A 521,797-nucleotide genomic window follows, 5' to 3' on the forward strand; every position below is an offset into this window, starting at 1 on the left:
AAAGTGAGGTATTTTTTCAAGTCACACTTATGGTATATTATGTTAATCATTTATTAAGAAATTAAATGTGTTGGGGCACCATGATTGCGTCAGAAGAAAATCGTTAATATTCGCGTCGCGGAAGGTGCGGTTTATTTGATGTTGAGTATAGTTACAGACAGACAGTCAGACAAAAATTTTACTGATTGCATTTTTGGCATCAGTATTGATCACTAAAATCACCCCCTGATAGTTATTTTGAAAATATATTTCATGTACAGAATTGACCTCTCTACAGATTTATTATAAGTATAGATAGATAGGGTGTATAGAAAAGATTTGCTAGAACATTTCGATATTATTGTTATTACTCTACATCTATACTTATTTAACATAAAAAAAAACTATTTCGATAGTGTATTTTTGTCAAATCGTAGAGAAAAACCACAGCATGATTGTAGTATGCGTTTTCCTAGACCGAGTTGCACCACCTTATTTTAACCGTGGCTATAACCGGTCATTTTTGTATGGAGTTTGACAGGCTTTTGACGTTTGTTACGATTAAAGTTAAGGTGGTGCAACTAAGCCTTAAACTCTTTCCAAGCTGTTGGTGACGTCGTGCGTACTTGTCGGCGAGCGCCTGCACGGCCACGCTGCGCCGCGCGACGCCGCGCGGGCCCCGCGCCGGCCCGCGGCTGCATTCGGCCTTCGCCAGACAGGGCTCCAGGGGTCTGCTAGAACATTTTTTTTCTTATCCACGGTTTTAAAAACCCGATTATAGTGATTATAACGCTTGCAGACTACCTTTCTCCTATGGCATAATATAAGAATACCGGGACGAAAGGCCGCCTGCTACATTATTTGATCCTAAAAATTAAAATGTAAAAATGTAAGTAATTATACACAAATTATATTTTTATGTCTAAAAATAACCTCGCATCTGTGGCGGTCGCGTGCGCTTCATCAGGGACTTGCTCGCCGGCGCCGCGCGGCGCGACCAGCGGCAGCGACGAGACCAGCTCCGCCAACAGGCGCCGCACCAGTCGTCGGCATTTTCTGCTACTCTCACGCACAACTCTTCTGTCGTCTTCATTATTCTGGAATTATATTAATCTGAATGATTTTTCAGAATGGTGGTCTCCACTCGAGAACTACCTCAACGGCCATCTAAGCCAAGACTAAGTTTAAATTAAGGATGGTCTAAAAGCTGCGGAAATGTCGAGCAGAACACCATAAGATTTCAGTTGAAGTGCCTCTTAAATTCAAATTCATGCTTAATATTATGTAGGCCCATTTCAGGGCACTTAAAAAGGGTGTTTATTCAGAGGTATTCATTTTTAAATTGGTTACACTGTTTCTAGTGATAGTTGGTGGTACATTTGTGGATAGTAGGTTTTGGCATTTCATAATTAAATAGAATTACTTCAGAACAACGCTTGCAAATTGTGCAAAAATGTATTTTAAAAAACATGGTTCAGTTTTCCATACAGACGTCCATATTACGGTCGACGTAATTTTCGTAACTTGTCATTCCTCAGATTAATGATATTACTGTGGCAGAGCTATGGTTTCAACAAGATGGTGTTACCATCCAACCAACACGCGAGAACACATTCAATTTATTGCTGTAAACATTCGATGAGCGCATAATTTCACGTGATGGATCTTTGAATTTGCCTCCGCAATCGGGTCGATCTCACACCTATGGATTATCAACCGACTTCAAAAAAGGAGGAGGTTCTCAATTCGACCCGTATGTTTTTTTTTTTCTATGTTTGTTACGCGGTAACTCCGCCAATTATGAACCGATTTGAACAAATTTTTTTTCGGCGTATAGGTAATACCTCAAGGGTGGTCCCATTCAAATTTAATAATAAAAAAAACAACCCCCAAGGGTGGAAAATTGGGGATGAACTTTTTTATACGCAATATCTCCGCCGATTATAAACCAATTTGAACGATTATTTTTTTGTTGAATAGGTATTATCAAAAGGGTGGTTTCATGCGAATTTGAAGAAAATATTTCACCCCCAAGGGTGGAAAATTGGGGATGAACTTTTTTATACGCAATATCTCCGCCGATTATAAACCAATTTGAACGATTATTTTTTTGTTGAATAGGTATTATCAAAAGGGTGGTTTCATGCGAATTTGAAGAAAATATTTCACCCCCAAGGGTGGAAAATTGGGGATGAACTTTTTTATACGCAATATCTCCGCCGATTATGAACCAATTTTTTTGGTCTCAGTGTACTGCCTACCTTCAGTGGTAACATCAAGGTAATAAATAAAAAAAATAAAAAATGTATTTATTGCCTTCGAACCATTAGACAGGTACATGTAGTTAAAGGACATCATCCACGTTTCATATATTTTTGGTCCAAAATCAAAAGTGCCGGCCAACAAAAAAAAGTGCTGTATTCTGACAGAATACGTCTGCCTAAGCATTTGTTACTATGGCACCAAAGCCGTAGCTCCACTGTGCGTCGAGTATTTGAGATCTAAAAGTCATCGACTATTCATACATTTTTTGTTCAAAATCAAAAGTATCGGCCAATAAAATAAAAAGTGCTGTATTCTGACAGAATACGTCCGCCTTAGCATTTGTTACCATGGCACCAAAGCTGTAGCACCACTATGCATCGAGTATTTGAGATCTAAAATTCATCGACGATTCATACATTTTTTGTTCAAAATCAAAAGTGTCGGCCAATAAAAAAAAGTGCTGTCTTCTGACAGAATACGTCCGCCTTAGCATTTGTTACTATGGCACCAAAGCTGTAGCACCACTGTGCGTCGAGTATTTGAGATCTAAAATTCATCGACGATTCATACATTTTTTGTTCAAAATCAAAAATGTCGGCCAATAAAAAAAAAAGTGCTGTATTCTGACAGAATACGTCCGCCTTAGCATTTGTTACTATGACACCAAAGCTGTAGCACCACTGTGCGTCGTAGTATTTGAGATCAAAGTCAGTCGTTTCATATATTTTTAGAACTCAAATACTACGATGCACAGTGGTGCTACAGCTTTGGTGCCATAGTAAAAAATGCTAAGGCGGACGTATTCTATCAGAATACAGCACTTTTATTTTTTGGCCGGCACTTTTGATTTTGGACCAAAATGGATGATGTCCTTACAACTATAATAATATGAAGTACACCGAAGGCAATTGGACCTGGCTCAGTCTACGTTGTAAGGAGAGATCCTTGCAACACTGGTTTTCAGCCATGCCCAATTCTCCCAAAAAAAAATAAAACCGACTTCAAAAAACCTACACTAAAACGTAGAAAAATAATTACTAATTACCTACTTATTTATTAGGACGAATTAATAATATTTATGTAGGTAAACCATGATTGATACTTTTGGAGTCGGTGCAGGCAAACTTTACATGTTTCATAATCTTGGCACATTATTTTTCTACGTTTTAGTGTAGGTTTTTTGAAGTCGGTTTTATTTTTTTTTATAAAATTTTACTTATTTTCTCTGGGGTTATGTGAAGTCCACTACTGCGCAGTTAAACTACGGAATTCAATGCCAACATTCGTCACGTTATTGACGATGTATGGCCCCAGATGCCCGAAAAAGAAATTGAAAATTGGACATCTCGATTACGCTACATTTGAGCCAACCGTAGCACCCTTAGACCCGAAATCATTTTGAAGCATTGCCCTAAATTGAGAGGCCACGTTTCCGAGCCGAATAATATCATCACTGGTAGCACATACTGATTAAAGACTTTCGTCTTCAGGCACTGAGGTATTTTTAACGAAAAGATGTTGTGTAGTTTTCCGAACGCTGCCGAATTGAGTTGGATTCGCGGGGTGCTGGGAGTTTCATAAGTCGGAGATTTCAATCACTGTACTTACAATATTCTGTATTTGTGTAAGGCTGCCCTTCAGGGCTGTTCTAAATAGTTTTATTTATTTCCATGTCCAACGTTGCCGATTATTAATTATTACAGCGGAACGCTAATGCATATTTTTTTTATTAGTAAACAATGTGTTTCTATGGAGACATCATCCATAAGTGCACATGTACACTACAATAATGACGCTCGAATGGACAAGTTTCGTGATGTTGAAAACATTAGATTTCACTGAATAGGATTAAAATATAGACCAAAACTAAAAAGCCGGTGAAGTTATTTTTGAAATCCATCAAGAAATGGCTGAGAAATTAATTATTGAAATTACCTCCATTTCATTATAAAATATAAATTTATGCACTCATCACACCATGTATGTACCAAATATTGAGGACAGGAACAGAGGAAAATTAAAAAATGGATCTGTCAATAGCACTGGACCAGGGGTGATTTACTGTTTGTACTTCGAATGACTGTCGTGACTACTTCGAATCAAAATGGCGCGAATTTTTTTATGCGCAACTTTAGGGCCCTGTAACTTTTGTATTTGTAGAGATATTTTCATGATTCTTTCACAATTATTATTAGTTTTACTTATATTTTGAAGTTTTATTAAAAGAAAAAAATTGGAAACTTGTCCATTGCTCGGATCAAACTCCCCGCGCCCCGCGCTTCCCTGAACCAAAAAGTGGTGGGGCGCGTCTTCGTGGAGGAAACGAACTATACTATTCTCCAAGATGACCAACCACTTTATGTTGCCTGAAAGGAACAGCAAGTTTATTTTTATTCCTTGTATGAAAGTATTTTTATACTAAATGTATAGGAATGGATTTTAATATTGCTAGAATTCGCTTTTTAGTGTACGTACTTGTTTAGGATCAAGGTATTCATGAGCGGGTAAGGTATATTCTTCGGTCGAACGCAGTGCTGGCGGCGGCGGAATAGCACGCTCCGCGGGCCCGACCGGCGCGGTGGCGAGCGGCGCGCCGGCGCCGGCGCTCACGAGCCGCACTGGCGCCGCCGGCGGCCGCAGAGAGTAGTACGCCGAGGTGCACGACAGGCCGGCTCTAGAAAGCTTAATAAGCTTAATAAAGATCAAAATGTCGTCGTGCGAAAGCAAGACAAGTAAGATTTTGTAAAGCACTGCTCTCGTAGCCCTTGAAAATCTCGATCGATAAGAATCAGATTATTCTCAGGATTATGCTTAGGATGAGAGAATTATCTCTTGAATTTTTTGAATCTATTAACCCGCCGGTACTCGCTTCTCATTTTAGATAAACTCAAAAGTAATTAAGCTGCTTATTGCTACGACTGAAAAGCGTTTATTATGATGATCATACACGAGTAATTTGACTAATATCATAGGAGCCCTACAAAGTGTGTTTACTTACCGTTGCTTGACGAGCTGCCGTCGATGCTCGAGCTCGGTGAGCGCGGACAGCAACGCGCGCGGGCGCGACGGCGGCGCGGCGCGGGGAAGGGCGCGGGGAGGGGCGCGCGCGGGCGAGCGGCGCGGCGGGCTCGCCGACGGGCTGCGCGCGCGCCCGTCAGGACTTGCCGCGCCAGTACTGAAACAAACTTCTTACTCTCAAATAATGCTCAAGAAACCTTTTAGATACCCTACAACGGACCTCTATAGGGAGGCTCAGGTTCTTACAGTGCGTCAGTTGTTCATCCTTAAAACCACCCTGATTGCCCACAAACGATTAATCTCATCTGATGAATACAATACTCTCCTTAAAAAGCGCGTATTCAAAATCCCCACTCCCTCTGTAAATTCTCGATTTGCAAGCAGATTTGGTGACTATGTTAAGGCGCGTATTTATAATAAGGCAGCAAGCTCTTGTAATATAAAATCTTGTTCTGTTTCGGAAGCAAAGATAGCCCTAAGCAAGTGGTTACTCTCGCTGGATTATTTAAGTACAGAAAACCTGATAAATTGATGTTTTTAGGCTACTCATGATGTTTCTTTTGCACCAGAAATTGCATTGTTGTACTGGTTTTTCTTTTCTCTGCAAGTTACACACTTAATTTTATTGGTTTTCCAAGATACAGGCTTTGCCTAGTTTGGAAACCTCTGTATATTTACTCTGTGTCTCCTTCAGCAATGCACTATTTATATTTATATTTAAATTGTGTTACTACCATTGTAAAAGTTTTGTGCAATAAAGAAATATTATTATTATTATCTCCTTTATTAATCTTTCTTTCTTATTTTTAATTTTTTCTTTTTACAATGTTATTATCAAAAAATAAAAATACATTATAAAAACAAAAATCTTATTATTATTATTATTATTAATCTAATGCCACTGCTCTGTTCTGCGCCGACTTTTCGGCGGCGGCGGCGTCGTCGGCGGCGTCGTCGGTGGCGTGATCTGTGTTTATTTATCTTATATATATAAAAGAAAGTCGTGTTAGTTACTTCACTTATAACTCAAGAACGGCTGAACCGATTTAGCTGAAAATTGTCAGGGAGGTAGTTTAGAGCCAGGAGAAGGACATAGGATACTTTTTATCCCGTTCGAAATAAAAAAAAAGTCTGCTTATTTATTGCCATTAAGGCGGAACAAAGTTCGCCGGGTCAGCTAGTTATTTATAAAATCTATACTAATATTATAACGTAACGTATTATAAAGTAACTCTGTCTGCCTGTCGGTCTGTCTGTCTCTCTGCTTTCACGCTTAAACCGCTGAACCGATTTTGATGAAATTTGGTATAGAGATAGATTGAGTCCCGAGAAAGGACATAGGATAGTTTTTATCCCGGTTTTTGAAACAGGGACGCGCGCGATAAAGTTTTTCTGTGACAGACAAAATTCCACGCGGGCGAAGCCGCGGGCGGAAAGCTAGTTATTTATAAAAATAACTGCATGTTTAGACATGCGTTCAGTTGTCCGACTATAATCAAATGAGTTGAAAGAAGTTGGGATATGACGAGGAGGAGTCGCCGCTCCGTCTCCCCTTATAAATAAAATTAGCACATCAGCTTTCTTGAGCATAGTTTGATAGTATTTGGATAGCGGCTTTTGACAAATAGTGACCCTTAAGTTCTTGTGGATTGCCAAAATGCGAGTACCAATGCGCCGATGATAGTACCCTCAGCAGGCAATTTGAGCTCTTTGGAAGCACATAATGTTGTATTTGCTGGCTGTCGACCACAGTTGGATTCAAATGTAATGAAAACAGCGATAAAAAAGTTCACCTCTGCCATTCTGCTAGAGGAGAACATTTTGTCTGACATTATTCTAAATACCTATTAAATTATTTAATATTAAATACTTTATATTTTTATACATACGTATTTCATAGAATAAAATTATAAAAATTAATGTGTAGTTAACCTACCTGTTATTTTGCCACCCTGTACTTTACACTCTGTACTTTGTAAATCCCAACTAATATTATAAATGCGAAAGTAACTCTGTCTGTCTGTCTGTCTGTCTGTCTGTCTGTCTGTCTGTCTGTTACGCTTTCCCGCTTAAACCTCGCAACCGATTTTGATGAAATTTGGCATAGAGATAGTTTGAGTCCCGGGAAAGAACATAGGATAGTTTTTATCCCGGTTTTTGAAACAGGGACGCGCGCGATAAAGTTTTTCTGTGACAGACAAAATTCCACGCGGGCGAAGCCGCGGGCGGAAAGCTATAGTTAATATAAATAATTTCCTGTAAAAGTACAAAATTATCTTATCGATAATGTTACCATTTTGTTGTTATTAATATTTGTATCTCTCCTGTGGATAAGCACGGCGCGGAGGCCCGTCCTCTTGGAGGGCGTTCATGGGGATACAGATCCAACAGGAAGAGGCCCCTTTGACATTAACTATTGTAACTAAATACCCCAAAATCTTACCGTACTGGGGACGATCTCGAACGAGGTTTTCTATGGCTTCGACCTGAAATGGAAATCAAAGATGGCTATAATTATTTAGGTTGTTACTATAGAAAAAAAAGATCCTGGTTACGTTTTAATAAATGCAAGAACTAAAACAACTATAAAATTGGTCTATAAGGGCTTCACCTCTGAAAATATTGATTTTTGTTGTATTTTTTTAATTTAATTTAAGTAAGGCATAGTTTTAATGTTTCATTGTTGCATGGAGTTGCTTGGTGACAAACTACCAAAGTAGGTGTAACATGGAGACGCACCCGCGACGGCCGCGCCGCGCCGCAGCGAGGCGCGCGTCAGCGGCACCGCGCCCTCCGCGCGACACCTGCGGAACCACACATTAGGGATTGCTAAACTTGGGGAGCCCTGACTAAACAATAGATCCAAATCATGAAGTGCCGGCGCGTTTCACGATGTGACCGGGCATATCACGATGTGGCCATTTCACCGATCGGTCGACGACATACACAATTTCACGGGTCATAATAATTGTAATATTCATAATTGTCCATTTTTTTAATATTTAATGATTAGTAGGTATATAGACACTATTATAGACAAGGCTACTCGACCCATTCCTTGAAAGTTGAAAGGGGTAATATTAGAGGACTTTATGTCCCTGTATACTACGACTATAAAAAGATTTCTGCCACGGCATAGGCTGTGATTGCTTTACTAACAATTTGCGTACGAAATACTAAACGAAAGAATGATCTTTTCATCAAGAAGAGGAACTCATAGAATATAGCTTACTTACAGAAAGTCTGCCGCAATCATTGTGCCCTTAGATTGTAGGTACGTTTATGGAATTTAGATGTTACAGAAATTAATAAAACATTTCATAATTTTGGTACGATGATAGCTTTTTTAGTTAAATTGTCAGTGATTGTCAGTGTCATGGTGTCATGAGATTTATGATGACCTATAGATGACCCACGCTGAACTGTCCCGCCAAACTCAATGACAGGGGGGCGCTACCATCGTTCAACTATATGGTTTCCAACATGGCAAAAATCGGAGCTAGCGATCCGGTATTGACGGTGGCGCCCCACTGTCAATGTCATGCATAGGACAGTTCAGTATTTTGGAACTATACATTGAACTGTCCCACCAAACACTAAACTCATTGACAGGGAGGGAGGCGCCACCATCGTTTAACTAAGTTTCCAACACATAGAGGAATTAATTGGTTAGATTCTCTAAGTCCAACATGACAAAAATCCTATACAAAAATCGGGACCAGCGATCCGGTACTTTATGATCCGGTATTAATTGATGGTGGCGCCCCCCTGTCAATGTCACTGATGGGACGGTTCGTTGTAGCACGGTTGTGTATTTCCAATATCGACGGCAGAAAGCGATTTTGTCGTATCTCAAAAAGTCCGATTTTACACCAGAGCAAAAAAACGATTTCAAAAATTCATAAATCTTAAATTAAGAAAGTTAGAAAGCTGAAATTTTACATGTTTTTTCTACTAATTAAACTTTATTTAATAAAGGTGATTGGAATATTCTAGAGTTACTACTTCATTGACTTTTGACTAGATACAGCAATTGATTTTTTAATATCGAGCTGCAGAAATGTTGTATCAGGAAGGTAAAATGTATGGCTTATTTAAGTTGACTTCAGTTCCCAGGCAGCGGATCTGCTGTATCTCAAAGAAACGATAAACTCTACAGGGCTATTTAGCTGTATGGACCTTTTAATGAAATAACTTTCTACATTTGAAATGTTTTATATACAATAAGAGTCAGAGATGTGAAAACAATAAAGTACTGTATCTTTTTCTTAACTGTTTTATTTAAATTTTAAGAATGTAATGGCACAAAAAAATCAGTCTGTTTTTTAATTATAATAATCAGTCCGACAAAAATATTCTTCTTTATTAGTTTATCTCTCTTCTTCATTAATTTTAAGAAGCATACACTTTCTCTTTAAAAGTTTAACAATCAGCCTGCCATAGTTTTTCTTCTTCATTAGTTTCAACAATCAATCTGCTAAATTCAGTATTAGTTTTTAAACTAAATAAAAATAATCATCATGTTACTTTTCCTTCTTTGTTCATTAGTTACATAAATCAGTCTGCTATACTTTCTCTTTATTGCTTGCAACAATCACTTACTTATACTTTGTCCTGAGGTTTGCCACTTATTATTTTTAAACACGTAAACAACAAGTGCCGTGTGGGGGGACGGCCATAAAGAATACTCTTCCCCACCGCCAACAGGAGGCGTGTCGTAATAGGCGACAAAATCCCTGCAGCACCGGACGAGCAGCAGCGTCTGCGTGCAAAACCTCACAAAAAAAACTGCGATCGCTAACCCGCCTGCCAAGCGTGGCGATTAAGGCAAAATCCCCTCATGAAGAGACACAAAAAAACACGGCCCCTAGTCCCCGGCGGCCCCACTATCCCGGGCCACGGTAGCGGTCACGGTAACGGTGGGGCGAGAGGTGCTAAGAATCACCGGGTACCGACAGGCTACCAACCCCAACGACCTCTGGCCCTGGCAACATTTAACACTCGCACGCTGCGGACTGACGTGAGGCTCGCCGAACTCGAGGAAGAACTGAGCAGGTTGCGGTGGGATATCGTAGGATTATGCGAAGTCCGAAGAGAGGGGGAGTACACCATAATCCTGAAATCCGGAAACCTGCTCTATTTCCGGGAGGGCGACCAACAGTCCCAGGGTGGTGTCGGGTTTATCGTCCACAAGTCCCTTGTCAACAACGTGGTCCAGATCGAGAGTATTTCGGCGAGGGTAGCGTACCTTATACTCAGAATCACCAAACGGTATTCGCTGAAGGTCATACAGGTATACGCACCGACCACGGAACACCCCGACGATGAAGTGGAGACTATACCCATTTTACCGTTGTGAAGCTCGAAGGGCGTCGACTGATGAAGTCTACGCTCCGCCCAGCGCCCATCCAACTCCAAAACCTTGAAAGCTTTCAGCTCGAGTTGCAAAATCGTTTCGAATGCCTGGGAGACTGCGAAATTGTGGACGAATACAATGACAGGTTCGTGGAAATTGTCCAAACGACTGGGTCTAAGTTCTTTAAAACCCGTCGTTCAAAAGAAACCAAAAAGATCTCTGACCTCACCAATAAACTTATAGAAGAGAGACGAAACTTGGTTCTGCAGTCCTCTGAAGATGCTGCTCAGTATCGGCGTCTTAACAGACAGATCTCCAAGTCTTTGACTCGCGACCTACGCCAATTTAATACAGAACGTATTAAAGAGGCGATTGAGCGTAACAAAGGCTCTAAAGTGTTCGCAAGGGATCTGTCTGTTGGCCAAAGTCAACTGACCAAGCTGAAGACCGAGGATGGCAGAGACATCTCGTCGGGGCCTGAGTTATTGGAAGAAGTTGAGAAGTTCTATGGACAATTATACACGAGTGTACTTCCCAAATCTAGCTGAAGACCCAAAAGCTAGATTGACCCGACACTACACCGAAGATATCCCGGACGTCAGTCTGTACGAGATTAGAATGGCTCTCAAACTGCTGAAAAACAACAAGGCACCGGGTGATGATGGAATCACGGCTGAGCTTCTGAAAGCAGGCGGAACGCCGGTACTAAAGGCTCTTCAGAGGCTGTTCGATTCCGTCATACTTGAGGGAAAAACGCCTACGGCATGGCACAGAAGCGTGATGAAACTTTTCTTCAAAAAAGACGACAAAACCTTGTTGAAAAATTTATAGACCCATCTCACTTCTGAGCCATGTCTACAAGCTGTTTTCGAGAGTCATCATGAATCGTCTCGCACGCAGGCTCGACGACTTCCAGCCTCCCGAACAAGCCGGTTTCCGAAAAGGCTTTAGTACCATATACCACATACATACGCTACGGCAGATTATAATCAGCCACTTAGGAGTTTGTGGACTATAAAAAAGCCTTCGACTGACCTGGGCAGTGCTACAGTCTCTCCAACGGTGCCAAATTGACTATAGATACATCGAAGTGCTGAAGGGCTTGTACGAAAACGCCACAATGTCGGTCCGCCTCCAGGATCAGAACTCGAAACTTATCCAGTTGCAGCGAGGAGTGAGACAGGGAGATGTCATATCTCCGAAACTGTTCACCACCGCCCTGGAAGATGTTTTCAAGCTTCTGGACTGGAGCGGATTCGGCATAAATATCAACGGCGAGTATATCACCCACCTTCGTTTCGCGGACGATATCGTAGTCATAGCTGAGACCGTGGAGGACCTAAACACAATGCTCGATGGCCTCAGTAGAGCCTCTCAACAAGTGGGTCTTAAAATGAACATGGACAAGACAAAAATCATGTCAAATGCCCGTGTTGTACCCACTCCTCTAAAGGTTGGAGACACTGCACTCGAAGTTGTTAACAATTATGTATACCTGGGACAAACAGTCCAGTTAGGTAGGGCCAACTTCGAGAAAGAGGTCATCGTCGAATCCAACTCGGCTAGGCAGCGTTCGGGAAGCTTCGCGAAATTCTCTCGTCCGAAACACCGCAGAGTCTCAAGTCAAAAGTATTTGACCAATGTGTGCTGCCACTAGTTGCCAGTGATGGTATACGGATCTGAGACGTGGTCGCTTACTATGGGCTTCATAAGAAGGCTCAAAGTCACCCAAAGAGCGATGGAGCGTGCTATGCTCGGAGTTTCCCTGCGTGATCGAATCAGAAATGAGGAGATCCGTAGGAGAGCAAGAGTGACTGACATAGCCCGCAGAATCGCTAAAATGAAGTGGCAGTGTGCGGGGCACATAGCTCGAAGAGCTGATGGCCGCTGGGGCAGGAAAGTTCTGGAGTGGCGACCACGAGCCGGAAGACGTGGCGTGGGCAGGCCTCCCACTAGGTGGACCGACGATCTGATGAAGGTCGCGGGTGGTGCCTGGATGCGAGCGGCGCAGGACCGGTCTTTGTGGAAATCCTTGGGGGAGGCCTTTGTCCAGCAGTGGACGTCTTTCGGCTGAAACGAAACAACAAATAAAAATGTAAAATAATATTTATTTTAAGAATTTACAATTCTGCGTTCTCACTATCGGCGCTAACGCACAACTGCCGCGCAATCAGAATGGCGTATGACGCAGCGGGTGGAGGGGGTTTGATTTGCTAGAGTGACGTATTACTTGCTGTACACAAAACAAGACTCTATTCTAATGATGTTAGTAAGATTTTCGCTATTAGATGATACGTTTGAAATGCAGTAACTATTTTATAAGTACTCACGTCAGTTCGGCGCATTTGCTGTATGTTCGACATCGTAAGATTTTAAGGCGGCTGAAATGCTGTATCTCCTTTAAAATCAATGTTCGACTCAGGAAAAGAGTGCTGTAACTGTTTAACATACTAGTAGTGTGGTCGTATCTATTTTATTTTCGAAAGTTGCGATTTTTTGACTAGTTACAGCAATTGGTCAAGTAAATTGTAAAAAAACTGGAAAAAATTCTATGCCGTATCTATATTTTTTTTTCATCGTAGAAAGACGATACATACACCATTCGACGCGGCTTTTTTTTCTTAATACAATACAATTATAGCCTGACCAGGAACATAAAAACCCTGGCATAGAGGCTAGGCGCTTCAATTGCATTTGATAGTGCAACACTGGGTACAGTCGTACCTGTATTAAATTATAGGCTAACTTTATGTATCAGGATTCAGGATTATAGGCTTATTTAATATTTTCGTAAATTAACAAAAACGTATTATATTATAGATAAACTGGTTTAAATAAATTAAATGAAACCATCAATCGAGCAAGTGGGATTTTATTATTATTCATCAATAATCAAATTCTGAACTTGAATATTCAACTACAATGTCTGCTCATGAACGCTTCAAACTCGGTACTTCTTTCCCAATTCCATAAAATTCAATACTTACAAAGTGACAAAAAACTTTAAAATAGGTAGTTGAAACAAACCACAGCTAATTTTCATAGTTGACTGTACTATACGATAAACATGTCAGTCAATTTGACAACCCTTGTCGGAAACATTATTCAATGAAAATATTGTCCGAACCCTTAGTATTTCTCTTCGACAAATACTTTAACACATTGTGAACCACTTTTCTTTCACGACTATAAAAAGATTTTAGCAATTTAATTCACAAAATCAATTGCGCACATTTAAAATAAAGTTTGTTTACACTTTAACAGCAATAGACTGACATGCAAGGTGACATGTCAATGAAGTTTTCAATTACTGTTGCCATTAAAAGAAATTAGTACCATTAATTTTCCGCAACATGGCGAGGGTTTTTATGTTCCTGCCCCCCTAGACAAAACGCACTTTTTGATCGAATCGAAAATCGAATCCGTCAAATTCCATACAAAAAAGGGGCTTTTCGACCACTTTTCGACTGGTTTGCGATTATAATGGCACTTTGTCTAGACCCACTGGTCAGGCTATAAAAGTCATTTTAGCCAATTTTTGAGATACGACATTTCCGCTTTCTGCCGTCGATATACTGAACTGTCCTATCCATGATCCATGATAGTCTAAGATCCCGCTATACAAGGACCTTCACCGAGATGCTTATTTGATGAAACATATTTTATATTCAATTTAACATGTCAATAATTATATTGCTTAAGGGTTGCCTAATAAATTTCAGTCCAGGATATGATTAATTAATCATTAAAAAAAGTTTTATTTTTAAATATTTCATCGGTTTGATTATTAAACAAACTCCATACCAATCGAAAGTATGAAGTCCATAGAATATGCAAACGTTAGGTTGCCTATTCTTTTCCAGTCATAACTCTCGGGTTGCCAGGTATAAACAGGTAAATTGATAGAGCATTTTGCATCAGTCTGATAATTTAATCAAATATAAATGAAAATAAAGATTATTTCATTATGAACACGGTGGTATAGGGTTGCCTGCGAAAAATCAGTCCTGAATGACGGTTGTCGAATTTTGTAAAGTGAAATTAAAACTGAAAGGTGACATTTTTCGAGTAATTGGCAACATTTGGGAAAGACGAGTTGTATGAGGCGTTCGTGAGTCTTGTCAAGAGGTGTCGCTTGGGTGCAGAAATTTCTCCAGTGTTGCCATGCTTTCGGAGATTTGGTCCAAAAATGTCGAAAGTGGAAATAACGACTTCCGGTCAAAAATTTGGATGACGCCTCCTGCAAAAGAGTCGTACAAATGACATTTGATCATTTTCATCTCGATCACCTGGCAACACTGGCAGCTACGGGGAAAAGTATTTTTTTTTTCGACATGGGTGTCTTTAAAATTAAGGACGGACAGAAGGAGATATGGCAGAAAAAATCCAAAAATGGGGTTTGGTCGGTTATACGACCCAGATTATGGGAAAAATCCGAAAATTCAGAAAATCAAGATGGCGACCGAGTGAGCGGTCATTTTGTAAAAAGTTTCAGATTTCTGATTTTTCAAATGCATTTTTTGGGCAGTTGGCAACATTTGGGAAACTCGAGTTGTATAGAGCGATTACGTAGTTTGCTAAGGAGTATCGTTTGGAAAAACAACATTTTCCAGTGTTGCCATACTTTGAAAGATTTGGTCAAAACATGTAAAAAATGGAAATAACGACTTTTGGTCCAAAATTTGGATGACGCCTCCTGCAAATAGGTCAAACTAATGACATTTGACTATTTTTATCTCGATTACCTGGCAACACTGGCAGTTACGGGGCCACAAAATTTTGGGACTTGGGTGGTTTTAAGGAATTGTTTCACGGGATTGGTTTAAGTTAGAAAAAAAGTAAAAATGGGTTTCGGCGCGGAAAATGGTCTAGATTAAGTGAAAAATGCAATAAGTATGGCAACACTGGAAAATGTTGTTTTTCCAAACGATACTCCTTAGCAAACTACGTAATCGCTCTATACAACTCGAGTTTCCCAAATGTTGCCAACTGCCCAAAAAATGCATTTGAAAAATCAGAAATCTGAAACTTTTTACAAAATGGCCGCTCACTCGGTCGCCATCTTGATTTTCTGAATTTTCGGATTTTTCCCATAATTTGGGTCGTATAACCGACCAAACCCCATTTTTGGATTTTTTCTGCCGTATCTCCTTCTGTCCGTCCTTAACTTTAAAGACACCCATGTCGAAAAAAAATACTTTTCCCCGTAGCTGCAAGTGTTGCCAGGTGATCGAGATGAAAATGGTCAAATGTCATTTGTACGACCCTTTTGCAGGAGGCGTCATCCAAATTTTTGACCGGAAGTCGTTATTTCCACTTTCGACATTTTTGGACCAAATCTCCGAAAGCATGGCAACACTGGAGAAATTTCTTCACCCAAGCAACGCCTCTTGACAAGACACACAAACGCCTCATACAACTCGTCTTTCCCAAATGTTGCCAACTACTCGAAAAATGTCACCTTTCAATTTTAATTTCACTTTACAAAATTCGACAACCGTCATTCAGGACTGATTTTTCGCAGGCAATCCTATACCACCGTGTTCATAATGAAATAATCTTTATTTTCATTTATATTTGATTAAATTATCAGACCGATGCAAAATGCTCTATCAATTTACCTGTTTATACCTGGCAACCCGAGAGTTATGACTGGAAAAGAATAGGCAACCTAACGTTTGCATATTCTATGGGCTTCATACTTTCGATTGGTATGGAGTTTGTTTAATAATCAAACCGATGAAATATTTAAAAATAAAACTTTTTTTAATGATTAATTAATCATATCCTGGACTGAAATTTATTAGGCAACCCTTAAGCAATATAATTATTGACATGTTAAATTGAATATAAAATATGTTTCATCAAATAAGCATCTCGGTGAAGGTCGTTGTATAGCGGGATCTTATACTATGACATTGACAGCGGGGCGCCACCGTCAATACCTACCGGATCGCTGGTTCCGATTTTTGCCATGATGGAAACCACGTGGATACCATATAGTTGAACGATGGTAGCGCCCCCCGTCATTGAGTTTGGTGGGACAGTTCAGCGTTTGCTTCAGTGTCCTTAAAGATAATCCTACTTCCTATCCTACTATCCTACTTCCTATCCTACTATCCTACTTCCTACTCCGAGGTACTAATATTATAAATGCGAAAGTTTGGATGTCTGGATGTCTGAATGTCTCTTTCACGTAAAAAACTACTAAACGGATTTTGATGAAACTTTACAGTATTATTGTTTATAACCCAGAATAACATATAAGCTATAATTACGACGATCTGTAACACACTGAATAGCACGCGGGTGATGCCGCGGGTGCCGCGGGTAACAGCTAGTTAAACTAGAGCCCATAGTTAGGGTTAGGGCCATGTCAGTATAATGGCGCATCCACACATGCCGGGCAGCACGGCCGGCGGCCAACCTGGCGGCTAGGAGGGCACACTGGCAAGGCATTTTGAAAGCCGGCGGCAAACCCGGCGGCATAAGCCGGCGGCATGTGTGGATGCGCCATAAGGGAGATGCCACTTCTCCCTAAGGAACGGCGGCTGAAGAACTAGAGGCACCTTACTTCACAGACGATAACAATCACGAAGGCAAGATCGATCGCTTTATTGAGACATGTCGACCGAGAGTGTCATCTGGACCACAGCCGCCCATCATCACGCAGTAACCAGAAGCCCCGCGGGCCCCAACCACGGGGGACTACATCGGTTTAAGACAAAAGTGGGTTGAAGAGAAACTGCTTGCCGGCATTATAAGGTACGATAATCAGCCCAAAACTAATCTTGTTATTTTATATTTATTTATAACAATAATGGGAAATCAAATAAAACAAAAGAAATATTTAATTTATTTATAATATATTTTACAACGAACATGTAGGAGACAGTGCATAGTGAATATACAAATAGAAATGTTTAGATGATTGATGTTTTGCTTAAGTGTATGTACCCAAGAGAATACTGTTACTCCGACGCCGACGCCGTTGCTACAATAGCGTGTTCGATGATCTCGAGCACGCTGGTGTAGCAGCCGGCCACCAGGCAGCAGGAGCCGACGACGACGATGAAGACGTCGCGCAGCAGCTTGTAGCGGCAAGCGCCGTAGCGGTCCGGGTACCAGATGCAGGCGTCCATGAGCCCCGGGAACACGATGGCCAGCAGCGACAGGCAGAAGGCGCCGAACAGCGCGATGAAGGGGCCCAGGTGCGGCATCGCCATCGCCAGCAACCCTGTGGCCAGAGCGATTCTTAAACGCATAATACCCTTTTTATCGTCTTAAAATACTTGTTATAAATTAATTTATAACAAGTATTTTACTCACTAAAATTGTGAAAGCATGGCACTTGTAAATTTGAACAACTACGAGTATGTCAGAAGTCGATCCCCGCATGATAGTATAGAACACGCATTTTTGTATTAGTCCCGGTTTCCACCAAGGTGGAGCGAAGACGGGAGAAGATGTGCGGCGAAGCTGGCAGGCTATTTCCATCAAAGCGGAGCGGAGAAGAGAGAATAGGATACGAGACGAGAGGAGACGACGTATGAGCTGTGCAGAGTGCGTAGTTGTCTGCTGGCAGTCTATTGCTATTTAAAGAAACACCGTACCGCACCGTGCTGACTGCTGACTCTCAACGAGAACATAATTAAAGGGCCCCATGCACAGAATTGGGCACGGGCCTCGTATACATAAGTACGTAACATCATACATCTATTTAATTGTTTGGATCTCATAGTTAATATTGATAGGTAGACACCTACAAGCCCCGTTAAGTTTTATGATGTTTATGACTAGATGGTGGCGTTATGTAAAAGGCTAATAATATGACGTTTAGTTATTATAGTAATAGTTAAATTAGATTCTTACACGGAATGATGACGAGCAGTACTCGCAGTGTGTAGTCAAGAAGACAATGCTTCGACTCTGGTATGGTCTTCCTAAGTTTTCGCCACAAAATGTTGTAGGCCACAAAGTTCTGTAGGGGGAATGAGAGGAAAATGGCGAGTGCGAGTGTTATTTTTGCTGCCTGCGCCTTTCTGCGGAAGAATAAACCTATATTTACAATGTATGGTAAATATGGTAATAATATACATCAAGTACTTGCGATCTGAAGCTCCCGAGCTCAGAATAGTCAGTCAATTAGTCTTTATTTCCGATATAATATGCGATTAAGAAATAATAATATGTTCTGCTATCAAGTTTGTCGGATTAAATTAATAGAAAGAAAACGTAGACAGGTACTTCTTCCCAATTCTAAATCTATAATGGACGGACATTTATATCAGACCCTACAATAGGTCAGTAGGTATGTGATGCAGATATACAGAAGGTAAGATGAAGTGCTGTGATTGAACTGACTTTTGTTCGTGCGGCAGGTTGAGCGTGAGCGAGGCCTTGATGCTGTGCCCGTACTTGAGGTAGCCGAACACGCCCACCAGCGCGTACATGCTCATGATGATCAGCATGCCCACGTTGAACAGCCCCACCAGCCCCACGAACTGCTTGGGCTGCTCCATGTTGTACTCCAGCGCCAGAACCTGCGGATGTCATGTCATTAAATATGCTTGTGTTACGAGAGTGTTCACCACCATAGTCCACCATCAACGGGGTTCGAATCAGCATTTTTTTGCGTGAAAGACCACCAAACTCAATGACAGGGGGGCGCTACCATCGTTCAACTATATGGTTTCCAACAATGACATGGCAAAAATTGGAACCAGCGATCCGGTATTGACGGTGGCTCCCCACTGTCAATGTCATGGATAGGACAGTTCAGTAATTTGGAACTATAACTATGTTATTTAGCTACTTTTTTTTTAACTCACCACACCGACGGCTTCCAGAGCAAACAACGTTATTCCTATGAAAACAGGAATGTCTTCCCAACGTTTGATTTCAAGCATTTCTTTACTAAGGACAACATCATCTTCTATCAGGTAGAAGAATACGAGGATCAGCCCTAAGATGGTCACTACGTTCGAGATCGTGGATAAAGGTGTCAGAAGTTTAAGGTTCTTAATTAGGTTCAGGAGGAGCTGGGGCCCGAGCTGAAACGCGATGTGGATACGTATTGAGAACACCACGTCATTGAAGTCACACACCTGAAAGATAAAATGTATGTTGCATTGCATTACTTACATTAGAAATTATGAAATAGAAATTCAAAAATTAATATGCACAATTTTGAGTAGTGGAATCATCACGTATCTTGTAACATTGCTGTATAGAGCTCTATTTGCTGTATTAGTCAGCGTACAAATATTTATATAATTGTCTAAGGTTGGAGTGAGCTGGTGAACGCCAGACCTACGTCATTTTATAAAAGCTGAAATTTTGTCAGCGTATGCTCCCAATATAGGTTAGAATGTTGGTGGATCATGAAGTTTGAGTCATCGTGGCTTTGGCAGCTATCCTAAATAAACTGTCTGACAATGGGTTGAAACTGTCAAAACTATCTGGCTGATGTGGAAACAACTTCTAATCATTGCTAAATGATTACATAAAATAATATACATAAAATCAGATTTTAGAGTAGGCGCACACCGTTGATTTTTCGTCGGCCGATAGTTTAGTCGGGCAGTTGATCAGTATGGGCAATTGGGCATGTATGGGAGTGCGCACACTACGCCGATTCGATTTGGCCGATTCTTCATACAATTTGAAATCGGGCACAACTATCGGCCAACTAAAATGTCGTAGGTCTGGCGTTCACTAGCTCTTTGTCTATAGGTCTTTGTCCAGCACTCCGTGATGGCCAGCGGGCCGGGGGCGTGGGGGCGCCCCCACCTGCATTGCACAGGCCATGTTACCTTTTGAAAAAAATCTGTATTTTAGTTTGTTAGTTAATTATTTGATTTTATCCAAATAATACCCATATTACATGTTCTTTTTATTACTTTGTCGTATTTTTCATCGTAAAACCAAATCTCATGTCTCTATACCTATTACAACGTTTGCAATAGGCGTTTGAACGGAGTCGCTCCTGACGCGCCATTCAACTCTTTGTTAGTAACGAAGCTGAGAATGGCTCTACATTTGTAAGTTTGGTAAGAAAATGTAAGATTTTAAATAAAAACAAAAGATTAAGCATTGTAATTAGAAGTTAATGAAGCATTGTAATTAATATTAAAATTTTCTCTACCTGAGGCGGAAAATAATGTGGTGGCAGGCATTATTCAAACGTCGCGTTGAGACCTGTGTTTCTCTATTTTAGTATGTATTCAGAGTGGAAACGATAAGTGATCTCACTCTACTATTTCTAAACTTTACAAGATATCCAAAAACTGGTTATAAGTTACAAAATAAACTAGATCTATTCGAAAATTCAATGTTTCCAGCTTCCATACATTTAGTAAAACCACATAATTTAATATTAAAAACTATACAAGATCAAAAACTGGTAAGATTCTGAAAGTGCTTCACGAGCTCTATCCAACGGTATCAATAATGGGTTACGAAATAAACTGGATCTATCCGAAAATTCAATGTTTTCAGCTTCCATACATTAAGTACAGCCACAATCATGACACTCATGTCTTGATAATGTTATAAATGCAAGTAAAGCCTAAAACCAATGTTTTCCACAAAACTTTTTAAATAAGAATGCAATTTGCGAGTTCATTTTAAGACTTTATTATTTAAATAAAAAAATTCAACACTTCTAATAATGTATCGCTAGCATAATTATAACGGATGGATCCCGTTAATTCTGTAAACTATTGTTTTCTATTATATTAGTTGGATAGAGCCCGTGAAGCACTTTCAGGGCCAGTAACTAGTTTTTCGATATCTTGTAATAGTTTAGAAATAATCGAATGAGATCACTTATCGTTTCCACCCGGTATGTATTTTATTTAACTATTTAACTGAATTAGCTTTGTTCTAACTACCTATCAGAACATGGAGTAAGCTTACTTATTTTTACAAGCTTTATATTGACTTCACTTGTTAGTATGTGTGGGACAAATCTTGCAACTGAATTTAAGACCAGTTCTCCTCAACCGGTTGAGCTGAAATTTGGTATACTTATGTAAGTACGATGACAATGCAATATTATGGTACCATTGAGCTAGTCTGATGATGGAGTCGGGAGGTGGTCATAGGAACTCCTAAACAAAACGGCGGAAACTCATCGAGTTTGGGTTCGTTGGATTTGTCTTTTCGAGCACTTTAGTGTTAGATAATGTCCAGGGTCCTGAGATTAAGATATAGCTAAAAAGTGTAAAATAAAATTATAATAAAAATAAACTTTTTTAAAAAAAAGCTTTTATTCTGAATTTCGAAAGCTTGTAGCGCAAACAGAGAAAAAGAGGAATAAATTCCATGCGCGATACAAGCTTTCGAAATTCAGAATAAAAGCTTGTTTTTAAAAAAGTTTATTTTTATTTAACTATTTATCTAAAGAAATAATATTTATTTTGAAGTAAGAAAGAGGAGCTTATGTAGGTACTTGTCATATGTGTGTACCTGTTTGACGTTCTCGGCGACAAAGATGAGGTAGATGCAGCAGATGCCGAGCTGCCAGAGGATGAGCACCACGTCCACGAAGTAGTAGAAGGGGCGCGCGGCCCAGCGCAGGCACGGCGGGCCGTCCTGCAGCGCCAGCCGCATGGACTTGGGGTAGGCCATGTACCCGCGCCGCCAGCGCTTGCACAGCTCGTACTGCGCCGCGATCTGGGGAATGCAACGATCAAAACCACCATTTGGTGTAAATGTCGAAAAAAACGAAAATGCGGAAACCTCGGTCAACGGTTAATATTATTTACCATTTTAGGTCTTAACTTTTTTTTAATTTGCTGGAAACGGGTAATTAACATCCTACTACATAATTTCCATTAATTCTCTACGACTCTGATTTCTAGTGTTCCTAGTAGGTACACTAGAAATCAGAGGACTACGTACGGGACCCAGAAATTAGTAGTAGTAGTCAATTAGTTTTCGAAAAATATGTGGCAAAGAACAAAGGAATTTGGAAGCTTAAGATAATATGGTTATTTATAAAAGCAATACTATTTTTTTAATAATGAGGTTTTGAATATGTATAAAAAACGTAAGGTTGTCGAATAAAAACATGTGGTTTATCTAATATGCCAAGTATTGTGGATGAAAACCGTGAAAATTTGCCAAATCAAATCTAGTGCTTTTTTCAGGGCTATCTACAGAACTTGACTTGGCACACTTTTAGATCTCGTTTGTTTTGTCGGCAAACGACCTTAATTTTCACAATGTTCAAAGGATTTTGATGTGATAAGTTTCGGTTTCAGTTAACTGGTGAATTCGTATGAGGTTTGAGTAAGAGTCTGCTGACCAGGAGCTGGATGCAGTAGGTGGCGAACACGGCGATGAACACGACGCCCACGATGCCGAACACGATGCCCATGCGCGACATGGCGTCGGGCATGGCCAGGATGCCGGCGCCGATGCTGCCCTTCAGCAGGTGGATCATGGTGTCCATGTATCTGGAAACGACTTATTATTTCAAATATGCAACCATGAAACTGTGGCATGAGATATATGTTTTAGTACATATTTTAAAATGCAGTAACGGACTCACGATGTGGGTCTTTCCACTTTTCGGTGGGTGTGAGGATCGTAGTTCTGCTCGTCATCGCCTGGAACCGATTAAGTCCATCATTCTCGTACGTTCTTATGTGTACTTACACTTTAACATACATATTAAACCAAATTAATGTGATCAGAGCTGAAAACACTAAGCTCGATAAATGCTGCACGCACTAGTAATAACAGGCATAATTGAATTAATATGATATGCATCGGTCATTGAAGGAATGCTTCCATAAATCCTACATTATGAGTTCCGTGGGAACAAACTTACCGCCGGTGATGGTGTCCACGATGCCCGCCATGAACGTGTAGATGAACATGGTGGCCGCGCCCCTCAGGCCCCGCTCTGAGCGATGGACCACTCTAAATGCTGTAACGTTTTTACACTATTCACCAATACACTACTAACATTAAAATAATACAAGACATGAAATACTTTAATCTGTAACCGTCATTTGGGCTTCTGTCTGCTGTCATACTTATCGTCATAGAGAATTTATTACATCTGAATGTCAAATTCAAATGTTCCTATGTCCAGTCAAATTAGACATGAACCCTGCAATAATTCGCATACAGCTGAAAATTGGTACGAATGTTCGGAGCACCATTATGAATTAACTGTGAAAAGTCCCCATCGATCCCACATGTGCTAAAAAAAAAATTCAAGGTCTAACTTAAAAAATACGGGTTTTTGAGATTTTCAGCCAAACGGTAAGTTTTATCACAAAAATATGTATGACTAGGTTTAAGACCATACAATTATCTATCAAAATTGTCTATACACTTTCTCCTAAGAGTCATCGTTTCTGAGATTCGATGATCCGAATAGTCAAAAAAGTGTTTTCTTCATAACGGTCTTACACATAAATCCAATGTGATATCGCCTCGTGGCTCGACTCAGCATTGTATCATGATGTGTTGTCGACGTCGAATATAAAATGATAAACCTCAATGTCGTCTGTCATCTTTAATTATCGAAAAATGGGTGCAACTTTGACGAAGGACTGCACCGTGAGTTTCTAAGATACGAAGTTTTCGTGTCCATTATGTTTAAGAGCTCTTATATGCACACGTCACTACTCTACTTGTAACTCTATGGTCACTCTTTTAGCCCGGTCAAGTCAGAAAATCCAGGTTATAATAATTCGCATAGAGCTGAAAATTTGTGTGAATGTTGAGAACACCATCCTTAATGAAATGTCAAAAGTCCCCAACGATACGTCATTTGAAAAAAAAATTTACGAAGTCCAAGTTTTTTGCATTTTTCCGCCAAACAGTAAACTTATCATAAGAAATAATAAGAAATAGTAGTAGATCATAAAATTATCTATTAAAATTGTCTTTGCCCCTTTTTCCTAAGAGTCACCGTTTATGTGGTAACGATGCAAAAAGTTGGAGAATTCGCATTCTGTTAACTACTCCACAAGTCCACAACTTCAACTCTATTAAAATAGTTTTGAATTGAACAGGATAACAAATACATCTTAAAAAAGGCCTACTGGGGAAACCTGGTAAAAAAAATGCGCCAAATAACCCTCATAGGTGTTGTGGAAACATGTGCATATAACGAGAACATCTTTTCCAACTTTTTGAATCGTTCTACCTCATAATCGGTGACTCTTAGGAAAAAGGGGTAAAGATAATTTTAATAGATAATATTATGGTCTACTTTTATTTCTTATCTATTTTTATGATAAGTTTACTACTTGGCCAAAAAATGCAAAAATCTTTGGACTTCGAAAACTTTTTTTTTAAATGACGGATCGTCGGGGACTTTTGACATTTCAATTAGGATGGTGTTCTCAACATCCACACAAATTTTCAGCTCTATGCGAATTATTATAACCTGGATTTTCTGACTTGACCGGGCTAAAAGAGTGACCATAGAGTTACAAGTAGAGTAGTGACGTGTGCATATAAGAGCTCTTAAACATAATGGACACGAAAACTTCGTATCTTAGAAACTCACGGTGCAGTCCTTCGTCAAAGTTGCACCCATTTTTCGATAATTAAAGATGACAGACGACATTGAGGTTAATCATTTTATATTCGACGTCGACAACACATCATGATACAATGCTGAGTCGAGCCACGAGGCGATATCACATTGGATTTATGTGTAAGACCGTTATGAAGAAAACACTTTTTTGACTATTCGGATCATCGAATCTCAGAAACGATGACTCTTAGGAGAAAGTGTATAGACAATTTTGATAGATAATTGTATGGTCTTAAACCTTGTCATACATATTTTTGTGATAAAACTTACCGTTTTGCTGAAAATCTCAAAAACGCGTATTTTTTAAGTTAGACCTTGAATTTTTTTTTAGCACATGTCGGATCGATGGGGACTTTTCACAGTTAATTCATAATGGTGCTCCGAACATTCGTACCAATTTTCAGCTGTATGCGAATTATTGCAGGGTTCATGTCTAATTTGACTGGACTAATAGGTCTACAATTTGCCGATTTTACTTAGAAAAATACTCATAGACGAACGTAGACGAAGGAGTGTTGTAGTTTTTTTTCCTTACTAGCGGCCGCCCGCGTCTTCGTACGCGTGGACCCCGTGTTACCCCCTTCCCGCTTTTCTGTTGAAATTTTTCCTGAATTTTCTTTGCTATAAACCTCACGGAGCCCGAGACCTTTTCAACGAATGCAAAACCGTGGATATCGGTTCGTGCGTTCTGGAGTTATAGTGTCAGGAAGGAAAACCCGACTTATTTTTATACAGGGTGGAAACGATAAGTGATCTCACTCGATTATTTCTAAACTATACAAGATATCCAAAAACTGGTTACTGATCCTGAAAGTCCTTCACGAGCTCTATCCAACGATACCAATAATAGGTTACAAAATAAACTGGATCTATCGGAAAATTCAATGTATCCAGCTTCCATACATTTAGTAAAACCACATAATATTAAAAACTATACAAGATATCCAAAAACGGGTAACTGATCCTGAAAGTGCTTCACGAGCTCTATCCAACGGTATCAATAATAAGTTACAAAATAAACTGGATCTATCCGAATTCAATGTTTCCAGTTTCCATACATTTAGTACTGCCACAGTCATGGCGCTCATGTCTTGATAATGTTATAGCAAGTAAAGCCTAAAACCAATGTTTTCCATGAATAATTTTAAATAAGAATGGAATTTACGAGTTCATTGTAAGTGTTTATTATTTAATTTAAAAAAAATTACACTTCTAAATCTTCTAATATTGTGTGGCTGGCATACATTTTGTATGGAGGTTGAAAACATTGATTTTTCGGATAGATCCAGTTAATTCTGTAACCTATTATTGGTACCGTTTGAAAGAGCTCGTGAAGCACTTTCAGGATCAGTAACCAGTTTTTCGAAATCTTGTATAGTTTAGAAATAATCGAGTGAGATCACTTATCGTTTCCACCCTGTATAGTAGATTAAATTTAGGCCTATGCGAGTTTAGACACTATAATACTAGCTTTTACCAAAAGAAAGTATCGCGTACTGTTTTCTTAATTAGATCCAGATCCTCAACAATGTTTGCCGGATGATTTCCAGAAAGGACAATGACCAAAAGTGGTCCAAATGTCCACCACGAATGAGACCTATATTGGCTTATAGTCCATTAAATAGAGATTAACTTTCAGTATGGGACCAAAAAAAAATAAGCTGTCAGTAAAAAGTTATGACTGTTTCAAAAATTGTAGTAGTTTACGCGCTAATCTCAGGAACTACCGGTTCGATTTGAAAAATTATTTTTGTTATGGATAGCCCATTTATCAAGGATGGTTTTAGGATAAATAACATCACCCTACAACCAATAAGGGCGGAGCAGTAAAGACAAATGTTGTAAAAATGGGAAATATTATTCAAACTAATTTTACGCGTACAAAGTCGTAGGCACAGCTAGTATAATCCCAACTAATATTATAAATGCGAAAGTAACTCTGTCTGTCTGTCTGTCTGTTACGCTTTCCCGCTTAAACCTCGTAACCGATTTTGATTAAATTTGGCATAGAGATAGTTTGAGTCCCGGGAAAGAACATAGGATAGTTTTTATCCCGGTTTTTGAAACAGGGACGCGCGCGATAAAGTTTTTCTGTGACAGACAAAATTCCACGCGGGCGAAGCCGCGGGCGGAAAGCTAGTATTAAATAAAATTCATCTATAACCCCGCGCCACATGCGACATGACATAACATGCGTAGATTAGTCCAAAATGTGCAATCGATACAATCATATCAAGAACATTTTTCGGATGAAAAGGTAAAAAACATGACTTTTCATTCAGTCATAACTTTTTACTGACAGCATATTTTTGATTGCGGTTTGGTTATAATGAATCAGTATTTAGTACACTATTTTACTACATAGATCTCGTTAGTGGTGGACATTTGGACCACACTCCATACATTTTTGGTCATTGTCCTTTTAATTTAGTTTAGGTAAATATAGTTTAGAAGTAGAATGACCACCTGCTGTGATGCTACTCTTGTTTTTAATATTTTATGTCGACTACTTTTTTGGATAGATAGCTTTACGTAAACACATTTATAGTCCAGTCATTTGGTACAAAATAATGGGGTTACCTGGAAAGTTTTCCGGGAGTAATGAAAATTGGTACTCATATACCTAGATTTCGATATGCTCTTTCCGCTTTTCAACTTTGCGAACTCGTATGGTTGCCGCTCGCGCCGCCACATTGAAAAAATGTAGCAGCAAGAGAAAGTTTCACCTATTTTAATTATACAGTAGGTACACGTAATCCTAGCGTTCTTCGGAGGCATGCAAGCTCAAAGTTAAGCAAAAAGTTTGCAAGGGAACGTTTGCGGCGTCGTGGCGTCGCAGCGTCGTGTCGGTAGTGTGTGAGGGCTCCGCAGGTCAAGCGGCCGCACGTGGCGGGCGCGCGAGGGCACGGCGCCTGCGCCCGGCGCGCCCGGGCCCAGTCGGGCGCGCGCCCTCCAGCCCGCAAGCGTGTCCGCGGCGAGCGACCTCCTCCGCTGCTGCCACCAGGTGCGACATAAATAAACACCTCCGTCTGCCCGGAGGCACTGCTGCAAACGGCGGAAGTCGAAAGATTAACTGCTGCCGACCATTTATCGATTGAGTTTCAGACGTAAGTTATGCACAATGTGTTGAGTATTTAATGCTTCTTATGACTGACTGTGACAAAAGACTGAAGTGTGCCTACGTAAATTTTTAACAGAATAAGTAGTCAATATGTAGTTAAATGCCACTACGAGGTTTTGCTTATGCTGCAAGTAGACAACTGAAATATATTCGTGACGTCAGTTAATCGAGTAGCCACGTCCTATTCGTATCAGGAAAGTTTCGTGATATTTCATGGTAGGTACAGATATTCGGAGACTTACAACTTATAGATTAAGCAAATACGAAATACCAGTAGGTATTAATGATTAATTAAACTCATGAAATCATAGTGTTTATTATATGACATGACGTGTTTGCTACTTTATAAATTATTTTTGTTGCATTATGATAAGTATTATGTAAGGTGCATGCTGAGCTGGTGTGCTGAGCACTGTGGTAGTTATGTAACTCGGTTTCTATCCGCACGTCGCAGTGGCGGAGCTCTTGATCAGCTATTTTTTTATAATAAGTTTCATTTGTTTTCAATAGTTGTATTACCTACAGGTAGGTTGTATTATCATTAAAACAATCTAAATGATGAGGATACTCCTTCCATAATTTATTAAGGTCTTTCAACATACAGACTAGACTAGCATTCTGTGGAAATCTAATTTTCTTTCTGATTTATATTTTTCTTCGTTTTTTTTATCATTCAAGCATAAAACCGGGGTCTTATTTATTAAAAACGACGAATGAAAAAAGTATGACATAATTTTAATAACTCTACATCACATTACAACGAATGTTTCTATGCCTGAACTACCTATATTATCTGTGCCTGAACTAAGTGTATGACCAATATTTTAGATTGTTATAAAATAGTTCATAGTCCGCCATTGTGTGTACAAAAAGAATAAAGCAGTAAAAGTTGCAAAAATAAAATGAGTTTATTGAGAATAAATAAGTAATGTAAGTCATTTTTGATTGCTGGCTGTTTCTACCCTAATTTAATTCGGTCGGCTGTTTGGTGTAGTGGTTCGAAACAGACTACCTACTATGCCGAGAGGTCCCGGGTTCGATTCCCGACCGGGCAGAAATTGAAATGATGAATTTTAATTTCTGTGTCCGGTCTGGGTGTTACCTTAGTGTTACGATGTATAATAATAATATGTGTGTATTTAAAAGTTGTTTAAGTACCTCATACTAGCACCCAAAACACAAGCATATTAGTTGCTTAATTTGGGGCTAGATGGCGCTGTGTGAAATTGTCTAAAGACATTTATTATTTAACTAGCGGCCGCCCCATGAAGCTACAGATAAAAATGGAGGCCACACACCTATACCTGTCTAAGGGACTTATAGGAGTGTAGACTAGTGTAGAGTTATACTTTTATACGATTGTTGGTGTTATAATACTCTAACAACTATCCTTTAGTCAGCCGTCTGACTAAGAGCATTATAGGAGGGTAGAGATACGGCAACCGCTGTTTAACGGCCTACTTGTACGATGTTATAGAGCTAGCATTTTAATAGAACACACGTGGTCATTTATAAAGCCAAAGGCTGTTATGTTTACTTGTTTTAGACTGTTATACAGCTAGTAGCTGTAGTAGGACTTGTTTGTGTTAATAAAATAACCTTTTTTTACTATCTGTACAAAAGTGTTTCAATGGTTTGCATGTGCACTGTAGGCTGTTAAAAGGACTATATGTGTTGTCCATTAACATCAATAGCAGTTTATTTGTCCACAAGTACTACTCTTATTTGCTTTAAGCTGAAAATGAATGTGAATGTGATATTCTATTACACTTTTCCCCAAGCCTGTTTTTAGTTGTATTTATGGTGGTTCTGTACATGATGCAGAGGAAAATATTATGCCTGAACCTGAAAGTTCCCTTCAAAATATACAGATATCAGAGTGTGATGATTGCAGTTCTAGTGATAGTGAATACAATTTTGATTTAGACAATTATTTAACCTTTAGCAAAAAAATAAGAACATGGGCTATTGAAAATCGTATTCCTCATTCCGCTTTGAATAAATTGTCAGGCATAATAAACGAATTTAAACCGGGAACACTACCGTCTGATGCTTTAGGTATTCATACTTGACTATTAGTACCTGGGCTAGGCGATTTAACGGACATTAATAATTTTTATTGCGGATCTCTAAAATTTCAGTATTTGAAAGAATTAAAGATACACAATTGACCTGAACTAGGTACATCTTAAAGCTGTACATAAGTTCACATTAGAATAAATTTATAGACATTAGCGCTGTAGTGGTACAAATGTGGAACTTAATATAGATAACAGCATTCTAACAGAACACATGTGAACCTAATATACGCTCACCGCATTAAATTGGAGTTATAACAGTTCACATAGCCGTATTTCATTTCCACCATTTTGTTCTACATAACCTAAAATATTTACCAAATAAATCTCCAAAATTAATGCAGATTTATCACAAAATTCGCAGATAGAGCGATTGAGTTTTGGTTTCATGTTATAATTAATTACCGTAGTATAATTATAATGCCAATACAATATCAAAAACTGAAAATTGTAGATTTCCTCTCAGCCAGTTTTAAATATTTTAAAATGAATATCGCGTTTTTACAGAGGCGCGTAAATATTTTAGCTGTAAATATGTATACATTTCACGATAAAGTTGCATTCCCAATGGCATTAACATTATTAAGTATTTAAAACCCGTGTTATTATTTGCATAAATGATTATATTATCCGCCCGAGTTGTTTCCTCTTGGCACTCACGTACAAATACCAAACTAATATTAAAATGTGGAAATAATTTAGGACACACGTGAACTTTATGTAGCATTGGAGTACTTTTGTCGGACTTTATAACTTTGAAAGCTGTGCATTTAGCCACTTGTTACTCTTTATTGTCCTCACGTACGTTGTATGGTTCACACTGCGTCCCATATAGTGCCGTAAGTCAGCCTTAAGTACGATGTTACTACTTAAACTGCTATTATAATGCTATTATACTGCTAATGTACAGCCATAGTGAACTTAAAGCTGTCTAATTTGTGCCCAAACTGGTTCTATAAAAGCATTATAGCAAGCTATACAGCTCGTATACAGCTGACATACACAGCTTGTGGAGTACATGTGAACGACTATTGAACTCTTAAATGGAGTAAAATGTTACTTGGGTAAGTATCACTATCTCGCTCTCTGTGGGCAGACTCGCTCTTTCTAAATAAACAAAAAATATAAAATTGCTCAAATTCAATGAAACCAATGTAAAATCTTTATTTCTTGACATAGGTATCATTAAAAATGATAAGTGTAATTACTGGTAAAACGTTTTAGGAAGAAATTACTGTAAAAAATGTGAAAAATGTTTACAATGATCCAATGTCGGAAATCACGAAATAAACACTTACGCGTGGAATCTTATGTCACTTCCAGGACACCACGTACTACCGCAACCACGCACTACAAAATTTTGCACCAATTCTTGTGATAAAACAATGATTATTTCCTGTAAACAATCACAAACGAAATTAACTGCTTAATAAACAAAATAGTAAACAACCGCCATGATGGGCCGGATTGGGCCGATGTTGGCACATGGTACCGATTACCCAGGAATTGGGATTGTAATTCCCTGATTCGCCAACACATTAAGCCTAAATGGCCGACAATTTTGTGATTTTTTATTTAACTAGGTAATCTTAGTTTCAAATATTAATTATTTATTTGTTTAACTTCTGATTTGGTTAGTGAATTGGCTATTTCGAAGAATTTACAAGGAGATTTAAATCAGAAGATAGCAATACTACAGTTCACACTTAAAAGAGAGGTAGGGCCGCAGAGAGCGAGATAGATATAAGTAGGTATTTGACTCAAGTTTTTGTTTCAACTCTGCCCTCCATTTTTATCTTTAGCTTCATGGGCCGCCCGCGACTTCGTACGCGTGGATCCCGTTTTACCCCCTTTATGGGTGGAGTTTCGTAAAATCCTTTCTTGGCGTATGCCTACGTCCTCACAACTACCTGCATGCCTCTGTCCAGTGGTTTGGGCTGTGCGTTGATATAGCACTATGTCAGTCTGTCAGTCAGTCACCTTTGAGTTAAACAATATTTAGATATACATATTTTTATATGTATAATTTTTCATGTAAATGCGATAATCTAATTGTTATTAATATACGTATGAAATCAAATAAATTAATTGTACACACATTAACCGCTATGATTTTTTTTGTTATGTATTATACTCCGCGTGAGTACAAAGAGTTTCAGTGGAAAATTTGTATCAGACCGTACCTATGGCTGGTTACGTACGGTGAAGTCCCAAGGACGCGCGCTGTTTGATGGCAGCGGCTGGCCCCAGGCGCGCCAGTTTGCCTCAAACAAAACAAATCACCGGAGCTCGTAAACAACACCCTACGCGAGCTTAGCAAGCACAAGCCAGAGCAACGACTCGCTATGTACGTACAACAATACACCGCATCCACAAACAAGTTCTGTACGAAACTATTAAAAACTGGAGTAATTTAAAAAAAAAGTAAATAAAATAATGATTATGTATATTTTCATTGTGCATTTCACCCCTACGTCTCAAAATCTGTCTATTCGCTAAGGCTCATTATTTTAATTATAAACCTTTTTTCTAGAGATCAGGACCATACAGTGCTAATGAATGCACCATTCGTTCTAAACTTACTAATATGTAGTTCAAAAGTCCATTAAATTGATGAAAGCGGCAAATTACGCTTCTCTTCGGCGACTCCTCGACCGCTGCAGACGGAGGTTACTCTACCTCATATTTATGAGGTAGAGTATATCCCAACTAATATTATAAATGCGAAAGTAACTCTGTCTGTCTGTCTGTCTGTTACGCTTTCCCGCTTAAACCTCGCAACCGATTTTGATGAAATTTGGCATAGAGATAGTTTGAGTCCCGGGAAAGAACATAGGATAGTTTTTATCCCGGTTTTTGAAACAGGGACGCGCGCGATAAAGTTTTTCTGTGACAGACAAAATTCCACGCGGGCAAAGCCGCGGGCGGAAAGCTAGTTATTTAATAGAATTTATTTAGGAAAATTTAAACTTCTATCGACAGTATCAATCATTGAATAAAATATACAGTGTGTCTGGTCACCAGTGTCCGACCCGTTAGGGTGCAATAATATGATCAATTTTAACAACAAAAAACAAACATTTTATCCCTACTTTTTAAAAATTGCAGCTAATTGAATTTTTTGGGTTTCCGAGTCTGGATTCATTTATTTAACGATGTCTACCGAAGTGCAGGGCCTACAAGCATAAAAGTGAATTCGTTCGACAGCTACGAGTAGAAGAGTAGGTAATAAGTAGACATCAACAAATTGATCATAGCTCCCATTAAAATCTGTAAGAGACACTTCAAAAGAAAAAAATACAATAAAAATGATGCTTTACTTAAATTTTTCAATGTTTCAATTTTACAAAAAAACTAGCAAACGTTTTTTTCTACTTTTTACATGCACTAAGTTATTATCTAAAAACTGATGTTAATACCTTAGCTTTATATCAACTAGTCTAGGCGTAATGATTAATTGAATATGACTCTATCAAACGCGAATTCATCCCGATAGTAGGTGCCCCTACTACTACACTTCAAAAACAGTGGACTTTAATACAAACTTGAAACCCCATTTTTACCCCCTTAGGGGTTGAATTTTGCAAAATCCCGTCTTAGTAAGTACCTACGTACTAATTAAAACGAACCGCCATGCAAAATTTGAGACTCCTAGCACTTGTACCTATAGTTTCTGAGATTTCGTGATGAGTGAGTGATTGAGTCTGTCAGTGACCTTTCGCTTTTATACATTCAGCAATCAGTGTAGTAGGTGTTTTAATTAGTTCATTTTTCGCGGAAATTAATCGGTAACTTTATTGACTTCGTTTATAACATGAAAAATGATTATGGTGCGTGAATAAGCCTTAGCATTTTGTACGTAGTATGTGCACCCGTGAATTATTATAATTTTAATTTCTTTTTTCATAAAATAAATTAAAAAAGCTCAGTTAATTTATTTTCAAAAATTGACAACGTCTTGCAATTTCACCATGCTTAATGAACCACCACTTGTAATGATTTTTTCATCGGTTAATAGGTATAGGTCATCAGGGAGTCGAACCAAGGACCTGACTCGAGAAGTGTTGCTGCAGTCGTCAGAGCTGCGAGGCGTCAATTAGCGAGCCAGGCGCGCGCTCCGCGGCTCGCCTCAGTCGGCCGCGCCCGCCCGACGCACGCGCCGCTCCCGCGCCCGCGCTCTGCTCGCCCCAACAACGCAAACCCGCCTTCCAACTCGTATGTTATTATTTCATTTTTTTGTTAACCTCACACTGAGATTCAAGTAGGTACCTACTGATTATAATTTACTCCATTGCTAGAACTTTGTGCAACAAAATAACCTACATACAGCTGTAAGAAAATACCTGCTGTTTATAAGTTCCTACTAAATTCAATGAAAATTTTTATTTGTGTGCTACGAATATATCACTTTCAGTGTGTCACGAAAATAAATGATCGCACAGCTTTATCGGTGCATATGACAATAATCGGGTAATAAGTCCTACTTTTTTTAGAAAAAACTTATTTTCCTCGTAATTTCATTGTAAATAATACAGAATTTCGAGCTATCAACAAATGAGAGTTGGCTTATTAATAGTGGCCAAGAACAACACGTGTAACGAGAGCTAGAATAATTTAGCGCACGGGAATGTAAATTGAACGAGCTCGCTAGCCGTTGGTCTGTCAACGCAGGGGGCACAACAAGCTACCTCTTCAAGTGAACCTTCGCGTACTTTTCTGCTTTGTTAACTTTTACAAAGATCCAGAGTTAAGTCAAGATCTTACAGTTTTTGTGGCGTTAAAATTTTGTTCAAAAGAGACAATTGAGTCAAAATAAATATTTCAGTTTAGTTTGGTTTCTCTCTTACCTTAGATATTCGTAGGTAATGACCAGAATTTGAATCTTTAAAATATAATGGTTTGTTTTTATAAATTTTCAACACCGGAAATTCTGAAAACTGATAACCTAATTTCAATCACAAGCACCTTTGATATTGACTCGGTTTAGTAGCTTAAAAGCAGCGACGACATATTATGCAAAAGATCCCGATAGTGGGTGCGATGACAATGCGCCGGGAACGTTTGACAGGCCCGCGCACTGGGTGCACTGAGGAAGTGAGCAAATAGTATGGCGCTCCGAAAATAGGTGAAGCCGCGGTAGAGGTCATACTCCGCAAAATTATTTCGATATATTTGGCTTGTTTCGTCTCTTTCTCTCTCTTTGAATGAACAAGAAAGATGCACAGCTGATGTATCTGATCGATTTGTAGAATCGTCCCTGGACTCAGCGTGAGCGCCGCGCGGGCCCGATCGGCCGCATCCGGAGCGCGGCCCGGATCCCGCGCCCACTCGACTATTATCCTCCGCATACGATAATATGCGCGTGAAATCGCTCCAAAAATTAATCAATCCATTCAATTTTAATTCATACTGTATTTGTTAAGGATAAAATAAAAAAGTGTTCATAAATAGCACTTCATAAAACGCACTGAGCGGCAAGCCGCACCTCATAATATTTTAAATGAAACAGCATGATCTCAGTGCGTTAGGACGCAATAAGATCATGAAGTTTCTTATAAACTGCGGCGCGCCGCTTAGTGCATGTTATTAAGCCTTATCCCAATGGCTGTATATTTTGAAAGCTTCTATGAAAGCGATCGGTCGGCCTGACGCGGACGGGAGCACAGGCCGGCAGTCGGTGCTGAGTGCCAGTGACCGTTGTTGCAGGCCATGGACCCGGAGAGCAAGGCGGAGACGCTGTGCCTGCAGCCGGTGGCCGACCACGCCGCGCCGCTGCACAAGTAATTACTTCTCATTTTATTTTTACTGAATCCTCATAACGGTATAGATAAATGTAGTTCTATACCTGAGAACTTGTCGTTTTGTATGAAGATTCATAATTATTAAATCATTTTAGTCAGTACTGACGACAAATCTGAATACAAAGAATACACATTACAAACATAAGTCATAGTGGCCATTATGTGTGTAGTTTGAGACATAAGGTACGAAAAAAATACTTTATAATTTGAATGGTAACCGACGCCATTTAATTTTAGTAAAAATTAAAAATAAATATTACGTTTTATCTGGTGATGTAATAAGTATGTATTTCCAATGAAAAAAAAGTAATAATTGTACGCATGATAATGATAACAAAAGTCAATTTCAAGGTAAAGTCCTATATTAGGTACTATCTCAAATCACTCGTAATACACCTAAAGAGAAGGCACTAATATCCATTCGTCTATTTTTTCAGAGAAGAAGATGATTACGATCCCCACGTCCACAGGCAACTTCCTAAACCAACCAAGTAAGTAGCGAGTGGTTAGAAACTAAAATCACAATATTAATTTCGTTTATCATCAGCATTACATTTTTGTTCCTTTATTGAGAAGAACTATTGAAGAATAATTGATAAACTAATAATGTTTGGGCCACATTATTGAACGGTGGTGGGAACGAATGTCTAGTCGCCTTATACGACTAGGTAACATGTCTAAGGGATGTTTCAGGCATACTTATGACTGATCATGTGACGCAGTCGTGATACTTGAGGGAAAACATTCGTTTGTGCAGCAACTTGGAGACGCTGGTGCACCTGCTGAAGTGCAGCCTGGGCACGGGCATCCTGGCCATGCCGCAGGCCTTCGCGCGCGCCGGGCTCGTCACCGGCGTCGTGGCCACCGTGCTGGTGGGCGCGCTCGTCACGCACTGCCTGCACGTGCTGGTCGGTCCCGCTCCTCCACCACCGCCACCACCACTCCACACTCACAGCTAAATATACTACAATACAACTTGTTCAAATTAACAGCCTGAACGCGGGGCTTCCCCAACGAGCGTAATTTGCTCATTTTTTTATCAAGCCACTACGATTACCAGTACCATGTTATGGAATTATAGATCTATAGCAACTATAGGTTGCGGGAGCCAAGCAACGACATTTTAATATTGGCAAAAAATTCAGACTTACAAATAGTTTTCACAACTGTTTTATGTTCAGCTCTAGCAACACATTAGCCGACTTTCTAAACACGGCGATAAATCATAGTCGAGGGAGAGCGAGTTTGGTTCGAAGATTGATTTGCAGAGCATAAGTTGGAGGCGTGTGTGGCGCAGGTGCGCGCGCAGTACGGCGCGTGCAAGCGGCTGCGCGTGCCGCTGCTGTCGTACCCGGCGGCCATGGCGGCGGCGCTGCAGGCCGGCCCGCCCGCGCTGCGCCGCCTGGCGCGGCCCTCCACCGTCACCGTCGACGTCTTCCTCGTCGTCTACCAGCTCGGCATCTGCTGCGTCTACATCGTCTTCATCGCTGACAACATTAAAAAGGTCAGTTTTACCACTTTTTACTTGTTATTTATGCCGCACAGACATAATATTCAAATTACCAAACTTATAAACTTGTAGACTAGGTTATTTAGGGGTTTTTAATAGGGACAATATTATTTGATCCTCTAAAAACTAATTGATCTTTTTTGTATGTGCACTTTTAAAAATAAATATTGTTTTTTATTATATTTTATCTTTATATTAATTATTGGGTCTATATTAGTTGATCTACGGATAAATTATGAATGATCTTCATTAAAGGTAACATAATATTCATGTTTAATATACTCTTTTAATATTTGGTAAACAAAAATAATATTTGATCCTCTTTTTTAGTTATTGATCTTTAATTTTGTAAATTTGATGATTTTTATATCAAGTTTGCCTTTTAATATTGATCACCTAATAAATACATTTCGATCTATGTATAAGTTAACTTTAAAATATATTTGATCGAACAAAAAATATTATTGGTAAATATTTTTAATTAAAAAATATCTTTTAATTTACGCGGTACTTTGTGGTTGAGTGACAATCGTCCGTCATTGGTTACTGAGTAGGCCAAGGGCTTAGCGGCCAATAAGCAAGCAGAATGGTACATTGCCATGTTTGTTTAAATTACAAGCTTTGCTTAGTTTGGGACTAGAGGCGCTATGTAAAATAATTTCTTACTTCTGACATCCCTGAACCCGACATCATAATTTTTACCTCTTTATTTTTTTCAAATCGCCTGGTTGATTTTCTCTTAGTATACCGATCTCGACCGTGATCAGTGACCATAAAGTCATCTGTCAACGCGTCGATTAGACACGATAAAAGCACTAAACTATATTTGTTTACTTTTAGTGCGACATCGGGTCGTAAGGACCTGATAAGTTTTTTTTTCCAAATATTTACTGTGTTTGACGAAACAATTGCAAAACAATATTTATATTTCGTACTACTGAAAAGACCGAATATATCATCCCGCACCAACGCATCCAGCACCTAAGGTCAATTCGACCCGATAACGCAGTGTGAACGTGTTAAGTATGCTTTTTTAATAAAAAAAAATCTTTAAACATCAAGTGCCTTTAAATAGTTTCCATCCTTTGACTACAACTTAATAAAAATAAGTACCATAACATAATTATTTTGAAGATTATTTGATATAGACAAAAAATAATTTATGCAAATCGAATTATTTAAAAAAGTATCACATTATTGAATATTTGGTGCTCATTTCTTTTATTTTTGAGGACCAACAAGTAACGATCAGATATAATTTTTACATCTCAAATTTTTTTTGCGTAGTTCAAAAGAGGTTAAAAAATATCGATCGATTTCATTTATTTTATGTCTCAAAGAAAGAGGATCAATCATTAAAATAGATGACCATTTAGATTTTTTTATTTGCCGTTTTTGCTAATTTAAAAAGATCATTTAAATACATGCCTTTTTAATATACTTATTACAAATGGTTGAAATCGAAAGATGGTAACTAGCTCATTCGGCCAGTCACATAGTAAATTATACAAACTAACGGCTAGTTCAGATTTTTTCATATAGTAAACCTAAGCCTAACTGTAGTTCTAGACTATAATTAAATAAAAATTAGGAACCTACACAAATAGAGCCATTTGAAGCTGGCCTTTTTACGGAAAATTGCAATTTTTGACAAATTGTCCCGCTACCGTTCGGATCAAGTGTAATTCAACAAACTTGATCGTTATCGGCATGTCGTAGTCAGTTCAATAACCTCTTAGGTACTCACACAAAAGATGCCACATGCAAGTGTATACTTTTGAGTTGTTGATTGCTTCACTATAAATCATTGTGTCGCTTCAAATACTCTGTCCTTTGTGTGATTGTCATTGTTTTCAGTGAAACGTGCAGCTGTAAACAAGCAAGTACAGTGGACGAGTCAAAGGTCCGCGCTCGGGTAGCGGCGTGCGCGGGCGCAATTGCCTCAAGTGGTAGGGCGTCGGCGCGCGGCGGCTGCGCGTCGATACGCCAATATCAATCAGCGCACGTGACGCACCGCACTCGCTCGCCCGTGGGCCGTACATCTAACTGTTACACGACCATTGATCAAGGGGAATGAATGAATCACATTAAACGACGCTGGCATGTTCACTGGGCAATTCGTGCGATGTCGATTTAACAGGATAAAGTCTTGTTGAATGTGATATCTTGATATCGTTTTACGAAACAGCGGCCTTCCTCGTCAAGTCACGTTAATAACCGCCTTGTTTAATGAATGCTAGTTAAATGTAAATACCGTGAAATTATAACTGGGAAGTCATGCTTATAATAAAAATTAAATACCTAGTTGTTAATTATTTTGTAATTAACTCCATCTCAAATCAAAATCCAACGAAAAATGAATTCAATTAGATCTACTAAAAGATACTGATTCCAAAATTCTAATATCAAAGATTTTTACTAAAATCGGTCCAGTAGTTTCGGAACTTATTCAATACAAACAAATATTTGAATAATTGAACATTAAGCAGGTTAGAGACGCCATCGGTTTTATAGCAGGTTTCCTGTGCGACAAGTTAACGTTGACTGTTCATTCGAATTCAGCGTTTCAAGAGTTTTGTGTCCTTTTAGCTTCTCATTTTTCTTACTTTAGAACTTTTACATACCTAGGTACTTGGCAGCCTGGAATCTGAATTCCGAAGTTTCGTTGCGGCTGGACACGTTGACGATTGCAATAATGACTGATTGATTTGATGTGACGGTGGGCGCGGCGTTGCAGGTGGTGGACCCGCAGTACGAGATGAGCACGGAGGTGCACATGCTGATCATCCTGGGCCCGCTGATCGCGTTCAACCTGATACCGTCGCTGAAGCTGCTGGCGCCGTTCTCGGCGCTGGCCAACGTGCTGACGTTCGCGGGGCTCGGCATCGTGGTGTACTACCTGGTGACCGGCGAGCGCTCCTCCGAGCCGCTGGACCTGTGGGGCTCGCCGCACACCTTCCCGCTGTTCTTTGGGACCATACTATTCGCGCTCACTGCTGTAGGAGTGGTCAGTATACAAAGTTTAAAAAAGCCATGACTTTATAATACACCCGGCGTCAAAGAAATCACACCTCCGCGACAATAAAAAAAAACTTTAAAGATTTTCTTCTGATACAATCATGGCGCTCTACCTATATTGGTGTTATTTGAAAGCCCAATAAATAAACTGAAAGGAAAACTTGTTTGAAAGTGCTTGTCGCGGGAGGTGCGACTTATTTGACGCCGAGTGTATATTCATTCATATGCAATGCAACATAAAAATCTTACTATCATGCGACAATTGCGAGGGTGAGCTTAGCGAGGACAAAAAGAAGATAAAAAGTGTTTTCTGTGAAAATTATACTTTTACTTTATGTTACTTTTATTGCTGCATATTATTTTCTTTGCGAATGAAATTTTTCTGATACAGCGAAATTGGCATTGCAATACCTGTAATAATATTGTCATTCGTATGCAAGTATTCACGTACGTAAGTGAGATGCGTGGTTTGGCATGGCATCTTATTTAGTAATTGTTCGGCGCCTCCCAGGTGATCGCGCTGGAGAACAACATGAAGACCCCGAAGGCGTTCGGCGAGCCGTGCGGCGTGCTCAACGTGGGCATGAGCATCATCGTGCTGCTGTACGTGGCCATCGGCGCGCTGGGCTACGTGTACTGCGTGGCCGACTGCAGCGACTCCATCACGCTGGACCTGCCGCCCGGCCCGTGAGTACTTCACACGCCCGCGATGCCGTATAGTACGAGATAAGATCAGGTACCCTACGTCACTTGATACTAAGATAAGCTCCATGGCACACGTTCAGAAAAGTTGTGCTAAGCTTACAATAATTAATAAACTCCGATTTGGCCGAAAGTACAAAAAATTGCTATTTCCGGTGAAAAAAAAGTTGACATAATTAATGAACTTTTGCTCATGTCAACTTTTTGTTCATGCATGCAGTGTTTACCGTACTATTATTGTGCACTTAGTTTTAAGTTATTGTTATCTTTTTTGTAAGCATTGGTGTAACAATTATTGGTAAACCAAATAAATAAACATGTTTCGGAAGCTTTCAACCATATAAACCTTGACAGACTATCATCATCATCATCATCATTGCAGCCATAGGATGTCCACTGCTATACATAGGCTTCCCCAATGACTTCGTTGGTAGCGGCCTGCATCCAGCGCCTTCCTGCTACCTTTATCAGGTCTTTATCGGGTTTTTTGGCAGACTAATTTATACTTAAACGTCGAGTAGATATCTATCATTTGGCACTATGTTCATTTTTGTATCAGATGACGTAAATTAGGGGCCGAATTGCTATCTTTGAGAGCGTCAGCCAAGTACTTCTGGCCGTATAGGAAGTGGCGAACTGGATTCATCCGTCGCTACCAATAAAGTTGTAACTGATGCCATAAGTATTTACATCGGTATCAAATGACGTGAAGTGACCCGCTTTTTTCACCGGAAACAGCCGTTTTTTTTTTTTACTTTTGGCCAAATCGGATTTTATTAATTAATTATTCCAAGCTTAACACAACTTTCTGAACGTGTGCTATGGAGATTATTTTAGTATCAAGTGACGTAGGGTAACTCACGGTCTCCTCTCGTACTAGTAGTCCGTAGGCCTCCTCTATTGTTACAGGCACAAACATTTTCAACTTTTGAGTTCCATTTCAACTAAAATAGAGAACGGGTATCATCGCGACATTTTTTTTAATGTTTCACGTTATACAATCGATGTAGGAACCAAATTCACATTAAAAATATAAAATGCTGGTCTAAAGTAATTCGAAAAACTCTGTCTGCTCAAGAATGTTCAGAGCCAGAAATTGACAGACTCTGGAGCCTTATCTCGTGCTTTCGCCCAACAGGCTTGGAGGATACCACCAGGATTTGTAACACAGGCTTTCATTGGGTACCTACGCAATTTCCTGACGTATTAAAAAGTTTTAAGTATATAGGTACATACGTCGTTTATTTACGATAGTTGAACCAAAGACTTGGCTATACGAGTAGATGTTGTTGTTTTGATCACAGTTGCACGGGATATGCAGATTGCAGATTCTAAATTGAGTGACATGTCCTGTAATTTTCACATTAAACTATTGCTGCGGTGCGTGTAATCTTTCTTGTTCCCTCTGCTGATTCGCGCTGCAATTTGTCTTAACAGTATAAGCTAACCAATTTTAGATAATAGTCGCTCAAGGATGTTATCATCACTATGCAACGGGTTTGAAGTGCAAGATTGCGCGTCCGTAGGGAGCGTGGTCACGTGGTCAGGGTCGCCCGGGAGCGCGAAGTCCGCGGCCGCGCGCAATTAGCCGCAGCCGCTCACGTGCCGCGCCTGCACCTCCCGGCGACATGATCGCCGTAATAGACCTGATTGCAGATGATGACGTCGACAGCTGGACATTGAGTTAACTGCCATTCATCATGTGTTGACAAGTTAGATGCGACTTCAACCATGGTCACGAGTTATTTCTAAAGAACATGTGCTGCTGGGTACCTACTGATAATTTTCCAAAATTTTTACTAGCTTTTATTCATCTTTTGTTAAGTACTTATGTTTTTGTTTAGGTTAGATCTAGCATCTTTAAATAGAATTGTACGAATTTAGAACCGTAGCGTAGAATACTTGAGACTTCCTCACAAGTATCCCACGAAACTAAATTCTTACAGAATGGCTCAGAATGATTTCTTTGCATGTTTCAATTTTCATAACCTAAAATAATATCCAGTTATTTTATCTTCTCTTATTCTAATATCTTTGGTTGAGAATAAATAAAATGCAGTTGTACTAAAAAGAAAAAATATTAGTATGCAAGATTCAATCAAATAATTTAGAGAGCTTGTATCGCGCGTGTAATTTATTCCTCTTTTTTTCTGTTTGCGCTACAAGCTTTCGAAATTATTTGATTGAACCTTGCATACCATTATTTTTTTCGTTTTAGTACAACTGCATTTCAGAATAAAATCTTGCTTTAAAAAAAGGTTTTTTTAATATAATTTTATTTTACACTTTTTAGTTGTATCTCAAACTCAGGCCCTGGTGATCATTTAACATTAAACTGCTCAAAAAGACAAATCCAACGAACCCAAACTCCATGTGTTTCCGGGTATTTCGCCAAAAATGGTTGATTTTGCCTAATTTCCTTGGCACGAAATTTTTTTTTGTTTTTAACTATTTTTATTTTCCCATTGCATTAAGAAGCAAAAACTAAGCCAATGTATCTAAAAGGGGTGTCATAATTCGTTTTAGAAACAAAGTTATGAGGTCATGAATTTTTGGTAGCCAAGGAAATTATTATAAATATTGTTTTCTCTAAGTTTTCTTCTGTGGTTTGCTTTTTTTTAATTCGATCCATTTTAGTGTACCTTCGCAAGCAAACATACCAATGAATATTATGTCATTATAACGTTTTTACACAACTAAGGAAGATAAATGTAGTAGATTGAGTTAAGAGTTAAAAACAAGTTGTGCTATATCTATTCTGATATCCATTTCTTAAAATGTAAATTTTAAACTTATTCCAATAAAGAAATACTAAAAATTTGACTTTACGCCGAATTAAAAATGGTCTTTTATAATTTCCTAGGCCATTTTAAGCCACGGAAAACAAGGAAATTAGGGCCAAAGAAATTAGATTTATGCCTAAAAGACAACACAAACAAAAACCTATTTACCCTATCCATTTACTATTTAAATTATGGGTTAACCCCTACAGACACTACATTTGTGTAAATAAACATTAAAATTAATCCATTGTTTAGCTGCAAAAAACCGCCCAAAGAAATTGACTTTTTAGTAAACAAAAACCCAAGGAGGGACCTACTTACGCGATTTGTCGCGACACTGATCAACGATGTACTGTCCTGCCTTGATGGTCTCTTGGGACGTAATGGCCGAGTTGTAACGGTGCAGTGCGTTACATTCTAAGTTTTTTCGTTTCGTTACTACAATGGTCGAAAAGAAGACCCAGGGAAATTATACTTTTCACCTGGACAAGAACTTAACTTCACTTTATTTTCTTCCTATTAGTATTTGACATTTAAAGTTTTTATTTTTCGATAGCCAAACGTTTCTCAAATGTAAAGAGAGTGCTATTAGAATTAAATTACGCTTCAATTTGTTATAATGTGCCTTCATTTTGGCAAATAACAGTAATGGACAGAACAAGGAAATTAGAAAAACGACTTTTGATTAAGTTTTTCTACGGTTTTATTTGTCGTTTCTGCTATTGTAATAGCAAAAACAAATAAAACTTTTGATGAACTTTCCCATAAAAATAGTTTTATACAGATAGATATAAAAAAACATGTGTTCGCCTGCCTGGACACAGAAAATTTACTGTTTCGGCGAAATACCCTTCCACCGTTTCGTTTAGGAGTTCCTATGGCCAACTCCCGAATCCATCATCAGGACCCTGGACATCATCTAGCACTAAAGTGCTCAAAAAGACAAATCCAACGAATCCAAATTCGATGCGATTCCGCCGTTTCGTTTAGGAGTTCCTGTGGCCACCTCCTGACTCCATCATCAGCTCAATGGTACCATAACATTACATTGTCATCGTACTAACATAAGTATACTAAATTTCAGCTCAATTTCAAAATATCTCACCTACTCATACACACATTTCATCATGTACACTTTTGAAAACAATAGGTATGATGAAAACTAAAAACCTTTGGTAATGTCGATAAACTTTTCTTCATAAATATAATACCTACATATATCATTTGTCGGCCGTTTGGTGTAGTGGTTCAGAACGGACTACTATGCCGAGAGGTCCCGGGTTCGATTCCCGGCCGGGCAGAAATTGAAATGATGAATTTTAATTTCTGTGACGGGTCTGGGTGTAAATATGTATAATATGTATTTAATAATAAAAAAAAAGTATATAAGTAGTATATCCGTTAAGCTAGCACCCATAACACAAGCATTGAGTTGCTTACTTTGGGGCTAGCTGGCGCTGTGTGAAATTGTCCAAAGATTTATTTATTATTTATTTATCATTCACACCGATGTGTACCAACTTACTGGATGGATAACTCAGTTTCCTTAATGCTGATGTGAATAAGTGCACTGCGTCGGCAGGTTGGCGTCGTCGGTGATCATCATGTTCGCGGTGGCCATCTTCATCAGCTACGGGCTGCACTGCTACGTGCCGGTGGAGGTGGTGTGGCGCGGCTACCTGCTGCCGCGCCTGCAGGCGGCCGGCTCGCGGCACCTGCGCCTGGCCGAGTACGCGCTGCGCGTGGGCCTGTGCCTGCTCACCTGTGAGTGCGTCGTTGACGGGCATGTGCCAAGGCTGCATACATTGTATACCATCCTGTAAATCGTGCAATTTACCAACAGTTGTGGGCAGGACTCTGGTGTCAGAGTTGTAAGCCGCAATGACGCTCTACGCCCGTTTCCCATATTCAATCCTCGTCCAAATCCAGATTTCAACTGTTAAATTTAAATCTGTTTTCGATCAAATATCCATAATTTTTGATTTAAATAGTGATAAACAATATGAAAACGTAAAAACATCGAAAACCGTAGATAATTTTGACCAAAACCATATTGAAATTTGACATTTGAGGGACGAATTTGGATTAGGATTGAATAGAAATCCAGCTGATCATGCCAATAATCGAGATTAATCAAATCTAATTAAGATTAATCAATAACTTCCACCAACCAGATTTTTTTATTGGGAATCAAACGCAAGACTCCCTTGTATGTCGCGCTAGTTCAAATTTATAAATGCAGTGTTGCCTATTATCCACAGTCCACTGACCTTAAGACTGACCTATAATCAGTGGCGGAGCTGCTGAATTTGGTCTTACATATTATACAGGATAAAATACCCGTCATCAAGACCAGTTTTCGATACTGTAAGTAACCGTCAAACCGCAAAAATGCCCCCTTTCATGAGCCCCCACCTCTGAAGCACAACTCCGCCGAAGTCTAAAACCTAGGATAGTCTTAATGGGCAAGAAATGAAGCGAGTAAAACAATAAATTGTATTTTGTAGTTGTAGGAATCATAATTCGAATTTGTTTTATTCTACTGGCCTAACAAGGGCTGCAACGGATTTAACCATCATAATCGTCATAATTTGGCTTATCACTTCGAGATTGAATAGGTTTCGTATTGTGTACATTACGTGCCCATTTCGCTGGCGTGGGAGCCGCGCTGGTGTCGGTGGGCGCGGCCGACTGACGGCGGTCTGTTGCAGTCGTGCTGGCGGTGGCGGTGCCGCGGCTGGGGCTGTTCATCTCGCTGTTCGGCGCGCTGTGCCTGTCGGCGCTGGGCATCTGCTTCCCGGCCGTGATGGAGGCGTGCCTGAACGTGGCGCGCCGCGGCCCGCGCCTGCAGCTGGCCAAGGACGCGCTGCTGTTCGTGGTGGGCGTGGTGGGGCTGGTGGCCGGCACCTACACCGCGCTGCTCAGCATCGTGCGCTCCTTCCAGCCCGAGCCCGTGCTCGCCGACGCCCACGCCCACGCCCACGCCTAGGCCCGTGCGGCCGATGCCTTCCGTAACGCTTTCCATATACAAACTATTTACATTAGCTGTTAAACTCAATTTTGTTCACCCAATGTAAGTGCCTCTGCTACTGTTGCCTCCTTGTGAGTAGACAAGTTAGCTATTGTGAAATTTAGTAGGTAAATTATTGAACAAACCAGTTATTATCTCCACCTATAGCATAATTTTATCATACTTTTTATATTATAGTAATTATTGTTACTAATTATCATACTGTAGACCTAGTGCATATAAGTTTTTGTATAGTTGTGTCAAAAACATCTGGTTATTACAACCGGTTTTTGGAACCGTTTCTTTGATATGTGTTGAAATTGGCGCATTCATTTTTCTTTTCTTTTTATTTAAGGAGCTTTGTCAAAATTCCAATTTGACTGAAACATTTAAAAAGGTTTAACAGCACGAGTGTTCCAATGGCCTCGTGAATGGCCGAGCGCGCTCGCCGACCCACGGCCCCCACACGAGCCGGTGAATGATGATGAAGAAGCCGACTCCTTGCCCAGGCCCATGCGGCGCCGCGGCCGTGGCTGTTGGCTTGGCCGCTGTTGCTGTAGAATGACCGCGCTGCCACTATTTATTAATTACATTTCGTATTTGTTCATCGTTCATAGGAATATATTGTGAACTATTGCAGCATGTAAAAAGTAGAGTTCCATTAAGTGTATAATTCTTTACTACCGAAACGACTCCGCTCAAATATTGTAGATTTATTCGAATGATTCCGGTATCATACCACGTATCTAAGACTTCATAAAGTTGCTACATAGTGCATGTTATTGGGCGATAGAGCATTAGTAGTAGTAAAATGAAAGAACCAAAATATAACTTGTTTTAAGTCTAATGAGATGACGGGATGCGTGTTCATTAAAGGTTGTTATAGTCAATTTTATAGCAGACAAGACAGTTTCATATTTTTACATTTGGAGCAAATTGCGTGAATTCCAACAGCAATGCTTTACTACAGGGTGGCAGACTGGCTGAAGAATGCTTCATATTATTTGTAAATAGGGTTTATGTTATTGTTCAAGTAATATTGTTGCCATTTTTTGTATAGATAATATTAAACTTAAATAAATAGTTTTATTTGATAAGATTTTTATTTTTATTTGAGCATGCTTGTTAGATATTTGTACCTTACGGTAAACTCGTAGCCAGAATAAATCTAAAATTGTTAATAAAAATTAAATACGAGTACTTACAGGTTTTGTTAGTTTCTTTACTTATAGATTTATAGTTAATCATTAGATCTTTGTTTGATTATTTAATTAACAACACACACGCTAAAATAAGTTCAAAAGAAAGGAGAATTTAATTTTACTCTAACAATAGCATGTTCATCAAGATCATGAATGATGCAGCTTGCTAGGATAGAGTAGTATTATGGTAAGTACATCATTTTCTTTGAGTTTTCGCTGACAAAATCCAGTTCCGTGGTAAATCTATCAATATCAATACTTTACTACGAACTACGAGATTACGATACCAATTAATCGTAAACTACGAATTCGACGCGTACGCGAACCTCAAAGTGCTACGCCGTAGCAGCAGACGAGTTGCAGCTGTTGAGTAGGCGGTGGCATACGCACGGTGCTGCGTAAGTCACAAGAAGTATCCACAGAATGGTCGGGGTGCACATAATAAAGAGCGGAGCTTTTGATATTTTGTTTATTTAACATTAACATTCAGGGTGGGATAATAAAAACTCATGTTATGTGCAAGGTACTTTACCACAATTTATTACATAAAACACCGATCGAGAAAACGTATCAGCGGCTTGTAAAGCGGCCCACTAGAGGCCGTGAGGTCGCTAGTCGCTACATCCAGCGCTCGAAACATTAAGTACCTACGGTGACAGTCCGTTCATATCACTGCCGCTGGCGCGGCTGGCCCGCCCCGCCCCCACAAAAAAAACAATTAAACATAATTACAACAATTAACGTTTATTTCAATCCATAGAACCATATAAATTAAACTCAAACAAAATACTACTCGTACATGTAAATCAATATGGTTGTATGTTGTTGCAATGTAGACATCAGACGGAGCCTCAGCAGAGGTCGTCAATAAATAAGGAGAGGTGCGGTAGGGCGGGTGAGGTGCGGGGAGCAGGCAGGTGGCGCGGCCCCGCCCCTTCCACTTACATATGCTTACCATACGTAGGTATATGCTGGTATATGCATTACCAAATGTTCTTACATACGATTCCTTCTTATCACTTAATATAACATTACAATAATATACCCATGTTACAATTTCGGGGAAACGATTTATATACCGTGTATGAATCAATACATATGAGTAATATTGAATAATTCAAGGTATGTATACTTTTTAACAAACAAGATGGAATATCAAATGCCGTTCCCGGCTGGTAAACATTATTTAAGTGTCCATTACATATAATATCATTTTGATATGAAACAATTATTTTCAAAGTCGACCATCACACCTTTGTAGAATCCCTCACATGTAAACCTTTATAGAAAAAACATTTTATTGTTCTCGCTTTGTATTCATATAATACTTTCAAATGCAACAACTTCTTAGTCTTAGTTTATAAACATTTATTTTTTCTTCAATTCAATAAACATTCAATTGACTCATTTATCAACGACAAAAACCTACAAAAATATTATATTATAACAATAGCACGAGTCAAAGAGAGTGCAGGGGAACGTCCAACGACGCAGCGGCGAGCGGAAGGGCGCGGGCGCGGGCGGCGCGAGCGTCGAGCGCGAGCGAGGTTCGCCGCACGCTCGCGCTCGCGCCGCGCCCGCGGCCTTCCCGCCGGGCAGGGCGGGACTCGGGAGGGAGGGAGCGGGCGGTGAGCGGCGCGGGGCGCCGAATTACATCTAGAATGCGGGTCCTACCCATATCGACACAATACGCGAGTCTCTTTACAACTAAAAAAAATAATATAAACTTTCAAAACGTTAACAACTACAGCCATAACAAAAATAGACTAATAACGACTACACTACGGAATCTACTTACTACTTAAACTATTCACTAAGTAAATTTGAAACGAAACTAGTGTTCGTTTTCTACAGAAACGACAGAGGGTACGTACGGGCCCCGGGGCGTGGACGGCCCGGGCCCCGCTAGGATCTAATCTCATATGGAGCAGTCCTACAAGCGAGCTAAGTGAGAGACCAACGGCGCGGGCCGGCGGGCCGGGCCCGGCGACGGACGGGTGTCAGACGGCGACCTCGTGGTTCGCTTCGCGGCGTCGGGCGTCCGGGGCGGCCCGGGGCCGGCTGGGGCCTATTTACAACTATCTATATACAGAGGCAGCCACTACTACTGCGCATGCGCGAGCCACTTGAGCAATCTGCGTGCGGCGGCGCCGCGCCGGCGACGTACATTCAACATTAACTTGCGCGGACGCTGCGGCGCTCGGCGGCGGCACGCCACGCCAGGGGACGGGACACGACTAATCTCTTCAAAAATAATGATTTCCAAATTTGGTCCGTACGTCGTTGACTAACCCTGTGGTGTGTCGAACTGAGTCCGAAAGAAGGAATTAGAGACGACGGCAGGTCAGAGCTCGACGATAGGAAAGACATCGGAACTTTGGTTAAGATTTATCTATTAATCTAAGTCAATAAACTTACGGTAACTGCAACATTATTTAAACCTACGGTAGTCAAAACACATTAATTACTGTACTATGGTCTATGAAGCTAGGGCGATTCGGTCACATTAACAAGAAATAGGTATGTGGAGAATACATTTCAAAATAGATTAATAATAAGAAATCTTAATCTGTAACATGTAACATTGATCTATGTTAATACAATCGAACCGACTATTCTAGGTGAAACAACAGCGTAGGTAGGCGTGTGGAGGTACTACAGCTGGAGCTCGTTCCCGCGACGAGCAGAAGAGGAGCGCTCGGCGCGGCGACGGCGGCTGCAGAGGTCGGTCCGGGCCCGGCGGGCCGCGGGGCCGGCGTGGCGTGCGGGCCGGGGCCCGCGGCTTCACGTGTCGTGTGCCGTGTTTGTGCTATGCGGGGTGGAGGGGGAGGATGGGCCGCTTATACATCCGCGTACTTAGACAATTTCTCGCGCAAGATGTGATTCTCCTTCTTCAGCAGCTCGACTTCTTGTCGCAGTCCCATATTCTGAAAAATTATACATAATATTTAAATAAATGAAATTGTACAATGTAGCCTAATGACTTCAGGGAGAAAAGTTGAATGAGCTTAAACAATAATTATTTATGTCTTCAAACTTAAGTAATATTAACTACCTATATAAATTCATCTATCTATACCATGTTTAACCCTCCCATAGAGGAGGGTGGAATTCAGTTGACCTCAAGACAGTGTTTCATTCACCAGTAGTTAGTAGTACCCAGTCAGTGGTAGGTAGGAGTGAGTGATAGCGCCTAGGAAGTGCGCAGGGTGAGGGAATTCCACCCTCCTCTATGGGAGGGTTAAACATTAATAATATACAGGGTGTTTATTTCAATCCTCGCCATATTTATTTAGGTGATCTATTATGACTAAACGCATTATCCACCAAAAAAAAAATTACAAACGAAAGTGGCATTTTTAGCGAATATTTTCCGTGCGACATCAACTATACTGTGGCTCGCAATACTGCAATACGTTTACACTGCGGCACCATCGAGCTACGCGGATCGCTCGCTTAGCATGTCGGATAGCCTACTGAAGGAAGCCACGTAAAGTAGGTAGTGTAAATAGGTATTTTTGTTTGACTACCTTCTATTTTCTTGAATCGTATTCAAATAATGTCGAAAATTATTTTTAAAATTCTACGTCTCTTGTAGGACTTCATTAGAAACAACCGAGCCGATCATTGGATTTTTTGAATGCAGAACAAGGCAGGCATTTGACCGCAATCGCACTTGATGTTAAATTGATTGGTTACTTCGTGGGTGATATGCCCGTTCACATCGTGATACGCCGGCATTTCATGATCTGGCCATGTTACCATTCGCTCCCGTCAAACGATAAAGCGTTGAACGATATGGCTCGATATCGTTCAAACGCTAAACGTTTGACGATTTAGCCAGCGATACTTAGGCATAAATATGGTTTGTAAAGGTTTTCCATTGGAGGAACGTTTGATTTCACACACCGCACACAATTTAATGTATATTTCTGTAAAAAAATTTACTATTGCAATAAGTTTCCAATGTTATTACTCGTAGATGAGTAAACAAAGTGAAATGCCCGAAGACAGCGCCACCATCGGCGCGAAATGCAAACGGTTTCATGATATCCCGAACCTCGGTAATGTAAACCTTTTTTTATTTTTGTGTTGTGTGTTTGTTATTAAGTGGGTAATATTTTCATAATGTAAGTTTAGAACATCTATGGATGTGACGAAAGAGTGGATTCCTCACAATACAGGTTACTTAAACTTAAAGAGAGGAATTCCTCAACTACTTGTAACATTCGTACTAAGTGTCAATAAAATATTTTTCATTTTTTTCATTTTCATTTTCATCTGCCCAGTTCTATTTGGGAATATCGACAAATACATAGGTACGTTGATTTCGTCGACCTGCTTTTTACTGGGCACATTGACATCGCGATATGGATAAGGGCCGGCGTATCCCGATGTGCTCGGATCACTATGTGACTAATGGAATTCAACGATAGAAGTTAGAAGAACTCATTATTTAGTCATGATATAAAGCTCTAATCGCATCTTTTTAGAGTTCCCAAAGAGTAAAAACGCGGCCTATTACTATTACTCGATTTGTCTAATGTTGTATAGATACCCTACGTACGCGAGTCCGACTCACACATGTGGGTAGTTAATACTTGGAAGCCGTGTGAAAAGATGACCATTACTGACCTCCTTCTCGAGATAGCCAGCCCGCAGCGCGATCTGGTTCTCCTTCATGCGGCGCGCGTCGCGGGAGCGCTTGGCGGCCATGTTGTTCTTCCGCCGGCGCGCCCAGTACTTGTCATCCTTCAGGTCGTCGGGCACGAACTGCCGGCGACGTCGATATGGGTTAGCACGCCGCCACACACTCAAACCACCCTTCACCCACCAATAAATACAACAGCGTGTTACGGCTCGCGGGGAACAGACTAAACAGTGAAGCACGTCTTACGTGGATCCCCTCTGGTTCACCTGTATCTTAACAGTATCATTCGACTTAAGTTGTTCAAGATTAACAATAAAGGTTTACTTGCATTTTAAAAAGCTGAAGGTTTTAGTAGAAAATCACGTATTTTGAAGTAGGTAATACAAACCTTTTAATATTTTATCATGTGAATTTTATTTAGAAAAGAAAGATTTATATTTTTTTTTAAGAATTACATTAATTGCAACCTTTATTGCATAAATTCCACTTACTATTTAGTCTTTTCCCATTTGAACTTAATAATTATTATGTACATTTAAAATTCCGATAGATTTGTGAACCTTCCCATTTTATGTGAAAAATAAAAAACTCCACAACCAAAAACTTTATAAAGTGCGGTATGTGCTCGAGTGTGTTCGTTGGTAGTATACAGGGTGTTAGGTAAATGGGTATATGAGCCGACACTAGCCCATGTTAACATGGTCATATAAATGGTATGGTGAAGTCAGAAATTTGATATCATCATTTTAATATTTTTAATTTTCATAAAAAATAAATTTTATAAAATCCAATTTGTATGAAAAAAATAATAATTAAAATGAAGATATCAATTTTCTGACTTCACCATACCATTTATATGACCATGTTAACATGGGCTAGTGTCGGCTCATATACCCATTTACCTAACACCCTGTATGTATAAAATAACTATCTACTCATACGCCTCGTGCACAAACCGCGCCCGAGCGGAGCAGCTGCGAGTGACAGAGTCCCGATTATTGTCTGCAATTGCAAGTTTGGACGACAGAAAATTATTATCATTTCAACCTGTAGGAATGAATATCATTTATGAGGGCACAATTTGTCCGCTCTAATAGGCTTATTAAACTAGCATGTTATCGCAGCTGAGAGCGGGAATAGTTGTTATGAACAATGTTCATAGATATCACTCGCAGCCCTCGGCCTCAGCTCGGCCCCCTCGGTCCACGACTGGTTCCTTAGCGGCGAACCAGCGATGGTTCGGACAAAGATTCATGTCAAACTACATAAGAACAACCATATTCCGAGAGCGCAGTAAAATTTAAAAAACATTTGCAAATCTGAAATAATTGTAATATTATTAATTAAAACAATACGCGCGCTCGTTATGTGTAGCAAAAAGCAGTTTGAAAACTTCATAAATTACCTATGAAGTTTACAAAATGTCCTTTGCTGTTTAATAGGTTGTCATATTATTCGGTTAGTCTAATGATAAAGCGTTAATAGAGCTCATGGGAGGGGATGGGAGCAAGGATGCAACTGGTGCAATGTATTCTACCTTCTGACGAAAACCAGGTCTTTAATGCATTTGGCACTACCTGCGTCCAGTATATTCCAAACGGTGTTTTAATTAAAGATTTTTGTTGAGATCAAGAAAAGTAGTGTCCTTTCAAAGCAGTTTACAGGTTGGTTTTCATCCGATTACAAAGTGTATATTTAGCTTTTCCGACTACTTCCTCGGCGTTTAGTAAAGTAGGCCTCTGATGTACTATGGCATAGTGTAGACTCATCGTAATCCATGCGAGTCTGTTTTTTTGTAAAGGAGTTCAGCTATCTTTATGTCGTTCACAAACTTTCGCGTCTAGAGCAAAATTATATAAGACTTATAAAATCGCCAAAAAATCTTGAAACGAGAAATTACTAGATAATGTTTTAGAACATTGTAAAAACAATATTAATTTCTTTTACTGGAGTAGTTTTTTGTGAACAAATTCAGCATTGAGTAATCAAGGCTAAATGTTTAGTTTATAATTTTTCATAGCTTAAGTCATCATCATTACATAAAGCGCATCATTATGTGATTGATCCCTACAAATAGAAGTGACGACAGTAAAGTGCGTTCGTTAGTGTGTGTGCCGTGCGAGTGAGGGCAGGGGGTGAGGAGTCCGCTCCCCGCAGGCGGGTGGCGCATGCCGCTAGGAATGATCAGCGCACTAACTTCATTTACCTGTTTCCGGGACTTCTTGATCATGGGCTGCGGCTTCAGCTCCTCGTCGGAGAAGGCGCGCGTCCGGGGGTCGAAGTCACGGCCCGACGATGCCATGGAGAATGCTGAAATCATCGAGGCGGGACTGTTTAGTATTTAGTATTGTATAGCAAGAAAAGTCAACAAGCAGGCTAATTCAACAGACAGACCTTTAGATTTATTGTGAAAATTAAAATTATACACAAAGAAAGTGATTCGATTGTCAATTTATATCAGCTGCATTACCTAAGCAATTACCTACCTACATTTGCATTGGTATAATATATAGGTATCCCAGAGATAAAGATATCGTCCACTTGGAAATAATTAAAATTGATAGAGAAAATGATTAAAGATCGTATGAAGACCGAACTTTTGACAGTTGAAATTGAGACAATTTCAATGGATGCAAGAGGCAGCAACGCACATACGCTGCAAGCGGTGAGTAGGAAGTTTAAGAAGAGAGTATACTGACTGGAGTCGGCAGGCGACAGCGGCGGGTTGATGGTGTCGGGGCTCATGCAGTCGGAGGGCGAGGGCGAGCGCTCGCGCTTGGTGACGGGCGCCGGCAGCCCCAGCGCCAGCCCCGCGCCCGCGCCGAAGCCGCCGCCGCCCAGGTGCGCGCCGCCCAGCCCCTCGCCCGGCATGCCATTCTCCGACAGGAACTCGTCTAGGTCCACGTACTGCAACACACGCACCCGCGTCACACTCGGCACCCTGCGCGCGCACGCGCAAGGCACACTCGCGCAGCGTCACATCGTCGCACTTCGCCAATTCGCTTCCGCAAATAAACATCTAATCCTATTAATTAAATATAATCAGCGTTCAAGCAGGGTCGGGATGGCAGAAGCGACTCTATTACCTAGTGCGGGCGGCGGTGGTTAGGAAGCCGAAAGACGCACACAGAACACGCAGTAGGTAATAAAGTGGCGATTACTGACTTCGTGTACCTTGAGATCGGGGTCGTAGGGCAACGTCTTGTCCCATAGGTTGGGGCCCAGGAAGGCAGCTTGCGCCTCCCAGAGCTCGTTGTCATCCTTCTTGTCTTCGAGCGCATCCTTACTGTTGACGGACTTGCCTGCAACAAGAAGCCTGACCGTGAGCGTCGCTGCGGGCGCGCCCACGCCAGGACGACACCAACCAGCGCGCTCGTTGATGCGTCCTGGAGAGAGGCCCGCGACCGCCGCCCGCGTCTTAGCCTACGGGACGCGCTGCCCGAGCGCACAGCAAGGGATGCGCGAGTTCGAGCACTCAATCAATATTGCACGCGTATCATTTACCATAAGAGAGTTGTTACACATAAAATCAATATAAAGTTATCATAATACTACAGTCGCTGTGCCAAATTCATAAGCAATTAACGAATGTCAAATATATTCGCGATAGCAGCATAAGAAATATGTAAGTAAATTAATACATACATAAAACTCATGGTTATCATGTTACACACAATTGTATGGAATGCATAACTATATAGGTATGTCAACAAAATAATCTGTACACCAAAAACACGTCACAAACGCTACTTTTTTGTGTGAATATTCTACTTTTTTACAATTATTACGTTGTGAGGATACTCATAGAGATAGATAGAAATTGGCAAGGCAATTCATTGAGTGCATAGAGATTTCATATTATACATGATTACTATTGGTTGAGACTTTGAGGTAGTTACCGCGAGCGTTAACTTAGCCCGATGTTTAGCTACCGACAGCTAACTTCGGGATTAATTTCCGATGTGTGTAAATACAAATGAACGGGACGAGATCCACTATTCCCATTTCAAATATGAAGTAATTTGCACTTCAAAGTAGTCGACGCCAACAATGGAATAAGTTCGCGATTTGTTGGTCAACACAGAAGGTGTTGCGTGAAGTGACGTCACAAGTGACAGGTACCCGCGGGCGGGCGAGCGTAGCGCGCGCCAGCCGTGCTACGCGAGCGCTCCATGCACACGCAGCACGCTACGCCGGCGCTACGGAGGCCGACGCTACGATTCCCGAACTACGCCCGCTACGCTACGATTCCCTATGCTACGAAGTCCCGTTACGACACAAACACAACACCCGTTAACCGTTTAGTAAAAAATAGTTCAAAATGTATCATCATTGTTAAATGTAAAAACGGATTAAATCAGGTAGGCTTTGTGATTGCCATGGTAACACAACTTCTTGACTCCTAGTTCCATACTTTGAAACGACGACACGCACTCATATGAATGAATCTTTTAAACGCTTTTGATTTAGTTATTTTTGCACTTATTCAATACCAGAGTGGGATAAGGTATTGGTTGGACTCGCGTTAATAATCTTTTTGTCTAAATTTTTGTAACAACTCTAAGGTGGGTGAGATAGTAGTGCTGTGCTAGTAATATACATTGCTGAGTTTTATGATTTTTTTCTTTTAATTGAAATGTTTCTGAATGTTGGCAATTTGGAATCTGTAAACATTTGGGCGAAAATATGATACATACAAATAACAATAATCTATTAGAAAATGTGACAGACGATAAGTGGCTCTCGCAGCGAGGGCGGGCGCGGAGGGGGCATGGGGGGGAGGGGGAGGGGGAGGGGGGCGCTCACGCGGCGCCGCACGGGGCGCCCTCGGGCGGCCGCCACGTGACGCGCGGCGATTAGAAGCCTCCCGCGCGCCGCCAAATCTAAACTCGACGTTCATCCACGACTACCTGCTCTATGTTTTTCAAATAGCTAGCACCGTAATGCAACTACTTTCACTTTCTAGCGTGTGCATTGCTGTGAGGCCGCTATGTAAACAGTCAGATAACAGTAGTGATCGCGTCATTAACAGCTTCCATTGTATTACAGAATAAGTTTTGCTGTCATAAATTCAATAAAAATACGAGTACATAGGTAGGTACAAGCGAATAATGACGTTTTAGATTATTTAACTTTTTTTATTTAACTTTAACTGTCATGTTTTGAGACTGGCAATAACGCGCGGCAAGCGTGTCGTGAGTGTCGCTAATTATCGCAACGTTTGAGGCGGTCCAAGGCGAGCCGGCGCATTAGCATAGCACGCGCCGGCGCAGCCTCTGTCTCATTCACCACTTATTAAATTACCTTACATTTCTGGCCTTAAGTATTCATTCATTGAGTAAATTTTAGGCAGAAATGCTGGTCCCAAAAAGGCAAGTAACATATTTTACAACTAAAGTACCTAACTTAAGAAAAAATACACCAGTGATTTAATTCGCACCAGTACAATTTTTTTTGTAACGTTTATTGTGTAATAAGTGGGATCTTGGGAAAACTATAGGTTATGAAGTGATGTCGAATGTAAACGATAATCAGTAGAAACAATAACGGCCGTGGGAACCGATGCGTCTTGCGCGTTGAGTTTCCTCGTGAAAAAGCTGAGTGTGCGCGGGCGCAGCAGGGCGGGTGGCGCGGGGCGGGCGGGGCGGGGCGCGGGGTCAGGAAGCGGGAAGTAACCCAGTTGTCGGTTGCGTGCGCCGCCACGCTTTCCTCACCGTTCCGCGCGCCGCCACACGCACGTTGCACAACGCTGCGACTACCCGCGTCGGATGCCGGTCGCATCGCTTATGACTGTCAGGTGTCCAGAGCGCTGGACGCGGCGGGGAGCGCTCTCACTCAGAGAAAGTGCGCACGCTGGGCTCTCCAATGACGACATCGCGCCTAACATTATGCACAAGTGATCGCGATCGTAAGATCGGGCGCGACCGCTTCCTGCGCGCGCGCACGCGTCTTGCGCTCGACGGCTCCGCGGCCATCGCGAGCGAGTGGCGGACTGCAGGTTGATGCAATAACATGTGTTGGAACAATTGATGACAATAACATACAATTTATAACATACCTCGCGCATTTCATAATAGCTTTGACATTGACCATAAAGTGCACAGTAGGGATGGCTACCGAGGAGCAAATCTGATTTGTTCTACTACATAATTATACTCTATTTTTTGTCCTCAGTTATTATAAGATAGAATATAAGTATATTCATAGAATTTGACGTTAAAAATTAATCTCAGTCAGTAAATATTTTATTTAGTTACCTAATGTCATTTTTGTAATGTTTCCTTTATACTTTTCTTATGACGCAAATACACTAAGTATACCTACATATAACGGGAAATTGATCGAGACTTATAGTGTAAACATGTACTTCGGGTAGATTCTGTGTGCGGGCTCGCTCTTCGTCTCGGTCAATTTCCCGCATAGTGTACTTGCGTCATTAATAATTATCCAGATAGGTACTTGCAAAAAAATGAGTGGTTTACTTCAGAAGATATGTTCATAACGCCATTAATCACGAAATTACTTTGGTATATTATTACTGTGTTTGCCAGTAGTGATGTATTTATTTATCAATCAACAATAAATTCATTAGATAATAAGTATACCATCAATTGTAATATAGTTATTAAAATGGATTAAAAAAGTACTGCTGGAAACTGTACATTTAATCCGTACGATTATTAAACTGTGAATTTTTCACCGGTCTCGGCTCGGGCGCTTAAGAAAGTAAAACCAGCGAGTGCATCTCATAATGAGCGCGGTTCAGCTCGATAATACCTAGTAACAGTCCCTGACCTATTCGCTCCGAGAGAAAGTGTCCGAATGCGCGGCGCGGGGCGCGAGGCTGCTCTGACGCACGACTCTCACTTTCTTTGGCAGGCGGTAGAAAGTGACGGCTCCCAAAATGCTCTCGTGATAATGGTTTGCCAAAATTGCAAATCTAGCGAGATCTCTTATCATTCGATGAAATACTTCATGCATCGCGTTTCTGAGCTCTAAAGGTTGCAGGGGTGGACGGGTTTTCAGTCTCTATGCTTAAATAATGCGGTATTTGTGGATACGGTAGAACAGTACCTAATAGATAAGACTTTCTTCTTGAAAACCTTTGAAAATTGAGAAAAACTGGGTCATTATGTTTTTCCAACAAATGAAATAAACAGTCTTAAAGTGTGCTTAGAACCGTCGTTAGCTACGAGCGCGGCGGTGGGCTGTGATCGGAATGCTGCGCAGGCGCTGGTGGAAAGCGCGTTGCGCAACTCGTTCGCTTCCTACTCGGGAAATATAGGTGAGGAGTGTAGCGGGGGTGAGGCGGGGCGCGGGGCGAGCGGGAAGTGCTGCGTTGCGCAATGGAGAAAGCAAACGTTTTCCGGCGACGAGCGATCATTTTCGTAAACGTGTGAATTGAGCGAAAGCGCACAAGAAAGCAGATAGTGCTCGGAGGACCTGATGTGACCCATTAACCCATCACTGCGTTCTTAATGTTTCAGAGGAGTGCCTGCATTTTTGATCAAGCCAGGAGAAGTGGGCGGGAGGGCCGCGAGCACGTGACCGGCGCGGCGCCCTCTCCAAGGATGATCCGCACGGATATAATTAGTTGAATATTATTAACTGAAATCGTTTCAGGTTTGGAAAATTGGTTAATCTGAACTTGATTAAGGTTACATTATTTGACATTTATATTAATTATGTATTTTATAAAGATGATAATAAAATTATATTGGTAGATTTACGTATGTACGAGTAATCTGGAACACATAGCGTTTGATCTAGTTATTAATATAATAGGCATTGCTCAGGTCTAGATCTAATTACTAGTTATCAGTTTTTACCCAACTGCGCCAAAAGGAGAGTTATGTTTTTGAAAAACTTTTCAGACTTCCTTAGTGTTTAGTAACATTTATTAGTTTATGTCTGTAGGTAACATTAGTTGACTGTTGTTATTCCTGAATAAATCAAATAAAATTAAGAAGTTCTGCGCATATTAGAATCATTGTTATATCTATTAGCATTGGTCATGTTTAAGTATTAGGGGGGAGGGGGGCTCCGCCGCTTATCACCCAAGTCACGTTTGCAGGCGTATGCTGGAGTACGCACACCAACCAGAGTTGTAACTGTCCCTGTGTAACTGATACACACTGATCAATTTTGCAACCAATTGATATTTTATTTAAAATATAATAGTTTTTTAACCGACAACAAAAGTTAATAATAGCTTATAGATCACGTGCACATCCGAGTCGAATTACTTGTAAATAAGTACAACAACGGTGAAGAAACAAAATAATATGCATTAAATAATTATACATATTGTTTTGCGTGTTAACGTTATAACGTATACAAAACAAAAACATCACAAAATATGCAATTAAATTTTGCAATATTGCAAGTAGAAAGAATGTAAAGTTATCTGCTTAACATATTAGGTATGTAACAAGAAAAAACTTTCCGTCAGTGCGTAACATACAAACAGATTGGGAAAAAAGGGTAGGGCACATTAATGAGTCTGTTTACAAAGACACAAACGAGTGGCTCTATCACAAGAGGTCTAGGTGAGCTTGATTAATCTAAATAAAATAGGATAGAGGTTAACAAACAAGAACTTAACTTCCTATCATGTGTTTTGTTTGGATGATGTTTCACTTGGTTGTTTTCGACAGAAATTTTGCAACATAACATAAAACTTTTTAATTTTTATTTCAATAACTAATAGTAGGTGTTAGAATTACTTAAAATTTAACATAAATTTTTGCAGCTACTTCTAACTGACAAAATCAGGGTGTGAGCGTTTACAGATCTAGATCTTCACCCGCACAACCAATTATGTACCCAAGTGAAATATACGAAATAATAAAAACAAAATAAATGACGGCCCTCTATCGTACTCGTAAAACAAGTCGCGTCTAACTTGAGAACGAGTAACATGTATTGTATGTATTTGGGAAGCGAACAGAAAGTCGCGCGCACTCGTACGGGCTCCGGCCTATATTGAGTTTCAGCCGAATGCTGCAGGCGCCGCGCTGCATGCCGCTCGCGGAAACCGCGAAAGTGCCACAAGTCAAGTTAATTACAGTTTTGGTTTTTAAATTGCGAGTTAGCGTCGTTTGTGAACAATTAATATTATATTAGAGCATTTTACTATTCAAGTCGCTTGATGGGAGGGTCGAGGTGAGTGAGGCGATCAGCTGTGTGGCGGGAGTGCGCCCGCGCCGCGCACACGTCATCGGAAAGTAAAAGTCGGAAGGTGTCGGCGCGGCGCGGGGGGCGGGGCGCGCGGGAGGGGACCGCGGAAGCCCGCCGGAAGATTACTTTTACTCTCGCCGGCGGCCACAGAGCCTGCGCGTGCGATTACGCGCCGGCAATATACTCACACCCACATTATTCTTTATTCTAATGATCGTTGCAGCGAATACAAAGGTCCATAAGATAAGAATGCATCATGATTATCGCTTAAACTATACTACCTATTTATTTATTATTGCAATGAATGATGTAGCTCTAATCTACGTGGTTGTTTTCCTGTTATTTACTCGTAGCTATACAGTCTGTAGTATTGTTCTTATACTGTATTCGAGGCAACCAGTTTTATAGTTAGTAGTTACCAAACTGAAAATTAATTTAAGTAAGGGTTGGTACTTGATAGTCTGCTTAAATAGAAACGAGCATTCTAAATTTTGTGAAATTGCTATTGGTTGGCAAATTCTGTCGGCGAGAGACACTTTTATAAGTTGAGTTTCAATAATTTTATTTAGACAACATAGACTGATTTCTTAATTAATTAGGTAGGTATTAATTATTTTAAGTATTATTAGCACATTCACACCACATAGGAAGGTTTTGACATAACTAACAGGTAGAGAAGCCGCTATTACGTAGTTATTAGATCTAATAGTCTAATACTGATTAATTTATCATTCTCTATGCATGAAAAATAGTCGAATAACTCACTATTTGACCTACAAAAAAGGAATAGCAAAAAATTATTTACAGATTATCAGGTAATTATTCACTCAGCTCACGGGTCAAAAGTGGCCCGGTCCTTTATAAGGCTAGCGTGGGTAGGCCGTTTTAAGCGCAAAATAATCGACAAAAGTGAAAGTGGTGCACATGCTGGATCTAGTCTCTGACTATATCATAGGATGTAGCCAGACACCATCCCCAGCCTGTGCAACAGTGCACAGGAGCTATTGCAGTTATTGAAGAATGGATGATTATTAATACTACGCTTTTAGTGGTAGTCTTAAACTACCAACAATTGACCCGACCGATGAACTTTCTATCGCCTAGTCAACTAACGTGTGACATAACGTCTTATCAATGCATGTTTACCTACAAATTTTTATTGTTTTGTTCCAAAGATTGGTCTTTTTCTAATTGAAACATTGTCGAAAGAATTAATTAGATAGTTTAAAAACTCCCCGAGATATCACTATTTGAAAATCACAATAATGGACTTTCGCCAATGAACAAACGCTCCATACAAAACGTAATGATTTTTTATGACGTTAAGCGGTGAGTATAGAATAGAATAGAATAGTTTTTATTTGAAAAAAAGGCATACAAGCAGGCAAGACATAGGTACCTACATACAGAAAGAGATACACACACAAGTGGACAGATAGCTGCTTATGCCCCTCTGACAAAAAGGCACCCGCTCAGCATACATCAAGACCGCGCCAGGGCTTGTCTCGAAACTGATTTTCAGCGGGGGCCCTCTGTTGTCACGGCGCTCCCCTGCTGACGGAGATGCAAGAGGAGAAAGGATACCACAAGTCCGGCAGCAGGGAGAACGCAGCAGGGGGTGCAATGTAGTACAGGAAGAGAAAGAGAAAACAAGTCAAACATAAATAACAATTTTAGATTTGATGCATCGCGAAAGGTATCAATTCAGCAGCTATAATATTTTTTTTAAATGGTTTTGGAATCATTTATAAAGGTTTTGTGTGGCCTATTTGATAGGTTTTTGTTTTTTTTTTATTTGATACTTTGGAAATTGACTTGCCAAAAACAAACATATTTGTCAGTCTTTATGTTCATTCGTGTAATCATTCATGAAGCATAGATTCACAAAACCGAGTATTGTCTCCTCCTAGACAACGTTGGAAAAACACAATTTAGTTTAGCCGAGAGTAAATTCAAAGAGTAAAGTTATTCCTGTACTAGTTATTCGTATAACTCTATGTTTGGTCGAATCGGGCCTAACTTTAACGATAACCGGTGTTTTTTGTATGGAGTTTGACAGCTTTTTGACGTTTGTAAAAGTTAAAGTAAGATGGTGCAACTCAGTCTAAATGTCAATTTAGGGTGTGTTCAATGCGTTTTTAACTTTTTGTATTATGATTTTAAATGTTACATTTTTCGCGTTCCTATTCATCCAAAATAGTTATGTACCACTTATAATAAGGCCTTTAAAGATTAAGTAGAACAATTTCAAGTAGGTAGTCACAAAAATGTTTCATACATTTTGGTCAACCTGTATTGAATTTTTGTATTATAAGTATACTATACAGCTGATTTTTGTGATTTCAGAGCTGTTGGTCCCATAGCGATGGCTCCTACGTATACTGGCGTAAGTGAAAAAAGTAAATTTTACAGGAGAGCCATTTTAGTGGCCAGAACCATATTTTTGGGTCATATCTTCTGACCTACTAAAACGAATTTAATGAAATTTCACATTTAGCCTTAACATGTAATGCTTTTGCTACTGCTGTTATCAATTTTTATATTTTTCTTATATATTTTGAGATTTTACGCATTGCCCTTTTACGTCGTCACATTTCTATAATTTCATGTATATTGTTCAACGTAAAGAGACTTAAATGACAACGTAAATATAATATTTTAAGCGATTACTCTCTTTATTTATGCATGTAATTATTTTAATTGTTATCATGTGCTATATCAATAATAAATCAGTTAGAAAAAGTTGTTTAATGTATCGTTATTACGTTTTAACGCAAATACGCCCATATACTGTGCTCGAGATTTAGTTAGGTCTTTTAACATAATGTGTCATATTTTTAAAAATTATAAATAACTTGAAAAAATCGAACTGCCTAAGGCGGGAAGTGAACCCACGATGCCTTAGGCAGTTAGATTTTTTCAAGTTATTTATAATTTTCAAATTAGTTTGAGATGCAACTCTTAACGCTAAAAATTAAATAACTATATAATGTGTCATAATGTATAAATAAAACAATTTGGTAAATATTTTCATGGCTTTATTTAAGATTTGGATTATAAAAAATATATATTTATGTAAGCAACTACTCGTATAGATTGACGAATCGTATGATTGGGCTTTATACGTGGCGTAGTTTTGCACATACGCCTATTTGCCTAAAATTTTATTTTGTATCTAATGGAAAAAAAATTTTTTTTTCTTACTGACGTTATAGATTAGAGCAAAATGAAATCATTGCTTAAATAATTGGAAAAAGGCGTAAGCGGCAGTTTCGCCTTTATACGTAGGAGCCATCGATAGTGAAAGTTGTTTATATTCATGGGTAAAACATCTTGCTTGCTTCGGCAAACAAATAATGGACTTTTCCATTTGCAAATTTCAACAGGACAAAATAATATAAAATTATGTTCTCAGTGAAAATTGTGGTATTCAACGGGCGTCAATGCCGGCAACGGAAGGGCCGGACCAGTCGAATCGGACTCGCCGCGCCGGCGCGGGCAAATCTTGCGCAGTCATCTCGCGGGTTTATTGTTTGTTAAAAGTAAAAGTGTCCGGTCCTCGCACGCGGAAGAAAGCACGGGGGGCGGGGCGCGGGCGGGGGTGCGCGGGCGCAGGCCGCGCGGGGCGAGGAGAAAGCCGCGAAAAGGTCGCCGCTTTTTTCCCAAATATTCGGAGTGAAAGTGGCAAGCTCGAATTGGTCAGAAGGAACACCTCAGACGCCACAGCTCGGCCGTCCATCACAAAACAAAACGGATCGAAATTGAACCCATTTCATGTCAATGCTAGAGATCTTTTATCGATTTATATATTTAAGTTATTAGGCACCTATGTACAGTCGCGGAATGAAAAGGTTCGTCACCTTAGTGTCGGTTTTCGCTTGCACTAGGTACTGTAAGAGTCAAACCTGCCAACATAACAGTGCAAGAAACAGTGCTGCTAAGATTTAAATAAATATGACGTTTGCTAACGAATAAGGTTTTGCTTGTTTATTTTTCTATCCCATCAGTGCAATGCAATGATGACATTGACCAATTGACAATAGTTTATTTATTTAATAGGAATAATAATGGCAGGTTGAACCAACAAGAAGGTTTTACTTTATCAATCATAATAATCTTCTTGGCAAGATAAATCGTCAAACAATTTTGATCTGAATAATTTTGAACTTTACTGACGAACAGTTAAAGATTATTTTCTCTAACTCGAGATTATTCTGTAACATAGTTTCAAAAGGTAATATGTGCTCGTGATTCGTTGAAGGAATCAATTTGAAAACTGACGAACCTTTTCATTCCGTGACTGTACTTCGATCGATCTGTTGTGAAATAAATCGCTGATGTTCTTGGCTCCTTAGGTGACCAATAAATTGTATGAACTTTAAATATACTCGTGCATAAAGGTTCACAACAATGAATACTTGGTAGATATTACCTAGCTAGGTATGCATTTACTATTCATAAGTATCTTTCAAAGTGGATAATGTTTTATGTTCATCATAGTAGGTAGGTACAGGATGTAGTAAATAAATGGTTTTATATGTATTATAATATCGGAACAAGTTATTAATAATCTCGTTTATTAGGATTACCTTGGCCATCCAGGGCCATCCTCTAGGCCTTAGGGCACCCATCCCCGACGGCAGCGCTACGTGAAATATTTGATATTGTAAATAATAATAGCTGTGCTTTATTTTGTGTAGACTTCAAAATTTAGGTAGGTACTTATTTGGTAGTTTTATGTTCTAATGTTAATTAAGTTTATGTAAATATCAATAGATAATATCTATACTTCTCGTATATCTCATAAAGTTTTAAATGCTGTACTATTATTTTAGTTTCTACTTTAAAACTTGACACATATGTAGATATGGATAACTAATAAATATTTTATTGGATTGAACAGGAAATTTTAATAATTTTCAATAAACAATGAATGTTAATAATATAAGCAAGTGGACTCGAAGTAGTCTTTATTCGCAGTAGTCGAGTAATTTAGTAGAGTGACTTGCCTTTAGTAACCACACTACTCACTAGGTACTAACAAAACCCGTTCGCACTTTGGTCGAGTTCAGTTTACAAGACGCAATTAGTGCTCTTTATAATGAACTCTGAAAAACATCAATCTTTTAAACTGCGATCTCCAACCCGCCTGCCTAGCGTGGAGATTATGGCAAAACCCTCCACTATAGTGGAGGAGGCTCATAGTCCAGCAGTGGACTGTAAAGGGCTGTTGATGATGATGATAATGAACTCGACTAAATCTCCTGGTTCGGACTCGTTTAGCCGGCGATCGAGTGAGCAGGGACCCCCACCACGCGGGGGTGCTACTCGCCTGTCAAAACAAAGCAAGTAGATTGGCCGGTCTAAATAATTTAGTAACCTAATCGACTACATTTTATGGTGTGCTTTTAGCTTGGTCCACGGGCCAAGTCGCTTGATTGAATTTTTAAATATTTTTTCTTCCAGCAATTGGGCCCACCTTCAATGTTATTATTCCTGGCTACTAAATTACTCAACTAGTGTGAACAAGGCTTGAAGCCGCTAGTCGAGTAATTTAGTTGAGTACTTAACTACTCGCCACTGACCAAAAAGCCACACTTTTGATAGAGTACAATAAAAGGTGATAATGTTTTGTATGAACTGACTAAATCGACAGGTTCGGACTTATTCCCCCTTATCAATAAAATGTAGCACCCGGGATGAACACTGGATTAAAATGATATTTCAAGTTCAAATAGGGTGTAACTTTGATCAGTAAGTGGGATTTAGTCGGTGAGCTGGAGAGCACGGACACGTGATTGGGGGTGCTACTCGCCTGTCAAAATGTGTATTGTTTCTGTCTACTATAATTGCACTAAAGTACCTAAATAAAATAATATCTTTACGTATTTTATAAATTAAACTGCTTGTGACTGTGCCTTACTAGTTGTTGCACATCGCGTTCGATAATAATTTATGTTAAATTTTTATTTGTTTAGTATTAATATGTGGACAGTATGTTGACTAAATATTTAACCTTAATACATAAGCCTACATTATTTTGTTATAGTTACAGTACTTACAGTATGTAGTTGTTTGCTATCCCAAATTAAGAGAAAAAAAATAGAACACCATCATGTTCTATTTTCTAGTAAGCTAATCCATTGATTAGCTCGACGAAATTATTTTAGTAGTGACCTTGACAAATTTTTTGGTGATCGAACATGTTTAGCTACAAAATTACTCGCCACTCGGTTAGCCCGAACAAGGCTTTAATGCAAGTAATCTTCCAAAGGAGGAAACCAAAAACAAACCGCAGCCGCACCGTATCGCGCCGCGACCGATCGAGCCGACTCGACTCTTCACTACAACTGTACTGTCTATACATCGTTTGAATTTGTAAAAATGATTGAAATGATGAAGAATTATTGTTTAAAGCAAACATAAGCCTAACAAAACATTAAGGCTTTGTTGCACCATCTTACTTTAACTTTGACAAACGTCAAAAATCAGTCCAAAAATATCAATCATTGTATTTGTCCTGATAATAAAGTATTGTAAACCAGTCTTTGCCGTTGCCACTGGAGGTGGAGAGTAGGTGCCTACATTGACACAAAATTTTTCCATGTTAAGTAAGTGTAAATGGTTTAGGCTTGAAATATCGGCTCGTTACCGCTATCGTTTTACCGTCCATCATCAGCTCTTAATAACTTAAAAGAATACAACTGTTGTCCATCATACCTAGAATATTTTAAGAATATTCTCAAACTCTTAAGCGTTAAGGAGTTCTACTTTTGAACACCATCTCATCACCATACGATGACGACTACCTGATGCAACAACTTAAATAACGTAAGAAACTATACGTATTTATATTATTCAAAGAAATTTTCTTCAACTCCTAAGCGTTTAGGAGTTTTATACCTTCCATATTACCTCATCAACATGAGACGATGACTACAAGACTTGAATAACTTAAGAAAAATATGAAAAACAACACGTGCCTATAAAATTTGAGGGTTTTCCTCGATTTCCCTAGGATCTCATCATCAGACCCTGATTTGGTGACTATGGGACCACCCTCAGATCACTATGATCTGAGGGACCACCTCAGAAGTGTAATATCAGTCCACAATAAAACTAACGGAGTAATTGGTGAACATATAGAAAAAAAATGACACATCAGTCGAACATAGAATCTCCTCCTTTTCTGAAGTCGGTTATCTTTATCTTACGGTTATAGTTAGGTGGTGCAACTCAGCTTAATGGTAAGTCAAATTCGCTACTTTATAGTAAAAGTCCTCACGAAGGTGACGGAAATACACGAATAACGCCAAACGTGAAATACGAAATCACATGAAATATGTTAATTCAAAAAACGGGTACCTACATATTAAAAAAGATACGAACGAACAATCAAAGTTATTTCTGGGCTTACAATAAGTTAAAAGTAATGTTTTAAGTTAATTCATAAGAAAAAAAAACAGTAAGAACTATTGAATAAAATGAAGTGTGTTTAGAGCTGCTGAGTGTTTTAGTGGAAACTTCTTCTTAGCCCTTTCGCTTCGAGACACAGTACTCTATACTCGTGACTCGGCGCGAGTGGGCTCCCCGCTACGCTGTCAAGCGTCAACGTTTCAGTCATAACTCCTGTTCCAGTATCTATTAGAGAAGTTTTAATTACATTAATATTCGCTAATTTTGTTATTGTTGTAAAACTTAATGTAAAGTAGGTATTCAGTTTTACGGTTTACCAGCTTATCGAATATTGTTTACATGTATTTGTGAATAATTAGCTACTTGCGGGTCATGAGATATCACCACTGATGGCACTGGTAAACTTTACGAATATTCAAGTATTGTTTACTATATTGTATGAAATGAAATTGGAAACTAAAAAGAGAACCCGTACCCATATTTAAAGTACTATATTACGCTCACTACGGTATTATTAATTACTTATAAAAGTTCAAGCCCAACGGATGCATCTTCTGTTTGAAAATACCTATTTATGCTATTACTAGATTGATTACTAGCGGCCGCCCGCGACTTCGTACGCGTGGATCCCGTTTTACCCCCTTAGGGGTCGAGTTTCATAAAATCCTTTCTTAGCGGATGCCTACGTCATAACATCTACCTACATGCCAAATTTCAGCCCGATCCGTCCTGTGGTTAGGGCTGTGCGTTTATAGATCACTATGTCAGTCAGTCAGTCACCTTTGAGTTATAATATATTATGTATTTAGGCTGAGTTGCACCATCTTACTTTAACTTTGACAAACGTCAAAAATCAGTCAAACTCCATACAAAAAGCACCAAATAATATTATTGTTACGGTTAAAATAAGAAGATGGTACACAGTTTCTAGTCAGGCTGTCTGCCACACTCGCGATGTACTCTAATTGTTTACATTTATTTATCCTAATAATTATATTTCAGCAAGTTGCCAATGCAAGTAATCTCGCCCAGGTAGTCGTTCGTACGGACGATGGCACATGAAGGTAAACATCGCGGCAATTTCTGTAGTTTATACTTTGTAGTTGAAATCAATCAATAAGGAGAGATTTTGCAAGAAATATGTGTATAATCTTAGATGCTGTCAAGTGTATCTATTGCATTTCAATTTCAAGAACCCTTTGTCAAATCTATGAACTAAGTCCTTGAGGTATCATAGAAACGTCTCAAGGACTCCTCACATTAGAAAGATATTTTAAAACAAGGAATATCTATTAACTTTCTCTTATTTTGCTCTTTCTACTAGTTTCATAATTCAATTATTTAAGCTATAATAATATTTCCTAGCCTTTGCAGCAGCGGAAGGAAATTGTAGTTCATAAGATCAAGGAACCGTCTCTGTAAGACATTTAATTATAACCTGCGCGCATTTAATTAGATGACTTTTTAGTTCAAAACTGAGGGTAAAACTTGTTTCAGTTGATTCTGTTTATGAATCGGAAACAAACCTCCCCCAATATGTGCTGTTATTTTGCAGGCAAGTTTGTTGATTTGCTAGTAGAGCCGCCCGGGAGAGCGCGCGCGGTCGGAGCAAACGTCGCGATCGTCGCATCTCGCCGATAACCCGCGATAGTGATCGCAGCGAGTGTCCCGCGTTAGAAAGGCCCGCGCCCGCGCCGCTTCCGGCTCGCCGCGGAAGCCATCGGAACTGCGCACACTCCGCTGCGCACACTACGCGCTTCGGTGGACCATGTACTGCGCACATTTGATACTACTGGTATTCAAATGACATAGCGTCATAAGGAGACAACGTAGCGTAGTAAAACTAGTAGCGAGATCTATACTTGGTCTTTAACATTTTAAACTAAACAGCTCAGCACAACTGAAACGGAGAAAAAGGGCGGAAAAGCAGTTGCGAAATCTGATTGGGCCATGTAGTGTCTTCGATGAAAGGTTAAAGAGGAAGATACTTTTTGAGAGTTTTGTCAATTTCAAAAGATAACGAACCCGTCTCCATATTCATAAGTAAGATATATAGGGGGGGATGCAGTCAGACTTCCCGAAGAGCGATTCCTTTGCTCGGGCCCTCCCCGTGAATAGTGGCAGAAGCCGTGAAACGAATTACTTCACCATGATGACAAACCGAAGTCTAAACCGAAGTAAGATAGAACTTTTTATAACTAATATTCATCATGCTCCAGGAACGAAACGCTTAACTTTGAGATCTGATCTCTATGAGAGCAATAAAGCTTATATAATTCTAAATACTCGTATATAAATCCAAAGCGTAAGACACATAAGCTTGAAAAATAAAATTGAAGTCTCATAAAAGTTATTGGATCTGAGCTATACACTTTTTATCAATATCCGTGAATAAAAGAATCCTTTCCGTCGAGTGCCGGCATAATAGGAGTGAAGCCGGCAATAACAAACTTGCCGGGGAAAATGTACTCGGGCACGTTACACAACGCGACGCAGAGCAGAGCGCAGGTGCTCGGGCGCCGCCTTTGTGCGGCCCGACGTCGCTCAGCGCGCCTCAAAGGGCACTGCAGCACTGCCTGAACATAGACAGCGTCTAACGCGCACATCGACCAGATGAAAATTTAACGAACACAAGCAAAATGGGAACGATTAAAAACATCAATAACCTGATACGAACAGACATGACATTTCTTGAAATTGTCGGAAATGCATCCGTATGATTTGTTATTGCAACTTGTTTCAAGTCATAAGTCACTGTGTCTATACAATAAATAAATATTCCACAACTTAGCGGTGATGAATTAAGCATGCACATTGTACGGTATTTAGCGGACAAGACTAATAGCATTAAGGAGGGAATTAGCCGGTGCCGTCCGGCGGCTCCTCGCGCGGCGGAGCGGGGCTTCCTCCGCTTCCGAGCTAATCGCGTTTGCGGCGCCTTCCGACCAGCGCAGCGCACGCGGCCGACTATCGACACAGTCTCTCATACAACAACAATCAGCTGTTCTTGTATTCACACCGTGACGTCTTGAGATTACTTCCCTTCGGAATGAACACTACGTTCCACAACCAGCCTCGAGACTGTGCAAACTTGCCGAACGGTCGGAACTGCAGGCGAGAGGGCGCAGGGTTCCGGGCGAGTGAAAGTCCCAAATCACCGAAACAAAGAGCTCTCGATCGACCGAAAAGTTCGGTCCGATATCGGGCGGCGCTCGCGCACTTTCTCTTTTCTTCGTCGAGAAAGTGCGCGGGCGCAGGCGACGGCGACTGACCGTTGACGAAGACGTGCTGCCTCCAGATGTGGTACTGGTTCCAGCGGTCGTCCTCCTGCGCGTGCGGGTGCTGCAGCTGCGGCAGCGAGGGCAGCGGCGGCGGCGGCGCCGGCGGCAGCAGCTGCGGCGGCGGCGCCGGCGGCCCGAGCGGCGGGATCGGTTGGTGCTGCTGGTAGTCCATGGCGCGGTCAGAGCTCACTCATCGCGGCCGAGCGGCGCGCGGCGTGCGTGCGCGGGCTCGTGCGGCGCGCGACTGCCGCCCGCCGCCGCGCGCGCCCGCTCCCTCCCACCGCCCCACCGCCGCCCCACCGGCGCCCCGCCGGCGCCCCACCAGCGCCCCGCCAGCGCCCCACCAGCGCACGCCGCCGCCGTCGCCCTCGCCACCACCAGCGCCGCGGCCGCACCGCTTCCTTCCTCACGCACGGCACAGTTTTTAATTGCAGTGACATAATTGCGATGCGCGATCACTCTCCTCGCCGATAACTGATTACTGGTCGCGACGTGTTATGTACATACGAGCACGTGTCACTTCGCATGTAAACACAACGCGCCGGCGCCCACCACGAAACATGCTTTCAGATTCTCTTGTAACATGAAGTACGTCACTTCTGGCTAGCGAATATGAACGTAATGGAAGGAATGCTAGACAATGTGCTAATTCTGAAGTAATAATAATAATATATAATATAAAGGACCGGGCCACTTTTGACCCGTGAGCTCCAAAGCGTACAAAAAATATATAATATAATAATAATAATAGTCAAGAGATGGTGTTAATAATTATTGAAATTTATTTACGCAGGTAGGTACATGAATTCTTTAAATGGACATCTTCAATTAATTTGCTATCGTAATGCGTTGAACTCTTCTGTAGGGAGGACGATCGTCTTTGTGTTACCTACGATTTTTTTAGTTTAAACATTAATCAAGTAACCTCAGGTTATAATAATATAGAATAATCAGGAAGGTACTAAGCAAAATAAATAAGAAAAAGTTCTAGTGTCGTTTCTTTCTCTCTGATGTTCTCTCTCATTAATAAGTAGTCAACGAGGAGAAAATTACGCGTCGTAACTTAAAGCTCATTCAGAGCTTACACAACAGACATTTTAAATAAAATTATTCATTGAAAATACGAATGACAATATCTAGATTAGACATAATTATGTGAGCCTAAGACTTCAGACCTAGAATTGTTTACTTACAGTAGGCATTCGGCCTGTTTGTTTAAAATTTCAATTGACTGGCCTAATACTGCATAGGAGCTAACGGTTGGTGGACCTGACGGTTGGCTCTCTACTTGAATTTTCTCGACAACAAATCAATGCCCATTACACATCTATGGAAATTTCCTGTAAATTGTAGAGTCATCATAATTTTCTAATCGGTATGTTGCGATTAGCAGCAGATGTTGTTGTTGGCGCGGGCGCACAATGGTGTTGCCGCGGGCCCAGCTGCGCCTGACTCACGCAAATCGACCACCACGAGTCGCCGCTGCTTATGCATCTGGAGACTTGGTCTTTCAAACAAACTTTGTTCGGTTTACCACCAGGCTTAAAGCTGATAAGATATTATCCCAGGTGCAGGAAAAAAAATTATATTTCGTATGATTACTAATTTACTGTTTAGTTTATAGCCTGACCAGGAACATAAAAACCCTCGCCATGTTGCGGAAAACTAATGGTACTAATTTCTTTTAATGGCAACAGTAACTAAAAACTTCATTGACATGTCACCTTGCATGTCAGTCTATTGCTGTCAAAGTGTAAACAAACTTTATTTTAAATGTGCGCAATTGATTTTGTGAATGAAATTGCTAAAATCTTTTTATAGTCGTGAAAGAAAAGTGGTTCACAATGTGTTAAAGTATTTGTCGAAGAGAAATACCAAGGGTTCGGACAATATTTTCATTAAAAATGTTTCCAATAAAGGTTGTCAAATTGACTGACATGTTTATCGTATAGTACAGTCCACTATGAAAATTAGCTGTGGTTTGTTTCAACTACCTATTTTAAAGTTTTTTGTCACTTTCTAAAAGTTGAATTTTATGGAATTGGGAAAGAAGTACCGAGTTTGAAGCGTTCATGAGCAGACATTGCAGTTGAATATTCAAGTTCTGAATTTGATTATTGATGAATAATAAAATAAATCCTACTAGTTCGATTGATGGTTTCATTTAATTTATTTAAACCAGGTTACCTATAATAATATTTTTTCGTTAATTTATGAAAATATCAAATTAGCCCGTAATCCTGAATCCTGAAACATAAAGTTAGCCTATTAATTTAACACAGGTACGACTGTACTCAGTGTTGCACTATCAAATGCAATTGAAGCGCCTCTATGCCAGGGTTTTTATGTTCCTGGTCAGGCTATATATTATGTTTATTTGTTATGTCACAAACTGATTTGAATTATAATTGGAACTGTTTCTCATTATTAAGCCTAGGGACACATAACAAAAGAATGCGTTTCCTGAAAAATCGTTCCTGATGATTTTTATTAATATTATGAATCTACTACTCGTATTCTGTTTATTTCTTGGAATATCGCTAAATATTTCAATTCATTGTAAGATTAGGAAGCAGAGGTTGTAAAGCACCGCTCCCATGCCCGGGATATGAGTTCAGGAAGGAAACTAACTTCCTAGTGAGCGTAGAGTCCCTCATCCCTAAGAAACAGATGCCCGTTTTCACCATCAATCCCTATTTTTAAGTGACCCCTATGAAAACAAAAATCCTGTTATGTGTTACCATAGGGGTCCCTTAAAAAGTAAATGAGGATTGATTGTGAAAACGGGCATGAGTCCCTAGAGCCCTAGCTCTAACTAACAATAGATACTTAGATATAAAAGCGTGTGACAGGAAGGAGAGCTGCGCCGAGGTTGCCCAGGGCATAGTGTTAGAACGGCAGGCGGGCGGTACACGGTGCCAGCGCGTCAGGCTCGCCGGACTGATCATAGCGACAGATAAGGAACCTTGGTCGCAGCAGCGGCGCGCACTTGGACAATTTTTATTAGCGTACCGTCGGGTGCATAGAGGGTTCATGGGCCGGCTGGCTGACATGTAGGTCGCGGTCGATGCAGCAGGATGTCCGCTCCTACATGATTGTTTTTATTTTATCTTTAAGAAGAATACAGTTATGTATTTCGTATTAATAACTTAAGTCATGATCTATTTATTAATATTTGGGAAACAAACAATTATTTTCATTTCAATAATGCCTTTAAGAAGTAATTTCTGAAACTACTGGTGCGAATCTAGTGTCTCTACTAATCAAACGATTCGAGCGATTAGGTACCTACTCGTATATAATATGCGCGTGTGACTGCAAGTGGCTTGCGTAGGATCTAATGGCAAATAGCTGCGAAACGCCGCGGCTGACTCCGTAATGACGAATAATAACTATGCGCTGCGCGAGAGCAGCCGCGTGTCGCGAGACGCTGCATGTTTATCAATTAGGCCTCCTTGCGGTTCTATTTTTTTATCTGTTTTTTTATTAACTGAGAACTTTTTAACGTATATTCAATTGTTTTCTTGCCAGTAATATTTCCAATAATGTTCGTACCATAAAACTTATATTATGGCGACAAGTGAATGAATTGCACTAAATCATCACAAATTGTAAAAACATTCAGTCAAAGTTTCTTTATTTGCGCTATACTATTTAAATAGTACCTACCTACTTACAAATCGTCAAACATACAAAGAAAAATGAGAACCTCCTCATTTTGTTGAAGTCGGTTAAAAAAAACTATTAATATAAAATAATTAATACCCAAAATAATAAAAGTTTGCTCTTACGGAGCCTTTACAAGTTTCATAATCTTTTTTACCACAGCGCTTGTGACCAACATTTGGCAAGTGCTGAGAAGAAGCGCCGCAAGCCCGGTACAGTACTGCAACCAGTATTGGCATGTAGCGAGCATTTGTGTGGTTTACGAGTGTGGTGAGCGCGAGGATTGTTGCCATTTCCGCGAGGGCGGCCGTGACTGTTGATAAGAACTTTTATTGGTCTTGTCGGAGTGACCAGCTGCGAACTTCGTCCACTATTGTTTACTAATTATTCGTTAATCTGGCTAGTTTATTTTTGTTAGAAGAGTTGAATTTCAAACTTAGACGTCAAGTGCGAATGTAATAAGATGGAATGTCACTTTTAGATCACCCCTTCCAATTTATTGAGCAATAAGGAATATAATAATGCATCAAGAAAGTTTTGGAAGTCACCTATAAAGTCAGCTTGTCCATGTCTATATGTCATCATGTCACTTTAGGTATTTCTAATGACTTAAATCAGATTAAAGCTTGGTCGTATGGCCATTGTGTATTTACTTCATTTTCCAAATAACGTTAGGTCTGCTGTCCCGATACATGCCGCTGCAAACGTCCGGATCAGTTAGCAAATTGAAAATGCCTATTAAACTTCGATCCGATAACGTAATCAGCTCTGCGGCGTATTTGCACGTGTTTGATTCTAATATTATTTTCGTTCGACCGATTCGCCGCCGCTGTGTATTACAAGTTGAACCTATGTGACTAATTATGCAACCACGAGTAACAAGGTCATTGTCGTACGATGCGCGTCTCTTGCGACCTGCCTTAATATCAGTCTTTCGTAACAGTAAAATACCTATAAATACTAATTTATTAGTAATTAGTACTTGTACTAGGAACAATGTCATTTTAGAAAAAAAAATACCGATTTGACAGTGCAATTACGAAAATATTACGTTGGATTTTGTTAACATTGTTCTATCTTTCGAAACAGGTACCTATTTGTTTTATATTTACAACAGTAGTGCATATTTTAGAAACGAAATACTATTATTGTGACCTTATACTGTCACCCGCGTAAGAGGTTATATTTACCTACATTTTTGTTAACCTCCAATTATTGATCAATTGATCCTTTGGCATTTACATTTTAATACTTTTTTATTTACCAAAAGAAACAATGCTTACACGTAAAGCCTTCGCTCGCCGGGAGGAGTCCCAACTCCAACTGGCTTTGAGAGATTTGAAGGCAGCCAAAGACTTGATTGAGCAATTAAATAGGGAAAGAGAGGACAATGAGAGGGAGCTGATGGATGTGTGGGATAAAAACAAGCATTTAAAGAAAGAGATGGCTGAGCTGCACACCAACTATGAGACAATTGTAGAGGAACGGAATAGGCTACAATTAATCATTGACGGGTTTGGTGAGTGCAATGAAGAGTACGTACACAACCTCAGACGTATGACCATCATGAAACAAGACCTTTATGATGCTCACAGCCATATCGAATTAATGGAAGCTGAAAGAGAAGCCTGCACAGCCACCAAAACCCAAATCATGTTTGACGAGTTAGTCGGTAGTGCGCCCAGCCTGACCCAAACTGCATCTGACAAACAATTAATTACCATAGACCTAACTTGTGATAATACTTTAAACAATACTCCTGTATGTGGTAAGATTGTCAGATGCAGTAAAAATAAATTTAAAAAGTATGTAAAAATTAGTAATTATATTAAAAAAACAAATAAGTTGATTAAAAAACAAAAATGCTTATACAACAAAGTAAACTATATAAATGAGAGACAGCGTCTAAAGAATGAGCTTGACATATGTTCCACAATGTTAGAGAATAGTGTACTGAAATATGAACATGATGTCGAAAACCTAGAATATAAATTATGTAATCTTAAGAAATCTTTGAACACAATGTCTGAACGGTATCAATGTACAAAAAAAGAGTGTGATGAACATTTCCAGGCTTTGAAAAAATTTATATCTAATTGCAACTGTCAAAATTCTATCCTATTGGATGAATCTTGTACAGATAGTTTTCAGTCTGGTTGTGAGTCACCACCTACTCTAAACACCCAAAACAAAGACTACTGTCCTAGGATATCACACACATTTACCAGCGGCTCCCCAACTAAAAATATTGAAAAAACCAACATAGTAATGTTCAGTGATGAGTTAGGCAAAAATATGGGCCAACTGATTAATAGTTATTTGGGACAAAGTGTGATCAACCATTGTTTACCGGGTGCTTCCTATTTACAAATTATGAGAAAAATAACAAATTATTCGTTCTCAATAAATACCACATTAGTAATTTTAATAGGAAATAGGGGCAATGTAGGCAAAAAAGACCTACTAAATATTTTTGATAGCTTATGTTTACTTAATGTAGATAAAATAATTTTGTTCACATTCCCCTACAGTAGAAGCTTGCCACAGGAGGAAAATAATTTAAGATATAAATTGAATTTGACATTGAATACACTGACATATAATCAATGCAAATTCCATGTAATTGACATTAACAATTATTTAAAAAATAAATGTTTATTGACAATAGATAAATATAATTATCTAAATAAATATTGTAAAAGACGAATAGCGAATTCGCTATCATATTTTATTAAATATTTAGCCATTAATTTGGCTAGCCAAACTGCTTTTATTGAGCAGACCATGGATGTTCGACCCTTGGAATCTGTTCCAAATCATAATTTAAATTACATCGTAAGACAATAGAGGATAACTCTGGCATACAAAATTCGGGTACAAAGAAATTTAACGGTTTTAATTTAGTGCATCAAAATGTACAAGGCTTCTCCGGCAAAGACTTGGAAATTGAGTTATTTATCCAAGAATTGAATATTCATGTCTTATGTTTAACGGAACATTGGCTCAGGCAATATGAACTAATGCTGAGCATTAATAATTATAAGCTTATTAGTTCATTCACTAGAGAGTTAGCTATTCGTGGAGGGTCACTAATATTAATCAATGATAAATTAAAATGTAAAGAGCGTAAAGATATTGTATCTCTCTCTGTTGAGCGAACTATTGAGCTGTCATGTGCAGAACTGGACGACTATGTTATTGTATGTGTATATAGACCCCCATCTAGTAACTATGAATTATTTGAAACCACAATGGAAGAGGTACTTAGAAGAGTGTGTAATAGTTCAAAGAAAGTAGTTGTATGTGGAGACTTTAATATCAATATAATAGAAGATTCCTCTCTTTCAATACGGTTTTTAAATTTATTCAAATCTTTTAACTTGTTAAATCTTTTCTCTGAACCAACTAGGGTGACTCCAACATCAGCTACTTGCTTAGACAATATATTCTGTAACTGCTTAGTGCTAGAGAAATCAATAATAAATTTTGTTAATTCTGATCATTGCGGTCAAATAGCGTCATTTCAACACCATTTTGTGCCATCGAGCAAGGAAATAGAATATAGACCAGTCACTGCATCCCAGAAAGACAAATTTAAATCTCAAATATCTAATAAGGTCCCACTTTTGCATTACTTTAACTGTAGTATAAATATTTTATATGAGCAATTATTTGAATTAATTAAAAATGAGTTCAATAAAATTTTTCCTAAGAAAACAATTATTATTAAAAACAATAAAACTAAATTCAGTGACTGGGCTACAGTAGGTATTTATATTAGTAGGAAAAAAATGTTTGAATTATATGGTAGAAAAGCCTATAGTAGCGACCCGGACTTTATAGAATATGTAAAAAAATACTCAAAAGTTTTTAAACAAGTTTGTACTATGGCAAAATCTATTTACATACGTGACAAAATTAAAAACTCTGGCAACAAAATTAAAGCTACTTGGAATTGTATTAATAAAGAAACTTGTAGAATTATATCTCGGGATGACACATTCGCGTTAAAAATTGATAATAAGTATATTAAATGCAATGATAAGGTAGCAAACGCATTCGAAGGTTACTTCTCAAATGTACCAATCATAACAACAAGCAATCTTAATTCATGTTCATATCAGGCAATGTCTCTTCTCGAGGGTTGTGTTGATGTTTGCAATAGCCCATTAAAATTTAGACAAATAGACCCCATAGTTATTATAAAAACTTTCAAAGAACTAAATATAAAAAAGACAGAGGATATATGGGGCATATCAACAGACATAATAAAACCCATCATTCCTCTTATAGCTCCCCATTTAGCTCATATCTTTAATGAATGTATTAACGAAGGTCAGTTCCCTACCCTGATGAAACATAGTAAAATCATACCATTATTTAAAGCAGGAGACAAAAGTGACCCATCCAACTTTAGACCTATATCGATACTACCTGCGCTCAGTAAAATATTTGAAAAAATTATTTTCAATCAACTACTGTCTCATTTTAACTTAAATAAACTGTTTCATGAAAAACAATATGGGTTCACAAAAGGGAAAAGTACGACCGATGCAGGGGTTGCTCTTATCAAACACATTTTCGATGCTTGGCAGGAGAAAAAAGATGCTATTGGTGTATTTTGTGACTTATCGAAGGCGTTTGACTGTGTTGATCATCAAACTCTGTTATTTAAGCTAGAACATTATGGCGTATCAGGCAAGGCCTTAAGCTTATTACACTCTTACCTCTCAGACAGATTACAAAAAGTAAATATTCACGGAACTAACTCTTCGGGCGCCCCCCTAAAAATGGGAGTGCCCCAAGGCTCAATACTGGGACCATTGCTCTTTCTGATTTATATAAATGATCTACCTTTTTATTCAAAGGACCTTTGTGAGATAGTATTATTTGCTGATGACACTTCTTTAATTTTTAAAACTGACAGGCGTCAGGAAATATTTGACGACGTGAATAATGCTCTTTCCAAAGTATTAGACTGGTTTACAACTAATAATTTGCTATTAAACGCAAAAAAAACCAAATGTTTAAAATTCACTATGCCTAATGTCAAACAAGTTAATACTAATATTACAGTAAATAATGAACGCTGTTTCGTACCGAAATATATTTATTAGTTTCTTAATTTTAGTTTAAGATAAAACAACACAAACTGGAAGGAATTTGCTCTTTTCTTAATTGCATTTTTTAATCACAAACTGGCAACATTCTTTCCAATCCTATGGAGCTAGGCTCGCGATTGCGATTGCGACGCCCCCCAGTGACGCAAGAGTTTTGAGTTCGGAAGGACGCCCGTGCGCATCAGCGGTGTGTTCTTTAATTCGGCAACCATATAAGCGTTTGTCAATTTCCAAAATCAAGTGAATCTAATGAGTGCGGGATCCAGCCCCTATGGAACTATGGTCTTTCTCATCAATATGTGCTAATACTTCACAAACAAACTGCATTTCGGAGATACGCCGGGCCCGGCTGAGCACGCGGCTGGCACTGTGGAAAAGAGGTTTGTTCGCCGTTTGTTTTGAAAATTTAGTATAGCTAACATATTATTTGTTGGTCCTACGACCCGAATTTTCATTTTCCTTCCAATTGTGTAGTTTTATCGTAATTTTAGCGTACATACGTACCACATTTTTCATTCCACGTGCGACCATCTTTGTAACGCAAAATGGCGCAATCGAAAGTGGAAAATGATTCCAAGACCTCATTAGATTCCAATAGCGAGAGTAGTAGTTCATGTGTTCAGGATATTTTCGAGCGAGATTTAATTTTAGACGATTTAAAGAGAACATTACAGTTTGCAACTACAGATATTCAAAAATTCATTTCACGTACCAAAGATTTGTCAGCTCTTCAAAGAAAGTTTAGCAAATTGCAAACTAAAGTCGAAAAGTCTCTCATTAAATCTAAATCATTCAATAAAGAGGAACAAATCAAAATTAGAAACGACTTCGACGATTCGTATTATGCAATTGTCACTCAAGTAGATAAATTAAAACAATGTCAGGAGCAAAGCAGACGAATGAGTCGTCCCTTTGCTAATTCAGAATTTTCTAGTAATGCTAAATTACCTACTTTGCCTTTGCCCAGTTTCTCTGGCGAAAGCACAGAATGGAATTCATATTTCGATTTGTTTTGTTCTCTCGTTCACCACAATACTGCCTACACAGATGCGGAAAAGTTTAGGTATTTGCTTCTTACGTTAAAAAATGAACCATTTAACCTTATCAAGTCCATTCCAATCACTGATGCTAATTATTTCGTAGCAATACAAATATTAACTTCACGTTATGAAAACAAAAGAATCATAGCTTCGAATCATCTTGATAAAATACTCAACATTCCATCTTGTAACGTAAAATCAACGAGTGATTTACGTAACTTATTAAATACATTCCAAGAAAACATTAAACCTCTTGAAGTAATGAAGTTTCCCACCAGTGAATGGAGTTTCGTTTTGTTACACATTTTACTACGTAAAATTCCCGCATCTGTTCGTAAGCAATTCGAGTTATCATTGTGTTCACCTTCAGACATTCCAGAGGTCAACACATTCATTTCATTTTTAGAGCGTGAACTTGTCGCTGAGGAGTTTTCTAACGATAATTTCGGGCAGTCGAGTAAAATTATTAACAATAAAGGCGGTAGATTTGGCTCACAGTCTAGCTCGCGAGCGGCGCCCCCTAGCGGCAATATGGCCGCCGGTCAGCGACAAGCCTTCGCGGCGAACTTCGCGCCGCAATCCTCTGACGTGTCAGGCAACACTCAGCCTAATCGGCATAGCGATAAGGCACATTGTTTGTTATGTGATGCTCAACATACGTTGACGAAATGTTCTAAGTTTTTGAATCTTTCAATAAAAGATCGATTTTCTTTTATTAAAAACAAAAGTGTCTGTTACAATTGTTTACATCTCGGCCATAACGTGAGCCAATGTAAATCCAATTTTTCGTGTAGGAATTGTCAGAAGCGCCATCACACATTAATTCATTTTGACAATAATGTAAACAAAGCGTTCGATCCGAGTAGCGGTACTAATCAGTCCGTCCCGCTCCCGCTTACGGCGGAGTGTAATAATGTTGTCTCTGTTTCTACGACTGATGCCCAGCTGACTTTAACGTCAACTCGAGATAAGGAAAACGATTCTATTGTGCGTACGAGTACGGTGCTATTGTCTACGGCACTTGTCGATGTTTATATTGATGATCACAAGTTATCAACCGTGCGCTGTTTAATTGATACGGGCAGCCAGGCTACTTTCATTTCGGAAGCGTGTGCACAACGTTTAGGTATTTCACGTAGACGTGTGAACGTTCCGCAAGTTTATGGAATAAATAATAACAAACCGGTTTATCCTAAGGGAGTGGCTTCTTTCTTCATTGCGCCTAGAAATCAATCGCAACCTTCGATTCATGTTGATGCATTGATTTTGCCCAAATTAATTACAACACAAATGCCTACTTGTCAATTACCTTATACAGGGTGGTCTCATATTCAAAACTTAACTTTAGCTGATCCGAGTTTTCATACACCACAACCAGTGGAAATGCTTTTAGGTGCTGACATTATTCCTCAAATTTTATTACATAACACAATCACGGGTCTACCAGGTTCACCAATTGCTATGAATAGTATTTTTGGTTATTTATTGTTGGGTAAACTCGATTTGAATTCATCAACTGAGGTTTCTCTTCCGGTCCAGGTGTGTCACAGCTCTGTTAACGACGACTTTGACCTCCAGCGATTTTGGGAATTAGAAACAATTTCTGAACAAAAGTCTCTCACTCCTGATGAACTTTTGTGTCAATCCTTTTTTGAAAACACGCATACGCGTAATGAGTGTGATGGGCGATACGTGGTCGCTCTTCCCTTCAAACCTGACGCACCGCCCCTCGGCGAGTCGCGGGAAATTGCTGTTTCTAGATTTCGTAAATTAGAGTACAAACTCGAGCGCAATTCGCAGCTCAAACATGATTATCACGCGTGCCTCCAGGAGTACTTAGAGCTCGGCCACATGGAGCCCGTCGATAGTCCAGCAGCTGCAGGTGGTAACTATTATATACCGCACCACGCCGTGGTCAAAGAATCTAGTGAAACCACCAAAACCAGAGTAGTTTACGACGCAAGCTCTAAGACTACAAACGGTTTTTCTCTAAACGACAATTTGTTAATTGGTCCAAAGCTTCATTTAGATATTGTTGATGTGTTATTAAAATTTCGCATTCATTTAATTGCTTTCACAGCTGATATCAAACAAATGTATCGTAACATAATGATTCGTGAATCGGATAGGGATTTTCAGCGTATAGTGTGGCGCACCTCGCCCGAGGAGCCCCTACGCGATTACAGACTTTGCACTGTGACCTTTGGAGTTAGCTCATCGCCCTATCTTGCTCTTCGCACCATTCAGCAGCTCGCTCATGACGAGGCCGCACGCTTCCCGCGCGCATCGCAGGTCCTCATGCGCGACGTATTTGTAGACGATGTCGTATCGGGTGAAAGTGATGAGTCACGGGCTCTCGCCCTACAACAAGAGTTGATAGGTATTTGTCAATCCGCAGGTTTTGAGTTGCACAAGTGGCATAGTAATTCTCCCGCCTTACTTCTCGGTTCTCAGCCGACAGTTTCTCATGGTGAGCGGTGCGAAAGTGTGCCCTTCGCACACATGGAGAATGACTCATCCACTAAGGTCCTAGGTATGCAGTGGGACCCTAACTTAGATACTTTTGGTTTCAGTGTGAAAAGTTACTCTGAAAAATGTACAAAGAGGTCCATTCTTTCAGAAATTGCACGTATTTACGACCCTCTCGGTCTTTTATCTCCAGTGACTTTATTTGCAAAACATTTAATTCAATTATTGTGGATTTCTTCTGTGGACTGGGACGAAACCCCACCACAAGACATAGTCGATTCGTGGGCTAGCTTTACAAGTCAGCTCCCACTATTATCTAAAATTAGCTTTCCGCGTCATGTTTTCCCTCAAAATTGTAAATTACAGCTTCACGGCTTTTCAGACGCCTCCGAAAAGGCATACGCAGCATGTGTTTATCTCCGCGCGCAGCGCGAGGATGGTAGTGTGTGCGTGTCCTTATTGTTAGCGAAAACACGCGTCGCGCCTACGCGTCGCGTATCTATTCCCCGTCTCGAACTGATGGGAGGTGTTTTGTTATCACAACTTATTAAAAAGGTGTTACAAAATTATAGTGATAAAATACAAAGTGATCAAATGTATACTTGGTCGGATTCAAGTATTGTTTTAGCATGGTTGCGTTCACCACCCCATGAATGGAACACATTTGTTTCAAACCGTAGTACGGAGATATTGAATATTGTCCCCGCGGATTGTTGGCGGCACGTCCCGTCGGCCGACAACCCCGCGGACGCTGCTTCGCGCGGCATGTTACCCGCTGCTTTCTTGCACCATGAGATGTGGTTTCATGGGCCTCGCTGGTTGAGCGAGGATGAAAGTATGTGGCCTGTTCCAAAGCCTGTTCTTCCTACTGATGAAGAAAAGCGTAATGTTGTGTTGTGTTCGAGTACTTCTACTCCAAACGAGGACGTAGAAATTATTTCACGTTTTTCTTCACTCGGTAGACTTGTTCGTGTTACGGCTTTGATATTTCGTTTCTATCACAAGTGTAGAAAGGTCAATATTTCTAGTTCAAAACACATTACTGTGTCAGAGTATAATTTCGCTTTGAATCGACTTATACGAGTTGTTCAACATTCAGTTTTCAATGATGATATTTTGAAGATTTGTAATGGGCAATCACCATCAAGTCAATTAAAACGTCTTAATCCTTTTATAGATTCAAACAAGTTGCTTCGCGTTGGCGGTAGAATTCATAAATCGCTTTTATCTTTTGAGTCAAAACATCAATTGATTTTACCTAAAAAACATCCTTTAACTTATTTACTAATTGACTTTATTCACGTTTCAAACTTGCACAGTGGGGCTCAAAGCACCCAATATACACTTTTACAAAAGTATTGGATATTATCAAGTCGTGACGTCATCCGCCAACGCATTCATCGATGCGTCCGTTGTGTTCGTGCGCGCCCCGCGCACACGCAGCCGTCAATGGGTTTGTTGCCCGCAGCTCGCTTGCGACCGGCCAGACCATTCATAAAAACTTCGGTAGATTTCGCAGGTCCATTTTACGTTCGGGCAAATAAGGTTCGTAACGCTAAAATAGTTAAATGTTATGTAGCAGTTTTCGTATGTATGAGCGTTAAGGCTATACATTTAGAGATCGTTTCGGAGCTTTCCACAGAAGCGTTTTTAGCTACACTTAGGCGTTTTGTTTCGCGACGCGGTTTGTGTACCGATATTTATTCAGACTGTGGAAAGAATTTCGTGGGATGCGATAGGTATCTTACGGAATTGTATAGTTTCTTGCGTAATGACGTAGTACAAACTACGCTCAATTCAAAGGTTCTTGGTCAAGGCATCACTTGGCATTTTCAACCCCCATACGCTAGTCATTTTGGTGGACTATTCGAAGCGGGTGTTAAAAGCTTTAAGCATCATTTTCATCGTGTGGTCGGCACACGAACTTTGACATATGACGAGATGCATACGCTCTTATGTCAAATAGAGGCGATTCTCAATTCGCGCCCACTTTGTGTTTTAAGTGCAGACTCAAGGGATCCTCTCCCTTTGACTCCATCACATTTTTTAATAGGTGAGCCCTTAACGTCAATTCCTGACATTTCTTTAGTGGATGAGAATCCTAGCCGCTTAGTAAGATGGCGTCTCATCCAACAGTCCACTCAACATTTTTGGAAGAGATGGAGTCTTGAGTATTTACATCATATTCAACAAGCAACCAAGTGGTTTAGTAATCGCGGTGCCCCGATTCGTGAGGGCATGATTGTGGTGTTACGCGAAGACAACGTTCCTCCCTTGCAGTGGAGACTTGCGCGTGTTCACGCCTTACACCCAGGTCCTGACGGGATCTGTCGGGTCGTTACTTTACAAATTGGACAGTCGTTCTTCAAACGAGCTGTTGTTAAGATTTGTCCTCTTCCTGTTGAGTAGGGAGTTGGTACGTTTTGCATCTAAGTAAAGCTAGAGTAGTTTTAGGTTTATAGTTAGGTTTCACTCTACAAATAGCTTAGATACTTGTAAGTTTCTTATCATAGGTTTTGTCTTGTTAAAAGATACTCGGTACTTTTAAGGTGAGCGGTATGTTTCGTACCGAAATATATTTATTAGTTTCTTAATTTTAGTTTAAGATAAAACAACACAAACTGGAAGGAATTTGCTCTTTTCTTAATTGCATTTTTTAATCACAAACTGGCAACATTCTTTCCAATCCTATGGAGCTAGGCTCGCGATTGCGATTGCGACGCCCCCCAGTGACGCAAGAGTTTTGAGTTCGGAAGGACGCCCGTGCGCATCAGCGGTGTGTTCTTTAATTCGGCAACCATATAAGCGTTTGTCAATTTCCAAAATCAAGTGAATCTAATGAGTGCGGGATCCAGCCCCTATGGAACTATGGTCTTTCTCATCAATATGTGCTAATACTTCACAAACAAACTGCATTTCGGAGATACGCCGGGCCCGGCTGAGCACGCGGCTGGCACTGTGGAAAAGAGGTTTGTTCGCCGTTTGTTTTGAAAATTTAGTATAGCTAACAAACGCATTGAACTGATAAACTCTACTGTCTTTCTAGGTATTACCCTAGACAGTAAATTACAATGGGGCCCCCATATTGCTGCCTTGGCGGGAAGACTTAGTTCAGCTGCCTTTGCGGTGAGAAAGATCAGAAACTTGACTGATGTTGAAACAGCAAGGCTTGTATATTTTAGTTATTTTCATAGTATTATGTCTTATGGTCTTTTACTGTGGGGCTCAGCAGCAGACATAGAATCAATTTTCATTTTACAGAAAAGAGCTGTTCGGGCAATATACGGTCTTAAACCACGTGACTCGCTTAGAGAAGTTTTTAAAGAAATCAATATATTGACTGTGGCTTCGCAATACATATTTGATAACATTATGTATGTCCGTAAACATATACATTTATTTACTAAGAAAAGTGACGTCCACTCATTTAACACGAGACATAAGAATAAACTTGCTGTTCCATCATTTAGGTTGCATAAGATAGGTAATTCATTCTTGGGGAAATGTATTACCATATTTAACAAAATACCACACAACCTTGTCGAATTGCCAATAAACAAATTTAAGATACATATAAAAAATACCCTTATGTCCAAAGGGTACTACAAGGTTCGAGACTATATTGATGACAAGGATGCGTGGTCAGTTCAGTCTGCACATATTTGATGTACTTAAATTTGACTATTCTTACCGTTAGATAATTCCTGGCAATAAGTGGTGACTGAGTTTGTTCCGGCGTTTCTTCTCAGCACTTGCCATATGTTTGTCTCGAAGCGCTGGTAGGGCCCAAAAGATAAGGAGACATGTAAAGTGCCCCATAAGGGCTACCTTTTTCTTTTTTTATTATTTTCTATTGACGTTCATAAGTGCCACTTGTGGTCTAAACTGAATAAATATTTTTGATTTTGATTTTGATTTTGTGTTTTCATTATTCGATCAAATTGAATATTTGAAAGTTAAAATAAAAACTAAAATATTTCGTTACCCCATGCTGATCTCTTACTGAACACACTTATCTTAATAAAGTTTATAGAACGGTGCCGATCAATCGTACGGAAATTGCATCTGATTCGCGAGGAGTGACGAGATCGGAGTGTAAGGAGGTGCTCGCTGCAGCCAAAAGTGGGCGCTCGGCCGGTTTCACTTTCATGGGGCCGGGGCGCGGGGCGCGGGGCGCGCGGGGCAGCGCAGCCTCTTACCTTAAAAATAAGCTACTTTTTCTTTCTCAAAACACGAACACTTTCACCTTTGCCGAAACTCGCGAGAAAATGCGCGCGGCGCCAGCGCCGTATTATCATACGCGCATACTACTATCTAATGTTTTCACTCTCGTTCGTCGACACTCGCTAACGAATTAATGAATGTAACGTGATTACTATTAAAAGTCTAGTCATGTTCAGATCTGTGACGTCATTGTAACAATAACATTTGACAAAACTAGAAACCACAATGTATGTAACCTGTAATATTTTATTTTATTTTCAGACATATTATAAGAGTAGGTCAAGTCATTATTACAATTTAGTAATAAAAATAAATAATATAGTTAATGACATAATTATTTATTATTATGCACCCACTACATTATAAAGAGACAGTCTACTCTATCAGCTAAAACTCCCACGAACTTTTATAAATAATGTAAAAATGTATGTTATCGAGCAGTCTTTGGAAATAAATTAATGTATTTCCTGGTTTGGTTTGAAAGACGTTACTTACTTGATTACGTTTTTTTTTGTTTAAAATTTTGTTTCTGCTTAGAATCATTCAGGAAAAGGACATGGGTGGGCATGGGCAAGCCAAGAGGTACTTAGTTTAAATTATTATTTATTTATATAGGTATTTATCAATATTTGGGAAACAAACAATTTTCACACACAGATAAATAAACTGCCAAGTTTCCGCAGTTATAATAGGTAGTTTATGTTAACTATTATTGTTACATCTAAGTAATGGGTATAAAAAGTGTGCTACGTGCAATGGTCATATTGGTAATTTAAGTCTATCCTCAGAGTGCTTAGGTCCCAACTTTTGATTGATTATCGTTAGTAATAAATAGATATTAAAAGCGGAGGCCGCAGCTGGCGCGTGGGCGCACCAACAATGGCAAATGTAATTATGGCGGCTTATGGTCGCCGCCACTTTCTACGCCTAATGACGATTTTTGAAATTTCGAACATACTTAATCTCTTCTTTCATTTTACTAGCTGTCCCAATGACGTATGAGGTTGTCCTGTGTCCGTTAAGTTTGCTCAATTTATTTAATTTTAAACTTTAACAAACAAAAAAAGAATTAGAGAAATAGGTCCAGCTATTCACGCGTGATGCCGTGATCAAGTAAAATAGGGATTTATTTTTATACCTATAATAATAATATAGATTACATAAGAATGTTAAAAATATCCTTTAATTGCGTATTGCTAGTTCTAAAAGTAATAAAGATATTTTTAACTAAGTATACAGTGAAATGAAGATATTATTAAAGAGAAACATAATTTACTCAAGTACAGGCACTCACACGCCCACGACCCGCGGACGCAAGCGCGCGGCCAATGTCAGGGTTGCGTTGCCGACGCATCGTGTACAGTTAGCCTCGAATTTATCAAATTAGGAAAAAAAAATTATTTAACCCTCTCACTGCTACATGTCTTGAATTGTTAGCTACATAAGTTTATGTTTAAGTATGATAAAATTAAATGTTTCATTTAAAAATATGTTTTTTAATAAACCAATTAATCGTTTTTCATCATGATTGTTTTTGTTGTATGCTGAATATGCTGATATTAACTGCAGTGAATTTGAGTTTATAGTTTAAAAGGATATATCATTTTACTGTAGTAATAACTGTCCCATTAAGTAAACTCAGATAAATGATAAAATATGTATTCACGAGTACCTATCCTATGACGAAATAATATCTAAACTAAATAACAGTTTTTGTAATTAATGCAAAAATTGCTTTGTCGAAAACAATATTTCTAATAAGTAAATTAAATATTAACAAATATTAGACACCTTTTTTTACTATACACAATAAAAACACTGGTAAAATAATAGCTGTGGCCGATACATGATTGTGGTGCAAAGCACTTTCAACGTATTAATTTATTTTGTGGGTTATCTGAATTATATTTTGTACTAAAAATTATAAAGGATATGTGTACCAATGTTGTATAGATGATGTCAGCTAATATCTAGACCTGCGAGGTTGTTGGTATTTTACAAATAACCCTGTATACATACCTACATATTTTCTTCACATCAAAATAAGATAAATCTAAGTAAGATACCCAACCGAGTAATTGTACATATTTTGATTGCAACCAACCCACGGACCTAAAGTTGTAGTCTAAAAATAAAGAAAAAAAATTAGAAATGTCTCCTAGAACAGGAGTGTATAATTATCAAATAAAACAACTTTCGGAATCACTTGAAAAAAAAAACACTCAATGTACAATAAGTATTAACTTAAAAAGCTTTCCGAAGTGTATAAATATCGACTATAAACAAGTAGGTAAGCACTTGTTTGAAAGAGTCCTTAGTCCTTCCTGTAGCATTGAACACAAATAGATTTAATACCCTCTGTAAGTTATGTAGGCAGCCCGATGAAATACTTAGTATTGTGTCAGATATAGCGAATAATAACAACACAACATTTCACATTAAAGCAACTATTTTTAATTTAAACTGTACCTATATAGTTGAACTAAATCTAATACGTACCGTTCCTTATTTTTATAGCTCAAATATTATGTTTTCTAATCTCTTCGTAGAGTCGTTGGTCGATAGCAATTTTTCGTCAGAAAAAGAAGAGCTCAGTCTCGAGCTTCTAAGCTTTAATTTTAGAAGTTTATATTATTATCAAAATGCGGATTACCGAGATTTTTGTTTCTGTTCATCTATCAATGCTAAGTGATGCTAGAATTCCTATATGCAAAGGACCAAACCATTTTACTCTCACTTTGAAAGAAATGAGTTGGTGAAAAACTTGGTGGTCTGTACGGGGGAAGGGGCGCGGGCGCGGGAGCCAAAGTTTTGAAAGTGAGGACCGACCTTGCGCCCGCGCTGCACCGCGGCTTTCTCCGCAGCCTCCGCAGCCGGCGATCGAAAAAATCAACTGTAACACTGAGAAAGTCATCTAAAAATTGATTCCGTTTTGCAGACTTTTACTAATGCAATATTTAATTTTCAAATCAAGCGGAATGATATTTATGCCGGTATAGTTATCGTGTATTAATCCCCGGTTTCTGAATTCATATTTTTAACTTGAGCGTGCTCATTTTCTACTTAAGCCTATTTTTACAAGTTAAAGTTAACCTTAATCTATACTAATATTATAAAGCTGAAGAGTTTGTTTGTTTATTTGCTTGAACGCGCTAATCTCAGAAACTACTGGTCTGATTTGAATAATTATTTTTGTGTCTTGAAGACGAGTCGCGAGTGTTCATTGAAATGTTATGTTTGCTTGACTGATGAGGATAGATGTTGCTTGGCTTGAGGGCGCTGCAGCTACGAGTACGCGCGGGTTGTGTAAGGGGGCACTATACTGCGATTATTTATAGAAGGTCTCTGATCTTACTTTATATTCTTCTATTCATTTTATTTTAAGAATAGGTATTCGCATTTATAAGATAAATCAACTTTCGTACTTACTTTTTTCCCACGTTTTAGATGCACTAATTCATTAGCTAAAAACTCATGTTAACCTAATACCTTAGCTTTAAGTCAACTAGTCTAATGCCCGTTTTCATAGGCGTCACTTAAAAATTAGGGATTAATGGTGAAAACGGGCTTAGGTGTAGGGGCATCTATTATCGATATAAATAATCGCGTTTGATAGAGTCATATTTAATTAATCATAACGCCTAGACCAGTTGTCTTAAAGCTAAGGTATTTACATCAATTTGTAGGTAATGACTTAGTGCACCTAAAAAGTGAGGAAAAAAAGTACATTCATGGTCTAGTTTTTTTTGTAAAAAATAATAATGTAATTTTAGATAAAAGCACCATTTTTTATTTTTTACGTTTCAAGTGTTTGGGGGCTTTTGATAAAATTTTTGAATCCACCTGGACCTCGAAACCCAAAAAATTCAAATAGCTGCATTTTTTTAATAGTAAGTAGGGATAAAATGTTTTATTACTGTGGATTTGATCATATTACTGCGCCTTAACGGGTCGGACACCGGTGACCAGACACACTGTATTTTGTTCGAACTGAAATGAAGTGGTGGACAAAAATCTGCACTCAAATATTATTTGTAGCGTAGCGGCTTATCATCCGCGCCTTCAAACGATGCGACTATTCCACCTCGTCGAGGGATCTGCAAAGCATATTCCGGCAAGTGTTTCGCGATTATTACACAATACAAATATGTTTTTTATCATTTTGCAGTAGATAAAATACCCGTACCTTGACCCAGCTCGTGGTCTGTTTGGGTAATGGGTGTCTGTGAGATAAACACATAATTGTGGGTCAGCGGAGCATCAATACATTTGTAAAAGTATACGAGAAAGGACTTAATCAGCCACGTTATGTAAGGTAAACAAACAATATCAAATTAAATCAATAATGGAACCTTATGCTCTTTTATTCATTACGTATAGCCTGTAAAATAGTAATTTATCAAACTATTTACTATCAAGTTCATGTTTATTGTTTGTTTATTTAACTTAGTATGTATACTCGTAGGGCATCAAAAAAAGCATTACACCTTATGGAGTTAGCTATTTTATTGTTCATATAAAGTAAAAAAATCCAGTAGGTACATGATTGAGATATTATACTTACTGGTATCCAGTTTTGACTCTCATTACCGTAAATTAATTAGAAATACAGGCAGTGGCGGATTTTTGAACATTGATATATTCGTATCCGAAATACTCGTACGTACCTACTTTGTGTAATGTAAAAAATAATTATGAACTAAATCTGCCGCCCCTTAAAATTTGCCGCCCTAGGCTTCAGCCTACTGAGCCTGCTGGTAAATCCGCCGCTGAATACAGGTGCAAGAGTTCAACGAATGATGATCGCTCGAGTAAAGGAGTGGAGGCCGCGCGCACGAGCGACGGGCCCTGCCTCAGTTACATTTGATATTAAGTGTCCCGTCTGATGCGCTGCCGACTGTACTTGCCATTGCGACACCAATTATCCTACATTACTATTTGCAACCGAGTTAAACGGTTCTCTGATTCAGTGCGAGCGACATCGAGGCAAATCACACAATTTTATTTCGAGTTGAATTAGGTACTTACTCTGAAAAATAAATACCGAGAAAAAAAAATACACAAGAAAAGGTGATTTTGAAATGAATATTTACTAAACTGATGAGATTGCCATATTAGCTAAGCGTTTCACCAAGAAAATGTTTGCGCAGAAAACTCACGCAAACGCCATCTATGGCACTACGCTGGCAACTCTAGTGGTTTGCGTTCAGGAACGCCTGCGCGGGCGACGCTAGCGCCGCGGCCGCACGTGCTTGCGCCGGCGCAGCGCGCATGTGAACAGGCACCTACATATATAACTACAGTAATTTTAATTGATTGGGCAAATCAAATGCAGATAACCAGTTATTCAAATAGTGGAACTACATCATTGTATTAGATGTGTGTAGTGTAAGCAATATTTTACTAATGCAATGACACATGTAGAGACGAATGCACTTGCTGATGTCAAGGTTGAATTACATCAAGCTCGATAAATTGGTAGTTAGGAACAGAGGAGATACATGTAGAGGTTATGTAGAAGTGAAGCGCTTACTAAACTTACTCCAATAAAAGATACTCGTAAATGACTCTCTACATACCTGAAAATTTTTATTTTTAATTGGGTATTGAGTGGATACTACTCAATATATTTTAAAATTAAAAAAAACACTCATAGGCAAGGCAAGTAAGCAAAGCGCAACTTCCTTACTCTTTTACTTTCATAAGAAACATAAATAACTCTCCACTGTCTAAAGCAAACCCTAGTACCTACTGCTGAGGTCTCAATATCTCCGCATATCGACTATGAAAGCCAAACTAGGAAGTTCTGCTAGCTGGTTACTACTGGACTAGGTACACATAAAACTATCTTGAAACCCATAAAACATCGAAATTGGTAAACAAATTCTGAAGATATCGCAGCATAAATTTTGAAAAATCAATATTGCAACTGTGTTTCAGGATTCTGAAAAAAGTAAGTACAGAACCGTTTCTTGGATTTTTTTATAGGACGGTCTGAAAAGTACCTTTACAGTACACTTTTCAGATTGTCTACTAAAAAACAATTGTCCAAACAATCCAGGCTTCTTAGAGTTATCCCAGAACATACATTAAAAGGAAACATACATGGAAAGGGCTATGATGCAGGCTAAGAAACACCAATTTCTTTACGAGATCAAATTAGAAATGAGGAGATCCGTAAACGAACTTAAGTCACTAACATAGCCCGACGGATTAGCAAGCTGAAGTGGCAATGGGCAGGGCACATAGTACGCAGACTGACGGCCTATGGGGCAGCAAGGTTCTGGAGTGGAGGTCACGTACCGGAAAACACAGCGTGGGACGTTCACCCACAAGGTGGACTGACGACCTGATAAAAGTAGCAAGAAAGCGTTGGATGCAGGCCGCTACCAACCGTGCGATGTGGAAGTCATTGAGGGAGGCCTATGTTCAGCAGTGGACGTCCTGTGACTGAAAGGATGATGATACATTAAAAAATTACGACGATCTCCTCCAGTTAACATGTACCTACCTACGTGTGTACCTAATAATGAAATCGAATAATTGTTCCATTGTTTACATTCGAAATATGATACTCTCTCTACCCATGAGTCTGTCCGTTACGTTCAGTTCTAATAAAATGTCTGTCAGGTATTCTTTTTACTATTATCTGCAAAAACTTACTAGTAGCATCGAATGGATATCGCAAAAAGTATTGGAATGAAAACCAATATGTAGTAGGTACCAATCACTGTAAAATTCGTAACTCTGAATTTTCGTTTTATCATTCGTTCATTGTGTTTATTTTTACAAAATAAAGTAGGACATGTGGATTACGCAAGCTGAAAGCTTCACTGCATTGGTAAATCCACGTAATTTCCAAATCATTTTCCATAAACTGCTTCTGGCAAAGTTCTTTATTGAAACCTACTATTAGATTGAAGGAAGCGGAAGCAACGGACGGGAACTTCCCATTGCAACTGGCAAAGAAAATGTCAAGAAGGAGGATGTCGCACAGCGGTAGGGAGGGGTCGGGAGGGGGGACAGGAGGATGCGCGTGCGCCTCGGTGCCGCGGGGGCGCGATGGACGCGTCGTGGCTGAACCACAGAATAGCGACTAGTAAAATAGTATTCATTAAAAGTTAAATGACTCACTGCTTTTAGTACGCAGATACTAATCCAATACATTTTAAAATTGTATCTTCTGATATCGGTTAAAAAGTAACTCGATTTTTGAATACCTGAGAATACAACACAATAAGTGTTTTCCTAATAAATACCTATAGGTACGTACTCGTATAACCAATGAAGCAATGCCGATGTAGTAAAACGAGTATTGGAGTTTTTATTTAATTGATACAATAATTATATTCTGCAGGATGACGCACGCGGATGTGAGAGCACTTTTGTTTGATAACGATATATTAATCGTTTTATTTTTTTAGTTTATTAACAATTTTGAAATACATTATTCGTGAGTAAATGCGAGCATTATTATGCGCTTTAGAAAAAAAATATATTCGAAAGAGCAGAGTGCGTAGTAGAATCATGCGAGTCTCCTTAAACTTGACCCGGCGCTGCACCGGCGCACTTCAGGCGGCGCTCGCGGCCGCGCGACTGGCCGAGTGTGTGAGTGATAGGAAATCTAAACAGCCGTCATTTCAAGGTTACTGCAATTCTTACTAGTGACGTGAATGAAATCTTTTGAAAACGTTAGTTTTATCGTTATTGTGAATGGTGATGAATGATATAGCTTTTCCCGACCAGAAAATTGACATAAGCCGATACGACTACAATAAGAAAAGCACACAAAAACCGCGATGAATGCTGTGTTTAAATTCCGCGTGACGCGCATAATGTTTTGATCAATGAAATCACATGAATAAAACTCCTGCCTTGGATATTATATTTGAATAACCTATGTCGTGTATCTTATATGTTGAAGCTGACACGAGATACGAATATTATTGAATATATTGGGATACGAATGTTATCAAGAGTAAGCCATGTTTAATTAATAAGCAACAAAATGTTTAGCAGGTGATCAGAATCTTAAGAAGAAGGTCCATTCCAAAATGCTTCTGACAAAAAAGTACATATTTCAAAGAAATCTGCTAGTTATTGCAATTTACTCGTATGTGTATTGGGTCTGAATAATTGATAAGTCTAAACATATCAGTATCAAGTCAGGTCCAAGGTACAGCACAGAAAACTACATCGTGAAAGATTCACGGTCGTAGGAAACTCATCAATTTGTGTTAAGGATACACTTGATTGAGGGCTGCCAAGCTTAAGGGCTGTGCCAAACGCTCAGTCTTCCAGCTGTAGTTATTAGATATTGCTTTCTAATTTTCATGAATGTTTGATATGTACTTTTATCGGCCTTTTGATATCATCGGTACGAACGAGTAATGGCATAGTAACCAACTAAGAAAATATTAGGTATAATGATGGAGTGATTAAAATATTTCCGTCGCTGTAAGAAGGCACTATAGAAGTACTTCGATACTCGCGATTGAAATATTGGTGCGTGAAATGATCGCGAGCACGCCATCAGGGCCGGAATGCTGTCTGGGCCGACCGCGGACGTCCCCGTAGCCCGCAGCCCGCAGCGAGCCGCACGCTCAGATAAGGCTGCGCGCACGTGGCGCGTCGGCACGTTCCGACCCCGCTCGCACGATGTCGCCTGCTCGCAGAGAAACTTATGTTTACACTCGCCATTCAACGCGAAATACATGGATTGTTTAACCTTTATCATAACTATAGCGGTAGGCCGATGCTATTTGTACCACTTCTCAGATTTTTTTCTGTAGGACGTATTTCTTATGCTATCGGTAGAGGTTGTTGTAGTATACATATACTTCTAATACCGAAAATAATCTAAGTATATCGATAATATTGTTTGTTAAACAGTTGTGTATTCCAATTGAGACATACTTGACATACCGGCTCTTTACAATCTTATTGTTGATACAAATGCCTACTCGAATGTAGTAGGTTAATACTCGTAATTGTTTCCGTTCTCAATTTTTACGAAAACAAACATAAAAATACATAATAACAACTTAACAAGGTCCCAGTAAGAGTTTTGAGGAATACTCAGACGTGTACCAGTTAAAAAAGATTCGTTTCGTTAAAATTATCCCAATAGAGAATTATGTTTGTAGTTTTTTATACTTTTTTTAAACTTTGTCAGCTATAAAATCATTATAAAATTACTTTTATTAGACCAAAGACATATTCGTTATTAATAACTCGACAAAAAATCGGTTGTAAACACGCGAGAAAAATATTAAAGCAGTTTTTAGGTTAAATTACGGCAACAATTAGATAACAACAAAAAAAAACAATATTTTAACACTTTGGATCAAATGGCCGAATTAGTATTCTCAGAATGATATTACCTATAAACTACACCCACGAAGTTTGTCTAACCCTCTTTCGAACACCCTGTAAAATTACTAAGACCATCTGTCTTAACTTATTAGATCTTTGTTCAGATTCAGAATACCTTTCTAATGTTAACGTCACTTACATGTTCGAAAATAGAGGATTAAAATCTTATGTTCGAGATTTTTTTAATAATGTAGAGAAGCAAAGCTAAAATAAAGGGTTTGTTTGTTAAAATAAATATCGTGATCCCATGTTGTCCCAATAATCACAAATAAAATAAGGACTTAAAGGATATGAGATTATCATTTCTCGTTATTCTTTAATTAGGGTATGTCGCTCCTAATAGATCTTGAATTCAAAACGTAGTAAATAACCCTCCTTCTGGCGCAGTCGGGTAAAAATATCATAAATAAAAGACTGATTAGTCATACCGATGACGTCACATGATCTTTTGGTGCCTATTCGCAATTCAACGATCATGATCCGAGCGCCACGCGCCACGTGCTGCGCCGGGCCGGGCCGGGCCGCAGCCGCCGCATTAGCCGCCGAAGCCAAAAATCCGCCCGCGACTTTGTCTCGTTAGCGCGCTTTAGCTCGGCGGCTTAGGATTAGCCTTCGCGATACAAAGCTCTGTGCGTGCACTAATATTTTCCTGCGATCGTTAGAGCGCTTCCACGAAGAAGTTAAATATCACAGAAAGGGATACAAAACGTTTTGTAGTAGCAAACTAAATTATATTTTAGAAAAAAAAAGATGATCAGGCCGAAGGCGATGACGAGCTTCACCCATAATCATCCACCACCAAGGAACTATCTTACCGCAAGCTGCCGAAACACAATAATGCTGTTAACATTGTTGTTGCAGTGACAGACATAACTTAAGGTAAGAAGGTAGAGGTGGACAAATCCTACCACCAACTGAATACTGTACCTCTGCGTTAGAGACAGGTGGTCTTACCACTGGACCACAGAAGCGGTTAAGCGGTCATCTAATACGTACTACATTGACTAGTATATATACTCGTAAGTACCTATACTAATTAATGATTATGTTGAGTAGCACAGAACAGTTGTAGTGATTGTTTTTTCCATTCTGAATACATAACTACTCATATTTAAAATTGTCAATTATTGTTATGCCAATAAGAAGTTTTCAGAAGGGCGTTTGGGCGGGGCAGCAGTGCTCTCTGGTAAACATTAACCTTTTAAGCTGCGATCTCCAGCCCGCCTGCCCAGCGTGGAGATTATGGCAAAACCCTCCACTAAAGTAGAGGAGGCTCATAGTTCAGTGGGCAGTGGACTGTAAAGGGCTGTTGATGATGGTGATGATGTGTGTCTAATAAGAAATGTCATGTCATGAACGAGACCATCAAAGTGAAAGTATAATACTGAATAAATTGCACTCCGATTTTCATCACAAACTATCAAATCAGAGATCGAGATTGCAAATAATTGATTAAGAAATAAAGCAACATTTATTACAATGGACGTAATAAAGATACATGGACTTATAATAGTCCAGTCATTTGGTACAAAATAATGGCTTTACTTGGAAAGTTTTCCGGGAGTAATGAGAATTGGTATTTCTATAGGTTTCGACGTGCTTTTTACGAATTTCAACTTTGCGACCTTGTATGGTTGTCGCTTGCGCCGCCATATTGGAAAAATGCTGCCTAGTAGCAGTTTTTCTTAAATGTTTCCTTACGGATAATTTTATGATAAAACATGCTTAGAGAAACTAAAACTAGAGAAAAAATCCTGTTTTTGATGTCTACAAACCTTTTTGTGAAATCAATAGTTTTTGTGAATTCATTTTTTAATATTTTAAAAATGTATAATAAATATTTTGAGAATTGCTATTTTTTCATAACAGTATTTGGTAGGTTTGGTAGGTAAATATTCTATTGTGTATATTTAAATGGTCAATAATAGTTAAACGCAGAGATACAAAAATAAACCTCGGCATAAAGCTAATAGATATCTCATAAGAAAATATACAAGATGTTTTGTATTAAAATGGAATAAATACCTACTTAATGATCTATTAAAAATGCAGAATAATGAGTCAGTAATCTCGTCTCGCCGAGACCTTGAACTTGCCGGCAGATAGGCTGCAGCGGTCGCGCGCCTTGTTGTTTACTTCCGACTGTTTACAAATAACTACAACCGCTAAATATCAATTTACACCAATTGTTGGCGACAGCTGGTACCAACACCAATTTTTACCGACAGTTTACCAGATTGTCCATTTTTTTTTTTTTTAAATTCAATTTCCTTATGGAACTGCGGCATCATCAGATAATACGGCACAGTTTACTGATATGTCTGTTCGTGTTCAAGTCACATCACATGAATAAGGACGGTGGTCTCGTGTCCGCGCTGTCCGGGTGGCCGGGCACCTACCTGGCAGCAGCATCTGCGGCGCGGAGCGGCGGTGCGGCGGCGCCGTGAGCGGCGTGAGCGTGGAGGCCGGCGGCGGCGGCTGCAGGAAGCACCCGCGGTCGGCGGCGGGCGGCGGCGGGCACCAGCCGGCGTCGGCGGGCGGCAGCGGCGCGCCCGAGTCCGTGCCCATGTCGATGTAGCCGTGCCGGTCCAGGCGGCGCGCGGGCCAGCATCGCGAGCACGCGCCGCTCCTGTCCGCCCGTACGCACTCAATCGTGGCTGCGCCTGGGAACCGTGGACACGACCGCTCCCGGTGCGACTCGCGGCAGGATTGAAGGAGCATCGCGCCGCTCCGCAAGCACGCTCGTGGGCACGTGCGCGCCGCACGCTCGTCCGCAACGTGCACGCCGCAGGCCACGTGTCCGCGCGCCCTCGCCCCGCGCTCGCCGCGCACACCTGAGGGACCGCTTCCCGCCACGGGCTCTCCGCAGGACTCGTCGAGCGTCGCGGCGCGCAGCGAGCGATTGGGCCGGCCACCAGAGCTGGACTGCGGGAGCGACGGCGGCGAGCGGGCGCGGGCGCGGGCGCGCCGAGGCGCAGCCACTCCGCGCTCCTTCAAACGCCATCGAAACAATTAAACTTACCTTATGCCGCCTCGCGGACCGATGCTCAGACGCGGACACGAGACGCGGTCGTATTTTATGGTAATTATGCAAAAAGGCTGCACGATGTATTCCACAAGTTATCTTCTTAAATAATTCATGTTGAACGGTTTTTTTTCACGACACATTTTCAGAATTAAAGTAGTATCTCATGACACGAGTCGAGTTCTTATACTACTAAGTCAATTGGAATGCGATCTAATAGGAATCGAATGCGACATCGTTCGCTGCTATACGTTCCGGTTTGAATAGGTTATTGTCTTGAGAGCAGTCGGTGTTGAGATTTGACAGAGTTTTAGACATGAACGAATTGCCAGGTGAAGCTGGAGATACATTTAGTTATATCAGGGGCGTATTGTTTGTCTAATTGCCGCGCCGGGGGGCGTCCCGGTCACGCGGCGCGCCCGCTCCTCGAGACGCGTCCGACGCCGCCACGGGACCGACCTGTTGATTGTTGCTCCAGCCGAACGTTACACGGGTTCTTTTTATACAAATTGATTTTTGACAACTTCGGTATTTGTAGTAACGTTTTTTCGATGTCATTCCATTATATTTAAACAATAAAAATTCTCAAAACATACCTACGTGCTATTTGACAGTGAAATCTGATGATAATTCACGCACAGCGTGAAAATTTGAATAGCACCTGTGTCAACATGTGTCATTAACACGCAGTGATACAAAAATGTATGATACATATTACGAGTAAATACTTTTTCAAATGATTACAGACCTTATACCTATCAAGAATTCAAAAGGTAGGATATTTTGAGAAACAACATACAGCTCAGAAACAAAACCAAGCAAAAGGGTTCATGCATCCTTTTGTATTTTTTAAATAGGTGCTATTTTCATTACAAACTACTACAGCAGGCAAACGTGGACTATTGTCAAATGTACATCTATAACACAACAAAATACACTAACAATGAAGATAGTTTGTGAACATGAGTTACCTGGGTACATTATTATTTATTAAATTAAAATTAATTGACAACTCCATAGATTGACTGTAGCGCAGCCGTAGGGGTGTCGTAGCATTCCCGCTACGTACTGTCGTAACGCGTAGGCCGTAGCGGCTACGAATATGTGCTACGTCATCAGCCGAGAATGATTCGTTACGTGCAGTAATATTAAGCTCTTATTTTTTGCTTTTCTGAATGATAAATAATAAATGGTGCATGTGTCCGACGCGGCTCAATGCTCGTCGGCTATGTAAGAGGGATCGGAGATAAATAATGTTTTTTGCATTAATGAAGCTATTCTGAGTTTCAAGTGCGTCATAGCGAGTGCGTGAGCATTAAATAAAATGTTTTGTTTGTGATCACCTATTGATCAAGAAAACATAAGTAGAGAGATTTTTTCGATCACAATAATTAGAAAAGAAGATTTCTTTTCTAATTATTACCGACCCGAGCTTATAAGAGTGTGTAGGTACGGGGTACGGGCATATAGTTGAAAATTAAATTATCATTACGTAGGGTCACGTAAAGGAACACAGTACGAGTACGAGATGTCAAGTCGTAGAGCGCGAAAGGAGCCTTCAAAATGGGCTGTATCCATCGTCTTATCGCAATGATATTATGATTATTATAAAGTAATTGTCATTAAAATTTATAGGCATTGTGTTTAGAAATACTTTTAGAGGTTATAATTTAATATATTTTTTGTTATTTAAAAACATAATATCTATATTAAAATATTTAAGTCAATATTATTACCATACACGTATACAAAATACAAACACACCTTGTGCACGACGGACGGCCCCGAATAGAAACTTATAGCTGTAAATAATTGTTTCGTTTTTGTTTCATAGTTGTTTCATAGTTGTTTCATAGTTATTTCGTTTTATAAAGTTTGTATAGTTTAAATTTCGATGACTTCGTAATACAGTCCACTTTCTCTTAGTTGGTTCTCAATTAGTAATGTGTCGAGTCCTTAATTACTGATTGTCTACTCACGGACATTGCCCGCGGGCGGCGTGACCGGAGGGAGCGGCGAGCGTTCGGCGAACGAACGAGCAATGTTCGGTTCGCGAGCGAACATCGAAGAAGACGATCCTGACGCACTCTCTTCAACGACCTTGCACTAAACGGTCTCGATAACATTGTAAATTTATAACTTCCGAATAGATAATTAATTTCATACAGTCCACTCTTTTCATTTATAAACTTCCACTACACTCACTATCGAAGTAACATATTGGTCCATCTACCGGAAAACTGAATCCCGCTGAAGAAACGACTGCGGTATCAAACTTTGACCCCGCGACACGTCCGCCGATCTATTGCGCCGTGTCACCATCGCTATCCGAGGAGTTGAAGATCAGAGTCACCTGTGGAATTTCTGGATAAGGATACGGGTGTTTTGTGAGTTCTTTCCAATTTATCCCTCATTTACATCTTTTCCTAAATTCCGTTACTTAATTAATTCTTGCATAAGTCCAATTCACAACACTTTTCTTGCTTTTTATTTGAGTTGGCGCAAGCTAATTAATTCGCACGTCATTCCTTTCCGCTAGCGGTGCCCGTACTGCCGCCACTAGTTTTTGTCAATAATTATAAGCGCACGGGTCAGTTTCGTAGATATTACTATACTTATAGATACATCGCTACCGTTAGACTGCATCAGCTGAGCGCCCATTCATACGAATAATATTAATTCACGCACGATCTTTATTTACGTCCGCACCAATTAGATTTTTTCATAGGCCCTTAATTATTTTTCCTACCCACAATGGCTGAAAAATTAATTAAACAGCGCGGCTCCGTAAAGGCTAAGCTTACTAGTTTCAGCAATTACATGACAGTTATAAAAAGCTGCAAACAACTCTCGGACCTACAGGTTCTCGAACTTGAAGGTCGATTTAATAAATTTGAAAGCTTACATGATGAATTTAATGATTTACAGACCGACATTGAGCTGCTATCAGACAATCCAGAGGAGGCCTATGCCGAGCGCTTCAAATTCGAAGACACCTTTTATCCGCTGGTTGCACAGGCGCGAAAGCTCCTGGAGGCCAGTCAGCAACTTCAGAACAAGCTTTCTGCAGGTTCCGTATCAGGCTCCGAGGTATCAGGTGGGGCGAAAAGCAATTTTATACGTTTACCTAAAATAGACCTACCTCATTTTGATGGAAGTTATCAGTGTTGGCTGGAATTTAGAGACACCTTTCTCTCCTTAATCCATAACAACAATAGTATCGATAACATAAGCAAGTTCCATTACTTGCGTGCGTCCCTAGGGGGAGCAGCCGCCGAAATTATTAAAAATATTGATTTTAATAGCGACAATTATATAATGGCATGGGAACTATTATGCGATCGATACAACAATAGTCGCCTTTTGATAAACAACCATATTCAGGCATTATTTAACGCTCAGTCCATTAGCAATGAGTCTAGTATTGCTTTGCGCCAACTAATTGACGTTATAAATAAAAATATAAGGGCGTTAAAAGCGCTGCGTGAACCCACTCAATATTGGGACACGCTCATTATTTATTTAATGGCTCTAAAACTAGATTCTATCACGTTTAGAAATTGGGAGGAGTATCGCAACACTCTGCCTCATTCACCAACACTAGTTCAGTTTTGCACATTTATTAACAATAAAGCCGACTTACTTGAAACAATAGAAGACAATAAAAAATCAAATACAACACAAATCTCAGAAACAAACAAATCAAAAAGCCTTATTATAACATCTAATCAACACAATATAAGTAATAATAGTAATATGCAAAATAAAAATAAAATTATTTGTCCATTATGTTCACATAATCATTTTCTTTACTCATGTGATTCTTTTAGAAGTCTTACTGTAGAAAATAGATTACAAAAGGCAAAATATCTCGGGGTATGCATGAACTGTTTACGGGAAGGCCACGTAGAAAAGCGCTGTAGGTTTTCATGCTGCAAATATTGCAAAGATAAGCACAACACTTTACTTCACTTAGACCAATCCAACAATAAAGTAGAACGTCATCCAATGCCTACTACTAGTAACAATGTTTCGTTTTCTGCAGATATACAACCTAATTCTCAAAGTCATATCTTGCTTTCCACAGCTGTGGTGAGAGTGGTGAGCGACAAAGGTCAAAGGTACAGCGCCAGAGTCCTGCTCGACAACGGTAGTACAGCTCACTTTGTTACTGACGCCGTGTGTACCAAGCTCGGATTGTCCCGAGTTGGCAACAGTTCCAGGGTTAAAGGTATTAACAATATAAGTAGTACTAGTACACAGTCTTGTAACCTCACCATCGAATCAATGCATAATGAGTACTCAGTTAAAATTAATTGCCACATTTTGCCTGAAATAACTAAAAAATTGCCAGCATCCTACATAAATATAAATTGCATACCAATTCCTACAGGACTAATTTTAGCGGACCCATCATTCAACATTCCAACAGATATAGATATTCTGCTAGGAGCTGAAATATTTTGGGATGTAATTCAGAGCAATCACATAAATTTAGGAAAAAACTTGCCAAAATTATGCGAAACGAAATTAGGATGGTTAATTTCTGGTTCCGTACCTACTAATAATAATTTAAACGTTAATTATTCACATTTTTGTAATTTTTCAAAAACAGACAGCATAGAATTATCAAAATTTTGGGAGCTAGATTCAATTTCTCCTAAACATTGTCTTTCTTTGGATGAACGCGCGTGCGAAGAAAGTTTCACGTTAAATACCAAACGTAGTCCGGACGGTCAGTTTATTGTTACCATGCCGCTCAGTGCGGATCCCGGCGTTCTCGGTGACTCATACGCTATGGCTAAACGTAGGTTTTTAACTTTAGAGAAACGTTTCGAGCGCGATGCTACATTTAAACGTATGTACATGGATTTCATGGATGAGTACGAATTTTTGGGTCACATGACGGAGGACACAAACTTATCAAACGGTGATCGGGATAAAATTAGTTATTTCTTGCCCCACCATGGCGTATTGCGAGAATCTAGCAAAACAACGAAGCTGCGAGTAGTTTTTGATGCGTCTGCTAAGTCTACGTCAGGCGTATCACTCAACGACATCCAATACGTCGGTCCAACTGTACAGAATGATTTATTTTCAATTTTAATCAGGTTCAGGCAACACAAATATATAATTTCTGGAGATGTTGAGAAAATGTATCGAGCAATTTTACTAGATCCGAAGCAACGCTCCCTACAACGTATCTTATTTAGAAAGAATCCCTCCGAGCCGCTTAAAACTTACACGTTAAATACGGTCACCTACGGGACGGCGTCGGCACCTTATCTCGCGACCAAGTGTCTTGTGAGCCTCGCTGACGTCACGAATAATGAACAAGTCAAACGTAGTATACAGCATGATTTTTACGTCGATGATTTATTGACTGGGTCGGACACTATTCGTGGGACAGTTGAACTTTGTCAGGAAATAAAGGCAATATTGGCTTCGGCAAAGCTAAACTTAAGAAAATGGCAATCTAATAGTCCTGATATTTTGAAGGAAGTCGTAGATATTGAAGACAATTGCAACCTTGACTTAGATTTGTCGGATGATTATTCATCGAAAACTTTAGGTTTGTTATGGATTTGTAGGCAAGATGTTCTATCATTTTCCATAAACATTGAAACTCCTACGGACGTAACAAAAAGGCATATTCTATCGGTAATAAGTCAGATTTTTGATCCGCTGGGTTTAATTGGACCCTGTGTTGTCGAAGCAAAAATAGTCATACAGAAACTATGGTTAAATAAGTGCGATTGGGACGATACCGTACCTGAGGATGTGGCATATCAATGGTGTTCATTTGTAGATACATTGAAATGTTTGAATTCTCTGCGCATTCCGCGATGGTTTTCATGTGATAATTTCATAAGTCACGAGATACACGTGTTTACAGACAGCAGTGAAATGGCATATGGCGCTTGTTTATACATACGATCTATAGATAGCTCGAATGCAGTCACGGTACGTTTATTGACTTCTAAAAATCGTATAGCCCCCATAAAACCCACAACAATGCCAAGACTCGAACTATGTGGAGCACTTTTAGGCGCAAGACTGTGTACTAAGGTAAGGGAATCCCTTACTTCAATGATTAGCCGCTGCATATTTTGGTGCGATTCGACGATTGTGCTGGGTTGGCTATCCAGTTCGCCTACTGATCTAAAACCTTTTGTAAGACATCGTGTCAATGAAATACAAGACACCACTTTAGGGTCAAAATGGAACTATGTGCCAACAAAGGACAATCCCGCGGACCTTGTTTCTCGAGGGGTGAAGGCTGATAATATCAGCGATTCCAAATTATGGTGGTCGGGACCTGCATTCTTATCACAAGATGAATGCTATTGGCCGAAGTTGTCCAAGTGTATCGAGAAACAGGATCTGCCAGAGTTGATTTGTAATCTTGTAAACGAATCAAATAATCAAATTCCTGACTTGATTAATCACACTATAATACAAAAATTAATACACAAATATTCTAATTTTAATTATTTACAAAGAATCTTAGCCTACCTTAAACGATATATGTACAACTTAAACAATAAAAATAATAAATTACAAGGTTGTCTGACAAATCAGGAAATTGAATCATCTTTGAAATGCATTATACGTACAGCTCAATATGAAATGTTTCAGAATGAATACCTGATTCTGAAATCCGGGAATACGTTGCCTTCTAAAAATCGATTAATATCCTTATCTCCTTTTTTAGATTCCGACGACATCATTCGCGTCGGCGGTAGATTGGATAATTCGCCTTATGATTACAACACAAAGCATCCGATGCTTTTATGTAGCAAGCATCACTTGACAAAAATTTTGTATCAAACAACTCACAAAAAATTACTACACTCTGGCCCTCAATTATTATTAGCAAACATACGTCAGAAATATTGGCCGTTAGGAGGTAGGAACCTGTCAAGAGCCACAGTGCAAAAATGTACAGTGTGTTTTAGACATAAAGCACAGAATATACAACCCATTATGGGACAGCTTCCTAATTCACGTAGTAACCTTGAATATCCATTTTTAAATTCCAGTGTCGACTATGCCGGTCCGATACTTATTGCTGATCGAAAGGGTAGAGGATGTAAACTTATAAAAACGTATATTTGCATTTTTGTCTGCCTAGCTGTTAAAGCCGTTCACCTGGAGCTTGTCTCGGACCTCACCAAGGAAGCATACATGGCTGCTTTAAATCGTTTTATCGCGCGCCGTGGCAAGCCTCGTAGTATATTGTCTGATAACGGCACTACCTTTGTCGGTTCTTGCAATCAATTGCGTCACTTTTTGCAAACTTCAAATATTGAATATGACATTGCACTGGAAGGAATCGATTTTAATTTTGTACCTGCTTATTCCCCTCATTTTAATGGCGTTGCTGAGGCCGCAGTTCGCTCAACCAAGCATCATTTAAAGCGACTTCTAACGTTAACTCACTTCACGTTCGAAGAAATGGTTACGTGCCTAACTCAAATAGAGGCCATTCTAAATTCCCGACCTCTCACTCCTCTTTCACCTGAACCTCTTGATTTCTCTGCCCTAACTCCTTCACATTTCTTAATTGGAAGGTCACTCACATCCGTTCCACATCCACAGGTGACTGACAACGGCAACATTACCAGATTGGAGCGATTCCAAAGAGTGGAGTTCATAAGACAACATTTCTGGAAGAGATTTAACACAGAATATATATCTTTGCTACAGCAGAAAACAAAATGGTCCACATCCAAAGGGAACATCACTGTGGGGAGCCTGGTTCTGGTGAAGGATAAGGCGCTGCCACCTCTCTGTTGGCTGCTGGGTCGCGTCGTGCAGACCTACCCGGGCTCCGATGGCGTGGTGAGGGTCGCCGAACTGAAGACAAAGAAGGGGACTATCCGCCGTGGCTTCAACAATATATGCCCTCTACCAATTTCTTGAAGTTTCCACTTCAACCCGGGGAGCATGTCTACTCACGGACATTGCCCGCGGGCGGCGTGACCGGAGGGAGCGGCGAGCGTTCGGCGAACGAACGAGCAATGTTCGGTTCGCGAGCGAACATCGAAGAAGACGATCCTGACGCACTCTCTTCAACGACCTTGCACTAAACGGTCTCGATAACATTGTAAATTTATAACTTCCGAATAGATAATTAATTTCATACAGTCCACTCTTTTCATTTATAAACTTCCACTACACTCACTATCGAAGTAACACTGATTAATAGGCGTATGTGGGACGTTGGAGATGTATAAATCATAGTTTATTTTAGAAAACCATAGAAATGTATAATTTGATAGCCCTTTGTTTTATGTATATCGATTAAACCTGTAATTTCGTCTAGTTATGTATGTCGAGTCATATTTATAATATGTAAATTAGATAGATAATTATGTGTAGATCTTTATAGTTATTTACTTTTAATTGGTGATAATCTTAATTAGCCATAAAGGCAATTAATGTGAAATAGTGTGGCCAAATGAGCCCTAATTTTTGTACAAATGATTTATTTGTAATTAACCCTGTACCTGTGTACCTTTATTTACCTATCGAATAGTAAGAAGTAATTTGTCTGAAAATAAATAACATAGATTCCAAAGAATAGTGGAAGAGCTAATTAGAATCCGATAAGAATTAGGTCAAGGTCATAGTTAAAAAATAGGTCACCGAATAGATAAAAAACAGGCTCTCTATACGGTATTGCCGCCCAGGGGGGGTCTAAATTAGAGAGAGAGGGCAATAGATTTGCTGTTTCATTAGAGCGAGAGGCAGCTAGGTTTTCTCACTCTAATGAAAGTAAATAAATATCGGGGTGCCATCCGGACCCAGTCAGTTCCGCGTTTTCTCCTCAACAAGCTACAACACCAAGCTCTCGCCACTGCTCCGAGGAACCGGTCACAGTCTCAACCACAACCGAGTTATTATTTCTGCGCTCCCCGCCCCCTTCGTCTCGCTCTCCCGCTCGCGCTGCACCCCGCATCGCGCCGTGTCGGCGTACGGTATTCAGGGTCCGCACAGGGTTGCTACCCCATACCGTCCGGCACATTGGTCCATTCGGAGCCGGATTGGACACTTCGGCAGCAAAAGCGAGTGGGAAATTTCATCGGCTTCATAACCGGAAGCAAGGGGAGCGTAGTAAAATGCCGGTGACTCGGAGTAGAGGCAGACCCGCGGAGCCGATCGAGGCACAGGAGCGCCCTGAGGAGAGCGCTCCCGCGACCGCGTCACAGTCAGTGGCGGCCCCGAGGCCGTCAGCGCCGGAACCGGTGCGGCATATCGAGCCGCCCGGCTCCCCGTCGGAGGCGCCACCACCACCGCCAGCACCGTCGTCGCAACAGCAGCACGACGACGCAGCAAGAGCGTCGTCGACGAAATCAGACCGTGCGCGAAGGATCGCGCGCGCCAAACAGAAGATAGCCAGACTCAAGCTGGAGCTGGAAGAGGCCAGGCTTGCCGTCCTGGAGGAGGACAGCCAGGACGGCGAGTCGGTCGCATCGGGTGAATCGCTGGGCCAGGCGCGAGTGGCCGAGTGGCTGAATACAGTGCCGCCGCCACCGCCCGCCGCGCCGCTCAGTGCACCGCAACAGTCTACAGGCGTAGCACCGCCGCCCGGCGTGCCACATGCACCGCCGCCCGGCGTGTCACACGCACCACCGCCGCCACCCGGCGCGCCACACGCGCTGCCGACCGGCGTATCGATCGCACAGCAGCTCGCCGCGCCGCTATCGGGCGTGGCGCCGCCGCACAGCGTACAGTTGAAGCAATCGTCGTCATCGAAGCCGCCGCCAGCAGCAACGGGGTATCATCGGTCCGAGGGACAATTCGACCTTAACGATCTGGCGGCCGCCATCGCGCAGGCCGCGCGCCCACATGGGGCCACGCCGCGATTCATCGGAGAACTGATGCCCTTCGGGGGCTCGCATCTCGACTGGCTCGCCTTCAGAGCGGGCTATCAAGAAACAGAGAGATACTTCACAGAAATCGAGAATACAGCCCGCCTGCGACGGGCTTTGAAAGGAAAAGCCAAGGAAGCGGTTAGCAGTTTACTCATAGTAAACACTAGCCCGGCGGAAATAATCGGCGAACTCGAGACAAGATTCGGCAGACCGGAGACGATTGCGCTCGCCGAGATCGAACGACTTCGCAACGTACAGAAGCCTACAGATGCGCCGCGGGACATAATACAGTTCGCGAGTCGAATAAAAAACAGCGTCGCTACACTCCGCGCACTCCAGCAGCCGCAGTACATGTACAATCCGGAAGTGGTCAAGCAAGTGACAGAGAAGCTGACGCCGTCGCTGCGGTACCGGTGGTTCGACTTCAGCCGGGACCAGCCGCCAGAGGAGCCGGACCTCGTGCGCCTTCACCGCTTCGTGACCAGGGAGGCGGAGGCGTGCGGGAAGTACGCAGACCCCGAGCTCGTCGGCGGCGCCGAGGAGCAGCAGCAGCGCGCGGCGCCACGCAACCGGCCGCAGCGCGCCTACAACAGTCGGAGTGACAGCGAAAAGTGCGACAACAGAAGCGAAAAGTGTCCAGTGTGCAGTTTACCGAACCATAGTGCCGACAAATGTAGAAAATTTGTGCGTGCGAACAACAGTGAACGATGGAGCATAGCGAAAGCGGATCGACTATGTTTCCGTTGCCTGAACCCCAGGAGAGGGGGGCATAAGTGTGAAGACCGTCAGTGTGGAGAGGACGGCTGTGAGAGGACCCACCACCCATTACTGCACTTCAAGAGACCCGAAGTGCCAGCCAACCGGAGTGAAACAGTGACAGCAGCAAACTCATCTGGAAAGTCAACCGTAAGTTTCCTCAAAATTCTACCAGTGACAGTGGTGGGCCCCAAGGCCAATATAGACACATTCGCACTATTAGACGACGGCTCAACAGTCACACTCATAGACGAAGACCTGGCTAAGCGCGCGGGCGCTACAGGACCCATAGACCCATTGAGCATAGAAGCTATAGCGGGGGCCCGCGTCACGCGTACCGACTCGCGACGAGTGAAACTTGTGCTACGAGGGCAGGATGAAGAGCACTCCCTGCGAGGCCGCACTATCAAGAACTTACGACTGGCGGCCCAGCACATTGACCGAGACTTGTCAAAATATCAACACCTTCAAGATATCGAGACGCGAGTGCGGTATGCGGAGGCGCGGCCCACTATCCTGATCGGGCAGGACAATTGGGAACTCCTACTGGCCAACGAGGTACGACGTGGCGCCGCAACAGAACCGGTGGCGTCCCGCACACCCCTGGGGTGGGTGCTCCACGGCTCAAGCAGCCGGAGCCTGGGGCACACAGTCCACCACGTATACAGGCTCAATGAAGAGAGCGACAATAGAATAGAAGAAATGATCAAGAAGCATTTCGCAATCGAATCGTTGGGCGTGACGCCCAAGAAAACGCGCGCCGACCCCGAAGAGCGGGCGCTTCGCATCCTGGAGAGTGAAACCATCAAGCTGCCGACAGCGGGCTACGAAACGGGCCTACTTTGGGCCACCGACCACCCCGAGCTGCCCAACAATTACGACCAGGCCTTGACGCGCCTACACAGCACAGAGCGCAAGCTGGACAAGCAGCCGGAGCTCGGGGCGGCGTACGAGCGGCAGATGACACAGCTGATAGAAAAAGGATACGCAGAGGAAGCCGCCACCGCACCATCGACCACCGGGCGCATCTGGTACCTGCCTCACTTCCCGGTGCTCCATCCAGCCAAGCCCGGGAAGGTGAGGCCAGTCTTCGACGCCGCCGCTCGCACGAAGGGTACGTGCCTGAACGACCACCTGCTGTCGGGTCCGGACCTCCTGCAGTCGCTGCCGGGGGTGCTGATGCGCTTTCGCCAGCACGCCGTCGCCGTCGCCGCGGACATACAAGAAATGTTCCTGCGAATACAAGTTCACGAGAAAGATAGAGATGCGCTGCGCTTCTTGTGGCGCTCACACCGGCGGGAGGGACCGCCCACAGAGTACCGGATGAAGTCGGTCATCTTCGGAGCAGCCTGCTCACCGTGCACGGCGTTGTTTGTCAAGAATCACAACGCCGAGCGTCATCGGGCCGACCATCCGGACGCAGCCGAAGCCATCGTGCGTCATCACTACATGGATGATTATCTCCAGAGTTTTGAAACAGTTGAAGAAGCAGTTAGAGTGAGCACCGACGTGCGCACAGTGCACGCGGATGCCAATTTTCATTTGGCCAAGTGGGCCTCGAATCGCTCCGAAGTACTAGAAGTCCATCGGGCGGAAGCTGCCGCCACTCGGGACGTCACACTTGAAGACATCGAAGAGAAGGTCCTGGGCCTCACCTGGAGGCCGACCTGCGACACTTTGGGATTTAATCTGAACTTCGCCCGGGTGCCTGACGTCGACAGCGGGCAAACTCCGACGAAGAGGGAGGCTCTGCGGACAGTGATGTCACTGTTCGACCCGCTGGGCCTCGCCTCCCCCATCACCATCGTAGCGAAACAGCTGCTACAAGAGGCGTGGCGCGTAGGCGTCGATTGGGACGTCCGCCTACCACCGCCGCTGTCGACGGACTGGAGTGAGTGGGTGCGGCAGCTGGCCGCGCTCCGAGACGTCAACCTGCCAAGATGTCACCCTGGCTACAGCCGGGCGACCCGACGCGAGCTGCACACCTTCGTGGACGCCAGCGAGAAGGCCTACGCCGCTGCTGTCTACTGGCGCACTGAAGACGAAGACGGTAGAGTGCACGTGACGCTTGCCGCCGCCAGGGCACGCGTGGCGCCCCTCAAGCTGACGTCCATCCCAAGGCTCGAGCTGCAGGCCGCCGTGCTGGGCTGCCGCCTGGCCCGCACCGCCGCCGACGAATACCAGCTGAAAGCAGACAGAAGAGTCTTTTGGAGCGACTCGAAAACCGTACTCGCGTGGCTGAGGGCGGGACCCCGCTCTTTCAAGCCTTTCGTCGCACACAGAGTGGCAGAAATAGAGGAAGACACACAGGCGAAGGAGTGGCGGTGGGTGCCGACCCAACAGAATGTGGCTGACGACGCCACCAGAGGAGCGCCGGTCAACTTTACGCAGCATCATCGGTGGTTCACGGGACCGAAGTTCCTGTATGAGCCTGCTGACAGCTGGCCGGCCGAGAAAATAGAACAGGCGGCCCCAACCGGAGAAGAGAGGACCCACTCCGTCGCATCAAGCATCGTCGAGCCCAGAGTCTCCGAGGCATTACCGTCACCACACAGATTCTCGTCGTGGCTGCGCCTGATACGCGCCACGGCGAGAGTCCTCCAGGCGATACACCGCTTCCGTGCTCCGCTGCGCCGGGCGCGCCCGCAGAGCGCCAACGTCAACAGTTACAAGCGGACAACTCGAAACACCGAAGCCGACCCGACGTGGCGCCGTGTCGCCAAGCCGACCGCGCCGCCCACGCCGCGCCGAGCCGTCCTTACAGAAGACGTCATACCGCCGTTGGCCGCCGAGCACATCGTGTGGGCAGAGGAGCTGTGGGTGCGCGCCGTGCAGCAGGAAGCGTTCGGCGCCGAATTAGAAGCTTTAAAGAAGACAGAAGCAGTGTCCAATGACAGCCGGCTGCGCTCACTCGCGCTGGCCTTCGATCCGTGCGAGCCGGTGATTAAGCTGAAATCAAGAATCACGGCCGCAGAAAACATCGCTGAAGAACAGAAGCATCCGATTGTGCTGGATGGAAACCACCAGTACACCAAACTCTACGTGGCATGGACGCACCAGAAATTACACCATGGCGGCGTGGAGACAGTCCTGAACGAGATCCGACAACGCTTCTGGGTGATCCGAGCTCGTCCCATCGTGCGCAGCGTGATCAAAAGTTGTCAGCAGTGCAGAATTCGGCGCGCGGTGGCCGCAGTACCACCGACAGGCGACCACCCGACGGGACGCCTCGCTCACCATCAGCGGCCCTTCACCTACACCGGCCTCGATTATTTCGGGCCGCTCTCAGTCACCGTGGGCCGACAACACCAGAAGCGGTATGTGGCGCTGTTCACATGCCTCACCACCCGGGCCGTGCACCTGGAGGTCGCGGCCTCACTCTCCACCGACTCCGCCGTCCTCGCGCTGCGCCGCATGATGGCGCGCCGAGGGCAACCATCCGAGATCTGGTCGGACAACGGCACCAACCTGCGTGGTGCCGACGTCGAGCTCCAGCGGGCCGCCCTCCAGGCGAGCCGGCAGGAGGCCGCCAACCACCTCATCAGATGGCGCTACATACCGCCGAGCGCACCGTTCATGGGCGGGGCGTGGGAACGCCTCGTCCGGTCCGTCAAGGACGCCCTCAGTACCGTCCTGCGCGAGCGTCACCCCCACGAGGAGACGCTCGCCACTCTGCTTTGCGAGGCAGAATACACAGTCAACAGCAGACCACTGACCCACGTGTCAGTGGACCCCGACGACGCCGAAGCCTTGACCCCCAACCACTTCCTACTCGGGGGGTCGGGCCGCATCCAACAGCCGGGGACGTTCACCGAAGCAGACGTCGCCAGCCGCCACCACTGGAGGCGAGCTCAGCGGCTAGCCGACGAGTTCTGGGACCGCTGGGTCCGAGAGTACCTGCCGGAGCTCCAACACCGGCGGGAGCCGCACGGGAGCGGAGCACCGCTCAACATCGGCGACCTCGTGCTCATCGCCGACTCCAACCTGCCACGCAACGTGTGGCCCCGGGGGCGCGTCGTCCAAGTCTACCCTGGGCGCGATGGCATCGTGCGCGCCGCCGACGTCGCCACCCGCACCGGAGTCCTGCGCCGCCCCACCAAGAAGCTCGTCGTGCTGCCCACATCGACCGTCGTGACACCGAGTGAGGTGTAGCGCCGAGTCAACCAGCGCTACACGGCGGGAGAATGTGCACGACGGACGGCCCCGAATAGAAACTTATAGCTGTAAATAATTGTTTCGTTTTTGTTTCATAGTTGTTTCATAGTTGTTTCATAGTTATTTCGTTTTATAAAGTTTGTATAGTTTAAATTTCGATGACTTCGTAATACAGTCCACTTTCTCTTAGTTGGTTCTCAATTAGTAATGTGTCGAGTCCTTAATTACTGATTAATAGGCGTATGTGGGACGTTGGAGATGTATAAATCATAGTTTATTTTAGAAAACCATAGAAATGTATAATTTGATAGCCCTTTGTTTTATGTATATCGATTAAACCTGTAATTTCGTCTAGTTATGTATGTCGAGTCATATTTATAATATGTAAATTAGATAGATAATTATGTGTAGATCTTTATAGTTATTTACTTTTAATTGGTGATAATCTTAATTAGCCATAAAGGCAATTAATGTGAAATAGTGTGGCCAAATGAGCCCTAATTTTTGTACAAATGATTTATTTGTAATTAACCCTGTACCTGTGTACCTTTATTTACCTATCGAATAGTAAGAAGTAATTTGTCTGAAAATAAATAACATAGATTCCAAAGAATAGTGGAAGAGCTAATTAGAATCCGATAAGAATTAGGTCAAGGTCATAGTTAAAAAATAGGTCACCGAATAGATAAAAAACAGGCTCTCTATACGGTATTGCCGCCCAGGGGGGGTCTAAATTAGAGAGAGAGGGCAATAGATTTGCTGTTTCATTAGAGCGAGAGGCAGCTAGGTTTTCTCACTCTAATGAAAGTAAATAAATATCGGGGTGCCATCCGGACCCAGTCAGTCCCGCCCCATAAGAGCCGGAGTCCCTCAGGGCTCCGTGCTCTCGCCCATCCTCTTTTCATTGTACGTCAATGACATCCCCAAATATCCGAATACGGATTTAGCCCTCTTTGCGGACGACACCGCACTCTACAAGTCAGGACGTAATCGGAATTACGTCATCTTGGCGCTCCAACGCGCAGTCACACAATTAGGCGAATGGTTCAGGAAGTGGCGTATCGAGGTAAATCCCGAAAAAAGTGCAGCAGTGTACTTTTCTAGGGCTTTGTCTGCGAGACGTCCTCCGGTTCGCACTCGTCCTAATGTCCCCACCCATCTCACCTTATTTGACCAAACTATTCCTTGGAAGAGTGAGGCCAAGTACTTAGGTGTCACCCTCGACCAGAGATTATCGTTCGCTCCGCACCTCAGACGCGTCTTGAGCCGTGCGAACCACTACATCCACCGACTCTACCACCTAGTTGGAAGGAAAAGTAAATTGTCACTTAGAAATAAGTTGACAATTTACAAAACCTGCATCCGTCCAGTGTTGACTTACGCCAGTCCGGTGTTTGCTCACACTTCCTGCACAGACCTTAAGAAATTCCAGACCCTCCAAAACAAATTCTTACGCCGAGCCGCGGATGCCCCGTGGTTCGTGCGTAATACGAATCTCCATAGAGATTTCGGGATCCCATCGATTGATCACTTTATGAAAGAAGCCTCTCGCCGCTACTTTGATAAAGCGATCAACCACAAGAACCCTCTTATCGTTAGCGCCGCCACGTATACACCCCAGAAAGATGTCGCTGCCCAATACCGACGACCTAGGCATGTCCTAGACGACCCGGACGATCCTATTACCGAATTTTTGAACACAGACATCACTGCCTTAAGCACGCCAACTACTCCACAACACAGTAGCTCGTTACACCGTACTCGCCGGCGAGTACGAGGCCCTGCTTTCCATTTCGGACGGTACAGACACGTACCGGGCCGGTTCTCCCCTATCCGTCCCCCGGACACGGCCTGAGCCGAGGTCCGAGCCTACCGTGGCGCCCTCAGGCCGCGTCCGTAGTCCCCTCGATCGGGCCCACTAGAGTGAGCCCGCCGTAGGCTGGACTTTGGTCCAACACCGCGGTGGGCAACCCTCTAGTTGGGTTCGCCACTGATCGGGCGCCTTATGCGCTCGATACGGCCCGATCGCGAACGTCGGTCTGCGACCGACGCGGACGAGCCTGGGCTTCGCGCCTCGTCGGCATGCGCACCGACGATCGCCAAACGGCTAGAGTACCTTCTGTACTCGCCACTCTGCCCGGTGAAGCTGGAAAAGCTCCTCAAGCTACCAGCGCGCGTCCCTTCACAAAAAAAAAAAAAAAAACAAAAAAAAAAAAAAAAAAAAGACCCAGTCAGTTCCGCGTTTTCTCCTCAACAAGCTACAACACCAAGCTCTCGCCACTGCTCCGAGGAACCGGTCACAGTCTCAACCACAACCGAGTTATTATTTCTGCGCTCCCCGCCCCCTTCGTCTCGCTCTCCCGCTCGCGCTGCACCCCGCATCGCGCCGTGTCGGCGTACGGTATTCAGGGTCCGCACAGGGTTGCTACCCCATACCGTCCGGCACACACCTAACTTAAATAAATATCATAAAATATTTTATTATAATCAATTTATGGTTCGTTTGTGACGCGTTATTAAAATGTGCAGTGTGGAAGAGGTTTCGTGCTTAGTAGAGGAGGCTACACACACAGACACACAGGCAGCACTGGGGGCCGGCGCGACCAGCTCCCATGCTACGATTTTCATTTTAACTTAGGTCCTGCCTCAATGTAGAGACCGTTATTAAGAATGTTGCATCCAGGCCTATTTTGTGCAATAGAAAATCGTGCATCTTAGATAAGACAAAAGAAATTAGTCAAAGAAAAGTGCTACCTTGAGAGCGGACAAGGTTCTCTTAGGGGAAGGTTTCAGGCACTATTTATTTTAAATGACATTTAACGGGAGTTAGTATTGCTGTTGAGGAGGTCTCATTATACTGACCGTATTTTTTGTTGAAACTAGCCCCGTGGTTCAGGAAATCTGGAAAAAAATAAACGAAACGAATAAAAAAATGTTTAAATGGAAACAAAAAAGAAATAGGCATGCAAATGGCGGCCGTGGGCTGCAATCACCGGACCCTCCAAATATGAATCGGAAAATAATGTGCACAAAAATAATTTGATGTAATAAATTATTAAAATACTATTGATTACCTACTTATAAGGTCGGTTGTTATGTCATCACAAAAAACATGCAAGCTTTTATGTAACTGCAAAATACTCGTATACCTTCAGGTATTCCGTAACAAATAAATAATTTGCTGAAATACTCGAGATATTCAATTATTATGAGCAACATGAGTTAATTCAATCGTGTCAGTTGCGCAATACTATTATTTGATTCGCAGTATTCGGCTTACTTTAATACAAGAAACAAAAATAAACTTGCCGTTCCAAATTTCAGATTGCATAAGATTGGTAATTCATTTATGGGAAAATGTATTAAATTCTTTAATAAATTACCACAAACTGTTGTAGAACTACCCATTCATAAATTCAAAGCACATATTAAAAGTACCTTAATGAAAAAGGGCTACTATAAAGTCGATGATTATTTAAAAGATAAAAATGTTTGGGATACGTTACTGCCTAGCTCGCATAGATATTTATAACTTTGTACATTTTAAAGCATGTAAACCTTTGAAAAAGAGGCTGACAATAGTGACTGAGTTTCTTGCGCTGCTTCTTCTCAGCACTGGCCCATTTATTGTCCTGAAGCAGTGGTAGGGTTAATACTGGGACGTGTAAAAGTGCTTTTTTTAAGCCTATTTACAGAAATAAATGAGTTTTAATGAGTTTTTTTTAGTTTTAATGAGTTTTACTGGTTGCGGGCCGCGGCCGACCCGCCGCCCGACCGACCCGGTCGCCCGGTCGCTCGGTCGTAGTGGAAATCCGGGTGACAACTTTGTCCAGTAGTGGACGGAATTCGGCTGAAACTACGATCCTGTACATTTTTAATGACTGTATGTCCTGCACCATTTAAAACCTTTTAATGAAAACAATGTTTATATAATAATAAAAACCTTTATTTACTGACTATTCTAATTTACATACTATTTTTGATATTATATTCTTAAATTTATAGTTCCTACTGCACCAAAAGCTCACTTAACCTCTAAGTTAATTATTGAATTATTAAAATTAATGAATGTTTAATCTTTGTGACATTTTCCGTTTTAGTAGGGAAATAAAATGTTTACCGTGGTCAGCATTCAAGCAGTCATTAAAAGTTGTGGTGTTTATTTACTTAAGTCCTAAAACTTTTGCAATGTGACCGAAACACGGAGAAACGTAACAGGCACGTTTTTCTTAAATGTCAATCAAATCGTATTTTTCCCTGTCCCAAAAAGATAAATATAAAATTTTCTGATATGTCTGCGTCATTCGCGAGCACGTAAAGTGCGACTGTGTGACCACGCGGCGGTCGCGGTGTAGCTGGTGTTCGAGCACTATATCCACGAATGCGATGTCCTTAGAGCCAAGCATAGGATGCGTTGCGGGGCGGCACAAGAGCGTACACAACAACGCATCGTGAATATGCATTTTAAAGTTGATTTAAAATGTCACACCTAAAATTAAACGAAATAGGTAGGTACCAATTACATTTCAAAGTTGAGTTTCTACAAGAAACGTCTTATTTCGTTTTTTTTCTGATGTTGCTGTTTTCTACGCTAGATGTTGTGCAAAGGGACAAAACTCTTGTGAGGAGTTTGAATTGTAATTTCGTACCTCCCGGTCAGTAAATATGTTACATAAGGTGTCGATTGCTGAAAATAGCGAGGTAAATCCCTCATTTATATTTAAACATATTTTTTTTATTTGGCAACTCAAAAGCTTTGCTTACCATTTACAGTTACAGGTGAATTTATACATAATAACTCTAGCCAATTACAGAGTCTCACAGTAGAAACAGCAGAAGTTACGAACAATGTTGAAGTTTTCATATGGATCCCTAACTTTTTGTAAAATTTTATCGCCTTTTTATTAGGGATAAAGTAGGATTTTAACGGTGTAATATATTTTCAAATCGGTCCAGTAGTTATTCCGAGCCTAATCAATGCAAATCCCTACATACGTAAATAGTTATGTAACACTATCTGCCTGCCTGTCTGTTATGTTTCACGTCTAAACCACTAACCCGATTGATAAAGAGATAGAGGGAAAGGACTCAGAATAGTTTTTATTCCGGTTTAAAATAGGGACTCGCGTGTTTTTCTGAAACAAACAATTTCACGCAGATGAAGCCGCGGGAAAAGCTAGTAATATAGCCCTGGAAGTGTAAGAAAGCCCCGGTAAAACCATAAAGTTTAAACAGGTTCTTACTTTATCTTTGTAAAGTACTTCGTATGTGGCGAGATTAACAACCCTTTTTAGAAGCTTTTATAAGGAACATATTTTATAAGCTGCAAATGAACTAAGAGAGAAGGCGCGGATTATAAATGTATAAATGCAAATTCAATAAGAATATTATAACTATTTATTTATTAATCCTGTAAAGTTTTGGGCCGACGCTGTGTGAGTTTGCTGTCGACACGACAAGAAAAAGAATCCTATAAAAGCGACGTAATTTTACTTACGTAATTAGTAATTCAAACTCCCCCTAATGGTTGTCCCTATTTCGATATCTTGTACGTAATTTTAACAAACGTTGCAAAAAGTTTATAAGTATTTGTATTTGTAGCGGTAGTAAACCACACATTAAGGATTCGCTAAGGGACGCTGAAGGGATTGTGGCTCCGAGGAGAGCTAATAACCAAACCCGATGAGTGTTGAACGTACACTGATTTATTGAATTCACCAATATTGTAACGCATAGTGACGAGCAATGACGTAAAGCTAACTTAGCTAATTTTAAACTAGGTCAAGTAAGAAATGTACAATTTTTATGTGCGGTTAGCCCGTACATCTTGCCAATCAGAGAAGAAAAAGGACAAATCGCTTAAAATGATACAAAGTAATATGCTAAATCAGAAGCTAGATTGTACATTAAGCTCAAAAAGATAGGCTAGGTGAAAACATAGATAGAAACGCTTAAGAACTTCAAAATTATGCTAGTTAATAACATTGATATAAAAATAATTGATAAGATGCTTAAGAAGTTATTAAATACGTAAAGATTTGTAATAGAATAGAGTTACATAAGAGTTTAAATAGTGAACTTAGTGTCCATAATATTGTCCAGTAAATAAATAGCACTTAATCGGATGACTCAATTATTTCCCCGAGGGATTCACAAGGAATAGAGATCGACACTGACCGCGGGGGCTTAGGAGGCGCCGAGCCTCTGTCAACACTTAACACGCCCATGCTCACTGATTTACGCAATTCACTACACTGAGGTTGCACTTCTTGTTCACTAGACACACACTGTCGCTCGATGTTCACCGGATGTCCCCTCCTAAGGACAGCTGGATGTCTCGAAAGCTGCACGCGCCGAGACCTTTTCCTTCGGACTCGAAGAAAGATTGCCACTAGCGCTGCTATCAGAAGTACTACAACTATTCCATAGCTGATTGAGTACTGGTGGATGTCATGGACGCTGAGATCCGATGCTGATTCTTGCTTTACCACATTTAATTCATCCATTATCTCATGATAAGCTTGCTGGTGACTTTCTGTAGTAAGATCGCTAATTGTTGAGGTGTTTATCAGTTTGTTCAGAATTGATATCTTTGGGGCTTCGATATTTAAGTCTATATTTACCTTTTTCACAAAGTCGTTATGAGCATATATCGTAAATGAGTCTCCCTTGAGAGTGCAACCTTGACCTATATCGAGAAGGCCGTTGCCCGCTATTGTGCTGACTGTCATACCAGCTGGACAAAATGTGCGAATGTTGCACTCGTGGCAACATGAGTACAACCAGACATTCTGTAGGTGTAACTTGATCCACCTATTGTTACAAGGAGCTTGCTCGTACATACAGGGCGAAGTTATTTTTCCTGCATCTATTATACTTAGGTTACATAAATTTTGCTTGAGATCTAAATCATAAATAGGTTTATCTAAAGAGCATAGCATTCTCTCTTCAGATGCATGCAGACACGTTTGCAGATCATGTTCAGTTAAAAATATAACTGCTTCTTTTCTTAGATTAAACGCTAGGTAAGGGTAAGTAGGTACAGTCAGGTAGGAAACTGCTTCTGTGTTGCGTGGAACGGTGATAATCTTATCAAGCTCGTAGATGTCGTTATTGATCAGTGGGACCTTAATTTCGATGATAAGGTATTTTTTGTAGACCTTGGCGAATACCTTGAGTAGCTTGTATAGGTCACGAATGTTATGTGTCTCTACAGGTACTTTCAGATCACCATGTAGCTGACCTGATATAAAATTTATTTGTTGCTCTAATTGCTCGCTAGACAACAGGTGCGTATCGATGCGCCCGTGAGTGATGTCAGTAACGGTATCAATAAGTGAGGTTTGTATACGTCTCAGGTTCTCTAGGATGATGTTGGCTGCTAAAGCTGACGACGTTATGTAAAGTCCATTGTGGACGTCATTACGTAATTGAGTTAGCTCTGTTGCAGTTTCTCTTAAATATGTATTTATTAATGAGAATTGTTTGTTCATGATTTGTTCGTTTCGCTGTATTATGTTGTATTCCGCTTCGATAATTGTTGTTTGATTCTTGATGAGTTGTTTAACATGATTTTCGTTGTAGCTAATCTTTTCAATATCTTTAGCATATTGAAGAGCAAAGTTGTCGTCTAAAACACCAAATAGATAGTTCGCTACGGACCCAATACCATTAACTAGGCCTCTTTTTTGGCGTCTGCTGCTATGTAGGAGTCGATTATAGTGCTCAATTTCCGTAAGTTCATGCGCTAGTTGGTTAGCAATACTCATATACTGTGCATTAGATTGGATTGACATGCCTTTTAAATTCAAAGTTAAGCTCTTTAAATGACGAATGTACATCTCCATGTCTTCCAATGCTTGCCAGTAGCTAGTAAGGTTGTAGTACACAACCAATCTCCACTCATCTCGAATGTACTGTATATTCGAAATCGTGTCAAAATACAACGCTCTATTATCTTCTAGTGCTGTCACATTGCTATTAATGTTTTGCTGCATAGATGGAGATATAAACATAGTCAATAAGAGCAATGCTAGAGAGATGAAGTTTGTAAATACGCTACGCTTGCTTCTGCTTGCCCTTTTCTCATTGTTTGAAGATACTTGGGGTTGTTGATCGCTTGGCTTCGTTGTAGGGGTATCATCGATAGGTTTTTCGACGGGAAGGGGGATGAGCTTTGTTACAGGACGTTTAAGGACGTTGTTCTCGGTTTTTATAGATACAACTCTGACGTATCCATCTTTTCCAGGGTGTAATTCTTGAACTCTGCCAAGTGCCCACTTTCCTGGAGCAAAATTTTCGTCTTTTATAATAACGATATCGTCAATTTCGAAGTTTTTAGTAGGGCTGGTCCATTTAGACCGGGCCTGAAGATGCTGAAGATAATCGGACGACCAAAGCTTCCAGAATTGCTTATTCATGATCTGCACCAGTTGCCATCGTGCAGGTAAGCTAACGTTATCTGGATCAGTCTGAGGTCTTGATAGTAAGGAGTCACCTATGAGAAAGTGACCAGGTGTTAAATACGTGTCCTCTGGGTTCTCTGTTAAAGGAAACAAAGGACGCGAGTTCAAGCAGGCTTCGATTTGCTGAATTAGAGTAGTCATCTCCTCGTATGTAAGTTTCTGCTCACCTAGGACTCGTTTTAGGTGCCTTTTAAAGCCTTTTACGGCGGCTTCCCATAAACCACCTGCGCTTGGCCATGCTGGTGCATTGAACGACCACTCAATGTTCATGTGATTGATGCTATTAAAGAAATCTGTATTCAAGGTACGTAAGATTTCTTTATACTCTTTATCTATCGCTCGCTTCGCTCCGACAAAATTTGTACCGTTATCACTGTACATGCGGCAGGGAGTCCCTCGCCGTGCACAGAAACGGCGGAACGCTGCTAAAAACGCTGGAGTACTAAGGTCTGACACCAATTCTAGGTGAACAGCCTTTGTCGCTAGGCAGATAAATACAGCTACATATCCCTTGTACGTCTTTACTCCCCTGCCCCTGCTTAGCTTCAAGTCCACGTGACCGGTAAAATCTACACCGGTGTGTGCGAAGGGGCGGGAGGGGGTCACTCTCGCTCGAGGAAGATCAGCCATTATTTGATGGTGTTTTTCTGAACTGAAGCGTCGGCATGGAATGCACTGTCTCAGCTGTCGCTTGACTGTTCTCATGCCGCTTAAAATCCAATAGTTTTCTCTTATGTAGGACAAGGTCAATCGTGGTCCACCATGTAAGGTAGTGATGTGCGCTTGGTTGATAACTAGGTCACTTAAACGACAGTGACTAGATAGTATTATTGGATGTTTGGCTGCGCTGCTGACGTTAGAGTTACTGAGGCGTCCTCCCACTCTCAAAATTCCGTCTTTATCTAAAAAGGGATTCAAGGTCGCTATTTTGCTGTTTGATCGAACATGGCCGTTGCTTCTTATGCTTTCTAGATCGCTTTCAAAATCTTGAGCTTGTGTATTTTTAATTATTAATAGATACGCTTTGTTTATTTCGTCAGCTGATAGGTAAGTTTCACGTTCTATAGCCTTGTGACGAAGTGCAGCGGCGAAACGTGATACCCATGCCACTATCTTTACGGCACGAGTGATGGAGCTATTGTTTATTAACAATTCATTTATGAATGATGATTTTGATTCTTGTAAAGCTACGTTCACACTGACCTTTTTTGTTTCCAGATTTGGCGCTTCATAAGTATTATTTCTTGTGTTATTTGGGTCGAAATTAAGCAACCATTCTGGGCCTTGCCACCAGAGGGAGCTACTCTGTAGTTTGGAGACGGATGATCCACGGGTGGCGCAGTCAGCTGCGTTCTCCTCAGACTTAACGTGGTTCCAATTCGAAGCTGGAATTACATCAACAATTTGCCGAACTCGATTTGCAATAAACTGTTTCCATCGAGCGGCGTCACCATGTATCCACCCCAGTACGACCATGGAGTCAGTCCAGGCGTATACATGACAAGTTGTGTTCGCTAATGACGCTTTAATCAATTTTATTAATTGAGTAAGAAGTAGGGCTCCACAGAGTTCTAATCGTGGCAGGGAGACCTTTTTTAGTGGCGCTAATTTAGTTTTCGCTGCAACAAGTTGCGATGTGAGCTCGCCTTTACTATCACGTGCTACTAAGTAAACAACGCAGGCGTATGCCTTCTCTGACGCGTCGCTGTAGCCGTGTAATTGGAACGTTTGCTGTGTGTCTCCTAAATATCTAGGTATCTTGAACTGACTTACTTTTTGAAGGTCGCTTTGAAGTTCAGTCCACTCGCTTTGAATTAGTTCAGGAACTTCGTCGTCCCAGCCTAATCCTGCTGACCAAGTTTTTTGAAAAAGTATTTTAGCTCGTATTGTCAGCGGTGAGAGCCAGCCCAATGGGTCGAACAGTTTCGATATCTGTGAAAGTAGCTCTCGTTTCGTGTTACATTTGCTAGAAAGTTCTGTTTTGTTTGTAAATAGAAATGAGTCAGACGACGGTGTCCATTGAAGCCCTAAGGTTTTTCGGGATTCCGAACACCTAAAGTCAAAGGGCTTGTCGAGCTGTTCTGTAGATAAGTCTTTTAAAAGCTCAGGGTTATTGGCTGACCATTTTCTTAGATTCATCCCCGCGCCTTTGAGGATGTTGATTAACTGAGTCTGTAACTCTTTAGTCGCTGCTAGTGTATTTTGTCCGCTGAGTAGGTCATCCATATAGAAGCTTTTTTCTAACGCTGAGGCTGCAAGGGGGTACCTTGACATGTCATCTTTAGCTAGCTGTCTCAGGGTGCGCATTGCTAGGTATGGAGCAGCCTTAGTGCCATAAGTTACGGTTGTAAGAACGTACTCCTGTAGCGACTCCTGAGGTGAATCTCGCCAAACGATTGACTGAAGATGTTGATGGTCTTCTCTGACCATAATCTGACGGAACATCTTCTCTATGTCCGCAGTAATGACGTATTTGTACTGTCTCCAAGTCAATATTAATGTTTGTAGGTCATGCTGTAAGTTCGGACCACATTCCATTACGTCATTGAGGCTGAGTCCAGTACTTGTTTTAGAAGAGGCGTTAAAGACTACACGAAGCTTGGTAGTGGTGGAATCGTGTTTCATGACGCCATGGTGTGGTAAGAAACACGAAGGACTGCGGTTCTCTCCACTCGGCCGCATATGTCCCAGCTGTTGGTATTCGTTAACAAATTGCTTGTAGCTTTCTGAATATGCTTTATTTTTATTCATTTTGCTTTCTAACTGCTTGAATTGGGCTGTTGCTTTTGCTTTAGATGCGCCAAGCTTTTCGTTATAGCTTTCTTTCATAGGTAACGCTACTTCATATCTACCATCTGCTAGACGCTTAGTAGTGGCAATGTAATGCTCTTCGCAAAACTGCTCTTCGCTTGTAAGCTCTGATGCTGCGCTAGGAATCTCTTCCATCTCCCAGTATTTCTCTATCTCCGCTAAGTTATTTATAACTACGCTGCAATTGAAAGTTTTTACGTTTCCCGATAAAATCCAACCTAATTTGGTTTGCTGCGCTATTGGTGCGTTGTGTTCACCTTTAACTAGTCCGCTCATGATGACGTCAGAGTAAACACATGCGTCTAATAATATGTCAATTGGTTTCGAAACGTTGTATTCGGGATCTGCTAGCTGCATATGTTGGATGTGAGGCCATGATCGCCTTGAAAATGAGATGTTTGGTAGATCGCTAATCACTCGAGAAATGACAGATGCCTCTGTATTGAAGCTGTGATCGTCGTAGATGGACTTGCATTCGAGGGTCACAAGGCTTTTGCTTTGTTTAGGGCTGTTACCTACGCCAGAGACTGATGCGCTAAATTTACGGCGTGGTAACCCTAGAAGCTGAGCGGCGTTTTCAGATATAAGTGTAATCTGCGAACCCTGGTCAAGAAGAGCTCGCAGCGTGACGTAATTACCATCAATGCCTTTAACCTGCAGTAAGACAGTCGCTAATAAAACCTCTTCATCGCTGGCAGTAACGTGATTGGCAGCGTAGGGTTTGTTAAGTGATTTAGATATAGGCGGTGTTGCTATGGTAGATTTCGCCTTTAAATCGGTTGTAGGCATCGAGGTTGAGTGCGATGACCCGATGAATGCGTCATGTAGAATCGTATGATGTTCGCTATTGCACTCCTTGCACCTTTTGATCGAAGTGCATTTATCGTGTAAGTGTTTGAATAAGCAATTTTGGCAAAGTTTCAGTTTCGTCACTGTCCTCAATTTCGTTTCCGCTGTCATATTGTTAAACTTGTTGCATTTATAGAGCTCGTGATCGTAATTACATAAAGGACATTTACACGTAGATGCGATGGCTGCTTGATATCCTTTAGATGCGAACTTACTATTGTATTGTTTCGAGTAGTGTTGATTTTTAGGTCGATGATATGCAGGAGCTGGCTTTGTGGAAGCTGTGGAGGCTGTGTTATCTCGTTCTCGCTTGTGCATGGGTTCGAGGGCCATAAACTTGCTCTCGAGGAAGTTCATAAACTCTACTAACGAAGCTAAATCTCTAGGAGACTTACGTGCTTCTTTGTAGTCGCTGTAGGTGTCGCTGTCTAGTTTTTTTGTTAGGAGATGAACTAGTAGAGGGTCCCATGTATTGGTGTCCACGCCTAGGTTATGTATGGCATGGATACACTCCGTAGTGGTGTCATAGAGTCGTTTGATCTCGTATGACGTCTGCTTGCTCACGTTAGGTTGATTCAATAACGTTTCGATTTGAGTTGTAAATAGCACTTGAGGATTATTAAAACGATGTGTCAGAATTTCCCACGCTACGTCGTAGTTTTCAGCTGAAATATTCAAGTGCTGAATTAAACGCTCTGCTTCTCCCTTTACTCTACCTTTAAGATGCTGCATTTTCTGCGCTTTTGATAAAAATGTGTTGTTATGTATCGATTCGGTGAATAAGTCGAAAAATGTAGGCCACTGAGTGTATTTACCAGTGAATGTAGGTATCTCCAGCAGAGGAGTAGCTTGCTGCACATGCGCTGTAGCATTAAGTTTTTGATACAGTGCTTTTTTAGTTTGTTTGAATATTTTCTCGTATTTGAGGAACTCGTATTGATAGAGCTCATCCTCACCTTCAAGGATGTTGTCTATTTTCAGATGTAGCTTGTCAATGTCCTGCCATCTCGATTGGATGTTTCGCAGTTCATCTTCGATCTCCCACTTATCCGATATTTCACTAACCTGAATGCTCGTTGTTAATCGGTTAAACGCTCGAAAGTTGGTCCTTTGGTAGGACATAAGTTCGTCGATCTTGCTCGGAGAGTCAGTCTTGTCCATTTTCACCTTACCTGAATCTGAACTTGACCCTAACGGCTCGTATGCTAAAAGATTCGCTCTTATTTCTGTATAATAGTTTTTCGTTTGCTCGTAGATAGACTCTATAAAGTATCGCTGAGATCTACTCTCGACAGTTTCTAGTTGCTCATTGTTACGATCGAACTCTCCCCATAAGCTATCTAACGATTGTAGTCGTAGCTTCAGATACGCTGAGGTTTTACGATGTGCTGGATCCTTTCCGAAGTTGGATCCAATACGCTGAATTTCAGTTACAAGTTCACCTTGACGGCTGAATAACGCTTCGAAGTTCGACATGGTAGTTTTCGATATGTTAGTAAAATATGAACGATCTTACTTGAATGTTGCTGCAAGGCGAGTCTCCCGACTCACGCTATACGCTGGATGACGCTGATGCTGCTGAGTGACAATCCACAGTCACGGAGTTGGCGCTGATGCAGACACGTGGCCGTGCGCAGAATGAGGTCACGTACAAAGTTCAACCACAGTTATCGCTAGTTTAGATCAGAACACAGGACTTCACTCGCGTGGGGTCCTGCTTGTTCGTAAGCTCGAAGGACCAAAACTAATGTAGCGGTAGTAAACCACACATTAAGGATTCGCTAAGGGACGCTGAAGGGATTGTGGCTCTGAGGAGAGCTAATAACCAAACCCGACGAGTGTTGAACGTACACTGATTTATTGAATTCACCAATATTGTAACGCATAGTGACGAGCAATGACGTAAAGCTAACTTAGCTAATTTTAAACTAGGTCAAGTAAGAAATGTACAATTTTTATGTGCGGTTAGCCCGTACAGTATTCAATCCCCAAAAACAGAAACCCCTCAAAACAATGAATTTAAGTTGTTTTCCTGTTACAACAATTATGTTGCAATTAAAAGATTTGTTTTTTGTAATCGCGTTATTTGAAGGCAAGGATTTCTTCAACATCTTCCACAATCGTTACAACATGGCATGGGTCGTAATTTGAAAATACAAACTACTTACAGAAAATACATTTACAGGAAGTCATTCGCCGGGAGGCTTATAATAAATATGCCCTAAATCATTGCTACGAGTAACTGAGCGATAGCAACAAATAAATCAATAGCAGCCATAATGTAGATAATTTATTTAGGCATTCATAAATTGCATTTCTTTAAAAGAAGTAGTATAAATGGATATTACCTTAAACATATTATAGTACATTGGAAATCACCACAATTTAATTTCAGGTAGGTGTTTAATTTTAAAAAAATCCATAGAACTAATGGTTAGTGTAAGTAACGCCTCGTGCGGGTGTGCCGCCCGGGTCTCCACGGCGGGAGCAGACCCTGCCGAGAGCGGGTCCATATTGGCTCACCTAAAGTTATTTACCCGAAATTGAATCCCTAACGATTTTAAATCCGAATGATCACTCTTCCTAAAATTTTTCATCCTAAAGTTTTCATTCATACTATTTTTAGTGCTACTGGCGATGTTCATAACACTAATGTTTCCGAAAATTTTAATTAATAATATCATTAATGTAAATATATTTAAACTCCTACTGTTTTTTATCATAATACTTTTATCCCTAAACATAATTACCATAATATTTTCACTCATACCACAGAATAATAATAAGTAGGTACTACGTACAGAAGGTTTTCTTCGCGAAGGTAACGTAAGGTCACAGTTCTAACCTAACCTAAACCAATAATTTTATGAATAGGACCGATTCGTTTCTGGAACTTCACTGAATGACTGGAGCGGGACTCGGGCTTCGCTTGCTCGGCTCGTGCGTTGTGGTCACAGCTCTAACCTAACCTAAACCAATAATTATGAATAGGACCGATTCGTTTCTGGAACTTGACTGAATGACTGGGGCGGGACTCTGGCTTCGCTCGCTCGGCTCATGCGTTGTGGTCACAGTTCTAACCTAACCTAAACCAATAAATTATGAATAGGACCGATTCGTTTCTGGAACTTGACTGAATGACTGGGGCGGGACTCTGGCTTCGCTCGCTCGGCTCGTGCGTTATGGTCACAGTTCTAACCTAACCTAAACCAATAATTATGAATAGGACCGATTCGTTTCTGGAACTTGACTCCCCCCCCCCCCCCCACCCCCCGGTGCTTACATCCATCTATAATATTACTCCAGCACGTTATCCCGTTCGCAGGGGCACTTCGTTTCTACTCATCTGGTATCGTTGCGAAGAAAGGGAATTCTGAAATTAAAGTCAAACATAACTTCTTTGGTTTCTAGCGTTGCAATGGATTCGTTTAGAAAAAGAAGAAAGAACTGAAAAAAAGTTAAGGTGACATTGACCAAGTTTCTGTAGGACCGCTCGAGAAACCTAATATTTTTTGTGTTGAGAAATTTTTGAAAAGAATCTATTGTTTGTAAATGTTTTGTTTAACTATGAATAAAATGAACCATATTCACGTCTTTGCGATATCCATCGCCCCGGTAATCGTAACCATTTAACCGTGTGGAATTAACTTAAAGCTTTTTTTAGACCTAATAGTATAGTCCAATTATAAGAACAATGAAATCTCCTAACTAATTAGTTAATGTGTTGTAATGATTTTCAGTATAAAAATATAAATATGATTATAATTTATTTTATTATCCAGAGGAATATAAATTGTCTTTAGAAAGGTGGATTAGGGAACAATCAGACCCATGAAAACGCTGATATTACTTTTTTTGTTTTCTAATGTCAATTTTGTTTTTTTTTTTTTTTGCTACTTTAACACTGTATTATAATACCTCTCTCAAAAATCAATCGAAGAGAGAGTTTACGGATTTTGTTGAACTCCCATGTTCAATCCAACGTTCTTAGAAAATATTATATTCATCTGGTGTGAACCAACTTGTATACATACAGGGTGACTGGAACTGAACCCGCCATAGCTAATAGGCGTATAGAGGAGGTCATTTGCTAATTATTGAACCTTACTTTCTGTGTCAAAAGTTTTATAGTTTTGGAGATAATAATATGTCAATTTTTAAACTTTTTCAGATTTTTCCGAAATTTGACATAAAAACTGCTTAAATTTTTTTTCTCGCGTGATTTCAACAGTTTTTTTTATTAGATATTAATATCGAATATGTCTTTATTCAAATAAAATAAATTTCGGATCCAGATAATGATTGAATAACTAGTTACGAGCCGCCAAAGTCTAACAAAAGTACAAACCACGATAAAAAGTTCTACTTCGAATTATATTTAAATTTAAAAAATGGTGATAATGGATTGCCAATAATCTTAAAAATATCTCTAGCTTCTCTTCTTTCCAATGATATATCACACGTTGTAATTAGATATTGAAATTTGTCAAAAATTCAAATTTTATGGAAGAAAATGGAGTAATAATACAAAAATTATCCGTACAAAGTTGATTTTGAATTTTTGTAAACTCTTTTCTTCATAATGTGATTATTATTTTAAATTAATTTATCAAAAAACACACAAAAATAGTTATGAAAAGGAGTATAGCAGAAAATATGAGATGTTTGAAGAAACTTTGTATGAATAATTTTCGTATTATTACTCCATTTTCTTTCATAAACTTTGAATTTTTAATAAATTTCAATATCTAATTACTACGTGTGATATATCAATGGAAAGAAGAGAAGGTAAAGATATTTTTAAGATCATTGGCAATCCATTATCACCATTAGTTTTTTTCTAAATCGAATTCCAACTTGAATTTTTTATCATGGTTTGTACTTTTGTTAAGCTTTGGCGGCTCGTAATTAGTTATTCAATCATTATCTGGATCTGAAATTTATTTTATTTGACTAAAGGTTATTCGATATTATTATCAAATAAAAAAATCGGTTAAAATCATGCGAGAAAAAAAAATTAAGCCGTTTTTAGTTCAAATTTCGGAAAAAGTATAAAAATTTACATATCTCCTAAACTATGAAACTTTAGTCATAGAAAGTAAGGTTCAATAATTAGCAAATGACCTCCTCTATACGCGTATTAGCTATGGCGGGTTCAGTTCCAGTCACCCTGTATACTGTTTGTAAAGGCTCTCTAAGGGCAAAAGTTTAAGTGGTTTTTTTTTACTTTTGGTCTTTTTTTCCTCTTTAAATACATACATGACGATTTGTAAGTACTGCACTGTTTAAATAAAAAATAATACTTCGACTTCAACGTCTCACGCTGTATTATACCAATTATGCTCCTTAAGGAAGGTCCTTAACTAGAGAAAAAATAAAAAAAATGTGGAAAATTGTAAACAGCCGGGCGCGCCCGCGCCGGGGCTTCACCCCGGGAGCACACTCCTCGCGCACGTGCCTCTGGCCACTCAATGTGATGTTATTACACGTTTTTTGCTATTCCAGATGAGGGCTGAAATTCTGAATTTATAAATAGTAGTTTACTAAAAGCTTTCTATCCCTAGAATTACTAAGAATAATATTTTTATTTGCAGTTGAACATAGGCGTAGAGAAAAGAGAGAGAGCAAATATATGTCACGTTGTTTCGTTTGTATTTTTATAGGTGTATAGGTACACGGTGTTACTTTGCATCTTTGTTATATTTATTTATTTTTAATTATTTATTTTTGGGAAACATACAGTTACAATATAATTTAACTTATGTGCAGTAAGACAACACATAAACCAATTAAGTTTCCACAGTTAAATATACGGATTACTAATGTTTGGCCAAAAAACGTTTCCCAAATTATCACATCGCAAACAACGTTTCGCAAATTTTCATTTGGCAAATTCTCATTTGGCAAAACAACTTATTGCAAACTTTTAATTCGCAAATGTCGTTTTTGGCATATTATTGTTTAGCAAATTATTATTTGGCAAAGTATGTTTTGCCAAATGTTTCATTAGGCAAAAATATTTCACGATAAACTATTTACAAAATAATTTGATTGGTTCATAGAATGGTATACAAATTAGCTTGTGGTTATTATTTTGTTTAGTGGGTAGTTAATATAAAATTTGTTCTAAATTAATTTTCTTATTTCATTCTTTTTATCGAAATTTCCAAATGATTCATTAACAATAGAGGTGATTCTAGCGCTAACATATAGTTGCATGCGGAAACATACAGTTACAATATAATTTAACTTATGTGCAGTAAGACAACACATAAACCAATTAAGTTTCCATGTCACAGTTAAATATACGGATTACTAATGTTTGGCCAAAAAACGTTTCCCAAATTATCACATCGCAAACAACGTTTCGCAAATTTTCATTTGGCAAATTCTCATTTGGCGAAACAACTTATTGCAAACTTTTAATTCGCAAATGTCGTTTTTGGCATATTATTGTTTAGCAAATTATTATTTGGCAAAGTATGTTTTGCCAAATGTTTCATTAGCCAAAAATATTTCACGATAAACTATTTACAAAATAATTTGATTGGTGCATAGAATGGTATACAAATTAGCTTGTGGCTATTATTTTGTTTAGTGGGTAGTTAATATAAAATTTGTTCTAAATTAATTTTCTTATTTCATTCTTTTTATCGAAATTTCCAAATGATTCATTAACGCTTCGCTCGCCTTCGCGCATTAAGGGTCACTGTTCTAACCTAACCTAACCTACTATTTTCTGCAATATCTACTTTTTGCAACCATACTATTTTCTGCAATGTCTTTGTTTTACATAATTTTTTTGTGAAAACCATGATCATGTGCCTTATGCTTTGATTTGTGGGTAACGGTGGGTAAGTATGTGAAGTGTCAATTTGGCAAAATAAAACATTTGCTATATAAACATTTGCCAAGTATAATTTTGCCAAATGATAATTTGACCAAATTAATTAGTTGCAAAAAGTACAGTTGCTAAAAGTTCATTTGGGAAATGAAACTTTGGCGATAAGTTGTTTGCGAAGTGAAATTTGGCGAAAAGTAATTTGGCCAAACGGAAGGATACCTAAATATACAGTGTATATATTATACACATAAAGTTGGGCAAACCATTATTTTGTTGTGAAAAATATAAATTCATAAAGATACGAGTAAAAGTAGCGGACAATACCTTTATTTAGATAACAAGAGACTCCCATAAAGAAAGCACCCTAACCCCCTTACTAATAAAACTTACACGCTCGTTGAACAGTGTTTTAAAGTGACGTTTAGTATGGAAATGTAATTTTAAAACAGTGTTCAATAACTGTGTAACTTTTTATTAGTAAGTAAGGGGGTAAGCTTTTACTAAATTAGTTTTTTTAGTACAAATTGGAATAAGCCAATTTTGTCTCGCATGTTCAACAGACGCAATTGGAATAAAAGGGCGTCAGCTTTTTATAAGTGTCAAAAAGATATTTAAAAATTTAAAGAGACTCCGTCGTTATCGCCAACAAGAGTGATGTGTATGTGTTACGATAATTAGTGGTGTGTTTAACAGATTGTCAATAAAATAAAATATTCAAGATTAAAAAAAAAATTTTAGGGCATTCTTTTTTTACTGATTTGTGTTCAGTATCAGTAATTGTACCTCTGTAAATATGACAAGAATGCAACGTAAGCAACGTGTAAGTACGTACCATAGGAATTTAAAAGACCTTGAATAATAATCAAGTAATAAATTAAAATTGTCTCAGCTATCCATAAATAGATTCTAAATTGTAGGTGAATAATTGGGTCAGTAATTTCAATTTTTTAGTACTTACAAGGCAAGTACAATTCTTTTAAAATTAAAGAAATCCTTAAAAAATAGATAAGCAATGACCACTATACAGAGTAGGTAGATAAGTTTAGAAACAGTGACCCAAAAAATAAATTCTGATATTTTTTTAAACATCCTTGGCCATTTTACACCTCGCCTCTATTATAGTTAAAAACCTAACTAGTCACAAACTAAGCAAAGCCGTGGCAAAGCCGTCTCGTTCGTGCCATTCATTTTTACCTAGATATTAAGTTTTACGAGCCAACGCCACCTAGTTCTTTACTAGTCAAGCTAGTCGTAATAACGAATGTAGAGTTGCTAGTCTCCGCTTTCCAAAGGTTCGTAAAGTATTTCTGCCGAGCGCCATCTATGCCATTCCAATAAAAATTCAGTCTCGCGAAGGTCTGAGATACTTTGGGTCGCTGAGTTGGATGACTGTTTGTAGCTAGTTTCGAATATCGCCACCGGTGGCGCCAGCAGTCTCGCAGCTAAATAAGGAAACTTATGTTGCTTTATTTTTCGGACTCACCGTGTCGGCTCATAATCTGCTATCCGTCTTTGTTTACAAATACACTAATGTTAATTAATAAATTACTTTGCTGGTGAAAATAAATTATTTAAAAAGTTGTAAACATTAAAAACTATTTTTGAAAATTGTATGTGACAAATAGTGGCCGGTCACATGTGCGCACTGCGAGCGCGGTGTCGCGAGCCGCGATTGGCTGCGAGCGTCGCGGTCGGTGCAGCAGCCGCGCACGTGACGGCCGCCTCCGCCGCCGGCGCACAGGTGGCGCTGGCCGTGCTCTGTTCACTCGGACTATTACCGGTGTTGTTTGTGACATAACTCGCGTAATGCTCGGCCGTCCACAACAAAGCGGTAACCTGCCGCGCGCGCCGAACCAGCGGAACTTTATGCGTAAGCGGGAGGCGGCCACATTAGCCTGCATTAGGGAAATGATCGGCCTTGATGTGGACAACAGTCGCGCGGCCCTTCGTATCTATACCTACTCGCACACTTTGATTATCATAAACAAATCGTCAAAATTATTTATTACGTTTATGTTTAAGCCTTAACAATAACGTCTTTATGTATCAGTTAGTTTAACTTTGACTTATCTAGTAATAATTGTCGCGATAACAACCCCTTATCACCCATCGCAAATCACTACGAGTACTGAATTCTGTCCCGCGTTCAATGTCACGTAAATTCTCATATTAAGTATACACGGTGTTACTTACTTGGCACTCTTGCCATATTTACAATAACACTGAACACAAATCAGTAAATAAAAATTGGCCAAGTGCGTGTCGTGCCACGCGCAGTGTAGGGTTCCGTAGTTCTGCGTCGTTACCACACTATATTTCAGAAGCAAGCTATTAAGTACTTCATCTAAAATCACTTTTTACATTTTTAAGGAATTTTCACTGGTTAAGAGTCAAATTACTATTACTCTTAGACTAACTGATGTATCTTAACCGTTATAGTTTTTCTTGAAAGTTCATGAAAAGCAGTATTTTCACGAATTTTTCCAGATTTTTCAAGCCAACAGTTTAGTTTATGGGGAGGGGGGAGAACGTCTTTTTGACATTTTTGTCGCCCACTAGGTTTATTCGAATTTCGCCTGTTGAACTTGCGTCACAAAATTGGTTTATTCCAATTTGTACTGCAAAACCAAATTTACTAAAAACTTAGTGTGCTTTCTTTAAGGGAGTCTCTTGTTTATCTAAAATGATAGGTATTGTTCCCTACTTTTATCTCTGTGAAATTGGCAAGGATGCAAAGTAACAGCCTGTATGTTTCTATTAATCTAAAATTCACTATCATGATCTATAATGAATAGGGTGTTCCAGAATGGATGAACCAAAATGCTATGGGAGGTAGCTTGAACCTGCCCCTAAAAATATGAAAAACAAAAAAAATATAACGCACAAGGCCAACAAATTCTTTAATACACAAAAAATAATTAACTTACGTACTCTGAACTCCAAATCTAATCAATTTGTGACGTTTATGGCCCTAACTCGCCCTGTTACAGATAACAATTTAATTCTAGTAATTTTAATTGTACCTAGGTATAGATGGGATGTAGTGTTGAGTGTAGGGTACTGTTTATTACTCTCGATTTCCCTATTTTATCATTCTTTTCCTTCGTTTATAAGACATGTTCTATGAGGCACTAGTTACATCCACCAATATGTTTAAAGTATAAACAAGCACATAATTACTTTATTAATTTAATTTCCTACGATGTCGATACATCATTCCAATGTGGCATGCCTACTCAATACTCTAAAAACATTTTCAAATCTACGAACATTTTCATTAAGTACTGAAATAGGTTGTTGATAGATTTATTTTGAAGCATCAACAATGGAATTTACCAAACACTAGTGTTCGTTTAAATCAAAAGTAATTTAATTTGATGAATGTCTCTGTTGTAATTTTGTTTTAGTCTAAAATCCCAATACACCTAGTAACAAACGAATATAAATAATTTTCCAAATTATTGTGCTTTACACAAATAAGTAGCCCCAAATGTAGAGTTTGAACTTTGCCGACTAAGCCCGCAGCCGCCGCAACCACACAGTCCGCATCGCTGGATCCAGCACTGTATGCTGGATCCAGCATGTTTAAAAAGGTACTGGGTCCAGCAATTGCAATCCCTATTCACAGGCCGTCGTGGTTACACGTCGCTGCTCATTGATGGATTAGATGTGCTGGGTCGTGATAGGGAGAGTTCGGTAAAGAGGCTAAAAGAAAAAGTAGTCCATAATATTTCCCGGCGAGAAATTCACACTCCACTTATTTCTACAACACATGACAACACGCCAATCGTTTAATACTTAGATCAAATAAATGTGGGATTGAAAGTTTTATAGGGTAAGTTATCAATCTTTCTTTCATTTTATATTTTATACCAGAATCCTAGAAAAACAAAAGCAATTTATTGTTCGAATGTTAGAGAGAGCGTAACCTAAACGCAGCGTGGTGACCGAGTGCCCGGCTGACAGGCAAATTGATTGAGTCATTCTAGGTCGCCATTGACCTTTCTCGCTGCTAATCAATGAGGGGAGCCTGTGCAAAGTGGATGTATAGCTGAAATGAATACTCAAATTTTTTATACCTAACGTGACAGTTAATATTTACAAACTGTTCCACGATGTCCCATTTTTGATCCGTCTCTCAATTCTATCTCGTGATGTTCAATCGCCATCATCATCATTTTAGCCATAGAACTTCTAATCCCGAACATGGGCTTCCCCAATAATTTTCAGCTTGGCTGGTTGGTAGCGTTATCTATCCACTTTGTGGACGGACTTCCCACGCTGCACTAGCAGCCGGCCTCCATTCTAGAATCTTGCTGCCCCATCGGCTGTCAGTTCTGCGTGCAATGTGCCCGCTGTCCATTGCTAGTAGTGCTAAGTAATCCTATCTAATCTATGCGCGTTTACAGATTTCGTCATTTCTGATGCGGCCTCGTAAATAAACACGGAGCATAGCCACCTCTATAGTACAATTGTGCAATTTTGAGCTTCCTTATTGGCTCCGTGCACGATTACAGCGCCAACTAGCGTCCACAACTTTGTGGGCTCTGTCACATTGACATTTAGGTCGTATATTTGTGAAAAAATATCGAAATGAAAAAATAACAAATATTTTCAACTAATAAATTGTTGTGATACCACGATTTGGGTGGAAAAAAGGTTTTGAAATCATTTTGGTCATTCAAATCAAATGAGGTAAGTCCAAAAAGTGTGTTTAATTTTGATTGTGTCAGGGTTTGTTTACTTCATTTATAGTTGTAGTTTTACAGTAAAACAAAAAGAAAAAGCTACTTTAACGGTTTCATTATATAACAGTAAATATATTTAAATGTTTCTGTGTCGCTAGTAATTAATTAAATATCGTTTTCAGATCGAAATGAGTATCGTTTTGAAGACCGGGTTTGTGAGTGTTACAATATCAAATTCCAACCACAAACCGTATTTAAAGGAAAGTTGTTGGTATTGGCTGGACAAGTCCGAGATGTAGAAGAATTAAGAACAAAACAAGGGCAGAGTTCAATAATTCACGCTCTCATCATAAGGCAAACATCTGTGCACAACAACTACTGTGACTCATTTTTGTACTACCACGTTGTATAGTTTAGTTATTTCCAAATTGTAAACGGCTATTAAAACAGCCCTATCGAAATACAGTCCACTCTTTTATTTAAGTTCCCAGTAGGACCCTTTTCATGCGATTAATTAATGATATTAAAATGTATTATGTAGAATCGCTTTGCCATTGACAGATACATCTGATGACAGAGCTAACATTATTTCTACTTTTGACCACCATGAGCGCTGCGATAGATTATGTCCCCCCCACCTAGTACTTCGCACCCAGCGAATAAGATCAGGAGAGGTTGTTGAATGTGTATACAGAAACATTAAGAAAGTTATTTTAAAAAATCAAAAATATCATGTTTGTTAAGTTGCTAGAGCAAGGCGCGTTGCGAGCCTGTTAAAGTATGGTATGAATGCATAAAACATGCATTTTTCCTTTTCCCTACTTATTTCACTTCAAATTTCAAAGTATTGGGGGGAACAATAATCTTTAAAAAAATATCCGGTATTAAGCTTAGTCTAGCTTGATTGTACTGGCGCTTATTCGAGTTCAGGTGAACTATGTGCGCACTTAATTCAGTTGGAGTTTCACTAGTCATGCGCGAATGATAGCCTGATGCCCTTTACGTGTACTTAGCAGTTAGTTTTGGAAATTGATCGACAGACGTTTTATAGGCGGACCGCGTGATTATTTCAGTACGAAACAACGCCGGGCGGCGCGCCTAGCTCTCGAATATGATGTGCGTGCGCGCATCATTGAACGGCTGCCAAGTATGCGCGATGGGCATATATTATTGTTCTGTTCCGTGAGACCTACGGTCGCAAACAGAACTAGTCGTTCAAGAAGATGACCGATAAGTGCAGATATCGTAATACATTATAGGCTTATTTTATTTATAATACTAATTAATTTATGTACTTTTATTAAACGTCCAATTGAAAAGGTTTTTAAAAGTGTACGCATTATGATAAAGAGATACGTTGATGAGGTGGCCTTGACGTCGTACGAAACAGCAAGACAAATGATTCACAGTTTGGAATTCACTGCAACCACGTAATTGCTGTTTCACGTTTTATTTATCTTCACACAAATTAAACAATGGTACAGCTGATGCGATATCGCGTGCGCGCGCCCAGAAGGCTGCGCTAGTTTTATCTTATCGGAAACAATCAGTCCGAAAGAGTCTGAAAGATTGGGTGACTTTCACCCAAAAATTATAACTCCCCAGATAATGGCATCTGGGCGTGGATGACAAGGATAGACAGGCGATGCTGTGTTAGTAATTACAGATATTAAATATTGCTTTTAATAATACCTAACTAATATTATGTTACTTAAAATTTTAATTACTGAATGAGTGTTCTTCGATGGTTTTCTTCGGAATAGACAGACTCCGGACGAAACAAATACTTCTCTCTTAATTCATCTGACTTAATTGTTCAGTGGATAATTCAATTACGTTAATTAGATTGGTCCTCTCTCCCTGCTACAGGGCACGCTTGAGTGACAATCCATTCATTTAATATTTGGAGAATATACACGGTAGGGTATCTTTCTGGGATAGAAAGAGTGAAGGAAAAAATAATGTTCAAAATTTTGTAGAAAAAATATGCTCCAATACATAATGTAATTCTTTCTGTCACTTTCGGGAGTCCGTTTGTAGCCAGTAGTTCAAACAAAGCACACTTGTAACGACGGGACACAACCTACTTTAAACAACGCACAGGGGAACAGTGGAATGCTTGTCAAGACCTGTATTTTTCTTCAGTCCGTCATTCAGGTTCTTATTATCGGTACTTCACTGCATCTTTGATTTCTTTTTCCTAGACTAAGGGTAGAATAAATCGTCAATTTTGACATATTTCCATACTGAAACTGTCAATGTGTAAGTTATGCCAGGAGTTAGTCTCGGATAAAAGTTTGGTCGAATCGGGCCTAAATCTGCTAAGCAAACGAGTACAGTATCTTTGACGGCGATAAGTTAATCTCCTCTGTTTTGGGTCTCACACTTACCTACAAAAATTTTGGCAGAATAAGTAAATCTAGTCGCTGAAACTTGGCTGAAACTATTTGATATTATATACCTACCTACTCATGAAAATAGTAATTCTATCAGGTACTAGAAACCATATTTGCAGGATTCACATTGATATCTTAGAAGAAAAGCCGATTTTCATCTTCACCCGCAGAAGTTCAATGTTTATTAACATAATACGAGTATAATAATAATAGTCCCAGGCCTGCGTTCCAGACAGGCCTCCCACATCGCGAGTGCGACGCGATGCGCCGCGGCGTCTCGTTACACAAGCGGCGATTACGGCGCGAGCCGCTTGACACCGCGCGGCCCAGCTCGGTGTCAACTGCAACCTGAGAGGGCGCGCGTCGGCTCGAGGCATTGAACACTTTATAAAACCCTGCGGAAAACCACACGACTCGACCAATTAAACCTCTTTTATAGAAAGATGAAATCAGCAACAGTTGCTCTTGGCGGCTTTGGCTACACAAGTAACGCTCTAATGAGAGCAATACAGAACTACGAGTATCTTTATCTCTGGTTTCAAAGAATATTTTTATATCCATTTTGCTTCTGAATTTATTGAATTGAATAACTGAGCTTTTACTTTCCGCAGCTAAAGTTGCAGCACTCTGGCGCCGCTGAGGCTTATTAGATTAGTATTGTACTCGTGGCCTGGAGACCTGGGGTGCTATTCGCAGGCGGGGTAGACCAATTTGCGACAAGATCGCTTTGAGACTGTTAACTTACTATTGGAGAAGTTTAGTAATGAAATAATATTTATTTCTATGCTTAATTAAATACTACATCCAGGTCTGTTTACCCAAACGAGTTCTTAATGTTTCCTATTATAATATGGATGTCAGTCAGTGTTTTAAACTAATTCTGAGTTGAAAAGTTAATATCAAGTGTCACAACACAACACAATGTAACATACGAGTACATTTCAAATTACGCATAAACATTTGGTTAGAGGCAATATTGTGTATGTAAACAAATCGCCCAGTGGCGGGCAGACGGACGGCCCATTTGCAGCTTTTAGAGTTAAGAGTCACGCTAACTTCGCTTAGGCCCAGGTCACATGGATACATTTTCCTGGCCTGAACATGATAATTCTCGTAACATGATAGTGTCCGCTTCTTTGTTTACTAACCTACCTAAATAAATAGTACTTGTGATTTTAGATAGGTGACCTTGACCTATACAAAACCAGAAGTGGAACATCGCATCCCCTCTATTCGTTATCTCTGAATTTTACACCCGCATCAAGTGAAGATGCGTCGTCGCTCGAAAGAGCTTGGGTGGCTCATTCACAAAGCCCCGCGAGGGCGCCGTAGCTCACCGCTATCTGCGCGGGCCTCGGGAGCCGCATTTCCCTCCCGACCTACATTCCCTCCTTCGGCTCGCGTGCCTTTTTCATCTGTGCGAATATTTAGCGACAATCAAAGGGATGGATTTAGGTACACATATTTAAAAAGAACGCGAAGACTTTAGTTACCGTGAGAAGGTACGTAAAATATTTTCCGCTTATTGATTTTCAGAAATTATAATAATTGCTGTTTTATTTTCTTTACAACTTTATTTAAACTCAGGCACACTCACACGGCAGATAAATACATAATACGACACCGATTTTATCGATCATATAGTACCTACCTATTCAATATTTATTTATTTATTTATGGCTCACAAAACAAGTTAAAGTTATTACTTAGGCACAGATAACAACTAAAAAATAAATATAAAACTTATTATCATATTATGTGGCATCTAAAACCCTTCTGCCAACCCTGTGTCGTTTTGTTCGTCATCAGGGCCGCGCGCGGCCTTGATCCGCGCGACTAGGGTCCGCCCGGCAGGAGCAGGGCGGCCACGAGCGGCCAGCACTGGCTCCTGCACCTGGATTACCGCTGCAATTGCTTATTCTGCTTTAGTGCGTTACACCGGCTCAACAGTAGATACACAAATGCCACAAATGTTGGGAGTTGAAGCACACAATAATAACACAACTGAAATGCAACCCAAACAATTGTAATGATTTTAGAATTTATATTGTATTTTATACGATTATTGGTTACTTTTAAATAGTTATCGCAACAATTTTAGTATTTTTATTGTATTTTAGAAGAACCCAAAAACCCATTATTAAATTAAAATACTTTATTTGATTACTTCCTAGGCATTTTGCAGACATTAGAATGATTTTAGAATTTATTGTGTATTACATCCAATTATTTCATATTTATTATTTAATTTAATTATTTTAGATTTTTATTGTATACATTTTAGTATTTTAAAAATTAAAAAACAGCTAATTATGAAATAAGTATTGCATTTGACTAGTTCCGGGGCATGCCGTCGATAAGTCGTTTTGAACCGGTCGACTTTCACTCATGGAAGGGGAAGTTACCTTATCGCTGGCATGCCGCTGGACAGTCAGTTCGATTTGAGCGTTCAAAGCAAGAGGTACTATTAAGATGACGTCATAATGTCGGAATTGTGTAAATCAGTGGTGCTGAAATACAAGTTAAACAACCTACAAGAGTGTTTCATTTCAACTCAGAAGTGGTACGTGATCTACAGCTCATAAGGTACGTTTTTATTTATTTGGTTAAAAAGTAATTGATTTTAAAAGTTCAAGTAGAAAAACGTATGAATATTTCGTTTAATGCATGAAATAGTTATTTTTAAAACAAGGCTAGACGCGCCTTCAGTTTATCAGGCTAGATGCGCCTTAGACTATGACTAAGACTATGACTATGACTATGACCATGACTATGACCATGACTAAGACTTAGTATAACGATGCTAGACGCGCCTCCAGTTTATTAAGCTGGATGCACCTTAGACTATGACTATGACTTAGTATAACGAGGCTAGACGTGCCTCCAGTTTATCAGGCTAGATGCGCCATTGACTATGACTAAGTATGAGAGACTGGACGCGCCTCCAGTTTATTAGGCTAGATGCGCCTTAGACTATGACTATGACTATGACCATGACTATGACCATGACTATGACTGTGACTGACTTAGTATATCGAGGCTAGACGCGCCTCCAGTTTATTAGGCTAGATGCGCCTTAGACTAGATGCGCCTTAGACTAGATGCGCCTTAGACTATGACTATGACCATGACTGTGACTGACTTAGTATATCGAGGCTCGATGCGCCTCCAGTTTATTAGGCTAGATGCGCCTTGGACTATGACTTAGTAAAACGAGGCTAGACGTGCCTCCAGTTTATCAGACTAGATGCGCCATTGACTATGACTAAGTATGAGACATGTAGAGGTTCCTTAAGAACAAAATATTCGACCATTTGTAAGTACTATTAATTAGTCTAAACGAATGAAGATATTTTGACTTTTGACTTTGACTTTGACTATAACTATGACTATGACCATGACTATGACTTAGTATAACGAGGCTAGACATTCCTCTAGTTTATCAGGCTAGATGCGCTTTTGAATATGACTAAATATAACGAGGCTAGACACGCCTCCAGTTTATTAGGCTAGTCGTGCCTTGGACTATGACTATGACTTAGTATGACGAGGCTAGACGTGCCTCCAGTTTACCAGGCTAGATGCGCCTTAAGGGCCCCATTGTTTAGGATGTCTCTAGAATAAAAAGCCTTCTATTGCTGACATAACAAGGAAGCCGTCCAGTTGTCACATGAGTTGTGTGTGTAGGTCGCACTGAATAAAATAGAAATATAAATACAAAATCTTTATTTGTGATGCATAAGTATAATAGAAACATGTCACAATGGTATTTTACTACACTTTGCTCAGGGAGCATAATATTAATTGTCAAACAAAAGATTTTTTTAGATTTATTTTTGAGATTTAGATTTTTGGAAAAGAAATGAATCAAACTTTTGCTTAATATAACATGAACATAGCTTCCATATGATGTTGAGTTGATGCTGGTCAGACACAGTTTATTTCGTCGAGTACTTTATTTCACAGTTGAGTACAACCACGACTGAAGATGGAGCTCGTATACCGTCAGCTGACGATGAAATAAGCGTGCTAAGCGGAAGAAGTTGTCGTCGTCGTCCAGTAAGAAGGCGCCACCACGATCGTCTTCTATGGGGCCAAGGTTGAAGAAAAATACGCGAAGGAGCTCATCTTCTTCCAGCTCTACTGAAAGAGCAGTGCCACATGTGGTTCGTAAAATTTCTGATAGACTCTAGTGAAGAAAAGTATTTTTTTCATTGGTAGTCTTTTTTATTGCGCACACATTATTGAATATTACGCATACCTACAGTAAAATGGGAATATTAGCTTATGTAGTAAATCTTTAATAGTAATAATTAAAATAATAAATTATTCGATTATAATGTATAAAGGAACGTTAAAGTAAATGTGCTAAAAAATACATTTGAAAGAAAATATTTTTACACAAGTAAAGTGAATTAATTAATGATTCGTTTATTTTAAAATTGTCATCGGTTCGGACTTTCGGTAGGTACTTTTGCCAAGTACAATATCTTGTCTATCTATAATTCCACTTCAAAAATATATTTCGAATTATTCTGACCTCTGATTACATTAGTCTGACCTAGATAGGACCTGTTTCTAGGTGAAGTAAGGTTTTTCTTCTAATTTAGTTTTCTCAAAGAACTAAATCAGTTAAAAGAACTAAATCAGTTAGCGACTTCAAATAAACACAATATTATTATTACTGTAAGAAGTCATAAAAAAAAGTCATGCAATTTGTACCTAACTATAAAAAGAACTTAATACCTGTACCAAGGTTTCATAGATAGGTTATGTTAAGTTAGGGTCACTTTTCATTTTTTGATAGAGCAAAAGATATGAAACGTCAAGGTTCCATAAGAGCAGAAGTTTAAAGTTTTTCTTTCAGTAGTCTTACATTTTTTTATGACAATTTTGTGAGCGCTATTATAATAGCTAATGCAAATAAGAGAATTTTGTCTTTAACTTAGACATTGCAAAAGTTAATTGGCTTGGCTAAGAACTACGGACGTCTGTTAGAGGAAATTTTTAATCCTACTACTTGAAAGGATGAACAGTTTACGTAATTATTTTAATGACAGAAAAAAGAAATATGAGACTGTTTTGGTAAATGAAAATTCCTTTTAAATGTTGGTAGTGAGTGCACTTGTTGACGCAAAACCGATGCTGAAACTAAGTATAGTTTGGCGGATCATTTCAATATCAATTCCAATTGTAAAAGTTGTGGTCAATCATCAGTCATACCTCTGTGTTTAGAGCGAACATAAACAAAAATGTTGATGAGATTGACGCTGTTATAGAAGTGTTAGTGATTGATGATGCATAGCAGACTTCACTGACAATAGACGATTTGACACCATTCCCCATGAAATGACCTGTAAATTACCGTTTTTGATCGCATTGTAATTAAGAAAAGTAGTTTGATTAAATTCACAAAATAGTGACGTCACTTGCTTGTCGTGCCATACAAAATCTATGGGAGTTTGATTTAACAGTTTTTAAAAGTACGTCAATTGACTGGTGGTGTCAACACGTCTATTGGTCAAAACTTCACGTAACTGCAATTTCTCACGGTTTGGAATACTGACATTCTATAAAATTCCTGGCCAGAATATTTTCGAGAGCCACGAAGATGACGGACACAGGTGAATACCAGTTATTTCTAATTTTACAGAGGATAGTTTCTGGCTTTTAGAGTTGCCTTTCGATTTAAATTTTTTGAATAACTTGACACCTGGCGAGCTTAAGGCCGTGGGTTCGATTCCCGCCTTAGGCGGTTCTATATTATCAAGTGATAAAAAAATATATACAGGGGATGTTTAGATAAACTAATATTTTATAATGCGAATAGCTTTCCGCCGAGGGTTCGCCCGCGTGGAATTTTGTTTGTCACAGTTGTTTGTTTTGTATGTCCTTCCCCGGGACTCAATCTCTATGCCAAATTTCATCAAAATCGGTTCAGTGGTTTAAGAGTGAAAGAAAGTATACAGAGTTACTTTCGCATTTATAATATTAATATATAAATTAAACTGGGGGCCAAGTACCGGGTGTTTAAAAGAGCCTTTTTTTAATTCACAACGCCAAAGGTGAAATCGTTTTTAGTAATTTGTCGCCTAGTCCAATAACACTTAAAGCAAATGTTTTAATAGCTACTTCAATGCTTTTTGGAGCATGTCCAATATGTCATGTAAATCGAATTGTAAAAGACCCCTCAGCTATAGATACTCTCGATAGAGCTGATATTATGACTAAGCCCGGACTTAGTTCCGACACGTTCTGGTTAGTTAGATAAGCTGTATACTCTTTTGTGAAATTATCGCGATTGTATTGCTATAAATCTGACTGAGATAGGACGTAGGTACACGTGCAGTCTTTGATGTCAGGATGAAAAATAATGTACAAATACCACCATTACCTACCACTTATCTCATTACAAAAGGGAAAAGGGTTCAGAAATCCATAGATGACTAACTTGATCCATAGCTGCTTATCAATATTATTCAGGACTCTTAAATCATATTTAGGTCAGATCTTGATGATAAAGAGAAAAGTCTTTAATGTTCTGTAGCAGTCACTTACTTTAGTCGATGAAAGACAACTTCCATGAGTTGGAGACACTAGCTGTGGTGTGTGTGCTAAAAAAAAGGTGTATTTATCTTTTAGGACTTAAAAGTTTTTACCGGTTATGCTGCCTTAAGAACCACGTTAAAAAAAAAGAGAAAAAAAAAATAGTTCCGCGAATAGTCCAAATACCAAAATTTAGTCATAGAATCTGACGACAACCCATCCAAACATCATAATTTCTTCAAATAGCAGATACAGTAAGGTTGATACCAAATTATTTTTAGTGGTCCCACGTACAGCTAGATGGCAAATATGTTGCGCTAATCGTGATGAAATTGAGCATCACAGACATTCAGAAACACATAATATAAGAACACTGTAATTGTACCTATTGGTTTCAAAAACTTGGAAAATTTGTAGAGAAGAAAATTATGTTAAGGCCTTAGAAATACATAATTCTGACGAAAGTACCTTTAGTGTAATCATAAATCGTGACCATAATTCATTATTTGCCAGATTACGGTTACAAATGGATATAATTGGATATAATATTAACGTTTTGACATGTTCTTATAAACTTACTAACTTTCACATGGCAGTCATGGCAAGATACACTGTAATTAAATTGATTATGTACTAACATTTAATGGACGTGTATTTATGTGAAATAAAAATTTAGATTTAAAAAGAGAAGTTTCCAACATATTCGATATGAGAAGTTTTGAGAAAATTATAAAGTAAAACGATTAATATCTAAATTTCATGCAAATATCCGTTATTGGTTATAAAATAAGTCATTACGAATAATATAGATCAGGCGAAAATGTATAAGTACTTACCTACAAGATAACATTTGTTACTGGTTTAATATGAAGAATATAGTTTCTAAAATGCATTATTAATGTTAAAACACTTGTTAACAAGTTGTCATAGAATTGTTTATCATTCTACTATATATGCTCCACATTGTTTTGAAAAGTAATATTAATGATTTTAGAATAAATCCTTATTAGACGTGAATGCCGGGAGGCATCACGGTGTCGGATGGCCGAATGTAATGATTTTAGAATTTATATTGTATTTTATACGATTATTGGTTACTTTTAAATAGTTATCGCAACAATTTTAGTATTTTTATTGTATTTTAGAAGAACCCAAAAACCCATTATTAAATTAAAATACTTTATTTGATTACTTCCTAGGCATTTTGCAGACATTAGAATGATTTTAGAATTTATTGTGTATTACATCCAATTATTTCATATTTATTATTTAATTTAATTATTTTAGATTTTTATTGTATACATTTTAGTATTTTAAAAATTAAAAAACAGCTAATTATGAAATAAGTATTGCATTTGACTAGTTCCGGGGCATGCCGTCGATAAGTCGTTTTGAACCGGTCGACTTTCACTCATGGAAGGGGAAGTTACCTTATCGCTGGCATGCCGCTGGACAGTCAGTTCGATTTGAGCGTTCAAAGCAAGAGGTACTATTAAGATGACGTCATAATGTCGGAATTGTGTAAATCAGTGGTGCTGAAATACAAGTTAAACAACCTACAAGAGTGTTTCATTTCACAATACTCAACAAGAGCTAAAGTTCAACCTGTTTTGTTTGTTGTCAAGATTGATTTAAGACTCCGCCTACTCCGAAACCTAACTAGTAGAAGTACGGTTTAAGGCCAAAAGATAGCAGACCAAAACGCCTGGCCTAAGGTAGGTACCTACGTAATTTCGCCACTCGGGAGTCATAAATAAGAACTGGGAAATCCCACCAAATTGCAACATCGGCAACCCTAGTGGGAGGAGGAGGGGCGAGGGGACGCGGGCGCGGGGCTCAAGGAGCGTGAGCAGCTGAAGCGCTGTGAATTTATTCTGGGCGCGCGTCCGCAGAATATGTAAGTTTTTGTGCCATTAGTACAGGCCGGTCTGTCTTTGTAAGGAGCCGTAGGTTCCGATGTTCGTTTCAGGGGAAGAGGGAACGTATTGCTTCAGTTATTTCCTGCGACCTATCACGCGAGACGGTTAAAAAATGTCAGACATCATCAGTTCGCGAAGAAACGCAAGCATGTTTTAGTGTGACCATACTTAACTGTGTAAAAGTAAGGATCAAGGATTTCAGGAATGAACTTACACTTATGAAAAATATACAGGAGACCTGGCTGACTCTTGTCACTACAGCTTTACAGTCAACGTTTACTAATGTCGGGCCTCAGAGCGGTGGCGCCGGCGCAACCTAGAATCCATTTCGCACGTGGCGCTTCCTCAGCTATTGACAGCTGAGCTGGTTAGTTCTCTAATCTAATACAGTGCGCTTTTTTAGTAACTACTATGATTTGCTAGTATCAGTCGTTGCAGAACTTGAATACAAAACGACTGTAATTACTTAGTTGGTTCCAACCACCGATTTTTCAGTGGGAATATATAAATGAAATTTTTAGGTAAGAATCGTCTACGTAAATCACCAAGTTTAACTTCAACATCAGAACAGTAATGCAAATTGATGGAATAATAGGTCCAAGAGTGCAAAGTCTGTGGGAAAATTGTACCTAATCGTAGATGAAATGAAAACAACATCAAGCTCCCGCACGCGAGCCACTTCAGCGCATCACTCACGCTCGCGGCCGCGGTCGAAATGTCCAATTGACCTACTGACAAACTCACCTCTATTCCCACGACAGAAGCTCCACGGTTCAAACTGAAATAAGCACTCACAGCCGTCCTTATGCCGTCGACATAAACACCACATCGGCGCAGACGGCCCGTCCGCCGCCGCGGCCTGTATGTTTTGATCGTAAAGTCAGTTATGCCAGTTCATTTGTACCTACAGCAAGTATTTCATCAAAACGGCTCGGTACCTAAATGTTGATTAAATTAGTGTAACTACGATGAGAATAAAGCGACATGAGCTTTTGTTTTTAAGACTCGCTTTTCTTTGGCTTTCCCTCTACTAATATTAATACATACAATTTTCTTGTCACGGTGTTTGTAACAAAATTTCTCCGGATTAACCGATTCTTATAAAAATGTGTTTATTCAAAAAATACGACAAACTATTTTCCATATTCGTAGTGTTAAACAACGTACACCTAGTATAAATACGAGCTACGAGTATATACGAGTACCTATACCTATCTAAATAGCTGCGGTTCCACTCCGGGCGGCGTCCATTTCATTATTACATTAATTTAATGCAAGTGGCGATAGTTTCCAGCGACTTTTAAGTGATTAATTGCCGTTGGGGAGAATGGTGGATAAATATAGCGTAGAAATAATATGTGTTTTGGCTAGCGGCACTATCCACAATACTGCAATTTTGGGATATAGGCTTTTAAATGTATTTTACTCTATTCTGGCGGACTTAGAACAAGCCTAACACCAACGACTATTGTAAGTATGAAACTGAAATAAAAACCACTGCGAATCTGTCGAAAAAAAATTTTCATTCATTTCATTTAAACGATTTAGCAATGTAATAAGTAATTACAATCAAAGAAAATTATGTATTATTATCTCTTTTTAAATAATATAAAATACATAGTGTGTAGACACTCTTGTACGCGTTACATGAAAGGAGTAAAGTCGTATTAAAATTATGCTTACTTGTGGCACAATATTTAGGATAATGGTTCCAAGGGCCTATTTTGTAAGTGCTAAACTGCTAACGATCCTTATTGGGTGTTACCCGCATGATCGAGGGCTAACAAGCGCGCGTGCGCGGGCGCAGGCTAGTGTCGTCACCGGCGCACGAGAATGAATTAGATGTTCTGTGCAAAGTATTTACTTAAGTAATCTTATGGAAAACTCACGAGGTTGTCCACCTAGATGTACACAATTTAATATGCTCTACCTACATAATTACACAAACATTCTCCAAAACATCAACAGTTTATGTAAAATAAGCATTACTATCGAACTACTCTTTTAAGATATTGTAATCCTATGTGTTCGTTCGCTTCAGCCGAAAGACGTCCACTGCTGGACAAAGGCCTCCCCCAAGGTTTTCCACAAAGACCAGTCCTGCGCCGCCCGCATCCAGGCAGCACCAGCGACTTTCACCAGATCGTCGGCCCACCTAGAGTGGGAGGCCTGCCCACACTACGTCTTCAGGCTCGTGGTCGCCACTCGAGAACTTGTGTGAGAGAAAGAAAAATGTGCAAATAATGTAAGCTTGTTGAGCGACAAATGGTCGATTGTTTCTCGCAAGAAATAGGTACTTTCGTTGAATATTTGACAAGTTGACAAGAACGAGAAGAGTCGCCACCACGGGGAGACAAGCCAGTGACCTTCCAGACGCACAAGCTTCACTCTGAATAGTAAAATACCTACATATTGGTTTCCTGTGCAAATTGATTTTCAAAAACGTGGCAAGTTAATGAATAATTGTTTTCAAAATGGACAAGCAAATAGGTTGCGATATAGGTTAAAAAAATGCTATAATTGAAAAAAGTATACAACATGGTAGAGACATAGACGTAGTCGTCGTTATTATTAACATTATAAAAATTTTCCGTACACTCGTTTTGTAATTCTAAGCGCAAACGCGGCAAATTAGAGAACGGCCATTTGCATTTCAGATCGGCCGCCTGCCCCGGGTCTCGGTACCTCACGTGACCTGCCTTTTAGCCCTTCGATTAATGTGCTCAATTAAACCAGGCGCGCCCATAAACAAATTAACGGTGACATCGCGAAGTATTGTTTATTGTGATTTTAAAACACCTACAATGAACCCATCAAATATCGCCCATATTTACTATAGATTTTATTCAAAGGATAACGCAGACAAAACAAAAATTACAAACTAATAACCATTTAATGGGTGAATAAAACATCATAGAGCACAGCACAAAGCAAGTTTATGTCAAAGGTTTATTTCACAGAAACGGTCTCTCCTCTCCATTTTCAATTTCAGTGTAATAAATCTTCGTATTAGATCTCACTAAAGCACTCATACAGAAAATAAAAAGACGTACTTTTTCTGTGATAGTGTTTTTACTATTCTTTCCATTAAAAAATATAATAAATACCGCGAAAATGTGCACCGTGTTTATGTTAGGTACGAGTATATTCTTTCTACACATGAAAAATTATCTAGTTTCAGAATCATATACATTTTTGGACACTGCCTCTCCTTTACCTGGCCTCCAAGAACCTCTAAGGCGAGAGAGTCTCTCTTAACACTGGACCATATAGGAGCTACGTCTTCAAATTGTATAATTTTTTATTTGCATAAACAAGTCGATTATAGGAACAATGTTACTTCATTACCCAGGAATTGTGGCAATCTATCGAGACAGCATCATACTCGATCTTAGTGGAATAAAGAAGAAGAGAAAATTCTTGATATTATTTTAATGAGCCGTTTTATTTAAGTGCCTCTACATTGTAGTAGAGAATCATTATCTATCAGATACTTAATGACTAAAGCTAAAGAAGATATTAAAGATGATTAATTTAATAAAATAATCTTCTGACATAATAAATTAGAATTTCAAGCCTTTTTCTCGGGAATTTTAAGTTATGTAACGCGGCAACGCTATTTCATAACGTTTATAACGTTATCGCGCGCGAACAACGCAACGTTAGTGTTATCACGCCACCTCGTCTAATAGCGAATCACGCGGAAGTATGGTGCCGCGCCCTTCCCTCGGCCAATCGGCGCGAGGCAGTCCCCCCGCGCGTCTCGCGACTCACGCGGAAGTTCTAGAAGTTTCCTTCTTCCCGGTGCGCGACGCCAACGTGAACGGTCGATTTTGAGCTAGCCTATTTTATATGTGGAAATATGTAAATTCCCATGATTGTTTGCCACGAAAAGTTTGTTTAGTCGTAAGCTTAAGTTTCAATAAATGAATATTGTGAAACCCACGACTAAAATGACGCCCAACTCGAGGCCTTAACCTACGAACAGTACCTACCGTGAGTGCAGCAGCGTGTCGAAACCTGTTTTTACCGGCGTGAAAATAGTGCAATCTCGAACTTTACGAGTGACGATGGCTTCCGCGACGCGATCCAAGTGTGGGGTCGCAGGCAACCGCGATGACCACGACGACCACTCGGCGGCAACGGCATCGGCAGCCGCGGGCGACCAGGGGGTCGCTCAGCACGGCGCCGACCGGCAAGCGACGGCGGCTCCGACCGCGCCCGGCGGCAACGCCGCGGGCCCGTTCATGACCGAGTCGCAGGTGTCCTCCCTCCTGTCGGCCTTCGCACGGTCCCAACAGGAGGCCAACCGCATCCTCTTCGAGAACCTACTGACGACGCTGAGCACCACGAGCACGACGAGCACGGGGCCGGCAGTACCGCCCCAGTCGCCACCGATGTCGACATCCGAGTCGCAGTTCCGAGGCGGGTCGTTTGCTAAATGCACGGCACGCTTCGATGGGCGAGCGGACGACGCCGACAAGTTGGAAGCATTTCTGGACGCCGTCACTACATACAAGGAGTGCCTGAGCGTGAGCGACGAGCACGCGCTGCGCGGCCTCCCCATCCTGCTGGTGGATGATGCAGCTGTGTGGTGGCGAGGGATCAAGAACTCCGTCTACACCTGGGACGACGCGGTCGCGCGCCTACGAGGCATGTACGGCGCCGCACGACCGGCCTACAAAATCCTTCGCGAAATATTCGCGCAAGAGCAAGGACAGCAACGATGCGACGTGTTTATCTCGAAGACGAGAGCGCTGATAGCTAAACTTCCATATGAACTGAACGAGTGTCTGCAGATTGACATTGTCTACGGTCTACTTGACCGACGAGTGCGTAAACGCGTAACTCGCGAAAGTGTTGTGTCGTTAGACGTGTTGGTGGATAGGGCCCGCGATATCGAAGAGTCTATCGCCGAGGTAACGCAAGGGGACGCAGGTAAAGGTCCACGCGGCACCACAAGTACCTATTCCATCCAGAAAACCGTAAGTAGTTCTCCGCTAACTGATAACACACCTACACACTCGCCCTCTAGTTCAAATGACGCAAAAACACAGGGACGTAATCGTTTACGTTGTTCTTTTTGTAAAGTATTTGGTCATCAAATAGATAATTGTCGTAACCGTGAGCGAAATAACAAAACTTCCACGAGCAAAGACAACTCCGAACGTAATTTTAATAATAATAGTTCGCGTAATAGTAGTACAATACGGTGTTATGGATGTGGCCAGCAAGGCGTAATCAAATCGAAGTGTGAGACGTGTAGTCCGAAGTCTCAATCGGAACTTCACACTTTAGGGTCCCGTCGTACTTTTTACAATAATCGTAAACCCCCCGTAACATTATCATCATCACGTAACAAGACGAAAACTCGTCGTTACTCATCACGTAAAATTCCCGTCATACAGGGTGAAAACGGGAATGTTTTGACAATACAGGGTGAAACCGGGAATTTTTGTGGACAAAATTGTAAACCCGGGAATGTTAATTCAGTGCGGTATGGTAACCGTAGTTCACCTGTAACACAGGGTGGTAACCGTAGTTCACCTGTAACACAGGGTGGCAACCGGAATTTTTCGGACACACAGGGTGGCAACCGGAACTTTTCGGGCATATTACAGGGTGGCAAATGCGACTTTTCTGGGATGCAGGGTAACGCATCCGAAATGTGTCACAGTGGTAATCGTGTGCAAGATAGATGTGAAATGCCTATCTCACCCGATGTTTTACGCAATTTTCGAGAAATTGCCGATTTTGAGGCGAAAGCCAGTTTTTCAGGTACCAGTGAGCTTAATTCCGCCCAGGTGAAGGGTGAGCCTCACGATTTCTGTTTCCTCCCTAATCTTACTTTTTATACAGCGGGAGTGGACTTCGACCAGTTCAAACCGACGATCCGTATCAAGATCTTGGGTCATAGCGGTGTTGCTGTCATGGACACAGGGGCTACGGACTGCCTAGCCAGTCCGATGTTGTACCGGACGTTGGTGGCAGGTGGCGTACGCTTCACAGAGACGCAGCGATTGATCGGGTTAGCAGATGGAACACGACAGGTACGCGACGTCCTTACAGGTGACGTCACTGTCGTCCTGCAAGGTCGAAAGATATTTACGACATTCCTGGTGATCCCTGGAGCCGATACGAGGACGCTTCTAGGACGTGACTTCATCAGAGACGCAGGTATTGTTATTGATATCCAGCAGGCATCGTGGAGTTTTGCCGACACACCAGACCGGCGGTACGCTTTTGTACGGGACCACGTACTTACCTCTGCCGCCGACGCCGAGCTGAAGCGTGTCGAGGAGACCACGAAGCTGAAGCTGAGGACCGAGAGCAGTTGTTGTTGCCTCGGGGTAGCTTTGAAGCAGGGGGAGGGGCCGGACGAGCGACTTATTGAGTACCCTAGCCGCCTCCTGGCTGCCACCGAGAGGGACTATGCCGACCAAGGGCGTCGGCCGCCGCCAGACGATAAGGTAGGCGATTTGGTCTTGCTGAAGACCCAGGGTTTGAACGACACTGATCGAGGTCAAACCCCTAAGTTTAACCCTAGGCGTGACGGCCCGTATAAGATATCGAGGGTCTTGAGTGACACTACTTACCTCCTGGAGGGAGAGTCTGGAGCGAAGTTAGGGAAGTACCATGCCTCACAACTTACTCCGTTTGTTGGTCACATCCAGCCGCCTGTTAGGGAAAAGCGTAGGCGAGGTAGGCCGCGTAAGTCTTAAGCTAGTCCAGACCGCGTTGCGTCGTCTGAACTAGAGGGGGAGGTTGTAACGCGGCAACGCTATTTCATAACGTTTATAACGTTATCGCGCGCGAACAACGCAACGTTAGTGTTATCACGCCACCTCGTCTAATAGCGAATCACGCGGAAGTATGGTGCCGCGCCCTTCCCTCGGCCAATCGGCGCGAGGCAGTCCCCCCGCGCGTCTCGCGACTCACGCGGAAGTTCTAGAAGTTTCCTTCTTCCCGGTGCGCGACGCCAACGTGAACGGTCGATTTTGAGCTAGCCTATTTTATATGTGGAAATATGTAAATTCCCATGATTGTTTGCCACGAAAAGTTTGTTTAGTCGTAAGCTTAAGTTTCAATAAATGAATATTGTGAAACCCACGACTAAAGTTACCTAATACAATCAGTAAAACTATACTACAGGGAGGCCCAGAAGAAAGTTCACTTTTGAAAATTCAAGGAAACGAAAACTGTACATTTTTATAGAACTTTTAATATTGCAATTTAAAGGAAATTTAATGAAATTTATTTTTAAATTTAACTTTATTTAATTACATCGCCCAGGAGATTTCCTTGACGCTTACAACATTCGATCAGCATACATCAAAATCTTAAAATGCGTTCGTTAGAATTACCTCGAAACCTATTTTCAATTTTTTTCCGAATGCCCAGCTTCAGTTGCTGCATGGTTGTTGGATTATAAATAAATAATATCTTTTGGGCAATGGAGATGTCACCCCTGCCTGAAATTATTTTTTGTGGGAACATGTCTCTTACCATCTAAATGCTCTCATTTAAAGTGTGACACGTAGCCCCATCTTGATGAAACCAAGTGCTCCGGTCATAGCCTTGCGAATCTTGCAGCTTTGAAATCAAAAAGCTTTTCAGCCTACCAGTATAGCTCTCTCAAAAATTAATCATCCTTTCAATGCAACAAACCAATTAAGCTGGGGTGAAATCTCACTGCCTCTAAGAAGCGTTAATCTCATTCCAGCAGACTACTTTTTGTGGGGTTACCTTATGAGCAGAGTATACTTTAATAATCCAAAAACTCTGCAGCATTCATCCATCCTGAATCCATTTCGAGGTAACTCTAACGAAAGTTTTCCAAAATTTTGATGTATGTTGACCGAATGTTGTAATCGTCAAGGGAATCACATGTACGATAAAATTTATGAAAGAAAGTAAATTTTAAAATAAATTGCACTAAATTTCCTTTAAATTGCAATAGTTAAAGTTCTACAAAAATGAACAGTTTTCGTTTCCTTAAATTTTCAAAAGTGAACTTTCTTCTGGGCCACCCTGTACGTATCTAAGAGGAAACATTATTTATGGTTTATCAGTGTGTCAAGAGATTACCTTACTTTATTAACCTTTGCAAAGATACTAATTACTCGCCTTTATTTCATTCATTCAAAATAAATTAACTATGGAAGGTAAAGTTATTTCCTTCGGGACCATTGAAATAAATGGATGTAGGTAGGTATAGACGTGGTTATAGGGTGTAATATCCATTTTTTCAATGGTCCCGAAGGAAATAATATTCATTTTGGTTTGGTTCCGTTGTGACTGCCTCAAGACACGGATCAATTTATAAAATTACTTTTACTCTACCGGAATTGAACCTAGGACCATTTGCATTCAAGGAAATTGAAACACGACTCTAAAATACCATTCCACAATTTACACAAAATGATGAACGATTTAAACGGCGCAGTCATAATTTCCCAATAGCTTCCGTTTGCCGCTCACTATGAAGAGGAGTGTCAAATTGCTTAATTACCTATCGTGTCGACAGCGAGCCGGCGTGCGGCGCGGTGCGGTGCGGCGCGGTGCGGCAATGAATATTCGTCCCCGACACGTCGAGCGCTGCCGCATGATTGATGAGCCGCTATGGGGCGACACGTACAACACTCGATTTGATTACTATCTTTTTATTTATTTTATAGGTCACAAATACCAACGCGGAAGACAGTGTTTTTAATTATTACTGATGTCTAAATGCTTAAAAATAAGGGGGGGAAGGGAAATCCATTTTGACTTTTCGCGTGTAGATATAGGCAAGTCTGTGATACGACTATTTTAATTATGGTTCGTCTTTTTAATCACAGTTCTAGGGTGAAAATTTTAATATAATTGTTTATTAAACTTTATATTCAAAATTCAAAAATTAAGAGTAGCAAGCACCTGGCAAAAATATTCTGGCGTAAAATAAAATTGGCCTTCTGCAAAGCTACTGCGCTCCCGCGACGAACACTCATCGCCTTATTTTACATTAATATCGTTTCACATCTTTCGTCTAAATATTCTGAATTAAACTTTCACAGAACTGAAATGGGATTTTGAGCTAACATGCGTTAAAAATGAAGGAAAACAATTACTAAAATAAAATGTTGAAGTTTAGTTAATATTATGGAATAATATGTTACCTTAAGTACTTTTTGTGTCAATGCCAGACTAAAACAAATAATTGTGTTTAGTTACGAACCACTTTTTTCCATATATTTTACTATAAGCCTTGTTTTGCTATCAGTTACTGAACCATTAATTATGAAATTACTAAAGAAAAAGTTTTTGAAGAATTCTTTACTATATTAATCGATTATTAGACTCTATTGTCTTCATTGTCAGACTTCGCGATGTGTTTCTGAATACCCATATTTGCGATTTCCCACTGTTGTAGAAATTGTTTGCTTTGAAGCGAGTCCGATATGCTGGCCGATTGTGCCGCGGAAGGGTACATTGTGTTCGGAGAAGCCGAATCAATACCGACGGACTGTACCAATCGTAACCAATCACTTACCTGCTAAGCCCATAAAGCTCAGCGGCAATACTTTGGCATGCGGTAAATCTTAGGCTGGGTTGCACCATCTTACTTTCACTGTAACAAACGTCAGAAATCCGTCAAACTCTATATAAAATCACTGGTTATCGTTAATTTTACGTTCAAAGTTTGGTGGTGCAACTCAGCCTTAGAAGATGACGTAAACCGGAAATACTTCTATTGATAGAACTTCATGTTGTTTTCTTAACAAAAGCTTATAATTAAAAAAAATAAAATAAATAAAAGTTCCTCGGTGAAACCGTGAAACGGTGAAAATGGTTCGATCATCTTAGAAAAGGCCAAGACTTCTAACATTCGCATAATGTACTGTAATTAACTTTACAATGATTTGTAAATAGCCGATGCTTAACTAACAAGTTGCAGGACACCGGTCACTACATCTACATCAACATTTTCTAAAATTAGTTAATAAGTTACTTCAATACGTTACGTTACATTCCCTCTAATATGGTCGAGTGAAGCGATGGCTGGTTCACTCGTCATGTCTGTGAACAGGCGCTGCTTTCGGGGACTGGTCAATCCAAGTTATTCCAATTTATGTATGCGAGTCATTTCTACTAGTATCTTAATATGTAAGTCTAGATATTAGCACGTCACTACCTTGTTTAATATACCACGCAATCTTGTATACCCATTCTTATAAGATACACCATACAAGAATGCATGGTAAATTCAGTGAACTGCTCCTGAATCGAATGTACCTACTACTACTATTTCTATTTATTTATATTATCCGGCAGACAGTGGTGACTGAGTTTGTTGCGGCGCTTCTTCTCAGCACTTGCCAAATGTTGGTCTCGAAGCGCTGGTAGGGCAAAAAGATTATGAGACATGTAGAGGCTCCTTAAGAGCAAAATGACGATTTGTAAGAACTATTTATTAGTCCAAACAAATAAAGAAAAATTTTGACTTTGACTTTGACTTTGACAAATAATGCTTAATTGGCACTTTGTTTTCAGAATAAAATATTCAAAATTTCGATGTTCAATATTAAACTGAAATCAGAGCTGCAACTTTTGCCAGAAAATATACTCCGATTTTAAAGATTTTTGTACGTCACTTTGCTAGTTAGAGCAAGTTCGATCTACTTTTGGATGACCTACTACCATTTTAAAAAATATAACCCTCCTCCTTGCGCAGTCGGGTAACAAATAATTTAATAGTTACATTAAACAATTCGTAGCAAAGGGGCAGTAGTATAACACTGTTGTTTGTCAAAGTGTAAATAAGATGAACTGTTATTTGTAACTCGTTTCTGTAAACATCCGGGCGTGCCTCTCGCGCGGCGGCGGGCGGCAGGGCGGCGGAACCGACGCCGCTGGGCGGCCGCAGGCGGCGCCTTCCACTGCGTCGCTCCCGGCGGCTTAAGAGCCTTGAGCCATCGACTAGGATGCGTTTCCATTTTTTTAATTCATGATTATAAAAAGACTCTACTGAAGGGCCAAGAGATGTCATGGATTTCACTGTTTAAGTTTTAGTCTGTCTGACGAAATATTCTATATTATGACCTAATTAAAGCATTATTTGTACGGTAAGCACAATGGACATGCTATAAATATTTGTAAAGTTCACACCATTTACTTGAGGATTGCCCTTGTCTAAGTATTTATATTGGAATTCAAGTCTGCTAGACAATAGGGACCAGTCACAATAAACTTCTGAACAATCAAGTCAGGTCAAGTCAGAACTCCGTTTCTAATATCCATTTGTGTCAAGTAACAACCACTAAAGAGAAATTCTCATGGCTTATTCAATCGCTTCATAGTCCAGTAGAATTAGCTTTTAAATCGGAAATAATTCCTACAAAAGATTTTATTGCTTTAATGGCTTCATTGGTTGCCCATTAAGACTCTCCTAAGTTTTCGACTTCGACGGAGTTGTGCTTAAGTGGTGGGGGCCCCCGAAAGGGGCGCTTTTTCGGTTTTCCAGTTATACCGCGTAAAGGACTTACCCTATCGAAAAGTGGTCTTCCTGATGGTTGAAGGGCATTTAATTCTGCATTAAATAAGACCAAATTCATATCTTTTGAACAAACCGTTCTCGTGCAAATGTTCGGCAAAGTAGAAAATATGTGTATAATTAATGACCCTCTCCACGTCCAATGGCTCGTTACCCGCAGGCTTCCAAGTCTTGAAAAGGAGCGCCTCAACCAGTGTAACCCTATCAAGGCATACGAGCTGGATTCGCCGATCCTTGTTCGTCCCAGCCGTTCCTTAACTGCGGTTGCTGCACCTCTTCCTGGCACTCACCTGAACGACTCTGTGTTACCTACTGTGGCTGCCCCTTTTCCTTGTATCCTCCTGCACGACTACGTTGCCTAGCCGTATGCCTGGTCTAAGGTTTGACGCCAAAAATCAACAACAACAAGTTCATATTAAAACGCTGAAGAGTTTTTTGATTGTTTGTTTGAACGCGCTAATCTCAAGAATTACTAGTTTGATTGAAATAATAATTTTTGTGTTGAATAGCTCATAAATTGAGGAAGGCTATAGGATATATATACAATCACTCTACGACTAATAGAGGCGAAGCAGTAAAGAAAAATGTTGCAAGCACGGAAAATAGTATTGAAACTATTTTCACGCGTGCGAAGTTGATTTTGTGGCGTCGAACCTTGGACCAGGCATACGGCTAGGCAACGTAGTCGTGCAGGAGGCTGCAAAGAAGAGGGACAGCCACAGTAGGTAACACAGGGTCGTTCAGGAGAGTGCAAGGAAGAGGTGCACCAACCGCAGTTAAGGAACGGCTGGGACGCACAAGGATAGGCGCATCAAGCTCGTAAGCCTTGATAGGGTTACACTGGTTGAGGTGGCCCTTTTCAAGACTTGGAAGCCTGTGGGTAACAAGCCATTGGACGTGGAGAGGGTCATTAATTATACGTATATTTTCTACTTTTCCGAACTTTAGCGCGGGAACGGTTTGTCCAAAACATTTGAATTTGGTCTTATTCAATGCAGGATTAAGTGCCCTTCAACCGTCATGAAGACCACTTTTCGATAGGGTAAGTCTTTTACGCGGTATAACCGGAAAACCGAAAAAACGCCCCTTTCGGGGGCCCCCACCACTTAAGCACAACTCCGTCGAAGTCGAAAACTTAGGAGAGTCTTAATGGGCAACCAATGAAGCCATTAAAGCAAAAAAATCTTTTGTAGGAATTATTTCCGATTTAATCAATTTTTGTGTTTAATTCTACTGGCCTATCATTCAATTTGAAGAAGTGATTGAATATCGATGGATTTCATTAAAGTGGATATAAAAAGGTAACGACAACGAATAACGAAGTAGACTTGACGGCGGTAAGCGACACGATAAAGGCGAGTTCATGCTACGCCGTACTCAATGTATATTTGCTGTCAACGTTTTAATAAAATACGGAAAATAAAGCCCACATAGAAGCAGAGTCAAAAAAGACTTGTAATAGGTAGGTACTATAGCTGTTTAGCGTTAATATTTATTAGGTGCATTAGTATCAGACAATAAGTACATTTTCACGATGCTAGCCAAAGTGGTGTGCTTTGACGTTTTGACAATCCGTCTCCTCATCATCCTGAAGAGATGAGCGTCAGCCTGTGAGCGCGGATGTGGACGTGCCCTAGCGCGCTGACGCGGCTCGAGCCCCGATCGATGCCAGGAGCAGCGGAGGGACGGAATTTGGCAACTTGCGATGGACTTTCCGTGTTATGGCATGCGTTTTTGTGCTTACTCATTTCATTGTGGAGCGTTTTATAAGTTCACAAAACATTTTGAGTTGTGACATTTCACATAAAATATTATAATCAGGTACGAATTGTGAAAAAAGTTAAAGTTACTTAGGTACTCTAGATCGAAATGGGTGAATTCATAGATATTCGCTGTCTAGCTTACTGAAAATTAGCAAGGTCCTTTTAACACACTTTATAGAGCACACTTTGTCGTAAGCTATTTTTGTATTAGATTAGTGATATTGGAGTAATATTGGATTGGAGATAATTGGAGAGCATTATGACTAATTACTGAGGTGAAATAATTGTTGATAATACAAAATAAAATAAAGAAAGTAAACAAAATGACAATTTGTTCAAAGCCAACTACTTCGACAACTCCGCCCGAAGAAGACGAGATCGTCTGGACAAAGGCAATAAACTATGATAATGGGGACATTCAAGGAATCAAATTTTCCCGTCCGCTTGAACGTGGGCGTCAGGGCTGTGCTCGCCACTCCACGCTGCACACATGAGCAAACCACAATAATAATAATATCAAGTTTAAGCAAACTTGTTGAGTTAAAATTGTCATGATTAGATAGACAAATATAAACATTTTCTTAATATAGGTACAGTGTGGCTTTTCTAAAACATATGTTTTATCGGACTAACTCGCTTTTAAGTCACACGCCGTCTTCCAATACGACAGCATCGGAATGGAAGCAATACATTATTTTGAGACCGCCCAGAGCTCGCGCGAGCCCGACGGCAGTGACACTATGACTAGCGCCGCCCGCCGCAGCCCTGGCGCTGCGAGGGGGCTCGATTCGAGGAACCTGTTTTTATTGCGCCCGGGGGAGATACAGAATTGCCGGGACACATTGGCTTAGGCGCCGCACAAACATTAATGGACTGTTCAAACTAGCCGGCACTCATTTACGTTACAAATAAATCTCTTGGAAATGTAGAAATATTACCACACATTGATTTTTATTAGCATTTTATTAGCCTACGTCTTCGAAATAATTAAATAGAAAATAGCTTTGTATAAATAATTCCCGGTTAATACTCGTAGCAATAGAAGATGGTTTACATTTTCCATTTAACATCAACCATAAAGTTGTCAATGTTCCTTCATTCTACATGATTTTACTGCGACTTTGCTTTCGTGTGATGAAGTTTGAGTCGAGGGTCGCGAGCAGCAGACTCGCCGTCGCCGCCGCGGGGCCGCGGGGCGTTCAATGACATTCACTTGTACGGGTTTACTACTTTCTTACTAATTCATGTTTCTTAAGAAAAGTTATTCCTTTCTATCAAATATCACCATATTTATCTACCGAAGAGTCCTTTTCGGACCGCTACATTTAGACATTGACTTCAGTTAGGAGAGTTTTCTTTTTGAAGAGAGCGAAAATTCTGAAAACGCTTTCTGTTCTGAATTACAGCTGATTTAAAAAAAACCGCCTTAAAAATCGTATAAAATAAAAATACGGTCATATTCGTAACATAGATAATGTATGAACGAACAACAAGGGCGAGGGAAACTGGTAGTAGCCATGTAAAGTAACATTACGTAGTTTGTTGTGTTATTTAATGAATGTGCTATTTTTAGCGGGTCAGCGGTAGCATCAGATTAGGCGCGGTTCAGTGGCCGGGGCGGCGGGCGGGGGGCGGGGGACAATCAGATATTCGGAACAAACAACCACGCAAACCTTATTTGACGTAACGAGCACTTCTTCCAGGGCAAGAACTCGCCTACTTCGCTCTCAGAAACAAAGGCTAAGTCAACATAAGTCAACTTCTTGAGCTTTATAAATCGAACAATCGACTGTGAAGCACCAAGTTTCAGTGCCTATTTTGTAGGCAAGCTATAACTATAGAGCTTACGTGGCTTTTCTCCATCCCGTGTTCATACGCAGGACCTGATACTGTCGAACCAAACGAGAAAAGATTCATTTTTCACTTCCCGCAGGTGGAGCTTCCTTCCTCGACCAATCAGGTAGAGTGAAGCACGCGGGCACCGATTTCAATCATATTATAGGCTCGTTAACCCACTTTCGAAAGCGATCAGAAGTTACGCCGTTGCATTTGCTTAGACTTGATTTCGGCTTATTTGTAAAAAAAAAACTAAAAGGAAATAATTGATTACTTTATTTATTATAAAATCTATTAACTAACTTTAGAATATCGCGCCCGAGAACAGCTTGCGATCATTCTAAAAATACTGGACTAAAGGGTATCACTGAATTAATACACTACCTTATTAATTTACCTATTCAAACTGTATTTGTTATTTTTTATGTTGGAACTAAAATAAATCTTTTTCTTTCTTTCTATTTTGAGTGACCAAAATAATTTATTAACACTATTGCGTGCTGTTGCTTTTGTAAAATTACAATATATGTAGAATACCCAGTTAAATATAAGTAAAACAACAACTAGTTAAGTAATTTTGTATCAGCCTTCAATACAAATTATAAGGAAAAGCCCATTTTAAAGTTATTACATACGAGTACGACTCGCATGCTCAATAGTAATAAACCTACCTCAATAAGCTTAAGAGGTTTTCTTTATTAATTGATCGTTGTTAAGGTAGGTAAGGATAATAATGAGAGTCGACATAAGCAATTTAAAACGAAATATTTTACGTTACTGCAAAATTATTGAATTTTAAGTTTCGATGTTTTAAAATTTGTTTACAAGACTATTAAACGACATGAAGATGTAAAAGCATCAAATAATACTACCAAATACTACAACCTGTAAAATCCCATTGTAGTAATTAGTTCTAAGAGACGTTAGTTCTGAACAGCATTTATCGACATACACATTAAGTGGTAGTTAGGAATTATGAATTCAAATGGGAGTAAAGCCACGTGTCCACTTGAATTGCATGCCACTAATAATATGATTTCTGATTGATATTGGTGTTGTACTTACTCAACATATACTATTGCTTACAAAACTAATATCGGGCCTGGTAACCTGTGAAATGTTCCACTGCCTGCTAGCCTGCTTCCAATCCTAGATACTTTTTTTATTAAGTAGAAAAGAGGTTACCGTTCGTTTAAGGATGTAAACCTTTCATCCATTTATAGAACATAGCCATAGGTTTATTTGCATTTTCCCCAGTGAATGCTTTGTGAGTTTTTTAGTGTTTCTATTTTGTTTAGTAAAGACAGAAGCGCAACCGAATTGCTACCAATGTATTGTATTCCCGAACGGAGTGGAGCTTGGTTCTCCTTTTTGTATAAACAATTGCCGGGAAAGGCTTCCATCGCCTCGCTATGCCACACATCGTTCGACCCAAGCTAGTTCGTATTCAGGTGTCCGTATTCAATTAGTGCTGGATATTCAGAATGCGAATGCCTTGTGAATGTGACTTCACCTTAAAGGAATTATGTGCTCACAGAGGTAGCTTTGATTAATCAACCGTAGTCCGCTGGTTCACGCATTGTGTGCGACCACTCTAGCCGCAACCCGCTCGACAGGGGGCAGCACAAGCGACACTCGAGTCAGTAGCCACCAGCTGTTAACACTCGTCACTCGTGTAAGCTCGTTACAATTATTATTCCTATAACATTTGCTCAGGGCATAATCATATTTTAGTTGCGCTATGTGTAGGGAAGTCGTATCTGCGTGTTAATTTCGAGTGCTATAGCTATAAGCTTAACATAGTCAAGAATTCACAATATCAATCAATAACTAACGACATGCTTTTTACCAACTCTGAATAATTATCTGATCTGCTATTTATTACTACACTGGAAATGATTACATTTAAAAGGGTTTAATACCTTTACAGTGATCTGTCTTCCACTTTGCAATGGAAGGAGGTCGATAATAATAGGTATTACATTTCAAACTCCTCCTATAATCTACAGGGTGTTAGGTAAATGGGTATATGAGCCGACACTAGCCCATGTTAACATGAGCATATAAATGGTATGGTGAATTTGATGATTTTATTTTTTTAAATTTTCATACAAAATAAATTTCATAAAATCCGATTTGTATGAAAATTAAAATAATTAAAATGAAGATATCAATTTTCTGACTTCACCATACCATTTATATGCCCATGTTAACATGGGCTAGTGTCGGCTCATATACCCATTTACCTAACACCCTGTATATTCTTCTGATTGAATTCATTGCGGGTTACAAGACAGTTAGCTATTTCCCGGGACTACTCAATCTTCACAGGTTGGATTTAATTGGAGACCAATCTGTAGATCCTGGTTATACAGAAGTTACAGTGGTGTCAGAGTGTGGTGATATTGGATTAGATTATCAATGAATTTAAAAAATACTAACTATAAAGAACTTAGCTAATAAATTAGAGGAAATACAAAATCATGAATATTGAAAATCTGCAAACATAGATAAAGACGTTAGAAAATATAACGCTAATGGTACCTACTATATACAGACTGACCTCACTCAAAGTACCGGTACCCATAAGTAACCTAAGGTGGAGTTTGAACAACTATTCTTGCCAATCAATAGTTTGCGTGCACTCGATGGCATAGAGTATAGAGCACGCCACTCCCAGGCGCTTCATCCGCGACCCTCGGCTTATCCCCGCCGTCAACAGAGTAAAGAAAACTCCGGGATCACTCTACGTAAATATTAAGCAAAGAGGAAGGAAAAATATATTTTTAAGGTTCTTTCAAGTTAAAGCTTCGCCGTGTCACTCCGAGGCTCTGCTATGGATACGGTTATGGATCTTAATATAATTGCGGTGCTTTCAAATCAGACAGTTGGTGTCTGCACTCTAATGGCTGCTATACAAAACTAAAAAGACTTAAACTACGTTTAGCTTCGAAGCTAGTTTTTAAGGAGTGAGCTCATCACTCCTTAAAAACCTTTACACAGCTTTATTAACTAAATAAACAACAGTTTTGATCAGTTTCCTCAAGTGACGAGCTTTTCATACGTTTACACCTCGAAATTCAGCACACAATAGATAGTAACAAGCAATATGAACTCGGCGACAGGTTGGCGATACATTCACTGATACTATAGAGCGCATTTCTCAGAAAATTCGAGGATTTTTGCAGAATATACAGAAAATCACCTCTCCAGTAGCAAGCAGCATGCGCCCGCCAGTGCGCGCGCTGCGGCGGCTGAATATGCAAATGTTCTGAGCAGAGCTCACAGAGGACCATTTACGCTGGAGGTGTCTATTTTACTAGCGCTCCGCGGCGCCACATCCAGACTGACTTAATGAACTTGTCATAAGTTGAAATAGAGTTAGTTTGTCAGAGAAACTGAGGTTACACACGTTTGTAGATATCATACATAAAGTGGGTGTGTTTGCTGTTATCAAAATGAGTATGGGCACCGTTTTCTTAAATGATATCTCTCGGAGAATTCTAAATATTGTGCTTAGACTTTCATAAATGTTTATGGTCACTTATTTTTAGCAAAAAAAGGTGAAATTACGGCATAATTAATTATGTATCACTATACTAGCTGTTCCCGCGACATCGTACGCGTGGAAATCCCCTTTATTTGACTGGTCTTAGCGTGATAAAAACCTAAACTTTCCTTGATAAAATTAAATGAACTGTCCAACACAAAAAATATTTTTCTAATCGGACCTGTAGCTCCTGAGATTAGCGCGTTCAACCAAACTAACAAATAAACTCTTTAGCTTCCGCTGCTATACTATTAGTTAATTTCTAATATTAGTATAGAAGTATGGCCTGTACTAAAATACATAATCTTAAAAAGCTATTAAAGCGTTCGCATCCGTTGCGTGTCGAGTTAGAACACGACGTCGACTTACAAAGCATTTGTACACTTTCAAATGGTTTAGTCGCATTTTTATCGATTGATAAACGATTATATCAACATTGCATGAGACTACAAGAACTGTAGATATTGGATTATGATAAGTTTTAACAGCAGTTTTATAAAAGCAGTGCGCGTCCCGAAACGGAGTTGATGTAAATAGATATTCGCGTGTGAATAATCAATGCGGTTGACATTAATTAAGTACTCATGGCGTCCGCGACGTGCGCGAGGTATCCGATGTAGGCTGGTTAATTAATCTGATACGACAATGATTAGGCTCTAGTGTAATTGCTAACTAACTCGCCGCATCATTGCATAGCAGAACAGACATTGAGTATGCGTAGGTAATTGATATAATTAAGTACAACATTATTACGAAATTTTTTTATTTAAACTTCGAGCACGAACACTACACAAGAGCATAAAAGGTTGTGTTGCAGGACAAGTAACGACCTCCACTGGCGACAATCTGGCTGCTATTGTGCCCCGGCGATAACGCCTCCGCCCGCGGACCCAGCTAGAAGTACAGCTTCCACCGTATGGATATTAAAAAAATGAAAGTTATGAGCGGGGAATTGAAGAGCACTACAATATCTACAATCGATGCGATGGTGGCCAGCTAACGGGCTTAAAATTGCTCAATCCCGCATGGATATCGTATCATATGAAACCAACATACCAACATTGGAGCAATAAAGAATTTGAATTTGAATTTGAACCCCCTAAAATCAAGCTGTTTGACAGGGCTGTGTTCAGGGGGCAGGCCCCCTGAAGTCGAACTCCTGCCCCTGAAGTGAAGCTCCTATTTAGTACAACTGTGATTGAACGGGACGCCTCCAAAGGACGACGCCACGAGCGGAGCCGGGCTGCGGCGCGATGTTGACATAGGCCTACCGCGAGCAAAACAAACCAAACTGTTTATATTGTTGCCAACCGCACCGAAATAACCGATCCGAGTCTACGTACTATTGGAGCCAACGTTGGTGCCAAATCACATGATTCACATTTTACGCAGGTCACGAGCGACACACACTTATATGCATGCATGTAGGATCGGGAATCGCCGCTCGCTCTGTTGCTGTCCGCGCGCCGTGACGCTCGGCAGATAAATCGAAGTGTAAAGCCAATAACATAAACGCAAAAATAGTGAGTTGCAGGAGCTGCGGCCGCCGCCTCGCAGCGAGCTAGAGCCATGAGATGATGAGACCCGCAGCGCAGCGCAGCAAAGCAGCCGGGCGCAGCCGCGGCGTCTGCGGCCGGCGCCCGCTGAAACTGTGTCAGTTATTCACATTGTCTATTCGTGTAAACTATTTGCGTTCGTTTATTTGTGCGGATCTTTTTATTTCCGTCGGATTGTTGCCGCTGCGTGCGCGCCGCGTCAATGTGACACGTTTTATAGCTAAAGTCATGCCGAGGAGACTATTTATCTTCCGCAAAGATAACTATTTGATCTCCAAACAACACATTAATTACACCGCTCGGTATCTATCTGCGAAGAAATATTTAATCACGTCATGTTATTTAAATTACTGTCAATAAGATTGGACCGCGGTTATAAAGTGGACAGTTTTGTAACACTGAACCAATTTTATAAAATAAAAATTTATCTAAATTTCGTCTTGTTTTTCAGTTAAAATGACCTGGTTTAAAAACAACGAATACTACAACAAAAATAAGAGCGTTTGTATTAAGTTAACAAATGTCTCATACAATTTTTTAATGATTCTAACCCACTTAAATAAATAATTAACATAGACACAATACGCCCCAAGGTGTGCCACAAAGGATACAGCAGCAGAGTGACGAAAGAAAAATGTAGTGAGAGTGCAAGCGAGTTGGTCGCGCGTGTCCGCGACCGCCACGCTGCACGTCTGTAGGCAGCCTAAAGGCATGGTCCGAATCCGAACATGCACTCCTAATGAAAGTCAACGATGTTCGGTACCAAATAACTTATATTTTTATTGATTTCTAAATAAAATACAAGTTAGTTCTCGAACAAAGCCAAATGTGTATATTGTATAGTGTATGTAACGTACAAAATGTACGTGTTGAAATGATTTTACAATGGGGTTAGACGAATTGAATAAAGCTACCAATTTAGCCAACACTCTAAACCTATTTCCTCGAGAATTAGATTAAAGAGCAGAAATGAAGTACCTGAATGTGGTTCTGCCACTCTACAATAATAAATAATAGTGAGATAACAAAGACACATAGCGCTGAAGCCGAGCAAAACCTACCCGAGTTCTTTCATTTAGATTTAAAAAAAAAGAAAAAAGCTTAATGAGTAGCGCAAACTTAATTACTTTTTCCAATAATAAAGTACCTACCTAAGATTAATTTTCCAATAAACCAGGAGGATTTTTTATTATGAAATCATTAGTTTATTCCAGCCGCGGCGAACAGAAATAGCTGGCGAGGTAAATATTGTGAAACACTTCGAAGCTTATTATTAAAGAGCAGACAATGTCGCCGAGTCAGTAGTGCCGGTGTTTTGAATAAACTTACATACGCATTATAGATTCAGTAAGTATAAAAAGATGACAATAAATTATGTTGGCATCAAATTACATTAGCTTTAAAAACAAATATAAATTATTACTGTACATAATGCTGTATCAACTTTGTGTGCATACCGAATGAGGAATCGTGGTAAAGAAAGAAAGAAACATTTATTGCGTTATTATATTTATTTATAAAGGTCGACTTAATACCTCTATCTTTGTAAAAATATCGGGGTGTTAGTATAAATGAACGGGTAACGCAATTTGTAGATAGCTCCTGAGTCGGCAGCCGCGCCGGAGCTCTTGCAAGGGAAATCTACTTTGCTCCGGCTCGGAGGAGACACTTGAAAAACTATTTTTCAAACAACTTGTAATATTTTTCTAGCTTTTCAAAGTTAACCTTCCTACTTGGTTACTGGCCATCGGTAGAGAAATGAAGGCATCACTAAATGAAACCAAAAAACTCGTGATCATTTATCACGACTTTTTATAATTTTCGCAATGCTACAACTATTTAGCACTCTAGCCACAAAATTATTATGTAAATATTGGTAATTAACAAAATCTGTAGTGTCAATACTAACGGCTACGTCTAGAAAATTGATGTATTTTTCTACGTAATAGAAATTGTGTGCATCGTATGAGCATTCGAAACTGACTTTATGACAGATTAAATTTTTATCAAACTTAATCAGCATTTAATAAACTCAAAGATTTTCCATAGTTAATTCACCGAACTGAAAAACTCATGTTGCATGATGCATCAAAACAGCACGCGCCTCGAGTTATATCGAGCTGCGAGCGAGGCGCGCTGGAGCGTGGCTGGAGCGTGGCTGGAGCTCACGCCTGCCGCTCGGTGCAGGTATTCTCAGAGCCATTATCTGTTCTTCTTCTGGAAACGTCCAATAAGCATTTGGCTACAAAATAAGCTGGATCTACAGAATATTAGGCATAAAAATTATATGTAACACCTTTTGCTACGAGTATTTACAAAAAACATGCGGAAAATCTAATTACATTTTACGAAAAAGCTGATAACTACTATGACGCATAGAGGTAGCTAATATCGTATAGCATAAATCGTAGGTGACACCATTGACTGAACTACCAAGATACTTAAACAATAAGTATACAAGGTTAAAGTATCGACAGTGAAACTATGAACCGTACTGTTAGCACCGCTATGCGCGCGAGTTGCGTCAGTGATACGCGCGACCTCTCGCCGGGACAGTTGCGCGAGATAACGCCCGCTCGACCAGACGTAATAGCAATTTTATCGATACGGGATACTTTACAATGTTTAATTAGTTATCTTGCGTCATTTCACTTTAATGTACAATATCACTTTTCAGCAATACCAGATTGCAGAATGTCACAGCACAGAGAATTTTAATTCAAGTACCAGTTAACATGCCGACATTGCAGTGCGCCACATGTGGTTGACGGCATTCTCTACTATTGTGTCTCGTTTGTTCACAGTGAATGGGTTAATTAAGCAGCTGATGGCAATAAATAAATTCTTCGAACGTTCTCACTTCTCACCACCTAAATTAACTCTAAATTACAAAATAACAATTAATCTATGCCCAAACTAAGCTGTACAAGTTTTGGCCCAGTAAAATGAGTTTGACCTTATTATGTTGTGTCAAAATAATCTAACTGTTGAAATTATTTTTGGGTTGTCTGGTTTCATCATAAATAACCCATTTTTTCATTAATTGTTTGTCTATTGTGTAGTCAATGATGAACCGGAATGTCTCTACTCATTGTCCGAACCCATTTAGGTCATAAGTTATCAATAACCACAAATATTCAACGGCCTTCGAATAGTGAGCGTCGCGAAGATAGAAAATAATATTCCGCGCCATTGTCTTGGAGACACCGAATCGCGCTGGAAGGAGAATTAAATAATACTTTTGTGCAGCATACGTAATCAGCTCTTACGTGTGTACCAATATTTTTTTTTTAAACAATCCTTAGCATATATGGACTTCTTAATTTAATAATAGGGCACTTAGAACTACATAGTTATATTTTAGTTAACTACAAACAGTTCGGTAGCAAAAGTCGTATTATTTATTAGTATATTTATATATTTGAGAAAAAAAAAACAAATTAGACGTGTCATAGAATGACCTCTTTTTCAACCGACTTCAAAAAAGGAGGAGGTTCTCAATTCGACCCGTATGTTTTTTTTTTTTTTTCTATGTTTGTTACGCGATAACTCCGCCAATTATGAACCGATTTGAACAAATCTTTTTTCGGCGTATAGGTAATACCTCAAGGGTGGTCCCATTTAAATTTAATAATAGAAAAAACAACCCCCAAGGGTGGAAAATTGGGGATGAACTTTTTTATACGCAATATCTCCGCCGATTATAAATCAATTTGAACGATTATTTTTTTGTTGAATAGGTATTATCAAAAGGGTGGTTTCATGCGAATTTGAAGAAAATATTTCACCCCTAAGGGTGGAAAATTGGGGATGAACTTTTTTGTAAGCAATATATTTATTTTTTAGTTTTTTTTTGTGTTCACGCATTTGAAGTCGGTTTTATTTTTTTAAAAAGGTAATATTATTAGTCAACTGACGTTGGTAATATTGCAATTCCAGATAAAATGAGAGTCGTCCGCGTCTCTCGCTCGCCGCCGTCCACGACGCAGCGCGGTGCTAAGTGACTTGACAAACAAATCAATGCCAAATCAATGTCATTAGGTCAACAATGTGACGTGGACAAGTGCGATCGGTACGATGATAACCGAATTATTTGATTGTTAAGTTTATTTCCAGCTTGAATCGATAGTTCTGGTTATTGATCAAGCTATGACGCATCTATCTAGAGAAAATTCATTGTCTGGATTAGTGTTTCTTTCTATTAACTATCAAATTATGTTAGACGTTATTGTTTTAAAATACTAGACCAATTTATTCTATTCCATGCACAGGTGGTAAGGTTTTGCATAATAACTATTGCTTAATGGTTTTAATTAAATAACATTGGTTCTATAATAAAATTATCCATTGTACCTTTCACAAAATCGGTTGGACTGTTTTTTGTTATGATTTTTTGCAACGATACTTTGTAATAACATTATTGAAAAAGTGGTTTGGTAGGTAAATAAGTAAAAGCAAAGTTAAAAGTATCAACATCTTGAACGTTAGATTTCAATGATCAGTTCATTTCAGAGATTGAGTTTAATATCAATTTGGTCTACTATTCCGGCGCCTGGTTTAGGTAGAACTTTCCATTAACATGTTAAGGCGATTTACGAATAAAAACTATAAATGGGCGTTTTGTCGGAGTGATGATGCAGTATTGATCTGAGGCGCTTCGCGCGGATTTGAGTCAAGAGGGAAGGGTCAAGGCCGCGGGACGCCGGGAGCCTTCGGCCCGCACGCAGCCGCACAGTGGTCCCGATTTAATAAAACATGGACATTGATGCTAGAGGCACGAAATGTAAAAATATAGATTTAAAAAATGTTTTTACCGAGTTAACACAACGCATAGACAACGTTAACACCGAGGAAGACGCTCCAGTTGATGAGACTGCGGAAGTAGATGTACAACCATCGACTTCTGGTATAAATAAAAAACCTTTTGAAGATGTATGCAAAATTCTTCTTCTGCAGAAGAAGAGGCGCTCTCTAACACTTTTAGATCATTCTGAGGAGGAATTAGTTTACGCTTTATGTGCTAAACTGAAAGAGTCTAACAAAACGAAATTAGCGACTACCTATAATCAAAGAACTGTTCCAAAACGAAAAACAGTGTGAAATAGTAGACAATCTTTTAACTTAAAACTGTGTCTACCTGAAGATAAACGTTAGCGCTAGTTACATCATGTAATTTGTCAAAATGGTAATATCGCAATTTGAGATTCATTCTCACTTCAAAGAGTATTTATGAGCTTCCATCCTATCAAAAGCTTCTGAAAACAAAAAAAACTTGTTATCCTTCAGAGAGAGATGATATTTGTGTGAGTTATCAATGATGGACATATTGTAAATTGGGCAACCTCTCGTATAAGCTACTTTTTGACGGCCAGCGGACCTACACATACAACGTTGTATTAAGTATTTCCCTTAATTTTTTATTTTATTTTATTAAAAGCTGATGCATACGAGCGTGCGCGAGTGCGAGTCGTTGTTATGTGTCATCAAAGGTGTCCCTTATACACCATATTGTAATTTTGGCAATTATTCGTGGAAATATTTGATATAAAAAAATCGATTTTTCAACCCTCGATAACTCAAAAGTACGCAGAGATAAGTGACAAGTATCTTCGCATGAAATACTCAGAATCACTTGTTTTATAACATGTGTGATCGGCATCTTGACATCGTTAAAGAATTTCGAAAAATTGACAGAAACGTAATTTCTTCCATACAAAAAATATGTATTTATTTTTTTTTACTACGAAATAGACGTCGTAGGATTGTAATATTTTTTTGCCTTATTAGTTATCATAGCAGTAACCATCAAAAAAATTTTCGTGCCTCTAGCATCAATGTCCATGTTTTATTAAATCGGGACCACCGTGAGCCGGCGCACTGCCGCCAGCACATTCAAATTCAAATTCAAAACATTTATTGACATTACTGGAACTTAACTGACTTTTTATATAGGTACGTTAATATTTTAAGACGCTTCAAAGTTACGCCACGCTTATTAAACCATTTTGAAGAAATGGTTACTGTTATTATGTGGCATTTTTCTGTGCTGTTAGTACTTAATTTACACTTGAAAATTACACTCAAGTTCGGAGTTACAGGCTTAACTAACGGGTTATAACCTAATTTTTTTTTCAATGTTCTTCTACTGAGAATTTAGTTTTAATGAGTTTATGGTTACTTTAACGAAGCCAATTATAGGTACTTTGACAGAAGATTGATGAAAAGGAAAGTGTTTTCGTATTACTGTAAATATCAAGTAGTAGATAGTGAGTAGAGTATTTGGCACTGGTTCAGCTTTTTATGTTATTTATGTATTTCTACAAACGCGCATGCTTGTTAACGCATGACAGAGAATGTTGCCCCTTCGCTCCGTGTATTTCGTAAACACACTGTAAGTTTTACTCTGCATGATATGTAAATAACGCTGAGATACACTGGATGTCACGACAAACACGATCACATACGTGTTTGAGCAAAAAGCCCAGCCCGATGTAGCCTGTGTCTGTGCCTGGTCGCGACGTAGAGCTGGCTGACACTCGGCGGCTGTGAGACCCCGCGTTCGTAACCGACGCTTTCCCGCGGACACATTAACCCTCTTCGCCGAAAACATATTTTCCTCTTTTTCTGTTTTGTTCAGTTTGCCATTCAAAATTCCACTATTGTATCCTAAATTTTCCTTAAAACTTGGCATCTGATATTGAAAATGACTAAAGCAAAGACTGAAAATAATAACATTAAACCTATCATGGACTGGAATTGTTGGTGCCGGCTTAGTGCAGATGAATTTGAAGCTAATCCACTAGCCAAAGTGAATGGTTTAGTTAGCTCTAATGGGTGCAGAGTGGGTTGTTGTCGAACGGCGGGTCAATTAGCCAAATGTGCGGCTCGGCTGGCTCGCGCTGGATTATAGGCAGTACATGAATTTCACTGCAGATATTAAAGTATCATTTTGCTCCAGGGTAAATATTCGCCGCTCTCTGGTTACGTGTAGCGGCGAGTAAACATGATATGGGTAGATGGTTGCGGATGTAGAATGGAGGCACAACGTCGTTCGTCGACAATAATACGAAAATATTTTACTTTTTTTGTTTCAAAAAATACTCAGGTAACTTGATAAAGTTATAGCCAGTCAGTAAAAATCATACCAAACTTCCAATTCATCATCATTTAAAGAAAAAGCAATCGGGCCGACATTATAAACAGTTCGCGTGTGAATTTCATTAATTAAGTATCAATTAATTAAGTAATTAATTTGCAGTAGGTACCTATATTCCGCGTTTTTCAGTAATCCGGTCGCCCACACAGGCGCGCGGCGAGGACTCGCTCCGATACTACACGACAAATTTTCCTGAACTACAAACTACCTACAACCCTTATCTACGTAAATAGTTATACAAATAGTTTTCTATTTCCTTGGACAAATTTAAAAACACCTACTCCCAATTTTTGGGGTGTTAAGGTCGAAATGTCTCTAAAATAAGCAGAATCATAAATTTACATGTTATGATTTTTAAGCGCTGAATTTAGAAAAAAATATATAAGATTTTTTTACGTTATTGTTACCCTGACCTTTAGCATTGATTTAATTCTGAAATAGTATGGCGACGTATTGTTTCATATCAAAGGGAAAGACAATTTTCCTTGATTATGTTCCAAGAGACATGTAAATGATTGTGGCCTTCAGACATTATTGATGTGATGCACCTTACCTTGAGGACTGATAGTCGAGTGCCACCCTCTAAATAATAGGTGGGGTTTTCAGGGGACAACATTGATTTTATTTATCACGACTGAAATAACTAATACTACTGAAAAAACGTAGGTCACAAAGTAAAAAACTAGATGTATTTACTAAGGCTGAGTTGCACCATCTTACTAATAACTTTAACAAAGTTCAAAAATCTGTCAAACTTTATACAAAAAGCTCTGATTATCGTTATAGTTACGGTTAAAGTCAGATGGTGCATCTCAGCCTAAGAAATCTTTGAATAAGATAAGTCTTTTCGTATAGAAGAAAGCAATTTTGATGTAGGTACGAGATACGTAGAATCCAAAGTACAGTAACATTAATAGTTGCTGAAGAGCTGCTCAGTTCGCTTGAAATTGCAGTGTAAAGGGGGTTCTGTCCAATCAGACGTTTTTCCGTTAACATTTTAGGTGGTGTTGGCACAGCGAATACAACCACATTTTTATCATCTAAATCCAGCTACAAAGACGAAGGATGAGAATCTCTATTAAAAGACAAGCGGCAACATTCCACGTCAAAATTATGGCGGCCAATAAAAGAAAGTTTTAACATTAAGAGGATTATTTAAAACGTCCCGAGTGTTGTTTATTTTAGTTGGGAGCCTGCGAGCGCCCGGCGTCACGTGACGCCCGCTGCGCCGCGTTATACACAACATTCGAAAACTTTCCTTTGAAAAATACCTATCTACTTAATATGTGGTGGTAGGTAGGTGGTAAAAGAAACATTTTATAGGAGGGCTAGGGTATACATATACGAATATTAAAAATAAATAACCTATACCGAAATTCATATTCATTTTATTGAATGTTATTGTAATAGATAAGTGTTAAAAATACACATAAAAATCCGAGGGCTGTTAATGGAGCATAACTAAGGAAAATTTTTTTTCGTTTGAGTAAAAATATCCTTTTGAGCAATCAACTAATTAAACGTTTGCTGGAGTATTTCAAGGTATTATTACAATAGTTAAAGTATGTGTAGTGTAACATTACAATGGGAGTCAAGTCAACCGATAACATGATGGCATAATCACCGGGCTCGTGAATGCGGGTTGGATAATTACAATTACACGAAAATGTTTAAATAACTACAATTCTACACAGTAAAATGTTAATTTATAGAAGTCTATCCATTAATAAAATGTTATTACAATGTAAGCACACTCGTACCTGTATCAATTTTGATTATGAAATTGAGTAATATTGACTATTCATTAAAATTAAATTTTAGTACCTCTATGTAATTAATATAAAGATTATTAAAAGTAGAATGATATAATTATGTTTAAGTGCTGGTGAACGAAACTATTTTCCGATTTCCTCAGCACACAGAGCCACCAAAGTGGATAAAGACAAAAATGTTCTATATCGTGTGATGTAGTGACAATTTAGTCACTTCTCTTTAGGTTGGCGCATCGTAAAGATGTGCCAAGTGCAAAGCGAAGTACCTACAGCGAATTTGTACCATTTTGCAATATTAGAGATTGACCTCTGCCACATCATGTGGAGGAATTCAGCCGCTGGCAACAAGTTGGTTGCCACAAGTTCAATACCAATACAGCTTAGATACCTGTTCCGTCTCTTCGTCCAGGTAACTTCGTGGACTTGAGAGAAGTTACTTGGTTATTAGTTCAGGCCACCGCCGGCCCGGCCTCGCCAATAATATTACTTCCATGAGGCTACAGCGAAGTCAAATTATTACTGTAACTTTTGAATAGTTTCGATAAACTTGTAAAAAGCAGTGATATTTCCATGTTAAGGACGCTTGGTCAGAGGCGGCTGGGCCTCGCCGTTACCTGAGATTTCTCGCAATCTTCTCATACAATAACCCAAAATTTTCAGTATTAATTAAATATTTGAACACAGCTCATTAATAGTAAATACATATTATTTAATTTTCTTTCTTTGTTATCCTAACGAAAATTATGCAAATGATATGGATTGAATATTTTACTATGACTAAAAAAATGTTATCAACCCGTGTGGTCACCCGGGAGCGCGCGCGCCGCTCGCGTAAACGATCGGCCGTAACTTATCGTTTACGCTCTTTGCGAGCGGCACATACCGCCGGCTTTCAATGTTTTGTTTTTATAATACGTTGGTGAAATGTCTTGCGCTACTTTACTTTGACACAATATAAAGAATTAAAAATATGTTTGGCATAATAAGAGCTGACCTCTGTAGAGGACTGTGAACAGTTACAAACAGATAAATGGAGAGCACTCTACAATCTGCTTTGACACATTGCAGGCTCAATGATTTAACGCATAAAAGTACTTATAAAAATGTTTTAATTTTCTGTATATGCGTATGAATTAATGCATTACATAGTACGTTCATATTCATAGATTTAGACAATGTTCGGACGCAATCCGCTAGCGCATATGGTAATTTGGTCGGCTTATATCTGCTGTCGAACAGGGGGCTCGTAACCGCCGCGCCGCGCCCGTGAATAGGTGCTACGTCGTAGTCACACTCGTAGCAGTTTGTTATTAGTATTAATCCCATGGCATCCGCGCTTACGTGTGTTCATTGATTAATACGTCACTCATCCTCCTGTTTGTTTAGTGAAGCGATAAATTACGGCACTGCAATTATATAGGCGATAAGGAGCGTCAGAATCAATTGAGACACAGTTGGCGCGCGGCCAGCGAGAAAAAATACGTGCAGCCGCCCAGCTTAAACTTCAGCGGGGCTGATTTACGAAGCGGCTATTATTACCGCGCGGACGTCGGTATCGACGCGTGTTGGAATTAATTGCAATTCGGCTTAGATGATTGCGTTACAAGCCTATCAATGAAGCTTTAAAATAGATAATTTTAATCCGGTTAACGAGTGTCGCACGCGATCAATGCGTGGCGAGAGTCCAAGAGGTAGGTCAGTGAGGCTGCAGGCTGGGGCGGGTGGTGGCGATGAATGGGCGCACCATTCAGGCGCAGCCACTATAAATACATGCGCGGGCGCAGTCCCGTGACCGCCCGTCACGCGCGCGGCGATCGGCGGTGACTCATCGCGTAGGTACCATGAAACGAAATGAAAATTGGCCGGATGCGTAGGAATGTGAGGAAATTATAATGGTAACGGCCTTGAAGACTAACTTGCATTGGACAAGAGAAGTCTTTTCTTTTGAGAAAAAAGCAGAGATATCGCGTATGCTTGTAACTTGGCCAAGCTCCCTCTGTAAGAGGTACTGTACTGCCTACTGTAAGAGGACGTGGAGCGTTGTCTTTGAAACTGGTCTTAGTTACGCTCTGACTATACATTTTATTATTATTATAGTATTTGATTCAAAATTCAGATTAAAGTAGTTATTAAGTTAATATGATGCAAGAGAAGCTCAGAGCTTACTGTTTACTAGAGCATTTCAAGCACAAGATGCTTAAACACTTGTAGCTCTAAAGATGGAAGGTAACTGGTGTTTAATTGCGGCATCAAGGCCAGAGGGCCTGCAGCGTCGGGGGGAAATGGCTGCGACTTCCGAATCACGTCGCTCCGGCTGACGCGCTCTCGCTGCGATATTGCAGACAACTTTGCACCACAATTTCTTCCAAAGCCTTATTGCCTTTTCAATATTTTGCTCGGTATTGCAATATTTTGTGCAAATATTTGTATACTTTCACCTTCCTTGTTCAAATATTTTAAAGTTGTTTGTAAGTGAATGTTTTGGTTATATTTGTTCGTTAATTTAATTTGAACTAAAAATAAGTTCATTAGATCAAGATTTGATTTAAATCTATCAAAGTAAGAGTAGGTAGGCGATTTTGTGTAATAAATGTTCGTCATCTTCATCAGTTAAATATATCTGTTTCCTACTATTCATTATGAAAATACATTTCAATAACATTAACACAAAACAGTAGTCTTTTTATGAAAGCCACCTATTATGACGTCATCAACGAGCATTGCAAACAGCCCTCAGGCAGTGCAGTGTGGCGCCTGAACCTAATCACGACCCTGAAGGCAATCAGCCGCCGAGATCCTATTACTGGCCCAATCAACCGCCGCGCTTGAGGAGCGCCGATAATCCGCGCGGGCACATGTCGGGCCAATCCCGAGAAATGAGCGCGAAGCATTGAAAGGAAATAAGCAACCTGTCCTTGGAAGACTTAAAGACTTAAAGATCAGAGACAACTCACACGTAGAAATCACATTATAATATAGTAGTTTCTTTCAACTAACACATAATTACGTAGCTTAACGAAAGCAATGCAGAAATTGTATCCCTGTGTTCAAACATTAAATACTCGTAAAAGTAACTCTATGAATGTAAGTAAACGATTTGATGTGAAGTTATGATTAAGTAGCGCCGGAGCGTCGTGATTTTGACAATGAGGTTGTCCAGAGATGATTCATTGTAACGGATCTACTTATAGTGCAGGATATAAGAATGGATTTGCAGAGAAAGTATCGATAACTTATTGAAAAATCGTGCTCACTAAAGATTTAACTTCTTGTAATTACTAAAACGGTCTTATTAGCTGCGAAAACCAAAATTATGAAGAATTCAATAACGTAATTCATAAAATCACGTGCAAAGTTTGATGAAACATATTCCTACACAGATTGCTTCATTTACAAACAAATTAGCATTAGGTACATTAGATTTTTATTGGGATTTAAGTCAATAAGAATCGGGTATGTAACAGGTATGTATGTTAAAAGATACGTAATCTATTTAATGTGTTAAAGATCTTACACTTTCCGGGTGCAGAGTTAAATAATATAACTTTTTTTTTCTAAAGAGACGGTTTAATTTGTATGGTTCCAAATTAAGCGTCCGTAGTATTGTAATCGACAGACAAAAGAGCCGCAGCATTTAATAACCCATTCTGGGGCGCGCGCGGCAGACTCCTCGCGCTGCACTCCGCGGCATTGTCACGTTATAGCCTCATTTTACCACTATTATTAATTTTCATCATAAGTTCATGGTGACACTTATTATGAAGCTTTACTCGTAGTAGGTAACGAGAACGCCGCGGTAAATAGCTCAAGAATTATTCACAAAATAAACTGCAATTCAATCTTAACACATTTTTAGTGTCAATAGGACAATTATTGATATTAATTGTTTGTGCATATTCCATCGACAATTAATTGACGTCATTAGGGTTTGCGTTACGGCTTACCTCAATCGGCGATAGGTACGATAATCCACGGCGAGTGCTTACCTGGAAACAATAACACGCAATTAAAATAATAGTATGATCCAGTAATTATAACGCGCGGTCGAATAATTAAGCGTCAATATGTAGTCAGTTTTGTGGTGGATGGGATTCATAAAATGTTATGGGAATGCTACATTGTGTTTGGGTAATTAATTACGGTTGTATTTTAATCATTGGCCGTAAATGTAGAATCTTTTGAACAAATAATATTTACAAGTACATGACTTTTCCAATTTCCCTTTCCGGAATGTGTGTGAATTTTACAACTTCATTGCATTTAAGCACACTATGTTGATCCATGACCATCCAATAACATTAATTTTATAGAATTCTTCCCATAAAAGGGCCTGGGAGATGGTGGGTGGGAGGAACTTAGGAGAAGCTAGTTGATATCAACTCAGTGAGCCTACCTATAGAGTAGCTTAGATGTAGGTACGAGTAATGTTCTCTAAATGAAATCCAATGTACCGCTACGGCTTAGCCACTGGGCGGATTAATTACTTGATCGAGTGCATTCAGCGCTGGCAAGCCCTTAGGACTCTGTCTCTCTCGGTCATGGGTAGATATCCCATGGCGAGTGAAACAATTAGCGTAATCATAATATTGACGTCGACTTAGTTCAAGTGATGGTACCTTTCGCTCTCTGGCCAGCTGCAGTCAGGGCTACATTGCCCGGAAAGGTCGCGCTTCAATCAATTACAATACCCATAACGATAGAATAAGAATTACATGAGAAGCTGTGAACCTCATACTGACAAGAAACATTATTAAAATATTGAAAAGATCTAATAATACTTATCTTATAAGTTTACTTATGTTTATTTCCTGTCCTGAACAATAATGAAAAGTCAGCAAATAGTCAAGTTTGATTGACAATGAAACATTTATTGAAGAGAAATCCCTAACCACAGCTACCTATTTCGCATCAATTCAAATTGAAATTATTTTATTCGTACCAAATATTTACCTAGCAATTTATTCTGAACGCTAGCTCGTGGCTCGAGCCAGGGCGTCCGACGCCCCTCAATACCTCAATAAGACCCGGCGGAGCGAGCCCTCCGCATGCCACCTGCGGGCGATCGTAAACCAGAACAAAACATCGACGCACGGATATTTAAATCAGCCGCATTACCATAGTATGAGGCACACTCTCCACGTGAGCGCGATACAACAGGGCAGATTACGCGCGATCACGGCGTACAAGAAGAACGAGCTTGATCAGCGATCAAAGCCCAGGCCTTGAGCTGGTTGGGTGCTAATGTCTAGCAAACTAATGTAATGTTTTCTGTCGCCCCGGTCACAGCAGAGTTTCGATTGGTGCCATGCCACTATTACTCTTCTGGTGAACAAATAGCGTGTCAGCAAGGCGTCCAAATATATCTTTATACCTACCTACCGATTAATATCCAACCTAACTAGCATACTACACATGCGCTCTTCGTGCTACGCGCCTTACCGATCGGCTCCAATCTCTAAGTAAAATCAATTCTTAAGTGTGGTGATGATTCACCACACTTTCATCAACGGCCGCATGTCGAGTAATTAAGATAGCGACTGTAGATGAACATCAACCTTCAAGGAAATCGTTTTTCAGAGAGGGCCGCAGAAAATGTAGCATGATTAATTACATCGTAATGCAAAGGCGACAATAAACCATTCCATTTATAATTCTCACATGAAATTCAGTGTTCGTATTCCTTAGCTTCAATAATAGACTAGAAGCACGTGATCTTGATGCCTTTTATACGTGTAACACGTAATGTACGTACATAAGTGGGTACGTGCTATTGTGTCTAGCTGTATACTGCCGTATTGTATTGAAGAATTACATACGTTGTAGTCTCTCTGCCCTGTTACGAGACCAACGTAAGTACTTTAATGTCAGACACTCTGTTATAAATTATCAAAAAAATATGAAATGATAAAAAAAATACAACAAAAGATACATGAAACCGCCTGCAAGTACCCTACCCAGTCCGCATTTGCGAGTCCCGCAAGGTCACGGCCAAATTGTTGAGAAACGAGCAAGGACACGACGCTAAATAAGCTCGCTCGTACATCACATGTTGAACCACGGACAAATCAAAATCACAATGGTCTTACTGTAAAACTTTTATAACGTGTCAAGTTACTTCGTAATGGCCAATACTACATATTTGCAAACTTCACTGTGTTGCTTACCAGGTTTTCAAAATAGTCTCGAACACAACTATGTCGTACATACGAGTACGTTCACGGTTCATAGGAACCGGGCGGAATTAACGCGGGTTTCAGGTCCATAAAGTCAGCACTAGCACGAGTAGATTTATCACTCGCGCGGCCGCATACGAAACCGTGAAATCGGCTTACCTGAACTGTAAGCTGCGCGATATTGCGGGACGGCTCCAACTATCTCTGAAAAACAGATTTTGTTACCAAAATACGAGGAAAAACAACAAATAAGAGCGGGCTTGTGCCATTTGTTATTACAATATGTTGCATTCAGAGCAGCAACGTCGTATTCAGCATGTTATCGAAATTATTGGCAAATTCAGTTTTGCTTAACCTAGCAAAAAGAATGAAAAAAACTTGAAATCGAAGGCAGTATCGCCTTGTAAAGGCAATTGATTGAGGTGGAAGGCGCGTGCCGCCCTGTGCCGGGCCCTTAGTCACGCAGCGCCCTACATCCCCCGCTTTATGCTCTCGCCCGGGTCGTTCACTCTGTGCGCCGAGTGCCGAGTGCCGATTGCCGAGTGCCGAGTGCCAGGCCACCGATCAATTCCATTTTCCTTATGCCTCAATTTCCTTCTAATTACACTTACTATTAACTCAGAAATTCAGAATCCTTAACACAAACCATGAAGTGCAAAAAAAAAACCACGAGTAGGTATGTGTTTTAAATACCTACTCGAAATGGCTGTGAAAATACCCTCCTTAATAATTCTCGATTACAGCTCAATTCAATCAACTTACGAACGCAATCTATATACGAGTGTATATATCCTTACATATCATATCCTTACATACAACTGATATAGAATAAATACGAAGGTTGAAGAATAAAGGGTTAACACAGCCATTTTGCACTTTCATAACAGCCTGAAATCTGTCCGTTTTCATTATTATTGCCACATTGTCGCCGGCACAGTTTTCAATAGTAATTCGTCCTGACGGGCCGGAGCGGGCCGGGGCGGGCCGCGCGGGCCGTCATGGAACCCTCAACCGCCGGAAGCCGGATTACAGCCGGCTTTCGGCTTTGACGGATCGCACTCGTACTCGTACATCACGGACACGGCGCAGTAATGAGAGCCGGCCCGGAAGCAGTTCCATTCGCGGCGATTGGATGCAGCGAGCCGGCGGAGCCTTTTTGATGAGCGGACTTGTCAAATGAAGGGTTCGGAGTTCGGACGATAAATCTTTGTAGCTGTGACTGCCAATTACGTGTTCCATTTGCGATGGTTCGTTTGTCAAGCGCTTTGCACCACTGCGATTGCAGTTAGGCTGCGCTTTCATCAGAGATCTGCCATTTAGCCCACCATACCATCCTAGCTCAGCGGAGCACTGACGAGAGAATTATATCCGTACAAAGAGAAGCGGCAATTTGTACGAGGTGAAGTGGCTTCGTTTTTAGTTTTCTAGACTCATAGCGTTCTGTTAGGCGCAATATTAGCACCTTACATTTATCAGTCTCGGTGGGAAGCTCTGTCAAGACGCGTCTCCGGAGGACGCCGCCACTCGGCCAATTAGCGCCCGCGTGTGGCACCGGCGCGCTAACTGTGCCGGCACCGCTCATCCGATTATGCCCTCTAAGCTATATTTTTAAGCAAAACGTATCATAAGCATCGTGCAAATTGTAAGACATACTACAAACTACACACACGTTGACTAATTTAAACAAATGTAAAAACATAACTGTCACTGATAAATTATACGAGGACAAACATTTTGATAATATTTAATTACGCAGAATAAACTGAGAAATACAAACTTTATCTAATTCGGTGTGACAGCCCAATGTCGCGCTTCCTTATTTATCGGAAAAATAGTAACTGATAGCGGCTTGAACCAGTGAACGGGCAGATCACAGCGCCGCAGCTGCATAAGTAATGAGCCACGAGCGAGCCGACGGGTGACGCGAGCAAAGTGAGTTAGTCGCTGAAGTGAACGACTGATTTACATTCCTGAAAACTAATTTCAACACAAACCACAGACGAAACTTGTCCATTGACAACGGCTTAAAATATGACATATGGCGGTGGCAAAAATAGCGCTTTGACAAATAGCTTCCACATAGTAGCGATGCCAAGCCGGGGTGGCTCGGGCGCGAGGGCGAGCTGAACGAAAACATACATATTTAATATCCATGGCTGACGGCGGACTTATCGGCGCCTTACAATGCATTGTCCTTTCATTGGATAATAATGAGAGAACTTTCACACTTAAATAAAAGTAAGGTTTCCAAAGTCGAAAATGATACAGAACATGATTCATAAAATATGTTGTTAAATATTATTTTTATTAGTAACTAATTCAAAAACAATGATTACCTCTATTCAAAGCTAGACTGACTATCGATAAAATCAATATTGGTAAGATTCATTTGTGGCACGACAGGACAGCGGTTATAAATTACCATCGCGTCGGTGCGGTCGGCTCTTCCGTCTTCCACACTCATGTATTCCAAGGAATCACTTTAACCAAGGGCTGCGTGTTAAGATTTATAATACGAAATATTGGAACATGGGAATTCAAGTATCTAAGAAGGCTGTCAGTCTGGATCGATTGGGCCCTATCAATCCAGTTGACTGTCAGAATGAATGAATTATAGACGCACCGTAATGTGGCGGTCTTTCTAAGCGGAAAATTACATACCAAACTAGCGGCCGCCCACGACACGTACACGTGGATCCCGTTTCATCCCCTTTAAATTTTTCCTGAATTTTCTTTGCTATAAACCTCACGGAGCCCGAGACCTTTCCAACGAATGCAAAACCGTGGATATCGGTTCGTGCGTTCTGGAGTTATAGCGTCAGGAAGGAAAACCCGACTTATTTTTTTTAAAGTAGATTATTTGGTAATATTCATTTTCTGAATGGTGATAGAACGGAATGTGGTTGTGACAATAAGTCGTTTTCGTAATGTTCGGTAAGTTTCAGTGTGTGACATAATCTGTAAGTCTATTAGCGCTGTCAATCGGCTGACAGCGCAGCACGAGCACGGATCTGCAGCGAGGCGGCCGAGCATGCAAAGCGATGCAGCGCCGGCCGCGCACGCCGCGCTGTTGCTACGCCGACTAACATTAACATAGCAATGGGTGTTGACCCACATCTGTGACAATTGTAAAGTCAAACGTAATTTGTAGCGACGAACATTACGAACAATCCAGATTAACGTCAAAAAGTTTTGTTCAGTATTTGTTATACCTGCACATGCGTACTTACTGTTACTACTCGTACTCTGATACTGTTGTGTATTGTGCACCAGAAGTTTATACATATTGAAGCTAATGGTGAACATAATTCTCCTAAGAAATATGAGATCTTTGACGATCCCCAACTCTTTGTTTATGATATGGCTGTGTGCGAGCTGAATATAACTGGGAGCTTGTCATGGTCTTTAAAGGTGCTGTTGTTGTTATTTATTGGAAGTTATTTTAAACTATAAATAATTCAATGCTTAAAATGAATTTGAATTTCACTTGTAGTTAGGTCGAGGAAAGGAGGAAACAAGGAAAACAAACAATGATTTAAAATTGCAACGTTATCTAATAAAAGTATAGAGTAAAATAATCAGAATAGTTGTAAAAATTTTTCATGAATACCTATTTTACTATAAAGTACCTTACATCGACATCGTAATAGATTAGGATCAACACATTAAGTAGGTACGTGCCGCTACCTTCCTATCCTGGAAAAAGAAGCAACTCCCAAGGGATATGACTTCGTGGATGGAGTCGAGATTAAAGGAAAAACGTAAGATATAATCTTGTTTTATTTTGTCATATCACGTTTGAACATACATCACTTACAGACTCTCCATGCACCACGACTCCACCCCCAAAGCCTTAAATCTATTATCAGCGTTGCGAGGTAGAGAGCAACCCCTTTGTCCCGATCGTAAAGCAATCTTTGCGTCCGCCTGAGTGTAAGAATGGGCGGTGTTATTGTGTTGGTATCAGTAACCGATAGTCTGTGAAAAGATTGTACTTTCAACTAATATAACGCTGAAATCGGATCACTTTGTAAAGCTATTATTTGTGTGAAATAATATCCATCCAACCAAGCTAACTTCACAAATAGGGAAGCATGAGAACCAAAAGAGAACAGTTATTAAACTGTTTGCCCTGAATATAGGCAGATAAAGATCCTGACAAAGAAAATATGTAATAGCCATAATACGTACGTACAGATTATGACCATAAGTAGGTATCAAAAAGCATAGGTTTAAACGTCTTCGCGTTATGATATTTATGTAAAAAAAAAAACATATTTTAATCGTAAGGGTTGTATTAGAGGAGTTCTCGCGCGCCCTCGATCGCTGCTCGTCCTCGCAGCCTTGCAAATAATTTGGCTATTCTATCTTTTCTATTGAACGATGTTCCGTCCGTGGGATTACAAAAGTCGAGAATGCAGTCTCTGAAAGGTCAACAACGCATCGGCAAGTCTTTTATGTTGCAAATGTCTATGGGTGACAATAGCCACTTTCCGTCGGCCGATAGTCCGCTCGTGCACGGCCTTTTATGTGTACAAAATGTATACCCGAAGTCCGAACTATAAACACCTCGGACAGTTTGTACACCGCCGCGGCGCCTGGCGGAATGTAAACGAAGCACGTTTTTTATGTAAATCTGCGTTTACGCGCTCACCAGAAGCTCTCACACCAAGCTCGCCGACTACTATCATGATAAAGTGGCCTGCTTTTAATTACAATATCAAAGAGATGAATCAAAATTGGACGAGGTTCATTAATTTTAATAGGGGTTGAAATTGGGCGACCAGTTGGTCATGCATGGGCCATAAAAAACTAAAAAAAAAAAAAAAATTTAAAAATATTAACTAAGTATTCGGCCGCAACTTATTCAGCAGATAATATGCTCATTTGAATTCTTAAATTATGTATATTGGTGTATTGGAGTTTCCAAGCTATCGTCTCAGATTAAGACATAATTTTATTAAGAAAAGGAGAAACGGTGTAGCAAGTTCGATATAGATATGGATGGGCCAATGCAGTGTGATATTATTATTTATGCAATTATTATTGACAATTATCATACGATGCCTAATCCGCGAGAAGCACCGCCGCGCCTCCTGCGCTCCATCGAGTGACGAGATGATCGCCAATTGAGATCCGATCACAGTAGGTAATTTCTTAATCCGTCCATCGCTACATTGCCTCGTTGAGAAATGGCATCGCAGTATCCATAAGCCTACTCTAAACACCGTCACTAACCATTTTACGCTAGATCAAACCAAACCTAGATCATAATCATACCAATTACCTAGTCTTGAATACAATCCTTGAACCATATTATATTTAAGACAATCATAATCTTGAGACATAGGTAGGTACTCGTATTGTGCTTCACTGCTCTATAAAGCGCTCAAAAGCAGACATGTAAAGCACTTAAAATCACAACTGTAGCAAGTACTGATACATAGGCGCTCGTAAAAATATTTTCCTGAAACTGTGAGGCAAACAAAAACACGAAAATAAAACGAAAACAGTTGTAAAAAATTGTGAAAAATTTACCAAACGGGAAAACACCTAAAATCGGAAGCCGTGAAAATTTTTAGACAAATAAAGCTCGCAGAACTTTTTCAGAAGCTTTGCTTTGATAAGCTTTTGGCTTTACTAACTGAGTCTATTGAAAAGTTTGCAAAATGTTGCATGTCAGTTTTGTACAAAGCTTCATTTGATTTCGCATGAAATTCTGGAATTAAAAATTATTTATATGAACAAGAGTTACGATATAATTTAATCACATTTAGCTAGTATTTTTCTTTCATTTACAATTCGTTTATAATTATTAGTAAAACTATAAAACGCAAATTAATGTTTTCAAGATATTTCAACATTTAAAGCCAATCAGCTCGGTTCCGATTCAGGAATTTCATTAGTGATAAACTCGTGTAGACTGCCATTGTCAAATGAAATCCAGCCCGCGCAACAAAGGCTGCGAGCCTTTGTACTCGATACTAATCGAGTAAATCCATTTAATTAAGTACCTACATATCTAGCACTAATTTCGAAGTAACGTGCAACTCGAGTAGTTTCAACATTATACCCATTTTCCAATATCTATGAGATTTATATGTGAGATTAAAAATGAGTGCGTTTTATATTTCTTTATTAACTAGGGCGGTAATTTTGCCCGTTGATAAATTCGGAGAGTCATTATTTATTTTCCGGATAGCCGGCGGGATATCGGCCTAATTGTTAGTTAAGTCCTTTTGATTGATACTGGGCTCGGCTCCGTATCGGACGGTCGGTGACGCGCCGCGCGTGCTCGCACTGGAGCCGTGTGCGGCGTTCCTACTTACACAATTAAACAAACGTATTACCACACCAGCTTCTGAACAATGCGATGCGGCAGCCTTGTATCGCGAACAAATAACAAGTTAGTATTCATAAAACTGACACATAAATAATATAAATATTCCTCTGGCCCGAGCTGTATTCCCGGCGATTAACGGTTTCCTGACTCTACAAATTAAGATCGATTTTAATGTATCACGTTTTCGTTTGTAAAGAGAAAGACCTACAAGGTACATTATTTTAAAATTAAATAACACATACAATAATCATCTTCTTACATACACTAAGCCCCTCGCTGCAAGAGTGTGGACGCGGCTTTAGAGCGTGTACTGTATTTGATGGATCACTCACTGTTGACAATTAATTATTCCGATAGAAATAATGTTTAAGTACTATACAATCAACCTCATAATTAAATCGCGTAATATGCATGATTTTATCCAATTTCGTTATACGTATTTCATGACGATTTTCCAGAGTAAAGAATGTTTGAAATTCAGCTCATGAATATTGTTGTGTTTAATTTGTGTAGTAATAAATTAATACACCACAAATATTATCTCTGTGAATATTTTTATATACAATGCACCTATTCAAGTACTAGGTTATATGTATTTATTTATAAAATATTCGTTAGTAGGTAAACTGAAATAATATTATTATAAAAACCTTCACAGGAATTCTAAAGACATATTCTGTTATCTCAAAATAAAATATTTTGATGACAAAATTCACGTACGACGTACGTAAAAGGACACCGAGAAATTCACTTTGGAGCTGTACTTACTCGTAGTCGGCTAGATTGCGCCGGCCGACAAAGTCTATTTTCGAGCGAACGATATTCAGGTCGCGTGCGAAGGCGCGGCCTGCACGAAGATAGGCCTTTGAAAGCATCGGCCAACGAGAAGAGATAGCACAATGGAAAATAGAATTTAATGCTGCAAATAAATTCCCCAAAAATATAACATGTTTATCTACTGTCCGCCCCACAAAGGCTTCCCTAATAAGTTGGTTAAATTTAAACGCTAGTAAGCGAGAATTTGTAAAGAACTAATTATTTGGGTTTGCACTACCAAAGAGCCAGAGACAAAGGAGAGCGCGCGGCGTACAGCGTACAGCATAATTTGTGTCGCGTTTTAGCACAAACTTGGTGAAGACGAATTGTTGTCTTGTACAACATTAGCTTGGTGTTTTAAAAATACGATTATAAATTTCTTACTTTACTTTCTGTTATTATTTTATTAGGAAAACCAACAGCAGACAATACAAATAATGAAACTTAAATTATGTATCTGCTAACCATTTGTAGGCAATAAATAATGCAAATGAAGAATTTACTTTTATTAATCACTAGCTTTCCGCCCGCGGCTTCGCCCGCGTGGAATTTTGTCTGTCACAGAAAAACTTTATCGCGCGCGTCCCTGTTTCAAAAACCGGGATAAAAACTATCCTATGTTCTTTCCCGGGACTCAAACTATCTCTATGCCAAATTTCATCAAAATCGGTTGCGAGGTTTAAGCGGGAAAGCGTAACAGACAGACAGACAGACAGACAGACAGACAGACAGACAGAGTTACTTTCGCATTTATAATATTAGTTGGGATCATGGAGTCATTGGGGAAGGCCAATGTTCAACAATGGACGTCATATGGCTGAAATGATGATAATGTTGATGAATCAAAATAAAAACCTTCTTTACAGTCTGGTTTATTGTTTTCGTTGAATTTTTAGACGCTAAACTGTATTTCGTATTTGATATAAAAGTTTGTTTCCTTTTACGAGTTGGACGAGAGAGATATCGTAGCGAGCTTTCTCCCGACTTGCATGTTGCACATTTTTCTTTCAAAATATTTACACAGCGCAATCTATTTTCGAGCTGTTTCTGTAACACCAGCCACTTTAAAAGCTGCATTTACTATTCATTAAGGATCTCATTCCTCTTGGCGAGCATTTATCTCAATTTAATCTGCAATATCTTTTGGAACGAGCCAGTGAGTCAAGAAGAGCACGGATTGCTCTTTGAACATCTCTTTTAAAAAACTATTTTCTTTTTTACTTTTTGTAACAGTTGTACAGACAGAAATTACGAGTACATGGCATCGACATCTTAACCACGTTAACTTTATTTTTGTTCGTCAGTAAGTACTTCAAAATAAGTGGTCCGCAAGTAATTACGTAGATACTTCTCATTGTTTGTCTACCAGCTGTTCTCGCGACTTTGGAGGGTCGTTTGTAAGGACGGGCCCTTACAGTGTGATAATACTTCAAGAAAAAACCAATACGATGTGCACAGTAAATACGTATGTAATTTTCTTAGGTAACAATTGTTTTTTTTTTTGTTTTCTTAAGTTTTATCTTCTGCATTTCGGTGTGGGTAAATATTTGTGTACTAAATAAAATATATCTCTATAAGCTACACTAATCTAACAAATCTTGCACCAAAATAAGTAGAAAGAAAGAAAGGAGTACATGTACTCGCTACTTAGTAGCATATCCCGGGATGTGCGCTATTCTCGAGGGATGCGCAGTTGTCTTCCAACGTCGAAGCGAAATAAAGTTGCGGGCACGCGCCGGCAGCCAGGGGGACGGCGGGCGTGGGCGCTGATCATTATGCTGGGAGTGCGCAGCGCTAGCGGGCGACACTCCCGTCTATTGGGAAACAGTGATGCTGCTGACACACCACCGGTCTATCGTGCTGTTTTAATTTATTGCGGGGATTGCATGAGTGTGCTAAATAGACAGTTTGACACCATACCTCAATAATTCAAAACAACAACTTTTTTAAAAAGACCCTTCATTCTGGTCTTAAAAACTTAATTAATTTCAAATTACCTGTAAATTACGATTTTTGTTCGCATTGTCCGTCGGCCGTCGTTTGTCGGCCGTTTGGTGTAGTGGTTCAGAACGGACTACTATGCCGAGAGGTCCCGGGTTCGATTCCCGGCCGGGCAGAAATTGAAATGATGAATTTTAATTTCTGTGACGGGTCTGGGTGTAAATATGTATAATATGTATGTATTTAATAAATAAAAAAAGTATATAAGTAGTATATTATATCCGTTAAGCTAGCACCCATAACACAAGCATTGAGTTGCTTACTTTGGGGCTAGCTGGCGCTGTGTGAAATTGTCCAAATATTTATTATTTAATAATATTATTGTGATTGAAAAAAGTAGTTTAATTAGTAGTGACGTCACTTGCTTGTAGTGCCATACAAAATCTATTTCGAGAGTTTCGTTTTGACAGTTTTAAAAAGTACGTCAATTGATTGCTGGTGTCAACATGTCTATTGACCGCGAATAGGCATGGCGTGAGGTCTTGAGGCGAGTGATCCACCCACAACCGCAAAAAGACGACCACAATCGCTATGACATGAACACGTCCGCCACAAGACAAAAATGCTTGCCCGATCGATAGAAGTATTTACTGCAAACCAGGTGTGACATTTCAATCGTAACTTGCATTAAATTTGATTAAATTATCCGTCCACTTCGCAATAAAATATATTTATAAAATAAATTCCAATGGCCAAAACCGAAAAATTATTTACCAAACATGAGTTTTAACTACCGATCACGGCTACACCGCAACATGATGAGCACGATTTTATCCTGACTGGAATATTCGAGCTGAGATTCGAATATTTAAATAAAATATTGCATATTTTGCCGTCGTTAATTGATAATAACGCATCATCGAGCGGTAATTGAATGTCTTCGTCCTCATCCAAGAAATTCCGTATTAAGAGTAGGCGCACACCGTTGATTTTTAGTTGGCCGATAGTTGTGCCCGATTTTAAATTGTATGAAGAATCGGCTAAATCGAATCGGCGTAGTGTGCGCACTCCCATACATGCCCATACTGATCAACTGCCCGACTAAACTATCGGCCGATGAAAAATCAACGGTGTGCGCCTACTCTAAAGAGGAGTCGGTCGCCGCCGTGTCCCCCGCACGGCTGCCGGATGCCGCTCACGTCCCGCGATCGATCCCGGAATAGCCGGGATTATACTTCTGCAAACACAACTCCGTGTCAGCGACAACCCACACTAACTTTAGATTGCGGGTGTAATCGCCGCATCTTCAGATTAATGCTATTGTAACTTACTAAAGATCAAGGCTCTTTGCACAGACAAGGAAAGCGAAGGATGCTCACACAGAAGCTAAAAGAAAGTATATTTTACAAGATTAACTCACTAATAGGAGGATTGATTTGATCAGGGAAAATCACTTGGAAAATGAAGAAATGGAATATGTATGTCTAACTAAACAACATATTTTATTCATAAATTAGAAGTACCTACCTAGTGTTTTGCAGATATTAAATCTTTAACCAAACCAAACAAAAATACCTACCTTTGTTTAATAAAATTATATTTTAGAATAATACTGTTCCAGTGATTTCATGATGAAAATCGACATTGCTATTTTACAGTCTCTAACTTTTAAACAGAATTGAAAAATAAAAAACCAACGAAATGAAGGTAGTATAACTCTACCTCGAGCGCGTATGCAGTGCGGTGTGATAAGTAAACGCCGCAGATTCGGCAGCGAAGGGCATCGATCGCGCTCGCAGACCGCGCGGCGCGCCCCGCCGCCCCGGCGACGCCGTGCGACAAACACCGCCCGCCCGGGACCGCTGCAACTGCTGCTGCTAGAGAGCCGCGGTAGCTTACCGCCGTTTTGAAGGCCGGCACTCAAAAGCATCAAAATATGAGTAATTTCCACTAAAAGCTTTTCAATTCAAACGCGCATATCAACATGATTCTGGTGCCAAGTATCTAAATTCAGCAAAATTAAAAAGCTGTTTATTTCTCCGTGAACAAAAACAAGCATTCAACTTGATTTCCCTGACTAGCTTTATATACCTTGGTTTGGCAGCTGAAAGCTCTCTTTCGCAAGACGCAGTCCACTCTCAAGGACTCTTACTAGTTTATAGGCCCGCAGTATTATATATTTTTTTACAATTATGGTGTTATTTCGTTTTTACTTTCTAGTACTGAGTTCTGATGGGCGGGTTACCCTTTCTTGTGTTTCCAAGCGCTGCGTGAAGCGCTCCCGACGAATTGAGATGGACGATATTATGCCGTCCTGGCGTAGAGACCATTTTAATAATAAGTTACCCATGATCTGCGAATAAATTCAATAAAGCATCTCTCTTTTTACGATCGGCCTCCATTTCCTTCTCAGGAAACAGATCGACAGCAATAACTCGGACACGGCTCGTGAGTGACCGGGAAGTGTTTGCAAAACCTTTCCTAAAACGATATTGAATTAATCCGGACGATGCATGCAACACAGCCTAACGTAGCTCGATGAACACAAATACCGAGTCTAGGCACTATTCGAAACTCGATTCTTGAAAAGCAGGCTGCTGCAAATAGACTTAAATAAACGTAAGTGATTCAATAAAGCAAAATAAACTGTGGATTGAAAATGGGAAATTCAAATTCGCAGAATAATGGCAGCGAGCTCGCTTTTATTGGTGTCGCATATCAAACAATTTAAATCATCCTAGTAATTTTCGTATAAATAAACATTTTCCACCGGTTTATTCTCTCAGAGTAGCCGTAGCTGCAACAAAATTTTCCGCGAATTAACCGATACTTTCATGTTCGAATAGAATATTTTTACGTTATTATTTGCGAATATGAATATTCGTGTATTTTTTATCTACAACGGAGTATCTCTTGGCCTCTCACCTAATGAGGATCTTATTACCTTGACTTACCGAAACTACTGCTACATTGTTATACGAGTATGTATAGTTACAGAGTAAACTTAGGCTAGCAATTTGTTTGAGATTAAAAACAGCTATAAACAACCGTAAAAAGTAATTTGCCGAATGAAAACATTGGCAATTCAATAGTGATGTGATTCATAGCTCTCTGCCGCTCAAATCGCCCTGAGTATAGTGATCGCGCGGCTCCATCGGCCCGCGCTGGGCTGCCAGCTCGCAGTAATGCAAGAGTTATAGGTAATTCGGTTGTTTTCGGACGCGCTGCATTCCGCATCGCCGCGAGACTAACAATAGTCCGCTCATGTCGCCCGATAATGCGGGGGTATAAATAACCGTCCACAGATGACAAGATATCGCTTTTACGACGTTATAATTTTGGAACTCTGTGCTGGTGGAACGGTGTTGTTTGTCTATCATTAAATTATACAAGTATTTCAGGGGTTTCTTTACTGTATGAAGATTATTAATCGGTAATTGCTAATACTTCTTAATATTAGAATTAAATAGTACCTCATTGTTATGGGTTTCATATAAAAATATATTATAGTTTTAAACGATAGCAGCAGCTTTCATTTCGTTAAATTCATGCTTCCACGGTAAAATTAGATAATACAGAAATCGTAAATAAAACGCCCCACGAGGTTTAATTAATTGAAGAGATACTTTAAACGCTAAGCGTGGAAAAAGCTAGCGATTCGTTGGAGCGGTTTCGTGTCAACCGGATGCACTAATGAGCTTACGCGTAGCCGCCCACGGGGGTTGCGGCAGGAGCTTTTATAGCTACGAATGAACAGGATTGTCTCCCGCTGGTGCGGAGCTGGTCTTCGCGGTTACCTGCGCTCCATTCCAGCACGACACACTTTTATGTGAACAACATACTTTTTATTATTCGCTTGAATAGAGTTCTAATTAACGCAACTTTATTTAAGGTGATTTCATAGCTCTTATTTTGATAATTATGTCTGCCGTAAATACGTTAATTTTAGACATTATGACTACTGTAGACGTTAATCTACTATAATTTAATACAAACACATTCCAGAAACGGTTGTCACAGTTAGCTGTGAACGGCAGTTATCGAATAACCAATAAATACCAAGAGCAAAGCGATTGTTTCCCCGTACTTCAAGTGTAGCATTTGGATTCGTTCACTGCGCCCCTCAGCCGCTCTCGTCGCCTGAGCCCGACCCGCTTATTGCTTCGCGTTTCAGATACAATTCCGATTCCTGAATGAAAGCGCTGGAAATATTACGGCTCGTGATGGATGTGTGTGATAGGCGTTAAGGCTCCGTAGGTATAACGCGAGCTTTTAGTAAATGACGACTATGGAAATACTCTCTGGAGACAGTAAAGCTCTTTAATTTTCGTAGCACATTTAATTTTATGATACTAATCTGTTTAATTGTCGTAGCACATTTGTGACAAGACATTGTTCAGTTGATTTTTGAGCCTCGTGTAGTTCATACGACTAAATGTAGGTAATCGTTTTAATATCCAGTTACTTTTTAGGGTATAACATTCTACTTAAGGTTAAAGATGATTTCATAAATTGATATACTTAAATAAAAGTTACCTGTCTCACTTTACCACCACCGTCATCGCGAGTTCAAGGTACCTAATGCAAATAGACTAGTGATAGCAATTCCTGTTTTATCACGCGGCTTATCTCATGTACTTGTGGAGTTCTTGCATTATCGCCGGTGACGGCAAACAGTTGGTTTTAACGTGCGTCTATCAAAATATCAATTTTTAAATCAGAACTTGATTTATTACATCGATAAGGACTAAAGATAATTCAAATGTTCTTAACCAAATCGTGAATAATTAACTACGAGTACTATGTATGTATATGAATCTGAACCCGCGCTATTTAAAAATAAAAAAAATACACAAATAGTAAATCAGTTGGCAATATTACAGCGTAGTACAACACAAACAGCGACTATTTTATCCTTCTACAAACATTAATTCTATTTCACATTACATACACACATATAACAATTTTTCACCTATGTATATGTATAATTCCTATTCCAACACCAATTTAACGGAAACCAACCGAATCCAATTAGTATTCTAATTTGGAGCTTTTGCCGTGTATTATTTGCGCCCCAGTATCACTCGTAAAATATAATACGCTAGTAAGACCACAAAGACTAAATATTCCTAGCGAAACAGTACTCAATCACAACAGCGCAGAAGATGATGAACAAAAAATACAATTAACTGAATAGGTAGGTACTTATCAAAACAAACTATGATTTTACGCGTCACAGCGCAGTCGTTACCTGTGTTACGCAGCAGGAACAACAATCAAGGCTTTTTGTGCAGAGACAAAAATAGTGTATGGCATACACAATATGATTTTGCTTTATTAAATGCATAGGTCTTTTCTGCTAAAGCATTTCTTTAGAATCTAACAAATATATTGTTGTGAACTGTAAGCCATTAGAAATACATGTATAACCTAGATACCTTGTAAATACGAGTAATGTTTAGCATGCACTCATAATGAAATAGTCAATGTATCTAGGTAGGTTTTAATAAAATTGTATCCAAGTTAACTACGAATTTATGAAAGACTGAAACTAGGCAAGAATTAAATATGCTAGTATCCTCCAAAAAATATTGTACGTCAGCTTTAGAGAGCGGCCCGGCAGCGGTGTCGCGAAGCGCTGCACAGTGTTTCTTGAGACCTCAAATTTGGACATCCCCCTTTTTTCAATAATTGGAAAGAGTTAAATATTACAAATGCAAGAGTTTGAGGTCTCAATTTTGAGGTCTCAGGAAACACTGTGCGCTGCAAGCGTCGAAGTGCAGATGAAGTGTTCCAGGACTTGGACGTGAGCGCAGCGCCCGGTGAGTGCCGAGGCGAGCGCATATTATAATTCACACACTTTAGCCGCCGTTGCCGTGTTGTTAATGAAAAAACGCCCATTCCACTAAGCAGTATTTATGTCGAGCTGCAAAAGGCGTAATAGTTCACAGCGCTCTGTACTATCAACCTGCTCATAGGACCAATATAGCGAACTACTTTTTGTTCGCTGCGAAATTGTCTCCTATTTTTGGACCGAAGCGTTGCATCCCGAGCGCCGACTGCATGCAAACTGTCGCAAACCGGCAGGCGCCGGGTATTAATGGGCAATATGTTGCACTTTATTTCGTAGGCAGTCAACTATTGCGCAATATTTATTATTAAGTTATTTACTTTACATCTGGGGGCACGGCAGTGCCCCCACCAAGTCGAGCAAAAAAGCGGCACGGCCGTACCATCCTTTTCTCGAAGCAATTCAGGCCATTTTCGACCGCCTGTAACTTCGTTGTGGATAAAACTAGAAGGCTGAATTTTCATTAGCTATGCAGGCATTGTAAAGACACGGTATATTTAAAATTTCATTCAATTTGAACCAGTAGTTTAAGAATTATAACGGGTCAAAGTTACTTAATTTTGTCACTCACTGACTCACTGACTCACTGACTCACTGACTCACTGACTGACTCACCGATCATCAAAATTCTAAGGCACTTCTAGCAGACCTAGAAGCTTCAAATTTGGAATATAAGTAGTGTTTGGTGTATGAATCAAGGAAAAACTAAAATATTTGGGGGCACGGTAGTGCAACCGCCAAGTCGAGTAAAATTTTTCAATTTCGGTCCAGTTTTCTAGATACATAACTGCTGTCTACAAAATACAAAAAGAAATGAGATTTGGGGGCACGGTAGTGCAACCGCCAAGTCGAGTAAAATTTTTCAATTTCGGTCCAGTTTTCTAGATACATAACTGCTGTCTACAAAATACAAAAAGAAATGAGATCCCATCCAAAACAATACTTGTCAAAAAAACCAAGTCTCGCAACTCAGTTGTTCTACGGTAAAAAGTTGTGAGATCCATGTAATACCAAGTCCAGGCCAGGAAATCTTTAACGTTTTACATAAATATATTGACTTGGCCATTGCATGAAAACACGTGTAAATTAAATTATTTAGTGCGATGGCCAAGTCAATATATTTATGTAAAACGTTAAAGATTTCCTGGCCTGGACTTGGTATTACATGGATCTCACAACTTTTTACCGTAGAACAACTGAGTTGCGAGACTTGGTTTTTTTGACAAGTATTGTTTTGGATGGGATTAGTCTTACTCGGGTACTTTGCTTCTTAACCTGGAGGTGGCACTACAAACAAAATAAATCAGTCTTCTTTTATCATTTGTTTTAGTACTCTCCAGTCTCTTTCTGCAGGTAACGGGGTAGTTTCGCTAGTTGAGCCAACTCTCCCTCAGCCAATTCAAACATCATAAAACGCTATTCTGTGGAAAATAGTACATTGCATCGTCCGGCGTCGCGTCAATACGGGAGATTTACCGGCGTGCAGTTGAACCGCTGCCAACGGGCCGCTGGGGGCAGCGCGCAGACGGCGCACAATGGAAACCTTTACATTCTTCCCTCATTAACCATGTTATGGCCTGTAGAGGGGTCTGGCGTCGTTGAGCAAAACACTCCCTGCGTATATTAACTCGAAACTGCCGAAACCCCCGTCCGAGCCAAATATTAGCCTGTTCAAATAACAACAAAACATCGACCATTCTTTTTAATCTACAAAAAGATCCCTAAAGACTTTAATTTAAAGGAAGCTCATTTCCTTTTAAATGGCCCGATATTGTTCGAAAAATCCGATATTTACCAAGTCTAATAAAAGGGGCGATTAAAAATGGAAAAGTAATTAAATAACAAACGAAGCGGGAAGGACAGACCGAATGTTGGCTAATAGCGGCGGACACAACGGATTTTAATTTGCGCGACGAAGGCTCAGCCAGTCGGGTAATGAGCTTGCGATTGTCCGGCGCGGGCTGCAGGCCGGACCGCGAGCCACGCGGCATCACACCCGGTTAAGGCGAATAGTTGATAAATTGAATCATCATTCATTCTACTACAATTTTCTTCTCGAAATAAAATTTCTTCAAGTTGACGAAAATGATAAAGAAAGAGCTAATTAATAGAGATTCATTAATGAGAGCATTAACGACTAATATTGACAAAACTTCTTGGAAGGTCAGCGCTGGCAGGTTCATTGCCGTTTTTCCGACTGATTGACTCAGCCACCTGCCTGACAATCAAAAGTTCCAAAACGGGTCGACTTTAAATTCTAAACAAGAAAAGATACGAAATAGAGTACCTATTTACTGTACGAGTATACTTTAGCTAATTAAAGCGGATATCAAAAACCGTTTCACTTTACTTGTGTTAATCAGTTCATCAATTTTTTTTTCACGCTAGATGTTTACTAAGTTAATGTGTTAATGAAGTCATTTAGCTAGGACAAGACCAAATGCGTAATGACCATAATTGTCGTCCCTAAGCACTTGACTAATGTAACTGAAGTTAACCCTCTCATTATTAATCTATCGGACGCTCGCAGATGTGCCGCGGCCTGTCAGGGCGCAACCAACGCGATGAATGGCTCGTGCTCAAGCCATCCGAGTCCTATATTTCCACGCACTGTAAACAGCTATGTTTAACAAAATTATCCCTCTCAAAGGAAAAATTACTCAATGGCGTGAATATTGTTTTATTACTACACCATTTTTTACAGTTGTAACATTGGTTCTTATTTGATAGAGACGGAAAAAAAGTTATACCAAGTAGATTTAATTATTTGAATTGTATAATACATTAAAGGTTATGTAGCTATTTACAAAAAGTTTACAAAATTTAAAACATGTAGGTTGTCAGCAACACGCTCTACTTTATTATTGCTTTACTTATTCCCTGAAACATTTGTTTGGAATGTTGCGAGAGTTGTAATGTTTATTAGCTTTATCATAAGCATTATTCTACACTGAAAGTACGAGGATAAGTTGGATTATAATTTAAATTGACGTGTTGAAGAGCTCAGTGACTTTGTTTACAGTGTGTAGGTCTAGCTCTAGGCTGTCTGAAGGGCACCCCGATGTATTATGCAATTCAGCTGTGGACACTTAAATGTTGTTGAACATGAGGCTATTTCGTTTTTAACTGATGATCACAATTTTATTATTACATACTAGCGGCCGCCCGCGACTTCGTGCGCGTGGATCTCGTTTTACCCCCCCTTCATCTATCTTACGCGGTTCAGATTTTTTCATACAAATGTTTTTTCCCGCTAACTCCCGTTCCCGTGAGATTTTTGCAATATCCTATTGCAACTAAGCTTTAAGTTTACTAAGGTACCTGCATGCCAAATTTCAAGAGTATATCTTACGCGGTTTAGATTTTTTCATACAAATGTTTTTTCCCACTAACTCCCGTTCCCATGAGAATTTTGCAATATCCTGTTGTAACTAAGCTTTAAGTTTACTAAGGTACCTGCATGCCAAATTTCAAGCGTCTAACTTAAGCGGTTTAGATTTTTCGTACAAAAGGATTTTCTCGCTAATTCCCGTTCCCGTGGGAATTCCTAAGTATCCTATAACCTGCCCAGGAGTATGAAGAATAATTGTACCAAGTTTCGTTAAAATCCGTCAAGTGGTTTTTGTTTCTATAAGGAACATGACAGACAGACAGACAGACAAAAATTTTACTGATTGCATTTTTGGCATCAGTATCGATCACTAATCACCCCCTGATAGTTATTTTGAAAATATATTTCATGTACAGAATTGACCTCTCTACAGATTTATTATAAGTATAGACACGTTGTACTTTTGTTTTATACGGCCTGATTGGAATCTTTTACACTCGTATGTGCTTGTACATTTATACATTTAAATCGACTTCAACTATTTTAGAATACCTACTGTGCATTATGTATTAATGAAATACTCACACCCGCATGTTTCCGGTAGTTTTTCATAATAAAGATGTCGTTGCTTACCTGCAATAAAAAAAGATTCATTAGATAATAATAATATTTATTATGTATTTATGTTCATATCATAAACATGGTTCGTAGTGGCATTTTAAATAGTCTTGTAGTATAAATATTACGCCTGGACATCATCTACATTTTATGTATGTAATACCTACGTCTGAAATAAGATCATTATAATAACTCGGAGTTCTCATACAAAGTAAAACAAAATTGGGTTTGTTGGTACAGTTGTCATGTCATGCTGAGCGACAGCGCGATTAGTCGCACATTGTTGACGTGCAACGTGACCAGCGCTGCACAACACGGCGATAAAACACTCCGCCTCGGGGCCGACTCCGCAAGCTCGTTCTGATAAACGACTCAAACTGTCTCTCTCATCCACATTTCCGCTCCAGATCGAGTGAGAGGGACGAACACAGCTGAGACCAGCGGGTTGTGAAGCCAATTCCTAATTCACGAAGTGGACCCCAGAGTCCTGCAGTGGGTCAGCAGCGCTGACTTCCGACCTCCGATATCGCGTAGATAACTCCGCCTGGAATCTACCGCAGAGTGCTACCATTTAATTTGGTGCAAAGAGCCATTGAGACTTGGGGACAGTACTGACACAGTACGATCGATACGACAATTTGAACGATCCTTTAATTCTCTCTAAATCTTTGGCTACTGGCTTATTCATGTGACTTTCGACCGCGTCACTATCGTTTCGTGTCATTTTCCTATAAAAAGTGGCATAGGTACCTAATTGTTACAATGGATGCTATAGATGTTAACGTGTTTTTCACGGTTTTTCAGTTAAAATCTAACATCTGAGCAATCCATACCTAAAATAGCAAATCAAAAAAAAAGTCCCGAGAGCTCGTTCTCCTAACCGTTCCCTAACATTCGCCGACCGAAGTACCTCCACTACATTTGCGTATAAGCCCTGCGAGTCCCGCTCAAGCGAGCGCCATTTGAAATCAGGTTAAGCGTGTCCTAATCTCCAGCCCGCGTCTGCCGCGCGCAATACCTCGGCATTAGACGCGGCCGCTCACAGAGCACGGCGCAGAAGCAGCAGTCGACGCAGCCAATGTATTCAGAAAACAATGTCATTTCATTGATTGTCTAATTAGGTAAGGATTACAATAAAATAAAACCCAAACTAAAGCCATGAATGTATAACGAGGATCAAATAAGACCTGGCTCACATTGTCCCCGCCGGTAAAAGAGTAGAGATTTGAACGGGTGCCAATTTTCTTAGTACTGTCTTAAATGTTCTTTTTAGTTCAAAGAATATGTTTTACATTCATTGGGACTGAACTGTCTTCTCGTAGTTCATAATCTGAATTTAACTAACAATTTCAAAATGTCTTCCAAACAACAAATCCTACTCAGATAACTCCACAGTATTTATTCGAATATTGTTGTGTCCTGGTTGTAGCAATTTTATCTGAAACATTTTTTCATGGCGTTTCACATTGTGTTATCTACGACGTAACCTACGAGTAGGTGCAAATTGAGTTTAAACGTATATTATTCTACCTACGAGTACGTCACTTCGTCGCGTGTCTAGTCTATGGCGGCGTAATGGCGCTGCGCCGTGTTCCCGCAGGACGTAGTTAGCGCGGGCCGTCCTTTGTCTCGTCCTCACTCCTCGCCGGCGGAGACCTCGCGCCTCGGCTGCGCGAGTGCCGAGCCTCAATTAGCTGCGCTCCGAATGGACGAGAGTAGGGAACGAGGAAAGAATACGCCGACACCGGCTGCTACTACCTACTCGTACCTATACCAACTGACTTACATGGAAGTTGAAAATACTATTGTGACAAGTCAATTAGTTTACAGGCACCGAAAAGCAAGTCTTATGCGTATCCCTAAATTTTTGCTGCATATCACTCTAGAATCTAGATCGATTAGAAGTTTAACGTTCGATAGATAGAAGTATCTCTCAAATTTTCCAATCTTTGGAAAAGTCCTCGAAATCCAAATCAGACTTACCTACTCGTATGTATGGAAAGGAAATAAATGATTTGATTTGAATTGTGTCGGTAGCCGAAAAGCTCGCGGGCGCGTGTCACGCGTTGTTCCGCTGTTCGAGCGCCGTGATACCTGCTTCCATTTTGGCGCTTTGTTTCTGTGCAGCGCACGACACGCGTATTGTCCCGGCGGCGGCTCTCTGAACCAGCTCTAAACTCAAATACATTTCTTTATGGAAATTCTAAAACTAGGAACATATTACAGAGAAAAGCTTTTGTTTTACTGGAGAGCTGACTATACTGAACCGAATCATATTTTAGATTTTAATCAATTGCTTTAAATTATGGTGTTTACCTGAAAAACAATAAACTATTGAAATATTACGAGAATTTACCTCATTTCGCATACAATTCCTAATTTTCTACTACATTTTAGTATTCACGTGTAATCCTTTTGTTACTCGGTAAATTAGGACATGCGGTACCTATTGCGGAATATAAGCGTGAATATTCGAACCAGAATACCTACCTACTGCTCTTTGTTAATTAATAGTTCATATTGCTGGAAAACAAACACTCGTATTCATCAACCTAAAATGTTTTAATACGTATTTTGTACCGAATGAAAGCCAACACAACTAATTAATGAATACGCTAAAATAACATTCGTGAAATACTTGATAAATTGCAGCTGCTACGAGCGTAAGTGATTAAAACTGAGTTTTGTATGAAATATGACTTAGCTAATTTATATAAATTCTATTCAATTTATTACAACATCCCTCTACCTTCATCTGTTTTGCAGCATGAGTAGTATGCCTGTGGGCTGCCTGTCTCCAACCCTCTGGAATGTGACGAAATGCCACTGCGATGGCGCAGAATGGAGCCTGCATGAAATAGTATTCCATATCAGTCGCGCTGGCCGTGACTCCTGCCCGTCGAGTCCTTTATTAGCAATTGCGCTGCAGTTGATTCCAGGAAGAGCCGCCACAGCCAAAGAAGAACAATAATATTTTGTTTTTCTGTCAACAATCTATCTCATTTGTCTTTCAAATTAGACAGTCGTTTTTATATCACTCATTATGAATCACACTTTTAAAAGTAAAGAGAATAATCATAGTCAAGAACATCTTTTGGTTCGAGCGCACTGTATTTCAAACTACCTAAATATTTTTAAAATTTTCTTCATATAAAATCCATTCGACTCGCGCTTCATGCGCTCATGCCCGCGATAGACATAGACTTGAGTAAATCTCCAAAGTGAAGCGGCGTGTGCTGGCCGTTCTCGCCGCCGGGCCGAGTGCAAGGCGGCCCGGGCCGGAACCGGCGCCCGCTCAATGCCGCTCCACTCAGCCCCGATGATCCTACAGTCACTCGATTTAATGATATTGCCATTCAGCCCGTTATACGGATTATGCGCTTGTGCGTCCACGTCTATTAGCAGATCACTTGGCTCTCGAACAACAATGGCTTAATGGACAGCTCCATAGCTATACTCCTACAGCTCAAGGATTCTGAGTAAGGCTAATAATAACAAATAATAGAAGAGATTATATTCCTCGTACCATATCAATGACATGTTTTTATGGATTATGTGATTGACAAGAGCCAGACTGTTAATTAGGGATCGTGTTATCGCAGATTAAGTTTCATGTTATTTATGATACCGCTTTGGTTTCGGGACTCTATGGATCTTTCTCGATGGCGATATCCACCGAGAAAGATGAGGGAGTAGGATGTCAGCGGTGGTCGTTTGGTGATGAAGATTTATTCCGCAGTGCACGCGGCGACACGACTTGCCTATTAACGCTGAATGTAGGGCCAAAAATCCCTGCGTGCGTGATGGATGAGTGGTTTGTATTCATATATTCTCGAGTCGGAAATCGATCCACCTCACCATCACATCCGAGAATTCGGCATAGCACGATGACTGAATGAACTGACACATTGAGTGGTGAGCTTAAGACTATTCAATCTAAAACATTTTGCACTAGGTACTTCTATATCTAATCGTTAAATTTATTCCGCCAATCTTTGGTTTTAGAGCTTCACATTGAAAATTCGCACATAGAGTGTGTTGGGGCACTCGTGGCACTCGCGGTCCGACAACTAGAACACCAATTTGGAGTTGTTCAGCGGGCTGTGGAGAGCGGCGGAGCTCGAAACTTCGGCCAAGGATGGAACAGAAATAAGGTTGTTCGACAGCCAATAATAGACATAGCGAGGAACAAGTAAACTCAGCTGTACTGGTCACGCGTACGTCAGCCTTGCCAGCCGGAGGGGGGCGTGTTCTCGAGTGACGAGCGCGACGTGGAGCGCCCTCAGGGTGCGAGTGACGGTATACGCAAATTCAGTTTGGTCTCACACAATGGGATACCTAACAGTCATGATCAGCTCACAATTTAGAACTTAACACGTAGAAGGCAGTCGGTCTGCTCATACTTGAGTAATTTTATGACTCGATGAACTAAAACAGAATGGGGGTGACACCGAAGATTTAGTGCCCGGGAGATGACGCCTCTGTCGTCGTGGTTCGTAAAGTTCGAGCACCGCGTCGCCCTCCACTATCAACTGCCATAATTTTAAATGATTTGTGTGTTTGTCGCCAACATGACTCATGAATAGTATTACTCTCATTCAAACACTATATAATGTTTTCGTAAGTGCCAGCAAACACAATCATTTTCTCATTTTTGAAATCGGTTGCTAAGTTGATCGTTAAGTCATTGTTGTTTTGTAATAATCGTTTTGTGTAAATAAGATAAAGTGCGACTTTATTCGGTTCTTCGGAAGGAAATACTTTTAAGCCTAACGTTAAATAACTGAATAACACTACTGGTCGTTCCACATTTGAGTAGGTAGCCGCATATAAAGCAATCTTTAATTTGTTTTGTTGTGTGAATGTACTTATGAACTCGGACACTCAGAAAAAGCCAGTACAAAAATAAATTAACTTTAAACTTTTAATACCAATAAATAACAACTAAGTATTTTTGTAATGTGAGTTCTGTAATGCAAACGTTTTATCTAACTTAACATTTCAGATTCAAGCACGACTCACTTTTCAAATCTGAACCGTCTCCGTCAACATGCGTGGGCTGACGCAGAATTAGCAAAACCTACTTTTCTTTTTACTTCTTGTTTATAGTAATATTATTTGTATTCATGAAATTCTTTTCTCCTCTGAAATACTTCAAAACTGAGACTGTAGAATAATTTAGCATACTTATGACATCAAACCACGAAGCATCTTTGTTCATAATTATTGTTGAAAACAACACAACTTTCATCTTACTCTTCATTTATAAATGATAAATGCTTGAAATAATCATTATTGAAAAATTTAATCCTTATTACCGTTTGTAAAATGTTAAACTAAGGCCGTTTTCTGACTTGTCTGAAAGCTTACCGAGCGTCTTTATTTCAATGGAGCGTTCCTGATTGAGTCTGTACTCTGCCGCGCATGCCACGCCGATCAGGAACGAAACACCTAATAACTGAAAAGTATTTATAATATGCCTACCTACCTAGTGTCATTATTACAATAGCTAAAATTAATCAAGCCGTTTAGGTTACAGAGCGTATCAAAGAAATTAAAATCAACATACTAACATTCACTCGTAAAAATACTGTCTTTCTGGCGCAGTCGGGTTAAAAAGGTGTAAATCTGGCTCGCTCGTTAAAAGTATTTTGAAAACAAGTATCAAAGGGAACACTATTCGATTCCACGAATAGGATTTGAAGCAAGAGCTTTCATCGGATCCCAATTTTAAATTTGCGGTAGTTTTTTCTTTAACCAGAATTTGAGTGATCCGAGTTGCGGTAAAAGCCCGTTTACTCGGTGATATCGGTAACAGAATATTTTTCCGGGGAAAGCTCCGGTTTCACCCATTACCCGGCGCGTATCATATTTGCCAGCTGCCCGTCATTGTTGGAGGCTTAACGACGAAGCCATTAAGCACGAAGGGAACCGCTGAGGCTTACGTTAGATTTAAAATTAAGTGAGAAGGTGTTATGAATGTAAATATTTATTTGTTGAATAAAAGTTTCACTTTATAGTTCCACTCAATATGAAAGCTTAATAATTGACGGACCAGTCTGGCTCTTCTCCAAAATTTTACTCTTAGGAATTGAAAGTGCAAATAGTTACCTTACAAAACGTTCTTCTTTTGATTACTGAATTTAGTTTAATGCAGTAAAAAAATCATTACTTCATATTTCGATATTGACGGTGTGTGATCATCATGTACGTACAGTCAAAGAAATAATCCAAACTGATTTTTAGTTAAATGATAAATATTGTGATAGGTAAGTTTCGTTAGCAACATTTCTACAGACTTCTCGGAGGAATAAGCAGTTTGCTCACAGGCAAACTTTTCGAATTAGTTTAGAGGCGCAACTTTTAGCGCGCTCGATGAAGTCGTCGGCCGATGGTATTGGATTGAGTTATAACGCGAGCATGGGCATGAAAGGACCATAGAATTAGCGCGACCCGCCGGGCTCCAGCACTTATGGTATTACAATATTAGAGGCAGGTACATTGAGTTCCGCGCTATTGTAGGGGCCTGAAAGCTCCCTACTTCCCGTAAAAGCTTGCGGCAAACCTTGAACTTAGTAAGAAGGTACTGAAGTACCTATTTAGTAGGTGCTGAAGCACTTAACGTTGTTTCTCGATCTATGCCAAAAATGATACCGTATGAAGAGAAAGCTTTGTAAATTAAACACGTACGAGTAGATACACCTACTTAAAGGAAGATTGACAATGGAAAACGCGTCAAATCAATCATTCTCAATTACTAGCTTTTTCCTGTTTTTCATAACTTCACTCGTGTGAATTTCGGTCTGTCACAAAAGTAAACTACTTAAGTCTTTACTTTCATCAAAATCCATTCATTCGTTTTTAAGTGAAAGCGTAACATTCACCAACCATTTATTCATACTCACAAACTTCACATTATGTACTAGTATTAGAATAGACGGTACGCGTAGAATTAAATGCAAAATTAACAAAAATGTTTGTCGGTTACTAGTCACGTAGCCTAACTACGGAGTATTATAAATAAAGCATCGGAGTTTAGTCTTTGCCGGAAAATAGTCTAGTTTTCATTAGTGGAAATTATTTTTAAAATTGCACCACCAAGTCTTCTTAACTATACTCGGCGCAAAGACTTGAGGCTGGCGGTGTAATAATAAAACAGTGCATATTACGTTTTCTCTCGCACTCACACTGGTTATGGGTGACACCATACAAAGGCAGACATTGCGTTGTTTATAATAAGAAATAATTAATAAAATATTGGCGACTGTCCATCTCTGTTCCAAAAATTACTTATTGTCCCGCCTGTCACGAGTCTTTGCGTCGAGTATAACATAATCCAAGTAGGTAACATCATTAAATCTTTCAAAATTAAATTCCACACATTTTTATTCGTAGTACGAGTAAATAATGTATAAACTCGTAGAAATTGCAATATGCACTTTCACATATCGTAGTATTATAAAAGAAAATCCGTAGCTCGGTCGTAACGGAGCTGCTACGTAAATAAATAAGCGGAGCGGAGTTGTAAGCGGCGGCTACGGCGCGCGGCCGCTCGTAGCGCCTCTCTCGCGGCCGCTACGTGCTCTAATAGAACCACTTCCATCCACTAGTGCCTTTCGCTCGTCGCGCTGCAACTACATAATACGCGTTATTCTTACTGTAGGTTCGCAGACAACTTACTGTACGCGTATAATATACTCGTAGCATGGATATCTATCATATGAATAAGCTTTACATATCATTATGCTAAACAAGCTTATAGGATTTCGATGAATTTTCTATACCTAATGTGGTATAGCTATCTACGTAGGTATGTGTGTATAATGAAAATGAAAGAGTTTTGAACACTGCACGAACGGGCAATTACGTGATTTAAGATTATTTTTGGAAGTGAAATCATTTTGAAAACAGTGCTTTGTATTGGCATTTACAAAAGCCGGAATGTGTTTGCGCCTGTTTATGCCGCTGCTCGGAATCGATTCGCTTCGTTCCGCAGCGCTCTGACGACGCATCGGGCCCACGCGGTGACGCACGGTAGCGGCTCCTAAGAGTAGGCGCACACCGTTGATTTTTAGTTGGCCGATAGTTGTGCCCGATTTTAATTTGTATGAAGAATAGGCCAAATCGAATCGGCGTAGTGTGCGCACTCCCATACATGCCCATACTGATCAACTGCCCGACTTAACTATCGGCCGACGAAAAATCAACGGTGTGCGCCCACTCTAAGCTAAAATGTTTGGCTTACATCGTAATGTGACTGCGGTTAGATTTTGCGTTAAAAGTTGACGAGACTAAAACTAATTTTGTGCGATGCAATTGTACCAATCAAAGGTACGAGTACCTTTCATCGTCAAGTACATCGGCACCGTTGGTGCTAACATTTCGCAATGTAGCTAATTTTGCAGTAGCCCCGTATCGTGTGACAATGCGCCCCGCCCCCCACCCCCGCTCCAGATTAACTGGTTACCATCGCCTCGTCCGCAGAGTGCCCGCAGGCCGCGCAGACCAGGCAGGGAACACGTGCAGGTGTCATAATATGACTAACTACACCTGATCTATCTAAAAAATCGACTGTGCCCTACTAGTACTCTATCAATTTCATATTAATACCTTTTTTATAAACTTGTCCCTAAATCACACATTAAAGCTTTGTTCATTGAAGCTGAGTTGCACCATCTAACTCTGACCGTCACTTTAACGATAACCGGTGTTTTTGTATGGAGTTTGACAGATTTTTGACTTTTGTCAAAGTTAAAGTAAGTTTGTGCAACCCAGCCTAAATGTCCAGCGAGATTTAAAGTTGTGTAACATTTTGTACTGTGCGGCACATTCAGCAGCAAGTGCAGTTACCGTACCAGCGCTAGTCTCTCTTCAACTCTGTGTTCTCTCAATTTTATAGTTATTGACATTCTAGCTCTCGAACTGCTTATTAGGGTAACAATGTATCGCGAAAATGAAAGGCGCTGTGCATACACGAGTGAACTGTTGTGAGTGCGCTGTGCGCGAGGGAGCACGTGCTGCCCAAGGTCACCCCCGCCCCCCTGAAAGTTCCTAGTGCGCCCGTGCGCCGTTATTCAACTAATGCGTGAGTTTAGCGCGGCGGACTTTCTTTTTGCTCCTTCTAACGAAGAAAATTATGCCTCTCGAAGTACGTGTACTCGTACGTATGAGTACTTCGAAAATATTTTCGAAGTTCACTGTGAATAAGTTTAAACGTCTTCGGTTCCTGTCCTCAACATTCACATTAACATTCAAAGACCTTCCAATATTGACACCGAATTGTGTGATTATCTATTGCCATGTATATCACTGTTTAAACGACCTTTACCTGCCCTTGTTCCCACGAGAGAAAGAAAACGTTACTTGTGTTCAGTGAGCTGTAATTTTGTAAAGCTTTTTTACCAGCGCTATGCTCTTGTAATCCGCTATAAAGTCAGCTGACTCGTGCCATAAAACCTTTTACGCGCAGAGTTCGTAGGACAACTTTTACCGTATGAACGAAGCCTTAAAAATTAAGCCTTTAGTAAAAACCTTGCTAGAAAATGGAAAATGCTGACGTGCTAGTAATGTTTTTGGTTTAGTTTCAGCTTGAATCCCTAGTGCGGTATTTTGGGAGGCTTATTTAGGAGTGTTTTCGTATAAATGGAAACATCAATCAGCTTTCTAAAGTTAAAATGATTCTAGGTATATACAAAAATCTTAACAGAAATACACTTTCCGGAGAGCTCCATAACTACAAATTATAAAACGTACATACTTATTGCTGTTTACATTGTGATTCAAAATTTCAGCTATTACCGTAAACCAATTTCAGTACAAAACGGTTTCCAATATGCGAACACTAATCGGTATTTACTGGGAAACTGCTTCGCAAAAGGATTTCTATGTTGCCTGCATCTCTTTCTCTCAAACGGGCACAGCATTGTGACCGAGCGAGCACAATAGCCTCGGCCGGTGTCAAAATCGGTTTTGTGGGTCGGCCCCTGCGTGCAGCTTAGCCCGGCGGCCGAGCTGACCGCAATTAACCTCCATCGGCTAATGCAATTTAAGCTATCACAATATAAAGGCCGCGAATTTACTACACGAGCTGAGAAAATTGCCGAGCATCGACTATTATATCCGACTGAATTATTAACAAAAGCACTTGCAAAAGATCAACGACTGTTTCCAAAGTCAATCAAAAGAACAGTAGATAAACAACAGCCGACGAGCTGACATTAAGTAGGTACATACAATTAGATAAATATGGATATTGTTTAAAAAATACTTAAATTATTTAAACCGAGGATTACAGCAATGATTAATTCTCATTCGTGGAAAAATAACCGCCCCTCTATATTTACAGTGATACATTATGACTGACTTATTACAATAAAGTTGTATAATGGTATAGTTAAATTTAATCCCTTCGCTTGTGCTTTGCGCTTCTGTAGAAGAAAATAAACTGTTCATAAAAATGATACCACGACATTAATGCATGCGTTGTTGCTGAGTCACGAGGGGAGCGAAGGCTCCGCTGCCAAAAACCGGCGGAAATGAGGGAGGAACACCGCGGCACCTCCGAGGAGCCGGCGGGTTGGAAACTTGCGGTATTGCAGCACCCCACGCGTCGATATTGGACAATAACGGACGACAGGAAACCTCACTTGCTAACAACGTGGTCGCGCCTATATCTGACAATTCTAAGAGGTATTTTTTAAATGAAACTCAATTTTTATTTGTTTAAATAATTTTTTGATTTAGAATTCCATCGTTAGAAGTAGATACGAGTATATTTTAGGTTTTGCAGCCCTAATAAATAATTGTCTTTATTCATTTATATGAAGACTACAATGTTTAATTTCACAGTTAGGCAATTAAAATCTCTGACTCATAGTATACAATACATAGTAGAACTTTGTTATGTTACGAGTACCTACGTAGATACCCATTACTTAACGTTTCTCTGTTTACGAACGACAGTTACGATAAACCGCCTGCCTCGTTGGTTATGGTTTGTTTAGTACCGAGCAATCGTGTACTGTGGACAAAATGGATCAAAGGTTTATTACACTTTTTTTAACAGAACCCAGTCAAGGAAAATAAATAAAAATACTTTGGATCATCGAACAATTCGTGTTACAAATAATCTTGGGAAGTAACTAAATATTAAAGTAAAAGTACACAGTCGCGAGTCCGATGGGAAAGCTGAGACGACATCAGATAGCAATCAGTCGCAATCGGTGCTCGTGCCTTTTTAATTAAACCAGTCTATTGTTTACAAAACAATTTTACCTATATTTAGTGCTTTGATTTGTGCTAACGTCCTGGATTCGAATAGTTTTGTGCATATTTCTGAGTAAAGGTATGACTGTGCTGTTTGATACGGATTATTCCACTTTGTTCACCGGTGATATCTCCTGAATACCTACTGCAGTTTGCTGCAATGATGAAAAGATTTTCTGCTCTACTGACTATATTCGACCCAAACATAGCAGAAGCTAGCTTCAGAAGATAGCTCGTAAAGTCTAATATGAGACATGTTTGATATGACCTAACTACACAGACTAACTAACGGGAAATTCAACCTTTCTGCCATACCAACCCAAGTTACAAGGGCTATTTTAGTACATCAAGCACAGCTAGGTAGCTCGCTGGAATGGCCGCGATATGTGAGTAAGAGGCGGTTAGCCTCGTAAGCGCTGGTCATTATTTTTATAGCGCGTATAATCCAACACACCTTTTGCTTCTAATAAGATTATTAACACTAATTAGTAGTAAGCTTTAGTACTTAATTACGCTACTTTCTGCTTTTAACGACAATTGTATTGCGTACAAGGTAGCCGGAGACGTAAGTAATGTGATATCATGTATAGGTGTTATCAAGTAAAGTTAATTAATATTTGAAACTTATTCTATCGAGGGTGCAAGTAGAGCGGAATACCGGCATAATGAGTTTTCACATGTATGGAAATGAAATAAATATAGTTATTTAATTTTTAGCGTTAGTTAAGAGTCGCATCTCATACTAATTTGAAAATCCAGTGTCTAAGTAGCTCAGTTAGAAGAGCAGTCGCCCGGCAAGCGGAAGGTCGTGGGTTCAATTCCCGCCTGCCAAAAGTTCGATTTTTTCAAGTTATTTATAATTTTGAAATAAATATAACAACTAAACTAATATAAAGTCAATTTATTATTAGTTGAATTTATTTTATCATGCATCGGTCTAGTTGTCAACGTTAACAGAAATGAGGGTTAATTCATTTGGGTATTTACATTGTATAATTTACTTGCCCAAAATCCGATGGCCGAAATATTACGATCACAGCTTTTCTGAACAAAATATGACATTCGATAATCGACTTTATCATTGAGTGAGTTCAATCCAATTACTCGGACACGCGATGGTAATTCTGTTCAAGTTATTGCACAAACGTACTGTCGGTGTTAATTAACCAGTAAAATGCTATTTAAGAGTGGCAAAGGACGCTCTCTCGGCTAAAGTGTTTGGCGGCCATCCCAATTCCACTGCAAACCACTCTTACTACACGTAACCAGCTCAGTTGGTAGTTGGGTCTTGTAGATAATTATCTTTGGTTTTATCATTTACATCGTCATTTTAGTCTCCTCAACTCCTCCTGACAGAACCAAGCTAGTTCTTTCCCGCAAAACTGAATCGAACAGCATTTAAAAAAAATGCTTATCTATTCCTGTTCTCAACTAGACCACAAGATCCAGAAAACTTGAAAGCGTTTTAGATAGATTTTCGCCTCTTCTATTGCAGACAATAATATTAAATTAATGTTGCATTTTCTGAATGTCGTAAGCCGCTTCAATTACCAGATACCTCTGGATCCAATTACACGATATTTAGTTATTTGAATGTGACAAATGGAGGAATGTTTATTGTGCTACCCAAAATTGCGGCATGTATTTAATTATTAAATTCTCAATTAGGTGACCACGAAGAGACCTCAAAGAATCCATAACTCCCAGCAAGAAAATATTAGAATTCCAACAAATATTCCTGTAAATATAAACGGAAGGTTTAACAAATTTAATTTCCGTATTGTGCGCGATTGAGTAAAAAGCATTCCGATTTGTGCAAAGTTTTGCTTGTTTTATTGTAAACAGTAAAATTCGATTTCGAATATACCGTGAATCCAGGTGATACCGCGCCGGAACTTATTGCCTCTCCTGCGATACCGCGCCGGAACTTATTGCCTCTCCTGCGATACCGCGCCGGAACTTATTGCCTCTCCTGCGCGCCATGAAAATGTTTCTAAACTGCTCCGCAGCCGGCGATCACGGAAATATTCCACGTTGATGTTTCAACTTGAGCGGAGTAAGTGAGATGATCCACTTAATTACGCGCTTCCAATGGTTTTATTTTGAAATTTTTACAAGATGATTATTATTTCAGTTTACTACACTCAACATCAAATAAACCGCACCTTCCGCGACGCGAACTTTAAAGATTTCCTTCTGACACAATTATGGTACCCCAACAATATTGGTGTTATTTGAAAGCCCAATAAATATCCTTAAAGAAAAATACATTTCATTTCTAAATAAATGATGAACATATACCATACATGTGACTTGAAAATAGACCTCACTTTGGGCTCACCTCTGGAATCAATCAGACCAATTTTTATGGTTATAAAACCAAATAAAGATCTCACGTGTCCTCTTTAACAGATGGATAGCGATTAATCCCAACTTAACAGTTTTATAGTCATAAAAAATGGCTATAGCGTAACTACCTATTTTTTGAAAAAGTGACTCTGGATCCTTGTAAAGACACATTTTTGGGGTAAAAACCTTTCCTTTAATGAAATGAAGTTTAGAACTAGGCTTTCAAATGGTATCAATGTTGGTGGGAAGTGGGGATGCATACGTTTGATAAGTGCTTGTCGCGGGAGGTGCGATTTATTTGATGCCGAGTGTATTTTGCTCTCCTGTCTGCGGTAGCTTAAATGCATGTATTGCATTTGTACAGTGTTTTTGAGGAGGTTAACAACAATTACATTATTACAAATAACAAAATATTATGTAGTCAGAGTCTTGCACGGAAAGTCTGAGCTTCGCAATCAACAATGTGCGTCGCGCAATTGCAAGTATCCTACAAGTAATACCTGCTTGCCAAAAGTTTTTCTATCTTTCATAAATATTATTTTCGTATATTTTCATATTCTTTACGTGTTTGTGAAATAATGGGTCCCACATAATCTTTGTTTCCCTGTTTCACACCCCTCAAGTTTTATTACGGTCCTCTTACGAAATTCACCCTCTCTATAACAACACTCGTCAAAGTTTCAGAGGTTGAAGCGGGATAATATAACTTGAAAATAGACGCCTTTCATCTGATTATAAGGAATTAGCAGATTAGTTCCTTAAACATTTATGGAAGCCGAAAAGTTTGTTACTTTGAAGGTCTTCATATTTTTTTCCTCTATTACCTTACAAATCCAGAGATTAACCGCCACAAACATTTGCAAATGTACCTAATTACAAACAACTTTGCTTCTGTATAATATTAGCATAGATATTGACTGAGCACGGGAAACTTCCCCAAGCCGAGATAAACTGCTTACTTACTTTGTAGTTGTGTCAGCCGACTGACAATTTTGAAGTTTATTTATATCCCGGAAGAACGTTCCGCTATCATCAGAATGCGCCTATCTTATTTTATGATCAATGGGAATGCTAGCAAAGCCACTTCTAATATCTTCTTTTAATTTTATTAACATAGTAATGTTTTTAAATAACTTATAATGCAAGCTATTTTATCTCTTCAAACGATTAAATTTTGTTGCTATCCCAAAATCTTAAACTTCTATATGTGAATGCTTAGACAAATGATTTGTATGCGACTGAAATATTCCGGCACGCCGAGTGACGCGTCTAAATATACCGCGGCTGTCAGCGCGCGCTGTCACAAAAACTACTGACGAGTCACGAACCTTCGAGGGAGTCACCACTGTAATAGCTTCATCTCCGAGACATCTGAGAAGCCGCTCGCACTGTATGAACTCACACAGAGTTGATGAAGAAGTTTAATAAAAAAATACTGTAGTTGATAACACTAATGAGATTATGGTAACGAAGAGAATCAAACGAATTTATCTAACGAGAATAAACGTCGGTAGCACCGACCAAAAGGTTCAACCGGCGCATTTTCTGGCTATTTTTTCAAAATAACGTCTATTTCTCTAGACTCTTGGCATTAGCGACACTACAGCGCAGGAATTATCTGCTTACATAATGCGTCGGGCACTCGCACCCACTGTCCACTTTAAGAGTTTCTGAAGAACAGTAAAGTTTGAAGTTTCGCAATGTTCTGTGATTCCATTTGTATTTTATTTTCCTAGATAGCGTTGATACAAAAGTGTTTTGAAACTTATAAATGTCTTCCGTAAGGAACTGCTTAAATTCTGTGTTCACGTATTAAAGTTACAGAAATGAAAATCTTAAACGGAAAGAAGAATCATAATTACTAACATACTTGTATAAGGCATTTACTAACCAGGTGGATCATTATTAACTTTATATAAAATAAATTGAATTGAAAGAAAGCGAATTGCGCAACAAAACATCATTCGCCGTGATGGCACCTTAATACAAAGAAATCAATACAAAATTACCATCTATCTCAGAACTTGAGGATGGTCACATACAATGAATGAAAGCCTATTGTTTTTCACAGTAGGACCCCCTAGTTTACAAAGCGGAGTGTAATCCTAAATAGGGGATGTTTTTTGGGAGTTAATGTGACATTACCGCGCGGAAAACGACAGTGGAATGATAAAAAGGAGTTTGCGAGACAACAAATAGGCTATTAACGGGAGAGGCCGCATTAAGCGTATCCAGCGGGACCCGCGGCGCCGCCTTGCAATTTGAAAAACGCCTAATGGCTACTGCGCCCAATCATTCCAAGAGAGCGTCTGTATACTGTAACAGTCTTATTCATAAAAATCCTCTAAAATAGGTTTAAAACACTCATTAGTTAAAATGCTCATTAGTGCTAATAAACCGTTTATAAAATTCTCTATTCATAAACGTTCAATATACCCATTTTAACTATCTTCTCGCTAAAAGACATTTTAGCGTTGTTATGTTGTCGTTCTGATGAATCCATAGATAAAAATGCCAAAACCAATGGCCCACGGCCCAAAAAAAAAAGTTTAGCGTCACTTACGACATAATGACAATGACATTTGTTTGTTGTTTGTTATTATTGCTTGTGTTGTGTTTCGTGCAGCAGAGGTGCTTCGTGGTATTTTTGCAAAGAAAATTGTATTGCTTAATAGAAATAAACATGGAAAACTGTCTGTTTTATTTTTAGTTCGGCATCACAAGTTACTTGTACGTTCATAGAGTAATATCCTTTTCTGTTAATATCTGGGGGCACGGCAGTGCCCCCGCCAAGTCGAGCGCGAAGCAAACACTGCCGTACCATCCTTTACTGGAACCATTTCGCCGCATTTTCAGGCCTCTATTTGAGAACCTTTAGATAAGACCAGAACGCAGAAATTTTCGTCATCTAGTAAGCTATAATCACACACTTAAAATCCAAAATTTCAAGTCTGTAGGTCAATTAGTTCCGAAGTTAAGCGAAAGCAAAGTTTCGCATTTATGACACTCACTCACTGATGATCATCAAAATAGAACTAGTACTTCCCATTAACTCAGAGAGCTGAAATTTGGTACAGAGTTAGGGTTTAATGGCCACATAAAGGGAAAACTATCAAAACTAGGAAAATCGAAGATCTGGAGTAACACCACATTCATAATAATCAATACTACTAGCGCCACACCGGCACCGTGGTGTTCGCCTGTACCGCTCACCGCTAGATGGCGCTAGCACTTTGAGCGTCGATTTTCTGCACCGCGGTGTCCAGATTTTTTTTCCTCTCTAGTTATAATTCTGATTCGTTGTCCATTTTAAAGGTATATCGTAAAAAAAATGACGATTATATTAAAGGACGACGACGTTAAATAATTATGCCACATTCTACAAAAAGAAGTGAAATCCCACCAAAAACATTCTGTAAAAAACTAGCCAAGTCTCGATGGAGCTGCTTGTTTATCTCTAAAAAGTAATGAAATCTATACAAAGTCGTGCCAAGTCTATGGTTCTTTACTGCGATTTCTTTTTTATTATAGTTAATGTTGTGTGACTTGGCCGTTGAACAATCTTTATTAAGATAATCAATAATTATGCATAAGTATTATTGAAATACGCAGCTTTATTAAGCCTACAATTCACTGGTTATTAAATCAACGTTTTCCAAGTGGCAATTTTCCATCGTCAATGGGTAGTGGTTCTGGCAACAGATTGGTGCAATGGTGTCATGGAGCACCTGGTTTTGTACCCTTCAACGGCCAAGTCACACAACATTAACTATAATAAAAAAGAAATCGCAGTAAAGAACCATAGACTTGGCACGACTTTGTATAGATTTCATTACTTTTTAGAGATAAACAAGCAGCTCCATCGAGACTTGGCTAGTTTTTTACAGAATGTTTTTGGTGGGATAATATTGACCTGCGTCACCACTATATTTCTTTATTTTTATATGGGTGCAATCAATACACCCCAAGACAGAAGGAAATCGCCGTATATTGTAAACCTTGCAAATAGCCACACGAAAAAGAGGACGACAACTGTAACAAACCTCAAGTCAAAACGGTTCGGACTCATCTGTGGTTCGGACCGGACGCAAAAAAATCAGCTGTTGCACATTTGTCGGCCATATTTCTCTTTATTAGAGGTTTAAAGTAGGGTCGACCCTGTTATAAGTTATGAAGCGGGTATTGAATACTTACAAAGCTTTTTAGCGGTATATGACGTTTATGAATAATACTTTTCGGGATTTTTACTATAACAAGCTAATAAACCTATTTTAAATTTTTATGAATAAGACCGTAACTATGTACCCAGGTGCATGATCATCATTTTTAGGGTTCCGTACCTCAAAAGGAAAAACGGAACCCTTATAGGATCACTTTGTTGTCCGTCTGTCTGTCTGTCAAGACCCTTTATCTCAAGAACGCGTAGACGTATCAAGCTGAAATTCACATGAAATACTCAGGTCTATTGTCTCTTTAAGCTGTGAAAATATCAAACTTCTAAGCCAAGCCAATCAAAAGATACAGCCGATTATGTCGATATTTTCAACAAATTTTCGACACTCGCAAAGGAATCAAAACCTACAGGATACTTCCCGTAAACTCAGAATCTTGAAATTTGGCATGAAGCATTGTCATATAATGCAAATATAGGAAAAACTGCGAAAATCACATTTTTTTAGTTATATAATATAATAAAAATATTTTAATAAAATGAAACTTACTACCTTATTTCTCACGAACGAATAAAGGTATCAAATTGAAATTTATACCAAATACCTAAGTCTATTGTCCCTTTAAGCAGTGAAAAAATCAAACTTCTAAATTAACGCGATCAAAAGATACAGCAGTTTATACCGACACCTTAGACGAATTTCCGTCACACGCTAGGGCATCAAAACCTACAAGGTACTTCCCGTGAACTCAGAATCTTGAAATTCGGCACGAAGCAACGTTATATAGTACATCTGTACTAAAGAAAAATTGCGAAAATGATAAATTTGAAGTTACATAAAATATTAAAATATTATTTTTGCTTACATGACATAAAATATTTTTTAATAATTATAAACTTACTACCTACCTACCCTTTTTCACATGAACGCGTAGAGATATTAAAGTTGGAATTCATATCCAAACACTTATTAAATCTAATTGCCTCTAAACTGTGAAAAATTCTAAATCAACGCAAAAATTCAAAACGCTGAGGTAGGTAACTACCTACCTATAATAATACCGCATATTTTGAAATTCGCCACTATTCGTAACGGAATCAAAACTTAAAGACTACTACGATATCTAGTAAGTGATTTGATTTAATACGTCATAAATTGTAAACCGCTACGTTTGTACGGCGGAACCAGCGTTGCCAGACGTCCCGATTTTGGCGGGACGTCCCGATTTTTAAATCAAATTTATATGTCCCGCGCAGGACAGGCTCGGTCCCGCTTTTCGGAGAGAGACACTCACTTCACCAGACTATTGTTTGAAACGCCTTACGCCATATTATTCTAAAGAATATTTTTTTTTATCGATTTTTGTTTTTTTTTTATTCTAAAGACGAATTTAACGATAAAGTTAATCTGATTTAAAATATTATTTTTTTGTTAAAATACATTTTCTATGGCTACTTTTGCTATCTATTATCATGTAAACGTAATTTTAAGTCAAATAAAAAGATAAATATTTGAAAACCTTTGATTGTATACGTTTTTTTACTATGTCCCGCTTCTGACGGAAGAATCCCGCTATTTTCACTCAAAAAGTACCAAAGTCCCGACTTGGCGAAAAAAAAACTGGCAACGCTGGGCGGAACCCTCGGTGTGCGAGTCTGACTCGCTCTTGGCCGGTTTTTTAAAATACGTTCGCCTTTTTCCATTATAATGTATTTTAACAAGGCAAAATTATAATCATAAGACTGTTCTGTGAAAAAGCTGAAACTGGCAGATGGTGCGTGAGCCAAATTCGTTTATAGTTCAATTGATTAAATAATTACGGCAGCAAATTAAAACTATTATACGACAAAGTAGTAAATTTTTCATATTTCAAAGGCTTCCTGTAAAGGAATCACTGAATATATCTCGTTATTGCCTCTAAAATTGCGTCACATTCGGACCCGCCGGCACAAAGTGAATGAGGCTCGTGCGCCGCTTATTAAACGTTTGCTGCAAGTGGCGCGGGCCTTTGACGAGCGGCGGTCGGAAGCGTCAAAAATCGCATCAAACGATTTTCCCGGGCCGTTCGCAGCGATCGCGGGCGCTGCAGCCTGCGACGTTGCTCATGTGTCGTGTGATTTTAATGCAGTCCATTTGGCAGTCACGAAGTCAGTACACGCACAATGATAAAGATATCAATGGGTCCAAGTTAGCTTTAGATATTTCATTTTGAAACTCAATGCTTTTTAAACTATATTCTGCATCCATATTAAATAAACTAAACTAAACACCCAAGCAATAAGTAGGTACGATAAATGAAGGATAATCTGATCGCAATAATATCTAAAATGATGTCAAATATTGCTAAAGAAATTGTCAAAAGTCTATGTGGCCCATTAGTCAACAAAGTATCTTAATTTTTTATCTCACTGTAATAACACATAAATTGTTTTATCTTTATCATACGACACCTACCATAAATAATCTAGACACTCCGCAGTGTGTTAATCCCAACTCTAGGCGTAGTGGCCTTGTCCTAAAGCTGCGCTAGCCATTTCACTACTTCATTAACTTTGCGTATCGGTAGAGGTCGTACCTTATTAAACCCCAATGTTAATAGATTTTAGTTTTCTGGGTCTGATAATGTTAATCTTCGTCCCTTTTTCACAATTGCGTTTGTGCGAATTGCATCATCACATCAGCGCACTGTCAGCCGCCGACGCACAAAGGGCAAAGGCTCACGTTGTCAATAGATTTCATGTATTCATCATCGCCTGCGCGTGGGCCGCCGCACGCTCGTTTCGGCCTGTTACGAGACCATCGTTAGCCTGAAAACCTTTTGAAAAACATTGAGCCTTTACGCTAGGATTAATTGAATGGGAAAACTATCTGTCCGCTTTTTATCGAGCGAATTTCCCACACGCGAATTTCCATTTCGTACCTCTTCCTCTGAATACTTTTGAAGTAAAATGTAATTAAGTCAATTAGCTTATCTCACCTTATTTACACAAAATGCGGGCATGATCACCAGCCATGAATTAACATTTACATAAATACAGCGAGGTAAGCGTACCTATTCGAAAACATTGACTCAACAATTAAGTGAATAGTAAAATAAACGAAAAAAAGCAAAACGCATTTAATGTATTACACTAATTTTCCAGTCTTTCCAAATGTTTTGAAAATCCGTTTCTGTTCCGTCTGTCCTGTAGAGAAGAATCCAATTTATGATATCGTTTGCTTCCGACGAACTAACCAATTATGTTGTCTACGCTCTGCACAAAAGAAGGATACTCGTGTCCCGGCTGCACGCGGTGCGTGCGGCTGACAGCGCAATCAAGCGCCGCGCCGCAGCGTCCGCGCAGCGGCTAATAGGCTGCGACCAATCTCTGATCAATTAGCAGAGATTTATTGACTTCGATTTAACTGTCCCATTTTAGAATAGCTTTGGTTTGGCTCCCCGAACTAAGTTCTAACTCTCGACAGGATTAAATTGTCACTGTAAGTAATGACTTGCGAACTGAAATATTATAAGTAAGCTGTTGTGAAAATTTAATAAGACATTGCAGCATCCCGAACTGAAAGTTATTCTAATTCTATCGGGGTTTTGGTTTATTTTAACTTTACTGCGTTTTAATATTCTATCCTGCTAAGTGGATCAGAGCTCCACTCGGAGGGAGACAGGTAAGACCTCAAAATAGCCATCCGAGATTCGACACGGTTGCAGAATATAGACAGGATTAGAATCTGGTTTATGGAAATATAGGTCATCTGGGGTGGGCACAGCTAATCAGAGCACATTCTAGTTCATTATAACAATAGCTCCCACGTCTATTTTACTGCGGGTGAATCAGTCAGCGGTATCAATAGTTTGTGGTTAGAGTGTAGTGTCCACTTAATTACGGGATCACACATCCTGATTGGCTCAGAGTCAAAGCAGCCGCTAAACAGAGCGCTCGCGCTGTTACGTTTAACGCCATGAAAATGGTTTGAGATAGTTTTGAATTGAATCTAAGTAATCGCATCAATATTATTATTAGTTATCTAAAAGTTAACTTTACCATTTCTCAAGCAAACAAAGGATTATAACAGCATAAAGTAGATTAGACACTTGTAAGTTCAAAAGTGAAACTCCAGCTAATAACTACAAGTAATGAAATGGAAGCAGCGTATAAAGTCAAAACAACCAATGCAATTATTATTTTTTTCATCAAAAACTGCATTTACCGTATCAGTTACACGAGTTAGTTGAAAACTTTTTTAAAAGTGATATTCAAGTAAGTTTGCAGAGTAAGTTTATAATTGGAGTCGTATGTCCGCTCGGTGCAGGCGGCGCGCGGCCCGCGGCGGGACAGGGCGCGGTCGCGGCCCGACAACTCGCTCAGTGCAAATCTCAATTGCATTGCCGCGTTTTCAATATCGGAGCTTACACTCGGAAGATTGAAAAATATTTCCTTACTTATTTTTAAGGCTGCCACTTACTACATCCGTAAGCGAAGATGTTGGCACTGAGATGTGCGTTGATGTTGTTTAAAATATCAAAATAACGTATTAACATAAACATGGCCACATTAATGTTACTTGCGTTGTTGTTTAAGTTATTGCCGAAGTTTTACGTCATCAACAAAACATTGGCCAAATGTGTGAAAAGTAAGAACCAACGCGTTATTTGTGCCAGCCGTTAAAATAACATCGGTTCACAAGGCCCACTACAGAAATCACGCAAAATAAAGATAACTCCAGATGATAGGGTAGGCAGGAGTCAGTATCGAATATCGATACACCAAATGGTTTTGAATATCGTAATCAGCATTGATCGTTATCGCTCAGCCGCTAATGTGGTCGGTGGCTAATGCAATTAGGGCCATCGTGCAACGATTTAGCGGAAATTAAATGGAAATAAATTGATGGAGAGATTTAGAAATGTTTCTGACTTCTCAGTGTTGAAACTTTTTTTAGTGCCATGCAAAAGATTTGACTCACTAAAGTCTGTTCAAACAAAGGAATCAAGTTTTGACTGTAATGTTAATATATTGATTTCAAGTTTAAACGATATTGATAACAGGTAGACAAAGGAAGTTACGACTTTGAAATACTTCTATGAGAAACCGAATTCGTAGAGTAACTTTGGTTGTTTCGAGACTCAAAGTAGGTACACTGAACATTCGGAAGTTAAGGTTTATCCAGTATCAATAATAATTTATAACTTTCCTAAACGTTTTCATTAGTTTTCCAAGAACGTTAATTTAATTAAGTCCCTGAGAGTTATTTTGGAATTTTCCGTTAATTTCAATATATTATAATTGTTTAATGTCTGAAATAATATACAACATAATATTTAAATAATATAATTTTAGGACTGGCCGACTCGATCCGAGGAACGCGGATTGAACCCCACCGCCGCTCGACTATAATATTGAGGTGAACCCACTCGTAACATACGCACATTTAGCCTAATATGAAGGCTTAACGGGGAAAAAATATTGTTAAATACTTAAGTTTAAAATATGAGTAATTGAGTATCATAAAGTTCATAAATTACAGATTCTTATGATGAAATGAAAATAGACCTAAAATCTTTTAATGTTACACGTTACATCAGTAAAGCACAATATCGTGGACATTGTGTCGCATCACTAGGCAGGCTGCGCGCACGCAGGGAGCCGCGGGACGCTATCTGCCGCGATAACGCGCTCGGTCAACACACCTGACTGCGTGCTGCCTCGCGTGATGGATGCCAGCCACGCTCGGCGATAAAACTTTTAAAACAATATTTAACTACGTAGTTACGCGTGAGACTTTCAGAATTGCATCCAAGCGGACACCATCAACTAACCTGAAACTTCTTCATCGAAATACAGTCAGTCAGATGCCTATTGAACGAACCCTCGAAGTTACAAAGTCAAAGTCAAAGTCAAAGTCAAAATTTCTTTATTTGTTTAGACTAATAAATAGTTCTTACAAATCGTCATTTTGCTCTTAAGGAGCCTCTACATGTCTCATAATCTTTTTACCCTACCAGCGCTTCGAGACCAACATTTGGCAAGTGCTGAGAAGAAGCGCCGCAACAAACTCAGTCACCACTGTCTGCCGGTTAATATAAATAAATATAAATAGTAGTAGTAGGTACATTCGATTCAGGAGCAGTTCACTGAATTTACCATGCATTCTTGTATGGTGTTATCTTATAAGAATGGGTATACAAGATTGCGTGGTATATTAAACAAGGTAGTGACGTGCTAATATCTAGACTTACATATTAAGATACTAGTAGAAATGACTCGCATACATAAATTTGAATAACTTGGATTGACCAGTCCCCGAAAGCAGCGCCTGTTCACAGACATGACGAGTGAACCAGCCATCGCTTCACTCGACCATATTAGAGGGAATGTAACGACCCGCCTCACTACGCCACCACCCCAGAGACATTTTAGTGAGAATGACAATTCCAAGTTATCTCTTTAAAAAAAATTAATAATAAAGCTAAGTAACAGTCCAGATTGAGAAGCATGACACTATAACATTTGAGAAATTATTATTATTAGTTATATTTATACATTACTTTCCATTTTAATTATTTTTAGTGCGAGCATGAGAGGACCATAATCCTACTCCCAGGATGACTTATCATTAAGAAAATCTCGAGTTGTATAATAGGCTTTTTTAAGCATGTGATCTTTAACTATACCTTTAAATTTATTATACGGTAGCTCTTTATATTTATCAGGGACTTTGTTATAAAAATGGATACCTTGTCCCATAAAAGTGGCAAACACTTTATTAAGTCTAAAAGCGGGTATAGCCAATTTATTTTTATTTCTAGTGTTAATTTGGTGAATATCACTTTTCTTTTTGAATTCATTAATATTTTGTTGAATAAATAGAATACAGTTTAAGATGTATTGTGAAACGGCCGTGAGAATGCCAATTTCTTTAAACAATTCTCTAAGGGACGCTCTTGCTTTCATTTTATACAAGTATCTTATCGCACGTTTTTGCAAAATAAATATTGTTTCAAAATCTGCAGCTTTGCCCCATAGCATGATTCCATATGACATTAAGCTATGAAAGTAAACTAAGCGAGCTGTTGAAACATCGGTTAATGACCGTATCCTTTTTATTGCAAAAGCCGCTGAGCTGAGCTTTCCCGCCAGAGTTTCTAAATGGGGGCCCCACTGGAGTTTTGAATCCAGGGTAATTCCCAGAAAAACAGTAGAGTCTACCAGATCGATGGCATTATTATTAAGTTCTATTTGGGTACTAACTGTTTTTACGTTAGGCAAAGAGAATTTTATACATTTTGTTTTCTTTGCATTAAGTTGTAAATTATTTGTAGTGAACCAACTTAAAACTCTTGTTAGTGCATTATTTACATCGTCAAACTTATTTTTACTTCTATCAATATTAAAAATCAAAGATGTGTCATCAGCAAATAACACTATTTCGCAAGAGTCCTTAACAAAATATGGTAGATCATTAATGTATATAAGAAACAAGAATGGACCCAGAATTGACCCCTGCGGAACTCCCATTTTCACAGGTGACCCAGAAGACAAAACACCATTTATGTCAACTTTTTGAACTCTAAAGTTTAAATAGGATTGTATTAAATCCAAAGCCGAGTCCTTCACCCCATAAAAGTGCAGTTTGCGAATTAGCGTTTGATGTTCTACGCAATCAAAAGCTTTTGAGAGATCACAGAAGACCCCTAGTGCATTTTGAGAATTCTCCCAAGCCTCGAAGATATGTTTAAGTAGTGCAACCCCGGCATCGGTGGTGGAACGACCCTTGGTAAAACCATATTGTTCACTATGAAATAGTTTATTAGAGCCAAAGTGAATCATAAGTTGCTCCTGTATGATTTTTTCAAAAATCTTGCTTAGAGCGGGCAAGATAGAAATGGGTCTATAATTGCCAGGGTCGGTTTTACTACCAGACTTAAATAATGGCATTAGTCTACTATGTTTCATGAGGTCGGGGAAGATTCCCTTCTCTATGCAATTATTGAATATTATCGCTAACTGTGGGGAAATTATATCAATAATGTGTTTGACTATCTTGACAGAGATGCCCCAGATATCAGTTGTCAAACTTTCGCATGGTCGCTGTTGTGTCGATAACGGTCGCAGTGATACTAGGACTTTATTGAACTAGAATAGCCGCTCAACACAAATTAAAAAAAAATGGTCGCTGTTAGATAAACAAAATTAATTATATTTTGTTTACAAACAAGAAACAATAATTTCTACTTAAAAGTAAAGTACTATGTACCAAACAAACCTCAACTTCAAAAGCCTCGTACGATATTGTAGTGTGAACTACCGCGAAACAAAAGCACTAAAAGGATTTAACTAAAATTATGTACGTCGCTCCACCGAAACTACGGCCGCCAACGAAAGTTAACTGAATGGTATCGACACAGCCCCCGCCCTCCCTCCCCGCATACCGCCCGAGGCGCTATGAATTTCAAATCACGAGATTACCGAACTTCGGTGATGTAATTATAATAAAGGAATAAACTAACTAAAATGTGTGGACCGAAGTTATCCCGTATCAGAGATAGCGATACCTTCCTGCTTACCCTTATCCTCAGGCGGCTAAGGGCTGACACGGTAATCCCATGCTCGATTTTAGATTAAGTTTAGCATTACATAGTAGGTGATGTCATATTTTATTGAAATGAAGATTATAGTAACCTATGTGAAGAGAAATGAGGTCCTTCTAATATTGGTGATGGCCAACGTTTAACCAATATCATACGTATCGGCTAGGCAACACAGAGATATTAAAGCACTGACGAGCGTACGCCGGCCTCTCGCCACGCAAGCGCTCGCCCGTGACGTGCGGGTTCGAGCCGCAGACCGCAGCACTAAATGCCTGTCGCCGCGAGCTCCAATCGACGGCCGTTGGCTGGCGTGAATGTGGGCAGAGTATAATATGGGTTACATTTTGGTACAGGATAGGTACATTTTTTTTAAAATTAAAATAGAAAGAAATTAGAATAAAAAAACTCAGTCGTCGTAGAAGGGTCGTAGAAAATAAAAACATCAATTAATAAGTTTCAGTTTCATGAATTATCTGTAATTTTTCTGTTTTTGTGCAATAAAAATTAAAGAAAGCCAATGACACAATTTTCAAGGATAGTTGCGACTGTGACCAAACAAAACTTATCTAAATAATAAATCTATGAAGTAAGAAGTAAACAGAAATTAGTAAGTAAAAAATAAAATAAATATCCTTGGACATTTTACACTGCGCTTCTAGTCCCAAACTTAATTATTTTTAGAAATCTCAGGCCCTTTGATTATAGCGCAAAGCTAATTCAAAAGCCTATGCTAACTAGGTATAATCGTTCTCTCTCGATGTACTTATTGCTTTGAGTCGGTATAGTTCCGAAGAATGAATAATAAAGCAGCAAATTAGTGAGCTGTAGGATCGACCGCCAACCAAACGGAGCTTCATTAGTTCGCGCCGATCACCGCCGGCTCGCGACGCTCGGCTATACATAATACGTGCGACGTATTGTTGTCGCGCCAAACGTGCGCTAATCTTACTACAGACTACAGATTCCGTGTAACACGTTAAGCAAATTGAATGTTTAACGTAACAATTCAAATCCGTTGAAAAACCTTGAAACATGGTAGTACCTATTCATTGAAAACCTATTACGTTCATATAATATTATTATGTAGCTATGTAGTTAGTATACGCACATGTTACAAATTATAATATCATAAAAAAGTTTGACTCTTCATGAAATATTTAATTAAGAAGAAGTAACATAGAAATAATTATATAGATGAGCAATTAATTATATAAATATGTTGTTAATTAAGCGAGGACGACAAAGCATTATGAATAGAGTGTAAAGGGTAGGAAACGCCTTTTGGAGCTCGCATAATTGGGACGGGGACGTAGCTCAGTTTTGTATTATTTTACAGAGCAATTTAGACGCAGGGAGTAAAAAACGGACAGCGTTAGTTAAAGGGCGTGGATGTACCGTCACAAATAAAAAAGTCTTTGGAGAAAGCTTTCCACTGAAAATACTAAACATCAGGCAGAATTAAACGAGTATAGTGAAACTATGTACTGAAAATAATTAAAAATATGTAAGTAGTTCAATATCGATTAATCATAAATAAAGTTTAGTGATGTCAACCATTACAAGCCAAAATAATTCCGATTCATTGAACAGATGGTGCGCGTTGCGCCCTCGTCTCTGCGACGTCTGATGCTATCCATGCGCTGCTGATGCGTCGCCGCCTCGCTGCAGTCGAGCGCTCGCGCAGATTTATAGCGCTACCATTCAGGTGCTAACATCTCCCGCCGTGGACATTTCGATGTCTGCAACTTTGTTACAGCACACTCGTCGCCAAGCCCACTGACTGATGACCGGCCCCCTGCCAATGGGCGACGTGATTCTCATTCTGATGGGCCTAATTCGCAAGACTTGAAATGTTCTGCCCGAAACAAGAAAATCCTTTAAAATTTTATAGCAACCACTACTAGTAATTCAGTTACCGTATTTTTTAATATCTCGCTGTCAACTATTCAGAATGTCACCAAAATACTTTAAACACGAAACGCAAACGCTTAAATAATTAATGTTGTTGTAGTCGGATGCATTTTCGGTTAATTCTGTTGCTGGACATGCTCGAGCTTCTCTAATTTTCATGAGTTCATTAGTGAATCCGAGCACTTGCCTTTGTACGAGTGTGGGCTAAAATTTACGAGACTTAACTGCACTGCTGCACAATTACAGTCCCTAAATTGATTGCAAATTGTTGCTTTAAATACTCGTATTTACAATGTTATCATTGTTTATTTTATTTATTTAATGTTGCAAATTGTTGCAAGGTTCAAACCAATTCACGGTGATCGAACGTAGGTACAAAATAGCCCAAAGCGGCATTGACCGGTCAAGAAAAATTGAGACCGAAGTTTCGACTTCAGTTTCCAACTCTACAAAAAATAACTTACTATACCTATTCAGGTGAAAGCCAATCATTATTGCAAAGTTTGTTTTAAAGCGGTGATTTTTCAAGGCTCTACTATTTTTAAGGATTCAGTCCGTTAAGGGAAAATGAAATAATTTTTCAAGGCCCATGTTTAGGGATTCCAATTCCCTCCAACAAAGTTTCTAAAAAGAGAACTGAAAAAGTTAGTTTGTGTTTTCTAGGTCTTTGAGTGGAGTATTTGAGTTGTTTTTAATTATTGTGGAACAATCAAGCTCCTCGCGTGCTGGTTCAAATTGGTATTTTGCTTGTGCATGTGAAAGTACAGAAAAATTAATGGCTTTATGTCAGGGGATCTCAAACAATTATAACACCTTTCGCCCGTAAGACCCTTGAGAGTTCATCGAAGTCGAATAACTAGATAAAAGCCTTCTTGCTATCGACAAACAAGCCGTGTAAAGTTTATTACAGCTCCTAGAGCCGACACTCGCGGGCGGACGGGGCGGGCGGGCCGGGCGGGGCGGCTGCCGGCGAGGCGCTTCGGGAAGCCGACTCTCTTCTGTCACCTTGCTGGACGACCCGTCGCTGTAGCAAACAACTTTTAAAACTTTGCTTATTGCCTTTTCAAACGACAATTTCCTTGACAAGCAATCTGCTCTAACGATTTTGAAACTAGCGGAGCCCTTTGCATTGTTCTTCGATGGGCTTACCAAAGTTAATCAGTTTCAAAAGGAACACTTTGTGCTACGGCTTCTCGAAGACGTACAAACTCGGTTACGATTGGAATTGGCCTTTTGTCTGTTTAGATACAGAACTATAATTCAAGCACGCCCTTCAGTGACATATGATATCAAGATTGAAACTCATTTAAATGCATGAGATAGAGCTACAAAATCAAAATAAACATAATCCAACGAGACTCGTGCATCGCGGGTGGAAACAACAAACCCCAACTCTAATTGAGTCTTTCCCAGTTGCCAGTGTGGATGCGAGCGGGGTTAGCTGAAGCAATACCACGCGGCGAACCATGTTCCGCATGGAACGAATAAAGTTATTTGCAACAGAACTGCAGTTAGTTTACGGCTTCCCATTTTACATCGAAACCTTATACTCGAAGATTAGTGCATAATCTATTTCAGTATAAGTTCAGTGAGGAACGTGCAGCTAGTGTTAACTATTGCCTATAACCGCCTTGTGCTGAAGGTATTAAGGATCAGAGTTAAGGACAGAGACAGTTCGTAGCAATGTGTGCCTACAGCTCGCAACAGTGTACGAGTATTAGACATTAGTTAACGTGTTTTAAAGGGCATCTATTTTAATGGGGAGATTACGAACTAGAAACTACTACATCTGTATCTATCTGAACCTAAGTATCTCTACATATTTACATAATCCTATGTCTAAAGTAAGATATATGGAACATTATTTTTACTACTAGTGCAGAACTACAAAACATGTTAAAATCTAATTTCCCGACTGAGCCAAAAGAAAAGTTATTTCCATCGTTTTTCGGCATAACGAGGCATTTTTTACAATATTTCGCATGAAGTGTCCCGCGGCGTGCGCGCGCGCACTATTTGCGGCCGGTAATTATAACCCGCGAGTTCGGCGGCATCAGCCGAACCCACTACAAATATACGGCCACCTTGTCGATAAATTATGCTCTACATTTAATAATTAATAATTTTACCAGAAGTAGGTACTATGTATTACTTATTCTAAAAAATGTGTTTTAGATAATTTGAAGAGTTATCGAATCCGGTTCTAACCTAAAATCTGTGAAACCAGATAAGGCACATTGTTAAGTTAATAAAATTGCCAAAATCGTATCTTATGGATTACAGCCGGCTGACGATAGTGCGTATCGGCTTTGCTATATCAGTATATTTCTATTTCATTGACAGGTATTTTAAAGCTAGCACTCCTAATCTATTTATAAATTTACTGCTATGGTTATGGAGATATCTACGTAAAGTTTGATACTTGGGTTGTGTGCCCACAGATGTCAAGTCTACAAAGTAATACGTAAGAGCGTTACCTACAGCAGGACTTATCAAACATGTTTAACAGTCTCAGCTGAAGGTTGCACTTTATTTCCAGGTAGCGCAAGCGTCGTGTTGACGCAGTAATGGGTATGTTGACGTGCAGTTGGAAGCATGCAAACTCGAAGCTTTTAACGGCGAAAAAGAAAATAAGAAGAATGGCCAAGAGCCGACCGACGCGCTATCGGCTGCGAGTGGCCGAGACATCTCAGCAGGATATTGGTTCGAGTTAATTAGTCAGTTCGATATCGGCCAATTGGGTTATGACATTTGATTCACGCGAGAGGTTGCCGGCCGGAATAGAATTAATGAGATACGACTGAGATACTAACTATATTGCAGCAATGTATTCGCTAAAACTTGCACTTTAAATACAATTCAATGCTCTATACTCAATGAATACCTACTTCTAACTTAGTTGCCTGCAAATGTACATACATACCTAAAACATTCTAACATTTTATATTTTAAAACGTATTAACAATGCTCTGTATTCAGATATTTTATATCACTAAACCGGAAATTAAATTCAAATAAAAGTAACAATGCCGCGTCTGAAAAAACGGAGCTCGATCTTTATCGTCTCAAATAAACTGAACTTTTCTTTTATTTCCTTCGTTCGTATAAACACAAGAAAGTAGTTGCTTATTTAATAACTGTAACGAGTTGTGTAAACGGTTTCCAGAGGTATTTGTTTGGAGCTTTGAGGAAATGTAGTAATCAAATTGGCTCGTTGTACAGGGAATAATAATTACCTTCTCTTGTGCGGGAACTGACTCACATTGTATGTAATTATGATTTAATGAACAGCCGTGCCGTGTGATATGTCAACGCGTCATTGAGTCACGTTATTGGAAATATTAGGCATCGAGATTATTTGCCGATTTTGTCAAACTTATTTTACCTCATAAGTGTCGTAGGTTAATTACAATCAAATTACCTACTATGTAGTTAATTTTCTATCCCTTTTACCTTTAGAAATTATTATTTTTACAAATCTTGTGGACGACACTCATGTTACCTCTTTACGTAGGGAATGACTAACCAAAATCTACACGAGCATCAATATTGTACATCTCAATGCATTATCGTAATTACCGCGGCTTAGCAAACGGAGATATTTTGTTATACGCCCACACAGATAATAAATTAATGGCAAGCTTTATTGAAATATCACCCACCACAATTAAATACAAAGTTTCAGTGTAATTTAAGTTTAAACGATGAAAACGTTGTTGTTTACAGAACCAATATTGTACAAAATAATGAATTTATTTGCGAAGCGAAAATCGGTATCAGAGGCATGGTCGGTCACAGTTCACCAGAAATCTGTTATAATTCTGGTAGTATGTTGGATTTCATTAAAACCCAATAAAACTGAATTGTGAGAAATTTATTTTATTGCTTTTCAATTTGTATAATGTGTATTCACTTTTCTGTTTATCTAATTAATCAATTTAGTCACTGAATTAATTTGTATTTCAGCTCACAAATTACAACGTAATAAGTTGTGTAGGTATAGTACCTATATTTTTATTCATTTTATTAAATTGAAGATAGTTCCGTCTTCGAGATGAGACTGGAGTTTAAACGAATATAGCATAGCATTGCTCTTATTTAACTTACAAGAGCTAAGAGTAAAAGTTATGATTGTACATTGCATCTGAAGTTCCGCGAACTCTATCAAGTCGCTTCGCTGCCGAAGGTAAAGCCCCAAGTCGGTTATCTTTCGATCGAACTCGTTTCCCGCCGAGAACTCACTCGTCGAGTTCTGAAAAAACGCCGCGTCTCATATCTCTGCCATTGCGGCTCAGCCGATCCGATTTAGGTCGCCGACCTCCCCAAGCTACGTAGTTAGTAAGTAACTTGAGTAATTTTTTACCTTACACTGATATAAATCAGAATTTTGCCATTGGCTTTGGCTTTAAAAAATTTCCTTGATACATTGACAAAAACTCAAAACAGATAATCCAAATAAGTACTGAGTTTCACCCACCATTGATTTTGTAGAGCCAGCCAGAAACTAGTCTTAAAATTTCGAAATAGAAAAATGTATTTTCAAACGAAAGAAACATAAAAGTAAAAATTAATTTCAGCACTTCATTATAATCGTTATTATTGCATGTGTAACAGGCAAGCGACTGCAACGCGACGTGAGCCCGACGTTACGCTCCTACACGATACAATACATTGAACGCCACGTCGCGCACACGTCACGGCGGTCTCACGTCGGGTTTGCCTGAGGCTTAATTAAGTACGTTAGTTTATACCAGAAGAGTGAAAAATAAATTAGAACACGTGGAACACTGAACATTTTGTAGTGGAAAAGCTGTTAAAGTTTCCGTCAATCTGTCCTTTACAACCCGTGTGGGCGTTCAAGGCTCCTGTATAAAGCACACCAGCGAAGCTTTATTATTTCCAGCAAAAACTACTTACGTGGCCGCATGGGCTCCGGATGGGCCACAAAAAATCCAATTAGACGCGCATTGTGCCCGGCGCGGTACCCGCAACCACGCAAACAACGAGGCCGCACCAAACACCAGTCTGGATGATACACAGCTGATTACGCTTGTAGGTATAGTCGAGAAAAATGACACGTTTGTCAGCTTATAAAGGAACAATAAGTGCAATAAGTTAATACGGTTATTATACAAACAGAAGGAATCGGACGGATAAGATTAAATAATAATAAAATCGTTTTATAGTCAGTATACTTTGTAATTACTAAGCTGTTTCAGGAAATGTTTTGCTCGCTCATCGGGACCTCCCCGAATGAGAAACACAGGGGCACTGTTAAATAAACTTTGCCCTGCCATTTATTTTCTAAATATAACATTTATCGAGATTAAAGATAGAGTAAAACTTTATTAAGTAGTATATACTTAAAAATTTTAAGGAAATAATATTCTAAAATGTACTCATAGGTAGGTTCGCGTTTGATTGGTTAGTCTAATAAATGCGTTGACCACCTAAGACAAAGTTGTTGCTATTGAAACTGATAAAATAATTTACTCAACCCGATAACAGCTTAACTAAGTTGTCACGATTCGGTATTTAAGTATTTTCAGGTGTTAAAATATCGTCACCGGTAGCCAAACATGACTATTGTTGTGTTGGTAGTTGTTAGCGTGCTACTTCAAGGAGCGGAGGCGAGAGCGCATGAATATGCAAGCGAAACCTCTAGCCCGGCCCGCGTCGGCGCGCTTGCGCGTGCGCACCGTGATCACAAATGCGACCCAAGACACCACGGGATAAGGCTGAAAGTATTCTGGTTTTTACATGAACTCTATCTAGGCCAATGCTGAAAACTGTCAATTTAGTATGATCTCAGACAAAGTATCGTGTCAAGCAATAATGGTACGAGTATAAAACTTTTTTCTCGTGATTGGTCATCTCGCTATTTTAATGTTAGATAGATTATTTTTATATGAACAGTGTTGGGAGTTTTTTTATATTTAAAAATACAACGCTGTAATTCGGTCGAGCAGCGAAGTAGTTGGCATGGGCGGTGTTTACGCTGAAGTCGACAATAGCCGGAAGCGCGCGCGTCACTACTCGCGACCCTCGCGGTTAAAAATACTGGAAAACTCGCGGGATAACTTAACTGAGCGTCAGTGTAACCGAGGCTTAAATAGAAAATCTGTTTCTTGTCGACTTTGGAAGATGAGTGAGTCGCCATGTGACGCATCAACAGCTAACATTTTCCGCATCTCTAACTCAAGTCTCAACAACAATGTGCCTAGTGTCACCTATAACTTTTTAAAATATTATATTAGCCTCTACCAATTTCATACACTACTTAATACCTAAACAAAGCCCTGATTTTCCTTATTATTATGTATAAATTAAATTAAATTCTGTTAATGTGTGGTTTATTCTACACATAAATCATAATCACATTAATCACAATAGGTACTCGTACTTATAGTTTATTAACTTTTATTCTTCTCTAGGTAGGTATATTAACTTTATGGACTTCTTAGACTAGAGTGTAAGCTTAGGTGTTGGTTTTCCAAATAGGCTACTCGTTTTTCAAAAACAAGTCTTAGTGATTATAATCCTTAACTTCGATTTTTTGGGAAATTAAATAAATTATCGTACTAGTGCCTGTTAAAATGTCCAAATTAATACTGTGTTAATGTGTCACGACGATCTTAATGTTTCAATTTGAGAAGCTGCTGTATGTTAAAAGACTGGACTATTGGCGCGGGCCCGGGCTCCGACCGGTTGAAATATCAAACATTTGCATACTCGCCTCCAAAGTAAATAGTTGCAAATAACTTTACATTCGCCACAATTTATGGGCTATCTTGAACTGTAATGTGTTTACCTAATTATTGCTACATTGCAAGCCTTTGCGAAGCTTTGCCAGAGGCAATTAATTACTAATAGGGCTTGACTTGGACATTTGGTAACTCGTATTGAATCCAACTGACCGTCGAAAGAAAGATGTCACACATTAAAATTTGATCATATCACCAGTAGGTAATGATTTATTTTATTTCTACCAATGTACAAAGCAAACATACCTATAGGTAGATGAATAAACCTGTTATTGCTGTCCGTTTTGACCTAGCCAGGGAATTACGTGGTTTTGAGTCAAAAGGAAAAAGACACCTTTCATGCACGTCCGTGAATCAGCTGACGGGCGGCCTTGGACCGCGGCGGAGTGCTCGCTCCCGGAGGGACTGTTGACGCTGTACTTATAGCTATTGACTCGCGCCTGGCTTGTTTAGATAGGTCGGCGTATAAGAATCACAAACGTACGAATAAACGCTCGCGGCTTTGATGCCAGGTGATAAAACATGTGTGGTTAAGTCGTGGACGATAGGTGTGTAATATTTTATCCTTGTACGTCCAGTCATGACACAATCTGTGCAAACTTTGTGACCATCATTTTTTTCCTTTACCGTTCATTTCATTATTTCGTTTATGTTTCCGAATGTTACAAGTATTTTTAGGGAATCAGTAATCAGGTATACATACGAGTAGATATCGTCGTTGTAATACCTACTCGTATGTAGAGTAAAATAATTTCGAGACTTCATTGTTTTCCGATTATTCAAGTGTAATTATACGTAGGACAACAGAGAGTGTACAATAGTTATCATTAACGTGAAATTTCACGGCAATTTAAATTAGCTTCTACAGAAGCAATCGTGTAGTGTGAAACGGAATTCCATGGTCGGGTCTGGAACTGGATCTAGGAAAACTTATAATCGCTTTGGGGATAAACCCTTTTTGGTCTTTGAGATTTTCCGAGCATTTTCCAAGTTTTTGCCGGCGGGGCAAACGTAAAGATTTACCTTCGGCGAAGAATCTGAGCCCGTGGGAATTCCAGGAACGCGGGATCCATCAGTGGGCTGACCGTCTTGCAAATTAAATTTCCCGGTTCGGTAAGAAAGCGCTCGGTAAATTGTTGCTCTAGGTTTTTAAGTCCATTTTGCTTGATTGAAATGTAATCACGACTCCATACCCTGGGGATCCCAGACTCCGAGTTGAGGCATGCCAACATAGCGTCATCAGCTCCAATATGTTCATAGTGTAAGTAAATAATTGTAAGCCTGTCATTGCGGTGTGTTAAAATAATGTATCTAAGAGAGAAAAGGTAAATGTAGAGTAGGTATGTAGCATTTTGGTTGTAGTCCTACACACATCAACAAGATGGCAAGGCAAACCGCGGCACAAACTGAGTGGTGTTGGTTATTCCGGAGCTCTCGATGTTTGCGTTGGCCGCTTGGAAGTTCAGACGCTTAGCAAATTGTGTTTGCGCGGAGGACGGCCTGCCCGGGCCCGGCGCGGGAAGCCTTCGAGGCGATCCCAGTTATGACACCAATTAAATTTTCAACGCAAAGAGAAATCTAGTTTGTAATATTGTGGAATATTAAAACACGCAAATTTCTGTTAAACAAGACGTTCCTACAGATTGAAAGTTGGAATAGGAAAATGGTTACATTTTCCAACAATTCAGGTTATCTGAGGTGGAATTGTGTAAAGCAATCGTAATCATTTGACAGTTCATAACGTACGATTATTCTGTCAAACGCTTTGTTTAACTGACTTTATCGTACGTTATGAACTGTCAAATGACTACGATTGCTTTACACAATTCCACCTCTGGACGTCTTTGAAATACAGGCTGTATTTTATTACACGTGAAAATATGAATGTTCTTGCCAGTTTTAAAAACGTTAAAACAGCATATGTTTTAACTTTTTCCCGCATCGGCCCACTTCATTTAAATTATCCTTCACTAAGAAAGATTTAAAAAACTCATACCTACAAGGTCTGAGAACGCTAAACGAATACAAGCAGTTGAATCCTGTTTCTCGTCAAAGGATTGTCTAATGTCTAAGATCTTTGTCTCCGCGCCGTGAGCATCTAATGGTACCAAAACATTGCTGCTCTAGATAAAAAAAAGACTTACAAAACTAAAATAAATTCTTCGCTAGCAAAATGTAGTGAAACGCTTTCACGAAATGAATGCTCGCAAACAATGGCCTCTCACTATGGGGCCCTCGAGAGTACCTTAGACTTAATTACACTTGGTGTTTCAGATGTCTTGAGGCGATTTATTTTTTTAATTCCAGAAATGTTAAATAAGCTGCTCAGTACTCGTATTTGCCGATAAATACTGAGATAAACCTAATCCCTCATCTTCATGTTCTATACATAGGTATTATGTTCTTATAAAAACGTCCGCCCTTTTTACAAATTACTTTTGTAAATATAATATAAGATTTTAAACTTTCGCGTTATTAAAATAAAACTCTTGTACTATCAATACTAAATAGTGATTTTAAAAACTACGTACTTCGCAACTCTCCGGGATATTTGACCAAATTCCAATCACGGCATTCTCAGCACTCAACCAGACAATTTCATGCGGCACTGAAACTGTGCGTGCAAGCAGTGATGAATTACGTCGCAGAGGAGGGCAGGTGAGGGGAGAGGGGGGCAGGTGCCGCGGCCTTGCGCACGCGCTCCTTGCGACAGTAAAATGACGCGGCGTGACGCGGGCCACGTCACGTGGTGCCGAAGTGCCGCGAGCACTCGCATGTGGCCGGAATCATCCAGTTGACGGACTACACAGTAGAGATTTATTACTGGCTATTGCCACCGGGACCTGGACTGGCTCTGACGAAACTGGTAATATGGAACTGGGACATAGGGCATTTTAATGAATGAGTCATGTAAAAGCACAAATTAACCAGTTATTTTGCTCTCCTCTAGAGTCTCGGATCATTCTCGTGCTGGTAATTTTATTGACACAACAATTTTATGTAAGTAGGTTCAAGCCTTGAAACTTCAATAACGTCATTGCACTTAGCATACTATTTGAATTTCAGTAGAAAATAGACACCTTAACTAATGGTGCAGTGTGGTCTGACTCTACTTAAATCCACAATGTAAAACATTGTCACCCACCTCTCCACTTCAATCTTGTCGCTGAATAAGCCTCTCAAGACAACAAAGATGTTTTCCGCGATAAGTTGCCGAGTTTAAAAGGATAACAGAAAAGTTTCTTCCTAGAGAATGTGTTGAGGTGCAAGCATAAGTGTGGAAAACTTTCCTTTGTGTCTCTACTACTTTGTTTGTATTATATGCTGTTTACTTTGCCTTATAAACAAGTTTTGTCCACATTTTAAACAAAATATTTGCCTCGAAGGTCTTTTATCTGTACGTGAGTGACCAAATATCTTACAAATTCAATTTGACTATGGATTTTTTATTGATACTCTTATGAGAATGTTATATTTGTTAAGTATGGCTAAACGATTACCCAGCACGAGGAGACTCTATCAAGCCGGAACGTTGACCAGAAATTAATAGTTTTTAATTTGTGATCTTAAGAACGAAAGTAACGAAACACATGCCTGCTTATGAAAATCGGAAATTTATTCTGAACTAGGTATTCCTAATCGCGAGTTATGCGCCGCGGGATAATTCTCGAAAGTTGGATTCAATTATAAGAATATTCGAAGATTTATGCTTTTGAAAATAGGTGCCCTGCAACCTGCAATAATGCAAACGTAAACTTCGGTCCTGCATAAGCTCAATATTAATTTAAGTTTAATAATAATTGTGGAAAGTTTTATCTGAAAGTTTCAAGGGCAAGCGTGACCAACCTCAGATTAGGCGCTGTACGTACATATTAAACGGTCGGTTGACACGTCAGGTTGTTTGCTTTTGACGGAGCTCCAGAAGGCGTCGCGGCGACTGAATATTGTATGACTCCGCAGGCGCTAGCTAACCTGGTGCCCGACACCCGCTCGTTGCGGGCCTGCACCGAGCTTCCAATATCCGGCGCCTTCAGCGCGCGATCAAAGCCATGGGTCGCCGGCGCAGCCACGCGGCGGCTCATAATTACTCCATTACAACTTTCCACTGTTACGACATTTTCTTGTATAAAACCTTATTTAACTTTGCAAGATTGATAAGAGGAAATTACGATATAAACCAGTTTACTGGGTGTTTCAGTATTGACACCTCTGTTTAAAGACTACCTGGGAACTGTACTGAACTATTTTAATATAATTTCTTGTACAGGATAGCCCAGAAAGAAATGCACTTTTGAAAATTCAAGGAAACGAAAACCGTATAATTTTGTAGAACTTTAACTATTACAATTTAAGAAAATTTCATGCAATTTATTTTTAAATTTACCATGGACCTATAAAAAAAGTCGGACGGATTCTCATCAACAAAATACTGTGACATTAGGATACACCAGCTTGCCTGTACGTACAGGCCGGCACGCACACATTCACACCCTGATACACCACTTCGAGTGCAAACTTCACACAGTTAACACATTTAAGCAGCGAAAAAACAACACGAATACGACATGTCTTGTGTGATGAAATTGTGTAAAAACCGTTCTGTTCGAACAAACAAAAATTAAGGAATCACATTTCACAGGCAAAATAATAATCCAATCACTTATTTCCCGACATTAAAATATTGAAATTAATTGAAATCAAACGTCATTCACTCGAAAAAATAATACGTCAAAGACCAGTGTTCTCAGTTATTTACGTGGGAAAATTACCCGAAATATGGGAAATTAATAATAATTTTAGGACTTTTTAGTTATTTATTACGCATAGGTACTATGGAAATAAAATAATTTATCATAATAATTGTGTTTTAATGGGATATATTTTCATAGGCAAATTTGATCCTTCCCAAAAATGTGGAACTGCGAAATTCAAATTTTCTTACATTGATTGCAAGTCAGTGTCAGGTTGTATGTTAAAAAAAATCTATCAGAGATAATAATAATATTATATTGATGATGCATAAGATTATGATTATAATGTACACAAGATTCGTAATTTGTAACTGCGTGAATCATTTTTGATCAACATTATGCACATACCCTGACTTGCAAACAGTGTAAGAAAATTTGAACATTGAAAATTTCGCGCCTACCTCAACGCATTCACCTTTCATCCTTTTAAAATGGCACTGAATAATTCTGTCTACATTTCCAAGTAACATCTGCCGATCTATGTTTTTCTTAAAATAAATAGGTAAAATGTTTTGGCTAACATGGCATCCCTAAATTCACTTACACAATAGACAAACGCCAAAATTTTGCGTCACAGTTTTGTTGTAGCGCGAGTTCCGTCCGCCTTTTTTTATAGGTCCATGAAATTTACTTTGTTTTTTAAATTATTTAACAACATTCGGTCGACATACATCAAAATTTTGGAGAACTTTCGTTAGAGTTACCTCGAAACCTATTTTCAATGTTTTGCCGAATGTTCAGCTTCAGATTGACATCGTCAAGGAAATCTCCTCGACGATGTAATTTAATAAAGGTAAATTTAAAAATAAATAGCATTAAATTTTCTTTAAATTGTAATAAATAAAGTTCTACAAAATTACACAGAATTTTTTTCTGTAAATATTTTCAAAAGTGCATTTCTTTCTGGGCCATCCTGTATATTACAATGTTATTTTCTGGGTACTCGTAATACTTATGCATATTTAATAAAATAACTTTTAACAAACTAGCTCATAAAATGGCTCTTATTGTATCTTTTTAGAATGTGTTAATCGAAGACACTAAGTTTTATGTTCCTTAAGATTGCTAATTTTATCAATTGGTTCTATTCCATTTGTGCCACAACTCGATCTCTAACTTCACACAATCTAATTATAATCTAAGGAAAGCAGGACCCGAACAAAATTCTCGAGCCATTTTCTAAAAATCAATTGTATTTGATTTGTCCTATTTTCAGCCACTCAAGTGGGGGTCAGCGACTTTTCCAATGCATCCTACCTACCTACCTCGATAGTAAACTATTGTGTACACTAAACTAACATAAACATGTTAAATAGCAAGAAACAGATGTTAATTAACGCCAATTGAAAGTATTATTTCAAATACAGTCAGTATTCCGACCGCAAATATTAATTGAACGCGCATTCAGACAGCAATGCGCTTGGGCAGATATTGTCTATCAAAATATTTTCATTTTCGCTTCAAAGAATCCGAATAGCTGGCAGGAGAGAGAACATTGGTCTATTTAAAGGAACGGGCAGAATCGTTTAAAAGCGTTTCGACCGAAACGAGGCCAGAACAGAGCATGGACGAGCGGAGCCGCAGGGCAGCGGCAGTCAAAGATTTATTTCCATCTCATACGAATGGTGAACGAACGCCATTTTATGTTCAGAAACCTGATAGCCTTAGTTACAAATTTACAATCAATCTCGAAACGAAAAATGTGTGTCGCTGCGTCTTGCTGCTGAGGTATGCAGGACTTTAAATAAAATAAATATTCTATCTCAGCGCAGCGTGTAGGAACTAATAGGGCAACTAGGTAAGTGCAAAATCATATTTTGTAAAATGAAAAGAGTTCTATTAATCAACGGAATATGTTTGATTGTTTTCAATGAGTTACCAAATCGTTAAAGTGTCGCAAGGGTGTGTCGCAATGCACGGGCCGACTGCATTGTCCGGTGCGCTCGTCATTACACGGATGCAATTTGCTAAATGACGGCGTAAACAGAGGGCTTACTCTACAAAATTATTACCATGTCTGCTCTAAGTAACTGTCTCGCTCGCTCGTACCAGCATTACAGAGTGTGAGAGAGTCACATAGAGTTGAATATGTAGAAACAATTTGCGCAGCAGCGTCCGAACTCATGAGCGACTTCCGCTGTTATTGTTGTGTTCAGTGTAACGCTTGTTATTTTCATTGGCCAATTAATCTACGAGTACACCTATCCAATGAATATAAAAAAATTACTGAGTAGATAATCAAACTAGATGATTTGACACAATTTAGATTGCGTGATTAAAAAAAGCGTAACGCCATCTTTGAAGATTGAGATTAAATCTTGGGCTGTTTCACTCGATCAAAGAAGCTTGTTGAAAATGAGGCTTGATGAGAAATAAAATTACGATAAAGTTTACCACGTTATTTTTCCGACATACCTAGTTGAAATCTTACATATTACCTATGATAGGTACACTTAAAAACTTCGAGTAGGTAAACCAGAACCAGTGCTTACAGGAACACCGTGGAAGTTGCAAATTGAAGCTACTAATAGGCTATGTTCACCAAACATGGTTTTTACTATTCAATAAGTTCTCCAACTCTGCGGCGGACATTTCCAGCGCCGGGCGCTACTACAGAACACGTCCCGCGCAGACCCTCGCAGCCCGCCAACAACAGGCAACACACCTGACTCGGAACTAACTTCTGGGCTAACAAGTGGGCTGTTACAAGTTACAAACCTACTTTCAGACGTTTGCGGATGTAGCATCATCGACTAAGAAATCACCCTTCGATTGGAGTCGACTCGATCGACGAAGAAACTAACACAAGTTGATTTCTTCACCCATTCATCTGAGAAAACAAAAAAGACCTCACGGTTGAGGTGATCCAAGTTTCTTCCATTTAAGCGTCCTTGGAATCGTTACGTTTAAATTCCATTAACTGCTTGAATGTGTGTCATAAGTGCTGATGGCATCAATCAATCATTAGAGTAATCGGTTCAAAGAGCAATCATACATTGATTGCGTTTGCGCTTTTGGCTCAGCACTGATAATATAATATATGTCATTATTATTAGGTAAACCCTGCAACGCTTGGCTGTTATCTATGCAGTACTATATTGTTTATAAGTACTTAAATGTTATTCTGAACTTTGTTATGTCTTGTTTGAATAGTGTAATTGGTACTACCGTTCTATTCATGAATAAATAAATAAATAAATTGGTCCAAATCCTATCAGGCCGCTGCTCCTCAGGCGGGCCTGCTCGGGAGCCGGTTTGAAGCGCCTGCACTGGCCGCCATCTGCTCGTCGGGATAAACGGATCAATCAAGTCTTAACCCGTATTCACAAACGATACTTACCTATGCAAAGCAGCAACGCTATGCGAAATGAGACATTTCTCAATGCGTTCCATATGACAAGCCTTTCAATTCATAAACAATACTTAAACGACCCTTGACTATGCAAAATCAGAGTGTTGAATAGAGTTCTGTAATTGGTTCGCTTATGTTACGCACTTCACACCGCTAACTGACATGACATTCCTGTCATTCAAACGGTGCAACGGTTTATAAGTGTCGTTATTTTGTGGATTTGTGAATTAAATAATATAAATAAATATGGATAAAACTACAACTATCAGGTTAGTATGAATATTTCGATTAATAATAATAGTGAAAATCATGTTTCAATCATTCTTTTTCAGATAAAAAAGCTGCCGTTTTCTTCTTCCGAAAGAGAGCTGCTGATTGTAGCTTAATAAGAGAAAGGCCTATTATTGAAGACAAGCATATTATTATCCTCTCTAAAATATCGAGTTGACGAAGCAGGCCTGGGAAACTCTAACAGTGGCTTACAATTCTCAACCATATTTTATGTTTCACAAAGGCTCACACATCAACTGAAAAGCTGCTGGAATAATTTAAAGACCCAAAGAATGAAAGAACTTTCTCAGGAATCAATCAAACGTTCTCAACACCCACTAGTAAGTAATGTTTTTAAAATATATAGTACGTAGATTTATGAGGAATAACTAAGCAGAATATACCTACTCAAAGGAATTAAATTCATAATTAATTTGCTTTTCAGGTAGGTATCAAGAAATTAAGATTAGTAGTAGCAAGAATGAAGATTAAGACAGAAACAAGAATCAAACGCACCACATTGAATAATATATAACAAGACCAGGCTTTGCACGAGTTGGGGCTACAAAGAGAAAAAATATTGATAGAAAGAGAAAACAATTTGTTAGAACATGAAAAAAAGCTTTATGATTTACAAATACATACAATTAAATTAGACATTGAAGATTGATGAAAATAAAACTTTATTAAAAATTTTATGTTTTATTTGCCACTAGCAACTGATACATTATGTAGGTGGCACTGGAAGGCCTCCTCGCAGTTAATTTCCTCAGGTCTTCTTTTATCAGTGGTAAAAGTATGAAAAGTACCCCATCATTGGAAAACCTAAACTAAATTCGTCTGAATTGTAATAATCAAAGGGATTTTGGGAATCCCGTATCACTTTTCTGGTACTTATTCTACTTTGCTCATTGATATAATTATCAAATTCTTCTTCACTACTGTAATCCATTGTAAGATAATATTAATCGAATACAACCATAAATAAAGCAAACAAACCTCAAAAACGAGAATAACCTAAAAATTTTGACGTAAATAGACACTATGCGTTGCGTAATACAGTGGGTCTAGACAAAGTGCAAATTATAATCGCAAACCAGTCGAAAAGTGGTCGAAAAGCCCCTTTTTTGTATGGAGTTTTGACGGATTCGATTTTCGATTCGATCAAAAAGTGCGTTTTGTCTAAGGGGGCAGCTCCCTGTCTACCTTAGCTTTGCGTTCATTCTAAGGGACGCATAGTGCTTGTCACCACTGAAGTATTGTCTATGAATAGGTTTTTGGGACCCTGTGCGTCAACGCGCACTATGAGGCCTCAAAGTAATGTTTGTGAATACGGGTGTTATTGTCGCCTGAGCTCGATTAAGCCAACTTTTATTGAAACGGTAAACTAGGCCTTTTAATCTTATTCTTAGTTCGAACACATGGTTTGGGTTCTGTTTTCATAACTCCTTGAAATCTGGTTACGAAGCAATATAAGAAACTATAATTAGTATAATGTGATTCGTACTGCTTTGATTGGATTGAAATCTTTCAGTAATTTGCATTTTCTCAAGTTCTATTCGAAGGCTTTGGTAATGGAATCAAAAGAAAATTAAATTGATTGTTACAAAGGCAATACTAATAGTACTCGTATTATCTTGTATCGTATTATCTTGTTGTTGTCTGCTTGCCGTAAGCCCGTAACGTATTTTGACCTGGTCATGAATTCATTAGCTTGTATTGATGATTCCAACACCATATAATCGGCGCAGGCGCCGGCTCGCACGAGGCCGTCGCCGCTTCATATTCCACCGACATTACCCAGAAGAGCGGAAGGCGTGAGAAATGCTCGAGATAATTGATTCTCCACAGTCTGCGTGCGCGCCTTGCTCGACACTCGTGCGCATGTCGCCGTATCTTTCAGATCTATTACGTTAGTTTCGTAACAAAACGACTCATTGATCATTTAACACCTGTAGATTTCTGATCATTTATCAATAACAGAATTTCTTTGAAGCCAAATAAATATTTTTCTCTTTCTTTCAAAATTTTCAAGGTGTAATCAATGTATTTTGAATGTAGGACATTTATTAATCAGTCAGACACGCAGTGATGATATAAAAAAGCATTTTCAATCAGCTAATAGATGAACTCTACTAATGAGTTACACACTAAACTTTCTTATAATACCAACAATCAATCCAAAACAACTAAAAATACCCTCAAGGTGAAGCGCAGCGGTATCTTGGGAACAAGTAAAAAATACCTAACTAATATTCTCAAGGCTACCTCGCCGGAGCCGCCGTTGACAAGGCGGCTGTGATGCGGGGCCGTGCGCCTCGCAGCAGGACTCGTGCAAGTCTGGAGGACCGCTGCGTCAATTTCCGGAATGGACACATTTCACGGAAATTCAGTATTCCGGAAAATAATCTTCATAGTTTTAAGAGACAGTCGGAAACTGCAGAATTGGAATTTAAGTACGAGTGCTTATTTAATTTTGAAGTTAATAAAATATAATTTTATCTGGCATTCAATGAAAAGCAAATGAAAAAGATTTATTAATAAGTTGATCTTAACTTACGCACTGTAGGGTTTATAAAAACATGTGTAACCTACTTGTTAGGCACATAATCTGATGAAGTACTTACTAATAACAAATTAGATTTATAGATTATATCCTATACGATTTTATAAGGAATAAGAACGTAAACAATGGCATAGGTACTGAGAAATATCGCGGCACAAAGCCTTTGGCCGCTACCAATCGATTCACAGAAATCAACTCTCGGAACGATTACTGAAACAGTAGGCCTAACCGACCGTTAGAGTAATAACCGAAGAACAATCCACCATTAGTTAGACAATAAAACCTTCGACTAAATGTTTGGTGTTGCATTAAATGGTTATAATAATTAAAAGCCGATCAAATGAAATAAAAGCGACTTTGAATTCACCTATGAAATAATGTATAGCTGCAACAGGAACAGAATTTAAACTGACTTATGATGACCTTGACTACCCATGTGTTCGACATTACCTCCGCTGTTTGTTTGTGCACTGCAGATGTCCCATATTTGAGAGGAGCATCAAATGCGGCGCTGAATGAGGAAAGTTGCGGCGACTGAATGGCTCATTCTGCCGCAGGCGATTGATGTTAAATTGAGCATCGCCCTCGCCCCGTGCCAGCGACCAGCGACGCTGCCAGCGCGGGGGAATGTCGCCGCCCAATATGCAGCTCGACTGATCTTTCTCGATTGGGTTTCCAATAAATTCCAATTCCATAACCAAGGCAAATTCACCACGACCAATTAATAATATAATTGTAATTCGATAATTAAATCACCATTCTTGGTAAAACTCTCTTACAGGAGAGTGCCCACGTGTGTAAATACCTCAAGTGTCTCCATTACCTTTGTCATGATGATCCGCTACCTGAATACCTTATTGGCAATCGAAATTCAAGCCACGAGCTTGTGTGGTATTTAATCATTGGGCCATTGCCTTTGCTGGCAACTGCTTTTGTGCATCTTGAATGTGCCATGATTGATAGACAGATTAACTATTCCATTTCTCTCAGTATCAATGTAACACGTTAACAGGTAAGTAGGTATTCCTTTCTCTCTTTAGGTATATTTTACCTCATTTGTAAAGGTCGTCAAGAATCTATTCATAAGTAATTTGGAATAAGATCTAATAGAATTTTCTAGCTACCAGTATACCATAATTATCTATGCAGACAGCAACAATCTCAACCGCCAAAACTTCACCTGCTATCACATTCTTTCTCGACACAATTACTAATCATAAGTCACTGTTATCAACCGTCGTGACAATCAATAAGGCTCCCGTGATAACGGCAGATAATTATTTAGTACACAAGGCAACTGATTACGCTGCGACGGGCCCACCATAATGTAATTTTCTATTCAAAATACAATGCAGCTATAAGTAGCTAATATATTCAGCACTGCTTCTCATTTTCATAAATCTACATTAAAAACCCTCTGCGTGACACCCGTGACACCAAGAATTCGGAACGTCGCGTTGAAGTAAAAATAGGCAGATTTTAAAATGCCCTCGGCAATAGCGCGTTGAATCGGTTTTGATCTTCCATCAAATCAGGGCGCATGAACTTTTGCGGATGCGAAATGTTTGTGTTGCCAATCGGTTTGACAAAAAATAACAAAGGCCGTTTATTGGGTTTCGACTCGGGACTACGCCAAGTCGCGGGGTCGTTGAACCGAAGGAGAATTGCAACGATTCCAATTTGAAACACGTATGTTGCTGCTCCTCGTGCCCCAAGGAATCCATAATTACCTATATCTTTTTCTCGTAATACGTAAAAGTACGATGACAAAATTACGCATCAAAACTCATAATCTAATCATTTGTAAAAATTTTATCAGCGCCTGTTTACACATTTTATTGGACCAAACATCGCAGAAGAATACTATGAAGAATGAAGTCGTCAAGGCGCCAAGAAATAAACCACATAGGACTCAATTTAAGCTTAATGAAAAAGTAATTTGTTGATTTGTATGAGAAACTTACTGAAGCAATAGACATAAGAACGAAAACATGAAATAACAAATCAAACGCTGTTTTACAAAATAGCGACTGTTAGCAAAGTTAACTACACACTCAGCAGGCTACTGAAGTAGCGTATCGTGTAGCTAATAAATCGCCGGAGCGAGTTCACCGCGGAGTCGCGGAGCCGGACAGCTCCCAGAAGCAAGTCTGAGTTGCGGCCATAAGTTTCTGCGCGGTCCGCTTTGTCCATTCGCCTTCATGACCACAAAGTGCTAGGAGGACGGCAAGTGACTCGTTTGACTCAACAAGAACAATATAATATCGGAATGAAGAGCCAGGTTACCGCTAACCTTCAAAGGACTGGCCTCGAATGCCCGAAGACAGTTTACCCCGCCCGGGGTAATCGTCGTGTACGTAGGTATAAACTGTTTTTGATTGCATAGCAAGGCTTATTTAAAAATTATCGATACCATTGTTGCACATTCATACTAATAACCAATTGATGTAACTGAGATGAAGACGACTGAACCGAATCATGAGTTTCAAGGCTCTAACAACCCACGCACGCCCAAGTTACCTACATCCAATACGTTGTTAGGGAAAACAATAAGTGGTGCAGTAAGTGTACGCCTTTGAACTAACCCTTCCTTACTAACGAACAATCGGCGAGAAGTCCACTCGATCGTTATTACGAGCTTCGATATCATAAAATCAATCGGATATTTTAAGACGTTATGCGAGAAAAATAAACGTGCCAGTGGGGAGATAAAAATGTGAAATTATTACATTAGCTACCTCTGCTTTCATTAATGTCTCTCGGGAGCCGAAATTGCTTTTTATTTCGATACCCTCCTCAAGGCCAAATAATATTATCCGCAAATTATCTATAGGATCTGCAGAATACATTTTTCTTTTCCGTCTATCTACAAGTATGTATTTATGTTCCAATTTGTGATTTAAGTTATCTGTGCCTACTTTAACTTTGTTTATATTTTTGTGAGTTCTAAAATATTCAACGAGTTACACTAAGTTCTTTACAAAACTATCGTATTTGCACGATGATGTTTTGACCTCCAGTGTCTCGTCTTCAAATTGACGCAATAAGTATAAAAAACTGATACCGCAGAGTCTAGAGTCGCGTTAAAAGACATTATTGTTGTAATATTAATATGTAGATACGTCATTAGTGTAACTATGTTTACTTTTCAATACAAGAAAAATATGTTGTTAGGTAGATGGTTGGGAAGCGTGTTGTGTTCCTATTCGAGGACGGATGAAACTGAATGCAACCGTGGAGTGCCGGCTGCAGGCGCTGCTCGTGCGCTTCGACGCACCACGGGGCAAAGGTTTGTTGAAATTTTCCTGCCAATCAATTCGTTCGTCGTTAACGCGCAACAAACAACAATAGTTGTTGACAGCAATTGCCGCACCTAATTGCGATTTTGCACATTAACATTGACTTGACACTTATCAAATGTGATAAGACGTTACCAAAATTACGAAATACCTACAATCAGGCAGTATCAGCGCAGACTCGAGTTTAGTGGGTTAGTGGAGCTGCTTCAGATAAACATTATTCAATTATTTGCTTGTTCTTTGGATCTCACAACGGACGCGTATTCGACGTTGTTAATTGAATTATGGACAAAACATTAGGTTCTAACCCGAACAATCATTATTCGCCTAAAGTAGGTAATGTACGACCGGTTTAAGCCGCTCATTCACGTTAACGAGAGTAAAATCGCAGGGGTTGGATTACGGAAGTGTCCATTGAGCCCCGGTGTCTTTCTTAAACCCCAAGAGGTTTCAGCATCAGGCCTGAGGTCACCCATATCGATCCGCGATGGCTGGAGACCGCGTCGTGTCCGATCGCCTCTCAGGTCTCAACCGAGTCATTTTCATCAGAATCTCTAAAGATAGCTTCCGCTTTCGTTAAGAATATACGCATACGTGTATAGTACAGATTTCGGGAAGGGGCTACCGGCGGCGGGTCGATCGAAGCCGCAGCTTCAATGCGGCAAAGTGATCGGCCCGCAGCGCGCCCGCTGCCGGCTGAGCGGGCACGCCGGGCGGGCGCGCGGGCTCGTGCTGCGCGCGCGGCGTGCCCGCTGACCTAGTGCCGGCGCGCGCCCGAGCGCGTGACCGGCGCACGCGCTAGCACTATATCGGTCGCGGTGCGCGCCACACCGAACCCTCGAACTCGCCAACTATCAACCTGACACTCACCGTTTCCGTTTATGAGGGGGTAGTCGTCGTCGTGTCGGCCTATGTACGTCTTCAGCGGCGTATCCGTGAGGGAGGGCGACGACCTGTCCCTGTCACTCATAATAGTCACTTGCAACACTCGGGAGAGACTCGATACAACACAGGGGACGGGAGACGCGCCGGCCCCGCACACACCACGAGCGACCTACGGCCCGCGGCTCGCGCGGCGAATAAATAATGGAACACTGGCGGCCGCAGTCGCTCGCTGCGGCTCTCGTCTCCCGCCCTCGCCCGTCTCGCGCCGCAATCAATCCGCGCGCCCGGCGCCCTCTAGCGCGCTTATCGCTTTTACAGAAAGCATGCGACGAGCACCGACTTCGCGCTTCATCAACTAGATGGCGCACTCAAATTTTCCACTAAATCACGTGTTCAGCAGGAGGAACCTGCGGTGGGCACGACCTCTGTGAGGAGATTAGAGCGATTAGAACCAAAATAAAAACAATCAAATCGTGTTTTGATCAAGCGTTATCTTCACAAGTGTAAATTACCTATTTATAAACGCACACGATAGTGAGTAGTGGGGTATGTAATGAATAATAATAGTTTTAATAATATTAAGGCACCCACGACATTTTTTTAAGAGTGATTCAAAAGGAAGGTTTATAATATTTATTTAATTAATATGTATACTTAGCACCAGTGCGTAGCCGAGGCGGGTCGCTAGTCGCTAGTATGATAAATGTGGCAAGAAGTAGGTATGACGAAGAGAAGAAACAGCGTATGTACGTACACAATAATAAAATTATGTACGAGTATTAGCACTTTAAAGGCTCTTTTCAGTTTACCGCTGAAGTATGTGCCTACCTACTTATTTTCTCAGTCTTAGGCTGGGTTGCACCATCATTTAACTTTGACAAACATCAAAAATCTGTCAAATAAAAAAGCATTGGTTAACGTCATAGTTACCGTTAAGGTTAAGTGGTGCAACTCAGCCTTAGTAATGTTACAGTCAAAACTCATATCGGTCAAAACCACTTTATTATTACAAATATCAGTCAAAAGTGGTTTTGACTGATGATACCAGTAACCCTAACTTATGACTTTAGTTTTAGAATAGAATTTTATAAAAGGCAATTAAGCACTGAAGTTGTGACTCATTTGCGATTGCTTGATAATATAATTATTTCGATAATATAAAAAATAACGCACCACGTTGGGCGCCAATTAAACTTCAATTAATAATTATTTTGACTTGTGATAAATTATATTTTATGTATTTACTAGCTTTCCGCCCGCGGCTTCGCCCGCGTGGAATTTTGTCTGTCACAGAAAAACTTTATCGCGCGCGTCCCTGTTTCAAAAACCGGGATAAAAACTATCCTATGTTCTTTCCCGGGACTCAAACTATCTCTATGCCAAATTTCATCAAAATCGGTTGCGAGGTTTAAGCGGGAAAGCGTAACAGACAGACAGACAGACAGACAGACAGACAGACAGACAGACAGAGTTACTTTCGCATTTATAATATTAGTTGGGATAATCTTCACTGATGAGTGCAGAGTTCTCTTCTCATAAACCAGATCGATGGAAGATAGCGCATTATGAAGACACAAAGAGAACGTAATATTTAGACTTAATTTCAAAAATGTCGTGGTATATGGCGGTAGCTTAATTCTGGTGTGGGGAGGGATTTATGTTTGGGAGCTCGTACGGAGTTAGTGGTGGTCGATGGAGAACACATGACTTCTGAATGGTACACTAGGAACATTTTAGAAGAACATGAGTACAGGCATATCTAAACCATTTGGATATTATACCCATAATGCAGTGGCTTGCGAGATCCCCAGACAATAATCCTATGTATATTCGTAAACTATTGACGTTTAATCTAAACATCCAAACCAATTTTGTTTCTGTAAGCCGTGGTGTGGCCGTGGGTATAGTTTTCATACTTAATTGCCTTTAGGCGGATGGTGGGTATATAGATACACAAAAGGCAAGGGCTTATATCTGTGCCTGATATTCACTATTATACAGTTTTTTTTTGTTTTGTGAATAGTGAGGGAGCGTCCGTGCTATTGCCATTTGCCCCATATCTATCATAGCTATCTTCGGCTACCATAGCATCAAAATATGCCAAATTGTTTCTCTGCCTGTCTTACGTGGGTGTCTACGCAAGTAGGTAGACGACCCGGTATGAAATGTTGGGGGGTACCTACATTTTGAACAAAAAAAAATTAAAATGAAAAATCAAGTAAAAATAATGTCACATTCACGTCAATCGGACCGAGCAGAACTTATTAAAAAATCTAGAAAACTGCAATTCCCTGCTCGCTCCTCGCTGTTTTCCGCTAACCTGTAACTACTGCACCCCTTCTATGATCTGAGTACTGCACCTACCTATTCGGCAGATACAAAGCTTACTCTTGTGAAAGACAGCCTCTTGATTCTAGTATTGCTGCTAATTTTATTTAGACAAGATCTTACTGTTTTGACGCCAAAGAAAATTGTGTCAAATAAAACACCATTCTAATCAGAGTAGGCACTTAGCTTTTTTTAAAAACAATTGCTTAATATAACAAAATATCGAACTATATCTTTCTAAATAGTTTATTAATACTAAAAAAATTAGACACGTTGAAAAGCGGTGTTGTGTCGCGGAGTTGGCCGCGATGAAAGCGTCCCACTGGTGGTTGAGCGCGGGGGACAGGGCGTGAGCGGGGAAGGTGGGGGGCAGGCGCGTGGTGGGGCTGCCGGGGACGTCGGGAACGGCGGGGACGCCTGGGACGCCGGGGACGCCTGGGACGCCGGGGCCGCCCGCGTCCTTGCGCTGGCGCCTGGCCCCGAGCAGCGCGGTCAGCTCACGCTCAGCGACGTTTGTTGCCGTGCTCCATTGCGGTTCCATTACTAAGGCAAAATATTAATGTGAAAGTAAAGATTTTTTTTATACCTACACCCACTATAAATAAATTTATGATTTTCTGTGTGATTTAGCAAATAAATCAATAGGTACATAATAATATTTTTTCATAATAAATGGAATTCTCGTGTCACACAAACTTCTCCACAAGAGCTGTAGCTGTAGTAAGTAGGTCTGAGATAAAACGTAAACTACTTATTTCACATACTTCCAGAAGGATTTTTCACGCGTAGGAAGTCGCTAGCAAAGCTATAGGTTATACATACAGTGTGAGTCACGTTAAAGTGTACATATGAAAATAGATGAAACTAGACCTATTTTTTTTTATCGACAAAAAAGAGGCCAAAAAATTTTTGCGATTTTTTTTTAATTTTTTATAGATTTTTTTTTCTTCCAATTACTTATTGTAAAGAAAACGTAATAACTTTTAAAATAAGCAGTATATCCTGATAAAATAAAAACAGTAATAATGCTAAATAACAGGCAATACTATAAAAATACATAAAGTACACAAAAAATGCCAGCAAATAATAAAAAATGATACTTTATGAAAAAAATCTGCTTTTAAATTCGTGTTTTTTTGGTTATTTGATAAATTTCTCCAAAAAATGCCCCTATAACAGGTGGTTTTTATTACTTTTTATTATTCTCTATCGTATTATCTTTGTAAAACCAAAAATTGCATGTCTCTATCCCTATCACAACATTTGCTATGATCGTTTGAACAAAGGCCTGCCACAACATTATTCTCCGCTACAGGTAGAGACAATTTTAATTATAACTAAAATGCTTATTTTACTTCGAAATCTTTTGTTTTTATTTGAAACTAGCTGACCCGGCGAACTTCGTACCGCCTTAGCGTAGAGATTTTCTTTATATTTTTTTCCGTAAAAACCTTGTACAGAGTATTAGAAAACTACAAAAAAAAAAAACAGCTAAATCGGTCAAGCCGTTTTCATGTTATGTCGTGACAACGGAAAACGGGTTTCATTTTTATATATTTAGATCTAACTTGTCTTTATCAAAATTACAAATCTAGAGCCATTTTCAGTTTCGTTGTTAACGAAGCGTTGAATGGCGCGCCCGGAGAGGCTTAGTTCAAACGATCATTGCAAACGTTGTGATAGGGATAGAGACATGCGATTTTTGGTTTTACGAAGGTAATACAATAGAGAATAATACAAAGTAATAAAAACCACTGGTTATAGGGGCATTTTTTGGAGAAATTTATCAAATAACCAAAAAAACACGAATTTAAAAGCAGATTTTTTTCAAAAAGTATCGTTTTTTATTATTTGTTAGCATTTTTTGTGTATTTTATGTATTTTTATAGTATTGCCTGTTATTTAGCATTATTACTGTTTTTATTTTATTAGGATATACTGCTTAGTTTAAAAGTTATTACGGTTTCTTTACAATAAGTAATTGGAAGAAAAAAATATCTATAAAAAATTAAAAAAAAATCGCAAAAATTTTTTGACCTCTTTTTTGTCGATAAAAATAGGTCTAGTTTCATCTATTTTCATATGTACACTTTAACGTGACTCACACTGTATATAATGTCGGCCAGGTGCAAGTGACCGCCCGAAATATTCTAGGTATTTACCTATCGAGAAAAAAAAACTTGTTTTTGGGCGGTCACTTGCACCTGCACGACCTAGTACAGGGATGGCGAACCAATGGCACGAAATTCACAATAAAATAAAATAGTAAATAATGTGTTTTTAATTAGGGCTATCGTATTTGCTCTCGTCAGTTAGTGCCACGGTAGAGTAAGGTCCTGTCACTCGCCAATGGCGCAACTTGTACTATACCCCTCATTGATAGCATCAGGTGTTATTTGATGGCACGTCTATGATTACAATACATCAAACCTTTTTTTAGGAAGGTTCGCCATCCCTGACTTAGTATATCCTCTAATTTGTATTGTTAGTTTGCAATGTTTTAGTAATAAAACAAAGTATTAATATCTTTAAATGTTATACTTCATTTAGTAAATAAGTTTTGGAGGTAGAAAAAAACAAATTACATAAAACATTACCTACACAACGAACACAATGATACACAAATACATATATAATATTGTTAAAAGTCGAGCTTAACCACTTTCACTACCGAATTATGATAATCACTTGAAAAAGTACAGTTGTAAACAAATGTGCGTCACGGTCAAGGCGCACCGAGCTGACCGCGTCCAGCAGGGACATGTCGATGTAGTCGCACACGAGGTCGTCCCAGTTGTCGGTGAGCTCGTGGATGTTCTTGGCGTTGGCCACCAGCTTGTGGCGCATCAGGCGCTTGACCTGGTCCAGGCGCGCGGGCGAGTCGGCGAACACGGCCTGCGCGCGCATCCACGGCTCGGCCGACGACGGCGGCTCCACCATCACCAGCGTCGGCAGCTTGTGCGTCACCTGCAGCAGCACCGGCGGCTTCTTCGTCGCCGTGTCCAGGTTCATGCTCTCCTTCCGTTGCGCCTTCTTCAGAATCGATAACCTTGACTTTTCGGCTAACGACATTTCTTTAGAGATGTTTGCGGTTTTAGCTGTAGTTGATGAGGTTGTGACGGTCGTTGTCGTTGTCGTGGAGGTAGGGTGTGACTCGGTGGGGGGAGGCTCGGTGGTGGTGCGCTTGGCCGGCGACGGCGGCAAAAATATGCGGCGGTTGGACAAGTAGTCTTCTAGAGACCGCGTTGACAGCTTCAGACTCTCTTCCGTCACTGAGCACACAATATAAGCCACAGGTTAGCAACCGCACTATCACACTGTCTGTCACTGATTCGATGAGATTTTCAATAAACACAAATTATTATAAAGACCCCCTAATATTACTTTAATTTTACCTGTCGGTCTAGATGTAACTTTTTGTAAAACTGAACCACTTATCTACTAAAGGTACAAAATAAATTGCCCGTGATGAAAATCCATTCGTCATTTATGTTGCTTCAAGCAGGATTCGAACCCGTTACCAAAATGCGAAGGTTACAAGATGAAAGTAAAAAATAACTAGTTGTTTAATAGGTAATACATCTTTCATACCTGTCGTCCGTCGCAACAGTGATGGCAATTTTTTCTTAATATTCATTACTCTCTTCATGTCGTAGTAGTCGCCGCTGTAGTCATCATAGCCCTTAGACTTCCCCTTGGCCTTTTCTCCTTGTAGAATGGGTTCGTCCTCGTCTGACGGCTCTCGAGGGCCGGGCATGGCGTCGTCCGGGGGCCGCCGGCGCATGAGGCGCTCGCTCAGCGGCCCCGGCCCCGGCGCGCGGCCCATCCCCGGAAGCATCCACCGATCGACATCAGAATCAGATTTAGCGGATTCTTCACCATCCTCTTTTTTTAGCTGCCTATCTCTAGGTTTTCTTCGCACCACTCTCTCACCGCCCGCTCTGTGAGCATATCGATCTTCCTCAAAGCTTTTTCTCTTATCATTTCGAAAGTCTTTATCTATTTGTAACTCCTCTTCAGTATCGCTGTCGTCGTTCCTGATTTTGTGATTTTCAGAATATTTTGGCAACTCATCGTCGTGCCGCTCAAATTTCCGACTTTTGAGGCGAGTGTGGTGTTTTGTGAAACGGTTACTGGACCTTGGTTTGGGGAAATCGTCATCGGGATCGAACCGGTCCGCGGGATCCGTGTGGATGTCGTCTACGGCTCGACTCTTTTTGTGTCTTCTAGCCGGTCGGTGCTGCCAAGATTCAGCCTCGTCGACTTCTTTCCCAGGTGGTGATTCTGTTTTACCTGTAACAATATTTGAAATAATTCTTCTATCAGATTTACTAAGTCATAGCGTATAAAATGGTAGGTAACAGGACGTACATCTCCTGGCTCACAATCAGCCTTACTTTAGTTATAGGTAGGTACAATAGGTACTTTACTAGCGTCAGATGTGTCTAACAGCGCTGTTGTGTCAAACGTACCAATCTGTGAGTTCGAAGGGTCTTCCTCGTACTTGTAGTCGAGCGCGGCGGGCGCATCCGGCGAGTGCCCGCGGTAGTCGTCGGGCTCGGGCGCGGGCCCGTGCTCGCGCGCGTCGTAGTCGCCGCCGCCGTACTGCGGCATGCGCGCGCCCGAGTAGTCGCCGTAGCGCGCCGCCGCCGCGCCCGCGCACGCCGCGCACGCCAGCGCCACCAGCAGCGCCCGCGCCATGCCTCCTCCGCGACCGCGCCCGCCACGCACTCGCTAACACGCAGCAACAGCACGTTCACTGTGCGATCTTCCGTTACAATTTTGCGACATAATTCTTGAACAGTGACCAACAGTGACTACGAATTTGACATTGATAGGTTGTTTTCATTGTTGCTGACATTTTTCGTGGTGTGTTCAAACATAAAGGTGGTACTTGTGTGCTTGCCAGTGAGAGCTGAAGTGGATTTAGTTATTAAAAAAGTAATTCGTGTTCTTATCTATAAAAATAATGTTAAATTATAGGAATTTTCTAGATAATTTGAACATATAAAAATGTAACTGAAAAAATAATACAACTGCAAAATAATGATGTATCTGTCCACTCACAAAATTATAAAAAATGTAAGACTGACACGAATGTCATAAAAATCTAAAATCAATCAAGCAACATGAAACCCGCATCCGTTTCTAAAATAAACAATGAAAATTCCAGTGCCAACAATTTTTTGAATTTCAATAATGTGTGAAAGCCCCCCATTTTCTACCAGTGTCTACAATGATAAAGTAACAGACCTTGCGTTGACGTAATGAGCGAGAAAAAAAAAGGCAATGATAAAGAGGAAGAGGACTGTAGCTGCTACGCGGAGTCGCGAACCAAAAAAACTTGCCCGCCCATCAGAAACGTGACGCACCCGCTAGTAAGCACTGCTGCGGTCGCTGAAGAAGCAATAATATTCATACACTCAAGCGACTCTGCATTCACTGATGCCTGGATTTTTTTCTTTCAGCGCTACTATGAATTCACTCAAGATGAGATCAAAGCTTTGGAGGAATGCGACAGGGAGAGCTTCTACAGACGCTGCGTGCCATTCAGCTCGGCATTCGCCACTGCAACGTACGCTGCTATAAAGACAGGTGAGTCCTTGCACACTCTGAAGGAAGACTGGTAGGGACGCCACGAAAACCTTCATAGAAGTAAGCACCTGTCAGTTGATTTTTGTTTGATTGTTTTGGTGACGTTCCCGCCTTCCTTCTTACTTCTATGAATGTTTTCTTTTAGGGCACCTGGCTCGGCACCCGCACTTTGGCGTGTTCCCGAAGGTGCTTACGGCAGCGCTGCTGGGTCACGTGGTGGGCCGGCTGTCGTACTCGCCCGACTGCGACGCGCGCCTTCGCGACCTGCCGGGCGGCAGCCGCCTCGGCGACCTGATGAGGCAGTACCACGCGGCCAACAACCCTCCGCCAGACCCAAAAAAACGCTGACCTCATCAATCTAGTGATTTGTTTGAATACAATAAAGAAGTCGTTGTTATTGACATGGTGTTCATTGTCCTTCCTTTCACTTAAATTGGCGTATCTGGGGTTCTTTTTCGGGGTGGGCCTGGCCCCTAATAATATGATTACACACCACTCTCCTCTCTAGTATGATCACGATGGTATCTTAATTTTTACTGCAAATGTACCTAACTACCTACATTAATATTATTTGAGTTGATAAGTGATTTCTTGGCGGGAATGTGAAACAGTTAGCAGTTTTGTTTTATTTTCTGAAATTCGCGTTTAGACGACTATTAATGTGTAATAATGGTGGATTATTAACCATTAATTGTTCGTGAATGTGCACGAGTGTGGGCACATGAGATTCTTCGGATTCTCTCAAGTGCATAGTCCATAATTAAGTCTTGAAGACTAGAGTGTACAACCAATGTGTGTTACCAGTGATGACTTATGGTTCGGAAACGTGGCCTCTCATTATAGGCCTTATACAGAAGCTCAAAGTTGCACAGCGTGCTATGGAGAGGGCTATGCTCGGTGTTTCTTTACGAGATCGAATCAGAAATGGGGAGATCCGTAAACGAACTAAAGTCGCTGACATAGCCCGACGGATTAGCAAGCTGAAGTGGCAAGGGGCAGGGCACATAGTACTCAGAACTGACGGCCGATGGGGCAGCAAGGTTCTTAGCAGTTCTCAGAGTGGAGGCCGCGTACCGGAAAACGCAGCGTGTGACGTCCACCCACAAGGTGGACTGACGACATCATAAAGGTAGCAGGAAAGCGCTGGACGCAGGCCGCTACCAACCGGGTAACATGGAAAGCATTGGGGGAGGCCTATGTTCAGCAGTGGACGTCCTATGGCTGAGATGATGATGATGATGAGTCCATAATATATTATTATGAAGTCTCAGTAAAGCACCACAACTTTACTGAGACTCAAAGTGTGGGAAGGGTGTGAATCCTTCATTATATCATTCAATTAACCCAAGTCCCATCCCACTTTTGGTCCCATTTTGTAACTCGACTTGCTTGAAACTTGAAAATGGCACAAATCAAGTCGGCCTCAACGTGTATTGCTTATAAAAATTTACTACTACGGAACCCTAAAAAAAGAACAAGAAGAAGTACTATTGTATTTTTAAAGAAATAACAGTTATGGATAACTGTGATAAAAATCTTCACACGTCGCGAACCTAGTCAAAAAAAAGTAAATTGTCATTACATAACGTCATGTGAGTGAATGTCAATGTCAAAAAAGATGACTGATCATAATCGTTGAGGTTTATAAATATTTTTTACGAGCTGAGACTGTTTTTGTGACCGATATTGATGAAGTAAGATCAGAATGAATGAGCCGAGTGCGTTTGGTTACCAGGAGGATGGGCAGCTTCAACAAGTTCCGATCCCAGGCGGTCAGGTAAACCCGGTAAGGTTATTTTTATGCGTTGTTGTGCTTGGAATCTTTGATTTCCTGCAGAGCAGGCGATATTATGGACTGAATGAACGTTTCCTTTTTGTTCTGGAACAATTATTGACGATTGATTACCTCCCAAAAGTTCTGACGTCATTATTTTATCAGACACTGAGGTTAATGTCCTGTTTATTTGTTTACCAATTATAACCTTACCAAAACTTGTTGTGGAAGTTCAGTCCAGCGTCTGTGTAGTTGTGGTGGATGCTAACGGCTGTGTCGTAGGCGCAGTACAAGTTCTCTGCGGACGAGCTGCGCGTGCTGGGCGAGTGCAACCGCGAGAGCTTCTTCCAACGCTCGCTGCCGCTGGGCACGCTGCTGGGGCTGGGCACGTGGAGCGCCGTGCAGAGCGGTGAGTGCCGCGGTACAGAGGAGACTGGTGTGTGGCCCCCTTTGCAATCCCTTCAGTCAAATTCTATGTTCATCGGTCAAGCTCAAGCTATAGATCGTAGCTACATGAAAATGCAGCTTAATGAAACTAGGGGTTTATCTATTTTGTAAGTAATTGTGGATGTAGTACCTACCTAGACAAAAAATATTTGGTAAATGAGAGTAGTATAAGGAAAAAAGTGTTTATAATGATTAAAGTACTACATATTAGGTGGACACCAAATGTTGTGATAGATTTTATCAGTAAAACTAGCTGTGCCCGCGACTCCATACTAGGAAACTGCTGCATACATTAGTAAACCTTCTAGACTGCATCCCACTTAACACCAGGTACCTACCAGGAAATACCTGCCTTGTTATGCATAAAAAAAACTTTAGCACCATTATGAATATTTCCCTGGTATCTTTTATACTTCCTTCCAAGGGTAATCATAGCTATCATTTAAACTAGCTAAATCTACCATTCAAGTTTTGTTAAACATTTAACATAGTAAGTAATTTTAATGTTTCAGGACATCTCCGAGCAAATCCAAGGTTTGGTGCCTTCCCCAAATTAACGCTGGCCGTGGTGGTGGGCTACTTCCTCGGCAAGCTCTCGTACCAGTCAGCATGCGCCGACAAACTGATGGCCCTGCCCGGCAGCTACATCGGACAGCTGCTGCGGGATAGAAGGGATGGAAAAATTGGGGGGTATGATGAAATTACTTTTAACTTTTGTTTTATTCTCACAGCAAATAATATCATCCCCTTTCCTACTTAAGATATTAGATTTTTTGCTCTATTTTTACCCAACTGCGCCAGAAGGAGGGTTATGTTTTTGAATGAGTTCTGTTGAGATTTTAAGGTTTAGACTAAATTCAGATAGTCGGGCGCTGACGCGCGTACCTTCATATACGTGCAATCATGTCAATTGTCATAATGTAATATTTTTACGCGAGTGAGTTCTCTTCAGAGTGGAGGCGTGGTCGTGGACGTTCCTGAGGGCCGTATTGTTCAGTTATCTAAAGTCTGTCTGTCAGTTAACTACGCGTTTATTATTCACCCGCCAAAACGCGGAACTGTGATCAGGCAGACGACAAAAGTACAGCGCACGCGCCTGCGCCTCCACTCTGAATGAGGCCTAAAAAAATAGGTACGTCGACGTGCAACCATCTGAGATATAGTCAATGTATTGACTGACTCGTTTATGACATCACTAGCTTTTGCTTGTCATAAATTATAACCTAACTATATGTTATTCTGGGTAAACAATAATACTGTAAAATTTCAACAAAATCCGTTCAGTAGTTTTAGCGTGAAAGAGTAACAAACATCCAGACATCCAAACTTTCGCATTTATAATATTAGTAGGATAGGATAATATTGACTTTAGTGACTTGTAACCTGTTTTGAGACAAGTAAAGTTCCACAACCTGCGAAAATTTCGAGAACCACAGAAGTTTTTAGAGGCTTAAAGCTATTAATATGTGGTCCGCAGGGCTAGCCAGCCGCGGCAGGCCACGACGATGTTCGGCGCGAGCCCCGGCGACATCTACTCGGACGCGGGGCCCGGCAGCTCGCTGGACCTCGACACCGACCGGCCCATCTTCAGCGACGACACCTACCGCCCCGACAACGAAGGTCTCTAACAACTTTAGTTACGAGCTCACGCTTTTACTGGCCCTTTCCCACGGAGACACCGTTTTTGCAGGATGCCCATTTCCCACGTGTTTTAATATTCACATTTACACGAACATCTCGTTTGTAGTGCCGCCAACCAGATTTGAACCAATCCATTCAAATCTAGAATTCACACTCACGTGACTTTTAGTTTCGCGGGATTGCCGTGGGAAAGGGCCATAATGTGCAGGGGGCGTCGTGTGAGTTTACATATAACGCATTCGATGTCGACTGCGTAAAAAAGTGACATTAAATGTAGGACGGATTGTACAGCGCTCTTAGCGGATCCGCTTCAGGAACTAAAATCTTCATTTATATTTTTTAACGCGCTCGCTAGTGACGTTTGATGTAAACTCGCACTAAGCCCTGCTTCAAATTGCTGTAAGACAAGTGAATCTAGATATTGAGAGGCGAAATAGAAGCAGTATTTGCGCATGTGTGAGATTGCCCCGCTCACTTAGTGCAGCAGCCATTTATGGCCTGCTCAGAAGACCATTAAACATACCATAATAATTTATGGCAACATTATTCCCTGTTGTCGAATTGTTATTCTGAAAAGGCGTAATTTCGGTCAGATACTTTACCACCTTGCTCACAGAACAAAATACTTACAAAAGAAATCATTTTTTATTTTTACTTTGATACTTTTTTTGCTGAGCGAGCAGTCTCTGGCTACGGCTGCAATACCATTAGCAAAACACTTTTTAAGTTTTTATAAAAGCCTAATTTTATATCATTCGGCTAGAACTTGCACAGCGGGTACTGTATGCACAGCGAATTGTAGCCGTTGCCCTTATCACAGACATATAGCGCGGGTAAGGTAATGTAGCCGTAGCATGAGTACCGAAGTCTGAATTTTCGAAAACCCCAAAATACATTTTCAGGAAAAAAACGGCGGTGAAACAAGGATCGTTGCATAGAGGTAAAAATCTCATTTTAACACGCTCTAAGTTAAAGTTTATTTGAGAGAAAAAATATCACATAATGTTCTTAACACCTAAGACAGATAGTTATAGGCCCCTTTATGATGTATTGACTACACGTGGTGGATGTTCTCATAGCTCAAAATTTTTACCACTACTCATCAATGTCACCAAATCAATGAGGAAGTAGATAATATCATAAAAATTATAGAGTGGAATCAACAAAATTAACGCTATTTCCGTAATTTCGGTTACTTTATTACAATACGTATACGTTTTCTATTGTATAAGAAGAAGATAACGCAAAAATGCGTCGCGATTTAGGTAGGTTAGGTAGTTGAACACAAATCAGGCTCTGTACCTCTAGCATGAACAAGTTTCGTCTTCGAATCGTTAGCGTATTCGACAAAATTCGATACTCAACCTTCGAATTAAACGATAATGTGACAAATTTGATTCTCAAAATAAGTTTCGTGCAACCATTTCTCATACTAACTAGTATTATATTATCTGTGATACTAAGTTCACTTTACGACACGTTCACAAGGGCGCTTCGTATTAAATCTTTTGATGGCGATTCGAATACGCAAACGATTCGAACTCGAAAGTTTTTCGTGTTAGCCGTACTGAGCGTGGCGTTGGTTGCAGGCCCGAGCGCCGCGCCGCTGCCGCCGCGGCCCGCGCTGTCCTACGACGACCTGCGCCGCCAGAACCGCGGCCAGCATACCGACGCGCGCCAGGACCCCTACAAGTACGTAGCGAACGATCCCAACTTGCCGTGATATGTCTTCGTATCGGCACAATGATGTCCACTGCTGGATGAAGGCTTTTTTGCGACTGGAAAATGCACTGAATTGTATATCCAATGGGTTATGTGGGGCTCTTCCTCCCAGAAGGACCTACCCACTAAAACCAGTCGGGTCTCTCTGGTCAAAGGCCTCCCAAGGATTTTCATAATGACATGTCTTGCGCGCTGCCCACATCCAGGTACTTCTCGTGACCTTTTCCAGATCGTCGGTCCACCTAGTGGGGGGCTTGCCCACACTGCGTCTGCCAGCCCTTGGTCTACGAGCTATGTGCCCCGCCCACTGCCACTTGATTTTAGCAATTTTGCGGGCTGTCGATTACTATGGTTTTCCTGCAAATCTCTATACTCTGAGTTCCATTGCCCTTTGGGTGACAAAAATTAAAATTTATAAAATTGACCGCCTAAAAGCCGATTACGGCGACGAAAGGCCACAGCAGACATGCTACTTTTAGCATGTCTGCTGTGCCGATCGGCCATTTTGCGACTATATCGACGCTAAATCACTTTTGGCGAGTCTCCTGTTCGTTACAATATTAAATTGTGAGATGCATTCGGTCGCGGTATCGGAATAGCGCGTTTTAGCGACTGCTCCGATACTGGATCGGCTACACTCGGCTGGCGGAGAGGTAGAAGCCAGGCTGCCTAGTGCGCAGTCACTAACGTTCAAACGCTGTGTCGATAGCTTCCGAAAATCGACTCAATCGTCGCATTGGGGGGTTTTAATAGTGCGATAATAATATGGTAGTTGCATTCAGCTTCTAAAAAGCGACTAAGTCGCCGATCGCTGATACTAATAAAGCATTACATATTAAAATTTCTTAGCGGTTAGAGTCGCTTCTCAAACTAAATTTTAAATAAACAACTTGAAAAAATCGAATCGCCTTAAGCATCAACCACCGCAACGCGTGCAGATCGCTTTCGCCGGCGCGATCAAAGGCCAATGACAGGTCGCGCGACCAGTTCCAGTTGTTTATTTAAAAGATAAGTAGCATATCGATACCTCTGGGCTCAAAGGTCTTAAAGGACAAAGTACGACTTTTCAGGAGAAGCAAAAAACTTTTTTTTATTTTTTTATTCGACGATAACTTTTTTGTTTTTTGAGCTATTAAATTATGACTTATGAAGAAAGTGCTTAGAATTCACTGCATTTTCCGAAGAGGTATTGAAAAACTGGACTAGAGCTGTATTTACTGAGATAGATTTCCTTTACGCCCTCAAAATTACAATAAAAAGACCTTTACGCCCCTCAAATATTCGTGCTAGGCAAGTTACTCAGGTCGTAAGTCTATTTTTATTTCACAAAACTACAAAACTAAGGTAATAAATGACAATTTAAATAGTTTTGTAGGTTTTCATGGGTCGTAACGGGACACCCAGGTAAGGTATTATGAAAGGGTAAATTGATGATTTAGCTTAAATATTTATTATTTTATGGTATTTCATATGTAATATACCATTTCTTCACATATTTTTAATGAATTATGGTCTTTTAAATGAAATAAAATGATTTTCCGTAGCTTCATAATTTAATGCACACAATTTATGAAACTATTTAAGTAGAAGTTTTGATATCTTCGAACTAGAAGAAACTATTTCCGATATAAAAGCAAATTTAGAAAATAAATATTATGACGCTTTTAAATAAAACTTCATAAATGTCTACTTTATAGGAAAAACCGAAACCAAATTAATTTTATTTATTTATTTAATCATTATTATTGTTTCGAAAAACTACAAATAGCGGACTTAATTCCATAGGGCAGTCTGTCCACCAGTTGACCTTATGATAATGCAGATTAATAGAATTATTAAGGACTAGCTTTCCGCCCGCGGCTTCGCGCGCGTGGACTACATTATCTACATATTTTACGGAACCCTATTTTTTTCCAAAATAAAATTTAGCCTATGTTACTCGTGGATAATGTAGCTTTCGAATGGTGAAAGAATTTCAAAAAACGGTCCAGTAGTTTTTGAGCCTATTCATTACAACCAAACAAACAAACAAAGTTTTCCTCTTTATAATATTAGTGTAGACAAACGAAAACCAAACTAAGTATATTAATTATTTATTATATTATTTAATAAGAATTTAGAATAATTATTATTCTAAATTCTAAATAAATTAAACATTATTAATTCATGGTAGCTTAAAATTATGTCATTGTACTTGGTATAAAAGTAGAAAAGTTAGGTAAGTAAGATTACAAGTAGGAAGATTTTCATTCCAGTAAAGTACATCCACTTACTTTACTCCTACATAATACCGTTTTTAAAAGCCAGTTATTTTTAATATAAAAATATAACTTCGAAAAAAAACTGCATTCACGCTTTTTAGTAGATTAAGAGTAGGCGCACACCGATGATTTTTAGTTGGCCGATAGTTGGGCCCGATTTTAAATTGTATGAAGAATCGGCCAAATTGAATCGGCGTAGTGTGCGCACTCCCATACATGCCCATACTGATTAACTGCCCGACTAAACTATCGGCCGACGAAAAATCAACGGTGTGCGCCTACTCTTAGTCTCAACATATATTTTCCCATGTTGTGTAAATGTTACGGTCAAAGTGATAAATGTGAAAATTATGAATAATCGCCGGTTATTATGAATAATTACCGCATGACTTGGTAAATGTGATTAATATGAGGTAATTTATGTGTGTATAAAACTAAATAGGCGGCTTAGGGGTGGCCCAAAGGGCCACCCCCGCCGCACCTTAACCTATTTTTCTCTTTAAATCAAAATATTATGTTATAGGCATCATGGAAAAGTAATATTATGCAAGAAACATTCCAAACTCATTATGTCAAATTATATTAATATATGATATCAAAACGTTCAAATGTTTGGCTGTACACGAGCACGTACACAAGATGTTGTTCTCTTTTATGAAATTTGTTAGTACTAAGGTTGAATTATTAAATAATCACTGTTAAATGTGATTAATTTATCACTTTTACCGCGACTGTCGGTAATTATTCATAATAACCGGTTATTATTAATAATTTTCAATTTATCACATTAACCGTAACATAAATATTTTTCCTACTAGTTATTCTTTATTAGCTGATCCAAATAACTTTAGAAACTATACTAATTTATTATAATTGTAACAGTCAAAACTCATAAGTGGTTTTGACCAAGGGCGTTAGTCAAAATTACTAGGAAATCATTAAAAATAATTGGAAAGTGTAGTATTTGTGTGATTTGTGCATACAAAATAATGACACCTAAGGTTTTTCTCATAATATTTTTAACAAATTTAGCTTTTTCATTTTTTCAATTTTTATGATGACTATCCTAACTTAATTAGGTAATACGTTATTTTATAGCATGATTTTATTTTCTTAAATCATCTTTTAATAATTATCTTTTACCTGACAAATACCTAGTTTCTTCAAATATGAGAAATAATAAAAATCAACATTACTTTAACCGATGTGGGTAGATGTCATCATTTTATTTGTACAAATCACATAAATTACACTCTAAAATAGTTTTATTATTATATTTTTGATGATTTTTTAGGTTCTTTCGTTTGTTCCAAACGCACATACTTAAATACTATAAGAAACGTCTATAAAATTTACCTTCACAGTTATTTTAATATCCTCACTGTGTAGATTTTTGAAATATTTGTTTAGATAATCTAAGAGCGTAAAGGACAAATTATTTAGACTTGGGTATGAAAATGTAAGGTTGTATAGGACAATAGATATACTACATGTACATTATACGCCCAAAAATTTGTGTTTACTTGTTCTTTACTACCATGGTAACTGTACTAAAAAATCAAATGGTATTTACATCCCAATTTTCACGATGAATTCTGTTAAGTTTATCAAATATGATGGGTCGTAAAGGCACTTTTTTTGGGAATTTCGACAAACTAAATATACAGATCGATAGAGAATTAAATTCTGAGCAAAACTGTATAAATAACTCATTTTCGGTATTTTGTCCTTTACGACCTTTGAGCCCAGAGGTATCGATATCTGCTGTGGGCCTAACTGATTCCGTCTTTGGTGTAGGATGGACCAGAACGTGCTGCCGCCCATCACGCGGCCGGCGCCGCGCCCTGCCGCGCCGCACACCAACAAGTACGGCGACGCCATGGAGTGACGCCGCCCCTGTACAATCTGTTCATATTGCAATAAAGTAGTTAAGAGATTCACATCTTGCTTTTATTATACGAGGTCAACTTGACCTTGACTTGACCAAGAAGCACTTGACCTGGTCAAGTGCTTCTTGGAGGTTATAAACATTGGTGATTTGCTTGCATCTTTCTTAACTCTGACGTTTCTATGCCACTCGTCATTGACATTACTCGATCGTAGACTTCTTCCTAACTGTTCCCACTATAGCCATTCATTTGTGCGAGTGACAGGACCTCACTCTCCAAGTGACACCATCTATGTATAGTTCCAAAATACTGGACTGTCCTATCGATGACATTGACAGTGGGGCGCCACCGTCAATACCGGATCGCTGGTTCCGATTTTTGCCATGTTGGAAACCATATAGTTGAACGATGGTAGCGCCCCCCTGTCATTGAGTTTGGTGGGACAGTTCAGCGTGGGTCATCTATAGTATTCTAGACCTAAATAACTAAAATACGAAGCCTTATCTCGAATTACCCACCAGCTGGCGCCACTATTATCACCACTTGCGAGTGACAAAACTACTCGTTAGTGGCGCCCTCATTGTTACATTTACTCTATCGTTAATTTTTCCTTTATTTATCCGTCTTTAGAATGAGAAACGATCATTACAACCTAGCCATGTAGGTTTATTGAACTGTATTTGCTTTCACCAGTTGGCGCCACTGGCGAATCATGGGAGATTAGAGCTGCTAACCTAAAGATTGCAAATGCGAATGTAAGGTAGCCCCTATTTAGTGTCTTGGCGTCTGGGTTCACTAGGTGGCGCCACAGTCTTAGTCACAAGCACATAACAGGATATTATTATTGGATAATGGCGCCAAATGTTCAGTGCAATTATGGAAAATCCCATTGCGAACTGGGTATAAACTTTACAAACCGTCGTGAGCAAATACCAACCTGACACTGAACCTCCCTACTCAGTTTCCCGTCCATGTCTGTCGCCAGAATCTGAAATATTCAATTCGCACGGGCTCAACAGTCGCTTTGCAAACATGGCGGATAGCGCTTTAAATTACATATCAATAAAACGCACAGCATTGATGAGAGTGATATTAAAATCTTTATTTCGAACAATAATCATACACTTAAAATTACCAAAACAGAAATATATCTTTACAAATTTACTTTTACTGATTCATTCGCATCAATACACAGACGGGTTATATTTGGCGATTAAATGAAGTACTCTAATGTACGGATGCGAATCAATCGGTAACAAACGGCCGCGGACAGGCAGCGGGGCGGCCCAGCGTGGCCCTTTTCACATGTCCCGGTTGCCGGATGCCGGATTAATTACGCCGGAACATGTAAAAGCTACGTGCCATGCCCATACACTTCACCACCGGGTACCCGGCGCCGGTTAGCCGGCAACCGGGACGTGTGAAAAGGGCCTTACTGTCACCGCGCGACAGCCGTCCGCCACCCGGCCACGAGACAGACCTGCTGTTTGACATGTGCGTTCCCTTCGAGAGGCCACTGTGGAAAACGAAGGTTTCGTATACATAAATATTTAGCAGAACCTCTAAAACAAATGTAGCCAGAATGATAAATTTGTAGGTGTTGTAAGTTGGACGCTACAACCCGCCGAATGTGGTCCCTCAGATGAACTATGTCAAATACCAAATTACTGAATCTGACCAAATAAGATGATTTTCATGAATGGTAATATTTAGGAGGTAAATCGTAGGGCTACATACGAAAATAAGAGCTCTGGATAGTTACTGCAAATAAAGAAAATCCAATCAGACGATGGGCCCTCAGTTCACCAGTGCACAAAATTTACTTTAATGCTACAAATTGGAACTTGAGACTAAGTTCCTTTGGTAAGGTTTTAATTTTAGAAGAAGTAGCCACAATGCTACCCTGAGAGTACAGGGTTTATATATTCTACTAGTACAGAATAAAAGCTCTAGTAAAGTGAGCCCTCGGAACACACGCTAAAAACCAATTCCATGATAAATATCTCGCCCAACTCATTGTTTGATAAAAATAGTTTACACCATTTTATGTACAAAATTTGCAGTTTAAAATTGTATTCAAATATTATTGCTGTATAAAGTATTTAAAGAAATATCTTGCTTCTTAAATTCTCCGTAATGATTTTGTGTATGTTAACCACATTGTCGATTTTTTTAGGAAACTCAAAACTAAAGTATAAGTATGTATTCTGTACTATTGCCTAAGAGGTATTTTGAGATAAATCCGAGTCTATTGATTTTATTTTAATTAAATAGGTAAGTACAATGTAAAAATAATTTTATTTAAAGTAGGTACCTACGCATTGTGAGATACGGAATAGATTTAGAGCTGTGATACAACAAAATCGATTAATGCCGCGGTTCATTAATCAATAGCAGTGAATCGTTCGTTCGTTTCAGCCAAAAGACGTCCACTGGTCAAAGGCCTCCCCCAAAGATTTCCACAATGGCCGGTCCTGTGCCGCTCGCATCCAGGTACCTCCCGCGACCTTCACCAAAACGTCGGTCCACGGCACGTCTTTCGGCTCGTCGTCGCCACTCAAGAAATTTCCTGCCCCAGCGGCCATCAGCTCTACGAGCTATGTGCCTAGCCCAAGCTGCCACTTGATTTTAGCTATTCTGCGGGCTATGTCAGTCACTTTGGTTCTCCTACGAATCTCCTCATTTTTGATTCGATCACGTAGGGAAACTCCGAGCATAGCTCGCTCCATGGCCCTTTGGGTGACCTTGAGCCTTCATGAGGCCCATAGTAAACGACCACGTCTCAGATCCGTATACCATCACTGGCAACACACACTGGTCAGTCTTAAATAAATAAAATAAAATAAAAGTATTTAGGTAATTCAGATAACAGAGATCCATAAATGTTAGTAAATACTTAGGCTAATGTTAGTATCTTATTTCTAAAACCGACCTCGTCCTGCTGAGCATGTGGCCGATCAGTGGACCATTCCCACTTTCGGCTATCTCCTTCAGTACGCTGTGGCACAGTTCTTAAGACACTGCGGTATTTCGGACGTGAGAATATCGCGAAGCTTCCTGGCGGACGCTGCCCAGCCGAGTTGAATTCGACGACTGAGTAAAAATCGCCCTGTATACATGGTGATTTTGTTATCAGTATACTTTTTTTTATTATGCTCTATCTATATAAATGTTTAACAGTACAATTTTATCTTGAATTTTTTTAATCATGGTATAGGTTATGTAGGGACACTTTTTCTAGTTATCCATTAATTTTCTGATGTGTGGTTACCCTAATACGAATATTTTGTTCACACATAAATGAGTCCGTTTTATTTCAAGAAAGGAAATATTTACACACCACACAGATACTCAAGTTTGTACTACGAAATGACTACGTTTTTATATTATTATGTGTAAATTAATACACCTTCCACCTTGTCTCTAAATATGATAACTATTTTCTGAAACGTGTGGCCCGAGGGCTCACTTTACTAGAGCTTTTATTCTGTACTAGTAGAATATATAAACCCTGTACTCTCAGGGTAGCATTGTGGCTACTTCTTCTAAAATTAAAACCTTACCAAAGGAACTTAGTCTCAAGTTCCAATTTGTAGCATTAAAGTAAATTTTGTGCACTGGTGAACTGAGGGCCCATCGTCTGATTGGATTTTCTTTATTTGCAGTAACTATCCAGAGCTCTTATTTTCGTATGTAGCCCTACGATTTACCTCCTAAATATTACCATTCATGAAAATCATCTTATTTGGTCAGATTCAGTAATTTGGTATTTGACATAGTTCATCTGAGGGACCACATTCGGCGGGTTGTAGCGTCCAACTTACAACACCTACAAATTTATCATTCTGGCTACATTTGTTTTAGAGGTTCTGCTAAATCTTTATGTATACGAAACCTTCGTTTTCCACAGTGGCCTCTCGAAGGGAACGCACATCTGTTTGACCCACCGTCCTATTGCCACGACACAACCTAAACAAATGTAGGTAATACAAATCCCACAAAACGTCAACGAATACCCCAACTACAATGGCGCGAAAGAACGCAACAGTCGTGGCCTCAAAGGTTAGTGATAATGTCCTACTAGTAAATATATTGACGATTAAACAGCTTTGCAATGGGCTACATCTTGATTAAATATGGCGAAACACTACACTTAGATACATTATTGTATTGACAAATCCGATTACACGAAGAGTTATTAATTGAACAGGACACACTCGGCGCCAGGAAATAACGTGCACGTTTAGAGAAATATTGGCATTTTATTGAAATCATAGACAATTCCTTTAACTTGACTAGATCGTATTATTACTTTCTGAAAATATTGGACAAAGGCGTCGCCGAAAGCAGCTCCGCTACAATTTGGTAGAAGTTTAACTTAACCAAGTCCGGATGAAGAAATATTCTCACTGCTCTTAAAGAATAATAATTTAAAATCAATACATAACGTGAAATATACTACAATTTTATTGTCGAATAGCGGTGCTACGTTGCACCGCGTATCTACCTACCCTACGCCCAATGTCGGTAATCTTATAACACAACTTGTACTTGTCGGTGAGGATATTTCATCATAATACAAAAATACTCAAACGAAACATGATCGTGACAACAGAGTTCCACTCCTAAATTAACTAATATCAGTAAAAAATAGTGTTATACATACGGTGTATGTATAATTTGAATAGAAATAAGTATAAATACAAAAATTGGTCATTTCAATAATAATACAACGACAGTATATAGAGCTACAGTGCATGATACAATGACAGTTACGTGGAATCACATTTAGTTGTAAGAATATCGATATACGATTCTATTGGTATACAGTAGTAAATATTACAATTAACGTGTTGTTTACGAAACCCTTTAAACCCTTGTTGAAGCGCCTCCCAGAGCAGGCGCCTCGGAGACAACACGCTAACTGGTGCCATAAACAATCTAACATTGAATCACGACATAAACATGTTGGTTTGCTCTTAAATTGATAAAAACTGTGCGATAGTGATAAGATACAACGTTATAGGTCTTCTCACTTCGCAATACTTATCTAAATTGATTATTATTTATTTATTTCTAATATAACATCACAAAATAAAACTCAAATAGGTAACAAAAGTAAACTTATGTTGTCTCTTGACAAATAACATTAACTTTGCTCTGTTCCTATATTTAGAAACTTTTCGTCTCGCATATGAACAGTTATATTAAGTATAATACTACATAATTTCCTAAAGAACAATATCATATTGAAATGTCCGCAGGCAACACGAATTGTATCTTGGAATACAGGAACTGAGCATTAGAATACAATAGCTAACGATTCGAACCCGCAGTAATAAAAGTTCCTCTACATTAGAGAAATGATCCGATGTCAAATCAGGCGTCGTCTGTTACAACTGAGGGTTCGAAATAAAATATCTCTTGGAGAGTACATCGCGAAGTCACTTAAGTGATACATGTTCGATGTAATCTCCTTCAATGTCGAAATAACTGTAACACGACGTAAAACTCAAAAAAACAAACAAAAATACACGCGCGTCTCTTGAGGACGCGACATCATTTTCAGAAGACCTTTAGAGAAAGCCGGTTTCTTCAAGGAGGTGCTTTAGCATGCATAGAAGTATGTAAGTATGGCAGAACTGACAGCACAATCTCGAATAAATTCGGAACTTTAAGACGGATACATCATCATTATCAACGTGTGCACATGCATCATTTCAGCCATAGGACGTCCACTGCTGAACATAGGCCTCCCCTAATGCTTTCTACATTGATCGATTCCACGAGACGGATACAGCAAGTATACAATTCTAATGTTAATTTAAAGAAATAAGGTTTCAAAATAAGGTGTCACTTTGAACTTTTAAGTAAGGTAAGAAGGATGGTACACGAGTAACAAAGTTGATTAGGTCGCACCTCCTCAAGTGAAGCAGCCTCTTTCGCTTAGGGCAGCGGCCACGGCAGCCCCGAGAAGTTGACAGGCCCGCCGAGCCCGGCGTCGGCTTCCAGCAGGCTCATGATGACCGCCATGGCAGCCTCGCCGTTGCCGTCGAGCCCGAGCGGCGGCAGCGGCGGCGACGCCGGCGGCGGCGTGCCGGCGGGCGGCGGCGCGCCGGCGGGCGGCGGCGAGCCCTCGGCGCCGGCGGCGCTCAGCGGCACGTTGTTGCGCACCTGGTACGACGACGACATGTCCACGCCCAGGATGTTGTCCACGAGCGACGCCTGCTCGTACATCGCGTTCGACGACAGGCACTGCGGATCACAGCCGAGCGTGTTAACCTTTAACCAGGCCTTGGTTGAATAGAGCCCACATCAATTTGAGCTTTATGCTGTGAAGATACGGTTGAAAACCAATGACTTTTTTTAGCCTGGTTGGTTGACAAATGAAGAGTTGACGTGTATCAGGAGGCTGATAACGACTAGAAGAGTCTAGCTCCTCTAGTTATCACATGTTATGGTCGAAGTAAGATACCGCTAAATGTTTTAAAAATGTAGGATTGTAGTAACACAATTTTCTTCTTGCCGTGTCGACAACAAACCTATACAGTGTCAGCCCAAAACTCCGCTACAAGAGTGACGTTGCGCACAAATGCATAGGCACGAAGTCTATCTTTACGTCGTTATAGGTAACTGTACTTTCCGCGCCATTTATCAAGACAAAGCTTTTTAAACTTTGATTACATGCCAGTAAACTCAATGTCCACAACAACAAATACAAATTGGCTTGAATAAAGCCGTGTCTAAGCTAAGCTGCAGAATCGCAGACGAATGTCTAAATAAGGACAATAACTCGCTTCTTCGTCTAACTTCGAGTTTTAGTTAGTAGAACCCATATAACCCACAGACTGTAACCATCTAGGCCAGTAGAATTAAACACAAAAATTGATTAAATCGGAAATAATTCCTACAAAAGATTTTTTTGCTTTAATGGCTTCATTGGTTGCCCATTAAGACTCTCCTAAGTTTTCGACTTCGACGGAGTTGTGCTTAAGTGGTGGGGGCCCCGAAAGCGGCGTTTTTTCGGTTTTCCGGTTATACCGCGTAAAGGACTTACCCTATCGAAAAGTGGTCTTCATGACGGTTAAAGGGCACTTAATCCTGCATTGAATAAGACCAAATTCATATGTTTTGGACAAACCGTTCTCGCGCTAAAGTTCGGCAAAGTAGAAAATATACGTATAATTAATGACCCTCTCCACGTCCAATGGCTTGTTACCCACATGCTTCCAAGCCTTGTAAAGGGTCGCCTTAATCAGTGTAACCCTAACAAGGCTCACGAGTTTGATTCGCTTATCCTTGTTCGTCCCAGCCGTTCCTTAACTGCGGTTGCTGCACCTCTTCCTGACACTCTCCTGAACGACTCTGTGTTACCTAATGTGGCTGCCTCTCTTCCTTGTACCCTCCTGTACAATTGCATTGCTTAGCTATTTGCCTGGTCCAAGGTTCGACGCCACAAAATCAACTTTGTACACGTGAAAATAGTTTAAATACTATTTTCCGTGCTTGCAACATTTTTCTTTACTGCTTCGCCTCTATTAGTCGTAGAGTGATTGTATATATCCTATGGCCTTCCTCAATGTATGAGCTATTCAACACAAAAATAATGATTTCAATCAAACTAGTAATTCTTTAGATTAGCGCGTTCAAACAAACAAACAAAAAACTCTTCAGCGTTTTAATATGAACTTGTTGTTGTTGATTTTTGGCGTCGAACCTTAGACCAGGCATACGGCTAGGCAACGTAGTCATGCAGGAGGATACAAGGAAGAGGGGCAGCCACAGTAGGTAACACAGAGTCGTTCAGGTGAGTGCCAGGAAGAGGTGCAGCAACCGCAGTTAAGGAACGGCTGGGACGAACAAGGATAGGCGCATCAAGCTCGTAAGCCTTGATAGGGTTACACTGGTTGAGGTGGCCCTTTTCAAGACTTGGAAGCCTGTGGGTAACAAACCATTGGACGTGGAGAGGGTCATTCATTATACGTATATTTTCTACTTTGCCGAACATTAGCGCGAGAACGGTTTGTCCAAAACATATGAATTTGGTCTTATTCAATGCAGGATTAAGTGCCCTTCAACCGTCATGAAGACCACTTTTTGATAGGGTAAGTCCTTTACGCGGTATAACCGGAAAACCGAAAAAATGCCTCTTTCGGGGGCCTCCACCACTTAAGCACAACTCCGTCGAAGTCGAAAACTTAGGAGAGTCTTAATGGGCAACCAATGAAGCCATTAAAACAATAAAATCTTTTGTAGGAATTATTTCCGATTTAAAAGCTAATTCTACTGGACTAATCGGCTAAAAAAGAAAAATGATCTAGGCTGTGACACAGTAACTATACCATCCGAGACCCTTAGCGTATCTAGATCCAAAGGCTAGGGTTATTTTTCAGTTACCATCGATCTAAAGAATCGCGACGCTTAGTGTCTTGGTCCGGGGCCCCTTCGGGTTGGAGGCCTGTGGCATTTTGCCAGCCCTGCCACCTTACAGCTACGCCACTGCACACGCACCTGCTGGTTGAAGACGGCGTCCTGCAGCAGGTCCTGCGGCAGGTCGGGCGAGAACTCGGCGGACGCGCGCCGCAGCGCCTCCTCTGCGATGGCGCTGCCGATCTTGTGCGACTCCACCTGCGAGTCGATCAGCCGCTGCATTTCCGCGTCTGCCTCTGCAATGTAACACCCTGACCCGTCAGTTTCAGAGCTCCAAGCGAAGGTTTCACTCAGCTCTTAGGCCCAGAACACACGGTGAAACGCAATTAAAAAAATTAAATTAAAAATTGTTTATTTCTGTAAATCATTTACAATAAAGTTACCGGGGTCTCCCAGAAAGTAATCGTAAGATACTTGTGTTGGGAGTACCTCGCTCTTCCACCTTAGTTACAAATTAGATTTACGTGATAGATTTGCTAGTAGTAATAACATTGTTAAGTACACAAGGTTATAATTAAGGTAAGTGTGCATGGGTGTGATGCGTATGAATGTAAATGTGAGGTAAGTGTACATGGGTGTGGTGTGTGTGTATGTAAATGTGAGGTATGTGTGCATGGGTGTGATGTGAGTATATTTTATGTATGTAAATGTGAGGTAAGTGTGCATTGGTGTAATGTGAGTATATGTATGTAAATGTGAGGTAAATATGCATGGGTGTAATGTGAGTATATGTATGTAAATGTACAAGTGAGGTAAGTGTGCATGGGTGTGATGAGAGTATAAAATATGTATGTAGATATGAGGCAAATGTGCATGGGTGTGATGTGTATGTTATGTTGTGTGTCAATTTCAACTTCAACTAATTCTTACGAAAATATTTTCCACCTCAACGTAATCGAGTGTAAAAAGCCAATCAGTGAGACATTTCTTACACTCAAACAGTAACTTGGGGTAAATATTAAGAATGCGATTAATTTTATTATAAACGTGGGGGGCTTGGGATAAGTTTTGCCGAGTGGCAAAGACAGTTCGCGAAGGATAGGTAGGGGCCACGATATCGCACCTTCTTTTACTGAGTTTAGCATTATCAAGAGGTAGCGTTTTATGATATCTTAGTGTCAAATGCAAAATATATAGTTTCCTGACAGTAAGTAGTTTAGAGGTTTTATATAGGGCATCGGTAGAGAATCTAAAGGGCTTACAGTACATTACCTTAATCAGGGACCTTTGAGCTCGTTCTAATTCTATAAAATATGACTTCGCTGCACCTCCCCATACTGGGATGCAATAGGTTATTACGGACTGAGCTAGTGCGATATATATTTTGTTCAGTAGTGCGGTACACATGACATGCCTCAGAGATTTGAAAACCCACATGAGTTTCCTTACCCTCGCTATTGTTAGTTCTAAGTGTGAATACCAACTCAATCGCTGATCTACAATAATTCCGAGATATTTAACATTGGAAACTTTCTGAATTTTAGGGCAATTACAAATGTTAAGGACGGATAAACCCGGGTTTTGAGGTTCCCCACAGGAGTGGATTTTAATTTCAAAGTTAGGTAAAGGCTGTGAATTTATGTAAGGAGAAAAACATACGTAGTTCGTTTTTTGGGCGTTAAGGGTAAGGAGGTTTTTACTTAAGGCGATTAGTGTCCTCAATCCGCGCCAAATGGGCATTTTGTAAAGCCTACTCCTCTTTTACTGCTGGATAGAAATAGTTGAAAAAAATATATGTTATACAACAGTTCAAGGACTACATTTGTGACGTTTGAATTTTCGCTACGTCTCTTTGTTTTGGATTAAAAAAATAAATACGGGACATCGATTTTTTACTTAAATTCCCTACTCCTCCAAAACGGCTATGTTAATTTAAAAGATTTTTGCACGAATAGATTGGGAATTCTTTAATCTTTAAATGACACGTTGCGTTTTTCAATCGAACATTACTTTCATTCATAAATTTTACTTTTGATAAATTCCGAACGTTTTGCTGTTGAGGGGGCCTTCGCGGGGTGCGGGCGGCAGTCGGCCGCTGGCCTTCAGACGGGGAGGTTGTGTCACTCGCTGCAAACTGACATTAGCGATCAAAATGAATTTTTTCTTTGGCTGAGTTGCACCACCTGACGTGACCTAACTTTGACCGTAGCTTTGGCGATAACCGGTGTTTTTTGTATGGAGTTAGACAGACTTTTGACGCTTGTCAAAGTTGAAGTAAGATGGTGCAACCCAGCTTTTGTTCGACAATAGATTTTATGTCAGAATTGTTCATAGAGTACGTGCAGTCAGACGATACAATTGAATTATGACGCGCTCAGACGCTATTTTCTACCTGAATAGAATCTATTAGTGTAAAAAAACTATAATTGACTCCAAAACAACTGCACTAGATAAATACAAGTAGAAAAATTATTACGTTATTTATTTACTAGGCCTTTGCAATCAGTATCCAAATTAGGAGCTAGTCAGAATCTGTAACTTAATCGATTTACGTGAAGAAAACAATTTATATTTTTCATACTTATTAGAATTAGATTTTAAATATGTTTCTTCGCGAAAATACCACAATTAAAAATAACACCTGTAACGCCCCTGGGTCTGCGGGTGTCTATGGGTGACGGTAATCATTTACCAACAGGTGATCCGTTTGCTCGTTTGCCTCCTGTCACATTAAAAAAAATTAAGATAAAGTGGTATTGAATTGTTCTATAGAGCTTATTAAAAATTTGGATACTGATTACAAAATTAGCCATTTTCGGAGTCGGTGTCGGTGTCCTACCTTTTGGTGATTCGTTTTGGAGTTGGTTTTAATTTTTAGTGAAATTAATCTATTTCATGCCTTTAGTAGACTAGGTACCCAGTAGACCTTGTTGTTGCCACTGAAGGTGCATAGGTACTCAGTACATTGATACCATATTTTTCATGTTAAGTGCAAATAAACTTCCCTAAATTACCAAACCATGAAACGTACCTATATTATTAAAAAGTTTCGCAGATAAAAACTGAAATCCTCTTATAAGGTGATGAATTTTAGGAGCATGTCATGAAACCAAAATTATTAGCATACAAGAGCTTGTTTTAAAAAAAATCTTTTTATTTATGATGGGGAATTTACTGCGGCGTAGTAGCAGAGATTTTCCGTTTGTAGATCGTAATATTTTCGAGGAATAGGGATGTTTCGTGGATAAAGCAAGAAAGTAGCAAGAGTTTGAATAAGACCGTCGGTGAACTTACCAAAAAAAAAACTCTAAATGTATTTTTCACTTTTTTAAACTTATGAAAATTTAAAGAGATGAAGCGCACCAAAGTTCAGAAGATGAGGCACATGACGTCAAGGCATGCTTAAAAATGTGGCGATTTGTGTCGTCACGCGGAATTTCATCGCATCATTATCTTCGTAATTACTTGTTTAATTGAAAAATAAAAATATCCTGTGTCCAATATTTTTTGATAATGTAAAATTGACGGACCAAAAGTCTTTTTTAAAGAAACTAGCCTATTCCTATGGCCACATTCCAGCTCCATCATCTGACCCTGCAGTTTCCCTTAGAGAATTGAAGACTCATGATTTTCAAAGTAGCGTACCTACTTACATAACATTAGGTACTTGCTTATACAGGGTGTCCCAAAAACAATGGATAACCCTTCAACCATCGATAGGCCTCGCCATGGTCTCCCTAACGTCCAATTTTGACCCCAGTAAAAATATCACCGTTTTCAAGATTTTTAAGTTTTTGTGCATTTTTAGAAAATTGTAATGAAATTATTTAGGTATAATAATAAATAAATACAAATCAAACGAGCTTAAACTCGATGGAATCGTTTATTCCCGGAGTTGCTATGGGGCCACTGGCATTCCAGCTCTACCATCAGATCAGCTCCATGTCATCACAATATTGCATTGTCACCCGAATTACATGTATATCCGAAATAAAGACAAATACATTTTCAGTTTATTCTTCATAAGTGATAGACAAAAGCAGAAACATTTGCTTTTTTAGGCCATAGACAATACTAGGTACTAATGCGTTCCAATAGGGATGATGACTGGGTAATGAAATCGAAATTCTATTTAGTCCGTTAGACAGATAATTAGAAAATATTAGACTCATATTTTTTAATTTTTTCCATAATCGAATAATTACAGTATTATATTGAGTTGAAATGTCGCGTGACGTCACATTTGAGTAAAAATTCTACTCAAGCGTGGCGTATCGCGCCATTTCAACTCGATGTAGCACTGTTATTATTTAATTATGAAAGAAAATAAAAAATATGAGTCTAATATTTTCTAATTATCTGTCTGGCGGCAAATAATTGAAATTTTGTCATCTAGCCTAGTTTTCGTCAGGAAGTTGGTCTAACTAATTCAGCTTGCAACTAATTCAGCTTGCAAGATTCCACCCGAACAAACATTTATGTAATAAACCTACATACATCATAAATTGCAAGCTAAATAAAAGCTTGTAATAAAGTCGGGTTTGTTCAAATTTCGAGAACGACTGAACCGACAAAAGCATTAGAAAATTTACGAAAAATAAAATAAAATTTTATCCCGTACAAAATTTTCATGGATTTTGTTATTTTTATTAAATACCTTTACGCCTGAGTTAAATGACACCGACATCAAGGTTCATCAATTTAAGTTTAAAATAATAGGCAGTAATGTATGAAGAAAGAGCTTCTATTCTGTATCTACCTATGCCCGTGTATTTTTGATCGGTGTCAAATCGGAGTTTTTGGTGCGGGGTACGCGGGTGTTGCTCGCGGCGTGAAGGTCAAACGCCCAAGGTCATTGAGGACTCTAATCGCCTTAACCATTGACCTACTCTGGCTAGTCCCCTCTCGGCTTTCAACCTAACTTCATCCCAGGTCTTAGCTGTGAAAATAATGGCGGTGTCATCCGCATAGGACAGTATCCTCCCCCCGACGTTATTGAGGTTGCAAAGATTATTAATATATATCAAAAAGAGCGTCGGGCCGAGAACACTGCCCTGAGGGACACCAAACGTAACATTCTCTTCGTCACTCAGAAAGTTGACGATTTTTACACCCTGCTTTCTGTTTTGAAGATAACTGCTGAGAAGGGAAAGAGCAGATCCACGGAATCCGATACTCTCCAGCCTACGTATAAGAATGGAGATAGAGACGGTGTCGAAGGCTTTCTTGAGGTCAAGAAAGACCGCGAGGCATTTATTACCCTTATCTATTTCTTTTGTTATGACAGATGTGAGATCCGTGATAGCATCCTGTGTCGACATTCCCTTTCTAAACCCATATTGAGAGGTAGATAAAATATTGTACTTGGTCAAGTAGCTCACTATTCTAGAGTTTAATAGTTTCTCAATGATTTTAGAGATCGAAGTCAACACAGAGATGGGTCGATAGTTGTTGACGTCGTCGCTATCTCCACTCTTATACACAGGAGTAACTATGGAACGTTTAAAAAGGTATGGGAAGATTCCCGTCTTAAAACACAGGTTGGCAAGGTTACTAATGAGAGGAACGAGAATATCCTTAGTGAGTTTTAGAAAATGGGTAGGGATTCCGTCCCAGCCTGGTGCACTCTTAGAGTCCAATGACATCAGAATACTTTCCACTTCCTTGTGAGAGGTATCTAATAATACAAAAGAGGACAGGTGATGATAGTTGTCTGCATTACATGACTCTGAGGGTTCGATGGTATTCGAGATGTTCTCAGCAAGTTTTTGTCCAATGTTTACAAAGTATTTGTTTACATGATTGATTGAAGTTTGTGGACATGATTTTAAATTAAGTAGGTCATCATTTGGGCTCTTGGGAGGCTTATAATGTGTGATGTCATTAATGGCTGACCAAAGGGCTCGGGGGTTATGTGACGATGTTTTGATTTTGTCCTTGTTGTACTTAGTTTTTAGTTTCTTAACAAGGTTCCCGCAGAAAGTACGATAGCGTCTATAAGTTATCTTTAAGATTTCATTTTGGGGGTTTGATTTTAGTTTTAAGTAAATAGTGTTTCTCAATCTAATACACCGTAATGCACCTGTGGTAATCCAGGGTTTTATGGTTCTTTTGCTATTCGTAACAATTAGTTTTTTAGTGTTGGATAGGATAGCCGACCTTACCATCTCTATTAGTGCAAAGGCATACGTATCAGGATCTTTAAAAACATTAAAGAAGGAGACGTCAACATCTACCAGACTCTTATAAGCATTACCATAGTTAACTACGGTTTTATATTTTTGAGGTGTCGTTTGTTGATATTTATTTATGATTGACAAAAGAACAAGGCAGTGGTCAGTTACTGTTGTATTTAAAACCGCAGTAAAAGTCGTGTTGCTCCCTTTATCTACTCTTAAAAAGACATGATCAAGGCAGCCGTCTCCCCTCGTTGGTAAGTTATGAGCCGCTGAAAGTCCATGCAGTGATAACATGTTCAAATAATGTAATCTATTTGTTCGTTCTTGATTTGTTTCAATTGGGGAAATAATTAAATCAATATTGATATCACCTAATATTAATACATTTTTGTGAGGGGCGGTGTTTTCAAAATGATTATTGAGAGATGTAATAAAGTTACCTGCGTTTAAAAACGAAGGGGAGCGGTAAATACCTAGTATTGTATAATTTAAGATTTGTAATTCGATTCCGGTAGCATTTGCAAGTTTTAGCTCCTTAAATTTTACTGATAGACTATTTTTAGTGTAAGCGACTACCCCGTCACTTTGGTTATTATGATGTTTTGTTTGGAAGGATTTGTAATGTTCTAATTGCGGTATATTTTTGTTAGGGTTTAGCCAACATTCCGTTAAAATTAAAATATCGAATTCATATTTTAGTTGTGCCAATGTAAGCTGTAAGTCATTAAAATTTTTGTATATACTTCTAATATTTTGTGTTAAAACTATGAAATTATGTGTAGAATTGTCAGAATTTATTTTTAAATCCTGTATATTACATTTGAGTGATTCTGAGAGCTGTATCTGATCGAGTTCTTTAAGCGTATCAAAGCTATCCATTTAAAATTAAATTATTACTCTTGAGGTTACAACTGGGGTAGTTAGGTTGTGCAGTTAGCGGCAGGTTAGGTAGTGGAGAGTATAAAAGTGTGGGTGTGAATGTGGTATAAAATTGTCTAGATGATTGAGTAAATGGTGTATAGAGTGATAGGTATCTGTAATAAATGTAGTATAAGAGTTCGTTTCCATAATAAGTGTTGGTGGTGTAAATATATGTAGGTAAATGTAAGCCTTGTTTGTGTTTTGAATAATTGTTTTGAGAGTGAGTGTGTAGTTTGAGTGAGGTATAGAATGTGCTACTGTTATTGTGCAATAGGAGTGTGTATGTATGTGTTTGAATATGTGTAAACGTTTGTGTGTGTTTTGTTACATTGTATGTATTTAACATATCATTATACACTAATAATTTTACCAAACAGTTAAAAAACAATATTTTATAAGTGAAAAATATTTTTATGAGAAATATGCACATAGATAGTCATTTTTCTTGCATTAGTTGTTGCACTTGTGCTTCATGTTGAATGTGAATAATTTTTGACGTGTCATCTTTCCTTACAAGTACTTTACCCATGGAGGTCCAGCAGTACTTGACCTTTTGAGCTCTTTTCAGATCCCGCGCCAAGAAAAACAAACGAGCCCCTTTGGAGGTAAGATGCTCAGTTATGAAGATAGGTGTGTCTTCGTTGCTAGTAAAGCCTAGATGTTTAGCTTGCAGTCGTGTTTTGTTTTTGAGATTGAAGTCTTTCACCTTTTTCAGTAGGTCAAATCGCAGAATTGCAGACCTTAGTTCTAGGATGATTGTGGGTTTCCTCTCCCCATCACCCCTTGAGTTCAAGCGGTGTATGTCATTTATATCATGCTCATTCATATCAAGATGGATTGATTTTGAGAGGTTTACAACCATTTGTTTCAAGTCTTCTCTAGTTTCCAGGGCTTTTTTGGGGACGTTTTTGATTTCCACGCAGGTCTTACGGGAGGTTCTGTGAAGATCTTCAACTTTTTCTTCCAATATGCAGATGTATTCGCGGTCCTTTTGAGCTTGATTTTCCAGGAGTGCAATTTTGCCACGGTACTCCTCATTTTGTGACGTTAACAGTGACATAGCCGCGTCAATTTTTGCATTTGACTCAGTTAACTCGTGTAGCTTGTTGGTTATGGACGTAAGTTCCTTACTCTGTGCACTGATGAGCGACCTTATGTAATCCTTTATCTCGTCCTTAAAAAGAGAAAGCTCGCTGGGTGACTCACTGGGTTGCTCGCTAGGGGAGTCTTCCAATTTCTGTCGTTTATTTCGTTGAGTAATATTGTCATCGAGCGTGAGAAATCCTCCACTAGTATTTGTTGTTCGATTTAAGGAGGGGTCTGAAGAATACTGTGTCATGTGAGGTCGATTTTCTGCTAGCGGTGATTGTGAAGGAGGCGTCCTTTGCAGAGACATTTTAATGTATTATCAGGAACAAGCAGCTGATTGTGGTACGTAGCACAGTGTTTACTCTCAGCGAGCTGGTTTCGTAGTAACTTCGTAGTCTGCGTAGTCACTGAGCACGGTGGGGATCGTAGATGGAGTGCTACGGCTGGCGTTCTTTAAGGTGGGAGTGTGTGCGGTAGAACTTGTATAGCACTGTCACTTTCACTCGCGCTGGAATGTGGTCCCGCTCATCGCCAATGAATAGATGAATCACACAGTGTCGATAACGTTCGCAAGAAACTATGCGGAATGGATTATTTTAAATGGACCTTATGTTTATGGTTTTAACTGTCACAATTGCGTACACAAGTTTATTTTTTACGAAAAATAAATTGGTAACACGTCTACTCGTGACAAGATCGCGGACGAAAGAGGAAAATTGCAACGAAACTGCAACCTAGTTACTTTTGAATTGCATCTAAGTTTCTGCCATAGATTCCGTTGAGAGACCACACATGACGCGACCATTTCAAACCGGTTTCAAACTGGTCGCGTCATGTGTGGTCAGTTGCAGTTTCGTTGCAATTGCGTTTCACCGTGTGTTCAACCGTGCGTCAATTAGTTTGCGACAGCCAAAGACCCCAAAAGTTCGCAACACGTCTTTGTTACTTGGAATAAGGTTGTGTTAAGGTCAACTTTTTTGCCACTTCGGGTGTCCAAACTAATTGACGTTGACTGTACCTATTGCTATCAGCTCCTTTCAAGCCCGTGATTGATAAAATTATATCAACCCAAGGCGTGAATCAAACGAAACGAGTAATCGTATCAAAGACTCACATTATTTTGTCGTATTTTGATGTCCATACGAGTTTAATAAGAAATGAAGTGCAGGTATTTTAGTAAACAATTACCTACATAAAAAGTACGTTATATAATGCTCATGCAGTAAAATATAAAATTACTAGTAAGGTATAATATTTAAAATGTAACTCACATTTTAAATTGTACATAATTATTTCAAAAGTATTTTTGAAAGTATCGACCATTCGAGTAGAATCGTAATTCAAAAACATACCGCAGCGAATAGAGAAGCGAACTTTGTACGACCTTAGTCTGTGCTGCCTTCGGGCACGGTAACGTGCTTCGGGCATTATTTTCTTAACCTGGTATAAAGTCAAAATCGCGATGAATAGGTATACGAATTCTACCCGAGGTCAACAGTTTAAGTAGAGCATAATTAAAAGTAAAATACAAAATACTCGTTGGACAATCTAAAACCAACTTCTTTACCAGTACAATAAATGAACTTTATATCAGTTTGATTAAAGACAAGACAAGTATAATTTAAATAGCAGCCGAAAGCAAACGGTCAGTCGGACACATTCACACAGAAACGGCTGCGTAACATTACGAGACACGCACAAGCTTCCAAACGGCACAGGCTGCACAGTGCAGACAAATTGTAACATTTATAACATTATAATAAGCCAAAATGTTATTGAACGTACACAGTTCAAAAATGATAATAACAAAACTATCGACTGAACAGTCAAATGCATTATATTTTTTATCTTACATTAATAGGTACTTTAAAGTAGTTCAAAAAATAAAAAAATCTGATACATACTGTAAGTGAGAAAAATACGAAGAAAAATGACAAAAATAGACGCTTTTGCTACAGTTACACATTTTTCAAATTAAGCACTAATTAGATAAAGTTATTCAACTAACGAGGTAAATATTATAGAAAAGGATGGAAAATGTATGTGATAACTGCGGTTAGGCTGCTTTTACCTGACATGAAGACATATGGAGCTGCAGTCGGGAAAAAATATTGTTAAAGTTAGAAAAATGGTCATGAGAAAATGGATTAATATACTAGCAGGAGGATGAAGAAGTCCCTGGCACTGTGAATGATGTAGTTTTTGGCTATAATTCTTTCTGAAACACTGATCCTAAGGCCCAGAACACACGGTGAAACGCAACTGCAACGAAACTGCAACTTCTAGTTACTTTTGAGTTGCATCTAAGTTTCTGCCATAGCGTCCGTTGAGAGACCACACATGACGCGACCAGTTTGAAACCGATTTGAACTGGTCGTTGCAGTTGCATTTCACCGTGTGTTCTGGGCCTAAGAGTCATGTTAGATTTATTAGTAGCAGTTTTACAGATCTTAACTCATTGTAATCTAAATACATAAGATCATAATGACCAATGATCGTTGCGTGTCAGTTTGCTGGTACCATTGACTGTTATTTCTTTGGCTATAATATAAAAGGCTGGCTTGAGCATAGCAATAAGTATATTGAAAATAAAGACGGTGGTATACTGACTTTGCTTGAATAGGTCGAAGTTCTGCTGCGCGAGGTCGGGCGGCGTGTCCGTCTCGCTGACCACCGTGTTGTTGGCCACCAGGCACTCCACGTCCTTCGTCCATGGGTTCCTGGAACGGAACGTAATGAAGCTGATTATCTTGCTACGAACATGATGAGATGTGAACTTTTTACGAATCGGCACATCTTTGAGCTTTGATCGGCCAAGACTGAATTGGGAGAAGATTGAGATTGGGGGATATTTAGCGGGTAGGCCCTTTTCTTCTGGAGAGGAGAGCCGCCTAATCAAAGCGATAAAAGTGTTGTTGGTTTTATCATGCCATCATGACAGGGTCGAGAGGTCCGTTGTCGTGGTACTATTCTGAACAGTGTTGTGGTATCAAGCCATGTGACTTGGCAGGATCTTAATTTCGAACTCCTCCTATGAGTTTCTGATTAATTTAGTTGCGGTTCCAATCACAGTTTTAAGGCCGAGTTGCACCATCTTAACTTCAACTGGTGTTTTTGTATGGAATTGACAGACTTTTGACGTTCGACTTATTTTCACTGGTTGTGTTTTTAATGACGATCAAGCTGCAGATCCCAGGATCTTCGTATAGAAACTACAGGTGAGAAAAGTAAAGCAGTACATAAAACGGTTACGGACGGGTCTGGGTGTTACTATGTATAATATGTATGTATTTAAAAAAAGTATTTAAGTATAATTATATTATCCGTTGTCTAGTACCCATAGTACAAGCTTTGCTTAGTTTGGTACTAGAGGCGCAGTGTAAAAGGTCCAAGTAAAAAATGTCTTGGTACAGTTCAGGCAGCTAGGGTTGCCCCAGGCGTCAATGTTTAGCCGGACATGTTTGGCTTTTTACGGTCTTGTCCGGCTAAATATTGTCTAGTCCGGCCTGTCCGGCTTTTTATGTGGCTGCGGCGCCAGTCGAAAGTCAAGCCACAGAATAATATCGAGCACACATGGGCATGAGATGTTGGGGCTACCGATAAGATGATAGTGGATAGTCATGAGGTATGATACTACATGCACCCCCCCCCCCCCCCCCCGTGATATGGTTTAAAAAAGGTATGTCCGGCTTTTAGGGTAAAATGTCCGGCCAAATTAAGCACCGAGTTCGGATTTTACGTTTTTGGGCCTGGCAACCCCACAGGCAGCGATACTTCTGCAATGTCCTAGGGCAGGGATGGCGAACCTTTATGTCTCAACGTGCCACTTTTCCGAAAAAAATGTTTGATGTAGTCATATTATAGACGTGCCATCAAATAACACCTAATGCTATCAATGAGGGGTATAGATAGTACAAGTTAAATTTTGTGATTGGTGGAGTGCCCTAAATATTGTGGCGCGTGCCATCGATGGCACGCGTGCCATTGGTTCGCCATCCCTGTCCTAGGGGTTCCAAAAAAGTCAGTAACTGTTACAAATAGGGCACGTACTTGAAGGGCTTGAAGTGCGTCTGTATACGCGCGTAGGAGCCGTCCTTGCGGCGGAAGGAGTATGGCGGCGTGTGGAGCGCGTCCCGCCGCGTCAGCGCCGCCTTGTGCGTGCGCGCCACCGCGCCCAGCTCGGCGCCGCCCACGTACTCGTACAGGCTGGTGCCCAGCAGCTCTTGCGGCAGGAAGCCCAGCGCCAGCGTCACCCTGCCCCAGACCAGTCAGCGTCATTATACACATAGTCACTGAACTTTAAAAAATCTAAACATTTGATACTTTGAAGTCTGGCTCTGAAATCAGTACGTCTTATACTATCCTATACATACAGGGTGTCCCAGAATGGGTGAATTAAACTGCTAGGGGAGGTAGTTCTACTAATATACTATCCCTAAAAAATATGAAAAAAATAAAGCACATAAGGACACAAGAAAAATAAAAAAAATTAAAAAGTGAAAATAAATTAGATTTTTTTTTTCATATTTTAGAGAGAGAGAGTAGAGCTACCTCCTCCTAGCAGTTTGATTCACCCATTCTGGGACACCCTGTATAATAAATTAATAGACAAACCTAATTGCATTATTTAATAATGTTATCATCCAATATTTTGATTCAGCATGATTAGGATAGAAGTCACTTTGAAATTATGATTGAAAATTTAATGATTCTGAAAAACAGTTTCTACCTAAAATTACAATCTAGGAGTATTTTCCATGATAAGTCTTGAAGGGCACTCCAGATATTCTTTCTTATGATATACCTGGTGTTAGTCTGTGGGTAATCAAAGCTTACAAGTTGAATTTTACCCACGTCCCGAAGTTCGATTGAGCTGAAATGTTGCATATTCGAAAGTCATATGATAATGCATACCATTATGCTGCAAAAGACCTGCATCTAAATATGCATCATGACAATTATCACCTACAGTAAATTAAGAAATAAGTAGAGGTAAACTGAGCAGTGCCACTCTTTTACAATCGTGATGTCTATCACAATAACATCTCATCATAAGTGCCACTTGTGGTCTAAGCTGAATAAATATTTTTGATTTTGATCTCAGTCAGCTTACACATCATGACCCACAAAAATACGACCATTGAGCTGGTATCCAGACAAATAGGCACCATTCTGAGTGAAATATGAGGTACTAATATGAGGTACACACATAAATTGTTTTTGTACTTAAAAGATTTTTGTTTTTGTATTTTAACTACCCTTAGCTTAATCTTACCCCCCTCCCCTTTTTACTTGTTGTTTCCCATCCTCCAACTAAGGGAAAAGGAGGAGGCTGAAAATCAGCGCGGAGTAGGGTATGCCTGACCTCGTGTATGCTGAGCCTCATCCTTTTGCCTCTTATGTTTTTTAATATTTTTTAATATTTCTATGTTTGTAAAGCATGTTAAAACGAGGCAATAAAGTATTTATTATCTTATCTAATAAATCTATATTAAAAGAAAGTCGTGTTAGTTACTCCACTTATAACTCAAGAACGGCTGAACCGATTTAGCTGAAAATTGTCAGGGAGGTAGTTTAGAGCCAGGAGAAGGACATAGGATACTTTTTATCCCGTTCGAAATTAAAAAAAAAGTTCGCCGGGTCAGCTAGTATCTAATAAATATCACTCTCCACCTAAAAGAACTGACCTCTGATCCACGAAGAGGTACTTCCCATCGGTGGCATGCCGCGAGACGTACTGCAGGCGGCGCGTCGGCGGCGCGAAGGGCGGCGGCGGCGGCGGCGGCGGCGGCGCCAGGTCGGGCAGCGCGCGCCCGACGGCCACCAGGCACGACAGGTTGCACGCCTCGTCCTCGCCGCCCTCGGGCCCGCCCTCACACATCTCGGCTGGCGCCCAAGACTTCAGGTAGCCTGGACAGAGCAGCCCTGTTAACCCCACAGACACTTCGACTAGTCGGCCGGTATCAAGCCCCAGAAGGGGGAGAATAGGGATGTTTCCTGGGTCAAAAAGCAAGAGGTTTAATTAGTCCGTCAGTTAACTTATAAAAAAATACTCTACACGTATTTTTCACTTTTTCAAACTAATGAAAATTTAAAGAGATAAAGCGCGCCAAAGTTCATAAGAAGAGGCCCGTGACGTCAATGCTTGCATAAAAGTGCCGCACGTTGTGACGTCGTGCGGAACTTCAACGCACCATAACTATGTAATTATTTGTTAGATTGACAAATAAAAATATATGTGTCCAATATTTTTTGATATTAAACATGATGTACTAAAAAAATTTTTTTAGGAAACTAGCCTATTGATTATGAGAAGGGACATGGATCAGATAAATTTGTAGGGAGTCAAGCAAAGCGCCCGGGGAAAAGAGCCCAGAGCAAGTACCCGCGCGCTCTCCCGAGATTCGGTTCGTACGCCGTGAGGCAGGAAGAACCATGGGTGGTGGTGGGTTAGTCGGCCGTTTGGTGTAGTGGTTCGAAACGGACTACTATTCCGGAGGTTGCGAGTTCGATTTCCGCACAGTACTTGACAAACATTTGTGTGCATGAACATATTTGTTTGTATTGGACTGGGTGTTTTCTATGTATAATATGTATGTATTTACAAAAAAAAAATATTTAAGTATGTTTATATCCGTTGTCTAGTACCCATAGTACAAGCTTTGCTTAGTTTGGGACTAGAAACGCAGTGTAAAATGTCCAAGGATATTTATTTATATTTATTTATTTACTTTACGACGCTCGTCTATGAATCAAAGCAATCATGATGTCACTCTTCGGTCAGCTACTTTGACATTCGAGTCACAAATTGTCATGTACCGTTAACGCCCCACAGACACTTCGAACAACGAGTCGAAGCAATCATGGTGTCACTCTTCGGTCAGCTACTTTGACATTGAGTTAGATACAAATTGTCATGTACCCCGTTAACGCCCCACAGACACTTCGTCGAACTACGAGTCGAAGCAATCAGGATGTCACTCTTCGGTCAGCTACTTTGATATTGAGTCACGAATTATCATGTACTAATTGTACACGTTGATGGGATAATTCTCGCTGGTCTAAAGTCTAACATTACTCTCAAGATATTTTTCAAGAGGCCGTGATTGGATAATGACATGGTAATGATATCTTGGATTATGGCATATTTCTGTAACACAATTATAAATTCAAACGTGATTCTTGATCTAAAAGTGAAATGTGTGACATAAATAGATTCCATATTATAGAGGTCACTGTAAACCCTCGTGGTCTTACTTCTGATAAGTAAACACAACTTTTCTCTCCTCTACAACATCTGTTTGTCTAGCCAAGTCTGGTCTTCTTTATTCCCTGAGAAGTTGATGTTCTCTACTCTCTGGATTGGGATGGAGGTATGATTTGGCTTGATTCAGATGATGATCCAGATTTAAAATGACTTTGGATTGATGATGACTGACCCCGATCCCCGGTGAAATCTAATTCAGTCATTATGTCAAAATAATGCTAAAAATAGAAATAGAAAGAAATAGAAAAACCTTTATTTGACACTAAAACACAATTGAAATACACACAAATATTATTACTACTATAGTCTGGTCCGTGGGCACGTAGAATTTTGTCCAATGATCCCTAGCTACCCATCCTTATCGCTCGCGCGTAATTATGTTGCTATCGCGTTCACACACTCACTGCGGGCGCCCGTCGGACAGTCGCGTCAGCAATATAATTATGCGCGAGCGATAAGGATGGGTAGCTAGGGGTCATTGGACAAAATTCTACGTGCTCACGGACCGGGCTTTAACACATTGGTGTCCATTTGAAGCAGAAAATAGTTTTATATCTAAAAAGGAATCATGACTCACCGGTGCACTGCACCACGCAGTACTTCCTCTCGTTTTGCTTCTTGCGCAGCTTGGCGGTGGGCTCGGCCTCCTCCTTGACGAGGGGCGCGGGCGCCGTGACGGTGGCCGACGGCGCCGCGGCCGCGCCCTCCGGCGGCGCCTTGCACTTGATGCGGCAGAAGAACGACCGCCGCGCGCCCGGGCAAAGGCGGGACGCGCCCGCTACCACGTCAGCCTTCACGGGGAGCATGGCTGCAAATCGGGTAAAGTATCGAGGGTTAATCGAGGATATAAAAGTTTGTCAAAATGTGTAGCGACTATCCGCAGACGATGTCCACAAAGACTTCACAACCATTTTTTTGTGAATTGTAACGTATCTATACTAATATTATAAAGCTGAAGAGTTTGTTTGTTTGTTTGTTGGTTTACTTGAACACGCTAATCTCAGAAACTACTGGTCCGATTTGAAAAATTCTTTCAGTGTTAGAAAGCCCATTTATCGAGGAAGGCTATAGGCTATATACCATCACGCTACGAGTAATAGTTACAGAGCAAAAATGAAAAATGTTGCGAAAATGGGTTTTCACGCGGACGACGTCGCGGGCACAGCTAGTCTCAAAGATAAAAGTAGTCTCATTCGAAAAAGTTAACCGTTTCGACCAATTTATTTATTTATTTAATGAGCAACATAATAAGCTACAAGTTTAAGGACTACCAGAATAGATCAGTAGCTTCATATAATATCAGACATAACTGCAATCGCTGAAGAACATGTAGGAATCTTCTGGCCGGCAACAACAAGCGGCTTGCCACCTATGGGATGGATCGAAACTTTAGGCCAAGATATGATGAGGCACTCACTCTTGGCGTCGATGAGCCTCTCGCGCGGGCTGAGGTCGGACGAGGACAGCTGCTCCTTGACCTTGGCCACGTCTTTGGGGTGCAGGATGTCGAACAGACTCTGGCCCAGCAGCTCCGACTGAAAGAGCATGGTTTATTTCACGCAATAGCAATTAAGGATGAGGAAAACTAAAATAAAAATAGATATAACTGACTGCTAATTACCACATAATAGGTATAGAGCTATGTAATGATTTGGCAAGTCTCATCGCAGAATCATCACGATAACCTGCCGTCCTAACACTGCTGCCCTGGGCGACCTGGGCACAGCCCTCGTTCCTATCACACCTTATTATGTCTAAGTATATATTGTTAGGCAGGGCTAGGGCTCTAGGGACTTAAGTGTCTTAGGGAATAGGGACTCTAGGCTCACTAGGGAGTTAGTTCCCTTCCTAACCTCATATCCCGGGCACGGGAGCGGTGCCTTACAAACACTGCCTCCCGCCCGTACAAGGGAATTGTTATGAATCCAAAGTAGATTACGAGTAGGTTACTTACTTGGTCGTAGTGGAGCATCTTCTTGACGGAGGCCGAGACGTAGAGCAGCCGGCCGCGGTCGCAGCCCACCACCAGCAGGAAGCAGTCGTGCGCCGCCTGCACACAGCGCCATGTTACATTCTACAAGGCTACTCATTTAGGTCCTTTTTTCACCAGTTCAACATTTCAAGACAACGTATCTCTTCCAGTAAGTGACAGAAGAACTTCTCCTTTTTCAGTCACTTTTAAAATACAGGAAATACAATTTACAAGAATTTAATAAAACAAGTGCAAAAATATGATACTTGCTACACTGAACTAGACACTAGACGCTGATGTTAGTTTAACAAAAGGGTTTTGAGCATTATCATCTCTCAAGAAGGAGAAGGTTCTGGAATGGAGGCCGCGTACCTACCGGAAAACGCAGCGTGAGACGTCCACCTACAAGGTGGACCGACGACATCGTAAAGGTAGCAGGGAAGCGCTGGACGCAGGCCGCTACCAATCGATCAACATGGAAAGCATTGGGGGAGGCCTATGTTCAGCAGTGGACGTCCTAATTCAAAAATTCAAAACGTTTATTTGCCAAAAACACAGTAATACAGGGTGACAATATTAAATAGGATCATGTGTTTAGTCTGCTCGCAGACGTGCAAAAATTACAGGATTCAATAGTATTAATGGCAAATAATTAAGAAAATGTCAATGTAAAATTAAATTAATAGTATCAATGTCGCCAATTAAAATATTCCTTATAACTATAAAAACATTTGACCAAAAGCCAGCAAGTCAATCTGCTTTTAAATATAGGGCCTTAGAGTACTTTAAGTTCTTCCGGTAGAAGGTTATACATTACTATACTCGTGTTATATGCATTTCTTTTATAAATATCCTTGCTACAGGGAGGTTGATGCATTAGGTTTAAGTGTTGCTGTCTTATATGAGGTCTTACAGTGACTTCTCTGCGGGTCTTGTAATAGCTGGGGAAAGACTTTACAAAGAGGCAGCTTTCCCTGATATAGATGCATGGAAGCGGAAGCAAGCTAAACTGTCTATGGCTGAAATGATGATGATGATGATGAAGAAGGAGAGTTAGTCTAGTTACTGTCCAGCCCGACACTGACCTGCAGGATGAGCGCGTTAAGCTCGCGCTCGGAGAGGTAGGCAGGGCGCGGGCGCGCCGTGAGCGGGCACGCCGACAGCGCGCCGCGCACGGACCGCAGGTGCTGCACCGCCATGCGCAGCACCGTCAGCTTGTCCAGCTTGCGGGCCATCGCGCCGCACATCGGCACCATCGAGCTCAGCTCCGTGATGTACGTGTTCATCTTGTCGCGACGCCGCTTCTCGATCTCGCTGTGGTTCTGTCTGTTGGCGCCACGCATTCCTTGTTAAACTTGAGAAGCCCACGTTTCGACCAAGTTATAGATCATAGGTCTTACTTTACATGCACCTATGATTACAACTGTGATGAAAATTGGTGTCGAGAATATTTTTTGGCAAAAAAGAAGTTCTGACAATTCAAACCTACTTTTTCTAGGCACTTACTTCTTATCAGGCAGGGTGCGCGTGGAGCGCGTGTCGTCGGTGCCATCGTCATCGTACGCGCTGGCAGTGCCGCTGCAACAAACACGCCCTTAAATTTCTGATAGTTACACATCTATAATAAAACACATATTAATGTATTTTTTTTTTTTTTTATGTTTTTTTTATGTATAAAGTATTTCAGTTTTATCATGTGGGATATGACACAGCAGTCAGCTTTAATTTCCACCAATCATAAAAAAGTTACACCTAGGCACAGAATACTATTAACATCTAATAAACACAGTCCAAGTACGGTGACGGTGACCTGAACGGTATACTCGCGATGCCAATGTAGAGCTTCGTCTAGCGACAGGCAGCGGAGCGCCAGTCCAAGCCACATAATAACAAGGCCGCATCCGCGCAGTCTCTCTATGATGATATTGGACTGGACATAGGCAGTTAATGCAAGACATAAGCCTGATATGTAGCACTCCATGGTCCATCAGCTCTTGCTATTGCAGCAGCTGAACCAACCAATGGGATATTGGTTTGGGAAAAAGCACTTAACCCACCAGATGGGCTAGAACCTCGATGACAAGTTGCGGCAAGTGCCCTGCAGGTACCTGTTTCCTGCCAGCATGATGAACTGGAATGTTTTTGATATCCACATACTCCTTCACACGGTCACAACTGTACAAGAGAATCAGCTGGACAAAACCAGTTCACGCACCAACGAACCACGAATGGCTTCAACCGTATGCTCTCGATGACCCAGCGGGGATTCGCCGTGCGGCAGGTGCCCCGACACATCTTATGGTCCGGGACGTGCAGGGGCCACGTCTTTGTCGTCCGCATCTCGATTGCGCACGAGTTCACCGAGTGATGATTTAAAATAATGTCTGATATCACTGGACCATCGGTGAAGTTAATAATTTCATGAAATCAGAAACTGTTTACGGCTGTTTTATCAAAGTGCCACTTGGCCAGTTAAACTTACGTCATCTCAAACGTAACACTCTCACCCCAATTCGCAACTAGCAAGAAATTAAAGTTCAAACTCCCGAGGGTCTAAAGTTTGATTACGACTTACGAAATGAGAAGACGATTGACGCGACACGAGTTTGTACTTTAGCACTGAAACACTGGCTTGAGGAAAAAACAATCAAAAAGTTTGTATAATTCTATTGTAGGGAGGAAGCAGTGGTCTAGAAGACCCAGCTGATAGTCTCCGCGCCGGCGCGGGAGCAGGACTGGCGCGCGGCTCGGGCTAGTGGCCCGCTGCATTTACTGACTTATCGAGAAAAACTATTTGTACGGTTGCCCTCTGTCCCCCGCACCGGCCTCATCAGTTATTGGGCCCGTCCGCTTCTTTTCTCCGAAACGAATACGCAATACTTAGATTGCCCAACTTCTAAAAAGTTCGAGAACATTTATATGGTTCCCTCAAATGGTTTTGCCATTTGAGGACCTTTATCTGGAATTTAATCGCAAAGAAAAACAACTATATTGAAAACTATATAGAAAAATACAACTAATGCTCTTTTAATTTCAGGGTCTTACAGTTTTGTTTCATTGAGTTATGTAACCCCCCTTTCTTTCGTTACTGCATCTGCCTATTCACTGTAGGTAATCTGCAAGTAATACAAGGATATAGTAGCTATTAAGAGTTCAAAGGTTCCCAATGGTTAAGAAGTCATCTTCAAAGACCTAATCATAACCAAATTGATATGACACAACACGTCACTACCGGTTGAAGCCTTTCAGTAAAAATAGACCATGATATAATGACTTGCCGTCAATTGAAATATCGGAGAATAAACTCACACAAAAAACAAACAAATCAAGCATCGCAAATCCGAACTAAGAACCCTCTAGAAAACTTAGGAGCAACCCGGGTCACTATCTATTAAACTAATTACTACAACTATTTTATATGCAACTGTTAGTACAACTTTGATGGTGGCAATAAAATGAATTTAAAAAATAAACTTGTACATAATAGGCATGTGAATAAATGTTTAGTACGCGCCGCGTGTGTGCACTGTGCGCACACTGGACCGCGGGCACGCACGCGGCAGCGCCGGGCCGCACCGGCCGGCGGCACGGTCGTGACGCAGAGGGGGCGACTAGTGCCACTCGGCGTGCTTTTCACACTGACAACGTCACGTGATCACGACCCTTACCTCCGAGCGCGGACGCAACGTGACGTACGCGACGTCATTCTTCTCATTTACACACCATCGCCAAAAGTTTGGACTTAAAAGATGTAACTACGTCATTCGTATTGTTTCATTCAGGGTAGCTTAAACCTTTTTTTAACCTTTTTCTAAAAATAGACTACTCGGCCCGGTTTGTTGTTGGTGTAATGTGTAACTCTCCCTGATCTGAGTGATGTTTCAAATATATTTTGTCTTGGCGTCGTCTGATCTTCATGGAATTGCATCAGTTTGCGTTGACTTCCGCCTCTATCGTGTTTTTGCAACACGAATTCACTCAAATATCAGAAATTGCTAGATTTGCAAGTCAACAAAGTGCCAATCAGTATTCGTGCCATTAAGTAACACATTTAAACCAATTCAACCTTCTGATGCAAGTGATGCTGTAGATCGCGTGTGCGCACATTCGCAATTGAGCCATTTAGTTAATAGGGTCTGGATCGTTGATAAGTCACATATACATACCCGCCGGCAGTCACTGACCCTGGGCTGGAATAAAGTGGCAAGACAACAACGTAGCTGCATTTGATTGAGAAGGATGTAATCAAAAATTTATCACTGCATCTACACACGGCATGATGGAAAGTTTCGGAGCTGAGTTAGTCCTAAGGACGCTACCAAGTTCATAATAATTGAAACAAGACATCTCTCAGACAACACAAGACATCTCAAAGGTGACTGACTGATTGACTGACTGACTGACTGACATAGTGATCTATCAACGCACACCCCAAACCACTGGACGGATCGGGCTGAAATTTGGCATGCAGGTAGATGTTATGACGTAGGCATCCGTTAAGAAATGATTTTACGAAATCCAACCCTAAGGGGGTAGATCGGGATCCACGCGTATGAAGTCGCGGGCGGCCGCTAGTTTTGCATAATACGGCCATATTGATAGAACACTATGTCAGTCAGTCAGTCACCTTTGTGTTATATAATTTAAATGTCTTGTTTCTATGTGGGTATTCTGAACTTGGTAGCGTCCTCAAGACTAACTCAGCTCCGAAACTTTCCATCATGCCGTGTGCAGTGATAGATGTAGTGACGCCTCGCAGCGGCCACGTCACGCCCGTCAGCTGCTGCGGTGGTGTGCGGTGTACTCACTAGGACGAGGGCTTGCGCTTGCGCGTGGCGCTGCCCGGCGAGTGCAGGCCGGGCGAGCGCATGTCGGGCGCCGCGGGCGCAGTCAGCGACGCCTCGCAGCCCGCCATGTCGTACGCGTCGGAATTGCTGAGGACACAGAACGATTCGTTACAGTACAATACAATCGGTATGAGATCTGAGACCGGTAGCTGGATAAGGTCTTTGTGTAAAATGGGGATGATTACGTGTAATGAAAGTTATGCAAGACCAAAACCATTATTAATGAGCTTCGTTAGTAATGTGACGCCAAGCACACATCAAGTGGGATCACCATGATCAAGAACTACTTTTCAAACAGATAGACAGCGCAATCAACACACAATTTACTACTCTTATCAGTCATAGGTATGGTATATCAGGAATACGCTAGAAAGTTTATAGTTTGAACTACTTTATAGTTAGAACGATGTTTGAAAGTGGTTCAGGAGGACATCAACGAGGATCAGTCTAGTCTGAAAGTGCTGACCTTATGATGATGAGTCATCATGACCGACAAGACCTCTCCTAACCTTAATATGCATTCAGTCCGCTCGAATCGAACCAATGTAAATGCCACCAAAAGTACGAGTCAGTTTTTCAAACAACCGATGCATGATAGGATACCTTAACGACATTTAAACTGCCCATGATGGGCATCAGGAATTCAGGTTATTTTAAGTAAGAACTCATCCACTGAGATCGCTGAAATTTCCGTTTAAAGACAACAAGACCTATAGCTAATAGTAGATCTTGGTCGTCCAGGTTAGGTTACAGTACGGGATAAGGAATCTTACTAGTGCGACTTCCTCTTGCGCGGGTCAAGCTGCGGCGCGGGCACCGCGGAGTGCAGTGGCAGCGGCTGCAGGCCCGGCGCACCCAGCGCCAGGTCGGCGCACGCGCCCGCCAGCGCCGCCGCGCCCGCGCCCGCGCCGCCCGCCCCGCCCGCGCCCGCCGTCAGCTCGTACGCCGGCGCAGAGCTACGTGGGCCACAACAACACGCGTGTTAGACAGTATGTCGCGCACGCTACACGCGACACTCGACAATGTAACATTGAGTGCAATGATGAGAAAAACTTATGAATAACAACATTTGCAGACAACAGAGAAGCTCAAAAATGGATTTTACTAACCTCTAAGAGGAGATGAGGGTAGATCTTTGGAATCTTAAGATTTTTTTATTTTCTTAATGGATTTTATAACGCTCTGGCGACATTGTGATGTGCACATAACCGTTTGGACAGATTTTCTAAGAACTTTCATTTGGTGCGCAGGCGCACGTCCTCGTTTCCTCTTAAGGTTGTAACAAAATAAACTGATGAGGCATATAATAATCGCATGCACAACTGACTACTATTCTGAAGGGACGATGAGCCATCGCAAATAAGGTCAGAGTTATGAATATTCATGAATTTTGACAAAACTGAAGACTTTGGTTAGCCACCCTATCACAGGCGGACCTGAATGTATATGTCACCGTAATATTGTGAATTCCGTCAGATTACAATCTTACGTAGTTAAATTACAATCTAACCTAACCTAACCCACTGTTAGTTTACAATCTCACGCGTTATATTATAAACTGACGGAGTTCACAATTTCGCGTTGACATATACATCGCTACCTTTCAGACTAGAGGAACTTCTTTACATTAATAATAACAAGACAACATCGCACAGCAAGAAGTTTCAAATACATCATTGAGAATTTAACAAACATAGGTGCATAACATAAATACAATAAAGTAACAATTAATACAGATGATGTAATGAAAGTATGTATAAATCAACGTGGCCCTATTTTGCCCGATGCATGAATACAACATTTATTTATCAGATAGTTTATCACACTGACTGATAAGTATGTCATTCGTGTGTTTCGTAAGGTGAGAAAGCTCACATTTCTATAAGAGTCCAAGCAACAGCGCAACTCTACAGGCTACACTTCTAGAATGTACGAAGGAATAATATGACCTAATTCCACCAGCCCCCTTCCACCACCGGGGAACCAAACGCAGGTTAGCGTACCATTCCTACATTGTCGACTTCCACCAGCTCGCACTAAGCGTTTAGAAGACTCGTTTATAATGCGAACAGCTAGGGACTGGAATTCGCTGCCTGCTGCTGTATTTCCTGAACACTATAATCCGGGCCTTTTCAAGGCGAGCGTGAATAGGCACTTACAGGGCAGATATGTACCATCCTAGACGGCATCCCACTTAACACCAGGTGCGATTGCGGTCAAATACCCGCCTTGTCTTGCATAAAAAAATCTCGATCACGCAGAAACAGCGCCATTACGGGAAATTTATAACTGCTCAGTAAAGACACTTCTTGTAGGTTTATTTGTAAGGGGTTATCTCTGGAGCTAAATCGATTTAAAATGATGATGATTTTATTTTAAAAAATCCCGAATATCATAAACTCAATCAGGTTCTTGAAGAAGTTTCAGTGATTTTGCTGCAATTGAAAACATTACCTTGTAGGCATACAACAAGGGATATTTTAATAAGTTACGAATATGATTATTAATCGTAACTCTTTAGTGAATTTAATGGCGCCCTTCAGACGCCCCACCTGCGGGGCTTCTTGAGTGAGTTACCGTCTCAGTACAAACAATTTGAGAGAAACCCTAGCAGAGTTCCCGCGACAATCGCGGGTCGATCGACTCAGTTCAAGAAATGCTGAGGTAGTAAAGTGGTCCTTTAATTACCGGCTTGTACTTATGAACTTAATATTAGAAATTCTGAAGAAAACTTAGGATTCGAGGAGTTACGCCGATTGGTTCGTGACGACGGACAAAAAGCTAAGAAAATCATTTTACTCAATTATTTCCAACACAAGGTAACTGTTCGGTGGTAGCATGTCATCTTTCATTTAGTAATTGTTGTAACAACGACAATTGAAATAACAATAAATTAATGCTAAGACTTATATCACACAAGATAGGACTAAATATTATCTGAATTACCTCTATAGTTTACTTATTTACTTTATGACATGTGAGACATGCACTCAGTTTCTCAACTCTCTAATTTGGCTACCACCGTACTAAACTGGGTGTAACTATCGATAAACATATTAATTGGAAAACACATATAGATAATATCTGTAGTAGAACCAATAAATTTGTTTTTGCATTAAGGCAGGTTAGAAATGTAACTAATGTAAAAACAGCCATTACAGCATATCATGCTTACATAGGCTCTATACTACGCTATGGCCTTATAGTGTGGGGCAATGGTACAGGTGTACAAAGAGCATTTATTGCACAAAAAAAATGCTTGAGAGCAATATGTGGACTTCCTCCACGCACATCATGCCGGCCATGGTTTGCAAAGCATGGTATACTGACTTTAACATCTCTGTATGTTTATGAAATTTGTGTATTTGTACAGCTTAACAAAACCTTATTTACACGGGCATCCAATGTGTATCCAAGAAATACTAGAAACTCCAATAGACTGGTTTTTAACGATATGCCTAAAACAGCGCAGTTTAGTAAGAGCTGTATAGCCATGTGCATAAAAGTTTACAACAATATACCAGATAACTTTAAAACTCTAAACAATAAATCGTTTAAGACAGCCTTGCTGAGGTGGTTACTGACTAAAACATTTTATGACTTAAAGGATTTTTTTGATGATAATAAAGGTATTCATTAAATAAGTACTAATACGAAATGGGTGCTCTGCGGAGACGATATAAATTTGCATGTCTATTTTATTCGACTAAACATGTTGTGTACTCGCTTATGAATTTTGTAATAACTATTTTCTACCATGTTTTATGCAAATAAAGATATTTATTATTATTTATTATAAAGTAGTATTGTACCACAATGATGTACCTACTACTATTGCATTATTTACACAAAATCAAGAAATGCATGCGTCCTGAAATCATGAAACGCAAGACAAAGCGATCATCCGACTTCATTAGGCAGGTATGAACTGGCAAAAACGATGGATAAAACATCTATGGCTGATGTTGACGTAATTATATTACCATTACTTATTATTCCAGACAGACGCATTCTGGCTGCGTTCAGAATCCAGATTGAAATGGTGATTATGTGCGCTGAGTGGACGCTGCGCGGTAAACATAAACATGCAGGTCGAAAAATTATCCTAACTGGGGATCTTTCTTCAAAAATCTATATTCGCAATACACAATGACACCAATTCATTCTTATTTTAGTTTCATTTTTCTGTTTCGGTCTTTAAAAACTATTTCAAGTATACGTGGCTTTCAATTAATCGTTAACACAACTACCGATATTTTTACTGACTAGTTAAGAAGACATAGCAAAATATAGCAAACATTGTTTTTGTATAATGTTACCATAAAGAGAGATAAATTTTGTCCTCGTATGTTAAACGCCTACTTATTCGCACTCAATGTAGGTAAAAGTATCATGATAGGTAAGAAACGACTGAGAAATTGTTAAAATTAATCTAAAGACAAGTTTTTACATCTTAGTATAAGACCAATCAGAAATTGCATAATGCACATATCTGTGTGCATATACTATCTGTAATTTAGTCTTATAAGCGTTTTGGAACATGTATTCGGTCAGCTTTTAAGATGTTTGTAATAAATAAATAATGGGTCTGGGTGTCACTATGTATAATATACAGGGTGTTAGGTAAATGGGTATATGAGCCGACACTAGCCCATGTTAACATGGGCATATAAATGGTATGGTGAAGTCAGAAATTTGATATCAGCATTTAATTTTTTTTAATTGTCATACAAAATAAATGTTATAAAATCCGATTTGTATGAAAATTTAAATAATTAAAATGAAGATATCAATTTTCTGACTTCACCATACCATTTATATGGCCATATTAACATGGGCTAGTGTCGGCTCATATACCCATTTACCTAACACCCTGTATATGTATTTAAAAAAAAGTATGTAGTATATCCGTTAAGCTAGCACCCAAAACACAAGCATTAATTTGCTTACTTTGGGGCTAGCTGGCGCTGTGTGAAATTGACTAAAGATTTAATTATTTATTATTATTATTGATGATGTAAGAAGAGTAGAATGCGACCAAATCTCCTAGCTCCTCCCGTGGACTCGTAAGAGGTAACTAAGGGACACATGAATAATAATATGCGAACATCAGGCCTGAGAGCAAAGATATGTAGTAAAGACTTTACTATCGTGTGTTTGACGGCGACAAGCACGGAAGAAGTCGCTAGCAGAAGCCTAAACCTTAGCAAATGAAGAACTGTGAAACCGGTAAATACACAGGTGTCTGCCTGCTTTTCAGCCATACACTCAAGTCAAGTGCTAAGGTGTTTCATTCCGTTGGCGTTCAATCTGTATTTTCTGGATAACAGAAGTGGCAGTACTACAGATTGTTCCAATAGCAACAACTCTACGACGCAACGCAATCACACGATGAGGCCAAACTCGTCGGGAGGGCAGCGCCCGTGCGGTGTTGATGATGTTAGAGCTCGTCATGGCCAGCAACACATTAGTTTGCACAGGATTAAACTATTGGGTATGAAGGGCAGGGGACTTTAAGTGCGCCTGAGTCTGAGTACGTTCAGTAGCGTGGAACATTATATTCAACATCTATAACGTGACATAACAATGTTGAACTTAGTAAATTGCTGTAAATTGGTAGCAGTGTTTGTTTTTGAGATGTCAATTTATGATGAACAATGCCGTCGTGTTCCGCTATGCTGCGGTAGTGCGGCGGCCATGACATTGCATCGTCGCGTGCGCAGCGGCGGCGGTGTGTGCGCGATCACGGAGATTACGCGCGCGCACACACGTGCACCATAACATAGATAAATAATAGACTGGCGCCCGCTGCGAGTGGCTTCGTGACAATCACTGTTTTCCGAGTAGTTGTCAATCCGATCGGTGACACAGAAGGTAATGAGAGCCGAGTTGTTTAGAAGCAACGTCTTACTTACGTACATACTTTAATAACAACTCTATCAGTTGTAACTGCTTTTAGCAGCTCGAGTTGGTGGCAATACTTATATCAGTTGAAAAACGATTGGCAATCCCTTTAAAACTGTAGCTCTTATAAATTAAATTAAATAAAAGTAAAAATGTCTGAAAATTCACTTAGGTTCTCTGTAAAAGTCGTGAAAATATTTTGCCAAACTGTCGAAGATTTAGCAAACAATATTTAAGATTTAGCATCAATGTTATTTCGATAAGCAACCACTAAAGCACTCTTGTAATACAACTTCAAAATGTCTAACTAGAAGATATATTTTCGGTACATTTAGAAAAATTTATCACCTACTAGTTAAGTGGTACGAACCCAAAATCAATAAACGTCAGTCAGCACTATATGGCCCTCATTAATGGAACTGACATTTTGATAACCCTTATCAAGAAAGCAGATTAATTATAATAATTACACACAGTTACGAAATAGTGCAAGAGAAAATTCCGCGATCGGACGCGATAACTCAGTGAACCAATGAATATGACGTTGTCTGATCTACGCCAATAGGAGCGGTTGATTGATAAGGTGTTGGTTTCTACAAATTCTTTAGCACTTATACATGCAGTTCCCCTGTGAAACTAAAGGCGCATTATATAAAATGCATCTATAAACAGATACATTTCTTGAATGTAGAGTCATCAAATAATAGTTTCTATTACATCATGTTAGTAATTTAACACGTAGCATAATATGGACGTGGGAAAGGTATGAAAAGGAATCGATTGCTTGTGCTTTAAACTTCGTCATCAAAATGACAATGTACCTACTGGTTAAAAAGTTTGAATACAACTGGCATAGCACCAACTGGCTTCAACGTAATTACTGCGACCTTCAAAGACAAATTTTGATCGAATCGGATTACGATCATTAGGCAATGATGTTGTCATTGAGTTCCCTGGTAATGACGGCACGGTCATAGCATGTGCGTGTAATTAAAATCCAAGAGGTCATACAGAGGAGGAATTCAATATCAGTTCAATTTCATCGTTTTGTTGATCAGGAGACATATCTTTTAAAGAAAAAGACAGCCAATAGAGACTTTATAGCGCGGTTTTTTCTCAGAAATAGCCCACAATATTGTCCTGAAGCAGTAGTAGGACGTGTAAAAACGCTTTTTAAAATCGCAATGCAAAAAATTTACGACTTTGTAACATATAATTATTTAGATCTCGGTTTTCCAGTGACTACACTGAATTGTATCCTTATATTATCGAGACTTAGCCTTTTTAAGGTAAACCTATTGAAATTGTAAAAGTGTAAAAGTGCTTTTTTTAAGCCTATTTACAGAAATAAATGAGTTTTATGAGTTTTTATTGCCCGGAAAATCGTTCAGCCGAAATCCTCGCAGGTAAAGCCGCTGACAGAAGCTAGTTCACAATATAAACTACGCCTGAAATTTAAAGTATTGGTTTTAATGATTGTAATAATATGAGCACTGCTTAAAGGTTTAATGAAACATTTTAATTAAGACGAATGTTATACGAATACACTCATTAAATCCGCAAAGCCGGCTCATGCACGCACTAGCTGTTGTTTGGTCGCCACATTTACGTGTCGATAAGAGCTTCAATTCTTGTTTGACCTTTTTAATAGAAGCAACAGGCGACAATTTCTATTTCCTGTTAGAAACGAGGAGCTTTTTTAACACAAATTTTGCGTAACAGTGACCATTTGTTGACGTCATACAAGTGGTCACGTTTATTAAAGGCTCACAGTCAAATATTTTCCTTAAAACTTCCTTCAGTTGATGATGACAGAGCAGAACACACTTTATGAAGAAGGTAACTTGTAAATAGGACCTTGTTGATATGACTATAATTTAAAAGTAGGTAATATTAAATACATTACAACTATAAACATTGATAAAGTATCGTGTTATCTATGCATGCATTCAAGCGCAAGGCCGAGTGGCGAACCCGCGGTAGGTACTTGACACCAACGATCAGCTGCGGCTCTCGATAACAATAACTTATGAATTTGAACATCCACTATGTAGTCAAAATATCTAGTTCTACGACCACCTAAAAATAATTTGTTACTAATAATGGTAATAGATGTTGCGTATTATTTAGCAATAATTTCAAGTTATTTTGCAAAATCTTCTTGAGATCGTTTAAATGGTGTCAATTAACTACCTTTAAGTGGGTCTCTGCGCGAAACAAAGGTGTAGAAAATATCCATTCAAGGAAGCACATCAATAGGAGAGAAATAAAAGCTTTATCACTGTGGCCTGGACCAGAAGACGGACCAGTCTTTTAAAATGCGTATCAGACGGAACAGGTTAACAACTTTTACTATGAGAGCTACATCTTACATTTAAAAACAAGATACTCACGGAAATGTCATGGTAGACGAGCACTTTTGATATAGGAAAAGTTGTTATTAACAATAATTAGCATATTATGTGATTTTCTACATTTTCTAAGACTGATAAATAGTTTCTTGTATATTCTGTATAGTAACTAACTACTAACTTTTATTAAATACTATTTTATACATATTTTTAAGATGCTTATCATCGAAAAAATGGCATATTACTTATAAATACACAAGCCGTATCAGATTGTTGCAGAAAAGAAACAAACGGACCAACAAAGGGTAATGCCGTGTCAAAGGTTCCCGCTCAGCATGAGTGGTGCGAGAGAGGTAAAACATCACAGCATGCCACGACACTGGTTGCAAATGTAATGCCAATGGGGCTTACTAGTATGGCTGCTGAGAGGTGCTTTGGACCGGGAGGGTCTGCTCCTCAGACGGGGCATACAAACCGAAGAGGGAATCGCTTTCGGGTGATTCCCAGTTCGGATATGGCGTTGCGGGCTGCATTGGGTACCTATAATTTGAAAACCTATGGATACATACGTGCTTACCTATGTCATTGCCGTTTTGTGTGGAGAATTTGAAGGAAACTCAATTTTCAAGACAAACATTTAGGAGTGACAAACCCATTAATTAAATTTTGTGCGGTAAATGGGTTAACATGGGCTAAGAGTAACTTCCAGTTTATTTTTGAGAAGCGTCAGCTAAAAACTAATGTTTTTTCTTTCAAGATTTAGTTATAGTTATCAAATTGAGAATAAAAGCAAAATATAATACTTACTCGTAGATGTCAACACCTTGAAAACAAGTTTCAAACAAAAACAAATAAATGGAGGGTTAATTAATTATTTAGGATTTATAAAAGCTCTTAACGTTTTGAAACCTTCAGTGATTTCTTAGGTAAGCACCTCATATCTCAGTTTAAAAAAAGACGTTGATGCCTTCAAATTTTCCAGAAAATATTAAGCCAAGGCGTGCATGCGCAGGGCGCGCGCTCGGCGCAACGTTCGCTGCGCCCGCGCACGCGGCAGCTGCGTTAACAACCGCATTACGCACCGCTACAAAGGAATTTCATTATCTTCCACTATGTACGTGACAGCCTCCTTGATGAATTTGTTAATGGACTGCACCTTCTTCATGTACTTATAATATAAAGCGAATAGCTTCACAAATACTCGTACGTGCCGCAAACTAATCATTCATAAAATCATGTAGGTAGTTGACTTAATCCTAAATCATATACCGTAACGTGTATAAAATGTGATTCAAACATTGCTATTTAAAGGCTTGTAGACTTCATTTGAGTTAAAGTAAAAACACTGTAACATTGTAACACAACAAACACAAAGCTAATTTATACACAGGCCAGAACTATAAACACAAGACGAAAGCCAGTATACATCTATGAGCTGGACTCGCCGCCGGAGTCGTCGAATTAACCAATTATCGATTGACCTTGGTTGATTAACCGCTACAGAAATAAACATAAATAAACGAATAAGCAAAAAGTTTGGAGCCAAAAAATTAAATAGCATTCAAAGCAAATTGCAAATTAAAGAACACTGCGAATAGCACTAATACCCGTGACACAAAGTAAAGGTCTTAATAAAGTAAAGGAAGGCAGCACCTGTCACCGCCTATCACAAGCACCCCAATTGCGGTTTTGTTTGAGATCATCAAAATGACCTTTCTGCAAATTTTAACAAAATATTTTATGGCTTCTATTAAATATCAGAAGGTGTAAAAGTCAAGGATGCCGTAGAGCACCGACAAGACGTCACTCCAGCTGACGTTTTATTCGTTTTTAAGCATAAATTACATAAATTGCAACATAATTATTATTTTACAAACGATGATTATGATTCTTATAATCCGTTAGGATGCAGTTAAGTTGCGAGTTAAGTGTGCGATTACTCAGCAGCATTCTTTTGTTAGTAACGTTCATACATACAATACGAGAACACCGGTATTTTGCACGGTATGTAATGAAGCAATAAGTAAACTCATTAATCGTGATTCCATTGTCGTGTCTTTAAATCCTATTATTAGAGGCAGTACCTATTTCTTAATGGGGGAGTCCTATGCTTAGCAGTGGACTTCCTGTGGCTGCAATGAATAACTTCTAAAATAGTAGGTACGAGAAGAGTATAAAATATATTTTTGAGAAGTATTATAATTTAATTTCTTAACGAACGTTTCAGTTTCCACCGTAAACCGTTTTTGTTTATTTATTGACTAGCTTTCCGCCCGAGGCTTCGCGCGCGTGTACTACATTATCTACATATTTTACGGAACCTTATTTTTTTCCAAAATAAAGTTTAGCCTATGTTACTCGTAGATAATGTAGTTTTCGAATGGTGAAGAATTTTTAAAAACGGTCCAGTAGTTTTTGAGCATATTCATTACAACCAAACAAACAAACAAAGTTTTCTTCTTTATAATATTAGTGTAGATATAAAAGGAAGTGCAGTCTATTTTGCTTGTATACCTTTCTTGCAAATAAAAAGTTTTCTATTCTATTCTATTCTATTTTTAGATCCTTTGAAGTTGACAGAAACAAATATTCAAGTTATCATTGTCTCGGATACACTGACGTCTCTGCAATCTCTGGAACTGTAGGAGCCATTATTTTTATTGGAATAGATTGTAAGCAAGCCCGGCAGGTGACGTGTAGTTACCTCTTGGACTAACACGTGAGTTCAAGTAAGTTCATCGTATTTGGCCCGCGAGCACGACGATTGCGTCCACAGCACACCCTTGCCTGGCGATGCTGACGCATCATTTCAGACACGCACGTGTATGCACACTCAGCGCTCGATGCAACTGAGCAAGGTGCAAAAGGGTTGCTGCACGCAAACCACACTAGTTTAGAGAAAATTCATCATTTTAAGATAAGTTAGGTAACGAAGGGACACTAGGTAAGTGTGTTATAACTGACACGTATTTTTTCGTTATTTATCAGCACTTAGAACTATTTACATTGTCAGTACAATACACGCACACAAGCCTGACCTGTGCCACTTCTTGACCCAAGTTCAGCGCGTTTTATTGAGGTCAGAATATTTACCAGTGTATAGTGTGGGCTTATGATCTTATCCAGTAAGGTCTAAGGCTCTCTAAAGTGTGTGTAAGATACTGCGCTACCACACGCTGCGGCGCGTGTGTGCCACTTCGGCCGCCCTCCCGCGCACGTGACGCCGAACTATCAACGCGGCCGTTTCGAAATAATTCACGTTATTGACAACTTTTGCGAGTGAAGTGTTATCATTGTTCTTATTCGATTTACCTAGTTACAGCTCACATTTATTATTCTAGTCTGTTTAATTGTGACATATTATGTTAATTAATTTCGTTCCGAATATAATATCATTGAGGCCGTTGCTTCTCCTAAAGTACGAGTAGGTTGTGAATGTGATAACTGAAATACGAATACGCATTTAGACAGAAACTATCTAATTTAAATTAAAATATTTCAAAATATACATGAAATGCTACGAGACGCTACGAAATTATACTCGTAGTCTAGAGAGTCCGCTCGCGATTTATTTTAGGTATTTGTTTTCCATATTCAATACATTTACAAATTAAATATCGTATGGTTAGTTTGCTTTGTAGTACTAGTTTATTCTGTGCTTGAAGGTGAAAGATGGAAATATGTAGTGGAACTCTCTCAAATGCATCCCGATCCCAAGTGTCGTAGCATTCGTAGCCGTAGCCGTAGCAACAGGCGAATGTTCACGGAGCGTTTGCTTTACGCCGCGCCTGCACGCGGGGGCTCTCATACGAGCGAGTACTCACGCTTCCAACTAAATATGAAAGGATCCAATACTGAGCTATAATAAAGGATCATGAAAGCAACGACGTACAAATTTTGGATAAATCGCTAAACTCAATAGTCCTTAAAATATTATTTCACTGTTTTAGCTAAAATGTTTTCTTAAGATTATTATTTTATTAGAAACGATTCGGCTGTTTCTATGCACGAGCAAACACCGAGGAGAGAAAAATGAAATGATCCCGATTGCAATGTATCCGCGCTACACTGCTCACAACTTGTGTTGAACTATATCCTAGATACGCGCAGTCATTAGACTCCCGATTGTGCAGCAGATAAATTGGTTGAAGGCTGCTGCTGCTCTCTGCGGTGGATGCGTCGTTAATCCCGACCGGGCCGCGTTAGCCGCGCTCGGGACGTGATAACAGCTAACTGAAGGTATTGGAATACTTGACATTGGCCATTTCAACATCATGACCATGACTACGCAGGACAGGTGGCAAAAAAGCGCGGTTAATTCTAGAGCTTTAGTTCCTGACTCAATTATAAACGGAATCTTGTTTCTTAAAAGTAGGTACCTAAACCGTCTTCAAAAATAGAAGTATTAAACAATGGATAACACACGCGTGTCACAGATGATAAAAGGTTTTTTGAAACGAGCGATGGGGTGTAAAAAATATGTCAGTCTATTTGCGTGTCATCATCTCGACCATCGGATAATCAAGTTGAATAACATTTATGACTTCAGACGATGTACCTGCTTACAGTTGGGTCCAAAACGCTCAAGGGTATCTCTAACAACCAATCACAAGATAACTGAACACTTGGTCATTACTGCCTGCCTGTCTCTACCGAACAGACACGAATAAACAGGGTGTCCACTGCAAATGTTCGAAAAAATTCCCTGACTTTTCCCTGACTTTCCCTGACAATTTTCTCAAAATTCCCTGACCAACTATGTATACAACGTGTCCCAAAATTCAAGGATAAGCCGACGCCACAGGATGGACATAGTCATGATTACTCAATTATTTTTTTACTTACACAATAAATTATGAAATTCAACGAAAATTGACACCCCTTATGATATTTTACATTACCACGACCACAATTTTTCAATTATTCCTGGTTTTCTGTTTATATCGGCAACTTAAGTAGTGCTGCTGTTCACCCCAACTCTTAAAACCCCCAGAATCCTTGCAGTTTTTACACAAAAGTAAATCAAAATATTTTATTTCCTTAAAATTTTGAACGATTTTTACTTTCACTCCACTTTGACTCATCGTTTTGTAAAAAAAAGGATGAACACTACTGCGGCAAGATTTTTTAAAGTTGACGCAACTATCCAAGATTCCAAAATGGTACTCTAAGAAACCTAGTCGCAAAAAAGATATGCGTACCATTTTTACAAGCACTTCGCTTGTTAGTTAGTATGGGATAAATCTTACAACTGAATTTAAAACCAGTTCTCCTTAATCAATTGAGCTGAAATTTGGTATACTTGTGTAAGTACGATGACAATGCAATATTATCATAGCTGGGCATTAACTCGTTAATCCGTTAATCGTTAATTAACGAAGTTAACATTTCTATTAACGGATTAACTTTTAAGTTAACTTTAAAAAATGTTAACGGACTCGTTAACTTCCGTTAAATTATCCTAAGTCCGTTAATCGTTAATCCAGTACCTACTATTTACCAAAAAGATACAGCAGGCACGATGAAAAACGCTAGAAAAACGCGTTCTGACAAGTACGTTCGGGCTTCCAGAACTTCCAGAACCCAAAACAACAGTTTTTGTAACCAGATCACTAACGACACATGTTAGTATGTGTGGGACAACTCTTGCAAATGAATTTAAGACCAGTTTTCCTCAACCGATTGAGCTGAAATTTGGTATACTTATGTAAGTACGATGACGATGCAAAGTTTAGGTACCATTGAGCTGGTCTGATGATGAAGTCATGAGGTGGCCATAGGAACTCCTAAATGAAACGGCGGTATCGCATCGAATTTGGGTTCGTTGGATTTGTCTTTTCGAGCACTTTAGTACTAGATGATGCCCAGGGTCCTGATGATGGAGCCAGGAGGTGGCCATAGGAATTCCAAAACGAAACGGTGGAAACTTATCGAGTTTGGGTTTGCTGGATTTGTCTTTTCGAGCACTTTGGTGCTAAATTGCATTGTAAACCAAGGCTCTGAATAATTAAAAATCTTTTTTTTTTAAAACCGGTTAAGTGCATGTGGGACTCACGCACAAAGGGTTCCGTACCATTGATTTATGAAATTAAAATTATTTTTTTAATTTAAGTTACTTGTATGAAAGATTACGCGGTAATAAGCGGTTTACGATTTACGAGGTAAAAAAAAAACTACTTACTAGATCTCGTTCAAAACAATTTTCGTTGGTACTTTTTATAGTAATGTAAAAAGTACATCATATGTTTTTCTTTTTTAGATTTTTCATTTTCTTATTTTAGAAGTTAGAGGGGGGGGGGGGACCAACTTTTTTCCACTTTGGAAGCGTGTGTCACGCAAACTATTCTGTTTAGAAAAAAAAATTTTAGAAACCTCGATATCATTTTTGAAGACCTATCCATAGATACCCCACACGTATTGTTTGATGAAAAAAAATTTTTGAGTTTCAGTTCTAAAGTGTGGGAAGCCCCCAATATTTATTATTATTTTTTTATTTTTGCATCAAAATTTTAATGCGGTTCACAGAATACATCTACCTACCGAGTTTCAACAGTATAACTTTTATAGTTTCAGAAAAAAATGGCTGTTACTGTGACATACGGACGGACAGACATGACAAATCTATAAGGGTTCCGTTTTTTGTCATTTGGCTACGGAACCCTAACAAGCTTTTATTCTGAAATGCAGTTGTACTAAAACGAAAAAAATAATTGTACTTATGCAAGGTTCAAATAATTTCGAAAGCTTGTAGCGCAAGCATAAAAGAGGAATAAATTCCATGCGCGATACAAGCTTTCGAAATTATTTGAACATATTATTTTTTTCGTTTTATTATGTGTTAACGGATTAACGATTAACGTTAACTTGCGTTAACTCTTGCGAAATGTAACGTTTTAACGTTTAACGAAGTTATTTTTTTTTAATAACGGTTTAACGATTAACGAAGTTAACTATTTGATTAACGGTGCCCAGCTATGAATATTATACCATTGAGCTGGATGGAGTCAGAGTCAGAGAGACATTGAGATAGGAACTCTTAACGAAACGGCGGAATTGCATCTAGTTTGGGTTCGTTGGACTTGTCTTTTCGAGCACTTTAGTGCTAGATGATGTCCAGGGTCCTGATGATGAAGTCAAGAGGTGGCAAGAGCTGGCCATAGGAAGTCCTAAACGAAACGGCGGAAGCTTATCGAGTTTGGGTTCGTTGGATTTGTCTTCCCGAGCACTTAGGCCATGAGATTGAGAAACAACTAAAAAGTTTAAAATAAAGTTGTAATAAAAAAAAACTTTTTTAAAAACAAGCTTGACTTCGTTTGAAAATTATAATTGACTTCATCATCAGGACCCTGGACATTATCTAGCACTAAAGTGCTCTAAAAGACAAATCCAACGAACCCAAACTAGATGCAATTCCGCCGTTTCGTTTAGAAGTTCCTGTGGCCACCTCCAGTTTCAGCTCAATGGTACCATAATATTGCATTTTAATCGTACTTACATAAGTATACCAAATTTCAGCTCAATCGGTTGAGGAGAACTGGTTTTAAATTCAATTGCAAGATTTATCCCATACTAACTAACAAGCGAAGTGCTTGTAAAAATGGTACGCATATCTTTTTTGCGACTAGACTTCTTAGAGTATTATACCATTTTGGAATCTTGGATAGTTGCGTCAACTTTATAAAAAACTTGCCGCAGTAGTGTTCATACTTTTTTACAAAACGATGAGTAAAAGTGGAGTGAAAGTAAAAATCGTTCAAAATTTTAAGGATATAAAATATTTTGATTAACTTTTGTGTAAAAACTGCAAGGATTCTGGGGGTTTTAAGAGTTGGGGTGGACAGCAACGCTACTTAAGTTGCCGATACAAACAAAAAAACAGAAATATTTGAAAAATGGTGGTCGTGGTAATGTAAAATATCATAAGGGGTGTCAATATTCGAAGAATTTCGTAATTTATTGTGTAACTTAAAAAATAATTGAGATATATTTTTTTCCTTACTTTTCCTAAAGTAGTCATGATTTTTCCTTATTTTTCCTAAAGTAGTCATGACTATGTCCATCCTGCGGCGCCGGCTTATCCTTGAATTTTGGGACACGTTGACTTTTCGGATAGATCCAGTTAATTCTGTAACCTATTACTGATATCGTTTGAAAGAGCTCGTGAAGCACTTTCAAGATCAGTAAGCAGTTTTTCGATATCTTGTGTAGTTTAGAAATAATCGAATGAGATCACTTATCGTTTCCACCCTGTATTAATAGCACTCACAGTGAACTGCTCACTAGTCTGCACTCAATAATCAAATCAATAAATAATTATAAAAAAAATAATCAAAAAAAATCAAAATCAAAAATATTTATTCAGTTTAGACCACAAGTGGCACTTATGAACGTCAATAGAAAATAATAAAAAAAGAAAAGGTAGCCCTTATGGGGCACTTTACATGTCTCCTTATCTTTTGGGCCCTACCAGCGCTTCGAGACAAACATATGGCAAGTGCTGAGAAGAAACGCCGGAACAAACTCAGTCACCACTTATTGCCAGGAATTATCTAACGGTAAGAATAGTCAAATTTAAGTACATCAAATATATGCAGACTGAACTGACCACGCATCCTTGTCATCAATATAAATAAACATAAGTTATAAGTTGCACTTTCACATCGACAATAGAAAATATATCATTTTACTGAAACAAAAAAGTACAACTATTAAAACAAAAAGGAGTAATCTAGTTATGACAAAAAAAAATCATAACAGAGTGATCTATCACTCTAATCCTGAAAAAAAACTATATGAAAGTAATCTAATTATGAACAAAATTGTGTCATAATTTAGATCAATCCACTTCATTAGATAAAAAACTAAAAAGGAGTAATATAATTATGACTAAAAACAAAGTCATAATGTAGATCACTCCAAACCTGAAAAAAAAATGCTTCGATAGTCAAGATCAAAGGTCTTTCTAGAGCATAAATTAATTAAATCCCTCATTTTACAATCACTGGGAAATTTCGGGAGACAAAGTGTTTTGGTAGACAAAATCTCAATGTTTCCCTGACTTTCCAGGTGACCCCTCTATTTCACTGACTTTCCCTGACTGCTATGAGCTTCCCTGACTTTTCCCTGACTTTCCCTGACTTTCCAGAATGTGGACACCCTGATAAACATTATCTAGCTATACTAACAAGTTGCTGGCGTGTCAGACAGATTGTAAATTGAATATCTACAGGATTATTTATAAATCTGACATACTCTCCTCCCGCGACGTTCAAGCGCGTCTTCGCTTGGCGCGGGTCAAGCGAGTCAACAGCTCGTTTCACTGATTCCGGTTGGAGATAACCTTTTCAGGAGATGTGATGACTAGACTGAACGGCAATCGATCTACCACAGGCTCCAAATTCAGGAAACGAGCACGGCTGTGGCGTCACACACGCGATCAACTGCGGCAATCGCTCGAATCGCAACCGTTCAACAGGTGGCGTTACCTCGGTGGCCTACTTAAAGCATTAGGTGTGAAAAGGCGAGAGAAAGTAACCGCGAGTGGGCGGAGTGTGGGCGTGGGCATCGGTGGGAGGGGCCGCACGCCCACTAGTAAGCGCACGCACACTAATCCTAAATCTGATCCGCGATGTCGCCAGATATCCTCAAGACACCGGCGGGGAACGACGCCGCGTCACACTGGCCACGTCACGAGGGATGATCACTTTGAAGAAAAAGGAATTTTTGTTCTGAACACATGGTGGATAAAACGAAGCTACGAACAAATTTCGACAGCGTGCTGCTGTGAACTTTTGTACCTACCCATAAACGTCTTGGTGGGTTTTAACCAGAATTAAAAAAAAAATTACCCGTTCTTCTTTGTTTAATTTGTTTTCAATATCTTTTAAACAAAATAAATGGTTTTCATACTCGAAACATAGAAATAATATGTTTTCTTGAAGGATATGTTTTCTTTAAATTCCAAAAACAGAAATAAAGAAATATTTAATTTAAATGTTGCATAACTTGCGTAGTATCGTATTTGTTTTACGATCAAATACTGTAAACTACGGAATGTGACGTCAATGAGTCAATTACATGGCTAGGGAGATAGCTAATATTACACGTATTACATTAGGTCTCCGTATGAATATTTATGAGGACTTTACCTTCTTTACATGCATATTAGCGCGTTTTCAAGAGAACCAACGGCGTATGTTTCAAATTCCAAAAACAAAGTAAAATGAGAGATAAAAGAGGCTTCAGCTAGTGCCGCACAACTGCACATACTAAATAGCTACTTACATAACCCTCAGAAACAAACACGAGCATATGTTTTACGTACATACTGACAAAGTTAAGACAAGTATGAGTATTGTAATGTAATGCTATGAATAACCTGACTACGAGCATTTAAGAATAAATATTAGTAATTCAAAGTCATTAAGCATAAAAAAATATTATTACTCGTGCGTCCTTCTTAGATATATATTTACGACGTCCTTTTATTATTCAAGTCCACCATACTTATGAAGGAAAAAGCTCTAGGTACTCGTAAGTAGATGTGAATGATTTCAAATAACAAATCTTAAATTACGTAAGAAACCCCAAACTTAGTGCACGTTGTAGCTACAATTCCAAAGTTTGTGAATGTCAAAGCTCAATGAATCACACCAACGCCGAAAACTAATTAACACAAACAATGTCAAAAGCGCTACTCCCACCAACCCTTCTACTATACAAAAACTTGATTACCGAAAACGGTCAAATTCTTCACATAAAAGGGGAAAATTAGCAGAAACCATTCGGCAAGAATCGGTACCGACAGACGTAAACAAATGACGGCAGACGATTGTTTGAAGTTGAAGGGCTTCGTCGTCACCTTCGGAGATCATCGGCTCTGGCTGGGGGCACCACGCAAAGCACGCACGCTCCCTAGTGTAAATGAATGATATTCTATAGCTGAACACACATAATCTAATATTATGGGCAGTGGACAACCTGGTGTCCGAGTTCTTGAACGATAATAAGTCTCTGTCAGACATAATGGCAATCGGCTTCAACCGCCGAATCGCATTTAAGTGATTGAACAACAATGAGTATGATAGATTAACTTTCAAATTTCTTTCCACTGGATTGAGCCGCGCGGCGTACAAGCTAATGGAAACACCTGACGTAATAGTTATGGATTTCTGCACCCGTACAACTACCTCAAGTTCGACTCGACATTATACGCTAATTCAATATGCGACGAGTGTTATTGTTTGGACCTGTAGCAGACACAATATAATATGCATCTCGTAATGTTAATTACTACATTGTGACAATAATATTTAAATTTTAATTTCGTAGTGGCTCAGACTCAGGGCCTCTACATAGGTGATCCTACGAAATATATGAAAAATTACGTCCACTGCTGCGCGGTGGGTTTGATGACGTCAGCCGTCTCCATCCTGGCTGACCAAGAGCATGAATGAGCGAACACTCGATAACATTGAACCTGAAGGAGTCTCGTGACTGCCGCGAGCCGGCGCGGCGTGCGGCGGGGCTTCGCACTCAAGCCGCGACAATCGCGCGCTTTAATTAATAAATATTAAACAAAGCCGCAATCAGCGAGCTGCCATGAACTTCTAGAGAAGCACTATCGGTACCAGTGCTTAAAGGACCGAGAAGTTTGCAAACATTTCTAAACAATTTCAAGCGCAAAGATTTATAATTGGAATCAAGCAACAGCATCTTAATAATTCCCTAACCCCTGGGCCATCAACATCGCAATAACATTCGATAGAGAGCGGAGCGAAGTCCTGCTGACAAAAGCACCGAAGTACGACGGGCGAAGCGACCATCTTTGGGATATCGTGATCTGTGTGGCCTAGGGCTACCTAAAGACAACAACTACATTCTGTCACTTTCGAAATGACGAGAGAACGTATAGTTGTTGTCTGAAAAAAATAATATCACTCGACGCTATTCCTTTGTTTATCTCTAGCAACAATGAGTCGCTTGACAATCCCGAAAGTGGTAAAAGTAGCGTTACAGGCTATGTCACGACCAAGACCACAGCTTTTTGACAAAGATTGGCAGGTTTTTTGACCCAAATAAAGAAAGATCGTAATTCAAAAAGCAGAAAAATCATTTCTAATACAAAAAATGATTTTAACAGGAGTAATAAAAGGCTGTAATCACTACGCTCGTGCTCTTTTACAAGGCGGTTCCAGACGATTGGTTTTCTGCGAGTAGTCGAGTGGTGTGTCAATATCAAGGTACACACTCGCAGACGTCCGCGACTAAGTAAGTACTCCTATCTTGTAGAGTGCCAAACTTTCTTCCCTCGCTGTCCATCGTCAGAGGGGGATTTCTAATCTGATGTCTCTTATCTATAAACTACTCGTATCTTCCTGCCCAGTCAACTTCAGTCAAGTTTACAGGATTTCGTATTTAGTCAATGAGAGAATTAAATATAACAAGAGTATAACATATTATATTATAGATTAAGTCCATCCGATACAAAGCACGTTGTTAGTGATTAATAGTGGCGCATAGTTCTAGTATTAGTTACATGGGTAACATTGCGCAACATGTCAAGCTCATTACCGTCAACAAAGTTACCGCGGATTACCTGAGAGCTGCTCGCGGCCTCTACTTTGTGTTCGCGGCATGAAGATTAGCATCGATGCCGCTCAAACCCGGGATTAAGGTACATTGCATTTCCAAATTCGTTAAAAACACAACTTTTCGCATGAATGAATCAATCTGAAAGTTTATAAATTGCATACGCAAAACATATTGTATGAAATAATGCATATAATTTATTTATTATTCACATGTATAAATGGATGTACGAACGCTCATTTGATTTTCTAAAATATTTGCAATTTACACAACTCAAAGGCATTGCATTATCATTTTTGTCAGAATGAATGCGAATTCCATTCATCGCGGAATTGTAGAGACGATGTAGAGGATGCATAAAAAATGTCATAACACCTAAGTTGTTGCGAAAATTATAAACTGTAAACAAGTAATCTGTCATTATTATAGAAACAATTACCGCCCCGGAGAGATCACGCGACGCGATGTGACTATTTTGTTCTACGGACGGTCCTAAGTATTAAGTATGTCGTTACATTCGCTCGACATGCTTTGGGGCGATTTATTACGACATTGATAAAAAATGGGAAAGTAAAGGGTAGTTAGAATGTGTAAAGGAAAGCTTTTTGGACAGACTAAGTGTATATCTGAAACTGAAAGGAAGGGTGCTTATGTACGCCCGCGACCTCCGTATAAAAAAAACATGAGTCGGTTGCATTCAGCGCGCATTTCGCTGCGCCCGCGCAGTCATTGCACTAATGCTACACCGCGAACATAGCATTAGCGTCCAACCGAGAGGACATCTGTGAGAGATTAGCAACATCTCTATTATCATTTCTGTTAAGTTATAATCATAAGTCTAATCGTTGTCAGTAACTTGTGCGTATAAAACTTAAAGTTATGTATGTGTTGTATTTGGACAAACATTTGCTAACATCCCTAGACTAAACACTTTCGAGTCATCCTGTCATTCTGAACACTTGTTTTTTTTTTTTAAAGTAAATCAATATAAGAGAGAATCTAATTTAAATCAAAGTGAATAATAAATTAATCTGAATAAATATAATAATTGATTAACTTGACATTATTTTAAAAGCCATCGTAGTGTGATTGCAATACGACGAGCCAAAATGTGAAGGATTATTAAATTGTGAAGGATTTGCAACGGCAACTCGTAACAAAACCTAAGGTTATATTGCGATAGTTTCTAACTTGGTCCGTATCTAGGATACCGACCACTTTGCAGTTTGAAATAAAATGATGAACTGCCAGACTTCGAATACTTCGAGTACACTCCGCTTCGGACTGCGCTTTTAAAAGTTAATTGATTGATCGCGGACCTCAGCCTGCATGCAGCCTGCAGCGGCATCCTCGTCCATATTCCTCAACTCGGAGGTAAATTATTTACACATCCATCTCCGTCGTACAAAGACAAAAAAACCCTTTACAAGAGAAAATATGCAGTAAGAGTTTGTCAGAAGTGCATCCTTAGTAGAATAGCGCATAAACGTAAATAGTGTTTGTAGTGACTACCACAATGGGAATGCCCCCATAACCCACCTAAGTAGCATCTATTGAAACAAAGTAAAAGGTTTTGTAAACTTTTTCTGAAGTAGGTAGGCTATACTAAAGAAAAGTTTCTTATTGTTGAACAGTGACGTCGCCGTACACGCGCAAGGCAGTGCTCGTATTTATAAGGAACGTGTTTCAGGGTTTCAAATGGAACTATTTTCAACCGACTTCAAAAAAGGAGGAGGTTCTCAATTCGACCCGTATGTTTTTTTTTTCTATGTTTGTTACGCGATAACTCCGCTAATTATGAACCGATTCAAATCTTTTTTCGGCGTATAGGTAATACCTCAAGGGTGGTCCCATTTAAATTTAATAATAGAAAAAACAACCCCTAAGGGTGGAAAATTGGGGATGAACTTTTTTATACGCAATATCTCCGCCGATTATAAATCAATTTGAACGATTATTTTTTTGTTGAATAGGTATTATCAAAAGGGTGGTTTCATGCGAATTTGAAGAAAATATTTCACCCCCAAGGGTGGAAAATTGGGGATGAACTTTTTTATACGCAATATTTTTAATTTTTAGTTTTTTTTTGTGTTCACGCATTTGAAGTCGGTTTTATTTTTTTTAAAAGTTATTAGTAAGTAACTTTTCAATTGTTCTTTTAACATATTTCCTACGAACTTCCAATATGTATGTCAAACGTGCAATTTTATTCTACACATAGAAGAGGTTATGAGTATTTTTTTAAATATTCTATCTGATGGCAGCTAGCACGCAAGGGTCACTACTTTTATCTACTAAAGATTGAATTATACTTAGGCTGATTTGCACCACCTAACTTTAGCGGTAACTATAACGATAACCGGTGTTATTGTGTGGATTTTTACAGATTTTTGACGTTTGTCAAAGTTAAAGTAAGATGGTGCAAGTGCAACCCAGCCTTAGTTGACAACTTGAGTACTGTCCGCAAACATAATCTAACAATGTAGGAATATAAATTAGTTTATAAATAACACACCGACATGGCAATTAGATAAAGGGACCAATCGATACCTTATAATAAGAATTTAAACTATCAGAAACCACAATAATGTATTAGGAGACCTAAGAATCTCAGCGCTCCAGCCGGGGTCCTAAGGCCTTCAGGCCTCCCTAAGTATCGTGAAGCCGAAGCAGACATGACATGAGAGACGTTTAACTAACTTTTTAATACAAAAGGGTTCATAACAAGCTGACGCAATACTATCTAAAAGTAAAGTAAAGTAAAGTAAAGTAAAGTAAAGTAAAGTAAAGTAAAGTAAAGTAAAGTAAAGTAAAGTAAAGTAAAGTAAAGTAAAGTAAAGTAAAGTAAAAGTATTTTATTTGCCAGCAAAAAAATTTACAGTCTGTATATCTAGCGGCTGCTGCACTAAGCTGTGCTTGTGTCGCGGCAGCCTTAAGTAACACAGGTTAACAATTGTTGATAAAATATAGTGAGGACACACGGTACATGGCAATTAACAGTTATTAAACTCTTAAGATAATTAGAATATTTTTTAACTTAGACTAAACAAAACTAAACAAAAAGTAACTGAGGTAGTGTGTGTAATGTGTGTGTGTGTGGGTGTGTGTGTATGTGTGTGTGTGTGTGTGTGTGTGTGTGTGTGTGTGTGTGTGTTGTGCGTGTAATGTGTGAGTAAAGTGCTGTGATGTTATGTAGTGTGTTTAAGGCTATTTATATGGAGGCTCAGCGCGGAAGTAAAGCTTCTGTGTCCAGATAATCAAGGCCTAGCAGACATGACTCGAGTTCGCGTTTTGCGCCTGGTGTTGTAAGTGTTTTTATGTTTATATTACGACAGACTTTATTATAAACATGAGGCAGAAGGAAGCAGGAGTGGCGTTTAGCAAAAGCAGTTCGAACCGTTGGGACTGGAATCTTAAAAATTCTCCGTTTGAGTAGTTGTTCGTATTCAGGAGACCTTAGAATAATGCTATGCATACTGGTTGTTGCTTTTAAAAAGTACAGCTGTCTTACTCTTAGGACTTTTGCTTCATTGTATAATTGGTTGGTATTAAATTTGAAAGGTTTGCGCAGCATTACCTTAATTACCGCCCGTTGGGCTCTTTCTAGTTCTATCATAAAGGTTTTTCCGGCACCACCCCATGCTCTGATGCAGTACATTAATAGTGATTGACAGAGAGCCTTGTATACTAGTAGTAGAGTACCTTTAGTAGCCGAGTACCTTAGGTTTTTCATAATATATAAAGTTTTGCGAATGCGGGATGAAAGGTTGGAGATGTGGGCTTTAAACGACATATTTTCATCTACTGTGACTCCCAAGTATTTTATCCTATCAGTTCGATCAATTCCGTTGCAATTATGCTTTTAAAATTTTGCATTTGCCATTTAAAAGATATAATATTAAAACCAACTTCCTTATGGGGATATTATCATCAAATAAAAATAACTTTTAATCTCTAGCTGACTTTTGTCTATGGTTGGCACGAATTTTTGGGTATTGTATTATCTACAACATTCAAGCTAACTTTTAGAATTATAGTCTTTTTCACTTAAGATGATCCGTATGACGTTTCGAGTTTGAAAGATTTAGAGATGTCACATAACTAAACCATAGCGATTTATCTATCGATTTTTTTCGAAGAGTTAGTAAAACCTACTTTTAGAGAAATATTTTGTATAGGTGTTATTTAACAAAAAACATGTTTTTTACAATTACAAATATTATTGTAACAATTTTTATTGATAATATTCAAATTTCATGGTTCATGTTCAAAAAAAACGATTCCTAAAAAGTACTGGTTCTGTTTCTTTAAATTAAAAACCATTAATTTATTTTTAATGCGTTTATTAAAGTCAATAATCGAAAAATATAGTTGATTTTTGTGATGTTTTTAATAACTAAGTATTCACTGCAATCGATTAATGAACCGCGGAAATAATCGATTTTATTATACAAGAAATACCCCAGCACTAAATCTATTCCGTTTCACACATTGCGTACATGAAATAAATAATATTTTTACATCGTATTTAATTAAAATATAATCAATAGACTCAGATTTTACTATATATTTCAAGACAAGGTAGTTATTTTTTTTTATTATATTGCTAATAAAATACAAATATTTTTTCAAAAATATTCTGCATATGTAGTATGCGTAATATGGATAACCTTGAAGTGTCATACGGATCATCTTACGTGAAAAAGACTATAGTTTCGCAGTTTCACGTGTAACTCATATTACGCATTTATAGAAAAATAAAATTGACAAAAATACTGATTACGATTCAATGTCAAATGCAAATGAAGTAACGGTATTATTGTCTATTTACAATACTATTATGAGGTTTAGTCGCGTGAATAGGAAATAAAGACATCGTACTGTTATAGGATTTTATGTAAACCACTTTAAAAAAAAGGAATTTATTATTCCAATAAAGTTACAGTAATTACTGGAGGCAAGTGCCAACGCAACGTCCAGAAGACCTAATACCTATCTATTTACAAATAGCTATAATTCTTTCTAAAAAAAATATTCGAAATAGAAATGTGAATAAACACAATCAGCTATGAATATCTTTTTTCTGTTGGTGGAACTCGAATCCTAATTGGAAGCGCTATCAATTTTGTTGAAACTAAGCAAATCCGCGAATATTTTGAACTAAATATGCACGAGCAATTACATTAGTTGCGCTGGTGCATTTAGTAAACTGAGAACATAATAAGGGTGTACATCGCTGCAACGCACAACTAAACCAATAATTATGGCCGGCGGGTGTTTTCCGTATTTGTGTTGCGTTTGTATTTATTATATTATTAAACTGCAAGTAGAGGAGAGACCTCTAACCCGCAGATGTGAAGCAAGCATTCGAGTATTGCAGAAATGACTTCTATTCGTAATAATATACAGTATTAGTACTTACTTATTGTATTCAAATCATTTCATTAATGCGAACATCTAATAAACTTAATTGCAAACACGCATTTTTATAACTAATCACTTGTTCTCGATTATTTGGCTGAACCGAACGATGTACTTTCTGTAAAATGAGCACTATGTCACGAAATCATATTTGTCTTTCTTTTTAGACAGCAAGAGAGCTTTGGGCGGGTCGGAAAAGCTGCACGGAGGTGGCTGACGTCACACATAAACATTATCCATTTACTACTCCATTGTGTTGTTTTGTTTAGTGTGTTTTTAAATGGTGTGCTTTGGCATCTTGCTAAGAACTTAATGGACTTACTTTACAGGCGATAAAAAAGAATCGTTATAATCAGAAAGTTTCTTCCTCTTGGAAATAAAGTTAAGGTTTTCTTTTGTAAGAAAAGCGTTATTAAAACAAGCACAAGGACTTCACAGATCTTGAGAATAACTTCTTGGTAATAACGGTCTTAAAATTGTGTTAGGTACCGTAACGTTCTATGAAAACTAGTAAATAACTTGAAAAAATCAATAAAATAATACTAAGTTCTATGATGAGTTTTTAAGAACAACCCCCTAATGTTACCCACGTTTTTTTCTTCAGTGGGGAATTTCGAATTGTCACTGGCATCGCGAGCGTGCCCCTTGACCCCGCGCCTGCGGTGCACATCCGTTGCTACGCACTGGACTCATCAGGGTTGCCAACCTACTATTTCCATTTTCCTTTTTACAGGTAAAGGTATAAAAGCCAAAGGTACAGTTATAAGGGTACTCGTACCTATATCAAATATTTACGACCTTTACTATCCTTTTTAAAGTACCTATTCATAAAAACATGTAATCATTTTTTTTAAATAATAATAATGGTTATTTCAGGAAACCGTTTATTATGACTTTCCATTTGTTAAGTAAGCTTTGGCTATGATTCTATGAATGTAGCCAAGATCAATTGGGTTCCTTGAGGAATAATGTTATGAAGTGGACAACCCTGACGACCGGAGGCACATTGCGCCCGCGCAAGTGGGTCACTCGAACTTCGTGACGTGTGATGTGCGGTGCGGGTACGGTGATGGACGACAGGGCTGGCGTAGCCTGGCCGCGCCAGAGAACTAGAACAAGGCAGCCATTATCTACCTATACCTGACCATGATATGCAGATTTCCATGTCTGTATCTCGTATGTTTTTGAAACTCAACAATTGGACTAAACTTTGAGGATAGTTCGGCCGTAATATCTGGGAATGACAGTTGCAGTTTACAGCGCCCAGTCTAAGGCCAATATTCTGCAACTACAGACTGCACGGCCACTCTCAAACTTTCCGTGCTCTTACTCATGACAAGGACACGTCGTTGCACATTATGCCTCCGTTGAACGCAGACTCACGACTGATTTCAAGGCTGCACTTGGTATAAATGTCGCGAAACTCGCGAAATTAACAATAAAAGTGACCTAGTTTTAAGTCTGCAATAAGAGTAAGTACAATCCTGGAATGTCTACAAAGCTTATAAGAGGTGAGTAAGTAGTGCTAACTAGACGACAACTTATCAGTCGCGGACACATGAGCCGAGTGCAGTCGGCGCCATCGATCGGATTGGCAAAACTTACACGCTGGGCACAGACAGAGTTGTGGTCACAAAGTAAAGGGAACGACATGTTTGAAAATAAAAAGCCCATGAAAACGTTAATTAAAATTTGGAATGCAAAAGCTGCATGTCTGTTGTGGTGAGACATTAACATTCCAGATACTTTTATTCCTTTGATAAACTTGTACGAATAGCAAAGAGAATACACGATAAAACATGCATGCGAATAGTCAAATAAGGGTAAAAAGATCTGTACCAGATTAAGTCACAACGTTGAGCGCAAACAAAATGGTGGCGGCGGGACGGCAAAATGTATTCCCATTTTTCAGTCAAAATCGTTCAAACATGAAGGGCTATCTTGTTCAAAGTGAAACGTTCTAATGGTAAATCGTAAGCTTCCAGTGAAATAACTGAAATACTACCTAATGATTGACATTAAACTTTTTGAAACAGTAATGTTTCAGATGCAGATACTAAGTAGGTATACAGGGTGGAATTTTGTAATGCCACCTGGAGGGAAAGTACTCTTAATAATGTAGATAGAAAATTTTACTCAAAGAAAACATCCCTTTATGTTTTAAAAGAAATAGAATTGCATTCAAAGATTTCCAAAAATTTGCATGCCACACCCGGGAATCGAACCAACTAAAATTTGTTAGGGTTAAGTTTATGGATGAAATCTCTCTAACAAACTTGATAAATTAAATGAAAGGAAAACCATGAAATCTTAAATTATTTTAATTATTTACAAAAAATTGTATGGTATGGTAGTGAATTTTCGAAAAAATTTCAAAAATCTTTGAATGGAGTTCTCTTTGTTTTCAAAAATAAAGGAATGTTTTCTTTGAGTAAAATTTTCTATCTACAATATTAAGAGTACTTTCCCTCCAGGTGGCATTACAAAATTCCACCCTGTATAGTAATGTAGGTAGTAACTGTAATAAATGTGATAGAAAACGAGAAGAGTGGCGACGTTCAACCTAGACGAAAAAAAAAGTGGGCGACAACGGTTAATAAAAACAAAAGGCTCTTTAAGAAATGTCGTATTAAGCTGGAGTCTAGCGGCTAATATGGAATACCAATCGTATTATTAACGCAGTCCCGCTTTACAAAACCGCTTTCCTTTTAAACTCATGTTTCAAAAATAATTTTAAAAAATCCTGGTTCATATTGCAGTTCGCCTCCGTTTTATATTTAGTTGCTATAGTTCGCGTTAAGACATCAAAGGTAAAGTCGATTCGAATCCCGCAGGGTTTATTTTATTAGCTTTTTAAGCTCTGAATCGCTTCTAAAAATTTGATACCCCTTTGTAAAGTCACGCTGTATAAGAGGATTACAGGACTGGAAAATGTTCAGAACAGCGTATGTGCTACTGATCCTTTTTTGAATTCCTTGGCTATCAAGGATTGAATATTGAATGAAGTAGTAGTTAATTTTCCGTACATGAGTCACGGAGTTCACAAAGGCCGGGTCTTTTAACCACGACAGGGTGTTATTAGGGTTTAATGGCTCGTTAAACCTACATATTTGAAAAGCAAGATAGTTACAGTTAAAGTCTACTCTAATTATGTGCTTGGCCATAAGGTTTTAAATAAATAGTTAAATAAATGCAGACCAAGTGCTTACAATTCGTTACATTTCACTAAGGCCCAGAACAGACGGTGAAACGCAACTGCAACGAAACTGCAACTGCTAGTTACTTTTGAGTTGCATCTAAGTTTCTGCCATAGCGTCCGTTGAGAGACCACACATGATGCGACTAGTTTGAAACTTTCAGTTTCAGTTTCATTCATCAGAATCATCAGAAAGTTCCAGTTTCGTTGCAGTTGCGTTTCACCGTCTGTTCTGGGCCTAAGTAATTTATTATTTATCTCTCTCCCCGAAATGGGCCTTGTAATGAGCGATATGAGCGAGCAAAGGATAGAGGCGATGAATCAAATTCGTATTATAGAACAGAATCACCAGGCTCGATATCACTGCAGGAGCGGCTCGGCCCGAATCAACTCAATTGAGCACGACACTTGAACAATTAACAATACGGTAACTGTCCGACTAGGCCTAAAGCAAATAGACATTTCCAACTAAAGGCGCACTTATGCATAGGCAAAGAAGCCTGTATATCTGTCCATGCAACATTTCTATGTGTTAAGATGTAACCTTGTGGATATGGACGAGGGGACGTCTGAACGTCTGCACTAAGATTGACAGGCAATGACATCGGGAAGTCTGATCATCACAATACCGTAGCTTTAGATTAACGGGTCAGTCAATCAAGCCTTTGTGAAGCTGTCTGTGTCCGGCTTTATCCGAATGCCTGGCGATCGCATTCGCAGCCCTTCCTGCACCTGAGGGCACGCGACAAACGCTCTTCCGTCATCCCGCCAGCTAATAGGCAACTATCGAACTCGCGTGTGAAGCCGAAAAATTTGTCACTGACGTAACATAGTTGTTGTCAACGCCGGTGTCAAACACACCTGCTGTGTAAAATAAGAAGTTACAATTTGAATCGACTGCATTTATTTATTGTTTTACGTTGACTCTACGGAATCGGCTCTACCTATTTGCATAACAAACAGACTAAAATAATTTTAACATCGTCATAAATGTTGCGTTTCGACGTTTGTTTTGACGATTGCCTAATTCAGATTAATTTAGCTTCGAAAGGGATACAAGAAACAACTCGAATGGGAACTTTTACCCCACCAGAAGCCGGACACAAGCAGCTGCCCGTGTAACCTTTTCGGCGGTGAAAAAACGCGCGCATCGCCATGACAACGAGTTTTCATTTTTCTCTCGCCAATTACAACTTTCACCCTTCTGTTAATTAGAACCGTCGTTAAAACAAAATAACGATCACAATTGAGTTGTGAAAATCGCTTGCATAACACGAATATCTTAATCATACTCGTACTAAAAATGAAAGATCATGGAACCGAAAATATTCCTTTCTACAAAAGCAGTCTAAAATAGAGATTTACTTTTAATCAGTAAAGGATTTTCTCGGGACAAAGCCGAGGTTAACGGTCGGTCTCCACACAGTTTATCTATATTTGTTTGTCTCACGTTTTTTGCTCATTGAATTGAAAAACTTTTTCTATAAACAAAAAATCAATTAACGTAAATTTAAAAATATTTTCCGATTCTTGCACAAAAATAACGAACCGAAATTCAATACTTCTGCATAAACATTTCGTGGAACGGAACGTGAATTTAAAATAATAAAGAGTATGGTTTCTTTTGGTTTATTAATAAATATTACAATGGGTAGGAGCAATCGTTGCAGAATTCAACGAATTAATTGAAAAAAAATACGAATTGAATGTATGCAAAAGTTTACGAGACAGAGACAGTTCTCGTATGTAATAAAGTACTCATTCTGCGCCATGCCTGCATGATATTGCATTACGATTTAACTCGCATAAGCAGCTTAGCGATCTCCGACGGTGCTTGATTCAACTTGTAAGATTTGATTACCCGCCGCAAGGCGGAAATAAAAGCTTGCACAAAACAGTACAGCAGAGTAAACGATACAAATGAACTTTTAAATCCTGCAAAAGATCTTAATTTATGAACATTTCCGTTTCCGTCCACCATCATCAGAATCGGAATAGGTACGTTTCAGTAGACGGTAGACGCATTCAAACGCAATTTTCACGAGTCAAGGTGAGGGAAGCCCTGCAATCGCGGTTCGATTACCGAACGTGCCAGCGTGCATGAGAACTCGCGACAGGTTAACAATTCTTGAAGTAATATATTTAGGAATAACTTTATACCCCGTAAAGAGCTAGTAGAGAGTAGTCAATACTTTTAAAATTACTAAAGTTTCGAAGACGGGTGCAAATTAAAAATTCAGACAATGTTGCTGGTTACCGCTGCGAAACCCCGGCGAAATAAGAGTGCGTATATGTATACATCTTGGATGCGGGCAGTCCAGGACCTGTCGTTAAGGAAATCCTTGGGGGAGGCCTTTGTCCAGCAGTGGACGTGAATCAAACAAATGAACGAATACAGTTCTTGACGTTTGTCTTGAGCAATTTAGTGACGACGCTCATAGTACGGAGTAAATTCATTGCTAATGCAACATTTTTACACACAATAGCGCAAGTGTAAAAATTAAGGCAATATAATAATATTGTTAATTAGAAATCGATGGTTACATAATAGTCCTCTACACAGTATTGGGCATTGTTAAAACTCAGTTGCCTATATTTTTTTCAGTATCCAATCGAAGATGATTATGTTTATTTCCATCACAGGGATGCATCAGTTCGGCGCTGGTGTTAGTCAGAATTATTTGTTTTAAAGATTGCCAATTTTTGGCGCGGACTCCATCAGTGCGGCCGTTACTCGCGGGTGTTTGCTCAAGCGAAGCGGGGCGTTTCATAATATCAACATGTTCACCATTCCCTTCAATAGTGTCTATAGGTTCGAGCTAGCACGCGGTTTTAATCGCCAGCGCACCTGACTAGGACTACTTTTTGTCAAATCTTGCTCAGAACTACAGCAAAGTAAAACAAATTCAACCTGTATGTAACATGAATTGAATTGAAAACTCATTTTTACAAAATGATAATTGATTTTAATGTTTATGTATCTGATGTTATAAGTCATACTCGTATGTAGTATCAGCATACATACATTGTGTGTTAAAAATTAGTTTACATTTCACAAAAACGTGCATGAGTGCTTAAAATTACATTCATATAAATCCCAAAATTAATTAATATTTCGCAAATAAACCATTCACATTTGCGTGCATTTATTCCGTATGGTGAACATCATAATGGAACTTATTATTTTATACATGCACGCGGGTGTGCAAAAGAGGCTTACTTCGATTGTGTAAAAGTGCTTTTTTTAAGCCTTTTTACAGAAATAAATGAGTTTTGTGAGTACTTTTATGAGTTTTATGAGAATTTAGTAGAGAGTGTTTCTAGCTAATGGGGTTTATGCATTTCAGTACATATTTTCGGTTTTCCGCAATAAATTGACACAAAGCAAGTGTAGGCCTCGTGACGCCGCAGACCGCGATACGGTGAGCACTGCATTCAATCATTCAATTCACTAGTTTGATGGCACAACGGGGCTTAACAGCGTGTTTTGTGGCAATAATCTATTAAGGGGGTTGAATAAAGCCAACGATAGGTGTTTCTGGAATTTTGAGAAACTTAGACCAACTATATTCCTTCACTGGTAGATCTTCACAGGTAGAGCTAATGATTCGAGATCATTGAGAAAATGTTTGCAGAGTGTCTCATTACTAGGTACTATTACATACTGTATTATGCATGTATTATTAACATCTTAATGAGATACAAGCTGTCTGACAAGTCATCTCGACGGTGCAAATTATGTTTATCAAACACTGTACTTTAAAGTTAAACTATTATTAATTATTATTTATCAACTACATAATATGTACAGTCTAGAACTTTAGAAGAACTTTTTCTATTATATTCAACATCATATTCCAATAGTTTTATAAAACTACTTTTAAGTTCTAGTGTATCTCTCTTTCTATTAGTTCTTTAATGTGATATCGGAGCGTTCATACAAAGGGCACAGGTGACAAAGTTTCCTCGAGCAATTATTATCTGTCGATCTTTACACCAGCGACACCTGTCGTAACCTAATAGGCTTAACAGGTTATATGGGACACGATAATCCATGTGGAAAACAACCACATAAGTTTATGCGAAATTATTTTGAATCTTAGAAGTGTTGATTTATTGAAATAAAAATAAGAAAAAAAAACAGCTACACAAAGCTTTGTAAACGTATCACTGTATCCTTCTCTGGAATTAATTAAAAAAAATCAGGCCAAGTGTGTGTCGTACCACGCGCAGTGTAGAGTTTCGTATTTGTCCGTCGTTAATTAACATAATTTATATTTTTAAGAAGCAAGCAATTACTTCATCTAAAGTAACTTTTAATATTTTCTTCTAAGGATTTTTTACTAATTAAGAAATTTTATAATACATGAGTTAAATGACTGCTCTTAAACTGATGTATCTTAACCGTTATAGTTTTCCTTGAAAGTTCATGAAAAGCAGTATAATTACGAATTTTCCCAGATTTTTCAAGCCAACAGTTTAGTTTTTAGAGGGGGGGGGGACTACGGAACCCTAAAAAGGCGCTATTTCAGTGACGTAAAGGCGCCGTCTGTCAAATGGCGTGATGCAATGGCGCAGTGTCAGCGCTCTGGCTGCATGCATGCATATGCAGAAAGTCTGTCAGTATAGATACTACTTATGATATTAAACACACATACCTAATAATTATTTACTTGACTGATGAAACTTGGTAGGTACTTATTAATGAACACAAACATTTTCATATCGGAACATAAATGTAGAGCAAAATCATTAAAATATTTTTGTCAGGGTCTGCTTAATACTGTAAACATCAGAACGTATTCGGTAATATTAAGTAATCGATAGTATGAAGAGCCTTTTATGTTCTAAGTCTACAGAGTAAACAATAGAAACGCTCTACACGGCGACTATTTAACGATCGATTTCAGCCTTGCTACAAAACGATGTTAAAACAACATACCAAATACCTATCTTTACATTGGCTACGGGTATGTCAAATTAAGACGTTAGTAACTCTTGACCTAAATTTTATGAAAAGTTATGTAGAATTTGCAAGAATATTGGCTTTATACTCTCACGGCTTAAGGACTCTACATACCAAGCCCACCGACAGCCCGGCGGCTTGGTGACGGCGGTTTAATTTCAAAAGAATCATGTCGATGACAAACTTTCTATGACTTTTGACAACATGCTAAAAGTTGAAGACTCATGTCAGCGAGATTGGTGTGTAGACTGCATTATATTAGCTATAGGAACGCCGCTTCCCGCTTGAAACTTGGAGTGAGATAATATTTTAAAATAAAAATATTTGATATTTTTGCCTCAGATTTAAATATATTAATATATTAATAAAAGACAGTTTCCTACCTAATTAGTTATAATGCGATAAAGCGCTCCCTGTTGGGCAAAGATCGAACTAATTAGTAGAGTTTAATAAGGCTAAGGCGGCAGGCTGGCACATGGCTTAACATACGTACAAAGCAGCATTGCATTTAATCAGGTAAATCCATCTCATCCTGGGTTAATAATAGCTTTATGTCTGTCTCATGTTTGTCTCTATATTATGTATCTATGGCATAATCCTATTTATACCTTTAATACGCCGTAAATCCCCAGAAGTTATCACGAAAACGAACTTATCGATGAAGCTGAAGTCTATCATTTTTATCGTAGTAATGATTGAGCCTAAAGACGTAACTGAAAGTTGCTCTATCTCTCAGTTATCTCCACAGGTTACTACACTGATCAAAGCTTTACTCTAGTAAAACTGTGATGACTTCTACCGTACATATGGCAGCGGAAGAATGAAACTCAAGACGCGAGGACAATAACATATGGAGTACTTATGTACTGTTTACCGTCTATCATTGTTTTCCAATTCTCAAACCAATCGACAAAATGTCAAATCTCAATAATTATGCCTTTGTAAGTTGCTTTTGTGCTGAAAGTTTACAAAGGCTGAACATGTTTGTGGTTCCTTAGTAGGCACTTGGTACAAAATATATGCTGTAACGATCAACATAAAACAACACGAATTGTTATTGTGTTAAAATATTATTTCGGGAAACAAAACACTCTAGAAGACAATGAGAAATCATTCTCTCAAGTTTTTAAAATGGGGTTGTAACAACTATTAATTAGCGTTTCACTGTCATTCGGCAAACCACAAGAAGCTTCCGAAACGTGAACGAATCGTCATCTACCGTCGATAAATGCATCAATGTGCTTACTGAGTGTTAATTAACGGAAACCTGCAGTGTACATATAATTAGGAAGTGCCCGGATTCCGGCGCACAAAGGACACGCAATGCAATCAATATGGGCACAAAAGAATATTGCACGGCCGGAACAATGGGCAGAAGTTAGTCCGAAGTATTCCTAGCGAGCGCTGGCCACTTACGGCGTACCTATTGCATCACGCACCGCATCACAACTCGACGCGTATGGTAAAATCTGCCCCCTATTTTATAACATTTGACTCCGATCAATATAAATGATATTCAATATTCCTGTAGCCAACGAACGTTGAAACATTTATGCGTGACGTGCTGCGAACTTGATCCGAGTCGGAAAAACAAATCGTATGTTCAAAGTTATGCCTTCGAGATCCATCGATAGGAAATCCAGCGATCGATCTCGAGTTCTATCGCCAGTTGGGCACAAATGAATAGATTTTTAATTTTATTTAGATTGTTTGATATCGCATACCATACTTTAAAACTGACAAGTAGTAACAAATAGTTTAACTTCTCTATTAGACGCATTGTTATCAGAAAGATGGAAAACGATTACTTAATGGTCAGTATGGTGATGGATTATATGACATACACATACACTACAATATTATGATTAAATAAAATCATATTAAGTATGAATCTGGTCAAGTGGAGATTCTTGGATGGCGGTTTTGTTCCCCAGTCCATGAAGCACATGATGTCGTGCCCTGAGTGCCCGAGCAACTGCACTCAGGAGGATTTAATGAATGCTGATGACAACGCCACTCTTGTGGCGGAGTTTTGGACTGACACTGTGTAGGTTTGTTGTCGACACGATAAGAAGAAGAATTAAGTATGAAATGTAAAATGTCATTTTTTACCGTTCTTGTCTAAGTTCCCGAAAAGGTATATTATTATTATGGTTGGTATATTTTGCATTGGAACTGAAATAAAAGGAATATAAATTATTTTGTATTACATTGGTTAAATTAATAATCTTGTGACCAACATAGTCAGTTACATCTACTACTTGACATTAAATTTGACATTTATAAAATTCATATCCTGATACACCGAGCAACTCAGACCACGGCCGCCGTCTGAAAATCAGCGTCATGTGGTATGCACTTGACACATGCTGAGACGGGGACCTTTTTGCTGCTGCAGCGCCGCCAAGTAACTGTCCCGATTAATTTTAATTTTAATTATCATTCTTTTGACTGGTTCTGTAATGTTGACCGTTTGTTTTATGTATGTATGTGTATTCATGTGGCAGCAAAATAAACGTTATTCTTTTCTTTTCTTCTTTTCTTTCTTTACATATTTTATCAAACTCCAGTATTGAGTGAGCGCGCTGGTGCGACAGCGCAGAGAGTCAAGCGCATACATTCGTAACACGAATCTTGGGACTCTACGACGAATACATAATAATAGGGATGTTTCCTGGGTCAAAAGGCAAGAGTTTTACTTAGTCCGTCAGTTAACTTATCAAAAAATACTCTACACGTATTTTTCACTTTTTCAAACTAATGAAAATTTAAAGAGATAAAGCGCGCCAAAGTTGCTTGCATAAAAGTGCCACACGTTGTGACGTCGCGTGCGGAACTTCAACGCACCATAACTATGTAATTATTTGTTAGATTGACAAATAAAAATATTTGTGTCCAAAGTCCAATATTTTTTGATATTAAACATGACGGACTAAAAAATTTTTTTTACGAAACTAGCCTATTATTATTATTTTTCCAAATTAATTTTATTTATTGGAGACAACTGTTGTCTGCCTTAGAACCAGAATTCAGATAAAAAAAAAGTCTGAAGTTAATGAAATAAATAAGTATTAGTCCTAAAGCTCTTTTAATAAATATTTTCTGTAATCAATTCATTTCACGTGGTTATATTGAATCAATAAACGTAGTCGCAGTGAAAGATGTTTCGTGACAGCCAAACACGAGGTGAACAATAGTTCAGTAAGTTTGGAATCAACAACGACAACCGAGGATTGTCTACACCTGGATCCTGGATTACCAAAACATTTATTAATGACCTTTTCAATTTTATATTTTCTCACACAATCAAAACTTTGTCCTGTATATGTGTTTTGTTTGTACCTACTAGATTGCATAAAGAGCACTTAAACTAGGTATTTTTAGTTGTGACTTCCAAAACATTGACAAAAATAATTTAACAAGGTGGGGTTTTTACCTCTAGATTTGAGTGATCGTAGCGAATAAAAAACCCAAAATTAAGATGAGTCTAGAATACTTTGAGAAACGTTTTATCAAACAAATTAGAATACTGCTGAGCAACTTTCGCACATTAAATACGAGTATGCCTACTCGGTTTTTTCACACGTGTCTTTTTGGTATTCTTGATTGTCTTACAATCGGTTGATTGTACCGCTACTTATAAATCCCGCATTTACGGTATAGTTAAATTATCACAGATCCTAAATTAAGAATACTGTGGGTGAGTTTAGGTAGGTATATACAATAAACATTGAACCTGGTTGGGTACCGCGAAGTTGGGGCATCAGACAGGTACGAACAAAAGTAGGTAAGCGTAAAAACCAAACATTTTGAGATCTAACGCAGCAATTTGTTTGTTTTGCAGTAAGCTGCGACTTCATTTGAATGTTTAACTCAGCTGAATATTTTGCTAGGCCATTTGAAATCAATTATAGTTCAATATTTTATTAAGAAAAACATTTTTAACTCAATTAAGTAATTTTGAAATTATAGAAGAACATGTTCAATGTTCTTAAAAATAAAAACACAAAATAAAAGACACCGAAAGAAACACATACTCGTAGCGTAGCACAGAAAAGGAAAGCTTATAGCTTCAGTTCGCCATGCACCGACTGCGTGCGGAACTTTACCTCTTCCCCGGCAAACGATACCTAAACACGGGCCGTTAATTGAGACAGAAATGTCAATGACTGCAAAAATAAATTTAATTTTAATGACCTTAAAAAATATAATAAATCATAATTTTTTTATGTTTAAGTTTTTTAAAGTAACAATATCATTAATATAAGAATTCAATTAATTTAAGTTTCAAAATAAACAACCCTAACTTTATTTACTAAATCGTAAAAAAAATACTTATAAAACTTTTATTAAAACTTTAAGATGTCCAAAACCACTAGCCGAGTTAAAAAAAAAAACAAAATGCAATAGTACTTTGTAACTTTAATTCAAAAGTAACCAATAAACAAAGACGCTGGCAGAAATTAAAAAATAATATATCAAGAAAGAAAACTCAAAGTTACAGAAACTGTAATTTTATCAATGAACAATCATTTAATACTGAACTTAATGCATAAAACTTAGCGAAACAATATTATCTAAACTTGGCTGAGTCATCAAGAAAAGTTAACTTTTTAGAGAAACAATGCCTTATAACACTGTCTGAATCATCGTGTAAAAAGTGTGAAAAGCAGCTGAGTACTCACTGGGGCGCCGCATCGTAGAGGGCGGTGGGCTGGAAGTGCGGCGCCGGCGGCTGCAGCTCGTGCAGCGGCAGGTAGAAGTCGTGCACGCGCGCGTAGTCGCGCGCCATGCCGCAGTCAGCGCGCCGCCTCGCCTCGCCCGCGACTGCCGCGCCGGCCCGCGCTCATGCCGCCGCACCCGCCGGCCGCGCGCCTCCGCCGACCGCCGCCGACCGCCGACCGCCGACCGCCGCCGACGAGCCTCCGGCCGCCCCGAGCCCCGACACTTTTTTTGCTATGTCTTAACTTTTACCTCGGGTCGCGGAACCACTTTCACACAGTAATCTTCAATTACGACAAACCACTTTCAGATAACTAATTCAATTTAAATAACGCCAAAATTTATGTAAATGACTAATTATTTGCAGTAATTGTCGCAAACAACACGTCACAAGGCGACCCCTTGTTACTAACAAGCACCTACTATAAAGTTCAATCACCAAAACTTCAATTACATTGCCGTCGTAATTAAAAGCGGGCGAGTATCGCGGCGGGCTCTATCTGGTTACAGTCGGTCGCTAATACGAGCATGTTTCAAACATTTCCCTTTCAGTCGTTTCTCCTGCGATGGACGCCGCGCAAACGTCTGAGGGATGCGAGTCGACTCGCGGCGGGACATGCATCCGAGCACACGTCACAAGTATAATCAGTATTCGTCTGAATACATTTTCCGGGGCTTGTTTCCGGTCGCAAATGCATCAGCAAGGATCTAATAAATAAATTATATTTCCAGTAACATTGAATGATTATTCATCACTAGAATAGAACGCGTAGATGAAATCGATACAATGTTATACACTTCCACGTACACAATGTGTGAGTTCATCTGTATCTGTGCGCGGCACGACGGGCTTTCGGCCGGCCATCGCACTCAAAACCGACTTTGTCTACAGTTCTACGAATATTTTCGCGGCACTTCCCTGTGACAACGGAGTGGCACACACGCGCGACGTGTACTATCGCTGCAATATTATTGCACTCCCGCGCAGCTAAAAGTGCATAAGGTGACGTCTATCGCCCCTGAACCTGCGCTCGCATCGCGGAAGTCGCGCGCGCCTGCGACCGGCCGCTCCGCAGTGAGCGTGCTCCATGTCGTTTCCGCAATCATAGTTCTTGGGTCGTCGTCGAACTAGGAAGGCGATGGACGCGCAAGCGGCCGGCCGGCGGCGCGCGCGCCTGATGCGGCCGCCTACACGTGCCGAGCGAGTAATAAACAAACGTAACATTATGCAACGCGCAAATCGCCCATGTTGCATTAGGAATGTAATTGCGAACATCTCGAGACGAAGTTCCTGCCTCCGGACGATCGATTTGCATTTTACAAAGTAAAGGACGAGGTCGGAATGACATGGGTGTCTACGGGACGAGGAATATCCAAATCCAACCAAAAGTAGTTGTCTTGGAAACTGAACGTAACTAAGTAATCACAACGGTCAACATTGACTCACACATTTGTTTCAAAATGATAATAGCAATCTAAGACAACCCGCATATAAATAGTTGTGTGTTGAAGCATCAAATTCTGGGAAGCTAAATTAAATCAGGATTTTTTTTTATTCCACGACACACAATTAAAAATTAAAAATCGAATTTCTTGGATTCAGCAAATAAATAAATAATATGACATATGCAATAAAAGCCCAAAAATGTCTTGAAACTTCGAGTACATTATCAATGCATTGATGGGCCGTATTACGAAAAAACGCTATTGAAATTTGTAAGGTGCGTACAATATGTCTGCGCAGCGCGGAAAGCAATAAAGCTGCTGAATATTGGATACCGGCAACATTCCATCCGAGGCGTTGCACGCCGAATTCAACTGCCTATGACAACTGCGTCGGATATGCGATGTACTCGTAACTCGGAACAGATATTTCATATTTATTTATTCACTTCAATTTGTAAGAACTATTTATTAGTCCAAACAAATAAAGAAATTTTGACTTTGACTTTGACTTTTGACTTTAAGCAGCACCGATTGTGTGTGTGAATTCGATAGTAAAAGTACCTAGGTACTCGTAGTTCATTTCTTATTGTTCCCTATAGTGTTTCTTATATTTTATATAAAATAGGTTGTGATATTTGGGTGCAACTCCATTAACAATACTCAATATTCGGCGAAGCGCATAGAGACGCGGCCAATCGCAGAGTAAGTAATCGGCTCGGTTCTCGCCATGACCGGTGCTGCCGGCTGACTGCGCTGCGCTGACCGAAAGTCTGCTGAAACTCTTTAGATTAGCTACGGATACGACATTGGTCGAATTGTAGCTAACTGTACCATAAGATGGCAAATAATATAATGCAGCAGAATGGATGATGAATGGAATTTCCATTTTCCATCGCCCAGTTAATGGCGTTTTAAGTCGATATGTAATCAGGCTGTGCTATACTTATGAACGGCACTGTTTTTCATTATTGGATTGAAATTTCAATTTCCAATGAAATGAAACTTTTCATTCCACACATCTTAGGTATGCTTTTGTAAAGCACCAAGCGAAAGGTTGCGGGTTCGAGTCATATTAATTACAAAAATCTTGATCTGGTAGTTGTAGATGTTGAATAATTGAATAAACGAGTACCAATTCCATTTTGTGATGTAGTCAATAGCCTTTCAAGAGGTGATTTTACTTTTCAACTTTAACAATTTTTCCTTTAAACAATATCGAAGCCTCAGAAAAAATTTCCACAGTCTGCGACAATGAAGTGGAAGTTTTTGTTTCCAACTCGAAATTCATCCGAAAGAAAAGTTGTTACTATTGAAGTTGAAGGTGTACTTAAAATTCACGTCCAGATGGCTAATTGACAAAATTAGTGTACGTACAAGGTGGACATTGGTCTGCAAACCGCATAGGTTTGTAGGAGTTGCGCCGGTGTCGTGGCATGGTATACAAGTTCACAACGTTGTGCCGCGGTGACCGGCGGTCAAGTTTGCGACCGTAGATAAACTAATAAAGCTCCTTGCAGGGGCGAGTTCCGCTTCCGCCCGCCACGAATGTGGAGGTTCTATGCTTGTACTCGTAATTATGCACTTCGTCGACGAGAAACTTCTTATCACCAATTCGTATCGCGTCTTATACGAGTAATTAAATTCAGATTGAAATCTCTTCTTCTCTCACTTCTTTTGGCCTAAAAATATTGTTTTGTCCACAGTGAATGGAAAAGCATTAAATTAAGCAAAACAATATTATATCTAACTGTAAAAAAAATAAGTAGTCATTGAAAAAACAATGAAACCGAACGCTTTTCATCGTTTACATTCTTTACATTATTCGCCATCCGTAGCAAAACGCCGTAAATATGTACATAATTGCAATAAAGGCAAAGAAATAGCAGAAAAAGAAAAGAAAATCAGCTCCTCGTTTCCTGTCCAGGACTTCCACTGATATTTCCAGTGAATACTGATACAATAACGAGAAACTACATATCCTGTTAAAATAAATCTTCTAGATAAAAATCGTGGTAAATGTCGCATCTACTTATTGTGCATGACGTAGTCAGAGATCTTTGAAAACAGTCATCATGTATTTTCTAGAGAACAGTTTTAGGAAGTACCTATTATGTGGTTACAGAATTTCACTGTGCTGCGTTATTAGTGTCAATGATTGTCTGACTTTCCTGAAACAGGCCTGAAACGTGTATGAAATTAAGATTTCAATTCTGAAAAAGCAATCTTGATAACGTCAATTAGAACTCTGTTCGAATTTAAAGCGCGACGCATTGTTCCATGTATCGCCGAGTGAAGCACGCTGCACATGCACTACCATTCATGCCGATAAGACGCGGTGAAGCTGTTTCGTAAACTTCCGTCGCCATGGCAACGCGCTCGCCGGCATTAGGTATGAGAGCCTAATAAATCCGCGGACAAATCCACCGACGAATCCGATTAGAGAGCATCGAAGCCGGCCAACTGCCACGAGCACCTCTCTGACGCGGGTATCACAATAACAAGTGATAGGTATACTACCCGGGCATAATGTTTGCAGCTGCAAATGCCTTTGTTATGTAATCTATGGAATGGTAAACTGATTTGAGTATGCAGTTTCACACGAGTTGCCTCGATGGACGGTTGAAAATACATATTCTAACTGCTGGACGATTTAGTATTACGTAACTGACTGTATAATAGGAAGTATTTATTTTGAAATGTTATGGAATACGAGTAGCTGTGGTACACTTGCACTGCTGCCTATTCAATATTTCATAACAACATACTACAAATTACAGTCCTTTCTTATACTGAATTTAAATATATTTAACTTTAATTAATATCAGATTTTTCCGATCAAAGTGAAATAGCTCTATCTGAATCAACTCTGAGAAAACCGTTGCGCAAAAGTTTCAGCAACAACATGCAGTTAAGCAATACATTAGGATGCAAGCTTCGGGAGATCTACATCTACGCACAAGTTTGCGACTTCGATGAGAACGTAAGTATATGGTAATAGAAATCCTTGGACAACACTCGAATATTCTAAAATAGCCCCCAATGTTGACAGCGAGCGACGGCGATATTAAGATATGTGTCACCGCATCAACATGAGTTCAAGAAACAAAAAATCAATTCAGTCTACAATGTTTACGTAAGCCGCAAGTTTCCAGATGAATCTGTAACTTCGATGTAGATGTGCCAAGTCGAGTTGACGTCACACTGTAAGTCCAAACATCGGGTATCAACAACGTTGTAACTTGTAAGTTTCGAGATAAATCTTGTGTTACTTTTATTTTGATGTTTGATGTTTAAGGTATCCTACCTACTTATGAATTATTTTGACAGTAGGAATTACTGTTTTAAGTAGGATATTATTACTTAGTTGTAAACCGAGTTGTTGAAATAGTAAATAAAATAGCTTACTGCATTGTTTTTTTTACAAAAGAATGGTCAAATCAAATATCAAACAAGTCAAACAGAATGCTAGAACAATCAGTTAATTAAACTAGAGCACAAAATAAAAATATCAGCGGCCCACAGCTGGATTAAGTACGGTCCTAAAATCCAACTTTTAATTAATATAATTGAAAGTGTAACTAAATCTAGGTTTATTATCATGGCCGAGCTCAATTCACATGTAAAAAAAAACTATGAACGATTTCGATACAACGATTTAGAATACTTGACTACTATACGATATGACTGACCGGGACACGCTAGTACACAGATCCCAATAAGGCTACAAACAAAAGCGCTCCGTCGAACTTTCAATGGTTTTTCACCAACTCGACACAAAGGATTTTCACGCAGGGCAACCTAAAAAGAGCAATTTTCATTATGACACGTTACGATTTATATGATAGCAATATGATTTTCTATTAAAAAAGTATTTTTACCTATATTAGAAACCATGCAGCGCCCCGTCACGGTTTCGTACGGGTAGATATAAAGTATTTAACAAAAAATTTAAAAAATATAAAGTTAATCTATATACAACGTGTCCCAAAATTCAAGGATAAGCCGGCGCCGCAGGGTGAACATAGTCATGACTGCTTTAGGAAAAATAAGAAAAAAAATCTATCTCAATTATTTTTTAAGTTACACAATAAATTATGAAATTCGTCGAAAATTGACACCCCTTATGATATTTTACATTACCACGACCACAATTTTTCAAATACTTCAGTTTTTTTGTTTGTATCGGCAACTTAAGTAGTGATGCTGTCCACCCCAATTCTTAAAACCCTCAGAATCCTTGCAGTTTTTACACAAAAGTGAATCAAAATATGATATTTCCTTAAAATTTTGAACGATTTTTACTTACACGCCACTTTGACTCGTCGTTTTGTAAAAAAACAGTATGAACACTACTGCGGCAAGTTTTTTATAAAGTTGACGCAACTATCCAAGATTCCGAAATGGTATAATACTCTAAGAAAACTAGTCGCAAAAAAGATATTATGCGTACCATTTTTACAAGCATTTCGCTTGTAAGTTAGTATGAGATAAATCTTGCAACTGAATTTAAAACCAGTTCTCCTTAACCAATTGAGCTGAAATTTGGTATACTTGTGTAAGTACGATGACAATGCAATATTATGGTACCATTGAGCTGGATGGAGTATGGAGGTGGCCATAGGAACTCTTAACGAAACGGCGGAATTACATCTAGTTTGGGTTCGTTGGACTTGTCTTTTCGAGCACTTTAGTGCTAGACGATGTTCAGGGTCCTGATGATGAAGTCAAGAGGTGGCAGGAGCTGGCCATAGGAACTCCTAAACGAAACGGCGGAAGCTTATCGAGTTTGGGTTAGTTGGATTTGTCTTTTCGAGCACTTTAGTGCTAGATGATGTCCAGGGTCCTGATGATGAAGTCAATTATAATTTTCAAACGAAGTCAAGCTTGTTTTTAAATAAGTTTTTTTTATTACAACTTTATTTTAAGCTTTTTAGTTGTTTCTTAATCTCATGGCCTAAGTGCTCGGGAAGACAAATCCAACGAACCCAAACTCGATAAGCTTCCGCCGTTTCGTTTAGGAGTTCCTATGGCCAGCTCCTGCCACCTCTTGACTTCATCATCAGGACCCTGAACATCATCTAGCACTAAAGTAAGTAAAGTAAGGAGATAAGGACCAATGTTAGGGTCTTACTAGACGTTAGATATAAATTAAAGGCGGACTGTATTTCATAGGTGTAATGATTATAAAATATATCGCTAGTTCGCGCCTACGTGGGAGGGCCGCGTCTGACACCGGTGACGGTCGTGAGGCTGAGTGGGCGTCGGGCACGTACGGAGTGTGCCGGCGCCTCGCGCGGAGCCGATGATGGCCGATCGATGTCGAAGAAGCCCGAGGACCCGAGAAGCGCCAACAGTGCTCGAAAAGACAAGTCCAACGAACCCAAACTAGATGTAATTCCGCCGTTTCGTTAAGAGTTCTTATGGCCACCTCCATACTCCATCCAGCTCAATGGTACCATAATATTGCATTGTCATCGTACTTACACAAGTATACCAAATTTCAGCTCAATTGGTTAAGGAGAACTGGTTTTAAATTCAGTTGCAAGATTTATCCCATACTAACTAACAAGCGAAGTGCTTGTAAAAATGGTACGCATATCTTTTTTGCGACTAGTTTTCTTAGTGTATTATACCATTTCGGAATCTTGGATAGTTGCGTCAACTTTATAAAAAACTTGCCGCAGTAGTGTTCATACTGTTTTTTTACAAAACGACGAGTCAAAGTGGAGTGTAAGTAAAAATCGTTCAAAATTTTAAGGAAATATCATATTTTGATTCACTTTTGTGTAAAAACTGCAAGGATTCTGAGGGTTTTAAGAATTGGGGTGGACAGCAGCACTACTTAAGTTGCCGATACAAACAAAAAAACTGAAGTATTTGAAAAATTGTGGTCGTGGTAATGTAAAATATCATAAGGGGTGTCAATTTTCGACGAATTTCATAATTTATTGTGTAACTTAAAAAATAATTGAGATAGATTTTTTTTCTTATTTTTCCTAAAGCAGTCATGACTAGGTCCACCCTGCGGCGCCGGCTCATCCTTGAATTTTGGGACACGTTGTATATAAAAGAAAGTCGTGTTAGTTACTCCACTTATAACTCAAGAACGGCTGAACCGATTTAGCTGAAAATTGTCAGGGAGGTAGTTTAGAGCCAGGAGAAGGACATAGGATACTTTTTATCCCGTTCGAAATTAAAAAAAAAGTCTGCTTAATTATTGCCATTAAGGCGGAACAAAGTTCGCCGGGTCAGCTAGTAAAAAATAGGATTCTAATGGTGAAAGAATTGTTCAAATCGGTCCATTAGTTCAATACAAATATGCAAATCTTTCCTCTATGTAATAGTTGAAATACTCGTACCTATAGAATGACTGAATCTGTAGGTACTACAATAATTCCGACTCCCGTAATTTCATTAAATCAAGCGACAATTTAATTTTCGTAGAGATCGCAATAGTACACATGCGAATTTGTTCGTTAGTGAAACGTTTCAGGGCCGCTCAAAACTTCAGCACAATACTCGTTACATGTTCGGGTAACCACCACAGTGGGAGCCAATTAAGTGCCTAGTAACCTAAAATATCATTTGTGCGGCAGTACGTAGAAATTGACACTTGCAACGAGTTTTTGCAACTATTGTATTGAAAAGTAGGTTAAATTAAATATCAATGACGTTACGATACGAGCATGCTGCATGAAACGTGACTGACTGACTGATGAAATGCAGTTAAATGTTATTCATTTAGGGACTTAAAGAAAACTAAAACAGCGAACTGTCGTCACTGTCTCGATCTCTCCTCACTACAGCGTGTAAACAAAGACGATTCAATAGAATGTTTTTATTGAATTTAACAAATTATCAAATCACCAAGGCACAACATAGAAGTCTATCAATAAGTACGAGTATCTTATGGGCAAGTTGGCTTCATGGATCAAATCTGTTCTATTCGTTGAGATTTTCAGATCAATCGATTCAAACTATTGAATAAGAGACCAATATGTGTTAGTCATTTCCACCCCACCTCATTAATTTGATAGCTAAGTAGATAGCCCACTGCAGAGCGTTAGCAACCGCCGCTGGTAGTCACTGCCAGTCTAGCCGCAGTGAAGCCGAGGCCGCGGCCGTCAGGTACAGTCCAAAGTTACGCCGATTGAAAATTTTCTTTCTAATTGTTTTCTTTTTCATTTCAGACTTTCATTGATTTATTTTTAGACTTTCCTCGTTTTTGTTTATGTTTTTCTGGACCGGCGGAACAGCCTGATTATAAGGTATTACTGGTATTACCTAAGTATTCTTAATTTTGTTTATTTACGAGTGCGATGTGATTATCTTAGTAAATGTCGCTTCAGTGCCAAAAAACTAAACAGGTGCAATCAATTTTTACATGTGAAAGATTAAGTGTGTGTAATATTTTTCAGAATTTCGTTTTTAAAACTGATCGGAGACCATTAAATGCTACTTAATGTTCAACATTATAAACTATTTCCAACTTATTTTCCATCCATTGTACTGAAGTACTAAGCACTACATAGACCAGCCTCTTCAACTTTTTTTACTTTGTCTTCTGTTTGCCCGAGTCGCGCGGCCCGTAGGGGTGGGTACCATCACGTAGAGCAGAGACAGCCGGCAGACGGAATCGGTCGGCGAACCCGCTCCCGACCGCCTCCAAGGTCATAGGAGGAGGAAATTTTCCATTCATAATTAATCAGGACTTATTAATTAATAATTATCCTCAATTTTTATTGGGTATTTTTATAAGTTTGTTTACTTATTTATTATTAAGTACACAATCTTCAAGGCGGTTACTATTAAAGTTTGAATAAATTATAATATTAAAACATTAAGGTTTACAAATTACTGATCGGTTTTATGATGACGTTTCACTTTATTGACTGGTTTTTACAGAAAACTTTTCAATTTTATCCCTGAGCGTCACCATGAAATTCAATTTACCTAAAAGCATCGCACACCAGCCAGGTTTGCAAAAGTGTAACGAGTCAAAGGGCTGAATTTTCAATCGTCGAGTAACTTTAACATTGACAGATTCGGTATGGGAAATAAATGACAAGTTTAATCTTTAGCTAAAAGATATCCGACGATTGAGAAATCAGTTCTTAGGCAAGCTATTAAGCTAATTATCCTGCAGGTTGACTTGGTGCATAATACGCTTTTCAAAGGGCATGTCCTGTTGACATTACGCCCGACTGCACCCCAATTGATGCAGCGCGGTCGAAGGACCGATTCATCCGATAGCGCGTTTGCCTCACTAGAGCCTACAGCTAACTAGCCGTAATGCAAGACGCTTGGCCGGCCCGACACAACTAAACACACCGTGTCAACTACCACCTTGTATAATTATGTATTATGGTGGTTACCCTGTGTATAATTAATACCTAATTCTGAGTATGCAAATGCAAGTACAACGCAAGTAAGGAACGCTCAATATCCAGTAGAAAATAAGTTAAGTAAATGTAGCTCTACTTATCAGATGTTACTTAATTAAAGCAATCATATTATAAGAATGCCTATAAAATGAATACTTATGACTTTTTAGTTTTGCGTAAATATCTGACCATTGACATACGACTCATTAATACAGTTTAGGTATACAATATGTATATAATGTTACCTACATTGTATACATATTAGAGTAGGCGCACACCGTTGATTTTTAGTTGGCCGATAGTTGTGCCCGATTTTAATTTGTATGTATGAAGAATCGGCCAAATCGAATCGGCGTAGTGTGCGCACTCCCATACATTATGAAACATGTAAAGTTTGCCTGCACCGACTCCAAAAGTATCAATCATGGTATACCTACATAAATATTAATAATTCGTCCTAATAAATAAGTAGGTAATTAGTAATTATTTTTCTACGTTTTAGTGTAGGTTTTTTGGAGTCGGTTTTATTTTTTTTTATAAAATTTTACTTATTTCTTGCTTTTTAGTTAACTAATTATTACCTTGATGTTACCACTGAAGGTAGGCAGTACACTGAGACCAAAAAAAATTGGTTCATAATCGGCGGAGATATTGCGTATAAAAAAGTTCATCCCCAATTTTCCACCCTTGGGGGTGAAATATTTTCTTCAAATTCGCATGAAACCACCCTTTTGATAATACCTATTCAACAAAAAAATAATCGTTCAAATTGGTTTATAATCGGCGGAGATATTGCGTATAAAAAAGTTCATCCCAAAATTTCCACCCTTGGGGGTTGTTTTTTTTATTATTAAATTTAAATGGGACCACCCTTGAGGTATTACCTATACGCCGAAAAAAGATTTGTTCAAATCGGTTCATAATTGGCGGAGTTATCGCGTAACAAACATAGAAAAAAAAAAAAAAAAAAAAAAAACACATACGGGTCGAATTGAAAACCTCCTCCTTTTTTGAAGTCGGTTGAAAAATCAACGGTGTGGTATCCAACGGGATCACCGCCGCTAGGATTCATCCTCCTTAGTTTTTTTGCGATAGTTCAGCTAATAGTGATAATAATAAAAAACATAGAATAATAAAACATAACACAACTGAATTGCGATTAATTAGCGACCTTCCATGGTGGTAAATGAGAAGAGCCTTGTTCGCAGACGCTTAGCATGAGAATAAATACCCATAAATGCTTTGGTTATTATTATGGAAATTACCATAGTGGCTGTCTATCGTAGTATTCTTGTGTGACGTAAAGTTCACACTTGTTTAGCTAACTTTCTCCCGGAAGGGTGTACCTACATTCGTAGTGGTCTAAGATAGCAGACTCCACATTTTACTTGTCAGTCAGATCGTATTCTCTAACTAAAACATCCCCATATTTAGTATTAGCAGGCCTGTTCATCTCCGCGAGTTTACATCGTAAACAAAACACGCACGATGGCCCACCTACAGGATACTATTCGACAAGGCCTCACATACGAGCGAACATTGACTCACGCACGCGTATTCTTGTGTATGATGGAAGAAAATAAGGGCTAAATACTGTGCAGTATTTAACTGTCTAAATAATAATAAAAACACAGAATGTACTTTTTTAAGTTGCCTCAAGACACTGAGAGGTAAATAAGTAGTTAATATTATTCATGATAATTCATGCTAAATCAAGTATTTCCTCCGCCATTTTCAGAGTTTGGCATTTCACGTCACATCATTTTACCGAAGTCAGCCCTATAGCTTCGGCGCAGTGCCGATCACTGACGTTTGTCAACAAAATGGTGCTTGACTCTTGAGACAGGCTAAATTACACCATATTGTTAATGACATTGAGCATACTTGGTGTCGACATATCGAGCGAAGTCCAGTTCCGTGGTCATTTAGAGGGTAAGGCTAAATTAGCCTCGAAGAAGCTTGGTGTGCTCAATAGATCGAGACGGTATTTCACTCCAGCCCATCGTCTGCAACTTTACAAGGCGCAGGTTCGGCCTCATATGGAATACTGTTCTCATCTTTGAGCAGGTGCACCCCAGTACCAGCTTCTCCCTCTGGACCGCATTGAACGGAGAGCAGCTCGAATCGTTGACTGCCAGGACATTTCGGATCGGCTTGACCCCTTGGCGCTGCGTAGAGATGTATCCTCACTGTGCATATTCTATCGCATGTATCACGGGGAGTGCTCCGAAGAATTATCCGGACTTATTCCTGCCGCCACTTTTCGCCACCGATCTACCCGACAGCACTTCCACCCCCAGCACTTAGATGGTTGGCAGTCCACAACAGTACGTTTCTCTAGAAACTTTCTGCCCCGTACAACCAAACTGTGGAATGGACTGTCGTCTGCGGTGTTTCCGGACGGATACGACCTGCAAGCTTTCAAGAGGAGAGCGTATCTTTACCTTAAAGGCCGGCAACGCACCTGTAACGCCCCTGGGTCTGCGGGTGTCTATGGGCGACGGTAATCACTTACCATCAGGTGATCCGTTTGCTCGTTTGCCTCCTATCACATAAAAAAAAAAAAAAAAAATACATTTTTTTAAATACCTTCGTGAAGTAAAACTTCTGTACGTAGTACTTATTATTATTCTGTGGTATTAGGTACGAGTTTCATATCTCTAGCCTACATGTGTGTACACTGGATACACATAGCTTTGTGTACGTGTGCGTGCAGTAAATTCCTATGGAGTGCACCGTGTGACGATAAAAAATAGCACGACAATAGTCAGCGCAGCCTTTATCTGATAATAACACCATTAAATGCACTTAATGCGGATGGGATGAAGGCTGATTCATGTTTAATATAGGTATTATTAGAAATTACTATAAATCATTGTATGATACAATGACATGACAGAATATTATCTTTCATTCACATTTCAGGTTCACCGAAATGTTATGATTTACTCCAAATCCGATAAACCAAAATCAGTCAATTTTGTCCTATAGCAATTATCCTGAATAGATTAGTTCTGAAATGTAATCGGTGTGTAGTGAGTTACCAGTGTATATTGACTGAGCAGGTGAGAGGAGGGCGCGCGGCCCTCGGGAGTAGGGAGGGCAGACAATCTCGGACACGCGACACCGACACCCGACACTGGACACACTAATTGATTACAGGACCCTCTGTGTTTACCTATTTTGACCGCAAATACTGAGACGTTCTTTTTTTTTGGAAGATTTATATTAGACTAGCTGTGGCTGCGACTTCGTAGGCGTAAAAATAGTTTGAATAATATTACCCGTTTTTGCAACATTTTTCTTTACTACTCCACAACTCTTAATGCACTGTAATGTAATGTTAAAGTTGTTATTTTTTTTTATTTAGGCTGTAGGGTGATGATGGCATAGGTTAATAGGATGAGCTATCCAACACAAAAACATTTTTACGAATCAGACTAGTAGTTCCTTAGATTACCGCATTCAAGCAAATATAAATAATTTCAACTCTTCAGCTTTTTATTATAAAGTATAGATTTAAAGCGCTACAGAATGTGTCAAGAAAGATATTAAAATATTATGTGTATAAAAACTTAAACTTGACTCTAATCTCTCGACGCTATATTAAACTTAAAATATCACAAAGTAACAAGTATAAATCATGGCGACAACTTGCACATCTGATTCTATTTCGGGAGTTTTTAATCCCAAGTTCTGAATCAAACAGATAAACAAACGTGGATCAGAAACTCATTCCGTCTGAAAACATCCTCCTTGTACCGCAGGCAGCAAGCCAAAGCGGGTTCATTTAGCGATCGCCTCCGCAAATTACCTAATACTTCGGCCGTGTTGGCTCAAAGCTGCAAGTTAGTTTACATCCGCCGGATCGGAAGCCCCGATGTTTGACGGCGCTGGTCAAACTTCCGCAGTTTAGGATATTGTTATGCCTTTAAAATGATTCAGTGATTACGTAAACAATGTTTGGAATCAACACCATAGATTGTTCAATGGCAACAATATCAATAAGCCTCTCCCTTGGTCATATACCTACTACGTCTACCGCACCATTCTTTACTTTTTAACCGACTTCAACGAATGAAACCCAGTACAAAGTGTGCTGGAGTAAATTAAGACCAGCTCGTTGGCAAATTCTTACAGGACATTAATTTCTATTTACAATGCCTTTTAAAACTATACAAGTTCTGTTTTGTCGCGAATTAAAACTTATTCGACTACAAATCTGAGCTTGCATAGGAAGAATAAGTAGGTACTACACATAAAATAAGTAAACTCACTTTTAAATTTCATGAGTAATAAAACAACGTTTACGCTAAGAATGTTAGGTTCTTGATAAAATTAAACAATGTTCAAGTGCAGTGTGCCTACCATGAGTTTACGTTAGGTGTGCTCGCTAGCGATTGCGTAAAAAAATGACATTAATTGTATGACATATTGTGCAGCGCCCCTAGCGGCTACTTTCAAGAAACAAAATCTTCATAGAGATTTTTGACGTATTCGCTAGCGAGCACACCTAACGTAAACTCATGGTGATTCCGCAGAATAGGTAGGCTAAAAGGAAAATTATTTTAAAGAATTTTCTAAAGACTCTGTTTCCCATCTTCTATGAGTAATAGTATAAACTTTATACTAAATAATAAAGCAACATAATTTAGTTATTCACAAAGAAAAATATTTTCTGGAAAACGTTACCTTTTATTTTAACATACTCGAGAGAAAAGTTATTGGTAGATAACTATGGTATCTTTGGGCACAACCGATTAAGAAAAATCTCATTTCAAACTGTGTCTGTTAGACATCTAACCGGGGGTCCGTAGCGTCGTTTAACGATCTTCACCGCGCCGCTACATCGCTGAGTCATCGGTGCTATTGATAACATTAACTACGCATGCACTAAGTATCGATTGTCCCTGCATTGCCGACTTAAAGGGTTAACCCTCTCGAATCAAACTGACGTCAATAAACAATTGTAGAGGTAGTCAGGTAGTCACTTTTCCATCGGATGATGATGATACTAAACATTTTCTTTTAATTCAACCTATCGCATGGTAGACATACTCAGTCGCTATGTACATACGGACAACAGCACATCTACTCAGTTAAACACGGTGGGTCTTATCTCTTTGTTCTTTGTAATACAGGCTAGTCTGCAACAAAACTGTATTGGCCCGACTTGCTGTCGATTGAACATTGTGTATTGTACTGCTGTTGGTACATTTGATCGGCACCCCTACAAGGCAATTAGGCTGTCAACATTTGAGCCGTCCGTCTAATTTGAGGGCCAATACTGACAATGGACTGCAGCTGCGGTTCATTAGAGTTTGAGCATCATTAAGTACCATGTTCTTAAGTAAAATCTAGTATGAAGTGTTTAAAATTCTAAGTTTTGAAGAGTGAAGACCAAACAAAATATTATATTCATTTTGTCTTGCTGATTAAAAATTATTGTCCTTATCATTATTGGTAAGGAAATATGATTTGATTATTTTTCGTAACTAAAACTTATTCATAGTAATATTTTGTGCGAACATATAATATTTTATTAAGAATAAACATAATTTGAATAGCCCATAATATGATTTTACTTTTAAATTCTCTCATGAAACGTAACTAACACTGAATGACAGTGGAATTATCCTTCCCGCTAACAGTAAAACAATAAATGATGAGGCAGTTGGCAGTTGGCAATCGAAAAGGCTGCTTGAAAGGTCGCCAACACTCGCGGGGACCTGTTGCTCCAGCCTGCTGCTGACAGCCGCTGAGCCGCCCGTTGCTAGGCAACGCAGACGCACAGCGACGACTTGTGTAGCTACCTACAGAACTCGCAAGTTTCTATTGTTTGCGTTGAGGGCTATTTTACAAGCTTTATATTGTTTAACAAACGGTTCAGAACTTTGCTCTTGGGTTGGGCTAATTCTTGAAAACTAGCTAGAATGAAATACAATCATTATTCTAAATTCTAGTTTACAAAAAAATACCTAAGTATTGCATGAACCCTGGGACTACGAGAGATAGTTTGAGGCCCAGGCAAAAGCTTTGAAGTTTTGTTTCTCTGTTTTTGGAAGAGCAACACGCGCGCGGTAAAGGCATTCTGTGACAGACCGAAATGACCTGACGAACACGGGAGCGAAGCCACAGGCAAAGCCTAGTTATAAAATAAGCCCAGAGTTACACGGTACATTGTTTCTTGCGCGTCCAACGAAACCAGAGTTGAACTAAGTAGCTACCGCATACTACATTTGGAGGCCCTCAAAGGTCCGAAGTAGTATGAACTGGCACGTAATATTGTTGAGTGTTGGCTACCGTCACTCTAAAAATATACCTAGCCTCAATAACTAAAATATCCTGAAGTCTACTGCGAGTAAAATAAAATAAGAAATCATTGTTATTTATTTGTATCCCAATCAATACAATGACTATCTCTTATTAAGGATACGGGACTATTCCCACCTTTCGTTCCCACCGCTGCAACTTCTGTGTAACCAGGACCTACAGCTTGACCGCCAATAAAAACCCAACCAACCAACCCAGTAACCAAAGTTAAACTGTCATTGGACCATCTGGAAATATGCGACAAAGAACAAGTACCTACCCGAAATTTAGTTATGGTGAAAACTATTCAATGGACGAGCTTTATTGTTAAATAGCTTCATTAAATCCAAAAACCCTTCAGTATACAACTTTATAAAGATGCTTAGGGGCTCAAGCACTCAATCTGAACTGGATAGTTCTATAATGGACCTACTGAGTATCAGCTGTTCGAGGGTGTCGTGCGATCTAAGGGGACACTATGAAGGGCCAAGGGCGACCGTTCAGTCTTCGTCGCGACGAGCCCTGTAAGGGTTGGCCGTGGAGGCAACAGGTCCTAAAGACCTTGAAGAGTTGAGTCTGAAGATTTTATTCAATGGTTTTTTTTTATATAGGGAGAGATTTAAAAGAAAAGCTATTAGATTTGACGTCCTACTTTATATTAAAATAGGTCCACGGGTAAGATATTGTCCCGTTGCGATTACATTGTAAGTAAGACGTCAGAAAATTACCACTTAAAATTCTCAAAGCAAGTCATGTGTCTGACATGTCTGTATACTAACTTTGTTATTATTATTGACGAGCTCTACATTCTGTGTAACAGTATTTTCTAATAAAACTTGTATAACTGGCGGCCTGAAACAAAAAACAATCAAACCTCCAGACCAAGAAATGGAATCTGGAGGAAATTCCTCAAACATTACTGCAATGTAGCGAGAGGGCCTTTTTTGAATTTGCAGACGTCTCGGACACGGAGTCACGAGCTGTTCGGTAATAATAGCTCTATCGAACAAAGTTTTGTGAAGTGTTTTCGAGGACAGTTTCCGGCGCGTTTGTTACAGCATTATGTCACTGCTCGTTAAGACCTGAAACTGTGTGAAACTCGTGAATGAGAACAACTTATTACGTCTACACTTTTGTTTTTCACGATCAAGGTGATTGTTTATCGGCCGAAACCGAACGTAGGCTAACTGTGTTAGTTACAGAAGTTTCTTTAAATATGTAACACTCGGCCGAGAAGCAATTGTCCAAACATAAATGTTTGATATCAGCGTTTATTTTTGAAGATTAAATAAAGTATATTTAATTATCTTATGAATTACGTCCATAACCTGTACGTGAATATTGGCTGAAGTACCTATAAGATACTGAAGCAGATTACAGCAAGCAGCAAGAAGCTTTGTTTGAGATGAGGGTTAGACGATGCAAACTGCTTTCAGAATTTTTATGACCTACACAACACAGTATCATAAGACCTTGAAAACCGAGTAAAAGACCATTCAATTTTAAACGATTACGATTTTGTACGGCTTCATCAATCTCTGTAATAGCACATTACGAAAACGTAAATATCGTTTTCAGTAAAATGTCACCTTAAGATAATTATGTAACCTTATCGTATTGCTGATGAAATTAAAACTAATTTGCAATGTTTTTATTGACTTTCACATTTTGAGAATTTTCTTCAATTTGAGTTCCCTTTGATGATACGGATGATACCGTCCCTCTAAGTGTAGGTAATGAATGTAATTTAGGTAAGTAAGTATTGAATAAGTATTTTCATTTAAGGCGATTAGAGTCCTCAATGACCTTGGGCGTTTGACCTTCACGCCGCGCGAAACACCCGCGCACCCCGCACGAAAACTCCGATTTGACACCGATCAAAATTACACGAGCATAGGTAGATACAGAATAGAAGCTCTTTTTTCATGACATTACTGCCTATTATTTTAAACTTGTATTGATGAACCTTGATGTCGGTGTCATTTAACTCAGGCGTAACGTAAAGGTACCTATTTAATAAAAATAACACAATCCATGAACATTTTGTACGATATATTTTTTTTTATTTTTTCGTAAATTTTCTAATGTTTTTGTCGGTTCAGCCGTTCTCGAAATTTGAACATGTAATATGTAGGTAACTTCGGGTAACTAGGATAACTCCTGACGACAACTGTAGGTATTGGAACACATAGTAGTATTGTCTATGGTTTAAAAAAGCAAATGTTTCTTCTTTTGTCTATTGTCATTCTCTTTGTGTCACTTGTGAAGAATAAACTGAAAATGTGTTTAATCTCATGGACCTATAAAAAAAGTCGGACGGATTCTCATCAACAAAATACTGTGACATTAGGAATCCTATCCTATCCTATCCTAATTTAGGATACACCAGCTTGCCTGTACGTACAGGCCGGCACGCTCACATTCAAACCCTGACGCACCACTTCGAGTGCAAACTTCACACAGTTGACACATTTATGAGGCGAAAAAACAACACGAATACGACATTTCTTGTGTGATGAAATTGTGTAAAAACCGTTTTGTTCGAACAAACAAAAATTAAGGAATCACATTTCACAGGTAAAATAATAATCCAATCACTTATTTCCCGACATTAAAATATTGAAATTAATTGAAATCAAACGTCATTCACTCGAAAAAATAATACGTCAAAGACCAGTGTTCTCAGTTATTTACGTGGGAAAATTACCCGAAATATGGGAAATTAATAATAATTTTACGACTTTTTAGTAGTTTATTACGCATACTATAGAAATAAAATAATTTATCATAATAATTGTGTTTTAATGGGATATATTTTCATAGGCAGATTTGATCCTTCCCAAAAATGTGGAACTGCGAAATTCAAATTTTCTTACATTGATTGCAAGTCATTGTTTATCAGCCGAAACCGAACGTAGGCTAACTGTGGTAGTTACAGAAGTTTCTTTAAATATGTAACACTCGGCCGAGAAGCAATTGTCCAAACATAAATGTTTGATATTAGCGTTTATTTTTGAAGATTAAATAAAGCATATTTAATTATGAAATACGTCCATACCCTGTACGTGAATATTGGCTGAAGTACCTATAAGATACTGAAGCAGATTACAGCAAGCAGCAAGAAGCTTTGTTTGAGATGAGGGTTAGACGATGCAAACTGCTTTCAGAATTTGTATGACCTACACAACACAGTATCATAAGACCTTGAAAACCGAGTAAAAGACCATTCAATTTTAAACGATTACGATTTTGTACGGCTTCATCAATCTCTGTAATAGCACATTACGAAAACGTAAATATCGTTTTCAGTAAAATGTCACCTTAAGATAATTATGTAACCTTATCGTACCTATTGCTGATGAAATTAAAACTAATTTGCAATGTTTTTATTGACTTTCACATTTTGAGAATTTTCTTCAATTTGAGTGCCCTTTGATGATACCGTGCCTCTAAGTGTAGGTAATGAATGTAATTTAGGTAAGTAAGTGTTGAATAAGTATTTTCATTTAAGTTATTATATCAACAAAAAACGGTATAGATTATAGCCCGATAAATCTTCAAAAGTACCTACATTTTTAAAGAAGTAATCCTTTGTTGATCCAAAGATTTAAGTTAATAAACATTATACAAACCTAACCGTCTGTGTGTCTATTTTCAGGTGAAAGTTAGGAATCTACCTGCACCATGGTTTGGAGTTCACTTTTGTGCTACCTCAGTAGTTCAGTACCTATTTCATAACAAACCTATTATAGTCAATTTGAATGAGTGCTATACGTAAGTGTTAGATAAGCAAGTGGTAGATACATAATCAGAATAAATCGGATGGCGTCAAAAAGGTTGAACTAATTCATTAAAGGCTCATTAACATAACACACATTAAAGTTATTGTATTCGGGCTGCAAGTATTTATAAAAATACGTCAACAGGCACACCTACGTCAACATTTAATTTTCACTGTTAAAATTTTGCGTGGGCTTCGAGCTCTTAGATACGTATGTATGCAGAGATTTATGATATCAACAAAATCACTGCAACAAGAATGGACAGTGTCACATACGTATTGAATAACGTGATTTTCTCTCGTTTCTGGGCGGGCGGACTCGGCCCTCGCAAGTATGACATAATGTTAATGAAAACGCAGGCGCAGGTGCCGCCAGCGGATAAAGGTCGAGCGCTCAATAGTGAGCCTGCGACTGACACAATGGCCCACTGTGCGACAGCTCCGTAGGGACGGGACACGCGGACTATGGCTTCCAATAAAACCCTTCGAATTGGAATACATTCAAACATAATTGGCAATGTGAGCGCTTTGGATATATCTGTAAGCTCACTTGCATTTTAATTAAATACCTAAATAATAAAAATAATTTACATAAATATATTAAATGAGCAGTGCCATGATTTAAAGACAAAGGACATCATCCACGTTTCATATATTTTTGGTCCAAAATCAAAAGTGCCGGCCAACAAAAAAAAGTGTATTCTGACAGAATACGTCTGCCTTAGCATTTGTTACTATGGCACCAAAGCCGTAGCTCCACTGTGCGTCGAGTATTTGAGATCTAAAAGTTATCGACTATTCATACATTTTTTGTTCAATATCAAAAGTGTCGGCCAATAAAAAAAAAGTGCTGTATTCTGACAGAATACGTCCGCCTTAGCATTTGTTACTATGGCACCAAAGCTGTAGCACCACTGTGCGTCGTAGTATTTGAGATCAAAGTCAGTCGTTTCATATATTTTTAGAACTCAAATACTATGATGCACATTGGTGCTACAGCTTTGGTGCCATAGTAATAAATGCTAAGGCGGACGTATTCTATCAGAATACAGCACTTTTATTTTTTGGCCGGCACTTTTGATTTTGGACCAAAATGGATGATGTCCTTTAAAGATTTAAAGAAAAACGTTAAAGGAAAAAGTAATAATGAAAATGTATTACAACAATATTTGTATGTGAGACAAGACAACAACTGAAAGAGTCCAAAATTATATATAAAGCCGGCCGGCTTCGCTCAAAACTTTTAGGAGTTTATTTATTTATAGTGGACTTCGCTGAAGCAATTGAACGCTTTAAAACTACGGAATTAGCAAGAGGGTGTATGTATGTATTGGTAGTGGATCAGCCTTACAACACTGATCGCCTGTCCGCGGCAGGCACCCCCGCGGAGCCTGTTTGCTCGGCCCGCGCTACCTACTCACTGGGACAGCACAGACACATACCTACAATAATATTACCTAAGCCGGATCTATTATATACATTAACAAATCACAGCGATGAGTTTATTTCAAATATTTGGTCCAGTAACCAATGAAAAATTCATTAGTACGTAAGTAGTACATTAGTTTTTTTTATTTCATATTTTTTAATTAGGTGAGTAAAGCTGGAAAATAGAAAACAAGAGTTTGACAATATTATACTGTATACTTGATACTTGATTTTGAGGCTACGACCGGATACCGAACGAACGGACGAATCTAGCAAGGACTTACTTGACTGGACCACTGAGCAAATACCTAATCCACTATGCGTAGGACCACAGAATAATAATAAGTACTACGTACAGAAGTTTTTTTTTTTTTTTTTTTTTTTTTTTTTTTTTATGTGATAGGAGGCAAACGAGCAAACGGATCACCTGATGGTAAGTGATTACCGTCGCCCATAGACACCCGCAGACCCAGGGGCGTTACAGGTGCGTTGCCGGCCTTTAAGGTAAAGATACGCTCTCCTCTTGAAAGCTTGCAGGTCGTATCCGTCCGGAAACACCGCAGACGACAGTCCATTCCACAGTTTGGTTGTACGGGGCAGAAAGTTTCTAGAGAAACGTACTGTTGTGGACTGCCAACCATCTAAGTGATGGGGGTGGAAGTGCTGTCGGGTAGATCGGTGGCGAAAAGTGGCGGCAGGAATAAGTCCGGATAATTCTTCGGAGCACTCCCCGTGATACAGTTTTACTTCGCGAAGGTATTTAAAAAAATGTATGCTCAATGTCATTAACAATATGGTGTAATTTAGCCTGTCTCAAGAGTCAAGGACCATTTTGTTGACAAACGTCAGTGATCGGCACTGCGCCGAAGCTATAGGGCTGACTTCGGCGATGATCAAAATGATGTGACGTGAGGTGCCAAACTGCGGAAAATGGCGGAGGAAATACATGATTTAGCATGAATTATCATGAATAATATTAATCAAACCTCTCAGTGTCTTGAGGCAACTTAAAAAAGTACATTCTGTGTTTTTATTATTATTTAGGCAGTTAAATTTTTGATTTTATTTTATTTATTTTTAAATCAGTATTTAGTACACCATTTTCTTTATTTTCTTCCATCATACACAAGAATACGCGTGCGTGAGTCAATGTTCGCTCGTATGCGAGGCCTTGTCGAATAGTATCCTGTAGGTGGGCCATCGTGCGTGTTTTGTTTTCGATGTAAACTCGCGGAGATGAACAGGCCTGGTAGGACTGAACGTCTTGACAACAATATCTCAGTTGTGGGCACACTCAATGTATAATGGCGATTAATTTGTTCTTATTCCGAGCATTGTTATTGTTCACATGTTTTTTTTTACTGGAAATTATTTAATTACCATCCAAGCAAAAGTGATTGCTTGCGTTCCCATTATTATAATTTAATTACATAATTATTTCACAATAATTACTAGTTTAATACAAAGTAAGCAAGAAATATAAGTTAAGGCTTAAAATAATAATGTTGACTAATCAAATAGAAAGAAAGAAAGAAGAAAGAAAGAAATTTGTTTATTTGGTTCAAACATAGTAATGTTACACAATTTGGTTAATAATTATAGATAAATTGTTGAACCAAAATGGCTCCTACTCAGCTTGTATCATATTCCGTAAAGAACATGATGCTGGTATTCTGTAGGAACCATTTTGAAAAGAGCGTCACCAGGGACGCAATAAACATTGGTATTTCACCATAAACATTAATAAACTTTTACATAAAAATGTAACACTTAACAATATGAAATAAAATCTACTCTTTATTGCTTAAAAAATACCTAGACTTTTCTGGCGCATTGTATTCTCTTAGGTGAGCATGTGAGCGTGTTGTGTACTATGAGTGTATTAGTGTGAGTGTGTGTGAAGCAGGCAGAAAATAATAACAATAATAATATCTACAAACATTACTTTAAAGCTACTTAAACACCGGCTATCTGGTCATTGAAAATAAACTTCTTTAAACTACATTTGAAGGCTGCAATTGTTGTAGAATTTCGGACTGGCGGCGGTAAATTGTTCCAACACTTCGTGGCAGAATACCGGAAGCTGCCACGAAAAGCAGCTGTTCTGTGTTCTGGACATATTAGACGTGAAGCGATTCTCATTTTACGCTGAGACACCCTCAGTTTAGCGAATAAATATGCAGGCTCCTCATTGTTAATTACTCCAAAAAGTAAAGAAGCAAAGTGTAATTTCTGTCTGGCTGCCATATTCAAGAGATTGTTACGGTTCAGAAATGGAGTGACATGTGATCGTGGCGGTATTGGAAAGCAGAACCGCGCACAAGCATTTTGGACACGTTGTATCAATTTCTTCGTACGCACTAATAAACACCCTCCAAAAACATTGTCACAATAATTTAGCTTTGAAAGGACAAGTGATTCGCATAAATTAACTCTCGTCTCTACATCTATGTATTGGCGGATTTTATATAAAACTCTAAGCCTATAAAAACAATTACGCATTATTTCATGAATGTGTCCTTCAAATCGTAACCTTCCATCCATCAGTAGACCCAGATTGCGAGCTTGTGGAACATTTTCCAAACTTAAACCCATCATAGACACATTTGGACACTTGGCAGAAACTGTAGCGATACCAGTTTTAGAACCTAAAATCATATATTTGGATTTCTTTGGGTTTAATATTAAGTTATGTCGATCACTCCACATGCTAATACGGTTTAGGTCTTCGTTTAATTTATCTACAGCAGAAGAAGTCGATTCAGGCTCGAATGAAATGTATATTTGGAGGTCATCGGCATATAAGTGGTATTTACAATTATGTATATTTCTAGTGATATCAGCAGTGTATAGAATAAAAAGCAGCGGCCCCAGAATAGATCCCTGTGGGACGCCACGGATCATACTGGCAGTGGCAGAAGTTGAGGTTGAGCCATCATCATTACGCGTTTCCACGTATTGAGTTCGGTTTGACAAGTAGCTAGCGAACCATTTCAAAGTTGGAGAGTCAAAACCATAATAAGCTAGTTTAGCTAATAGGACTGTTGGGTTGATCGTATCGAAGGCGCGCGTATAATCGAGTAATACCAAAATAGTGCTTTCACCAGAGTCCTGTGCTGCTAATATGTCATCAACGACATCCAGCAGTGCTGTTGAAGTGCTGCGACGTTTCCTAAACCCAGACTGTTTTTCTGGTAGTATATTATTGCCTTCAAGAAATTCAGTCATTTGCATAGAAACAGCCCTTTCGACAATCTTCGACATGAACGGGAGAATACTGATGGGGCGTAGGTCTTTGTGTTCATCGGGAATTTTTCGCGAATCACTGCTCCGGAAACACGCCGGTTTCTATTGATTTATTAACTATGGCGGTGATTATTGATAAAGTGCATGGCAAAGTGAGCATAATCATATTCATTGAAATACCATCGACTCCTTGCGCATTTGTTTTTATCGTTTTAATGATATTACTTACTATTGTTTCCGTCACAGGTGTAAGCGAAAACACGGCAGAATCAAATTTATTTGACTTAAGGTCATTCAGGATAGAAGTGTCGGTGTCATTATTTCCGGGTATATTCAAGAAAGTTTGATTAATAATGTCAGGGTTATTCAAGTGCGAGGGTAATATGAACTCTTTCTTTTTAAAATCAATAACATCTCTTTTTATGTGTTTCCATAACGTCCGGGGATCTTTTGAGCCAGAATGAATGTATTTATTAAAGTATGCAGTTTTTTCGCTATGAATTGCTGAGTTCACGATAGCCTTTAAGTCCTGGTAGTATTTTTTATGTATGTCTAGCCTTGTAGATCTACTTCTAGCGTGTGCTTTATCTCGCAGCTTCATCATTTCCTTGATTGTGTAAGTTATCCACGGATAAGAGTGATTTTTAATATAAACGCGTTTAATCGGAGCATGCCTATCAAATAACTGTATAATGTTATCATTAAAGAACCTTAACATATCATTTACATCACTCGATTCATAATCATTCCATGGAATAGAAGAGACATCATCATTAAATAGTTCAAAGTTTATATCCTTCAGAGGCCTGTATACGATCCATTTTGGAGGTGGCTTGTTTTTTTTAATGTTTAATTTGCAAGTGATGAATGCATGACTACTAAGATCTGGTATGTGATTTACTATTAATTGAGAAATGAGAGAATCTGAGCATACAACATCTATAAGCGTCTCACTATGTTCCGTAAAATGAGTTGGTTGGTCTACGTACTGATTTAGATTCATGTAGTTTAAAAAGTCCAAAAGTTTCCTTGTTTGTACATCTTGCTTATTTAAAATATTAATGTTAAAATCTCCCAGTAATAGCACTTTATCATATTTACCTAACGAAGAGATAGATTCGTTTAGAGCTTCTATAAAGGTATCAACATTTAGCCACGGTGGCCGGTATGCCGTGCCAATCGCCAGTTTGATGCCGCTTATACACCGTGTTACTTTGCATTCTTGCCATATTCACAGAGATAAAAGTGGGGAACAATACCTATTATTTAAGATAAACAAGAGACTCCCATAAAGAAAGTACACTAAGATTTTAGTAAATTTGGTTTTTCAGTACAAATTGGAATAAACCCATTTTGTCTCGCACGTTCTACAGGTGCAAGTGGAATAAACCTAGTGGGCGTGGCCTAGTTCTTAATAATCTGTTGTTTTATAGCTCTGGGTACCAGCCTTTTTATCCAGTCATAATAATTATTTTAAAATACTCTTCAGTTGATTTCAGATTTTCCTTTCTAGGTACTTTACGGGCTTAGGACCGTCAAAAATACGTAATAATTATTAGGGTTTTAATTAATTTTAACATTGTAGCCTATTTTTACAAATTAATAAATTAAGTATGAAATGAAATCACCTTATTCACAATTAATTATTTATTTATAAGTTCCTACTTTCAAAGTTTACGTACTGCGAAGCAAGTGTTCAAAGTGTCCTCCTTTCTGATGAAGGCACAGTCTAGCACGGCGAAGCGTAGGTTTTTCGCTTTAGTTTTCGCAACACATAAACGTTTTGTCTCACAGTTTCACTAAAACAATCCTTTCATGTAACTCGTTTACACTGTTTATCTCTTCTGCGCATACCAGTCGTTTCAAGTCACTCCAAAAATCCATTTGTGTCAGGTCCGAGGATCGTGGTGGCCAAGCTACTGGACTACTCGTCCAATCCACTGTTCACCAAACGTATTATTCGCGCACTTGACGTCCTTATTGTGGGGGAGCACCATCCTGCTGGTAGTAGAGCATTTGGTGTAACGCTAAGGGTACGTCATCAAGCATTTCGTCTAAGACGTCTTGCAGACACTCCAAGCACCATTTTGATTAAATTATTCGTTGTTTGAATACACTTCAGACATTTTTGTATTATTTATAACGTGATTTGTAATTGATGGATTTCTCAGTTTTTTACAAGTGTCAAAAAGACATTTTAAAGACAATAGATTGCAATAGATATTTAAAAATACAATAAAAAGTAAAAAAGTCTTCATCGCCATCGCCAACAAGTGATGTGCATGCGTTACGATAATTAGTGATGTATTTAACAGATTGTCGATAAAATAAAATACTTTAGATTAAAAAAAAATATTTTCGGGCATTATTTTTTAACGGATTTGTGTTCAGTATCAGTAATATAGTAACCTCTGTAAATATGGCAAGAATGCAAAGTAACACCCTGTATTGAGATTTGAGAGCTAGCCACATTTGTTCCACCGCGAATGTGGAAGGGTGATGTATGAGTCGTGCGTTTATACCAGTTTTGATGTAAAACCCTACGCCACCACCGCGAGAACGGACGGCGGCGGGCCGCGGCACATGGCGCAGACGGTAGCCTGGCGGCGCAGGCGCGCGGCCCTCCTCGCCCGCTCTCAGCCAGGTCTCGTTGATGGCCAAAATGTCTACATCGTGATGATCCAAAGCTACGAAAAATTCTTCATGTTTTGTGCCAAGAGACCCCGGATTAAGGAGACCTACGGATAATTTTTTACACTTCAAAAATTGAATGACGAACGAGTAAGCTATCTCAATATATTTACAATTACCTAAGAACCTCCGAAGTATAGTCGCATGACGCCTATTTATATTAACATATTTTAAAATACTTACGTAGTGAGCTCGACTTATTTGTGCATTGGTGTAATGTATAGTATAAAGTGTGTATGCACGGGATATGAAACAGTTACAAATTGAATTGAATCGAGTAGATAATATGATACCTACTATTATTAGAAATAAAATTCAAGAACGACATAAAATGGGCCAGTATCAGTTTACAAAGCCAGTTATAACCATGAAAGTTCAGGTCAAAGTATAAATATACAAAGCTATAAAAAAACAAAAAACATATTACAACGCAAACATTTTCACGCAAAACATAATAAACTTTCAGATATTGAAATAAATTAATGACCTCTAACATAAAATCTGTAAAAACATAATTACTCAGAATTTTAAAAATGAAGCAAAGGAAATGAGCGAACGCAAACATTAACCAAAAACTTTATCAATATCCATTTCCGAGCGCAGCCGATGGCGTGGGGCGCCATGGTCTTTGCGAGCGTATAATTTGCCTTCACGGGTCCACACATACCTCCACTGAGCACGAGTTGCTTCCACACGGGCCTTGTAAAAAAGATTTCGATTTGTAGGAGTTAAGCGTTCGTTGACATAAAAAGGCCGAGCAGCTGAACTTAAGCCTAAGCCTGCAGTAGTCGCGTCGCGCCGCACCCGCGCCGCCGCGAGCAGCTGGTCGCGCGGGGCGCGCCGCGCCAGTCGCGCCACCAGGGGGCGCGGGCGGGGCGGCGCGTCTCCCGCCGCCGCGTGCCGCACGGGGCCAGCTCGCTGCACACTCACAAGGTCCTGTTCCTCCAGTTTAACTCCTAGTTTTTGAGCGACCGTGCGTACGATGTGAGAGCAACTCTCATTTATTTCTTCAGGTATTCCTGAAATTTCTATGTCATTACATAGAAGTTCCTGGTCACGTTCGTTCAAGTTCAGTTTGAGATCTGCAACTGTACGCTCTAGGGCCGCGGTTGCGGGAGAGTTGGTTGTGTCCCCGCTCTGTTTTTCGACAGCATCCATCCGGGCCTCTAGCCCGTCGATCCGCCTATTGCATACTTCGACGGCAGTGGTGAGGCTGTTTAAGGTGCCCCGGAACTCCTGCATTTCCTCACGAACCGCTCTCATCTCCTCCCGCAGTAGTCTGATTTCAGTGGCGAGTTCAGCAGCCGCCGATGTAGGCGTCGAGATGTCTGTGGCGCCCTCTGCCGCACGGTGTGGGGGAGGGCTTGATGGTGAAGCAGCCGGTGGTCCCGCGTTCATGCGCCTTCGTGTGTTGACGTTGGAGACCTCTTGTTTTATGGGGGTTTTGCTGTTGTCCTTTTTAGGCATTTTATTTTTGCATTCGTCACATTTCCAATTATCTTTGTGTTGTTTGGTCATGGTGTTGTAAAAGCGCTGCTCACTTACGTTGACGCATATGATGTCATACTTTTTTGAGCATAGACAGCATTTCAAAAATTGGCGAGATGATATGATTTGAAGGCAGGCAGCGCAAGGACCGTAATTTTCAGTTTTAGTTGAAGCCATTTTCTGTCGATGATACTCTTAACGACCTCTATCGATGGTAAGTAGTAATTAAATGCCTATTCTTCCAACCGCTAGATGGCAGTGAGAGTTTTCTGCTTTTTCACTTTCTCTACTCAGTAACAGATGGCGCTACTAGTCTTTTAGTGACTAAATTCAGTTTAATGTTCCCAATGCAGCACAGCTTGTTTACAGATTTAAAATAACGGTTTTTAACTTATGATCTTAAATCTTTGAAAATGTTTGGCAAAACAGTTGTTTGATATTATTACGACACAAATATACACAGTTCACTAATGTTCTTGTAACTCAAAATGTTTACTGCAACAAAATACCAGTTAATTAGTGTCACTCTGTCCAACTTTAGCTTGTTTTGTTAATAAAACTTAATCACTGAAGCAATACACTTGATAACACTCACACATAAAAGTCATACTTAAACTTCACGATTTATACGGAAATTACGGTAAAAGGTGTACAAATGTATTTTTAACAAATTTATTTCTACGGAGCCAATGTTTACGTCGCCCAGTGGCGCCCCCAAATACGAATCCTATAACGATCAATATACAGGGTGACTTTGAAATCGTTGGCATCCTTTTAATATAAAACTCTACTCATGATATGATACATAGTGCATTCTCCAAATATGAGACAATTCCAATGAGATTTTTTGTCATTATTTTTACTATCTACCTACTATTTCTATTATTGTGATCTTAAAAAGAAAGAGTTTAAAACTATTGTACAGTCAACAGCACATCGGCCAGTACATTTTGTAGCAAAATGACACTTAATACATCGAAATAAGATGCCACAGTATTAAAATTGATGTGCTGTCGTCTGTACAAGATTTTAAATATTGAAATTTTAACTCATTGGATTTGTCTCATATTTGGGGAATGTACTATGTATTATGAGTAGAGCCTTATTTTAAAAGGATGCCACGATTTCAAAGTCACCCTGTATTATAGAGATTTAACTAAAAATGTTTAACCCAACCCAACATTAAACGCGGCCATAACAGCGTATCACACTTGAAAATTTCGACGGGATCATCCAGTGTCTAAGTAGCTCAGTTAGAAAAGCAGTCGCCCGGCAAGCGAAAGATCATGGGTTCGGTTCTCGCCGAAATTCGATATTTTTTTTATTTAAAATTAAATTAAATAAAATGCGTTTTATAATATTTTAAACTATTATGTTGCATTTTTTATTATAAAATTATGAATTTATTATAAACGTCGGGAGGGTAAATATCTTTTTTACCGTTATAAAAGTTTTGTTGTAAAATCCCGTGAAGTGCTAAAATGCGTTTTCACGTATACCAATGTCCTGTGTTACTTTTAACACCACTAATTTTAATTGATTTAATTAATTTTAGCACACAAGCCTCCATCTGTCCAACTGGGACCGTCTGCTCTCCGTCAGACAACCAGCCGGCTTTCAGCTCAGCTTCAGGCTTTTCCGCTAGATGGCGATATCCCTCAGTCCTGAACCGCGGTGTCCAGATTTTTTTTCCGTTAAAGACCTCTCCGCTCTTCCAGATTCCAAATTGATGTTTTTTACAATTTAGAGACTAACTTAAATAAATTTTTGAAGACCCCAAAGGTATTTGATTTAACGCCATTGGGGTCAAATAAATTGGAAACAGACTCATGATGTTGCTAAAGGCATTGTGAGAACTGAAATGAAATGCGTGGTTATTTGTATTTCTTTGTGTGAGACAAGTGACATTATCCCAACTAATATTATAAATGCGAAAGTAACTCTGTCTGTCTGTCTGTCTGTTACGCTTTCCCGCTTAAACCTCGCAACCGATTTTGATGAAATTTGGCATAGAGATAGTTTGAGTCCCGGGAAAGAACATAGGATAGTTTTTATCCCGGTTTTTGAAATAGGGACGCGCGCGATAAAGTTTTTCTGTGACAGACAAAATTCCACGCGGGCGAAGCCGCGGGCGGAAAGCTAGTGTAGTATAATAATGATATTGGTACTAAGATAAACATATTGTTAATATTATGTTCTGATTTTGTTATCTTAGGTGTTCAAATCCTACTACCCAATACAAGTATTATAAATGCGAAAGTTTGTGTGGATGTATGGATGCATGTTTGTTACTCTTTCACGCAAATAATTCTGTACGGATTTTGATGAAACCTTACGTATTATTGTTGCTTTATACGTCAGAATAACATATAGGCTAGGCATATAGGCAGAATGATTTGTGACTAACTTTTCACGCAGGCGAAGCCGTGGGCAAAAGCTAGTATACATATTATTTCTTTTACAAACTTCTAATCTATACATATTATTATAATAAAATTGTAGAGGTCAGATGTCTGTACATAGGAAAAAAATGCTTAAAAACAAGAGGGATTTTTTTTTAGAATTTATTGTTTCTCTGTTTATCTGTTTGCACGGGCTAATCTCCGAAATGGCTGGACCGATTTCAATTAAATTTTGCATGTCGATACCTTATATCCACAGTCAACATCTTAGATACTTTTTATTTTAACCGACTTTTAAAAAGGGGGGTTATCATTTCAACAAGTGTTGTTGAACGCGCTAATCTCAGGAACTACTGGACCGATTTAAAAATTCTTTTTTTCTTTTGTATTTTAATTTGATTGAAATCGTGGTCTATTTTTACCCGACTGCGCCAGGAGGAGGGTTATGTTTTTAAATTCTCGAATATCGAAAACCGTTTAAAAACTAGTATCCAGTGATTTGCCAAATACTCTCGCCTGTGAATGTGAAAAAGGCTCGGCTTAGTATGGGGTGCATAGAGTTCTGCGCCGTTCAATATCTGCTCGTTAGACCAGGCGCAGTCCCGCCACTCTGCAGCGCCGAGGCCACCTCGAGCACCAATAAAAGGAACCCTAACCCTCTAAAAATTTGCGAGCAATTCTATATCGGATTTCAGTGGCCTTTGTCAGGTGGAGAAGCTTTGGGCAGAGAGAATCATTGCGATATATTGCGTTTTGTAGGTTACACGAAAAACTGCATTTTGCCGCTTGCTTTCAATAAAGCAAGGGCTCAATGAAATGCATCAATTAATAAATATGCTCCTGGGCCTCCTTTTGCGACATTACATCTTAACAGTAAGAGGCCATTACCGGGTCAGGCCTCATGACTTACATGACTTAATGTATGTCCCCTAGATAGGGCAGAGGGCGTCCGCAAAAGTCCTCCATCGCGTTCGATCTTCTTGAGCTTCGCGTCTGATCTCGCGTTTATCGCGAGCATATTTAGCCCCGCAGGCTCATGCCTGCGTTCGGTCGGAAATGAACATTTAAACTTCTCATAGACACGAATCGAGTCTTGAGTGTAGTTCATAATAATAAGGTACCTACTAATTTTATTTTCGTTTGATCCATTGAATTTCTATAACGAGGTCACTCTTGGCCAAGTCTACACAAGTGTTATTAAGTATGTTACTCAACGGCCGTGGCTGTACTCGTCAATATAAAATCTATCTTATTCATGTAGTGGACAACTTATTGTAGGTAGGTACCAACACGTGTAAGAAATTTTATAAAATAATTTCAAGCTGTTCAGTTTACTCGTATATTACTCATTCATCGTAGTTGTACCTTAATTTTTAAGATATTGCTTGTCTTCTCTGATAATAATCTTATACCTAATTTTTTTTCTTTTAAAAGCGCTTTTACTTTATTATTTTTCCGAATAAAACATAATACCACAGATCTTAACTAATAATAAATAATCTGAAATTTAATACTCTTAGAAGTATCTTCTACACTATTGTTTCTTTTTTTTTTGTTTTATGGGACTGGAAGGTGGCCATAGGAACTCCTAAACGAAACGGCGGAATCGCATCGAGATTGGGTTCATTGGATTTGTCTTTTCGAGCACTTTAGTGCTAGATGATGTCCAGGGTCCTGATTATGGAGTCGGGAGGTATTCAAAGGAACTCCTAAACGTAACGGCGGAAACTCATCGAGTTTGGGTTCGTCTTTTAGTGCAGTAATTAAAAGCGTGTTTTTAGTTTTTTAAACTATTTTTTTTTTATTTGATTGGTGGAACCGATCGATCACAGGACTGAATATCTGAATGAAATTGAAAATGGTTTCGAGCGATGTTTTTTAATACGGACTTTAATAATATCTTATACTAGATGTTGAGGCTAATAATAATAGGTGATCCTCTATTAAACTATGACCAGTTAAATGTAAGTGCTGGGTTGGGTAAGTGAAATTAGTGAATGGAACAAAGAAATTCAATATGTAAAGTTATAATAATGTATTTTACATTGCTGGAATAATTTTGTTTCAAAAACAAATTAGCCCTCAAAAATTAAAACTAGTCAAAGAAATAAAACTTAATTCATATTTTTGGGGTAGGACCTAAGTGAAGCCTGATTGATAAAAAAATCCAAATACGTAACTAATCAAGCAACTTTTTTTAAATCGCTATCCGTCTTTAACTTTACATACCGAATAACAATGTTTAACCACAGATAATATAATAATGTAACTAAGCAATTGCAATTCGCGGTGTAGACCAGGGGCCGTTCACCAAAAACAAAAATCATCACACGGGAGAAATATAATGTCACAATGGCTTTTCAAGGCAGATTTATGAAATAAAATTATTTTAAAATTACTGTTATTGTTTTACAGATATCTACAGCGCAGAAATGTAACGTTGCCATCGTTTCGTCACTGGCAAAGCTAATAATATAATTAATGAATTAAGTGTGTCATTATATTAACCATGAACACAGTGCAAAGCAAACATATCGGGACGTATTATTTGAATGGAATTTTACAACGATGACTGAAATATCGAATGAAATTCTGTAACTGAATGAGTATAGCTTCATAACGCTTAGTAATATTAATGTTCATTTTATTAACTGTTTTTTAAGATAGGTACTTATTGCACAAATTACTAACAGTCCCGTTAACCCCTCGCCCTAAGCTAAATATGCGTGTGTTACGAGTGGGTTTACCAATGTTTACCACAATAGTCGAGCGGCGGAAAACGTATCTTCACGGTTGTCAGTACAGTAGTAGGTAGTCTATTCTTTATGGCAATGGAAACGTAACATTTCAGCCTTGGTGCCGTGTGACAGTGTTCCTCCCGCGCGGCGCCGCCTACGAAATACCTGGAGTGCCTGAACCGCGTCATGACTCGTGCCAGCTGCGGCTGCCGCGCCGGGCCCCGGGTCTACCTGCAAGCAGAGTAACGACTCAAACTGACAGTATGGGACGCCATCGCTATGATTTCTCTTCAGCAATAATAGCCCTTAACATTCTCATCCGTAGCAAAACTTTCGATCATTGTTGCTCACCAAAATGATATCCGTATTTTAGAATCTATCCAGGGCAAAATACAGCGCCAAGAGGCAGCGATGGATAAACCTTCAGCTACGGAAATCATACAGATAAGTTTGCTCAACCAGGTAACCAAAAAAAGTATTATTCAACCAGGCAAAACATTTTGCTGAAGAAAAATTATGCGGTTCGTCCCACTTCACATTGTAGTACAAGAATTTCTATCTTTAGAGTTTTCAAATAAATAGTCATTAAATGATGTTAACTACTAGCAATGTATTAATTTGTGTATGTATTATTATTAGCATTCAACTGCCCGAGGCTGCATCATGTAATGTAAATATCCTGTATTACAGGCATATATTATCGAGTTACATAATCACAAAAACACCCTAAACTTTCCTTTTAAAGTTCAAATGGCCAACAATTGAAACTTTTCACCTGTTAGCTAATTCGCGTGAATACAATTATTCAGTAGTCAATACCTATGCAGCAAACTTTCCGAATAGGGTTTTTGTTTCAACAGAAAACAATGTAATTTTTAAGGCTTTTAGTTTTCAACAAATGTTTTCCCATTCATAGCCAGGGCCTTTATTTAAACGGTGCAAATAGCTTTCCAACTTTCTTTTTGGGGTGATTGTACCCACATAATGCTAACTTTGAGGGACTAACAACAAAATATCTGCGAAATCCCGAGTGATGAGAAGTGTATAATTTATTTTTGAATTCAATGTTGATCTTTTAAAAACCAACTACTTACAAAAAATACTTTATTTATGAGAATGCACTAGATTCAGATTCATTATTACCTATGTAATATTTTAAGGAAGCTCCAATTAATTACACTGCACAACAGCATTTCTGATGATTGGGTTATGTTACATGATATTAGTCCAATTTTTAATGACGATTTCAAATCTGTGATTGAAATGTCTGTATCAGCTCTGGTTAAAAAAATATGACACTTGGGTCTTTTTGTAAAAAAAACACTCTTTTTTTAGAGATGATCCTATTTTATGAAGTTGTTAAGTTGAAAAACCTTTCTTTTATTTGACTTCCTTGCTGATGCTGAAGGCAGACAGCTCTTCTGAATGATTCAACAGCAGTCAGCCATCATGTGTGCATTCCAGTGGCCATGATAGCGTCCCTCTATCGTGCGGAGGCCCTGGTGGATTTGCTCGCTATGTTCTTCTCTTAGATCCTTAAGAGTTGTGATAAAATTGTTCAGGTGATTGCGAAGAGAGTGTAATTCGATGTTTATATTACATCCAACCAAAAAAACATGTTTGTAAGTGACTCATACGTTGTTCGATGTGTAAGAATAGTAAGATTTTTTCGGATTTTCCAAAAGAAAATTAAATTGCCAAAATAACTCATTCCATGTCTTTTCGGAAGACTTGAAGATCCTAAATCTCTAAAACGATCGTTTAAACCATCTTGGCTACATGGTTTTGAAAATTTCGGGTCACATTCAAAGTCTCCACCACACTGACAGTTTTCGCCTCAAAATCCTCATGTGAAGTATCAACATGAGGTTCAGGTGACTTCTTAGGGTTGAAAAGACGTCTACATGCCAAACGTATGCAAGGAATTACCATTTAGTTCAATATTTTTTGGTTAATACCATTTCTGTTCAAAAATAAAAAATAACAGTCGTCGCGATGGTTCAAGGGTTCTTTTCAGATCATAGCGGTTTCGTACCTAAATCTACACATATTCTTATTTGTTTATAAACGTAAAAACTCAACGCATCTTTTCCACGCCTTTTGCGGAATTCAAGGCTTATCTTTCATTTCCACTGGGTCCCCAAACTAATTTTTGTAAGCCAATTTTACGAACTTTGTCACATTTAAACGGATTATTTAAACATATCCTCTCCGCAAATGAAACAAAATTGATTTAGATCATTCACACAAACACTTCTTAATGCTACCATATTAAATTATACATAGAAAACATAGTATTTTTTGAACTGTCGGCGAATTAAGACTGAAATTTAGCAATTTTTGAGTGAAAGCTATAACCCGTAAACAAGAGCTGCTACGAAAAAATGGACGGCAGATTCAGAATCAGCGACGTCAAATTAGTAAACATCATGTAATGAAAGTCAATCATCAGCCAAAAGTTGCAATTTTGTTGTGCAGTGTTATAGGTGTAAAATTCTAAATTGAATAAAGATTTTCCATTTTCATACTTTTTATTTTAGAACTACTCGATCTGAAACGCTTTGACCGACCTCGCAGTATTTCAATCAAAATGTGAATGTTTACTCGAGTGCATCAATCTGAATCTGAAGCTTTGCCCATGAGAACAGTAATAAAAGTAAACCATCAAAACCCCGCAATTTAGTGCTCGCATAGGAAAATCGTTTCCTTTCCCATTGCTTTTCACATTTCTTTGCAGTTTTTTTGACTTCATAAAGCAAATTCATTTCACCGCATCAAACGAACCTAAGATTACAGTAAAAAAAATACAGAAGTCACGTGACTGCGGATTACCAATACCCAATGATTGTGGCCGATACTGATCAGTTGCATCAAATGCTCCAGGTTTCAGCAACAAATCGATACAACCCTGCCAGTGCCTAACTCGCATCATCAGGATCAGCATGTCTTTTCTTAAAGGCTACTAAACCATTGATTGTCACCTGTCATCCGCTTTGCAATGGGCGGAAATCGAACTTTAACTTCAAACTCCTCCTATGTTCTTCTGATTAATTTCGTTGCGGGTCCAACCAATGACAGTTTAACTTCCCCCCGGGACAAACTTGGCCTTCACTGGTTGGGTTTTATTTATTGGCGGTCAAGCTGTAGATCCTGGCTACACAGGCTACACAGGAGTTGCAGCGGTGGGAACGAGAGGTGGGAATAGTCCCCGTAACGCGCATCAGATCAAGATGAGCCAAAAACATAAATTGAGCCAAAAGCGTTAGCAGGTCAAGTCCATTACAGGACAGTGATCGCCGCCAACCAAAATACCGACCTATTAACAGATGCAAATATCCATTTTCGTCCAGATATTATGCCAGTGCCGATGAATAAATACAGATTTGAGCAAGTTGATGATCATTAGGTCAGTTTATATTTATTAGTTGATTTCTCTTCAGCCACGAAAAACATGTAGATCAATCGTGAGGTTAATATTTTTTGGGTTAATGCCTCACTTTTTATTTTTCTATCAAGGTCACGAACCTAGCATCCAGACTTAATGAGATATGATATGAAAATACTCAATATTAAATAGACATTAAACCTCAGGCGTGCAGACTTCAGAAAATATTGGACTGACTAAAAGTAATCGCACCAGAGCATAAGCAGCTCGTCTAAAATGGAGCTCCAAATCAATAGCCTTCACTCTGCTTTATCAGCGTATTCTATGATTACATCTCAGCGTCGACTTCCTCCTATTTTCTCCTTTTTCATTTCTCACGGGTATATTGACGGTTAGTTGTCCCTTGGAGTTACCTTATGTTAGGTACTGACTACTACCACAGCTACAACTGACTTAATATCTTGTTGATGAAAAGATTTTTATTTTCTTTAAAATCATTACAATTTGCTGTACTCTCCGAAACATGACACTAATATTAGAAACAATGCATTTTTATCTTTTACTTAAAAAAATAAGAGCCTGATGAAACATTTGTTATCATGATAACAATGCATAAATGTGCTCATTATCTTTTGATGTAATCTTCGCAACAGACATTGGATAATGTTGCAGACATAACAATATTGTTATCTAGTAATATAACAGCTCAGAGTAGGTAGTATGTTAAAATGGGTTAGAAAGGTATCTGACTGAAATTGAAGAGATCTCCAATTTCAGTCAAACAATCATTATTACAATTATTATAACATTTACTAAATTGGTATATAACATTTATGTATTGTTATTGGAAGTGTAGTAGCGTCGCGTTCAGGTCGCGGGATTACGAGAGCGGCTGGTAACGAGCCCACCGGCCTTGTGCTCTAAGCCATTTTTTTACGGGGAAAAATGCGTTGAATCGCATACCTACCCTGCGGGGACAGGATAGGTTATGTTGGGCTCACCAAGTCAGAAGGACGAGGCATACCCACTAAAAAGACCCCGGTGCTCCGTCACTCGCCATAAGTGGGAGGAAACTGTGGGTTTCCGGACAAAGCCTTCTCTACCACAGCCCCCCCGGTGTGCTCTAAGCCTAAGCCAACGTCGGTCAACATCGGTGGTGTCAGCGAATTTCCCAAAGAAATAAAAATACACATTTACTTATCAGGCACAATCGCACAGATGAGACCGAAAACAACATGTTTTAACAAACGCTGGTGGTAACACAAGAAGTAGCTCAGCATCTCGCAGCGTTTGTAGGCCGTAGTATAGTCACGCAAATATGTTTCTAGGCTGAGCAAGCCACGTATCTGAGCACACCAGGCAGTCTGCCAACAAGGAGAGATTGCGTGAGATCATGTGGAGAGACAATCTGGTCAGGTGGGGATTCTTGGATGTCTTAAACATGGAGTGCAGGTGCGGTTTTGTTCCCCAGTCGATGAAGCACCTGATGTCATGCCCTGAGTGCCCAAGCAACTGCACTCAGGAGGATTTTAATGAGTGCTACTGACAACGCCACTCTTGTGGCGAAGTTTTGGGCTGACACTGTGTAGGTTTGTTGTCGACACCAAAAGAAGAAGATGTGGAGAGCTGTAGGTATCCGCCTTTACTATCGAAGTGACAACGACGGCTCTGTCAAGAGTGAAACCACAGGTTCTAGTTATTTTAAAAAATAAAGGAAAGTTTTCTTGGAGTAAAATTTTCTATCTCTATAGTATGAGTTACTTTCACTCCAGGTGCTATTACAAAATTCCATCCTGTGATACGGGGTGCTGAGCTTCTCAGTGATAAATTTTGAAAATGATTAAACAATATCATATCAATGTTGATTGGTGTTTCAGATGGATAAGATCATTGGAAATTAATGTAGAGTTTCGGTAGAAATCAAACTATCTCTTATTAAATAGACTCGAAGGGGAAAATTGAAATCAAAAATGAGGTTTAGTGGAGGAACATAAAATATAACTTTAGCAGATTCATAAAAATACTTTTTTAGAAAGAAATACCTAATGAATGTTCCAGAACAGTTTGGCAATTCGGATTTTTTAAACAGAACGAAATCTACACAGGAAAAGCCGCCTGCATAAGCTTCTAAAATATTAGTACGGAATTTCAAACAGGCATAATATTATAATACATTCATAGGCAACGCAATAAAAGCACACTGGGTTTGCTATAAAAACTAAATTTAAGGAAATATCGTACCGTATTTTATTTTTAAGAAAAACAATAAACAGTTTGATTTAAGCTGCAATTGAGAATCTTAAAATAGAATGTGATATTCTAAATAAACGCAAACAGATTTAACTTTGCATTGTGTGCTTTAATGAGATGAAAAACATACTAAAATCGGCCTAAATGTCTTTCGAAGTCAAAATAAACACGTGGAACGAGAAGTGATCATTAATATGCGGGTTTTATATAGACTGCTGGCTTATGAAATATACAGGGTGAAAACGATAAGTGATCTCACTCGTTTATTTCTAAACTTTACAAGATATCGTAAAACAGGTTACTGATTCTGGAAGTGCTTCACGAACTCTTTTAATCGGTATCAATAATTTACAGAATTAACTGGTTCTATCCGAAAATCAAATGTTTACAGCTTCCGTATTAAATATATGCCAACTTTTAAAATAAACTCGTTAATTGCATACTTATTTAAACTTATTTTGAAAACATTTGGTTTTAGGCTTTATTGCTGTAATATTATCAAGAGATGAGTGCTATGACACTGACATTGATTCTGTAACCTACTATTGATACCGTTTGATAGAGCTCGTGAAGCACTTTTAGGATCAGTAACTGGTTTTTTGATATCTTGTATAGTTTAGAAATAATCGAGTGAGATCACTTATCGTTTCCACCCTGTATTACAGTATGTATTTTTAACTCATTTAATGTATTGTAATTTAACCACCCTCTCCAGATAGAATATATACCTATCAAGCTAACGTTAAAGTAGGAATTATACTGCGATGTCCTTCAGTAAACAATCGCTAGTGTGAATGTTTGCATAGCATCTATTTTCTAGGAATCTGAATGCTCGGACACCAGCAGAATAGACTGAAAACGACACTCGTGTCATGTCGCGCACGTCTCGGCCCACCTGATAGGTTTCCGCCGACAAATTAACTTCGTAGCAACTACTTAGCTGTGTCCGCGACTTCCGCGAAAAAAAAATACTAGAAAGAAAAGGCTTCTCCACATTATTATCCTGCATATTCTAAGGTCCTAAATTCAGCATAAAATACAAAACGAAGATACTTGCCCTGCCCTCAGCTCCGAACTGAATCTGAGTTCAGATAGATGTTATTTTTAATATCTTTCAAAAATGTATTGAATCAGTGTCTTGGTAAAGAGAATTAACCCATTTATTCTGCTAAAGGCATTAAAGATTACTATTTTTTTAATTTCAGCGTGTTAGCTGCTTCCTAAATCCTTCATATTTGAAAAATTTATAAAAGTTTTACCTGAAGTTATTACCAGGAGAATTTATATAAGCAAATTGAAATTTTAACTAAAAACTGAAAGCTGCGGGCAGGCGATCGGGGATACCAAATGAATGTAAACAATGATGGTTTTTCCCAGACTATTGACTCTACCCTATACGTATGGTGTAGTTATATTATCTGACAATGTAATGAACTCGGATAACATTGCCTATTTCGAAGTATTGTATTGTGGAGTTAAATTATTCATGTAAGTCGAGAGCATATGAGAATAATTAACAGTTTAACCGCTAGAAACTGGGTACTATTATCAGTAGCGGTGACTACTCGTAACTACTAATTTATTTGAACAATGGGCGATAGAACACAGAATATTATTGTAGTGTTATCTCAAAAGCAAATTGTACGAGTTCATTCATTTGACTCTTCTAGTAGTCGTAGCCAGGTATCTATCTCCAAGTCGCCATGGGATTTGACTTTTCACGCATGACCTATATTCGATAACCCACATTCAAAGACAAAACATTTTCAAGGGTGAATTGCTTATCAAATATTTTTGTTACAGACTTTTAAGATGGAGCTGATGAAGTTTGGCGTTTTATTATGAAATCGTAACCTTCGATAATGTAGTTCCTTCTCAGGAGCATTAGGGGCTTTAACAATTTTCGTACCATTTGCAAAATATACCTCCCAGCAACTTCATTTAATTTGATCTGTACAACACTAACGGTACATACAAACATTCGTTTTCAATATGACTAGTCGTAGAATGCACTGCAAAGGGCCAAAAGTTTTGTTTACCTCTGCACTTCAACTTTGAACTTTAGTTGGAGAGGCAGGGGCGCAGGTAAATATTGGATGCTTTAAATCACATTTTCTTCCAAAATGATTGCCTGTTTTGGCAAAGTATGTGAAGTAATATGCGAATCTATACTCATGCTTTATAATCAACAAAATAGACCACTTAAAGTAAACACGAAAGTCGAAATATTTCGAGAGGAAAAGACCTCCCTATGGCGTGAGTTGTGGAAAGTTCTGGTCGATTTGTTATAGAGATTATGCAACTGTTAATCGGTCGCGTCGAATATCGATTAATATCGATAAGGGAACGTGTTTGTTTACCCGCAATGTTTATAAAATATTAGCAGGTGCAATTAACAACTGGGAAGGTACCTACTTTAAAATATTTGCGACTACTCCTTTTAGGGTGTTTTTAATATCGTGCGGATTTCATCACGGACGCGGGATTGCCCCGCATGCGTGACACCCGCCAGTGTCCTATCCATACAAGTATTTATTGTAATGCGTGGAATACGCACGCGGGACCACTAATACTTGTATGAAAAGGACACTTCACACGTGTCACGCATGCGGGGCAATCCCGCGTCTGTGATGAAATCCGCACGATATTAAAACTTTAAAAGCAAGTAATTTAAAAAATGCATTGGATGTTCTGGCAAAATCATATTTCATAAGTTTACTTTGTTTGTATCTAGTGCGCGGTAGGTGTACAGAATTTATCTATTCCTGCTTTTACAACATTAATGACGTCTAAGACTCGTGATAAACATTTAAATTGCTGAATGCTACGCACACTACTTTCGTCGTCAGTCATTACCTAGTCTATATATATAAAAGAAAGTCGTGTTAGTTACTCCACTTATAACTCAAGAACGGCTGAACCGATTTAGCTGAAAATTGACAGGGAGGTAGTTTAGAGCCAGGAGAAGGACATAGGATACTTTTTATCCCGTTCGAAATTTAAAAAAAAGTCTGCTTATTTATTGCCATTAAGGCGGAACAAAGTTCGCCGGGTCAGCTAGTTGTTTAATAAATCGAGCGTAAGAAAATACCATTTATAGTGCGTGTGTAGTTATATGACGTTATCGAATCGGTTGTAGATTCTTGTCATTAAAATTTGATGATGGGCCCTAGAGATAACTTAATTGGCCCTGCGCGGCGTTGTGCGAGCCGCGTGGAACTCCGTCGAACGTCGTGGAACCGCCTCGAGGCCGGCGACGCAACGCTGCGCGCGCGCACACGACACGCGATGCGTGTCACTTTCCTAGGATTGATTTTATAACAGACCCCTTTCATTTGCTAACTCTACGCATCTGATTACAAGTTCATTTTAATGTAGGTATGTACTAAGTATGTAATTTCTTTGATTTGTTATGTAAGTATCAAAATTAACTTAGCAACTTTGTGGCATCTAATAAGGTTTTAATAGGTGCTAAGAACAAAAATGAATTAGTCAGGTGTGTTTTTAATATGTACTGTGATATTAACTTAGTTCTAAGATACTTTCGAGTGCTTAGAAAATGTTGGGTAATTAAGAGTTACAATTTATGTAGGTACTAGAATCAATAGTAAATATTAAAACTTGTTTTGAATTCAAGTTTATACTCGTCTCAAATTAAAATAAGGTGTTCCATATTAAGTCAGCTAATAATAGTGTGTCATTGAATACATTATAAAATATTATAAATATTTTAAACTGGTACTATTACTTAGCCTGATTTTATTTTTGTCTTGAGATATTATATCAAGGTAGGTATTATAGGCATAATTTAGATTTAGAGATGATAGAATTATTAGCTTTATAGTTCAAAAATGCTGGTATTCTAAGAGACTTGAATGGTGCAGGTCATTAGACTTCAAAAAAGCAGACTATTATATGCCAATGTAGTTTCCAAATTAAAGACACCAAGCCTAAGGAAAGTTTGAAGCCCAGATTTTTTTTAAGTTTAATTTGACTAAAAATTGATTCTTTTTCTTCTAATTATAAGATAAAATATAAAGTGTTAAAACCAAGCAAGTAAACATGTTAACAGAACTAGCCTCTGTTTATTAGCATTGAATATTTACAGTCATTTTCCTCATGATTGCACTATTATTCCTAGACACAACTATGCAAGCGCCATATTTGATTTCTATAAAGTTACCACTGACACAGACAATTAGTTTATTGCAAATACCAAAAATGTACATATGAAATTATGTTTTTAGAATAGGTAACCATGAAAAATAAAAATACCCAAAAAGTGTGCCAGTCAACACATCAATTTTCACTGTTTTGAAACACACAACCTCAGACTTAGGTTAAGGGCAAGTTGCCAGACCAGCACTGACTTTTTTGGGTCCCAGTACTCCCAGACACTACTCTACTTCACAAGTTTAATAGACCAGAAATTAGAACTGTTTGTAAGTAGGTATCTGAATATTCATTAAAAAGAGAGTTGATACTAGCGCAAGACTATAATTTAATAGGAAAAATCATCTCTTGATATTTTAGGAACAATATCAGCGTATGTCAGTCTTAAGAATGTTGCGTAGCGCAGATAATATAAATCTAATGATCTATTATAACATCTAATAGCTTCTGTAATTTAAGAAACTTGTTTAGAAGTTAGAACAAAACTTTTTGATTAGTTATGTATGTATATATGTTGCTTTACTAATGTGATCTAAACAAAAACAGATGTAAAGTAACGTGTATACCATTCCAAACGTAAATAAATGTAACTAGAGCAACGTCCGAAGATATTATTCTGGTAAAGTAAACTTTAGAACAAAAGTTTGGAAAGATAGTTGGAAGTTTCAAACAATTATTATACTTACTGCCCACTCTTTGATGTACTAGGTCGGCTATGGAAATCGTCCATCCTGCGGTAAAAAGCATGGAAACTCCACGAACTGAGCAGTTATCAAATATCCAGACACTTGTGATCACAATACACAAAATAGTTTGAAAACACAATTTTCAACCACAAGATTTCAAAAACACATTTTAATGGAAAATACCGAGTCAAATAAACACACACGCACAAAAAACCAGTTTGAATTATACAATATTATGAAAGAATAAAGTACGATCTGAAGAAATCGCTGCCTGTTAGTCTTGTCTCAAAAAGTTTACAAACGTCACTGTCAATTATGATATGCTCGCCGCCAGGGTTGCCAGATATCAGCTAACTCAATTCGCCTAATTTTTCCTACCGAGTAGCCTAAATCGCCTAATATTTTTTTTTCTTAAAGTAGCCTAATTCGCCTAACATTTTGAGCTAAGTATACAAAAATTGCTTATACAAATACATATCAAATCGACACATTAATGACAAACAGCTGTTTATCTCTTTCTAACTTACCCATGGTGACGTATAAAAAAAGAGATAGATAATGTTTGGTCAGTACTCATTCTGGCGACTTTTTCATATGACGTCACTACCTGACTTGTGCCGAGTACATACAAGATTTAAGAAAACAACATGGCAATCAGCTGACAACTACACCTACACACACACACACACACAAACCTGTCAGCTGATTGCCTATATTGCGGCCATGTTGTTTTCTTAAATCGTGTATTTATAATGCGTGTAAGTGTGTGCGTAATGTATGTACTGAGCACGTTTATTTTAAAGTTACGCCAAGTCCATGAGATACGAGTATTACCTATCCTACAAATATTGTTATGCGAAAGCTAGTATCTCATATCTATACTTGTACGCACAGTACGCAATAGTTCTATCTCACTCTTATGAAGAGTGAGCGAATGGAAAGAACGGTGGATGTCTCAGATTAAGTGTTAGGTGGATGATGTGCATTATTACGTTTCGTTACTTTTGTTACATGCAAAATTTATTTTTCCAAGGTAATCGTGAAGTAGCCTAAATAGCCCGATCTTTTTTTCTAGGTAGCCTAAATGGCTACTGGTAGCCGTTGGCATTTTTTGGTCGCCATTTGACCCCCGAAGGTAGCCTAAATGGCGATAATTCGCCTAATCTGGCAGCACTGCTCGCCGCCACAGACAACAAAACTTTGACTTGGCGTGTTCTTGTAAGATAATAAAAATTTAATATTTTTGCTATAATCATTGAAACAAACTATAGAAGATGTTGGACCTGATTGGGGTCCGAAGGTGCAGCGACAATTATTATTAATGAACCCTATGTATTTTATTTTAGAACGTATTGGAGTACTTAGTTATTAAACTATTTTATTTATTTCTTGCTTTTTATTTTTTGAGCTTGTTAAGCCTAGGCGCAGACAACCGATTTTTAGTTGGCCGATAGTTGGGTCGGGCCATAGGATCGGGCAGGGCTGTTGATCATTAGTAAATGGACACTGTAAGAAAGTGCGAACACACCGATTTCGTATCGGTCGATTCTTTATACAAAGTAGAATCGGGTACAACAACTATCGGCCAACTTAAACTTGGTGGTCTGCGCCGCCCAGGCTAAAACTTATTTTATCAATGACTGTTGGCAATTCCATTAAGACTATTTTACTGACCAAAAACACCATTTAAAATTCAGCCAAAAAACCCTTAGCGAATTAAACCAATTCCTCTGTGAAAAAATCACAAAAAATAAATAAATCTTTCTTTGCACAATTTCACACAGCGCCATCTAGCCCCAAAGTAAGCAATTAATATGTTTAGTTGTGTTATGATGATGATGAGTGCTAGCCATGAAGCTAAAGATAAAAATGGAGGGCAGAGTTGGAACAAAAACTTGAGTCAAATACCTACTTATATCTATCTCGCTCTCTGCGGCCCTACCTCTCTTTTTAGTGTGAACTGTAGTATTGCTATCTTCTGATTTAAATCTCCTTGTAAATTCTTCGAAATAGCCAATTCACTAACCAAATCAGAAGTTAAACAAATAAATAATTAATATTTGAAACTAAGATTACCTAGTTAAATAAAGCATCACAAAATTGTCGGCCATTTAGGCTTAATGTGTTGGCGAATCAGGGAATTACAATCCCAATTCCTGGGTAATCGGTACCATGTTGCAACATCGGCCCAATCCGGCCCATCATGGCGGTTGTTTACTATTTTGTTTATTAAGCAGTTAATTTCGTTTGAGATTGTTTACAGGAAATAATCATTGTTTTATCACAAGAATTGGTGCAAAATTTTGTAGTGCGTGGTTGCGGTAGTACGTGGTGTCCTGGAAGTGACATAAGATTCCACGCGTAAGTGTTTATTTCGTGATTTCCGACATTGGATCATTGTAAACATTTTTCACATTTTTTACAGTAATTTCTTCCTAAAACGTTTTACCAGTAATTACACTTATCATTTTTAATGATACCTATGTCAAGAAATAAAGATTTTACATTGGATTCATTGAATTTGAGCAATTTTATATTTTTTGTTTATTTAGAAAGAGCGAGTCTGCCCACAGAGAGCGAGATAGTGATACTTAGTTTGTGCTTCAAGTAGGTATTCGGAGTGTGGCCTCCATTTTTATCTGTAGCTTCATGGTGCTAGCCAGGGTGCAGAAACTTCCATACTACGGTCATCGAAGTGAAACTTGCTTCCAAACAGCGACATCGGTGGATAAATTCAAATACTTTTTAACTACCCTAAAACGCTCTAGATGTCGCTGCTCCTGTTTCCTTCATAAAGTTAATATTCCTTCCGAAGGAATATTAACTTTATGGTTTCCTTCATATTTTCATTTTTTTCTTAATTAAAATATATTTGAGAATATTGTTAATTACATTGTGAAAACTTTTTTTTAAATGTAATTAATTTGTTTTAATTTAAAACTGAACGGTGACACTTTTCTCTATGGTGCTAAGCCATATCTTTAGCTTCATGGTGCTAGCATAACGGATTATTTTAGTGACTTAAACGCCATTGAAAATTCATATTCCCTATTCACAAACGATTCTTGCTTAAGTGAAGCAGCAAATTGAATGCACAGCGTTTATTATAGAGCTCTGTGATTGGTTCGTGTGTCACCCTGTGCGTCCACGCGCACTGTGAGACCTCATAGTAATGTTTGTGAATACGGGCGTTAGAAAACTAAACCGATCCTCTATGAAAAAAACACAAAATTAAATATCTTTTCTTTGGACAATTTCATACAGCGCCGTCAAACCCCAAAGTAAGCAGTTAATTTATGCTTGTGTCAAGGGTGTTATGGGTTCTGCCCGGCCGGGTATCGAACCCGGGACCTCTGAACCACTACTTAACTAGGTAATACAGTTCGTATCATTATTTAATTAGATTATCTGGGAAAATATACAGTGTGAGTCACGTTAAAGTGTACATATGAAAATAGATGAAACTAGACCTATTTTTATCGACAAAAAAGAGGTCAAAAATGTTTTGAGTTTTTTTTTTAATTTTTTATATAATTTTTTTTCTTCCAATTACTTATTGTAAAGAAAACGTTATAACTTTTAAACTAAGTGGTATATCCTGATAAAATAAAAACAGTAATAATGCTAAATAACAGGCAATACTAAAAAAATACATAAAATACACAAAAAAGGCCAACAAATAATAAAAAATGATACTTTTTGAAAAAAATCCGCTTTTAAATTCGTGTTTTTTTAGTTATTTGATAAATTTCTCCAAAAAATGCCCATATAATCGGTGGTTTTATTACTTTGTATTATTCTCTATATACACCACTACATTTTTATCACCGGAAAAAAAAAATCTGGGTAATGAGTTATTGATACTGATCCTATTTATGCAAAAAAAAAAGTTAAATAAAGCTACTCAAAATTTCATCCCAAAATTGGTAATATTTGGACACACGCGTCGCTAGCACTATTTACGCTCAACGCAAGGCCGCCCGTTACTATGGAGAGAGATGCGACGTTGCCGGCCCGACGCTTCCTAAAGGCGGCGGTGTACGTTTTTTGTGCGGCCATTATCACCCGCGAGCCACGAGCGGCCGCGGTCGGTCAGTTGCGCGCGCGCGAGCTCTTTATCGGTCGTGGTGAAGTGTCTTGTTAACATTGTATCAATCAAGTCAATAGTGTCGTGCAATTATTACGTTGTCTTACCAATTCACCTCACGTGAATACGTGTTAATGATACGTGCATTATTATTCTTGGCCGGAGAAATTGTGTAGTGCAGTTTTGCGACTGTACCGGGACAGCCACACTTCAGCACGATGCAGGGTGCTTATCAAAGCATTGAATTTTGCCGGTCCTAAGGCCGATCCTAAGCCCGGGTAAGTATGAAGGGAAAGTTGAATTATTTTTATTATTTTACCTAAGCGCCTACTAAAACCACCATCTAAAACTGTTCGCACCACTCAGCTGTTATTATGGCGGATCTTAAATTCACGAACTACGAACGACGCGCGATCTCAATTGGAGTTACACAGTAGGTATTATTATTAACTAGTGTTAAAAACTCACAGAAATACAACGTGACGTATTACGTAATTACTAAATTACTGTTTTCGTCCTTTGCCCTGCGTTCAATTACAATTCTAATTACCTACTTGAAATGTTGCAATAAAAATAGCCTAAGATAGGTAGCTAAGTAATACATTATTATTATTCTGTGATGATAACACTGAAAGCCGCTGTTTTGGCAGATCTTTAAATTACATATTTCTTTTAAAGTCGTAGTAGCCTCGTAACGACACATTGGTGTGTATTCGTAACGTATTCACAGTAGGTAGGTATTTCATTGTATTATTAACTTACAATTAGTGTTAACAGTCAGAATACCACGTAAAGAAGTACGTAAGTGTAATGAAACACTTATTACAACTCAAAATTACTTGAAATTAGTTGAAATGTTGCATTGTAATGGTCTAAATTAGTAATAATAACACTGGAAGCGTGGTCAAGGCGTGAGCGAGACAGACAGATCAATGTGCGAGCGCGTACGACTACTCTACTGAATGAACGAGCAGCGGAGTGGCCCAGCTGTGACGCGTAAAATAGGGACTAAAGAAAATTTAATAAAAAAATTAACTTTATAAAAATTTAATTTTTTTTTTTTACTTTATAATTTTCACACATTTCTACATAACCTGTTAAAAATTTTCCGGTGATAAAAAAGTAGTAGTGTATACGTAAAACCAAAAATCGCATGTCTCTATCCCTATCACAACGTAAAATAAAAAAACCATAAAAATTGGTCTAATTGATCCCAGAGGTGAGCCCAAAGTGAGGTCTATTTTCAAGTCACATTTATTGTAAATGTTAATCATTTATTTAAAAATGAATTTTATTTTTCTTTAAGGATATTTATTGGGCTTTCAAATAACACCAATATTGTTGGGGTACCATGATTGTGTCAGAAGAAAATCTTTAAAGTTCGCGTCGCGGAAGGTGCGGTTTATTTGATGTTGAGTCATCTATATCAGTAAAGGAGGACGTACACTTATCTGCGCCGCATTTTCCTAAAAAGCGTTCGATGCGTGCGGCTGGCGCATTTGTTCTACTCAATATGACGTGATGGACAAACATCATCACTACACAAAATACACGGGCTAGGAGCTTCGGACGTTATGTATGGAGTTAGTCAGACAAACGGATTGAAAAATAATCGGACCTTGACAGGACCAAATGTAGAAGAGCCCTTGTTGATTTGATTTGGTGGGGTGCTCAAGAAATAAAAATACAGTTTATTTATTATAATTTAATGCATAATTTGGCTTTCATTAGTGTCCTAGAGTAACAATTTCTTAGACGTAGTCGAAGAGGTTCCTATGTAATATGCAGTTGTTGGTTAAAGCACTTTGTGATTGTGAACTTAGACGTGGGTTTAAAACTCAAGACAGATCCTAATATATCGGCAGCGTTCAGTAGATGTGAAGCAACACCGCAGCCTCGATTGACCATCCATTTGTCGGATTCAGTCTGTTGATGATATGCCAGCATGATACTAAAGCTGAGTTTTATTTAAACCCGATAATTTGAAGTAACAAGTCCACATTACATAGGAAGTACTGCACACGTTTGGCATCAGTACACTCAGTACTATTTTGATTATAGTATTTGGTGTTGTGTTAAACAACATAGATTTTTATACAATTTCATAGAGATCACATAAACATTCAATAACACTGTATTTTCGAGTGACACATTTGTTTTTACTAAATTGTTTTGGTTAAACTTCCATTCAAATGGAGTATTATAATAATGCCATTACATATTTGTTTAAGGTACAAATATGTATTAATTAAAAAAAGAAAATAAGTTTTAGTACATAGATCGAGATATTATACAGTTTACTCTTCAGTCGGTTTTGTAAAGTTGACTTATAGTATTGATTGATTTAGAGCTTAAAGTCAAAATAGGATTTAATAATGTATCAATGATATTATGACATTGTGTGACACTCGCAACACTAACATTGATATACGAGCAATACTCCTTGGAGGCCTCTTTAATCTGAGATCTCTTTAACACTGAATGAGCATTCAGATTCCTAAAAATCTGATGTCATTAAAATTCACTCATGTGTGAAGATCAAAAACTAATCGCCTGCGCAAGACCTTGACAACAGGAAATTTTGATGGTTTTCAACATTATGTCATAATTACGAACAAGTAATATTAAGTTTACATAGAAACGAGTCAATTTTACATATATTATTCACATTCAAATCTCAAAAATCGCTGGATGGTATTTACAAGGGCAACAGCTTTTGTATTAAAATCAAAGACAGTAAATATGTTTATCCATATTATTATCCCTTCTTATAATTTAGTACATTACACCACAGAAGAAGTATTTTTGGAACATTCGAATTTCATATCGCATACAGACTGATTCGCAAGGTTGGCGAAGATTCGTATGGAAATAGGAATTAGAAAGTTACAAAAGTACATCTCCTGGCCATGGACGGCGATCGACTTCGCACCAACTGGCTATCCCCAAATCCGATCCAACACAAATTTTGTTTCACATTTGCTAATATACAATTTGACTTTAGCCCCTAACATCACATAGCAGCACATCTCAGCTTCGGTCTTTAAATGACACGATAAAAATGATATCGTCATAACTGTACACAGTATACTGAAGTAGAAAAAATAGATAATATAAAATATTGTAGGCCGTAAATCGGGCCAAAACTTTCGAGATAGTTCATCAGACACGCGTTACCGCTACGTGCTTAGATAAAACATTGCTACTTGCTACACCAAACGTGAAAAACATAAAACACCAGTTAATTAATTATACCAAACGAACGCTTACTTACACTATTCGAGTAAGTAGTACGACATTACAACCATAATAAAAAAGTGGCTTGTTCCCTAAAGGCATGTGACAAGCCTTTACAAGTAGTTTTGCTACGCGTCCCTTTTTACAGTCGCGGTGGCCTTGAGCCAGAATCAAATAGTGCTTTTAAACTTCAATAAACATAAACAATCACGAATCATTATTATGGTTTAAATGTCAAATTACTGTCCAGTACCTTGTCAACTGAACGTGTCACTTGATTTAATTATTTCTAAATGTTTTGGTGTGGTATATTAATAAAGCAACATACAATTATGTACATCTTAGGCAGCAGATCGAGTGCGTAAGATTTGTGCGACAATAACGCAAGCACCGATTACTATTTATACGGAGCTATGTGATACTAATCTTAACATAAATGTTCCAAAGTCCTCTAAGAGAGTTATATTTATTATTAAAAATGTGATATACCATGGGATGGCGTAAAACCAGACAATATTCACAACCCCTAACACTATTACTCTTGATACATTCCAACAGCATCTATTATTTGAAACGATCTTATTAGGTTTTTGATAATATTTGTTTTATTGGAGTTCTAAAAGTCCAGTCTCCCGTCCTTTTCGTGTGATAAGTAAAAAACTCAAGACACGAATTAATATCAAGCATCTGAGTCGGTCGGTGTAAAGATAAAATTCATCTGAAGCGCGCAAGATCTAGCAGCGCTTGCCGTTTATGCCAGGCGTGACTGAGACACACGGGACTATTCCCACCTCTCGTTCCCACCACTGCAACTCCTGTGTAGCCAGGATCTACAGCTTGACCGCCACAAAAACCCAACCAATGAAGGTCAAGTTTGTCCCGGGGGAAAGTTAAACTGTCATTGGACCCGCAACGAAATTAATCAGAAGAACATAGGAGGAGTTCGAAATTAAGGTTCGACTTCTCTCCATTGCAAAGCGGATGACCGGTGACAAACAAAGGTTTAAAACCTTTAAAAAAAAGTGACTGAGACACACGTAAACCAGAAAAATTACGCAACTTGAAAATAATCACAATATTTGCTGTCGGAATATACAATATACCCTACAATAATAGTCACCTACGTACTAGAGTACAACATTGCAAATCTTAGTTTATCAATTCCATCAGTGAATACGTCTAGTTACTATTACTTCTAAGAAGTAGAAAAAATAAATGCGTCTGGAATGAAAGCTGCACGTCGGGTGCTGTGAGAGAGGGTACATGGCACCGCCACTCGACAGGCAACCGATGTCCGGCACTGATCGCGCTGGGTCAAAATTATTGAATGAGGGCTATCGTTTTTATACTTAACAGTTGGCACCCCTGGCGATTGACAGGACCTTACTCTACAGTGGCGCCATCTTGATGAGTGCAAATGCGATAGTCTTCCTACCACTTTAGCGCTCACCAGTTGGTGCCACTGTCTTCGCTACTAGCAAGTGACAGGACCTTACTCTACAGTGGCGCCATCTTGATGAGTGCAAATGCGATAGTCCTCCTACCACTTTAGCCCTCACCAGTTGGTGCCACTGTCTTCGCTACTAGCAAGTGACAGGACCTTACTCTACAGTGGCGCCATCTTGATGAGTGCAAATGCGATAGTCCTCCTACCACTTTAGCGCTCACAAGTTGGCGCCACTGTCTTCGCTACTAGCAAGTGACAGGACCTTACTCTACAGTGGCGCTAACTGGTGAGCGCTAAAACGATAGCCCTCATTGTGATTACTTTACTACCTCGACACTACAAGGTAGTAATCACAATTAATGGATAATGTCATGCACCCTATTTCTGCGTGAGACAAGGTATCTGATATCACTTGGTGTCACTCGAAGCACCTTGTGACAGCCAGTGCCGCCAGCTGCAAATTGCGTATGAAACCGAATATAGTCCCGTAGTCAAAATACAGTAAGTTAACTTCATTGATAGCTTGGATAAATTGTTCATACGTCTCTCTCGTCTCTTTATATAATTTGCAGATGGCGCCAGGAGCAACTCGCCACAACGGGATCCATCCCAACAAACAGTCTAAACCTTTCTTAACATCTCCTACATTTTCTGACCCTAGAAACTTGAAGAGATCAGGTACGAAGTATCCAAAAACAATACGTTTAGCTCAGAGGGTATAATCCAGAGACGGTTACTATCAGTAAAACTAACAGCAAAGATATTCTTCTTTTATAAGAACAATACTGAATCGTTTTAGAGATAGAGGACGATCCCTGAATGTATCCCAATAAGGTGAGACAGAAGATTCCTGCCAGTGCCAACCAGGCAAAAGTAGACCACCTACAAAGAACTGCTTAAAACTATGTCTTTGTAAATCAAAAAATTATAAAAATTATTGCCAAACTAGAGCAAAAAGTTGTAAACAATCATAAAAAGTTCATAAATTTATATAGTTATACAAAATCATTGTGCAACTTTTGTCGCAGTCAAATAATAATAATAACTAACTTATTATAATTCCGTTTATAAATAACCGTAAGCGGGGTCCATTTGTCCATACAATAAAACACCAAATAAAATATATTAAACCTAAGTTAAATTCATAATGAGTACATCGATGAATATTATACTTACGACCTAACATTGATTATGCAATTTAAATTGAATATTAATTAAAACGGAATGCTGTGGCAGTAATAAATTAATAATCACTGAATGAGTAACCTTAACGAGAAATTCCATATTAGAAGATAATTATTTACTAATTCAGTGGCTATTTAATTGTTTCATAGATATTTCGAAAATAGTGGAGTTAGTCTGCTTCCGACGCGGCTCGCGTCTAAATGAAGGTAGGGCGTCCAGTCTTAGTCCGTAATCCTATATAACTACACTAAGTAAATATAGGTGTATGGTCGATGGGAAACTTTTGATACTGGGTGGATGAAATTTCGATAATATTGTCTATGGATACCATAATTGACTCTATGGAAGCTTTTTGGTCTGACAGCGGAAACGTGTCTTTTCCATTTACTACTTACTTTAGAGACCGAAGTCTTCGAATCGGGAACTAAGTCGGGTCAGGGTCATAAACGTTACTGGAGGACGCCCAGTCATTACTAACGATATGAGGGAAACACCCGCGGGAATCGATACAAATATATACCATCAGAAAGAGCAACCGGTTCCATTAACGTCTATATAAACCACATTCATGAAAAGATTCCATTATCAGGTTACGTGCATTAATATTATTATGACTCAGTATACTTTACGAATCGTAACAACAGTCATGTGTGAAAATTTTCTAGTTTCTACTACTAGGTGGCGTCACTGAGACGATAATGCTCAAAATCGTAATAAAAATCATCCAGTTGTTTCATTTACGATATCATATACTTGCCATCCCTATTTTTAGCCATTTCCGAATTATTCGAGCAATGTCGCAGTTATTATAAATTTCGTCATTATTAGTAGCACACGGCTCAGTGCAGCCGCCTAGCAAGTGACGAAGTGACAACAAAAACATGGTGGCGTCCAACGTCCAAGTCTTTACTTCTTGGAGTTTGAACCGGTTTTTTGGCGATTTTCTTGCAGCGGGATCTGAAAATACGAGAATAATGAATCAATAACATACATTTATTACTACGATTTTCGTCCGTAGGCCTGCCTAAAAATCTGGGACAGTTCAAAGTAGGTCATCTACTATAGTCCGGTTGTTACCAGACAGACAGCGAAGTCTTAGTAATGGGGTCCCGTTTTTACCCTTTGGGTCCGGAGCCCTAAAAAAGTGAAGTGAGTGGGTACCGTAGCGCGCTGGTCCTCCATGCGGCCGGCCTGCGCTCGCATCAGCAGCGCGAAGAAGTCGTCGTCGGGCACCGTCTTGGGCCGCTCCTCGGGCTTCGGCCGCGGCAGCTCCGAGCGCTGGTCTTCCAGCCGGGAGCCCTAGGGAAGTAGACAGGATTCAAAATCAAAAATATTTATTCAGTTATACCAAAAGTGGCACTTATGAAGTTTATTTGGGAAATGAAACTTTGGCGATAAGTTGTTTGCGAAGTGAAATTTGGCGAAAAGTAATTTGGCCAAACGGAAGGATACCATCAAAACGCAACAATTAACCTAGAAATTAGCACGGCACTAAATAAATATATTCAAAACTGCCACGCGGTCTCGTGCTAGATGGGAGTCTTAAAGGCCACCTTCTATCAACGGGAGCGCGTGGTAAGTAACTTGCTTCTGAATGTATCGTAACTTCCTACTTTTTTATATTTTTAAACCGGCAGACAGTGGTGACTGAGTTTGTTGCGGCGCTTCTTCTCAGCACTTGCCAAATGTTTGTCTCGAAGCGCTGGTAGGGCAAAAAAAGAATGAGACATGTATAGGCTCCTTAAGAGCATTTGACGATTTGCAAGTACAGTAGTACACAATTAATAAGGCTCACCGATGTACCTGCGCAGAAGACGAATTTAAGTAGCGCGGGAAATGCTATTGACCAATCGGGATACTCCACGCACGGCGCGTCTTCTTCCTGTGCCGGTATTGGTCCGTCGCCGCGTCATGTTTGCGCGCGCTGTGACACATGTTAGTCAGCCGCCATACTCTAGAGTGCGTAGACGCGTTGCAGACAAAAGTACACTTAGTGGCAAAAAAAGTGTTTTATTTTTGTGAGCCTCCAATCTCCGTACATCTACACATTCACAATTCATTCATAGATTCAGCATTCACTCTTCTCACATTCGGAAATTCAAATATTTATTTGCCATTTAGTATAGTACAGTAGATATATTAAAGGTGTTATGATAAATAAAATAAAGTGCATTATCGTAATTTGTAGCATGCAAATATTAACATTTCTAAATTATGGATTAAATACATCCCACAAAAATAATCCTACTAATATTATAAATGCGAAAGTTTGGATGTCTGGATGTTTGTTACTCTTTCACGCAAAAACTACTGAACGGATTTTGATGAAACTTTACAGTATTATTGTTTATAACCCAGAATAACATAATATAGGCTATAAGTTATGACGATCTATGACAAACTAAATCTCACGCGGGTGAAACCGCGGGCAAAAGCTAGTCCATAAATAAATACATATTAGACGCGTACATTGCTCCGATCGATCCCAAAGTATGTAGCAAAAGCACTTGTGTTATGGAAATCGGGAACAACGACGGGTACCACAAGTGTATTTATAATTTGTTTTTTAAGAAGTCTATTTATTTATTTAAATACTCTATTAAACTTTTTTTGACAAAAAGATAAATATTTTATTCCCCGTAATTCCGTTACAATTGGCCTGCAGTGTAATTATGAAATGGGCGGGGCTTGCGCAAGTGCGACGGGGAACATAATCGGAAAAATGTTGTCCTTGTCTGCGTGGCCGAAGATTCACGACGCGCCTTATTAAATGTGTACTACTGTACTAATTTAATTAGTCTAAACAAAGAAAATTTTGATTTTGATTTTTGATTTTGAAACGAATTATACCTACCGTGTTGGTCGTCGAAGTACCCACCTGGACCCTGGCGATCATGTCGAGGAAGTCGTCCTCGGGCTTGGCGGCGGTGGAGGGCTGGCGGAGCCCCGGCAGCGACGCGCCTTTGCCCTCCTTGGCCAGCTTCTTGGCCGGGCGCAGCTCGGCGCGCTGCGAGTCGATGCGCGACGACTGCATGTCCGTGATCATGTCCAGCATCGCTTCGTTGGAGCTGGTACAAACAAACATCCTTGTCGAATATATTGTTTTATACTACATCATTATCAGTCACATGTCATACGGGACTATTCCCACCTCTCGTTCCCACCACTGCAACTCCTGTGTAGCCAGGATCTACAGCTTGACCGCCACAAAAACCTAACCAATGAAGGTCAAGTTTGTCCCGGGGGAAAGTTAAACTGTCATTGGACCCGCTACGAAATTAATCAGAAGAACATAGGAGGAGTTCGAAATTAAGGCGTACACAAACGTAACACAAAAGGCGTACAGACAAAAGCAGTGTCCTAAGTAAGCATAGATCGAGACACAACGTGATGCGCTCTTTGCTAACATAAGACACCCTCGCTTCGCACCGCAGCTTGGGCTGTAGTCTGCAAGCAAGAAATGCTATTGGTTTACTTGCTGCGTAGCGTCGTGTCCCGCAGTCGCTGATTTAGGAACAACGCGTAAGTTGGCCCTTGTTTACATACAAGTACCGTGATCACGTGCACGTAACCGTTACTTATAAGCTACAACGACATTAAATAGCTAGGGACAATGATTGCAATCAATAATAATTGACAAGACAGGAGCAGCAAGAGACGAGGAGGAGTGAGGGGGTTATATGGAAATGCCCAATGCATTACAACTCTATGCAGTAACAGGGTCAAAGCTCATTAAATCTTAAATTAACTGGTCAAAAAGCATCAGAATCCCATAAAATGATGAGGTGTCATTATGCTTTTTTCTGACTTTAGCAAGTTTCTGTGCCAACATAAAAGACCTGACAGAAAAAACTAAACGCTTTATAAAATTCTTATTGAACATAAATTATTGCCCTAAGTGCAGAATCGTACAAAAGACCTGTCAAACTTCTGCTATTAATGCCTCAAAACTGAATTTCTAACAGAATAAATAATAAGGCAACCATTAGTGTTAGAAAGTTTGTTTGCGGACTTTGAAATCAATAAATGAACACGACGTGTGGAAAAACTTGAGGTATAATTACATAGGGGAAACGCCGTACCCGAATAAGTTAGAATTTTGTTATTCCTGGTTCCTGCCAGGCTGAAGAAAGTGTGAACTTACTTACTGTGATTTAGAGGAAATCAAGCCGCTATATTGCTGTTCGGTAATTAAAAAATAGAACTAAATAAAAAAACTAAAATATGTCGTATGAATGACACTTTTATAGAAATTATACACAGGGTGTTCACTGTTCGTGCATCGTCTAATAAATAAAATAAATGTTAACAAAAACTTCTAGTTACTTAGATTTTTCAAATTAAAAAACATTGTTGCAATATGGTTATTTTTAAAATTGCATAAAAATTATGTATGTCAAAACAAAGTTATTTTCTTAAAAAAGTCTTTTAAAGGTTGATTAATAATATCCCAATCGACATTACCACAATACAAAACAAACAATTTTTAGAGGGCATTTTTATCTTTTGGCAAAATAATTACATACCTATAGCTTTGAATTTTTGACGAAACTAATTTCCCAAAACTTTTATTGTTTCCTTTGATGTATATTTAATAATGTGTTTGACAGGAGACAAGTTAATAAGGTTCTTCAGCGCTACTCACGATTTTTCCGGAGCTCCCGCCATGGTGTTCGGGCCAAGTGCATGCATGCAACTGGCGCGAAGTTTTCAGGAATATTGAGCGTGAGGCGACACTCAAGTATTACAATAAAATATTTACAGCATTTATGGCGATGGAGAACTCAATTACAGAAACCGGTCAAGGGTGACACATTGAATTGTATTGTAAAAGACCATTATGCGCATTTTTAAAATGCTTTGTGGCAAACTATTATTAGTGACATATCGAAGGATGCAGATCAATATTATTCTGCTGATTTAAAATTCTAGTGCATTTTGTGAAAGCGAATGTTAATGAAAACAACATAATATACTTTTGATCGATTATTCGAGAAAATGTTTCGCCATTTTGCAAAAAGTAATGCTCAACGGCAGTTCCTTTTTTTATTTTAATGATAAGTAGTTTTATGCACCTTTGCTAGCGCTGTCTATGTCATTGCGCCCGTCCTATGCGAGTTTTAACTTTGCCTAGACGGTCGTACCAATTTTTTTTTATAGTATCTCGTGCGTGCGTGATTATTGACTTTGGGAGAGTGATTTTGTGAACTTTGCCATACTACCCGGATTGCCGCTCAATGTGCAAGATGGTGATCATTTTGGTAAGTGCGCATCTATCTTTCTTGATTTATTCATATCTGTTTGTAAATCTATGTATGTATCTTAGCCATATAATAGCAGACACAGGCTATTTATTTATTACTCAACTAATCTGGTAGATGTCGAGTTAAACAAATCGTTTACATGAGAAGTAAATATAAAAAAAATAAGTACGCGAATCAAAGACTTATGGATCAGTACAGAAAGTTGATTTTTAAGAAACATTAAAATACTAAAATAACATGAAATGCACGCAATCTGCGTTAGCGAGACTCTTGCGCATAATGCATGTTTATTTTTTCATTGCCCCTTTCTTACTTCTCAATAAAGGGCTAAAGGGCCCACTAAAGGTTCCAATTTTGGTGGCAATATCCGCCAGAGACATATGAAAGCATCTCCACACAGGCATTTCAAATTAAGGTTTTCGTTTTTTACTGTTATCTTGATCACAGTATGCTGATGACAGTCCGGGTGGGTGAGCTTCCCCGCCGTAACTGGCCTTTGTTCAAGCAGGACAACAAACCAATCATATCGCGCTGTATTGAATTGAAGACTTCTTTTGGCTTATCTCAATTTCGTGAAGATCATAACCAAACAAATAATGTTTTAATTTTTCCCGGTTTCGCTTGCATTAATTTGATCTGTTTATTAAAGCAATAGATGAGTGGGTTCATCTCAAAACCTATTGCTTTAATAAACAAAACAAAAAATACTGAGCTCATTGCTCCCAGTTTTCTGACGTTTGTGACAGATTAGAGGTGTCATTTGCATTATACCGATAATGCGATTTGCGCTTCATATTTCCTCATGACTTAAGAACCCATTTGGGATATTTCAAAGGTTAAATACTAACGAAACCTTTTCTAATGAAGCCCTTGAAGTAGGCACTATCAACTAAGTACATGATATCACAAGTACATTTCTATTAGCCACCTTGCAAGACATCAACAGTAATGCATAGCATACTCATTAACATCTTTTTGCCAATAGCAGTTCAATCAAACTTCGTGTAGTGGACAAATTGGGATATTATGCTTCAAATAAGTACGGTTCTCAAAATCGCTGCGGCTTGAAACTGAGGAAAACACTTTTCATTTCGTTAAACAAATGAGATTTGGCCTCGAGACAATCGCAGTGCAATAAATACATAATAATGAGTACATACGCCACAGAATCCCGGGACCCCGATTTACTTTTATCCATTTGCGCAGTTCACTAAATTCTAAAACCAGAAACAATGTTTACTGTCCACCTGCCGACCGCACGGCAGCCATGTGACTGAAGGGCTGCAGGATAGCGATCACTCTCGGGGGAGAGGGGGTAATCGACACAGAGTTTCGCCACAAAAAGTTTGGCGTGTGTTTGCAATCGTTGTGTAGTTAGTTGGAAAGCAGGAGATGAGTGATTACCGTTGATGGGCGATTGGCGATAAGGTTTGAGAGCGATAGGCCGATAACAGCGTCGCTGTCAACAAAGTATCGGCGGCGAATTACCGGCGGCCTTGGCGAGCTGAGCGCCGCTAGTTGTCCGCGGCAGCTAGTGTACATCATATTTACTAGATAAATGACAATAAACTTATTACAGCACACATTACGTATTAATGAAGCATTCTAAATCGCATAATGGATTTGCTCAATTCGCTTACAAATACACTGAAAACTATACGCTTTGTTTTTTTATGCATAACAAGGCAGATATTTGACCGCAATCGCACCTGGTGTTAAGTGCAGTCTAGAATGCTTTTGTATATTGAGTTTTGAGCGCGATTGAGTGAGAGCTCGCTTTTTAATTGGTAGCAGGATGAAGTATTTATGTAATAAAGAAAGTCAGTGAAGTACTGTCCGATGAATTTCATTAACCAAAATCAGTATTGAGTAAAATGTATGACTTAATTATTCAGTACATTTTTATGTAACTGTGCCTTGCAGCAACTCACAAATACGTAATACTTGTATTAGAAATTCATTTTGAAAACAATTCGTTAGATTTAGATTCGATTGCCTTAAAAATATGTATATCTCTTGTACTCAAAGATTCGATTGCTATGAAAACAATGCGACGATAGCAAGAATCTTAAAGTTATCACCACTAGAGCGAGATAAGCAACGACATCAATAGTTTATAAATCATTACATGTCCGAAACTGAAAGATGACATTATACTGAATACAATATCAATATCTATGTAAATACAAACGTGTGTTCTTTTATGTCGTACCTAGTTGTTTTGTAATGGTATTCGTTTCAGCCGAATGACGTCCACAGCTGGACAAAGGCCTTCTCCAAATAATACTATTAGGTATTATTTGTATTTAAATACGAGTATTAACTATTAAAATTTTATATGTGCTAACTCATATATTTTTGAAGTGGCATCAACGTCGAAAGGTAGATTGTCATCAAGTTTTGAGAATTAGTAGTTAGGACAAAAGACTTAGGTTTAGGCGTTTGTCTTCTCCATTATAGTTCACATTTTTGTCTTCAAGAGATGGTAGGGGATTTTCGTTCCCACAAAACCCCCTAATATTCTTATGACGTCATCACATAATATGATGCTTATTGTCTTCGATGAAAACCTTATATTATCATTCAATTTAATAATTTCTAATAAGTCTTCAATCGATGTTTCTGCACTTAGAATCCGTATAGGAACTGTTGCTGATCAGTTAACTGATATTTTATAAGATACTAGCTGACCCGGCGAACTTTGTTCCGCCTTAATGGCAATAAATAAGCAGACTTTTTTTTAATTTCGAACGGGATAAAAAGTATCCTATGCCCTTCTCCTGGCTCTAAACTACCTCCCTGACAATTTTCAGCTAAATCGGTTCAGCCGTTCTTGAGTTATAAGTGGTGTAACTAACACGACTTTCTTTTATACAGGGTGTTAGGTAAATGGGTATATGAGCCGACACTAGCCCATGTTAACATAGTCATATAAATGATATGGTGAAGTCAGAAAATTGATATCTTCATTTTCATTATTTTAATTTTCATACAAATCGGATTTTATAAAATTTATTTTGTATGAAAATTTAAAAAATTAAAATGATGATATCAAATTTCTTTTAATTTTCATACAAAATAAATTTTACAAAATCCGATTTGTATGAAAATTAAAATAGTTAAAATGAAGATATAAATTTTCTGACTTCACCATACCATTTATATGACCATGTTAACATGGGCTAGTGTCGGCTCATATACCCATTTACCTAACACCCTGTATACAGGGTGTCCCGTAATGTAACGTCAAGCCGGAACTGGGTGTTGAGGCAAGTTGTGCTGGTTATCAGAAAAATATAAAAAAAAAATCTATGTGGCATATTTTAAAAATAATAGGCATTTAAAAAAAATCAAAAAAATCTACTCCAGGTGACGGTCCTTTTGCTCGTGTTGCCACAAATCTTATTTATTTACACTTTTGCACATACAATTGTACAGTGGCGGACTTAATGCCAGGTGGCATTATCTGCCAGTCAACCACAGGTCGAGTAGAGAGACTAAGGCGGTGCAATAAATATGACGTTTAATTAATATACTTACATAGCATTAGATAAAATAAATAACATAAGAATACATATTAATATAATAGACATACATCTAAATACATAAACATAATAATAATATTGGCGTACACAAAACACATGTCAGAGATAAGAAAAAAGTTTTAGTCTTTAAAATAATTGCGCAGAGCCTTTTTAAATGTAAATTTGGAGGTTGCTTTTCGCAAATTCGCCGGAAGGCCGTTCCAGAGCCGTACTGCTGAGACTGAGAAGGAGTCAGACATGAAGCCGGAGGTGTGGCGAGGGGTGACAAGCTGAAGAGTCTGACTAGAGCGAAGATTTCTGTTGTGAGTAGAATGAAGGTACTGGAACCTCTCTTTTAGATAAGGTGGAGAGTCAGGATTGAAGAGAATTGAGTGAAGCATACAGAGAGAACGAATGTTTCTACGCTGTCTAATGGGAAGCCATCCAAGCTGTGAGCGAAAAGACGAGATGTGGTCAAACTTGCGGAGGCCGAAAATAAATCTGATGCAGTTGTTCAGGAGGCGGTCCAACTTGTTCAGGAGTTCCTGTGAGATGTCCGTACAACATATGTCACCATAATCAATGATAGGCAGGATCAGGGACCGCACAAGCAAGGTCTTTGTGCTGGAGGGTAGAAAGTTTTTGAAGCGGTACAGTGCCCGCAGTGTACCAATCACCTTTCTGCTGGTTTCCTTGACATGCTGAGACCAACTCAGAGTGCTATCAATGACGAGTCCAAGATTTTTCACACACGGAGAATAGTTAACAACAACTCCGTCAAAGACAACACTAGGAGCCGATCCCAGATCCAATTTAGCCAGCTGCCTAGAGCCCCCCAGCACTATCGCCTGACACTTGCCAGGATTGACCCTTACTCCGAACCTACCCGACCAATCTGCAATACTGCGAAGGTCTGAATTTAGCTGCGAGACTGCATCAGAAATATTAGAGGGGTCAGCTTGTACGTAGAGTTGGAGGTCGTCAGCGTAGAGATGAAAGGATGAAGAAAGGTGAGAAGTTAGGATGTTAATGAAGACAGAAAAAAGGATGGGTGAGAGTATACCTCCTTGAGGCACGCCGGTTGCAAGATCTCTCCATTCCGAGCATGTTCGACCGACTCGCACCGCCTGTCTCCGACCGCAGAGATAAGATGAGAACCATTCCGCAGCCGATGGAGAGACTCCAAGGTGGGATAGAATGGCAAGAAGGATGTCATGGTCCACCGTGTTGAAAGCGTTTGAGAAGTCTATTAAGACTAGTACAGTAACCCGTGACTCCTCCATGCCAGCCCTGACATCATCCACTATTTTTAGGAGTGCAGTTGTAGTGCTATGTCCTGGGCGGAAGCCAGACTGAAATTGGCTAAGGAGACGGTTTTCGAGTACAAATTTTGAAAATTGTTTGTGAGCTGCCGCTTCAAGAACTTTAGAAAGAAAGGGTAGAATGGAGATAGGACGAAATTGGTTTAAGGTGGTAGGGTTGGAGAGTTTGGGCAACGGAATGACATGAGCCAGACGCCAAGCGGAAGGGAAACACCCACTGTCAAAGGAGGAGTTAATGACATGGGTGATGACAGGAAGTAAGTTATCCAGGATCATGAGTATCATCGCTCTACTAACCTCATCCGGGCCTACAGCTTTCGATTTAATAGAGAGGATGATCTTTTTGGTCTCATCAACGGTGACAGGGGAGAATGAAAAGGAGCTATGTGTGGAAATAGGAAGAGAGTTTAAATAGGAGATCGTAGAGAGCTTAGTAGTGACGTCCAAAAGAGTGGCCGAGGAGAAGTGTATATTCAGCTCGTTGGGAGTGAAAGTTGAGGAAGGAGTAATACAAGATGCCTTGCCAAGACCAAGTGATTTTAAAAATTTCCAGACGTCAGAACTAGAAGAGGAGAGCACGTTATCATGGAAATAACGGCGTTTCGCTGCTCTAGTTAAGTTGTTGCAACGGTTCCTGGCACGTTTGTACGCGCTCCACCTATCACTAGATCGATTATCCTTAAAGCTGCGGAATGCCCGATCACGTTTCGCCATTGCCGCACGCACTGCGCTAGTAATCCAAGGGGCCGGTGGGCGTTTAACGCGAACGGATCGCAGCGGGGCATGCACGTCAAACAGCTGCAGTATTAGGCCATTAAGAATACTGACTTTACTATCAATATCATCAGCACGAGCAATAGGACTATAATCAAGTGACGATAAGTCGAGTTGGAGCTTCGCTTGATCGATCCTGGCAAGGCTTCGAAGGAAGACGGTCTCGGGTTTATGTTTGGGCGGTCGGAGCTTATAACAGAGAAAAATGAGATCGTGCCGTGAAAAACCCGGCGCGAGCAATTGCCCATGTCTGGATGCGAGCTCAGGAGAAGAAACGAGGATCAGATCTAACCAAGTGTCATCAGTCTCAATGTTGTGATGAGTAGGCTCCAGCGGTAAGTTAGACAAATTGACAGATTCAAGGATGGACAGAAGCTTACCAGTCTGTGGAGTTGGCTTGAGCAAATCAGTGTTAAAATCACCCATGACTATAACATGCGCATACTCCGAACATATTAATTCCAGCACAGACTCCAGTTTGGGGAAGTAGTGGACAGAAGGCGGGCAATATACGACTCCCAGTACAGCCTTAGCGCCCTTTACGAGCACTTCGAGAAACATATATTCAATAGAGTTAGAGTAATCACCGGGAGTAGTATGAATGATTTTAAAGGGAATATCGCCTCGAAGGTAGATGGCGACACCGCCGCCTCTTTTCCCGAGTCTATCGTTCCGAATCAGGACAAAACCTGGGAGTGAGTATGATGTTGAGTTCAGATTTGGATTCAACCAACTCTCGGAGACCAGCAACGCGTGGATTATATCCGTAGAGAAAGTGTTAAGAAGTTCGGAATGATGTTGGGGTATGCTTTGTGCGTTTATATGGCAGATATTGAGAAGGTTGTCGCAGTTTTGAAGTTCTAGGAGAAGAGAATTGTGAAGAGAAGACGAGGAGTTAGAAGAGTGCAGAGAGTAAAAAGAGGAGGAGTGGTCACTAGCGGAGACGAATGATTCATCATCATCTGACATGGTTGTGTACTAATATATATAATAACAATAAATAATATCAAATAATTAAAAAGAAAAAAAAATACTATACTATCCAGTCAAGTTACATGAAGTTAAACCTATTACAACTAATTGCTGCGCATGACCTGCCGGTTGACTGTTCACAGTGGTTCACAATAAGATTATTTTTACAAGAAAAGAAACAAGAAAATTTGCGTTATAAAATAACTAACGTTAACTGCTGGAAAAGCATAACAAAATACAGGTACAGCTAAATTATTGAGGCTAGATTACTAGAACAAAAAGAAAATTATTTATGTGATGACGTAAATAAATACCGTTATCGAAATACCGTTATTACAACGTTACATAAGAGAAGACTTATTTGTCTATACAGAATATGTACAAATGCCTTTGCCTCCCTTCTGACGTGACACATCTGTCAGTTGTGGTGAAGTGTCAGACAGATGTCAGAACAACACCGGAATACCGGAAAGAAAACAAAAAGTTATTGAACAGTGAAAATACCTTGAATTGAAAATAAAAAAGGATTGAAATAGTGACGGTTAAAAACAGGCACAAACTGTAACTGAGTACCCACAACTGGAGTTGCAGATGGGAGGCGAAGTACAAAATTTAAACAGTTGTGTGAAAATACACTGAAACACCATGACAACACTACTTCGATCTGCATGTCCGCTGCGTTTTGGATGCCCCTGGTTTCGGGATGGAAGCGTCAGCACTTGCAACGCGCGCCGCAGGCTCGGCTGCACGGCCTGCACGTTTCGGGACGTGCTCCTGGGGCACTGGGATGACTGTGCTGTGGCGCTCCATGAGCCTGTCTAGCTCCTCGCAGCTGGAGACTCGTTCGCGGGCGCCGTTTGGCAGCTTAATGAACACATTGCCGTCCATGGACCACACACGCCTCATGCCAAAGTGCTTCCGCGCATTCAAAAACAGGGCTTGCCTTGCCCGCGTTAAAAACTCTGAGATGACAAATGGAGTACCTTTTAGCTGTGTCTTCTTCTTCCATACGAGAGATCGAGTTTCCCGACTGACGAACTTTAAGATGACTGGCCGACTGCGTCCCTCTTTGAATCTCCCGAGCCTATGACATGTAGAGATGGAGGCCGAAGCGATGTTGGGGAGTCCAAGATTGTCCTTCAGTAACGTCAGGGTGGCTGACAGTGGGTCTTCATTGTCAACGTCGGGTACACCGGTGATGAGTAGAAATTTACTGCGGTGCCTTGCCTCGATGCCGTCCACGACCCTGCTGACCTCCTGAATTTGCCGTCTCAGAAGATCCACAACACCCAGCGTGTGCTCACGGAACGTGTAGAACTCGCGGGACAGGGACTTCAAGTTCTCAGTTTGAGCTGGAGATGATGCCTTTGTGGCTTGGAGGTGTGCTTCAAACTCGGCCATCCTCTTCATGAGCGACTGCTCGAGTGCGTGCTGGGTTTCAACAATGCTCCCAAGGCTGTCCATGATAAAGTGCAGCTGACTCGATTCGTTTGTGCAGTAGAGTGAATGTGTGAAACAGTCGCCGGCAGGTATGTGCACTTATTTCACCAAATACACATTAGATAACTTTCACTCCAATATATCTTGTAAAGCGAAGTGTTAAGAGTATTTATTGGTGGAATTTGTTAAGAAAATATCCTTTTTACTATTTTTAAAATAGTTTTTTCTGGGGAGCTGATGTGTACGTGTTTGCCGACTACCGCCGAAAAAAAGCTGCCGTATCTTTACTTCTTCCAAATTTTTTTTTTGTTATGTAACCCTGAATAATGCTTCTCTAAATTGTTATCAAAATTACAAAACCAGCTGCTCCAGCTTGGATGAAAAAAATACATTATTCCCAAAAAAAATTCAAAATAAAAATTTTGCCTAGTTTAAACTGACTGTACTGAAAAAAAAATCTACTACGCGAGTGTGGCAAGTGACGTCATAATTTGGCGCATTTAGTAAGGATTCCAAAATGGTATAACACTTGGTAAATTTTTGCTGTAATTGTCGACAATTTTTGTTTTTTTGGAAATAGTCCCGTTTTTAACTTTATCTACCTTGGTTAAAAATTATTATTCTAATGTGCCCAAAATTCAAGTTTCTGGCTTAAGTGAGGTGGAGAAGCCATTTTAAAAGGTATGAGCGGGACGGAGAGGGCCATCTTACCAAGCAGGGATGTTATGGATATCCGTAACCGTAACTGATTCAAAAGTTACGGATAGTTTCGGATAAAGGCCAAACTGCAAAACTCTATGAAATCTGCAGTATACACGCCGCAGCTGCAATGCCGCGCTGCCGATTTCATAGTACAATTTTTTTTCAGTACAGTCAGTTTAAACTAGGCAAAATTTTTATTTTGATATTTTTTTTGGGAATAATGTATTTTTTTCATCCAAGTTGGAGCAGCTGGTTTTGTAATTTTGATAACAATTTAGAGAAGCATTATTCAGGATTACATAACAAAAAAAAATTTGGAAAAAGTGAAGATTTGTGGCAACACGAGTAAAAGGACCGTCACCTGGAGTAGAATTTATTGTTTTTTTTAAAATGCCTATTATTTTTAAAATATGCCACATAGATTTTTTTTATATTTTTCTGATAACCAGCACAACTTGCCTCAACACCCAGTTCCGGCTTGACGTTACATTACGGGACACCCTGTATAGATATAAGTAATCTGATGTCAAGAGAGATGCAGTCTAGGATAGTGGTAGTACATACCTGCCCTGTAAGTGCCTATTCAAAAATTGAAAACGATTTCTTCAAGTTCAGTATGTTCTGTTCAGCGTAACAAGCACTTGATAGCTTCTAAAGTTACATTTTCGATGACTCGTACACATTGCTTTGTAACGATAGTCCAGTAATTTGCGCGTGCGCATATCTCTGTTACAATAATGATTTATGTACCGTCTGTCGCGAGTCTTTGTGTTTAATAGTATAGTGGCTATGACGTAATCTAATGCATATCCTGTTGACAGACCCCTAAGACTGCCGAGTGAGTGCTTTATTTAGACATGTAACGCAACTCTCTCCCCAACTGTTCAAAATAAAAGCTGCGTTAGCATGGCGCGGTCAAGATGCTAGTGTGGGTGGTCCCTGCTTTTTTTATACACAGCGAGGTTCTTGGCCTGCATCTCCTCTTCTGGGGAGGGCACATAGTACTCAGAACTGACGGCCGATGGGGCAGCAAGGTTCTGGAGTGGAGGCCGCGTACCGGGAAACGCAGCGTGGGACGTCATAAAGGTGAGGTGAGGCGCTGGACGCAGGCCGCTACCAATCGATCAACATGGAAATCTGACGTAGAATTTTGACGTTCATAAGTGCCACTTGTGGTCTAAACCGAATAAATAATTTTGATTTTTTATTTTTTTTTATTTTTTATTTTTGAATCAGTGGACGTGGGGAGGCCTGTTCAGCGGTGGACGTCCTTTGGCTGAAATGATGATGACGAGCTCCTTACTTGATGGTGGAAGCAACCTTCACCCGGAATTTTCAACCACAGCGGAACTGGCTATCTTACCACTAACTGTCCCTGAAAGAGCTTATTAGCTTAACTCACCTGGCGCTCTTGTTGCCGCTGCTAGCCGAGCGTTGCAGCTGCTTGGGCTTGGGCCGGTTCTCCTTGTCGTGCAGCGTGGCGCGCTGCTCGTCCATGCGCTCCGACTGGCAGCGGCTCAGCAAGTCGAAGAACGACTCCACAGGGTTCTCTTCCGACTCCGAACGGACCACCTTCTTGTCGTCGGATTGGTCGTCGGACTCTTTCTTCTTGCCGTCGGGGGTTATCTGTTGGGGAAAAGAATTGATAGGTTTTTTTCTTTGCTCGCGATTTTGCTCGCGTGAATTTCAGTATGTCATGGAAATGGCTTAAGGGACACTTAATGATAACAAAGGACGGGACTGTTCCCACCGCTGCAACTCCCGTGTAGCCAGGATCTACAGCTTGACCGCCAATAAAAATCCAACTAGTGAAGGTCAAGTTTGGCTCGGGGGAAAGTTAAACTGTCATTGGACCCACCCGCAAGGAATCTAATCAGAAGAACATAGGAGTTCGAATTTAAGGTTCAACTTCCCTCCAGTGCAAAGCGGATTAAAAGTTTTTTTTTAAATCTGCAATCAGCTCAGCGGCTTTAGTAAGATTTGATGTTGTTTCAGCCGAAACAGGCAGTTGTGTTCAGGAGCTGTTTAGCCAGATGGTTGTTACCTGGCTCACGCCGTTGCTTGTACGACACAGAGGAATTTTCTATTTCCCCGTTGACTGTTGGGATTTCTAGGTACTCGTGTAATTCCGTGTTCCGTGTGAACCATGGCGTATTGATCAGGATTTTTAACACTTTGTTCTGATAGCGCTGCAGGATTTCAATATTTGCGTAATATGGATAACCTTGAAGTGAACCTTGATACCGATCATCTTAGGTGAAAAAGACTATAGTGATCATTGTGGAGCTAAATAGATAGGTTTTATAACTATCTATGTTGATTAACGCCCACCACTAGTCGCAAGTGCGGAAATTACATAAATAAACACGTTCGAAAACTTCGAATACAGTACAATTTCACGACCGCATTTTTTGTTATTATAAATCGATAATTATCATTGATAAAATTATCCTTTCGAACCCTGATAAAGGACTATATGTGGTTGTGTGGGTTGTACGAACAAAGACACGCACCTGTATGAGCGCCAGCTGCTAAATTACAACTTGAGCTTGGCTCGAGATCCAACGAAGCTGCAGCTATCTGACCATGAACCTGTATGAGCGCTTCTATTGTTAAACTTAAAGGACCTGGTGTGGTTGTGTGGTTTGTGTGAACAAAGAAGCTGCAGCAGCTGTAAGGCCACGCACCTGTATGAGCGTCAGCTATTCAGACCTTGAGCTGGACTCAAGTTTATTAAGCTGTATCAGCCCACGCACCTGTATGAGTGCCTCTATTGTATATAAGGACCTTATGTGGTTGTGGGTAGTAAGAACAAAGTTGTTAATTGCTCATAATCTTTTCTTAAAGGTTTTAAACCTTTGTTTGTCACCTGTCATCCGCTTTCCAATGGAGGGAAGTCGAACCTTAATTTCGAACTCCTCCTATGTTCTTCTGATTAATTTCGTTGCGGGTCCAATGACAGTTTAACTTTCCCCCGGGACAAACTTGACCTTCATTGGTTGGGTTTTTGTGGCGGTCAAGCTGTAGATCCTGGCTACACAGGAGTTGCAGTGGTGGGAACGAGAGGTGGGAATAGTCCCGTTAGTAAGAACAGAGAAGGTGCAGCTATCAGCTCACGCAGCAGTATGAGCATCTCTATTGTATAAAGGACCTTGTGGTTGTGGGTTGTAAGAACAAATAAGCACCAGCTATCAGCCCACGCACCTGTATGAGTGCCTCTATTGTATAAAGGACCTTATGTGGTTGTGTGGGTTGTAAGAACAAAGAAGTAACAGCTATCGGATCACGCTCCTGTATGAGCGTCAGCTATTCAGACCTTGAGCTGGGCTCTAAATCAAACCAAGTTTATTAAGCTGTATCACTCACGCACCTGTATGAGTGCCTCTATTGTATAAAGCAACATCATTACGCGCGAGCGATAAGGATGGGTAGCTTGGGGTCATTGGACAAAATTCTACGTGCTCACGGACCAGACTATAGTAAGAACAGAGAAGCAGCAGCCATCTGATCACGCACCTGTATGAGCGTCAGCTATTCAGACTTTGAGCTGGACTCAAGTTTATTAAGCTGTATCAGCCCACGCACCTGTATTAGCATCTCTATTGTATAAAGGACCTTGTGGTTGTGGGTTGTAAGAACAAAGAAGCAGCAGCTATTGAGCACGCACCTGTATGAGTGCCTCTATTGTATAAAGGACCTTGTGGTTGTAGGTTGTAAAAACAAAGAAGATGCAGCTATCGGATCACGCACCCGTATGAGCACCAGCTGCTATTCAGACCTTGAGCTGGGCTCTAAATCAAACCAAGTTTATTAAGCTGTATCACTCACGCACCTGTATGAGTGCCTCTATTGTATAAAGCAACATCATTACGCGCGAGCGATAAGGATGGGTAGCTTGGGGTCATTGGACAAAATATTACGTGCTCACGGACCAGGCTATAGTAAGAACAAATAAGCAGCAGCTATTGAGCACGCACCTGTATGAGCGTCAGCTATTCAGACCTTGAGCTGGACTCAAGTTTATTAAGCTGTATCAGCCCACGCACCTGTATGAGTGCCTCTATTGTATAGAGGACCTTATGTGGTTGTGGGTAGTAAGAACAAAGTTGTTAATTGCTCATAATCTTTTCTTAAAGGTTTTAAACCTTTGTTTGTCACCTGTCATCCGCTTTGCAATGGAGGGAAGTCGAACCTTAATTTCGAACTCCTCCTATGTTCTTCTGATTAATTTCATTGCGTCCAATGACAGTTTAACTTTCCCCCGGGACAAACTTGACCTTCATTGGTTGGGTTTTTGTGGCGGTGAAGCTGCAGATCCTGGCTACACAGGAGTTGCAGTGGTGGGAACGAGAGGTGGGAATAGTCCCGTTAGTAAGAACAGAGAAGGTGCAGCTATCAGCTCACGCACCTGTAGGAGTGCCTCTATTGTATAAAGGACCTTGTGGTTGTGGGTTGTAAGAACAGAGAAGCAGCAGCTATTGAGCACGCACCTGTATAAGCGCCAGCTGCTCCATGCTCTGCCGGCGCACGCGCAGCGCGCTGAACGGCGTGCGCGGCGCGCGCTCGTCGGCCGGCGGCGGCGGCGCCTCGCCCTCCGCCGGCAGCCCTAGTACTTTGCGCAGGTCGCCCATGTTCATCTGGGCCGTGGCCATGCCCAGCACGTCGCCTAACTGGAAACGGACGGATACAGGCAGAGTAAATACAAATGAGTAGGTCATCTTCATAGAAACGCACGGGCGCGGTTTGTATGTGAGCGCGCCAACACGTATGCGGCGAGCAAAACTTAAGGCTTTTTCATGATGATGATGATAATCCATCCGAACGATTTCGGCCATGGCGACCACTCCGACTCCTAGCTGTCTTAGCAGCGCTGGTGTGCCCGCCGTAATATGACGATTTGCAAGCACTATTTTTAATAATCCATGTAAATAAAGGAATTTAAACTTTGGCTTTGATGTCTAAATATGTATAATGTTGCAATGCCCTCACAGGGCTCATGTTCTGGGACTGTTTTATTTTTAATACCTTGTTTGTACCACATGAAGCAATAAAGATATTATGATTATTATTATGATTAAGGTACATAATAAAACAACAAATTCGGTCAAGAGGCTGACAAAGGTGACTGAGTTTCTTCCGCCACTACTCAGCACTAACCCATATGCTGTCCCGAAGTGGTGGTTAGAGCAATCTAATTTAACGTTTAGAATGTGTATAAGCGCAAAGGTAATTTAATTAGATGTTCGTTTGTTTTAACTAAATGAAGTTCACGCCTGAACAAAGCCCTCCGTCAAGGATTTCCACAACAATCGGCTTACATCCAGGTACTTTTTGCGACCAAATTGTCAGTCCACTTAGTAGCAGACTAACCTACACTATGTATTCCAGCCAGTGACAACGAATTAAACTAAAAAAAACTGTGTGTCGAAAGAAAAGTAAGGGCCTGCTCAGTTTTCAGGACATCATTTTATAGTACTCCAACATCAAACCGTCCCAGCTATGATATTGACAGTGGGACGCTACTATCAATATTGGGTTATTAATTCTAAGTTTTGTCACTTAACATTTCAGAGTCGTTAAATATTATTATTACGTTCTAATATAACAAGGCTGTTTTTCAACGTGAAGCCCTTTCGCTATTGCATGATGTTTCCCGCAAGAACAAGGGTAAATCAAAGAGAGAGAATAAAGAGAAATAGTAATTTGTTAAGAGAAGATGATATACAGTTAAAAAAGGTCGCGGAGCGCAATGTATGCAAATTAAAGAGCATTCCCAACTGAACGGCTAAAAGCGTCTTCAATTGTAACCTACTTAATACACCAACAACACAAAAACACTTTCCAAACCCTTAGCCAAAACTAATTTGGTCATGCTCTCACCTCTTTAGATATGTTGTAGTGCTCATTAGCGTAATACAGCGCTTTCTCGTGGTTGCCGAGCGCCGCGTGCGCATTGCCCAGCGACCAGCAGGCACGGCCTTCGCCGACGCGGTCTTGGAGGCGTCTCGCGGCCGCAAGATGACGCGCGTGGTACTCCTCGGCCACGCGGTATTCTCGTAACAGAGTGTACGTGTTGCCGAGAGAGTAGCAGGCCTGGGCTTCTACGGCCGCGTCGCCTAACTCCTCCGCTAGCGCCAGCGTGCGTCTAAAGACAAAAAATTGATGGTGGACAATCTAATAAATGTATCTGGTTTTTACTAATAACTAGCTGTGCCCGCGACTTCGTACGCGTGAAGACCCGTTTTCGCAACATTTTTCATTTTTGCTCTGCACCTATTACTCGTAGCGTGATGGTTTATAGCCTATAGCCTTCTATAATAAGCCTATAAATGGGCTATCTAACTCTGAAAGAATTTTTCAAATCGGACCGGTAGTTCCTGAGATTAGCGCGTTCAAGTAAACAAACAAACAAACTCTTCAGCTTTATAATATTAGTATAGATTTACTTTGAATTTATGTGTTAAGAATTATTCTTATTATGAGATGTTTAATTGAATATCCACTAGTTTGTATGAAATAAGAAATAATAACATTATTTATTTTACTGGAGTATTACAACATCAACAAAACTTGGAATTATAAAAACATAAAAAAGTGAAACTATTGTGAACAAAAATATAATACTACATAATAGCTAACATACACATTCATTTAATTACATATTTACAACAGCAAATGCAAGTTTATTAAAATATTTAGACATGCAATAAAATATTTAGACACGAAATTCATGCATAATTGCCTCCTACAATGGCAACAACATCGACCTATTTCAATCATTGTAGTGCAGTAACCAGTAACTTTCTGGGTTTTGATTTGATTAAGGTATATTCCAAATTCCAATTCCATTTAATGTCCCGCCCCAAACCGGCCGCTTTGAAAGAACCACTGCGTACTTGTTAGCCAGCGTGGGAGCGGAATCCCGGCCATCGAAATTAATCGTAATTGGCATGAACCAGCCAACAATAATGACTTGTAGTCTAAGTACAATAGGTATTTTAAACTTGAAATCTTATTGTTCATAGCGGTAAGAACAATATAAACATGCGTTAACCAACATCAATAATGTGATGTGTTAGAAGTATGAAACAAATATCCGTTCTAATTAGGACGAAGGACTTTACTTTGAGATCATGTAATCATTGCGACAATCATTGCAAATGTACATGTTGGGATTGATTAGGCTATTTACCGATTGAGCTTTGTAGGTATATCAGTTATACCTCATTTCTCATTCTGTAGATCCTATACATTGTAAGCATGATGCATTCAAATGTAGCCCTTGATAGGCATCTGACCCTATGACAATGTAATCCATTGTGCTGCTGAATTTCACACAATACGTGACACATATTGCTTTGCAGAAATATCGAGTATAAGTAACACATTCGCCGAGCAAGTAAACAAGATTACAGTCGCGTTTGCAAACACTGAGCTCGAAATAGATCAGTATTACGCGCAGCCAATAATAGGATAGCATTTGTCCAAAGGATTATTTACAAAGCTCACTAAAACAATATTTAGTTTGTGTGATACAACAGCAAATAAATCGGAGTGCAGTGGTGCTAATAACAGATTTCTCATAAGCTATATCTAAATTAATAACAAGTAGCATAGCAAATAAAAGTGCTTATTTTTATAACAAAAGCATATTTGGGCCATTTATAGGTTAAAGAAACGCAATATCTATGTACTCAATGAAAACATCAATGCATTATCGTGCGAATATACATAGCAGGTGTGCCAGATCGTAAATGCGTGTTTTATACGATTTATGAACTGGTCGAGCAAGTGGCAACGTAGATGCTTTAAATGAATTTTATGTAAATTTAATGAGACTACAAGATACTAGTAACTTTTTTATTTTTTTTTATTCGTGACGTAGTCATATGCCTTAGCTGTGTTCTCTAAAAAATATAATATTATTGTGCGATTGTCTTAATAATAGCGTGATCTGAAGTTGCTTCATTAGTAAATATGTTGCAACGTTGTATACAAGATTTCTATGCTGGTTGACTGAGCGTGTTGTTAATTTGTTCAGTCTGGAACTTTCTACAGTTTCTTCGACTCCAACTTGTATTTTATGGCAAAGTTGAGTACTTTAGTTCGTGTACCGCAACGCATTGAACAGGTTCGGCGAATGAATAAAGAAACTAGTCGATCAAGACCAAGTTGACATGAACCACAATCAGGGTATGCGACATCAACCATATCAGGAGAAGTCTACGAGCCGAAAATAATAATCAAGAGGGAAGGTTGCCATGAATGCGATCACAATCAGGGTATGCCATGAAGCCACACTGATCATGCCGGGAGGGGTCTACTGTCAAATGCAAACGCAATCAGGGCATGCGACACCAACCATGTCAAGAAAGGTCTACGAGTCGAAAAGGATACGTTGATACGAATCTAAGGTTGTCATGAATGCAATAATAACAGCGATGACGTCACACAGATCATACCAGGGGGTCTATAGTCTGGTCCGTGAGCACGTAGAACTTTGTCCAATGACCCCTAGCTACCCATCCTTAACGCTCGCGCGTAATTATGTTGCTATCGCGCTCGCACACTCACTGCGGGTGCCAGTCGCACGGTCGCGACAGCAATATAATTACGCGCGAGAGATAAGGATGGGTAGCTTGGGGTCATTGGACAAAATTCTACGTGCTCACGGACCGGGGTCTACTGACAGCCAAAACAGAAGCTACTAACTTGTAATGTTCAGCTGCGTTCTCGAACTGCCCGAGGAAGATGTGGGAATTGCCGAGGTTGCTGTTGGCCCGTCGCTCGGCGGCGCGGTCGCCGGCCTCGCGCGCGATGCGCAGGCGCTCCGTGTGGTACCGGATGGCGCGCGCGAACTCGCCGAGCAGGTAGCAAGTGTTGCCGAGGTTGCCGCACGCGCGGCCCTGCGCCTGACGGTCGCCCAGGCTGCGCATCAGCTCCAAGTTCTTCCTGGAGTGCAGAACAGAAGTTATGTTAAAGTCTGGTCCGTGAGCACGTAGAATTTTGTCCAATGACCCCTAGCTACCCATCCTTATCGCTTGCGCGTAAATATGTTGCTATCGCGCTCGCACTCTCACTGCGGGTGCCAGTCGCACAGTCGCGACAGCAATATAATTACGCGCGAGCGATAAGGATGGGTAGCTAGGGGTCATTGGACAAAATTCTACTTGCTCACGGACCAGGCTTTAGCATTGGAAAAGTATAGCAGTGCTCAAGTTGGACCGACATGGTTCGCAGATTAGTGGTAGCGCACATAACACGTAGTGCTGATGGTCGTTGGGGCAGGAATGTTCTGGAGTGGCGACCATGGGCCGAAAGACGAAGTAGCAGGCCTTTCATTACTGGCGCGACGATCTGGTGAGGTGAGACCTTTGTCCAGCAGTGGACGTCATTTAGCTGAAACGAACTATTGGTAGTAGAGTCGAGCACCTTCTGCCCCACGCGGCCCAGCTGCTTGCCCACGCGTGGGGCAGTGCACACAGCCTGGGCACTCACTCGTAGTAGTCCACCGCCTGCAGCAGACAGTAGCGGACCTCCTGCGGGAAGTGCCCGGGATCGTTCTGTCCCACGCGGCCCAGCTGCTTGCCCACGCGTGGGGCAGTGCCCAGGCTGTGGATGTGTGACTCACTCGTAGTAGTCCACCGCCTGCAGCAGACAGTCGCGGACCTCCTGCGGGAAGTGCCCGGGATCGTTCTGTCCCACGCGGCCCAGCTGCTTGCCCACGCGTGGGGCAGTGCCCAGGCTGTGGGTGTGTGACTCACTCGTAGTAGTCCACCGCCTGCAGCAGACAGTCGCGGACCTCCTGCGGGAAGTGCCCGGGGTCATTCTGTCCCACGCGGCCCAGCTGCTTGCCCACGCGTGGGGCAGTGCCCAGGCTGTGGGTGGTGCACTCACTCGTAGTAGTCCACCGCCTGCAGCAGGCAGTCGCGGACCTCCTGCGGGAAGTGCCCGGGGTCGTTCTGTCCCACGCGGCCCAGCTGCTTGCCCACGCGTGGGGCAGTGCCCAGGCTGTGGATGTGTGACTCACTCGTAGTAGTCCACCGCCTGCAGCAGGCAGTCGCGGACCTCCTGCGGGAAGTGGCCGGGGTCGTTCTGTCCCACGCGGCCCAGCTGCTTGCCCACGCGTGGGGCAGTGCCCAGGCTGTGGATGTGTGACTCACTCGTAGTAGTCCACCGCCTGCAGCAGGCAGTCGCGGACCTCCTGCGGGAAGTGGCCGGGGTCGTTCTGTCCCACGCGGCCCAGCTGCTTGCCCTGCGCGTGGTGCACGTTGCCCAGGTTGTAGAGCGCGCGGCCTTCGCTCAGCTTGTCGCCGAGCGCTCGCGATATCTCCAGGTGCCGCTTGCAGCACTGAATCGCCTCCGTGAACTTGCCCATCACTTTCAGGGTGTTGCCCAAGTTGCCGGACGCTTTCGCCTCGCCTAATTGGTCGTTCATGGTCCTAGAATTATAGTAACTTGCTGATTATTGGCATCGTTAAGTTGGATGGCGAGGTTAGTGTGTTGTCTATATTCTATATTATAGCCACGACATTTTATGCTTAAAGCTCAACAAGTGAGGTACGGATCAAGTCCGTATTTCTCAAATTAAAGCAGAGTACAGTTAGTCAGTTTATAAATAGGAATTTAGAGACATTAAGCTTCAACCACACCAACGCGTGCAGATCGTCGATCGCCATCGCCGGCGCTATCAAAGGTCAATGGCAGGTCGCGCGACCCATGACAGTTCACGCGACCTGACATTTCAATATGATCGCGCCGCGATCTCGCCGGCGATGGCGATCTGCACGCGTTGGTGTGGTTGAAGCATTAATCATAAAACAAATTAAACTGTAACCAAAGCCAAACACAATGACATCAACTTGGTTACAGTTGGGCGTTGGCACAATTCAGTCATATTTCTGTATTGAATAAAAGGCTGACAAAGATGACTGAGTTTATTCCGCCACTTCTTCTCAGCACGATTCGTCGTTATCCCGAAGTGGCAGTAGGGCAAGCTATATTTGGGACGCGTATGCGTGCCCGAGAAAGGGCTTACATACAAATGAATAATTAGACGTTACCTGGCCAGCGTCAAGTCATGTTTATGGTACTGCATCGCCTTGTTGTAGTCGCCGAGGTAGAAGTAGGCGTTGCCGAGCTGGCTGTAGATGGCGCTGAGCGTGCGCAGGTCGTCGGTGCCGGCCTGGATGGCTGCCTGGAAGAAGGCCACGCCGGCGCGACAGTCGCCAGCCTTGCACAGACGCTCGCCCTCCAACGCCAGTTCAAGGCACATGGAGCCGCCATCGCAGCTCTGCAGACAAACAATAGTTTGCACAAATTAGTAAAAATCCTGTTAATCCCTCGTGGTTAGCAAAATATACAACTTGGGTAGCGGGATTGGATCACGCGTTTTTTGGATGACGAGTCAGACAGTCTGACAGTTATGACACATACACCGTTAGGCTATTGTATGTGCTACTATAAGTTGCTTACTTTGGGGCTAGCTGGCGCTGTGTGAAATTGTCCAAAAATTTATTTATTTATTGTCGTCTCTATTATCACAACCATCACTCCAAGTAACTTAGAACATTAGTTTCCGGGTGAGCAAAAGCTGCTCTCTGAACAAGCATGACTGGCCATACCATGGCGACTGGTGAAGGACCCCTTTAATTATAAGATTTAACTATACAAGGGCTATCAAATATAGGAGGCCTATGGCAAGGAAGACATAGTTTCTGCTCCAACTGAAGGAGGAGGTGGAACTCGTCACTTCACAAATTTTGGACGTACTCGTATAATGCGCAAGGATAGGTGGGCAAACACAGAATATTGTATCGCCCCCAAAAGTTACTTGTGGTAACTGTCACAGTGATATAAAGACTTCATGAAACTAAAACAGTCATTCAATATCATAAATTAATAGCGTGCATAATGCATTTGTGATATATCTAAAATATTACTTTTCACTTGAATAATTTACTATCTACACTCGGGTGAGACTACTTTCATGTATGTAATATCATTACTGTGGTTCATTAGGTAAAACTATCACTGCATTAATGATGCACTAAATAATCCAAATATCTTTTTTATTTCTAAACACGTTTGATGAATGAATATTCATCGGTATGTGATTAAACCAAATACATGTTGCTATTATACAACGCTGTGTTATATACATGTTTATTGCTTTGGTCACAAAAGTAACTGCAATAGGTAGTGGTATAAATAACCAGATCTCAATAACAGGTAGGTCATAAATTGGATAAGAGTGAGGATCGTCTTGGACATTACTCCAATCAGCCACGATTAAGATGTCCGCCAATCAACTACAATTGTGATACTGGGTTGCAAATTGCCACATTGTTGGAGGGCTCACGTCGTCATTCACAGGCTTTCCAGGAGTCCTGGGATCATTAATTACATTTTAGTTCAAGTAAAAATGAATACTAACTCCTAAAACACTAGAATGATTTGGACAATCATTTTTTTATTTTGATTAGAATCACAAAATTCTTCTATAAAACTTTCCGAGAATTTAATTTTAACATTCGAGCAGGATGACTTTTGTTGGGTTGGGTCTGCTAGTGAACACTATTTGTAAGGAACAATTATTTGGTAAGTCTAGTAACAGGAGGAAGGAAAAGCTAAAATAATTGGAAGTTACGACATGAACAAAAACATGCAATTTATTCAACCAGAAAAATATAATTTTTAGTCTAAAATATTATGGAACTGCTGGCATGAGTCTGTGAATTTCTTTATGTTGTGATTAGTACCTTTTTAATCATTATGATCAAAAAGAAATGGAGACAGCAACAGCAACAAATGCTTTGAAAAGTGCTACTACTATGTCTGCATTCTTTTATTGAAATGTAGACTTGTAGCGCATAATAATGTTTTTATACAAAGAGAAACAACAACACATTTCACTATGATTGAGTCTATATCCATGAATTATTTAAAATACTTAAAGCTGTCTTGGTATGAATATAATTTAAAGAGCAATGTGCTCTTTTGCTTAAAAATCACAGGATTACATTATTTTACTATGCACATTTTGTGCCTGATTACTTGTTGCTGGTATTTGTTGATACATGGTAAAACCAGATAAGTCTCAAGAAGGTTTAATGGTTCGACTTTCATAGTTTGACATTAGGTAATTACTAATTACATTATTGTTTTACCAAATTGCTCAATCAACAATGACTAGTGCTTGGTCTAGAAATAGGTTAACAAGTGAATGTACAATACTAGCATTTTCGCCTATCTAAAAATGAGTATCAGACAAAAACGTAAAACTACGCGTTATTATTTTATTTTGTAAAATGACTTAAGTACAGTCTTAAAGTTTCCTTTCATTCCTATTGACCTGTCAGGAGCCAAGCAAGTATTTAGAGCGACTAAATTGGCCCCATACGAGTCGCAGCTTCGGTAGCGGATATGCACGGGGCGTCGGGCGACGAACGGACGTACTGCTAATAAGTAACAGGTCACCACAGTTCCCTATTCGGTCCCCCAGTATCGCCAATGAATCACCGTCGACGCGGAAAACGCACGGCCGACGCTCTGGTGAACCTACACACAGTCCAATCTAAACAAAGCCTAGGCGTAATTACATGTTAACGATATAGCTGTATGTTTCGTTATGATTCAGTTACTTTACTCACCTGTGTATCGGTCGACAGGTTCTCGGCGCTCGCACTCACAGACATGTTTCAGGGATTTATGAGAACGACACGATGAAACATAAAGTAATACGACACAATTAGTTTATTCTCATTATCATTGTTTTGTTATTCACTATTTCGCTGGGCGTGAACGGTTGGACGAGCGTTGAAGATTGGCTGGCTGCTGGCTGGTGAGTTGCACAGATTAGAGAGTTGTTGGATTTGACAGCTGACTAACAGTAATGTCTGCTATTCTATTTTTTTTATTCGTTCGTGGCGTTGAAACAAGTATAATGGCCGAAGTATTTGTTTTATTGGCATAATGTTGCCATATTCCAAATCTAGTTACCAATATTTTTTTAAATAAGCATTAATTTTTTTTAATACTTTTTATAAGATTGCATTTGGCGCAAGTAGGTATACTATACGGAAAGTTGTCCAAGTCGAAGTGCTAGCCCGCACACCGATGCGGCGACGTATGGGTATCCTGGGCGACTCACGGGTGGGGGAAGAAGAAAGTAACCGAGATGGCGTTCACACTATTACGTCTTGGCCGATTTCCCACATTGTGTACTTGCGCCAATTATTCAACCGAAAGTAAGTGACTGTTATAATTTTGCGAAGTAAACGCTGGGTTGACATGGAAAATCTAATGTGATTACATTAGATTTAACTGAAGAGTGACTTTAACTGAAGGGATATTTTCACTAATGTTGTTTTTTGGTGCTGCACTCAGGTTGCATCAGCAGAATAGCAATGATTTTGTATATTGCGAGGGTACATAACATTATTAATCTCCCTATTTGTCAGAAACAATATAATTTTTGTTACTGGCAATATTATAAATGTTACCAAGTTAAGATAAATCTACCATTTTGGGAGTTTTAGTACAATGTCTAATAATGTTAATAAATGTGTGGCTAAAAAATTTTGAAAATTAAATTACGTTGATTTTTCAATTGATCTTTATCAATAAATTTACAAGTACCTACTTGTATGTTACATTAGAGGTTAGGCATGATTGTTTTGTATTTTTAATTTTGTGCCATCTAATACAGAATAATAAATAAGTTACTTAAATTAAAATAAAATTATCCCTGCCTGACTATAAATAAATTCTTGTTATCTTTAAATAAATTATTAACATTTATTAAAGTTAAACATAAACCTACAGGATGCCCCAAAAAATAGTGTCAAGTCGAAGCTCAGAAGTAAAGCATCTCTAGGGCTACCCCAATCACCGCGACTTTTGTTTGATAGTTTCGAGTTATGTTTTTTTTAACAACATACAAGAATTTTTCGTTTTTAGTTTACATTCGTGTTATGGATGTAAATACTTCTGAATGAGCTAGGTCTAGTATCATCTAATAATAATAATAGAAAAATGAGGCCTGTACTCGCGCCATAGTGACCAAAAAACTGCCTAAGCATAGAAATTAAAAATCATAAATAAAAAATTGCGGAATATAAGTAGGTAGTTACATGGGAGTGATTCGGGTAGCCCTACTTCTGGGCTTCGGCCTCTAGTTTTTGGGACACTCTGTATGAAATATCTATAATTGTAGGTACAAAATTTAATACTACCTCGACATCAAATAAATCGCACCTCCCGCGACAAGCATTTTCAAACGTATACATCCCCACTTCCCACCAATATTGGCACAATTTAAAAGCCTAGTTCTAACCTTCATTTCATTAAAGGAAAGGTTTTTACCCCAAAAATGTGTCTTTAGAAGGATCCAGAGTCACTTCTTCAAAAAATAGGTAAATACGCTAGAGCTAACTTTTATGGCTATAAAACTGTTAAGTTGGGATTAATCGCTATCCATCTGTTAAAGAGGACACGTGAGATCATTATTTGGTTTTATAACCATAAAAAATGGTCTCATTGATCCCATAGGTGGGCCCAAAGTGAGGTATTTTTTCAAGTCACATTTATGGTATATGTTAATCATTTATTAAGAAATTAAATGTGTTTTTCTTTAAGGATATTTATTGAGCTTTCAAATAACACCAATATTGTTGGGGCACTGTGATTGTGTCAGAAGAAAATCGTTAAAGTTCGCGTCGCGGAAGGTGCGGTTTATTTGATGTTGAGTATAGTTACCAAATATTGTTAGCGATGGTCATCACAACATTCTAGCTAACTAGATAATCATAGAGGCACGACACAGAGGCTTCTTAAAGTAGGTCCTACTTCTTAATTATTAATACTGACGGGATTGCATAAGTTTAATCTGATTTTGACTGTACCTACTACCTACCTACTTGTGCCTATGTCTCTACACTTTCATGAAGTAAGTCGGTCATAATCATCAAAGGATTCATTTTAAGTAGGTACGTACTCCTGAAAAAAACATAGAAACTTTTTGAATTCAACAAATCAAGACAAGTCTTAGACGAGACATCAAAAGACGGTCATAACTAGTCGCTGGAGGCTCTGGGGGTGTCAGGGGGTATTCAGCAGGGGTGGGGGGTGCGGCTCGTTAGCTATGCAAATACCGTGACTGCGGGCGCCGGCAGAGAAGTGATCGGCGCCCCGCCCTGCATTGATTAGCAACTTATGTCTGTGGGCTTCTGCCAATTCCTATGTGTTATTCATCAGTCGCAATATCATTGGATAAGCCGATACTTTTCCATTGCTTCTGTAATAACTCATCCAGTAGGTAATTACTGGATTGACACTGCAATGTTGTGGTTGAGGAACCTAACTAGAGGGGCTATTGATTTTCGACTTTATTTCATCGGGGTATCGCTTATTCACTTTTTAGACTGAAAAATTACTTCATACCTGAAAGACTCTTATACAGGGTGGAAACGATAAGTATCTCACTCGATTATTTCTAAACTATACAAGATATCAAAAAACTAGTTACTGATCCTGAAAGTGCTTCATGAGCTCTATCAAACGGTATTAATAATAGGTTACATAATAAACTGGATCTATCCGAAAATTCAATGTTTCCAGCTTCCATACATTTGGTAAAGTCACATTATTTTAAAAACTACACATGATATCGTAAAACTGATTACTGATTCTAAAAGTGCTTCACAAGCTCTATCTAATGGTATAAATAATAGGTTACAGAATAAACTGGATCTATCCAAAAATTCAATGTTTCCTTCTTCCATACATTTAGTACTACCACAGTCATGACACTTATCTCTAGACAATATTATAGCAAGAAAAGCCTAAAACCAATGTTTTCCATGAATAATTATAAATAAGAATACAAATTACGACTTTAATTTAAGTTTATTATTCAATTAAAAAAAATTACACTTATAATATTGTGTGTCTGGCATACATTTAGTATGGAAGCTGGAAACATTGAATTTTCAGATAGATCCAGTTTATTCTGTAACCTATTATTGGTACCGTTTGAAAGAGCTCATGAACTTTAGCTCATTTATATACTGTGTCATGAAGCACTTTCAGGATCAGTAACCAGTTTTTCAATATCTTGCATAGTTTAGAAATAATTGAGTGAGATCACTTAACGTTTCCACCCTGTATAAATCACATTGGTTTACAGCCCCTAGGAGGTTTCAGGATAATATAAATCTTCGTTTTATAAGGCCGAAAGATTAGCGGTAGGTGTTTATTTTTGAGATGCCTTCATAAAACCTATTATTTACCTGCAAGCAAAGTACCTAGGGGAAGCCCGGGCAGCACGGATAACTTAAGAAAAGTGGCAAAAAACCCACATAAATATGCAATCAGCAACAGTGTCTTAGTTAATAATTTGTATCTTAGGTAATCATCTTTAGAATTGTAAAGAATAAACTTAGAAACTCAAACAAATTCTACAATAAAAATGTCATTAAAAAAAAAGTTCCAATTATTCATTTTGCCCGACCCCCCTGGGCAAGACGGATATGTACAGTAATAACTGCTTTAATCATTGCAATCATCACAATAATAACTGCCTATGCCTGAATATAAGGTACAATCCTCGTGTGCCCACTTTTTGCATTGATTGCACTCTATCCAATCCTCGGTAGGTGGTTCAGTGTATTCTTCTGAGCACACAACATAAATATTTAATTTTTGTTTTCTCCATCTGATTTTTGTTTTTGGTCATTTTTCCTCTTGACAAGTCTTGTTTGGAAGTTCTTGTTTTCAGATGTGTGGTTTTGTTAGGGCCTGCTATTCAGTTATGGCTGTCTTTACCTATCCGTTTTGCCCATATCCGTCTTGCCCAAAGGACCAATATTTAAAAGTTGTGTACCCACCCGTTAAATTTGGGGGCGTCCATAAATTACGTGAGACTTTTAGGGGGGGGAGGGGGTCAACAAAAACCTCACTAAATCTCACATGGGGGAGAGGGGGGGTCTCGGGAAATATCACGTAATTTTTTCCACAAGAAATAGAGAAATAGAGTTTTGAAAACTGGGTTAAATCTTAAGTAAAAATATTGGCCAAGTGCGTGTCGTGCCACGCGCAGTGTAGGGTTCCGTAGTTGTCCGTCGTTATCACAATATATTTCAGAAATAAGCAATTACTTCATCTAAAGTCACTTTTAATATTTTCTTCTAAGGAATTTTTATTAGGTATGAAATTTTATAATACATGAGTAAATCGACTATTACTCTTGAACTAACTGATCTATCTTAACCGCTATAGTTTTCCTTGAAAGTTCATAAAAAGCACTATAATCTTGAATTTTTCCAGATTTATCAAGCCAACAATTTAGTTTTTAGAGGGGGGGACCGCCCTACTCGGACAAAAATTGGCACTTTAAACTTTAACATTTTGCAAACGGATCCCTAAATCGAAAAATGGTCTTAGAAACCCCTAAGCCATTTTAAAAGACCTATCCAACGATACCCCACACGATGGGGTAGTGGACGAAAAAAAAAATCATCCCCACTTTACATTTAGGGGAGCTACCCAAAAAAAAATGTTTTTCAAAATTTTATTCTACCGTTTTGTCGGCGTGATTAATATACATACCTCTACAAAATTACAGCTCCTTAGTGCCAATAGTTTCCAAGCAAAACCTCGGACAGACAGACATATCGAAACTATAAGGGTTAATTGTCAAGACTAAAAAATGATATTTGTATGATGATAATGTCATTTTATTCTATACCGTCTAAACAAATAAAACTAAAAATGCTTCCGTCTGCATGTGTGAATACTAAAATGCAGAATAAAAGACGAAATTAAGAAAATTATAAAACAAGTTCTTTTTTTATCAAAATCGATTTTGCTAGATTATTAGTGATTTTGTAGAAAGGAACAATTAGACTAGGTACTTCTGTAAAAAAACAATGTGACCCTAGTACTAACCGCTGTCACTACACGTGTTTTTCTGGATCTATTCGTAATCAGTGGGCTTAGTGCGACTTTGCATCAATCGTCATCCGCTAGCGACTGCGTAAAAATGACATACATTAAATGTATGATGATTGTACAGCGTCCCTAGCAGATTTCAAGAACTAAAATCCAGTAGCGGCGTAAGGGGGGGGCGGTGGGGGCGGTCCGCCCCGGGTGCCAAGCATCAGGGGGTGACACAAGTCGCTCAGATTAGTACTCACTGGCACATCTGCATGGCAAACCTGCGGTGTATGTCATGATACGGGGGGAGTGGGGGGTGCGACTGTTATTCAATCTTCGAATCGGTAGGTAACCCCAAAATCCTGGGGGTACCAGGGGGTGCCATGGGACTTGTGACGGGGGGGGGGGGGGGGGGGTGATCGCCCCGGGTGCCAACCCATGCTACGCCGCCACTGCTAAAATCTTCAACTTTATAGATCTTTTTGATGCACTCGTTAGCAACAACGTTAAATGCAAACTCGCACTAAGCACACAAAAAAAATGTTTCTCAGTTATATAAGGTGTTATTTTTTATACTGATCATACTTTACCAACGCTTAATTGTATGATAAATACAACCCAAGTGTTTTTAAAAAAAAAATTCAGGCTAGTTTTTGTTTTTACTTTTCCTAACAAAAAAAAGATATTATTTTTACAACCATCCTGTCTTCACTCACTGCCTCTCTCTCTCTTTCTTTACTCATTTCATTCATACGAGTACGAACAATGGCCGCGCGCGTTCATTCAACGTTCACACACATAAAGGTTAGATTACACTAAACCTACGTTACCAAAAATTGTCACTCGTGACTATGTACGATGTTACGTCATGTTAATACCCAGCGCGTAGTACCCGCTGGGAGGAACAAAATCTAGCCACATAAGTAGGTAAATAAGTGTATTTTCATTAGTGTAATAGCGGGGGACTTTTCCAACGAACCGAGGCGAATCATCCGCGTTAAACTAGAAATTTAAAAAAGGATAGAAATTGGAATTCAATATCTACGGTTTCGTAATGCATACGCAATTTATTTAGAGACGTAGTAAAAAATTGATAGGTAGGTACATACCTATTACTACTTCGCTTCGCTTCAGTGGAAATGCACCCTAATATTGAATATGAATAGGTGTTGTAAATAAAACTCACTGATCAATTTTCCTGGTTTTAATTCCTAAATTATGATTTGCCATCACACTTAAGATTCATTGATTTTACTTATTCACACATTTACCTATTTTGGATGTTGTTATTTAAAGTTCCTAGGTTATTATTACACTAATCACAATACATTTTGAACGTCAAGCATTTGTTGAATGTTCACGTAAACACTGTCTTGCACTGTCTAATCTAGCCACGATCGAATTGAGGTAATGCCACAGAATAAATAATAGTAGTACCTACAGAAGGATTACTCCGCAAGACGATTTAAATAAATGCGAGTCTTGCTACCACGCGATACAGTGTAATTCAGCTCGCACAGCACTACGTACCTACAATTTTATTCACCTACAAGTTTTGTCTCTTTCTATCGCGTGTCTCTGAACTCTTCTTACGCTGTTAGGGTTGCTATGCTGTTAATAGTGAAAAAATAGAATTAATCTACTTAGGTATTTGTAATGAGGTACAATGTAGGTAAGTATTAGTGTTATTTTACCTTTGTAAAAATAACATTTTCAATATACCTACTTAGGATAAAAAAGTACTTATTTTAATACAATGTCTTCATTCATACCTATTTTAACATAAGACAAATAAATTAAACACCCTACTATCACAGAAGAAAGAATGACATCATACCTACCTACTTACTACGCAAACACGAAACGGCTACATCCTAGAACGAGAGGCGTCACCCGAAAATCATATTTGTATTTGGCTTTGCACAAACTTAATCTAATGTACTCGCTGTACTTTGGCAATAATTTATTTAATACCTATGCATTATGGTAAAAGAACTAGCTTGTCGTAATTTGGTGTATCGATGTTACTCTTCCGTTTCATTTACCTACACGGAAAGGTAATAAATAGTTAATGTTTTAACGATAACATTCTTAAAACATCATAAATTGTATTCAAAAGAAACTATTTATTAAAGGCAAAACATCAAGTCCCGACGGGCGCGCGCGTGACACACGACTGATATAATACCCGCCGGCGGGGCGCTTCGCTGTAGGTAATTATCGGATGTACCGCGCGGAGTGAGACAGGCCTGGTAATGCTTCCGGGCTGCACACTTGCTTGCTGTTCACTAGACACCACGTCGGATGTTGTATTCACAATTCGCGAACTAACTTTTTTACGGAAAAAGTCTCTTTCGCGTAAACAAGCACTCATCTGTCCAAATCACACTGTAGGTAGGTATGTAGGTACCTAGGTAGACTTCCGCAATATCCATCGATAGAACTCGGTCGCGGTCGTGGCCCTCTGGCAACAACTCCGTGATAAGGCATTCCGTATTTTTACGCAAAAGCCGCCGTCTGCGGCGCTCGCATCTGGGTACCGCCAGCACTGTGCCGGTGATTGAAATTGAAATCCAGAACTTCGTCCTCGAAGCGCACGGGATCTCGTCAAGTCAGGATACGGCTGCGCTCCCTGAAGCGCTGCGCGGCTCCAAACAAGCAAGGTGTGAAGGTTTTCGACTCGTCAATGTTTCTCGTCGGCCAGTTAGTGTGCCCGAAACATAATTTCACCTGCGTTTTGTTATTTATCAAGCGCGGCATTGTAATAACTCGCACATACACTGCAATACGTTTGGGCACATTAGACGGACTGTGACGATTATTTATGTTGTTGCGCTCCCGCATGCCGATCGGCGGCTCGGCGCGGGCTGTGGGCGCGGAGCGACTGGGCCTGGCAGCGATATCAATATGGCCGACTCACGCGGCGCGGCACGTGGCAGCGGTCGTTGCCCTCGGCCGGCTACTACGATAGTGCGTAAACGAATACTCACCGCGCTCAAAGGATGATTTATTTTTTATTTTTTTCGAAACATTCTTTGTCGTTTTACTCGAAAACTAGCCTGAATTTTTTTTAAAAAAAGCACGTTTGTATGATTTTATTAGATGTGTTGGTAAAGTATGATCAGTATAAAAAATAACACCTTATACAGTGTGAGTCACGTTAAAGTGTACATATGAAAATAGATAAAACTAGACCTGTTTTTATCGACAAAAAAGAGGTCAAAAAATTTTTGAGATTTTTTTTTAATTTTTTTATAGAATTTTTTTTCTTCCAATTACTTATTGTAAAGAAAACGTAATAACTTTTAAACTAAGCGGTATATGCTAATAAAATAAAAACAGTAATAATGCTAAATAACAGGCGATTCTAAAAAAATACATAAAATACACAAAAAAGGCCAAAAAATAAAAAAAAATTATACTTTTTGAAAAAAATCTGCTTAAAATTCGTGTTTTTTTGGTTATTTCATAAATTTCTCCAAAAAATGCCCCCATAACCGGTGGTTTTTATTACTTTGTATTGTTCTCTATCGTATTATCTTTGTAAAACCAAAAATCGCATGTCTCTATCCTTATCACAACATTTGCTATGATCGTTTGAACAAAGGCCTGCCACAACATTATTCTCCGCTACAGGTAGAGACAATTTTAATTTTAACTAAAATGCTTATTTTACTTCGAAATCTTTTGTTTTTATTTGAAATCTAACTTGTCTTTATCAAAATTACAAATCTAGAGCCATTTTCAGTTTTGTTGTTAACGAAGCGTTGAATGGCGCGCCCGGAGAGGCTTAGTTCAAACGATCATTGCAAACGTTGTGATAGGGATAGAGACATGCGATTTTTGGTTTTACGAAGGTAATACGATAGAGAATAATAAAAAGTAATAAAAATCACCAGTTATAGGGGCATTTTTTGGAGAAATTTATCAAATAACCAAAAAAAACACGAATATTTAAGCAGATTTTTTTTAAAAATTATCATTTTTTATTATTTGTTGGCTTTTTTTGTGTATTTTATGTATTTTTTTAGTATTGCCTGTTATTTAGCATTATTACTGTTTTTATTTTATCAGGATATACCGCTTAGTTTAAAAGCTATTACGTTTTCTTTACAATAAGTAATTGGAAGAAAAAAAATTCTATAAAAAATTAAAAAAAAATCTAAAAAAAATTTTGACCTCTTTTTTGTCGATAAAATTAGGTCTAGTTTCGTCTATTTTCATATGTACACTTTAACGTGACTCACACTGTATACAGGGTGTTTCTTGTAAGGTGTCAAGCCAAAGGCAGGTGATAGGTGAGGACTAGACCTATCGATTTCACCCCCATGTATGTTCTACGATTTTTCATAGTTTAGAAGTTATCGTTAATTTTGTGATTTTTTCAAATTGTATGACCCAGTAGGCTTTAAATTTTTTAATCTTTTTTTTGGGTCGACTTTTCTCAGATTTCTTTTTTTTGACAGATTCCCTATTAATTGCAGATTTTTGAAAAAAATAACCAACTTCCTATATTTGATGCAAGATACAAAATTTTTGCTAGAAACATAAAAAAATATGCTTTTAGCGGAACATTCTAAAATTTTTAACTTAAAAGTTAAAAAAAAAAAAGAAATTCCATAGGTCCAAAATAATTTTAAAAACTGCGCAGTTTTCTGAACTTTCATAATAACACAAAAAAACATGTACTTAATAGGCCATTATTTTCTGTAATCGCTCCACTAAAGTGGTAAGTCGGAGATTCCGTTACATGTTTTTGATTTTCTTAGGACTAACTAATGTTTGCAATTCTCTAAGTTTACGTTACGTAGAACACATTTAAAGACAATAACTGAACAGAACATTTTTTTATCCACAACGAGGAATCTCTTGCCCTTCATCTGACCTGATGGAAACTGATGGATGATCAGCGAGCTTCACTCGGAATCCTAAACCACAGAGGAATTGGCTGTCCTAAATAGGTGGCCTTACCACTAGACCACAGTGGTGGTTGTTACTTTAAGATTAAATTCGATATACCTACATATTAGAGTGTGAGAGAAAGGGAAAGAGTTTGTGTGTGTGTGTGTGTGTGTGTGTTGTGTGTGGCGTGTGTGTGTGTGTGTGTGTGTGTGTGTGTGTGTGTGTGTGTGTGTGTGTGTGTGTGTGTGTGTGTGTGTGTGAGAGAGAGAGCAAAAATGGGTGTAATAATTTAATTTAAAGTAAATGATCAAAATGTCCGCAGTTGACCTGAATGCAAATTCGACAACGACGCAAAAAAATTCTTAGTAAAACCTTCTTCTTCATTTTAATTTGGTTTTGTGCTTCAGTCAGCTTTGTCCGCAGTTCATCAATATTTTCATATTCCCTATTGTATACCAGATGAAGGGCAAGAGCTTCCTCCGTGTGGATAAAAAATGTTCTTTTCAGATATTGTCTCTAAATGTGTTCTACATAACGTAAACTTAAGGGATTGCAAACATTACTTAGTCCTAAGAAAGTCAAAAACATGTAACGGAATCTCCAACTTGCCACTTGAGTGTGGAGCGATTACAGAAAATAATGGCCTATTAAGTACATGTTTTTTTGTGTTATTATGAAAGTTCAGAAAACTGCGCAGTTTTTAAAATTATTTTAGACCTATGGAAGTTCTTTTTCTTTTCAAACTTTTAAGTTGAAAATTTTAGAATGTTCCGCTAAAAGCATATTTTTTATGTTTCTAGCAAAAATTTTGTATCTTGCATCAAAGATAGGAAGTTGATTATTTTTTTCAAAAATCTGCAATTAATAGGGAATCTGTCAAAAAAAAGAAATCTGAGAAAAGTCGACCCAAAAAAAAGATAAAAAAATTTAAAGCCTACTAGGTCATACAATTTGAAAAAATCACAAAATTAACGATAACTTCTAAACTATGAAAAATCGTAAAACATACATGGGGGTGAAATCGATAGGTCTAGTCCTCACCTATCACCTGCCTTCGGCTTGACACCTTACAAGAAACACCCTGTATAGAAAACACCCAGTCCAATACAAACAAATATGTTCATGCACACAAATGTTTGTACTGTGCTGGAATCGAACCCGCTACCTCCGGAATAGTAGTCCGTTTCGAACCACTACACCAAACGGCCGATAATACAAACCTAGCATTTAAAGTCTCGCATAATGTATAAGAGCTCTTACACACGAGCAGCACATTGACGACAGCAAAGGCGACTGCAGTCGCCGTCACTTGTCGGCAGCTAGCCGTCGACGTGCCCGCAGCAAGCTGTCGACACGTCGACGTCTGCCGTCGACGTGTCGACAGCTTGCTGCGACGACCGTGTCGGCGTACGTCTTTGTACAGGAGCCAGCCAGTTGAAAATGGATTTCATTGAAGAAACACTGTTGTTGCATTTACTCCGTCGTCGTCGACGAAAGAGAAAGAACCGGTCAATGTGGGTTTAAGAAATGTTATTAAATAGAGAACGAGACTACACACACCGACGCCCATGCTCTATTTTTTAATGTTTTATTATGGTAGCCTTCTAAATTCGAGTTCCATATTATTTCATTGTTTTTGACAGCACTAATTTTTTAGCAATTCCGAATCAATTTGTTCGAAACTCATTACACAAAATATAACAGAAGGTAAACTCATGTATGTACCTCGCTTTGCATACCTCTCTCGCTCGCACGCTCGGCCGTCGCGCTAGGGTTGTCTTGTCATGTGTTGCGTTTATTTCGTTATGATAGAAAAATGTTACTCTTAATACTATGCAAGAAAGACAATAACAGATATCCACGTATACTTATTTATATTTAGTACGTTATTATAGTAATAGTTTGCAAACAAATACACGAGAAGGAAGTAGTATTTAGTTGAGTGGTTGACACTATTATCCAACTAATATTATAAATGCGAAAGTTTGGATGTCTGGATGTTTGTTGCTCTTTCACGCAAAAACTACTGAACGGATTTTGATGTAACTTTACAGTATTATTGTTTATAATCCTGAATAACATATAGGCTATAATTTATGACGATCTGTGACAAACTAAATTTCACGCGGGTGAAGCCTCGGGCAAAAGCTAGTTATCCAATAATTCCTAAAACCTCTCTAAAACAATTTGATATTCCTAATAATTGAGTTGGCTTTCAATTTCAATTGAAATTTAAATAAATAACTTACTTACCTCCCCGAATCAACTGGTAATTTAAAAAATGAAAATTCGGTATTTAATGATGAGTTTAAGCAACCAAATACCGAACAATTATAATACGACTTTTTCTGTTCACTCATTTTCGTCAATTTCGCAAAACAAAATAATATCACAGGCGGTTGACCGGCGCGTGACTCAAGCGAACCATAGCGAACGTGTGGCGAACGTCTGTCGCGCTACGTCGCGCTCGCATTCGTCCAAGACAGTCTTGCTAGAGCGGTGTCTATGTGTGCGTGGCTCGAGCGCGTTTAGTATGGAGTTTGTCTTCTGTTATATTTTGTGCTCATTAGGTGTGCGTGTAAGCTCCTGGACTACTGACAGTTGACCTTCAAAATGGCGGAGGCGGCTAGCTGTCGCCACCTGCCGGCGGCAGCCGCGAACGCGTCGACAGCACGTCGGCAGCATGTCGACAGCTAGCCGTCGCCTTCTGACGTCGACTGCAGTTACATGCGTCGACAGCAAAATGCTGTTCGTGTGTAAGAACCCTTAATAATGCACGTTGAACTTTCTTCTCTCACTCTCTCTCATTTTAAATGAATTTATGATTACCTACACTAATAATTGTTATTTAATTTGAAATCTACCTAATCAATTTAATTTCAAAAACCACTTACAATAGTGTTAAAAATCTAGATTTATTATAGATTCAGTAAAATAATAATATTTTATGTAATAATATGGAATAAATGTAATTTTAAATATAATTCCATATTTTACTAAATCAAAATCAACTAAACACACTCTAGTCAAGTGTAAGTGGTGTAGTAGAAACTAATCGAGTATAGTTTGGATATGACTTTTTTTACGCAAATAGCAGTACACAGTACGCAAAATTCGTGTATAGTTTGGAGTCACAGATTTACAAACGGGCACTACAAAATATACACGAGCAGTTTCCTATGGGTGCGTTCTGGCCATGTATAGAACGGAAAGACGCCATTGTGTTATAGAATCGTTGTATGGATACATTTGCGCACTCCAAATCGTATACATCTGTGCATTTCGAGCAAGTTAGGAATAGTCTATCAGAAATTGTTCTAAAACAACCGGAGCACTTGGTTTCCATAGTTGATGCCATTTCTTAATGTTGATTTTTGTTTTATAGGTAATTTAATAACCACAAAAAAATTTTCGATGTTTGGATCCGAACCACGATCTCTGGATTAGAAATGCCAGTAATGTGTAGTACCACTGCGCCAAATGATCTTGTTGGAAGGTCGTGAAATTTGAGTAGTATATCTTCCTTATTAGTGGTGTTGTTATACAGTGTGAGTCACGTTAAAGTGTACATATGAAAATAGATGAAACTATACCTATTTTTATCGACAAAAAAGAGGTCAAACATTTTGTGAGATTTTTTTTAATTTTTTTTTTTATTTTTTATGGATTTTTTTTTCTTCCAATTACTTATTGTAAAGAAAACCTAATAACTTTTAAACTAAGAGGTATATCCTGATAAAATAAAAACAGTAATAATGCTAAATAACAAGCGATACTAAAAAAATACATAAAATACACAAAAAAGGCCAACAAATAATAAAAAATGATACTTTTTGAAAAAAAATTGCTTTTAAATTCGTGTTTTTTTGGTTATTTGAGCAATTTCTCCAAAAAATGCCCCTATAACCGGTGGTTTTTATTACTTTGTATTATTCTCTATCGTATTACCTTCGTAAAACCAAAAATCGCATGTCTCTATCCCTATCAAAACGTTTGCAATGATCGTTTGAACTAAGCCTCTCCGGGCGCGCCATTCAACGCTTCGTTAACAACGAAACCGAAAATGGCTCTAGATTTGTAATTTTGATAAAGCCAAGTTAGATTTCAAATAAAAACAAAAGATTTCGAAGTAAAATAAGCATTTTAGTTAAAATTAAAATTGTCTCTACCTGTAGCGGAGAATAATGATAGAGACATGCGATTTTTGGTTTTACAAAGATAATACGATAGAGAATAATACAAAGTAATAAAAACCACCTGTTATAGGGGCATTTTTTGGAGAAATTTATTAAATAACCAAAAAAACACGAATTTAAAAGCAGATTTTTTTCAAAAAGTATCGTTTTTTATTATTTGTTGGCCTTTTTTGTGTATTTTATGTATTTTTTAGTATCGCCTGTTATTTAGCATTATTACCGTTTTTATTTTTTAGGATATACCTCTTAGTTTAAAAGTTATTACGTTTTCCTTACAATACTGTGCATCGTAGTATTAGTTCTAAAAATATGTATATGAAACGACTGACTTTGATCTCAAATACTACGACGCACAATGGTGCTACAGCTTTGGTGTCATAGTAACAAATGCTAAGGCGGACGTATTCTGTCAGAATACAGCACTTTTTTTTTATTGGCCGACATTTTTTGATTTTGAACAAAAAATGTATGAATCGTCGATGAATTTTAGATCTCAAATACTCGACGCACAGTGGTGCTACAGCTTTGGTGCCATAGTAACAAATGCTAAGGCGGACGTATTCTGTCAGAATACAGCACTTTTTTTTTATTGGCCGACACTTTTGATTTTGAACAAAAAATGTATGAATAGTCGATGACTTTTAGATCTCAAATACTCGACGCACAGTGGAGCTACGGCTTTGGTGCCATAGTAACAAATGCTAAGGCAGACGTATTCTGTCAGAATACAGCACTTTTTTTTGTTGGCCGGCACTTTTGATTTTGGACCAAAAATATATGAAACGTGGATGATGTCCTTTGATGCTGTAGTTAGATCCAGAGTCAACAGATGGCGTTATTGTAGATTCTATTCGATAATAGTCTTTAAGTTAAGAGTGGTAACATTGAAAGTCCCATATACACTTTTTGATTTAAATAAAATTAACCGTGTAAATCAATTGCACTGTAGTTTATTCAAGAGATTAGTATTACAAGTCATACCGCTAGATGGCGCTGTGCTTACTTAACTCGCGGTATCATTTGATTTTTTCCGATTCAATAAGTAGCAAGTGGTTTAATTAATGATATCCCACAAATTCAGAACTCCGAAGATGTGTCAAATTCACATAAATTTTTGTATACGGTCTTGCCGATTTGAGTAAGATCGTAGTAATTTCAATTAATAAATTATACAGTGTGTCTCAGCTCAGAATACAGAACAAACCAGAAGGAGTGTTCGATAACATTTCTACGCGGCAACTTGTGTCCAAAATACTTCCCCTCCCGCGCAGGGGCGCGGGAGGGAAAGTATTAAGAAGGAAGTAGTGACTTGGCCGTTTAAGGGTACAAAACCAGGTGCTCCATGACAACATAAAGCTTAATAAAGCTGCGTATTTCAATAATACTTATGCATGAATAACTGCATGATTATTGATTATCTTAATAATAATTATTGTTCAACGGCCAAGTCACACAACTTTAACTAAAATAATAAAGAAATCGCAGTAAAGAACCATAGACTTGGCACGACTTTGTCTAGATTTCATTACTTTTTAGAGATAAACAAGCAGCTCCATCGAGACTTGGCTAGTTTTTTACAGAATGTTTTTGGTGGGATTTCACTTCTTTTTGTAGAATGTGGCAAAGTTATTTAACGTCGTCGTCCTTTAATATTATCGACATTTTTTTTTACGATATTAAACATAGCGACCTTTAAATGGACAACGAATCAGAATTGTTTTAATAATAACTTAACCTTAGCGAACCTCACGAATATAATAAGCGAAATCAACCAAATTCTAATTACACAACATTCAACTTAATCGACGGGGGGGTCTAGAAAGGAAAAAAAATCTGGACACCGCGGTGCAGAAAATCGACGCTCAAAGTGCTAGCGTCATCTAGCGGTGAGCGGTACAAGCGAACACCACGGTGCCGGTGTGGCGCTAGTAGTATTGATTATGAATGTGGTGTTACTCCAGATCTTCGATTTTCCTAGTTTTTAGTTTTCCCTTTATGTGGCCATTAAACCCTAACTCTGTACCAAATTTCAGCTCTCTGAGTTTATGGGAAGTACTAGTTCTATTTTGATGATCATCAGTGAGTGAGTGAGTGTCATAAATGCGAAACTTTGCTTTCGCTTAACTTCGGAACTAAATGACCTACAGACTTGAAATTTTGGATTTTAAGTATGTGATTGTAGCTTACTAGATGATGAAAATTTCTGCTTTCTGGTCTTATCCAGAGGTTCTCAAATAGGGGCCTGAAAATGCGGCGAAATGGTTCCAGTAAAGGATGGTAGGTACGGCAGTGTTTGCTTCGCGCTCGACTTGGCGGGGGCACTGCCGTGCCCCCAGATCTGTCGTCTCGCGTGCCGCGGCGGAGCGCGGTGCAGTGTGATAATCACCTTATGTCTCGGCCGCACTCATCGCGATAACCCAAAGATTCGAGCTATCGCGATGTGTGTAGCCGAGTATTCGCGTATACTTCGGTCCTATTTTGCATAGTCGGAAGAACTTCGCTCGGTAGTCGCCCGAATGTTATCGCGATGTGTGTGGCCCAGGCATTAGTGTTTTTAAAATAAAAATGTTTTGCGTAGAAAAATGCAAATTGTAAACCCAACAAATTAATTCAGAACAAAATTCGTAACAAGCTAAATGCGTCACAGTGAATTGACTTTTGAACTGTAAACATTCCAAAGATAGTCAAAATAACCGTCACATCAGATTGACAGGTCATATGTCAACTTTCAAATTGTTTGAACTGTGTAAGTAAACCAATAGAATAAAACTTATCTCACGCATTGTTCTTTTAATAATAAAAATGTGAACTGATAGAACGTTGCGGGTTGCGCGGCCACATGATTTGCCAAGTAATGTGACTGACCTTACAGTCATTTGTATGTTTGTATGTTACCTAGGTAGTTCTATTTTGCTTAAAACTTTTACACAGGTAGCCTACTTATTTTATAAATCTGCTTAAGAGCCATTTCACAAAAATATTCCGCGCGAATTTAGGTAAAAGCTGTCAACGCAACGTCAAAAGAGTAAAAAGAACGCTGAAATGGACAAAAAAATCTTGAGCCGTGACCGTATTAAGACTTGATTTAAGTTATTAATTTTAAGGTAGAATTAGGTATTCAAACTTGATTAATTAATTTAAATTTTTAATAGAGTTTATTAAGTCTTTTATATTTCGATTCATAATGAAACCCGAATAGGTATAATATGTAAAATATATATTAAGTACAAAATAAAGACAGTCACATAGTGAAAAATAAATCTGCCCCCTTACAGCTCCATCATCGGACCCTGGATACAAATAATGAAACACGAATAGGTATAATATGTAAAATATATTAAGTACAAAATAAAGACAGTCACATAGTGAAAAAAAAAATCTGCCCCCTTACAGATCCATCATCGGACCCTGGATACGAAATATTCGTCAAGGCGAATCACACAAGCCTTAACTCCATAGGGTTCTATTGTTTTGTTACGGAGGTGGCCATTGCATCTTCTCCAGATCCATTATCAGACAGAGCTAAGAAATAAATAAATAAATATTATTATAAGTAAACAAATAACTAAAATAATTCATCTTACTATCTTACTTTTTACTAGTCTTACTAATATTATAAATACGAAAGTTTGTGTGGATGTTTGTTACACTTTCACGCAAAAACTACTGAACAGATTTTGATGAAACTTTACAGTACAGTACAGCAGTACTAGGCAGTCTGTGTTCAACTATCACTCGGGTCGGACGTTCCTATCGCAAGACCTTTGGTTCACTCAGTTCCGATACGACTCTAGTGCTGTGTGTAATTATTTTCGTGAATACACTGAGTTTATTAATTTCTACGAGTGGATTTCATTTTGCCTGAGACCTACGCCATGAACCCTGAACCAGAAGACCCTGTCGCCAGCGACAGCGACGCTCATCCATCCCTGGCGTCGACCAGAATTACAATGTATAGGCTATAATTTATGACGATCTGTGACAAACTAAATTTCAAGCGGGTGAAGCCGCGGGCAATACTACATATTTCATACTAGCTTTTTGCCCGCGACTTCTTCTGCGATGAAGTGGAAAATGGTTCTAATAGAATTAAAATATTCTAAGAAAATTAATTTTGTTAAATGATTATATTTTTTGATATAAAATCTACACATCATTATGTTTAAATATTTGAATACTTACAAAATTATGAGATCTTTCTAAAACAAAATTCAGATTTCTTTGTAAACAATGTTTTTTTGTTTTTCCTTCAGGTGCTAAAATCACCAGGCTATTGTGTGCGCATACTCTGGAGTATTCCACATACAACTGGTCGTCGGAGAAGCATAGATTTCCATTAAGTCTACTCCCGCTACCATATGGAACTCCGCTAAAACTCGTGAGGGCGCCAACACTTGCTTTTGTATCGAAAATTAGTATGAGCAGCTGCGCACGCGGTTGCCCGTTGCAGGCTCTATGCAACCACACTATTTTAAACCGTGGTCCCTAAGCATGAGATGGGAAACTGCACTCTCTTGAATTCTCTTGAATTTGATGGTGTTAGGGGAATCCTAGGAATGAATACAGACTTTCCAATGGAATCTCCTCATCAATATTGCGAAATTGCGAGTTGCAATGCAATGTTACGTTTTCACTTGTTATTTTATTGTAATCTGACCTTGATTTTTCAAACACGTGTCAAAATAAAATAAAAAAATTAAATCAAAAGTACTAAGGAATATTTCATTGATATCAACTTAGAAACAAGCACAGATCACAGAAACTAAAGGGAAATGTGACAAGGGACAAATTGGAACATATTGCTTGTGAAAGCAATGATGACAGTAGCGACGTCATTATGTAAACAGTTTATATTGCTTGCATAGTACTAAAGATTATTCGAACGTTGAATACTGATACCGCAATGGATAATGAGCACATAATTTGATTTCTTTGTGTGTGTGAATTTCTAATACGACACTGAGTTTCGAACTCAGCGCATTACTTAGCATCTCTCTATATTTCTATGGAACCAAGTTATCTCCAAAATAACATTCCACACCTTTTTAACCTAGTCAGGTAATAATTTTAATAAAATACGAAGCACGTCATCTATCAATAGGATATATGTATATTTTAGAAGTTAATAAATTATGCATAAAATATAAACACTTTAGAAGTTTAGTTAAATCGTAGAATTTCTGAAAAACAAGTACTAAAATCGTACTGAAAAAAAAAGTATTAATATGTTATCTAATTTATTTATTAAACGTCGAATTTTATCAAAGATTTTGGACTAAAGTTTTTGAAAATATTTTATAGCCAACATAGAAAAAAATTAGGATTCTAAATCGTGAAAGAAATTTTTTTCGGAGCCTATTGCCTCCAAACAAACAAACAAACAATTAAATCTTTCCTCTTTTATTAGTATAGATTTAACAACAGAACAAAACGCTTCTTTTTCTTCTTCACGAAACAAAACTCAAAGCGGATAAATAAATAAACAAATCTTTGGACAATTTCACAGCGCCATCTAGTCCAAAAGTAGGCAACCAATATGCTTGTGTTAAGGGTGCTATCATAATGGATATACTTTTTTATAATTTATTTATTAAATTAAATACATGGTACCTACATATTATACATAGTTACACCCAGATCCATCAAAGAAATTAAAATTCATCATTTCAATTTCTGCTCGGCCGGCCGACTCGAAACAGCCTCTCGGCATAGTATCAAATGTATTTGGTCGCCGTACAAATCACCGCTTCACGACACGAACGCACGTAAACGTCACGGCGGGAAAAATGACACACGTCCTGCCTTGACGGGCGCTCGCGCCATACTAATCGATGTCGGCTTGCGCATTGTAATTTATACTGATATTCACATCAATATTTTGACAAAGTGGTTACTAATATTTAAACAATAACTGTAGAAATCAATTCTACAATGAATATTCTTTATTTTGGGATACTTTTATTGCAGTTATTGCTGTGTTTTTAAACCAAAAACCACGATCAAAATGTGACGTTAATCTTCAAATTTTCCAAATTATTTTTAGATTTTACTCATTAATGGTAATGAAATTCAAGAATCTATTTCATTAATGAACTACAAGAATATATGTCCGATGATTACTTCATATTTTTAAGCTTATTATATGAGCATAAATAATAGATACAGGACTTTGAAAATGAGTCTGCGGCAATTTTTTCGTAAAATGGTTGTGGGAGTTGGGGCACTGTGAATTAAGCAAAAGAGTTTTAGTAAATCCGTTTCATTAATGGTCAACAACAAGGATCGACCTATCTTTCGCAGTTATTAAATAATCTCTGGGTGTTGCTTAAGATAGTAATTCATGCTTCCAAAATCTTAGAAATTCGCACGAAAATGTAAAATGGCTCTTAAGAATTCCCTAAGTCGCTTCGTTTCAGCCGAAAGACTAAGGCTGAGTTGCACCACCTAGCTTTAACGGTAACTATGACGATAACCGGTGTTTTTTGTAGGTATGGATCTTGACAGATTTTTGACGTTGTCAAAGTTCACCCCACTGCATTATGCAGTTGCAAGTCAATTTGCTCTCAAGGTGTTAGCCAATAATAGCTTGCTTCTGAATAGAAGTGATATGAATTATTGAAAGCGATTTATCTCCAGAATCATTGGTAATACACTTTGTTGAAGTAGGTATTTGCTGAGCATTAATGGGGTCAAATCTCACTCATGTCAGCATCCCATTGTGGGCAGGTAGGTTGCAAACAGTTGCATCAATTTTTTTCCTCAATATTAAAAATTGAATTTTCTTTCAATGTTGATTATAGCGTGGAACTGGTTTTTACTTGTTCCTTGGAAAAATAACTCTTTTTTTCTTATAAATCCTAACTCGGCCTACCCATAAGTATACAGTGTGTCCGGGCATGTAGTGATCAAACTTTAAGGGCGTAATCTATAGACAATTTTATCGACGAAAATACTTCAAATTTGGGGCACTTTGGGGCTTGACCCATTTATCGCAAAATTACAAGGATTTAAGTTTTTAATTTAATAATTACTCCAAACCTATTAAATTTCGGATTTTTTTTTAAATATCACGTGAGATTTGGGAGTGGGGGAGGGGGTCAGGCAAAATCTCACCAAATCTCACCAAGGGGGGCGGGGGGGGGGGGGGGGGGGGTTGAAAAATAGCCAAAATTGTCTCACGTAATTTATGGACGCCCCCTTTCTACCGGTGAAAAAAAGCAACACACACAAATTAAACTTAATTTAACATGCAATCAACTAAACAGAGTCTATAAGTCAACACTTAATACGTAATATAAGAAATCAACACACATACCTTGCCAAAAATCGTAAGAAAACAGCCAAAAACTTTTGATTTCGAATTGACAAAAAGATCACGCACCTATTGTTTTGGTGGAACTATCATGGCGTGGCTGTGTTGCTGTTTTACAGACCCGCAAACGTCCAGTAGCGCCATGTGTTGTAGGTTTTTAGTAAAATCGATTATTCTTCTTACCCACATTATGCTTCTTGCCCGGGCTTCCCCTACCTAGGTATTTCTGATGAAAGAAGTAGTAGCTTGAAGTACAAGCTACTACTTATGGTAAGTCTAGCAGATGAACAGGGAAAATATTACATAACTAGAACTGCCTATTGCTTTTCTTGTACAGTTAAAGTAAAGGAAGATGTCCTTGGAGGAGTCACGACCATAATAATAAATCATACAGCGGCGCAGACCTCGGATTCCACCAAAGCCAAGAGAACTATTTTCTATTATTGATCGCAAGTAAATATTTACTTGTACTAAATATTTACTTGTACTCATGTACTCTATTCGAGTACTCGCCCGACGTCCGAGCCTACCTTTGATCCGCACGATTACCGAAATCAAAATTGACAGACATCGATACTCCAAAGTTGTTTTGTTAAAACGTACATAGAACACAACCAGGCATACCTTCAAACAAAACTGTATCGTAATGCAAGGTTGCAGCGCAGGGAATGCTACGGCGGAGGAAGACAAGGCGGAGTGACTTGCAAAGGCGCGGTGGTCCTCACAGCAATCGTCGACCACTTGGTACCGCACGGGACACAGAGCAATGCGGCGTGAAGAGAAAACAGAAGAGTTGCGGCAGTAACTTTCCTGAAATGTTTAAGAGAAGTTTGAATAGTACCTAAGAGTTACAAAAACACCATGACTATTTTACTAAATTGTGCTACGAGTAGGTACCTATTTACAATCAAGTTGGTTAGTTAGACAATAAGTTGAAGTCGTTTTCAGATCTTGGTTGCTTGACAAAATAAACAACTTATTTTAAGCCTAGGAAGTGCAATCGCAAACATATTCTTATACATTAACCCCATTAACCCAAATGTAAGAACCTAGATAGTTAAACAAGGCTAAAATAAATGTCGATTGTCGGTGCCAACTTATTTCGCCATAGAGTGCCCTCTGCCCGTAGATGCTCTGTACCGGGCCGGCTGAAGGCTGAGTGTCGAATGATATATGGAGAGGCTGTGACGCGCTGTGATGCGTCACTATCAGTTACGGGGTCGAGTGGACACCGCCGACCTAACCTTGCTAGATGCGATGAGGAATATCATTTTGTAAACAAACTTTTTTTTTCTAGTTTCTACCTTCGGCCTGATCATCTATTTCTATCAGTGAGACCCAGGCCAGGAGCTTCCCCGTTCTGGATAATAAATATGTGGAGCTTTTCGTGACTCTACTTAAAGGCTAGCATAGGAGTCTGTAAAAAAAAGTATAATCGTGAAAGTTTGCGTAAAAGTTCGGTATAAAAGCAAACCATTGCTAAGGTATGGCGACTTGTGGTGGTAGAGTCACTTCTAGTGTTGTAATATGCTCGTTATTCTTCGAGGCGGGCGCGGGCCAGAGGTCGCAGATCGAGGCTTACTACGCAAAACAACCACGTTATACCACTATATCTATCTGTCTTACTCATATGGGATGCTGGCGTACACGAGAGAGACGGTTTGAGCCAATATGTCGAGTCGACCTCTGAACTTGCAGCTTGCGTACCTGTGCTTTGTGCCCGAACAAGCTAGTCTGCTTCAATTAATCATTTCATTTATTCTCCGTATCAGTGTATTGTGGGCTTATGAGTTCATAATTTCTATGTATTTGATATTATTTCTTAATATATCTTATAAAAAGTTACATAGATTTATGATTCATTTAAAAAAAAATAGGCCTCACTTAAACATACTTATCTGTGTAATATAACTTGAAGTTTAAGGTCTAATAAAATGTAAAACCTGGTAACGAATATTAGCAGTAGAGTGGGGTTCATATGAATTAGAATAGGTACTAAATCATGTTATGTGTTGCTGGGCAAGCGGTGATTTATCAGATAGCAATTTGACGTCATTGATTGCTGGGAATATGCAAGCAATAATTACGTGGTCTACTCAGGCCCTCATTGTTCGGGCCCACAGCGCGTGCGTCGAAAGGAAACGTATAATTTGTTGTCGTCAAACGTCGCTCTGTTTCGCCGGCGCATTCGACACCAGTGAGGCGTGCGGATTCGCGAGGGTTAAGCGGAGCGCGGGCTACAGTTCCAGTGTTAAAGTGCGAGATCAAAGCTACTCGTAAGCTTATAAATTATGGAGAAAGGTGTATGAGGAGGGTATCCACAACACCTTGGTCCTATAGTGTAGTCTATATGTCTAGCGTTATAAGCTCTTAGCATGCACATTATAAGTTATCTTCCTCCAATATGACAAAAATCACTAATTTTGTTCCTCACGACATACTCATTATTATAATTTGCTCACGACATACTATGTTATGGTATGACACAAGATTCTATTGATCGTGTGCTATGTAGATATCACATACATTTTCACTTATGCTATGCATGCTTTTAGTGGAATCACAGCCTAAAGTGGAGCGTGCGGACAATAAAAGCGTAAGCTGATTACGTATCAATAATACCTACATACGGCGCGCCTCGGAGCCACGCGTCGCATCACGCTTCTGGAATTGGAGACAAAGGAGAGTCCCTCATGAAGTGGCAGATGATTTCCGTACCGTATATTTAGTACATCTTTTTAACATTACAATTTACCTTTTTGATTAATCGAATTAGCGGAGCTTTCAAATTCAATGAGCTGAATTTATATATTTTGTCAGTGTGCCTTCAAAAGCAGCAGAGGTTTTTGTGGCCCTAATAACTAACTATACATAAAAATCCTAGAGCTAGAAAGCTCGTAGGTCACCCTCTAGCCAGGTAGAATGACGACTTTTTAAAGATGCTGGTAGCTGTTACAAGCCGAAGACGGACGGAGGGACGAATGTCACGTTTTTAAGGGAAGCCTATGAATATCAGTTGACTTCTATAGGATCATTAATGATGATGATAGTTATTTGGTTAAGATAAAGAGTTTCTGTGACGATAACGCAGTCAAAGTTACGGGAAGATGCTGATAGGGAAATAAAATAAATAACAAGATTAAAGTAAGAACGGATTCTGCAATACTAAAAACGAATAACATGTCATTGAACTGCCAGTAGTAACATCAAAGCTCCCTCGAAAATCGTACAAAAAGGATTTAGTACTTTTTATTCGTGGCCCTTCCCTTGCCCGCATGTCGGTGTTTGCAGTCACAAATATTGTTACTCGCGAGGGGAGGGAGGGCGCCCTCCCCGGGAATTATCTTCCCGGAGGATCATGCTGAATGACGTCATTAGTGACGCAGGCGACAAATTGCATGTTTACAGACCTCAGTGTCATATTAGATAGAGATAACGATCATAAAATATAGCGTCAGTGGACCAATTAACTTGATGATATGCCGTTGATTTGACCAGGGTGATTAAATTAGTAAATCACGAAAGGTTTCCTCAAGGTATTTAAGTTATAGTATTTACCATGAATGGGGCAAAGACCTAAATCACTAATGAATATTTTTCTGAATTCATCTGGAGGAAAACTCAATTCCAAGAAAAGAGTGGAGTTTTCCTAGAGCTACTCAGAGTACATATTTATGTGACAATACTAGGGTTAAAATAGATCACGTTTATGGTTTTGTTTTGAATAGAAGTCTTGAGCGATTCCTTGCCTCAGGGCTTTGGTAGGTAGTATCAAACATTTAGAATATTGTACATCAGCTCTATAATCCTCAAATGATTACAAGGGACTATGTCTGCTTCATAATTACAGGAGCTTTTCTTTCCGATAGCACTTTTGAGCTTAGACCTTCCTACGCCGCCTATTACTCGCCGCGTCACTTCATACGATCAGCCCTACAAGTGTACGCTGACTTCGCCCTCTTGGTCTTGCGATTAAAAACACAGTATTTTTGGCACATTCATTTTGGAAACTGTGATGTAGAGAGACGCAATCGTATTAATTTCCTTTATGTTACAACCGTATTGTTGTGTTCTTGTTTTATAAAATTAAAAGAGAACATCAAAGTGATGAAATAATGATTGGGGAACAATTGGCCTATTAGCGTAACTATTTCTCATGAATACTGAAACTAGAAATAATATATATAGCCTGACCAGGAACATAAAAACCCTCGCCATGTTGCGGAAAACTAATGGTACTAATTTCTTTTAATGGCAACAATAACTAAAAACTTCATTGACATGTCACCTTGCATGTCAGTCTATTGCTGTCAAAGTGTAAACAAACTTTATTTTAAATGTGCGCAATTGATTTTGTGAATGAAATTGCTAAAATCTTTTTATAGTCGTGAAAGAAAAGTGGTTCACAATGTGTTAAAGTATTTGTCGAAGAGAAATACCAAGGGTTCGGACAATATTTTCATTGAATAATGTTTCCAACAAAGGTTGTCACATTGACTGACATGTTTATCGTATAGTACAGTCCACTATGAAAATTAGCTGTGGTTTGTTTCAACTACCTATTTTAAAGTTTTTTGTCACTTTCTAAGTGTTGAATTTTATGCAATTGGGAAAGAAGTACCGAGTTTGAAGCGTTCATGAGCAGACATTGCAGTTGAATATTCAAGTTCTGAATTTGATTATTGATGAATAATCAAATAAGTCCTACTAGCTCGATTGATGGTTTCATTTAATTTATTTAAACCTACAATACCTATAATAATATGTCTTCGTTAATTTATGAAAATATTAAATTAGCCCGTAATCCTGAATCCTGATACATAAAGTTAGCCTATTAATTTAACACAGGTACGACTGTACTCAGTGTTGCACTATCAAATGCAATTGATGCGCCTCTATGCCAGGGTTTTTATGTTCCTGGTCAGGCTATACTGAAGTTACTTTCTTTCTACGCGAGTTCACTCATGTGGGGCAAAGTAAAAAAAAAGATACGACCAAAATATTTTAGTTCTTCAAGTATCAAGGGTGGTTAAACCGCTCAAGAGGACAATTGCAGCGATGAGCGGTGATTACACATCCCTAATTCGATAAATAGGGCCTCCTCCCCAGCCAGCCGCCTTTAACTTGTCGGCCAGCGTAACCGAATTTGCCGGTTGATTGCGCTCTTGTGCTGTACAGCAGGTTTTCCGTGTTTTGATTTTGGAAAGTTTCTGCTGACGCGTGGACAGGAGGGGACGACGTGTCCTGCGGTTTTATGCAATTTGAAAAATTGTTGCCCTCACGCACTTGATCCGGGGGTCCGCTTGTGTAGTTTCTAAACGAGGGGACTACGAGACTACTACGGACTACGACATTACAACGCACTACGATACTGCTACGCACTACGACACTACTACGCATTACGACTACGACTACTACGCAAATTACGTACGTATTTGGCTAACTAATGATTTTTTGAAATATTATGTTAATCTTAGAAAATATGTAATGAATAGTTACATCATGTTGAATCTACTAAACTGCTTACTATAGTTACTGTTACAAATATTTGTTTCTTTAATTCCACCTTTAGAACTTATTTATTATGAGTAATAGAAAGAAATAACACTGTACGCTTCTATAAAATGCAACGGAGTGATTTATTATACATTTCACGCGCTCTACAATTTTAGTGACAATAATTATGCAACGCTTCAAGACTTCCAACTGCTACTAAAGCTATGAAGTTGGTGAAATGTGTCCAGTATAGTGCTATTACTGTCACGTAAGCGGCCCTACTGCAGCCGAAGCTCGTAAAGCGGCGGTAAAACTGATCATTCTGCCTGTTGATGGCACATTGTGAGTAAGAAGAGGGTCATTGCTTACAGGTGGTAGCTTGCTAGGTGGTCATGATAATGTTTTATACAAAAAAGTGCCTATTGTATTATTATTAAAGTTTAAAGGGCTTGCTCTTGATCACAATCTCCTCTGAATGATGTAAAATGAGAATAGTGTAGTCTCCGTAGAGGCTCCTTCAATCGCATCTTTAAAGTCTTGGGGTTGTAATAGCTAATAAAAAATTAGAAAAGAATTAAATTAATTTATTCAGCTATATCATTTTTAGATATAAAATACCGTTACCGATATTATGTATAAAGGTAGTTGGTGAACTAGTTATCATCTAGTTACCTGTAATCCAAATATAATATTCCATCGAAATCGCCGTAAGCTTCAAAGCTGTATATCAGGTACTTATACCACCGTGTCGGAGTGCTCTTATTCAAGGCTTACGAGTGGGCAGTGACAGTCCCCTTCTCCCCCTTACCCCTGGATTGATGTACCGATTCAGGGCCGATTCTGATCGCTCGAGAATTCAAGATTGCAAGTTACGATCATCCAAACCAGAAACTTTTTTGGATACTCGTAGTCTGTCCTAGGATGTCAAAACAAAATTAGTAAACTTGTTAGTAATGTCATCGCGGTCACAGAATAGATATAGTACACGGTCTACTGTTCAGTTGCTTCACAGTTAAAAGAGCTAGAGACCCGGTTTTTGACTTGATATTTTCAGTTTAAGCGTGCTCTATTTCACTTAAGGCTTGGTATTTCTGCTAAAGTAGGTATTTCGCGCTGTCAAAATCTGCGCGCGCAATTCTTCGCCGAAGACAGCGCGCCAAAGAGCTCCCGCCACAATTTCCAGCTACACAGTATAGAAATACGCAGTTGGTTAGGTTAGGTTGACTTCCTTCCCTTCAAGCGTCACACTCACAACACTTTCTAATACAAATCATATCCAAGTGATACAAATTAAAATAACTTTCAGAGTTTTTGGAAATATATTCTAGAATCGAATAAATATAAAATATAACTGCAGAAGTAAACACGGTTCAAAGTGGCCGTGGCGTCGCCCGACCTTCTGGAAGTTCTGCGCCGGCTTAAAGAATTTCAAGATTACGTCACCCGATCTATCGGTAGGCCCTTGGGAGCTTGAGCGATTGGAAAAACATTTTATGATAAGTTACACGCATTAGCATCACACGCGGTTACCTGCGTACCTCTGTGCACTCATGGGAGTTTAAGCAGAGGTCCCTAGAGTTTGACTTTGTGCTTTGTTTATAGTCATTACGAAGCAGACTGATGGGAAACTGCACTGTCTTGAATTCGCAAGGGTGTTAGGGGAATTCTAGGAATAAATACAGAGTCTCTTCATTGAGATTGAGACATTTCAATTTGAGATTTCACTTGACATTGTACACAATCTGACATAGAGTTTTCAAACACTTGTAAAAATAAAAGTAATTAAATCAAAGGCACTAAGTAGTATTGATATCAACTTCGAAGAAAATGACTGCCAAAATGACTTTCTACCCGTTCCACACGTCTTTGATGAATTATATTAAGGAATTGTTAAGCTAAATTTCAAGTAGATTGAACCAAGGAATCACTTTGTCCCATACAAACTTTTCCCCCTTTTTTCACCCCCTTCATTTCATGACCCCATTTCAGAAAATCTTTTCATATGAGATGCCTACGTCATACAAAGAACACACCTTCCAACTTTCAGGTCTCTACGATATCCGTCAGTCATTTAGGACAAAGCATTTTTATTAGTTGTCCAATACTCTATCGTTCCAGGTATGTCATTGACAGGAGGGCGCTACTATCTTAATGGGTTATTCATTAGTCCCAACTTTATGCCACTTGACATTTCAGAATCGTTTGGCTTTAGATACCTAAGCGATTTGATATTCGGAGTCTTTTAATGAAATCAAGTTCTGAAATAACTTGAGGTGTTGTACCCGATCAAGCTTTTCATTGCAGGACAGTTAAATAGTTTGATTATTAGTTTCTTCTCTAAGTCTTAATTTGAAAATTATAAATAACTTGAAAAAATCGAACTGCCTAAGGCTGGAATTGAACCCACGACCTTCCGCTTGCCGGGCGACTGTTCTTCCAACTGAGCTACTTAGACACTGGATGAACCCGTCGAAATTTTCAAGTGTAATACGCTGTTGCAGCCAGCGTTTGTTTCATCAATGTTAAGTATACCTACCCTACATCTAACAGAAATATTGTTGCAAATATTTAACTGTCAGTTAAGATGAAACCTTAGATGCCTTAGGCAGTTCGATTTTTTCAAGTTATTTATAATTTTCAAATTAGTTTGAGATGCGACTCTAAACGCTAAAAATTTAATAACTAAGTCTTAATTTTTTAGAATAGGTAAAGGCTCCATGAGAGCGAAATTTAGCTTTATAATAGTTTTTAATTTTTTTCTTGAAATATTTGACGCCTTGTAATCTCTCGTTAATATAGGTCCACACAAATAAAGAATGTTTGACTTCGACTTTAATAATTATGCTCTTACATAATTATAAATAAACTAGCTTTCTGCCCGCCGCTTCGCCCGCGTGGAATTTTTCGGTTTTTATATAACCTATTACACTCAGATATAATGTGGCTTTCTATTGGTGAAAGATTTTTTAAAATCGGTTCAGTAGATTACCCCTTTCAATTTAACACATATACAAACACACAAACTTAACCTCTTTATAATATTAGATATAGATAGGTAATTTGAAACCCTATTTTGTTTTATCCTTTTTTTAATTTTAAATCTTTCACAATCCAAAGTAATATTTACTGTAAGTAAACGCTAAATAGTAAATATTAGTTTGGATTGTGAAATATCCTACTAATATTATAAAGGTGAAAGTTTGGATGTCTGGATGTCATGATGTCTGGATGTTTGTTACTCTTTCACGCAAAAACTACTGAACGGATTTTGTTGAAACTTTACAATATTATTGTTTATAACCCAGATTAACATTATGACGATATGTGGCAAATAAATTTCAATAAATAAATAAGACGTGTCTAAAAAGCGCCATCTATCGTCATTGGTTAAAATCTACAGCACTGGACAAACTACGGTAAGACGTTCGTAAATATTCATTCGGGAGAAGCCGTGAAACGCCATCTATCAACATGGGTAAAACGAGGTAAAACATCATATCTAACGGGGGCAAAACGAGGTCCACGCGAACGAAGTCGCGGGCGGCCGCTAGTTTATAATAGGTAGCTTTCCCTTCGCAACCTTATTGGTATTCCATGTATGTGTCTTTTAACTGATTTCTGTTAAACATTTCATGTAAAATTTGTCCAGTTATAACTCTATTTACATCTGCATCTGTAAGCAAGGATTCATATTCTCCAGCCCAGATGCCGAGTAAACAGAATCGTCTTTCAGTGACGTGCAGCTGCCCCTATATTTGACCCACTGACCTAATTTTTTATTATTTATTTATGTCAGTGTGCTCTTCTAAAGAGTGTATGTAGGTAGGTACTATTAAAATGTAATTTTAACTCTTTGGTTTTGTCTCATATTTAAGGAATGTACTATGTGTCATGAGTAGAGTCTTAGTTTAAAAGGATGCCAACGATTTAAATTTCAATAGGTAGACAAAATTCATAATTCTTAATTATCAAAAATTTTAGCTTTCTTCAGTACCTAACACTGGCTAACACTGATATTATTATACTGTGACTCATCAAAGTCATCATTGTCAAAAATATTGACAAATCGCGAACTGTCACAGCCAAAAAACTGACACGCGTCCGTCCTCCGTAAGCGCCACCGCGCGACTGATTGAGATTGTCCAAGCCGTCATGGGCGATTTTTTCCACATTTTTTAACATAGTAACTAAATAAGACGCAATATAAAAATTTCATCCGTTAAAAGCCCTCAAGTTATTTCTGAACTTTAGTTTAGTAAAAGATTCAGAATCTTAAATCGCTTATTTTAAAAATAAAACCATATTTAGAAAACGAATAGAGGTAACTTTGGGAATTTATTCTATCGAGTCAACTTCATCAAATCGTGTTTCCATCCGTTAATAGCCCTAGAAAATATCCTCAACTATGCCCAAAAAAAATCTTAGCCTTTAATTTTACTGTTTAGTACCTCAAAAATGAAAAATGAAAACCTCATTTTCGCCATTTTCTCTGCTACCCGGCCTTAAGTATGATTTTTTCAGGGCTACTACCTATATAGCATGTACTTCAATGAGTAAATACATGCCAAAGATCTTACAGAATAGGTGTAGATAGTGTGAGACAGTTGATTTTTATTGAATTAGCGTATAGAAGAGTTACAGTATTAGAGTCGAGCGGTTTTGTGGTCGAACCGCGACGCACGCGCTGCCACGCTTCGTTACCAATAAGCGTGATTTAGCTCGGCCGACGACGGCCCTCCCCACCCCCGCAGCCAGGGCTGGCCTCTATTGATGACAAAATGATTTCTGGGGAAAATGGAAAAACAAGGAAATATCTACATTATATTTGTACCTTCTTGTAAAACTCGCAGTTATTATGTCAAGTTATCCTGCTAGTGTAAATAGTTTAAAAGAAAGAGGGAACAGTCAAGATGACAAGGTCCGGATAGAAGTTGGCTGATTGGTCCGGATGGAGTTTACTAAACTTGTATAATTTATGGCAGGCGAAATTAATAGACAGAAAACCTAATCTGCTTGATTTTCAGGTGATTTTAAGATGGCACTAAAAGGGGTTATTACCTAAATACAGAATGTTCGATAACGAACGATATATAAGGTGGTCTTTCGTAACAGAGGCACCCACTGAATACCAAGTCCACCAGTTCTTCTGTAGAGTGAGTTTGAATATAACTGAGATCTCATCCTTCAGCCTGGTATCGGAAGGTGAAATTTGTGGATAGCATAATGATAGTCGTAGTAATACAAATACTGTAACAAGAAAGATCAAGTTGATTGATTTTCAAAAAGCAGCCCTTAAAATCCGTTCTAAGCTTCCATGATTTACTGAACGCGAAAGTGTTTCTTTCAATTACCTTACATTGTGACACTGCGCAGCCGAAAATAGCCGGAGCAGAACTAAAAGGATTAATAACTCGCCGGTTGTAAATCAAAATTTGATTAAGAAGATATGGCAAAAAGACGCAGGTACGCCGTAACTCACTCGCCCGATGCGCTGGGCGGTGTTGATGAAAAAAATCTCTTTCATAAGTTAATTTATTCGTTGCACTACTACTAAATATCTAAGTATTACAATGAAGAGGTTTTAATGCCAGCCGCGAAAAAACTTCGCCCATTCAGAAACGGTTTGTGTCCGTGTAGAGTCAGAAAAAGAATCACTTTAATTTATTTAAACAATATCGTGGACTGTCTTTTCTTGTCAAAGACAATTACCCTTTAACTAACTTTTCTTCATACCTATTATGAACAATGAATACCTACACAATCATAATCTTCAACCAAATTGAGACAATAATCGTGTGAAACAGATCAATTAATCAACAAAATCCAGTAAACGACATTCGATTTCAACCAGGTTTAATAGGAAGTGACTAGAGTTACTGATATACTCGTAGTAACTTCCCAATCAAGATGTATAGTAAATTTTGTATGTGCAAAAATATATCATGTTTTATTTTTGGTTCTTAAAACGTCGTACGGACTTGCAAAATCATTTACCTGCCCTTGATATGCTATCGGTACCGTGAACAAATAGCAATAAATATGAGCCCACATATATCTGTCGGCGCCGGCGCAATTTACGGGCGCGGCGTAAATCGGCGCGTGTGTAAACACCAGCCTCCGGACCAGCCGCGATTTACTGGCCCCGTAGAGGCCTGTTAACGGCTAATAGAACCATGTACCATTATTTACTGAGCTTTTTGGGCATTTACTTGCTTTAGTGTAAACTAAGTATGTATCAATATTATTTATACCAGCCACAGCATCGACCTTACTTAAATCCCCTTATTAATAAAAAGTTACACCTAGGATGAACCTCGGATTAAAATGTCATTTCCATACTAAATGACAATTTAAGCCAGAATTCAACTAGGGTGTAACTTTTATTAATAAGGGGGTACGTTTTACTATATCAGTGTACGTACTTGTAGTGAAAACTTAGACAACTTTTGGTCCCCTTTAGAATGCTATTTTGCATATCAAAAATTGTTCTCTGGTCCAATTTTCAGTTAGTTTTTCTTTAGCATATTGCTAAAGATAGCGAACCTCATTTGTAGCCTAATTTACAATAGCACTGGAGATAACATATTTCTCTTTAACTTAACTAACAATAATTAGGTAGCTACATTTTTAAAGCCTTGCTTTATGTTTGGCAGAGCGATAAAAAATCTCTACCCTTTTTACAAAATGGCTTTTTGCATTCTCGGGCGTAGACCGGGCATCATCCGATTTTGTGGGCCTGTAAACTAGTTTTATACACACAGCTGGACGAAGGAGCACCCTCAGTCTCATTTTAGTCACATTACTAGTATGTTGATTTTCAAATCGCACAATGAGAAAAGGAAACTTCTGAATTCCTCATCCAATGCAGACCCTCACGGTCACGCTATTGGCACACCGTGGCCGCTTTGTGAAAACTGCGACTTCGATCGATGAAATATTGAGTTATATTCAGCGAGTGTAGTACAATACCACTCTTATTATGGCGAGAATGCCTATAATTTTATTTGCAATTTGAACAGCGTCTATTAAAAGGATTATTGTGTGCAACGACTGCCGTAATACCAACTCTCATGACCATTTGGAAATTACAGGAAAATATGTAAGTAGGTATTCCTTTTATTTGTTTATTGAGAAAAACGCAAAGCTCTACATTTCATATGAATTTTAGTGAAAGTATTATAGAAAATTGTAGAAGAAAACGTTTTCAAAGTGAAACTTTTGCAATCAAGTCGCTATAACTACGAGTACCTGACAGCAATCACAGTGCAAAAGTTGAAATAAGGCGATAATATTTTTTATCAAGATTTTAAAAGCAAGTAATTGCACAACTGATTTTATGGTCCCGGGACAAAATAGTCTCTATATCCATTTCCCACCATTTAATCCATATCATCATCATCATCATCTCAGCCATAGGACGTCCACTGCTGAACATAGGCCTCCCCCAATGCTTTCCATGTTGCCCGGTTGGTAGCGGCCTACGTCGAGCTCCTTCCTGCTACCATAATGATGTCGTCGGTCCACCTTGTGGGTGGACGTCCCACGCTGCGTTTTCCGGTACGCGGCCTCCACTCCAGAACCTTGCGTCCTTGCTGCCCCATCGGCCGTCAGTTCTACGTACTATGTACCCTGCCCAATGCCACTTCAGCTTGCTAATTCGTCGGGCCAACCAACCAGAAAAATTAAAATACATAAATCAGATAGAAGGCTGGTAAAGTAGATATTATAAGGTAATCAAAACTCTATGACAGTCGGTAACAAGTATCTTCCCCGCCCCTGCGCCCGCTCATTTCGCCGCCTCGTATTCAAATGTATGCGCCGGACGAGCTACCGCCGTGTTACAATTTATTTATTGGTTGGCACTCGCCGGTCGCTGAGTGTAACCATTTTGCCCAGACCTCGCCTGTCACTGTCGGAGGTTAGGTAGCTTGGTTATGAATAATACCTAGCGTTTAGCTTCAGTTTATTCTATGAATTATAACCAAAATATACTAAATGTGACATCAATCGCAGAACGGGTAGAGTCTGAGTAGATGGGCTTGTGACCCTGAATGTCAAGTCTTACAAGCACACATTTTAGATATAAGGGTAGAAGAACGTTTATCAGATTGCTAAACTCGTACATAATTGATTCAGTTATAAGTAAACATTTGTTTTATCTATAAATACCAATTTCTTGTGGCTATTTTTAAAATATAATTAACCTGTAAAGTAATCTTCTTCATCTAGCGTTTTACTCGCTCACCAGTTGCTGCGAATCATAATCCTAGAACACGTTTTACTTCAATTCTCTTAATTATAGCGGATAGAACAATTAACTGTTTACTACACTTATTGAGAAATATAATAAGTATGCCAAGAATAATTAAAATATATCTCAAGACAATCTCCGGCTCCTGGGCCAGTCCAGTCCTTAAATTAAGTACTAGAGCACGGAAGTGGAATAAATAATTATCATTATTATATCCCTTAGTTTAAGCACCGGTCGGGGCAAAGTATCTGTAATACATTTAAATATATGCAATGCCTGTATTCGAACCTATAGGTAGGTACTACCGAATAGCTATTAGTTATATCAAAATTACAAGCACTATCTGAATGATAATAAAAACGTTTTCGTTCGTTAATAAACAATGAATATGAAATGGAAATATTATGGCGAGTGGTCGGTCCAATAAATAAAATGTAAACAGTGGTACATGACACGATCTTAATTAGTTTTCGCTACCGCGGCCGGTGGCGCGGGCGCACCTCGCCCATCGGAAACAGGCGTAGCTGGTTCCATTTTTATCCGCCAGGGTTCGTTTGCGTCGGTCTAAATAACCTATTGGTCACCGGAATGCTACAATATTTATTACAAGCTTTCGTTTAGCTCCAGCTGTCCCGGTTTGTACCCTAATCATATTACCCTAGCAATTGAATTTGACCCACATCTCGGAGTTTGATCGATCATACATAGGTGTACCTACCTAATGGTTTGCAGACAAATGGGTTCTCGTTTCGGTCAAGTTAGGTTCCTACATAACTCTCCGCTATAATGGTACAGGTAAATTTGTGTGGCTATTTCAGATTAAACTTATATACAAATGATAGGTTTTACAACAGAGTTAATTTAAGTAGTATGTAATTGTAAGAGATCCTCTTTGTAATCAACTGTCACTTCATTTTCCTATGGTGCTAGTTACCTATACGAGTAACACCAATGATGACAATGTCTTGTAGACTAAGAGCTAGTGAACGCCAGACCTACGTCATTTTATAAAAGCTGAAAGTTTGTCAGCGTATGCTCCCAATATAGGATATAATGTTGGTAAATTATGGAGTTTGGGTCGTGGTGGCTTTGGGAGCTACCCTAAAAAAACTGTCTGGCAAGGAGTTGGAACTGTCAAAACTGTCTGGCTTTTGGGGAAAGTACTTCTAGTAATTGCCCAAGTATTATACATAAAAATCAGATTTTATAGTGTAACGTAAATCTAACTTTTACGGTGACTTTTTCTGTATATTCAATAGACTGTAATTCTACCAATGTTATACCATTAAATCTGATTTTTATGTATAATATTTGGGCAATAATTAGAAGTATTTTCCCCAACAGCCAGACAGTTTTGACAGTTCCAACTCCTTGCCAGACAGTTTTTTTAGGGTAGCTCCCAAAGCCACCACGACCCAAACTTCATAATTCACCAACATTATATCCTATATTGGGAGCATACGCTGACAAACTTTCAGCTTTTATAAAATGACGTAAGTCTGGCGTTCACTAGCTCTTAGTCTATTGTAAAACATTTTCTCAATAAATGTACCTAATAATATTACAAAGGAAATTTATTATTTTTTGGAAGAACGTGAGAGTTTGCGGGGATGGCGGGTATATCTTTCAATTCCTTTATAACCGTTTCTCCATCCTCAGGGATGAGCGAACACCCCGGGACGAACATTAGAGCACGTGTATCGATCACCTCGGCCATTCGCGGCACGTCCTGTCCGCTCGATCCGGGATAAACAGTTGGCCGGGGTGGCCACGAGTTCTGCACGGAACTGCGGACAAAGTAGTACTCTACTATGGACGATTTGCTTTGATGATTGGCGAAGCTTCGAGAGCTTTGACTTATTTTTTATTCTGGGTTTTCTTATGAGTCGACCTTGACTCATCTATTTAGCTAAAAGTTTTAGACACTTGCTAAAATATTTTGGTAAATCTTTATCCTTTGTCTAACAGAAAACGAGTATACTCAACTGCTTAGCTAGATCTTACGTCTCTTTAATCAGGTTTTCTTTCTGCACTAGTTGGCTTATGGTTGTAAATTCTGGCTACACTGAAGTTACAGGAGAGGAGCAGTCCCGTAAGTTCTGAATGTCCGACAAAGTGTGGGGCCCAATGGCCCCCCTAGCGGGCAGGCCCAGATTAGATTACCTGCCCCCGCGGCTGCAAACAGTTCGTTACGCGCACAAGACGGGTAACGAACTGCGCACTCACTAAGGTTTTATCAGCGAAATAAATTTCCAGCGAGTGCTGAGACGAAGCCGTCGAGATACCGGTTACCGGCACCGAATCTTCATTGATTTGACAGAGAGAATAGAAGAGAGAGAATTTACACTAGCGTAATGAGAATGACACAACTGTAGTGTAAGATGAAAACAATTAAAAATTACCTATTAAGATTTTAGATCGGATTCCCTGGTTTTGTTTGTCTTGAACCGGGATCAGGTACCGATTAAAACTGGTTTAGTTGGTGCTCGTTCAGGAGGCGGTCAGAGGCTCAAGTTTAGCGCCTCACTGGAATTACAGTTGACTCGGATCGAGCCGGGCTGCCAGGACTAGACTTCAGAACTAGATTCATTTCAGTTGGTAGATTATGAGGGATTTATAATAATCTCGTAAGTATAAGATTCCTACGTAATTTTACAAGAAAACGTAGAGACGTATCCAAATGAATAGAATAATTTATTAAAAGTGAAAGCCTTATTTTCTTAAGATTTTCCGTTCACCCTTTTAAGAAATATGTTTCGCTTCAGCCGAATGACGTCCACTGTTGGACCATCCCCCAAAAGAATTTCCACAAAAACCGGTCCTGCGCCGCCACATCCAGGCACCTCCCGCGACCTTCACCAGATCGTCAGTCCACCTAGTGGGAGGCCTGCCCACACTACGTCTTCCGTCTCGTGGTCGCCACTCGAGAACTATGTTTAGAAGAAATATGTTTATTTCATGAAAAAAGAACATAACGTTTCGACATGAGATAATTGAAACAAATTACTTAGGTATATTAACAAATACAAGTGAGTAGGTACCTACGTCAAATTCAATGGCACGCATGATTCCACGTACTTATTTACCTAAACTACCTTCCCTATTGGATTGAATAGAAAGATATCCTCAGTAATTGCGGTCAATAACTTGTAGTATTATAAGATAAATGTTTGCTCATTTTCCGAGAAACCATTTCATGGTCTCAATGAATACACACATCTTATGTCATAGGTAGAGTTAAAGTACCTACTGTATGATTACTCTGCGTGACGTAAAGATCTCTATATTTACTATTTTTAGCGTAAACTTCACGTATTAAGTTATAAGGGTACCTAAAGAAAATGGCTGCTTTCAAAAGGTCTTAAAAGAGCACCGCCAGAAACCTAACCCGTTTTGTCATCTTGTTTACTTTTACCTTAGACCTTGAACTGAACTTGTGGCGCATTTATCGGTAAAACCGAAAAATCACCCTAATCCAATCAGACAATCAGTTGATCAAAAAGTTGCAACTAAATCGTCTCACGAGACTTAATTGATCTCGGTCTATGAATCCGCACAAAGCATCACGCCTCGAGTTGACTAAACATTGCACAATGCACGGCTTTGCACCCTAGCGGCGACCTCTATTGGGGGGTGTTAAGGTTTACTTCGGAGTGTAATCAGCGCCAGCTGAGGCGATTCCGGCGCGTGCCACTCTCGGTCCCACGCAAACCACTCATTGAAACTTGGCCCGAGGCCCGACCACGAAAACGGTTTCGATATTTTTGCGCTATCCGTCTCTATCACTCGCTTTGAAGTGTACACAGGCGAACGAGGGACGGGTACATCGAAGTCTTTCTGTAAAATAGGAACCATAGGCGCCACGGGGACGAGAACATTTGCAAATTACAGACGAGTGTCGCCCATTGATTCGAGCTTACGGTTTGCTGACTGAAGGCTGTGAGCACGCACAATAGTATCTGTTATTGCAACATCGCCATTCATGACTATTGAGAGTTAAGTTGGTTTTAATGCTTAATTAATTAATGTGGGAACAGTGTTCGGGAAGGTTATTCGTTTCGTAGTTATTACAAGGAAAGTTTTGCGAAGTCCCGATAGCAGAGCTTTACTTCTGCTTTTCAAGCTTTATTTTTAACATTCATAAGTTTATCTGTAAAATCTAAAAACATATTCATTATTTCAATATCAAAAGGCTGGTAAGGAAAGTGTTGGTAGAGTCATGCACTGCACTACTTGAAGGGTGAAAATTCTAGGTATCTTAAATCTCTTTTCCACTTATGGTATTGGACTGACGATACTTGAACTTGGCTATGGCTGGTTGCTAAATTAACGTCCGTGAAACATTTGACAGGTGATTTTTACAAAAGTATTTGTTACAAAATACTTCATTAGTTGTCACACACCACTAACTAAATCAACAAATACTTATTGCCCGACATTGCACACTAAACCTGCTCAATATCGGCGCATCCCCGGGGAACAAGGAACAACGGCTACCGCTAACAAGTCCCGGGGGACGAATGTGTTACAGGAGCGGCCGTGTTTACTGCGCAAACACACAACTCGTGTAGATGTTATATCGCAGTAAGATCTCGGTTCTAGCCGTATGCATTGTACTCTGTACTTATCTCAACAGATCTCAGTTTAGGCAACACCCGTTCTAGAAAGCTCTACCAATGTTTATACTACGGTAGTTTCAATTTGATTTTATTACTACATAGTTTAAGTAAGTATTACCTTAGAAGTGATATTATCAAATGTTTTCTTAAGATTTTATTTTAGTTTCAGTTTCGCGAAAGAGTAAGAAACATCTGTCTATCCTTCCACGTTATAATACTCATATTACGAGTAGTTTAATAGTATCAGAAGTTCTTAGAATAAATGATTAAAAGGGCATTAGTTTGAACACTATTTCTTTGTAGCCTACGTCGCGTCGTAGTCTCGTAGGCTCTACGAGTCATTGTTTCTTTAGATCTGTCAGTATGCAAGAATATTAGTTAATAATAGAAACTCAGACTTGCAAATAATAGAAATAAACAAAATATTCGGCAAATACAAAAAGGGAGCTAGTGGGATTCCAGTTGCTCAGTTACAAAATTCAGCCCTTTTGTACGCGCAAATCCAGTTACGTATCCCGACATAGGGGCGCGGGGCGCGGGGTGCGGGGTAATCTCATTGCGCGCTCGGCTGCGCGCGCGCGTCTAATCGCGTTGCTCTAATAGTCTTAGCGCAGGGACGATCAAACGCTGCAATTCGACGCCAAATGTCAGACGTTTGCAGTTTCTTTGTCTGCCAATGCTGCGGTTTGCAGTTTATTATTTTCAAATACCTAAACTACTCTTAAAATCTATCACTCTTCTTTTATAATATTCGGTTATACAGCTAGCGGCTAGCAGAATTGCTGCTGGCTAGTGACGCGTTGCATTCGCGTCTAAATTAAATTATTAAAGCAGTTTACAAACAAGTTATAAAATTATTACTTTAATTTCACTGAGTTTTGTTATGCACGTTAGATTCCATGCTAACGAAAAAAATATTAATCTTGCTTATTTAAAAAGAAGAGGATGAATCCCTAAAATCAAACAAAATCATTGCCTCTTCAGTTCTACCATTGAATGGACTTTCTGTTCAAACTCAATCAAAACAGGCAAGTGATAGAAACTTGTATCCATTTGGACACAACGGCTCCCTCAGCCCGCTACAAAGCGATAATCACAAACACAAACAAACAGCATTCTGCACAGTTGTAGTTATAGCTGTGGATCCCGCGGGGGTTGAATAAGTGACCTTCCAACGGTAGTAAGTTTCTGCAAGCTGTACACAAAACAAGATTATAAAAATGAAATAGTGACAGACAAAACAGAAAACTACAATTAAATAATGTCTATGGTAGGATAGGCTGTCCTACACAAAAAAAAAAAATACTGCCATATTCCGAAGGGTTTCAGTTAGAGTTAGAACTCTACATACAACAATTTTTCCGGCAACTATGTCCCAAACATGACCAAACATTTGTTAAATCACTACAATAAACTTGAATACACTTAAATAACTTTTGACATTATACGGAAAGTGCTCTTCATATTTGTACCGCGAGCTAGATCAGACAGGTCTTGTGGTATATGCCAGGAATCAAACTAACAAATATTTGTGCGAATTGGCTGCCACTAGACCATACGTCGAATTGTTATTAACACTTTATAAAATCAACAGTAGCTTTAACCTAATAACCAGTGCTAAACACATGTAAAAGGCCCTCGGGGACGGTGACATCCGATCATTGGGGTCTCGTAGCCGCGGGGCCCGAGTGGGACCCCGGCCCCCGGGGGCCGTTAGACTTCGACGTCGTTAATCGCCGACTATTGTGCGCGCTATGCTCACAAATATGACACTTTATTAAATACCACTTACAAGGGTGTAACCGAGTTGCACAAAGCATCATTTTGACTGCGGCTTACGGAACTTAATTGGCGCTGCCCGTTGGTAGCTATTGATTTGGAATTAGAAAAAGCATAAATTTTTATTTAAACGTTTTAGGAAATGAAAATATCACTATCTGTTAAAGCTATTGGAGTGATTGCGTGCACCAAATAAAACCAATGCAGGCGAAATGAGAAAGTTAGTTTGTTGATTATTTTTGTTTCTTTTAAACAAGTTATTCCGCTTTTTTCAGCAGTTATCTGGGCATTTAAATGTCTTTTAAAAGTTACCCGAGTTTGTCAGTTCTGACGCGAATTTCGGGGGATAAAAATATCGCGGGGGCAGTTCCGATCGGCATTCACGGCGCGTCCGCAAATCAATGGACGCGGACAAAACCCGGGCTGATTGTTAATTTGCCCCGGGGCCATCCCGCCCCCGCACCCCCGGGGCCCCAACAAACATTTTCCCGCAAAACTATCCAGTGCAATCGAATTCGTGAAAATTATTCTGTGTCGTGTGTGAAATTATATTATCGATACCGAGAGAAAATCGCGAAACCTCAGCATAAATGCATTGAGAATGACGCTAAGTATGTTTGATAATAGGTAGAAAGTTTTAATTTATTTCATCCAATTTTATAAAAATCTGAGTTTTAACAATAAATTGTCACGATAAAAATCGTTATCCGTGTAAAGAAACTGAAATCGGTATATAACAGTTAACTACAAAACATCCTGCCTTTTATGTGGCTCGGAAAACATAAATTTCAAAATACGATATATAAGATACATAACTTCCAATTTCGTTGCTTCAGAATTGCGCAGAAACAATTTTCATGAAACGTAAAGAAATATCAGACGATATTGAAAATTGGCACAGCGGGAGTGTTTCACTCTAGGTTTTACTCTAAACAGCAGGGATTGCCGCACTTTTGCAAATGATCATAACTCTAACTGAGAAATATTACGTCTAGCAATACCTCATGAATGGCAGATTATGTCGTAGCGGGGAAATGGCGCACCTGCTGTTATCACAGCACTGAACACAACTATTACTATTTGTTACTATAATTGGGCTTAATTGGATAAACAGAGCCGCTACAAGTAGGGTCACCATAATATTCATGTTAAACAATTAGGAAATCATTTTATAGAGTTACTTACCTCTTTTCTATGATATACATTATGAATTAAAACAATCTTTTTATGTCTACATTTACGGATAACGCGTTCAAAAGAGATATCTATAAGAATTACTGTTTCAACAACCAACGATCTATGGAGAAAAAAAATATCTCATAGATGACCTTATAAATGTAAAGATGTTTAATAAAAATCACTCATTAACTTTCTCTCTTAATTTTTTCTATCATTCTCATGAAAGTCCACCGATACGATACCGGTGGGTATCAGGATCAGATAAAAACCGTACTTAACTAGTAAAGTTAAAATCGAACTGATAGACATCTTACTAATAGTTAATTATTTACTGACGTCATGATAAGTGCGTATTAACGCAAGGACATTAGCAAAAAACATGAGTCCCAGTATCTGTGAATAAATTGGATAACCTTTTGCGGCACCTGTGACAAGATCGACCAGCAGTGGTTAAAAGAAGATCATATCTCTTTACATTGACGGTTTGTGTGGATCAAGATAAACAATTAGCGGGTCCCCGTGGGGGCGATTGTATCTGTTATTGTCCGCTCTTTTCGGCAAATTATAAATTATTCTAACCCTTCCGTTTTTACGCTGGATGTTTAATTTTCCGGGCCCTTTGATGCGCGCTCGCTAACGATCAGGTGGGCGCTATTGTGCGGCGACTAATTGAAATGACTCGTGTTCTGATGAGGTAGATTATTTTGTAAGTTTAGGGACTGCAATCAACACGGTTGTCAGTGTCAAAGCAAAAAGTTACATGTTCCACTTGAAACTGAGTTAGCATTTGACTAGATATACGAATACGTTTATCGTTTGACTTGAAACTTTAACTTAATTAGGTCTACTACGAGCATGTTTATTTAGTACATTACGTATTGACTCCGATTCTGGTTATTAATATTTTCCTAGTGTCAATTAAGTTTAAAGTACACTAAAAATAGTCTAAAATCCTTATTTCTACAACTGAACTGAATGTACATTTCAAACGTTACGCGTAAAAGGATTAACACAATGCGAATTAATATACAACGTAAATTGCCTCAAAATTTGCAAAATACATAAATGGGGGTGAAAACTCCCCGTACATTTTGTGCACAAATGGCGAGCGTAGAACAGAGCCCTGATTGCTATCTGTTTGTGTAGCGAACAATAATTTGGATCCGCCGTAGCTACTTGGCATAAATTAAGAGGGGCGCGTCCCCCCATCCCAATCGGAATTGCAAATTCCCGATTTGCACTGAATAACGAAGCGAACCGATCTTTCCGGCGTCCGGAGCCGATGATGAGCCTGAATAAAAAATATGATTTCAAAAGTGGAATTAAAAGTGCGATGGCGGAGCCGGAAGCTGCCCTCGGAAGCTGCTGGCGCGAGTTCCGGCGCCCGGCGGCGCCTGCGGGGCTCGCCTGAAACTGCGCAGTCCTGTCATTATTTACAGGCATTTGCCACCGTTATGCCCATGCAAGCGTTGATTTAGGTAATAACCATGGTAAAGTACAAATTGGATTTCTTATAATATTTTGTGATAGGTACTTTTCCAATACCCTTGCACCAAATTATTCTTTATCACCTGTTTTTTCTTGTTTAGTTTGCTAATCCATTTTTGATTGCAGAAAAGTAAACACATACTCGTAGACATCAATTTGGTTACGCAAACCACAGTTAGATTTTTAAAGTGTAAAACTATTGTATACCTAGAGTTCACTCTATTTATTTTTTATATCTCGTTTAAAGACAATAAACGGACTTAGATATGTATCGTACAGTTTGACATAATTATACGTAACTGTGATGCGAAAGTCAAAACAGAGCTTAAGCCTTTCATCGTCTTTCGAGGGGCTTTAGCGAGGCCGAGGGTAGTCATAAAATGGGTCACGCACGTGCAACGACGTCATCAAGCACTTTCCGCGGTAATCCACCACAAGCTGATAATTGCACCGAAAGTGGCCCTCCTTGCAGAGTGGCTGCAAGATGCGCTGTCTGTGCCGTACACACCGTAGTCTACAGCTTCGACGGACAAAGGTTATATAAATACTCCGATTGTAGGTATACCATTTAAAATTAATGCCAGTGGTCTGGTTTGAAGGGTGACAAGTGCTTGTTGCTGGCAGGAAAAGTCTATTTAAAAAAAATGATTTGATTATAAAACTGTTACCATTCGTCATAAGTCACTCAAAAGTTGGTTAAAAAGACACTTAAGTGCAAGTCAAAAGGGTTGCTGATTTGAATTATTCAGAGCAACATTTAAGTTTCTCTACATGTTTCTTGATTTGGCCAAAAATATTTTTATTTTATGGTGTTAAGTATTAGCAACATGAATTTTTTGATCCTACCTACAAATGTAGATATTATTTCAAAAACAAGGAACTACCTGCACCTGGCCTCAAGCTGAAGGGACAATGATGTCAATGATAAAGCGAACACAGTGCAGTTAAGATCAATATGAACTAACTTTATATTGAAAAAAAAAAACTGTGCTCGCGACTTCACACGTGTTAAAATGGTTTGAATAATTTCATTGCATTGGTGTAATTACATTAAAGAACCACCTAAAGATAATTACAAAGAATTTACCTATATTAACAAAATTAGTTTAAGACATGTTGAAGCATTTAGGTATGAGCAATAATTTAAAACAAGTGATTGTTCACTCTTGATTCTATTAGAAGAACGAAAACATTGCACAAATAATTTTACTCAAGATCCAAGCTCATACGAACAGGCGTGTTATCATTGTTCAGATTTTCCAAGTTCTAACTAATATTAATTAATGTTCAATTAATTAATTTTACCAAATTTAAACGTAAGGAATTATTTTTATAGCGATTTATTAATAATTTATGTTACAGTTGCTAAAATCCAATTAGAAACGCCCAATTATTATATTAAAGCTATACTTAGGAAAGTTATGCTGGACCACTAATTAGAAACAGAAAGTTAACACATATCAAAAATAAGTAAATCATAAATCAATAGTAACCTGTCTAGCTTAATAATGAATTATGAGTCCTGGCTTATGAAATGACAGAAAAATACAGTGCATTAGTAGTGTCTCAAGAAAAAATATTGCTATTCTAAAATGGACCGTTTTAAACGAAATATAGAATTGGTAGACAATATTGAGGTATGGAACCTCAGTGTTTGCCAGTACGAGATGGCTTTGTTTAAATGAATGTGGGTTTCATTTTTTAAGATTTTACGTAATTTGACGTAAATAGCTTTTTACTTTCGTTTACTAAAGAAAACTCTCGGAAAGACGAGTGAACGGTATGATGCAATACACACATGATGCAGTACACTCATGGATCCATTTAAGATCTGCCAAGTTGATTTGAATTTTATTAATATTACGTCTTCCTGCCATGAAAACTAAATGACCTGATGACGATGAAGTTTCGCGGTATGTGTTATGGCTTCTCAATATCTAGATGGTTTTAGGTGAATATGCTTAAATTACTTTCTTGTTGAGTCAGACTTCTGAATAAAGATTACAGAAGAACTGATCTCTCAAATCAAACCAAAACATTTATTTGTGATACACAGGTAAGTAACAATATGTTAAATGTGAGACAAAGAATAATATTGTGCATACTTACCTACTGAAAATATCTGTTTCATCTACTTATTAAATTATTTTATCAAGTGTCTTTAAATTCTTAAGTTATTTTTAAGTAAGTATAGTAAGTAATCGTGCTTCATTTTCAATCTAATAAAATTACACTTGAATGAGGATATTAATTTGCCTGTTAGTAAGAATTTTCATTAAACCTACAATGTAGGTGTAAAACGTTTTTATACAAGCTGTTGGAATACCTAAATTATACATTCAATGGCCTTACCACGAACATACGATACGAGTAAAGTAGCTGGTGGTAAGTGGCCTTATAACTATTCGTGAATTCTTTGTTTGTGTAATGAACGTTGTGTAAAATAGCTCATGTAACATATTTAATTATTATGGAAATAGGCTGGGCTAGTTTTTTTTTAATATAAGATAGAGTTCTACTTAGTTCAATTTAAGTTACAAGTCGGTTAAACAATTATTCTACGAGTACCTACTTATACTATTTCCGTGACAAATAGCATTCCTATATTATTATGGTTCCTTGCAACTTTTAGGCGTTAAAATTATTCATGCGTTTGTGTATTTTATAGAACTATACTTTTAATTTTAATTCAGTCTCTTTTGATGAAAAGTAAGTGGATTATGTAAATAGATATCAATTTGCTTAGAGGACAAAGGACATAGCGTATTAAACATTATTTACCGAGATAGAAAAGAAATGGAGTGATGAAAAACATGGAAAAATATGTTAAGAATGAATACTAGGCTATGAAAATATTTATTACGTTACTTTTTTTAATAATTTTTTTTGCTAAGAGCATTCTACGGAATCCTCTGCACGCAAGTACAACTCGCAGTTGAACTAATTTCTTTTTATTTTTATAGTTCAATTCAGTCCTCGACACATCATTAAACGATCCTCGCAGCCGAGTGTGTGGCCTGTCAGTATTCAAAATGGTATGCTTTAGTGCAAATAAGGCATCATCGAAACTCGCCTCGTCTCCAACCAGTTTGGAGCGCGGCAAGACCACAGTCGACGCATCGATGGCTCCAATTGAAAATCCGATACGTCACGCGACTTTAAACCGTTTAAAAGCGTACCTAGCGATAATTCCGCTACTTTTTAATCGAACTTTACATAGGTGTGGGTCTGCCGTGGGCCCGCCTAGCGCGCGTAGCCAATGAGCTCGCGGCGGGGGCCGGGGCCCGCCTCCTCAGGCCCGCTGCGGCAGTGCTGAGCCAACTGCCGCCGGGAGCAGCCGCGCGGGCGAGCGAGCCGAGTGCTAGTGAGTGTCAATGCGGGCGCCGCCGGGGCCCGCGGGTGTTGATCTGGGCCGGCGAGCCTAGTGCCGACGCGCAGGCGACACCGCCGAGATGAAGGTGAGACACAGCTCCGGCTTCGGGAGCTTGCCGACAATGAAGTGAAGTGTGATTTCAGGCTCCGCTTGTTCCTTTACTGTATGAAAGTGTTTAACTATGTTTGAACCCCTTTTAAGTGTAATTTATCTATGTTGTTCAAGTAAGTCAGCTCGAAAATGCGATCATTTCATGTAGGAATAATAAAAATAGTTAGATCAGATTAAAAACGCTTGCAAGCGATTTTAAGGTGATACCTATTCAATAGTTACATCCCGTAAGATAACGAAAAATACGGGAAATCGGTACTAAAATGATTATCATGCTATCTTGGTCAGGCGCGGATCCACCGTTGTGGGCACTGTGGGCATGCCCACAACCCTAATTTGCTTGTTTTAATTATGATCTATTGATAAGATCGATAGACATGCATGTATGTCCGGGCATGTAGTGATCCAACTCTCACTTTGCTCATTTTTGGTGGCTGTGCCCACAACCTTTTTTGACGGCTGGATCCGCGCCTGATCTTGGTAATAGAGGTGTGAAAACTTGAGTTATTCTAGTTTTCTTTCAGCATTGATACTTTCAAAACTGAAATGGATTATATTTAATGTTTTCTAATCATAATAGTAGCCAAAGACTCGATCGCCGCCCCCCTTAAAAACAAAAATTTTGCGGACTTACGAAATACATTCATACAACTAAGAAATACAAAAAAATATGTCATAGATTTTATATCTAAAAGCTTTCTTGGAAAACACACAACCTTTAGGATCAATTTCAATAATAAATTATGAAGAAAGCTCGCCGCTTTACCCGCGTGGATCTAAAGCCTATCTGATGTCTGATCTAAAATTGAAAGTTATACCTATTCATGAAAGGATCATAATAATAAAGTAAAAAGTTACAACAAATCTCATGAGCAAAGTTAAACCTGCCGAAGAAGCCTACCTATTTTTGTTTTCATTATTATTATGCTCACGGAAATCAGTGAAATAAATCCAATACTTTATCAATTCCTGAACAATAGGTAGAAGCAATTAATAAACGTTTTACTCAACGATTTTCTAGACTTGCTGATTGTAAACTGTCACTGGGTTCTGATGGGTTCCTAATTGGTGTCGGTTACAGCCGATCGCCTTAGGTTAATTATCGAATCAATTAAAAGGCTTCAACAGGAATCACTTTAGCGAAAAAGTGTTTGCATGACTTATTAGATTGGACATGTTGTTGAAATTAAGAACAATTAAATTTGAAATCATTTCAACAAAAACGTAATGAGAGCTGACTGAAAACGCGGCGGCGTTACAGATTTGAAAAGCATTAGTAGGAAACGTTTTGAACTTGTACGTTTTAATAATAAAAGATGCTATGAGCTTTATCTTAACATTTGTTGCGCTTAATTATAACTTTTTTACCAATTCTTTATCTTGTATGGATTTACTTAATGTGCTGATGGTGGTTAGGCCTAGATTCCATTAATAATTAATTTTTCTGATTATGGGTGTATAAAATACAGCTTTATTATTTTTGCATGTCTACGCACCTAATGTTTAATAAATTTTTCATTACGATATTCTTCAACATTAATACTGAGGCAAACAGACCTACTTAATAAAACTTAATTCATCATTATTTCAACATAAATCAAACCCATTTTTATATGGAATAAGAATATAATTGTAGTTTTCCACTAATATCTTTTAAACATTAGAAATCCAGTTCAATCAATCAAGAAAAGAAAAAGATAACTGAAATAGGTGTAAATATAAAATGTCGGTATTAATTTAGTTCAATTACAGTTGCGAGATATACAGTAGGTTTTTTATGAACACAATAACTCAATATTTGGCTCCTCAATTGAATTGACACATTACCAGTGTATTGATAATAATTTTAACAACATAGAAAAAAAAAAATTTGATGTTAAAAATTTCCATATTTTACCGTCTTAGGATTAATTTAAACCGTGTGGTACAAATGTACGAATAGGTACAAAAGTATTTATAATGTCAACCTTGACTTGAGCTGCTACTACCCAAAATTTTCCTATGTTGCCCTAGGAATACTTACTCGAAGTTTTCCTGCTTAGATAAAGTACTCTACTTACTATTATTTGTTTATAGAGGAAATAATTGTGATTAATGTTTTGCGTTCAATGCGTAGTCAAACTGATGTATGCTGATAAAGTAAGTATTAGTTACTACATATTTCAGGCAAACGTTACAAATGTAACAAAAGTAAATCGACCATTTTAAGTGAAATAGATCTGATGTAACTGATGTAAGCCTAATTTAAAAAATATTGGCCAAACCTAAAAATATTACAAACTGTAAGTACTTGTGGTTTGAAACGCGTAGGGTTTAGCGATCGAAAAACCTTTTTATAAGACTGTGCCCAGAAGAGGTATAAAGCTAACGTGATTAAACACTACACTTTGAAATAAAATTACCTAACTTCATTTATATTGCAAGTTAAGAGTATTTTGCCAAAAACCAGTAATAATAATGAAATCAAAGTAAACTGAATCCCCACAAAAACATTCTGTAAAAAACTAGCCAAGTCTCGATGGACTGCTGCTTGTTAATCTCTAAAAAGTAATGAAATCTAGACAAAGTCGTGCCAAGTCTATGGTTCCTTACTGCAATTTCTTTATTATTATAGTTAATGTTGTGTGACTTGGCCGTTGAAGGGTACAAAACCAGGTGCTCCATGACACTATTGCACCAATCTGTCGCCAGGTAGCGGCCCATTGACGATGGAAAATTGCCACTTGGAAAACGTTGATTCAATAACCAGTCAAGTAGGCTTGATAAAGCTGCGTATTTCAATAATATTTATGTATGATTATCTTATAAATATTGTTCAACGGCCAAGTCACAAAACATTAACTATAATAATAAAGAAATTGCAGTAAGGAACCATAGACTTGGCACGACTTTGTCTAGATTTCATTACTTTTTAGAGATTAACAAGCAGCAGTCCATCGAGACTTGGCTAGTTTTTTACAGAATGTTTTTGTGGGGATTTCACTTCTTTTTGTAGAAAGTGGCATAATTATTTAACGTCGTCGTCTTTTCTTTTAATATTAATCGTATTTTTTTTACGATATTAAACACAAATAAATTCAACGACATGTAAAATGGACAACGAATCAGAAATTATTTTAATAACTTAGCGAACCTCACGATAATCTAATAAACGATATCAACAAAATCAGTGTTGCCAGTCGGGTCTAGTCAGAAATTACCAGAAATATTAAAAAAAGTAACCTTTTTGAATAAAAAGTAACCTTCATACGGGGGGGGGGGGGGGGTGCGGAGCGATGATTGTGTAAGGTTGTTCATGGATGGAAAATGAATACAATTGATCATCTAAATTCGAAAAGTGACCAGTCGTATAAAAACGTTTCATGGATTTGCGTTTTATTATCGAAAAACATTCGCTAAAACTCATTTTTTTTAACAAATAATAAATCAAATTCAAGTTTAAATGCACTTTATGACATAATTTTTAAATTGTCACTATTAATATTTTTTACTGAATAACCTGTAAAGTTAATTCTACAATTTCTGAAAAATCACCTAAAAGTAACCTTTTCATTAGTGTAACCTAAAAGTAACCACAGCAGTTCAAAAGTAACCTAAAAGGTTACAAAAGTAACCTTCTGGCAACACTGAACAAAATGCAAATTTTTTCGAAATTTAATCGACGAGGGGGTCTAGAAAGGAAAAAAAATCTGGACACCGCGGTGCAGAAAATCGACGCTCAAAGTGCTAGCGCCATCTAGCGGTGAGCGGTACAGGCGAACACCACGGTGCCGGTGTGGCGCTACTAGTATTGGTTATGAATGTGGTGTTACTCCAGATTCTCGATTTTCCTAGTTTTTATAGTTTTCCCTTTATGTAGTCATTAAAACCTAACTCTGTACCAAATTTCAGCTCTCTGAGTTTATGGGAAGTACTAGTTCTATTTTGATGATCATCAGTGAGTGAGTGACTGTCATAAATGGGTCAATTTCCCAAACACATTTTTTGAGCGGCGTAGCTGAAAATCATGTTTTTTATGACATAGAACTTTGATTTTTTTTTACACGAAAATATACAGAGGTTCCATTTTGAGGACAACATTATTAATGAGTATTTTCTTTTACAAATTCGACAAAAAATAATTGAACTAAGCGTTTCTAATTTTGGTGCAGTGTCCACATCCTTAATTTCTTACAATATGTATTTTTTTAGCTGAAGATCAAAACAGAACTTAGGGAAAAAGTATATTTTTGGATTATACAATCTATCTATTATCTAAGATTACCAAATTAAGCAAGTTTCCCAAATAACTGTGATTAAGTCACGTCCTTAAGTTTTGTCCTCGAAAAATTTATGATTTTGGTGTCAATAATGAAATAGCTCGTCAGTTTCTTTAAAGATCAAACAGGATTTAAACACTCCCATCATTCGTTAGGTTTAGTACCGCCCCCGCGAGCAGTGACGGCAGACGGGTGCAAGACCTCTGCGTCTTCCCGCCAAAAACGTAAATGTGTTGTTTTTTTTTAAACGGACAACAATTCTGCAATTTTGGTGTCTTTTTGTATAAGATTTCTAAGCTATTCTTTTTAGTTGAATTCCTCGTATAATATAAAGGAACTGTTTTCATACCATGTGTTAAAATGTTATTGTTATATTTAAAACAGATTTCATATAATTTAGCTTTTTCAACGAGAATCTAATTTTGGTGAGTCAATTTTGGTGTTTTTGGTGGTGCACCAAAGCATTTTTAACCGACTTAACTCCGTCAATTGTGAACCGATTTTCAAAATTCTTTTTTTGTTCTATAGGGTACACTTATGTGGTGGTCCCATTGTCACCAAGTCAGGATCTGATGATGGGATCCTAGGGAAATCGAGAGTAAACCTCAAATTTTGTAGGAATGCAATACGTTTTCTAAAGTTATTCAAGTAGTCATCATCTAATGTTGATGAGGTGATGATGGAAGGTAAAACTCCTTAACGCTTAGGAGTTGGAGGATAATTCTTTAAATATTTTAGGTAGGTATGTACATACAGTTGTATTATTTCAGGTATTTAAGATGAGCTGATGATGAAAGGTCAAACAACATAAGTTAGGAGTTAGATGATACTTAATAACTAAACTCATTTGTTGATACATACATTGACACATGATACATTGATACTTTTTAGTTGCCGATATTTAAAGTAGGGAGCCTGTATTTTGCTAGGAAGATTATTTACACTTGGATTGTGATTAAGACTATAATTTTCCATTACAAAATGGAAAATTATATTCTTAATCACATTAAACATAGGTACTGTCCCTCTTCAGTGACAATAACAAGGACTAATCAACTAAAAAGCATGAAAAAAAAATAATTTTAACAAAAAAATTAAAACCGACGCCAAAAATCACTTAAAAGTAGAAAATAAGTACGTCGTTATTTATTTATTAGGACAATATACCATGATTAATATTTTTGGAGTCGGTGCTGGTAAATTTAAAACCATTTCTTGAGCTTAGCACTAAGATATGACCGACTGACAGCTATTTTCTAATTTTGGTGCTTTAATATAAATTTTGGTGTTCTCTTAATTTTGGTGTAAGGAAAATCTAAAAAACTACTGGACAAAATTTAATGTCTTAATCATTTTAGAAACAGTATAAGTTTCCAATAAATTTGATCTATAATTAAAGAATAAAAATACACAAATAACAATTTCCACCAAAATTAGGCAAAAATATGCACTTGTTGAAATTCACCCAAATGCGAAACTTTGCTTTCGCTTAACTTCGGAACTAAATGACCTACAGACTTGAAATTTTGGATTTTAAGTATGTGATTAAAGCTTATTAGATGACGAAAGTTTCTGCGTTCTGGTCTTATCCAGAGGTTCTCAAATAGAGGCCTGAAAATGCGGCGAAATGGTTCCAGTAAAGGATGGTACGGCAGTGTTTGCTTCGCACTCGACTTGGCGGGGGCTTACACTGCCGTGCCCCCAGATAAGTTACAATTTCCACTAGTTTTCTGTGTAAAATGTATTCCTTTTGAATTTTCACTTATTTGGATGTTTGAAAGATGTAGCTAGGCTAATATTGAGCCAGTAAATGTACTGAATACCTACGTAATGTAATCGTTACGTCGTATCCGAATTATTTCGTACTCTATTACGATCATTACGGTATACTTATTGACGAAGATAATCTTGATAGTTACTTATAGTATATTATGGTACGTTAACCTTAAGCTATGCCTCAAGTTTAAATAAGTTATGTATTATTTATATTTACTCAGAATGATCATGATTATTAAGTCAACAAAGTTTTTAGAAAAAAGTTTGCGTGACTCTACCTATTGTTTATGACATTTAATTTTGTTATTGGGATTAGCTATCAAATACCGAAATCAACATACAACATTCGTTTCTATTGACCTACATCTATGTAACTGTACGTTAAAATGTAATATATTATCGTATCTATGTTTTTGATGCCGATAATGGTTTTGATTTTGTAACAGTAATCGCAAAGTGAAATTATGTCATTATAACTCAGATAAACATCTGTATTTCTTTAGATTTTAATCATAATCTTATTTACCAACAAGATTGGGTTCTATTTGAACCACCAAACGATCAGGCTACCAAATTATCAGGACTTTTCCGACCTCCGCTATTGTGCGGCGCGTCACTTCATTTGCATCATTCATAAATATGTCAAGAAATCATAATCTGGAAATAACCAGTTGATTTTTGATGTTTCTATCTGTGTTCGATGTTTGATAAATAATTAATGATTAAACGAACTTAAAAAGTGAAGTTCTATCATAATTATGCGAGGGCTTTGTCCGAAGAGATTAGAAATAAGAACTATGTAGTATCACGTACGGTGATGCCAGTTTACGCACTGTTAGTTGAGGATTTTTTTTTTTTTTTTTTTTGTGGGTATCTCACTTTACATCTTATTTGACATTGGTATCCGTCGTCAGTTAGTTTGGAGTAGTAATTTGTATTTTTTATCATTTCACTAATATGGGGGTTTGTGTTTTTAATAATATACATATGATTGTTAAAGACGGGTGGGAGGGTTTCTAATCTCTTCGGACAAAGCCCTCGCATAATTATGATAGAACTTCACTTTTTAAGTTCGTTTAATCATTAATTATGCTCGTGCTTTGTCCTCGAGATTAGAAATAAGAACTATGTAGATTTTGAGAGAACTGATGTGAAATGATAATAAAAACAAAGCTGTTTATTACTTTGCAAAAATAATAAATCATTAGTAAGAATACAATGCTTGTTTTATAATTACTATTAAGTGTGACATAACTGTCGTAGTTACCCGAGTGAATACTTTCGTATAATTGATAATTATTATTAAGGGTAAGTAATTAAAGGCAAGTATAATTAGCTGTTATATTAGCCATAATGTAAGTGGGAAAGTTAATTATTGTTTCCCAAATCAATTGTCAGTATTAGGTTCTTCTGGCAATTAAATGTTGATTGTTATTTCTGGACGCAATAGGCATTCTATTAAAGAATTTGCCCAAAGTAGCTATTTGAAATAACGCTCCAACCGGGGGTAATTCTGATAATCAAGATTAATTCCTAATGTATGTGCTCTAGACGAGGCAGCATGCCTCGTGCTGTGAGTGGTGAATATCAAGGTGTCAATATCACAAGCCTGCAATGTTAATTGAACTAAACTTGTGACTAAACTAAGTGCTCGGTGTTAGAGCGGTAAACAATTTCGTAAGCAACACTTTGCACAAAATGCTTGTACATGACATAAATTGTCAAAACAATACCAAGATTGATTGTTGTGAACTTGGGCGCGATGTCGTGATTAAATTGAATATTTGTATGCATAATATTTGAATGCTTATAAGGAAGGTTTGAACAATGTGTGTAATAATTACACTAACTAATGACAGTAAAATGGCTAATTTCTCAATATTTTAAATTTTTCGGAAACCATAATATCTGATTATGTTTCCAATATGACAGCCAAATTAAAAGACAAGCTTATTACAGCTATCGAAATTCACAATTTTTTATTAAAATAATGGAATCTAATACCTCAATGAATGATAGTTATGGTAAAAGTAAAACAATTTCCTTGAACAATTATTGTACTGCTTGATCATCAGACAATGATGAAGATATAATATCCATAGATAGATGAAGATGTAATCTTCGTTTTATATGAGACATTTAGACACATGTAGCGTTTTTATTTTTATCCAATTAAAGAAACAAAGCTAGACTATATTATAAGGGTACTGCTAGTATACCCGTCGCTTGATCACATGTGATTTTTCGCAATGTATGTGTAATACAAAAAAGGAAGGAAACCGCAGAAATAAGCTTGACCTTGTTGTCTTAAAATTTTAATTGCGTATGCATCAGGGTACCTATCTAATTTAGGGTATATAACGATAACGAATTTAGCAAAATTAACGATGCCACGTTCTCCAAATGTAAAAATAATAAAATGGTGAATTTGGTAATGTCGAGTCCATACTAATATTGAATGGACTCTTCAAGATTCGGTATCTACCATGCTATTATCTAGATAAGATAGATCATTAGATAGGACACATCATTGTGTATTGATGATTATAATGATTTTTCTAGTTTCGGATCATTGCCACAATTATTTTTATTTGTGTTAAGTGGGGGGAAACTGCACGCCACCTATGCGGTGTACAAAACTGAATTTCATTCTGAGAAACTGAAAATTTTGAAGATCCTTAGTAAATACTTTTAGGCCAAGAAAGGTCAATGTTTGGAATCTTTGCAGATTAATTCTTATATTATGTTTTTAATATTAGATAATATTAATAAAATAAAATAGATGTTGGACCATGGGTCCCCAGAAGTTTCCCCGTAACACGCCGCCCCCCATCCCGTAGTTGAGACATCGGAGTACTATATTTCATGACACTTAATATAAGTTTATGAATAGCCTGATATAATTGCAATTTTTCTATGTCCGAATATAATCATGTATTATGTGATTTATACTGACATTTATTATTGGTTGTGAGATTGAAATCACATAACTCTATCCTAGTACAACAGAGTCACTTATTACTAGTGACCACTGATGGTAAAAATTTAAAAGCCAACCGACATATTTTACGAGATTCAACTGTTGCGGTTCTGAGCTGGATGCGGCTGGTGCGCTCACGCGCATGACACGTGATGACTGTTTTGAAAGTCAGGAGGTCAAGTCCTCTGTTTTCATCGGTTGTCTGCCTTTCGGGGAAGTCCCTTCAAGGTTAAATTCGTATAAGAAAGGACTTTTTGGTGGCTGCTGATTTGATTTTGGGATTCAATTCCAGATCAGCCCCAAACTTTGAAGTTCGCTAGGCAGTTTTTCGTGTTTTGGAAAGTTTTTATCAAAAGACATGGCGTCAATCTTCGGTGTTTGTAATAAATAAATAAATAGATAAGTCTTTTAACAATTTCACACAGCGCCAGCTGGCCCCAAAGTAGGTAATAATTGATCTTATCTTTAATGAGTCTAAGTAGAATTACGTTTTTTCTGATAAGGAATTCTTAGTAGACAGTCGAAAAAATGCGATTGGCATCGATAAGAAATTCATATTAAGGTAATTGTGTTGAGGATTGTCCTACACAGGATCATCACCAATATTACAATCTCATCATGAAGGGGCGCAGCTGTTTCAGACCAACAGCGTTGCAGGTGTCGAATCTAATTGATTTCTAGTTTCAGCAGCAGCGGAAGCGGCGCAGATGGCAACGAGAGCAGCAGCGTCGGCGGCGGCAGGGTTCGAGGCTAAGGGTTCTGAGTCCAATGTTTCGATAGCCACTAATGCTTTTTCACCTGCTAACGATTTGGCGTGTATCATATCACCGCCCGGTAGTGTGGATATAAACCCATCAAATTATGTCTTATTAAGACAACTCCCAATTTTTAAACAAGTAGGTATGCATTATTGCATTTTTTTTAATGTGATATGTACTTTTACCAGTATGGAACAGCCCTTTTGACTGCCTGCTAAAATATGTAGCGGGTAGGTAACAACTTAACACGAATTATCTGCATGCCTAGTAATATTCACGTTTATATCAATTTAAAATTAAATATCGCCAAATTGTTATCACCGAAAAACTTAGACTTGAACTTACTTGACTTGAAGAATTAAGTAGGTAAGACAGTAAAATTACAACCCGTTGTAGTTGCCCGCAATACCGTAAGTATTGTAATATTTTTAGGATTCTGCGTCTGATTTAGAGGGTAGGTATTGTTGATAATACCGCAAACCATCATATTATAAAAATCACACAGCTCCGCAGTATGGTAGTATGGGTAATTATTATTTAAAAGAATAATTAACTTCGAACATCTGATTTAGAAGTAGGTTATTAATGCAAAGTTTTTAGTGCCGCAAACCCTTAGATATAGATAAATCATTACATTACGAACGTCTGATTTGGAGGCAAGTATATATTAATATCGCAAACTGTCAGACAAAAATAACCACACAAATTAAATAACGTGACAATCCGTATACGGTTGCCCGCAATATGGTAGTATGTGTAATGATAATATTGTATTAAGTAAATATAATTTACTGTATTCGTCTGAATTAGAGGTAGGTAATAACTCAAACGTTAAAACGCAAATCGTCAGACAAAAACCACAACTAGCATAACGTGACAAACTGATATGGTTGCCCGCAATATGGTAGTATGTGTAATGATAATATTGTATTAAGTAAATAGAATTTACTGTATTCGTCTGAATTAGAGGTAGGTAATAACTCAAACGTTAAAACGCAAATCGTCAGACAAAAACCACAACTAGCATAACGTGACAACCTGGTATGGTTGCCCGCAATATGGTAGTATGTGTAATGATAATATTATAATAAAAATAATTTACTGTATTCGTCTGAATTAGAGGTAGGAGTAGAACTCGAACGTTAAACCGCAAACCCTCAGACAAAAAACACAACTAGCATAAGAAGACAACCTGGTGTGGTTGCCCGCACCATGGTAGTATGTGTAATAATGGATAGAACTTACTGCATCTGTCTTCTTCTTCGTTTGGTTGAAGGCGATGAACTTGCGTTTTTTCTAATTGTCTGAATTAGAGGTAGGAGTAGAACTCAAACGTTAAACCGCAAACCCTCAGACAAAAAACACAACTGGCATAAGGAGACAACCCGGGATGGTTGCCCGCACTATGGTAGTATGTGTAATGATGATGTTCTTCTTCTTCTTCTTTTGGTTGAAGGCGATGAACTTGCGATTTTTCCAATTGTCTGAATTAGGGGTAGGAGTAGAACTCAAACGTTAAACCGCAAACCCTCAGACAAAAAACACAACTGGCATAAAGAGACAACCCGGGATGGTTGTTCGCATTATGGTAATGTGTAATGATGATGTTCTTCTTCTTTTGGTTGAAGGCGATGAACTTGCGATTTTTCCCAATTGTCTGAATTAGGGGTAGGAGTAGAACTCAAACGTTAAACCGCAAACCCTCAGACAAAAAACACAACTGGCATAAAGAGACAACCCGGGATGGTTGTTCGCATTATGGTAATGTGTAATGATGATGTTCTTCTTCTTCTTCTTTTGGTTGAAGGCGATGAACTTCGATTTTTCCAATTGTCTGAATTAGGGGTAGGAGTAGAACTCAAACGTTAAACCGCAAACCCTCAGACAAAAAACACAACTGGCATAAAGAGACAACCCGGGATGGTTGTTCGCATTATGGTAATGTGTAACGATGATCTTCTGTTGAACCGCTTGAACGACGTTCAGCACCCCATATCTTCTGCTCCAATTTATTTATTTTCTTCAGCAAATGTTCCTTATCCTCATTTGACGTTTTTCGTTCGGCATTTTGACGACACAAAAACACTATTTTTAACACTGGGTACGTATTTAAGTAGAAGAAGTGCGAACTGGCAGAGCACTGAATCGTGACTGACGACGGATACCAATGTCAAATAAGATGTAAAGTGAGATACCCACAAAAAAAAAAAAAAAAAAAATCCTCAACTAACAGTGCGTAAACTGGCATCACCGTACGTGATACTACATAGTTCTTATTTCTAATCTCGAGGACAAAGCACGAGCATAATGTTTAAAAAAATAAATTAGCTTTATTGCATTATAACGGCATGTAAACAGGAATATTCGATGGCAGATGCCTTATAATGTTTTTGTACTATTTTGATATGGTAGCAGGTATTCATTTAAGTTATCAATATTCAAAATATCACACTATGCCTTGCGTTAAACTTATTCAAGCGTGTTCTGTGGTGATGCTAGATAACGGACAAACAACCCGGATAACCATATTTTCAATATATTCGTTATTATAGTAACAGCACATGTGTCCATGAAACACTAGGTTCTTAATCTCACCAACAATTATTAAGTATGCATAAAACGTAACAAATTCAACGTGTAAATGTATAGGTACTTGTGCTCTATGTTACTATTTATAATTTTAACTAAAAACTAAATTCATTAACCAATCTTTATTTGACTTTACCTTAGGCATCTGCGCTAAAGTACCTACGCCTGAATTACATAAAGATCACGAATAATTTCCGTTCAAAACTCATGAACAAAAGTCCGTAGAAACGTTTCGTATTTATCGGACCAAATAAGTAAAGGATTTATATTTATCACAGTTTTGTTTACTTCCTCCACCTAGCCTTGCGAGATTCGTGTCAATGAACACAACTGCGTATTTGTTTCCCCAAAGTAGGCACAATAATATGTGAATGAGTACATCTACTGTATTCTACGCAACAAATAGTTAGGTACCTACCAAATGTCAAGATAGGAAATAAACTATAGGCTCTACTTTATAGTTCACGTAGGTTCACGTGCACTACATGGGAATCAACTAACTCAATTGACCGGAGGTAATAATAAAAAGTCAGAACCTAATGGTCAAGGTTCATGACATGCGCATTTAAATGTGAACACTTGAGGAAATTGTGAAAAAATAAGGCGAAGATAAGTGCACCTCCCCAGGCAGTGCGAATAAATATCAGATACTCATTCTTCTTTCACAATAATTAGACAATATACACATATTTTTACGAACTTGTTTGCTACTTACGAATTCTAAAATTATTTACTTTTTATATTGCACCATAAAATAAACAGACAGAAACCTACAGACAGACTCAGTAAGTTGTATCTACTCGTATTATGAAACAAAAGAGTAAATGAACTATTTAACGAACAAGCGCCTAATAAGTGGTGTAATATTTTTCACATTGACACACCTAAGTAGGTACGTATAGAATAATAAATAAATATTTATTGTCATTACTTTAAAAGCAATGAACTTATTATATTACGTGTTAAGAAAGCGTTAAATTCAAAATAAAATAACGAAACTTAACTTTTCAAATATTCTACCGATATACCTTTTCGAAATTCTGAATTATTTATGCAAAATTAATATTAAATGCTAGTTTTATCTAGTGGCCATCGAGGACTGAATAATGTGTTTTATCTTAAGTTTATTTATAGGTACACGCGTGCGAAGTGTTGAAAGTTAAAGTTTGGAGACAAAGATGTATATCATTATGGTGATATTCAGTCGGCGGCGATAGGATCGGGCCGCGGGCGCGCCCCGGGCTGTCCTATTCTACGTGTAAATGACAGGTTATGTTATTTTATTCGCGTGTCGCGAATATTATCAGTGCAATTATGATAATCGCCAGGCGCGTGGTGCGATGAGATCTACTAATTAAAACACGAGGTAGATTCAGTTGGATCTGTGAGATAGTATAACGGCTCCAACTGACAATTTCCAGAGCCATTCACACCTTAGATTAGAGGCTGGCGAGCTGCTGCCGCCGGCAAGATTGTAAGGTACAAGCCACGCTGTATGCTTTACGCCTCTGTGAACTACAGCTTGTAACAAGGCGTCTGGTAGTTCAGAGGTCCGTACTCGACTCGGTACAATATTAAAATGACATTTATTGAATCCAGTTTTAAACTTCCTTATCCCTACACTGCATTCAGTCCCTTATGTGGGACAACCAATATAATTGATGCTTTTTCTGATTTGAGCCAAGTAGCGGCATCTATCATTACGTAAATAAAGTGACAACAACCAATAGCATCCATTTATTGCATTAGTTGAAATTAGATGGCAGTACTATCTCGCTTAATCAGTCATTTAATTGAAAATTTTGAACGTCAGCCACGCGCCGTGCGTATTCATTTTGAAAATTTAATAAAAAATAGTTGTTTATGGAATGCAACAGTGGATAAATTGTTTTCATGTCGAAATATCAGTGATCTAAACAAATGTAAGTATATTTTTTTGATTTGGCCGTGTTTCGATACAAAATTTTTACAATTACTGTGTGTTCCCGATGTGTCACTTCATGCAGTGACGATACAATTTTAGATATGTATACTAATGGTATGATGATGATTATTTTTGCATAGTGGCGAAGAAAACCTCATCCAGCGCTCAAATCCAAAATTATTTGACAATACTATTAGGCAATGAAGATGAACAAGACTCCTCAGGCCGAAAGTGACGGTAACATTGCCTCAATTAGATCTACCCTCAACAAACTTTCTGAAACATTTAGCAATAATTACGGATGACGAAGAGCAATTTTTTTCACTGAACAGGTATGAATTCGCTGCACCATTATCAGGGTCATATGCTGGTGATATGCAGCAGCATAATATTCCAAATCCTAGTGGTTAGATCCTGCTGTTCCCTACATTCAGATTCGTGATGCAGTTGGCTTCACGAACACGTCAATCAACAGTTGTTTCTTCCGCGTCTGCTGCAAAAGACGCTGCTCCTACACCTGCAGTTTCCGTCGCCAGAATAAAGCATAATATCAGCTGGAAAAAAAGTTTACCATCCAACAAATCTTGAGTTTTGAGGGCAAACCGATCTAGAACCAGAAGTTGAAATTCCTTTGCAATATTTCTTGTAATTATTTGCCATTGATAAGAAATACCATGTCAGTAAGGAAACCAGTGTGTAATTCAGCAATATCTACACTTCAATGACAATACAACTCAGCCACCAGCAGGCACTGCAGGATACGATCGTCTCCATAACTCAGACATCTAATAGAAATCCTAAAAAAAAATGTCAAGCTATACCCAAACGAGAAGCATTGTCAGTGGATGAGCAGATGTGCGCTACTAAGGCCTCTATCATGCTGCGCCAATATTTACCTAATAAGCCTCATCAATGGGAGTAATCCTTGATAACTACTACACATGCCCTGTATTGATTACGCTTTAATTTAGGTAGGTCATTACATGCAGTGCCACATATGGAACAAAATAAAAAAATCCATTTTCTCTTCAACTACTAGTTTTTTTTAATTTTAGCTATGCTTCCCGTGTTGTAGACCACAAATATTACCTGAAAAGATTTTTTTTTCTAAAAACAAAAAAATCATGCAGTGTAGGGGCACGCATTTTATATTCCCAGGACATAAAGAAATTTCAGTTATGATGGAGCTAGTTAATTTCGGATTTGATGCGGCCTGATTGTCAAATTCTAATCCAAAAGTGGCTAAAATTTAATTTGTAAATGTAAAAAAATTAAAAGGTTACTATTTTTCTGGATAAATGCGACAGTATTCAGCTGAATAACAGCACTTGGATAATTAACAAAGGTTAAAGCTTGCGAACAACTTTGAAACAAGAAAGAAATGATGATAATAATGGTTGACACGATTCTGTGGGTATTTAGGCAGTTTCTCAGGATTATTAACAAAGCTGGTAACTAAGGCTTTATTGATTGAGGCATAGAGTCGCCCATGCATGTATGAACCCAACATCACACACAAAACTAGTATGTACCTACTGACGATACTATCCTCGTGTCCTAAGCTGCACAATATTTATTATATTTTGGTTCTGTTTCGTAATGGTTTAGTTGTTAAGGTTCTGTACCACAAAATTAAATAATAAAATAATTTCTAAAGTGTGTGTACGTAGAGTTTAGATAATTGCAAAAAGTTTATTGCTTGGAGTCACGTAAGGCTTAAAATATGATAAAATTATTTCTCACTGGCTAGTTGATTTTTTTTTGCCAGGAAATGTTACTGATGCTTAGTAATAATTGCCTAATATTGACTTTAAATCTACTAATAAAGATTTATTTTCATTTAAAGTTAGGTACGTTTTTAAATTAATAATAATTGTGAACCGTACACAAAAACGTACGAGTAAGTATATCGTCATGAAATAACTAAGGCTATTGCTAAAGTACTGTCAGTATCAGATAACGGATATAAATCCCTTATAATTATAAATGCGAAAGTAACTCTGTCTTGTCACGCTTTCACGCTTAAACTACAAGACCGATTTTGATGAAATTTGACATAGAATAGTTTTGAGTCCCGGGAAAGGACATACGATAGTTTTGTAACGGTTTTTGAAAAAGGGACGCGCGCGATAAAAATTTCTGTGACAGACTAAATTACAAGCGGGCGAAGCCGCAGGCAAAAGCTAGTCTAAGAAATAAAAACCCAACCGAATTAAGAACCTCCTCCTTACGTTGAAGTCGGTTAATAAACTAACAAGCCTAGGTAGTCTGCTACGCAAATTGACCAGGCGGCTGACAAACTTGACAAAGCACTGTCATCCAATAACTACATACGAGTAACAATGAAATTCAGATGGTTACAATAATTACAATTGTTTTGTTACACGATTTCTTGCAACTGTGAAATTAGAAGTGAAAGACTAAAAAAATATCAAATGAAATGGCTGTCACTTGTAAGTAAATGATAGCTTTGTGCTTTGAGTGTGTGAGTTGTAAGTATATGGGTGACGAGCGTTTCTTATAATTGAAACCGACAGAAAAATACCTGTTTTAAAATTTATTTTTTTACCGTTAATTTATTGTTATTGATTCAATTGCAATTCGATAAGTTGCCCAATTAGCCAGGGCCGGCCGATATAACAATAATTAATTCATCGTTGATTTCATTTGCTGCGTGTCAACTAGCCTATTGTGTAAACAGCCAATTTGTTGGGATTTCATACGTATCATGCTAAGACAATTAATTGTTAATTGGCAATTTGTGTTAACGGTTCTTGTCATCCCACCATCTCTAAGGGGTGAAGCGAAACGTTAAATGAATCACTGTTTCTAGCAAAGAATGGATAAAAACATGAAAAAATAAGATTTTCAATAATCATTTTAAATAATTCTTCGTCATTGACGGCATTGGCGAAAGTGGCGAGCACTTTTTATTAATATAATTGTTAATTAACAATCGTAATTAGATTAGGCTGTTTATTTTATTTAAAACTAGCTGACCCGGCGAACTTTGTTCCGCCTTAATGGCAATAAATATTACAGGACATAGGATAAAAAGTATCCTATGTCCTTCTCCTGGCTCTAAACTACCTCCCTGACAATTTTCAGCTAAATCGATTCAGCCGTTCTTGAGTTATAAGTGGAGTAACTAACACGACTTTCTTTTATATATATAGATATTGAAGCGAACGTCGCACATAATTTATCTACGAAACTAAGAAATATGTATTTCATTTTTAATTACGTCTAATTGAAAATGAGGCACACATTTGTACGCCTTGTTATATTTATTAACATTATAAGTGGAAAGCGTATTAATATGAGAACGAAAATGCGAAATAAATCTTATTGTGTTGTGTTCATGCCAGGTAAATACCCTCAAGTTGAAATCGACTGAACTGTTGCGCATCTAACCGAGCAAGACAATAATTTATAGTGACAATAAGCACTAGTAAAGCTAGTTACGTTTCTGCTAGAAACAATAAAAACTACAACATTATTAAAATGAAAACAATATCTTCAAGGTTTTTTAAATCTTAATAGCAGTTTAAGCGTAAAAACTAGAAAATATGATTGAATTGTAATATGAATAAAGTAAAAAAATACGTTATTATGTTGATGGAAATATTTCCAAGGCACTGAAACACTATTTTTGTACACCAATACAAATAACTTTAGAAAATTAGAATAACTTAAACAGTGACTTCAAGTCAGGATTAAGAAAACACAAAACTTATATTTTTCATTATTGCAAAATAAATAAATGGGGCTGAGTTACCTACCTCATATAATGTCTAATTTTAGTTTCATATACGAAAAACAGTTCAAATAGTCTTAAAAAGCTGTTTCAGGTTAAAAAAAATCTCTAAATTCGTAGCGCGTCGTAGTACCAAGCTTTAGACATCAACGAGTCAGCAACTCCCAATAATTAATTTATTTTTCATGTATGGTGGTAGACCAAAAGTAACTACCGTCCATAAAAAGAAATAAATGTTATTTTCTTTTTTCAAAGGACGTGGTTACCAATATTTGAATAGGTGTAGTTACATCAAAATATATCTTGGTCACAGTTGAACGGATGAACGTCACGATTTATTAGAACATACTATAATGAATCTACCTACTCGTATTAAATAGTTTTTTTCTCTTGAAAATATAAGCTTGCCATACAGTTAGATAAGAAGTAGGTAGTATCGGTAGCACGTATCTTTGCTTAAAATGCCTACCCTTTTACAAACATTGAATCCTTTCCGTCATATTTGGCCAGGAGTGAATGCAAAAAATGAGGAACATTTACTATAAAGTTCCTTCAGTACCTATCCACATTACAAGAGCTAAGAACGCTGGTCCATCACTTGCACAAATTTTCAAGTAACAAAAAATAAAGTAATCACACTTGAATGGTCATGGTCACTCACTTTAGCGAGAAGTTTACACGTCAGTACGATCGCATCATAAATGTTTCTGCAAAGAACTAACAGTATTCGTACATGCGAATACTATTATTTTTTTTCTTTTTGTTATTCGACTTTACTGTAGGTACCTACGACGCCTAAACGTAAGAGAATTTTATTGCCATTTGGAAACATCAAATGTTTTTGGGACGCGATGAAAATTAGTGACCCTTTTCAGTAACAAATAACGAAGATTTTTTCGTTTTTCTTGTCTTGCTTGTTTCGCCCACCGTTTGAGGCGCGGCCGCTGCTACCGCGGAGGCGTCCTCAAATCGGATTACATTGGAAGCGATCATAAATCGCGTCTGTCGTCGGCGACTCGAATCGGGCCGGTTGACCGAACTTATTCCCGAGATATATGCGCGGGCGCAGTCCCGCGGAGAGCCTCAATGCCGGGATTAATGGCGGGAATGTATCATTGACGGCGCGCATGTCTCTCTCGCCGCCCGAGCCGCCGCCTGAGCCTCCGCCCGCCCGGCCGCGGCCGCGATCGTTAGCGCGGTCTTACTACGCCGTGCAAAATTTTTTAAACAGGACTAAAGACGAATGTAGAAACCAAACTAATGTTCTTCTCATAGATGTCCAAGAAAATGATTAGATTTGATAACTCCTGAAATTCTATGTTTCACAAATGATACAAGACTCGCACCAATATTCATTAGGCAAAGGTTACATAATACATTGACCATCTATGTGAAGCTGAACTGGCCTCTTTATAAATATTATCAAAAGATTTTTTAGACATCACATCTGTTTCATAATAGAATATCAGATCTGTCACCGTCCCTACAGCGAGGCAGAGATGGGCTACCGTGGCACCGCAATAAGAGTAAAAAGACCCGCGATATCTGACAGCCCGAGGTGTTTGTAGAGCAAACAGACGGACGTCGGGGCGGCGCGGGCGCAGCGATGACGCGTCTGATCGGTAGAGTTCTGCGGGATTACAAGAGAACCATTCTTATGACTTACTTGACTTATGGTCCTATGTCCCCTAGATGGGGCAGAGGGCGTCCACAACAGTCCTCCATCGCGTTCGGTCTTGAGCTATGCGTTTGATCTCGCTCCAAGTCTTGCCGATCTTCCATTGTTTGTTATACTCAGTCATTTTTGGATTCGTAAATGTTAAATTAAAAAGAAAAAGAAAAACGTAATCAGAATTGGTCGTCTGGTACAGCCACTCCGCTTGCACTCATGATTCACCATTGTGCTTGCTTTAGCAGCCACCAGCTGAATACCAATCCTGTTGGTAAAATAACAATGGTTGGTTTGTATCTCGCCATGCAGGTGTTCAAGAATATTGTTGGCTCACTGCAGGCAACTTTTCACAGTTGAATCGGATGGAGTTGAAATGGAATCAACTAATATCACTGTATTTACTTTACTAGTATGATAGGTTCATTGGCAACTCATCAGGAGTAACCAATCGATTCAAATACAAGGATAGAAACTGTTGGAAAAATAGAATGATTTTAAAGATATTGAATCCGCCATGATTACACTTTGCGTTGATTGTCAACAATGAACATGGTAGTATGAGTACGTATAACGTTTTCACGTCAGGACGATTCCATAACAGTACGTAATACCATTTAAAGGTTTTTAACCAATTTAATTATACTTGGAAAGAGCAGGTTTTTCATAATTTGAACATTCACTGTGGTGATAACTAATAATAATTGACAGATATTAAATTGGAAATCGTTTTACCGTTTAATATTCCTTACTGACATGTGTGGTTATTTCTAATTAGTCTTTGATAATTAAGTAACGTGTCCCCGTCGCATATAAAGCTAACGGTTTTGCGCGGCGTTGAACGCGTGGAATCGTGTTGAAAAACTGTTTATAATCGTCATCAAGTTTATAGTGCCTTAAATACTGAGTTATTTGACTTAAACGTTTGTTATACACCAGATTATAGTCATTAGTTTTATTATTGATCCTTCAAATAGTCACTCAGAACAAACACGAGTATGATTTTTTGTAATGATACAATTATATTATGAGTGCTGCGCACGTAATTACCATACGATCAGCTGTTTCGCCCGCTGGACAATACTTGCGATATAAATTACCAGTTAGGGATGCACATGAGGTGTGCATTAACGAGCTTATGCCGTTGAGAGAAGGCTCATCAAAGTCGCACGCTGTGATGTATTGATGATGCAACACTGCAGTCGATGTCATTCAGAGCGAACGTGAGCTGCAATCAGGATGGCAAGGGACATAAACTGACCAATTACATATTTAAAAATTCACAGCCTTTTTAAAATAATGGAAGAACTGATAATGTAATGTTTCGTTTTGTACTTCGTGGTTGAAATATATTGAATCTAAATTCTACTGCGAAGTAAACATAAAAGTATGTCTATTGTAATTTTTATTACAATAGCAATACATTTACGAGTAATTACAATCTATTAGCTACCTAATTGATTTATTGCAATGATTGTGCTTTTCCGACAAGAAGTTATCATGATAAAAACTAATGGAAGCGTTTATAGGACATCTTCTATCACCGAACTAGGTAATCTCAAATAAACCTTATTACATCTATAGCATTACGTGTGGTATTTTTTTTTAAGTTTCAGTCTTTACAAATACTAGTTTGTGTTGCTACTCGTATGTTACTCGTACACTGTTTATTAAATCTAAGTAGATTAGTGTTTTTGTCGTTTGTTTAATGTTTCCGTTTCCAAATGGGTTGGGGCACGTAATGAACTTCGTTCTTTCATAAATTCTGTTGCCGCTTCAACTACCTACAGAAAAAGGATGGCCGCACACAGATTGTTTTCACAGAATGTAATGACAATGGGTACGTGAAGATTCAGTTCATAATCTTTGGTTATCAAACCTCCCCAAAGATTGCTTATCAGGCTATCAAAGAAATCAATGTAAACACTAAATATTGATCTATTTAAAGGCACGGAACCGCCAACGGCCGCGCACGCTCGGCGCGTTAATAAGCCCGTCTCGCGATGACGCGCGCAGCTCCTCACTAATCAATTGTCCTCCAGAGGTCACTACAAAGGCTTGAAAAAACCGGCCGAAAGCGTCCGCCTCGCATTGATTCGGAAAATATTTAATTTTTTATCGACCGCGGACGTTTATCAAAACTCATTGTACCCGTCGATATTGTTGGGCTCTTGTGTGTAACTGACGTTTTGTTAGTCGCGCTCGAAACTCATTTTGGTAAGGATGAATTTTAGACTCCTTTGAATTCGTCGGGTGTATAAAAATAACATTAGATTTTTTAGTTATTTTTAACAGCGCACGCTAATAGCCGCCTCGTGATAGAGTTAGTTCTTTGTCGTCGCTTCGAATGCTAATCGTTGGTGAATTACGAATATTGAGTATTTTGTTATTGCGGTAAAGCATTAAATATACCTTCAAGAGTTTGGCGTAAAAAAAGTTATACAGTTGTGAATATTTTTCAAACTACATCGCATTGTATAATATCGTACGATCGCCAGCTTAATTGTGCGAAGCCATCTACCATTTCCTACCAGCTTATGTGAAAATATATTTATCTTGGTATTCTTGCATTGCCGTGTAGGCTGCCTAACACACGAATAGAGCCAAATATTAGTGTTGGCTCTTGTCACAGGCCGCGGGCGGAGACGCGCGGGCGCAACACAAGCGGCGGCTGTAATTGGTCCGTCACTGTAAGTTATTGAGACAGAGTGCTGCGCTGACGACTCAATCACCAAACGACAGTCAGCAGGCGAAGTTTGAGTCGATCTTGTGATTTTTTTTATAAGTTTGCAAAAGGTCGTTTCTTGAAACAAGAGTGATCAAAGGCAGGTCTTTAATGACCGATGCTGCACCCAGAGCCAACCCTTTGATAGCTTGCTTCAAAATGATTCCTAAGGAAGTGCTAAATTAGATCTTACTATACAATTATTTGGAATAGTTTGAACAATCCATTGTGGAGAGTCGCATCGAAACATTACTTGGGATGATTTTTATAAAACTCTTAATTAATCTCTTAGGTCTGCATAATCAGTTTTACCTGAAAGCTAACTTTCACCTTTAGGACGTAAACGTTCCATTTTAATTTAGCTGCAACATCAAGACATCAAAATACATAGGTATATGTGTATCTATTAAAATCTGGAACATCTTGGATTTAAATATTAAAATTGAGTAAGATTGTAAAGAATAACAATATCATTCGACAAGCGATCGACATAGACGATCGCGAAGTGCATCGATACTTCACACCCGGATGATTGATCCGTGGTCTACGCAGGAATCCCGGGCCATTAATATCCGCCCGGGCGCGGACAATATGCGCTGTTGTGACGGCTGCGCCGGCGCACTATATCATCTTGAGTGGAATTTGGACTGCTTCGATGACTAGCTTTTGTTTTTTTTTCGACCGCTTTCAGAGGTTTGGAAGCAATCAAAACACTACAAAGTTGCTAAAATAAATAATTACTTTAGTTTTTTGTTGAAAGAGTTTTAGAAAACAAACCAACAAGACAGCTAGTTGGCAATGTAGTGATTTTTATGGTTAGATTTATAATTCAACGGAGATGTTTGCATAAAATTTCGCGTTACACATACTATTTAGGACTTAACCACAGATTTACCAGTACAGTCGCATCGCAGTCAGGACACGAATTTAAAAATAACTTGCTGTACTTATCGTCACTTACCATCAGGCCAAGAGCTTCCTCGTTATGAATAAAAAAAATGACAATGAGACGGCGCAATGTCTAAAACGGGTCGGAATAGTAAAGTCCATAGTCGATGGAACTTGAATAATTATAACTAATAATTCGGTGAACTGTTCTGAAATTATGATGACTCAAAACTTAAAATACTTCGCGGTGTTCACAAAGTATCTTGTCCAGTACAAAGAGCCGTAGTCATAGGTGCGCGAGGAGGCTGCGCGCGCGCCTTATAAATACGCTCGCAGCGCGCGAGCACAATGGCGACGCCCGGCTGCGGCCGTGATTTAGGGCGCTAGGGCCGCGGCTCGGCGGGAGCGACGCTCACCGCTCGGCCACGGCTCTAGACTTGCTGATGATAAAAGCTGTAGCTGATAAAGCTGAAAGCTCTTGTGGCTGCTCATAGGCTGAAGCCTCATTACAACCCAGTATGTATCTGTGAGTAAACACATAAAAACATGAGTCGAACCTTCCTGGGATTAATAATTGATATTTTTATTTTTTATTTATTTATTTGATCACCAACAAGGTTACGTTACGATGAGCTGGAAGGTATCCTGTTGAGGTTGCAGGTAACTATTTATACTTGGAGTCATAGCATACCATAGTTTTCAGAACAAAATTACGTAATAAAGAATAAACGTGATTATTTATGTTCCAAAGTTTATCTTTTTTTGTGATCCATACAAAATTAAATAAGCATATAAATGAAATAGTTAATATTTCTTTATACTTACCGATTTTATCATTAATCAATTATGATTTCAGCTAATTACAAATGTTAATTAAAACTTCAAAAAGTCTTGGCGTCAATTAAATTGATTAAATCACTGATTTATTTCATTACCATAATATGTCAGCAACGTCAACTAAAATAATTCACATTTTCATTCATGGAGTAGGTACTATTGCGTGGACTTTTCTATGTAATTAAAAATAATAATTGGTGGACTTAAACGGCCATGTAGAAGCAATCATAGACCATTTTTGCATAGCGCATGACCGGAAATGTATGTGTAATTTACAAAATTACATGCACAATATTACTCTAAATGAATATTTTTTTAGGTACACCAACAAAGTCACATATCAGTTCACAACTCATACATTTTATAACATGTAATATGCACAATGATGCGTAGGTATATGACGTCAATTACAGGTATATACTCAGCATTTTTTTGCAAGGTTAGGGTACTAAACAAAAATAAATTGAATTTAATTTATAAATCAATCTAGTTAAAAACATAATATTCCATAACATGGTCCTAAGTTGGTTTTTATTCTGTCATTAAATTGGTCTAAATATAACCGTCAAAGGCCAATTTTGTAGTTGGATTTGAGCGTCGTTTCGTTTAATGGCTTTCGATTTTCAGTATTGGTGAACCTGCCTATTTAGATAGCGAGTTCTACTCGTATATGATTGAAATCGGAACTGGTTTAATGAAGGAAGTAAGTAACTTGATTTTGGATATCGTCGCACGCACGACAATACGTACAATACCATACCCCTCGACGATACAATTAATACTAATGAGCTGTCAACTTGCAGCCTGACAATTAGCCTCTACCGAAGTTGAAGCCGTGACTGTCCGTCAGCAGTTAGTATCGGAGCATAACTCGCACGTGTGAACATTCTGAGAACAAGCCGATCCATCAAAATTTACCTTTACAAGGCTTTAACGCAGGAAACAAGAGGCGCGACCACCAAACACGCTTAAATATGAATAATTAGGCGCCGACAATATTCCGCACGATTAAAAGATATTAATGCGCGAAACTCATGTTCAACTTTTGTAATTTTCGTTAATTTAAGCAAATTGCTCTGAAACAAAAATGATTTTAAAAAACTCGGCTTTCGAAAACAAGAATTGTTAATATGCGTGTATACACAATGTATCACAAAATCTACATAATAGTAAAGTCCAGTAAAGCGCATCTCGTAAGTGCTAAGTGATCAGGCCGTTTCTCAAACACACAACAGAGCGTACTTTCATTTTCCGAAAGCCGCACTTAAAAATTACCATTTAAAAAACATCTAATGTGTTCAAAAGTTTTTGTCGGCTGGCTTAAACGATTTATAAGATCAACAGATTACGTACGTAATAAACTAATAAAACACATTTTCCATTGCTCTCTGATAGATATGGCGTACATTTTTCATTATAAAGTTATTATGGGATTCATAAAGTAGTATATTTCGACCTGTAACAAATGGCGGCGGACAATGCGGGCCATACGTCTTGTGCGCGCGCGCAGAGCACGCCGCGCGCCGGACGCTGTGCTCCGGACAGCAGGCAACGGTTGAGCCGGACACTTTTTTGTTTGGATGATGTTTTCGGGAAAATTTATCAAATAGATATTGGGAAGTTGTCTGACTAAACTTCTTGTGCTTACTTAAGTACGCTTATAACTAAAAAGCAAAAATTAAAAGTGTATTTCCTGTAAAAAACGTATGTTTCTTTTGAGCAGATCTATACAACAATACATAAAGTGCTCTGCAAACTAATAAAAAATGACCCGTTTCCTTGTTTTCTTGGTGTCCGCGGTGTCCGATAGTGTCCGGCAGCCCGCCCCGCTCGTCCGGCGTGTAATCTCGGCCTAAGGCTCATTTCGTAGGGATTACTCGCCCCAGAGCGCGGCCGCAGTAATTTATCAATTCAGCTCCTCTGCGCCCGCGCCGCTGTCACCAAACGCGCGTTTATCACAAATAACGCGATGAACTTAAGTAGGTACGGTATGTAATGCATCAACATTAACACTGCAGTCCTCTCGCTTGTGTCCAGATGTGCCCTTAAGGTAGGGTTGTCAGTTGCTTTAAGCTGTTCAACACGGTTTCATTCTGCGTTATCATTTCTGGCGTTTAGTTTCGCGTTCTTATTGTTTCAAAATACTTAACTACAAATTCATCACTTTTAAAATGAAATATCATCCAACGGTACCTGTAGTTATTGTCACTTACGCAGATGACAAACATTTATGTAGAGCCAAACACTCAGATTCGAAAATCTTTCATTACATTAATTTAACCAGTGCACATAATTTACGATTTAGCCTTTTTTCTCTATCTCTCCAGAAACCATCAATATCATGTTAGTTTGATCTCTACACGTACATGAACGGAACGTAATGAATCCTATCCTACGCCGACGCGTGCAGTCCGTCAGGTATCAACCTCTACAAAAACACTGCCATTACTGTGTTGGCTGTATCGTGTGCGTATGCGCAACAGCCAACCTCTCCACCCTCTACCTCTATTATTTGCAACCAATTTAGAAAAAGAGAGTCGGTACTGTAACAAAAGACTCAAGTTTAAACTTTAATTCAAACTGTAACATCGATACATGTCCGTGATTGAATTTCAATATTTAATGTAATCAGACTTGATTTTGGTGTCGATTCAAACGCGTATATCTGCTGTAGAGCATTGTTTCATAATACGGATCTAACTTCTATCTCAGATATTAAGATCTTGAAGGCATCTGTGTGTCGGTTCTTTATAAATACTTGCACACAACTTCAGTATTTTTCAAAACGTAACGATCTGGCTCTTCAGCTTGAGCTACGCGGCCCGCTATTAAAAACCAAAGAGCGTTGATGGTCGACGCATTAATCACCCGAATACATTTATAAAGCTTTATAATCCGGCCGCGTGTCAATTTTAATAATGCTGTTGGGGCATTTGTCTTGCTTCGGCAGGATAGGCTTAAGGCACGTGGAGGTAGACCAGTAGGTTCTCATTACAGATTTGATATGCTTTAAGTTATGTTCCAACTTATCAAAAATTTCAGCATAGCCAAAAATGCATACTAGGCTCGATTAAGTCATGAGGTTAGTCATGTCATGTGTAATATCCTACTCTACTACAATTGAATTCTCTCAATTCTTTGATTCAATTCTCAATTGATTCAAGAGTTAAGAGTTTAGAATATTAACTAGATCAAGGGTATGTGTGTATCAAGAGTCTTATACACACATACTCCTACCCTTGATTTAGTTAATATTCTAAATGTGTGAAACAAAAGTGCCGATTTCATTGAAACTATGATGTATGTACTTCAAAATATATTTTACAAGAACTTTGTTTAATAAGATTGATTATCTCCCTATTATCTACCATTATTTTGTCATAATTCAAAAGGGATACATGTTTTTATCTTGTACTTATGTCTGAAAGGTCTTCCCTACCGTGTCGCTGTGCAGTGTGCGTGGTGACCATCGCTTTTGCCGGACTTCTTGCCGCAGATCGAAGTTATTAATCTTGCGCGAGAGCCGCGAGTTGCGCAATGTTTGGCGTTTGTGTAAACTGAAGGTGGCTCGAACAATGGATGTAACTAGGTATTTAATACCAAAGAAATTGGTCTTTTTTTTTATGGAAGAGAATAAATTTTATAATAATACATTAACTTAAAATGACTTAAAAACTACAATTTAAAAATTACTAATGATAAAAACTATTTACAAAATAAAAAATACTTCACCCCCAGCGCCGCAGTCAGGAATGGTGCCCAAAAGGCTGGCAGCATTGCCACGTTGAATGGCCAGGCTAATTCTCTGACCAAAATAGCTGCCTTTTGATCACCGGTCACCTCGGTGAGCCTCTTTGCCAGTTCCTTATAAAAGGAACGAGCGCTTGGACCCCATGGTCCCATAGTCTCTACCCCAAACGGCACAAATATATAACTCTCATTGAGAGCTGCATATTGGTCTTTAATTTCGAAATTATCTTGAGAAGTTCCAGATATCTTTGGAGAATCATCTTTAAGAATTTCAATTTTAAATTTATATCTTCTAGGATCTTCGGAATATTGAAAAAGGCAATAATTTGGCGAGTACGTATGTAGAGCTCAATGAGTTTATCTTCCATCATCACCTTTACGACCTCAAATATCAAGATGCACCACGGGCACGGGGAGGTTTGATATAGTTCATGATACTGCTACTTATAAAGTGCTGAAAGGGATGTATTGCTAGACTATCATTTATGTGATTCTGAATTTATACTAATCAAATACCCCGATATAGAAAGCGTAATGATGCCTTCAGGTGAGATTCTCATAATCACATAAAAACCAAACGGCATTTGGAAACATTAGAGTGTATTGAGCTGTATAATTGGAAATTAACTAAGAGAAAGTTTAGCTACAACAAATGATGTTAAAGATATTAATTTGTATTTTTCCTTTTGCCCCTTCTAATAGATGATTTTTATACTAAACAATTACCAAGTATTCTATCGAATTCCGAACTAGGTCGACACAGCAGGACGCGTGTGAAACGCAAACTGACATCTATATTACAGACGCTCGGCTCTATCAATCAATTTGCGACTCTAATTCTATCCGATACGAATTAAATTGATTCGGTGTGCGGGCGCGGTGCGCAGGAGTCACTTGTGTAAACGGTCTGCTGAATGGAGGCTATGTGGCGAACAAACAGCTACAGCAAACAGCGCAGGAAAATCGCGCTTGACACGTGACGCGCGGCGGCGGCTCCGCGCAAAGGCTTTACATGTTACGAAACTGTTTGGTTTCTGTAACGTAAATACGACGTCAATTTTCATGGTATTTTGGCTGAAGAGCGCCCAAGATCAAAAGCAAAGTAGCACCAGGATGGTGAGATGATATCATATCAAAACAACTGGAAAATAAATTATATTATTACCTACCAGACTACACGGTACTTTTCTGTTTTAATTTTTTTTTTCAAATCAAAACTCATGAGATGTTTCATATTAATATAATGAAAATAATAGTCTTGTAATAGGAACATCCCTTCTAAACATCCCAATAATCAGGAAACTAATAATAATGCTCAATAAACTGGGTTTCGTTTTGATGAACGTAATACGAGGTCTTCCTACCTAATCATTCATCTTAATAAATTACACAAAAATAATCATATTTCTTTCTTACTTAAGTGCCTTTTTGATGTAACAAAAGCAGAATTCAATGCTTGACTGTGTCGTGTGAATACCGGCACAAACATTGGCCATTTCTCAACGCGGGCTAGAGGCTGTTAGTAAAAACAAATGGCGACTAATTCAGGTGACCTAGACACTCGCGAGCTCTAAACACCTTTTGTTTCGGCGCAAGCGTGGGCCCGGACAAAACGCTCCACTTATTGGCGTTAGCAGACAATGGCACCACTAGGTGGCGAGCCAGGGCTGCCCATAAACTTTCCTTTGAAGCCTGAATTAAAACACATTTTTTTGGCGAACAATGAAATTTTGAAACATACAATCAAAAGTTTGTGGTTTAGGTTAGGTTTACCATTTCCACAGATTATAATTTAAATAAGTGAGCACTGCCTGGTTTTATTATTTCCTCTTAGTTTTGTATAAATAATCAAAGACATTTTGTAAAATTACACTTCATGTAATTGTTAGTACCTACCACTGAAAAGATTTGCTTCCATGATTTTTGTCCCTATTTTTCATTTGTTCGTATAACTATTAAAAACTCTGTGTATTGCCTCGAGGGTAAAATCCAATACACTATTGAATACTCATTAAAGAGCCGCCGACAGCCCTAGTGCTGTCAGTCGGCAGGTGCGTGGGCGGCGCGGGCGCACGAGCGGCGTCCCGCTGCGGCGACGCAGCGTGCGCGCACCGCTTGCTGCCGACTTTGAACCCTAACCCTTCGTGATAGGCCCGAAAGTGCTTTGCCAGAGGTTGATTAAGGTATTGATGCTCACAGGCAGGCTGGACCCTGGTCAGTAGACTGCCAGACGGCATCAAATATGGAAATTTTAGTCTTTATTTGAGCATAAAAGGTACGGTTATCTAAACGGCCATTTCACACTCAACAGTTTAATAACATTAAAGTTTTTCAGGCTTCTTCTTAGCCCGTTATTGCTCTACTACATACTTGATTCTATCTACCTTCCTTGGATAATATTGTAAACAAGCACTGTAATGAAAGTTTTTTAACTCAAGTATTGTCTCTTTCGTCTAATTCTATTGGGCTACGTGTGTACCTCAAGTGTATACTTAAGCTATCGAGTGAAATTACGAGTAACTTTATTAATTGAACACGAATCAATTAATTCCAAAACCTTATTATAAAAACATTGCCGCGAAGTAAACAATATCTTAACCTTTTGAGAGCCGCTGTCGTCGTATATTCCTGAGAATTGATATCAAGTTCAACGGGTCCTGCTCCCAGGGACGTTGGTACTTGACTTTCGTATTGTTATGCCCGACGAAGTAAAATCTTACAATTTCTCTTTACTTGACAGCGCGAAAAGGAAGGTTATGGTTTTGTGTATGCTCATAACCAGCAAATTGCTTCCTTCTTATGGCATTGGCAGGTAGTGCTTACCTTGTTTTAGATTGTAGTTAATAACAATTATGAAGGACTTATACTTCGTATTTACAAGTATCAAACTAAAATAATGCTTGCCTTTTGTATGAATGACCAGCACGACTTGCATCTTCCCACGACGGGAAGCAGTTCGCCTGTCTTTGAGCCATATTTCAATAGTAATGAGTTTTCAAGTATTCTAAACTTGCCTGTGGTTCTATATTTCACAGATATTTGCTTTAGCAGCTGTGTGCTGTCCCATATTATTTATTGATGGGAAACAGAGTTGATAAATATTTTAGTAGAGCTTAGACGAGTTACAAGCGAATCGCCAGTCAGATAATGAAGCTAAACTTCTAAATAACATAATTAATAAAGGTGACGGTTTCAATAGATGTAGGTACATGCTGTCTATAGTATATATTTATTTATAGGGCATTGTGTCCATGGACATATGTGGTGCCGCTCAGTCGAGCACGACGTCTGAAGCTAAACAGCAAACACAGATCATTTACATACTGTAGAACAAGGAACTCCCGATAAAAATCTATGTCTTTAGCATAGAAATAGAATATGTATTAAACTGCGCTGAAATCCGGTATGGTCAAAATAAAAACTTTTAAGGCTTGAGGGAAGTCCGGTAAATGGAATTGATGACGTGAACTTAAAATAGAATCTTTAACCAATAGCTTTAAAATCAAATCTGATCTCGAAGTAAAACTCTTGCACAGTACGAATATCATCCAAAAGTTAGGTATTTTGTTGCAAATAAACTGCACGCCAATTAAAAAAAAAACAAATAGAAACCGGTTTGGAAAGGACAAAACGAACTTCGATGAGCATTGCGTGTCCTGATGCAAATTGACAAAACAGCAATATTACTAGACCTTGTAAGCTGGAATTTGCTGGTAGCTTGAAAACACTAGTCCCAAACTGTTTTAAGCTTTTAACAATTGAACTACTACATATATTCAATATACGTTAAAATGGAATTATCTTGCAACGCGGCTGCAGTCAAAAAGTGAAAAAACTTCAAACAGATTGACCATCGATCCTATCACGAACAGTTCACACCAAAGGCGCGTAGATCGATAGATCACGGCCAGCTGCGCGGCACCTGCGCATCCTCGCGACGCGGACAAGGTGCCAACATCTCGCATATTTAGTGGTAATTTAATTATGGACGCATGAATTTCGATCGTGGACTTTTTGGATGAAGCTCGCCTTTTAGATATGCATCAAATAAAACTACTCGACGACGGAAATTGATGCTGCGGGTGATTCAGACGAACCGCAGTAATACAGTCAATGACATGCGCACTCTGGATGACCATTTATTATTTCTATTAATATGCCTTTCAAGATTTTATTGATAGATTTCATATTCATTTTCCAACTTCAGTAACTTATATAAAACATCAAACGAGTTTTAATTGAGAAGACGTTTTATTTTTGTCAAACCATTTAAAATGTGACAAGAAAATTATTGTACATGCTGGTATCACATCACGCCGTAGCGATTTGTTTATTATTATTACTCATAGTTTTGTAATTAAGAATATATTACAAAAGTGTCGGCGGCTGCGCGCGCATAAGTCATGCGACCAACGCAAACAACGGCAGCGCCGCGGGGCTCGCTGCGGAATATTAACACAACTTTTAATTACTTTAAAATTTTGTTTGAAAACGCTATGAATATTAAAAGGGTCCGCCGACCGTTTAATTTACTACTTTCCACCCATTCGGAGCGGCCATCATCGACTCGTAATTAAGCCCAAAAGAGAACTAGCGTTATTAATATCGAGAAAGAACTGGCGCCTTCGGCTGCTCCAAGAGAAAAAGGCCCGGAATTTATACGTCAATAAGAGTTTGTTGGGTATTATCGTAAAATGTGAATAGTATTTAATAGTTGGCACAAGGAGTGCCGCTCCTATTAACGCGTGAGTTATACGACGGGCGGCGCGGGCGCAGCGGCCTGCTCACGGCTGTTTACCCAACATTTTGGGAGGGGTCTACTTTTCTCACATTGGGAATGGAAATTCATTTTCCTATTACAAACTACAATTAAGTCACATGCAGTATGGTTTTATCTGAATACCAAAACAATTACAAAACTCTTTTAATTTAAATTCGTCATGGTTTTCTTGAATATAGTTTATGAGTCTTTAAGATCCAAATCTCGTTTTATGTTGTGACCGTAAAATCTCAAAACCCTTTAACGTTGTCCGTTTAATTCAATTTGAGTGCTCTTAAAAAGTTTCCTTAAACATATCAACACTAAATAATAAAATTTCACGCTGGTCTTTGTATTAGCTAAAAAAAGCTTCAGAAAGTCCCAATTATGGAGCTTCGTTACAATCAGTGCACTTCCTAATGAGGCTGGATACAATTCGGCCCGCTATGCTACGACCGACATGATTCACTGGCTTGCTTCATGAAATCCATTATATTATATATGAGCCAAAGTTCCTAATTGGGAGAGCTATTGTAGGAGAACACTGATAAGATCTAACGCGGATTATAATTGAACGTTTACGGAGTTTTACAAGAGACCTCGCCTGCGCAATGCTCCAGAAAACGCCACGTCACTTTTAATGGGTCAGATTGATTAGTGAACATTCATTGATTAGTCTTGGCAATTTCTACGACGACTCGTGTTATCACTGCATCGGTGCGTTTGTATAGAAATACGCTAAGCTACCAGTGTCGTAGCAAATAATGTTCTGTAAAAGCACTGTTACGGTTATAATATCTAATATCTAACTAATTATTTATAATATTTTTAGAATGACAGAATCTCATCAAAACTTAAATAAAGCCGGCAATTCATTTTTTTATGCAGAGATGTGATCAAGTCTCTATCGCTTATAAACTCGTTTCCTAATAAGAGTAATTAATTTCATAATAAACTAAAACTCGATCCGAAAAGCGATCCCATTCCGTCATAATGGTCGTTTGGGCCCGAGTCAGATGTCCCAAGACAATATAATAGGTTAGAGATCGGTTTTGTTTCCAATATGCAATAAATACGGAGAGGATGCACGCGCGCCGCGGGGCGCTGCGACGGCGTCTAATTGTTTGTAATTATCACTCCCCTCCCCCGCACCTCTCTTTTATGGCCTGTTTATAGCTTAATATGTTATGATAGTTGTATCGAAAACATTCGAAAAAACGTTAACAGCCCTGATAACTCTCTGATGGACCGACAGTTCAAAAGTGAAACCGTAATCGATTTTATAATATGAGAACTCGGGCCCGGCCGGGTTAACGGCAACCTATAAATATTGGCGCCGATCATATTATGTGGAACTGTTAGAACAAAATTACTCATTAAGTTGGAAAGAGAATATTACTTTTGAGTCGAACGGGCAATAACAGGCGAATTTATTGTTAATGGTCACTATTCTGTTCGTCCTGCCAGTCTATAAGCTTTAAGCTTCTTAAAAAAACTTGCGTTAGTCATAGATACAATCAAGTTCTCAAGTAGGTAACCAGAGAAATCGTTTGGTTTACTTGACCCAGAAGTCTTAGGTGCATTATCCAGATCAGGTCCAAACATTTGTCAATATAGGAATAAGAAATTGCTCATTATACTATGTAATTGTATCTTCCGTGCTACAAAGGCATAGAAAAGCGTTCAGTTTGATCATGAAATCAACATGAAGACACCATAAGAAGGAAGACAGACGGGCACCGAGCTCTATGGACTGAATCAGTCCATAGAGTTTGGCACCGAGCTGGGTAGTGGTAACAATCGATACGTTTGATTCTAGACCACCTAATCCTTGCACGTACCTGGGATCATGTCATCTTTGTTATTCTTAAACTGATAACTGTAGAATATTTAAATAAACTAGTCCAAGACTTAAGAAAAAAAATTAAATCATAACGGATAAGTTTGTACAAGTAGGTAATAGGTAAGTTCCTAGGACTGAAAAAATCTGTAAAATATTTTCTACCAACAGTTACTACCATTTTTTATACTTATTTACATGGACCTATAAAAAAAGTCGGACGGATTCTCATCAACAAAATACTGTGACATTAGGATACACCAGCCTGCCTGTACGTACAGGCCGGCACGCACACATTCACACCCTGATACACCACTTCGAGTGCAAACTTCACACAGTTGACACATTTAAGCAGCGAAAAAACAACACGAATACGACATGTCTTGTGTGATGAAATTGTGTAAAAACCGTTCTGTTCGAACAAACAAAAATTAAGGAATCACATTTCACAGGCAAAATAATAATCCAATCACTTATTTCCCGACATTAAAATATTGAAATTAATTGAAATCAAACGTCATTCACTCGAAAAAATAATACGTCAAAGACCAGTGTTCTCAGTTATTTACGTGGGAAAATTACCCGAAATATGGGAAATTAATAATAATTTTAGGACTTTTTAGTTATTTATTACGCATACTATGGAAATAAAATAATTTATCATTGTGTTTTAATGGGATATATTTTCATAGGCAAATTTGATCCTTCCCAAAAATGTGGAACTGGAAAATTCAAATTTTCTTACATTGATTGCAAGTCAGTGTCAGGTTGTATGTTAAAAAACATCTATCAGAGATAATAATAATATATTGATGATGCATAAGATTATGATTATAATGTACACAAGATTCGTAATTTGTAACTGCGCACAGTATGTTATGAGACTGTATAATCGGACATTCTCATTGATTTGATGAAACGTATAGAGCTCAGTTATACAAACATGAGAGTAAAACTCCCGTTTGAAAATTCCAGGTAGTTTTCGCGGTATAAAAATTCAAAGTTACCTATTTTTTTACTTCAAAATTATGCAAAAATATTCTTTTTTTTTTTTTTTTTTTTTTTTTCTCACTTGTTAACTAATAACATTTAATTCAGAATTGTTATAATACTTCATAGAGCTCTTAAAACTACACGTATAGCCTGACCAGGAACATAAAAACCCTGGCATAGAGGCGCGTCAATTGCATTTGATAGTGCAACACTGAGTACAGTCGTACCTGTGTTAAATTAATAGGCTAACTTTATGTATCAGGATTCAGGATTACGTGCTAATTTGATATTTTCATAAATTAACGAAAAAATATTATTATAAGTAACCTGATTTAAATAAATTAAATGAAACCATCAATCGAGCTAGTAGAATTTATTTTATTATTCATCAATAATCAAATTCAGAACTTGAATATTCAACTGCAATGTCTGCTCATGAACGCTTCAAACTCGGTACTTCTTTCCCAATCCCATAAAATTCAACACTTAGAAAGTGACAAAAAATTTTAAAATAGGTAGTTGAAACAAACCACAGCTAATTTTCATAGTGGACTGTACTATACGATAAACATGTCAGTCAATTTGACAACCTTTGTCGGAAACATTATTCAATGAAAATATTGTCCGAAACCTTAGTATTTCTCTTCGACAAATACTTTAAGGGCACTTCTTCGAAATTGCATTCTTCGGCTGATTCATATGGACAAATTTCAAATTAAATTTTAGGTCTGTAACATAGACTCATATGAAAATATGTAAACCCAATAACATATATTTGGATAAGGGACTCCTTTTTGTAAAGTAGTTTTCAAGATATCGACGTTTAAATATTTTGTTCCCATATGAATCAGAATTTGTTACATATTAATGAAAAATAGAAATAAAATTTAAAATCTTTATGTACAATTGGCTCTATATTAAGAAAATAATCATATTATAACAAAAAAAAAGATCTGTTGTTATGAAAACAATATCAGTTATCAAAATATTACGAGAAAAAAAACATGCAACGAATTCCATAATAAATCGTGAAAAACATTTTTCTGAAACTTTAGTATACATCCATAATATTTTGTCATCATCATAATCATTTTAACCATAAGATCCACTACTGAACATAAGCCTACCCCAATGATTTCAATAATGACCAGTTGGTAGCGGACTGCATCCAGCGCCTTCCTGTGAGTGAACGTTCTACACTGAGCTTTCCGGCACGTGGCTTCCACTCCAGAAACTTGCTTATCCATTGGATGGTCATCTAGGCCATCAGTTTCAGTTCTGCATACTATGTGTCCTGCCCATTATCACTTCAGTCAGCTTGCTAAAACATCGGACTATGCCACCATGCGACTTTAGACCGTTTATGGATCTCCTCATTTCAGATTCGATTGCATAAAAAAACCAAGCATAGTCCACTCCATAGTTAGGCCAGTAGAATTAAACACAAAAATTGATTAAATCGGAAATAATTCCTACAAAAGATTTTTTTGCTTTAATGGCTTCATTGGTTGCCCATTAAGACTCTCCTAAGTTTTCGACTTCGACGGAGTTGTGCTTAAGTGGTGGGGGCCCCCGAAAGCGGCGTTTTTTCGGTTTTCCGGTTATACCGCGTAAAGGACTTACCCTATCGAAAAGTGGTCTTCATGACGGTTAAAGGGCACTTAATCCTGCATTGAATAAGACCAAATTAATATGTTTTGGACAAACCGTTCTCGCGCTAAAGTTCGGCAAAGTAGAAAATATACGTATAATTAATGACCCTCTCCACGTCCAATGGCTTGTTACCCACATGCTTCCAAGCCTTGTAAAGGGTCGCCTTAACCAGTGTAACCCTAACAAGGCTCACGAGTTTGATTCGCTTATCCTTGTTCGTCCCAGCCGTTTCTTAACTGCGGTTGCTGCACCTCTTCCTGACACTCTCCTGAACGACTCTGTGTTACCTAATGTGGCTGCCTCTCTTCCTTGTACCCTCCTGTACGATTGCATTGCTTAGCTATATGCCTGGTCCAAGGTTCGACGCCACAAAATCAACTTTGTTCGCGTGAAAATAGTTTATATACTATTTTCCGTGCTTGCAACATTTTTCTTTACTGCTTCGCCTCTATTAGTCGTAGAGTGATTGTATATATCCTATAGCCTTCCTCAATGTATGAGCTATTCAACACAAAAATAATGATTTTAATCAAACTAGTAATTCTTAAGATTAGCGCGTTCAAACAAACAAACAAAAAACTCTTCAGCGTTTTAATATGAACTTGTTGTTGTTGATTTTTGGCGTCGAACCTTAGACTAGGCATACGGCTAGGCAACGTAGTCATGCAGGAGGATACAAGGAAGAGGGGCAGCCACAGTAGGTAACACAGAGTCGTTCAGGTGAGTGCCAGGAAGAGGTGCAGCAACCGCAGTTAAGGAACGGCTGGGACGAACAAGGATAGGCGCATCAAGCTCGTAAGCCTTGATAGGGTTACACTGGTTGAGGTGGCCCTTTTCAAGACTTGGAAGCCTGTGGGTAACAAACCATTGGACGTGGAGAGGGTCATTAATTATACGTATATTTTCTACTTTGCCGAACTTTAGCGCGAGAACGGTTTGTCCAAAACATATTAATTTGGTCTTATTCAATGCAGGATTAAGTGCCCTTCAACCGTCATGAAGACCACTTTTTGATAGGGTAAGTCCTTTACGCGGTATAACCGGAAAACCGAAAAAATGCCTCTTTCGGGGGCCCCCACCACTTAAGCACAACTCCGTCGAAGTCGAAAACTTAGGAGAGTCTTAATGGGCAACCAATGAAGCTATTAAAACAATAAAATCTTTTGTAGGAATTATTTCCGATTTAAAAGCTAATTCTACTGGACTAAGTATGGTATGCAATTTTGTGGTTCGTAAGCCTATAATGGCCGTTGGGGCAGGAAAGTTCTTGAGTGGCGACCACGGGCTGGAAGACGTAGCGTGGGCAGGCCTCCTACTAGGTGGACCGACGATCTGGCAAAGGTCGCGGGAAGAGCCTGGATGCGGGCAGCGCAGGACCGTTCATTGTGGAAAACCTTGGGGGAGGCCTTTGTCCAGCAGTGGACGTCATTGGGCTGAAGCGAAGCCTATAGTGAGAGGCCGCTTTTCAGAACAATATGTCATCACTGATAACACACACTAGATGTAGACTTTCATCTTATGGCACTAAGGTATTTTAGATGACTCTACCCAGCTGTATCACTTATCCAAGCTATCGTTGTTAAGACGTCCACCCACAAGATGAAGAAGGTGAGATGAGCTTATAGAGGTTGTGGCAATGGCAATCAGTTAATCTCGAAATCATTGGAGGCCTATGCTCAGCAGTATTATTATGTGCTATGGACGCCATGAGTGTAGCTGAAATAATAATAAAAATGAATAATCGTTGGGCAATTTCATACAGATGGAAAGCATTGGGGGAGGCCTATGTTCATCAGTGGACGTCCTATGGCTGAAATGATGATGATGATGATGAATTTCATACAGAGCCATTTAGCCATAAAATAAGCAACAAATATGCTTGTGTTATGGTTATACTACTTATTTACTGTTTAAACATACATTATTCATAGTATAAAAAGGATGATGATTTTTTTTATTCATAACAAAACCGCAATCACATCTGGTCTTAAGTGAGATGCAGTCTGGGATATCATTCTCAGCTAATAAACACCTTTTTGGTGCTTGATAGATCAAAAACTAATTTATTTTATGATTCATATAGGGCCATGACCATATGAATCACGCACAGATGAATCAGTTTTTTACCTGAAATCGAGCAAAACTCGTCATACATACAAACTACAGTGTTGTCATTTTTCTACATGAATCTATAACCCAAAAGCTTCACATGGAAGACAGATTAGATTTTTAATGCAATAATATAATTTTATAAAGTAGGCATTGTAATCATCATGTCACCTGAACCAAGCACAGATGAATCAAGTATTTTCCTTCGTCACACCGGGTTCTAAGCCAACCAGCTCCACGTCTGCCTTCTAGCTCACCCGTTGCAAGATGGGCTTGCCTCCACGCCAGAAACCAGACTCTCATGATTAAAACCGGACCAGTTATGATCAAGAACAGCTCACGCCATATGAATCAGTATTTTATGCCGGACACTGCTTATTTATTTTTTTGCGAACAAACTAACTTAATTAAAATTATGACACATTTTTTTGTAGAAGGACAACTCAGCAGCTTTCGAAATAATTTTAATTTATATTGATATATCAAAAGGAAAATGCTACATCAACCATTTTGTTCCGGAAAATGGCTAACGGACACACCATATGAATCAGAGAATCACACTTCAAATATTTTTAATTTGTATAAAGACAGCAATTATGTCAAAAATGTAATTTGCGCCAGATAGGGCTATAGCTAAGCTATACGAAAAAAATATTGCATGCCATTTTGTTAGTTGGTTACTGAACTATACCCAAAGACATCGAAAAATTTGCCTCCGAAGAAATACCCTTAACACATTGTGAACCACTTTTCTTTCACGACTATAAAAATATTTTAGCAATTTAATTCATAAAACCAATTGCGCACATTTAAAATAAAGTTTGTTTACACTTTGACAGCAATAGACTGACATGCAAGGTGACATGTCAATGAAGTTTTCAGTTACTGTTGCCATTAAAAGAAATTAGTACCATTAGTTTTCCGCAACATGGCGAGGGTTTTTATGTTCCTGGTCAGGCTATAATAAGCGTATTAAATGCTTCGTAAACGCATTCAGTTAATTAGGAAAAATGATTTTAGTGATTTTTGTTTTTATTTTTTTTCTCAATTATACCTTAATATATGCAAACATTTTTAATTGCAAGATATAGTCTGATATTTAATCTAATTGTATAAAAAAAATCAGCTTTAAATTCCGTGATATATTTGAGGAAAATCAAATTGAAAATATGCGCCATATAGAATTGTAAATTTCCCATCACTTTTTAATAGCAATATTTCTTTTGGATGTTTAAATATCATCAGCTCGATTGTACCAAATTATTGTATTGACATTCGATTTACATAAGTTTCAAATCGATGAGAAAATTATTAAAGGTAGGATAAATTCGACTTCCTAGATATGTTTACATACTTTTTTAGTTAGTTACTTACATACAACTTAAGTTAATATAAGAGTGTTAAAAAAGAATTAAGACTCGACTTGAGAACCTCCTCCTTTTTTGAAGTCGGTTAAAAACAATGTGAATGTGAATTTTTAGAACCTTCAACACTATGCACATAACAGGCGGGATTTGAAACTTTTTAGACATGAATTATTCCTTCCAAAATTGTCGACCCTAGACTCGTCAAAATTTTATTAAGACGTTTTATGTTTTTTCTCAAATATATCACGGAGTTTAAAGCTGATTTTATTAATACAATTACATTAAATATCAGACTATATCTTGCAATTAAAAATGTTTGCATATATTAAGGTATAATTGAGAAAAAAAAAATCACTAAAATCATTTTTCCTAATTAACTGAATGCGTTTACGAAGCACTTAATAACCTTATTACGTGTAGTTTTAAGAGCTCTATGAAGTATTATAACAATTCTGAATTAAATGTTATTAGTTAACGAGTGAGAATATTTTTGCATAATTTTGAAGTAAAAAAATAGGTAACTTTGAATTTTTATACCGCGAAAACTACGTGGAATTTTCAAACGGGAGTTTTACTATCATGTTTGTATAACTGAGCTCTATACGTTTCATCAAATCAATGAGAATATCCGTTTATACAGTCCCATAACACACTGTGCTGCGTGAATCATTTTTGATCAACATTATGTACATACCCTGACACACTGACTTGCAAACAATGTAAGAAAATTTGAACATTGAAAATTTCGCGCCTACCTCAACGCATTCACCTTTCATCCTTTTAAAATGGCACGGAATATTTCTGTCTACATTTCCAAGTAACATCTGCCGATCTATGTTTTTCTTAAAATAAATGGGTAAAATGTTTTGGCTAACATGGCATCCCTAAATTCACTCACACAATAGACAAACGCCAAAATTTTGCGTCACAGTTTTGTTGTAGCGCGAGTTCCGTCCGCCTTTTTTTATAGGTCCATGCTTATTTATGAATTCCATGTTTTACAGTCTTGACTGATCTAATGTTTTGTTTATTTATGCTCTTTTTATTATTATAACTATCTTATATTTTAGATTTCGGGTTTGTGTTCACAAATTACAAGTACACTTTATATTCCTTAGTAGTAGACATCTATATTTAATTTATTATCGTTTACTGCAAGGCATTCCTATTCAGAGTTTATAAATGTAAAAGACGTAAACTCTTATAAATTAATTGAGTTTCTATAATTCACGGCTTGTAGTTTTATTTTAAAGTATGCAACTTCAAGTATGAATATTAATCACAAAAATATCTGTGGATCTAAATGTAGAAATGTCAAGATGTGCCCTGAGCTACTCGAATTACCCATAACATGTGAAACATCATCATATTACAGTAGTACACAATTAATAAGGCTCACCGATGTACCTGCGCAGAAGACGAATTTAAGTAGCGCGGGAAATGCTATTGACCAATCGGGATACTCCACGCACGGCGCGTCTTCTTCCTGTGCCGGTATTGGTCCGTCGCCGCGTCATGTTTGCGCGCGCTGTGACACATGTTAGTCAGCCGCCATACTCTAGAGTGCGTAGACGCGTTGCAGACAAAAGTACACTTAGTGGCAAAAAAAGTGTTTTATTTTTGTGAGCCTCCAATCTCCGTACATCTACACATTCACAATTCATTAATAGATTCAGCATTCACTCTTCTCACATTCGGAAATTCAAATATTTATTTGCCATTTAGTAGAGTACAGTATATTAAATATGTTATGATAAATAAAATAAAGTGCATTATCGTAATTCGCTACAATTATATGTAGCATGCAAATATTAACATTTCTAAATTATTAGGATCAGGATTAAATACATCCCACAAAAATAATCTTACTAATATTATAAATACGAAAGTTTGGATGTCTGGATGATTGTTACTCTTTCACGCAAAAACTACTGAACGGATTTTGATGAAACTTTACAGTATTATTGTTTACTAGCGGCCGCCCGCGACTTCGTACGCGTGGATCTCGTTTTACCCCCCCTTCATCTATCTTACGCGGTTCAGATTTTTTCATACAATTTTTTTCCCGCTAACTCCCGTTCCCGTGGGAATTTTGCAATATCCTGTTGTAACTAAGCTTTAAGTTTACTAAGGTACCTGCATGCCAAATTTCAAGCGTCTATCTTACGCGGTTTAGATTTTTTCATACAAATGTTTTTTCCCGCTAACTCCCGTTCCCGTGGGAATTTTGCAATATCCTGTTGTAACTAAGCTTTAAGTTTACTAAGGTACCTGCATGCCAAATTTCAAGGGTCTATCTTACGCGGTTTAGATTTTTTCATACAAATGTTTTTTCCCACTAACTCCCGTTCCCGTGGGAATTTTGCAATATCCTGTTGTAACTAAGCTTTAAGTTTACTAAGGTACCTGCATGCCAAATTTCAAGCGTCTAACTTAAGTGGTTTAGATTTTTCATACAAATGTTTTTTCCCACTAACTCCCGTTCCCGTGGGAATTTTGCAATATCCTGTTGTAACTAAGCTTTAAATTTACTAAGGTACCTGCATGCCAAATTTCAAGCATCTAACTTAAGCGGTTTAGATTTCTCATACAAAAGGATTTTCCCGCTAATTCCCTTTCCCGTGGGAATTCCTAAGTATCCTATAACCTGCCCAGGAGTATGAAGAATAATTGTACCAAGTTTCGTTAAAATCCGTCGAGTAGTTTTTGTTTCTATAAGGAACATACAGACAGACAGACAGACAGACAGACAGACAGACAGACAGACAGACAGACAGACAGACAGACAGACAAAAATTTTACTGATTGCATTTTTGGCATCAGTATCGATCACTAATCACCCCCTGATAGTTATTTTGAAAATATATTTCATGTACAGAATTGACCTCTCTACAGATTTATTATAAGTATAGATAACCCAGAATAACATAATATAGGCTATAATTTATTACGATCTATGACAAACTAAATCTCACGCGGGTGAAACCGCGGGCAAAAGCTAGTAAATAAATAAATACATATTAGACGCGTACATTGCTCCGATCGATCCCAAAGTATGTAGCAAAAGCACTTGTGTTATGGAAATCGGGAACAACGACGGGTACCACAAGTGTATTTATAATTTGTTTTTTAAGAAGTCTATTTATTTATTTAAATACTCTATTAAACTTTTTTTGGCAAAAAGATAAATATTTTATTCCCCGTAATTCCGTTACAATTGGCCTGCAGTGTAATTATGAACTGGGCGGGGCTTGCGCAAGTGCGACGGGGAACATAATCGGAAAAATTTTGTCCTTGTCTGCGTGGCCGAAGATTCACGACGCGCCTTATTAAATGTGTACTACTGTACTTGAATTAAAAATAACATATCGAAACTAGTCATAAATAGAAGTAAGCATTTAAAATAGTGCAATAATTGTTATTTTGTATCGCCTCAACTTTTCAAAACATGCTACAAAAACAATTTTTATACGAGTTGAATGATAAATCAACCAGTAAGTTGGTATAAAATTATATGTTAGTTGCCGTGAACAGTCTTAGCTTATTTTGGGTTTTGTTAAATTACTGATAAATAGTGGAGTTCTGACTCATGCAAGTGTTTGGTGTTGACTGGCAGTGTTTGGTGAGTGACGTCACTCGCGAGCGGGTGTGACGTCACGGCCGGCAGGTAACGGCTGCGTTTGCCACGCCCCGCCCCGCCCTCTGCCGGCGGCGGGAGCCCTGGCAGCGCCAGCGCGCGCTCGCAGCGACTCTCGACTCTACGGCGCTGCAACACAACTCAACTTACAATCCAGCACTAGCACTCGATCACGATCCCTCTGTGATTTTGCAGAGATAGGGAAGCAGAAGTCATCTTTTTCACGCAACCCTACGTTTGAACAAATACGTTACAAGTTTTTTCAATGTTGAGTACGATTTATAATAAAGTATCACTGGTTGAAGTTGGCATGCATAACTTACGGAGCTTTTTGTATTGTAGTAAAAATTCTGGTAGTACAATGCTCAAGAATCTTTTATTGTAAGTAGGAAATAAGCTCGGGAAATTAGGGTCAGTAGATTCAAATACTGCTCTACATATTAATTACTCAAAACCATGACACATTCTATGATAATGGTTTGGTGAACAGCGGTAGAAGACTAAAAAAACTTTCTACCAACGCTGCAACGGATTGAAATCTTTCGGATAAAAAAGAAATGTCACTAATATCCAACGTGAAATCTCTGTAAACACAAAAGTTTTGATTAATTGTTAAACAGTAGGCGTGATATTTCGTGGAATGTGTATTATTAGGCGCGAGATGGCCCCGATAAGGAAACATTTGCATGCTGGCGCAGATGACGGATAGTCGCCGTGACCCGCGTCACTCGAGACGACGCGTGAATGGTGTGAAGCTCTGCCATCGTCCCGGCCCCCGCGGCGCGCGCTTTGTGCCCGCACTGGCCACACTGCTGCTCCGCTGACGTACACACATAATTTATATCCGACATTTTTTGTTGCCAGTTGGTTTTGAACATACCTTCGGGCTTTGATTCTCGATGATCGATGAAAAAACCCTCCAAAATGTAACCCTCTTTACGGATCAAAGCGTATCGAAAACAAATAAGACGAGTATCGCTAAAAAACAACCAACTTTCCGACGGCGAGCTGTCGAGAAAAATATTTTCAACAAATCGCCTCCGATTTCCGCGTGATTTCTCGCCGCCTCAAAAATTGTTTTCCCCCGGAATATGAATGAGCTGTGAATTCACAAGAAGTCGGAATTGGGCAGTGTTATGGAAATTTGAGACGAAAACTGTAACTCGTTTGCGTTATTGTGTGGGGCCCGCTATACAAATCGTATTCTGCAGCTTTTTATTTCTCACCATTTCGTATTATTTGTCTTTGTTTCGCCCGTCGTACACATCCGACGTATCAAAGAGTTGTTCAAGGTGGAATGTATCATAATAGGCTAATAAGTATCGTACAAGATTCTTTGAAATATTTGAATAGCTACGCGCCCATCGCCGGAGTTCTCCGAGCGCACCCACCCACCGTAGTTAATCTTCTAAATACATTTATCATGTTCAACCGATAAAAATGCCATTGAGATCAGCCGCAGACAATGAGATACAAGCCTCAGTACCTGATACGGGCCGAAAGTCAATTATATTCAAATATAAATCGGATTTGCAAACGTAAGCTTGTGACAATGGCGTAGGCAGGCGCCGCCGCGAGCGCTCAAAGCCGAGCCCACAATGCGGGCGGATCACGCCTGTCGCGCCAGCTCGTCAGCCGTGCCTGATTGTCGCATTATGTTTTATTTTGTAGATTATAAAGTCACCTCTGCTACCTTTCTTGGGCTATTGTGTCTACTTGAATGAAGAAGTGTCAGGAGTTGAACAGTGGGAAATTAAATCATCCTATTTTGGACATATTTTTGAGTTAGATCTAGACCTTAGGAGAGTCACTTCCCTGAGTCTTGTCCAATACTTTATTTCAGATTAATAATTATATTATTATGTGTGTTTAATATTGACGGACCGTGTATCATCTAACACGCCTGCTGCGAAGCTGCATTGATATTCCCGCAATTTTATTGACTACTCGAGAACAGTTAATCATTTTCCAATAGCCACGGCAAACGACAAGAGCTCCGGCTCCGGGGCCAGTCACGCCCGCCAAATCATCGCCAAATGCGTTTAGGGACGCCTTTCATCTGTCGCTGATCTATTCATTGCCGCGACAACGGCCCGGCCCCACTCGCCCATTGTCACTCAACGATCCTAGAAATTTATTACACTTTGGTATCACGTATGGTCAAGCATTTTCATGTGTGACTCATATTCATAAAGATGGAAATGAAATATTCTCGTTTATGAAATATTCTTTAGACGCCACACAGAATCAGAAGCAAGCCCGAGCAAACAAAAAGGTAAACCTCATTTAAATAATTTTAACCAAAAGCAGAGCAAATAAACCCTTCTAAATGACGCGTTAAATACAATCAAACAACGTCATTATACACGAGTAGCTCGCTGGGCCGGGGCTAGCAGAAAAACTGTCATAAAAAGGGATATCAGTCAGCTGAAGGTGCGTGACAATGCGGCCGTCGGGGGTCTATTATGGTTTTGTCAATGGGCCCCTTAAGAAATTTGTTACGAAATTTTGATATGTGGCAACTGCTTTGTGGGACAGGGACACCCGGGAGACGATTACATATGTGCGGTTATTATTCGGTGCTGCGACGGCTGGGACACGGTGTTTATGGCCTGTGGGGCTCGAGCGGCCGCGAATTTGTCGAGGGGCGCTGGAGTCCTGGCCCATTGTCCCCGCCGGGTGCGCTCGGCCGGAGTCAATGACAGCTCGACCTGTCACAATAGCGACATCGATATCCGTATGAAATTGGGATGCGAAATTTATGAACTACGGCTATTATCCGAGCAGCCGGAGAATATTACTTGCTTAGTGATTTTCAATAGATTTGATTCGTATTAAAGCGGAAGAAAGTTAACTGTTGGTTTCTAATTTTTGTTTCCTCCATGACTAACGTCTTTTGAATTTGAAGGAATATTAAGAAGGCTTGTGTTCATAATACAACGATAGACAGACGTAATAGAATAGAACTCAAGCTCTGAGAGAAGCTTCGCATTTCACGTCTTGCAGAATGCAACGGTCTACTAGAACGCTGCATTAAAATACAAATTCACATTATTAAGTGCAATGAGTAAATATCCCCGCCTTCTCTAAACGTCTTTCACAACACAACACAACGGGTTTATTATATTATACCGCATATCATTAGATTACCGCCGCGTGTCGCGCGGGGGCGCGAAGGCGGGCGGCGCGTGCGACAGCATCGTGACGCAACTTACAACTACACTACATACGCGCCAAATTAGTCCGTAATTTTTGTAAAAACACTTACAAATATTTAATTTATTAGCTTGGTTATAAACTCTACAATTTCCGACATCCATTATACATAAACTAGCCGTCGAAACGAAAACAAAACATTGATTATTTTTTTAATATCGATAATTTTTGAATCGTGTACTTTCAATTATTTAGGTACTTGGAGTTAATTATCAAAGTTTTGGCGCAATTTTCTAACGTCTAGAAATTTGAACGAGGCATATTTAATGAAACAATTAAAAAGTTAGGTAATTCTTGTCCAATAAAAGCAGCAGAAAGTTTCTCACGTTTTCTTTGGAAAATGTTTTTATTGACGCTGATGTATTCTACATTTAATTAATAATTTAATTTCTTTCCAATATTTTTAATACTTTAAAAATGAAAATCACCATTAAACAAGTGATGTAATTTTTTGTTTGTTACGAGTACAATCATTTGCTGCTTGAATTTTAAAATTAATACACCAAAAAATATAGCAGAAAGGAATTTAACGATTTCCCTATTTACTTTGAAGTAAGTACTTTATACTTAATGAAAATTTATCCACATGTCGTGTTCACAACCAGCTTCTAATTGTTACGGAATTGTTGTCCGCGCGATTGTTTAACTTTTTTATTTATCGTTATAAATAAAATAAAATATACCACATTTTTTCATTAGAAATTTAATATTAATTGTATTACGGCTCAGTGCCTCTAGTTTCACTCTGGATTTTAAAGTTAATTTCTAGCTGTTTCATTTGTAGTTTAATGTTTATGCTACTCGTAATATCCTAACAAACTCAATTAACAGTTGTTTAGATTTGCTTAGTGGTCCTTTAACGTTCGTTATTTACACACAATTATTATAACCATATCTTTTTTTCTCAGAAACGAAGTTTAAAAGTCGATGGCCTGAATCCGTCTTGAAGGCTCATCGTGATGCTTGAGATTAAATTGAGATTTGAGCGTCGTTTCGTAATTAAGGTCTAATGTTATACTTGGGTACAATATTGGTGAGAACTGTATCTATTACGTAGTTTTTTTATGCAAGACATAGCTGCATTTGACCGCAATCGTAACATAAAGAAAAATTTGTAACATACTTACTGTCAATTTATGAATGCGTTAAAATACATTACGTTTTACATGTTTTTAAATACTTGTTGTTAGGTGGGTACTTTATTTTTGTATTTTTGCTTTTTGATTCAACGCTAATTCGTTAACGGTAGAGGCAACGACTTTAATCACCAATA

General features: G+C 39.0%; 8 protein-coding genes and 3 long non-coding RNA genes across 20 annotated transcripts; 5 read left to right on the forward strand and 6 right to left on the reverse strand.

The window, feature by feature from the left end:
* Positions 1 to 669: 669 nt before the first annotated feature.
* Positions 670 to 4,802, reverse strand: LOC135086929 (uncharacterized). The gene is made up of 3 exons (XR_010260644.1): positions 4,720 to 4,802; positions 913 to 1,076; positions 670 to 710 (listed from the first exon to the last, which is right to left on the reverse strand). It is a non-coding gene; the product is annotated as an uncharacterized LOC135086929 (long non-coding RNA).
* Positions 4,803 to 17,536: 12,734 nt separating this feature from the next.
* LOC135087036 (proton-coupled amino acid transporter-like protein CG1139) lies at positions 17,537 to 23,630 on the reverse strand. The gene is made up of 8 exons (XM_063981888.1): positions 23,460 to 23,630; positions 23,178 to 23,235; positions 22,932 to 23,082; positions 22,091 to 22,297; positions 19,450 to 19,725; positions 18,983 to 19,161; positions 18,491 to 18,660; positions 17,537 to 17,855 (listed from the first exon to the last, which is right to left on the reverse strand). Exons 1-8 carry the CDS (start codon positions 23,506 to 23,508, stop codon positions 17,590 to 17,592), a joined length of 1,356 nt encoding a protein of 451 aa, XP_063837958.1. The 5' UTR covers positions 23,509 to 23,630; the 3' UTR covers positions 17,537 to 17,589.
* A 10,901-nt stretch (positions 23,631 to 34,531) lies between these two features.
* On the forward strand, positions 34,532 to 47,243 carry LOC135086824 (proton-coupled amino acid transporter-like protein CG1139). The gene is made up of 9 exons (XM_063981627.1): positions 34,532 to 34,601; positions 36,093 to 36,166; positions 36,625 to 36,678; positions 36,945 to 37,095; positions 37,485 to 37,691; positions 40,435 to 40,704; positions 41,227 to 41,402; positions 45,783 to 45,964; positions 46,912 to 47,243. The coding sequence occupies exons 2-9, from the start codon at positions 36,096 to 36,098 to the stop codon at positions 47,187 to 47,189; spliced, it is 1,389 nt and encodes a 462-aa protein (XP_063837697.1). The 5' UTR covers positions 34,532 to 34,601; positions 36,093 to 36,095; the 3' UTR covers positions 47,190 to 47,243.
* Positions 47,244 to 48,924: 1,681 nt separating this feature from the next.
* Positions 48,925 to 255,843, reverse strand: LOC135086827 (hepatic leukemia factor). Of its 6 annotated transcripts, none has more exons than XM_063981630.1 (7): positions 255,565 to 255,840; positions 119,514 to 119,552; positions 56,229 to 56,365; positions 55,763 to 55,970; positions 55,261 to 55,373; positions 53,048 to 53,185; positions 48,925 to 51,339 (listed from the first exon to the last, which is right to left on the reverse strand). In XM_063981630.1, the coding sequence occupies exons 1-7, from the start codon at positions 255,662 to 255,664 to the stop codon at positions 51,253 to 51,255; spliced, it is 822 nt and encodes a 273-aa protein (XP_063837700.1). In that variant the 5' UTR covers positions 255,665 to 255,840; the 3' UTR covers positions 48,925 to 51,252. The 6 variants fall into 6 exon arrangements, with proteins under 6 accessions (XP_063837700.1, XP_063837702.1, XP_063837701.1 ...); XM_063981632.1 differs by having other exon boundaries at positions 55,270 to 55,373; positions 255,565 to 255,838; XM_063981631.1 differs by having other exon boundaries at positions 56,238 to 56,365; positions 255,565 to 255,836.
* Positions 104,147 to 110,023, forward strand: LOC135086775 (uncharacterized). 3 transcript variants are annotated; one of them, XR_010260598.1, is made up of 4 exons: positions 104,147 to 104,246; positions 104,788 to 104,956; positions 105,947 to 106,009; positions 109,462 to 110,023. XR_010260598.1 is itself a non-coding variant. In XM_063981564.1 (3 exons), the coding sequence occupies exons 1-3, from the start codon at positions 104,614 to 104,616 to the stop codon at positions 109,467 to 109,469; spliced, it is 414 nt and encodes a 137-aa protein (XP_063837634.1). In that variant the 5' UTR covers positions 104,557 to 104,613; the 3' UTR covers positions 109,470 to 110,023. The 3 variants fall into 3 exon arrangements, 1 of the variants encoding a protein (XP_063837634.1); XR_010260599.1 differs by having other exon boundaries at positions 104,147 to 104,239; XM_063981564.1 differs by lacking the exon at positions 104,147 to 104,246 and having other exon boundaries at positions 104,557 to 104,956.
* LOC135087059 (uncharacterized) lies at positions 140,119 to 140,773 on the forward strand. The gene is made up of 2 exons (XR_010260669.1): positions 140,119 to 140,315; positions 140,491 to 140,773. It is a non-coding gene; the product is annotated as an uncharacterized LOC135087059 (long non-coding RNA).
* On the forward strand, positions 248,717 to 249,885 carry LOC135086569 (uncharacterized). Its single transcript, XR_010260527.1, has 3 exons — positions 248,717 to 248,828; positions 248,892 to 249,170; positions 249,275 to 249,885. It is a non-coding gene; the product is annotated as an uncharacterized LOC135086569 (long non-coding RNA).
* A 4,623-nt stretch (positions 255,844 to 260,466) lies between the features above and the next one.
* Positions 260,467 to 262,608, reverse strand: LOC135086598 (DNA ligase 1-like). The gene is made up of 3 exons (XM_063981350.1): positions 262,380 to 262,608; positions 261,499 to 262,200; positions 260,467 to 261,179 (listed from the first exon to the last, which is right to left on the reverse strand). The coding sequence occupies exons 1-3, from the start codon at positions 262,606 to 262,608 to the stop codon at positions 260,575 to 260,577; spliced, it is 1,536 nt and encodes a 511-aa protein (XP_063837420.1). The 3' UTR covers positions 260,467 to 260,574.
* Positions 262,609 to 263,001: 393 nt separating this feature from the next.
* Positions 263,002 to 273,287, forward strand: LOC135086829 (OCIA domain-containing protein 1). Of its 2 annotated transcripts, none has more exons than XM_063981636.1 (6): positions 263,002 to 263,285; positions 263,376 to 263,502; positions 266,236 to 266,413; positions 267,201 to 267,343; positions 268,954 to 269,056; positions 273,145 to 273,287. In XM_063981636.1, the coding sequence occupies exons 1-6, from the start codon at positions 263,175 to 263,177 to the stop codon at positions 273,233 to 273,235; spliced, it is 753 nt and encodes a 250-aa protein (XP_063837706.1). In that variant the 5' UTR covers positions 263,002 to 263,174; the 3' UTR covers positions 273,236 to 273,287. The 2 variants fall into 2 exon arrangements, with proteins under 2 accessions (XP_063837706.1, XP_063837709.1); XM_063981639.1 differs by lacking the exons at positions 263,002 to 263,285; positions 263,376 to 263,502 and adding exons at positions 265,094 to 265,288; positions 265,559 to 265,685.
* A 4,191-nt stretch (positions 273,288 to 277,478) lies between these two features.
* On the reverse strand, positions 277,479 to 387,734 carry LOC135086822 (protein cycle). Of its 2 annotated transcripts, XM_063981623.1 has the most exons (13): positions 387,443 to 387,734; positions 377,114 to 377,179; positions 303,843 to 303,968; positions 300,541 to 300,612; positions 300,120 to 300,360; positions 299,017 to 299,112; positions 298,480 to 298,597; positions 297,640 to 297,870; positions 295,483 to 295,705; positions 293,846 to 294,049; positions 292,406 to 292,515; positions 281,748 to 281,902; positions 277,479 to 279,491 (listed from the first exon to the last, which is right to left on the reverse strand). In XM_063981623.1, the coding sequence occupies exons 2-13, from the start codon at positions 377,134 to 377,136 to the stop codon at positions 279,183 to 279,185; spliced, it is 1,908 nt and encodes a 635-aa protein (XP_063837693.1). In that variant the 5' UTR covers positions 377,137 to 377,179; positions 387,443 to 387,734; the 3' UTR covers positions 277,479 to 279,182. The 2 variants fall into 2 exon arrangements, with proteins under 2 accessions (XP_063837693.1, XP_063837695.1); XM_063981625.1 differs by lacking the exons at positions 377,114 to 377,179; positions 387,443 to 387,734 and adding an exon at positions 304,655 to 304,712.
* A 5,485-nt stretch (positions 387,735 to 393,219) lies between these two features.
* Positions 393,220 to 425,241, reverse strand: LOC135086910 (G-protein-signaling modulator 2). Its single transcript, XM_063981729.1, has 14 exons — positions 425,049 to 425,241; positions 422,460 to 422,689; positions 421,560 to 421,838; positions 420,109 to 420,348; positions 417,277 to 417,541; positions 415,887 to 416,066; positions 412,799 to 413,022; positions 409,974 to 410,710; positions 408,575 to 408,971; positions 407,806 to 407,890; positions 403,910 to 404,121; positions 400,277 to 400,466; positions 398,560 to 398,697; positions 393,220 to 398,355 (listed from the first exon to the last, which is right to left on the reverse strand). The coding sequence occupies exons 1-14, from the start codon at positions 425,091 to 425,093 to the stop codon at positions 398,305 to 398,307; spliced, it is 3,273 nt and encodes a 1,090-aa protein (XP_063837799.1). The 5' UTR covers positions 425,094 to 425,241; the 3' UTR covers positions 393,220 to 398,304.
* Positions 425,242 to 521,797: the final 96,556 nt, after the last annotated feature.

This window comes from Ostrinia nubilalis, chromosome Z (assembly GCF_963855985.1).
Source record: "Ostrinia nubilalis chromosome Z, ilOstNubi1.1, whole genome shotgun sequence".
Lineage (NCBI taxonomy): Eukaryota > Metazoa > Arthropoda > Insecta > Lepidoptera > Crambidae > Ostrinia > Ostrinia nubilalis.

Bases quoted from the DNA above. Each gene is read 5' to 3' on its own strand.
- LOC135087036 (XM_063981888.1), bottom strand. From the start codon at position 23,508: ATGTTCATCTACACGTTCATGGCGGGCATCGTGGACACCATCACCGGC. The intron at 23,083-23,177 runs GTGAGTCCGTTA...AGTCGTTTCCAG, and splicing joins AAAGTGGAAAGACCCACATC to ATACATGGACACCATGATCC. The intron at 22,298-22,931 runs GTCAGCAGACTC...TGCATTCCCCAG, and splicing joins CCTACTGCATCCAGCTCCTG to ATCGCGGCGCAGTACGAGCT.
- LOC135086824 (XM_063981627.1), top strand. From the start codon at position 36,096: ATGGACCCGGAGAGCAAGGCGGAGACGCTGTGCCTGCAGCCGGTGGCC. The intron at 37,692-40,434 runs GTCAGTTTTACC...GCGGCGTTGCAG, and splicing joins TCGCTGACAACATTAAAAAG to GTGGTGGACCCGCAGTACGA. The intron at 41,403-45,782 runs GTGAGTACTTCA...CTGCGTCGGCAG, and splicing joins CTGGACCTGCCGCCCGGCCC to GTTGGCGTCGTCGGTGATCA.
- LOC135086775 (XM_063981564.1), top strand. From the start codon at position 104,614: ATGGCTGAAAAATTAATTAAACAGCGCGGCTCCGTAAAGGCTAAGCTT. The intron at 104,957-105,946 runs GTGGGGCGAAAA...TGCTTTCCACAG, and splicing joins ATCAGGCTCCGAGGTATCAG to CTGTGGTGAGAGTGGTGAGC.
- LOC135086827 (XM_063981630.1), bottom strand. From the start codon at position 255,664: ATGAGTGACAGGGACAGGTCGTCGCCCTCCCTCACGGATACGCCGCTG. The intron at 55,374-55,762 runs GTCAGTATACTC...CGATGATTTCAG, and splicing joins GCTGTCGCCTGCCGACTCCA to CATTCTCCATGGCATCGTCG. The intron at 51,340-53,047 runs GTCAGTAATGGT...ATAATTTTTCAG, and splicing joins CTGGCTATCTCGAGAAGGAG to AATATGGGACTGCGACAAGA.
- LOC135086598 (XM_063981350.1), bottom strand. From the start codon at position 262,608: ATGGCGCGGGCGCTGCTGGTGGCGCTGGCGTGCGCGGCGTGCGCGGGC. The intron at 262,201-262,379 runs GTACGTTTGACA...ATATTGTTACAG, and splicing joins CCCTTCGAACTCACAGATTG to GTAAAACAGAATCACCACCT. The intron at 261,180-261,498 runs GTATGAAAGATG...TTGTGTGCTCAG, and splicing joins ACTGTTGCGACGGACGACAG to TGACGGAAGAGAGTCTGAAG.
- LOC135086829 (XM_063981636.1), top strand. From the start codon at position 263,175: ATGAGCGAGAAAAAAAAAGGCAATGATAAAGAGGAAGAGGACTGTAGC. The intron at 263,286-263,375 runs GTAAGCACTGCT...TTTTTCTTTCAG, and splicing joins GAAACGTGACGCACCCGCTA to CGCTACTATGAATTCACTCA. The intron at 267,344-268,953 runs GTCTCTAACAAC...CGTTGGTTGCAG, and splicing joins CTACCGCCCCGACAACGAAG to GCCCGAGCGCCGCGCCGCTG.
- LOC135086822 (XM_063981623.1), bottom strand. From the start codon at position 377,136: ATGACGCGGTTCAGGCACTCCAG. The intron at 300,613-303,842 runs GTGAGTACACCG...TGTTTGTTGCAG, and splicing joins AAGCGCAAGCCCTCGTCCTA to CGGCACTGCCAGCGCGTACG. The intron at 297,871-298,479 runs GTGAGTGCCTCA...CCCGATTTGCAG, and splicing joins GAGGCTCATCGACGCCAAGA to CCATGCTCCCCGTGAAGGCT.
- LOC135086910 (XM_063981729.1), bottom strand. From the start codon at position 425,093: ATGTCTGTGAGTGCGAGCGCCGAGAACCTGTCGACCGATACACAG. The intron at 421,839-422,459 runs GTAACGTCTAAT...CTATAATTCTAG, and splicing joins CATGACTTGACGCTGGCCAG to GACCATGAACGACCAATTAG. The intron at 410,711-412,798 runs GTGAGTTAAGCT...TATCATGGACAG, and splicing joins AGCGGCAACAAGAGCGCCAG to CCTTGGGAGCATTGTTGAAA.